We start from the raw sequence: 576,716 nt of genomic DNA, 5'->3' as shown, positions 1-576,716 counted from the left end.
ACATGTTTTTCTCTTCTGAACACTGTGGAAGCTGTACATGATTTCACTTGCCACCTCCCCCCGACCCCACTGAGCCCCAGGTCTATGGCATTTACTGACGATATCCCTGGTTGAATCTTCACCTACTCATTTTTTCTTTTCCAACTTTTTTTCATTTTCTTGCATGGAAATTTATAAGTTGCCTCCAAATTTTAGAGATAAGGTATAAATATATAAAATGAAACTTAGCACTATTTTTTTTTTTTTAGTGTATTGTTTTGGTTTCTTACCAAACAAGAAGGAATATCTTGAGGACAGGAATTTAGATTTAATGATGATAATAAAAATTACTTTTTAAGAATTAAAAAAATTTTTCCTAAAATTTGTCAGCACAGCAACTCAAGTAATCTTATTCATTTCCTGCTTAGGAATTGGGTGGGATACAACTCTTCAGATTTTATCTCTAGCGGGAAGTTGGGTTTATCTTCCTGTCTTGTGGCTTTCCAGAGGCTCAGTCCTGGATGGTTCCTATGAATGTGTTATATACTAGGGGAGATCAAACAACTGATGTGATTTGTTTTGAATGGTAGCGTCAATAAGGTGGACATAGCTACAGGCTTACTATGTTTTAATGATCAAGCAGCCAAAATAAAGGTGTTTTTAAAGGTGTGTAGTACCAGAAGATAAGGTTATGTTTGGGTAACAGCCCCGTTTAGAAAGCTTAAGAGGGCTTCCCTGGTGGTGCAGTGGTTGAGAGTCCGCCTGCCGATGCAGGGGACACGGGTTCGTGCCCCAGTCCGGGAAGATCCCACATGCCGCGGAGCGGCTGGGCCCGTGAGCCATGGCCGCTGAGCCTGCGCGTCTGGAGCCTGTGCTCCGCAACGGGAGAGGCCACAACAGTGAGAGGCCCCCGTACAGCAAAAAAAAAAAAAAAAAAAAAGCTTAAGAAAGGAACTAGCATCATCACCCCTGGGCCCTATCATGCTTTTTCTCCTCTCACATGTTTTCCATTACTTCCTAGTGAGGAAGCATGGAGGGTTCCTGTTTAAGGCCCAATCTTCTATTCGTGCCTTTCCCAAGAACCTAGTGCTGTGGTACTCTCTCATCTATTAGTGCATCATCCATATTGCCCTCTCTCCCAGATCATTCCTTTATTATCTCCCATCTCAAAGCCCTCTCTTGATCTCATGTCCCTCTCCTGCTTGCTACTCCATTTTTCTCCCCCCCACCCCAGCCTGTCTCCACAAAACCTCAAATTCACTGCAACTGCTTCCTTACCTCTTGTATTTTTCTTTTACTCTAATCAGCTTTTCTTCTCCATCATTCCACTGAAGTGGCTCTTATTGAAGTCACAGTCGCCTATTCTTCCTCATCTTACTAGGCCTTTCAGCAGCCAGCGCTGACACTGAGCGCTGTCTCGTTGACCCTTTTGTCCTAAGGTTCCCACAAGCTCACACTTACCTGGGGAGGGCCCCAGGGTGCAGTCATTAATCAGCCTCTCTGTCTCCAGTCTCTCCCTAAGTGCTTTCATCCATCTTTATGGCCTCGGCCATCATCTCTTTTAATTATTTAATGTTTTATGTAGATAATACATTCACTTATTTCATGTGATATATGAAGTTATAGTGACGTTTTATTTCCACCTGCCCCATCCCAACTCGTAACCACATATTAGTTACTTGTATATCCTTACAGAGTGTCCATATACAAAAGTAGCAATGTATGAATATACTTTCTCCTCAGTTTACATGAAAGAACACTATAAACATTGTTCCATACCTTTTTCCTACTATACAATATATACTGGAGATTTTTACATATCAGTACACAGAAAGAGTCCATTCTTCTTTACATTTGTATAATCAGAATATTCTATTGCGTGGCTATACCATAATTATCCAACTATCCTCCTATTGATGACCACATAGGTAGTTTTCCATCATTTGCTATTACCAGTGATTAACTTTGTACACGTAAGTATGTCTATGGAAATTTGGGTACATGTGAACAAGTTGTTCCCCACAGGAGTTGAATCAATTTGCACTTCCACCAGCAATGCATCAGAGAGCTTCTTTTCCCATAGCTTTGTCTGTGAACACAGTGACAAACTTGTATTTTGGCCAGTGTGACCGATTCTATTTTTTACCTGTATGGTTTTAATGAATAGTTCTCTTCTGAGTGACCTTAAACACCTTCCCGTATGTTTAAGGGCTATTTGCATTTCTTCTTCTGTGAATTATCTACAAATATCTCTTGCTTATTTTTCTTTTGTGTTAGTGGTCTATTTCTTATGGATTTGTAGAAGCTCTCTATATTAGGAAGATTAGTTCTTTGTTATAAGAGTAGCCAATTTTTTTTTAAACACTTTGTCATTTGTATTTTCACTTTCACTTTCACATCATGGTTTTGTTTCTCAGCTATGCAGAGAGCTTTTTTTTCCTGTTTAGTTTTTTTTTTTTTTTTTAATTTGCGGTACGTGGGCCTCTCACTGCTGTGGCCTCTCCCGTTGCGGAGCGCAGGCTCTGGACGCGCAGGCTCAGCAGCCATGGCTCACGGGCCCAGCCGCTCCACGGCATGTGGGATCTTCCCGGACCAGGGCACGAACCCGCGTCCCCTACATCGGCAGGCGGACTCTCAACCACTGCGCCGCCAGGGAAGCCCTTCTGTGTAGTTTATTTCATCAATCTCATGGCGGAGGGATGGCTGAGAGGCCCTCCATCTTGACCTTGCATCATTAGCCAATGAATTGAGTACCTGGAAAAGGAGGCTCTGTCCCCCTTTCCACACAGCCAGGCAGGGAGTCAGAGTGGTGGGTTGGGAGGCACTGTTTAGTTATTTTTAAACTTTGGTCATTTTCCAGAGCCATCTCCCAACCATCAACATTCTGGACGATGCCCTGGAGTCTGAGGGTTGTCAGTGCCAGGTGTGGGGGTGCTAGTGCCAGGCTAGAAACTGCCCCCCAGGGACGCAGTGGCCCTCAACCCGTCAAACTGGGTGGGCAGGGTGCCTGGTGAGGAACAAGGCAGCTCCAATCCACTGATGCTGCAAAGGAGCGAGGTCTGGAACGTGACTCCAGCTGAAGCTTCTGGAAGGTCAGTGTGGGTGCATTCAGAGTTCAAATTCTCAACGTCCCCCAATCCTGGCCTGGGGCTGGATGAGATTGGAGGGCTGACCTTAAGCAGGCTAGAGCGAGTAGAAGGTACCTCACGAGCTCTCCCGTGGATGTCTCCCTTCAGTTCAAAGCCTTATCTCAAACAGCCTCTATCCCTAGGACATGGCCCTGGGGACATAGCCCGAGCACCTGCGTGGCCTCTGTTCCTCAGGGGTGACCTTGCTCGCTCTTCCTCAGAGCTCTGGGAATTTTCTCAGCCTACTCAGGAGAAGCTGTCTTGACTCTTCCAGTCATGAACAGAGTTCCCCCACCCCCTCCTGGGACTGGAACTCTGTTTTCCAAAAGCTAGAAGATTGCCGAGTAGGCAGGGGGCAAAGGGCTCAGCTGCTTTTCCCTCAGGGCAGAGTCCCCTTTAGCTCCACTCTCACTGGCTTCTGCGAGAGACGTTCCGATGGGCTTATTTATTTATGACTGAGATCCAGATGATGAGGCGACATGAGAAACATACAAAGGCTCCATAAAATTTAGCAAAGACTTGGGCAGCAGCCCATGTGGAATCCATTTGTTTTTCTATTTAAAAAGGGGTGGGGGAAAGCCTTCATTCCATAGCCGCAAAGGAACTTACACCATCTGCTCATCTCCCAGCCAAGGAATACAATTCCAGGAAGCAGGAGAAGGGAGGCTGATCAGTGATGGCTGTCAGCTGTGAACAGCTGTTTATTCTCAATGACTATTTCCACGTAGACCCATTGCAGGGATCTGCTGTCCTTTACACGGCAGAGACGAAACAAAACCCACCCCTTCCTCCGCCCTTTGACACGCGGTGACCCTCGCTCAGTCCTGCCTGGGACTCGATGACAAGCCCAGGGGCAAAGAAAAGCTGGGTCTCAACGGACTCTGACCTACCTCACAGGGAGTCTGTCCCCGCAAGGCAAGAAAACAGCCTTCAGTTGTTCCAGGGACTAAGGTTTCACTCTTCCTGTTGCCAGGAACTGAGCTTCTGAGTAGCAACTGTCCACGTCCCACACAAATAGCTTCGTCTGGATTTGCAGCAAGATCTGGGCTGGGGGGCTTTGCTATGAATTCTAACCCTGTGATTTCAGCACATGTCCTCTCGATGTTGTAAAAGCGTGTGTGTGTGTGTGTGTGTGTGTGTGTGTGTGTGTGACTAGAATCACTTCTGGACAGGAAGTTATACAGGCAAAAAAACAAGCAAAACAAAACAACCCCAAAACAAACAAAAAAGATGACGCTTTGCTGTGAGTACAAAGGAGCCACAGCTCAGTCTGACGGGTCCTTCCAGAGAGATAAGGAACTGGACAGCAAAAGTCACACGCAGCCCAAGCCTCAGAGAGGTCGAGGTGAAATGGAAACTTCCTGTTTATTTTAGTCCTTTAAAGCCCCGGGGGCGGGGATTTAAACCATGGCTGTGGCACTGGGAAGGAATCAGAACAGCTAGATCAGTCCAGAAAATTGTGGCGTTGCCTGGCTCATCGACCACGCCCTCGCGTTCCCACCTGAGGACAAAACGGAGATAATAGCATAATCACGCAAAGGAGTGACCCAGAACTTGCACCATATGCTTTCTTTTTTCATTTTTTTAAAAAAATTTATATATTTTAAAAATTCTTGGCTGCGTTGGGTCTTCGTTGCTGCGCGCGGGCTTTCTCTAGCTGCGGCGAGCGGGGGCTACTCTTCGTTGCGGTGCGCGGGCTTCTTATTGCTGTGGCTTCCCTTGTTGCGGAGCACGGGCTCTAGGCGCGCATGGGCTTCAGTAGTTGTGGCTCGTGGGCTCTGGAGCACAGACTCAGTAGCTGTGGCACACGGGCTTAGTTGCTCCGTGGCATGTGGGATCTTCCCGGACCAGGGCTCGAACCCGTGTCCTCTAGTATTGGCAGGTGGATTCTTAACCACTGGGCCACCAGGGAAGTCCCCCGTATGCTTTCGATTAACCTAATTTAACCTTACAGCGTCCTTCTTGGGGTGGGGGTGGGGATGGGGAGCAGATACCATCCTCATTTTTTTTTTTTTTACATAATAGAGGCGTCCCAGGAGGCTAAGTGACCCAATCACACACAAACAGCAACTCAAAGGCTGAGTCGGGAACTGGCTTGGTCTCAGGCCCTCCCCCTAGCCCAGCTACTTCCTCCTAAATATCTCTAAGCACTCAGTTTCTTGGGCCTTTAGTTTTAGCACCTGGGCTGCAATGCTCACGCTCATAGTCTCGCCATTTCCATCATCCGCACTTGGAAGTGAAACCGCACACCCCAGATTGGGATTCGAACCCACAGTCTCTGGCTTAGTGGGGGACTCGAACCCACAGTCTCCCAGCTGAAACCGCACACCTCATCTCAGGACTTAATGAAGTTCAGATTCTTTAGGTCTCCGCACAGGAGGAATTCAGCGAGAGGCAAAGTGATAGGTAAGTAGATTTATTGAGAGAGATACGTACTCACTCCATAGACAGCGTGTGGGCCATCTTGGAAAGGGAGAGGCCTGGGGGTTGTGGAGGTGGTTAGTTTTTGTTTGTTTGTTTGTTTTTGCGGTACGCGGGCCTCTCACTGTTGTGGCCTCTCCCGTTGCGGAGCACAGGCTCCGGACGCACAGGCTCAGCGGCCATGGCTCACGGGCCCAGCCGCTCTGCGGCATGTGGGATCCTCCCAGACCGGGGCACGAACCTGTGTCCCCTGCATCGGCAGGCGGACTCTCAACCACTGCGCCACCGGGGAAGCTCGAGGTGGTTAGTTTTTATGGGCTGTGTAATTTCATAGGCTAATGAGTGGATTATTCCAACTATTTGGGGGAAGTGGTGGGGATTTCCAGGATTTGGCCACCACCCACTTTTTGGCCTTTTATGATCAGCCTCGGAACTGTCACGGCGCCTGTGGGTGTGTCATTCAGCATATGCTAATGTATTACAATGAGGGTTTAATGGGGCTCAAAGTCCACTGGAAGTTGAATCTTCCACCATTTTGGACCTAGCCGGTTCTAACCAGTTTATGTCGTATCCTAAACGGTTATGTCATTCTCTTAAAGGTTGTGTCCTGCCCTATTCCCCCCTGTCTCAGAAGGTCATCCAACCCAGGGTCACCCAACACTTCAGAGTAGTCCCAGCTAATTCTCAGGACGTACACAAGCAAGGGCTTCCAGAATTTAGCACAGGGATGCTCAAACTGTGTCATACCTGTGGAGCATGTTAAAAATACATACGGCAAGGATGTGGAGAAACTGGAACCCTCATTCATTGCTGGTGGGATTGTTCTATGGTGCAGTTGCTGGGGAAAACACTTTGGTGGTTCCTCCAAAGGTTAAACAGAGAGTTATCCCACGACCCAGCAATTCTACTACTAGGTATCTACCCACAAGAAGTGAAAACTTATGTACACACAAAAATTTGTACACGAATGTTCACTGCAGCATTATTCATAATACTGTAGTCAAAAAGTGGAAACAGGGCTTCCCTGGGAAGATCCCACATGCCGCGGAGTGGCTGGGCCCGTGAGCCATGGCCGCTGAGCCTGCGCGTCCGGAGCCTGTGCTCTGCAATGGGAGAGGCCACAACAGTGAGAGGCCCGCGTACCGCAAAAAAAAAAAAAAAAAAAGAAAGTGGAAACAGCCGAAATATCCAGCAAAAGACAAATGGAAACAAAACGTGGTCTATCCCTACAGTGGACTATCATCCAGCAATTTAAAGGCATGAAGTACTAACACCTGCTACAACATAGATGCGCCTTAAAAACATTATGCTGAGTGCAGAAGCCAGTCACAGAGGACCACATATCATATGATTTTATTTAAAGGAAATTTCCAGATTAAGCAAATCCATAGAGACAGAAAGTGGCTTAGTGGTTGCCAGGGGCTGGAGGAAGGTGGAGGATGGCAGTGACTACTAATGGGTATGGAATTTCCTTTGTGGGTGATGAAAATGTTCTAAAATTAGCTAGTGGTGATACTTGCAAAACTGTGAATATACTGAAAACCACTGACTTTAAAAGGGTGAATTTTCTCATCACAAGGAAAAAAATTTTTTCTTTTTCTTTGTATCTTTATGAGATGATGGATGTTCACTAAATTTATTGTTCACTTTAAGTTCACTTAAACTTATTCACTAAACTTATGTAAGCCATAAACTTATGCTATAGACCTTAAACTTATACAGTGCTGTATGTCAACCGTATCTCACTAAAGCTGGAAGAGAAAAAAGGGTGAATTTTATGGTATGTAAACTAGATCCCAGTTAAGCTATTACCAAAAAAATACATACACCTGGGCCTACCTTCAGAGATTCTGCTTTAGCAAGTCTGAGGTGGGAGCTGGCCAGCTGCCTTTTTAGTAAAGTACCCTAAACGTTGGGGAGAGAGTGGTTTACGAGGAAATGTATGACACTGAAACCGCACAATTCAGACTGGGACTTGAACCCAGCCAAAACCCAGATTGGGACTTGAACCCACTGCCTTTTTTTGGCCATGCTGCACGGCTTGTGGGCTCTTAGTTCCCTGACCAGGGATTGAACCCAGGCCCTTGGCAGTGACAGCAAGGTGTCCTAACCACTGGACCACCAGGGAATTCCCCCCACTATCTTTTTTTTTTTTTGGCTGCGTTGGGTCTTCGTTGCTGCACGCGGGCTTTCTCTAGTTGCGGCGAGTGGGGGCTACTCTTCGTTGTGGTGCAAGGGCTTCTCACTGCGGCGGCTTCTCTTGTTGCGGAGCATGGGCTCTAGGTGCGCGGGGCTTCAGTAGTTGTGGCTCGTGGGCTCTAGAGTGCTGCCTCAGTAGTTGTGGCACACGGGCTTAGTTGCTCCGCGGCATGTGGGATCTTCCTGGACCAGGGCTTGAACCCGTGTCCCCTGCATTGGCAGGCAGATTGTTAACCACTGCTCCACCAGGGAAGTTCCCCCTCACTCCCTGCTATCTTTTAATTGAGATCACACACCTGGTCTCAGGACTTAATGAAACTCAGGTTCTTGATGTCTCGTTACAGAAAGAATTCAGTGAGAGACAAAGTGATAGGTAAGAAGTGGATTTATTTAGAGATATACACATTCCATAGACAGAATGCAGTCCCTCTCAAAAGGCAAGAACGGCCTTGGGATAAACACACCCCACACACCGAGTGTGGGCCGTCTCAGAAGGCGAGAGGCCCTGAAATATGGGGTGGTTAGTTTTTATGGGCTGGGTAATTTCACAGGCTAATGAGTGGGGGGATTATTCCAACTATTTGGAGGAAGGGGCGGGGATTTCCAGGAATTGGGCTACTGCCCAGTTTTTGGCCTTTTATGGTCGGCCTCAGAACTGTCATGGCGCCTGTGTGTCATTTAGCATATGCTAATGCATTACAATGAGCGTATAATGAGGCTCAAGGTCCGCTGGAAGTTGAATCTTCTGCCATCTTGGTTCTAGTTGGTTCTAATCAGTTTTTGTCATGTCCTATGGCTATGTCATTGTTTTAAAGGTTATGCCCTGCCCCCTTCCCTCCTGTTTCAACATCACTCACATCCCTGAGGAGCTCACAGTCACACTGGGGAAACATAGGGGTCTCTTAGGGGACAATTCAGGGTCAAACTGTGTGGTCTTAGAGAAGAGTACAGTTGTGGAGAGAGAGGACCGTTGTGGGTCAGGGTGGCCTGGGAGGGGTGGGAGAACTGAGCAGAGCCTTAGAGGAGAGACAGGATTATGCAGACAGAAGGATGCATTCTAGGTGGGAGACTGGGCCTGGGAATGTGCATGGCATGTGCTGGGAGTGATTGGGGGTCTGCGCAGACTGACCGGATGGTCAAATTGGGGAAGTTGGGGAAGGCAGTTTTGCAGGAGTGGGCTGAGGTCCTCCCTGAATGCCAGGATGCATTGTAGCTGAAGATGTGGACCCAGAGATGATTATAATGATGTGAAGAAAGCAGGGTTTTAGGAGGAATAGCCTGGCTTTTGTGTAAAAATGTACTGTAAGCAAGGAGTGGCAGTAAAAGGCCAACTGAGAAGCTGGGGCAGGAATCAAGAAATGAAATGGTGGGGTTCTAGGCCTGGGGCTTGATGGGGGACTGCAGAGGAAAGAGCAAAGTCAGAGTTTAAAGGGGAAATTAGAATGAGGTTGGCTAATGGAGAATGAAGAAAAAGAATCAGAGGGAACGCTATACAATCATGGACCCACAGCTGTTTCCCGAGTGAGACCAGGACCTGGTTTAAATCTCAGCTCTGCCACTATTGGCTGTGTGACTTGGGCAACTCACATGACCTCTCTGTGCTTTAATATTTCCAACAGTAAAATTCAAATAATAGTAACTGCCACATAGGTTGTCATGAGGTGTAACTGGGAAAATCCACTTGAAACAGGGAACACTGGGGAATTCGAAATGGGCTTTTCTGTCTTGCATTTCTACAGGCCACCTTCTCCCTGGGCAGCCTGAGGAGCCATTTGCTTGGGAGTGAGGAACGTTTTCCTAAGTTTCTTGCGAGAATCGGAGAGAATTTCTTGGAGAACTTAGATCACAGTATTTCTTCCGGGATGGACAGACAGTACCCCTTCTACCATCGATGGGGCCACGGGACTTGTCTTTGAGGAGGAGGATATGATTTAGAGGAAGTGAAAACCCAGCCTTTGTCCCTTCTGGTCACCAGGAATTGTGGGAAGAAACATAGAGGCAGGGCCAGGAGAGGTGTGGCAGTGGGTCCCGAGGTCACTTTTCTGGGCTTCTGGCCAGGAAAGGGTGGGAAGTTGGAGAAATTGAAAGGGAAGCCAGAAGCAGGAGGCCTTTGACCAGATTCACCTTTGGTACCTTAAGAGGAGACTGGAGGTCACATGGGGAAGTCTTGGAGGTGCAGCATGGTGAGATAGAAGGGCAGGGCCGTAGCCATCCAGGAGTGTCCCATGGTGCTGCATGGCCTGGACAGAAATTTCTGTTCTGGCTGGATTCAGGCTAAGAAGAGGGAGTCAGGCTATAGGTAGAAATTTAGGAGTCCACATCCATTGAGCCCCTAGAAAGTTCTGCCCTGGGAAATAGTGGTGCAAAGGTCAATTACAGTTTGAGCTCTCAGAAAGTGATCCTTGCAAACAAGCTTGGTGAGCTCACTGACGAACAGGGTGGGGAGACGCATAAATTAGGGAAGATGAAGACAGAAGGCTGGAAGCACCCCCAGCTAAGGGGAGGACGAAAGACAGTCACCGAAAAGGCCAGCAGTGTAGCAGGAAAGCTGGAAAAGTACTGTGTCAAAGAGGCCAGAGACGGCCAGGGCTTCAGTTCCATGAGTGCTCAGGGCCCCCCCACTGCACTGGGCGACCAAGTGAGGCTAATCTCTGTGGAAAGAGTTGCATTCCCTGCATCCTTCTCATAGTCATGCTTGCCTTACATTTTAGTGTGGGCGGGCTGAATTGTCCAGGCCTTGAGTGTACTTTTCTGGGGGAACCAGAGCGCTCTTGTTGGATCCCAGGCTGACAGGAAAGCATCCTGGAGGCCACCCAGGCCCCTACTGGTAGAGGCCCTGCTGAGGCCACACCTACTGGAGCCAGGACAGATGAGTCAGGGCCTTTGACAGCCCAGGGGAGTACTCCCTGTCAGCGGGGAGCCTGGGTCCTGGCTCCAGGCCAGAGGTCATGGGATCAACTCAGTCCCCGTCTACTTCCATGGCAACCTGGGCAGGATGGCCCCATCCCAGTGCCAGCATGGCAGAGGCTGTGGGAGTGCCCAAGGGCAGGTGGGTAGGTCACTTCTGTGGCCAGGCCTGCCTGGTCCAGATCCCCGAACTGGGCCAGGAGGGTGTGTTGGGCAACTCTCTGAGGACGGCAGTGGCTGTACACACAACCCCCGATTTCCACATGACTTGCCCCTTCTTGTTCTTCCTGCCCGGGGTCATTTTAGCTGTGCCGTGGTTACTTTCCATAGCACTTGAACTGGAAAAGGAAACTAAAAAGAAAGAGAGCCTCTATTTGGACTCAGAGGGAAGTTTGGGGATGGCTTTTCAAAGCCCTGGTTGAGAAGGGAAGAGTGGGGATTCATTTTCTGAGGCTCTCGGATGCTTTGAGAAATTATAGAAATGACAACCGTTTATGCGATAATTCATCCTCATGGCACAACATGGATACAGCATAGCCCTGTTTGCCAAGTGGTTTTGAGATTTTTATGATTTGAAACTCCTGTGTTTTCTGCCAACTTTTATATGTGAAAGCTGTTCTCTCGAATTATTAAAGTAGACAATTCATTCTGGCATTCACCACTGTAGTTTGATCCTGGAACCTCAAAAATCAGTCTTCTCAGACTTCCCTCGTGGTCCAGTGGGTAAGAATCCATGCTCTCAATGCAGGGGGCTCGGGTTCGATCCTTTGTCTGGGAGCTAGATCCCGCATGCATGCCGCAACTAAGAAGCCCGCAGGCCACAACTAAACATGCCTCAACTAAACATGCCGCAGCGAAGATCCCGCATGCTGCAACTAAGACCTGGCGCAGCCTAAATAAATAAACTAGTTAAAAAATATTTTTAAAAATCAATCTTCTCACTCAGTAGTCAGTAACATAAACTCCAAGCTTGTTCATTCATTCATTCAGTAAATAGTTTTTGAGCACAAAATGTGTGCCAATATACTGCTTGAAGCTGAGGATGCAGAGATGAAACATATAGTCTATGGGAGCAGGGAGGGAGCAAATAAAAACAAATGTATCCTGGGCTTCCCTGGTGGTCCAGTGGTTAAGATTCTGCGCTTCCACTGCAGGGGGCACAGGTCCGATCCCTGGTCGGGGAATTAAGATCCCACATGCTGTGGGGCAACTAAGCCTGCGCGCTCTAGAGTCCGCGCACCACAACTAGAGAGCCCTCGGCATGGCAACTACTGAGCCCATGCACTCTAGAGCCCATGTGCCGCAACGAAAGAGCCTGCATGCCACAACTAAGAGCCGATGCAGCCAAATAAATAAATATTAAACAACAACAACAACAAATGTACCCTTCCATTCCATGTGAAAGTGTTATGCTAGGTGGTACAGATGCTGTCTCCTGGGGGCCTCCTGAGCTCACCGGCAGCTGTGCTAGGCAGGTAACTGCTTTCTACCTCAGGGCCTGCCTCTCTCAGCTTCTCAGTTTGAGAACCTGGAGGGGCAACTGGGAATTGTAGGGAGAGAGTGTTTACCAAAGGGGAATGGGAGTTGGTGAAGAAATGCCCCAGCCTTATCCTCCACTGGGACAGATTTGAGGCATGTTTCCCGCCCCCTCCCCCAAATCAGACGATCCCCAGCGGAATTCAGCCTGGTTGCTCTCAGTGATAATCAACTCATAAACTTATCCTTTGTTGGCTTCCCTCTGTCTCACTTTCCCCACTCTTTCACTGGTGATTCCTGGGGTCACCTCTCAAATAACAACCTGCACCCAAAATCCTTGTCTCAATGTCTCTTGGCTTGCTTTGGGGGGAGCACAAACTAAGACAGGGATGTGAACAGTGTCGGGGGGTTATGGGAACACAGAGGAGGGGCCCCTAATCCAGATGGGGTGGGTCATGACAGTTTCATCAAACAGAAAGCCTTGAACCAAGTCTGGTGAGAAGCCTGAGTTGGTCAGGCAAAGAAGGAGAAAGGGTTGTTTTCCAGGCAGAGGGGCCAACAAGTGGAAAGGGATAGGTGTGTAGGAAATCGTGGAGAACTGGAAATAGTTCAGAAGGACCAGGATGCAGGGTACGCACATGTGAGAGCTGTCCAGTGATCGTCCTTGCAGCCAGGGCTGGGGTGGGCTCTGAGTCTGCGGGGTCCCTCTCTGCCCTATTCCATTTGCCATCAAGTCCTTTCTCAATTTCAAAATTGGGTCACCATAAGCAAGCCCCCCAACCCAGTCTTCTCCTCCCAACTGGCGCCCGCTGGCAAAAAGAGACAACAGCTCATATTGAAATGCCAACTTTTTAGCAAAAGTTTAGAAATCTTTCACAAACGTAAGAACAAAAGCATATTTCCACCCTACTGTTTCGAGGGAAAGAATGTGGATAAAGCAGCCATTAGTCAATCGCTTCGTCCTGCAGGAAATATTTATGGCGCAGCTACTGGGAGCCAGGAGGGTGCACAGCCAGCACAAAGAAATGGCAGGCGCTGTTCTCACAGGGGACGTCTCTGTGCCCAATTGCAAGTGGACCTGTACCTGAAGATGAACCATAACGCTCATACCAAGTAAAAGTAGCCAGTTGAACAGAGGGGAAGTTTCTCCTTCCGTTTCTCCTGCTACTTTTCCTTTCCTCACTTCCTCCCTCCCCCTGTCTCCTGCCCTTCTTTCCTTCTTCCTCCCTTTGAAGGAGGAAGGAGAAACAAATGAAATATAGTTTCCTTCTCTTCAAGTACCCACAAGGGCAGAGCTAACCTTGTTCTTTTGTTTGTACTTATTTTTCTGAACAGGTAATACACACAAGAGAACAGAGGTAACCTGGGAACGATCTTCCTCCTCTGTCCTCTTGTCACTTGGTCCACTCCCCAAAGTGTTCTTGGGACAGGTTTCTTGTGTATCTTCCATAAATATCCTGTGCATTTACCAACATATCTGATTGTATCTATTTTGGGGGCCCCATATATACAGTAGGATTCTATACACCACCTAAACCTTACATTTTTACCTAACAATAATTCCTGGAGATGTTTCTACATCAGTGTATCTGGAGTGGTCTCATTTTGGAGGCCATACCATCATGTATTTGGCTAGCCTGCCATCGATTAGATATTTAGGCGGCAGATGGTCTTTTGCTGTTACAAACAACACTGCAGTGTATGTTGTTGTTTGATGTTGTTGTTTGTCGATCATCTTGTACACGTGTGGATATACCCGTAGGATGAGTCTTTAAAGGTGGAGTTACTGGGTCAAACGGATGAGCAACTTTAACTTTTTTTTTGCGGTACGCGGGTCTCTCCCTGTTGTGGCCTCTCCCATTGCGGAGCACAGGCTCCGGACGCGCAGGCTCAGCGGCCATGGCTCACGGGCCCAGCCGCTCCACGGCATGTGGGATCTTCCCGGACTGGGGCACGAACCCGTGTCCCCTGCATCGGCAGGCGGACTGTCAACCACTGCGCCACCAGGGAAGCCCCGAGCAACTTTAATTTTCATAGATATTGTCAACTTGCCCTGCATAGAGGTTATGCTTATTTACATGCTGGCCAGCAATAAATGAATAAGCCAGTTTCTCCACGCCCTTTTAAACACAGCATATTAGTTTTCTATGGCTGTGTAATAAATTACCACAAACTCAGTGGCTTAAAACCCCACCCATTTATTAGCTCACAGTTCTGTAGTTCAGAAGTCTGGCATGGCATGGCTGGGTTCTCTGCTCAGGGTCTCACAAGGTTAAAAATAAGGTGTTAGCAGGGCTGAGTTCTTGTCCGGAGGCTCTGGTGAAATATCTGCTTCCAAGCTTGTTTTTGTTGTTGGCGGAATTCAGTTCCTTATGGTTGTAGGACTGAGGTCTGCCTCTGCTGGCTGTCAGCTGGGGGCCACTCTCAGCTCCTAAAGACTGCCCACAGTCCTTGCCACATGGCCCCCTCCATCTTCAAGTGAACAACAGCTAATCAAATCCTTCTTGTGCTTTGGATCTCTGCCTTCCCTGTCTCTGACCTCTATACCTAGATTTAAAGGACTCATGTGATTAAATCATGCCACCCAGATTATCCTAAAGTCACCTGATTTGGGAACATTATCACATCTGCAAAATTCCTTCACAGCAACACCTAGATTAGTACATGAGTGAAGAACTGGGAGAAGGTGATGGTATACCATGGGGTGGGGATTTGGGTGACCACCTTAGAATTCTGCCTGCCACACACTGAATTATCAAACTTCTTCATCTTTGTAAAATGTGAGAGATGAAAATGGAATTTATTGGATTTTTCTCTTTCTATGTCTGGAAATCTTTTCACATATTTAAGATCCATTTACATTTCTTTGTTTTTTTTGGTGAATGATATCTGCTTATATCCTGTGCCCCTTTTACTCCTGGGTTTCTGGTCTTTTTCTTTTCCTTAAATTAGAAGAGCTCTTTATACGTTAAGGATCTTTGCTACCTTAATGACTTTGTTTGTCTTATCTATTTTACCTGGAACCCCACCCTCCTCCTTGCTGCCTCCAGAAGCACCATTCATTCTTTACAGCCCAGGTCAAACCCACATTGCCCAGAGGGCCATGCCTGACCATACCAATGCTCATTTATCAACTCCTCTTGACTCTTTTCTTATGCTGTTCTATGTTGGTTACTCTTGGCTCCCCAGCTGTGATGTTGAGTGTTTTCATTGCAGGGATTCAAAGAGATTCAAATATAAGACTGAGCATGTGATATGCATAAAACTAGTATCTGTAAACCGATAAATTGATGCCTTGAACTGGAAGTCAAAAGTGTAGGCTTTGTCTTCACATTTCCTATGTTCATTACAAGTACGCATCACCATACATCCCTAACAGCCTTGTCTTTGTGACTTCCATCCATTTTTGTAATTATTAAATGATACTACATGAGTAACCTCTCATGTAGTCACTCATTTTGTTAGTTTATTTCTCTTTGGCATGGTTTAAGTAGTAAAATTTGTCTCCAAATCTAACATTTTTGGATATTATTTGATTTGAAATTAAGATTTTATCAGAGAATATGTGTTCATTTCTTAAAGAGTCAAGTAGAACTGAAAGGCTCATAATAAATCAGGGCAATCACCCTGCCCCAGCCTTCCCTACTTCCTTCACTTTTCTTCCAAAGCAGATATTTTCAGCCCTTTTCTCTCTTCCTCGTGATATATCTCTCCATATTACTAGTTAATACACTTAAACCACTATGTTTTATTTTCTAAGTTTAGACATTATCTGTGGACTTCCCATCATGGTGATGAAAACTGGACCTTTTCAGATACCCTGATCCCATTTTCCCCCTCCCTCTGCTCCCCCCAACAGGGCTATATTACATTTTTTGGTTAAAACAAGTCAGCATTTCTGTTATTATGGCCAGGCAAACATTCACTGCTGAGCTAGATTGAGCTCCACAGCCACACTTTCTTTCTGACTCAACAGCTCTATAAATGTGGCTATATCAGTAAGGATGCTCTAAGCTGCAAGTAACAGAAAACCCATCTCACCAACAGTGGCTAGAGACTTCCCTGGTGGTCCAGTGGTTAAGACTCCACGCTTCCACTGTAGGGGACATGGGTTCCATCGCTGGCCGGGGAACTAAGATCCCACAAGCCACGCCACACGGCCAAAAAAACCCAACCAAACAAACAAACAAACAAAACAAAACAGTGGTTTAAACCATAAGTCTCTTTCTTACTTTCTTAATGTGTGTAAAGCAGGAAGGCCAAAGGTTGGTTCAGAGGCTTGGCAGTGTCATCAGAACCCAGTCCCTTCCCTCTTTCCATTCTGCAATCCTGTGTCCTGGTTTTCATATTCAGTTTTGCTCATAATAGCCACAAGGTGGTTGACACAGCTCTAACTGCGTCATTCAGGAAGAGAAAGAAAATTCCCCTCCCATGCCTCTGTCTTTTATTTTGTTTGGAGGGGAGGTAATTCCTTTCCCAGAACTCCAAGTGGACTTCCCTTTATATCTCATGGGTCAAAACGAGGTCGCATGAGCTCCCAGCTGCAAGGGAAGCTGGGAAAGCATTTTCACTTTCTATAATGAAAAAGGAGATGAGGAATGAGTAGCCAACCAATAGCATAAGCCTGTTGGGCTGTTTTTTTCCACAAGTGGCAGAAGACTCAACTTAACGTGGCTTAAACAATAGTGAGGTTTGTCATCTTGTAAAAGAAGTCCAGAGCTAGGGAATTCCAGGGTTGCCTAATTTAGCCACTGACTCAACAGTGGCAGCAAAGTTCCAAGCCTTTTCCATCTTTCTGCTAATTGTTGGCTTTGGTCCTCTGGCTGGTCTCGTCATGGTCACAGGGGGGCTGCAGCAGCTGCAAGGATCACAGAGCGTCAATTGGATTGAAGAGAGGATGTCCTGTCTCCTTGTCTTTTTCTTAAGTGTGAGAACTTTCTTGGAAACTTCACAGCAGACTTCTTCTTGGGTCTCATTGACCAGTGTTGTGTCACGTGTTTATTTGTAAACCAGTCACCATCAAAGGGGATAAATGACCATGATTGGCCTTGACTAATCAGTATTCTCCTTCTGGGGGACAGGAGGAGTCCCAACACTCCTGAAGTAGATGAAACTGACCTATACTTAAACGAAGTCAGAGTTCTATTAACAAAGAAGGAGGGATGGCTACTGCGGATAATTTCTGCCACACCATTTTTTCCTGGAGTTTATAATTGCCTTGATTTTTTATTCACCTATTTTTTAAAATTCCATGAATATTTATTGAGGCTCTACTAAGTTCTAAGCACTCTTCTAGGTATTGGGTATTCCTCTTAAACAAGAAAAACTTAGTACTTGGTTCTATGGACTTTACAACAGGATCATACAGGTTAGGAACATTGATTAGTGGGTAGTTGTCTAAGCTGTTATTAATAATTATCTCCCGCAATTTTCATGTCTGCATGTACTTGTTTGAGGAACTCAGTCTGCTCAACCATTATTTATTCTTCTTTAAACTTTCAAACATTTCTTGACCTGACTCTGAATAATTAATTTGAATTCTTAGGAGAGGTTTTACAGTTTCAATGGTCAATTACTTTTCAGATCCCTCAAAATGGATAATCAACAAAACAATCTCACTTCCCTAGAAGTGAAAGGACCAATATTTGTGTTTTCTTGTGATGAATACTTTTAGGACCATCCAACCATTCCTGATAATGTTTAACTACTGTTCTCATTGAGAAATAAAGAAAGATGAGACACACTATGATATAGAAGGAAGAGGGATTTTTAAAAGACTTCATGCTTTTTTCAGATAATCCTATTCAGGGCGCTTTCCCCCCTATTGAATTAGAATAAACAATAGATGGTCTCAAGATTTGCCTCTACTGTCCTTAGCAATTGTCTCCTGAAATTTCATTTCTAGGAACTACAAAATTTCAGAAGTTTTTCTTTCTTCTAAACCCTACTGTAACTTTGTTAAGTTTTGCTTCTCCAAAGTCAGTATTTATACTTTGAGCAGATGTGCCAGCAATCTCAGTAGCATGTTCTTTATGGCTCATAACAATGACAGTATTTATGTAATCACTCAGTTAACTACCACAGTAGAATGTAAAGTTCAGGGGCTTTCACATTAACTATAGTGTTTTCATAAAAAATTTTAGTAATGATAGGAACAACTTTTTGTTTGAATTTAGAGAAATCTTTCTAAGAGATAACGTTTCACTCAATACCACTGGCTAATTCTTTTCTTTTTTCCCTAATTAATTATTTATTTTTTGGCTGCATCGGGTTTTAGTTGCAGCACATGGGATCTTTCATTGCAGCGCGTGGGCTTCTCTCTAGTTGTGGCGCGCAGGCTTAGTTGCCCTGCGGCATGTGGGATCCTAGTTCCCCAACCAGGGACCAAACCTGCATCCGCTGCATTGCAAGGCGGATTCTTAACCGCTGGACCACCAGGGAAGTCTCCCACTGGCTAATTCTTAAGAGTCTTTGGGGGACTTCACTGGTGGTCCAGTGGTTAAGATTCCCCGCTTCCACTGCAGGGGGCGTGGGTTCAACCCCAGGGAAGTTCTGCATACCTCGAGGTGTGGCCAAAAAAAGAAGAAAAAAAAAATTGAGGCTTTGGAAGAAAACTCTTCTACAATTGTTCCACTTTTTGTTAGTGCTGATAAAATATTGGTTTTAAATATGTGAAAATTGATGTTTAGTACAATCTGAAATCATGGCTCTGTTAGGTAATGGGGTGCTCCACTTAAATGACAACTGTTTATTTGACTATAAAAATACTCTTCCATTTTAATAGAATAATTTCATGAAAATTTTCTTCACAGACATAATAGAAGCTGCAGAACGGGTAGGGAACTGATGGTTCTTTGGCTGTGTTTGTGAAGTCAGATTTCCCACTGTAAAAAACATTCATGCCACTTTTCCACTGAGTATAGATGGTACAAGGTCAACATTTTTAAAACTACGTCTTCTTCTCATGTCTTTTGCACTCATTTTGACACTGAAACAAAAAACTGCATTTAAATATTTCCTTGAAGGTTTCCCCAGACTCTTCAAACAGCCTGGAACGGTTGACAAAGTTAGGCCAACTGATTCAGGCACAGCCCGCCACGGACAGCCATGGAGCATTCCCCTGGGGGCCCAGGCCTTCAGCTGGTGAGGAGTTGCCCAGTGCTTCCCAGCCTCCCACTGGACTTTGCCCCTTGGCACTCCAGCTCCTGGTGCTGCATTTTCCCTCTCAGGTCCAGTCCTCCTCTTACCCTTTGGTCTCCTTGAATGATCTCAGCTACCTCAGGCCTGGCGCTCACCGGGCTCACCGAACTTGGCCTTGCCACCAGCTCTTTCTGTTCTAGCTGCATCCTGCAGGGGTCCTGCTCTGGCCTGGCCCCAGGATGGACCCCTGGACTTCCTGGCCACTCCTCACCACGGTAGAGTCATGCCCCATGTTACAGGGGTAGGGATGAGGTGACTGTCAGGTCCCGAGGCCTGCTTTTCAGGGTGTGTCATGTTACCCCCCAACCCCCCACCATGCATGCGTCCCTGCCGAGGACAGGCTTTGACATCCACTTCCTGATTACCGAGCATCCTGTTGGACTTCCTGATGGTTGTGCCCCATCCATCCATGTTACGGCGTGATCTGATACACCTCACTACCTGCAGTCAACAGACCTCCCTTTGCCCTGTTTACCAAAGGGCCTTTCCACCTCCACAGGCCACCCTCTCCCTGATTTCCAATTGAGGCTACAGTGTTACATAATTATAAACTTCCTTGAGTGCTTTCTGTGTGCTGACACTGCACTATTTCCCATGGATTAGCTCCTTAAGCCTAGTTACAGCCCTGTGAGGTAGATAGTATGTTCAGCCCATTTCACAGCTGAGGGAACTGAAGCTTCCAGAGTTCCTGTCACTGGGCAAGAGTCACCGCAGCTTTCCGATTCATTCCTGGCAGCCGAACTGAATGACTCATGTGGCCCTATGCTAACTCATCATCCAGCTAACAGGTAACCTGTCAATTCACCTCCCTCTATCCAGAACATTCCATTCCTTGATCACTAGAGCTTTCATCCCTACTGCCTCTGAAACTAACTCATAATGCCAGCTGCCCGTTAATATCTAGCAAGGCTTCTCCTTGCCCTGGTAGGACACAGTGCCTGTCAGCTTTAAGGGAGGCCAAAGGGATACCCTACAATGAGGGCAAAAGGGAAATATGGCATGGGCCAACAGACATTGGGCTCCATGTGGACAATCAGAGAAAACAACCCAAGACTCTCCTCCCTCCCACTGCTTCAGCTGTCCCTGTTGAAAAGCTAAAGCCCACTTTCTCCACCCATGCAGGCTCACAGGTTTCCTCAGCCCCGTGGAATTCCACTGTCGGTGGCCCCTCTCTAGGCACCCCACAGCATCTTCTACCACTCCCTGCCTCAGCTGGCTCATCGAGAGCCTGCCCCGTTTCCTCCCCCTATGAGTTTCCTATCGCTGCTGTAACAAATGACCGCAAACTTAGTGACTTAAAACAATACCCATTTATCATCTTAAAGTTTGGAAGGTTAGAAGTCCAGACATCAAGGTGTTGGCTGCGTTCCTTCAGGAGCCTCTAGGGGAGAATACATTTCCTTGCCTTTTCCAGCTACAGGCTGCCTGCATTCTTTAGCTCACGGCCCCTCCCTCCATCTTCAAAGCGTTCAACGTAGCATCTTCCAATCTTTCTCTCAATGTCTCTCTCTCTCTTTCTCACTTCTGCTTCCATCATCACATCACCTTCTCTAGCTCTGACCCTCTTGCCTCCCTCTTAGAAGGACCCTTGTGATCACACTGGGTCCAGCTGGATAATCCTGACTGATTTCCCCATCGCGAGATCCTGAACTTGGTCACATGTGTAAAGTCCTTTTTGCCACATAAGGTGACATAGTCACAGGTTCTGGGGATTACCATACCTCCCACCACAACAGCCTGCCCACTAGAGATGGGAAGCAGGAGGACACGGGGGAGGAAGTACTGGGTTGTGGCAGAGACCTTGGCTAGCTCTAGTTGATATGTACTGTGGGAAGAGGAGGTGGATCAGAAGCACCAGAGGAAACCTGATTTTCTTCTCAGGAAAAGGCAAAGATCTTTCCTTAGACAAATTTGGAGAAGCTCAATTCTTCCTTGCCCTACCCAGCTGCCTAGTGGGGAGATGGCAGAGGGATGGGGCCGCCCATAAACCAGGTCATCTTAGCACACCCCATAAGATGGATGGCCAGAAAGGAAAGCCACCACTTCCACACACATATCTACTTTTGCCCTGTCCATGTCCTGCCCCCTGGCCTTGCCCCTGTTCTATCTCTGCTTCTAACCTAGAGACTTGCCTGCTCACCTTACTTTCCCATCCTTGGCCCCAATGGTTGTTGAACCAGGCCCACCCTCTGGCTCTTCCTACTTCAGAAGAAATGTGTCTACCATCCTTGGTCCCCTGAATGCCAATCACTGTACCTCAAGGAGGAGGACATTGCTCAGGGAACTGTTCCCCTCGCCCACAGGCATTCTGACCAGAATGTGCTGCACACACAATCTTCCCTCAACAGAACATGGGTCACTGTGAGCTCAACTTTGTAAATAATTGTGAGGTGGCGTTTTTTTTTTTTTTCTTTTTTTCAGCCCCACGATCTCAAACAATGCTTAATGATTCGGTTCATGTAGCTATAATTCATCAAGATCTTGGAATTTAGGGGGAAATGATGATTTGCAGTGACATGCAGATAGACTATTTAAAATCACGGTTGTCCCAGAATAGCCAGGACATATGCTCAACATCTGGAAAACAACCGTATGAATGGTGTGACCGCAACAGATACCAGAGAATTGGGAATTTTAAGAACTATACTGAGGGTTTCTGGGTCCTAAGAACAGCAAAATGAAGTCCTTGTAGATTATATAGCAAACTGTTTTTATTTTTCAAACCCTCTTTATTATAAAATAAAACACAGACACAAGCAAAGCAAATGTATGACAATGAATTATTTTAAGCCGAGCATCCTTTTAACTACCACCTAGGTCAAGAAATAGAGCTTTGCCAGGTACCCTAGAAACCACTTCATGTTTCCCATCCCAATCATAGCCCCCTCCCTTGCCCAGAAGTAACCATGATCCTGACTTTTATGTTAGTCACAAAAAAACAAGTGTTTTATCAACCAATTTTGCATCCCTACAGTAAGTTTAGCTTGTCTTTTAAAAAACATTTTTTATTGGAGTATAGTTGATTTACAATCTTGTGTTAGTTTCAGGTGTACCGCAAAGTGATTCAGTTATACACATAATCATTCTTTTTCAGATTCTTTACATATATAGGTTATTACAGAATAGTGAGTAGAGTTCTCTGTGCCATACAGTAGGTCCTTGTTGGTTATCTATCTTATATATAGGAGTGTATATATGTTAATCTCAAGTTCCTAATTTATCCCTCCCCCCATGTTTCCCCTTTGGTAACCATAAGTTTGCTTTCAAAGTCTGTGAGTCTGTTTCTGTTTTGTAAATAAGTTCATGTGGCATTTTTTAGATTCCACATATAAGTGATATCACATGATATTTGTCTTTCTCTGACTTACTTCACTTAGTATGATAATCTCTAGGTCCATCCACGTTGCTGCAAATGGCATTATTTCATTCTTTTTAATGGCTGAGTAATATTCCATTGTATATATGTACCACATCTTCTTTATCCATTCATTTGTTGATGGATGTTTAGGTTGCTTCCATGTCTTGGCTATTGTAAATAGTGCTGCAATGAACATTGGGGTGCATACAGCTTTTTGAATTATGGTTTGCTCCAGATATATGCCCAGGAGTGGGATTGCTGTGTCATATGGTAGTTCTATTTTTAGTTTTTTAAGGAACTTCCATGCTGTTCTCCATAGTGGTTGTACCAGTTTACATTCCCACAAAAATATGGAATGCTTCATGAATTTGTGCATCATCCTTGTGTAGGGGCCATGCTAATCTTCTCGGTATCGTTCCAATTTTATTTTATTTATGTTTTTTTATTTCTTATTTTTTTATTTATGTTTTAATAAATTTACTTATTTGTTTATTTATTTAGGCTGTGTTGAGTCTTCGTTGCTGCGTGCTGGTTTTCTCTAGTTGCAGCGAGAGGGGGCTACTCTTCGTTGTGGTGCGCGGGCTTCTCATTGCGGTGGCTTCTCTTGTTGCAGACAACGGGCTCTAGGTGCACGGGCTTCAGTAGCCGTGGTTCGCGGGCTCTAGAGCTCAGGCTCAGTAGTTGTGGCACACGGGCTTAGTTGCTCCGCGTCATGTGGGATCTACCCGGACCAGGGCTCGAACCCGGGTCCCCTGCATTGGCAGGCGGATTCTTAACCACTGCGCCACCAGGGAAGCCCACGTTCCAATTTTAGTGTATGTGTTGCCGAAGTGAGCACTAGCTTGCCTTTTAAAAACTTTTATTTAAATGTCTTCTAAGTCACTTTTAACTTATTTCCCCCCTTCCATCCCTTTCTTTTCTTTTTTTAAATAACTTGTTTGTTTGTTTTAATTTATTTATTTTTGGCTGTGTTGGGTCTTCGTTGCTGCACGCGGGCTTTCTCTAGTTGCGGTGAGCAGCGGCTACTCTTCATTGCAGTGCACGGGCTTCTCAATGTGGTGGCTTCTCTTGTTGTGGAGCACAGGCTCTAGGTGCACGGGCTTCAGTAGTTGCGGCACGCGGGCTCAGTAGTTATGGCTCGTGGGCTTAGTTGCTCCGCGGCATGTGGGATCTTCCCGGACCAGGGCTGGAACCTGGGTCCCCTGCATTGGCAGGTGGATTCTTAACCACTGCGCCACCAGGGAAGTCCCCCATCCCTTTCTTTTCTTTACAGTTTATCTGTTGAAGGGCCTGAACCATTTTGTCCTGTAGGGTTTCCATTTTTCTGGAAGTTGCCCATTCATATTCATGGCCCATTCCTCTGCCCTCTATCAGAGGAGACTTGGTCTGTGAAAAGGAGAAATGGCAAACATGACCACCTTACCGGATCATCCATGGTCTTTTCCCAGAGATCTTGTGAGGGGGACTGGTGCATACTTAGCTCTCCGTGGCTGTGGTGACTCCTATTTCCTCAGCCTGGTCTACTGGGCTCTGAGCAAGCCCAGCTGTCCTCATGAAACTCCCTCCTGGTGCCCCCCACCCCATCCCAGGGCCAGGGGACCTCGCACACAGCCACAGTGCCTGGGCTTCATTCCCAGCTCTGGCTGGCTCCAGTGAGGTTGTGCAGGAAGCACCCAGCCCTCTCCACAAAAGCTGCTGTAGAGCCTGCCTGGGACGGGGCTTGTCTTCCCATAAAACGGCCTTGCAGTGGGTCAGGCAATCTCTGCCCGTGGTAATGCATCTGGCAAGTGGCTTCAAAAGGGAGCCTGTGGGGGGGACAGGGGGCAAGATAGGGGTAGGAGATTAAGAGATGCAAACTACTATGTATAAAATAAATAAGCAATGAGGATATATAGTACAGCACAGGGAAATTTGACCATTATTTTGTAATAACTTTAAATGGAGTATAATCTATAAAAATATTGAATCAACACAAAAAATGAAAGTGTATCCTGTGAAGCACAGGTGAGCCTGGAAGTGTTTTTTTGTCACAGTCTTTTACTGTTCTGTCCTGTGTAGGCCTACAACATGGGCTGGGCTGCCCCAGGAGGCAATGGGAGGTCCTAATCCAATATTGCCCTGCAACCTGGGTGAGAGGGCCCGGCCCTGGGCTCCATTCTTTGGAGGGTGCCACATACCACAAGAACATACAGAATACATACGGTAGAGAGTGCGTGGGCATCTCCGCCTTGGAATCCAGTGGTCAGTGCTGGCAGAGCCCTGAGCCCGGAGCTGGTGTGACTCACAACTGTTCGGGCCCCAGGGAAATACTTCTGCGCAGCGGCTTACACTGTGTTTTCAAAATAAAAGGCGACTATTTCTGGATGCTGTGAAGGTCTGTGGGCTGTGCCTCCCCTGATCTTGGAGAGGCCACTGCTTCAGAGGGCTGGGAGAATTTGAGCTGCAGAAAGTTGAGGTGAAAGAAAAGACAAATTGATTTGTCAAACCCTTCCTTCCGGAGAGCATGAATGCAGGAGATTCACACATAATCAAGTATAATTTCCCATTGACGCTGCACGTCCGCATTCTTGTTTGCCTTTGTGGTTCCAGAGGTACCACATGGTGGCTAGGAGCACCATGAGACATTAAAAAATTCGTATTACTCTTTTTTGTTAAGAAATAAATTTATTTATTTATTTTTGGCTGCATTGGGTCTTCGTTGCTGCGTGTGGGCTTTCTCTAGTTGTGGCGAGCAGGGGCTACTCTTCGTTGCGGTGCGTGGGCTTCTCATTGCAGTAGCTTCCCTCTGTTGCAGAGCATAGGCTCTAGGCTTCAGTAGTTGTGGCTCGCGGGCTCAGTAGTGGCTCGCAGGCTCTAGAGCGCAGGCTCAGTAGTTGTGCACGGGCTTAGTTGCTCCGCGGCATGTGGGATCTTCCCGGACCAGGGCTCGAACCCGTGTCCCCTGCATTGGCAAGCGGATTCGTAACCACTGCACCACCAGGGAAGCCCCGTATTACTCTTAAATCTATAATATGCATGGTACCTACACACACACACTTGTAATGTGCAGGAAACCTGATGTCAGCTCTCTACTATGGAGCCCAAAATGGGCATTGAACACTAATAATGCAAAAAGCTATGTATTTATAAAAACAGTTACCAAGATTTAATTAAACTTTCAAATTAATAAAATTTCAGTATGATTTAAATAATTTTGACTTTAAATTCTGATGTATACATTTTAAATAGACATGTGCTATGGGGGCCTGTGGCTGTCTTCTTTTTTTTTTTAAATACTTATTTATTTTTTTGGCTGCGCCGGGTCTTAGTTGTGATTGAACCTGGGCCCGCTGCATTGGGAGCACAGAGTCTTACCCACTGGACCACCAGGGAAGTCCCAACTATCTTCTTACCTCAGGGCCAGACCTTGTCCTGGCCCCAGGCTCCCAGGCAGCTCAGAGTAATGTCCCAGAAGCACTGCTAACTGCAAACTGCTTTCTTTAAAGCTCAAGACCTGAGCCATTCTCCTTTTTTGAAAAAAAAAAAAAAGAAAATTTATTTATTTATTTATTTTAAATTTATTTGGCTGTGTTGGGTCTTAGTTGCGGCACGCGAGATCTTCTCTAGTTGTGGCATGCGGGCTTAGTTGTCCCATGGCATGTGGGATCTTAGTTCCCCGACCAGGGATTGAACCCACGTACCCTGCATTGGAAGGTGGATTCTTAACCACTGGACCACCAGGGATTCTTAACCACTGGACCACCCACGTACCGTGCATTGGAAGGTGCATTCTTTTTTTTTTTTTTTTTTGCGGTACGCGGGCCTCTCACTGTTGTGGCCTCTCCCGCTGCGGAGCACAGGCTCCGGACGCGCAGGCTCAGCGGCCATGGCTCACGGGCCCAGCCGCTCCGCGGCATGTGGGATCTTCCCGGACCGGGGCACGAACCCGCGTCCCCTGCATCGGCAGGCGGACTCTCAACCACTGCGCCACCAGGGAAGCCCTGGAAGGTGCATTCTTAACCACTGGACCACCATGTACCCTGCATTGGAAGGTGCATTCTTAACCACTGGACCACCCATTCTCCTCTGAGGATGCTACAGTTTCCTCCCTTTCCCCTTTTTGCCTCTATCTCTAACATTTCAATTATGACCACAGATTAGTTGATTAATTATAATCCTAAAACCCTTCAACTGTTTTGTGGTAGCCCAGAGTAGTAAGATGTCAGGATTTCTTCTCTTCAAAACTTTTCTGCTGCTTCCAAATTCTCCACTTTTCTAAATTTTCAAGTTTTCCAAATGACGTTTGTCATCTGAAAAAAAATTATAAAGAAAAGAAAAAAGACACACTTCCGTTGTTGAGAAGGATGTAACTCTTTTTGATCAGGAATCTGATTCCAATAGACTTTCAGAGGATTGATTCAGTCATTCAGTGACTATTGGCTGAGTGTCTACTATGTGCCAGGCACCATTCTGGAAGCTGGGGAGAGAAGAGCAAAGCTTTATTCTTTGGGGAAAAAAAACAAAACAAAACCACAGGATGAAGCCAAATGGATGATGGTTGAGAATGAGGAAAGTCAGGAACAGGTGACAACTCTGAATTGTTTTGGGATTAGTTTATTTTGTCCTCCAACTAAGTCTTCCGACCTATGAAATGATTTCAATATTCTGTACACAAGTTATGCAACAAACCCTATTTTATTGTATTGTATTTTATTTTCTTCTAGTTTTATTGAGATATGTTGACATACAGCACTGGATAAGTTTAAGGTGTACAACATGATGATTTGACTTATATACTTCATGAAATGATTACCACGATAAGTTTAGTGAACATCTATCATCTCATATAGATACAAATTAAAAGAAAAAGAAAAAAATATTTTTTCCTTGTGATGAGAACTCTTCGGATTTCCTCTTAATAACTTTCATATATAACATATATTATATATGATACATAATATATAACATATATATAACACATTATATATAATATAATGTTAATTATATTAATCATGTTGTACATTACATCCCTAGTACTTACTTATAACTGGAAGTGTGCACCTTTTGACCACCATCATCCAGTTCTCCCTCCCCCCAACTCCACCTCTGGTAACCAGAAATCTGATCATTTTTTCTATGAGTTTGTTTGGTTTTGAAATGTAATTGACCTACAACACTATGTTAGTTCCTGGTACACAACACAGTGATTCGATATTTCTACGCATTACAGAATGATCTTCATGATAAGTCTACTTTTACCATCTGTCACTATGCAAAGATATTACATAGCTGTTGACTACATTCCCCATGCTGTACATTTCATACCTGTGACTCATCTATTAATAAACGCTTTTAAAATGGATAATTAGGGCTTCCCTGGTGGCGCAGTGGTTGAGAGTCCGCCTGCAAATGCAGGGGACGCGGGTTCGTGCCCCGGTCCGGGAAGATCCCACATGCCGCGGAGCGGCTGGGCCCGTGAGCCATGGCCGCTGAGCCTGCGCGTCCGGAGCCTGTGCTCCGCAACGGGAGAGGCCACAACAGTGCGAGGCCCGCGTACCGAAAAAAAAAAAAAAAAAGGATAATTAGTTATTATTCCAATGAAATGGAATAAATTTTATAGGTTAAATATATTCATTTACACGTTTCTTAATTCTCTAGGGTAGAGCAGTTGCCCACTCACTCCTTTGAAAGATAAGACAAAGACGTAGACAGCCACCCAGGGGATTCACAGGAAAGCTGGGACCAGAATTTGGGGAGACAGAATTGAATCACTGATTAACTAAGGTGCTCTGCTGAGTGACCTGGGACAATTCCTCTAACCTTTTGAGGAGATTCTGCTAAGTTGTCTTTAGTGTTCCGCCTTATCTTAAGCCCCTCACTTCCCTGGGGTTAAACCTGCAGTCTGCAAACCTGAGGTCTGATTCTGCCACAAAGCTCTATTTTCGGCTCCCTCAGCTAACTACTCTTCTCAGCAACTCTGCTTTTCTCCTTGTGACATCACATAAGTCCTAGGAGTTGTCCTTCCCAGTCACTGAAGGGCTGTGCTATCTGTGGGAATATAAAGGTATGAGTATGCTTCGGCCCCAAATTTTATCTGACCGGTAGACATGAATGATAGATGTATTTGTATCCCAGACTTCTCCTTGGAGTTTCAGCTTAAATCTCCAATCGCCCATTAGCCATTTCACTGACTTCCAAGGGCTGTGCCGCCTCACATGTCTCAAACTGGCCTCATCACTTTCCCATCTACGTTATGTTTTTCCTCCTGTGTTCTCTTAACTGATGGCAACTCCATCTAACTAACCTAGCGAGCTCTAAAATGGAATCATTTTTGAGATTTTTTTTGTGACGTACGAATGCTTATGTTTAAAAATTCATGGAAAAAAGCCTTAGTGAGAATGCATAATAATGAAAATCAACCTCTTTCATGGAGTCATCGGGTAGAAGACCAGTAGCCGCCTCCCCAGGTGAGAAGTCTACTGCAGATTTTGCATTGGTCGAAGATCTCAGCTTCTTGCTCAAAGAAGTAGCAGGGACAGTTCTTTTTTGTGTGTTTGTTTTTATTTTTATTGAAGTATAGTTGATTTAGAATGTTGTGTTAATTTCTGCTGTACAGCAAAGTGATTCTGTTATACATATATATATTCTTTTTCATATTTCTTTCCATTATGGCTTATCACAGGACATTGAATATAGTCTTTTTTTTAAATTGAAGTATAGTTGATTTACAATGTTGTGTTAGTTTCTAGTGTACAGCAAAGTGATTCAGATATATATATATATTCTTTTTTCAGATTCTTTTCCATTATGGTTTATTACAAGATATTGAATGTAGTTCCCTGTGCTATACTATACTTATACTTTATTTTCTATCTATTTTATATAGAGTCGTGTGTATACGCTAATCCCAGGCTCTTAATTTATCCCTCCCCTCCCCTTTCCCCTTTGGTAACCATAAGTTTTGTTTCTACGTCTGTGAGTCTATTTCTGTTTTGTAAATAAGTTCATTTGTAGCATTTTTTAGATTCCACATGTAAGTAATATCATATGATATTTGTCTTTGTCTGACTTGCTTCACTTAGGATGATAACTTCTAGGTCCATTCACGTTGCTGCAAATGGCATTATTTCATTCTTTTTTATGGCTGAGTAGTATTCCATCGTATATATGTACCACATCTTCTTTATTTGTTCATCTGTTGATGGACATTTAGGTTGCTTCCATGTCTTGGCTATTGTAAATAGTGCTGCTATGGACATTGGGGTGAATGTATCTTTTTGCATTAGAGCTTTCTCTGGATATATGCCCAGGAGTGGAATTGCTGGTTTTTAGTTTTTAAGGAACCACCAGACTGTTTTCTATAATGGCTGCACCAATTTACATTCCCACCAAGCGTAGGGAACTTCCCTTTTCTCCACACTGGAATAGCAGGGAGGGTTCTATAATGCCCCCAGCATGGGGGCGGGGGCCCTGGGGTGATGGGGCACACCATGATGACGCCGGGAACTTGACAACTGCTGAAAAAGGCAGGCAGAGTGGAAGGGCAGTCCGCTGGAAGGGCAAAGTTCAGTTCTGGCCTCATGCCTCTTCCTGGCCAGCTGCCAAGCCTCTAGCCTCAGCATTTGAAACTTGAATATTTTGTAAACTGACCCCAAATTGAAGAGAGAAGTTTACTTCCATTGGAGGGGGGGGAAATGGCATCCCTGGTGTTAGGGACTGTAGAAGGAGCAGCTTCTCCTCTGTCACTACCTGGTGGAGGGAAGGAAACAGGGAAGGCCTCAGTGAGGGGCTTTCTTATTACCTAGCTTCAGGCTAGCTGTTGCCTGGTTGACATTTCACTTAGCTGTGATGGAACTTCCTACAAAAGCATGGTTGTTTCCTTATGTTAGTAGAACTGGAGGAAAGCCTGTCAAACTTACTCTTGCCAAGGGTCTGGATGATTACTTCCTTCTTGAATTCATTTTGATCTGATCAGGTTCCCAGAGCCAGTACCATGCTTAGATCTGGGCTAGAGGGACCCCTGCCTCTGAAATGTGCTCCACATTTCAGAGAGCCATACAGGTCATAAAAACACACTTATTAACAAGCACATGGGCACCTCTTAGCTTAGGATCAGCTAGTCGGCATTGGCACAGTCTGGCCTGTGACCTTGAACATCCACTCCCATTACTGACTGGTGTTCAGGCATCTTGTGTCCTTCAAACCAAAGGTGACCAAAGCCACATGCTGTGGAGACTTGTGGGTTGGGCTGCTGAGGACGCCAGAGGTGGAGAGCATTTCAGAGTGGCTAGAGGGACTGAAGTGCTTGGTAAGAGAAAAGACATCATCACTGAATATCACACAAATATAAGCGATTGCCCCAGTGGTTCCAAGTGTCCATTTTCTTGCTTCTCTTAGAATCCCAATTCATGGTTCTGGAGGTACTCACAGAATTAAGGTGATTTTCACAACATCGCAACTCAGGAACATTGGCCAAATATTGAACAATATTTTAAAACATATAAATAATATAAACAATATTTTAAAACATAATATAAAAAATTTATATTACTCTTAATTTGGTATATATGTAGGTCTCAACCTAATGTGTGAAATGTGATACCAGATTTTTTATATTGTTTTACTGTTATAAAATATTTAATAAGAATTAAATTTTCAAAAACTTAAAATGTCATCTTTATTTAAATAATTCAGATAAAAATTTGATGTCTGTTGATTATATTTCCCATTTAATTAAAAATGTTTTTATTATGGTAAAATGCACATAACATAAAATTTACCACCTTAACTATTTTTAAGTGTACAGTTGAGCAGTATTAAATATATTTATATTGTTTTGCAATCATCATCGCTATCCCTCTCCAGAATTCCTTTCATCTTGCAAAATTGAAACTCTGTACCCATTAAACACTAACTCCCCATCCCCCGACCCCCCAGCCCTTGGCAACCACTGCCTTTTAACTTTTTTTTTTTTTTCCATTTTATTTATTTTTGGCTGCGTTAGGTCTTCGTTGCTGCGCGTGGGCCTTCTCTAGTTGCAGCGAGCGGGGGCTACTCTTCGTTGCGGTTCACGGGCTTCTCATTGCGGTGGCTTCTCTTGTTGTGGAGCAAGGGCTCTAGGTGCGTGGGCTTCAGTAGTTGTGGCACGTGGGCTCAGTAGTTGTGGCTCGCGGGCTTAGCTGCTCCGTGGCATGTGGGATCTTCCTGGACCAGGGCTCGAACCCGTGTCCCCTGCATTGGCAGGCGGATTCTTAACCACTGCACCACCAGGGAAGTCCTGCCATTTAACTTTAATACACAATTTTTAATATTTTATAAGAAAAATGTTTTTGAAACATATGAAAATGTTTTAATATTTTGATTTTTGCTATCTACCTTAATTTTAAAATTTGATGTAAATATATTAAAAATGTATACAATTTTAATGCAGTTACATCTTGTGAGATAATAGAAAACATATATTGGTCTCTGTCCCTGGTTTCTGGCACAAGCTCCCCAAACCCTTGCAATTTCCTAACTGATAAGAGCACTAGGAGCATCTTTTGTTCTAATATTTGATCTTTGGCCCCAGTTCCTGACACAGAGCTCTTAAGTCCCTTAGAATTTCCTGGGTGACAGCAGTGTCTTTTGAGGTGGCTCTTGGTGGGGTCCTGAATGGGGGCTGGATCACCAGTAAGACCAAGCCATGATTAGAAGCTTGGAATTTTCAGTCTCATCCCCCATTCTCCAAAGAGGGGAGAGGGGTTGGAAATGGAGTTAATGATCAACCATGCCTATGTGAGGAAACCTCCATAAAAGTACCGCAAGTACCAGGTTTGGAGAGCTTCCGGGTTGGTGAACATGTGGAGATTTGGGGAGAGTGACTCACCCAGGGAGGGCTGGAAGCTCCAACCCTCTTCCCACATACTTTGCTCTACACATCTCTTCCATCTGCCAGTTCATCTGTATCTTTTATCATATCCTTTTATAATAAATTGGTAAACAGTATGTAAACTGTTTCTCTGAGTTCTGTGAGTCACCCTAGCAAGTTAATCAAACGCGAGGAGGGGGTCACGGGAACTTCCGATTTACAGCTGGATGGTCAGAAGTACAGGTAATAGTCTGGGCTTGCAATTGGCGTCTGAAGTGAGGGTGGGGCAGTCTTGTGGGACTGAGTCTTTAACTTGTGGAATCTAATTCTGTCTCCAGGTAGATAGTGTCAGAATTGAGTTGAATTGTAGGACACCCAGCTGGTGTTGCAGAGAATTGCTTTGTGGGGAAACCCACACATATCTGGTGTCAGAAGTGTTGTGAGTGTGGTCATAGTGTGGGTGTCAGAGATACATAGGAGGGAGACTGAATTTCTTCGAACACACATCTTCTGTTTAAAATTCTTTAGATAATTACTATCAACAGAACACAAGTTACGAGAAATTTTTAATTATAGTAGCATAATTTGTGACTTTGTAAACTCAGGCAATAAAATAAAATTTAAGCAATATATATATGCTAATGTATGAATTATGTATGTCTTTATTTTATTAATCCTCCAAACTCACAAAATACAGACACACACAAACATAACTGACTTCAGTAGTCTTTGATGTTTTACTGAATTTCAGTCATACAAAAAATATCATAGGCGCGCGGGTGGGCGGGCGCGCGGGCGGGCGGCGGCGGCGGCGGCCGCCCAATATGGCGGAGCTGTAACTGGACCCGGCGATGGCGGGGCTGGGAGGGGGTGGCGGGAGTGGGCTGGGCGACGGGGGCGGCCCAGGTCGCGAGCCCCCCAGCCCTCGCCCCGCTGGCCCGACGCCCCGCGGGCACGGCCGCCAGCCCACCGCCGCCGCGCAGTCGCTGGAGCCGGGTCCCGGACCGCCCGCGCGGGCAGGGGCCGGTGGAGCCGCCCGCTGGGTCCGGCTGAACGTGGGCGGCACCTACTTCGTGACCACCAGGCCGACCCTAGGCCGGGAGCCCAAGTCTTTTCTCTGCCGCCTCTGCTGCCAGGAGGACCCGGAGCTGGACTCAGACAAGGACGAGACAGGGGCCTATCTGATTGACAGGGACACTACCTACTTTGGTCCTACCCTGAACTACCTTCGCCCTGGGAAGCTCATCATTACGAAGGAGTTGGAAGAAGAAGGTGTGGCTGGAGGAAGCGGAGTTTTACAACGTTGCGTCTCTCGTGCGACTTGTTAAGGAAAGGATACGGGACAACGAGAACAGAACTTCACAGGGCCCCGTGAAGCACGTGTACAGAGTCCTGCAGTGCCAAGACGAGGAGCTCACGCAGATGGTGTCCACTATGTCTGACGGTTGGAAATTCGAACAGCTAATCAGCATCGGATCTTCCTATAACTATGGAAATGAGGATCAGGCAGAATTCCTCTGTGTTGTCTCCAGAGAATTAAATAATTCTACCAATGGCATTGTCATTGAGCCGAGCGAGAAGGCAAAGATTCTTCAGGAGAGAGGATATCGGATGTAAAGTCCGGAGTCCTAACCGACGAGAGAGCAACCCAGCAGATCACCTCTGTGAAGTTAAATCTTGCTCCTGTACAGTAACCGAACTACTGCAAAGCAAAGCTGAGCCTGGCCCCCCCCGGTGGAGAAGTGTTCTGGTCAAAACCAAAGGAACCCCAGCCCCCCCCACAGGAACCGGAAGACAGAGGTCGCTTCCGGCTGCAGAATACCTTTTCAGAACCTGCTTCTGTTTTCTTAGCCAGTGTTATAACAAATCTTTACAAGAGCAGCTGGGCCGGGTTCCCAGCTGGAGCTGATCTAGGGCTAGGGGGAGGGGAAGAGGAAGGCCTAGGTCTTTGCACATACGCTGTGCTTCAAGGAAGCTGGAGCAAACGAAGAGGTTTTTCCTTGCGCTGTGCCATGTTTCCACCTGAGTGGGCCATGTCGGACGTTGGCAGCCGCTTTGTAACACCATCTTTTTTTTTTTTTTTTTTTTTTTGTGGTACGCGGGCCTCTCACTGTTGTGGCCTCTCCCGTTGCGGAGCACAGGCTCCAGACGCACAGGCTCAGCGGCCATGGCTCACGGGCCCAGCCGCTCCGCGGCACGTGGGATCTTCCCGGACCGGGGCACGAACCCGTGTCCCCTGCATCGGCAGGCAGACTCTCAACCACTGCGCCACCAGGGAAGCCCTGTAACACCATCTTTCCCAGCCCATGCACCCCAAAATAATGCAGCAGATGCAGAGGGTTCTAGCTTCAGGTTGTTGAACTGAGGTTTGGATAGAGTTGCCAGAGTACCTCACATTCCTATGAACAAAGCCTCTTGGAGGAGGGGGAGGATAGGGTGTCCTTGGTTGTGGTTGGAGACTGGGGATCGCAGCTCTGGATTCGGGGCACCCAGCTGCTACCATGTTCAGCTTTGCGTCGTTTGTCTCCAGCAGCCTGGACCCCCCAGATAGCTTGCTTTCTCCCCAAGAAGAGGTTTGAGGCAGGCGGCATCCTGCGCTGAATGAGACAGACAGACTATTAGGCGCTTTAGGTAGTTGATTAACTGCTTCTGCAGCCTTTTCTTGCCCTGCATTGGCCCATCTTCCTTCCCTGACTTTTTAAAATGGGGCTGAGGGTAAAGGGACTTTAGACCCTCGATGGCTTGGGGTGGGGACGGCTCTTTTCTTTGAAAGTTGCCAAATGTGTTATGTTGTAGTATCCAAAAGTGGTATCATTTTTGTGATCGTCTCTTGGAAATGCCTTGACCGAAAGTGCGATATTTGTGTCTCTTCTTGGTTTCCGACCTGGGCGGTGTCAGTGAGCCCCGCACCATCCCCCATAGTGTGTGTGGGTTTGCTGGGCAGTCTGAGGACTCCCCCATCTCTGACCTAGCCCTCACCACCACTTCTTTCTGAGGAGTGCCAAGACGTCGAGGATCCAACGCTGTTGGACCCAGAGGAGGAAAGCCCTCCTTTGGGCTGTGCCCTCGGAGCTCGTAACTGGACTCTCTAAGCTTTTTAGTCTCCATGAGCAGTCATGGAACGCAAAGGGGCCAGAGAGTCCTGACTTTGCCCCGGGTGACTTTCTTAGGGTGGCAGATGGTCTGGAGGAGGGGGAGGTGCCCGTGGGGAATGCTCCATCCATAAAAGCCCCCTCAAGCCCATGGCTCCTGGGCGCCTTCAAAGCTGAGGTTCTCTCCGCTCCACAGCTCAGCTGCTTACTGCGTGGGTCTGGGGTCATGGTGTTTTGGAAATGACTATCGACTAAGCCAGATGTCGTCTGAGCCTGTGACCTGCCCCTGCCCAGGTGGCCTAACCCTTCTCCAGGATTCGCACGTTGCCCTCATGTGTCTGTGTAGAGTAGGGTAGAAGTGTGTATCCAGGGCGTCTGCTGACACGCCATGTCTGCGCACAAACGTGAACGTGCACGTCAGCACCTCGGAAGTCTGGCCCGAGCCCAGGATTTTTACAGTTGTAAAATGTTAGAGGAACTTCTACCTACAATAAAAACAGTCACGCCTTCAGAAAGGTGACAGATGTCCATCCTGTCATCTTTCAGGGAAAAAAAAAAAAGATTTTGAGTGAGTCAAGGAAAAGCTGCCCTAAGTAGGACAGAACTGTGGGCGAGGTGCTCTTTGGCCGATCTGAATAAGAACCGTCGGACTGAAAGGAGGGAAAGCAGCTGCATGTGGGGCCTCGTGCCCAATCAGATTTGCTCTCTGGGGCTCACCTGGTGGTCAGCCTCTGGTCCCAAGCCAGCAAGAAGGAGGTGTGGGCCAGCTCCTCGGGATGCATTGTTTCTTTCATCATGCTTCTCAGAGGTCCACGGTGGAGCCTGCGAAAAGACTGCTGAGCCCCTTGCTAAGTGATCTGAGGAACTAGAGGGCTGCCTTTCACCAAGTTTCCCTCCTCCCAGCAACCCCATGACAATTTCAGTTGTTCCAATGCTCCAGGAATCTGAGAGTGATTCATTTCTTAAGGTTTCTGGAAAAGTATTTTGAACCTAGTTGGTGTTTTTTTCTTGAAAGCCTTCTCCCTCCGGGGGAGTAACTTCAGGCAGAGGTCTGGCCATGGGCTGGGGGGTATCACATGACCAGTGACCCACGCTCTCCAGCTGCCCAGGGCTGCCACGTGGGGAGTGTCTCCCTGCTTCCTTCCCTGCCCAGGTCCGAGGCCGTGGGTGATGCAGGCCAGACCCAGGGAGCAGCCTGGCGTCTCCTGAGCGACGACCCCGAAGCCCGCTTCCATCTTCTCCTCAGAACCTGCGCTTTCTTGGCAGTGAGGCAGGGCCCAACCTCCTCTAGAGTAACTTAGTTTCTGCACAATTTTAACTGATCTCAGGGGTGTCCGTGAGGTGCAGAGGAGGAAGGGACAGAGATGCTGAGGGAGTAGGGCTGAGAAGTCATCCACACCTCCAGCATGGCCTTTGAGCCAGGCCTTAGGGACCATGCCTGTCACTTGTGGGTGCCCTTTGTTACCATTTGTGTGTTTGAATAAAGTCTGAAATGCTGTGACCCTTTTTTTTCCCTCTCTGGTCAATAAAGACATGAAACAGAAAAGAAAATATCATAGCTTTACATATATATATTTATCAACTTTGTCATTGTGAGGGTGTATTTGTCAAGATAGGAGAATAGAACATGTTTTTTTTTTTTTTTTTTGCGGTACGCGGGCCTCTCACTGTTGTGGCCTCTCCCGTTGCGGAGCACAGGCTCCGGACGCGCAGGCTCAGCGGCCACGGCTTGGACCGGGGCACAAACCTGCGTCCCCTGCATCGGCAGGCGGACTCTCAACCACCGCACCACCAGGGAAGCCCTAGAACATGTTTTATTGAACAGTTTGCTAGTTGGGTGTATAACTTAGTCTTCAGGCATATGTTGTAGGGGCCTCCTTTTGTACTATTGTCCTGGACAGTATACTGTGGCCAGATTTAGCAAATAAAAATACAAAAGCCGGGCTAGGGTTTTAAAAAAAACTTTAATAAACTTTTTTCACGTTGAAGTAAAAAAACAGAGAAGTGCCTAAAACCTACACGTGCAATTTAACAAATGTTTCTAAAGGGAACACACGTCAAAAACACCCAGATCAAGGAATAGGACATCACCCCCATCTTCGAAATCCCCAGGTATCCCTCCCTCCTCATCATTGTCTTCTGTCCTCAAGAAATAATCCCTCTCCTGATTTTTTAGTAATCACTTCCATGCTTTTTCTTATATTTTGACCTCTCATGTATGCATTTTAAAACAATGTGGTTTAGCTTTGCCTGTGCTTGAATTTAGAGAAATCAGTTATACTGTATATATTTTGTGAGGGCTCCAAACACTCTCTTGTGGCATGTGGCTCTATTTGTTCACTCCCACTGCTGTATAGTATTCCATGGTATGAATATTACACAACTTACATATTATTTCTGCTGTTGGTGGACACTTGGGGTGTTTCCAGTTTGGAGCACTTATAAACAATGCTACCAAGACTATTTTTACTCACATATCCTCGTGCATGTATACAAGGATTTTCCTAGGAATACTCTAGGTTTTAGATTCCCAAAATATGGAGATGAAATGAACATCCAGATAGGATTCATTGTATGTATTGGAAGTCTGTGCTTAAGAGACAAATGAATGAAAACAGAAATGAAGAATCTTACCTAATTCAATGAGCAAACTGTTGTTCAGGTTTAAGCCAGAAAGCTATGTCGTTTTTATGTACATATGAGAATATACAGTTCCACTCACTCTTGCTTCTTTTACTTTAAATGTAGGTATCATAGGTGTTTAGTTTGTGGATTTCTGAAGTTCTCAATCCTAGGAAAAAGGGAATGCAAAGTAGCCACTCAATTTTTTTGATCTTCCTTTTATCTTGCCAGTTTTGTGGTGGTTCCATCAGCTCAACTCAGTCCTATAATTATGGTATCTGTGTGCAGGAAACAAGATTTGGAAAGGAGGCAGAAACAGCTCCTCCTGACCCAGATCGATTTCTTCTGAGTGAATATCTGTAATTAGGCCAGTAATGATATTTTCCTGGAGAAAGAATTGAGTGAATTTAGGAAAAGGGTTTCAGAGCCCAACATGCATGTGTGTGTGTGTGTGTGGGGGGGAGGGCAGGGGCAGTTGAAGTGCAAAATAAGAGTTCAGTTCAATATTTATCCACCCACTTTCTGCAAGAAACAGATTTTTAGTAACACGAATCCTGTCCTTTGAAGAGAGGAAGATCCTCTAAGAGTGAAGGAATATAAAAGTTTTAGAAAGAAACATGGGTGATTTAAAAAAATATTTTCATTGGGAAAAGCCATTTAAAACAAGTTCCTAAACCCAGAATTCACAAAACAAAAAAACTGGTAGTTTTAAAAAAAATTTATTTATTTATTTATTTGTTTTTGGCTACGTTGGTTCTCCGTTGCTGCACGTGGGCTTTCTCTAGTTGCGGCGAGCAGGGGCTATTCTTCATTGCGGTGCGTGGGCTTCTCATTGCGGTGGCTTCTCTTGTTGTAGAGCGCGGGCTCTAGGCGCACAGGCTCAGTAGTTGTGGCTCGCGGGCTCTAGAGTGCAGGCTCAATAGTTGTGGCGCACGGGCTTAGTTGCTCCGTGGCATGTGGGATCTTCTCGGACCAGGGCTCGAACCCGTGTCCCCTACACTGGCAGGTGGATTCTTAACCACTGTGCCACCAGGGAAGTCCCAAAACTGGTAGTTTTGATCAATATGAAATTTTAAATGTCTGTGTAAACAAAAATACCATAATGACAAAAGATAAATACATACCAAAAAAAAAAAAAACTTTGAAATACACGTGGCAGACTATAGGCTAATTTCCTGAATATACAAAGAGCTCTTACTAATCAATGAGAACAAAGACTAGTAACCCAACAGAAAATGGGCAAAGGTCAGGAATGGGTAATTTACAGAAAGAGAAATATAAGTGACTAATAGACATATGATAAGATGCTCAATGTAATTCCTAATTAAATAAACACAAATTAAAATGACAATATTAGCCTATCTAATGGTCAACGATTTAAAAGTTAGATAGAACCAGGACTTGGTGGAAACAGAAATTCTCATTCTCTCTTGGTCTGAGTGCAAATTGGCAATTCCTTCAGGAGATAATTTAGCAAGACCTAGCAATTTGGCAATATTTAGTACAGTTTAAAAATGCACAGGGCTTCCCTGGTGGCACAGTGGTTGAGGATCTGCCTGCTAGTGCAGGGTCCACGGGTTAAGCCCTGGTCTGGGAGGATCCCAACATGCCGTGGAGCAACTAGGCCTATGAGCCACAACTACTGAGCTTGCGCGTCTGGAGCCTGTGCTCTGCAACAAGAGAGGCCGCGATAGTGGGAGGCCCGCGCACCGTGATGAAGAGTGGCCCCCGCTTGCCACAACTAGAGAAAGCCCTCGCACAGAAAAGAAGACCCAACACAGCAAAGATAAAATAAAAATGCACAAACTCTTTGAGCCAGCAATTCTACTTCAAGGAATTTATCCTACAGATATACTGAAACAAGTGAGTAAAGATAAATGTGAGAGAACATTGTTACATGGCTTGTATTGTCCGAGGAGTGGCGTTGGTTAAGTCATTTGCAGTACATCTTTACTGTGGTTGAACGAGGTAGATCTGTGGGTCCTGATGTGGAAAGATCTCCATGGTAGTCACTAAAGATGTCCCCAAATGTTCTGCCTCTGTTCTCTCTCCCCACACAGGGTAGGATTGCATTTTCCCACCCTCTTTGAAGATAGGTGTGGCCAATGATAACCAAGCAAAAATGACATATGTCCCTTCTGGGCCAACACCTCGAGTGTTGGTGTGTGATATCCCCTTCTCCCTGCCCCAATGACTGGACACACATGTTGGGATGGGACCTGGGTCTCTGAGCGACTATGATGAACATGAATATCTTATCTACCCAGCTTAGACAGGTAGTAGGAAGGGGAAATAAACATTTCAACCACTGAGACAGTGAATACTTTTCATTACTTCAGCATATTCCAGCCCATCATGACTAATACAATCTCCATGATAATTAAGTGAAAAAAAACCCAAGTGCCAAAAGAGTGATCTCATTCATTTATATTCGTGAGTGTTTAGATGCTTAAGAAATTTCTGAAAGGAGAAATTTAATAGGGCTTACAAAAAAGAGGCAGAAATGAGAAAGGCAATTTCTGCTTTTCACATTATAACCTGTACTGTTGTGTTTAAAAAAATAAAAACATGGTAAGTTTAAATTTAAAACTAGCTAATGTTTCCACAAAAAGATTCCTACAAGAATGTTCATGGCTGCCTTATTCATAGTAGCCCCAAACTTGAAATGGCCCAGATGTCCACGGAGGATGGATAAACAATTGCAGTATAGTCATGCAATGGAATACTTACTATCCTGTAGTGGAAATGAATGAACTACACTTAAGGTCATAAGACAGATACTCATACAGATAAGACCTTGAGCAAAAGAAGCTACACACAGAAGAACAGGTACAGTTGATTCCATTTATGTATAGAAACTGGCAAAACGAATTTATGGTGGTGGAAGTTAGGAGAGTGGCTATCCAGCAAGGTGCTTGAGTTTTGTCTGGGGATGGGCTGGGGGAGGGGCGGGCTTCTGGGGTAAGGGCTGCACGGCTGTGCTGTTTGTGGAAATTCATGAAACTCTATCTTATCATAGGCGCACTTTTCCATATCCAGGCTGTACTTCAATTAAAAAGTGCAAAATCACATCTACTTGATATAAAGAATAAACAAACAGAAAGAAGGCAGCGCTGGGCCAGGACGGTGCTGGCCAGCGGTGCCCTGTTGGCAGCCGTTCCAGGTGGTGTGCAAGGCCGGGCACGTTCATGCACTGCAGCCCTGAGAGGCTAGGTCCCTGGTGTGAGCCCCCGAATAAATCCCGAGCAGGCTGCACCTCCCCTCTCATGCGTGACCTCGGTACCAGCCGCTTAGCACGGCATTAAAAAACCCTCTATGGACATCTGCTGGAGCCTCCGTGGTGAGCAGGGCTTTCCAGCGGGGACAGTGCGTCCTTGGCAACCCGGGCAGGAGCCTCATTCTGTTGCAGGAAAGATGCAGAAACACAGGCTCAGACAGGAGCTGCTGGCCTCTTGGCAGCGATGCTTAATTAGCTTCCTGCAGGAGACTTTGTTTTTAGCATCAAAAAAATTATCTAGTTGAAGCAATTTTACTGAACAAGGAATCAAATGAAAAACAATCTTATTGTTTAATCCATTCCTATACAGTGTAGTACAGGGGTCCTGCCTATTTAAAACTACTTTCATAATAATACTAAGGCAGTGTTTGCATTTGTCACTGTCATTCTCTCCCTAATGTACTGTAGTGTTTTATGTTTGCTAACACAAAAGATTGAGGGGAGAAGCACTTGGAGAATCCAGCTGTCTTCTTTAAGCATAAAAGCTGAGAGATTTGCAAACATGTAAAACAATGCCACTCTTCTGGCTAATTTTTTTTTGTTTTGGCAAATATAGTTATTTTTCATAAAAGAATATGATTTATGTTCATATGTAATGGGTTTCTTATTCTTATTTTAAATTAATTAATGAATACATATTTTTAAATTTTCTGTTTTAATTCCTAATACAGTAAATATTGATAGATGTAACCCACACAAACAACAACTCTTTGAGGTCTTCAGTAAATTTTAAGAGTGTAGAGGGGTCCTGAGACCAAAACATTTGTGAACTGCTGCTAGCTCTATAGCTTTTTCAAAAACTACTTTTTCCTTTTTTTTTTTAACATCTTTATTGGACTATAATTGCTTTACAAGGGTGTGTTAGTTTCTGCTTTATAACAAAGTGAATCAGCTATACATACACATATATCCCCATATTTCTTCCCTTTTGCGTCTCCCTCCCTTCCACCCTCCCTATCCCACCCCTCTAGGTGGTCACAAAGCACCGAGCTGATCTCCCTGTGCTTCTTTTGAAATAACTTTAGATTTACAGAAAAGTTGTAAAGCTGGTACCGAGTTCCTATGCACCCCTCACCAAGCTTGCCCTAACGTTAGCATCTTACATAATGTACATGGTACGTTAGCCAGAATGAAGGAACCAACACTGGTACATTACTATTAACTAAACTACAGACTTTGCTTGGATCTCCCCAGTTTTTCCACTAATGTTATTTTGTTGTTCCAGGATCCAATCTGAGATAGTACATTTAGTGCATGTAGTTTTTCCTAATTTTTAAAATTTCAGTAATGGTCTTTTTATACTTTTAAAATGTATGCATTATGGTGAATGCATAATATACACCCGGCTCTGTACTTACAATAGGTTATGAAAAGCTCATAAATCATAAGTGCAGAGCTGGATGAATATTCACAAACAGCATCCAGAACGAGAAACAGAATGTGACCATAGCTTCAGAACCCCCTTTCATGCCCTATTTCAGACACTACCTCCCCAAAGATAACCACCATCCTGATTGCTAACAGTGTAGAAGAGTTTTGCCTGGTTTTGTACTTTATGTAAATGGAATCATACAACGTGTGCTCTTTGGGTCTGGTGTTGTTTTTGCTCAACAGTCTGTTTGTGAGATTCATTCATTTGTCACGTGTACTGGCGGTTCATTCCTGTTGCTATAGAGCCAACTTTTTCTGTGCTGGACCAGAGAGTAAAGATTTTAAGTTTGTGAGCCATATAGTTTCTGTTGCAACTACTATAGTTTCTGATGCTGGTGAAAAGAGCCTTAGACAGAATATAAACAAATGAGCGCGACTGTGTCCCGGTAAAACTTTCAAAAACAGGCAGCAAGCTGGATTTGGCCTGCAGGTTATAGGTTGCAGGCCACTATATATAGTATCCCATTGTGTGAATATCCACAATTTACGGATCCGTTCTATTGCTGAGGTGTGTTCTAGTAGTTTTTCGTTTGGGGCTATTAGGAATGGTGCTGCTCTGAACATTCTAGTACATGAATTTCTCTTGGGTATACACCCAGGAGCGGAATAGATACCGCCTAATGGTTTTCCAATTTGATGGTACCAATTTACACTCCCAGCAACAGTGTATGAGAGTTCACTTATTCTGTATCCTTACCAACACTTGGTATTGTCTTTTGAGCCATTCTGGTAGATGTGAAGTGGTATCACATTATGGTTTTCATTTGTAATTTCCTGGTAATTAATGAAGTTGAGCAACTTTACATGGGCTTTTGGGAAGTGTGTGTTCAAGTCTTTCATTCCTTTACACTTACCATCAATGCATGCTTGCTATTTTAATTGCTTTTTCCACTTCAGATTATTTTATATGAACATTTTCATGTTTTTACATGGTCCACATATGTCATTAAAATTTTGCATAGTTGTCACCCATACTGCTGTATATCGTGTTGTTTTCGTAATTCACTATTATCAATAGCCTGAATGCTTTTTGTTCAATATAGGTTTTGTGCGTGTGTGTGTGGCAGAGGGTTCTTTGGATTATACTTCCCAGAATAAGATTACTGTGTCAAGAGTTTGAATAATTTTATAGTTCTTGTTATATGTAATAATTGTATATTTTGTATTATGTTTTCATTGCTTAAAAATATTCTCTTACAGAGTTGCATTAATCGACTCTTAATTAAAAGGTACAGAAATTGAACTAGAAACAGTTTAAGCCTCATAGGGAATTTCTTGGGAGGAGGGGGAAAGGGGAGTTGTTATTTAATGGGTACAGAATTTCAGCTTGGGATGATGGAAAAGTTCTGGAGAAGGATAGTGCTGTTGGTTGCACAACAATGTGAGTATACTTAACGCCACTCCTCTTAAAAAGGTTTAAAATGTTAAATTTTATGTTCTATATATTTTACCACAATTTTTTTTAAAAAGAGGGGGAGCAACTGGACGTGCTTCTGGCACGGCTGGATCCAGGGATCAAAGTAATATCATTAGGATTCTGGCCCTCTCACTCCCATATCTTCATTCTTTTCTTTGTGTAGGTTTCAGTCTCAGGTAGACTCTCTCCACAAGGCAACTGAGATGGTCACGAGCGTCACAAGGTTTATGTTCTCCTTAACCCTCAGAATCTTGGAGAATTTACCATGACTCTCTCTCCCCCAATGTTCATATCAGACTTTGAAAAGGGCTCTTGATTCACCCGTGTGGATCACATGCCCATTAGGACAATCACTATCTTCAGAAGAATGAGTTACTCTGGCCACTTGGGTCACCTCCTCATCACAGAATCAGGGGTTGACAGTTCCACCAAAGTCATGCAGAGTTGGGGAGGGGAAGCTCCCCAGAGAAAGAGACGACCTCTGTTAGCAGAAGGGAGAATTGGGGCAGGACAAAAACAACAGATGTCCCCTACATATGTTCTGGATTTCCTGTGTAACTCAAGCACTTCCAAAGAGAGCATTTAAATGTGTCACATAGCATTCCTATGTGATCGGCATTTTGTTTTTGTTATTTTTAAAAATTTTAATGCCTTGTGGTTTGACTATTTGGTGGACCGTATTTCTGCCTTTCTGCAAATACCAAACCTAGTAAGTTGAATAAACTCGTTAATGTGTGCTAAATCAATGAAAGAATGAGTCTTTGTGGTCCAATATAGAATCATAGTTTTTCGTATGTTTGTTTGCGAATGGTATGATTTAAGTACATTTGAGAAAAGACCATATGAACCTGTCCCATCTTTAGTTTCCCCACATGTCTGTTAAACTCATATTGTTTATGGAATTGTCTTCTAGCATGGATTACAGAGGCCCTGGAACGTAGTGAACACCCCACCGAGATTTTTACTGAATGAATTATTCAATCATATAGTATTTTCCAATATATTCTTTGTCTATTACTTCCTGAAATGGAATGTTGAGGGTTCCAATTAAAATAATATTTGTTTTTTATTTCTTCTTGCCTTTTTGTCCTTTTTTGTCCATTTTCTTTCCCTGACTTTGTTGCAATGGTTTCTGTAACACATACCTTCGGTATTTTTCAATTTTCATAATTTAATGTACATTTGGCCATTATGTAATGACCTTACTTATTGTACTGCCTTTTGCTATTACATCTGCTTTATCTGCTACCAAAACAGTAATCCCAGCTTTTCTTCTGTTCACATAAGAATATCCTCTTACACCGGGGCTCTGTTGATTTTTTTTGGTTTGTGTGTCTCCTGTAAGCAACAAATTGTTAGATTTTGCTCTTTTAACAGTCAATGAACTGCCTTTTTTTTTTTAACTGCCTTTTTTTTTTTTTTTTTCTTTCTTAGTGGTACGCGGGCCTCTCACTGTTGTGGCCTCTCCCGTTGCAGAGCACAGGCTCCGGACGCGCAGGCTCAGCGGCCATGGCTCACGGGCCCAGCCGCTCTGCGGCATGTGGGATCTTCCCGGACCGGGGCACGAACCCGTGTCCCCTGCATCGGCAGGCAGACTCTCAACCACTGCGCCACCAGGGAAGCCCTAACTGCCTTTTTTAAGAGCAGAGTTCAGCCTCTTTACATTTAATGCTTTCATTGGTGAAATTTTACCATATCCCATTTCCTTTTAAATTTATTTAAATTTTCATTCGTTCTCTCCCTTTCGATTTATGGATTTTATGTGAGGTTCTTTCAACTTTTTGTTTCCTTTTGAATTCTATTAGAAGGTAACCTTAACTAATCTGTTTTTCTAAAGTTTTTGATTTATCAGGCTTTTACACAACTGTTTACTTCCAGTATTTACTTCTATTATTAACCTGGGATGCTTTGAATTCTCATGTAGGAATGTTAAAAGTCTAGTCTTAAAAACTTTATTCTCAGGCTTCCCTGTTGGCTCAGTGGTTAAGAATGTGCCTGCTAATGCAGGGAGCACGGGGTTCGAGCCCTGATCTGGGAAGATCCCACATGCCACGGAGCAACTAGGCCTGTGCGCCACAACTACTGAGCCTGCGCTCTAGAGCCTGTGCTCTGCAACAAGAGAAGCCACCGCAATGAGAAGCCCGCGCACCGCAATGAAGAGTAGCCCCCGCTCGCCCGCAACTAGAGAAAGCGTGCGTGCAGCAACGAAGACCTAAAGCAGCAAAAAAATAAATATAAATAAATAAATTTTAAAAACCTTTATTCTCTGCCCTCCTACCCTCAACCATCTATGGTTGTGAGATATTCTTATTAAAATTCAGGGAATTCCTTGGCGGTCCAGTGGTGAGGACTCTGTGCTTTCACTGCCGAGGACTCGGGTTCAATACCTGGTTGGGGAACTAAGATCCCGCAAGCCGAGTGTCGTGGCAAAAAAGAAAAGAAAAGAAAAGAAATCACTCTGTACCAATTATTTCCCAAAATGTTTACAGATTTGGGACTTCCCTGGTGGTCCAGTGGTTAAGAGTCTGCACTTCCACTTGCAGAGGGCACGGGTTTGATCCCTGGTCAGGGAACTAAGATCCCGTATGCACAGTGTGGCAAAAAAAGAGAAAAAAAAGAAAAAAATGTAAGATTTATTTTACTTTTTCTCGTCCAACTTGTCCTTTGGTGATATTAGAATGTACTAATTTATATATATATATATATATACACACACACACACATATATATGTATATACATATATAACTGAATCACTGTACACCTCTCTCTCTCTCTATATATATATGTGTGTGTGTGTGTATGTGTACTTTGCTGTACACCTGAAACTAACACAACATTGTAAATCAACTATACTTCAATTAAAAAATAATTTGTAGCAGTTAAAGAAAATGTACTAATCTCTCATTTGCTTCTTGCTGATTGCAGACCTCCATCATCTCTAAATTTTATTTTTGTGTTAAACCAGATCCTCAAAGAGCTATGTACCTGTGCCCCATCTTGTAGGCATTTGTAGCATGATGTTTATGGAAATGTGCTTTGACATATGTTGAAGACTGTAATGAGAAGTAGCCCTATTTAACTATTTATTGTGGAGATGGTTTTGAAAGCTTGTTTTGTTTGTTTGTTTGTTTAGATATCTCAATGCCTATATGTGTGTGTGTACCTATGTATATATGTGAGCCTGAGGAGAATATTTTCCTTAGTAACAGTGGCATTGTGTAAATTCATCGTATTCTATCTGTGATGGGGCTGTTGGCAGTTGTGTTAAATTTGAAAGTCAGCTCTAAAAACAGTATGTAACCTTATATCATGAATTTTAGGCATTAACCTTAGCTTCATCTTATTTTTTCCTTCCTGTCCAATTTCTTCACTTTGGTTAGAAAAAATTGGGGGAGAAAAATTCTTATTATAGAGACAATTTATTTTATTTTATATTTTGTGTTGTATGCTACTAGAATCCCTTTTGGAATGAGATAAGTTTCAAAGAAAAACAAATAATAATATTCTTATTTGTATGTTCCAAGTCTGCTCAATGGATATTTCCCAAAAGATTGGCTGAGCACCTCCAAATTTGTGGCTCATCAACTGTGGACACACACCCATTAGAATTATGTGAGGCCGTAGCTTTGCTTGATAATCCACTTAAGTGAAGAATACTCTTCAATCTTTATGATAATCTTTAGCGTGGAGTTCTGTTGTCTCCACAAAGATCTTACATCCAAGGAAACCACAAGAGATCTCATTTCTGATATGATATTCACAAAATGACCTTAGAGATGGCCTTGGGGATTTATATGATGAAGGATTTTCATGTCCAATTTGACATTCAACTTAATGTTTGAAAAATAACAATGCCTTTCTGCACTTTCACCCACTTTGGTGGCTCAAGTTAACTAGAGATTCCCATGAGACCATCTTTACTAGAAATCCAATCCTTGTAGTTGAGTCTCTGCCAATAGTATTGGGTCAATTACGCATTTTGCTTCCTTGTTATGGATAAAGATGTAGTAGGAGAAATATTTATTAGTTTAAGAGTGGGGGGTAGCACTGTTTGTTGCTTATCATGTAGCCAATCCACCATCTACATTGCTAACAGAAGCCTGATTTTGTTTGGGCAACCATGTGCTTAGCTTCAGGGGACAAGGAGTCTTGAGTTTAGCTTATCATAGCCCTCTTGTTCCCCATCTCAAGAGACTTCCTTTCCTGTCTTCCTCTGCAGTTAAGAGTAGCCATGTGACCCATCAAGACCAATAAGGTTGGAGGAGAAGTCTGCTGGGGGCTTTCTGGAAAAAACTTACTCTTGATTAGAAACAGAGAGATGGGGAGAAGGTGGTGGTTTCCCTAGGTACACCTCCCTGCTTGCTTCCTTTGAATGTGCGTGAAGTTAATGTCTGGAGCTGTGGCTGCCATCTTGCAACAAGCCTGAAGGTGAGAAGCCAACATGCAATGGTGGGGGGAATGGAAGGTAGGAAAGCACCAGGTCTTCGGTGGTGTTACCTGCCGAACCAACCCTGAGCCCACCTACCTCAGATCTCTAATTAAGTAAACAATAAATGTCTTTAGGTTTTAAGATGGTGGTTCTCAAAGTGTATTCTGGGGATCCCTGAGACCCTTTAAGAGGTCCCACGAGAACAAAATTTATAATAGTGTAACTGAGCAGGACCCTATAAGGCCTTCCTGGGACAGGACCACCCCTCCCCCATGTCCTCCACCTGTCTCTTGTTTGTAGAAAACCTTTAGCCTCCTAGGCCTTCCCTGAGTTCCAAAGAATATATTTAATATATTTAATCAGAGAAGTGAGAAAATGCAGAAACAAACGAAAACAGTCAAACAAGACAAAATAGTAGTTTGGCCATTAAACAAAGTCAGGACCTTCAGTTCCTCCTCAAGGGCTATAGATAATCTTCGGAGCCAAATCCTTTGAGCTGTTTTGCAGACACTGAAGCCCCCACCAGGTGGAAGAAGTTAACTGTCTGCTGCCCACAGGCACGCAGCCCCCAGACCAGCTGGAACCAGAAGGTTGATGTTGACTCCTGATGACCTCACCCCCAACCAATCAGAAGAATGTCCACCAGCTGATCACATACCCAGCAACCCTCTCTCTCACCCTGTCTTTAAAAACCTTCCCCTGAAAGCCATCAGGAGTTCGGGCCTTTTGAGCATTAGGTGCCTGGACTCCTTGCTTGGGGCCCTGCAGTACACGCTGCACTTCCCTTCACCACGACTCAGTGTGAGTAGATTGGCTTTACTGCGCCGGTGAGGCGAGCCGGACCCAAGTTTGGTTCAGTAACAACAGTATTAAGATGTTATTAGCCCTTTTCACCCTCATTCTCTCATGAGCATACAGTGGGGTTTTCCAGAGGCTCCATGTTGTTTAATATCACAACAGATTGAAGGCAGAAGCTGCTAGAAAATCCAGCTGTCTTCTATTAAGTCAGACATGAAAGATTTGCAAAAATGTAACACAGTGTCATTCTCACTCATTTTTTTGTTTTGTTTTGGAGAATAGTTATTTTTCATAAAAATGTATTATTTATGTTGACATGCAATGGGCTTATTACTGTTATTTTTAAATGAATACAACTTTATTTTTTTTGGCCACACCATGTGGGATCTTAGTTCCCTGACCAGGGCTGTCCCCTGCATTGGGAGCGTGGGAGTCTTAACCACTGGACCGCCAGGGAAGTCCAAATGAATACAAATTTTAAAAGTTTCTCGGTTAACTGGGAAATACAGTATTAACTTCTAATACAGTAAATATTGATAGATATAACTCATATAAACAAAGGCTTTTGGAGAGCCTCAATAATTTTGAATGAAGAGTGGAAAGGAGTCCTGAAAGCCAAAAAAGTTTGAGAGCTTCTGACCAAAGGCGTTATTAGGTGGATTTTTCTGTTAACTGCTGCAGAAATTGTACATTTCTGAAAAGCATTCCTGAATGACTTGGAACAGAATTCTTCTTGGGTGAGGACTGTCTTTGTTTAGAAAAGCAAACTAATGGGCCATTGTGGTTTTAGAAAGATAGCAGGGCTGGGGCCACCTGGGAATGAGACAGAGAGGAAGCCAGACTGCTCAGCATAAGAAAAGAATGAGAATCTGGGGTGAGTTTGCTCCGGAGAGGAACAAAGGAGAGGGAAAGTGTCCTCGGTGGGGAAAGGGAGGTGGAGCGAGGGGTAGATGAATGGCTGAGGCTACCTACATTATGTCTTAAACTCTCCAAGTCCTCTGTCTGCTACACATTCACGACAGCCTTGGTGAGTGGCGTTTGGGGGAGATCAAGGACAAGGGGCTTTATTACATGTTAGGGTTGACAGGGAGTGGAGAGAAAACGAGGTGAAGTGTGGGTGATAGAATTCTGAGCAAACCCCGGAAATCAGAACCGGAAGTCACTAGGTAAAATGTACCCTTCACCACCCCACTATCCCATGATTCCCTGTAGATATTGGAAAAGGACACAGGGTTTCCCATCACAGGGGAATTTGAGAACAGTATATTAGAATTTCAAAGAGCTGCATCACTGTAGCTGGTGTCTGCATTAGCGAAGCGCTTGTCAGCTGTTTCCCAGAGGGTTTGGCATTTAACAGCTGAAAAGCTGCCCTCATCCCTTTCTAGGTGCCGGGAGACAGGACTCTTGTAACTCCTCCCCTCCTGGTGAAGACTTAAAAAGCAGGTACAGGTCTCTGGAGATCTTTTTGGATGTAGTCAAGTTGATTTTTCCAAACATGCAATCTCAGCATTTGATTTTATTACTGCTGCCCTCTGGGTTTTGGCAGGCTTACCTAAAAGTTGGCTACTTTTAAATGTTCATTTACTCTGTTTACAAAGAAAAAGGTTTCTCTTGCCAGCATGCTTTCGCTCAGATTTGGGGACTCTGTACTTATTTAATATGTTTTAAAAGTCTAATGAGGAGTTAGTGAGCATTTGGAAACTTTGCAGCTTTCAGGATGAAAGCAGCCATCTGTGGTTATGACATCATCTGTTAATTACCCCTTTGCAAAAATCTGCCTGAATGGAGAGGAGGTGGGTGTGTCTATGTGGGTATTTAACGTGATGATTAAAATATATTAATGATAGTTTTCACTTCTCAAGCACCCTACATCTTAGGATATTCTTTAAAAGTGCTTCCACAGGCTTTAATTAGCCCTTATAACTCTACTAGGAAGAAGTAAAACAGCTCCATTTTACAAAAGAGGAAAGTGAAACACAAAGAAGGGTCCTGTTTGGAGGTAGAATAAAGCTGCCTCCTCACAGCTCGGCACTGAGCTCAATCTTTCTCCTCTGCTTGACCAAGAACTGACATCACAAGCTTTAAATGAGAAGCACAAATTGGTTCCCATCTTGACACGCTAGACACCTGAGCCAAAACAGAACATTTTAGGGTTCATGAGAGATCGTTACTTATTATAAGCCACTTCCTAAAGTTATCTAAACAAACAAAAAACAAGAAAACCAAAACAAATCAAAGGGACTATACAGCTGAGAAGTTCTGATTCTCAGTTTCCTCTGTAGTTTAACCATTTTGAGTTCTGGGTTATGTATGAAAATGTTCTAGATCAGAAAAGGAAAGCACGATTGCCAATTATTCCACTTTTTATAGGTTGTTTTCATTTTCAATGAAGGAAATATAGGAAAGTTGATAGGAATGCATGGAAGGAAATGCAGAGAAAAACATAAAATTTTCTTCCCACCAAATATATTTAGCTATGTATCTGAAAGGGGCCAAATGAGGAGCATACTTTTAAAAAGCTATTATGAAAAACTTTCAAACACACACAAAAGTAGAGGCACCCCCATGTATTCATCACCCAGTTTCCACATTTATCAACTTTCTGCTATTTTTGTTTCAATTCTCCCTGCCCCTTGTTTTGTGGGAGTATTTCAAAGCAAATCCCAGATACCATATTTCACCATAATTACTTCTGTATTTTTCCTAATGCATAGAATTTAAAAAATAGAACCATAATACCATTATCACACCCAACAGAAAACCAATTCTTTAATATTATCTAATAATCAATCTGTATTTAGTTTCTACTGATGGTTTCAAAATTGTCTGAAAATTGCATTGAATACTATCTCTTTTTTTTTTTTGGCCGTGCCACGTGGCTTAGCAGGATCTCAGTTCCCCCACCAGGGATTGAACCCAGGCCAAGGCAGTGAAAGACCGAATCCTAACCATTAAGCCACCAGGGAACTCCCAGTGACTCCCTCTTTAGTCTCTTTTACTTAACAGGTCTTCCTTCTTCCCCTTCGTCCCCCATTCCATTCATTTGTTGGGAAAACTGGATCATTTGCCCTGTAGAACTTTCCACAGTGTGTATTTAGCTTATTGTATCTTTGGAGTCTTTTAACATATTTCTCCATCCTTCACATTTCTTTAAATGGTAGCTAGATCTGGAGGCTTGATTAGCTTCAGGTTCTTTTTTTTTTTTCCCTGCCCCAAACACTTCAATGGTAGTGCTCTGTGCTTTCTATTATTGTCAGATCAAGAGGTACCTAATGTCTGGTTGTGCCACCTGGGGGGTATGTTTAAGAACGATCCGTAGGATGCATGATTTCATTGCAATACAGTGATTTCCTCATTCTATCACTTCTGCATTTATTATGTGTGATTCTTTTATAAAGAAAAACTTTCCCTTATCAACTAGTGTATTTGGTTACCCTGAAATACAACCCATAAAGGAAAGGCAAGATAAATGCTTGATTCTTTCCCTTTAGTTATCACCTTTCAGAATAACACCCTAGTAACCTCAAAAGTCTACTGAGGAGTTTTTCAAATATCATTATAAACTCATGGATTTAACAAATATATTTATTTCATTTTACAGTCAATATTCTTATTGGTCCATCTTTGGCCAGTGGAACCACTCAACGTTCCTTCTACTCAAATATCTTTGATGGCTTATCTTCTGAAATAATAAGACGTTCCAGGATCACGTTGTACTTTGCCTGCCCCAGACCTGGAAACAGACTTTTTTTCAAGGAGCTCTGGTTCCTTTTACTTGGAAATGAAGACACCTACTTTTGACGCAATGTAAAGAGCGATGATTTCAAAAGAGACTCCAAGGAGGTGTACCTTTGGGCAATGGGCAGCGTTTGTTGAGTGGTACGCCAGGAAGGGACCCTGAGCCAGCTCTTCATTTACAGATGAGCAAACAGAGTTATCAGCCACAATCGGAGCTACGTGGCCGGGTCAGGAGGGCAAGGCTCTGGGACACCTTCCCCAGGGTGTGACCTTTGACAAGTCAGGCCCTCGCCCTGGCATCCCTTCCAGCCGGATATTCTGCGGCTCCAGGTACGTGACTAAAGTTTCAGGCACAGATGCACCCTGGGACTTTCCCGGGCCTCCGTCCCGCCCCGCCGAGCTGGTGAGAGTGGCCCGCGAAGGAGGGGGCGGGCGGGGGTTGAGGGCTGGGAGCCGCCCTGGCCCGGCTCCGGAGCCTCAGCGCCCTCTGGCGGCCGCGCCTGGTGGGGTGGGGCTTGGCGGGGGTGGGGCTTAGCGCCCAGCGGCTCCGCCTCTTCGCCCCCGGAGGGGTTGGGGCTGGGCCGGCGGATGCGGGCAGGAGCTGTAGAGGCTTCACAAGGACGTGACCTCAAGGGGAAAGAAACCACTGTGTCACGAGTAGTTGCTAACCGGGGTTAGCGAGCTGAACTAGTTCTCCGAAGCCCGGGGAGGGAGGGATGGAAGGAGGGGCTGGGCCGAAATGTCCAGACCGCTGACTCGCTGCCTACTCGCCCCTCCATTAGCGCTGTGGTGCGTCCTGCGCCCCGGGGAGGATGCAAGGGGGTGCGAGCCCGCACCCCGACTGTGTCTGGGCCTGCAGTTGGGGCGACGTCACTTCACGGGGAGTCCGCGGAATGAAGGCACAGTTTTCTCTGCCCCTCCCTTCCCCTCCCCCCAATTCCAGAAATGAGGCCCCTGAGCAGATCTAACTAGACCGTCGGAGCTGGTTTTCTATTGGAAGGTTGGACGTGAAAGGAAGTAGGATGGTTTGCTCATAGAGAACAAAGGAGTTAGATGCTGTAGCCACAGAATGGGTTCAGCCAAGGTAGTTTAGGGGTGCCTGGCAAGAAGGGGAGTGACTCCCCTCCCCTTCCCCCTTTCCCCTTCTCCTACTGCCGGCAGCGGGAGTGGCCACGGGGATGCGGAGAGATTGTGTCCCTGTCTTACTAGGGTCTCGGAATAACCCAGGGACTGGGAGACAGGAGGACTGGGTCCTAGCTTCACTTCCACTCAACTGTCAGCCTGGGGAGCTGGTCACTTAACCTTTGTGGGCCTCAGTTTCCCGACTTGAAGAATGATGGTCTGGACTAGATTATGGAATAGTTTCAAGTACTGTGAGGCATGGGAAGTGAGGGTATCTGTCCTGAGCCCACCGAGTAAGTCAGAGAAGAAGGTGGCGCTGGGGGCCAAGGCTGTCATGTGCCCCAGTCCTCCTTCCATAGCCCCCCCCCAACCTCTGCCCACCAATTCTCACGTGGGCTTCGTTAGCCCACGTGGGCACCATGCCTCCTTGGTAATCAGCATTTCCTTACCAATTCCAAGTTGGGGAAGCTTAGCTACTCCCCCAGCCGCCCTGATTTGCTGTAAGAGATGAGCCTGGAAAGAAGTTTTCTTTAGGAATTGGTGCGTCGGCCTCATTTTGCCTGCCAGCCAGAGGCTGCTGGAGAAGGAACGACCCCTCATCTCCTCTAGAGCAGCCTCTACCAAGGGCGGGAGTTGGTGGATAAGTGCCCCAGCTCCCTGCCCTGCAGGAGAGAGAATTCTGAGACGTGTGCTCTGTCTCGAAGAGCTTGCCAAGGGATTAGGCTCCGCTTGGTCACAGCACCAACTTGTTTGATAACACCATTGATTTCTACCTTCCTCGCTCTCCTGCTGGTGCTTCCGCAATTGCTTCACAAATCAAGTACTTCCATTCGTATCATTGTCCCAGGACCTGCCTCTGGGGGAATCTGAACTAAGCATAAGTACATTTCATGTTGCAGTTGGGCCGGGGCTTCGTCACCAGTAAATAAAAGAGTGGAATGACGCGATCGCTGACTTCCTTCCCAGGCTCTGCTGGAGTTTACCTCATCCTCCTGCCTCGTATCAAATGGAAACAGGGCACTTTGCTTTGTTTAACTCGGTGCCAGGCTGAACATGCCCTCGAGCGCAGGCCCTGCGGAATGGTCATGTTTCCCTGTGGTGTGTGTGTACATGTGTGCCAGCAGGAGTCGGGAGCAGAGGAATGCAAAGAATCTGGTTTAGTATCCAAATCCTTCCTGAGGGTGCCCATCGGAGGCCGCCGAAGTCTGAACCCCTGAACCCGAGAAGGAATTTTGTCTTTTCCTATCATTAGAGGCCCCGTGCTGAGTCCCTGCTTGCTGCCTCCAAACCAGTGCAGCAGGAATTACAAAGAAACACTAGGGGTCCCTCCCTCCCCGCCCCCCACACTGCTGATGGAAGCTTTTCTAGATGGCCACCTGCAAAGGCAAAGCCTGGCGTCCTGGGCTGCCTCTATATCACGGGCTCACTTAGCTTACCCCTCCTCCCTTTTCCTGCCCGTCTAATCAGCCACCAGCTACATGGAGACAGAGAGCCAGCACTGGTGCTAACTGCCCCGGCAGCCCCCGAGTGGCTGGGGGCCTGCTGTCTTGCTCTCTGGATAACAGGGTCCAGTCTGAAGTTTCTCCTTGGGGGCATGACAGTCAATTGCACTTCCTGTGACAACCCCTCCCTCCTTGCTTTTTTTCCCCTTGGGAACTAGGTTTTGATGACGAGGCTGCTTGTTCCCCAGTTGCTGTCAGTGTGACTAGCTGGCCCAGTGAATGGGCCCTTCGTCTCTCCCCCGACAGGCTTCTCATTGCTCCTTACTTCCCACTCGGGAGAAATGTCTGATTTCACAGGCAGAGGCGGTCTTCCTGAGGGAGAGCCTTGGTTTAGAGCCCCAGGCCCACTAGCCTGCAGAAGACTGAAGGCAAGGTGGACCCAGTAAGCACAGCCCAGGGTTGTAGGTGCCGACAGGCTGCTCTCACAGCCACGTTTCAGTCTGTGGCCTGCTGCAGAGGCTTCAAGGGGCCAAGGTTTGGAATGAAGGCTGCAAGGCTGCCCCCAACATGAGCGGTCACAAGGGGAGAGCTGCCTACCGCTCTCACCTGGGCAGGGCGAGCCCACCCCTGGGGACAGGGACTTCATTTGGGGGGCTCCCTTCGCCCACATCCGTACCCCATCCCCAGTACGGCTTCCTTCCCAGCAGAGGTTATGACAAGTTCAGCCGTATTTTGGCTTTCAAGACCCAAATGGAAGAAAACAAAAATTCCCCAGGGCACAGCAGCCTCAGATGCTTAGCTTCACACCCCGAGACCTCTTTGTGGGATGGGACTCCTGGCCCATCAGCACCGGCACACCGAGGCCGTGACAGCCAGGATGTAGCTGGTTGCCATGGATACCTGGGAGCTTGCTCAAGCAGAGCTGAGGGCCAGACCCTACAGCCAGGCCCGGTGGATCTGCTGGGCCCAGAAGAATGTGAGGGCAGCCGAACTGCTGCCACCACCTTGAGCAGACCCCCTTCATCACTCCCCTAAACCAGGGCTTTCCGCTTTAGGGAGCATAGGAGTCTTGTTAAAATGCAGACGCTGATTCCAGGGGTCTCGGGTTGGGGTAGATGTGCTGAGACATCCCCATTCCTAACCAGCTCCCAGATGCTGCTGCTGGTCTGAGGCCACACTCTGAGTCCTGATGCGTTTGAGAAATCTCAGCCAGCTTCTGAAAATGGCCCACGGACCTGCTGCCTTACGGGGTGGCAAGCATGGCCTTGACCCCAAAGCCGGGACTCTGAGCTTCGCGATAGTGAAAAGCCATCTCCAGTCTGTTTTTGGATCATCCGCCTTCAACCACTCCACAGAGAAAGGAAAGCAGCAGCCTGCATTTCGGGAAAACATCATCATTTTAAGCTGTTCTGTCCCTTCCCCACCTCTCCGAGTGATATGACATGTCCTTGTTGAAAATGCAGATAATGCTATTTGGCAGGAAGCCAATTTCTGGCTGCAAATTGCTTGGGGCTGGGGTCAGGGCAGGAGGCGGGGTCTGCGGAAGGTTTAAGGAGAGAAAGGGGCCAGGCAGATGGAGAAGCTGAGGCCTGGGGATAAAGCTGATTGGTGTGTTAGCAAAATCTGTCACTGGCTTTGGTGATTCGAAAGGCAGACACGTTCTCTCATCTCTGTTAATCCTCATCTGATACAGGATTTTCCTGCCATTAAATCTGGAGAAAGAAAAATAGGCACACTCAAACCTGCATAAGCAACTATTTCTCCTCTGCCCCGGCTCACCATCCTCCCTGCCCCCACTTTCCTTCTCTGTCGAATCATTTTTAGCATCTGTGGCTGCTTGACTTGGGAGATGGATGGGCTGGGGGAGCCGAAGGGCACCTTGGAGGAGGAGCGCTATCAGGCAGAGCCCCAGGATGGTAAGCAACATTTGGGGACTATTCACTAATGCTTCTCTGCAGAGGTTTCCTCTCTGTCCATTTCCTTGCTGGGTTGTCAGTGAGTCCGTGTGAGTTGCTGCTGACGAAGGGTTTCCAAACACATCCAAGCTGTCAGTTTGGGGGGAGCATCTGATTGGCTGTTGTCACTGGTTTTTCTTAACCCAGCACCAAGGTGATGGGGAGAAATGCGTGCAGAGAAGAAGGGGGAAAGGCAGGGCATTCAGGAGGAAGTGGAGGTATAGAGAGGGGCCTGAGTGACCTGGTTGTCAAGGGACCCCTCCTGGGCACCCGGTGACCTGTGCTCTCTCCCCTCAGGTAGGGATTCCACAGCTGGGTGGTTTTAAGCCACCAGGTGCGTGAAAAGCTGCGGGATGCTGTTCCTGCTGCTGCATGGTGAGTTCCAAGGCCCCCTCCTTCCGTCCCCTAGCAGACACCTGCCAGTGGGTGTGGGGGTTGGGAAGTCAGTAGAAGATGCTAGAACATGCGTGGAAACCACAGGGCTTCTACCCAAGAAGTGTGGGCTTCAGGTGGCTTCCATGAAAGCTGTACCTGGACACCAATACTTCTGATTAGGTTTCACTGAATGTGCGATCATGAGGGAGGGTACAGAGAGTTAAAGAAAACAGCAGGTCGGGGCGGCGGGGTGGTGTTTTTGTTTGTTTTAAAAACAAAACTCCCGAGCCAAATATATGAAATAAACTCTTGGTGGTTTTCTTATTCTAATTTCAGATATGAATTCATTGATGTAATTACCAAAAACTATAGTGGTTTTCTAATCACATTATTTTAAGCTCAAGAGATACGGGAACATATGTATATGTATAACTGATTCACTTTGTTATAAAGCAGAAACTAACACACCATTGTAAAGCAATTATACTCCAATAAAGATGTAAAAAAAAAATCCCTTAAAGAAATCATCTTCCTAAAGGAGGAAGACGACATGAAAAATATCATGTTGGAATTATGTAACTATGGACGTTTAGGAATTTTTTCCAAGTTTTTTGGTCCTATTGTTATATGGGTTTTCATATAACAAGAAGACTCATCCCCAATTTTTTTCCACACCTCTACAGCTCCAGGTGTTCCAACCCAACAGAGATAGCCCAAGGAAAAATCCCTTGTTAAGTTCTGCAGTAAGCAATTTACACAGACTCTGTTCTTCTGACCCTCAGGTGAATGTATAATTATTTGAGGTTATAACGACCCACATAATAGACCTCTCTATGCCATGCTGGCAGAGAAAATGTTACCAGATAAGTCTAAGAACGGTAGTAATAGAATTTTCTTATTCTTTAATTCCACCTTTTCAAAAAGTAGAACTTGCTGTATTCAAGGAATCAACAGGTACACACTGTACCTTCAGTACACTCTAGGGATATCATGAGAGAGATAATTGCATATCCTTTGTCCTTGAGAAACTTACATTCTTTAATGGCCGACTCAATAAGTAAATGAGAAAAAAAAAATTGGAACAAGGCTCAGGGAACAGTATGGATAAATAGGACATGACTTCCTAGCTGCAGGAGTCTCCAAAGGATAGAGGTTGACATTTATATAATTACAAACAGTCAGCTCCTTGCCATTTCTCCTACCTAGAAAGGATATGAAGTTTGATTGACTCATTGGGACAGAATGTTTGCTTCGAAGAGCCAACATTATTTTAATTCTGTACCCAAAGCTCTCCCGTTCCTCACAGAAAGCAGACAGTATTCATAGCCTGCATGCTGCCAAACAGGAACTGTCCCTGCTGCAGAGACCCGAAATACAGACAGGCTTCTTGTGACAAATTGGAGAGCTGAGCGGTGACATCATTTGCTAACAATAGATGCACTTAAAATTAATGACCATCTCCACATCCCCTGGCGCTTTCATTTAAAATGCACTCAGCAGCACAGACAATATTACTCTGACTACAAGTCACAAGGACTGCAGACAACGTGTTCCCGAGAAGCAGGCAGGGATAGGACTCTACCACCCCAGCTAGAGAAAAATGACTGAATCAGCCTGACAAAACAAGATCATGGTGGAATCAGAGGTGGCTCGTAGCAGGGTAAATCTAGGGCAAAACTGAAACAGAAATTCTCCACAGGAGAGTCTCCTGGAAATGCCTCTCCTCTCCCCCCTCCCCCATGGCAACCCCTTCAGGGTCTTCCTGCTGTCCACAATATCCCACTTCCTTGTCTTGCTTTACAGGGGTCTTCACCCTCGGCTTGCTCTAAACCATGAGTCTTTAATGAGGGCCAGGGTTTGGGGCTTATTTGCCTCCTGTCTCTAGAGTCTTACTGTAAGTTCTTTTTTTTTTTTACTGTCAGTTCTTAATAAGGGTTTGCTTGTTGAATGGGTGAAGCTGTCCAGATTAGAACCCTGACAATACCTGATAAAGGTCTTGCATTAAAAAATATATATATATATATATAAAACTCTTCAAATCCAATCATAAGACAACCCAATTTTTAAAAATTGGCAAACATTTTTGAATAGCTGTTTCATCAAGGAAGATATGCAAAATGCTAATAAGCATATGAAAAGATGCTCCACATCAGTAGTCATTGGAGGAATGCAAATCCAAATCCAAAGCACAATGAGATGCCACCTCACACCCACTAGGATGGCTAGTCAAAAAGACCATAGCAGTTGTTGGTGAGGATGTGAAGCGACTGGGACTCCCCAGCTGGTGGGAATGCAAAACGGCACGGCCCCCGTGGAGAACTGTTTAGCAGTTTCTTGGGTCGTTCAACATATATTTACCATATGAGCCAGCAGTCCCACTCCTAGATAAATGGGAAATGAAAACACATGTCCACAAAAAGACTTGCACCCAAGTCCTTAGTCACTATAGGTGACTTTAGTCACTTTAGTCAGCTTTAGTCACAATAGGTGAAAACTGGAAGCAATCCAAATGTCCATCAGCAGGTGACTGAATACGCAAATGGCGTACAGCCATACGACGGAACACTGCTCAGCAGTAATAAGGAATCAGCTGATCTTCGGAGCAACACTGATGAATCTCACAAACACAATGTTGACTGAAAAAACCATTTTATTTCATTTACATGAAGTTCTAGAACAGGCAAGACTATACTTCGGAAACTGTATCCTGGAGCAGAGGATGGGGAGGGGACTGCTGTCAAAGGGGCCTGAGAGGGCCTCCCTGGTGGCGCAGTGGTTGAGAGTCCGCCTGCCGATGCAGGGGACGCGGGTTCGTGCCCCGGTCCGGGAAGATCCCACATGCCGCGGAGCGGCTGGGCCCGTGAGCCATGGCCGCTGAGCCTGCGCGTCCGGAGCCTGTGCTGCGCAACGGGAGAGGCCACAACAGTGAGAGGCCCACGTACCGCAAAAAAAAAAAAAAAGGTGCCTGAGGAAACTTTCTGGGTAGTAGGAATATTCTAAATTGTGATTGGGGTGGGGGTTATGTGGGTGTATATGTTTGTTATACTTTCTGAACTACGTACACTTAAAATGGATATGTTTTATCGTAAGTAAATTATACCTGAATCAACTTGACTTTAAAGAAAAAAAGGAAGGTTGTAGGGAGAGAGCAGCTGCACCCCAAAGAGAACAAATCCCTCGTTATTGAGAGCCAGGCACTGTGGAGAGCTGGGCAGTATGTGGGTGAGTTTCATCAACGTCATTACATAGATAAGTCGCTCCTTCCTTTTGATTGCCAAGTAGTTTTCCCTTGCCTGGGTGTACTGGTTTGTTTATCCATGACTCTATCGTTGAGCACTTAAGTTGTTTCCAGTTTGGAGCAGTTGTATTTAGACCTGGAGGACTTTCTGGGGCCTAGTGTTCTCCTCCTCAGATGGGACAGCCCTCCACCTCGAGATCCACAGGGCCTGCGAGGCCGTCAGCAGACCACCCCTCTGAAGACCAACTGATTTCTCCACCCCCGCCACCATGATTCACATTGGCCAGCAACGCTGCGGTGTGAGTCCATGAGCCTTTCTTTTCTGTCACAGAAGATACCCGCATGATGCGAGAAGCAAGTTCTGGGATCACTGTGAGATGAGAGGCCATGGAATGGTCTCCCTCACTGCATTTCTGCTTCCCTTAGCCCATTTGGTTCTGAAAATCCAGCACTGGGGCTTGGTCTGAGGAGTAATTGGGATAGCATTTACCGAGGGTGGGAGGGGAATGACTTGTAGAGCCAAAGTGGCTGAAGAGATTTTGCTGAAATCAGAAAATGGACCACATTTTCCCTTGCTCTTTTGGCTTCGTGAGGCACAAGTTCTTTGAAAACAATGAGGATGAAGAAACACTTCAAACTCAGCCTGTGGTTGGAAACTCCATGAGTAACTCTTTTCCTAGCAAACCTCAAGGGGCAAAAGCATATACTGGAAACGCTGTGGACCTACGGAGAAATCCCTCAGCTGGTCTGCATTAAGACATCATTCCAAAAAATATATAATTAAAAAAAAGACATCATTGTGCGGGCATCCGAGCCCGGCCATCGCCGCCTGCCTCCCTGCAGCTCGGGGGCTGGCCAGTATACTGGACCAGAATACAAAGGCAGGGACCCATTTCTGGTATTTGCCCCAATTCAGGGACACCTTGTACCTTTTTTGTTGTTGTTTGAAGTAAAATTCACATAACAAAAGATTAACCATTAACCAGTTTAAAGCGTACAATTCGGTGGCATTTAGTATATTCACAATGTTGTGCATAGATCCCCTCTATCTCGTTCCAAGACATTTTCACATCCCAAAAGGAAACCCGGTACCTATTAAGCAGTCACTACTCTATTCTTTCCGTCAGCCCCAGGCAACCACTAATCCACTTTCTTTCTCCATGATTTGCCTATTCTGGATACATCATATAAGTGGAATCATATGTGGCCTTGTGTGTCTGGCTGCTTTCCCCTAGCATAATGTTTTTGAGGTTCAGCCACGTTGTAGCATGTGTCAGTACTTCATTCCTTTTTACGGCAGATTAATATTCCACCATGTAGCTAGACCATGTTTTGTTTATCCATTTACCTGTTGTTGAACATCTGTTGCTTCCATCTTTGGGCTATTGTGAATAGTGCCTTATGGACGCTTGCGTACAAGTATTTGTTAGAACACCCACTTTCACCTAGAAGTGGAATTGCTGGGGCATGCAATAACTACGTTACACCCTGTAGTGTTTGATACCACACAGACGAATCCCATCTTTGTAAAGTTGGTCCACCTAGACCCCTGTTTTTTCTGGGGGGATTGGATTTTCTTTTTTTATTTCTTTTATTTTTGGCTGTGTTGGGTCTTCATTGCTGCGCACAGGCTTTCTCTAGTTGCGGTGAGCGGGGGCTACTCTTTGTTTTGGGGCACAGGCTTCTCATTGCAGTGGCTTCTCTTGTTGTGGAGCACGGGCTCTAGGCACGCGGGCCTCAGTAGTTGTGGCACAGGGGCTCAGTAGCTGTGGCTCATGGGCTTTAGAGTTCAGGCTCAGTAGTTGTGGCTCATGGGCTTAGTTGCTCTGAATCATGTGGGATCTTCCGGGAGCAGGGCTTGAACCTGTGTCCCCTGCGTTGGCAGGCGGATTCTTAACCACTGCACCACCAGGGAAGCCCGACCCTTGGTTTCTGACTTGGGCTATATATTGGAATTCCCTGTGGAACTTTTTAGAGTACCGATGCCTGCTTCCACACCTGAAGATTCTGATGTAATCTGTCTGGTGAGTTGTGAGTTGGTTAAAAGCTCCTTAGGTGATTCTAATGTGCAGCCCAGGTAGAGAACCATTCTAGATTCTTCCTTTGTAGTTTACTTGTAGTAATAACTTCAGTATTCTGACACTTGGTATTTTGCTTTCCACTCTGGGGCAGATATTCACATGGTCCTTGAAGTACTGGTCCCTTGGTGAGATTTAATCTTGTGACAACAGTGGCTCATGGAATCTGCTGTTAGCTTGGCCCAATGCTTTCACAGCTGTTTCAAGTATTACAAGTCATTTGTTCCTCATAATTGTCCACCTATTACAGATGAGGAAACTGAGAAACAAAAGAAAAAAAAAACAAAAAAAAAAGCAGTATGAGAGAGCAGGGGGGAAAAGGCAGTGTCATCAGAGTTTACGAGAGATATGTGAGAGGCCGCACCCTCAGGAGGAGTGTTTCCAGACCAAATGCTCTGGAATGCCCCACATGTGAATCCTGGAGCTATGACAGAGGCAGGCTGAGCTGAGGCCCATCCTGCTGAATTTCTCATCTTCCCCTCCCTACCTCAGGCTGGGAATAAAAGCACTGAAGCCTTTTCAGATTTCCACATGGAGCCTTCCCAAAAATTCTGATGGGAGAAAATAAATTGCTAAGGAACTGCCAATGAGTTTGACTTCCTCTTCTCACAACCTGGGATCTTTATTTTAATTGGTAAATGTTTTTTTGGCCAAGGGATTCCCACGGAACTCAGCTCTGGACAGCCAAGGAGATTTGTCTTTGGAATGATCCCTTCTGATTCCAGGAGAGGCCGCTTTTCATTTGAATTTGGAAAAATTGGGGATGGCCTAAACAATTTTTGATTCCATTTTCTATATTTCCTGCCAATGAATGGCAAAGAGCTTCCTTTTGGTTGAGGGGGTGCTGCCTGGTCTCGAATTTGAGTCGTTTTCTCTTTCAAGGTGAGGAGTTCATGAGGTTCTCAGGGAAAGGGGGAGGGGCCAGAAGGAGGAGATGGTACCCAAGGGATTACGGGAACCTGTCTTACTTAGGACGTTGCTCAGGAATCTCACTGCAAAGCCATAGAACCCGCTCCAGGTCACTGAAGACGAGAAAGGGTTTATTCAGGGGTGCTAGGTGTTCCCAGGCTTCCTGGTTGGAGGTCCACTGCCTGGAGCAATGCCTAAATCAGGTAGTGGGGCAGTTCCAGCAAAGACCCCATGGCCACCACCACTGGCGGACACACCTGACCGTTCACAGGCATCCTGCTGGGTGCTGGGTGCCTGAAATTCCACCATGGGAGCCTGGAAGCCAGATGCCCTCTGCCACCATCCTGGCCAGAAAATGGTTTCTGCCTGACGCCTACTTCTGACAGGCAAAGCTAGGTCACATGCCTGGGCCCTAACTGCAAGGGAAGTTGAGAAAAGAGAGTTTCTGGCTTCTGTGTTGAGGAGGCAGGACTTACAATGTAGGAAATTCCCTAAATGTATGAACACTACTTAAAAGGAGCTGGGTAGCCGGAAAAGGCATCAAATGTCCACTACAAGCAGAGGTGGTTTGGTTGCAAGGAACAGAAATCCACTGGTCTGCCCAGATGTTTTGAGTGGGTTTCTGAAATGGAAGCAGGGAAATGTCACAGAAATAGCTATAGCAGGGCCTTATGGGAACTAAAGAGAGCTTTCCACTGTCCCTTATCTCCTTTTCTGTGATTCTCATGGCCAATCTACTCCTCTCTCTGCACACCAGTTTCCTTACCTTGCCTTTGGCTCCCACTCCCTGATGACTTTGACCTGTACATGGCTTTGGTACAAACCCCAGCCCCAATGCTATATAGCAGTTGGTGCTCACATGATCTCGCTGCCTGTTCCATGTTCACAGGGAAGGAATGAATCTGATTGGCTCTGCTTAGGTCAAAGGTTCACCTGGGCTTCTCTGGTGGCGCAGTGGTTGAGAGTCTGCCTGCCGATGCAGGGGACACGGGTTCGTGCCCCGGTCCGGGAAGATCCCACATGCCGCGGAGCGGCTGGGCCCGTGAGCTATGGCCGCTGGGCCTGCGCGTCCGGAGCCTGCGCTCCGCAACGGGAGAGGCCACAACAGTGAGAGGCCCGCGTACCGCAAAAAAACCCCAAAAATGTTCACCTGCAGTCCAAACAGCTGTGGCTTGGAGGAGGCTGCAGAGAAATATGGGGTTTTGAGTGGGGTATTTTTTCTTAGACGTGGTGCTTGGCAACAGCTGCTGTCCAACTGTGGAAAATGAGAGCCAGAAGGGCCCTCCAAGGTCAGGAAGTGCAGGCTCTTCAGTTCACAGTTAAAGAAACAGAAGCTCAGAAAGGCTAGGGTTGGGGGGTGGGGGATAGTACAGTACAGTGGAAAGACAGAAATCAAAGGTTGATGGTGTTTAACCACCCTGAACCTGAGTTTCCTCTTTTTGTGAGTAGAAGAGAAGAATACTTACATTGCAGGGTTGTCATTAAACGGAATAATATATAGAGCAAGCTTTGGCCCGAGCAAATACTTATTAAAAGTTGGTTGTTATAAGAGCAAAAGAAACCCATAAACTGTGGTTAATTTGAATAGCATTAGACATGCTTATATCACCTGGACAACATATGGTACCATACTTCCCAAACTCTGCCCTGTGTATATTTGCTGTCTTTGGGGGTGGAATACGTCTGCAGGCCATGTTCTGTTGAGCTCCCAGAGCCACTTCCAGCAGCTCTGTTCTGGGACTGCATGTACATGTAATCGTATAGTATGTACTCATGTGTCAGCTCTCTTTTGCTCACTGTAATGTTTCTGTTGTGTCAATAGTTTGTTCCTTTTTATTGCTGAGTGGTATTCTACTGTATGGCTATATTGTAATTTATTTCTCTGCTGTTGAGTAATTTCCTGTTTTGGTCTATTCTGAATAAGCCACAGTGAACTTTCTTGTACAGTCTTCATGTGGACATTTTTTTTTCATTTCTCTTGGGTAAATACCTAGGAATGGAATTGCTGAATCATAGTCATATGTTTAGCTTTAATAGATACTGTCAAAGTTTCCCAAAGTTACTGAACTATTTTCCACTCACATCAACAATGTAAGAGAATCCCGTTGTTCTATATCCTCACCAGTATGTAGGGTTGTCAGCCATTCTAGTGAGTGTGTAGGGAAATCTCACTGTAGTTTTAATTTGCACTTCCCAAATGGCTAATTATGTAAAGCACCTTCTCTTGTGCTTAATGGCTACTTAATATATTCTTTTGTAAAGTGTTCAGGTCTTCTACTCATTTTTATTTAGTTTGTCTTTTCATTATTCTTCATTTGTAGGAGTAGTTTTTATATTCTGTATACAAGTCATACACACATACAGGCACACACACAAATGGTATCTTTTTTAAAAAATAGCTTTATTGAGATATAATTGGCATATAACAAATTAAACATATTTAAAGTGTTCCCTCATGAAACCATCAGGACAATTGAGGTAATGAACATATCCCACATCCATCACCCCCAAAGTTCATGCCCCTTTATAATCCTTCCCTTCTGCCCCTCCCTGCCCCCCCCCATCCATCCCCAGGCAACCACTGATCTTTCTGTTACTATAGACTAATTTGCAGTTTCTAGAATTTTTTGTAAATGGAATCATACAGTATGTGCTCTTTTTTGTCTGGCTTCTTTCACTCAGCAGAATTATCTTGAGAGTCATCCATGTTATAAGTATCAATAATCCATTCCTTTTTATCACTGAGTAGTATTCCATTGTATGCATATATCATAATTTGTTTACCCATTCAACTTTTTTTAAAAAAATATATCTTAGAAGTCTTTCCATGTTATACAAATAGATCCATCTCCTTTTTATTTATTTATTTATACATTTATTTATTTATTTATTTTTGGCTGCGTTGGGTCTTCGTTGGTGTGCGCGGGCTTTCTCTAGTTGCAGCGAGCGGGGGCTACTCTTCGTTGCGGTGCGCGGGCTTCTCATTGCGGTGGCTTCTCTTGTTGTGGAGCACGGGCTCTAGGCGTTCGGGTTTCAGTAGTTGTGGCTCACGGGCTCTAGAGTGCAGGCTCAGTAGTTGTGGCTCACGGGCTTAGTTGCTCCACGGCATGTGGGATCTTCCCGGACCACGGATCGAACCTGTGTCTCCTGCATTGGCAGGCAGATTGTTAACCACTGTGCCACCAGGGAAGTCCCCCCATTGAACTCTTGATGGGTGTCGGTGTTATTTCCAGTTTTGGGTTATTATGAATAAAGCTGCTGTGAACATTCATGCCCAAGCCTTTTGTATGGACGTGTGCTTTTATTTCCCTACAAGTAGAATGGGTCAATCATAAGGCAGGTGTATGATTAACTTTTAAAGAAACTGCCACATTGTTTCCAACATGGTTGCACCATTTGACATTCCTACCAGCAGTGTAAGAGAGTTTCAGTTATTCTATATGCTCTCCAACACTTGGTGTGGTCAGTCTTTCTAATTTTAGTCATTCTAATAGGTGACTATTTTAATTTGCATTTCCCTAACAACTAATAATGTTGACCATCTTTTCATGTGTTTATTTGTCTCCTGTATATCTTTTTTGGTAAAGTGTTTCTTCTAATATTTTGCCCATTTATTAATTGGGTGATTTATTTATTTATAGTTTATTATTTAATAATATTATCAAATAAGTTTATTTATAAAATTATATTTATTTGAATATTATTATTTAATAAATTATTTATAATTTGTTGCCTGTTTTCTTATTATTGAGTTTTGAGAGTTCTTTATACATTTTGAATACAAGTCATTTATGAGATATATACAGAGAAAATATACAGATATTTTCTCACAGTCTGTGGCTTGTTTTTTCATTCTCTCAAGTGTCTTTCAAAGATGAGAACTTTTAAATTTTGATGAATCTAATTTATTACTTTTTTCCTTTATGGTAATGCTTTTTTTTTTCCCTAAGAAATCTTTGCCTACTGCTAGGTCACAAAGATATTCTCCTGTGTTATCTTCAAGAAGCTTTATAGTTTTAGCTTTTACATTTAGGTCTTTGGTCCATCTAAAATGAGTTTTTGTGTATGCTGTGAGGTAGGGGTTGAGATTCTTTTTTATTTTCTAGGGATTGCAATATGCATCTTTAATTTATCATGGTCTACTTTTTTTCCCCCATGGAAAAACCCTCTTGTGTATTTGATTAAACAAAAATAAAATAAGCTACATAGGAACAATTTTAAAGTCCAAAGAGACACCAACTTTGTTTGAAGGCTGCAGTAGCTGATGCAGCATCTCCTTGCTACCTTTCCCAGCCTTCTCTGTGGACTACAGCCATACATTCAGAAGCTTGTTAGCTAACACAGGAGTTTTTGAACACTTTCCCATTGGTTCTTCACCTGCTCATTGTCTGTCATGCCTGAGGCCTGCAGTATATCATTTAAGATTTAAAAGTAAAAATCCGGGGTGGGGGGAACCCACCCCAAACAAAAACCCACCTTAAAGGTTTGGGGAAAAGCCTTTGCTTCCCCATTCTCCACTTAATTGACAAGATCCACACCACCGCTGCAATGCCCATTCTTAAAAGCATCAAGAGGCAGTCAGCACCCAGATGGGCTTGCGGCATGGTTTCTGTGGCCCACGCAGTTATGCTGGTGGTGCATATCCCTTACATCAAGTCTGTATCGTGGTCTACTTTGCATTAGTCTTATACAGTTTCATGTGTAACACGAGATCCTTATGAGTACAATTTAGTTTACCCTTCTTCTCATTCTTTATGCTATTGTCATATTTTTCATTTACATATGTTATAAATTCCACAACACATTGTTATTTTTGCTTTCAACAGTCACTTGTCTGTTAAGTAATTAAGGTCTTTTATATTTAGTGGCATATTTGCCATTTCCATTGCTCTTCATTCCTTCCTGTAGATCTGACTTTCATCTAGTGTCATTCTCCTTCAAGCTAAACAATGTCTTCATCTTTTGTTGTGCAGAAGATCTGATGGAGATGCATTTTCTCAGATTTTGTTAACCTGAAAGCATCTCTATTGTACTTCATTTCTGAAGATATTTCCATTGGATATAGAATTCTGGGTTGCCAGATTTTGCTTTTGTTTCAGCAGCTTATAAGACAATTCTATTGTCTTATGCCCTCCACTGTTTCTGATACGCAATCAGTCATCACTTTTTTTTTTTTTTTTTTGCGGTACGCGGGCCTCTCACTGTTGTGGCCTCTCCCGTTGCGGAGCACAGGCTCCGGACGCGCTGGCTCAGCGGCCATGGCTCGCGGGCCCAGCCGCTCCGCGGCATGTGGGATCTTCCCGGACCGGGGCACGAACCCGTGTCCCCTGCATCGGCAGGCGGACTCTCAACCACTGCGCCACCAGGGAAGCCCCAGTCATCACTTTTTAATTGACGTTTACTCTATGTAATGTGTCTTTTTTCTTTGGATGCCTTAAAGAATTTTCTTTCTACTTTAGTTTTCAGCAGTTTGACTGTGATGTGCCTAGATAATACGTGTGTGCGCGCGCATGTGTGATATTAGTTGGGGTTTGCTGAGCTTTGTGTTTTTAATCAAATTTTGGAAATTGTCTTCAATTATTTTTTTGCCATATTCTCTTTTCTCCTCTGGGGCTCCAAATACATGCATGTTAGTCTAATTGGTTGATATTGTCCCATAGGTTATTGAAGCTCTGATCATATTTTTTCCAATCTTTTTTCTCCCTGAGCTTCATTTTGGGTAATTTCTATTGACTTCTTTCAAATTCGTGAATATTTATTCCGTTGTGTCTAGTCTGCTGTTTTTCTTATTCAATGATTTTTAAAAAAAATTTCAGATATGGTATTATTTCAGTACTAAGATTTCTACTTGGTTCATATTCACAGTTTCCATACCTTCTTTTTTAATTGACCCATACTTCTAAAATTCACATTCCCCATGTCCTCATGCATTATATCCATCTTTTCCTATAAATTCCTAAACATAATTATAATAAATCCTTGTTTTGTAATTCTAACATCTGGGCTGTCACTGTGTCTACTCCTGTTAACTATTTGTTTTCCTCTTGAGCAATGTCGTGTTTTGCTTCTTCTTCACATATCTACTATTATTTGATTGTATAGCAGATATTGTGGCTATAGAAACTCTAGATCCTCTCATCTTCCTTTGAAGAGTGTTGAATTTCCTTCTGGCCTTCAGCTAAACTACTGGCAGATCCCCTTGATACAGGGGAAGCTTGGTTTCAGTCTTTGTTAGGGAAGGCCTAGTTCCGTTTTACCCTTTGCCCTGGGAAATGGTCTTTATTCCTGAGGTGTGGCCCTCTGGGGTTTCAGTGGAAAGGTCAAGGTATTTTATAAGAGCTTCTAACTAGGTGGACTTCGAACTCTTAATCTGCTTTCCATTACTGGGAAATTGCTGAAATCTCTGTTTAGTTCTTTTGGAGTTCTGTTCTTGGCTTCTTGGACTCACTCCATATACATGCACTTTAGGACTCAAACAAGGATCTAAGCAGAGCTTGTGTGCAAATTTTGTGGCTCCCTCTTTCCTATGGTTTCCCTCCTCAATTTCCAGCCACTGTTGCTGCTATACACTCTGACCTCTAATTTCTCAGCCCAGTAAGACTCTTGCTTTCTGCTTGAGCTCTACTGCCCATGTGCAGTGTGGACTTGAAAATGCCCTGAGAGGAAAAGCCAGTTAAATGTGCCTCTCACTTAGTTTGCTTCTTTTCATTTAAGGGTCGTATCTACTCTGGTGGCCTGTTTAGGTTTCTCTCCAGTGCCTTCAAGTGATTTTTTTTTAAAATTTAAGTACAGTTGATTTACAGTGTTGTGTTCAAATGATTTTTTAAAAATATCTTTCCAGAGTTGACACTAGCAATCAGCAGAAATGTTAGTCTGATCAAGCTACTCTGCCATTATTGCAAGCAGAACTCACCCAAATATGTTATTATTCTTTAATTTAATTAATTAATTAATTGGCGGCGCCTCATAGCATGGGGGATCTTAGTTCACCGACCAGGGATTGAACTCGCGCCCCATGCAGTGGAAGTACAGAGTCTTAATCACTGGACCGTCAGGGAAGTCCCTATGTTATTATTTTTTAAAATTTTGTTTTGGGGACTTTCCTGGTGGCGCAGTGGTTAAGAATCCGCCTGCCAATGCAGGGGTCACGGGTTCGAGCCCAGGTCCGGGAAGATCCCACGTGCTGCGGAGCAACTAAGCCGGTGTGCCATAACTACTGAGCCTCTGCTCTAGAGCCTGCGTGCCACAACTACTGAAGCCCGCGCGCCTAGAGCCCGTGCTCCGCAACGAGAAGCCACCGCAATGAGAAGCCCGTGCACAGCAACAAAGACCCAACACAGGCATAAATAAATAAATAAAAATTTTGCTTTGGTGCCCTGTTTTTCTGGCTCACTAGGCATATACTTAGTCTTCATATTGGGTAAACCAATACTGGAGTTTGGTTGTCTGTTCTGAGAATTTACTTGATTTAATTTAAATTTCACTGAATAGTCCAGTAAATTAGTTATTGTTCCTAATGGCTCTCAAAGTTTCAGAGGCTGAAAATAGGTCTCTAATAGTGACATCTTGAGTGTTTAAAGTTAAAAAAAAAACCCACTTTAATCTATTTTGTGAAATAGGCAATACATTCACATGGCTCAAAATGTACAAGGTAAAAAGATATACAATAAAAAGCTTCACCCCCACCCCTCTTGCATGTATTAAAAAAAAAAAAAAACTGGCAGCCGAAGAGCCCAAACTTTGATCTCTTGCGTTATGCAAGCAAATTGGTTGTATGCTGTCTGTCATAATCCCACGAATTCCTTAACAAAATTTTAAAAATAAATGACATCCCCCAGCAGGGATTGTTACAGAGGAAGGCGTCAATTCTATTTAATTCTGCAAATACTTACTGAGCCATACAGTGTGCCTGGAACAATATTAGCTATTGTGGAGCAGAAACATGAGTCATATGGTTGAGAGTGCACTTCCCTTAATTAGAAAGGAGAAGAGAGTAGAATGAAGGACTATTTGTAAGGAAATCTGATGCCTCTGCTTGACCCAGTTGGAAGAGTTAATAGAATAAGGTTCTGCCTCTGTCCAGCTGATGCCTGGAGTTAAGGTTACATTCTTGGCCCTGTCGCTCTAACAGGGTGTCTGTCTGTCCCGCCCAGCAGCTGCCCCGTTTACAGCCACGCCCAGCACAGGGTCCAAGAACCTTGCTGGAAGCTTGGTATCTAGTTCACAGTTCTTAGGGAGAGGGAAAAGCTAAGTCTCTGGAATATCAGAATTTTGAACTAGCTACAGTTTACAACTGAAGGGTTCCTCAAAGGGCTGAGTGTTCTCCAGCCAAGTCTGAAAGGGCTGAATCCCCTTCCTAGAAACTGAGAAAAACATGAGTGTCCATAACAGATGTACTGAAAAGACATTGGAAGCTGAGCAAACCTACAGAGGCAGCAGCGAGCACGTCTATTGATACACACTCCTTGTGTGGCCACACCTTCAGGTTCCCACCAGGGCTTGGATAGGCAAGGCAGCATAACGTGTACACAGTGGGAGGGACTGCACGGTAGCCAGGGTGTTTGCCGGAATTTGGGAGTACTGTCGAGGACAGGTAGAAATTATAAATAGCAGTGGTCAGGTTTTACATCTGGGTACCTTTGCTCCTCTGCAGGAATTTCAGATGGAGCACATTCCACCTGCCAGCTGCTCCTGGCCAGAAAATAAAACTTGTACCTCTTCCATCCTGCCTTTTCCAATGGAACTGAAGATGGGGCTTGGGACTTCTGGCTACCATACAGAAGCAGGCCATGCCATTCTGCTTTCCTGCAGGTGGCAAGCCACCTGGAGGGCTTTGGAAGGCTTTATCTGATCCTCCATTCAAATGCTGAGAACAAAATTAATTTATAAGCACCAGTCCTTCCCCTGAGGATGGAAAAAAGGCTCTAGAGAGTGAAGACTGGTGAATGGAATTAACCACACAGTGTCCACAAGTAATTTCTGAGATGTGTAAGAAGGTCATCGATAGTTTATTTAGTATGCTGTCCTTATGGCTTAATTATAGTGACTGTTAAAGAAAAAAAAAGATTGATAGGCTTTACTTTCATTCCCAACCTGTTTCCTAATTCTCCCTTCTTAATGAGGCTTAATTTGCTCAGTGGGGGTTTTCAAAAATTGAATTATTATTTTTTTAAAAAATTTATTTAATTAATTTATTTTTGGCTGTGCTGGGCCTTCGTTGCTGCGCGCGGGCTTTCTCTAGTTGTGATGAGCCGGGGCTACTCTTTGTTGCGATGCGCAGGCTTCTCATTGCGGTGGCTTCTCTTGTTGCAGACCACGGGGTCTAGGGTGCGCAGGCTTCAGCAGTTGTGGCACACAGGCTCAGTAGTTGTGGCGCACAGGCTTAGTTGCTGCACAGCATGTGGGATCTTCCCGGACCAGGGCTCGTACCCGTGTCTCTTGCATTGGCAGGTGGATTCTTAACCACTGCACCACCAGGGAAGCCCTCAAAAATTGAATTCTTACGGTGGGAGGGAATAGAGCAGCACCAATAGAAATATAATGCAAGCCACACATGTTTAAATTCTCTAAGCAGCCCAATAAAAAAGGTGAAAAGAAACTATCGACGTTGATTTTAATATTTTCGCTAACCCAATATATCTAAAATATCGTTTCAACATGTAAGCAATATAAAAATTATTGATGAGATAGTTTACCTTTTTTTGGTACTAAGTCCTTGGGATCTGGTGTGTATTTTACACTGCGAGCACACCTCAGTTCAGGCTACTCACATTTCAAATGCTCAACAGTCCCATGTGCATGGGGGCTAGGTACTAGGCAGCACAAGGCTAGAGCGTAGGCCACAGTGATGCCCTCCAGGTCCCTCTATGCATGCAGACAACAGGCCCTCTAGGTCGCGGTCTAGGAGAGCACAAGCCATGATACAGGTGGTGGGAAGCGGGATTTAGGATTGGGTCAGGTGCCTGGATTCCAGCTGAGTTTTGCTGATGAACAGAACTTGAGAGCAAAGGCGAAGGGCGTGATGGGTGGGGAAACCTGAGTAAGGTCTGGGAGGCGGAACGAGGCCCTTTGGAGGACAGGGCTCTGCGGGACGTTTGAGAACTTGGTGGATGGCCGCATCCTGCCACGCTTACGGGTAGGATTGGACCTGGGGCGATCCTGTGGCTGACAGTTGTTCCTTTTTTGTCTTTTCTCCTCCCTCCCCTCTCCCCCGTCCCCGCCCCCGCCAGCGGTGGTCCTCGGCCTGCCCAGCGCCCGGGCCGCCGAGGACGCCTGCGCGAGCGCCTGCCCGGCCGCCTGCGTCTGCAGCAGCGTGGAGCGCGGCTGCTCGGTGCGCTGCGACCGCGCGGGCCTCTTGCGGGTGCCGGCCGAGTTCCCGTGCGAGGCGGCCTCCATCGACCTGGACCGCAATGGCCTGCGCTTCCTGGGCGAGCGGGCCTTTGGCACGCTGCCGTCGCTGCGCCGCCTGTCGCTGCGCCACAACAACCTGTCCTTCATCACGCCTGGCGCCTTCAAGGGCCTGCCGCGTCTGGCCGAGCTGCGCCTGGCGCACAACGGCGATCTGCGCTACCTGCATGCGCGCACCTTCGCCGCACTCGGCCGCCTGCGGCGCCTTGACCTGGCCGCCTGCCGCCTCTTCAGCGTGCCCGAGCGCCTCCTGGCCGAGCTGCCCGCCCTGCGCGAGCTCGCCGCCTTCGACAACCTGTTCCGCCGCGTGCCCGGCGCTCTGCGCGGCCTAGCCAACTTGACGCATGCGTACCTGGAGCGCAGCCGCATCGAGGCCGTGGCCTCCAGCTCGCTGCTGGGTCTGCGCCGCCTGCGGTCGCTCAGCCTGCAGGCCAACCGCGTCCGCGCCGTGCACGGCGGCGCCTTCCGCGACTGCAGCGCCCTGGAGCATCTGCTGCTCAACGACAACCTGCTGGCCGCGCTGCCGGCCGACGCCTTCCTCGGCCTCCGCCGCCTGCGCACGCTCAACCTGGGCGGCAACGCGCTGGGCCGCGTGGCGCACGCCTGGTTCGCCGAGCTGGCTGAGCTCGAGCTGCTCTACTTGGACCGCAACCGCATCGCCTTCGTGGAAGAGGGCGCCTTCCAGAACCTCTCGGGCCTCCTGGCCCTGCATCTCAACGGCAACCATCTCACCGTGCTCGCCTGGGCAGCCTTCCAGCCCGGCTTCTTCCTGGGCCGCCTCTTCCTCTTCCGCAACCCATGGCGCTGCGACTGTCGCCTGGAGTGGCTGCGGGACTGGATGGAGAGCTTTGGGCGCGCCGCCGACGTGCCGTGCGCCTCCCCGGGCTCCGTGGCCGGCCTGGACCTCCGCCAGGTGGCCTTTGGGCGTTCCGCCGACGGCCTCTGTGTGGACCCTGAGGAGCTGAACTTCACCGCGTCCAGTCCAGGTCCGTCTCCAGAGCCAGCAGCCACCACAGTGAGCAGGTTCAGCAGCCTCCTCTCCAAGCTGCTGGCCCCGAGGGCCCCGATGGCGGAGGCGGCCAATACCACTGAGGGGCCGGTCAACGCCTCGCTGTCTGACAGCCTTCTCTCCCGGGGGGTGGGCAGCTCGGGCCACAAGACACCGTTTCTCCTGGGCTCTGGTCTTCTGCTCAGCATGGCCCAGCACGTGGTGTTTGTCCTCCAGATGGACTGACTGTGCCACCCTGGGGTGGCCCAGATTGCCTTGCCAGGCAAGGGAGTTTAGTTAACTGGGCTTGATGGTGGTTGGTGTGGGGAGAGGGGAACAGGATGGGGGCGGGGGTGAAAATTACAGCGGAGGGTGGAAGGAACAGTTTGCCTCCAGAGATGGCCCTGGGAAGAGGAGGACCCTGGGAAATGCCATGTGTGGGAGGGGGGAGATTATGGATTTCTGCTCCTGTCACATGGGCATAATTGGAAAAGAAGCAAGAAGGAACATGTGCCTTCTGGTGAGAAGACTAGGAATTGGAAGTTTCTAGGGCTACAGGGCTCCACTCCCATCCCTTCCCCCCATCTTCCAGGAAACTGGGCCTGCATGCCTGAATTAGAGTTAATCCATTGGCTAAGTACTAAAAACCGTGCCAATTCTCCTGGTGGGGCAACCATTAAGCCCAATCCCTGGAGCTTCCCTGGTGGTGCAGTGGTTATGAATCTGCCTGCCAATGCAGGGGACATGGGTTCGAGCCCTGGTCCAGGAAGATCCCACATGCTGTGGAGCAACTAAGCCTGTGTGCCACAACTACTGAGCCTGTGCTCTAGAGCCCGTGAGCCACAACTGCTGAGCCCGCGTGCCACAACTACTGAAGCCCGTGTGCCTAGAGCCCGTGCTCGGCAACCAGAGAAGCCACCCACCGCAATGAGAAGCCCACGCACCGCAACTAAGAGTAGCCCCCGCTCGCTGCAACTAGAGAAAGCCCGCATGCTGCAACAAAGACCCAATGCAGGCAAAAATAAATTAAAAAAAAGTCCAATCCCTTTGTTTTCTACTACAACCCTCCTCCCCCTCCCCCAGGAGCCTGGGGACACTAGGGTCCAGGAAGATGGGTAGGACAGGAGAGAAGGGTGATGGGAAAGGGACTTAGACCTAAGGTGGTGGCAGTGATTCGTGCGGTCTGAGATGTGTTAGGGGGTGTTTAAAACAAAGAATCATTTACTCCACAGTTGTTCCCAGGGGTGGCCTTAGCCGCAAAGGAACTTTAGGGCAGGGTAGGGAAAAAAAGAGGAGGGGGCATTGTCTGTGGATAAATACATTTCTAAAAATACTACGGTTAAAAACAAAAAAAGATTAAAAAGGTTTCTCTTCTGCAGGACTTTTCAAGAGTCTTTCATATGCAGACATGCATTGTGACTCTCCCGAGGAGGCCACAAAATCCTCTTTCCTGTTTTGTGGGAAGAGTGTCCAAAAGACACAGAGATGCTGTTAGTGGGGCGGGGAGTCTCCAGCTTGGATGATCCCATTAGGTGTGGGAATTATTATGGGCCACACACTTTGGGGCTGACTAACGGGCCAAGAGGAAAGGAGGCAGCCAGTAGCTGGGAAGGGGGGCTGAGCGATTTCTCAGGATGGGAGGTGGCCAACTGTAAGCCCCCAAGCCTGAATGCCAGAGTAGAGGCTGTGTGTCTGCTACATAACATGCTCAAGCCGACCTCCACACACATGTAACAATGACTGCCTTTGTCAACATCCTGGCAATTCCTAATCTTAATGTCCTCTCTCTGTATTTGAAGGGGTGTGTTTTCAAAGACCACATGGATTCAGGGTGTGCTGAGCTGTCAGTTCTTCAAGGCCATAGTGCTTCTTCTGTGTCTCTAGGTAATACAAACTATTAGAAATGTTGCAGAAAGCACCACTGAGTGCAGGAGTGTTCAAATGGATTGTGACCATTAGTGGTCATCAACTCAATTTAATGGGTCACAACCAGCATTTTAAAAAACAGGATAGACTCTGATGCCCAGATCCAAGAGGTAGATTGCTGTGTATAGAAGGAAGTTAATCTCCTGTCTTCTGCAGCACACAAGCTGCTATTTTTATCTTCAACATAACACACTCTGGTATCAGTATTGGGAAAATATTTGGCTGATGTAGATATGATCTGAGTGGTAATATCCTTTATTTGGTGTTGCCCAGAGCAGAGCATATCACAATAATAAGTAAGGTGGGGACTTCCCTGGTGGCGCAGTGGTTAAGAATCTGCCTGCCAATGCAGGGGACACGGGTTCAATCCCTGGTCCAGGAAGATCCCACATGCCGTGGAGCAACTAAGCCCGTGAGCCACAACTACTGAAGCCCGCGCGCCTGGAGCCTGTGCTCTGCAACAAGAGAAGCCACCGCGATGAGAAGCCCACGCTCCGCAATGAAGAGTAGCCCCTGCTCACCGCAACTAGAGGAAGCCTGTGCGCAGCAATGAAGACCCAACGCAGCCAAAAAAAATCAAGTAAGTAATGTGCATGTTACCACATTTTGTTCAAATTTCACAACTGTGTATAGCAAGCCTGCAGCAAACAAACTTCTCAAATATTAGCAACAGTTTAGAGAAGGATTAAGGAAGAACAGGAGTCTCTGAGCAGAAGGAAAGGAACAGAAAGAGCAGAGAAGAAATGTTTGGCATCAGCCAATATCTTCTAAACCGGTAATTAGTTGTCTGAGATTGGGAGGTGGGGCGGGAGCTCAGGCAGGGGATGGGAAATATATCAAGAAGCACTTTAGCCGTAAAAAAAATCTTAACTCCTGAGTCATGGAAATATTAAAGGAATTTACCAATCAAAAAAAAAAAAACAGGATAGAAAAGTCACAGAGCATCACATGTAATATTGTACGTATTGTTTTGTGGAACTTTTAATCTGTATGCGTTTGTTCAGATTATATGTGTGTGTGTGTGTGTCTGGATTGCTGCATATTTATACTTTATTGTGGCTTATCGTTAAAAAAGTTTGAAAGTCACTAATCTGGAACATGCATGGTTCTTTTTTTTTTTTTGCGGTACGCGGGCCTCTTACTGCTGTGGCCTCTCCCTCTGCGGAGCACAGGCTCCGGACGCGCAGGCTCAGCGGCCATGGCTCACGGGCCCAGCCGCTCCGTGGCATGTGGGATCTTCCCGGACCGGGGCACGAACCCACGTCCCCTGCATCGGCAGGCGGACTCTCAACCACTGCGCCACCAGGGAAGCCCCTGAGCACCTTTTCATATGTACTATATTTGCTTTCTCTCTCTCTCCATATTGTTATCATTTCTCACGAACAGTTTGAGTTAGTTGTAAACATCATGACCCTTTACCCCTACATACCTAAGTGTGTATTTCCTAAGAGCAAGGACTTTCTCTTATCCATGATGCCATTATTACAATCAGGATCTTTATCATCAGTAGAATACTATTATTTAAAATATACTCTATACTGAAATTTCAACAGTTGTCAAAATGATTTTTTAGGCAGTCCTTGTTTTTCCTATGGGTGGAAAATGAGGTTCCTAGTTCGTGGCTTGTACTCATTTGATCGCAGTAATCAAAATTCTTAATTCGTTGGTTGATTTTAATGTTTCAAAATGAATTCGTTCTCTGAATGTCTTACTTTTCAAATGTGAGAACAAGATGAGGTCAGAAATGTTGTTTGCTCAAACTGTACGTTGTGGCCATGGTAACTGAGTGAGGCTCGTGAGAACCCTGGAGGCGAGATCTCTGCATTGGGTAACCATGAGAGTCCACAGCAGACCTGCAGCCTGTGTTACTGAGGAACAAGGTGCCACCTTGGGAGGAATGTCCTTCCTTTCATTTGGAGTGGGTTCCTGAGAGTCAGCTGCAAAATGCTGCTCCAGGTCTGCCTGGGTAGTTAGATGGTGAGCTTTTTACCGAACATTTGTTTGGCTTAAAGTTTCTGAACAAGTATCAACGCTGAAGTAGCCTCCGGGGAGACAGATTTTTATAGAGCTACCCAGCCCAGTAGAATTCTGGGAACGTGAGAGTTACTTTCCAAACAGATCCGGAGTTGCCTGGAATGAGTTCCCAGTCAATTGTGGCCATTATGAGCTCTCATGAGAGAAAGGGGAGTGGAGAGTTCCCAGTTTTGAGTTCACTAAGTTTCTCACCCCATCATTGGCTGTTTAGTACCTTGGGAAATGTTAAGGTACTATGAATTCTGCTAAGCAAATCTTTGTACCCGTCAGGATGGACCACATTATGCTGTGGTAACAAACAACCGCCGAACTTCAGTGGCTGACGGAGGGTTATTTCTTGCTCAGGCTACATGTCCAACATGGACTTATTAGGGGGGCCCTGTGCATTGTAGCCACTCAGGGACCAAGGCTGAAGAAGGATCTGCCATCTGAGGACATTGTTATCCAAACATGGGCTCTAGGGTTTGCTGCAACAGAGAAAGAAAGCTTGGGAGAATCATCACTCTTAAATGCTTCCACCCAGATGTGACCCATGTTGCTTCTCATGTTTTACTGGCCAAAAATGTCACACAGGGACTCCCCTGGTGGTCCAGTGGCTAGGACTCCATGTTCCCAATACAGGGGGCCCAGGTTCAATCCCTGGTCAGGGAACTAGATCCCACATGCTGCGACTAAGAGTTCGCATGCCGCAACTAAAGGTCCCGCATGCAACGAAGATCCTGCACACCTCAACTAAGACCCGGTGCAGCCAAATATATAAGTAAATATTTAAAAAAATGTCACATGGCCACACTTCACCAAGGCAGGGAAGTATGGTCTCCCCATGTGCCCAGGAGGAGGGGGAGAACTGGGAATATTGGGGAACACTGGCAATGTTCCAAAGCACTAGAGGCTCCAGGCGGGTCACCGGATAGAACAAAGCCTGGACTGCTCAGAACTGTAAGAAGACATAGAGGCTTGCGGGGGCAATCTGGTGAGCGAGCCACTAGCCCCAGCCTTTCTCTCCTCCCAGCACCCCAACTAGGCTTTGAAGACAGTATTTGCTTTAGCCAATAGGAATGCTGTGGCCTCACTGTATTGGTTCTTTCAGGAAAGGGGAGAGAAAATGTAGAGACAAAAGGTTCATATTTTCCCCTTTGTTTTCCATGCAAAGACTCAACTTGCAGTATTAAAATCCCCGGAAGCTTGATCTTTGGAAAATTCCCTCTCAGAAAGCTCCCTGGCTGTTTTGAAGAGGTCTCCCTGTGGTGGTTTCACAAGGATGGTCAACAGCCCTCCGGTCCACCCACCTTTGTCAGGCCACCACAGTGTTACATTCTGGAGGACACCGTCTGCTGGGCCCAGCTGTCCCGGGCTGTTGCTTCACTCTGCCATCTTTACCTCAATCTCAAGGGAGGGGACCCTACTCTCTTCTCTGATCCTCTGGCCCTAGGACAGCTTATGCCCTCCCGCTAAGTCCCTCACAGCACAGAAGATCGCAGCAGCTGAGAAGTGAAGGATACCTGATGTGACTGTGCCCTCAAGGGCCCCTGCGTCTTAACTCCCTCCCCGACCCGCACGCTGGAAATGCCCAGGCCTCCCTGTTTCTGAGACCAAACTCCCGGGGAGCTTTTTTCTTGTCTCCCAGGGTGGGGTCCATCAGAACTGAAGGGGCCAGTCAAGTCCGATCCTCAGCCTGTGTGCCTGCTTGCTGGCCGGTCCCTTCCTCCCCCCAGCTCCATGGGGTCAGAAAACTGCTGCTCAGAGCTCCGAATGAACAAATAGTTCTGGACACACCAGTTAGCCTCAAGTTGCACAAAGTAAAGTAACATTTCTCTCCAAAGAGCACCAGCATCTGGGAGACTGGGAGACACAGCTCAGAAAAAAATACAGCAATCTCCCTCCTTTTAAAGTGTTACATGTATGGGGACTTCCCTGGTGGTCCAGTGGGAAAGAATCCGCCTTCCAATGCAGGGGACGTGGGTTCAATCCCTGGTCGGGGAACTAAGATCCCACGTGCTGTGGGGCAACTAAGCCCGCGCATCACCAGTACTGAGCTCACGCGCCTCAACTAGGGAGAGAAAAACCCGCACTCCACAACTAGAGAGAAGACCGCACGCCGCAACGAAAGATCCCACGTGCCTCAATGAAGATCCCGCGTGCTGCAACTAAGACCCGACACAGCCAAATAAATATTTTTTTAAAAAAAGTGTTACATGTATGACCAAAGTTTCTTTAATCTTGTAAGATACTCCCTTTTTCTGTTATCAAACAGGACTCTTCACTTCCCCCTCTGAGACTGTGTTCAGGTTTCCCCCAAGAACGAGGAGTAGGTCCTGCCTTTCTGTTTGCACTGGGCCCCATGTCTTCACAGAGTAGAGGACTCTTTCCTAGAGGCCCACCCAAGTCTCCACCCCAGGGAGCAGAAACTGCTTGTGACAGTAAGTAAGTGTTCTGGGTTCCAGAGGTCTGAGAGTCTCATCTCCATCCTGTTCATTGTGTTGGCTGGGATGTGTCTCTGCACCTACTGGTTCTCCTGGGTGATGTATGTGGGGCTTTTGCGGCCAGTGTGGTCAAGAAAGGCCAAAGGGGACAGGAGTCAGGCCAGGGGAGGTGGTATTTTCATGTTTTAAACATCAGGAACAACTAGATCTCCGCTCCCTGCCCTCTACACACACATGCACTCACAGGGGCTGAGCTCATTGGAGGAGTCATGAGCAACCCCTCGTCTTAGAGCTCTTTGGCATCTGTCTATCTGTGGCCTGGGGTGCAAAGCTGGAGTGAAACATGGCCCCTGCATGGTGAGCCTGGCCAACTTCAGTTGCTGAATCAATGTTGCTTATATTCCTTCTATTTGTGTTCCAGGCACAGAAAATTCAGAAGCACTTAGACAGACATTTGCACATTTTAAGGGAGTTCCCTTGAAATGTGGCTGACTTTTGCTACTGTGCTCCTGAGAGGAGAAAGAGTTTTTGTTCACAGCCAGACTGAGTGAAACGCCAGCTTACAGGGAGGCCCGTGGAGGGCACACTGCTGTGGTTCCCAGTGGCCTAGCAGGAGTTCTGTCTGCCCTACCTGACCCATGGCTGAGGCCCACTTGTGGCTCACTCATGACCCATTAGTGGGTCATGGCATTGGTAGTGGCAACCAGCATTAAAAAATAATAGTGATAAAGTAGATGGGGAAACTTCAGCATGCATCACAGATAGTAAGAAAAGTATTATTTCATTAAACTTTGCTTCAGTTATATGTGTGTATGTGTATACTGGAACCCAGTATAAAAATGTATCTCTCATTGGGGGTCACAGTCGTAAATATTTGAAAGCCAGTATCATAGATCACTTTGATTCCTTAGTTGTTTTCAAAGAGCATGGGGTTGAAAGTAAAGTGCAGGACTCTGTTTTGTTGATTAATTTTCTCCCAGCCAATTTATTTTCTTGCATCACCACTAAAAAGTGGACTAGCCTTATTTATTCCCTGTTTAAAGACCTCGTTAGATCAAAAGAAGCAAGACTGAGCATTTGGAAGAGCACCTGGGCAATTAGGAGTTAGAATCGAGGTGCTCTTTGATGGACCTGAAGAGTCAGGGTGAAGTGGTACGTGCAAACCAGGTGGCTAATGGGTGTGGGGCTCCTGCAGTGAGGTTCTGTAGAGGCCTGCAGAGCACTAATGGCTGTTCATTTAATAAATTAATAACTAGTAATGAGAATGTCTTTGAAGGACCCTCTTGGTGTCTCGCAGTGGTATCTATTATTAAAGCATCTAGTAAGATGAAAAAAAAAATCCTCCAGGGTAAATGATTGAGATTGTGAACATTTAGGAAAATCCTGCTATGTCACCTCAATGCCCTGTTCCTAATATTCTATATAACTGCGTTTATAAGATGTTTCTAATTCTACTCCAAAATGCTTGTTGCTGTGGAATTCAAATGGGTACCATTATTGAATATTACGTGTCAGAGTCAGTACCTAATCGTCTAATTCTCCCATTCAGGCATTGTTATCTCCATTTTACAGATGTAGAAACTGAGGTTTGGATAATTAAGTGACTTGCCAAAGTTCCAGAGCTAGTAAATGGCAAAACTGGGATTTGAGTCCAGATCGCTAAGCTCCAGACCCAGAGTAAACTTCCCTGCCTCTAGATCGTGATGTGACATTTTTCACCTCTGGAAACTTTTCTCTTCTGGAGATAATAGTTGAAGTTCAGAGGAAATGACTTGAAAAAAAGATACCAAGAGAATTGTACACCATGACCAAGTGGGACCCAGAAATATACCCACACAATTAGGCTCAGCTCATTTTTGACAAAAGTGCAAAAGCATTTCAATGGAGGAAGGATAGCCTTAACAGGTATGTAAGGCTGGTTGAACATTTGAAAATCAGTGTAATCTAACATATCAACGAACTAAAGAAAAAAAAATCATATAATCATGCTAGTTGGTACAGAAAAAGCATTTGGCAAAATCTAATGCCCATTCATGATCAAAACACTCAGCACGTTAGAAACAGAGGGGAATGATCCGAACTTGATAAAGAAGCGTTTAAAAGAAATCTACAGCTAATATCATGCTTACTGGTGAAGGACAGTGCTTTCCCATAAAAGCAGCAATAAGGTGAGGATATCCACTCTCACCACTTCTATTCAACGTAGTACTGGAAATTCTAGCTAGAACAATAAGTTAAGAAAAAGAAATAAAAGACATACATATTTGAGAGGAAGAAATAAAATTGCCCTTATTTGCAAATGACATGATTTTCTACATAGGAAATTCCAAATAATATACCCCAAATTCCTAGAACTAATAAGCATATTCAGCAAGATCACAGGAAACAAGATCAATACACAAAAATCAATCATATTACTTTTTTTTTTTTTTTTTTTTGGCTGCGTCGCACGACTTGTGGGTTCTTAGTTCCCCAACCAGGGATTGAACCTGTGCCCGCTGCACTGGAAGCACGGACCGCCAGGGAAGTCCCCATATTTCTATATATTAACAATGAACACGTGGAAATAGAAATTTAAAAAACAATGCCATTTACAATCACTCCAAAGAAAAATGCTTACGTATACATTTAACAAAACATGTACAGCATCTGTGTGAAATGCTGATGAAAGAAACCAAAGACCTAAACAAGACTCACTGTGTTCATGGATTGGAAGACAACATTTAAAGATGTCAGTTCTTCCCAAATTGATCTACGGGAGTTGCTGGGGAGGAAAAGTTTCCCTCTACCCTACAAGGTTCTTCTGGCTGGTCTAAGAATTAAATTGACATGAGACAGATTGATAGGAGAAAATCAAACAAACGTTTGACAAACATGTACACGTGGGAGAGACCCAGGAGAACTGAATAACTCACCAAAATGGCCAAAGCCCTCACCTTAAATACCATCTTCAGCTAAAGACAAAAGAGGATGTTGAGGCTGAGGTGGGGGGTATCAGGTATGGGAGGAAAGCAGGAAAAGCAGAGTAAACAAAGGTAATGTTGTTATGCCGATTAAAGTCCTTACCTTCTCCACTGATAAGAGTTTCTAGAGGTAAGGTCATCCCCCTCTTCCTGATACTGTGTGGAGACACCCTTATAAAAGAGATTTCCCTTATACATGTAAATGTCTCTTACAGAAAGGTAACTTCGACTTGGATTTCAGGGTGCCTCCCATGTCTGCTGTTTCTTAAAAAATAACCAATCTAAAATAATCTTTATGTCAAAGAGACACATTTTGGGGCGGCACATTTTGCCCTCCTACAGAGTAATGTGATCTCTATCACAGGCTCAGCAAAGTCCTTTGTAGACATAAGACAAGCATCTTTAAAATTTATACAGAAAGGGGGCTTCCCTGGTGGCACAGTGGTTGGGAGTCCGCCTGCCGATGCAGGGGACACGGGTTCGTGCCCCGGTCCGGGAGAATCCCCCATGCCGCGGAGCGGCTGGGCCCGTGAACCATGGCCGCTGAGCCTGCGCGTCCGAAGCCTGTGCTCCGCAGAGGGAGAGGCCACAGCAGTGAGAGGCCCTAGTACCGCAAAAAAAAAAAAAAAAAAAAAAAAAAAAAAATTTATACAGAAAGGCAGAGGCCATAGAATAGTTAAGCCAATCTTGACAAAGAAGGGTAAAGTGGGAGGAATCACTCGATGTGAAGACTTAAGTCTTACTCTGTAGCTACAGTAATCAAGAGAGTGTGGTATTGTCAGAGACAAGAGCATAGAAACATAGATCAATGAACAGGACAGAGAACCCAGAAATATACCCACACAATTAGGCTCAGCTCATTTTTGACAAAAATGCAAAAGCATTTCAATGGAGGAAGGATAGCCTTAACAAATGGTGCTGGAGCAATTGAACACCCACACGCAAAAAAATGAACCTAGACTTAAAGCCCACACCTTATATAAAAATTAACTCAAAATGAATCTTGGAATGAAATGTAAAATATAAAATTATAAAACTTTTAGGAAAAAAGTCCTTGGGATTTACGACTAGGTTAAGTTCTTAGACTTGACATTGTCAGGGAGGAAGAAAGTCAAAAGAGGATATTGGGGATAGTGGTTTGGGACTTCAAGGGCAGTGGAGGGGGGCAGGCAATTCACAGGAGATGGAAAAGCACTGTTTGGTAAATAAATGTTTGCTGGGCTATGCAGACTGTGGGACACAGGAATTTTAACAGACTTTGCTAGATTCCCCCTGTCTTCTCACCTAGTTCATACTGTAGTTATCTATGGTGATAGCTCCCTTCCTGGAACAGGTCCTCTATCTAAATCTTTTTAGGCAGTTAGGGGGATGGTCAAAGTTTCTTCCTGAGTCTTTGGGGGCCTTAAATAATCAGCCTACATCAATCCTCATGCCAAAGAGACACAATTCAGGGTGCTGTATTTTTTTTTAACATCTTTATTGGAGTATAATTGCTTTACAATGGTGTGTTAGTTTCTGCTGTATAACAAAGTGAATCAGCTATAGATATACATATATCCCCATATCTCCTCCCTCTTGCGCCTCCCTCCCACCCTCCCTATCCCACCCCTCTAGGTGGTCACAAAGCACCGAGCTGATCTCCCTGTGCTATGCAGCTGCTTCCCACTAGCTATCTTTTTTTTTTCATTCTAAATTATTTTATTCCAGATGATCAATCAATCTTCCATTTACTCATTTTTAGGGAAATAAATATGAGCCTTGATTTTTTTCGTTTGTTTGCATTTTGTTCTTTGGAAATATTTTACCTTGCTTAATTTTCAAGTCAATTAAGAGAATATTAATGAGTCATAATGGTCCAAATTGTAATATTATAGAATAGTTCTGCAAATGATGCTTTTTTCATAATGGGTTTTGTTCTATCAGGACTTGTAGAAAGGGAAATAACAATAACAACAACAGAAAGAGTGTCAAGGTTGAGTTCCTTTGTTTTCCTAGAAATGCCTGAATTCTATAATTGAAATTGTTACTGGTATTGATTTCATTGTATATATAATTACATGTTATATACATATTATATAGTATAATGTTATATATGTTATAGTGTATATAATGAATATATGTTATATTATTTTGCTGTAATTAATGATAATATTCAACAAGTGTTTAAAATTTGAATTTCCAACAAATATTTACAGGATAGCCATAAGCTAACTTTTGTTAAAAATCTCCTTCCAAGTCTGTAGGGCTGTCTTTTCTTCTGCCCTCTTAAATACTACAGGTAATGACTGGTTGAGAACAGCATAAATTTATATTATTTCTTTTAAGGAATAGTAAATTATCCAAAAATGGGAATGAAATAATGCTTACAAATTATTTGTATCCCATATATAAAGATAGAACACAACATAGAACACAAAATCAAAATTTATATCATGCCAAACATAAAGATTCTAAAAGAATTTTGTTGAAGTACAGAAGTAATTCATTTGTTAACAGAAGTCATATTTTTTTAATTCAAACAGAAAGTCACAAAAATTATAATCATCCTCATCAGTTCACTCAGTCCCATTAACTATTTTTATCTTGATCTTTTTTTAGCACTTTTATGAATTCATCAGTTTTCCATTAGAGTTCTGAAAATGCTTATTCATTCAGTCCAGCAGTATAGTCAGTTATCAGAAACCTGTGCTTGTCAGAGTTTTTTCCATGAATTCCTTGAAGATGAAACCCTTTTACAGGAACATTTTTGCAAAACCAACAGAGTACACCCAGAACTGTCTGTAAATAACAAAAGACTTAAAAATGACCACGTTTAAAGATTTCAAAGTTCATAATAATGCAATTGACAAGGAACTTTAGTTATTTCTGAGATATACATTTTAAAATAATAACTAGAATTATGACTTATAACATTATACCAGAACATATAAGATTTTTAGGAATTTCATGTAATGTCTGAAACATTTATATTAACATATTTCCATACAAATAACCCAAAGAAAGTTTAGTATTAGTTTTATTTTTGTTTTTTTAAATTTTTAAATTTAATTTTATTTATTTTTTTATACAGCAGGTTCTTATTAGTCATCAATTTTATACACATCAGTGTATACGTGTCAATCCCAATAGCCCAATTCATCACACCACCACCACCACCCCGCCACGGCTTTCCCTCCTTGGTGCCCATACGTTTGTTCTCTACATCTATGTCTCAGATTCTGCCCTGCAAACTGGTTCATCTGTACCATTTTTCTAGGTTCCATATACATGCGTTAATATACGATATTTGTTTTTCTCTTTCTGACTTCACTCTGTATGACAGTCTCTAGATCCATCCACGTCTCAACAAATGACCCAATTTCATTCCTTTTTATGGCTGAGTAATATTCCATTGTATATATGGACCACAACTTCTTTATCCATTCATCTGTCGATAGGTATTTAGATTGCTTCCATGACCTGGCTATTGTAAATAGTGCTGCAATGAACATTGGAGTGCAAGCGTCTTTTTGATTTATGGTTTTCTCTGGGTATATGCCCAGTAGTGGGATTGCTGGATCATATGGTAATTTTATTTTTAGTTTTTTAAGGAACCTCCATACTGTTCTCCATAGTGGCTGTATCCATTTACATTCCCACCAACAGTGCAAGAGGGTTGCCTTATCTCCACACCCTCTCCAGCATTTGTTGTTTGTAGATTTTCTGATGATGCCCATTCTAACTGGTGTGAGGTGATACCTCATGGTAGTTTTGATTTGCATTTCTCTAATAATTAGTGATGTTGAGCAGCTTTTCATGTGCTTCTTGGCCATCTGTATGTCTTTGGAGAAATGTCTATTTAGGTCTTCTGCCCATTTTTGGATTGGGTTGTTTGTTTCTTTAATATTGAGCTGCATGAGCTATTTATATATTTTGGAGATTAATCCTTTGTCCGTTGATTTGTTTGCAAATATTTTCTCCCATTCTGAGGGTTGTCTTTTGGTCTTGTTTATGGTTTCCTTTGCTGTGCAAAAGCTTTGAAGTTTCATTAGGTCCCATTTGTTTATTTTTGTTTTTATTTCCATTACTCTAGGAGGTGGATCAAAAAAGATCTTGCTGTGATTTATGTCAAAGAGTGTTCTTCCTATGTTTTCCTCTAAGAGTTTGATAGTGTCCAGTCTTACATTTAGGTCTCGAATCCATTTTGAGTTTAGCTTTGTGTATGGTGTTAGGGAGTGTTCTAATTTCATTCTTTTACATGTAGCTGTCCAGTTTTCCCAGCACCACTTATTGAAGAGACTGTCTTTTCTCCATTGTATATCCTTGCCTCCTTTGTCATAGATTAGTTGACCATAGGTGCGTGGGTTTATCTCTTGGCTTTCTATCTTGTTCCATTGATCCATGTTTCTGTTTTTGTGCCAGTACCATATTGTCTTGATTACTGTAGCTTTGTAGTATAGTCTGAAGTCAGGGAGTCTGATTCCTCCCGCTCTTGTTTTTTTCCCTCAAGACTGCTTTGGCTATTTGGGGTCTTTTGTGTCTCCATACATATTTTAAGATTTTTTGTTCTAGTTCCATAAAAAATGCCATTGGTAATTTGATAGGGATTGCATTGAATCTGTAGAAGAATCTGCATTGCTTTGGGTAGTATAGTCATTTTCACAATATTGATTCTTCCAATCCAAGAACATGGTATATCTCTCCATCTGTTGGTATCATCTTTAATTTCTTTCATCAGTGTCTTATAGTTTTCTGCATAAAGGTCTTTTGTCTCCCTAGGTAGGTTTATTCCTAGGTGTTTTATTCTTTTTGTTGCAATGGTAAATGGGAGTGTTTCCATAATTTCCTTTCAGATTTTTCATCATTAGTATATAGGAATGCCAGAGATTTCTGTGCATTAATTTTGTATCCTGCAACTTTACCAAATTCATTGATTAGCTCTAGTAGTTTTCTGGTGGCATTTTCAGGATTCTCTGTGCATAGTATCATGTCATCTGCAAACAGTGACAGTTTTACTTCTTCTTTTCTAATTTGTATTCCTTTTATTTCTTTTTCTTCTCTGATTGCCGTGGCTAGGACTTCCAAAACCATGTTAAATAATAGTGGTGCGAGTGGACATCCTTGTCTTGTTTCTGATCTTAGAAGAAATGCTTTCAGTTTTTCACCATTGAGAATGATGTTTGCTGTGGGTTTGTCATATATGGCCTTTATTATGTTGAGGTAGTTTCCCTCTATGACCACTTTCTGGAGAGTTTTTATCATAAATGGGTGTTGAATTTTGTCAAAAGCTTTTTCTGCATCTATTGAGATCATCATATGGTTTTTCTTCTTCAATTTGTTAATATGGTGTATCACATTAATTGATTTGCATATATTGAGGAATCCTTGCATCCCTGGGATAAATCCCACTTGATCATGGTGTATGATCCTTTTAATGTGTTGTTGGATTCTGTTTGGTAGTATTTTGTTGAGGATTTTTGCATCTATATTCATCAGTGATATTGGTCTGTAATTTTCTTTTTTTGTAGTATGGTTTTGTAGTCTGGTTTTGGTATTAGGGTGATTGTGGCCTCATAGAATGAGTTCGGGAGTGTTCCTTCCTCTGCAATTTTTTGGAAGAGTTGGAGAAGGATGGGTGTTAGCTCTTCTCTAAATGTTTGCTAGAATTCACCTGTGAAGCCATCTGGTCCTGGACTTTTGTTTGTTGGAAGATTTTTAATCACAGTTTCAATTTCATTACTTGTGATTGGTCGTTCATATTTTCTGTTTCTTCCTGCTTCAGTCTTGGAAGGTTATACCTTTCTAAGAATTTGTCCATTTCTTCTACGTTGTCCATTTTATTGGCATAGAGTTGCTTGTAGTAGTCTCTTAGGATGCTTTGTATTTCTGCGGTGTCTGTTGTAACTTCTCCTTTTTCATTTCTAATTTTATTGATTTGAGTCCTCTCCCTGTTTTTCTTTTTTTTTTTTTTTTTTGCTGTACGCGGGCCTCTCACTGTTGTGGCCTCTCCTGCCACGGAGCACAGGCTCCGGACGTGCAGGCTCAGCTGCCATGGCTCACGGGCCCAGCTGCTCCGCGGCATGTGGGATCTTCCCGGACTGGGGCACGAACCCACGTCCCCTGCATCGGCAGGCGGACTCTCAACCACTGCGCCACCAGGGAAGCCCCTCCCTGTTTTTCTTGATGAGTCTGGCTAATGGTTTATCCATTTTGTTTCTCTTCTCAAATAACCAGCTTTTAGTTTTATTGATCTTTGCTATTGATTTCTTTGTTTCTATTTCATTTATTTCTGCTCTGATCTTTATGATTTCTTTCCTTCTTCTAACTTTGGGTTTTGTTTTTCTTCTTTCTCTAGTTCCTTTAGGTGTAAGGTTAGATTGTTTACTTGAGATTTTTCTTGTTTCTTGAGGTAGGCTTCTATAGCTATAAACTTCCCTCTTAGAACTGCTTTTGCTGCATCCCATAGGTTTTGGATCATCGTGTTTTCATTGTCATTTGTCTCTAGGTATTTTTTTTATTTCCTCTTTGATTTCTTCAGTGATCTCTTGGTTATTTAGTAACGTATTGTTTAGCCTCCATGTGTTTGTGTTTTTTACATTTTTTTCCCTGTAATTCATTTCTAATCTCATAGCGTTGTGGTCAGAAAAGACGCTTGATATGATTTCACTTTTCTTAAATTTACTGAGGCTTGATTTGTGACCCAAGATGTGATCTATCCTGGAGAACGTTCCGTGCGCACTTGAGAAGAAAGTGTAATCTGCTGCTTTTGGATGGAATGTCCTATAAATATCAATTAAATCTATCTGGTCTATTGTGTCATTTAAAGCTTCTGTTTCCTTACTTATTTTCATTTTGGATGATCTGTCCGTTGGTGTAAGTGAGGTGTTAAAGTCCCCCACTACTATTGTGTTACTGTTGATTTCCTCTTTTATAGCTGTTAGCAGTTGCCTTATGTATTGAGGTGCTCCTATGTTGGGTACATATATATTTATAATTATATCTTCTTCTTAGATTGATCCCTTGATCATTATGTAGTGTCCTTTGTCTCTTATAACATTCTTTATTTTAAAGTCTATTTTATCTGATATGAGTATTGCTACTCCAGCTTTCTTTTGATTTCCATTTGCATGGAATATCTTTTTCCATCCCCTCACTTTCAGTCTGTATGTGTCCGTAGATCTGAAGTGGGTCTCTTGTAGACAGCATATATATGGGTCTTGTTTTTATATCCATTCAGCCAGCCTTTGTCTTTTGGTTGGACCATTTAATCCATTCACGTCTAAGGTAATTATCCATATGTACGTTCCTATGACCGTTTTCTTAATTGTTTTGGGTTTGTTTTTGTAGGTTCTTTTCTTCTCTTGTGTTTCCCACTTAGAGAAGTTCCTTTAGCATTTGTTGTAGAGCTGGTTTGGTGGTGCTGAATTCTGTTAGCTTTTGCTTGTCTGCAAAGCTTTTGATTTCTCCATCGAATCTGAATGAGATCCTTGCTGGGTAGAGTGATCTTGGTTGTACGTTCTTCCTTTTCATCACTGTAAATATATCATGCCACTCCCTTCTGGCTTGTAGAGTTTCTGCTGAGAAATCAGCTGTTAACCTTATGGGAGTTCCCTTGTATGTTATTTCTCATTTTTCCCTTGCTGCTTTCAATAATTTTTCTTTGTCTTCAATTTTTGTCAATTTGATTACTATGTGTCTCGGCGTGTTTCTCCTTGGGTTTATCCTGTATGGGACTCTCTGTGCTTCCTGGACTTGGGTGGCTATTTCCTTTCCCATGTTAGGGAAGTTTTTGACTCTAATCTCTTCAAATATTTTCTCAGGTCCTTTCTCTCTCTCTTCTCCTTCTGGGACCCGTATAATGTGAACGTTGTTGCATTTAATGTTTTCCCAGATGCCTCTTAGGCTGTCCTCATTTCTTTTCATTCTTTTTTCTTTATTCTGTTCCTCAGCAGTGAATTCCACCATTCTGTCTTCCAGGTCACTTATCCGTTCTTCTGCCTCAGTTATTCTGCTATTGATTCCTTCTAGTGTAGTTTTCATTTCAGTTATTGTATTGTTCATCTCTGTTCGTTTGTTCATTAATTCTTCTAGGTCTTTGTTAAACATTTCTTGCATCTTCTCCATCTTTGCCTCCATTCTTTTTCCGAGGTCCTGGATCATCTTCACTATCATTATTCTGAATTCTTTTTCTGGAAGGTTGCCTGTCTCCACTTCTTTTAGTTGTTTTTCTGGGATTTTATCTTGTTCCTTCATCTGGTACATAGCCCTCTGCCTTTTCATCTTGTCTATCTTGCTGTGAATGTGGTTTTTGTTCACAGGCTGCAGGATTGTAGTTCTTCTTGCTTCTGCTGTCTGCCCTCTGGTGGGTGAGGCTATCTAAGAGGCTTGTGTAAATTTCCTGATGGGAGGGACTGGTGGTAGGTAGAGCTGACTGTTGCTGTGGTGGGCAGAGCTCAGTAAAACTTCAATCCGCTTGACTGCTGATGGGTGGGGCTGGGTTCCTTGTTTGGCCTGAGGCAAACCCAATACTGGAGCCTACCTGGGCTCTTCGGTGGGGTTAATGACAGACTCTGGGAGGGCTCACGCCAAGGATTACTCTCCAGAACTTCTGCTTCCAGTGTCCTCTTCCCCACGGTGAGCCACAGCCACCCCCCGCCTCTGCAGGAGACCCTCCAACACTAGCAGGTAGGTCTGGTTCAGTCTCCCCTGGGGTCATTGCTCCTTCCCTGGGTCCCAATGCGCACATTTTGTGTCTGCCCTCCAAGAGTGGTGTCTGTGTTTCCCACAGTCCTGTTGAAGTCCTGCAATCAAATCCCACTAGCTTTCAAAGTCTGATTCTCTAGGAATTCCTCCTCCTGTTGCCAGACCCCCAGGTTGGGAAGCCTGGGGTGGGGCTGAGAACCTTCACTCCAGTGGGTGGGCTTCTGTGGTATAAGTGTTCTCCAGTCTGTGAGTCACCCACCCAGCAGTTATGGGATTTGATTTTACTGAGATTGCACCCCTCCTACCTTCTCACTGTGGCTTCTCCTTTGTCTTTGGACATGTGGTATCTTTTTTGGTGAGTTCCAGTGTCTTCCTGTCAATGATTGTCCAGCAGCTAGTTGTGATTTTGGTGTTCTCACAGGAGGGAGTGTAAGCATGTCCTTCTACTCTGCCATCTTGGTTCCTCCTATCTGTCTGTTTTACATTTGGTAGTGTATATATGTCCCTGCCACTCTCTCACTTCATCCCAGCTTACCCTTCCCCCTCCTTGTGTCCTCAAGTCCATTCTCTACATCTGTGTCTTTATTCCTGTCCTGCCTAGGTTCTTCAGAACCTTTTTTTTTTTTTAGATTCCATATGTATGTGTTAGCATATGTTATTTATTTTTCTCTTTCTGACTTACTTCACTCGGTATGACAGACTCTAGGTCCATCCACCTCACTACAAATAACTCAATTTCATTTCTTTTTATGGCTGAGTAAGATTCCATTGTGTATATGTGCCACATCATCTTTATCCATTCATCTGTCGATGGACACTTAGGTTGCTTCCATGTCCTGGCTATTGTAAGTAGAGCTGCAGTGAACATTGTGGTACATGACTTTTTTAATTATGGTTTTCTCAGGGTATATGCCCAGTAGTGAGATTGCTGGGTTGTATGTTAGTTCTATTTTTAGTTTTTTAAGGAACCTCCATACTGTTCTTCATAGTGGCTGTATCAATTTACATTCCTACCAACTGTGCAAGAGGGTTCCCTTTTCTCCACACCCTCTACAGCATTTATTATTTGTAGAGTTTTTGAGGATGCCCATTCTGACTGGTGTGAGGTGTTAGAGTGATGTATTTGGTCTGCCACAACATGGTTGCATTTTTTGGCCTGCCTTGGCTCCCACTAGTAATTTTCTTTGCTGACTTTTGTTGCTTTCTCTAGTTTAAAATACGTTCATCAGCAAAACAGAACACTGTCCACTATGCAGAACATCATCAAAAACTCCCCCCCACCGGGGCTTTGAAATGTCTCTCTGTGAAGCTGAGAAGTGACATTGCGTGTTTCCCTGGCACGAGTTTTGGTCTTGTAAACTACTAGCATCCTCTGGTCCAGAGCTGGTTTCCAGATGGATGAACCCACCACAGACCTTCACTAATTTCAGGTTAGGGCCGACCAAGAACGACTTGTGCTTTCTGGTTTCCCTGGTACATGGCTGACATCACAGGGCTGACTCATTGTGATTAATACAGTGACTGCAGGCACAGTCTCCTGGAAAGACAAAGCCAGCATCACTTGTCTCACTTCACCACCAAGTGCCTAAGTTTCCATTTCCTCATTAGGAAAAGGCTTTTTACCTCAAAGAGCTATTGTGAGGATTGGAGAGTAGAAATAGCTGTGAAGCATTTGTGCCAGCCAAGGAAATGTGAGTCACCATTTGAGTCTCAAATAGGATTGGGTTCAGCTGTGAGTAACAGAAACCTCCAAATACCCGTGGCTTAAACAAGGTAGAAATTTATTCCTCTCTCATGATCAAGTCTCAGAGAAGTTGTGGGGGAGGAAAAATAATTTTTTCCTTGTACCCTTCTGAGTTCTTAGCAGAGACCACTGTAATAAAAGATTAACAGAGAAAAGGGACTTCCCTGGTTGTCCAGTGGTTAAGACTCTGTGCTTCCACTGCAGGGGGCGTGGGTTTGATCCCGGGTCAGGGAAGTTCCACATGCCAGTAAGGTGCAGTCAAACAAACAAAGAAACACACACACACAACAAAAAACACAGAGGAAAAAAAAAACTAGAAGTTTATTAACATATGTATCTCCTGTATACCTGGGAGAGACCCAGGGAAACTTAGTAACTCCCTGAGGTGGCCTAACAAGTTTCAATACCATCTTCAGCTAAAGACAAAAGAAAGAAGGGTGTGTGTGTTGGGGGGTGACCAGGAAAAGCATGGTAAACAAGGGTAAGGTTGTTACATTTAAGTTGGCACCTTCTTCACTGATAAGAGTTTCTTGTGATTTAGTCCTTCTTCTCTTCCTGGTATAGAGAGGAACCCACACAAATGGAGATTTTCCTTGTAAATGTAAATGTCTCTTACAAAAGAGTAGCTTCTGTTTTCAGAGCTTCTTTTATGTCTCACTTCTCAAAATAATCAGCTCAAAATAATCCTTTTGTTTGTTAAAAAAAAGACAATGGGCCCAAAATGGAGTCACTTGTGCTAAACCCACGTCACCAAACCGAGACTGAATACCTAATTTAAATACAGTTTCTAAATCGCAGCAAGATATTTTTTGACCTGCCTCATAGAGTAATGAGAATAAAAACAAAAAAACTGGGACCTAATTAAATTTAAAAGCTTTTGCACAGCAAAGGAAACCATAAACAAGACGAAAAGACAACCCTCAGAGTGGGAGAAAATATTTGCGAATGAAGCAACTGACAAAGGATTAATCTCCAAAATATACAAACAGCTCATGCAGTTCAATATCAAAAAAACAAGCCAATCAAAAAATGGGCAGAAGAACTTAATAGACATTTCTCCAAAGAAGATATACAGATGGCCAACAAACACATGAAAGAATGCTCAGCATCACTAATCATTAGAGAAAGGCTAATCAGAACCACAATGAGGTATCACCTCACACTGGTCAGAATGGCCATCATCACAAAATCTACAAACAATAAATGCTGGAGAGGGTGTGGAGAAAAGGGAACCCTCTTGCACTGTTGGTGGGAATGTAAATTGATTCAGCCACTATGGAGAACAGTATGCAGATTGCTTAAAAAACTAAAAATAGAACTACCATGTGACCCAGCAATCCCACTACTGGCATATACCCAGAGAAAACCATAATTCAAAAAGACACATGCACCCCAATATTCATTGCAGCTGTATTTACAATAGCCAGGACATGGAAACAACCTAAATGTCCATCCACAGAGGAATGGATAAAGAAGATGTGGTACATATATACAATGGAATATTACTCTCCATAAAAAGAAAAGGAATTGGGTCATTTGTAGAGAAGTGGATGGACATAGAGACTGTCATACAGAGTGAAGTAAGTCAAAAAGAGAAAAAACAAATATCGTATATTAACACATATGTGGAATCTGAAAAGATTGGTCTAGATGATGTTATTTACAAAGCAGAACTAGAGACACAGACGTAGAGAACAAATGTATGGATACCAAGGGGGAAAGGGGGGAGTGGGATGAATTGGGAGATTGGGATTGACATATATACACTATTGATACAATGTATAAAGTAGATAATAAATGAGAACCTACTGTAAGGCACAGGGAGCTCTACTCAGTGCTCTGTGGTGACCTAAATGGGAAGGAAATCCAAAAAAGAGGGGATATATGTATATGTATAGCTGATTCACTTTGCTGTACAGTAGAAACTGACACAACATTGCAAAGCAACTATACTCCAATAAAAATTAAATGAGCAAAAAAAAAAAATACAGTTTCAACCTCTCCCAGGAGTAGACTCTTAAACCAATCAGTTTGGAAGGTCAGCAGTAGTGAGGTAATCTGTCATCGCGCAAAGGAATGTGACCTTGTCACAAACAATCCACTCTTTGCCAGTAACTTCCTTGTCCTACCCTCTTCTGCCTATAAAACTCTTTCATTTTGTACAGCTCCTCAGAGCTCCTTTTTATGTGCTAGATGGGATATTACCCAATTCATGAATCATTGAATAAAGCCAATAAGATCTCTACAATTGGGAATTCCCTGGTGGTCTAGTGGTTAGGACTCTGCACTTCCACTGCTGGGGACCCAGGTTTGATCCCTGGTTGGGGAACTAAGATCCTGCAAGCTGTGCAGCACGGCCAAAAAAAAACCCCAAACAACAAAAAAAAGATCTTTACAATTCACTTAGTTGAATTTTGTTTTTTTAACATGGCAAAGAGGCGTATTTTGGGGTGGCATATTCTGCTACCCTCCAAAGTCTGGAGCATGTGTGGCAGCTCTGCTCCACAGAGCTCTTAAGGACCCAGATTCTGCCTATGTTATTGGTCCTCTGGGTGTGGTTTCTCTTCTCACAGTCATCTCTTGATCTAAGAGGGCTGCCGGAGCACCATCCAACTCTGAGGGGAAATACACTCCTTTGTGCATCTCCTCTACTTAATACTTCACTCCTGGCACTTCTGGTTACCAAATGAGTGGTGATGTTTCCCACACCAAACAATCCCGTGACACCAGCTGGGTGTCCTACAATTTAACTCAATTCTGACACTATCTACCTGGAGATAGAATCCCACAAGTTAAGGGCTCAGTCCCACGAGACTGCCCTTCCTCCTGCCCCCACTTCAGATGCCATTCACAAACCCAGGCTGTCACCTGTGCTTCTGACTGACAGGCTATAGATTGGAGGTTCCAATGACCCTCTCCTTGGGTTTGATTAATTTGCTAGAGTGGCTCACAGAACTCAGGAAAACAGTTTACTTATTATAGATCACCGGTGTACTAGAAAGGATATTAAAGAATACAGATGAACAGATACATAGGGTGAGGTCCGGAAGGGTCCTGAGCACAGAAGTTTCTGTCCACATGTAGTTTGGAGTGTGGATGTGGATACATTTTTGTTCACCAACCAGGAAGCTCTGCAAACACTGTCCTTTTGGGTTTTTGTGGAGTCATGATTGATTAAATCCTTGACAACTGGTGATTAATTCAATTTCCAGCTGCTCCCAGGAGGTTGGGGGGTGGCGTGGGGCTGAAATGTCTAACCCTCGGCTCAGAAGGTTGGTTCCCCTGGCAACCAGTCCCCATCCCAAGGCTAATCCAGGACCTTGCCCCAAACACCTAATTAACATACCCACGGGTGCTTGAAAGGGGCTTGTTAAGAATGGATATAGTAAATAAATCTGTTTGTGCTATACCAGTTTTGCATGTTTTTTTAAGCTCTATAGGAATTTAGTGATGAGTTTTAACATTTATGAATGGAATAAATTCTGGGGTAGCCTTGAGGTTACCATATTGAGATTATATTTTAGTAATTTATATGTAGAGCTACTTCTGTGGCAAATAAACTACCAATCATTAATCTTGCCCTATGCTATTTGAACTTTGTATCAACTCAAGAATCTTAAATTTGTGGCAGAGACTGTTCTTATTGAAAAATAGCTACATAAGTAAACTTTATAATTTAAATATTAGTATAAAGGTTAAATCACCATCACTGACTAATAATCATACTTTTAATAGTGTGCTTATAACTATTACTCAGGAATTCTGAGCCAGAAATTCATTTAATAAACTTTCTGAGGACCTACCACATGCCAGGCAGTTTTCCAGAGGTTGAGGTATATCTGAACACAAGGACAAATCATTGCACTCACTGTGACAAGAAACACTCAGCTTTGAAAGCACACAGTGTGCTCATTAACAAAAGCCATAAAAGTAATTGAGTTCTGAATGAAATACTTGTGTATATATGTAAAGAATAACTAGAATTCTAGTGATGCCTGTCCTATTTCTCAAGCCAAATAACAAATATCTGCAATTCACATTTGGAGAAATTCCTATAGGCACTGGGCTAAAACTATGTACATGATCCTCAGAGCAATACTTAGGGGAGCTAGTAACATTGTCTCTGTGCTGCAAATAAGAAAATAGGTTTTTGACTACCTAACTTGTTCAAGAAAATAGGAAGCAGGAGAGTTGGAGTGGGAACCTACAACTCGTGGAGTCCACTCATGACTGGTCAAAAATTCTACAGCACTGCCTCTTCTGAGTGGTATAAAGATCCTGAGTTTAAAGTCTCTAAATGTAATAACTGAGACTTTTCTGAAACTACTCTCTATGCACTGAAATATTAGCTGGCAAGAATCTTTAATTACTGAAAGCTAGCAGTCAATGAAGGAGTTGGACTCACTGATACCCTAGCTCAACATAATAAAGGCCATATATGACAAACCCACAGCCAATATTGTCCTCAATGGTGAAAAACTGAAAGCATTTCCACTAAGATCAGGAGGAAGACAAGGTTGCCAACTCTCACCACTCTTATTCAACATAGTTTTGGAAGTTTTAGCCACAGCAATCAGAGAAGAAAAGGAAATAAAAGGAATCCAAATCAGAAAAGAAGAAGGAAAGCTGTCACTGTTTGCAGATGACATGATACTATACATAGAGAGTCCTAAAGATGCTACCAGAAAACTACTAGAGCTAATCAATGAATTTGGTAAAGTAGCAGGATACAAAATTAATGCACAGAAATCTCTGGCATTCCTATACACTAATGCTGAAAAATCTGAAAGTGAAATCAAGAAAACACTCCCATTTACCATTGCAACAAAAAGAATAAAATATCTAGGAATAAACCTACCTAAGAAGACAAAAGACCTGTATGCAGAAAATTATAAGACACTGATGAAAGAAATTAAAGATGATACAAATAGATGAGGAGATATACCATGTTCTTGGATTGGAAGAATCAACATTGTGAAAATGACTCTACTACCCAAAGCATGAAAATGACTCTACTACCCAAAGCAATCTACAGATTCAATGCAATCCCTATCAAACTACCACTTTTCACAGAACTAGAATAAAAAAATTCACAATTTCTATGGAAACACAAAAGACCCCGAATAGCCAAAGCAATCTTGAGAACGAAAAACGGAGCTGGAGGAATCAGGCTCCCTGACTTCAGACTATACTACAAAGCTACAGTAATCAAGACAGTAAGGTACTGGCACAAAAACAGAAAGATAGATCAATGGAACAGGATAGAAAGCCCAGAGATAAACCCATGCACATATGGTCACCTTATCTTTGATAAAGGAGGCAGGAATGTACAGTGGAGAAGGGGCAACCTCTTCAATAAGTGGTGCTGGGAAAACTGGACAGGTACATGTAAAAGTATGACATTAGAACACTCCCTAACACCATACACAAAAATAAGCTCAAAATGGATTAAAGACCTAAATGTAAGGCCAGAAACTATCAAACTCTTAGAGGAAAACATAGGCAGAACACTCTATGACATAAATCAGAGCAAGATCCTTTTTGACCCACTTCCTAGAGAAATGGAAATAAAAACAAAAATAAACAAATGGGACCTAATGAAACTTCAAAGTTTTTGCACAGCAAAGGAAACCATAAACAAGACCAAAAGACAACCCTCAGAATGGGAGAAAATATTTGCAAATGAAGCAACTGACAAAGGATTAATCTCCAAAATTTACAGGCAGCTCATGCAGCTCAATAACAAAAAAACAAACAACCCAATCCAAAAATGGGCAGAAGACCTAAATAGACATTTCTCCAAAGAAGATACACAGATTGCCAACAAACACATGAAAGAATGCTCAACATCATTAATCATCAGAGAAATGCACATCAAAAGTACAATGAGATATCATCTCACACCAGTCAGAATGGCCATCATCAAAAAATCTAGAAACAATAAACACTGGGGAGGGTGTGGAGAAAAGGGAACACTCTTGCACTGCTGGTGGGAATGTGAATTGGTACAGCCACTATGGAGAACAGTATGGAGGTTCCTTAAAAAGCTACAAATAGAACTACCATATGACCCAGCAATCCCACTACTGGGCATATACCCTGAGAAAACCATAATTCAAAAAGAGTCATGTACCAAAATGTTCATTGCAGCTCTATTTACAATAGCCATGAGATGGAAACAACCTAAGTGTCCATCATTGGATGAATGGATAAAGAAGATGTGGCACATATATACAATGGAATATTACTCAGCCATAAAAAGAAATGAAATTGAGTTATTTGTAGTGAGGTGGATGGACCTAGAGTCTGTCATACAGAGTGAGGTCAGAAACAGAAAAACAAATACCGTATGCTTACACATATATATGGAATCTAAGAAAAAAAATGGTCATGAAGAACCTAGGGGTGAGACAGGAATAAAGACACAGACCTACTACAGAATGGACTTGAGTATATGGGGAGGGGGAATGGTAAGCTGTGACAAAGTGAGAGAGAGGCATGGACATATATACGTTACCAAACGTAAAATAGATAGCTAGTGGGAAGCAGCCACATGGCACAGGGAGATCAGCTCGGTGTGTTGTGACCACCTAGAGGGGTGGGATAGGGAGGGTGGGAGGGAGGGAGATGCAAGAAGGAAGAGATATGGGAACATATGTATATGTATAACTGATTCACTTTGTTATAAAGCAGAAACTAACACACCATTGTAAAGCAATTATACTCCAATAAAGATGTAAAAAAAAAAAGAATGGATAAAGAAGATGTGGCACATATATACAATGGAATATTACTCAGCCATAAAAAGAAATGAAATTGAGTTATTTGTAGTGAGGTAGATGGACCTAGAGTCTGTCATACAGAGTGAAGTAAGTCAGAAAGAGAAAAAGAAATACCGTATGCTAACACATATATATGGAATCTAAAAAAAAAAAATGGTCATGAAGAACCTAGGGGCAAGACGGGAATAAAGACACAGACCTACTAGAGAATGGACTTCAGGACACACGGAGGGGGAAGGGTAAGCTGTGACAAAGTGAGAGAGTGGCATGGACATATATACACTACCAAACGTAAAATAGATAGCTAGTGGGAAGCTGCCGCATAGCACAGGGAGATTAGCTTGTTTAGCTGTTTAAAAAAAAAAGAAGGTATGGTACATATATACAGTGGAATATTACTCAGCTATAAAAAGAAACGAAATTGAGTTATTTGTATTGAGGTGGATGGACCTAGAGTCTGTCATACAGAGTGAAGTAAGTCAGAAAGAGAAAGACAAATACCGTATGCTAACACATATATATGGAATCTAAGGAAAAAATAATGACATGAAGAACCTAGGAGTAAGACGGGAATAACGACACAGACCTACTAGAGAATGGACTTGAGGATATGGGGCGGGGGAAGGGTAAGCAGTGACAAAGTGAGAGAGTGGCATGGACATATATACACTACCAAACGTAAAGTAGATAGCTAGTGGGAAGCAGCCGCATGGCACAGGGAGATCAGCTCAGTGCTTTGTGACCACCTAGAGGGGTGGGATAGGGAGGGTGGGAGGGAGACGCAAGAGGGAAGAGATATGGGAACATATGTATATGTATAACTGATTCACTTTGTTATAAAGCAGAAACAAACACACCATTGTAAAGCAATTATACTCCAATAAAGATGTAAAAAAAAAAAAGAGTGACAAAAGTCACTTTCATGGCTTTTATCACTTAGGAAATCCCAAGGCTGTAGGAGCTCCATGCTAGAAACAAGACGAAGACCAAGTACGTTATTATAAATCACAGTATCATGCCAGCAAATCCACATTCTAGCCAGAAGCAGGGAGGGAGGAAGAGGGTGAGGGAAAACACATCTTCTATGAAGAATGTTCTCTGGCGGTTGCACAAACCCCTCTGCTCCCATCCCATTGGCCAAACCTTAGTCCCATGACCAAACCAAAATGTTGGGAAGGAGGCTGGGAAATGTCATTTTTCTCCCACTTGGTTATGTACCCAGCTAAACAATGAGGGTTCTATTACTACAGAAAAAGGGAAATTATATAAAAAGGGAGATTGCCACAACTTGGTTGGCACCCTAGGAAACTAGAGGCCTGTTACGTAACTTTCCCCAGTCACCTGTGGGAAGGATGTCAACAGACTTTTGACCAAGGCAACCAAAATATACACAAGGGTACTTTCACATCCAAACTTCTCCAGGGTCACATCTGGACTGAAAGTCAGAGCCCCCTCCCCCCATCCCCACCCCTGAGAGAACTCACCCGACTTTCCAACTTTGTAAACTATTGTACGATCAGGCCACCCAAGATGGCTGTTGTCTTGCTCTCTGTATATCCCCATGGCAACCAGTGCTTGCTTCACCTACACCTACTCACATGACTGACCTTCCTACATATTGGCCCCAGGCTCCAGCTAGTGGTTTGTTTGTTCTAGCCTTTAGATCAGAACATCTCCACCAGGATAGCTTATCAGAGGGGTGGTGAGGGGCGTGCCCCTCTGCTGGTTTCCGTGGTAACCGATGAGCCCACCTGACATCAATTCCCCCTATATAACTAGCAACCTCCCCCCGCCCCCGGATTGAAGACTGCCGCCATGTTCTGCTGGTGGGAGGTTGCTCCAGGTCCTTGCTTCAGACCTGTAAGATTCCCCATCCGTTAAACTGTTGCCTGAGAGGAAATGTCGTGTCCTGGGACCCCCACAAGTGAGGGTGCTTCGCTCCGCGCAGGAAAGAATTCAAGAGCAAGCCGAAGAAAAGAAAATGTGAGTAGTTTATTTAGAGGGATACACACTTCATAGGCAGAATGCAGACCGCCTCAGAAAGTGAGAGCAGCCCTGGGGTATGGGGTCGTTGGTTTTTATGGGCTGAATAATTTCGTATGCTAACGAGCAGGAGGAATATTCTTGCTGTTTCAGGGAAGAGTGGGGACTTCGCAGGAATTGGGCCACTGCCCACTTTTTGGTCTTTTACCGTTGTCTTGGAACTGTTATGGTGTAAGGGGCAGTGATTTTGAGTATTACAATGAAGGCATAATGAGCTAAAAGGTCAATCACCGGACTCTTCTCAAAGTCTCCTTGGTTTCAGCTGGTTCTCGCTGGTCGTTATCGAATCCCAACAGCTGCGCCCCTTCTTCATTTATCTAGCGGTTGTGTCTTGTCCGTTTCCCTCCTATCTCATTCCTCCTCAGATTTTACTCCCACAGTTTTATGGGAAGCAGAAGGGTGATGGTCCTTCTTTTGGAGCTGCTTCAGGGCTGGGTAGGGGCATCAACCCTGACTGTCAGGGAGTAGAAATCTCTGGATGCCTGGTCTAGGGATCTCAGGGGCAGGACAGCTTGTTTTAAGTCGGAAGGCAGTATGGGCCGGAATCCTCGCATAGCCATCATTTTGATGTGGAACTGTTGTAACCTGGAAAACACGAACTCTACCAAGTGGTTTAAGAGGCAGGGTCCAAAGAGGAGGAGAAGTATGGCCATGACTGGGCCCAGGAGGGGCAGGAACCGAGTAAGGCTAGGGAGGGTGCTCTTAATGGAGGACCAGATGGTATTAGGGTCTGACCTCTGGTTGTAGGGTGTAACCATGATGCTAGTTCATAAATCTTTTTTTTTAAAGGGATCAATTATAACAAATGCATCTCAATATTTTAAGTATGTATGTTATTGGTCTAGTATTACCCATAATATGATATGAATCAGGGTTTTATTTTATTTTATTTTTTTTGCGGTATGTGGGCCTCCCACTGTTGCGGCCTCTCCCGCTGCAGAGCACAGGCTCCGGACGCGCAGGCTCCAGACGCGCAGGCCCAGCGGCCACGGCCCACCGGCCCAGCCGCTCCGCGGCACGAACCCGCGCCCCCTGCACCGGCAGGTGAACTCCCAACCACTGCGCCACCAGGGAAGCCCCATAAATCTTTTGATGTCCATCTTGATCTGGCCAGAACTGTTGACATAGGTACAGCAGGTTTTGTTTATGACTGCACAAACACCACCCTGCTCGGGCAGCAGGTAATCCAAGGCCTATCGATTGCCCGTAACCACATTGGCCAGTGAGTCTAAAGAAGTTGAAATTCCATTTAGGACATTTCCAGTGGTCAGGGCTAGGCTCTCTAAACTGTTGGTTAGATTTTCTAGGGTTATCTCATTGTAGGCAAAGCCATGGAGCCGCCAATCCCCCTGCCGGTCCTATTCCTGCCAATATTAATCTAATGGCCCTCCTGGGATGGTTTTGAGTGTTATTATGTATTGTTACTGTGAATGGGACCCAGGGTCCTAATGTACAGGCTCCCTTGTGCCACACTTTATCAACATAAGGATAAGCATTTACATAGGGGCCAAATTTTCCCTGGGGTGCACTTGTCTTTGGGCCCTCATTATGGGGAGTGCTACATATCCAGACATATTCTGAAGGTGCAATAAGAGATCTGGGAACAGAAGAATTTAACAAGGAAGCAGCTATCCGGCTCCATGGAAGGGGCAAGTTATGGACACAATGCGGGGACACGGGCCCGTTAGTATATTCAAAATAGTTAAGTCTGGGAGTATTCCATGCCCTCGGCTTAGATGAGATGGTGAAGTAAGAGGGTTTTACCCACTGCTTCCACAGAGCCCAACAATTTTTAGTCCATTCCATCCCTATCCTGTAGGCACGTGGGCTTCATTATAAGCACACAGAGTGGAGGCGTTCGTGGGAATGCAGTTTGGGTTCGGGTTCCAAAACACTGTGGTGATATTACCATCCGGTGGCCAGGGAGTTTTCCAAAGAGGCTCACCATAGCCAAGAGAACCATTAGAGGTGTAGTGGCATCAGAAGCATGACTGGTTTTCTGGATAACAAAACTAGCCATGATTAACGGAAAAGTGATGTCACCTTTTAAAAAAGAGTTAAACTGAGGCAAAGTATCGAGCCTGAAGCGGGTATTGTCCATTACACTCATATCTTGGGGTGGGCGGTGGGTTTCCATGTGTTTAAATTGATAATACTCTTGTTGTATGTACCTATTTGTACCTGTAACGATTGTTGTAAGCCAGGGTATTTATGGCAGACCCAACATTTAACTAGTTTTTCTCCTCGGGCGACTATTTTTTGTTTTTTTTACATCTTTATTGGGGTAGAATTGCTTTACAATGGTGTGTTAGTTTCTGCTTTATAACAAAGTGAATCAGTTATACATATACATATGTTCCCATTTCTCTTCCCTCTTGCGTCTCCCTCCCTCCCACCCTCCCTATCCCACCCCTCCAGGCGGTCACAAACCACCGAGCTGATATCACTCCCTGTGCTATGCGGCTGCTTCCCACTAGCTAACTACCTTACTACGTTTGTTAGTGTGTATATGTCCATGACTTTCTCTCGCCCTGTCACAGCTCACCCTTCCCCCTCCCCATATCCTCAAGTCCGTTCTCCAGTAGATCTGTGTCTTTATTCCTGTCTTACCCCTAGGTTCTTCATGACATTTTTTTTTCTTCTTAAATTCCATATATATGTGTTAGCATACGGTATTTGTCTTTTTCTTTCTGACTTACTTCACTCTGTATGACAGACTCTAGGTCTATCCACCTCATTACAAATAGCCCAGTTTCGTTTCTTTTTATGGCTGAGTAATATTCCATTGTATATATGTGCCACATCTTCTTTATCCATTCATCCGACGATGGGCACTCAGGTTGTTTCCATCTCCGGGCTATTGTAAATAGAGCTGCAATGAACATTTTGGTACATGACTCTTTTTGAATTATGGTTTTCTCAGGGTATGTGTCGGGCGACTATTTTAGATGTTCACTAAAGCATTATTTTCCCATTCCCCCTGAGCTGTGACCATCGTCAGAAGTCCTACTAGGAGTATCATAGCTTTTGACATCATATTACTATATTTTTATCTGAGACCCAGCAGGGCTAAAGAAGATGTTTACCAGGGGGAGGGGGTTCTGAAAAGTGGCAGAATAAGAGCGTGATAGAAACACAAGGATTACTAGGCCAACCCACCACAGAAACGTGAATACACTGATCTGTTCTCTTGAACAGGTATCTGAGCTCTTCCACTGGCTCTCAGGACTAGGTCCCCTCTGGTTCCGGTTGGGACTTATTCTAGGCAGATGTACCCAACTAGTAGCTTGACAGCAGTTGGGGTACTTAATAACACTTGATATGGTCCCTTCCATTTTGGTTGTAGCTGGTCCTCAGGGGACTCTTCCTTCAAGTTTTTAGTAGGACAAAGTGCCCTGACTTGACTAGACCGCCACCTTTTCTTTTGTGGGGATGAGCATCACTTTGTTTCCGTATTCTTGGAGGGTCCTTTGAATTTGGCTCAAGCTATCAATTGGGGAAACCAATTTGTGGGTTCCCTCATTGATAAGATATCTGAAGTCAAAAAGGGCCTCCCATAGATCATTTCAAATGGGCTAAGTTTTAAAATTCCCTTTAGGATCATCCTGGTCTATAGAAGGGCTACCATCAGGAGGGAAACCCGGGTTTCTGAAGTCTCTTGGCACAGCTTAGCAAGCGTTCTTTTTAGGACACGATTTGCTTTTTCTACCTTGCCTGAGGATTGGGGCCTCCAGGAAGAGTGATAATACCCAGAGCTGGGGAAGCCTGCTGGGTCACCTTGGTGGTGAAGGAAGGTCCATCATCACTCTGTAGGCCTTTTGGCAACCCAAATCTCGGAATTATCTCTTTAAGCAGAAATTTGGTGACACCTTATTGTAGTTTTGATTTGCATTTCTCTAATAACTAGCAATGTTGAGCATCTTTTCATGTGTCTGTCGGCCATCTGTATGTCTTCTTTGGAGAAATGTCCATTTAGATCTTCTGCCCATTTTTGGATTGGATTGTTTGTTTTTTTCATTTTGAGCTGTATGAGCTGTTTGCATATTTTGGAGATTAATCCCTTATTGGTTGCATTGTTTGCAAATATTTTCTCCCATCTGTAGGTTGCCTCTTTGTTTTGTTTACGGTTTCCTTTGCTGTGAAAAAGCTTTTAAGTTTAATTAGGTCCCATTTGTTTATTTTTGTTTTTATTTTCATTACTCTAGGATGTGGGTCAAAAAAGATATTGCTGTGGTTTATGTCAAAGAGTGTTTTTCCTATGTTTTCCTCTAGGAGTTTTATAGTATCTTGTCTTACATTTAGGTCTTTAACCCATTTTTAGTTTATTTTTGTGTGTGGTGTTAGAGAATGTTCTAATTTCATTTTTTTACATGTAGCTTTTACATTGTCTAGTTTTCCCAGCACCACTTATTGAAGAGACTGTCGTTTCTCCATTGTATATTCTTGCCTCTTTTATCATAGATTAATTGACCATAGGTACTTGGATTTATTTTGGGGCTTTCTATCCTATTTCATTGATCTGTATGTCTGTTTTTGTGCCAGTACCATACTCTCTTGATTACTGTGGCTTTGTAATATAGTCTGAAGACCAGGAGCCTGATTCCTCCAGCTCTGTTTTTCTTTCTCAGGATTGCTTTGGCTATTTGAGGTCTTTTGTGTTTCCATACAAATCTAAAAATTTTTTGTTCGAGTTCTGTGAAAAATGCCATTGGTAATTTGATAGGGATTGCATTGAATCTGTAGATTACCTTGGATAATATAGTCATTTTGACAATATTGATTCTTCCAATCCAAGAACACAGTGTAGTGTATCTTTCCATCTGTTTGTGTCATCTTTGATTTCTTTCATCAGTGTCTTATAGTTTTTAAAGTACAGGTTTTTCTCTCCTTAGGTAGGTTTTTTCCTGGGTATTTTATGCTTTTTATGAGATGGTAAATGGGATTGTTTCTTGAATTTCTCTTTCCGATCTTTTGTTGTTAGTGTATAGAAATGCAACAGATTTCTGTGTATTAATTTTGTATCCTGTGACTTTACTGAATTCATTGATGAGCTCTAGTAGTTTTCTGGTAGTGTCTTTAGGATTTTCTATGTATAGTATGTCATCTGCCAACAATGACAGTTTAACTTCTTCTTTTCCAATTTGGATTCCTTTTATTTTATTTCTTTTTCTTCTTTGATTGCCACGGCTAGGACTTCCAAAACTATGTTGAATAAAAGTGGCGAGAGTAGACATCTTTGTCTTGTTCCTGATCTTAGAGGAAATGCTTTCAGCTTTTCACCATTGAGTATGATGTTAGCTGTGTGTTTGTCATAATGGCTTTTATTATGTTGAGGTATGTTCTCTCTATGCCCATTTTCTGGAGTTTTCTTTTTTATCATAAGTGGATGTTGAATTTTATCAAAAACTTTTTCTGCATCTATTGAGATGATCATACGGTTTTTATTCTTCAATTTGTTAATGTGGTGTATCACACTGATTGAGTTGCAGATACTGAAAAATCCTTGCATCCCTGGGATAAATCCCACTTGATCATGGTGTATGATCCTTTTAATGTGTTGTTGGATTCAGTTTGCTAGTACTTTGTTGAGGATTTCTTCATCTATGTTCATCAGTGATATTGGCCTGTAATTTTCTTTTGTTGTGGTATCTTTGTCTGGTTTTGGTATCAGGGTGATGGTGGCCTTGTAGAATGAGTTTGGAAGTGTTCCTTCCTCTGCAATTTTATGGAATAGTTTCAGAATAGGTATTAACTCTTCTCTAAATGTTTGATAGAATTCACCTGTGAAGCCATCTGGTCCTGGACTTTTGTTTGTTGGGAGTTTTTAAATCACAGATTCAAATTTCAGTACTTGTAATTGGTCTGTTCACATTTTCTATTTCTTCCTGGTTCAGTCTTGGGAGATTGTACCTTTCTAAGAATTTGCCCATTTCTTCTAGGTTGTCCATTTTATTGGCATGTAGTTGCTTGTAGTAATCTCTCATGATCCCTTGTATTTCTGTGGTGTTGGTTGTAAATTTTTCATATCTAATTTTATTGATTTGGGCCTTCTCCCCCTTTTTTAAAATAAATTTATTTATTTATTTTTGGCTGCATTGGGTCTTCACTGCTGCACATGGGCTTTCTCTAGTTGTGGTGAGTAGGGGCTACTCTTTGCTGTGATGTACAGGCTTCTCATTGTGGTGGCTTCTCTTGTTGCAGAGCACGGGCTCTAGGCACCTGGGCTTCAGTAGTTGTGGTGCGTGGACTCAGTAGTTGTGGCTCACAGGCTCTAGAGCGCAGGCTCAGTAGTTGTGGAGCACAGGCTTAGTTGTTCTATGGCACGTGGGATCTTCCCAGACCAGGGCTTGAACCCATGTCCCCTGCATTGGCAGGCAGATTAACCACTGTGCCACCAGGGCAGTGCCCCCTCTCCCTTTTTTATGTGATGAGGCTGGCTAAAGGTCTATCAGTTTTGTTTATCTTTTAGAAGAACCAGCTTTTAGTTTCATTGATCTTTTCTATTGTTTTATTAGTCTCTATTTCATTTCCTTCTGCTCTGATCTTTATGATTTCTTTCCTTCTACTAACTTTGGGTTTTGTTTGTTCTTTCTCCAGTTGCTTTAGTTGTAAGGTTAGGTTGTTGTTTGAGATTTTTCTTGTTTCCTGAGGTTAGCTTGTATCACTCTAAACTTCCTTCTTTTTTAAAAAATTATTTATTTGGCTGCACCAGGGTCTTAGTTGCAGTATGCGGGATCTTTTAGTTGCAGGATCTTTTAGTTGCGGCATGCGGACTCTTAGTTGTGGCACGTGGGATCTAGTTCCCTGACCAGGGATCTAACCCGGGCCCCCTGCATTGGGAGCATGGAGTCTTAACCACTGGATCATCAGGGAAGTCCCAAACTTCCCTCTTAGAACTGCTTTTGCTGTGTCCCATAGGTTTTGGATCATTGTGTTTTCATTTGTCTCTAGGTATTTTTTGATTTCTTCAGTGATCCATTGGTTGTTTAGTAGCATATTGTTTAGCCTCCATGTGTTTGTGTTTTTTGCAGTTTTTTCCTTGTAGTTGATTTCTAATCTCATAGCATTGTGGTCAGAAAAGATGCTTTATATGATTTCAGTTTTCTTAAATTTACTGAGGCTTGCTTGATGGCCCAGCATATTATCTGTCCTGGAGAATGTTCCATGTGCACTTGAAAAGAATGTGTATTCTGCTGCTTTTGGATGGAATGCTCTATAGATATCAATTAAGTCGATCTGGTCTAATGTGTCATTTAAGGCCTGTGTTTCCTTATTGATTTTCTGTCTGGATGATCTGTCCATTGATGTAAGTGTGGTGTTAAAATGAGGTATCACCTCACACTGGTCAGAATGGCTATCATCAGAAAGTCTACAAATAATAAATACTGGAGAGGGTGTGGAGAAAAGGGAAGCCTTCTACACTTCTGGTGGTAATGTAAATTGGTACAACCACTATGGAGAACAGTATTGAGCTTCCTTAAACTAAAAATAGAGCTACCATATGATCCTGCAATCACACTCCTGGGCACAAATCTGGAGAAAACCATAATTCGAAAAGATACATGCACCCAAGTGGTCATTGCAGCACTATTTACAATAACCAAGGCATGGAAGCAACCTAAGTAGTCATCAACAGATGAATGGATAAAGAAGGTGTGATATGTTTATACAGTGGAGTATTACTCAGCCATAAAAAATAAACTAATGCCATTTGCAGCAAAATGGATGGACCTAGAGATTATCATACTAAGTAAGCCAGACAGAGAAAGACAAATATCATATGCTGTTTCTTATAAGTAGAATCTAAAAGAAAATGCTACAAATGAACTTATATACAAAACAGAAATAGACCCACAGTCATAGAAAAGAAACTTATGGTTACCAAAGGGGAAGGGGGGGGAGGGATTAATTAGGAGTTTGGGATTAATATATACACACTACTGTATGTAAAACAGGACCTGCTGTATAGCATAAGGAACTATACTCAATATTTTGTAATAATCTCTAAGGGAAAAGAACCTGAAAAAAATAGATACATATGTATGTATAACTGAATCACTTTGCTGTACACCTGAAACTATCATATTGTAAATCAACTATACTTCAATTTAAAGAAAAGAAAAGAAAAAAAAGAATATACTTCAAAAAAAAAGCAGAAATGTGGATACTTCTATTGCCTTTTCAGTCCTAGTAGGGAAAGCTCTTATCCACCCTGTAATGCTGTCTATGAATATCAATAGGTATTTCCATCCCCTATATGGGGTCATATGGGTGAAGTCCATTTGCCAGTCTTCCCCTGGATATGTTCCCTGGTTTTGCATGGGCTGAGTTAAGGGTGGAGGTATGGGGTATCTTCCTGGGTCATTGCAGCCACAAAACTCGCAAGCCTTGGTGACATTTTTTTTAACAGTTTTGGACAGGAACACCTTTACACCTTGCTTTACCCAGGAACACCTGAGTAACCAGTCTGAATAGAGAGTCCCGCACCAAGTGGGAGAATTCGTGGAATTGCTTTATTCTTTTCCATTGCTTGGCCCCAGGAATGAGAAGCTTGTTATCTTCGGTCAGCGACCCTGAGAGGTCTCTTTCCAGTCCCCTATATTTAGCCCACTCTGTTTCTTCAGGTGTATAAGACGGCACCATTGGGAAGGGTGGAGTTTTAGGTATGAGAACTGCAGCTTGTAGGACCGGCTGTCCTTTGGCTGCAGTCTTAGTGACCTTGTCGGTCAGGGCCTTTCCCCTTGTAAGGGAGGTGTTGCCCCTTTGGTGACCCCTGCAATGACAGTAATCTCCTTTGGAAGCTGAACTGCTTCTAGGAGTTCTAGAATTTCTGCCTGGTGTTTCATAGGGGACCCTTTGGCTGTTAGTAGTCCCCTTTCTTTCTACAAGGTGGCATGGGCATGTAGCACTAGGAATCCATACGTGGAAGAAGTATATGTATTGACTCTTAATCTCTTTCCTAGCTGGAGCGCTCTGATTAAGACAGTCGACTCAGCCTTTTGGGCAGAAGTGTGAGAGCGTCGAGTTCTAGACTCAGCAGTTATCTGCAGGCTGACTATGGCATAGCTGGCATTTCTTACCCCTTCATGTGTGAAACTGCTTTCCTCAGTAAGCCATTCCACACCAGGATTGGTCAGGGGCTCATCCCTGAGGTCAGGTCTACTGGAGTAAAGTTGTTCAATAGCCTGCACACAGGAGTGAACGAGGGACCCCTGAGGTGGCAGTCCAGCATCAGAGTAGCTGGGTTCAGGACTTGGCAAACCTTAAGAGTTACATCTGGTGTGTCAAGTAGGAGGGCTTGGTATTTAAGTCATCATCCACCCATCAGACATTTGTGTCCCTTTGCTTCTAGGACTCCTTGTACCTGGTGAGGAGCTAGGGCTTCCAGTGATTGTCCCAGGGTGAACTTCTTGGCCTTTTCTACTAGCAGAGCAGTGGCAGCCACTGCCCTAAGCCATCCTGGCCATCCAGTGGACACCTGATCAAGTTGTTTTGAGAGATAAGCTCTTGGTCCAGGGAGGTCCCCGAGTTTTTGGGTGAGGACACCCAGGGCTACCCCTTGTCTCTCAGCCATATAGAGGGTAAAGGGTTTTTCTAAGTTAGGAAGACCTAATGCAGGGCTGGTCCCTCATTTCTGTTTTAGAGCTAGGAATGCCTGCTGGCAACCTTCATCCCTGTTGAGGGGTTTGTGGTCATCTCCTTTTAGGGCCTCATAGCGAGGCTTTGATGTGAGTCCGAATCCAGGTATCCAGATCCTGCAGAATGCTGCCATCCCCAGAAAGGCCCTCAGTTGCCTCTTAGTCTGGAGGAGTTGAAGGGTTATAATGGCTTCTTTTAGGTTCTGAGCTAGAGTCCTCGTCCCATGGGTGAGTACATATCCCAGATGCTTAACGTGTTGGGTGGAAATCTGGGCCTTGTGAGGAGAGACTTGATATCCTCGTTCCCCTAGGAAGTTGAGGAGCTGAATGGTGTTTTTATCTGTGTCCTCCCTACTGGGACTGGAAATTAGGAGGTTGTTCACATACTGTAAGAGAGACCCATTAACCAACTGTAATTCTCTGAATTCCTTTGCTAATGTGTTCCCGAACAGGTAGGGGCTATCCCTGGATCCTTGGGGCAGCACCGTCCAGGTTAGCTGGGAAGTGTTATGAGTGTCTGGATCTGTCCACTCAAAGGCAAAGAGATATTAAGAGTCTGAGTGCAGGGGAATGCCAAAGAAGGCATCCTTTAGGTCTAGCGCTGTGAACCAGTTCGAATTTTCTGGAACTTGTGTCACTGTGGTGTATGGATTAGGGACTATAGGGTGAACTGGGACCACTGCCTCATTAACTGACCTCAGGTTCTGAACAAACTTGTATTCTTCACTTTGCTTTTTTTTATGGGCAGAATGGGATTATTACATGGAGATTGGCAGGGTCGTAACAGCCCATATTTTAAGAACTTGGTTATTAAAGGCTGGATACCTCGTTGGGCCTTGGACCTCAAGGGATACTGTTTATTCCACAGGTAATCAGCATCGGGTTTTAATGAAATCTGAACTGAGGGCACATTAGTAGCTCTGCCAGGAACCTCAGTGTCCCAGAAAGAGGGGTTTACTTGAGAAACAATATGGGGTGGAAGGGAGATCTCCTCTGATGTGTGACTGAGGCAGGCTCCCATGGCCAAGAGCCGTCGTTTCTCCTGGTGGGTGCCTTCTCTGAGGGGGTCTCTGAATTGAACTAATGTCTGGAATTTAGTGAGCAAATCCCTTCCCAACAAGGGGACTGGGCACTCAGGCATGAGTAGGAACTGGTGTGCAAAGGTAAAACTTCCTAGTAAGCAACCGGGGGTGGTAGTGAATCGTTCGGCTTTGGGCCGTCCATCGATCCCCGTTATTATACAGGATTGGGAGAACAAGGGTCCAGGGAAATCAGTCAGCACAGAGTAGGTGGCCCCCGTATCTAATAAAAAAATAACTTTCCTACCTGCCTCATCAAGGGTTACCTGAGGTTCCTCCAGGGAAATGACCAGGTGTCCTTTGGGAGCCAAGGAGTGTCCTGGGTCCCATCTGTCCTCTTGGCCACCATCGGTCTGGGAGCCCCAAGTCCCCTTCGGGACTGGGGGCAGTCCCTTTTCCACTGGCCCTCTTGTTTGTATATCGGGCAGGGTCCTCATGGACTTTTCCCATACAGCGGGCATTTGTCCTCCTGGCTGCATTCAAAACAGGTCCCTTCTCGGTGGGGCAGATTCTGCCTTCGTTATGGGCTTTCACAAGGGAGGGTAAGCCTGAGGTGGTGCAGGGGCTAGGGCTGCCGTCAATAGTTGTGCCTTTCCTTGTTGTCCCTGAATCCTTTTTCCTTCCTCAACCCTATCTCTATTGTTAAATACTCCAAAGGCCAAGTCCATGAGCTGACTCATGAGGGCTTGGGGTCCCATAGCTGCCTTCTGTAATTTTCTCCTAATGTCTGGGGCAGATTGAGTGATAAAACGGGTATTTACCAGGACTTGCCCTTTGGGGGTGTTGGGATTAATATTGGTATACTTTCTAAAGGCTTGCACCAGGCAGCCCTGGAAGAGGGCCTGATTCTCATCTTTCCCCTGTGTTACTTCTCTGACTTTGTCCTAACTAACAGGATTAACAGCACATGTTTTCATCCCTTCTATGAGGCAAGTTGTCATGTGGTTCTTGTGTTCAAGCCCTCTACCTCCCTGTTGTTAGTCCCAGTGGGGATCCTGGTGGGGGATTGCATCCCCTCCAGTAAGGTAGATTATTTGTCCTTGATTTTGGGCTGCCAGTTCATCAGCATATGCCTGGGCTACGCCAAGATTCAGCTTTTATCTTCAAAGGTGCAGCAGGTAGAAAGGAGGGCTGTAGGTTGCTCCAAGTAAGTTCAGAGCACATTGTCAGCTTGGTGAATTCCTCTATGAACCGACTAGAGTCCTTGGGAAAATGTCCACATTTCTCTTTGAAAGTAGCTAGGTCAGCCATAGGAGAAGGGATGTGGACTCTGATTGTTCCTCTCTCACCAGCCAGCACTTCCCTTAAGAGACAGAGTTTGGTATTGGGAGGTTGGCAGGGAGCCCTGCTTCATGTAGTATTGGCAGGACTTGCCTCTGGTAACAAAGGATACAGGACAGGGCTGGAGGGATAAGGTGGTAGGATTTCCAGCAGCCTAGGTGGGGTGCTAGGGGTAGACAGTCCCTGTCCTCCCTCAGAATTGGGGGAGGGGGTAGGAGTTCCTGGTTGTGGACCTCAAGGAGGTGGACTCATAAGGGGATTATCAAAAACATGAGGCTCCTGTGAGGGAAGAAGGCACTTTGAAGGGGTGTGAGCCAGGCACACGCAGCAGTTTATTTTTATTTATTTATTTGGTTGTGTTGGGTCTTAGTTGTGGCAGGAGGGCTCCTCAGTTGCGGCACATGGGCCTCTTAGTTGTGGCACGTGGGCTCCTTAGTTGTGGCTCGCCGGCTCCTTAGTTGTGGCATGTGAACTCCTAGCTGTGGCATGCATGTGGGATCTAGTTGCCGGACCAGGGATTGAACCCAGGCCCCCTGCTATGGGAGCGTGGGGTCTCAGCCACTGCACTACCAGTGAAGTTCCCAGCAGGAGTTTTTTAGATCTGGATCTTGGAATAGGGTCATGAACATTTGGACATATGGGATTTCCCCCCATTTACCTTCCCTTTTACAAAATAGGTCCAGGTGCAAGACGGTATTGTAATTCAATGACCCATTTTCTGGCCAGATCTGTTGGTCCCCTGGTTTGTATTGGGGTCATGCAGTATTGGAAAAGAAAATTAATTTCTTTTTTCTTAAGCTATACTGTCTAAATTTACCCCAATTCGTTAATATGCATCCTGATGGGGAGTTATTTGGGGGTGTTTGTAGTTGCCCCCATTTTTGGTTAGGATGTCATGACAAGACAGGGATCTGACGAATCCTAGCCAAATGGTAGTTATCTGTCCTGGTGCTTTCCCAGTGTCCCTGATATCCCAAACATGTAAGAAGGAAGTGCACAGCTAAGGACTTCAGTGGATGGACCCTCTCAAGTGGGTGTTGTAGAATCAAGTTCTGATGGCAGATAAAGAGGTAGTATAATTGGCCGGATCCATGATGGCCCCTGACTCCAGGGTAAGGAATTTAGCAGAAATAGTGTTTAAGCAAGGAGAACTGGGTTGGTGGCCATCCAGCCTTAAGAAAGAGTTTGTTTGGCAAAGGCAGTAGTGAGATCCCTGTAAGCACCCAAAGTCTTCCTGTTTGGTGAGCCTGAGGAGGCCCCCCAGGTTAGTTAAGGAGAGGAATAAGAGCCAGCAGGAGGAAAAGCAACCTGAGTGCTAAGGCCTAAACCCTTCAGAGAGGGAGGGAGACCTAGGCCCTGATTCTGTTAAATGAATAATCTTTATCATCCTGTGAAAGAAGCATACTTTTATTTTTAATTTTATTTTAATTTCTTGGCCGCATAGCTTGTGGGATCTTAGTTCCCCAACCAGGGATCAAAACCGGGTCCATGGCAGTGAAAACCCAAGTCTTAACCATTGGGCCACCAGGGAATTCCCTAGAAGAAAAGAAGCAGATAGAGTTGAAGGGTAGGGCTGGCTCACCACAAGGTGATATGATGATAGTAATACAAGGAAGAAGTTCTCTTCAGGATGTGACCCTTATGATGATTAGCATAACAATGTCGGATCAAACATCCAACAGGCGAAAATCAGCTGGGGACTCAGGGTAATAGTAGGTCTTGACCTGAGGGGAGGCTAAAGAGGGATACCTCTGTACTCCCATGGAACAGAGGCAACACCTGAGCTGTCGGCAAAATCATCAAGGGCGCTCAAGGACCAGTAGACAGTCTAAGAAGTTAAGAGGGGTTGAGAGGAGTAGGAGGAGGGGAAAGTCCAGGGTGACAAATTTTTCAAATCCAAACCAGGCTAGGGAATATAAGTCTGCAATTCCCACATGAGAAGTGCCTGCCAGTGACCTCTGCTCAGGGGTGCAATGAGGCCCTGAGCCCCAAGAAGCACTCAGGGAGGGCCAGGCCACAAAGGTAGCAGAGGATTCTTATAGTACTCCTATTTGGGCCCCTGATGTAGTTCCGGGTCCCAGAATTGGACTGAGACTGGGAATGAGTAGGGAGGGGGAATTGGGCTCAAGGAGCCATGGAGGGGGAAACTCACCCAATCAAGTCACCAATTATTTGCTGTGGTCTTAATTTGGAAGTCCGGGTGGTTGCCTTGTGGATCTTCTCAGGTCCAAAGAGATAGAGTGATATAACCAGAAGGTGGGAAAGGAGGAGAGAGAGCTAGGAGAAAAAAGCCTCAAGCTCGGTGGGCTCCTTCACGGCCAGAGAGCTAGTCTCTGCCGGATCCTGTGGGTAGCGTCAGCCACTACCTAAGGAGCTACTTGGTTTGCATGGCTCAGGATGAGCCCCAGCCACCTTCAGTGGAGGAAGGGAGCTGTAGCCTCATAGGCAGATCAAGATTATGCCCAAGTGAGGGTCCTGGGCTTCGTGCAGGAAAGAATTCAAGAGCAAGCCAAAGAAAAAGTGAAAGTGAGTTTATTTAGAGAAATACATACTCCACAGGAAGAATGATGAATGTAGATGCAAAAATTCTCAACAAAATATTAGCAAGCTGAACACAACAACACATAAAAAAGATCATACACCACGATCAAGTTGTATTCACCCCAGGGTCACAAGGATGTTCAACATATGCAAATCAATCAATGTGATATACCATATCAACAAAAGGAAAGACAAAAGCCATGTGATCATTTCAATAGATGCAGAAAAAGCTTTTAATAAAATTAAACATCTATTCATGATAAAAACCCTTACAAAAGTGGGTGCAGAGGGAACATACCTCAACATAATAAAAGCTATTTATGACAAACCTACAGCCAACATAATACTCAGTGGTGAAAAGCTGAGAGCCTTCCCACTAAAATCTGGAGCAAGACAAGGATGCCTACTATCACCAATTCTATTCAACATAGTATTGGAAGTCCTAGACATAGAAATCAGACAAGAAAAAGAAATAAAAGGTATCCAAATTGGGAGGGAAGAGGTAAAATTGTCATTACATGCAGATGACATGATACTATTTATAGAAAACTCTAAAGACTCTACACACAAACTACTAGAACTGATAAATTCAGCTAGGTAGCAGGATATAAGATTAACATACAGAAATTTGTTGCATTTCTATACACTAAAAATGAAATCTCAGGGAAAGTAAAAAAAAAATCATTTAAAAATTGCATCAAAAAATAAAATCTTTAGGAATAAACCTGACCAAGGAAGTGAAAGACTTATACACTGAGAAGTGTAAAACATTGATAAAGGAAACTGAAGATGATTCAAAGAAATGGAAAGGTATCCCCTGCTCTTGGATTGGAAGAATTAATATTGTTAAAATGGCCATACTACCCAAAGCAATCTACAGATTTAATGTGATCTGTATCAAATTACCTGTGACATTTTTCACAGACCTAGAATAAATAATCCTAAAATTTATATGGAACCATAAAAGACCCAGAATTGCCAAAGCAATCTTGAGGAAAAAGGAAAAAGCTGGAGGCATAACCCTCCCAGACTTCAGACAATAGTACAAAGCTACAGTAATCAAAACAGTGTGATATATGGATCAATAGGCAGAATAGAGAGCTCAGAAATAAACCCACACACCTATGGTCAATTAATCTTCGACAAAGGAGGCAAGAATATACAATGGAGAAAAGACAGTCTCTTCAGCAAGTGGTACTGGGAAAGCTGGACAGCTACATGTAACTCAATGAAGTTAGAACACTCCCTCACACCATATACAAAAATAAACTCAAAATGGCTTAAAGACTTAAATATAAGACATGACACCATAAAACTCCTAGAAGAGAACATAGGCAAAACATTCTCTGCCATAAATCATACCAATGTTTTCTTAGGTCAGTCTCCCAAGGCAATAGAAATGAAAGCAAAAATAAACAAACGGGACCTAATCAAACATAAGCTTTTGCATGGCAAAGGAAACCATCAACAAAATGAAAAGACAACCTATGGAATGGGAGAAAATATTTGCAAATGAGGCAACTGACAAGGGCTTAATTTCCAAAATATGCAAACAGCTCATACAACTCAATAATGAAAAAACAACCCAATCAAAAAACGGGCAGAAGACCTAAATAGACATTTCTCCAAAGAAGACATACAGGTGGCCAACAGGCACATGAAAAGATGCTCAACGTTGCTAATTATTAGAGAAATGCAAATCAAAACTACGATGAGGTGTTATCTCACATCAGTCAGAATGGCCATTGTCAAAAAGTCTACAAATAATAAACACTGGAGAGGATGTGGAGAAAAGGGAACCCTCCTATACTGATAGTGGGAATGTGAATTGGTACAGCTGCTATGGAAAACAATATGGAGGTTCCTTAAAATGCTAAAAATAGAGTTGCCATAGGATTCAGCAATCCCACTCCTGGGTATATATCCAGACAAAACTGTAATTCAAAAAGATGCATGCACCCCAATGTTCATAGCAGCACTATTTACAATAGCCAAGACATGGAAGCAACCTAAATGTCCACTGACAGATGAATGGATAAAGAAGATGTGGAATATATAATATATACAAAGGAATATTACTCAGCCATAAAAAAGAATGGAATAATGCCATTGACAGAAACCTAGAGATTATCATACTAAGTGAAGTAAGTCAAAGAGAAAGACAAATATATGATATCACTTATATGTGGAACCTAAAATATGACACAAATGAACTTATTTATAAAACAGAAGCAGTCATAGAAAACAAACTTATGGTGACCAAAGGGGAAAGGGTGGGAAGGGATAAATTAGGAGTTTGGGATTAGCAGATGCAAACTAGATAAACAACGAAGTCCCACTGTATAACACAGAGAACTATATTCAGTGTCCTATAATAAACCATAATGGAAAAGAATATGAAAAAGAATATATAAATATATATATATATGTATAACTAATCACTTTGCTGTACACCTGAGACTAACACAACATTGTATACCAACTGTACTTCAATAATAAAAATAAAAAAATAAGAAAGAGTGGCCCCAGGGCATGGGGCTGTTGGTTTTTATGGGCTGAGTGATTTCACCTGTTAACAAGTGGGAAGAATATTCTTGCTATTTCGAGGAAGAGTGGGGACTTCCCAGGAATTGGGCCACTGCCCACTTTTTGGCCTTGTATGGCCCACCTTGGAACTGTCATGATGTGAGGGGAGTGATTTTGAGTATTACAATGAAGGCATAATGAGCTAGAGGTCAATGACCGGACTCTTCTCAAAGCCACCCTGGTTTCAGCTGGTTCCAGCAGGTCATTATCGCATCCCAACAGCTGCACCCCTTCTTCATTTATCTAGTGGTTGTGTCCTGCCCCTTTCCCTCCTATCTCAAAACCATTGATGTCTCTGTTGCTGACTTCGGGCTCTTGCTTCGGTCTCAAGGATGGGCAAGTACAGGGATTGTAGACCTGTGGGGTGCAGCCCAACAACTATTGAGGAAGAATTTTAGTGAAAGAACCTTAGCAAACTCTGGCTGGGTTTTGGGCTATGCTGACTCCATCCAGCCAGGTCCCAGGCCCTAAGGGGCTTGCCTGGGCTGGACAAGAGTGGGGCCACCCCTCAGTCTCTCTGCCCCCTGCAGGGAAGGACTGCTCTCTTGGCCACAACTTCTCCCATTCCTCCTGCCCCCTCCAGTCCCATCTAGAGGCCACCAAGCAGTTTCTGCAAGCACACAGGGGATGGGAGTTGGCCTTTCTTCTCTCTAGAACTCGGTGGCTCGACATCTGGGTGAAGGATCCACATATGAGAAATCAAGTGACCTTGAAAGAAACGACTTAATCTCTTCAGGCCTCAGTTTCTGCATCTATAAGGTGGGCATAATGATACCTACCTCCAGGGTGGTTTTGTGGACTACACGCCAAAAGCAGGCCTGGCACACATTAGGTGCTGCACGACAAATGTGGCTTTCCCTCCTGCCTGCTCCTGTCGCCACCCACATGTGGCACAAAAGCTGGGCAAGTTTTCTTAAGGCCGACCTGGCAAATTTCTATAATGACAGGAGGGCTCTTCAGTGGGGTCGCAGGTCATAGCTGATTCTCCCTTTGCCCAAGGGAACGTGCAAAAAAGACCTAATAAGACTGATCCTTATACAGTATCAGTGAAAGGGTGAGGGGCTGTTCCAGATTAAAGGAGTCTGAGGAATGTCTGATACTGGATTGGCAGGAGCCTTGCTATATGAGACAGTACTGAGGCAGGTGGTGAAATTTGAAAATGGACTATGGATAAGAGGGTCATGTTAAGTTAAATTTTCTGAATTTGATCATCGCATGGAGGTTATGTGAGAGAATGTCCTTGTTCTTAGGACACATATGCAGAGGTGTTTAGGAATGAAATATCGGGATGTGGGTAGTTTATTACCAACTGGTTCAGCAAAAACAAATCACACTGAGAATAATAGTGCATATGTTTTATATATCTCTGTCTATCTATCTATGTGTGTGTGTACATAGAGAAAATATGGCAAAATGTTACAGTAAGTGAATCTAGGAGAAGGGTTTATATAAGACTCATTGTAGTATTCTCATAATTTTCTCGTGGGTTTGAAATTTTTTCAAAATAAACTTAATTTAAAAAAAGAAAGAAACTAAACAACAACATTTTTAAAGGCTTGACGTTCCCTGGGGTAGTTCACACCTGTGTGAACACATTCCAGTAGGTGGTTTGCAATGTTTCAGCATTTCAGGCCAGTCCCAAACATCCATTTATATCCAGGCAACTGTTACCTTGGACATCTAGAGGGTGCCTAGCCTGGGCTGAGGTGTTGAGGGGCAGCAGGGGCACGTGGCAGCAGTAGGCAAGGGGCTGGGGAGGGGAGGGCAAACCTAGCCCAGGGTCCCCCCAAAGGAGGGCAGGAGAGCCTGCAGCTGGGGCCAGAAGTGAAGGTCAGAGAGGTCTGGGGGAGCAGGAGGCCTGGGGGTGTTGCCTCAGGGCCTTGGGATGGCCCTGTCCTCAACCTCTTTGAAACATTTCCAAATTCCAGTTCAGAAATTAGCTGCCCACTGTACAGTGCTTTTCAAAGGAAAGGTCAAGCTCAAAGCCATGGCCAAATCCAGGGCCGTGGAGGGAAGGAAATGGCTCCTGTCAATGTCAGATACCTTCGTTCACTCTTTAACCAGTTCCCATTTACGAAGTGCTTATTCTGTGCTGAGCACTGAGCTAGGTTGCTGCTGAGGGTGAAAAGTAAGGCGCAGTGGCCTAGTATAGGAGGTGGATGTGTACACCAAGCGTGGCAGTTCAGGGAGACTGACTTCATGAATTCAACACAGGGCAGATGTTGGAGAAGGCTGTACAGAGGAAATGGTTCTTGAGCTAGGTTCTGAAGTGAGCAGGGCTCCCCAGCTGGAGAAGGGGAAGGGTGTTCCCAGCTGAGGGCACAGCACCAGCAAAGCCACAGAAACTTGGAAGAACATGGCCCAGTGCAGGTAATGGCAAAATGGCTGGGGCTACTGTTGTGTGGTGGGGGAATGTTGGGAAATAAGGCTGGGGAGGAGGCAAAAGAAGATTGGAAACATTTAGCAAGCACCTACTATGCCCGTGGTACTGTGCTAAGTACTTTATGGACATTGGTTGAATTTTTGCAACCATGTTGTGAGGTAGGTGTAGATATTATATTATCTCCATTTTACAGATGAGTAAACTGAGACTTAGAGAGTTTAGGCCTATTGACAAAGACTACACAAGGACTCAGTAGGGCTGAGATTTGAATTAAATCTGTTTGATCCCAGGGCCTATTCTCTCAAACAATAAGACTTTTTCTGGCAGTGTTAGAGGATGCCCCAGCAGCTTGCTCTTATCTATCTATCTATCTATCTATGGCTTCAATGAGATATAATTCATATGACATACAATTCTTCCATTTAACCATTCAGTGGTTTTTTAGTATATTCACAGGGTTGTATAACCATCACCATGATCAATTTAGAACATTTTTATCACCTCCAAAAGAAACCCTATATCCATTAGCAGTCACTCCCCATTTCCCCCTGGCCCTTGGAAACCACTAATGTATTTTTCTGTCTCTATAGATTTGCCTGTTCTGGATGTGGCCTTTTCTGTCTGGCTTCTTTCACTTAGCATAATGCTTTCAAGGTCCATCCATGTTGTAGCAGGTGTCAGAACTTTGTTCCTTTTTATGGTTGAATCATATGCCATTGTATGGATCAACCCTATTTTCTTTTTTTTTTTTTTTTTTGCGGTACGCGGGCCTCTCACTGTTGTGGCCTCTCCCATTGCGGAGCACAGGCTCCGGACATGCAGGCTCAGCAGCCATGGCTCACGGGCCCAGCCGCTCCGCGGCATGTGGGATCTTCCTGGACTGGGGCACGAACCCACATCCCCTGCGTCGGCAGGCGGACTCTCAACCACTGCGCCACCAGGGAAGCCCCCAACCCTATTTTCTTTATCAATTCATCAGTTGATGGCACTTACAGGCTTTTAATCCAAAGAGAAGCAGGGAGTGTTGTGATTTAGAAACATTATTTTGATGAGTCAGGAAGTGAGATGAGGTGAGGCTAGAGGCAGGGAAACAGGGTGCCATTTCTTTTCTTTTCTTTTTTTTTTTAAGATTTATTATTTAATTTATTTTTGGCTGCGTTGGGTCTTAGTTGTGGCATGTGGGAGCTTTGTTGAGGCATGTGGGATCTTTCGTTGTGGTGCACGGGCTTCTCTCTAGTTGTGGTGTGTGGGTTTTCTCTTCTCTAGTTGTGGCATGCAGGCTCTGTAGTTGTGCACAGGTTCTAGAGTATGTGGGCTCTGTAGTTTGTGGCACTGTGGGCTCTGTAGTTTGCGGCACGTGGACTCTGTAGTTTGCGGCATGTGGGCTCTAGTTGAGGCGCGCAAGCTCAGTAGTTGTGGCGCGCAAGCTCAGTAGTTGTGGTGCGCGGGCTTACTTGCCCCGCGGCATGTGGGATCTTAGTTCCCTGACCAGGGATCGAACCCACATCCCCTGCATTGTAAGGCGGATTCTTTACCACTGGACCACCAGGGAAGTCCCCAGGGTGCCATTTCAGTGGGCTCTGTAAGAAAGGATGAAGGCATCCCAAGTGAGAATCAGGGTTTGGCTTCTCTCCCATCTTGGAATGCCCCCACATAGGAAGGGGAGTGAGAAAATACTAAATGACCACTGTAGTGCAGTTAAGAAATACATTGTCCTCCATTCAAAAGAATCCCCTGGTAAGACAGGAATAAAGACACAGACCTACTAGAGAACGAACTTGAGGATATGGGGAGGGGGAAGGGTGAGCTGTGACAAAGCGAGAGAGAGGCATGGACATATATACACTACCAAACGTAAGGTAGATAGCTAGTGGGAAGCAGCCGCATAGCACAGGGAGATCAGCTCGGTGCTTTGTGACCACCTGGAGGGGTGGGATAGGGAGGGTGGGAGGGAGGGAGACGCAAGAGGGAAGAGATATGGGAACATATGTATATGTATAACTGATTCACTTTGTTATAAAGTAGAAACTAACACGCCATTGTAAAGCAATTATACCCCGATAAAGATGTTAAAAAAAAAAAAAAAAGAATCCCCTGAAGATCAGAGGACCAAAGACTGGCAGTGGAGATGAGGAGGCACATTGGACAGAGGCTTAGAAGGTGAAAATATGATAAACTTCTACTGAAGGAAACTAGAAGCTTCATACAGGATTTCTACTAGACACCCACAGCAAATGTCATGCTAATAGTGAAACATTAAGAATATTTGTCATTAGGACTTCCTTGGTGGCACAGTGGTTAAGAATTCGCCTGTCAATGCAGGGGACACGGGTTCAATCCCTGGTCCAGGAAGATCTCACGTGCTGAGGAGCAGCTAAGCTTGTGCACCACGGCTACTGAGCCTGTGCTCTAGAGCCCACGAGCCACAACTACTGAGCCTGCGTGCCAAAACTACTGAAGCCCGCGTGCCCTAGAGTCCACGCGCTGCAATTACTGAGCCCACACGCCACAACTACTGAAGCCCACATGCTCTAGGGCCCACATGCTGCAACTACTGAAGCCCGTGTGACTAGAGCCCGTGCTCTGCAACAAGAGAAGCCACTGCAATGAGAAGCCTGTGCACCACAACAAAGAGTAGTCCCTGCTTGCCATAACTAGGGAAAGCCCGCATGCACCAACAAAGACCCAATGCAGCCAAAAATAAATAAATATTTTTTTTAAAAAAGAGAGACTTCCCTGGTAGTCCAGTGGTTAAGACTTTTCCTTCCAATACAGGGGGTGTGGATGTGATCCCTGGTTGGGGAGCTAAGATCCCACATGCCTTGCAGCCAAAATACCAAAACATAAAACAGAAACAATATCGTAATAAATTCAATAAAGACTTTAAAAAATGGACCACATCAAAAAGAATCTTTAAAAAAAGTATTTCTCATTAAAGTCAGGAAAAGGTAAGAGTGACTACTATCATTGGTGATACATATTAGGCTGGTGGTCCTTTGCCAATACAACAAGACAAGAAAAATAAATGAGACATATTAAATCCTGGAAAGGATGAGGCAAATTTGTTATTATTTGAAGACAATACAGAAAAATTTGAGCAAATAAGCTGATAAATTACTGAAAGTAATAAAGTTCAGCAAGGTGGGCAGATAAAATAATCAGCTTATAGAAATCAGTAGCATTCTTTTTTTTTAAATTATTCATTTTATTTATTGATTTTTGCCTGTTGGGTCTTCGTTGCTGTGCGCAGGCTTTCTCTAGTTGCGGGCGAGCGGGGGCTACTCTTCGTTGCGGTGCTTGGGCTTCTCATGGTGGTGGCTTCTCTTGTTGCAGAGCACGGGCTCTAGACGTGTGGGCTTCAGTAGTTGTGGCACGCAGGCTCAGTAGTTGTGGCTCAGGGGCTCTAGAGCACAGGCTCAGTAGTTGTGGCACACGGGCTTAGTTGCGCCATGGCATGTGGGATCTTCTCGGACCAGGGATTGAACCCATGTCTCCTGCATTGGCGGGAGGATTCTCAACCACTGCACCACCAGGGAAGCCCTGAAATCAGTAACATTCTTATTCATCATCTGTTTTCATTATCTGTTGCTTCATGATAAACCATTCCAAAAGTCACTGGCTTAAACAACCATCATCTTATTACCACTCATGTTTCTGTAAATTGACTGGACTCATATTGAGAGTTGTGTTCCATGTGATGTTAGCTTTGCACTGATTCTGAGGTTTAAATTTTTTTCATTTTTTTAGTTGAAGTATAGTTGATATACCATATGATGCCAGTTGATGGTGTACAGCATAGTTATTCACAATTTTTAAAGGTTATATTCCATTTATAGTTACTACAAAATACTGGCTATATTCCCTGTTTTGTACAATACATCCTTGTAGCTTTTTTTGTACATAGTAGTTTGTACCTCTTAGTTCCCTACCCCTATCTTGTCCCTTCACCCTTCCCTCTCCCAACTGGTAACCACTAGTTTGTTCTCTGTATCTGTGAGTCTGTTTCTTTTTCTGTTATATTCAGTAGTTTGTTGTATTTTTTAGATTCCACATATAACTGATATCATAGAGTATTTGTCTTTCTCTGTCTGTCTTATTTCACTCAGCATAATGCCCTCCAAGTCCATCCATGTTGTTGCAAATGGCAAAAATTCATTCTTTGTTATGGCTGAGTAGTATTCCATTCCCACCCGCCCCCACCTCGTTCTCTCCTTATCTTTATCCATTCTTCTGTTGATGGACACTTAGTTTGCTTCCATATCTTGGCAATTGTAAATAATGCTGCTATGAACATTGATGTGCATGTGTCTTTTTGAATTAGTGGGGGCTTTTGTTGTTGGTTTTTTTTTTTTTTTGGACATATACCCAGGAGTGGAGTTGCTGGGTCATACAGTAGCTCTATTTTTAGTTTTTTAAGGAACCTCCATACTGTTTTCCTCAGTGGCTGCACCAATTTACATTCCCACAAACAGTGTAGGAGGGCGCCCTTTTTTCCACATCCTTGCCACCATTTGTTATTTGTGGTCTTTTTGATGATATCCATTCTGACAGGTGTGAGGTGATATCTCATTGTGGTTTTAATTTGCATTTCTCTGATGATTAACAATGTTGAGCACCTTTTTTTTTGGTTCCTTTATTTATTTAAGCACCTTTTCATGTCTCTCTTGGCCATCTGAATGTCCTCTTTGGAAAAATGTCTCTTCAGGTCTTCTGCCCATTTTTTAATCAGGTTGTTTATTTTTTGATGTTGAGTTGTATGAGATGATTTATTTATTTATTTATTTATTTATTTATTTGGCTGTGCTGGGTCTTAGTTGCTGCACGTGGGATCTTTGTTTCCACGTGCAAGATTTTTGTTGCAGCATGCAGAATCTTTAGTCATGGCATGTGGGCTCTTAGTTGTGGCATGCAGGATCTAGTTCCCTGACCAGGGATTGAACCCAGGCCCCCTGCATTGGGAGCATGGAGTCTTAACCACTGGACCACCAGGGAAGTCCCGGATTATATATTTTGAATATAAAGCCCTTATCAGTCATGTCATTTGCAAATATTTTCTCCCATTCAGTAGGCTGTCTTTTCGTTTTGTTGATGGTTTCCTTTGCTGTGCAAAATCTTTAAAATTTTCTGTAAGTTAAAGTATGACAGGGACTTCCTTGGTGGTGCAGTGGTTAAGAATCCGCCTGCCAATGCAGGGGACATGGTCCCTGGTCTGGGAAGATCCCACATGCCACGGAGCAACTAAACCTGTGCGCCACAACTACTGAGCCAGCACTCTAGAGCCCATGAGCCACAACTACTGAGCCCACATGCCATAACTGCTGAAGCCTGCGTGCCTAGAGCCTGTGCTCCACAACAAGAGAAGCCACTGCAATGAGAAGCCCGCGCACTGCAGTGAAGAGTAGCCCCTGGTTGCCGCAACTAGAGAAAGCCCGCGCGCAGCAATGAAAACCCAAAGCAGCCAAGAATAAATAAATAAATTTATTAAAAAGAAAAGTGTGACACACATTCAAAAGAGGGCACAAATCCTAAGTGTACAGCTCACTGAAATTTTACAAAGTGAACCTATCTGTGTATTTTGTATCCAGATCAAGAAACAATACGGGGGACTTCCCTGGTGGTCCAGTGGTTAAGACTCTACTTCCATTGCAGGGGGCATGGGTTTGATGCCTGGTTGGGGAACTAAGATCCCACATGCTGCACAGTGTGGCAAAAAAAAAAAGAATGGGACCAGCACTCCTCACAGTCCTCCTTCAGGCTACTACTCCCCATAAGGATAGCTATTGTTTTGAATTCTAACACTATAGATTAGTTTCCCTTGTTCTGTGCATTAAGTAAATTGAGTCATACCATACGTTTTCAATTTTTTCTCCTACGTTTAATTCCCTGGAGTTATCCTTAACTTGTTAAGTATTTGGAGTAATAGTGGCACAACTCTGTGCTGGCGTTCCGGACAGAAACCGGTGCTTGGCCCTTTTTTTCCAACCTGACTTAACTACTGAGGCCACAAGCAAAATACTTTTGCAAACTCACTGAGGCTAAGAGTGGGTAAGTGACTTATTGAAGTATAGCTCATTTACAATGTTTCGGGTATACAGCAAAGTGATTCAGTTACACACATGCACACACATATATATTCTTTTTCAGATTCTTTTCCATTATAGTTTATTACAGGATATTGAATATAGTTCCCTGTGCTATACAGTAGGACCTTGTTGTTTATCTATTTTATATATAGTAGTGTGTGTCTGCTAATCCCAAACTCCTAATTTATCCACCCCGCCACCCTGGCCTTCCCATTTGGTATCCATAAGTTTGTTTTCCATGTCTGTGAGTCTGTTTCTTTTTAACTTTTTATTTTATATTGGAGTATAGCCGCTTAACAATATTATGATAGTTTCAGGTGCACAGCAAAGCGACTTAGCCATACATATACATGTATCCATTCTCCCCCAAACTCCCTTCCCATCCAGCCTGCCACATAACATTGAGCAGAGTTCCCTGTGTTATACAGCAGATCCTTGTTGGTTATCCATTTTAAATATAGCAGTGTGTACATGTTGATCCCAAACTCCCTAACTATCCCTTCCCCCCAGCCTTCCCTCGAGTAACCATAAGTTCGTTCTCTAAGTCTGTGAGTCTGTTTCTGTTTTGTAAGTAAGTTCATTTGTATCGTTTCTTTTTAGATTCCATATATAAGGGATGTCACATGATATTTCTCTTTCTCTGTCTGACTTACTTCACTCAGTATGACAATCTCTAGGTCCATCCATGTTGCTGCAAATGGCATTATTTCATTCTTTTTAATGCCTGAGTAATATTCCTTTGTTTATATGTACCACATCTTCATTATCCATTCATCTGTCTGTGGACATTTAGGTTGCTTCCATGTCTTGGCTATTGTAAACAGTGCTGCAATGAACATTATGGCGCATGTATCCTTTCGGACCATGTTTTTTTCTGGATATATGCCCAGGAGTGGGATTGCAGGGTCATATGGTAGCTCTATTTTTAGTTTTTTAAGGAACCTCCATACTGATCTCCATAGTGGCTATACCAATTTACATTTCTAACAGTGTAGGAGGGTTCCCTTCTCTCCACACCCTATCCAGCATTTATTGTTTGTGGATTTTTTGGTGATAGCCATTTTGACTGGTGTGAGGTGATATCTCCTTGTAGTTTTGATTTTCATTTCTCTAATAATTAGCGATGTTAAACATCTTTTCATGTGCCTCTTGGCCATCTGTATATCTTCTTTGGAGAAATGTCTATTTAGGTCTTCTGCCCATTTTTTGATTAGGTTGTTTCTTTTGATGATATTAAGCCTCATGAACTGTTTGTAAATTTTGGAGACTAATCCTTTGTTGGTCACATCATTTGCAAATATTTTCTCCCAATCTGTAGGTTGTCTTTTCGTTTTGTTTATGGTTTCCTTCTTTTTTTTAACTTGGAATCTTTATTCTTGATTTTGTAATAGGCTTATCCTTAGTTTGATTAAGAAAACTCTCATTTGGCTATGAGAACTCATTCAAATTTGCTAAAGGAACTATGATGATAAAATTATATAGCAAGTTGGGAAAAATACCCATGAAATAACACAACTTTTTAATAAAGTTGTCAGGTTTCAATTCCAGTAACCCATAAGACAGGGCCTAAAGCCTATTCATAATCACATCATTCCAGAATGAGGAGCTATTGCCAGAATCTTTTTATGGGGTGGGAAAAGGAATAAAAGATGGTCAGTGCTGATAAATACAGGTTTAATGATACAGTGCTCTTCACAGACGGCTGGCTACAGAGACCGTAAGCTATTATCCAGAAACATATAAACATACAACACAGACCACTTAGCCAGATCTAAAATAAACTGGCTTCTTGTAGCTACCCTGTAAACACTACAGCCCTTCTTCCATCCAAAAATGACCCTAATCTCACATGAAAACAGTTATTGTAGGGGAATCAGAAACCCAGCTTTGTGGCCAAAAGTAAAAACCAAAGGAAAAGTAGCAATTCAGTGGTTAGCTGGTGAAAGCGGGAAATCTGGTACCCTTCACTGCGCTGCTTTGCTCTTCTTACTCTTGCTCTTTTTGTCCCTCTTCTTCAGCCCATCCATGTTAGCTCTCAGTAGGTTTGAATAAGCCATCTGAAACTTACTTCTTTGGAGCTCACCACAGTGCTGATCTTCTTTTCCCCATCAGTAGCTCTTAACAGACACTTGTTATCTGAGGGCTCAAAACCCTCCACAGAACCCTTCCTTGGAATGGGTTTAGTTCGACCATCATACTTCTTCAGGGTGATGAACATGCTGCCTGACAACCAGCACTTCTGGAGGAACCTGGTCAGCTCCTTCAGGAACTGCTCACTCTCCAGCAGCACCATGCTGGCACTGCTGGCTCTGCTCCGTCAGCATAAGCCCTTATGGTTTCCTTTGCTGTGCAAAAACTTTTGAGTTTAATTAGGTCCCATTTGTTTATTTTTGTTTTCATTTCCATTATTCTGGGAGGTGGATTGAAAAAGATATTGCTGCGGTTTATGTCAGAGAGTGTTCTGCCTATGTTTTCCTCTAGGAGTTTTATAGTGTCCAGTCTCACATTTAGGTCTTTAATCCCTTTTGAGCTTATTTTTATATATGGTGTTAAAGAATGATCTAATTTCATTTTTTTACATGTAGCTGTCCAGTTTTCCCAGCACCATTTGTTGAAGAGACTCTTTCCTCCATTGTGTAGTCTTGCCTCCTTTGTCATAGATTAATTGACCATAGGTGCATGGGTTTATTTCTGGGCTTTCTATCCTATTCCATTGATCTATATTTCTATTTTTGTGCCAGTACCATACTGTTTTGATGACTATAGCTTTGTAGTATAGTCTGAAGTCAGGGACCCTGATTCCTCCAGCTCCTTTTTTCTTTCTCAAGATTGCTTTGGTTATTCAGGGTCTTTTGTGCCTCCATACAAATTTTAAGACTTTTTGTACCAGTTCTGTGAAAAATGCCATTGGTAGTTTGATAGGGATTGCATTGAATCTGTAGATTGCCTTGGGTAGTAGAGTCATTTTGACAATATTGATTCTTCCAATCCACGAACATGGTATATCTTTCCATTTGTTTGTGTCTTCTTTGATTTCTTTCATCAGCATCTTATAGTTTTTTAAAGTACAGGTTTTGTCTCCTTAGATAGGTTTATTCTTAGGCATTTTATTCTTTTTGTTGCAATGGTAAATGGGATTGTTTCCTTAATTTCTCCTTCTGATCTTTCATTGTTAGTGTATAGAAATGCAACAGATTTCTTTGTATTAATTTTGTAACCTGCAACTTTACCAAATTCATTGATGAGCTCTAGTAGTTTTCTGGTAGCGTCTGTAGGATTTTCTATGTATAGTATCATGTCATCTGCAAACAGTGACAGTTTAACGTCTTCTTTTCCAATTGGGATTCCTTTTATTTCTTTTTCTTCTCTGATTGCTGTAGCTAGGACTTCAGAACTATGTTGAAAGTGGCGAGAGTGGGTGAACATCTTGTCTTGTTCCTGATCTTAGAGGAAACGTTTTCAGTTTTCACCATTGAGTATGCTGTTAGCTGTAGGTTTGTTGTATATAGCCTTTATTATGTTGAGGTATGTTTCCTCTATGCCCACTTTCTGGAGAGTTTTTATCATAAATGGGTGCGGACGAGCTTTTTCTGCATCTATTGAGATGATCATATGGTTTTTATTCTTCAGTTTGTTGATGTGGTGTATCACACTGATTGACTTGCTGATACTGAAAAATCATTGCATCCCTGGGATAAATTCCACTTGATCATGGTGTATGATCCTTTTAATGTATTGTTGGGTTTGGATTGCTAGTATTTTGTTGAGAATTTTTGCATCTAAGTTCATCAGTGATATTGGCCTGTAGTTTTCGTTTGTTTGTGGTGTTTTTGTCTGGGTTTGGTATCAGGGTTATGGTGGCCTCATAGAATGGGTTTGGGAGTTTTCCTTCCTCTGCAATTTTTTGGAACAGTTTCAGAAGGATAGGTGTTAGCTCTTCTCTAAATGTTTGATAGAATTTGCCTATGAAACCATCAGGTCCTGGGCTTTTGTTTGTTGGAAGATTTTTAATCACAGTTTCAATTTCAGTGCTTGTGATTGGTCTGTTCATATATTCTATTTTGTCCTGGTTCAGTCTTTGGAGACTGTACCTTTCTAAGAATTTGTCCATTTCTTCCAAGTTGTCCATTTTATTGGCATATAGTTGCTTGTAGTAGTCTCTTATGATCTTTTGTATTTCTGCAGTGTCAGTTGTAACTTCTCCTTTTTCATTTCTAATTTTATTAATTTGAGTCCTTTCCCTTTCTTGATGAGTCTGGATAAAGGTTTTCTTTTGGCTGAATTGGTTCCTCATTGCTGTGTGCGGGCTTTCTCTAGTTGTGGTGAGTGGGGGCTACTCTTCGTTGCAGTGCATGGGCTTCTCGTTGCAGTGGCTTCTCGTATTGCGGAGCACAGGCTCTAGGCGCACAGGGCTTCAGTAGTTGTGGCTTGTGGGCTCTAGAGCTCTAGCTCAGTAGTTGTGGTGCATGGGCTTAGATGCTCCATGGCATGTGGGATCTTCCCAGACCAGGGCTCGAACCTGTGTCCCCTGCATTAGCAGGCGGATTCTTTTTTTTTTTTTTTTGTGATATGCGGGCCTCTCCCGTTGCAGAGCACAGGCTCTGGACGCACAGGCTCAGTGGCCATGGCTCACGGGCCTAGCTGCTCTGCGGCATGTGGGATCTTCCCAGACCAGGGCACGAACCCATGTCCCCTGCATCAGCAGGCAGACTCTCAACCACTGCACCACCAGGGAAGCCCGGCAGGCAGATTCTTAATCACTGTGCCACCAGGGAAGTCCATGGCTTAAGGTTTATCAGTTTTGTTTATCTTTTCAAAGAACCAGCTTCTAGTTTCATTGATCTTTGTTATTGTTTTCTTTGTCTCTATTTATTTCTGCTCTGATCTTTATGATTTCTTTCCTTCTACTAACTTTGAGTTTTGTTTGTTCTTCTTTCTCTAGTGGCTTTAGGTGTAAGGTTAGGTTGTTTATTTGAGACTTTTCTTGTTTCCTGAGGTAAGATTTTATTGCTAAAAAAAAAAAAAAAAAAAAGATTTTATTGCTATAAACTTGCCTCTTAGAACTGCTTTTGCTGCATCCCATAGGTTTTGGATCATTGTGCTTTCATTTTCATTTGTCTCTAGGTGTTTTTCTGATTTCCTCTTTGATTTCTTCAGTGATCCATTGGTTGTTTAATAGCATATTGTTTATCCTTCACGTATTCATTTTTTTATAGTTTTTTCTTGTAGTTTATTTCTTTTTTTAAAAAAATTATTATTTATTTATTTTTAGCTGCATTGGGTCTTCGTTGCTGCGTGCAGACTTTCTCTAGTTGTGGCAAGTGGGGACTGCTCTTCATTGTGGTGTGCGGTCTTCTCATTGTGGTGGCTTCTCTTGTTGCAGAGCCTGGGCTCTTGGCACATGGGCTTTAGTAGTTGTGGCTCGTAGGCTCAGTAGTTGTGGCTCATGGGCTCTAGAGCGCAGGCTCAGTAGTTGTGGCACAAGGGCTTAGTTGCTCCATGTTATGTGAGATCTTCCTGGACCAGGGGTTGAACCCATGTCCCCTGCATTGGCAGGCAGATTCTTAACCAGTGCACCACCAGGGAAGTCCCTTGTGTAGTTTATTTCTAATCTCATAGTGTTGTGATCAGAAAAGATGCTTGATATGATTTCAATTTTCTTACATTTACCAAGGCTCGCCTTGTGGCCCAGGATGTGGTCAGTTCTGGAGAATGTGCCCTGTGCACTTGAGAAGAATGTGTATTCTGCTACTTTTGGATGGAATGCTTTATAAATGTCAGTTAAGTTCATCTGGTCTAATGTGTCATTTAAGACGTGTTACCTTATTGATTTTCTGTCTGGATGATCTGTCCATTGATGAAAGTGGGGTTTTAAAGTCCCCCACTATTATTATGTTACTGTCTATTTTTCCCTTTATGGCTGTTAGTATTTGCCTTATACATTGAGGTGCTCCTATGTTGGGTGCACCCATATATCTTCTTCTTGGATCGATCCCTTGATCATTATGTAGTGTCTTTCATTGTCTCTTATAACAGTCTTTATTTTAAGGTCTATTTTGTCTGATGTGAGTATTGCTACTGCAGCTTTCTTTTGATTTCCATTTGTGTGGAATAGCTTCTTCCAGCCCATCACTTTCAGTCTGTATGTGTCCCTAGGTCTCAGGTGGGTCTCTTGTAGACAGCATATATACAGTCTTGTTTTCGTATCTACTCAGCCAGTCTGTGTCTTTTGGTTGGCACATTTAATCTGTTTACATTTAAGGTGATTATCAATATTCCTATTGCCATTTTCTTAATTGTTTTGGGTTTGTTCTTGTAGGTCTTTTTTCTTCCCTTTCTCTTTTATTCTCTTGTGGTTTTTTTTTTCTTTTCTGTACGCAGGCCTCTCACTATTGTGGCCTCTCCCGTTGCGGAGCACAGCCTCTGGACGCCGAGGCTCAGCGGCCATGGCCCACGGGCCCAGCTGCTCCGCGGCATGTGGGATCCTCCCAGACCGGGGCACGAACCCGTGTCCTCTGCATCGGCAAGTGGACTCCCAACCACTGCACCACCAGGGAAGCCCCCCATTTTTTTTTTAAGTTGCTAGTCTCTTTCCCGCCTAGAGGAGTTCCTTTAGCATTGGTTGCAAAGCTGTTCTGGTGGTGCTGAATTCTCTTAGCTTTTGCTTTTCTGTAAAGCTTTTGATTTCTCCCTCAAATCTGAATGAGGGCCTTGCTGGGTAGAGTATTTTTGGTTGTAGGTTCTTCCCTTTCATCACTTTAAATATATCATGCCACTTCCTTTTGACTTGCAGAGTTTCTGCTAAGAAATCAGCTGATAACCTTATGGGAATTCCCTTGTATGTTATTTGTCATTTTTCCCTTGTTGTTTTTCATATATTTTTTTTGTCTTTAATTTTTGTCAGTCTGATTACTGTGTGTCTCGGCATGTTCCTCCTTTCGTTTATCCTGCCTGGGACTCTCTGCGCTTCCTGGACGTGGTTGAGTGTTTCCTTTCCCATGTTAGAGAAGTTTTCAGCTATTACGTCTTCAAATATTTTCTCAGGTCCTTTCTCTCTCTCTTCTCCTTTTGGGACCCCTATAATGTGAATGTTGGTGTGTTTCATGTTGTCCCAGAAGTCTCTTAGACTGTCTTCATTTCTTTTCATTCTTTTTTCTTCTGTTCTGCGGCAGTGATTTCCACCATTCTGTCTTCCAGGTCACTTATCCGTTCTTCTGCCTCAGTTATTCTACTATTGATTTCTTCTAGTGTATTTTTCATTTTAGTTATTGTATTGTTCATCTCTGTTTGTTTGTTCTTTAGTTCTTCTAGGTCTTTGTTAAACATTTCTTACATCTTCTCAATCTTTGCCTCCATTCTTTTCCTGAGATCCTGGATCATCTTCACTATCAGTATTCTGAATTCTTTTTCTGGAAGGTTACCTATCTCTACTTCATTTGGTTGTTTTTCTGGGGTTTTATCTTGTTCCTTCATCTGGGACATAATCCTTTGCCTTTTCATTTTGTCCAAGTTTCTGTGATTGTGGTTTTCGTTCTGCAGGCTGCAGGATTTTAGTTTTTCTTGCTTCTGCCATCTGGTAGATGAGGCTATCTAAGAGGCTTGTGCAAGCTTCCTGATGGGAGGGACTGGTGGTGGGTAGAGCTTAGTCTTGCTCTGGTGGGCAGGGTCAGTGCTCAGTAAACTTTAATCTGCTTGTCTGCTGATGGGTGGGGCTGTGTTCCCTCCCTGTTAGTTTTTTGGCCTGAGGCGACCCAGCACTGGCGCCTACAGGCTGTATGGTGGGGCTACTGGTGGCCTCCCAGAGGGCTCATGCTGAAGAGTACTTCCCAGAACTGCTGCTGCCAGTGTCCTTGTCCCCGTGGTGGGCCACAGCCACCCCCTACCCCACCTCTGCAGGAGACCCTTCAACCCTAGGAGTTAGATTTGGTTCAGTCTCCTATGGGGTCACTGCTCCTTTCCCCTGGGTCCTGGTGCACACAAGTCTTTGTGTGTGCCCTCCACGAATGGAGCCTCTGTTTCCCCCAGTCCTGTGGAAGTCCTGCAATCAGATCCCTCTGGCGTTCAAAGTCAGATGCTCTGGGGATTCCTACCTCCGTTGCTGGACCACAGGCTGGGAAGCCTGATGTGGGGCTCAGTACCTTTACTCCAATGGGAGAACTTCTGTGGTATAATTGTTTTCCAGTTTGTGGGTCGCCCACTGGGCAGTTATGGGATTTGATTTTATCATGATTTCACCCTTCCTACCATCTCATTGTGACTTCCCCTTTGTCTTTGGATCTGGGGTATCTTTTTTGGTGGGTTCCAGTGTCTTCTTGTCGATGGTTGTTCAACAATTAGTTGTGATTTCGGTGCTCTTGCAAGAAGAGGTGAGTGCACGTCCTTCTACTCCATCATCTTGAACCAGTCTGTTTCTGTTTCGTAAATAAGTTCACATGTATCATTTGTTTTTAGATTCCACATATAAGTGATATCATATGACATTTGTCTTTCACTGTCTGACTTCACTTAGTGTTATAATCTGTAGGTCCATCCATGTTGCTGCAAACGGCATTATTTCATTCATTTTTATGGGTGACTAATATTCCATTGTATATATGTGCCACATCTTCTTTATCCATTCATCTGTTGATAGACATTTAGGTTGCTTCCATGTCTTGGCTATTGTAAATAGTGCTCCTTTGAATGTTGGGGTGGATGTATCTTTTTTTTTTTTTTTTTTTTGCGGTACGCGGGCCTCTCACTGTTGTGGCCTCTCCCGTTGCGGAGCACAGGCTCCAGACATGCAGGCTCAGCGGCCATGGCTCATGGGCCCAGCCGCTCCGCGGCATGTGGGATCTTCCTGGACTGGGGCACGAACTCATGTCCCCTGCATCGGCAGGTGGACTCTCAACCACTGCGCCACCAGGGAAGCCCTGGATGTATCTTTTTGAATTAGAGTTTTCTCTGGATATATGCCCGTGAGTGGGATTATTGGAGCATATGGTAACTCTATTTTTACGTTTTAAGGAACCTCCCTACTGTTCTCCATAGTGGCTGTACCAATTTACCTTCCCACCAACAGTGTAGGAGGGTTCACATTTCTCCACATCCTCTCTAGCATTTATTATTTGTGGAAATTTTGATGGAGGCCATTCTGACTGGTGTGATGTTATACCTCATTGTAGTTTTGATTGGCATTCCTCTAATATTTAGTGATGTTGAGCATCTTTTCATGTGCTTATTGGCCATCTGATGTCTTCTTTGGATTAACATCTGTTTAGGTCTTCTGCCCATTTTTTGATTCGGTTTGTTTTTTTCATATTGAGCTGTATGAATGGTTTGTATATTTGGAAATTAATCCCTTATTGGCCACAGCATTTGCTGGGAGAAAAATATTTTCTCCCATTGTGTAGGTTGTCTTTTCATTTTGCTTATGGTTGGGCCTTGGTGAGTTTAAGATGCCTATTCGACATCCAAGTGGAGGGATGAAGTAGGCAGGTGGATGGATTAACCGATGTAAGTGAGGGAGCTGGTGCACGTCCCCTGCATTGGCAGGCGGACTCTCAACCACTGCACCACCAGGGAAGCCCCAAATTAGAGTTTTTGTCTTTTCTGGATATAAGCCCAGGAGTGGGATTGCTGGGTCATATGGTAATTCTTTTTTGTTTTTTTAAGGAAACACCATACTGTTCTCCATAGTGGCTGTACCAATTTACATTCCCACCAACAGTGTAGGAGGGTTCCCTTTTCTCCACACCCTCTCCAGCATTTATTATTTGTAGATTTTTTGATGATGGCCATTTTGACTGGTATGAGGTGATATCTCACTGTAGTTTTGATTTGCATTTCTCTAATAATTAGCGATGTTGAGCATCTTTTCATGTGCCTGTTGGCCATCTGTATAGCAAGTATCTTTGAACACTACAGTTTTGCTTGTTTTCAATGTTTAGGTAAATGGAATCATACTCTACGTATTCCTTTGTGTGTAGCTTCTTTTTATTTGACATTATATTTGTGAGTTTTATCCATGTTGTTTTGTGTGGCTATTGTTTGCCCATCTTCCTTGCTATGTAGTATCTCATTGCATGAATATACTACAATTTATATACTTATTTATTCTACTGCTGCTAGATATCTGGATTATTTCCACTTTGGGGGTCTTAAGAATAATGCTACAATTAATATTCTTGTACATATTAATATTCTATACAAGTATGTGCATTTCCATTGTATATATACCAAGGATTGGAATAACTGGGTCATGGGTTATTCATATCTTCAACTTTAGTTGATAACACCAAACTGTTTGCTGGTTTACATTCCCTTCCATAGTGTATGAAGTCCCCATTCCTCCACATCATTACCAGTACTTGCTACTATTTGACACCACCAGTGTGTTGAGTGTATAGTGATACCTTGATGTGTTGAGTGTATAGTGATGAGTGGAGTGTATAGTGATGTTTTACTGTACACTCCCCTGATTTCTACTGATGTTGAGAATATATTTATTGGTTAGTTGGATATCCACTCTTGTGAGGTATGTGTTGAAGTCTCATACATTTTTGTTTGGTTGTTTGGTTGTCTGTCTTATTGATTTGTAGGAAATCACCCGTTGCCATATATATTTTGTAATATTTTTCTCCCATTCTATGGCTTGCCTTTTCAACTTCTTAATCCTGTCTTTTGATAGTCTTAGTTCATTCTTAAGATCCTAAATTTAATAGTCTAATTAACCAGTCTCTTTCTTTATGGTTTATGCTTTTTGTGTCTTGTTTAAATCATCTTTTCCTATCCTACATTATAAGGATATTCTAGAATACTACTTTGTAGAAGCTTTATTGTTTTGCCTTTCACATTTAGATCTGTATTCTGTCCAGAGTTGATTTGTGTGTCTGATGTAAAGTAGGGATCAAGAATTATTTTTTTTCACATGTTTATCCAATCGTCCTCACATTATTTATTGAAAAGACTGTCCTTCTCCCACTGCTCACCACTCTGCCAATGTCCAGATATGCTGGGACTCTTTCTGAGCTATTCAATTCCATTGGTTTATACATCTGTCCTTGTGCTAATATCACACTTGTTTACTTACTATAGCTTTATGGTAAATCTTAAAAGTCTTCAGAGTCACAGACATAGAAAACAAACTTATGGTTACCAAAGGGAAGAGAGAGGCAGGGAGGGACAAATTATGAGTATGGGATTAACAGATACAAATTACTACACATAAAATAAAGAAGCAACAAGTGTTTACTGTATAGCATAGGGAATTATACCCAATATCTTGTAATAACCTATAATGGAACATAATTTGCCAAAAAAACCCTGAATCACTATACTGTACACCTGAAACTAACTCAATATTATAAATCAACTATATTTCAATGAAAAAAAAGTCTTTAGAGGAAGTTCTCATACCTTGTTCTTCTCCTTCAATATTGCTTTTACTATTCTAGATCCTTGGAATTTTCATTCAAATTTTATGATCAGTTTGTCAAGTTCCACAAATAAAAAACCAAAAAACAAAACAAAACACCACAGCCCTCGAAATTTTAAATTTGATTGCATTGAATCTGTAGACCATTTTGAGGAAAATTAACATCTTTATGATGTTGCATATTCCCAGCCATGACTATTGTGTATTTCTCCCTTTATTTAGGTCCTCTTTCAAGTTTTCCAATAACGTTTTATAAACTATAACCTACATAGGAGTCTTGCACGTCTTTTGTTAGACTTATTCCTAGGTGTTTGATGTTGTTCAAATCTTTTTTTTGGCCGCGCCATGCAGCATGTGGGATCATAGTTCCCTGACCAAGGATTGAACCCATGCCCCCTGCAATGGAAGCACGGAGTCTTAACCACTGGACTGCCAGGGAAGTCCCTGTAGTTCAAATCTTCTATATTCCTACTAATTTTTTGTCTGCTTGCATATCATTACCGAGAGAGGTATGTTAAAATAGCCCACTATTACAGTGATTTGTCTATTACTCCTTGAAGTTCTGTCATTTTTTCCCTTTACTTTGAGGCTGGGTTATTAGGTAATTACCAGTATAGAACTGTTATTTTTCCTAGTGGATTGAACTTTTTTATCATGATGAAATGATCTCTGGTAATGCTTTTTGCCTTAAAAGTCTATTTTCTTTAAAATTAATATAGCTTACTGGCTTCTTTTGGCTAGTGTTTTAACAATATATCTTTTCTGTCCTTTTTATTGTAAACCTTTACCTAATGCTTAAGATGTGTCTCGTAAGTCTAGAGACTAAAATTTTTAAAAGTACAGTCTGACCATCTTTTTCTTTCAATTGGAGCATTTAGTGTATTTTCATTTAATGAAGAATTTAAAATATATTCGGGTTTACATTTACTTTCTTACTAAGAGCCTTCAATTTGTCCCTTCTATACTATTATTATTGTTTCTCTTCTTTCTTGCCTTCTTTTGGATTGATCATTTTATTAGCTTGGAAGTTACACACTCATTCATTCATTCATTCATTTATGGCTGCTTCGGGTCTTAGTTGCAGCATGCAGGATCTTCATTGAGGCATGTGGGATCTTCTGTTGTGGCGCACGGTCTTCTCTAGTTGTGGTGCATGGGCTTCTCTCTAGTTGTGGCGTGTGGGTTTTCTCTTCTCTAATTGTGGTGAAGAGGCTCTAGGGCACATGGGCTCTTTAGTTGTGGCGTGCAGGCTCTAGAGTGCGTGGGCTCTGTAGTTTGCGGCACACGTGCTCTCTCATTGAGGCATGCGGGCTCAGTAGTTGTGGCGTGCAGGCTTAGTTACCCCACGGCATGTGGGATCTTAGTTGTCCAACCAGGGTTCAAACCTTCATCCACTGCATTGGAAGGCAGATTCTTTACCACTGGACCACCAGGGAGGTCCCTCTTTTATTTTTCTTTTAGTGGTCACTGTAAACTTGCATCCTTGACTCACAAAAATTTAACAATTAATGCTCATACCCTCTCCCTTGACAATGTAAAGCCCTTAAGACATATTGATTTCTTTTCTTCCTTCCCAACTTATATGTCAGAATTAGCATGTATTTTAATTCTGTGTATATTTAAAATCCAACCAAACATTAGTGTTATTTATTTATACAGATGTATCCATCTGTTTGCCTATTTTCTCCTCATGTTGTTCGTCAGACATTGTATTTGCTAAATATTTGTGGAAAATAATTGAGGGCTAGGATGATGATCTCTTCCTCCAGAGAGGAATGACATTTTCTTCTGCGAGGCACCTGGCACAAGCAATCTGGGATTACTTCCACTGAATGTCAGGGCTTGAGAAGGTTTGAAGCTGAGCATCACTGAGAGGGTCTGTCTACTGATGGGTCACCATTACTCCTAGGAGGCAGACTTTCAGGGTCCCCACTGAAAGTGAGGGAAGTTCACTAGTCCCTCCTCAAACACCCCCCGCAATATGCCCTGGCTTTCATCCCTTCCCCCCACCCCTGGGAAGCTGTCCCAGGTGCTACTGGGTCTCTTGGCCGCCTCCTGTGGAGTGGGCAAATATCCCCAGAGGAAAGTGGCCCTAAATGCTCCCTCCCTTGGGCATCAGTTTCCTCCCAATCCTGGCCCTGTAATTCTTCACTATCTTGTTAGTTTACTAACATCTCTAAACAGATGTTTTAAATATTTCAGTCAACTCTTTCAGTTGTCTTAAGTATGAGGGTTGGTCCAAATCACATAGTCTGCTGTTAGTGGAATGTGAAATCCATTATTAAGACTTTAATTTCTAATTTTCCTGATTATTTGTGAGTTTCAAGAAAGGCCATTTAAATTTTATCTTCTGCGAGTTGCCTGTTTATATATTTGCTCATTTTTTTCTCTTTAAAAAAATTTATTTTATTTTATTTTTGGCTGTGTTGGGTCTTCGCTGCTGCATGCAGGCTTTCTCTAGTTGCGGTGAGCGGGGCTATTCTTTGTTGCAGTGTGCAGGCTTCTCATTGCAGTGGCTTCTCTTGTTGTGGAGCACGGGCTCTAGGCGCATGGGCTTCAGTAGTTGCAGCATGTGGTCTCAGTAGTTGTGGCACGCAGGCTCTAGAGCGCAGGTTCAGTAGATGTGGTGCACGGGCTTACTTGCTCCGCGGCATGTGGCATCTTCCCGGACTAGGGCTCGAACCCTAAGCAGATTCTTAACCACTGCACCACCAGGGAAGTCCATATTTTTCTCTTTTTAAAGTGATTTTTTTGGGCTTCCCTCGTGGCACAGTGCTTAACAATCCGCCTGCCAATGCAGGGGACACAGGTTCAATCCCTGGTCTGGGAAGATCCCACATGCCATGGAGCAACTAAGCCTGTGTGCCACAACTACTGAGCCTGCGTTCTAGAGCCCCTGAGCCACAACTACTGAGCCTACGTGCCACAACTACTGAGCCTGTGCTCTAGAGCCCACGACCCACAACTGCTGAGCCTGTGTGCTACAACTACTGAAGCCCGTGTGCCTAGAGCCCGTGCTCCACAAGAGAAGCCACCACAATGAGAAGCCCACGCACCACAGTGAAGAGTAGCCCCTGCTCGCCGCAACAAGAGAAAGCCAACACGCAGCAACAAAGACCCAATGCAGTCAAAAATAAAATAAATAAATTTTTTTTAAAAAAGTGATTTCTTGAAGTTCTTTACAAATTACTGATGATAATTCTTTGTCATTTAGGTGTGCCACTAGCATCATCTCCAGGTTCGTGGCTTATCTTTTTGGTATGTTTATGGTGTCTTCTGTAAACAGAACTTTTTAGTTTTTAATTTAATTCAACTTTATCAGTCCTTTCCTTTCATGGTTTATACACAGGTCGACACGTCTGTTCTCTACATCTGCCTTTCTATTCCTGCCCTGCAAATAGGTTCATCTGTACCATTTTTCTAGATTCCACATATATGCGTTAATAAACGGAATTTGTCTTTCTCCTTCTGAATTACTTCACTCTGTATGACAGACTCTGGGTCCATCCACCTCACTACAAATAACTCAATTTCGTTTCCTTTTATGGCTGAGTAATAGTCTATTGTATATATGGGCCATATCTTCTTTATCCATTCATCCGATGATGGACACTTAGGTTGCTTCCATGTCCGGGCTATTGTAAGTAGAGCTGCAATGAATATTTTGGTTCATGACTCTTTTTCAATTATGGTTTTCTCAGGGTATATGCTCACTAGTGGGATTGCTGGGTCATATGGTAGTTCTATTTGCAGTTTTTTAAGGGACCTCCATACTGTTCTCCATAGTGGCTGTACCAATTCACATTCCCAGCAGCAGTGCAAGAGTGTGCCCTTTTGTCCACACCCTCTCCTGCATTTATTTTTTCTAGATTTTTTGATGATGGGCATTCTGACTGGTGTGAGATGATATCTCATTGTAGTTTTGATTTGCATTCCTCTAATGATTAATGATGTTGAGCATTCTTTCATGTGTTTGTTGGCAGTCTGTATATGTTCTTTGGAGAAATGTCTGTTTAGGTCTTCTGCCCATTTTTGGATTGGGTTGTTTGTTTTTTTGTTATTTTTTTTTAACATCTTTATTGGGGTAAAATTGCTTTACAGTGATGTGTTAGTTTCTGCTTTATAACAAAGTGAATCAGTTATACATATGTTCCCATATGTCTTCCCTCTTGCGTCTCCCTCCCTCCCACCCTCCCTATCCCACCCCTCCAGGCTGTCACAAAGTACCGAGCTGATCTCCCTGTGCCATGCGGCTGCTTCCCACTAGATAACTACCTTACGTTTGTTAGTGTGTATATGTCCATGACTCTCTCTCGCCCTGTCACAGCTCACCCTTCCCCCTCCCCATAACCTCAAGTCCGTTCTCTAGGAGGTCTGCGTCTTTATTCCTGCCTTACCCCTAGGTTCTTCATGACATTTTTTTTTCTTAAATTCCATATATATGTGTTAGCATACGGTATTTGTCTTTTTCTTTCTGACTTACTTCACTCTGTATGACAGACTCTAGGTCTATCCACCTCATTACAAATAGCTCAATTTCGTTTCTTTTTATGGTGAGTAATATTCCATTGTATATATGTGCCACATCTTCTGTATCCATTCATCCGATGATGGGCACTTAGGTTGTTTCCGTCTCCGGGCTATTGTAAATAGAGCTGCAATGAACATTTTGGTACATGACTCTTTTTGAATTTTGGTTTTCTCAGGGTATATGCCCAGTAGTGGGATTGCTGGGTCATATGGTAGTTCTATTTGTAGTTTTTTAAGGAACCTCCATACTGTTCTCCATAGTGGCTGAACCAATTCACATTCCCACCAGCAGTGCAAGAGTGTTCCCTTTTCTCCACACCCTCTCCAGCATTTATTGTTTCTAGATTTTTTGATGATGGCCATTCTGACTGGTGTGAGATGATATCTCATTGTAGTTTTGATTTGCATTTCTCTAATGATTAATGATGTTGAGCATTCTTTCATGTATTTGTTGGCAGTCTGTATATCTTCTTTGGAGAAATGTCTATTTAGGTCTTCTGCCCATTTTTGGATTGGGTTGTTTGTTTTTTTGTTATTGAGCTGCATGAGCTGCTTGTAAATTTTGGAGATTAATCCTTTGTCAGTAGCTTCATTTGCAAATATTTTCTCCCATTCTGAGGGTTGTCTTTTGGTCTTGTTTATGGTTTCCTTTGCTGTGCAAAAGCTTTGAAGTTTCATTAGGTCCCATTTGTTTATTTATGTTTTTATTTCTATTACTCTAGGAGATGGGTCAGAAAGGATCTTGCTCTGATTTATGTCATAGAGTGTTCTGCCTATGTTTTCCTCTAAGAGTTTGACAGTTTCTGGCCTTACATTTAGGTCTTTAATCCATTTTGAGCTTATTTTTGTGTACGGTGTTAGGGAGTGTTCTAATCTCATACTTTTACATGTACCTGTCCAGTTTTCCCAGCACCATTTATTGAAGAGGCTGTCCTTTCTCCACTGTACATTCCTGCCTACTTTATCAAAGATAAGGTGACCATATTTGTGTGGGTTTATCTTTGGGCTTTCTATCCTGTTCCATTGATCTATCTTTCTGTTTTTGTTCCAGTACCTTATTGTCTTGATTACTGTAGCTTTGTAGTATAGTCTGAAGTCAGGGAGCCTGATTCCTCCAGCTCCGTTTTTCGTTCTCAAGATTGCTTTGGCTATTCGGGGTGTTTTGTGTTTCCATAGAAATTGTGAAATTTTTTGTTCTAGTTCTGTGAAAAATGCCAGTGGTAGTTTGATAGGGATTGCATTGAATCTGTAGATTGCTTTGGGTAGTAGAGTCATTTTCACAATGTTGATTCTTCCAATCCAAGAACATGGTATATCTCTCCATCTATTTGTATCATACTTAATTTCTTTCATCAGTGTCTTATAATTTTCTGCATACAGGTCTTTTGTCTCCCTAGGTAGGTTTATTCCTAGATATTTTATTCTTTTTGTTGCAATGGTAAATGGGAGTGTTTTCTTGATTTCACTTTCAGATTTTTCATCATTAGTGTATAGGAATGCCAGAGATTTCTGTGCATTAATTTTGTATCCTGCTACTTTACCAAATTCATTGATTAGCTGTAATAGTTTTCTGGTAGCATCTTTAGGATTCTCTATGTATAGTATCATGTCATCTGCAAACAGTGACAGCTTTCCTTCTTCTTTTCCGATTTGGATTCCTTTTATTTCCTTTTCTTCTCTGATTGCTGTGCCTAAAACTTCCAAAACTATTTTGAATAAGAGTGGTGAGAGTGGGCAGCCTTGTGTTGCTCCTGATCTTAGTGGAAATGGTTTCAGTTTTTCACCATTGAGGATGATGTTGGCTGTGGGTTTGTCATATATGGCCTTTAATATGTTGAGGAAAGTTCCTTCTGTGCCTACTTTCTGCAGGGTTTTTATCATAAATGGGTGTTGAATTTTGTCAAAAGCTCTCTCTGCATCTATTGAGATGATCATATGGTTTTTCTCCTTCAATTTGTTAATATGGTGTATCACGTTGATTGATTTGCGTATATTGAAGAATCCTTGCATTCCTGGAATAAACCCCACTTGATCTTGGTGTATGATCCTTTTAATGTGCTGTTGGATTCTGTTTGCTAGGATTTTGTTGAGGATTTTTACATCTATGTTCATTATTGATATTGGCCTGTAGTTTTCTTTCCTTGTGACATTGTTGTCTGGTTTGGGTATCAAGGTGATGGTGGCCTCGTAGAATGATTTTGGGAGTGTTCCTCCCTCTCCTATACTTTGGAAGAGTTTGAGAAGGATAGGTGTTAATTCTGATAGAATTCGCCTGTGAAGCCGTCTGGTCCTGGGCTTTTGTGTGTTGGAAGATTTTTAATCACAGTTTCAATTTCAGTGCTTGTGATTGGTCTGTTCATATTTTCTATTTCTTCCTGATTGAGTCTTGACAGGTTGTCCATTTCTAATAATTTGTCCATTTCTTCCAGGTTGTCCGTTTTAGTGGCCTAGAGTTGCTTGTAGTAATCTCTCATGATCTTTAGTATTTCTGCAGTGTCAGTTGTTACTTCTCCTTTTTCATTTCTAATTCTATTGATTTGAGTCTTCTCCCTTTTTTTCTTGATGAGTCTGGCTAATGGTTTATCAATTTTGTTTATCTTCTCAAAGAACTAGCTTTTAGTTTTATTGATCTTTGCTATTGTTTCCTTCATTTCTTTTTCATTTATTTCTGATCTGATCTTTATGATTTCTTTCCTTCTGCTAACTTTTGGGTTTTTTTCTTCTTCTTTCTGTAATTGGTTTAGGTGCAAGGTTAAGTTGTTTATTCGAGATGTTTCCTGTTTCTTAAGGTGGGCTTGTATTGCTATAAACTTCCCTCTTAGAACTGCTTTTGCTGCATCCCATAGGTTTTGGGTCGTCGTGTCTCCATTGTCATTTGTTTCTAGGTATTTTTTGATTTCCTCTTTGATTTCGTCAGTGATCACTTCGTTATTAAGGAGTGTATTGTTTAGCCTCCATGTGTTTGTACTGTTTACAGATCTTTTCCTGTAATTGATATCTAGTCTCCTAGCGTTGTGGTCCGAAAAGATACTTGATAGAATTTCAATTTTCTTAAATTTACCAAGGCTTGATTTGTGATCCAAAATATGATCTATCCTGGAGAATGTTCCATGAGCACTTGAGAAAAATGTGTATTCTGTTGTTTTTGGATGGAATGTCCTGTAAACATCAATTAAGTCCATCTTGTTTAATGTATCGTTTAAAGCTTGAGTTTCCTTATGTATTTTTATTTTGGATGATCTGTCCATTGGTGAACGTGGGGTGTTAAAGTCCCCTACTGTGAATGTGTTACTGTCAATTTCCCCTTTTATGGCTGTTAGTATTGGCCTTATGTATTGAGGTACTCCTATGTTGGGTGCATAAATATTTACAATTGTTATACGTTCTTCTTGGATTGCTCCCTTGAACATTATGTAGTGTCCTTTTGTGTCTCTTGCAATAGTCTTTATTTAAAGTCTATTTTTTCTGATATGAGAATTGCTACTCCAGCTTTCTTTTGATTTCCATTTGCATGGAATATCTTTTTCCATCCCCTTACTTTTAGTCTGTATGTGTCCCTAGGTCTGAAGTGAGTCTCTTGTAGACAGCATATATATAAGGGTCTTGTTTTTGTAACCATTCGGCCAGTCTGTGTCTTTTGTTGGGAGCATTTAATCCATTTACATTTAAGGTAATTATCGATATGTACGTTCGTATTCCCATTTTCTTAATTGTTTTGGGTTTGTTATTGTAGGTCTTTTCCTTCTCTTGTGTTTCTTGCCTAGAGAAGTTCCTTTAGCATTTGTTGTAAAGCTGGTTTGGTATTGCTGAACTCTCTCTGCTTTTGCTTGTCTGTAAATGTTTTAATTTCTCCATCAAATCTGAATGAGATCCTTGCTGGGTAGAGTAATCTTGGTTGTAGTTTTTTCTCCTTCATCACTTTAAATATGTCCTGCCAGTCCCTTGTGCCTTGCAGAGTTTCTGCTGAAAGATCAGCTGTTAACCTTATGGGGACTCCCTTGTGTGTTATTTGTTGTTTTTCCCTTGCTGCTTTTAATATGTTTTCTTTGTATTTAATTTTTTTTTACATCTTTATTGGAGTATAATTGCTTTACAGTGGTGTGTTAGTTTCTGCTTTATAGCAAAGTGAATCATTTATACATATACATATGTTCCCATATCTCTTCCCTCTTGCGTCTCCCTCCCTCCCTATCCCACCCCTCCAGGCGGTCACAAAGCACTGAGCTGATCTCCCTGTGCTATGCGGCTGCTTCCCACTAGCTATCTACCTTACGTTTGGTAGTGTGTATAAGTCCATGCCTCTCTCTCACTTTGTCACAGCTTACCCTTCCCCCTCCCTATATCCTCAAGTCCATTCTCTAGTAGGTCTGTGTCTTTATTCCTGTCTTACCCCTAGGTTTTTCATGACATATTTTTCCTTAAATTCCGTATATATGTGTTAGCATACAGTATTTGTCTTTCTCTTTCTGACTTACTTCACTCTGCATGACTAACTCTAGGTCTATCCACCTCATTACAAATAGCTCAATTTCATTTCTTTTTATGGCTGAGTAATAGTCCATTGTATATATGTGCCACATCTTCTTTATCCATTCATCTGATGATGGACACTTAGGTTGTTTCTGTCTCTGGGCTATTGTAAATAGAGCTGCAATGAATATTTTGGTACATGACTCTTTTTGAATTATGGTTTTCTCAGGGTATATGCCCAGTAGTTGGATTGCTGGGTTATATGGTAGTTCTATTTGTATTTTTTTAAGGAACTTCCATACTGTTCTCCATAATGGCTGTACCAATTCACATTCCCACCAGCAGTGCAAGAGTGTTCCCGTTTTTCCACACCCTCTCCTGTATTTATTGTTTCTAGATTTTTTGATGATGGCCATTCTGACTGGTGTGAGATGATATCTCATTGTAGTTTTGATTTGCATTTCTCTAATGATTAATGATGTTGAGCATTCTTTCATGTGTTTGTTGGCAGTCTGTATATGTTCTTTGGAGAAATGTCTGTTTAGGTCTTCTGCCCATTTTTGGACTGGGTTGTTTGTTTTTTTGTTATTGAGCTGCATGAGCTGCTTGTAAGTTTTGGAAATTAATCCTTTGTCAGTTGCTTCATTTGCAAATATTTTCTCCCATTCTGAAGGTTGTCTTTTGGTCTTGTTTATGGTTTCCTTTGCTGTGCAAAAGCTTTGAAGTTTCATTAGGTCCCATTTGTTTATTTTTATTTCCATTTCTCTAGGAAGTGGGTCAAAAAGGACCTTGCTGTGATTTATGTCATAGAGTGTTCTGCCTATGTTTTCCTCTAAGAGTTTGATAGTTTCTGGCCTTACATTTAGGTCTTTAATCCATTTAGAGCTTAGTTTTGTGTATGGTGTTAGGGAGTGTTCTAATCTCATACTTTTACATGTACCTGTCCAGTTTTCCCAGCACCACTTATTGAAGAGGCTGTCCTTTCTCCACTGTACATTCCTGCCTACTTTATCAAAGATAAGGTGACCATATGTGCGTGGGTTTATCTCTGGGCTTTCTATCCTGTTCCATTGATCTATCTTTCTGTTTTTGTGCCAGTACCTTACTGTCTTGATTACTGTAGCTTTGTAGTATAGTCTGAAGTCAGGGAGCCTGATTCCTCCAGCTCCGTTTTTCGTTCTCAAGATTGCTTTGGCTATTCGGGGTGTTTTGTGTTTCCATAGAAATTGTGAAATTTTTTGTTCTAGTTCTGTGAAAAATGCCAGTGGTAGTTTGATAGGGATTGCATTGAATCTGTAGATTGCTTTGGGTAGTAGAGTCATTTTCACAATGTTGATTCTTCCAATCCAAGAACATGGTATATCTCTCCATCTATTTGTATCATACTTAATTTCTTTCATCAGAGTCTTATAATTTTCTGCATACAGGTCTTTTGTCTCCCTAGGTAGGTTTATTCCTAGATACTTTATTCTTTCTGTTGCAATGGTAAATGGGAGTGTTTTCTTGATTTCACTGTCATATTTTTCATCATTAATGTATAGGAATGCCAGAGAGTTCTGTGCATTAATTTTGTATCCTGCTACTTTACCAAATTCATTGATTAGCTGTAATAGTTTTCTGGTAGCATCTTTAGGATTCTCTATGTATAGTATCATGTCATCTGCAAACAGTGACAGCTTTCCTTCTTCTTTTCCGATTTGGATTCCTTTTATTTCCTTTTCTTCTCTGATTGCTGTGCCTAAAACTTCCAAAACTATTTTGAATAAGAGTGGTGAGAGTGGGCAGCCTTGTGTTGCTCCTGATCTTAGTGGAAATGGTTTCAGTTTTTCACCATTGAGGATGATGTTCGCTGTGGGTTTGTTATCTATGTTCTTTATTATGTTGAGTAAATTTCCTTCTGTGCCTACTTTCTGCAGGGTTTTTATCATAAATGGGTGTTGAATTTTGTCGAAAGCCTTCTCTGCATCTATTGAGATGATCATATGGTTTTTCTCCTTCAATTTGTTATTATGGTGTGTCACGTTGATTGATTTGCGTATATTGAAAAATCCTTGCATTCCTGAAATAAACCCCACTTGATCTTGGTGTATGATCCTTTTAATGTGCTGTTGGATTCTGTTTGCTAGGATTTTGTTGAGGATTTTAGCATCTATGTTCATCAGTGATATTGGCCTGTAGTTTTCTTTCCTTGTGACATCTTTGTCTAGTTTTGGTGTCAGGGTGATGGTGGCCTCGTAGAATGATTTTGGGAGTGTTCCTCCCTCTGCTATATTTTGGAAGAGTTTGAGAAGGATAGGTGTTAGCTCTTCTCTAAATGTTTGATAGAATTCGCCTGTGAAGCCATCTGGTCCTGTGGTTTTGTTTGTTGGAAGTTTTTTTTTTTTTTTTTTTGTGGTACGCATGCCTCTCACTGTTGCGGCCTCTCCCGTTGCGGAACCCATGCTCCGGATGCGCAGGTTCAGCCGTCATGGCTCACGGGCCCAGCCGCTCTGTGGTATGAGGGATCTTCCTGGACCGGGGCACGAACCTGTGTACCCTACATCAGCACGCGTACTCTCAACCACTGTGCCACCAGGGAAGCCCTGTTGGAAGGTTTTTAATCACAGTTTCTATTTCAGTGCTTGTGATTGGTCTGTTCATATTTTCTGTTTCTTCCTGATTGAGTCTTGACAGGTTGTCCATTTCTAATAATTTGTCCGTTTCTTCCAGGTTGTCCATTTGTTTGGCGTATAGTTGCTTGTAGACGTCTCTCATGATCTTTTGTATTTCTGCAGTGTCAGTTGTTACTTCTCCTTTTTCATTTCTAATTCTATTGATTTGAGTCTTCTCCCTTTTTTTCTTGATGAGTCTGGGTAATGGTTTATCAATTTTGTTTATCTTCTCTAAGAACTAGCTTTTAGTTTTATTGATCTTTGCTATCATTTTCTTCATTTCTTTTTCATTTATTTCTGATCTGATCTTTATGATTTCTTTCCTTCTGCTAACTTTTGTGGTTTTTTGTTCTTCTTTCTCCAATTGCTTTAGGTGCAAGGTTAGGTTGTTTATTCAAGATGTTTCCTGGTTCTTAAGGTGGGCTTGTATTGCTATAAACTTCCCCTTAGAACTGCTTTTGCTGCATCCCATAGGTTTTGGGTCATCGTGTCTCCATTGTCATTTGTTTCTAGGTATTTTTTGTAATTAATTTTTGATAGTTTGATTAATATGTGTCTTGGTGTGTTTCCCCTTGGATTTATCCTGTAAGGTACTCTCTGTGCTTCCTGGACCTGACTATTTCCTTTCCCATATTAGGGAAGTTTTCAACTATAACCTCTTCAAATATTTTTTCAGTCCCTTTCTTTTTCTCTTCTTCTTCCGGAACCCCTATAATTCGATTGTTGGTGCGTTTAATGTTGTCCCAGAGGTCTCTGAGACTGTCCTGAGTTCTTTTCATTCTTTTTTCTTTATTCTGCTCTGCAGTAGTTATTTTCTCTCTTTTATCATCCAGGTCACTTATCCGTTCTTCTGCCTCAGTTATTCTGCCATTGATCCCTTCTTGAGTATTTTTAATTTCAATTATTGTGTTGGTTATTGTTGCTTGTTTCCTCTTTAGTTCTTCTAGGTACTTGTTAAATGTTTCTTGCATTTTGTCTATTCTATTTCCACGATTTTGCATCATCTTTACTATCATTAGTTTGAATTCTTTTTCAGGCAGACTGCCTATTTCCTCTTCATTTGTTAGGTCTGGTGGGTTTTTATCTTGCTCCTTCATCTGCTATGTGTTTTTCTGTCTTCTCATTTTGCTTATCTTACTGTGTTTGGGGTCTCCTTTTTGCAGGCTGCAGGTTCGTAGTTCCCGTTGTTTTTGGTGTCTGTCCCTGGTGGTATGGTTGGTTCAGTGGGTTGTGTAGGCTTCCTGGTGGAAGGGACTAGTTCCTGTGTTCTGTTGGATGAGGCTGGATCTTGTCTTTCTGGTGGGCAGTTCCACGTCTGGTGGTGTGTTTTGGGGTGTCTGCAGCCTTATTATGATTTTAGGCAGTCTCTCTGCTAATGGGTGGGGTTATGTTCCTGTCTTGCTAGTTGTTTGGCATAGGATGTCCAGCAGTGTAGCTTGCTGGTCATTGAGTGAAGCTGGGTGTTGGTTTTGAGATGGAGATCTCTGAGAGATTTTCGCCATTTGATATTACGTGGATCTGGGAGTTCTCTTGTGGACCAGTGTCCTGAAGTTGGCTCTCCCACCTCAGAGGCACAGCACTGACTCCGGGCTGCAGCACCAAGAGCCTGTAATCCACTCGGCTCAGAGTAAGAGGGAGAAAAAGTAGAAAGAAAGAAAGAGGACAAAATAAAATAAAATGAATTAAGATAAAATAAAATAAGGTTATTAAAATAAAAAATAATTATTAAGAAAAAAAATTTTTTTAAAAAACAAACAAAAAAACCCAGACGGACAGAATCCTAGGACAAATGGTGAAAGCAAAGCTATACAGACAAAGTCTCACACAGAAGCATACACATACACACTCACAAAAAGCGCAAAAGGGGAAAAAATAATAAATCTTGCTCTCAAAGTCCACCTCCTCAGTTTGAGATGATTCGTTGTCTATTCCGGTATTCCACAGATGCAGGGTACATCAAGTTGATTGTGGAGCTTTAATCCGCTGCTTCTGAGGCTGCTGGGAGAGATTTTCCTTTCTCTTGTTTGTTCACACAGCTCCCGGAGTTCAGCTTTGGATTTGGCCCCGCCTCTGCATGTAGGTCACCAGAGGGTGTGTGTTGTTTGCTCAGACAGGACGGGGTTAAAGGAGCCGCTGATCTGGGGGCTCTGGCTCACTCAGGCCCAAGGGAGGGAGGGGCACGCAGTGCGGGGTGAGCCTGCGGCGGCAGAGGCCGGCGTGACGTTGCACCAGCGTGAGGCACGCTGTGCGTTCTCCCGGGAAAGTTGTCCCTGGATCCTGGGACCCTGGCAGTGGCGCGTTGCACAGGCTCCCGGGAGGGGCGGTGTGGATAGTGACCTGTGCTCACACACAGGCTGCTTCTTGGTGGCAGCAGCAGCCTTAGCGTCTCATGCCCATCTCTGGGGTCCGTGCTGATAGCCACGGCTCGCGCCTGTCTCTGGAGCTTCTTTAAGCAGCGCTCTTAATCCCCTCTCCTCGCGCACCAGGAAACAAAGAGGGAAGAAAAAGTCTCTTGCCTCTTCGGCAGGTCCAAACTTTTCACCAGACTCCCTCCCGGCTAGCCGTGGCACACTAACCCCTTCAGACTTTTTTTTTTTTTTTTTTTTTTTTTTTGCGGTATCCCTTCAGACTTTGTTCACGCCACCAGTCCTCTCCCTGGGATCTCACCTCCGAAGCCGGAGCCTCAGCTCCCAGCCACACCTGCCCCGGCGGGTGAGCAGACGACGTTCTTGGGCTGGTGAGTGCTGGTTGGCACCGATCCTCTGTGCGGGAATCTCTCCGCTTTGCCCTCTGCACCCCTGTGGCTGCGCTCTCCTCCGCGGCTCCGAAGCTTCCCCCCTCCGCCACCCCCAGTCTCCGCCCGCGAAGGGGCTTCCTAGTGTGTGGAAACCTTTCCTCCTTCACGGCTCCCTCCCACTGGTGCAGGTCCCGTCCCTATCCTTTTGTCTCTGTTTATTCTTTTTTCTTTTGCCCTACCCAGGTACGTGGGGACTTTCTTGCCTTTTGGGAGGTCTGAGGTCTTCTGCCAGCATTCAGTAGGTGTTCTGTAGGAGTTGTTCCACGTGTAGATGTATTTCTGATGTATCTGTGGGGAGGAAGGTGATCTCCGTGTCTTACTCTTCCTCCATCTTCCAAAAGTTTATGTTTTTAAGGGATCAAATCTTTCAGTTGCTTTGTGACTTCTTCTGTATAAACTTAAAAAGTTACTGTCTTCCAGAGTTTTACTGACTAGTTAATTCTGTATTCTTTTCATTTTCTATCATTTCATCAAAGAGTTCTTTGTCTAAAACTCGTTTTGGTGTATGGTGTCTTAATTGTCTTAGCTTTGGAACAGATTAAAATCTGGAAGAGCTACTCATCCCTCCTTGACTCTTTTCCCTAGTATTTCCTTTAATTAAAATTAAAATTAGGAAAAAGAACCCCCACTGTTTATTCTTCTAGATGAATAGTCATTTTGTAAAGGTCCAACATTTTTGTTTGGATTTTGATTTGGTGCTGTATTAAATTTCCACCTTAATTTGGAAAAAAATGATGCCATTAAAATACTTAGTTTTTCCACCCAGAAACATTTCTCTGTTTATCCAAGTCTTTTACATTCTCAGTGCATCTTTGAGGTCTTTTCATGTAAATCCCATGGATTTTGTTGGTTTTTAAAAACTTTTTGCAATGGAGAATGGCATCTACTTTTACCATTAAATTTTTCTAACTTTATTGCTAATATATAAGAATAGCATTGAGTGATTTTGTACCTGCTTCTTATTAACTTGAATGGATCGCCAGTTGTTCTCTTTGGTACTTCAAGATATATGACGATATGATTAGCAAATATGCAGTTTTGTCTCATCTTTTCCAACGCTGATACTTCTTTGCTCTGTTTCTGGGTGGTGCTTTAAAGACAATATTAAATAATCATGGCAGGAGGAGAATATTTTAGTATGTGTGTTTAGTATGTGTTTCGTATACGCCCCCTCACTGCATTAAAAATACAGATATATAGAGGTATATTTCCCTGGAAAAATACTAGCCTGGCAGAGATACACAGAAGTGTTTATAGCAGTTGTCTCCAAGTGGCAGAATCTGCTTGAATGTCTCCTTTTTGTTTTATCCATATTTTCTAATCATTCTACGAAGATCATGTGTTATTTAGATAATTTAAAAGATAATGGCAATTGTAATACCTTTGTTGTGTCACCTTTGGGTGGATTATGTTGGCTGTGGGTTGAAATTGCTGCTTATCTGCTGAGGATATTTTCTATCTTATTTGTAAGAGTTTGTTTTTAAACTAGAAGTGGGGGCTGAATTTTGTGAAATGTTTTTTTGGCAGCTGTGAAGGCGATCGTATGATTTTTCTCTTTTCTTTTTTGAAACTGAGGTATATTTTACATACAGTAGAATGCACAGATCCTAGGTTTGATGTGTCTGGCACATACCCATGTAACCACCACCCCAAGTAAGAAATAGAACATTTCCACCACCCTAGAAAGTTCTAGGGGAATTCCTGTGGTAAGCTGTTGATTTGTGTGGGACCAGCCTGTGAGTGGGCTCTATTTCCCCATCTCCAGCCTCAGTTTAACATCTCGAGGGCCTGGAGCTTTGTCTCCTCCTCTCCTGAGACGTGAAGAGGGAACAGCAGACGCTTGAAGCGTTTAATGATCTAGCCTAAGAATGAGTCTCTGGCCAGACCGTTTCTGGGCACCACGCACTGAAATGTGAGGACAGGGGAGGAGCATAGAGAGCAGGCCAGCGGGTGCAGGATGCTCGGCACCGCCTTGACCATGGGGTTTCACAGCAGGCCCTGTGGCCTGTGTGTTCATTCCTGGAGAAAGTCAGACGCTACCTTGGGTTACTAGCTGCACTACTGCAGTGTCCTTTAAGGGGGCTTGGTACTCTCAGGGTACTCAAGGTCACTACTCTCGGTGACCTTGAACTCATGGTCACTGTCTACTACCCTGTACCAATATCACTGCGTTCTTGTCGCAGATTCCCAGGCTCTGCTGCAGCAGGTCACGGAATGATACCAAGTGTTATTTATTCAGCTTATAATATTACTGTAAAGTGTGAAAAATATAGAAATACATGTTTCTAGTCATTTCCAATGACATGTTGGATGTGTCTTCAATGCCCTGAAGTGCAGAAAATAAGCTTAATGGTAGCATTATGCTTTCGGTTGTCTGTACATCTAGGGTAAGAAGCCTGCAGAAAGATGCCTTGGGATTCCCTGAATCAGAAGGCCAGAGGCTCAATTTCTTGTGTCTGAATGTGACCCAAACTTTTCTGTATATTTTTGATAGGGTGAGGTTTACTTGACTAAAGTAAATAATCGCTCCTGTTTATGTTTCCTTAATATGCGTCTTCTTAAAGTGAGCAGTTAGAGGAAAAAAAAATGGGGTGAGCTGTGCGAGCACATTCAGGCTGGGGTATTTCTGGGTGTGTCGGCACTGGACACATGCAACTGTGGGTTTCTGAAGCCACCATGGTTCTGTATTTGAGCAGAGCCTGGGCCCAGGGCCGGGAAGGAAGTGTGGAAACCAGGTCACTGAGGCACGCGAGGGGCGACATCTCAGACCACAGACCAGAGGCCAAAGCCAATCACCCAACACTAAGGGCGGCAGCCTTCCTCCTGAGGCTTTCTATGCAAATGTCAAGCAAGGGACAGCCTTTCCATGCTGGGTGCCTACACCACTCAAATCAATTTGGATGTCTGTTCCCAGGAGCTGTCAAACTTGGATTTTTTTTTTTTTAAAAACTGAAGCTATTTAAAATCTGCATCCAAATGCAAGTAGTTGAGCTTGAACTGCTTTCAGAATGCAATCTGGACAGCCAGGCTGACGACCCGGGCTGCCAGGGTGGACACTGGAGCCGGGAAGCGATCCTCCGGTGGTTTGTCCCCAAGCTGTTTGGCCTGCAATCTGAGGAGACAACTACCTTTTCGTGTTTTATACATTTTATTCATACATTTCTCCAACTTTGAAATGACAAAAGCCCAATTCTATGGTTTCCCATTACACAGCATCCTACAGGTATGTATATTCTACAAAGAATACTATGGAGTTTCTCTTCCTCCCCTGGCACACGAGAGATAACTGATTAGGGTTCTGTCGACTTGTCCTGTACCGGCAGTGCACCAGCGTTCTGGTTGATCTGGCGACAGGGCAAAGGGATCAGGGTGGGAGGGCGTGTGCTAAGGCATGTAAATAGATACACACAGAGAGAAAGAAAAGCGGGGCATTTACAAAGAATCCGAAACTTTCCGATCCCCTCACCTCCTGGGTGTCAGAGGACACCTCCTGCACAAGCGCTCTTGCACGCTAAGGCTTCGCTGTACCCTTCAAATACTTACAATTGGATACGGTGAAATATACAACAACCGTTAACATTGCTCTCTTTTTATCACTGAGACAATACTTCAAAACCTTTTATAAAAAGGCAATTATACATACAGAAAAAAACAAACAAAAACACATTGGCAAAACTTTATGCAAAACAACCCCAGAACTGAGCTTGAACGGCGACGCATCTGCCTGGCAATTAAACATGATGCTGTGGCCTCCACACGTGAGGATCGTGTGGCCTTCGCATCAGCCCCGGGGCCTGCTGCCCCCATAAGCCTCCCACCGCCTGCACGGGCGCCATCCAGGGACACAGCAGAGACCGAAAATCGATTTCTCCAATTCTTGGTCTCTTGAAAATGAAAATAACAGCTGGGGCCACGCACTGTGGAGGAACACCTGTTTCTACCCCCAAGCAGAACTCCTTTGAAGAGACTGCATGGCCTCTGGGTCCCAAGATGGTCACCCCCAGGGCTCTGTTGGCGAGACCACTGGCACGTTCCTTTGGTCACGTGCGGGAGAGAAGGGAAGGAACACAGAAATGGCAGCGAAGCTCCAAGTTTCTGCGCATACATAGATAGCGAATTGTGCTTGGGGCCAGAAACGAGGTCTCCTGTGCCAAACACCTCTTCCCAATTTCTTTTGCTCGGTCCATTTGCACAGGGTCAAGAGAGCTGATGGTTAGTGAGGGGTGGTGGGAGCTCTGGATTTTCTGTCCTCCCCCATGAAGAGATAAGACTTGGCAATGCCTGGCCTAGAGATGGTGCGGCCTTCCTCCTTCTATGGGCCAGGTCTGCCTACCTTCTGCAGCCCAAGAGTAGAAGAGAAAAGACCAGATAAAGGGATGTGGACTGGTGAACGTACTCTTTTTCTCCCTTTCTCCCACTTCCTGGACGCATGTCACACCTAAACTTCACTCACTAAGCTGAAGACCTGAGACTCCCAATAGCTCCAAGTTTAAGGCAAACTGATAACTGGGTGTGGGCAAAGCCAACCAAGCCTTGAGCCTTACAGGCAATGTCCTGTAACTGAAGACACCAAATGTAGAGGAAGACCTTACTTCTAAAGGGGGAAAAAGTGGGAAATTTCTACCAAATGAAACGATTCATGAGTCAAGCTTGTAGTCCCTCTGCAAGCTGCAGTGAGAAGCAAAAGAGCTTTCTAAGAGGAGAATTAATCAGAGGCACAGAACAAGAGAAAGAATGCTCGGGGACCTTGGTATCATAACCCCTTGTAAAGAGGATGGAATTAGGAGGCTGTGTCCAGTTCTGGAAAAACAAGCCCCTCCCCCCCAACACACACACACGCGCACGCACGCACACACACCAGTTTGATGATAGGAAATAAGCAGGAGGGGTGAGGATGAGAAGGGGCTTGTTTGGAATGCTGATTGCAAGTTGCCTTCTCCTCTTTCCAAGGAGACAGCGTGGGAGATGTTAAAATTAAGAATTTATTAATCAAGAAATGTTCTTGCTAGCTTTAGTGGCATGTTCTCTTTGCCCCAAGAGATTGACCTGAAATGAAGAAAAGGATATCAGTGGGAGACAAGAGCGTTTGTTTTGGGCTGCCTGTCCTTAAGGGGCAGTGTCCACGCTGGGCATCTCCACCTCTGTTTCCCCAAGGGTGGCTCAACTGACTACACTTTTTCAAGGAATGAACTCAAAGCCTTAACGAACAGATTAACTACAAGTGATTTAAAAACAAACCAAAAAACCTCACCTGCAATAATGAGATCAAAGGCTTTAAAAAAATAACTGTAGCATGGAGTCCAGGCCTGGCGGGCTGGCCCCAGCGGTGGGAGATGGAATGGGCCCCGGGGAAGGGAGCATGTGCTGACCCTTTGTGCGGTGAGGGCTTTGCAGCATCTTCTGACATCCCACCACCAATGGGACGGGCTCAGAAGATGCCTTCTGAATGCAAATTGCAAGAAGTAGGTCACCCATTTCTTTTCCTCTCTGAGCAAATATTTTAAACCATCTCACTTGACAGGAGTTACACTTAATTGCATTTAAAAAAGCTACCATATTATCTTGACACTGGGAAGCTTCCTGAATTAAATTGACATTTTCCTTTTTAGTGTTAGAATGGAACATGCTGCGTGTGCAAAGTAATTAACCGTTTTATGATTAGAAAATCAGGACATTCTTTTTAACAGATAATTTGACATATGAAAAACACCCCATTTCTTGCTGCGGGCAATGGGGTTGGAAAGAGAGCCCTTAGAACATGGCTCAGTTGATCAGTGCTAAGATTTAATAATCTAATCATTCGCTCTGTTCTTTTAAAGGAAAAAAAATGATTTTGTTGATGGAATGGAAACAGTAAAGCAGCTTTTTAGCAATTTTCTGATTGCTTAGTGGACAACTGTAATGGAGGTGCAGCAGCAATGTACCGAAATTACTCTGGATTCAGAAATTTAAGTATTTTCTGCTAGGTCAAAAAGACACTGCTTGAGAGAAGACGTGTATTAGTGGAAGGGAACAGACGACCTCTGAGAAGTTAGACAGAATGAGTTCTGGGTGCAGGAATTTTGCCACCCGCACAATGGTGAGAATGCCGCCTGTCTGTGTGCTTCTCTGAGGACGCATAAAGTGTTGGAGGAGAGAGGATGAGCGCTACAGTGCTTCTCAATCCTGGGGCCAGACATTTACACTGGCATTGCTTTTCTCTTCCTCTGCATGACCCACCTTCATCAGCATGGTGGGTGGCTTAAGACAGGCATCGTCGAGCATCTCTGGAGATTTGGTCTCAGAGGACAAGTGGGGTTTCTACCAGAGGGAGGGAGCTTCTGTTCTCAGGTGTTAGTTGTATTCTTCTTTGTGCTTCACTGGAAAAGAGGTAGAGCGGGCAGTTTCACACTGAGAAGAGCCCGGATTGTGACCAGTACCATCACGGGAATGACTGCCTGGCCTTGGCATCAGGTAGATTTAAATCAGTCCTAACACAGCCCTAATCAGCTCTTGGGGTTTCTCCCTCCATCCACGGTGTCTCTGGTTTGGTGGTGTGGTCACCCTGCTGTGGGTCCCAACAGAAGCAGTTTACTCAGCACTTTGTAAGTTGTATACTCATCTGGTTACCCACAAAGGACAACATCAGAGGAAAAATCAGCATTGTTTAATAAGAGTAGGTGGGAGGGGAGGGGGACACCCTAAAAAGAGTATACAAATGCCTTCTCGGTGTGGTCCTTCATAGAGGAGCTGTTCCGCTCAGAACACATCCTGCACATCCTGCCAGGGCACAAAGCAATGAGGCCATCTAACCGACAAGAAGCAAACTTGATGGTATTTTTTTCAAGGATCTCAGGTTAATAGAACCACTTCACACCCTGACAGACACTCTCATGAAAAACCTTCCAGTGACCTCTGGCAAAGAGTCAGAAGACCCACCCCCGCAGCCTGAATCTCCTGTATTGGAAGAATGTGACCTCACGGAAGGGTGATGAGATGGTTAATGTCTCTAAAGCAACAAGGACATGATTCTCCTGTGCCAAGGGATATAGCAAGAGGAAGGAGAAAGCACAGGTGCACATTAGTGGCCCTTGGGTGCGGAGTATTTTGTTGTCCTGCTAACTGATAGTCATTCCTGGGCCTTTGATGTTTCAGTGAGCATCTAATGGATTATAAAATCTAAAAGATCATCACCTTGTAAACCTGAACAAATCTATAATGAAATGAAGGACCCAAAGGCATTTAATTATTGAACACATAAAAGGAAGTATATTTTAAAAAAAATTGGTCAAACTGTCCTGTTAGTTATCATTTTAAAGGAATTTACAGGGCTGTTATAGATTATTCTTTTGGAATAATTCAGTTTATAGCAAATGCCTAAACTGGTTTCTTCATTGCACAGTATATTCTCTTAAAATGGGTGCTTTAAAACAATTACATACATATTAAAAATCCTCATTTCTTTGCTTAATTAAAACGTTAATACTCTCAGACAACACAGATCTGAAATGGTGAAACCAGCAATTCCCCCTCCCACCTTACAACAAATTAAATTGAGACAAAATTACAAACACATTTCACTACATGATTGATTATTATTAATAAAAATCAGTTTCTTTTTGTTTGTTTTTTATAAAGTTGCCCGAAATGCAAGGGATGTGCATAGGTTTACAACTTAGTCATAATAGCATTTTATTCTTATTCCCCTGGGTGTGCCCCGTGAACGGAATGTACTTTGCTGTAGATTACAGATTGTTTTGTCCAACACAGACACACCGACAGCATAAACGCTCGCGACTGTCCACATGCATTAAGAGTCAAGACCCAACTTCAAATCTCTAAAAGGTTTACAGGGTGCTTCAAAGAGACAGTATCACATTATCTGGATGTTACATAAAGGACTTAAAAAAAATACTGTTCTAAAAAAAAAAAAGGAAAAAAAAGGCCTTTAAAAATTTATGAGTTTTGTAATCACTAGACTGATTATTTCAAATAAATAAAGGAAAGAAAGATATTCCAATCCATAAAATCAGACTCTAAAAAGAATGTAGTGTTCCAACCCCAGTCAAGGTAACAGAATCATTGTTTTTTATTATTAAAATAGATTATAGAAAGCAGCATCTATTTTGTGCAGTTTTTAGGGGCCTTGGAAATAAAAAGCTATGATTTCCAAAAATATAACATTCCAAAGGATTGAATAATACATACATTTAAAGATACATTTTATTAAAGTTTAGGAGAACTGATTAAAAAAGATACTGTCTCTTTAAATTAGTGTGTAATTGTTTTTCTCCTCCTATCTATTCGGACATGACAATAATTATAAATGTAGGTCACACTACAACTAGGTAGTCTCTAGGGACCACGACCTGCTGACACAAGGCCGATAACAGAGGCTTTTCCATGTATGAGGTGGCTCCCAGTTATGCGGCAGATATCTGGGGAGAGGCCTAATAGACCCAGGAGACCGGGACCCACTGCGGGGCTGTGCACACGAGCTCCACGGCTTCCTCCAGATGTCTGATTGTCTCATCGATTTCATTGTTGATAATTGTGAGATCGAAGTAGTGTGCATATGTTCTCTGTAAGATGTCAGACTCCTTCTGCAGACGCTGAAGAGATTCATCCTAAATGGTGATGGGATGGAGGTAGGGATGGGTGTGGGAGGAGGGAAAAGCAAAGAGAAAAGTCAGCCGGATTTTTTTCTCATGTCACATTTCTGTCCGTCCCAATGTCAGAAACAGTCAAGGCCAGACCTTTATGTGCCACATCTGGGCGTGAGGCCAAGCCCGCTTCGTGACAGAGGAGATGACGGTCCCCGGGATGGCAGGGTCACAGAACTACGGCTTGCAACCACGACTGCTCACCATGCAACAGGGGACTCCACGCCAAACCGGACGGACCAGAGGAAACAGACACTCTTCAGCAAACACATCACCCCAGCCCGGCCAAGCAGTGTCTGCCCCGGGGTCAGTGGAGACAGACTATCAGAGTCGAGCCGCTCTGTCCTCATTCCTCTGACCCAGGCCCGCCTCACCTCAAGCCACTCTCCTGTTTGGTGGGGGGTGGGGGGGGGCTTCAGAGGACGGACGAGGTCAGAGCCCTGCATCCCCTTCCCTTGGTCCTCTGCACTTGCTTGCGCCAGGCCCCAGAGCCCAGCTGTGTTTGCGCCAAGAAGCCCCTGCCTCCGGACAACAAATTAAGTTGTATTTTTCTCTAGTCTACTTAGAGGTTCAATATGTTCCAGGAATTCAGTTACATATAATGGCCCTCACTCAACAGCAGTGGATGCCAGAGGCAAAGCTTTTTGGATGTTACAAATAATGGATGAAATAAGGCCATTTCCCAGATACAACAGCAGCTGGCATCTGATGAATCCCCTCACATTGGTCTGCACTGGAAATGGCCAAATATCACTGTTCGTAAGTACTTACATCTCTCATGGAAACAACTCTGAAGGAAAAGCAGCTACTGAACTCTTCGCGGCAGTAAAGGCTTTCCCTCAACTCCTGCAGCGCACTACAAAGAGCCTCAGGATGGCAGTTCTTTCAAGATGGGGATCTCTTAAGGGCCACCAGAAAGTCTGCCTCTGCATCTTCACGGGTCAGATCTTGTTATGCTGAACTTTTAATGGGCAAGTTCAAATTAAGTCAAAGTAACCGACTAGATAGCTGAGCTGTTGGGTGGAGTCTGAAATATATATATATATATATATATATATATACACACACATATATATACACACATACAATTAAATACCTGTTTATTTGATTAGTATCTCTCTCCCCAACTAGAGCTCAAACTTGCCTTGCTGTGCCCAGCACTTGGCATTGTGGCTTATACATAGTAAGTGCTTAATAAATGTTACCGAAAGAACAAGCACTTGGCTAATACTGGCCATTATACGATTTGATGAGTGTTAAATCTATAGTCAAGAGACAGAGAAAGTCTACTAGGAAATGGGGGCCCATGATGACAGAGACAGATCTCCAGAGAAACTAAAAGGTGCGGTGCCTTCAGGGACTTGGGAGCTGTTGGCACCCACTGCTGGCTTAGGAGCCCTCCTCTTCTCGGAGGCCCATCTGTTCGTAAGAGACTCTTCCTGATGAACCTCGGCCTGTGGGTGCAGCCCTCTGGCAAGGGGATTCGAGGTGAAATAATAACACTCGATTCCATCACAGCACCACAGTGGGGATGACAGACACCAGAAAAGTTGGGGACTCAATCTTTTCTATCAGGACACTCTGAAATGAGAGTGTCCTAACCTGCTTTGTCATCTACCGGAATTTCAAAGCAGGACGTGGCATGCTTTGAATGTTAGGTGTTAACTACTTCAGTGTAGATAAGACCTCAGTTAATCATCACCTTCTAAGGTCATATCAACACACTTTCTGCTTGCACTTAAAAAGCATAGTATTTTCACTGTGGCTTTACAATAAACACAAAGCAAAAGCCCCATTTTAGGAAACATGCATTCACCCAAAGACAGGAGTGCTTCCTACCAGTATGAGAAGGAGCAATTCCTACCACGTCACTCTCCGGGCTAGGGGATTCTATTGGAATATACAGTCCTGGGTGGGCTTCAAGAACCACTAGCAGAGCTTATAATTTGCTCAGAAAGCTGGGCTGATGAAAACATTCAAGAAAATTTATGGCTGAGAGCATCAAATTTTTAATGCAGTTCTCGTCACACACACAAAAATAAAGCTCCCTCTTAAGGATCTTATAAGATGAAGCCATGTTTGTCAGTTTCTTCCTCTACAACAGCTTGTCTGCAGGCTTGACTTACACGTGAGCAGGGTTTAACTCAGTGAAAACAAAATGCCTTTATTCTAACAGCAAAAGCAAGGATTTGTGGGAACAAAATGTCTACATTCTAAATCTATGAAAGGAGACGAGGCTGTGTTTCATCACCTCCTAGCTGGTACTTACAGGCAATTTTCTGCACCATTTTGGCAGCTATGGAAAATTAGTAAAAGGGCAGGAAAATAGGCAAAAACAAAAACAAAGATGATAATTCAAGAAAAATACATGGTAACCAAAGGATAAGAGCTAACCACAATGTGGCGTTTCAAACATGTTTGTGTATTAAATAAGACGGAGAAGTAGAATTTACCAAGGAATACATCTTTTGCAAATGAAATGACAAAAAAATGACTGAAAAATATGAGTGACATAGAAATCTAGTTCTTTAATCTTCCTTAAATCTAGATATTTAATTTTCCTTAAAGTGAAAATTAATCACTTTAAATCTAGATATTTCTGTCTAGAAATATCTTCCTTAAATCTAGATATTTAATTTTCTTAAATCTAGATATTTAATCCCTTAAATCTAGATATTTTAAATATCTTCCTTAAATCTAGATATTTAATTTTCCTTAAAGTGAAAATCTCCAAGCCTTGATTTCACTGTCATAAGCTGGGGTGAGTCTAGGCCACGTTAACTGAACAGTGCCAAGAGCGTCCTGGTGATTTCTAGACCCTGCAGAAGTGATGGCCTTCAGGAAAACTTTGTGTAGAGTTTCCTCTTAAGAATGACCCTACAGCAGATAAGCAGCAATATACTCACCAGACACTCCATAACTACCTTCTTATCTGCCCAGCAATAGAAGGCTGTGTAAGCCAGCCTGGTTCTAGATGGTGCTGCCGACCCTCGCGGGCACCATCTCCGTGGCGGCTGCTGACTTGAGTAGGCCTGAGAGGGGACAGAGCTCATTTCCAGGTTTGGTAGTCTCCAGGGGCCTGGGTAGAGATTCTGCACGGGTTCCACTCCGGAGGCTGCCTAGGGGAGTCTGGGCAGCCCAGCCAAGGAGGTGGATGCCTTATAGTTCTCCCCAGGCAAGGCAATTCTTGGCCCAGAGCTCTCAGCACAGTCGCTATCAGGAGAGGAGGGGCTGGCAGCCCCGCAGGGCAGGAGCAGACCCATGGACAAGGCCATGGATAAGGCCCCCGGGGCGGGGACTGCACTGGAGACTAAAGCTTACATTTGCCTAATGATTCTGATCTCAGAAGAATCACACCTCGCTGTGGTGTGTAATTCCTACTCCTGAAAGAGGACCTCAAGCTCTGGAAATCTTACTGGCCAGCATGGAAAACAAAGCAGAGCTTCATTTAGTTGTCTTAATGAGATGGGGCTCTGCTCTGGAATGCACAACACAAATGCATCCTTACTCGGGGGGAATGCTGATTAGAGGAAAAACTGATTAATTCTTACCTCATTCAAACCTGGAGTGATAGTTGGTGCGGCAATAAAAACAACAAAAGGAGCGAACTCCGCAGTTCTCAGGACCTTCAGTGCCTGTGTAAAAAAAAAAAAAAAAAGAAAACTGAGACTTAAAAGGAGAAATAACTAATGCAACATTCAAATGAGTTCATAGAAAATTATACAACTGGAAAAGCCCTTGATTCAAATTTTTGGCAAGATATTATTAAATTTACCAACTTTGTAAATAACTTATATTACTTCTGTTCATCCAAAGGATGGAAAATAGCCACTGGCAAATAAAAGCTGACAAACTGGACGTTTTTCTTATGAATCTCATGAATCAATCCGACTTATTTTTCTTCAGAAAAGTGAACACTGATTATGTTGGTTAATGTTCATTTAAACCTGGTTATTAGTTGTAGCCTGAATTTTAATTCCTAGGAAATGCATTTTGGGGTAGACTCGGACCAGCAGGGTGGCTTCAGCGCTTATCCAGAGTGCACTACACCACATTTCAAATTGCAGTTTGCTCATGAGGAGAGCAAATCATGGCCACTGTGACCGCGAGGGCTGTGTTCGCACTGACATAGGCCTTCTGAGTTGTCCTGAGGAAAGCCCTCTCCTCTGTGGGACTCATAGGGATGGCAACACTCTGTCCAGGGATGGAGCCTGGAGCCACTATAGAAGCCGTATGGCTGTGGGCAATTTGTAGGCCCATGAGAAGATGCCGCATTCAAGGGACAGGGACCTCTGAGGCCCCTTTCAGTTCCATTTCAAGGTATCAGAAACCTCTAACTGCAAGCTACTAGTTTGCACAGACATACTGCAAAGCCAGCATCTGATGCTGTGGGAGTTGATTCTGATAAGGGGTTGCTGCTTCTGCTGCTCCCCTAGGACAGGACACCCCCAAGCCCGCAACAAAACCCAACATAGGCACACAGTTCACAAATGACTGACATGTAATTAATTCGTATGCGTCAGGGGTAAATATCTTGCGGCCCTTTATATAAGAATTTAACATGTCTATTCTGTTAGCCACATAGTTTGCTTTGTAAACAGCCTTTCAATTGTTTGCTTTGCCCTATTCCTCCCTCTTGTGTCTGGTTTGCTGTAGTAGCAATTTGGGTGCCCTGCCTCCAGTTTTGCTGCTTTCCAATCCTACTAAACCCTGCCACTAGAACAGTCTTTTGGAAATGCAAATCCCATTCCATCACTCCTCCACTCCAAGCCCTTCAGGAGCTCCTTCTTGGCCTTGGGATAAAATGTACGCTCCTGAGCATAAATGTCAGATCCCTGCCTCATGAGCTGGCCCACGCTTACCTTTCTGTCTCTTCCCTTCCATGGACTGGCCCCGCCGAAGTACTTTCAGTTCCAGAAAGGGCCAGCCTTTGTCTTCCTACTCCCTCCGCCTGGACGTTCCATCCCCTCGTCCCCCTCCCCACTTGCCCTATTGCTTGGCTGAGTGTTCTTTCTTCTGGAAGGTCCTTTATGAGCTCCGAGCCGAGTCAGGCGCCCTGCCGCTATGCTCCTGACACACCCACACTTAGGCACCTGTAGTGCCCGCCACCCTGGAAATGCAAGTGCCTGAATGCTGGCGGCTAAGCTTCCTGAGGGCAGGGGCTGCGTCTTGTTCAGTTGTCCTCCTCATGCCCCAGATGGCACCTGGCAGAAATAGTCTTTTGACCAAACAAAAATGTAAAAGCAGTACATATAATTCACACAAAGTCTATTTTGCCTTTCGAGGCAGGTTTGACTAGAGGGCACTGTGCCTTCATGGCTGAAGAGAATCTCTTGGCCTCTATGAATATAAACGCATGTAAGAGGCAAATTGGTTGGTAAAGGTTTTGACTTTCCTGTTTAGTGCAAGATTCACTTTTCCTAGGATTATGTTTCTGAATTTTATTTTTTTACTTATTTATTTTTATTGGACTACACTTGCTTTACAATGTTGTCAGTTTCTGCCACACAGTGAAGTGAATCAGCTACATGTATACACACATCGCCTCCCCTCTCCCACATCCCACCCAACTAGGCCATCACAGAGCACCGAGCTGAGCCGCAGGTTCCCACTAGCTATCTGTTTTACACATGGTAGTGTATTCATGTCAAACCTAATCGCCCAGTTCATCCCACCCTCCCCCGCCACCATGTCCACACATCTGTTCTCTATGTCTGCCTTTCTATTCCTGCCCTGCAAATAGGTTCATCTGTAACATTTTTCTAGATTCCACATATATGCATTAATATACGATATTTGTTTTTCTCTTTCTGACTTACTTCACTCTGTATGACAGACTCTAGGTCCCTCCACATCTCTACGAATGACCCAATTTCGTTTCTTTTTATGGCTGAGTAATATTCCATTGTATATATGTGCCACATCTTTATCCATTCATCTGTTGATGGGCACTTAGGTTGCTTCCATGTCCTGGCTATTGTAAATAGAGCTGCAACGAACATTGTGGTACATGACTCTTTTTGAATTATGGTTTTCTCAGGGTATATGACCAGTAGGGGGATTGCTGGGTCGTATGGTAGTTCTATTTTTAGCTTTTTAAGGAACCTCCATGCTGTTCTCCATAGTGGCTGTATCCATTTACATTCCCACCAACAGTGCAAGAGGGTTCCCTTTTCTCCATACCCTCTCCAGCATTTGTTTGTAGACCTTTTGATGATGGCCATTCTGACTGGTGTGAGGTGATACCTCATTGTAGTTTTGATTTGCATTTCTCTAATGATTAGTGATGTTGAGCATCCTTTCATGTGTTTGTTGGCAATCTGTATGTCTTCTTTGGAGAAATGTCTATTTAGGTCTTCTGCCCATTTTTGGATTGGGTTGTTTGATTTTTTTGATATTGAGCTGCATGAGCTGCTTGTAAATTCTGGAGATTAATCCTTTGTCCGTTGCTTCGTTTGCAAATATTTTCTCCCATTCTGAGGGTTGTCTTTTCCTCTTGTTTAGTTACAGTTTCTCCTTGTGGGGTAAGGGAGCCTGGCACATTGTTTTACCTGCCCTCAAACTGCTTTAATTGTGAAAGTCACAGGCTCAGATTCCCCATGGGAGAGCTCTTCAAGCTTCTATATGTTCATTTTTGAAAGAGGCAATTGGCATTTCCTTGCAAATCCTTTTGTGACTGAAGATTTTAGCAAGGAACAACCATCATGAAAAACTCTGTATATAGCTCAGTCAAGCTTAACAGTGATCTTCACTTAGAACTGTCCTTTTTGTGAATATTATTTTGGGCCTTTTTCTATCCTTCCTGTGCTCATAATTCAGGTGACTCCAGGGTCAGTTGACACATAAGGTTTCCTCATCATCCCACATCCACCCAGAGCCACCTTCTGGGCAACTTAGATGGGGAAAAAAAAATCCTAAGGCACAGTCCCTACCCTTGCTTCCATCGCTGAAGCTACTCTGAGTGCCAGATGGAAGTCCACACAGCCACAACCCACGGATGAAGTCGAGAATGCCACCCCAGTCGTGAAATGGTCTTTTCTCCACTCAATGACTGCAGCCTGATAGCCACCCAATTCTCTGAGTATTTTCAGTTCTAGCCTGCTATTCTATTCTACACCAGAAAACACACGACTCGGCAACCGTTAGCTCCCTGCGGATTACCCTTCTCTGCACGGCATTCACACCCTTAGTTTTTATCCACGAAAACACGAAGGTCATTCTGCACCTACTGCATGAGACTGTCCAGGAAGACTGTACTCACCACACCACCAAATGCCTCTTATGTCTAAGAATCAGGTTATATTCCTTTAGTAATTAACTCCAAGGAAAGAACTGACTGACTTCTATTAGATGAGAATTATGTGATCCGTGACATTCTCCTCTTTGTCCTGGTTGCCAGGAAGTTCAGAGCCAAATTTCATGTCTATCACAGTAACTAACTACAGTAGTCTCTGTGGTTAGTACTGAATATATTTGCTTCCTCCTCCTTTTCATGGCTTTGAGTTTCTCTCCTATATTATTGTACTTTCAAAGATTATACGATGCCTAGAATCCTGACTGAGATGTTCTTGTCTAGTCTCCCTCTTATCTTCAGCAGAGTCACCACACATGTCCTCATTTTTTTCTCGAAGGCCTCTGTCCCCATACTCTGCTCTACTTATGGGTCTCAAGTGGGGGCCAGTTTTTTTTGTGTGTGTGTGTGTGCGTGCGTGCCTGTGCAGACTCAGCTTGCCTGAAGTTTAGGAACAGGAAATGGAATTGCTTCACAAGGATTCCCCTCCCTCAGGCCACTAATAGGTGGCTTTAAGATGATCTCTAAAACCACTTTCTTTTTGACTTTTAAGATGAGACACAAATTTGTTAATATTTACAGGCAAATATCTCTTTCTGAATCCCAGAGAGGGGAGAGAGAGTCTAGAAAGATCACTGAAAATACACTGGGTTCAAACAGCCAAAGAAGCATTAATTTAACATTTAAAGTTCTCTTTTGGAGATAAATGGATTTAATGGCTCATCTATGGCCAATAATTGTCAGGTTACTACCCTCAAGGAATAAAAACTCATTTGACCAAGTATCTAAGAAGCAGACATCTTTAAGACTTATCTGTTTTTTTGCAAAATTAAAAAGGGCAAGCATCTGAGTCATTTTGCACCAAGGTCTAAGGGCTTAAGGAAGAACACAGTGACCCCAGAAACAATCTTAAGAGAGCCAACTGACTTCACAAAACAGCCTCTAGTTTAAAACATGGCTGTTGTTTCCAAGCACAGATTCCTAACAAGACTGTACCTACCCCTTGATGACAACCTTTCCCTCTGGGGGCAGAAGCAAAGCCACAAATATTCTGCTACTGTCAACTCTTTAATGCTGCAAATGGACAAATCAGAATAAAATTAAAATCTAAAATTGTTTTGATTACACACTGGAGCTATTATAGTTCCAGCTTTAGGGACATAGATTATTTTCTGAGCCATGGCTTTATGAGAAGTCAGCTCTATAGCTTTCCTCAGGTTTGACCGCCTTACAGATTTTTCTAAATGTTAAAATAAAGATTTAAATTGTACTACTACATACATACAAGGCACACCAGCTTAAGGATTAAACAGGGTTAACTCTTCTAGGATGGTACAGTGAAAGGAGTCTAAGATTTACTGTAAAAACAAAACAAAACAAAAACCCCCAAATCCAAACCAAGACTGTTCAAGTGAAAATTACGTTAAGCCTTGGTTTCTTCATCCTCAAAAGTAGATACTGATGTCTCTAGCTCGGTGTTACAAGGATTAGGTAAGGAGTACTAATGCTTGGCAAAATATAGAGGAACACAATCTATTCTCATTATTTTAAAAGAAGCCAGGTTACTCATTTTCTTCTGGTTTAAAGTCTTTAGGATAGTCCCTTAGGTTTAAAGTTGAACCACAACATCTTATACAGTATAATTAGACATGTGTTTGGTTTGGACTCAACTATCTAAAATTAATTAAGATGGCACAAACTAAATGAGCTGGCCCTGCCCGGCGCCACCCGCCCCGCGCCTATCCCCAGCCTGAGGCTCGGCCCCCTTCGCCCGTGTCCATCACTCTGTGCGGAAATGCCGCCAGCACGTCAGACAAGCTGCCTTACAAAGTCGCTGACATCAGCCTGGCCGCCTGGGGATGCAAGGCCCTGGACCTTGCAGAGAATGAGATGCCGGGCCTGACGTGCATGTGGGAGATGTACTCGGCCTCCAAACCACTGAAGGGCGCCCTCACTGCCGGCTGCCTGCACATGACCGTGGAGACAGCTGTCCTCATTGGGACCCTCGTTGCCCTGGGTGCTGAGGTGTGGTGGTCCAGCTGCAATATCTTCTCCACCCAGGACCATGCAGCAGCTGCCATTGTCAAGGCTGGCATTCCAGTGTACGCCTGGAAGGGTGAAACGGACGAGGAGTATCTGTGGTGCACTGAGCAGATACTGTACTTCAAGGATGGGCCCCTCAACATGATTCTGGACGATGGTGGTGACCTCACCAACCTCATCCACACCAAGTACCCACAGCTCCTTGTCAGGCATCTGAGGCATCTCCGGAGAGACCACAACGGGGGTCTACAACCTGTATAAGATGGGCCCGCGTCATCATCACAGAGATTGACCCCATCAACGCGCTTTAGGCTGCCATGGAGGGCTATGACGTTACCATCATGGATGAGGCCTGGCAGGAGGGCAACATCTTTGTCACCACCACGGGCTGTATCGACATCATCCTCGGCCGGCACTTTGAACAGATGAAAGATGACGCCATTGTGTGGAACATCGGACACTTTAACGTGGAGACTGATGTCAAGTGGCTGAATGAGAACGCTGTGGAGAAGGTGAACATCAAGCCCCAGGTGGACCGCTACTTGTTGAAGAACAGGCACTGCATCATCCTGCTGGCCGAGGGCCGGCTGGTCAACCTGGGCTGCGCCATGGGCCACCCCAGCTTCGTGATGAGCAACTCCTTCACCAACCAGGTGCTGGCGCAGATTGAGCTCTAACAGACAAGTACCCTGTCGGGGTCCACTTTCTGCCCAAGAAGTTGGATGAAGCAGTGGCTGAAGCCCACCTGGGCAAGCTGAATGTGAAGCTGACTGAGAAGCAGGCCCAGTACCTGGGCATGTCCCGTGATGGCCCCTTCAAACCTGATCACTACCGCTATTGAGAACCAGGCCCGCCCTTTGCCTTCCAGCTGCTGTCCTTGCCTGGGTCCCACCTCTCCTCCCCAAGAGCAAATGGCACCACCTTTGAGATTGGTTTGATAATGTTCCCCGTCAACTCCCTGGGGCTAGTCAGTCTTTGGCCTCTGCTGCATCCCTCATACTGTTCCAAGTGTGGCAGGAGGAATTGAGAAGTCCCTCCTCAAGCCCTGGTCATGATAGAGATACATGGGAGTTACCCACAGGGAACCATGAGCTCAGGGGTTTTGGAACCGCTCACTCAGTCCTTCCTTAGGCTGGAAGTTGGCAGTGGTGTTCACGAAGCCCACGCACTTTACCATCCAGGCCCTCACTTGGCCTATGGACTTTATACCCATGTTCTTGGTTTACAGGCTCGTCGGTTCCTCAGCCCATGACAGATGAGAAGGAGCTATGTCAAAGGGTGTGGAGGAACTGCTGGCGATTGAATGCTCCTGAGAGCCCGGCTTAGTGCTTGGCATTCTCTTAAACCTCAGAACCATGAGGTTGGTACTTTTAGTCCCTATTTCACAGGGGTTGGAATATATTGTTAAGGGATAGCCAAGAAAGCACGAGAGAAGTGATAGCCAGAGGTTGAGAGGGGCCAAAGAAACGCAAAAGCACATTGTAACTTGATGGTTCCCGTCACAACTCTGGGTCAAAAAGAGATTAATTTGGTTTATAATGTCAAAAGAGAGCAAGAAGGTGGGTTAATAAAAATTTTGGTGCCTAAAAAAAAAAAAATGAGCTGAACCCCAGTGTTAGGTGGGGCTTTCTATGGTCCACACAGAGTGGGAGTGGTGTCAGCAATGAGAGGGTTTTTAAAAATGCCACATGGGGGGCTCCCCCGCTGGCACAGTGGTTGAGAATCCGCCTGCCAATGCAGGGGACATGGGTTCAAGCCCTGGCCTGGGAAGATCCCACATGCCACGGAGCAACTGGGCCCGTGAGCCACAACTACTGAGCCTGTGCGTCTGGAGCCTGTGCCCCGCAACAAGAGAGGCCGCGACAGTGAGAGGCCTGCGCACCGCGATGAAGAGTGGCCCCCGCTCGCCACAGCTAGAGAAAGCCCTCGCACAGAAACGAAGACCCAACACAGCCAAAAACAAACAAACAAAAAAGCCACATGGCACTTCTGTCATAGAGTTTTTGATGAACACTGAGGAAGGAATTTCACCCTTACCAGCTTGCCTTATTTGTATTCTTAGCTCATGCCACAATGCTTAGAATATATCAAGTACTTAATACACGCTGATTGAGGCAAACTGTCTGAGGTACAGTACAGCAGGTAATCAAATGGGCCGGGGTGGGAAAAGGTCCTAAGGAGGAGAGCCTCCCTGGAGCAACGAGGACCTGCCTGACAGCAAGTTGGTCATGGCCACGGGCATCCTGAAGGCAGGGTGCGGGCCTTGTCCAGCCTGGGGAGAGAGTGGGCCGAAGGCAGAGAAGCCCAAGAGGTGCAGAGCCTGTGGGCACCTGTAGCTGGACCGCTGGATGCAGTGGCCGGTGTGAGAGCAGGACTAGGCCTGGGAGCACTGGGCAGGAGAGCCTGGGACCAGAGTGGTCAAGCAGACCAACTAGAGGAGCAGGATCCGGGTGATACCTGACCCCAGGGCCACGGGCCCTAAGAGGCTCAGGCAGAGAACAGGATCCCTATCTCTCCCGAGAGATCACGGTTCTGAGGAGGGGACAGAGGAAGCAGGAGAGAAGAATGCAGTGAGCCCTCCAGCAGACAGGGAGCAGGGAAAATGCCCAGGCCGGGCCGAGGGGTGTTCTGGTGCCCAGTGCCACACGTGAAAGTGACTGCTGTGGGCAGCCTGATAAGGCCGAGAGAAGTATCTCCCGCTCAGCAGTGCAGAGCAGTGCATGGCTGGGCTGGGCTGGGCATGGGGAGGGCTGGACGCCAGGAGTGGGGCAGCAGCAGCAATAGCGGCGGTGGTGGCGGCAGCAGGTGAGGCAGAAAGCCCTGGAAAGTGGACTGAGGTAATGCAGAGGGGGTCTGAGGAGCCCCGCAGCCAGCATACTGCTAGAGACATTGCTACCAGCAGAAAACGACGTTCAGGTGAAGACCAGTGTGGAACCCAAGGAGAGGATGTCGAAGACCAGGACCAGGGTTGAGACTTTTCCTCTAGCCACCCCTGGCCAGAAGATTTTTCCAATCCCTAGTAAGGAGGGATTAGTAGTTAAACAAAAATCAATCTGCATTACACATCATATATTTAGTTCTATAAAGATCCAAGTTCATTGTTAAGTAAACTGTATAGTGTTCACCCTAATGTTGCTTTCCTCCCCAGCCCCTTAATCAGATTCCAAGTTCAAGAACCCCATCAGGTGCTGTGACATGGAAATGGGTGAAGCCACTGGCCCTGATGTTAGGATCTTGGAGCCAAGTAACTGAGCCATCAGGCCCCAAGTCACACAGACCCTGGCTAAGCCGGTTCCGTCCTCCCTTCGGGGATGGCTAGGAGACCAAGTTTCATACAGTGGCCCTTGAACAGGGATCTTCCCTGCCTGGGGTAGCCAGGTAGGCCCTCTGATGAAATGGAGCCTGCTTGAGGGGAGCTGGTCTACCATTTCAGCAGGTGGTATACTGATTCTATTTGTAAGTGATAAGGGATTTTTGGTACAGGTTGGTCTTAGAAATGGGAGGCCTGGGAGTCACACGGGCATCCACAAGCCTCTCTGGTAACCTGCCCTGATGTCTACAACTCCCAAATCCTTCCTACTGGGCTTTGAGTCCCACTTCTTCTTAGGTTGTCCTCAGAGATGAAAAATAGCTTGTTAGCATTTTTGATGTAAGGCCTTTGGCTTTCTCCTTTTCAAGTTTAACAATTTCTATTGCTTCTAGTGTAGGACGTATCTGCAGATCATCTAATCGTCTCTGCGTCTAGCTCTGAGTCCTCTCCAAGTTCTCCATATGCCTCCTAGTTTTAGCTCAGGGTCAGGCATTGTCCCTCAGTAAAGAGATGGCAGAGGCTAAGAACCACCACGGGTCTCTATCCCTGCTCTGCCTGGCATCCCCTGGGGCTCGCTCATGCTTGCATTCATAAAGCTGGTGCTGTATTTCGGACCCAGGCCCCAGGATCAAAATTTCTTGCTGGCGATTAACGTAAGATGCTGGCAAAGACTCTGATGGTCTAGTGTGAGCTGTACCAAGAGAGGAAAGGTGGCTGCTGTGTTAAAGCGCCAGAGTCTCATCCTGAGTCAGACTCCTGTAGGATTTCTGGCAGGCACAGACCCGACTGGGCACTTTATTGAGCTTCTGAGTATACCGAATCTCATAAGAGAACAGTCTCTACTTCTTAAATACACTGTGTGTGCCCTGAGTGCAACGATTAGTCAGCTTGCATTCTAGACGTAGTTAGCTCATGGTGCCTTCATTGCCGATACTTTCCTGTAGCTTACTATTCAATTATTATGTGACCTGTGATGTTCTGATGCCATTTTTCATTTCAGAACCTGAGCTTAGCATGCAGGCAGGACGACAGGGCGCCAGGGTTGGCTAGGCATTACCTGAGGCTCCACGTCCAGTATTGCGATCAGCCCTTGCTCATGGATCTTCCGGATGGTCTCCAGTTTTGTCCCGTACATTGCATCCTCGTGGCTGCCATACTCCAGGTACTCGTTATTAGAGATGTCTTGCATCATTTGGTCATGAGATACAAAGTAATAGTTCTTTCCATTTTCTTCATCTTTCTTTGGAGGTCTGGTGGTGTCTGCAAAGTTACATGTCAAGAGAGGTTTAAAAGGCTGAGCTTATGAGCTGATGCTCCCAATGGACCTACCCAGACTCAATCTCCTCTTAAAAGCTATGGATTCTGTAGTATGTCTCATGCCCTGTTCCCACCCCCAGTAGCTTTGTAGAACTAAATTCTAGAAGTCATATTTGTTTATGTGACATCGGACCACAGTAGTTGGTTAGTTGTTTGGTTTGGTGAATCTTTCTGTGTTTAGGTGAGATCTATTTCATCCCTTCATGGGTCACCACAGGGGAAAGACACTAAATGACCCAGGGTTAACATAACTCACTCTATGCCTTAATGCAGTTAGGTCTTAAGAGAAGGAAACAAGAAGAATTTAAAAAAATGGAAAACCACATATGGTTATTTAAATTTAAGTAAATTAAAATTAAATAAAATTAAAAATTCAGTTCATCAGTCTCACTAGCCACATTTCAGGGGTTCAATACCCACATGTAGCCACAATGGCTACTGTACTGGACAGTGCAGATGTCTAATGCTGTCATTATGAGAGAACGTTCTATTGAACAGTGCTGGTATACAGCATCATGCAAAAGGAGAATGTCAGGATACAGCAAAAGGGATACCATATTGAAAATATAATGACCATAGCCAGATATGGCCATAATAGTTAGGAAAGACCTAAAGCAGGAATTGGCAAACTAGGGCCTGTAGGCCAAATACGGCCCACTGTCTGTTCTTGTAAATAAAGTTTTATTGGAAAAGAGCCATGCTCATTTGTTTACATATTGTCTGTGGCTGCTTTCACAATGGCAGAGTTGAGCAGTTGTGTCAGAGACCATATGGCCTTCAAATCCTCAAATATTTGCTGTTTAGTCCTTTACAGAAAAGGTTTGCTGACCCCTGACCTAAGCGAGTGTATACTAAAATATCTGCCAATAAGTCCTAGTTCTGTGGGATACTAATAGGACCAGGATTCTGCAAAACACACTTTAGGAAATGTTTTTCTAGACAAGCCAGGAACAGCAGTTTTAGTTTTCTTTCTCCCTTTGCTTCTTTCCTTTTTTGAGCAAGAACAAATTCATGCTATTCTTTGTTGTACATGAGTCCAAACCCAGGGGGAGTTTCCCCTCTCCTGCCCCAACTAGACTGTAGAACTGCCAAGTGCTCATGGACATCAAAATGTGGATGTTTTAAAGAAGAACCCTTTCTCCAGGCACATGAAAAGCTGAAGAAACAGCATACTATGTTGATGCTGTCCTATCTTCGGTCATTTCGGTAGGTAAACATACGCTATGTATACACCCAGGGTCAAATATTACAGCAAGTAGACATGATTGGGGTCAGCAGTAACACACTTTAAAACGAAGCTAGTTAATTGGCCATTTAATAGCATGGAAGTTCAATTGCTTATGTGATCAAGAAGAAACTAAATGTTAGTGAAGCTTGCTGTATTCATGATCTAGACATAAAGAGAATTAAAAGAACATTTTAAAGCGTTTTACTAGAAAACTCCAGTGGTACCAACTGAAAGAATATTTGATGAATTTCTTTTTTGAGTAAATCAGACAGGGTTCTGGGATGAGAGTGGTCTTATGAAGCCTCACAGCTCTCTGGGATGTAGAGAAAACAGTAAATGGTGCTGACGTGGCATTGGAGGGCCCTACAGGATGGAGCCAATCTTCCCATTTTTTCCTATTGCTCTTTTTCCCGACCAGTGATTAAACCCGGGCCCTCGGCAGTTGAAAGCGCAGAGTCCTAACCACTGGACCGCCAGGGAATTCACTCTCCTGTTGCTCTTAAAAATCATTCTCCTTTAGCTCTTCCCACCCCGAACAAAGCTCTAACTGCTAAAAAGCTTTTGGGATTCAAATTTTAAACTTTGGAATAATAATAATAATAAAAAATAAAATAAAATGATGGTAGCAAGATGGCTATTATCTATCCAGTATCTGCTAAGTGTTCATATGATCTCAAATCCTCTTTATTTTCCTGGAATTACTTCATTTTGTAGTTGAGGAAACAAAGAAGACGAGGTTAAGGATAAGATATAGAAAATAAGGGGAATAAAAATATTACAGAGTTAAAATTCTTTACAATAAACAATGGATAGCACATTGGGTTTTAAAAGTGATAAAAGTCAAGAATTTAGGTACAGATTAAGGAAAATATTGTTATATCAAAGAAAATTATACTATCATTAAAACCTATTTTTCTGAAGAATAATTCATCTGGGTAACATTTATGGCATATTGTTGGAAAAATTAGATTACAAATAGACTGAACGAGCTCAGTCTTGTTAAACGACAACAATGATAACAACACACACACACACACACACACACACACACACACACACACACACACACACACACACACACACACACACACACACACACACACACACACACACACACACACACACACACACACACACACGACGTGTTTGCACCAAGAGAAGCCTGGAAGGGTATACAATAAAATATTGAGAGTGAGGTTGGGATTAACTGTTAACTCATTTTCTTCTTTGTTCTTTTCTGGACTTTCCAAATTTCCTATAATGAACAGTTATTACTTATGTAATCAGAAAAAATATGTAAATTACAAGATTAGAAAAGTACTAGGAAAAATATACTTAAAGGAGAGTGAAACATTGCTTACGTGGAATAGGGTACGCAAACCGGTCTGGGTGCTTTGTGATGAGGGTGTTTTTTATGTGTCTTCTCCCAACACCATGCGCACCTATGTCATTTTTTAAAAAGGAAGTTAAAAATTGATAATTGTTAATAATATTCATAAACTGTTTTGAAGATGAAAATAAGAAAGCCACTTATGCAGTTAAACTTACCTAACAAGACTAGTGTTTTCCTTTTGAATGCTGTCAGTTTTACTACTTCTTCATATGTAACAAGATCTAATTGATCAAACACTAAAATGCAAAGATTTAGAAAGAATATAAATTTACAGAAGGAATATTTCATGTATGTAAATTATAATTTTACTGGCAACACCAAAATTACAGTAAAGCCATGTCTTAAAAAATATGGATCCAACTTACAATATATAGCTTACATGTAATTTAAGTCATATAACCTTTTGGGAGAAAATTTCATTTTTAAGCCCATGAAAATGCACTTTAGAACCAGGGTCATCCAAAGATATGTTGAGCACATGCATAAAAGTCCAGTTGTAAAAGATACTGCATATCTTTTCATGCAGTATCCAACAAATCATATGAATTCATTCAAAACAACATGCTGTTCATATTTTTGCAATTCTAAGAAATCAGCAATGCTAAAAAGAAAAAGTCTGCAGACAGTGACCAACATGAATGCAACTAAAGTTAACCAAGAAAGAGGCCAGCTAGATTATTTCTAGGGATGGATGAGAGATGCATGGACAGCTGGTCTTTAACTTGATGGTTCTTTCTTTCAACAGAGTTGCTGAAGGTAGCATGCTAGATTTCCTTCAAAGTCAAGTTTTGCAACTATGATTCCACACGCTTTGGAAATGAGCATCTCACAAGTTTTATTGCAACCCAGCTATCCATTCAATGGAAAGTCTTGGGTATGTAAGTAGGGGAACATGCTTCCCTGGGCCCCAAACTTTGTCAGCTTGTGTGTGGTAATAAGTAAGTTAGGATGGACAGAATGGGAAGAAGCATGAAGCAGAGTCTGAGCTTGGAAACTTTTGCAAAAGGGGAGTTCTCTAATCATTACAGACTGAGAAGAAACGCTTTAAAAAATGTTTTTTGGAAACCTGCCTCTTCACAAAACTATTACAAAAACTTTCCCAAGAGGATGACCGTTCCTGTCGAAGTTTAAGGTAGTCCAATTCTCACAACACATTTGAAAATTCTCACAAGAAGGCTAAAATCACGTGTCTATGTTTCCCAGAATATTTTCTGTGTGGTACTACCCATATGTTGTCAGGCACACACTGAAATTTCTTTTTTAAAAGAATATTGAATAAGCTCTGGATTTTAGAGGGGTTGAAATAAATTCCATGAAATTGATTCCATGGTGTAATAGAGGAATCTGAGATGCTTCAGTCAATCATTAAGAGAAGCTTCTACTCCCTGAAACAATATGGCCAAATGCTTTGAATATCAGCTCAGTCCTTAACATTTGTGTTCTTCCCAGTAGCAAAGAACCTTAAAATGCAAAATAGGATACTCTGGAATGCAACAGATCAGAAACAAACGAACAAAAGTATCATTCCCAAAATACTAAAAAAAAAAGAAATACAATATGTTAAAATAAGGGTTAGTGCATGTTAATGGGTATTTGTGCATTTTTTTGATAACTTGATTGCATAAACGTTGACTAAAAGACTTAAAAGCATATTCTCTAGCAACAGCTAAAAACCACAAAATGCTTTAATGGCAGATTCAGAAAATCAAAATGAACATGAGGCTGTCTGCGTGGCGGAGCTAGCTAGTCATGCTGCAGTGGTAATGGAGCGACGAAGAGTTGCAAAAATAAAAGCAGGAGAGCTTACGGCATTGCTTTTTATACCTATTGCCCTCTGAGTGATATTTTCGTCAAGAAAAGTATGCTTATGAAAGAGGTCCATCAACAAGCTGATATATTTTATTATATAGAAATAATCAAGCATCTCACAAAAGAGCAAGATGATGACACAAGTTTTCTGAATGGTATACACATCTCTTTCCCTCTACAGAGCCCTGACTCCAATCCTACTGAATTAAGTCATTTTTTTCAAACACATAAGAATGAGTTAGATATCAACAATCAACATGACAAATGAACAGATATGTTACACATCAGTATCTTAACCATATATGAGTAGCATGAAGAGGGTACTCCGGTCTAAATGAAATCATCACGTAGTCATAGGGTGGAGAAACAATAAAAAAGGATATTTTAAAATATGACATACAAAGAATATAAGGAGAACACTTAGAGACTGAACTTTTAAAGGTTTTAAGTTGTTTGCTGATTTAAAAAAAGGGACTTAATGAAAGGAAACCGTCAAAAACAAAGAGGCACAGTCACTCAACAGGTTACTTACATGCACAGAGGCCATTGGGAGTAAGACAGCATGAAAAATGTACAGGGGTCATTGAAATATGGCTTTTAATATATTAGTAAAATAAAAGTATAATATGCACAAAAGAAACTTTACCATGCAATATTCTAAACATGAGGCAAATAAATCACATTAAGAAACAAACTCATTTTAATAAAAATTCAACAATATCCTTATATAAAAGCCAGTGGGTTTTATATACTAGCATATGCATACAAATTTTGTCTGGGAATCGTTACAAGAAACCTTCAGGGAGTGTAGGTGTGGAAGCCTTTTGCTTTTCATTCTGTATCTTTTCTAATCACATGTGCCTATTACTTTTACTATTAAAAAAATGTCAACAGGGCAGTGAGATTATGGGCCACTTTTTGTCGTCTTTAGAGTTCTCTGTATTAAAGAAAACAAAAATAATAGCTTTTTAAAGTCAACAGTACTAATTTGTGGTATTAAACATAATTTAAACACACCTATGAATGGTATTGTAGAAATCCTCTATGTTTGTATGTGTGTATGTAAATGGAGTTTCTCAGGATATTTAAATACCACTGCTCAGGGCTCGAACATTAAAAGAAAATGAATCAATGAAGAGTTTTAAAAAAGGTTTACATTAATAACTTGATCTTAAATTGATTTTGGAAGTCCTAGGGCTGAGGAATCTCAGTGCCTCAAAGAGTATAGTTCTTCTAGAAGCATGACAATACTTTTTGCATCAAATTTATGTGGCTAAAAGTCTTCCATGCGTTGCAGAAAATGCATTTGCTGTAAACGCTACACACACCATAATCAAATCTATTCCCAAGGCTTCAGAAATACTGTCTGGCATATTGTCCTGACTTCCTGGTAAGCTACTCAATGTTCATGACACTTTTGAGTATTTAGATACCTGTTCTCCAGTAGAATCTTTTCCATAAATAAGCCTTTAACATTGATTCCATATCTCAGTTGGAAAAGCTATCTTCAAAGTAGCTTTGAAGTATACTAGTATCTTCAAATACTGTACAAACCTCCACTTAGATAAGCCATTGTACACGGTAACACTGGGCCGAGTAAAGTGGGCCTAATGTTACCACATCCTCTGTTCTTTCAAGGAAAGGCAGAAACCCAGATTTTATGTTAAGTATTTGATTTTCAAATGTGATAACTAATTAAGATTATTTTAAACACCGTGTGTATATGGGAAAAATAAAATTTATTTATGGGTCACATTCAGCTAATAGACTGCCACTATATAATGTGAGAGGTAGGCAACAATTTGAACAGAATTCTGCTTTAACTAGACATGTAGAATTTCCTGGTGACATAAATGGAAATAATTAATTCTAGTATTTTATCATTTCCATCAGTTCTAGATATTGATAAAGTTCTCATCCTTTATTTTTACTACAAATGTAAACAACTTCAGAATTTAATGATAAGGTTTGGATCTTGTCAACAATAGCTGCTGAATTCTCAAAGATTTGAAGCAGGAAACAAAACATATGCCCTTATTTTATTTTTTAAAAATTACTTATTTTTTCAATGTATAAAAATCAGTTGCATTTTTAAAAAACTGAAGTACAGTTGATTTACAATGTTGTGTTAGTTTCAGGTAGGTGTACAGCAAAGTGATTCAGATTCTTTTTCAGATTCTTTTCCCTTATAGGTTATTACAAAATATTGAGTGTAGTTCCCTGTGCTCCACAGTAGGTCCTTGTTGGTTATCTATTTTATATATAGTAGTGTGTATATGTTAATCCCAATGGCCCTTATTTTAATTTACTGAGGACTACGGGATGATTCCCCCACTGTATTTTACAATCGACTTTTGAATAAGTCAGAAGACACCTTTCAGAAACATAGTTGGATTTGTGGCCTATGAACCCATTTGGCTAGTTCTTGGTATTAAAGAATATGGTATTTCAAAGTTCTCAAAGCATTTGCCTTCCCAATGGAGGTCAACAGTATGTGTTTCTTTCTTTTAGAGCAATTCTTTATGTAGGCAATGCCACATATTAGGATAAACTTTCATCATAGCTAAAAGCAGAACAGCTGATAAAATACTTGACTTTCCTTCCTGACAATTTCATCTCTCCTAAAGGCAAGGTAATCAGTAAGTAAATGGTTCTTCTGGTCTTTATAATTAACAATATGTAAGAGTTGGCTGGTGATGGGGAAGAATGCTGAAGAGATGGTGGCAGAAAGGACATGCCAGGCAGCATATTCTAGAAAGTCCAGGGAAAAAGCCAGCCATCTTCTCCAGACCAGAAAAACTAGTAGGAGAGCTCATGAGTGATGATTTTGTGCGGGTGGGAATCCTAACAATGACATTCTGACTAGACAGTCACAAATGAGCCTAAACACAAGTTCTGTACAGAAACTTGAGTGGTCCTGCAAGGACCTTATAAAAAGCTCAGATTTTCTATCAAAGGAGGCTCTCAGGCAGTGACAAATACTGACATGTAGAAGGAACTGTGAGCATGAGGAAGGCTCTGAGGCCCGGAAGACCACTGCTTAGGAAGATGTTGTGGATAACAAAGAAGTGGTGGGTCTCCTCTTAGTTTTAAGTTTACAAGAACTTAGATAGATCCATGGTTTTGGATAGGAGGTGTTGTGTTTAAAGACGACAGAGAAAAAGCAATTCTATTCCATTTCTATGAGGTTCCTGCCTTCTCTAGCAAGGGTGATATAGCCTTCAAACATAATGGGCAATGTTTACCAGAGCTAAAGCTTAAGATAAGGGACAGCAAATGAGTACTTGGCTTCATTAAATGATATCCATTTATCAGGCCCAGTGATGAAATAACCTGAGATCCACTGAACTTTAGAATTAGAAAAGATATCCTTTATTGACTAACCCAGTTCCCTCGTTTTGAGGCCCACAGGAGCCAAGTGATTTGCCAAAGGTGCATGGATACACAGGTGTGCTAGCTTCTGGTCCTAGCTTGGGCTGGCTGTTAAGCTTACAGGTGCGTTTGCAGGACTACCAAGCACCACTTGTGATGAATCAGAGAGAACAGGAACAATGGAAGATCAGTGGTGCTCCAGTGGTCAAAGAATGGAAAAAGTTAACTCTGGAAAACACTGGCCACCAGATAGGATGCTGATTCTCTGGCAAAATTCTCAAGTGAATGATTCAACAGACTCTTTGTCAGAATTTAGAGAGTCTAGTTTTTCAATTAACTGGCTTCTTATTTTTCCTCAGAGCTAAATTAAAGAGTGTTGGCAAATTGAATACTCATGTCTACATGCCTTCCATCAGTAGAATATAAAAAGCTAAGGATGAATTGACAGCCTTATCGGCCATTTCTTTGCTTTTCTACGTTTAAATTAATTTTAATGCCATCTATATATCATTTAAAATCACTGTAAAAATTACAAGGTTATACATATATATGTAATGTCAACAGACCTTCTGAGCCTGTTAGAAGCTGATGGAAATAAAGGTGATTATGGAGACCTGGCAATAACCACTGACATTTTATGTTAAACAACATTCTGCTGCTACTACAGTGAATTTCTTCAAATAGTACTACTGGAGCATTTACAATTAGTTTTAACTAATTATATTTAACTAATCTACTTTGAATATTTCTTCTCTTTATAAAACAAAAATAGCCATTATCAGACTAGTGCTCTATAGTGGTATATAACCAGAAATGATACCTTTTATTGGAAATAAAAATGTGGCACACTGTAGCTATCATGATGGGAAAGATTTCCGCATTTAACTGAACCATTTAAAATTAAGCCATGTGGTCACTCACATTCATTCCACATTATACAATACTTCAAAATGTTTACTTTTACTCTCTGATCAAGAAATGAATCATTCAGAGTTTCAAAATAATTTTTCCTAGTGAATACTAATAAAATATAACGTTCTACAGAGGGAAATGCATTTCATATCTGTCAGAAATATTATACTGTCAAACTGGGTGTGCATGATTGCATTCACTTGATTTTCTTTGCCATATGTTTGAAGTTTGGAGTTATTTCTGAAACCTTGGGAACTAATCTAATGCCAATGTTGGGGCTTGCACTTCCTCAGAAAAGTTCCTTATAAAAGGAGTCATATTAAGAAGTTATTGAAAATAAGTAAATCCCACCCTACATCATCATGCCTTTTCGTTAAGTTACATCCTGTGAGTCTTCTGGGAATTCTACTGCAATGACAGAGCATGCTTTTTTTGGTATTCATTTCAGTTCTTAGCAAATGAGTGAATATTTTGACTTAAGTTGAATGCAAGCTTCCATATAGACAAACATACCATGAAAGGTAGGCCAAGATAATGTTCTTGGTCTTTTAGGGGCTAAGAAATACCATGAAGGAAGAAGACTAGTGACAGGAACTGACCAAATTAAGTTAGTATCTATCTAATGTCATTTGCACTCTTTCAGATCAGTCACTGAACCATTTGCAGCACAGCTCTCTGTTAAGAGCGCACCTTTGCCCTTAGAAATGTGGCACAGGGCCATGTCCAAGGGCCAGAGAGGAGCCAGGAGTGAGGGTATTTGCTCAAGGCCAATCTCAGCAAGGAGGCAAGAATCCTGGCAATTCAGCAAACTCTCAGTCTCTCATTTCTCAGGGGAGGACTTAATGTACTGGGTTCTTTGAGTTCCAGAGAGTACTGTTTCCAAATAGCATTTTCTTCCTATAAAGTATAGCTCTGTAAAATATTTGGCAAATAACCAACATAATAATTGAAGGCAAGGGATTCTTAAAGTTTTTGCAAGCTGATGATCTCATATGGTGAAATTTTTTTTGATAGAGAACTCTGAAGACGGAATTGAGATGTTACATCTACTTCAGTCTTTGAGATGTTTAACCGGTCTCAGTAAGTCGTACTTTTCCCTACCTGCATTGTGCTTTGCCAAATATTTATCTTTGTACTGCTTCTTTTTCTTGCCAAACCAAGTACAGCTGGCTTGCTGCTCCTGTTTGGTCTTCTCCATGGCAATGCAAGCGACTCGCCTAGCACACAAAGAAAAGAAAAAAACTAATGTATAGTTTTATGCTGATAAAAGAGGAAAACCAGTCATTTGAAGAGTTTACATGAACCTGCGTGAACAAACTCCTCACAAACTTTTCAAATCATTCAGATAAAGGCTGCTCCTTGACAATTTCCTAGAAAGGTTTTAAAAATGCAGGCTTATATGAAAATAACATTGTATCACTTGAATATATACTAACTGATAACACAGATGAAAAGTCTAAACATATAGTCATGAAATACAGTGGAATGAGTGTGGGATTTTGAGTTGAGACAGGTCTGATTTGAATCCTGGCTCTATCACTTACTAGCTTTTATCAATTTAGTGTTAGGTGCTTTTCTAGGAAGTTTACATATATTAACTCATTTAATCTTTCTAACAACACGTGAAATCATGTCACCGTTTTACAGATGAGGGGATCAAAGGACTGAGAGGTTAATTAATTTGTCCCAATCACACAGCTAATAAAGTGGGAGGGTGAGGACAGTCTGGCACCAGAGCCCATGCTCTTAGGCGGTGCATTCTATTGGCAAGTTCCTTAATCTCTTGGAGCCTCTTGGATGGCTGTTGTAAAGAATTATAACAAAAAATGTAAATAATGTCCCTAGCACAGTGGCAGGCACAGTAGATGCCTAATAAATGGTACTACTACTACTTGAAGATTCTAGGTAGGAAAAAAAAGCTATGATTAAATCCAAAGTTAGAATTACATTCAGAAAAATCATAATTTTGTTCTACATAATTACAGTATTCAGCATTAGTAACATATACATAAATGTTGTTAAAAAGTTGCTCTCTTAGGACTTCCCTGGTGGCACAGTGGTTAAGAATCTGCCTGCCAATGCAGGGGACATGGGTTCGAGCCCTGGTCCAGTAAGATCCCACATGCTGCAGAGCAACTAAGCCCCTGTGCCACAACTACTGAGCCTGCATTCTAGAGCCCGTGAGCCACAACTACTGAGCCCATGTGCCACAACTACTGAAGCCCACACGCCTAGAACCCACTGCAATGAGAAGCCCGCGCACCACAACGAAGGGTAGCCCCCACTCGCCACAACTAGAGAAAGCCCGTGCGCAGCAACAAAGACCCAACGCAGCCAAAAATTTAAAATAATAATAATAAAAAAAGTTGCTCTCTTAGGTTTAGGCTAAGCAAGTACTTGCCTTTCAAGATACTACCACAGAAGGTTTTGCTTACTTAATGACTTTGCTTGTGGGCCAATGTGGGGTGCCCGAGTGAGCCACATATAAGGAGAATCCAAAATGACTATCAGAATGCCATACAATGCTATTGAAAATGACGAGTTGTTTTACAATGAGATTGTACTGATTTGCATTCCCACCAGCAGTATAGAGTTCTTGTTGTTCCACTTCCATGTGAACACTTGTTATTATCAGTCTATAATTTTAGCCATCATGGTGGACGAGTAATGAAATAACACTGTGTTTTGAGTTTGCATTTCACTGATTATTAATGAGATTGAGCACCTTTTATATGCTATTGGCTATTGGATTTCCTCTTTTGTAAAGTGCCTGTTCAAATCTTTTGACCACTTTCCTATCCAGTTGTCTTCTTCTCATTGATTTGTAGGAATTCTTTATATGGTGTGAATATTACACTTTTGTTAGTTATATGTGTTGGAGGTATCTTCTTCCACTCTGTGGCTTGCCTTTTTAATCTTTTCATGGTATTTGATGAATGTAACTTATTAGTTTTAATTTAGTCAAATCTAGCAATGTTTTCTTTTATGGGAAATATTTTTGATATCTTTTTTAGGAAATCCTTCCTTGTCCCTAAAGATATTCTCCAATATTATCTTCTCAAGGGTTTATAGTTTTGTCTTTCATGTTTTGGTTTTTAATACACTGGAACTGATTTTTGTATGTGGTGTGAAGTCAGGGGTCCAATTTCTCTCATTTTTTCCCTAATAGATAACCAATTGCCCCAGCACAACTTATGGAAAAGTCTATTCATTCCTCACTAGTGACTATTTATGTATGAGAGTGTTCAGGGGTTCTCTTCAATTGGTCTATTTGAGCATCTCTAAGCCCATACCTTATTGTCTTAATTCCTACAGCTTTATAATAAATCTTGGCATCAGTGGGGCAAGGCCTCCCTCCTTATGCTTCTAGAAGAGCATCTTGACTATTCCTGATTCTGTGCATTTCCTTGAAAACTTTAAAATTAGCTTGTCAATTTCAAAACGGTTGGGATTGAATTGAATCTATGAATCAATCTGGGAGGAATAGACATCTTTACAATATTTACAATATTGAGTCTTCTAGTCCCTGAATACAGTATGTCTTTCCATTTATTTAGGTCTTCTTTAATGTCTCAGTAAGTTTTATAATTTATCCTCTAAATGTCTTGAACAACTTTATTAGGTTTGTTCCTAGGTTGTTGATTAAAAAACTTATAAATGGTATTTAAAAAATTTGTAATACTGAAAAATTCAAACATATACAAGAGTAGAGAATAGTGTAATGAACCCCAAATATCTACAACCCAGCTTCAACATTTATTAACTCATGGCTTATTTTGTTTTATTTACAACCTACCCACCCTAAGATTACTTTGAAAAAAATCCAAGTTTGTATCATTTCTTCCTTAAATATTCTTAAATTCCCTTTAAACCTATAGGTTCCCCCTCCTTCCCTCTCTCCCTTTTCTTCTTGCAAATTATTTGTTGCAGAAACTGGTTGTTTGTCCTATAGTTTCTGATCTCACCCCTGTGGTGTCTTCAGTAAGTCTCTTTGTCTTTTGCATTTCCTGCAAATAGCTAATTAGATCTAGAGGCCTAATCAAACTTAAGTTCTATTTTTTTTGCAAGAGTACTTTATAGTATTATGGTGTTGCAGGTGGTGTTATGTAGGGTATTTAAAAATTATTTTCCGTTTTTTACTGTAAATAGAAATATTGATTTTTGTACACTGATTTTACATCAGCCATCTTGCTAAACTCTCATTAATTCTAATTGTTTATCTATAGATTCCTTTGAATTTCTACACAGAATCATATCACCTGTTATATTTTTTTTCCCTTCCAATAATGTTTGCTGTAGGTTTATTGTAGATACTCTCAATCAGGTTTAAGGAAGTTCCCTTCAATTCACAGTTTGTGAGAGTTTTAATCATGAATGGATGTTGAATTTTAAAATCCGCACCTATGGCTATGACCATGTGGATTTCTCTTCTTTAGTCTGTTAATATGGTGAATCAGGTTGATTGGTTTTCCAATGTTGAACCAGCTGTTCATTCCCAGTACAAACTCCACTGGGTCAAGATGTATATCCTTTTTATATATTGTTAGATTCAATTTGCTAATATTTTGCTGAGGATTTTTACATCTGTGCTCATGAGGGATATGGGTCTGTAGTTTTCTTTTGCCTTTATGGACCTTTGGTATTAGGGTAATGCTGGCATCATGAAATGAGTTGGGACGTGTTCTCTTCTACTTTCTTAAAGAGTCTTTCCTCCATGTCTCTTTCTCTCTCTTGATCTTTGAGGGCTTTATTTATATTTATTTCTTTATTTTTGGTTAGGAGAAAGACATTTATTGGGAAATACTGTGAACTCTCAGTAACAGCAACAAAGTCAATCTCCATATATTACCTAAGTGGCATAGAGAGGAGGCTGATGAAACCTTTGCTTTGGGAATTCTTCCAGTTCAAGCCAATATGTGCTGTCAGTCATAAATACAGCTTCTGTGAGGCACAGGATCTTTGGAAACATAAACAGAACTGAGGAATTTTTGACAGGTTAAAAGAGATGAAATCCTGACCTCATGAAGCTTACGTTATAGTGTACAGAGTATCTTATAATAAATGTTTTTCAGCTTAAAAACTTTAAGAAAAAGAAGTTCCCAGTAAAAATTTGTGGTGTGGCCACATGTGGTGTAATGACAGAGGAATGATACTGATTTTTACTAGGCACTCAGGAAATGAATGTTATTTCTTTTAGCTCAGTATGTGCAAGGAAACTGTGTTAGAATTTAGGTCAACCTGGAAGGAAATTTCAAACACATGTTTAACATTTTATTGCTGACTTGGATGAGGATCTAGTAGGCAAGGGAAGGGATGACAGATTCAGGGACTTAAATCGTATCAGAGGATTAGACTGATGGGCCTTGTCAAGCAAGATGAGATTTAGCAAGGATAAATAAGGTAAGGTATTTGGGTCCAAAAAAATTGATTTCTCATCTACAGGATGTGAAAAATATGACTTGGTAGCAACACATCTGAACAAAGCTTCTGGGTCTGGCTGATAGTATTGTTTCAAATCTTTCTCATTAGTGTTACACGTCCATCGACATTCTAGAGACCAATTCACTTTTCCAACAAGGGACTCTGCTTTTCCCCCTCAGTTGGGAATGCCTTCCTATACCTCCAGAGTCCTACTGTGGTCTCAAGGAACATACTGCCCAGTGGGCCTCTTCCTCTTCATCCTAGTTAGAATCCCTGTCTCCCTCTACAGTCACTGCAACTTTATTGAGTTCAGTTTTTCTGCAATAAACTGAACATAACATAAAGTGTAACATTTCATCAGTTTTGAAACATTAATACATCCCATGAAACCATCACTACAATCAAGATAACAAACATTTTCATCACCCCAGGAATTTTCTTATGCCCCTCTGTAATCCCCCCCTCCCTCCTCCAGATCCCCAGGAAACCACTGTCACTGTAGATTAGTTTTGCATTTTCTGGAATTTTATATAATGGAATTATACAGTATGTATGTTCTCTTTTTTGCCTGGAAACCCAGCCTAATGATTTTGAGTTTCACCCATATTGTTGTGTGTTATCAATAGTTCATTTCTTTTTATTGCTTAAGAGCATCCTATTGTATGCATATGCCATCATTTGTTTATCCATTTACCTGCTGATGAAAACTTTTAAAAATTTTAGCCATTCTAATAGGCATGTGGCCACTGAGTTTTTGTTAGTGCATTTTTTGTCCTTGGAAATTCATTTTGGTTCTTTTTCAAATCTGCTATGCCATTAAATTTTTTCCCCCTCTTCTCTGAAGATTTTTTTTTAAGCTTTTACTGATTTTTAAAAGCTTGCTAATAAGCACAGTTGTTTAAAAACCTTTGTCTCCTAATTCCAATATATGAAGTAGGTTTGAGTTTGTTCCTGGCGTCTTTCATTTCTGTCAGGTCTCACTGGTTTCCATGTGCGCCTGCTTATTCTGACTTGCTGGTAACTGCCCTCAAGAAAGTTTACGTGGGGGGTCAGGAGGAGCTCTAGGATGAGGCCTAGGATAAAAGTGTTCTCCTTCAGAGAGTTTCATTTGTTTATAACTAACAGATATTTGGAACTGTTAGTAAAGGGGAAACCTCACATCAAGCACATAGCTGGAGTTTCCCTGGCTGTCCCGGGCTATGTGTACCTGGGTGCAAATCCATTCAAGGTGGACCAGTGGCCACAATTTTTTCAGGGGAACTTTGCTTTCCTTTTGCTCTGCTCACCGACAAGGCAGCCTTCTCTACAGTCCCCTGGTGTGGAAGGGCAGTGAGGGGATGCTTATCTGTTTGCTCTTAACCTGGGGGTATAGCCTTTTGCAGATCCTGACAATGCGGGATGAGTCTCCTAAAAGATTCTCCTACTTGTACAGGCCTTATTAGGTCTTAACCTTGGTCCTCTGGCAGAGAAGTTTTTAGTAATAGAAATGCCCTCTTGGCAAAATGGACCAATTTGGTACTCTAATTTTTACTGCTCTGATTAATGGCTTTCATATAAAAATTGCTCACTGAGTTCCCCAATACCTTTTCAGCTACTCAGTACTTTTAAGGTCATTTTCAAAAACATATTTTCTGTAGCACTTTTCATTTTTCTTTTCCAGTGGGAGGATTGATCCAAATAACCTAGTCTACCATTACAGGAAACAGGAAGCAAATCTGCTTTTCCCCCTGCCATTTCTCAGGCTTCCTCCAGAGGACTCAGAGTTCTAGGTACTGGTGAGACATGATTTATACAAATGAGCTGACTAGGGAGAAGAGGTCTGGATTCTACATAATTACTTTCAACAAATGCTCATTAATATATGGCAACATTCAAGAACACATTTTGTAAAACATAAATATCAGTGATAACATAGTAACATCACCATCAAAATGACTTAGAAATCACTTTCCTCTCACTAATGCTTAAACTGTTTTCTGAAGATGAGACTTGAAAGACAGCATCAGATGGAAGGCTGCTACTTCCTCTAACTAGGCCTATGTTTCCTTGTGTAAAATGATGGCATCTGAAGTTCTTACCAGCTCTGACATTCTAAATTTAAGAGTATAGCTGAAAGAACTGATCAAGCAAAAGAGATTAGCCGAGAAATCCCTTTAATTAGTGAAAAAAAAAGGATGAAAAGTTGTATGTGTCTATGAACTCTATGCCTTTGGTCTCTTTCAGCTAGGTTCTTTCAGCTAGGTTCAAGTATTTTGGAAGTATTTTGGACATGAAGTTATCTTTTTCGCACTAGGTTTCTGATATATATTGCCAAAGTACTGACAAAGGTAAAACTACTGACATTTTTCAAAAAACAGCAAATTGTAACATTAGTAACAGAAATAGATTTTACCAAAATACACAGTAATCCGTGACTCCTCTCAGTTAAAAACATGTCTAAAAACTGTTTGACTTTAACCTGCGTTCAAAGCCTAAACTGTCTAACAGACACACATTTTTAAAGACCTGGCAAGGGGGACTTCCCCGGTGGTGCAGTGGTTATGAATCCGCCTGCCAATGCAGGGGACATGGGTTCGAACCCTGGTCCGGGAAGATCCCACATGACTCGGAGCAGCTGGGCCCGTGCGCCACAACTACTGAGCCTGTGCTCTAGAGCCCGCGAGCCACTACTACTGAGCCCATGCTCTAGAGCCCGCGAGCCACTACTACTGAGCCCATGCTCTAGAGCCCGCGAGCCACTACTACTGAGCCCATGTGCCACAACTACTGAAGCCCGCACACCTAGAGCCCGTGCTCTGCAACAAGAGAAGCCACAGCAATGAGAAGCCCGCGCACTGCAACGAAGAGCTGCCCCCGCTCGCTGCCAACTAGAGAAAGCCTGCACGCAGCAACGAAGACCCAACGCAGCCAAAAATAAATAAATGGATAAATTTATTTTAAAAAAAAGACCTGGAAAGGTAAAGAATGAAGCTTCTGACTGTCTTACCCTTCTAATAGTGAAACATCTTCTTTAAATACCTGGAATGACCGTGAATCCTGGCATTTGAGTTTTTCGCTGGTGGTGGAGTGGAATGGGGGTGGTGAGAGCATGTGGAGGGGCAAGGAGTGGGTACATTTAAAAAAATGCAATTCTAAAAGGATGGAAACAGCATATAGGAATAGAGGGCTCTGCTAAGAGACCACGATGTGACCATGATCTGAGGCTAGTCGCTCAGCCTCTCTACAGACCTTCCTCTCCTCATGTGTGAAACAAAGACCTGACTCTCTAAGCAGGAGCTTACTTGGTGCTGACAATTTAGAATTCTTGGATGACTAATTTGAACTGTGTTTGGCTAACAGAGCAAGGAATATATTAAACAGGTTTTACCCTATAAAAGAATAAAATATAAAGTTGAAAAATGGATGGCCAGGCTTCATTTTTATTGGAAACTAAAAGAAAACAACAAAAACGTACCATTCCTGAAGTTCTGGAGAAGGAATGAGACCCGCAGTTCCATTTTTGGAGTTTTCCAGTTTACCCTGCCACCAGTTGTGATCATCCTTACTGATAATCTGGATAATGTCACCAACTCTGAATCGAATGCCAGCTTCTTTGCAGGGGATGAGGTCATCCTTGGCTGGATCATATTCAAATTGTGCTCTTACATAGATCTATAAAACAGGAGTTTGTAAGAAAAAATGCCATGGTGATGTGAAAGAAAACAGTCAGCTCTAACTTAATAACCACATACCAACACTTACTACAATACAAACAGGACATTAGATGGTGAAAGCAAATATGATGCATGGAAATACAACACAAAAAACAGCTACCACTAGAAACAATGTACTACTTTTGGTGTGTACAGGTTCAAGTCTTTGCTCTTTTTATTTGGAGGGAACACTTAAGATACTTCCTTAGTAAAAACAGACTTAATTTCTGCTTTTACTATAATAGGATAGGCTTAAAATTATAGAGAAGTATGCTTACCATTTTAAAATCTGAATATATTTAGTTGCTATTATGCATAAGTTGTCATGATCACATGGCAGCCTTTAAACCATGACCACAAGCATTCAGGACAGGTTTTAACCCTAAAGCAGTACATGATACAAAACTAGCAAGAACTCCGTGTTGGTATCTTGCTGTAAAATGCTTACATGACAACTGGCAGTGTGTCTACACACTGCTGATAAGCTTAAATGTAATTCAAACAATTTTTTAAAGCATTTAAAAACAGTTTTATTTTTTAAACAGGATTTAGACTTTGTATTTTACTCTTTTTAGAGAAGAAAAATGAGTTTGAATCCTGGCTTTGCCAGTGTAACACTTGAAATCTGCACAGAGCTTCAAGATATGCATGGTTTAAGGCTCTGAGTTTTATGATATGTGAATATAACTGGTAAATATTATAAAAGGAAACAGATTAGCATACAAGGGGTTATATGGTACCATTTTATGAATCACTGGATTTCTAAATGATTTAAAATAAGGTGCTAGATATTGAATGTTGCATCACTTATGGGTGAGTTCTATTAGGTGCTAGTTTATGCAAACCTTAACTCACAATTTGATATTTTTTAATAGCACATTTCACAAAAAGTACCATAAAAATTCTATCTCTTGAAATTAAATTTGAATATTAATGTTTAAGTCACTGTAAAACCAACCTGAAGGCTTTGGAACTATTGTGTGATTATTCTGTTTAAGTTTCTTTTCAGAAATCCAGCCTATAAAATTAACAAGTCTCTGCATTTGCACCTAAAATTCATACTCAAAGTGCCAGCAAATTGAAAGTTACTTGCTTGTGTTAGGCAGCACTTAACTTTTCATGTTTGATTAGGCTGTAAAGCCAGGAATTTTCTGTTCTTTTTTTTTTCATTGTATATGGCTTTTAGAAATACACATGCAGATACAAATTATGAAAAAGCCTTCAAACTTCAGATAATTATTGCTTAAAAATGTTCACTGGCATGTACGTTGTAGTTATTCTTAGAATTCTAAGAATTTTGTAACCTTTAAAAATTTTTTTCCACCCCAGAGGCAGGCCCATAAGATCCCCAAAGGCTGAATTCTCAACCATCAACACAAAATGATCAGGTTGAAATTACAATAACCATCACAGCTACAAAGATGTTAGGAAAAAAATCTTTATAGAGAATTAGTCATGTGTAATGTGTTAAAATGAAATGGTACAAGCTCTCAATGCTCAAATGTTATGGTCCAAAATGCAGACATTATGGGATGAAAAGGGTTAATAAAGGATTGGCTATTAGCAGCTCAGTTTAGAGAAGTTTCTATAGAGGGTATCTATTCACCTGTCGTCCTTTTGGTTGGGTAGTTGATGGCAAGTCCTGTAGAATAAAGCCAACCCAGGAGAAAAATTTTCATTTACTTTTCAAAGAGTACAAGGTAATTTGTGTGTTCTGTTACAATATGGTTAAAAAATGAGCTAGATTTAAGTTGTAAAGAGATAATATACATTATTCCATTTCTCAGAAATGTTGAGTTATCAAAAAAAAAAAAAAAAATCAAACCCAGGCCATTTAGCAGCAAGCTGAAGAAAGCAGGTAAGTTTAAGCAGAGAGAAAATGTGTTCTTAAGAAACAACTCAGCATCTTCAACACAAAAGCCACTGCAAGTGAAATAGCCTATTTAAAAAACCCCCCAAAACTCAAAAGAGCTGTTGCCCTTTTCAACTTAGTCACTGCAACCATTTAGATTTCGAAAACTTCAATGGTTGTACGGATTTTCACCATCTTAAAGTTATTAAATGTTATAAATGAATTCCTTTGGTAGCCTGTTTTGAAGCTGCAAATAAAAGTCTTAGGAAATTTTCTTCCATAATTTCTCTTATATCATTCCATTTGAGGTGATCTCTAAATTATTTAAAAATTTATCTGATAAAAATGTTGGTATATTTTTAAAGGGCAAGTTAATAGGAAAAAAGTGATACTGCTGTATTATTAGAACTCTCAATATTTTTAACAGCAATATCAGCAACTTAGAGATTTTGTTACCCCAAATATTGCACACCTGCACGTATTAAGTGCTCCCATTTGTTTAAATTAAAAACAATTCTTTTTACTTTCCAAAATGGATAGTTCTGAAAAAAAAAAAGTAAAATTCCAAGTTCAAGTCAAAATATAAAGTACTTTGTGTTAAAGATGTGATAATAGCGTGGCTTAAGTGCAGTTTGAAGCCAGTTCCTTTTGCTGTTTATATCCAGGCAAGGCTTATAGTTCACAAAAGTATGTGCACGTACCACAATAACAGAGGGCACACCAATTCGTAAACTTAGATAGCGGAAACTAAAACATGTTGCTGATATCACTCAGAATAGACAACTACAAAGCCCGAGAATACCCAAATGCCTACTCTGCAAAATCCTTACATTTCTTTATCTTTCTCAAATTAAAAAAAAATGTTGAGAAATTTCAAGAAACTTCCATTTACATCCTTTGCATAACTTTGAGCAAAGTCATAAATAGTAGGTGGGTGACAGAGAAATATTTTGAGAATGACCAAAGCAGTCTTGAAGTACATTTCTTCAAATTTAACTAATGAAAGGCATTTTTAATGAGAAGAAAATGTTGAAAAAGATTTTCCAGGAGTAAACTGCATTGTAGCTGTAGTAGCCTTGTATATCGGCAGAAGACAATATTTCCACTGAACACATGTAACTAGAACACTCATGGCAGGTGGCACCAACAAAATTGTCACACTTTGCTGTGTGGAGCTAGAGTTCTTACCGAAACAGAATTGTTAGTGCTGCTATGACCATTAGCTGGGGACTGTCTGGAAGTGGAGGGGGAATCTCTCTGAAATAAGACACAAGGTTCATTAACACAGAACACCAGCACAGAAACAGAGATATTCACATCAACAGTTACAACCACAGTCTGACAACCATTTCCTTTGAGGTTTTAGCTATAAAGGTGCCATACTGACTTACTTGCATGATTTCACAGAAGTATGGAAAAAAATTTTACAGTTTGAAGATTCACATATTGTAAGTGATGACCATGTCATTCATTAACCATTTCTTTCCTGTCTCTAACATTCTATAACCTTTGCTTTCTTTAAATAAGACCCTGAAGGGTGACTTGATATTAAAATCCTATCAAGTACTGTAAAATGACAAATATTACTATAAAATTATTGTGCTGAAGATCCCAACTGCCTAATTTTTATTGAAAATTAGGTTTGAAAAGTATTTAGTAATCCTTAGGTACCTTGGTATCAAAAATTACTGAATGATGCAATTTGAAGTGAAGTGAATCTCAAAGACTTCTCATGTTGTAATCACCTTAGAATCTTTCTAGGATAGATATTACTAATAAGGGTAAAAGATATACACCAGAGAAGAAACCTTTATTCTTTTAGATTATTTTAGCGGATTAATTAAAACAATAATCTTGAGCCTCTAACGATTCTGGCAAAGATCCCAGCAGCCACAACCACTATACTATGTGACATGCTCAAAATCCTTACCAGGCTCCACTCCCTTATTGTCCAAATAAACTTTAATGTTAGAAAAAGGAGGGGATGAAAATAAGTATTTAAAAATTTTTGGTTTAGTAGAGTTCTTTGAAACCTTTGAAATGTGCATGTCTGCTCAAAAGACATTTGCTTTTTCTAGAAGACTTAAAGAAAACCCCCGGAACCTGTTAGCCTTTAAATAATGGGATCCCTTAGATGAGTATTGTCAGATGTTAGTGAGCAGAATGATGTCTAGGCGCCACCCCCAGAGACTCATGTCAGTAGGGCCAGGGTGTGGGGCAGGGGTCCCCTCTTTTACCAACGGCCAGGGGGATGCTGATGAAGGTGGCCAGAGAGCTTTTCTTTGGGAAGTACTGCTGTAACTGGGAAGAGTCCAACCACAGGCTTGAATTCTGCCAGAGCACAGGAGAGTCAGACAGATTGGGGGTAGGGCTAGGAGGGGAGTACATTTTTTCCTATTCTTCAGAGGTAAAGAAGGTAAGAGAGGGCTCTTCTTACTCGAGAGCATAGCATTTATATGTGTAATTCTGGTCCCACCCCAAAACTACTTCAACCACTCAAAAACACAAGAGAAAATTTTTAATAACTAACACTATTTTCTGGTTAGTGAGCCAAAAAGACAAAAATCAATCGTATTTACTAAATTTCTTCCAAGATGAGAAATGGTATGAGGACCACCTGTGATTTTTAGACTATCAAAATGCTTTACATAAAAATGCATGTGGGGCTTCCCTGGTGGCGCAGTGGTTGGGAGTCCGCCTGCCGATGCAGGGGACACGGGTTCGTGCCCCGAGCCGGGAGGATCCCACATGCCGCCGAGCGGCTGGGCCCGTGAGCCATGGCCACTGAGCCTGCGCATCTGGAGCCTGTGCTCCGCAACGGGAGAGGCCACAACAGTGAGAGGCCCGCGTACCGCAAAAAAAAAAATTAAAAAATGCATGTGACAGTCTCTCTTTTCCAGTAAGGTTTGTGTACTAGGTAACAAATTTCAAAACTATAAATCCTGGAGCAGAAGTACTTCTATATTTTGTCTTGAAATATAGTACTAATTGAAGTTCCATAAAAAGCCACCGAGAGGAGCTCAAGACCTGATATAACAGAAACCCCAATTGTCATGGCTCACTAAAAATATACTTGACAGAACTACAAATTGTTATACATATCTTCAATAGGTTTACAAAAAAAATGAAGCCTCTGATTTTTCTTGTGAAATGTACATCACTACTAGAGACTGGAAGAAACATTATAATTTCTCCATCTATTTCTCCTAAGTACAAATTCAATCTTCTAGATGAAATAAGTTGTCTGCCAGTCTTAAATATTAACTGGAGGAAATGTGTACTTCATATTGATGTACACATACTTGGAAGATGCACAAGAAAGAACAAGCTTCAGAAAAAAATATTCAAACTGAATGCGCAATGACCAAAGGATGACACCATTTAGGCCGGCTCATATTTCCAAAGATAAAAAGAATAGGTTTTTGAATCTCATTTACTAACCAATAGCAAACTGAATAATATAGGTTGGGAAAGCTACAATTTCTAAAGGATAAGCCTATTGTAAGAAAGGAACTTTGGGTTTGTATTACTCTAGAAAACTTGTTTACGAATCAGATAACATTCCAATTTAAACAATTTCACAGAAGGTTGCAAAAGCCTATATTCCTCTAATAACATCAGTTATCAATTTCTCATAGACTTAACATCCATCTAGAGACCTGTCACCATTATCTGAACTACTCTATCTTAACAGAAATAGACCACTTCTCAGATCCTTGGAAAGAAGAAGTATCTATGTGATTTCTTAACAAGGGAAGTGAATGTACTTCCTGGAAATATTATTGCAGTTATGATCTTTTTTTTCCCCAGAGACTCTATTTGTTCTTTATTAAGTCTTTGTCATTATTTGGAGCTTCTCTATATGTATTTTGTTTTGATTCCAGCCTGCAGAAAGTTAAAGTGCTGAGGACATCTCCATGGAAGCAGGGCTGAGTAGGTGGATGGGACCTACTCTGTTCCGTTATCTTTGTTGTAAAATTGGTGTGCAGTGATCAACAGCACAGGCAGAAACAATTTCCCAGAAAGCCAAAACATTCAGCCATCAGCAGACAGTTAGTTAAGAACCCAGAGGAGACGGGGTGTTTCGTTAGAGCTATTACCTCACAGGACGACGACTGAGTGCGGTAACTTGGCACGATCTTGAAGGTGATACTCCCCCGCATTTCCCGCTGGAGGAAAAAAAAAGGAGAGCTCTTTTAACAAACAAATGTTGCACACAAAAACGCGCAAGAAACCACTGAAAATGTGGGGGCGTATTTAATGCAAGTCAGCTGAGAGTGCATGGGCCTACAATGAAACCTAGTTATAAAAGCAGGAACTGCTCACACTAACAGTGGAGGTTATTCCTGGGAAAAGCCCTGCAAAGTCAAGGCTGACTGTCCTGGTCTTACAGCAAAGGTATAACAAACCTCTGATGGTTACCTTTTCATAGACACGAATACAACTCTAAGTGACATGCCTTTCAAGAGTGAATGTAAGTTGAACTGTACAATAGAACAAGTAATTACATAAGAATTATATTTGGTAGGCTACATTATGATGGTGTACTCCATAAAAATCTGCTCTTTAGGGCTTCCCTGGTGGCGCAGTGGTTGAGAGTCCGCCTGCTGATGCAGGGGACACGGGTTCGTGCCCCGGTCCGGGGGGATCCCACATGCTGCGGAGCAGCTGGGCCCGTGAGCCATGGCAGCTGGGCCTGCGTGTCTGGAGCCTGTGCTCCTCAACGGGAGAGGCCACAACAGTGAGAGGCCCACGTACAGCAAAAAAAAAAAAAAAAAAAAAAAAATCTGCTCTTTATTTCATAATTTTGGCATTAGTTTTGACTGTAGTGAGTCTGTGGTGCTTATTTCACCTTCAATAGATATAAGTAACATGGCAGGCTGCTACATTGTGGTGGGAAGAAGGTCCAGGACAAGAGGTCCGAAACATCTCCCTCTGCTCGCCAGGGCCTGTCACTCTGCACTCCCTACCCCGCCCCAATCCAAAGCCTAATTTGAACACAGATTTTGAATATGCATGGTAAAAAATGGCCTGGTCTACTATGACTTTCCTTTCCCCTGTGCTGCAGAGAAATCCAATACAGCTGGCTATGACTCAGCTACACAGGAAAGAGGCTTCTGACACTGCTGATGTCAGCAGAGTTGAGGTCAGTGAGAAACTAGTTCACAAGCATGCACAACTGCAAAGGTTTTCTTTAAACATCTGTTCAATAAGAAATAGGAGACAAAGGATTGAAAGGAGAATGTTCAAGCCCACACTGCTAAAGATGGGCAAAATGTTTCTAAGCTCTGCTGCATGTGAACATTTTCCTAGCTCTCAGTTTTTATGAATGTTGTATAAGTTCAAGTCCACACAAATGATGGTACCAGAGATACTCTGATTATAAAAGAATATCCTTTATTTGTGCATTAATAAATAAGTTAATGAACTGAAAGTCAATCTTAGAAAAAGAGACTTTCATTTACTCACAAGCATTTTTTGCAGCTGTTCCACTGTTTGGTTAGCCACACTGATGCCATTGATCTCTCGAATTTCATCTCCGACATGAAGTGTACCTAAGAAATTACACAAAATTATAAACATGAAATGATATATACTTTTATAATAATAAAATCCAAAGGCAGCAACGTAAGTAATTTAAAAAAATTAAGCTAAATACTGAAGGCCAATATTTCAGAACCAGGTACAAGTTAGGCTCACATGGTAAACTCACCAAAACAGATACACATAACTTATGGAAGACACAGTTTTGAAAGATGGCTGTAGAAATCTGCTTATTTTTCTGAGAGAGGCAGTGTGTATATAGTGGTTTAAAACTACAACTTCTAGATGCAGCCTGTCTGGGTTCATACCTCTGCTTCATCACTTATACTAGCTTTAAGATCTTGGGTAACTTACTGAAACTTTCCATGTCTTGGTTTTCACATTTGTAAAATGGAGATGAAAACTATCTATCTCATAGGATTGTTATGAGGATTAGAAGAGTTTAATACGTGTAGAGGGCTTAGAACTGTTCTTGGCACATAGTCAGTACCATTTAAGTATTTGCTGTTATTGTCATTATTATCTACCAAATATGATACAAAGGCTGTTGATTTTCAAAGAATTGTGATATAATATCTGTGTAACAACAAGTTTATATTAGACATACTGCAAACTTTTAATAATAACGTGGTAGGCATTTCAGGGTCCTGTAATACTTCAACTAGAAAAAGTGACCGAGAACCAATGCTTAAATAGTGTTATGAAAAATTTTGCTTTCTTATTTATGAATTGTGCACGTTTACTTATTGACCTGACTCCATCATGAAAAGCTCATTGTATCTTTAAGAGGTACGCACTAAAATGCATATAAAGAAAATAAGGCACCTGGTATTTGCTTCAAAGTAATCCAGGGGGGTGGGCAGTAGGGCAAATACAGATGAAACCAGTGTGGCCATGAATTAACAATAATTCTACCTGGCTTATGGGTATGTGGGCGATCACTTCACTATTCTTTCCACTTTTCTCTACTTCAACTGACTGCACTGTTTTCTCTACTCATGTTTGAAAGTTAACATAATAAAACATAAAAATTTGGGGACTTTTGTTTCAAATATGGTTGATTAGGCACTCACAGACTTTCTTACAACTACATATCCCGTCTAGGGCACACCTCTTGAAGTGTTACTGGTCTCACAAAAGGAATGCAAATTCCCAAGAACACTTCCCACTTCCATCCACACTCTCCCCTCCACACAAAAGGACCCTGTGAGCTGCATCCAGAGTGGTGGCAAAGTAAGGACGGAATGAAATAGTGGGAGGGGTAAATGCCATTGCTGTAATGCCTGACGGCCGGATTCTGAGCCTTGGGCCAATAGCAAGTTACAGAAGCTGAGCCTAGGATTCTGTAGGGAGCCAAGACCCAGATCAGTGGTACTCCATGGCAGCTGGTAGAACAAGGAACAAACCCTTCCTGGAGGAAAGCGTTTCCAGTTTAGGCCCCCAAGACTTCCATTGACTTGAACAAGCAATAGGCTTACAATCAAAGATCACCAAACATACATACAATAAGGCAAACTACTATGCGAGTCATCAGAAAGAGAAAAAACAGATTTAGATCCTCAAGGAGGATAGATATTGGAATGGTCAGATATAGAATACAAGAATACCTTGTTTTCTTGTGCCTTGCTTTACTGTGCCTCAAAGATTCTGCATTTTTTATAAATTGAAGGTTTGTGGCAACCCTGTGTTGAGCACGTCTATCTGCGCCATTTTTCCAACAGCGTTTGCTCACTTCATGTCTCTGCATCATGTTTTGGTAATTCTCGCAATACTTCAAACTTTTCCATCATTATTATATTTGTTATGGTGATCTGTGATGAGTGATCTTTGCTGTTACTATTGTAATTGTTTTGGGGGTGTCATGAACTGTGCTCATATAAGATGGCAAACTTACCTGATTGTTGAAATGACAACAAAGGATTTAGAATATTACATAAACTTTGTTGATAAAGCAGTGGCAGGGTTTGAGAGAACTGACTACAATTTTGAAACAACTTTTACCATGGGTAAAATGCTATCAAACAGCACTGCATGCTACAGAGAAATCATTTGTGAAAGGAAGAGTCAATCAATGAGGCAAACTTCATTGTTGTCTTCTTTTAAGAAATTGCCAGAGCCACCTCAAGCTTCAGCAACCACCACCCTGATCGGTCAGCAGCCATCAACATCTAGACAGTACCCTCCACCAGGAGCAAAGATTACGATTTGCTGAAGGCTTAGATGATGGTTAGCACTTTTTAGCAATAAAGTAATTTTTAATTAAAGTATGTATATTTTTTAGACATAATGCTATTGCACGCTTAACAGATGAAAGCATAGTGCAAACATAACTTTTATATGCACTGGGAAACAAAAAAATTCAGGTGACTCACTTTATTGTGGTGGTCTGAAACCAAACCTGTAATATCTCCAAGGTATGCCTGTGTAAAATAGCTATATGTTAAATATTAGGGGAAAGAAAGGGACCTATTTACAAGGATGAACATGCAACAAGAGATTATCAGGTGTGAACAGACAGATCTGAAAATAAAAAGAAGAACAAGTAACTAGTACCTCTAGAAAGGAAAAATATAATTGGTAGCATAAACCAATGAACGGATGAGCTGAACAGGAGTTCAGATATGGCTTAAGAGAGTTTCAGTGAACTGGAAGACATAACCAAATAAATTGTCTAGAATGCAGTTCAGAGAAGTAAGGAGATAAGGAAAATAGGAAACAAGAAATAAAGAAAATATGAAAAAGATATTAAGAGATATGGAGGGAATGTCTAACATACATCTACCTAGAGTTCAGAAGGAGAGAATAGAGAGAATGGAGAAGAGGCAATATTTGAAGAAACATGGTTGCAAATTTTCTTGAACTGATGAAAACATGATTACACAGCTCCAGAAAGAATAATGTATCCCAAGTAGGATAAATAAAAAGAAATCCATGCTGGGAGGTAGTAAAACTACAGAACATCAAAGACAAAGACCTTAAAAAGTCCAGGGAGAAAGCAGAGATCACCTACAAAGCAAGGACAATTATAGTGACACCAGACTTCTCAATATCAAACAACAGATGCCAAAAGAAAAGAGAATGGTAACCATTAATTTAAAACTGTGCTCTCAGCAAAAGTAATCAAGATTGAAGCTGACATAAAAGGGGAAATTGACAGTAACACAATAATAGTAGGGGACTTTAACACGCCACTTTCACCAGTGGACAGATCATCCAAAATGAAAATAAATAAGGAAACACAAGCTTTAAATGCAACATTGAACAAGATGGGCTTAATTGATATTTATAGGACATTCCATCCAAAAACAAAAGAATACACTTTCTTCTCAAGTGCTCATGGAACATTCTCCAGGATAGATCATATCTTGGGTCACAAATCAAGCCTTGGTAAATTTAAGAAAACTGAAATGGTATCAAGTATCTTTTCCGACCACAACGCTATGAGACTAGATATCAATTACAGGAAAAAAACTGTAAAAAATACAAACACATGGAGGCTAAACAATACGCTACTAAATAACCAAGAGATCACTGAAGAAATCAAAGAGGAAGTCAAAAAATACCTAGAAACAAATGACAATGAAAACATGACGACCCAAAACCTACGGGATGCAGCAAAAGCAGTTCTAAGAGGGAAGTTTATAGAAATACAATCCTACCTCAAGAAACAAGAAACATCTGAAATAAACAACCTAACTTTACACCTAAAGCAATTAGAAAAAGAAGAACCAAAAACTCCCCAAAGATAGAAGAAGGAAAGAAATCATAAAGATCAGATCAGAAACAAATGAAAAAGAAATGAAGGAAACAACAGCAAAGATCAATAAAACTAAAAGCTGGTTCTTTGAGAAGATAAACAAGAGTGATAAACCAGTTGACAGACTCATCAAGAAAAAAAGGGAGAAGACTCAAATCAACAGTATTAGGAATTAAAAAAGGAGAAGTAACAACTGACACTCCAAAAATACAAAGAATCATGAGGGATTACTACAAGGAACTTATGCCAATAAAACGGACAACCTGGAAGAAATGGACAAATTCTTAGAAAAGCACAACTTTCCGAGACTGAACCAGGAAGAAATAGAAAATATAAAAAGACGAATCACAAGCAGTGAAATGGAGACTGTGATTAAAAATCTTCCAACAAACAAAAGCCCAGGACCAGATGGCTTCACGGGTGAATTCTATCAAACATTTGGAGAAGAGCTAACATCTATCCTTCTCAAACTCTTCCAAAATACAGCGGAGGGAGGAACACTCCCAAACTCATTCTACGAGGCCACCATCACCCTGATATCAAAACCAGACAAAGATGTCACAAAAAAAGAAAACTACAGACCAATATCACTGATGAACAGAGATGCAAAAATCCTCAACAAAATACTAGCAAACAGATTCCAACAACACATTAAAAGGATCATACACCATGATCAAGTGGGGTTTATCCCAGGAATGCAGGGATCCTTCAATATATGCAAATCAATCAATGTGATACACCATATTAACAAATTGAAGGAGAAAAACCATATGATAAGCTCAATAGATTCAGAAAAAGCTTCTGACAAAATTCAACACCCATTTATGATAAAAACTCTCCAAAAAGTAGGCATAGAGGGAACTTACTTCAACATAATAAAGGTCATATATGACAAACCCACAGTCAACATCATCCTCAATGGTGAAAAACTGAAACCATTTCCTCTAAAATTAGGAACAAGATAAGGATGCCCACTCTCTCCACTCTTATTCAACATAGTTTCGGAAGTTTTAGCCACAGCAATCAGAGAAGAAAAAGAAATAAAAGGAATCCAAATAGGAAAAGAAGTAAAGCTGTCACTGTTTGCAGATGACGTGATACTATACATAGAGAATCCTAAAGATGCTACCAGAAAACTACTAGAGCTAATCAATGAATTTGGTAAAGTTGCAGGATACAAAATTGATGCACAGAAATCTCTTGCATTCCTATACACTAATGATGAAAAATCTGAAAGAGAAATTAAGGAAACACTCCCATTAACCACGGCAACAAAAAGAATAAAATATACCTAGGAATAAACGTACCTAGGGAGACAAAAGACCTGTATGCAGAAAACTATAATACACTGATGAAAGAAATTAAAGATGATACAAACAGATGGAGAGATATACCATGTTCCTGGATTGGAAGAATCAACATTGTGAAGATGACTATACTACCGAAAGCAATCTACAGATTCAATGCATCCCTATCAAACTACCAATGGCATTTTTCACAGAACTAGAACAAAAAATTTCACAATTTGTATGGAAACACAAAAGACCCAAAGCAATCTTGATAAAGAAAAATGGAGCTGGAGGAATCAGGCTCCCTGACTTCAGACTATACTACAAAGCTACAGTAATCAAGACAGTATGGTACTGGCATTAAAACAGAAATACAGATCAATGGAACAGGATAGAAAGCCCAGAGATAAACCCACACACATATGGTCACCTTATCTTTGATAAAGGAGGCAAGAATATACAATGGAGAAAAGACAGCCTCTTCAATAAGTGATGCTGGGAAAACTGGACAGCTACATGAAAAAGAATGAAATTAGACCACTTCCTAACACCATACACAAAAATAAACTCAAAATGGATTAAAGACCTAAATGTAAAGCCAGAGACTATAAAACTCTTAAAGGAAAACATAGGAAGAACACTCTATGACGTAAATCACAGCAATATCCTTTTTGACCCATATCATAGAGAAATGGAAATAAAAACAAAAATAAACAAATGGGACCTAATGAAACTTCAAAGCTTTTGCACAGCAAAGGAAACCATAAACAAGACCAAAAGACAACCCTCAGAATGGGAGAAAATATTTGCAAATGAAGCAACTGACAAAGGATTAATCTCCAAAATTTACAGGCAGCACATGCAGCTCAGTATCAAAAAAACAAACAACCCAATCCCAAAATGGGCAGAAGACCTAAACAGACATTTCTCCAAAGAAGATATACAGATTGCCAACAAACACATGAAAGGTTGCTCAACATCACTAATCATGAGAGAAATGCAAATCAAAACTACAATGAGATATCATCTCACACCAGTCAGAATGGCCATCATCAAAATATCTACAAACAATAAATGCTGGAGAGGGTGTGGTGAAAAGGGAACCCTGTTGCACTGTTGGTGGGAATATAAATTGATACAGCCACTATGGAGAACAGCATGGTGGTTCCTTAGAAAACTAAAAATAGAACTACCATATGACCCAGCAATCTCACTACTGAGCATACACCCCGAGAAAACCATAATTCAAAAAGGGTCATGTACCACAATGCTCATTGCAGCTGTATTTACAATAGCCAGGACATGGAAGCAACCTAAGTGTCCACTGACGGATGAATGGATATAGAAGGTGTGGCACATATATACAATGGAATATTACTCAGCCATAAGAAGAAACGAAATTGAGTTATTTGTAATGAAGTAGGTGGACATAGAGTCTGTCATACCAAGTGAAGTAAGTCAGAAAGAGAAAAACGAATACCGTAGGCTAACACATATATATGGAATCTAAAAAAAAAAAAAAAAAGGTTCTGAAGAACCTAGGGGCAGGACAGGAATAAAGACGCAGACGTAGAGAATGGACTTGAGGACACGGGGAGGAGGAAGGGTAAGCTGGTGTGAAGTGAGAGAGTAGCATTGACATATATACAGTACCAAATGTAAAATAGCTAGTGGGAAGCAGCTGCGTCGCACTGCATGGGGAGATCAGCTTGTTGCTTTGTGACCAACTAGAGGGGTGGGATAGGGAATGTGGAAGGGAGATGCAAGAGGGAGGGGATATTGGGATATATGTATACATATAGCTGATTCACTTTGTTATACAGCACAAACTAACACAACATTGTAAAGCAATTATACTCCTAGAAAGATGTTCAAAAAAAAAAGATTGAGGCTAAAATGAAATATTTACAGACAAACACCACCTGAGGTAGTTTACCAACAAGAGACTATCACTAAAGGAACTTTAAAGGATGTAGTTTAGGAAGAAAGAAAAACGCTCCCCAAAGGATGGTCTGCAATGCAAAAAGGAATGATGAGCAAATAAAATTGTAAACATTTATGTAAATCGAAACAAAAATGGTCATGTATTTTAAGAGTAATTTCAAATTTGTGGATTTAAAACAGGACAGAATGAAAGTGCTGGGCAAGAATAATATGCAAGTCAAGACTGGGATCTAACTTGATGTTCCAATGTCTTTGTATTCTTTGGGAGTGGGATTAACATACTGTTTCACTTTAGTATATGTCGAGTTAAATATGCATGACAAAATTTCAAGGTAACCACCTAAAAATTAGAAATAGAGTGCTGAAATTCTAATTTACTGGGGGGTGGGGGGATGGAACAAAAATGAAGGAAAAATATCAATTAAAATATGGAATAAATATTTAAAAAAGCAAGATGATAGAAATCATCAAAATAAATATTAATGGACTAACCTTGCCCATTAAAAGATAGCAATCATCAGAGTGCATTACAAAATGAAAAACCCAAATTTGGAAATGTTTGTAAGACACACTGTACAGCATACAGGCACAGAATGGTTAGAAATGAGGGAAGAAGACATGCTAGGAAATACTAAAGTTAAGTTGGAATAACTATATTAATATAAAATAGGTTTTAAGTAGAAAGTATATTAAGGATAGACATGGTTACCAGGCACTTCTATGCTCCTAATAAAACAGCTTTGAATATATAAAACCAAAAGTGAGAGACCTATAAGTAGAAATAGAAAAACTCTACCATGATAATTGGAATATTTCGACAATTACTGATAGGTCAAACAGACAAGAAATTAGTCAATATATAGAATATTTGAACAAAAAAATTAACCTCAAGCAATCATATAGAGAATTCTGCATGCAACAATTAAAGAATAAACAGTCTTCTTATGTACACATGGACCATTTACAAAAATGATTAAAGTGCTATGCCATAAAGCAAGTCTCAACAAACCTCAAAGAAATGGTGTCATACAGACCACATTCTCTGACCCCAATGCAATTAAGTTAGAAGTAAAACATAAAAAGATATACAGGAAATCCTCTTAAATGTGGTACATAAAAACATTTCTGAATAACTTGTGGGTCAATGAAAAATATAACACTAGAAATTCAAAAATACTTAGAACTGAATCACAATAAAAATGCTTCATATCATAACTGGTGGGATACTGATAAAACAGTACTTAGAGAGGTAGAGTTTAACCTTAAAAGCATATATTAGAGATGAAGAAATACTGGAATAAATGAACTAAGTGTTGAATTTTAAAAGTTAGATAAAACCAATAGAAAGTAGAAGGAAGGAGAAAATAAAAATTAGGTCATAAAACAATAAAATAGAAAATAAATATACAATGGAGAGAATTAACAGAACCCAAAGTGGGTTTTTGAACAAACCTCTGGTAAGTTGATCAAGAGAAAAAAGACAAGGCACAAATAAATATTAGGAATAAAGGGTACATAATTACAGAGACAGCAGAAAATAAAAAGGTAAGTGGACACTAAGAAGAAGCTTACTAGAATAATTTTAAAAACTTAAGATTTTTTCAGAAAAATGTAATTTACCAGAACTCACTCAAGATATAGAAAGGCTGAATAGCCTTATGAATGTTAAAGAAATTGAAACAAACAGTGGTAAAAAAAAAAAATCTTCCTTGAAAGAAACCAAACACAAAACATCAGCCCCTGATAGTTTTATAGGCAAGTTCTACTAAACTTACAGGCTACAAATCATTCCAGTATTATACAATATTCAGAGAACTCATGAAGAGAGGTTCTCCAAGTCATTTTATGAGGCCAATGTAACTTTGAAACTAACATCAGACAGAGAGACACAGGAAGGAAAATTAACTACAGGCCAGTCTCATTCCTAATTGCAACCACAAAAATCTTAAACAAAATAATAGCACATAGAATCAAGCAGTACATACCAAAAGATAATACACAATGACTAAGTTGGGTTTATCTGAAAAATGCCAGAAGGGGGGTGGTTATCATTAGGATGTCTTTAAAAGTCATTCACCACATTAATAGGTAAAAAGAAAATAAATCATCTCAGCAGATGCAGAAGAAGCATTTGATAAAATTCAAAACCCAATCATGATTAAAATGTCCAGCAACTAAATATAAGAAAACTTCTTCAGCCCTAATAAAAGGTATCTACTAAAAATCTATAGTAAATATTCTTCTTCATGGGGAAACATTGGAAAGCTACCTTTTAAAAACAAGAATAGGACAAGGATGTTCACTATACCACTTCTATTAAAGACAGCAAGTTTTTGCCAGTACGGTAATATAAGAAAAAGAGATTAAAGAAATAATGGTGTTGTGACTTTACTGAATTTATAGCAAGTTATTAAAAATAATAAACAAAAAATTCATACAGGAATTTAAAACCAAACGTTCTCCTGTGTGAGTGCTATCCACTCATGAAACCTACAGATTCCTCTGAAGGCAGCAGTAATGCCAGACAGAGCAGTCATCTCTAAAGAGGACAAGAAGGCACTAAAAGGCTTATGGTGTTACCTCTTGCTCTCCAGGGTTAAGGAAAGAGGTGTTAAGTACAAAAATAACACGATCTCAAAGAAAGGAAGTCTAATTTTTGGACGGGAGAATCATTTTTGGATCAGGCTCTAAATACTAATGCATATAACAGTCCTTTCAAAGAGGAGCCTAAACCTACATGTCTAAATCCCATCCACCTGAGGGTTAACAATAGTTCCACTTTCTCAAAAAAATCATTCTTTGTCTACTTTGGTCCCTTCTCAGAATGACTGCACTTATTGTAGCAGGTATTAAGAAGTTAATCACAGATTTGATATCTCTTATTTTACCATTTAAATTTTATATTGTTATTTATCAAATTCTAATTTCCTAATTTATAAATAGTATATCTCATTCCTGAATGAATGAGAGAGCAATTCTTCAACTGTCATTTAACTTTGCAAATATCTATCTATCTATCTTGTATCCCAGTACAGATGTCTTCCACATATCCTGAGGCCTGATATGATAATACTTTATCTCCAATGGCCTCTAATAAGTCAGGATCTAAAGAGTGACTCAGAGATGCTCCTGCAACAAAACTATAATATACCCTCCCTTGAGTATCTACAGATTGGAGCATGTGGAGATGAATAAAAGTGAATGGAGGCCAACAGTGATTAAAACCAAAGACAGATAACTTAAATAAATCATTTATATAAAACATAAATGAAACTGATCATTTATATGGATCATAAAACACTAGGCTACAGGAAAAAAATTAAGGAAGGAAAGAAAGAATTATATATGGAACTTACCTTGCCTATGAATCATGCCCCCATGCATGATTCTTGCAACAATACAGTGATTTAGCTCATTCATTTTTAAAGTGATTCCCTGTAAAAAGTTAAGGAAAAACAGAATTACTATAAGAGGGCACTTTTTATATTTGTGATTTTGCTGTAGATAACCTTAATCACAAAAGTTAGGAAAACATTAAAGAAAATACGGAAAATGAAGGAGAAAACTCTATTATGCCACGACAGAAATATTAATTTTGATATTTTGATTAGTGTAATAATAGTACACATACATTTTGTATAATGCTTTTTAATCCTATAATTATTTTCCATGTTGCTAATAATTTAAAACTTTTTTATCGATGTATAATTGACATATGCTTATGTAAAGTGTACAATTTGACAAGTTTGATATATGTATACATGTGTGAAACCATCACCACAATCAGGATAATGAATATATCCATCACTCCCAAAAGTTTTCTCATGCCCACTGGTAATCTACTTACACCCCTCCATGCCCTGCTCCCCCACCTCAACATCCCTAAGCAACCATTGATATGTTTTCACTGGCTGTAGATTAGTTTTCACTTTCTATAAATGAACTCATACAGTATGAACTCTTTTATGTTGCTTTTTTTACACTCACAACGTGAAATTCAACCACATCATTGCATGTATCAATAGTTCATTCTTTGTTCTTGCTGAATATTCCACTGTATGGATATACCATTTTGTTTATCCATTCATCCACTGAATTGCTTCTAGCTTTTGTCTCTTATAAATAAAGCTGTATTAATGGATTAGTCTCCACTTGGCCATGATGTATTTTTCCTTTTCTAAGATATGCATTTGTTTAGAATTTTTGCATCTATACTCACAAGGGTTACTGGTCTGCAGTTTTCTTTTCTTGCAAAATATCTGTTTTGGGTATCAGGGTAATGCTAGCTGCCTCTTCCTCCTTCTCCTTCTCATCAAAAATAGTAAGTTGGGAAGAATTCCTTCCTTTTCAATGTTTTGGGAAGAGTTTGTATACAAATTAGTACTGTTTATTACATGTTTGGTAGAATTTACCACTAAAGCCATCTTGGCCTGGAGTTTTCTTTGAGGGATTTTTTTTTAACCTAAATTCAATTTTTAAATAGTATAGGGCAATTCAGTTTATTCCTTTTTAAGTGAGCTTCGGTAGTTTCTGTCTCCCAGTGAATTTGTCTATTTCATTTAGGTTGTTGAATTTATTGACATAAAGTTGTTTACCATATTTCCTTATTATTCTTTTTGTATCTGTAGAATCTGTAGTAATGTCACTTCTCTTATGAATGATACAGGTAATTAGTGTCTTATTTTTCCTTGACTGATCTGATCTTGTCAAAGGAAAAGTTTTATTGATTTTTCTATTGTTTTTATTTTCTATTTCATTGATTTCCTCTTTGATCTTTATTATTTCTTTCCTTTTACCCACTTTGGGTTTAATTTGCTCTTTTTGTTCTACTTTCTTAAGGTAGAAGCTGAGGTCATTGTTTTATTTCTTCTTTTTAACATTGGTGTTTAGTGCTACACATTTCTCCCTAAGTACTGCTTTAGCAGTATCCCACAAGTTCTGGTATGTTGTGGTTTCATTTTCATTCACTTCAAAATACTTAAAAATTTCCCTTTTGATTTCTTCTTTCATCCATGGGTTATTTAGAATTGGATAATTTAGTTTTCAAGTGCTTGGGGATTTTCCCAGACATCTTTCTGTTATTCATTTCTAATTTAATTCCATTGTGGTCTGAGAATATACTTTGATATTAATAGAGTCACTCCAGCTTCCTTTTGATTAATGTCATCATCATAGTATACCTTTTTCCATCCTTTTCCTTTGAGAAGATTTGTCTTCATGTATAAAGCATTTCTTGCAGGCAGTATATAATTCAGTTTTGCTTCCTCCCCACACACCAACCTGACAACCTCTGCTTTTTAATTTGGGGAATTTAGACTATTTACATTTAATGTGATTACTGATACAGTCAGGTATAAATATATCTTCTTGCTATTTGATTTCTACTTGTCCCATCTGTCCTATGTTCCCCTTTTCCTGCCTTCTTTTGGATTTATTTTCATACTATTTTTCTCTCCTGTTTTCTTATTAGCTGTAATTGTTTTGTTGTTTTAGTGGTTGCTTTAGGGTTTATAGCATACATCTTTAACTTATCAGTCTACCTTCAAGTGATATTATACCATGTCATGTACAGTATAAGAACCTTATAACATTATACTTCCACTTCCTTCCTCCTGACCTTTGTGCTGTCATACATTTTACTTTTACATGTTAAAAAACCCCAAACAGGGCTTCCCTGGTGGCACAGTGGTTGAGAGTCCGCCTGCCGATGCAGGGGCCACGGGTTCGTGCCCCGGTCCAGGAAGATGCCACGGAGCGGCTGGACCCATGAGCCATGGACGCTGAGCCTGCGTATCCGGAGCCTGTGCTCTGCAGCGGGAGAGGCCACAACAGTGAGAGGCCCGTGTACCACAAAACAAACAAACAAACAAAAAACCCAAACACATTGCTATTATTTTTGTTTAGACTTCCATTTATCTTTGAGAGAGATTTAAATGATAAGGATGTCCTTTAACATTTCATATACTGTAAGTCTACTGAATTATTTCAGTTTTGATATGTCTGAAAATGTTTTTATTTTACCTTTATTTTTTGATAGATACCTTTGCTGGGTTTAGAATTCTAACCTGAGAGGTTTTTTTTTTCCCTTTCAGTACTTTAAGTCATTGTTCTTCTTCTTCTTCTTTTTTTTTTTTTTTTTTTGCGGTATGTGGGCCTCTTACTGTTATGGCCTCTCCCGTTGCGGAGCACAGGCTCCAGATGCGCAGGCTCAGTGGCCATGGCTCATGGGCCCAGCCGCTCCGTGGCATGTGGGATCTTCCCGGACTGGGGCACAAATCCATGTCCCCTGCATCAGCAGGCGGACTCTCAACCACTGCGCCACCAGGGAAGCCCCCATTGTTCTTCTTAATTGTACTGTTTCTCATAAGAAATCTGATATCATTCTTATCTTTGTTCCCCTGTATGCAACATTTCTTTTTTATCTCTGTTTTTAAGACCTATTTATCATAGGTTCTAAGCAGTTTGATTATGAGGTACCTTGGTATTGTTTTCCTCATGTTTCTTGTGCTTGGGGTTCATTGTGATTCTTGCATCTGTGGATTTATAGTTTTCATCAAGTTTGGAATGTTTTCAGTCATTATTTCTTCAAATATATTTCCTGTTTCTTCTTCACTGTCTTCTCCTTCATAGACTCCAAGTAACCAAATATTAGGCTGCTTGAAGTTGTCCCATAGCTCAGTAATATTCTTTTCATTTCTTAAAATTCTTTTTCTTTCTGTGTTTTGTTTTGGATAGTTTCTATTGCTATGCCCTTTGAGTTCACTAATCTATTCTTCTGAAATGTTTAATCTGCCATTTATCCCATAGTGCAATTTTTCTGCTAATTCTAATATCTTTGTCAGTTGCATGTCCGTTTTGATTGATTATTCTCCACATTATAGGTCACATTTTCCTGCCTCTTTACATGCTTAGCAATGTTTGATTAGATTGCAGACATTGTGAATTTTATCTTATTGCATGCTAGATTTTTTTTTTTTTTTTTTTTTTTTTTTTGCAGTACGTGGGCCTCTCACTGCTGTGGCCTCTCCTGTTGCAGAGCACAGGCTCTGGACATGCAGGCTCAGTGGCCATGGCTCACGGGTCCAGCTGCTCCATGGCATGTGGGATCTTCCTGGACCGGGGCACAAACCCGTGGCCCCTGCATCGGCAGGCGGACTCTCAACCACTGTGCCACCGGCGAATCCCTAGATTTTTTTCTTGTAAATATTCTTAAGCTTTGTCCTGGGATGTAGTTCAGTTACTTGGAAATAGTTTGATCCTTTGGGTCTTGCTTTCATGATTTGTTAAGGCAGGTCTGGGGCAATTCTCTATCTAGGGCTACTTATTCCTCATTACTGAGGCAAGACCTTCCTAAGCACTCTACTCAATGCCCCTTGAATTGGTTTTTCTAGTCTGGGTGGTGGGAACAGGCAGTGAGTGTTGGGCACTGTTCCCTCTCATCCTTTTGGATGGTCTTTCCTTGGCTCCGGGTAGGTTCCTTTCATAAATGTGCTGATCATTATTCAGATGAATACCTGAGGGGGACCCTCTATAGATCTCTAGGGTTCTCTCTTTGTGCAGCTCTCTCCTCTTCAGTACTCTGTCCTATGAACTTTAGTTCTTTGGTCTTCCCAGGCCCTCAGCTCTGTCTCTTCAGGGAGTCTGCCTGCTCTGCCTCAGTTCCCCCTCACTGTGTTGTGACTTGGAAACTCTCGCATGTCAGTAAGGTGGGGCAATCACAGTGCTCACCTTATTTGCTTACTGTTTCTTAGGAATCACTGTCCTTTGCTGCCTGATGTCCAATGTCTTGAAAACTGTTACTTCATTTTGTGTGTTTAAAATTTGTTTTGGTTGTTTCAGGTGAGAGGGTAAATCTGTTCCTGTTACTCCACCTTGGTTGGAAGTGGAAGCTCTATATACTTAATGCCAGAATACTATTCTATGGAATAGATTACTTTTACTTTCCAATTATTCACCATTATATGAGAAGCTTTCATAAACATATTTTTGTACTAGACTTGGTTGATTCTAAGAGTCACATGGGGACCTTTTAAATAATATTAACTTTATTTATTTTATATTTTATTTATTTATTTTTGGCTACATTGGATCTTTGTTGCTGCACGTGGGCTTTCTCTAGTTGCTGCAAGCGGGGGCTACTCTTCGTTGTGGTGCACGTGCTTCTCATTGAGGTGGCTTCTCTTGTTGTGGAGCATGGGCTCTAGGAGCATGGGCTCTAGGCACACGGGCTTCAGCAGTTGTGGCATGCGGGCTCAGTGGTTGTGGCTCGCAGGCTCTAGAGCACAGGCTCAGTAGTTGCGGCACATGGGCTTAGTTGCTCCGTGGCATGTGGGCTCTTCCCAGACCAGGGCTTGAACCCATGTCCCCTGCAGTGGCAGGCAGATTCTTCCCACTGTGCCACAAGGGAAGTCCAATATTGAGTTTTAAACTCACTCTTTGGATTTAGATTCAGGAAGTGTGGAATAGAGCCCAGATCTGTATTTTTAACAAGCTCCCTTGCTGAAAAATGGTCTTAAATTTGAGATGATTAGGAGTAGGGGGACTCTGTCTTATCTTCTTCATTGGGAAATAACATTCTGTTAGAAAGTTCCATGAAAATATTTGAGACGTTATAATCTAGACCCTATCTGAATTTGTACAGTTCTATAAAATATAACTTTGCATGGTTCCTATTTTGTGGTTCTTAGATGTGGTAGGCAAGCAATTTAAAAAACTGGTTTATCAAATGTTTCTAGTCCCACATTCAACTGTATTGTTCAAGTATCATTTCCAACTTGTACATTCAATCAGCATCTATGGTTACCAAGAGAAGGTGTTCCTGGAAAAATGTTGTAAATTAATGTGTAAGTCAAATCTAATTTCAGAAGGGAAATGATTAGTATGATGGGGGTTCCATCCTTGAAATTAATAAATTAATGTATTCATTCAACCAATATTACTGTGAACCTGTTATATGGCAGACACTCTGCTAGACACAGTAGTGAATGAGATAGACAGGGTCTCTCATGGCTAGGGAAAGTTCACCTCAAACCAACTGGAGTTAATATTTATTATTTTGTCTACTTCAAACATTTCTCTGCAGAGAGGAATTGATTCATGTTTTCTCTGTTCATAAGTTCCCAAATTCCAGGGAAAGGATTTGGCCCAGTTACTGCTGAACCTACCCCAGCTTGGGGTAAACTCCTGGCTTTCCTTGTTTACATAAGCCTCTCCCCTGTTGTCTAAGCTATTTTAAGTTTGGTCTTTAACACCTGCAACTATGGGAGTACCAATCAAGAGAAATAATTGTAAGTGAGATGTTAAAAATGGGAAAACAAGGGTGTAATGGGAGTATAACACCCTTGGGAGATGGACCCAGCATACATAGTTGGATACATTGTAGAAGGTCCAAAAAGCAAAAGAGATCATACAGGTATATCCTGCACGGTAATATAATGTTTTTAACAGGACAAATAAGCAAGCAAATGAAGCTGTATTAAATGTAATAGAAAACTATATTATTGAAAATATATTTCACATAAAAATAATTTCTGTTTTTATGGCAACCAATTAAAAGAAGAAATACACACCTTCACTAGGATCACAGAAGATGGAGGACAGGAGGGCTTCTTTAAGGAGACTTTTAGGGAAGAGTCAAGGCCATTTTGTGCTTTCTGAAAAATGTAACTCAGGGGTGCAGTTTTACGCTTTTACTCAGTCTATGTTTCTATGTAGTTAACCATACAGAAGATCAAGCAACTGTCATTGGATTGCTTTAGAATATGACTATCACAAGACATTCCTGGGCCTCCTTCTTGTGGTCACTTCCACTTTCCTGTCTGCTCTGATTGGCTGAACATCACCCCTCCTCCTGCTTCTCTGATGCAGCCTTCTCTCCGCTATAGCTCTGTCATAACTGCACCCATTAAACAAACTGTGCTAAAGTGCATATTTACTTGTTTAATGTAGGTATTCCCTGGTGGTCCAATGGTTAAGACTCCACACCTCCAGTGCAGGGGGCACACGTTCGATCGCTGGTCGGGGAACTAAGATCCCGCATGCCCCACAGCGTGGCCCCCACTCCAAAAAAAAAAAAAAGTAGGTAGCCTTGTGGAAACTGAGTTCCAGGAAGGGGCCATGTCTTATCTGCCACTACATCATTGGCGTACAGTGATCTGCACATAGTATAGGCACTTAAAAAAATTTGCTAAATGAGTGAATGAATATATAAAATGGGGCTTCCCTGGTGGCGCAGTGGTTGGGAGTCCGCCTGCCGATGCAGGGCACACGGGTTCGTGCCCCGGTCCAGGAGGATCCCACATGCCGCGGAGCGGCTGGTCTCGTGGGCCATGGCCGCTGAGCCTGTGCGTCCGGAGTCTGTGCTCCGCAACGGGAGGGGCCACGGCAGTGAGGGGCCCGCGTAACGCCAAAAATATATATATATAAAATGAATGAGGGGAATATTAGACTTTCAGAGCTGGGTGGGATTTTGGAGATCGTGTAGTCAAGCACACTTTTGGTAATACTTGCTAAGCAAAGTATGATCAAAACGAGGCCCACTGACATGAAGTGATTTGCCCGAGGTACCCAAAAGTTGCTACTGCCCGCACTCCTTTAAGTCAAAGAGTTGCTTGGAGAGCACCAGATTGGTGAGGTGATTTGCATGTCCCCTGTCTGCTGTAAGTCCTGAGATAATATAGTATAACTGGCAAAGAACAGTAAATGAGAATTACAACCCGAATGTCTAGAGTTGAGGGCTTTCTGGAAATTGCAATCATAGGATCACTGCTCTGTAACTCTTCCTATAACTTGGAAAGCAACTGGGCAACTTCCTTAAGTAATTTGTTTTCCTATATCCCAATATCCCTTTTCTATGCTCTGAGGAAAACATATGAATGCATACGTTTGAATGTTTTCCTTTTCCCTAAAGAAATGATTTCTCCTAAAACTTGGGACTTTCCCAATATCCCCTGTCTCAGTAGGCAGCATCATTGTCCATCTGGCTGTGAAAAGCCTAAAGCTTAGGGTCATCCTCAATACTTGCTTCTCCCTCAGTCCCCAATGTCAATCCATTATCAAGGTCTTTTGTTAAATCTATTCACTTCTTTCCATTTGACATCCATCCCTCTAGTTGAGTTCCATCATCTCTCCCCGTATTACTGTAATAACAGTCTCTTAACTGGTCTCCCTATATCCACTCTTGTCCCCCCCTCTAATCCATTCTCCAGAGTAATTATTTCTAAAATGAAAATCTGATCTTATCTCCCTGCTTGAAACTCTTCAATAGCCTCCCACTGTTTTTAAGACAAAAAACAGAATCAGCACTTGTGAGGTCCTGTTCCTGCCGTACACCTTGTTTTCTACAGTCCAGCTGTGGTGCCTTCCTTCCATTTTAAAAACTATGCTAAGAGCCTTTTCACTAGCAGGTTTCTGCATATGCTACTTGGTTTGCCTGGATGGTCTCTACTCTCCCTGCCCCCTCTGTTCAGTTAACATCAAGGAGCCTCTCCTTGATCTTCCCAACCTATGAAGATTCTATGAGAATGAGGCAGGGTTCAGCATCATTCTATTCCAATGCTACACCTAAGTACTGAGAAAACAAATTCACATCAAATAGGTAGACATGAATGGAAGGAATTTTATTTTAGCAATGGCACTCAATTCTTTGAATGTCTTCCGAATTAGTCTTCCTCTAATTTTGTTGAAGGCAAAAGATCTGGAAACCACTAGACTTGTAAAAGGAATTTTAGACGTTCACTTTTTCAACACCAATTCCAATATTTCAAACTGTACCTTTCTTTGCTGCCCCAGAGGTTTTTACACTCTAGACTAATATATCAGGTCTGTCCTTTTTTGTTGTTGTTGAAGAGCAACTGTGAAAGGAGAGGTGGGAAGGAAAGCCAACATACCTTAGGCATGGTGTCAGGCAGAATAATTTTAGGTGGGGGTGGAGGGGTATGGTGGTGGCTTATTTAGGATCTGGAAACTGGTTTCTTTAAAACTATCCATGCCCTCCTTTCCTCCCCACCTCCTAGTAGTATAGGTGGAAGGTAGCTGCTATAACTCATGCTGGGATTTTATGAGAACACAGAAAACTTTCTTTTCCTACTTACCATTGGTTCATCTGTGTTCTTTTGGAACTGGACCAGGCGAACTCTGGTCACGTTCTCCATATCCATGTCTCCATTTGCGCTTTCTGGAGAATCACCATTTAAATAGGGAGAAGTGGGAGGAGGTGTAACCCTCAATGCTTCATCACTGTAAACTTCATGTGCCACTACATCGTGAGTCTGAAGTAAGGCCTGATATTTTACAAAGGAAATAAAATATTAATAATAGAACTATTCCAGCAGAAGTCTATTATATAAACATATATAAAATTAGTCTTTGCCTCTCAAAGGTATCTCTCATCTAAAGAGAACTCAAAGCACATTACACCTAGATATAGCCATGCCATAATTTCTTTGTGATAAATAATCATGATAGATGGATTTTTAAAAATGAAGGAACAAATGAAAGAATGAGTGAGCTAATCAATGAATGGATGTGTTTGTTGACTATCTGGGTAAGAGGTGTTTGATGCTATGAAAAAGTGCCCAACTAGCTTGTTCAATTAAAGTCTGACATAATGCAATTTCAAATAATTTAGCAGAAAGAATCATTTGTACATAGAGCTGGCAAATTTGTGCTGGGGCTTAAAATGGAAACAAATTTAAAAAGAAACAGTGCAATAATTGGTGCACTGAGCAAACAAACGTCTTTCATCAATGGTATTAACAATAACTCTGCTATATAACGCAAAGGGTAATTTATAACATACATCTCAGTAAAAGAAATAAAAACACACACAAATGTACCTGAAGAAATGTAATTTCCCAAAATATCACATGATATGGAGCTTAAAATCTAAACCTATTTAATGTTTTTGTTCATTTCTACTTTTTGGAGCACTTGAATAAATAAAAAGTAAGTTGACAGTTATTATTATGACTTCTTTTTGCAAAGCCCATTAACAAAGAAAAAGTGATTTCTTTGTATTGAGATCTCCATATGTCATCTTGGTGAAACTGGGTAATAAATATCCCTTGTTTCCCTAAAAGAGGCTATTCTTCCATTTACTGTATATTTTCTGCCATCATAAGAAAGTTTTTAATAAGCATGAATATTTGAACATTTCTACTTCAAAGAGAATTTTACAGCTAAGTATCAGTATGTTTGGTGCTTTATGCATTATATTTTCTTATATTTTCTTATAGTTACAGTACTAACTATAAATTCAGTTTTATTTTAATCTGTGATCTGTCTGGTAATGAAATATCTAGAGATAATGAAACATAATTAAAATCACCTTAAAAGTATAGCTTGTAGCATCTCAAATTAAGTTATTTAATTAAAAGATTTACCAAAGTCATGACTTAGCTATTTTAGGTACTTTAAAGGTACGCATACGACGCAAAAATAAGGTAACAATGTGGTAAAATCATAAAGAAGTGATGTTGATCAGACATCAATAGAGCATATGCTTGGAGTAATATACCCATTTTTTTAAAAGCATCTTTATTGGAGTATAGCTGCTTTACAATGTTTTGAATTTGTAATGGAAATGCCGGATGTTTCCAAGATCTCAGAGGGCTGGTCTAAACTGGGGTCTAGCACTGAAGGGCACTAAGCAGCACAGCTTGAAAGCAGGGCTCCACAATGGTCCTGGGGACCTTGGCTTCCTGACCAGTGCCCTGACTACACCCTGCACTAGTACCCCAGGCCAAAGTGGTGGTGGTTATGGTATGTGGGGAAATCCCTCTTTTTCCTGTTTAACTGTAGCCACTTAAGAGACTAAGATTTAGGGCAGAAAGTAAAAATCAATAATAGACAAACTGAAAAACTTCATCTGTTAAAATTAGGTTCATTGTATTAATTATAGATGTGTCTTCTATAAACAGTGAATTTTAAAACAATTTTAAAAAAAACATGCTTTGTATGACTGGAGGATATATACCCAGGTAAACAGAGAACCAAGCTTCATTAGGATAATGCCAGTTACATGGGTTGGAGAAAGTGTTTGTACTGCTTTTTGCAAATGATTTCTATCCATCCTTTTAAATTATATAAGCAAACACTTGTATTTAATGTATTATTTATAAGGAAGGATAAGCCCACAATCACAAAAATAATACCAAAATTGAACTTTAAGAGAAAAATCCTTAAATTTTATCACCAAATGAGGTCATACTTGATATTAACCGCTATTTGCCACTGGAAAAGACTGCTACCACAAAATGAAACTTAATCCAATGCATATGCAAACAGAAAAAAAGGGGTCACTTACAGATTGTTAAAAAAAAGGCCATTAAAAGAGTATGCCAAATAAAAAATAAGGAAATCAGAGTTTGAATATTTTTCTTCAAGTATGTCATGAGGTATGATTCAGCAATTGTTACTAAGCTGAAACAGCTATTATTTTTAATTATATAAGAAGAATCATTACATATTACATATGGAAGTAATAGGAAATACTTCCATATGTATGTAAAAAGGACGTGGACAAGACAACTAAGAACTTCAGACCAAAGTGGGAAAAATTCATTTAAAATTTATAGGAAAGGGACTTCCCTGGTGGTGTAGTGGTTGAGAATCCGCCTGCCAAGGTCGGGGACAAGGGTTCGATTCCTGGTCCGGGAGGATCCCACATGCCACGGAGCAACTAAGCCCGTGCGCCACAACTACTGAGCCTGAGCTCTAGAGCCTGCACCCCACAACTACTGAGCCTGCGTGCTACAGCTACTGAAGCCCATGTGCCTAGAGCCCGTGCTTTGCAACAAGAGAAGCCACTGCAGTGAGAAGCCCTTGCACCGCAACGAGGAGTAGCCCCCGCTTGCCGCAACTAGAGAAAGCCCGTGCGCAGCAACGAAGACACAATGCAGCCAAAAAAACAAAAACCAAAAAATAAAATTTATAGGAAAAAATACGAATTTTAGGTTTGAAAGTGGTTCCTCTGGCTTCTGAATTACAATTACAAGTCATAAAATTAATCACTTAATAATGAAGCTTTCATATCAACCTAAGGCGATTTTTAACCATCTTGTTATTTGGGAAAGTAGGATACAAATTTGCTTTTAAAAATAGGATCTAGAACAGAAAATTTTAAAGGAAAAAGTTAAAGCACTGACATTCTATTCTGTTTATATTGTCTTTACCCTTAATGTTTTATATTTTACAACTGCAATAAGCAAAGGATCTGTTCTTTTTTTAAAAATAAGTCTTTCAAATGGAGTAACTGAAGGATAGTGTAATAATATTTTTTATCATGACCTCTAGAGTACACATTAAAAAAATTAAATCTACACTGTTTTACTCTTAATTACTGTAAATATTTATAAGTATCTGTATTTTTAAGTATAAGGTAATCCAATATTAAATCCTCATTTTAATGATCAGAAAGCAAAGAAAAAGATAATTGAAGAAATAAGTATAAAATTATAAATATGCTAAGAATAACTCCCAAACCTTGGTATAATAAAAATTATAAGCATTAAAATATTTTCCTTTAGCTATTAATATTTCTTTAAAAATACCAGATTTTGAAACCATGATCTTTCTTTAAAAAATTTTTTTTTTTTTTTTACTGGAGTATAATTGCTTTCCAATGTTGTATTAGTTTCTGCTGTACAGTGAAGTGAATCAGCTATATGTATACATATATCCCCTCCCTCTTGGACCTCCCTCCCCACCAATCCCACCCATCTAGGTCGTCACAGAGCATGGAGCTGAACTTCCTGGGCTTTATAGCATGTTCCCACTAGCTATCTATTTTACGCATGGTAGTGTATATATGTCAATCCTAATCTCCCAATTCATCTCACCCTCTCCTTCCCCCACTGTGTCCACATGATCTTAAAATGCTTATAAGATAGAAACCTCCAGCATTTAAAAGTTTAACACAGTATATATAGCTTGGAATTATATTTGCCACATGGGACATTATCCAAACATATGCTTATTTGGGAATGACCAATGAGTTCAAATTAAGTTTGTAGGAAAATCGATACTCATTACAAGTCAACCCACATTTAAGAGCACAGGCTTTGGAGCCAGTAAGATCTGGGTTTTGAACCTCAATGAGGCCACTTACTAGGTGGGTGACCTAAAGCAAGCCTCTTTGCCTTTCTAAGGTGTGGTTTCCTCTCTGAACTGTAAAATGGAGTTAATCACATCACTTCACATCCCAGCCATCAGCAAGTCCTGTCATGTCTAACCATCTCTAAAGTAGAATCCCAATTTGCTCATTTTCCACCAGCCCCGTCCTTCTTCAAGCCTCTACCACCTCACAACAGCCTCCTAATTGGTCTCCCTTTTTAAACTCTTAACCCCACTATAGTCCATTCTCTACACAACAACCCCAGCAATCTCTAAAGCACAGTTCTAACAATATTTTCCTGCTTGCAATCACTCAGTGTCATCCTACTGCAATCAGGAGAAAATCCAGACTCCTTACCATGGTCTGGAAGGCCCTATGTGGTCTGGCCTCTGCCACCCTCTCCAGCTCTTCTTGTACCACCCTCTCCCTTGTTTACTGTATCCCAGCCACAATGGCCTTACTTCTGTACTTTGACCCTACAAAACTCTTTCCTGCCTCTGGGCCTTTGCATTTGCTCTTCCCCATGCTTGGACATTCAGAAAGTTTGTTCTTTCATATAACAAGTCTCAGCCCACATGTTGGCTCCTCAGAGGGGCTTTCCCCTGACTATCTGAAGTAGCTTCCACTTTACTATCATCTCTGCCCCATTATCCTTTTGTTTTTCATAGTTATTATCACTATATGAAGTTATACTGTTTGTTTTACTTGCTCACTGTCTGTCTCTAGCTCACCTATCCACGTCCCACCTAGAATGGAAGTTCGTTTGTCCTATTCACCACTATCCTTAGTGCCCAGCACAGTGCCTGGCATATAGTAGGCATTTACATATTTGATGAGTAAATGAAAATGTCTTTTAAGTACCTAGCTGGGTGTTCAGAAATTACAAGAACTATTTATTATTTCTGAAAATGTTTACTAATAGCAGTGCACATATTAATTTCTCTCTGATGTCAGAAAAGCAAAATAAACCAAGGCTTTGAAGGTAGGTAAGTTGTGAGAGATGGGGCTGTCTGAGCTTTAATGGTTTTGAAAAAAACCTTAACCTTAAAAAAAGGATTTTATTTGGGTGTATATTAATTTATTTAGCTTACTTCAAATCTGAAAGATCTATTGGTATCAAATGGTCCTACATCATTCTCAGAATTGAGCTGAGGTTACTTATCAGTTTATAGACAGACATGTCTGTCCAAAACATACAGGCTTCTATCTATGGAAAACACACTGCACAGAACAGTCAGTTGAGGTGGGGCTAACCTACCTGCAAACGGGCAAGTTCCTAATCTACTCAGTGTTTTACTGAGAACTTACTATGTGCCCTACACATGACAGATACTATGGAGTAACTAATAATATTCATTAGCTAACATTTATTAGGCATCAAGCATATATCAGGCACTGTGCTAAGCACAGCAGATGTATCATCTACTTAATTCTTTTTTTTTTTAACATCTTTATTGGGGTATAATTGCTTTACAATGGTGTGTTAGTTTCTGCTTTATAACAAAGTGAATCAGTTATACATATACATATGTTCCCATATGTCTTCCCTCTTGCGTCTCCCTCCCTTCCACCCTCCCTATCATCTACTTAATTCTTATTCCAACTCCATGAGGCTGGCAAACAGCATCTTTACAACTATGACACAAAGTAAACAACAACAAAAAGTTTTAGTGCATCTGGTATTATCTGGCATTGTAATCTTAACCATCTGATATTATACGGCTAAAAGCACATTTGATGAAGATAGCTGTATTTCATAAGGATTAGTAAAAACTTCTTTTGAAAGTGAGGTTTTATTTCTATGGAAGTTTAATTGTTACTTACCATGAAATGAGGTTGTGTTAAAATACGCTTTAGTTCCTTTGCATCGTTATTCTCAGGGTAACATGAAATTTCTTCCAATACCTAAAAAATAAGCAAGATATTCAATAGTATAATGAGGATGCTAGATTTAGAAAATATAGAATTCTTTTAAATTAAAAATTATGAATGGATTTGTATGGCAGGCAAAATAATTATTTTGGGAAAAAATTCATCATTTTATTCAAAGGTTATTAATATATAAAACAGCTACATTTGTGGTAATAAAAAATAAAACAAATTGCTGTAATAGTCTCTGCCTTCATTACCCAACTATAACTCAAAAGATTATTGAAAAATACAAAACAAAATGACAAGTCTGTAGTACATATTTATTACAGGTATAAGTAACTTAATTAAACTTAATGGGAAAATAATCTCTGCAAATCTTTTTCCAAACTCACCATCAAGATGAATCTGTAATAAAAGTTGGTAACAGCTTTCTTTCATATTAACAAGACTGTCAATTCCTTTCAGAAAGATTAAAATGACAAAGGCTCAAATAAAAACAATTTAAAGAAGAGAAAACACTTGAGTACTTTTCCTTGTAGCCTGAGAGAATCAATGTGATTCTCCACACTCATCTCCTCACATTCACCACATCTCGGCAATGGTTCCTAGAATTAATTGCCAGGGAACCCAAGAGAATAATTTAAAAATAAGACACACAATCAAAAACTTTTCTCTTTTCACTCACATTTTCTTCACGAATTAGTTGTTAACATTTTCTCTATATAGGTTTAAACGGTTGTTTTCAAATGAAATTGTTCTTCAAAAGTTATCCCTTACCACTAGGATGGAGTTTACCCATTTAAAATTTGATTATGTGACATGAGCCCAGGGGAAGGCTTCTGTTCCTTTTCAGAGTAAACATACTACTACAGTTCCAAGTGTACATAGTTGGACTCAGAGTGGTTATACACACTGCTCTCAATCCTAAAAATTGAGCCAATCGAGGATTGCTTCAGCAGGATTGGATGTCAGGGGTACGCAAGTCATGTACCGAGTAGGAATCTCTTGACTTGCCTTTGAGAATCTTAATTCTGGCCAGGAAGGAATGTTTTGAGGTCACTTAGCCTAAGGCTTAGATCTCAGCCAGTGCTACTCAACCACCTCCTCAGAGAAGAACAAACAAACAAACAAAAACTATAAGGTTTCCTTCTTATCTAAATGTACTCCTGTAAAACAACTATACCCCAATTAGAAAAATGTACTCTTAACAAGTGCTGGTTATGCTGTTAATTCATATTGTTTAATGATGATAAGCCAATTCTCCTTTGGTGTATTTTCTGCTTTGAGTTTCTAAACCAGTGAAACAAAAGATGAAACAATATACTCTCTCTGGTCCCCTGCTACTCTCACAGCCTATGATTTTAAACACTGAGGTGTGGTCTCTAATGCAGACAGAACCTCTCCTGACTGCTGCCCTGACCAGGTGGGCAGGCCTAGCGGCTTCCACAACCTTGGACTTGGTTCTCAGTGAATATATATTTTCCAGTACAGGTCTTGTGTTTAAAATCTGATAGGGAAGGAATTATGTCTTTCATATTCTTTCACTTAGTAATTTTACTTTATAAAATATTTTTCTGGGCTTCGCTGGTGGCTCAGTGGTTAAGAATCCATCTGCCAATGCAGGGAACACAGGTTCGAGCCCTGGGCCAGGAAGACACCACATGCCGTGAAGCAACTAAGCTCGTGCGCTACAACTACTGAGCCTGCACTCTAGAGCCTGCGAGCCACAACTACTGAAGCCTGCGAGCCACAACTACTGAAGCCCACAAGCCACAACTACTGAAGCTCATCTGCCTACAGCCCATGCTCCGCAACAAGAGAAGCCACTGCAATGAGAAGCCCGCGCACTGCAACGAAGAGTAGCCCCCGCTCACCGCAACTAGAGAAAGCCCGCACAGCAACGAAGACCCAACACAGCCAAAAATAAATAAATGAATAAATAAATAAATAAATAAAAATAAAATATCTTTTCAAAGGAAAATATTTATTTGTATAAAGACTTTTATGATATCAAAAAGTGATTAAAAAAACCCACTAGGTATCTAACAGTGGAGGCATTTATAATTCATTATAATTTAGTAACAGCAGAGAAAAATTATGCCATCATGAGAACTTATTTACGAAGACCTAGCAGAAACATGGAAAAATGCTTATTATATTAGGTTAGGTTAAAAGAAAGATATATTTTGATTGTAACACATAAAAATTTATATGTAAATGGATAGTGATTAGAAAAGGATATGCAAAAATGAAAATTACTGTGTTAGGGTGATGGGATTATAGATGACTTTTTACTTTCCAAACTTTCTGCAGTGTGATGTTTCTATAATAAAAAAGTTAAAATTTTGTGAAAGATGTACACTAACCAGTAATTTATAAAAATGACTTCTCTCTGAACTTAGTTGTTATAAACATTCAATTAACTTTCAAAAATTACCACCTTAAAAAAGCAACTCAAACTTTCATAGCATGTCGATTTCCACCAAGAGTGGTAAAATAACTTTTTCTTTTTTTTAAAAAAGAGAAGTAAAATTGTTCAAGTTTACATACCAGAACTAGAAATCTAGGCAATGTTGCTGCCGAGATTTTTTTTTCTTTTCTGTATGTAAATGCTCAGTGATAAACTTAGAAATACTAAATCTGAGTATAATGGTCTAACTGTGACTTCAGGGAAGCTGCCTCTTACTGTGCAGCAGAAACGTTTTCATACCAAATATGACACCCAAATACATTGACAAAATATATATCGCTTACCTCTTTGGCTCTCTGTACTGCATCACTCGGAGGATTCCTGATTTGCGGTGAAGATTTTGTGTTAATTTTGTCATATAGCTAAAAGCAAAGGAGAAAATCCAATCAACATTCATAATTCTTTGATAAATTCAGAGCTTCATATTTATTATTTCACTAAACAATATTTTCCCCTTAAAGAGGCAGGCTGATGATTTTAGTGGGATCTTCTTGTTAATGTCTTATTCATTCAAATGAAACTTGTTGGGATGAGTGCTATGCGTATCTTTTTAAAAATCATCAATATTTCAGTAATCACAGAATTTTTTCCCTCTGATAGAAGCAACATTTAATAAGATGAATACAGAGTAAAATGAAAGAATGCTTTCTGGCCAAGACACATCTGAAGGAATTATCACAGCAATCTAAATCTTGGGAGAGGGTAAACCCAATTCCTTCTAGGAAGGAATGCTCTCACGAAAGGTTTATACTTGTTTTACTAGGGCTGTTCATTAATAGTATCAGTGCTGGCATCCTTCAGCAAGAAATCAAGGACATAAACCTTTTTCCTTTTTAATTTGTAAATTCACAGAGTATGAGAAGCTGAAAAGAGTCTATACTTTAAAAACTCCGCAAATCTAAATGATCCAAAATTTAACTTTCTGAAGAAAATTCTTTAGAGAAAAATCTCTGTAGTGTAGAAGTGCAATTAAAGTATTAATTTCTACTTCAGACAAAACATTCTCATTCAGCAGTCTGCTTTGAAAAGTGAAAAGTTTAAAATGGTCTTGGCTAGCCAGCCACTTCTATTTCCTAACTTCTCTAAAATAGGTGGGGGGTTTTGGGGGTTGGTTTTGGTTCTGTTCTTTTTTCCTTCCCTACTATGCACAGCAGTGCTAGTGGAGAGGTCACATACCATAATATCCTTCAGATTACAGTTACACTTGTTTATACTGATGCAGAATAAAGCTTTACGACTTGTAAATGTTTGGGCCACACCATACATAAAAATTCCTAGTGATTAATAGGCAGACAAATAAATAAATAAAGCCTAATGATAGCAATGTGAAGATAGAGCAGTGACCATTTTAAAATGGCGGCATTAAGAAAGTACTACTAAATTAGAGGTTAAATAAATAGTATAAGTAGGCTAGTAAAATTCGCTCTATTTAAAATATTATATTAACACTTAGGGAACTAGTGATATGTGGCTTGTTTATAAAAGTTTGCTCGAATCCCTGTAGAATACACATGGGCAGTCTCCATCCTCTGAATGACTTCCATCTCTAAAGATTGTAAATTTTGACATTTGGAACCACCGAATATATTTTTCCATAGAAATAATGGTATATGCAGTGTAGGTTCCCAGACTAGTCTATAGAGATAAATGAAATACTGTACACATGCAATAAAAAGTAGGAGGGGGAAAAACCCAACCCCCCAAAAGTAAGGAATCATAAGTTAAAAAAACACAATTAAAATACCTAACACTTAAAAAATAGATATAGCCATCACCTGACATGTCATAATATTAATAATCAAACAAAATAAAAAACCTACATGGATAATTAAAAAGATTTTTAAAACTCTGAAATGCTGTTTGGGAAAAAGAAAGCAAATTTAATTTGAGGCTTTACAAGTTGACGGCACTATCATTTATAATGTCTTTATAATGCCTAATTTCACCACAAAAAGTTTTGCCTTTTTCTTGAACAAGGACTATTACTAATGCTACTTTCAAAATTTTCAACCATGATTAGCATTAGCTTCTATTTAAACATTTAATAAATGCACATTAGTTTTAACTCACAAAGCAACAAAAATTCCAAGCTCCCAGAATTGCTCTCACTCTATTACTAGAGACCTTTTATTTTTGGCTTGGTCTTATGATGCCAAGTACGGTTCCCTAGGTCTTATATCAGTGTGGTTTCTTGAGGACTTGTAGCAGAATCAGCTGGAGTAGTTACTTAAATGTACAGATTTCTGGGCCCCACTGCAGATCTACTGAATCAGAATTTGAAATGGGGATCCAGAAATCTGTGCTTTAATAAACTCCTTAGATATTTGTAAATCTTATGCCCAGTACCAACTTTTGAGAATAGTTGTAGTAGTACAAATACTAACAACAATGATAATTGTTACTTTTATTGAGCACTTAGTGGATGCTAGTTACTAGTCAGAGTTCTTAATATATATTCCCTCATTTAACCTCAGACAACCTTGTAATGTTGATATCCCTACTACTCCCACTTTACAGATGAGGAAACTAAGGCAGGGAGTAGCAAAGTGAGAACTAACGTTCTAGCTTTACAACAACTTCACAGGTGGCATGCAGATAAGGCCCTGATCCAAGGAAAGTGCTCAGACCAAATTTCCCTCTGCTCCTTTGGTTTTGCCCGATCCAACTAATCACACATTCACCCAAAGTTCAGTGGAACTAGTGGTGGGATGAGGGGGAGGTGAGATGCTTAATATGAAAGGCAGATACAGTAGGAAGGAATTAAATGAAGGGACCTTCTACTTGAGGTGGGGACACTGGGCTCTGCCCCTCCAACTCCTAGGAAAGTGCAGGACTGGAGCGGTCAAGGCAGGCATTGGATGGAGTGGATGGTGTCCATGTGGTTAAGAATAGATGGTGAATTTCAACTGCCTGCTCATTAACCAAAAGAGTAATTAAGAACTGAGGCAGGAAGGGACAGGGAAGGGGCTTACTTTCACCATCAGTGGGAAGAAGTGACCCCTTGTTGACCCATATATCCATCTAATATTTACTGAGGTCCTACCATGTACTAGGCAGTGGGTTCTATTCACTGGGGTTATGGAGAGGAAAAAGATGATAGTTGCTATGCTCAAAGAAGTCACAAATTCCAAAGACATGTATAACCAAAGGCCCAGGAACATATGCCAGCTTGATCCCCCTGAGGACCTGAGAGTACTTTGGTCCCCAGCAATATCAACTAGGAAATATCTCAGTGAGCAGTCCCAAGTTGGGGACTATCTGGATGTGTATGCATGACATGCCAACCTTCATTCCCCTGCCCCCTATTTCTGTGACTCTATCTTTGCCTTAGGGATTCAAAATATTTTAGGGATACCCATAACAAATACAAACTGTTTGAGAGATATGGCAAAGTATGTAAATAAAAAGTCATCAACAGAGGAAATTTTGAATGCAATGTAACGTTTAATTGTTTTAAAACAGTCGTCAGGAGTATGCAGCTTTTCAACTTCTCATTCTTATGGGTCATCTTCATATTCTATGCTGCCTAGGAGATGCTATTCAGGACTCAAAGTTCAAATTCAGGTGGAGTTTTCCCAAGGTCTGGAGGCAAGTGAGAGGTGGTTGAGTTTTGAGAACAAAGGAAGGCTGCAGTTTCTCCTCCTTTACCACCGCTTATTGCCCGTCCCCCTTCTATCATATACAAAGAATTATTAGAATGATGTGACTTTGGGACTTGGCCTGCTGTCTTGGACTTTCAGCTAAAGCCCAGAGCTAAGGCCAATAGGAAGTAAGTGGTCTGCTAGGAAGCTGCCAGACCATCCTTCCAGGGCTTGCTGAAAGGTAGCTAAAATGGTCCTTCCATGCTCACCCTAGCACCCCATTCTGCCTATAGTGACAGATGCTTGGAATCTGTAGAAGCTAAAGGACTGAGGCAAGGAAGCATTTGATTTTCCCCTCTCCTTCCTGTTGGGGAGGAAAGGAAAGGGAGTTGCTTCTTCCCTCATGCAAAGTGAAGGATGGTAGATGCTCCAAAAGACCCATGTACACAAAGCAGAGGTGCCAGCAAGGAGAGCTCACTGTCTCATGCTCTGCAGGGATGCTTGCTGAGTTGCAGCAATTTACAAGGTCCATCTTGGTGCACCCAGAAGAGCGCTGTGTGAGAGTCTTCGGAGTGGCTTGACATGTGGCATTTGGGGTCTCAAGTGAAAAGAGCCTCTTTCCTGGTTGATGGCAGGGTGGGAGGCCAACAGCAGGGCAGCCCACACTTGGAGTGTATTTTATGGCAAGACTGTGTGTTTCCCATGAGTCAAGGAGCTGCCTCAGAATGTAACCTGGCTGGAGCCATCTTGGCGGAACCCTGACCAAGAGGGTTGTCTGCACAGAGCAAGGGGACCCAGGAGTGGCCGTGGGGTCACAGCTGAAGGCAGGAGCTGAGAGTGCTGCTGAGGCCAGCTGCAGAGTACATGATGATGCAGCAGCAACCCAGGACAGAGACAACATCTGGATACCTGCCACACCCCGGGCATTAACAGCACTGGGCACTGGCTGCCTGAGGGACACGAGTACAGAACATGCTGTTTAAGTGGTTCTTTCTCTTTTCCATGATCAGACTCTTGAGTCCTTTGACATTCAGTAACGGCACGTAGCATGAGGCTGAGTACATAGTAGATGTTTAATAAATGTTTCTTAAAAAAAAATGAGTATTTAAATGGTGCACAGGAACTGTAAATAGATATATTTTTTAAAAATCAGAGTAATATAAAAATAAACAGAGTAGGAATACTTATTTTACCTTGTTTCTTTAGGAACCAGGTTTCACAGTATCTTCTGTCCTGCTTGCACAGTTAAAAACTTTCCCTCAAAATTAATAAATACAGTTTGACCACATTTAATTCTTTTTTCCCCTATGTTTCAAGTCTGACTTCAAAAAATTTTCAAGGTAAAAGAGATCTTAGATATCAACATGATTCAATTCCTCCACTGTAAGAAGGAGAGAGCTGATGACCAGTGACATGAAGGGATGCACTCGGGGTCCTGCAGCCAGAGTAGGAGGGACTAGACTGGCTTCCTGATACGTGCTGTCCTTTCTCTCATACCAGAGTACCTTGGCTTGTATTAGAATTCAGTAACATGGTCTCATGCCAGGGATACACCTTCAGCAAATATTCGGGAAAAGAACTGTAGAAAATGCCATTTATAGGCTGTAGGGAAAAAAACTAACTAAATGTGATTTAAAAAAAAATAAATGAATTTATTTATTTTTGGCTGCGTTGGGCCTCCATTGCTATGCATGGGCTTTTCTCTAGTTGTGGCGAGCAGGGGCTACTCCGTTGCGGTGTGCGGGCTTCTCACTGCAGTGGCTTCTCTGGTTGCGGAGCATGGGCTCTAGGCACGCGGGCTGCAGTAGCTGTGGCTCGTGGGCTCAGTGATTGTGGCTCGTGGGCTCTAGAGTGCAGGCTCAGTAGTTGTGGCACGTGGGCTTAGTTGCTCCGTGGCATGTGGGATCTTCCCGGACCAGGGCTCGAACCCGTGTCCCCTGCATTGGCAGGCAGATTCTAAACCACTGTGCCACCAGGGAAGTCCTTAAATGTGATTTGAAAGACATTAGGCAATCAACTACAAGCCTTGCCCTATTAAAGAATGTTAGAATCCTAATCCTTGCCTGGCTAGATGATAAACATTTCAGGCTTTGTGGGCCATATGGACTCTGTCACAGCCACTCAACCTTGCTATGTATGTGAAGGCAGCCATTAATAGTCCATAAATGAATGGGCATGGCTGGGTTCCAATAAAACTTTATTTACAAAAGCAAGTAGCTGGCTGGATTTGACCTGACAGCTGTAGTTGCCAACACTTGCTCTAGAAGCTCAAATTCAAGGCGAACTGAAATGACAAAATATATTTCCGCTTGTTGTTTGCTTTCCTGCCATCTGAAGATTTCAAGTGTATTTGTAAAGCTGAGGTGTAGAGGGTGAGGTAGAGGGAGGGAAGACTGTTAATAAATCATTCCTGGAGAGAAAACAAGAATGACTGTATTACTGTTTGTTTTCTCTTTCTAATGAAATTATAGTTACCCAAGTTCAGCACTTTTTATTAAAACACACACACACACACACACACACACACACACACACAGAGCCCAAGGCAAAACGAGGAAATGTGAACAGCTGCAAGGGGAACAGACTCTTTCACGCTGTCTCACTCACAGACAGGCCTGCTCACTGCCAGTCTCTGGCGCTGGGTCAGATATGACTCCACACGGCTACATGGACATGCTTAATCTTTCTGTCTTAAGGAGTAGAAAAGCACAGTTCTGTTAAAAGGCCACATTCTATATTTGGGATGGGTTGTTTTAAATAAAGCAGAATAAAGTTGGTGGTAATATTAAACTGAACTCTCCTGAGATTGTACTTTTAAACATAAGTTAACAAGTTAATGTCATTTTTTATTTACATTCAAAACACTAAATCAAGTTTCTTTTTTTTTTTTTTACCATACTCCATCGTACCTCACTTTCTTCTGATTTTTATCCTCAAATAGAAATCTTTGTTTTGCTCATAGTTTATATGCAGCACTTAGCAATATCAACATTTAAAACGGAGTAGTTGGTGGAGAACCTATAAAATTACTATCACTGGGTTATGTGTCCCACTAACTTCCTAGCACAGAGAAAACCAAATCTAAGGACCAGAATGTACTTAGTTGAGAAAGATTATAACTTTTGCAACTAGGCTACAGACATGAGCCAAATAATGAATGGGTTTGTACAGTTGCTGGGAACACAGAAGTATATTAACAACCATCATCTTACCACCTAAATCAAAGATACCAAAGAAGCTCCCTGCTGGAAAAGAATTAAAGTTTTCAAGAGTCAAATATTTAGCTGCGGGCTTCCATTGGTGGCGCAGAGTCTGCCTGCCGATGCAGGGGACGCGGGTTCGTGCCCCGGTCCAGGAAGATCCCACGTGCCGCGGGGCGGCGGGGCCCGTGAGCCATGGCCGCTGGGCCTGCGCGTCCGGAGCCTGTGCTCCGCAATGGGAGAGACCACAACGGTGAGAGGCCCGCGTACCGCAAAAAAAAATATATATATATATATATATTTACTGCTAGAGAGACTGTTTAAACTCTATCTAAAATAAGTTGATGGATTCTGGGAGTTTTGTGACATTTGTAATGTTAGGTGCTCATTACATAAAAATTTAGCTGCAAAGTATGTAATGAAATGTGTCTGTGATCCTAGTAAAAGATAATAACAGTGTTCACAAGTTTATATTGCACAACAATAATGGGAATTGAAATGACTTGCTCTGGAAACATAGACTATCGTATTAAGAATTTCCTTACAGTTGCTGTGAAGAAGCTGGGTGATTAGGAACAAAGTTCCAGTATCACATCTTTTCAGTGAACCCAGCAGATCAGCTATTGATGTCCAACAGTATTTTAAAAAATACATTTGAAATCTGGAAAAATGTTAGGGAAAGGTGATTTAATACTAAAATATAAGGAACTGATATTCAACTACTGCACTGGAGCCAGTTTTCTGAAGCCACAGATCAGAGAAAATCTTTTGAGATCTAAAAATCTATCTTTCCTGCTCAAGCTTATATATAAACTTACTGTCTTTAGGGTAAAAATATAGAAATGCCCTTTCAACAATCTTTAGTGTCATTAAACATGACATAGTCACAAAATGAAAAGACAACCTACTGAATGGGATAAAATATTTGCAAATGATATGACTGATAAGGGGCTAATATCCAACATTTATAAATAGCTCACACAATTCAACAGCAAAAGCAAGCAAACAAACAAACAAAAACACAACTCAATTAAAAAATGGGCAGAAGAACTGAATAGACATTTCATTTTTCCAAAGAGGGAATGCAGACGACCAACGGCACACGAAAAGATACTCAGAATCACTAATCATCAGGGAAATGCAAATAAGAACCACAATGAGGTATCACCTCACACCTGTCAGAATGGCTGTCATCAAAAAGATAAGAAATAACAAGTGTTGGCGAGGATGTGGAGAAAAGGGAACCCTCATATACCGTTGGTGGGGATGTAAATTGGTGCAGCCACTGTGGAAAACAGTATGGAGGTTTCTCAAAAGACTAAAAATAACAACTACCATATGACATGACCCAACAATTCCATTCCTGGGTATATATCTAAAAGAAACAAAAACACTCATTGGAAAAGCTACATGCACCCCAATATTCATAGCAGCAACATGGATGGAAATGGAGGGCATTATGCTAAGTGAAATAAGTCAGAGAAAGACAAATACTGTATGATATCACTTATAGGTGGAATCTAAAAAATAAAACAGGGGCTTCCCAGGTGGCGCAGTGGTTATGAATCCACCTGCAAATGCAGGGGACACGGGTTCAAGCCCTGGTCTGGGAAGATCCCACATGATGCGGAGCAACTAAGCCCGTGTGCCACAACTACTGAGCCTGCGCTCTAGAGCCCGTGCTCCGCAACGAGAGAAGCCACAGCAGTGAGAAGTCCACGCACCGCAATGAAAAGTAGACCCCACTCGCCGCAACTAGAGAAAGCCCGCAGGCAGCAACAAAGACCCGACGCAGCCAAACATAAATAAATAAATAAATAAATAAATAAAAATAAAATAAAAAGTAAAACAAACTAGTGAATATAACAAAAAAGAAATAGACACACAGAGATAGAGGAGAAACTGGTGATTACCAGTGGGGAGAGGGAAGGGGGAGAGGGGCAATATAGGGGAAGATGATTAAGAGGTACAAATAAGCTATAAGGACATATTGTACAACACAGGGAATATAGGCAGTACTTTATAATAACTATGGAGTATAACCTTTAAGAATTGTGAATCACTAATTGTATACCTATAACATATAATATTATATGGCAACTATACTTCAATTAAAAAAAATGACATACTCCAAACTTGGAAAAGAGCAGTATATTTAACAGTGGTTTAAAGACTGTGTGATGGGAAACATTAAGTGTGAAAAAAACACACTACAAAATTTAAAATGGCATTTTTAAATATTTAAGGAACTATAATTAAACTTTGAGAAGAACTTATATAACCTGTCCAATCTTACAAATCTAAGAACTATTATGCACCACTGGGATATTATGATTTAGAAAAAGAAATTAAATCACCTAGGGCATCATTCTCTTACAGGATAAAAAATGCCTATTCTATCAGCGCTAAAAATTGTTTTGCCTAAAAATTTATATTCTGTAAAATTTCTAAAAATCAATTCAATTAAAATAATTGAAGAAAGCACTCAAACATTAGTCACGCAGATGACTCTCCATCTGAATGGAGATAATGTACTCCATTCATTTGAAGAGTGTACTTTCATTATTTGTACATTATCCTTTACAATTTGTACTATGTGCTAACTTTCCCTCTAAAAGTTCAGAAAACATGGAAATAGCTAAATTTTATAAATCTTAAACTAAATTTGTTTCTCACCTAAAAAAGAAGTATATCAAATTCACAAATCTAGTGATGATAATAAAGTAGCAGGAGTCTCAACTTGGAATTTAGATTTTTCCTGGAGAAAGGTTCAGGGCTGCTACCAATACTATGGCCCAGTTCATACTGGGTAACGCGAGTTAGAAATGGATATCCGATGGACTGTATACTGTAATTAGTGGCCAATAAGAATGTTTCTGGAAGCCGTTCGGTTAGACGTCCCAGGAAAGCGTTAACCTAAGAGTATAGCAGTGAAATGCTAGCTTAGATCAAGTTTTAGAAAATCATGATGGGGTATATATCCTTTCAAGTCTTAAGAAGGGGCTCAGCTGGCCTAGTAATATACTACTCTACCTAAATCCATTACGAAAGTTTTCTTCTGACGGCAAATAGGAAATTAAAAATCAGTATATCTGGGCCATTTTAAGATTTCCTGAAAGGGTTGCAAAATATGTTGGATCTTGACAGCAAAAGTAACCCTAAGGAGGCCCTTGTTTGGTTTAGGTTTTACTTCTCTGTGTACAGAGCTGCTTTTGTTTCAATCCCATTAGAACATAGCTCTTACAGGGATTTATTTTTGAATCCAAGAAATTAAGACCTGCTTGACCTCCCAGTTCAATCTAAGAAGACTGTCGGTGGCCTAACAACATAGGCCACTGTGCTGGATTTCTGGTCAGTTGGCAGCTCTTTCTGAGAAACTTAAACACTGGCCTCAGATGACCTGGCTTGACTGTTCTCTAGGCCTTTTTCAGTTGGCAAATAACTCTAAAATGAAGCCTTGTAAGAAACAAATCATAATGCCTATTCTTGAGCAAGCAAAAGAAAGCATGAGGAAAAACAACCAGTTAGATGATACAGGCAGGCTTTATTTTGCTTTAAATTAAATCTTATGAAATAGGGCACATTTGAATACTAGATCTAAGAGTTTTCCCAAGTGTGAGAAATTTCATTGTGATATAAATTTCTTTTCCATTTAAAAAAAACCACTAAAAATTTTAAAAAGTGTTAAAACCTCATTTCCTAAGGTGATCTTCTGAAGCATCTACATTAATAGTTAAATAATATTTACAGTAAATGAATATCCTATTATTAATTTGCCACTTTAAAAGAAAACATTTACATTAGGTGTGTCATATGATATGCAGTTACTGAGGCAATTCAATAAGTTTTGACTTAGGGTATGAATTATTTTGTATAAACAAACAGCAAGCATTTGTACAAGTAGCTGTAGCAACTACAAGCATCTGTACAAGTAGCAAAAATGAATTTCTGTTGTGGAAAGTTAAAAGAGAACAAAAGACAGTTTGGCAGAAGTGGTTTTATGAAATAATGTTTGAAGGACCACAAAGAGAAGAAAGCAACTATGTTCTTGGATGTGAATGCTGCAAGCCAACCCCATCGAACATTCTTCAACTGAGCATATCACATTCCTTTCTGGGGGGAACCCCCCCTTTCCTTGAGAATAGCATGAAGAAGAATCAGAGCTTGCTGCACTTGGAAGGCTTTTCGAACATTCCTCTGCCTTCCGGTAAAGTTGACTATGGTGCTATAAAAAGAGAAGGGCACTCAGTGGGAAACACTGGTACTGGGAACAAGCTGATTCTTGGTATTTTAGAGGAAACTCCAATCACTGTTTTAAGAAGTAATTCACCTGAACAAATAAGGGAATGAGAGGGACTGCTGTAGTTAATAATAGTTTCAGTGAAAATCACCCATTCCTTTCACAAAGATGTATATCATAGGAGACCAGATAGAGCAACTGCCTGGGGATGAAACTAAGGCTGAATTCCCTACTACTGGATAGTTTTATTTGGAGAATTTGGCTTTTCCTAGTATATAACTGTCTACCATAAAACACTGATATTGGATGAATGGATAAACAAAATGTGGTACATAAATAAGATGGATTATTTTTCAGTCTTTAAAAGGAAGGAAATCCTGATACATACTACAACATGGATGAACCTCTGAGGACATTATGTTAGGTGAAATAAGCTAGTCACAAAAGAACAAATAAGGTATGATCCCACTTATACGAGGAACCTACAGTTGTCAAATTCCTTGAGACAGAAAGTAGAATGGTGGCTGCCAGGGGCTAAGGAGAGGAGGAAATGGTGAGTTGCTGTTTAGTGGGTGCAGTTTCAGTTGGGGAAGCTGAAAAAAGTTCTGGAGATGGATAGTGGTGATGGTAGCACAACAACGTGAATGTACTTAATTCCACCAAATGGTACACTTAAAAATGCTTAAAGTGGTATATTTTATGTTATGTATATTTTACCACAGTAAAGAGACCAAAAAAGTGGAAATTATGTCACATAAAATCTGCCACGAAGGTGTGAATTTGGGGAAGTGACTATGCATTTGAATATAGAAGAAATGAACTAAAAGAATAAACTAAAACATGTTGCTTTGCGAAGATGCCCCCTCCCTTACTGAAAAATACGTACAATTATGTAATTCATAACGTTTTTTTTAAAAAAAAAGACAATTTGGACTTCTTTCACAAGTCACAACCACACATTGGTTAATAAAACAGTTCTTGGGAGAGAAAAACAAATTTAGCATTTTAAAGTCAATGAACTTTAAAATGCTATATTTTAAAGGTAAATTCTTAGCAATAAAGCTAAATGTTGAGATGGGGAAATCAGTGTAATGATGCTGTGAAATCTACTGGGATGATCCCTTCAGTGGGCTTTGGGCACTGCAGAGAGTAGGCAGCTTGGCTTTGCCAGATTGGTGTTAGGACACGGGGACAATGCCAGGAGACACTGGAAACTGCTGTCATAGTGTCATACAAATGATATTTTGGGATGATCCACAGTATACTATAACCCATAGCACATGGAAGGAACTTCCAACAGTGCTTTACCTTAAAATAATGCAAAAAGGGTAAAATAAATTTTTTAAAATAAAAATACATTACTTCTCATTTTTTAACTTTTTTTTTTTTTTTTCCCGATACGCGGGCCTCTCACTGTTGTGGCCTCTCCCATTGCGGAGCACAGGCTCCGGACGCGCAGGCTCAGCGGCCATGGCTCATGGGCCTAGCTGCTCCGCGGCATGTGGGATCTTCCCGGACCGGGGCACGAACCCATGTCCCCTGCATCGGCAGGCAGACTCTCAACCACTGTGCCACCAGGGAAGCCCTCATTTTTTAACTTTTAAAAGCTTTACTGAGTATCATTTATAAACTGTACAGTCTGCACATTGTAAGTGTACAATTTGATGACTTTCAGTAAATTCATAACAGCTGTACAACCATCTCCTCAATCCAGTTTTAGAATATTTTCTTCATCCTCAAGCGTTCTCTTGTGTTGTATCTTAGAACGCTTTGCTTAACCCAAGGTAATGAAGATTTACTCCTTATATTTTCTTCTAGAAATTTTATAGTTTTAAGCTTACAATTTCCATCTTGTGGAAATCTTTGTGTAATGGTGTGAAGTAAGGGTCTAAGTTTATTTCTTTGCATATGGATAACCAATTGTTCCTGCACCACGTTTAAAAAAAGCACTATCCCCTCCCCATTGAATTGCCCTGGCACCTTTGTTGAAAATCAGCTGGCCATGAATGAGGGTTTATTTCTGAATGCTATGATCCTTATGTCTATCCTTACACCAATACCATACTATTTTCATTAATGTAGCTTTATAACAAGCTTTGAAGTCAGTTCTCTAGTTTTGTTCTTTTTACAAAATTGTTTATGGCATTTCCATATAAATTGTAGGATCAGACTGTCAACTTCTACTAAAAAAATTCTGCTGGGATGCTGATAAGGACTGCATTGAATCTATAGCTCAATATGAAGAAAACTTCCATCTTAACAATATTGAATCCTCCAATCCAACATTTTATCTCTCTCCATTTATTTAGATCTTCCTTACTTTCTTTCAGCAACAGTTGTAGTTTTCAATGTATGAGTCCTATACTTCTTTTGTTTAATTAACTAAGTATTTTATCCTGTTTCAATGGTATTGTGAATATTTTAAAAATTTTATTTTCACATTATTCATTGCTTATATATAAAAGTACAGTTAATTTCTGTATGTTGATCTGGTATCCTGCAATCTTGCTAAACTTGCCTATTAGTTCTAGTAGATTTTTTTGTAGTGTCCTTAGGATTTTTTACATGCAAGACTATATCTCCGTGAGAATATGGTTTTACTTCTTCTTTTCCAATCTGCATGCCTTGAATTTCTTTTTCTTGCTTTACTGCACTGGCCAGAACCTCCATAACAATGTTGAATAGAAGTGGTAATAGTGGACAATCCTTGCTTTGTTTCTAGTTATATTACTTTTCTATTGCTGTGTAACAAATGACCATATTCTTAGTAGCTTATTTTTTTCCTTTAAGTTTATTGATAATTACATTAAGAATGAAGAAAAACTACTTTGAAGATATTTAGGACATATAATATTTCTAGCTCTCTTTATTTCAGGAATTTTGTTTCATGTGATACTTTCCTATTGACACTAATATTTCGATACTCTGATGGAAACAGACATGGGAATTTTTGCCCATCCAGTTAGAAACAGTGGAATGAGAGACCCCCATATCCACAGCAAGCTTCAGGGTACTTCAATCTCCAGCCCCAGGAGGCAGGTAGCACAAGGGCCACCACCACTGCCCTACTACCCAGATGGTTTCATATTTGCTGAAGTTCACTCTTTAAGACTACATGGTCAATAGATGCAGAGAAAGCTTACGACAAAATTCAACACCCATTTATGATAAAAACCCTCCAGAAAGTAGGCATAGAGGGAACTTTCCTCAATATAATAAAGGCCATATATGACAAACCCACAGCCAACATCATCCTCAATGGTGAAAAACTGAAACCATTTCCACTAAGATCAGGAACAAGACAAGGTTGCCCACTCTCACCACTCTTATTCAACATAGTTGTGGAAGTTTTAGCCACAGCAATCAGAGAAGAAAAAGAAATAAAAGGAATCCAAACCGGAAAAGAAGTAAAGCTGTCACTGTTTGCAGATGACATGATCCTATACATAGAGAATCCTAAAGATGCTACCAGAAAACTACTAGAGCTAATCAATGAATTCGGTAAAGTAGCAGGATACAAAATTAATGTACGGAAATCTCTTGCATTCCTATACACTAATGATGAAACATCTGAAAGTGAAATTAAGAAAACACTCTCATTTACCATTGCAACAAAAAGAATAAAATATCTAGGAATAAACCTATCTAAGGAGACAAAAGACCTGTATGGAGAAAATTATAAGACACTGATGAAAGAAATTAAAGATGATAAAAATAGATGGAAAGGGCTTCCCTGGTGGCGCAGTGGTTGAGAGTCCGCCTGCCGATGCAGGGGACACGGGTTCGTGCCCCGGTCCGGGAAGATCCCACATGCTGCAGAGCGGCTGGGCCCATGAGCCATGGCCGCTGAACCTGCACGTTCGGAGCCTGTGCTCTGCAATGGGAGAGGCCACAACAGTGAGAGGCTCGCGTACCGCAAAAAAAAAAAAAAAAAAAATAGATGGAGAGATATGCCATGTTCTTGGATTGGAAGAATCAACATTGTGAAAATGACTCTACTACCCAAAGCAATCTACAGATTCAATACAATCCCTATCAAACTACCACTGGCATTTTTCACAGAACTAGAACAAAAAATTTCACAATTTCTATGGAAACACAAAACACCCCGAATAGCCAAAACAATCTTGAGAATGAAAAATGGAGCTGGAGGAACCAGGCTCCCTGACTTCAGACTATACTACAAGGCTACAGTAATCAAGACAGTATGGTACTGGCACAAAAATAGAAATATAGGTCAATGGAACAGGATAGAAAGCCCAGAGATAAACCCACGCACCTATGGTCACCTTATCTTTGATAAAGGAGGCAAGAATATACAGTGGAGAAAAGACAGCCTCTTCAATAAGTGGTGCTGGGAAAACTGGACATCTACATGTAAAAGAATGAAATTAGAACACTCCCTAACACCATACACAAAAATAAGCTCAAAATGGATTAAAGACCTAAACGTAAGGCCAAACACTATCAAACTCTTAGAGGAAAACACAGGCAGAACACTCTATGACATAAATCACAGCAAGATCCTTTTTGACCCACCTCCTAGAGAAATGGAAATAAAAACAAAAATAAACAAATGGGACCTAATGAAACTTCAAAGCTTTTGCACAGCAAAGGAAACAAGACCAAAAGACAACCCTCAGAATGGGAGAAAATATTTGCAAATGAAGCAACTGACAAAGGATTAATCTCCAAAATTTACAGGCAGCTCATGCAGCTCAACATCAAAAAAACAAACAACCCAATCCCAAAATGGGCAGAAGACCTAAATAGACATCTCACCAAAGAAGACATACAGATGGCCAAGAGGCACATGAAAGGAGGCTCAACATTAATCATTAGAGAAATGCAAATCAAAACTACAATGAGATATCATCTCACACAGGTCAGAATGGCCATGATAAAAAAATCTACAAACAATAAATGCTGGAGAGAGTGTGGAGAAAAGGGAACCCGCTTGCACTGTTGGTGGTAATGTAAATTGATACAGCCACTATGGAGAACAGTATGGAGGTTCCTTAAAAAACTAAAAATAGAGCTACCATACGACCCAGAAATCCCACTACTGGGCATATACCCTGAGAAAACCATAATTCAATAAGAGTCATTTAGCAAAATGTTCATTGCAGCTCTATTTACAATAGCCAGGACATGGAAGCAACCTAGGTGTCCATCGACAGATGAATGGATAAAGAAGATGTGGCACATATATACAATGGAATATTACTCAGCCATAAAAAGAAACAAAATTGAGTTATTTGTAGTGAGGTGGATGGACCTAGAGTCTGTCATACAGAGTGAAGTAAGTCAGAAAAAGAAAAACAAATACCATATGCTAACACATATATATGGAATCTAAGGGGTAAAAATGGTCATGAAGAACCTAGGGGCAAGATGGGAATAAAGACACAGACCTACTAGAGAATGGACTTGAGGATATGGGGAGGGGGTAGGGTAAGCTGTGACAAAGTGAGAGAGTGGCATGGACATATACACACTATCAAACGTAAAACAGATAGCTAGTGGGAAGCAGCCGCATAGCACAGGGAGATCAGCTCGGTGCTTTGTGACCACCTAGAGGGGTGGGATAGGGAGGGTGGGAGGGAGCGAGATGCAAGAGGGAAGAGATATGGGAACATATGTATATGTATAACTGATTCACTTTGTTATAAAGCAGAAACTAACACACCATTGTAAAGCAATTATACTCCAATAAAGATGTCAAAATAAAAAGTAACTGAGTTGAAGATACGACTTAATTTTCTTTCTCAAATCCTCAGATCTAAAATTTCTCTTCTGATGAAGTACCAACGGATATGTTAGAATTTTTCTTCAGACTTGTTTGTGGGGGAGTTGTTCTTAGAATTTAATTTTATATTCACAGATCAAGTACCTACCCACTCCTAGCTAAGCAAAGAAACACATATATTACAAAGTTTCATTCTGCACATCTCTGAGAATGGCAGCATATTCCATAAGGAGGTGAGGGGTGGGTCCCAGATGGAAGATAATGCCATGGATGGAACACATGACACTTCATAAGCAAAACTGGTAGGAGTCAGCATATGATGTGAGGTTAGCCTTTTGAATGAACTTATTTTAAAAGTGCAACTGAGGACTTCCCTGGTGGCCCAGTGGTTAAGAATCCGCCTGCCAATGCAGGGGACACGGGTTCAAGCCCTGGTCTGAGAAGATTCCACATGTCGTGGAGCAACTAAGCCTGCACTCCACAACTACTGAGCCTGCGTGCCTAGAGCCTTTGCTCCACGGCAAGAGAAGCCACCGCAGTGAGAATCCCGCACACTGCAAGAAAGAGTAGCCCCTGCTCACCGTAACTAGAGGAAGCCTGCACACAGCAATGAAGACCCAATGCAGCCATAAACAAATAAATAAATATTGTTTTAAAAAGTGCAACTGAAAGAAGCAGCACAAGGGAACTGTGGAAAGAGGGTGTTTGTGATAGATGTGTTTTGTATCTTGATTGGGGTAACAGTAACATGACTCTTATGCATTTGTAAACACTCATAGAACTCTACACCAGAGAGTGAACTGTACTGTATATAAATTTAAAAATGTAATCAGCACCATCCCCCATAAAAGTAATATATGCTCATTGTCAAATATTTGGAAAACATAAATACAATGTTATACACCATTCAAGATACTGGATGTTAATGTACCAGAGTACAAAAGGCTTATTGATATGGTTTCAGAATCCACATTGGAAATAACCTTTAAGAAACTACCATGCTACAAGGTTTGGTGTAGTGACAAAAAAGAATACCCACTATTAATGGAAAAGGCTATTAAAATACTCCTATCTTTTCCAGCTTCACAAAAAAAAAGACTACATGGGACCCTGAGAAGGTACGAGTAGCTCAGCCTCTGAAGGTCCTCAAATAGGCCTTATTATTCCAGACATATAAGTGCAAATCGACCAGACTACAAATTCATGGATAACTTAGCTTTGGCATTTCCTGACTGGTAACCTATTTAAACATCCAAACTTAACACTGTATCAGCTTACTTCTCAGACCCCAAATTGCTCAAAAACATCAAATTATTGCAGAAGTTTCATTTTTTTCCCTTTTAGGAAGCTTCTGAGTTCTAAAAATAAGCTATTCCCAAATATGACTACTAATTTAATATCATCTTAAAAAAAGCAAAATAGTAAATCAAGAGTTGTAGTTTTCCAGTGTTAACTCCAGGTCAGATAGAAAAACTCTCTAATTCACCCTAAAAAGCAGAAAAGTCATAATAAAGATGTCAATAATATAAAATATTGAGGATTAAGGACATCAATTATTTCTAATGGAATATTTTAAAATATTCTATTATAAAATTGCTTATAAATTAATATAAAACTGCTAAATTAAGTTGCTACTGCAGTTAGTTTTTGCTTTATTAATCTAATCACCGATTATTTTTTAGGACTTCTCAGAAAAATGATCTTAATTAAGTGGGGCATCACATCTACCATGGAAACAGCAGTCTGTAACAAATGCTAACAGCTGCTCAGAGGTATGACAGATGGTGGGTGAATGTTTAAAACTTAGCTGTCAAAGTTTGGCAGAGAGAAAACACGTGTAATTTAACAATGTTTTGTAACATTGTTGACTTACAAAATAAACATTAATTCTGTAATAGGAAAATTTCTACAAAAACTTAATAAGACTGAGAATCACCACCAAATAACATTTGCAAAATACTTTTTATCTGGAAAAAAACTCTTGATTTTTCAGCCCATCAAAAACACCTCTATCATCTCACCATCCAACGTTATCACACGGAAGTTCCAAAACTAATTCAAAATATTAGTAAAAAACATAATTACACTTTAACACCAATTCCCAAGAAAGCCTAATTAATGAACGACAGAGTAACATTTCATTATTTTAGATTTGATTTTTGTAATCTGCACTAATACTTGAAAAATCAATTCTGGGCAAAATTAGTTTTCCATGCTGTACTGGGCTGAATATTGTCCCCTCAAAATTCATGTTGATCCGGAATCTCAGAATGTGACCTTATTTGGAAATCAGGTCTTTGCAGATGTAATTAATTAAGATGAGGTCATACTGGATTAGAGCGGGTCCTAAATCCAATGACTAATGTCCTTATAAGAAGGCCATGTGAAGACATACTGAATAGAATCACACACATACAGAGGAGAATGCCATGTGAAGATGGAGTCAGAAACTGGAGTAATGAAGCCAAAGAACACCAAGGACTGCAGGCAACTACCAGAGCTGGAAGAGGCAAGGAAGGATTCTTCCCTGGAGACTTGGAGGGAGCATGGCTCTGCTGACACCTGATTTAAGACTTCTAGCCTCCAGAACTGTAAGAGAATAATTTCTTATCTTAAGCCAACCCGTTTGTGGCAGCTTCAGTAAACACACTCCAAATTGTATTTTATTAAAATTGATCTATATATTTCAGACACAGACCATCACCGTACCACTGCTTTTAATTTTTGAAAGTAGACATATTGGAACAAGCTGGACCAAGCACACTTCTTCCTCAAGCCTCTTTAATTTCTCCCCACAAAATGAGAAGCAGCATATGTGTGCCAGGTAGAACTGGTTGAATAGCAAATATTTAGACGTTCTAGAACTATTTCTAACTACAGATTATACTAGATGCGTTTTACTAGAATTCAAATCAGAAAGCATTTCCTCCCTCAGTGGAACCACAGTATTTCTTTTGTTTTAATGTAAATTCTTTAAATATGACAGATGTTTTGTTTCCTCCAAACCAATTCTAATAACGTTTCTTTGAATTTTGAGCTTCTTACTATTTTAAAGGCATGACTAGAAAAAATAAAGTACTACATAATCTTTTTTTTTTTTTTTTTTTTTTGCGGTACGCAGGCCCCTCACTGCCGTGGCCTCTCCCGCTGCAGAGCACAGGCTCCGGACGCGCAGGCTCAGTGGCCATGGCTCACGGGCCCAGCTGCTCCGCGGCATGTGGGATCCTCCCAGACCGGGGCACGAACCCGTGCCCCCCGCACCGGCAGGCAGACCCTCAACCACTGCGCCACCAGGGAAGCCCACTACATAATCTTTTATCTTCCTCAGGAACTTAATCTTGTTTCTTTTTGTCAGCTGAAAAATGACGGCTGCAAACTTAACGATTTTTAGTGTTATTGAATTAATAGGAATTATTTAAATATAATAAAGATATTTCATGAAATGGCTCAGTGGGATTAAGTAACAGTCAAGCCATGGTCCACAAAACTAGGCCACTAGGTGTCACTACTTGGAATTCTTGAAAAGGATAACAATGATTCTGCAAAACAATACAATCCAAATCCAAGCATGGGATGTGGGACACTAGAAGAAAGAAGAATGAATGGCCAAAGTTTGAAAAGTTTCTCCTCAAGTGTTGGTCATACCATGATCCTTTTTTTTATGCATACCATAAGTACTGAAGTATTGAAACATTTTTTAATAGTTAGATTTCTCTACATGGCAGCCATTTGAACACTTCACTGATCACATTATTGAAATGTAGCCTGTTAACTCTGAAACAAGAGCTTAATGAGACATATTTAAGGGCTGTAGATCATGAGGGCATTATTTCATTCATGACAATTAAGCTTTCATTGAAGGATGGCTCAGTTTGGATCTTCAGAACCAAATGCATCCCAACACTGCCCAGGGTCGGCCTCATAGTCAGTCATTTCAGGAGAGTTCTGGGCTTCACATGTAGTGCTTGTCTGCAAAATTCTGTAGACACGGTGTCTTTTTATTGGGCACAACTCATTTTCAGCCCACCAACTCCTTTTCAAATCGAGATGCATTGACAGGGCACATACTGATACTACAGACACTTCTTTAAGTGTAATTAATAAAAATTACAAAGGAATATAAATATAATTAATAAAAATCCAAAGGAACTTTAAACATGTTTTTCCTCACTAAAATCTATGAATCTCTTCTGAAGTTGTAACAATGTCTACCCAAGAATGCAGCAGTTATTCAAAATAATTATTTTCAGTGAGGTCTGGCAGCCTGGCTCAGTTCCAAAGTCCAGTCTGTGTCTGAATATCTGCCCCTCCCTGTAGAAACTAGCAATGTTCTTGCATTTCCCCTGTAGTCTCAAGCTTGGTATGCTCAGATACCTTGTTACATTAAGTAAGAAAAACCCAACTTTGAAAACTAATTTGGGCTACTCTTAGCCTTTAAATGACAAAAAGTCCTTGATCTAAAGGCCAGTAAATCTTAGCAGTGACAACCACTGACTGCACTGAAATAAACCAAATCTCCATGCTCTGCTGCAGCTTCTTTCAAATATCCCACTTACTAGTTCTAGTAAAGGCTGTGACTTCTGCAGAAAATTCACAATTGTCAAAACTTTCTGCATCTGGGACTTCCCTGGTAGTCCAGTGGTTAAGACGCCGCACTTCCACTGCAGAGGGCGCGGGTTCGAACCCTGGTTGGGGAACTCCCGCATGCCGTGTTGTGGCACGGCCAAAAAACCAAACAAAAACAAAAAAAACCTTTCTGCATCATATGAAACAATGATAAAGAAGAATAGATATTTAAATAGCCAATGAAAAGAGGTCAAACTCTAATTCAAATAGCACATTAACAATAACAATGATGACAACGAAGGAGGAGAAAATGGAATGTTAGGAGCTATCCACAAACCAGAACGAATTTCAAGGGCTTTTTCGTGTCCAAGGAAAGTAACAAGTTACTTGAAATAAACTTAATCTGAAATGTCCTCAAATTACTTAGGATAAATTACACTAAAGAGAAAACCCATTTCCTTATCTTCCTGAGCACATTTTTTATCTTTACTGAAGTATAATTGACAAGTACAATTGTAATATATTTAAAGTGTACAACATGATGATTTGATAAATGTATACATTGTGAAAGGATTCTCACAATCAAGTTAATTAACACATCCATCACTTCACGTATTTATCTTTTTTTTGATGAGAATACTTAAGTTCTATTCTCTTAGCAAATTTCAATTATAAAATGCAGTGTTAACTATAGTCACCACGCTATACATTAGATCCTCTGACCTTATTTATCTTATAAATAAGATAAATACCAACTTCTCCCCATTTCCCCCACCTCCCAGCCTGGGCAACCATCATTCCACTTTGTTTCTATGAGTTTGACTTTTTTTTAAGATTACACACATAATTGATACCATGCAGTATTTGTCTTTCTCTATCTGGCTTATTTCATTTAGTACATTTAAAAACTATTTCCCAGTTCTCTTGCATCTAGGTAAGCATGTAACTAGTACTTGTCAATGGAATATGGACAACTGTGATACAGGCCACTTCCAACCTTGACCCTGCAAAATTCTCCATTTTCTCTCATCTGCTGGCTGGATGCAAAGGATGCAGTGGAAGATTCCAAAACCTTGAGAGATGGCAGAATCACAAAGTGGAAGAAGCCTGGATCCCTGAATGCCTCTGTGGAAGAGACTCTTCCTGCTCCTCCCCTCCTCATCTACCTGCATTGGACTGTGATGTGAGCAAGAAATAAACTTCTATTCCGGTAAGCCACTCAAATTTTAGGATTGCATGCTGTAGCAGTTAGTCCTGAATTAATACATATACTATTTAAAAAGCCTAACTAATCAAAAAATAATAATTAATTTGATTTGACCAAATCTACGGATAGAAGCAACTGTGAGATACCTATGACTGCACTTAGTGTGAAGTTGAAACATACTATGACACTCTTAGCTTAGCTTTTCCCAAACTGGTCCTTACCAATTCGACAGGATTGTGAATAAAAGTTCTCTGCCCAAATTAGTTTGAGAAATGCTATTAGAGTTAATAAGGTTTCTTTGCTATAGGACATCTTAGAGCTGCTATATACTAACACCCATTGTGAATCCGTATAAAGGGAATAAAGAATGCAGCATTTTCCAAACTTATATAGTCAATAAATAATTTAACCAATAAATTTAAGATCTACTCCCCCCTCTCGAATGGCAAGACCCACCACTATCTCCCAGAGCAATGCTCTGTAGAACACATTCTGGGAAATTTTGCTTTAGTTTAATCCATGTCACAGGGTTGATTAATCAGAGTGAGCACCAAAAAGTTCTAGACATCCCAAAGCAAAATAATTCTCTTATTAAGGGAAGATTTTTCTTGTAAAAAGACTTATATGTACTAGTAGACTAATATGTACACTAAGAAAGTTTTCACTGCTGAAGTTAACCAAGTTCTATAAGAAAGGTATTTTACTTAAAATGTGACTGAAATGAAGGCAGATGTGAACTGTCAGCTTCTGACTTTTCCTTTTACCTGTCAGTGGAGCCTGTCATATTTAATGATGGAATATATTCTTACGTTTTAAGGAGAAGACACTGAGTTTATGAAAACCAGCAACGTTAAGTATGAAATGTGTATGTGAATACAGTCCATTGCACAATATCTTACTTTTCTCTCTCCTATATTCATGTTTGAGGTGCAATGTTTGAAAACAATGTTTAAAAGCAATAAAAGGTAATCACAGCTAAGATCAATGGATTCTTCTAATAGAAACACATATATAAAATATATAACTTTTTCCACTGTGACTTGTTAGGCTATACTGCATTTGTACCATATATAAGATACTATATTTCAGTTATGAATCTATGATGGATGACTTCCCACATTTCTCACAGACTGAAGGCAACTGAAAAAGGACTGTTATGATGGACATTTGGATATTCATGTAAAGTAAAACGGTATGGTAAATGTTCAATTTACCCAAAAAAATTAATAAAAAGAAAAACTTACATCTAGTAGTGTGTGAAGATGCTGATCCTGGAAAACACTGTGTAGGAAATCTAAGTCCTTTTCACTGCAGTCTGTAAGTGCATGAATTTCTTCCAGGCTGTCCAGCACCTGTGAGACTGCTCCTAAGGGAAACAAACAGAAACAGCCAGTAGAGAAAGTCAATGTCAAACTAACCTTCATAAGCTAAATGTCACACCTCAGAACTGCGGGCTAACAGACAGAACTTCAAAGGTTCAGGTCTTTACTGAAAAACAGACTTAAATGCATTTCATATCACTTAAGGATAGAATATTTGCAGTGAGTTTATGTTCTTAACGACGTGTTTGTGTGTTCCTCATTTTTCAAAGTAAATTGAATCTTGTCTTACTTGAATTAAGGAAATTCATCAACTATAACTGAGCTACTAGAAGATCTGGGTGCAGAACGTTATATCAATACATCAGAAACAGAGTGTGGGTTCCAATGACCCCATGATGTTTTGAAATATTACAGAAGTAACATAGGTGGCCATTTCACACAGGTGCATTCCAGCAAGAATGGAAGGTAAGGTCGGCTGTAGATCTGAGGGACAAACCTTCAACTAGGAGCTCCTGCTGTGTAAAATAGGCTTCTTATGATTTTTAAGGCTCAAACTTAAGTTAGCAAAAATCCCACTCCACTCTTTCTCCTTCCTTTACATACAAAGTCAAGGGAACCAAGTTGTTCTTAGTCTATTGGGGCCCTTTTTATTCAAAGGACAAAGACAAAGGGTAGGTATACTGACTGACACTTTCAAATACCATATTAGGTACTAGGGGAAATCATTTTTGCAGGGCAGTGTGGTCACTTTCTTTAAATTTCCTCTAATAACCAGGAATCCAGAGAGGTAGCAGCAGGGAGAAATACACACCGAGCAGTAACAAAGTCACTTAGCCTTAAAGAAGTGATGAGCCAATTTTACTTTGCAGACAACATGCACATACACACTTCAGAGAAAGAAAAGCACCCTGAGAGGCTACGCTTCAGAACGTTAGTGTACACAGTGTCAGAGACATTCTAACGATAAGTGCCTCACTGCACATGTAACTCTTAGATTCATAGTTTTCAACCAGAAGCAATATTGCCCCTCAGGGGGACATTTGGCAATGTCTGGAGACACTTTTGGTTGTCACAACTGTGGTGGTGGTTGGAGTGAGGAGATAGGTTGTGCTACTGTCATCTAGTGGGTAGAGGCCTGGGATGCTATTAAACATCTTCCAATGCCCAAGATGGCTCCCCAACAAGAATGAATTATGTAGCCCAAAATGTCAGTGGTGCTGAAGTAGAGAAACTTTGCTTTACATAAAGATAAAAATCTTGAATCTTTCTGTTCTGGAACTCTATGCTGTTTCTAGCTACTTTTGGTCTTGGACCTCATCCATTCACATGCACTTACTGGTGACCATGTAAATTAGTACCACTTTTCCAGAAAGCAATCTGGTAATTTAAATCAAAGAGCCTTAAAAATGCTCATGCACTTTGATTCAGTAATTCCATTTACAAAAACCTACATTAAGGAAAAAATAGGAAATGTAGAAAAAGCTTTATGTGTAAGGATATCGATCATATAAAATGGACAAATATCTAATAATTAGGGAATGATTACATAAATTATAGAACATCCATATAAGGGAATATATAGCCACATGAAAATTGTTTTTGAAGAATTTTAAAGACAGAGAAATCTGCATGATGGAAAATTCAAGAAAGCAGACTGCAAAACCTCATAAACTATATATCCCCAATTATAAGTGAAAAAATATATTTACAAATTCAGAAAAAAACCCCAACAGAATGAAAAATACCAAAAAGGTAATAGTAGTTATGTTTATTTTCCTATTTATACTTCATTCTGTTTTTGTCCATATGTTCCAAGGTTTCTACAATGGAAAAAAAAAGCTGCTATATAAGCAACTGCTTTTTGCAGTATTTAATTATGTTAAAAATCTGGGGCTTAACCACATTAAGTGGTTAAGTGGTTAACCACATCAAGTGGTTATCCACATGGAAATTACTGTAGCTAATTTTTTAAAAATTTGACTTTTATTTTGAGATAATTGTAGATTAACATGCAGTTGTAAGAAATAGTACAGAAAGAGCTCATGTACCCCTCACCCACTTCCCCCCAATGGTAACATCTTGTAAAACTGTCATATATCATAACCAGGATATTGACATTGATATAGTCAAGCTACAGAGTATTTCCATCACCACAAGGATCCTTCATGTTGCCCTTTTATAACTGCAGTAATTTCCCCCCTGCCCTTCCCCCTCCTAACCCCTGGCAACTACTAACCTGTTCTCCATTTCTATAAATTTGTCATTTCAAGGATGCTATATAAATGAAACGATACAGTATGTAACCTTTGGGGACTGGCTTTTTTGACTCAGCATTAATTCTCTGGAGATTCATCCAGGTTGTTGCATGTATCAATAGTTTAATCCTTTGTATTCTTGGGTAGTATTCCATGGCAGGGAGGTACCACAACTTTCCCCCCCCATAGTCACCCACCCTTTGGAAAAGGGTATTTTATTTTATTTATTTTTTTAAGATCGTTATTGGAGTATAATTGCTTTACAATGGTGTGTTAGTTTCTGCTGTATAACAAAGTGAATCAGCTATACGTATACATATATCCCCATATCCCCTCCCTCTTGCGTCTCCCTCCCACCCTCCCCAACCCACCCCTCTAGGTGGTCACAAAGCACTGAGCTGATCTCCCTGCGCTATGTGGCTGCTTCCCACTAGCTATCTATTTTACATTCGATAGTGTATATATGTCCATGCCACTCTCTCACTTCATCCCAGCTTACCCTTCCCCCTCCCGGTGTCCTCAAGTCCATTCTCTACGTTTGCGTCTTTATTTCTGTCCTGCCCCTAGGTTCTTCAGAACCTTTTTTTTTTTTCTGATTCCATATATATGTGTTAGCATACAGTATTTGTTTTTCTCTGACTTACTTCACTCTGTATGACAGTCTCTAGGTCCATCCACCTCACTACAAGTAACTCAATTTCATTTCTTTTTATGGCTGAGTAATATTCCATTGTATATATGTGCCACATCTTCTTTATCCATTCATCTGTTGATGGACACTTAGGTTGCTTCCATGTCCTGGCTATTGTAAATAGAGCTGCAATGAACACTGTGGGGATGTACCACAATTTGATCATTCATCTGTTGATGGGACTGTGGATACTTTTAAATTTTGAATAATTACACATACCAGGCTATTGGTATTCTTTCATTGAAAATATTAAGTGGATACTAAGCAGAATAAAAAAGGTACAAGGCAGAAACCAGTCCTCATCTCCCCTGCTATTCCTGAAAATGTATTAACCTAATCCACTTCCTTCTACCTGCTCTTCTCAGGACTTTTACTTTGTTCTGAATAGGAAAAAAAAAATCTGGAAATTAGTTAAAAGTCAGCTCTCTCGTCCCTTATTGAAAGCCTTGGAAAGCAAGAGATGATGTAAAGATATTAGTCCCAAATATCCCACTGAGCCCCTGACCCCAGTACATTATCAACAGGAGAATTAAATGATGCCAGGTTTATAAAGTTAGTAAAGCTAGTTCTAAGTTTCTGGATTAACTGCAACAACAAAAATACTAATGAAATATGGTGGTTTTTTGTATATTAAAAAAATTCAACAGATAGCACAGAAAGCTAATGATCATTTTCACTCAGTAATCTTATCTAGTTTTTATTGTCTCTATCCAGCACTGCTTATGCTGATATATAATCTAGGTAGTAGTTTATTAATACTATAAGATTAAAATAAAACAACCTTGTATCTAGCGAATACTAAGATGGAAAGTCTAACCACTGGAAGGAATTTTGGCTGTACCCGATCAGGGACGTATCATTTGTTGGTCTGTGAACTCCCAAAGCTCTGTGCAATTCCTGTCCTACCAGCACTACCCTACATTTGCGTTTGCTCACTCTTTGTTTCTGTGCTGTGAGGTCCTTAAGGCAGGTGTATATTTGATCCATTTTATTACATCCACAAACTATGCCTTGAATTAATTAAGTACCAAAGAAACAATAATAGCAGCTCCCAATTAGTAAGTGTTTGTTATGTGTCAGGCACATCCCCAGGACAACACAGTAAGGTAAATATAGTACCTGACCTTTCCAGATGGGGAACTGAGGTTCAGAGAGGTCAAGGAAGGTCACAGCTAGAAGTGGTACAGCCAGGACTCAACCCCAGTGTGTCTGGATCCAAAGTGTATGCTCTTCTTGACTTAACTACAGTAACTGGCCGTACTAGGAAACATAGGGGGAGCCTTCAACAAGAAGTGACGTGTGGTTTATGCATGGATATGGAGGTTAGAAAAGAACCTGAACCCTACTGGGTCAGACAATATCCAAAAAACCTTTACCAAATGTTCCTGCTTTTTGCCAGGTGTGAGGCAGGGGGTTCAGGGAAAACAGGTATGATCCCTGGTCTCAAGGAAGGGGCTCTCAGGCTGGTGTGGGAAGTAGGCATACTATACCCTGAAGCAAACCATAGAGAAGAGATAAAAAATAAAGTGGTACAGAAATAGGGCTGCCCAGGGAGGAGCTGGGACAGTCTCAGAGAAGAGGTGGATGAGCAGGAACTCAACACCTCCACCTAGGTTTCCAATGTGCTCTGGCAGACCCAGTGGATGCTTTGCTGGAAAGCACGAAGGCATCTATTGCCTGTGTCTCTAGTAGGCAAGACCCACCAGGTCAACAGGTCTATTTAATTTCCTTGGATCTGTCACCTTTTTTGAACTGATTTATAGTCTTACCTTGTACCCAAATGTGATTAACTTTGTAGGTTTTCAATCGTGAAAGGAAGCATTTGCACAGGCGTACTCAAGTTGCCTATTTCAGGCTCTGAAAAGTGCCCCTAATTTAAAGTTTCTGGAATTAGCTAGGAAAATTATAGTTTTTATTCAATTTCTCCTTTGTCTTTTCATATTGAATAAACATATATATTTGGTCTAACCTCAAAATCTTTCTTTACCCTTGATCATTTTAACACTTCCTACTGACACCTCTTCTAAGTTTCGTTATTTCTTTGAGTATGACCAGCAGAACCATATATCTCACAGATGCGTACGATTGCTATCCGCAGTTCAACACCCAGCCCATGTAAAAATCTCATAATTTTGCAGTTCATTATAAAATATAAATGTACACAAAGACATTTCTGGGGCTTTTCCATTGCTATTGTTTTAAACACAGAGGCAGTAGTAATAATTAATACAACACAACACAACAACACAACACACACAAGCTCTTAAGCTGTTACTAGTATTTATTTTGCTGATCAATACTGTCATATCTGAAAGAGCTATTGACTTTCCTCAAAAACTGAAAAGGATGTTTTTCTCTATAAAACCGCTGAATAAACTTGTAACTATCTTAAGAAACAAACAATAGTACATAAGTTCACCTCAGAGGGCAATTTATCTAATGGCAGGACTGTAGGTATTCTATTCACTTTTGTATTCCAGGCTGCATTTTGCAGTGTGCTTTGTACAAAGAGACACAATAAAATAGGTTCGATTAAAATGATTGTTTTCTGAGCAAATTCTAAAGAATTGCAAATAAAATATTATAATGAGAAATATGTAACCACTGAAAACAGTTTATTTTATAGCAGTTTCCTCAAAGTCACAATGAAAATTATTTTAATACTTCTATTTGTGTAACAGTTTATAATTTCCAAAGTGCTTTTCACACTTATTATCTTATGTGATTCCATAATAACCCTGTCCTGTAGACAAGTGTATTTATATTTGAAAAACCGGACGCTCATTGGGGTTAAATGACTGTGGAGCCACATCAGTGAGTACGAGAGGGAGTCTTAGAACCCAGGTCTCTAACACCTAGTCCTTCCACTACAGACTGGTCCCTCCTGAAACCATGTTTTACCCTCAGCAACACACCTGAATAATCTGCATTTGGTAATGAGATGATATCCAATTTCTATTTTCTTTTTGACCTGAATTTTGTTTACCATATAAGGTTTATTTTCTTACGCTTTGGTCCAAACTTTCACAATGATAAATTTATTAGAAAGTAATCAAGCCCTGTCTTCAGAATAGTATTTTGCTTTAACTTTTGCATAATTCATTTGGTAATCAAGTTTGTATCTAAAAATTAGGTTGATAATTATACATTTTAACTTTGAACATTTCTACTTTTTCCAAGAATCTCACTGATACTTTCTAAAAAGTTTTCTACTACTGTTATGAAGTAATAATCAAAAGAAGCATAAATACATCACCTGTTTTAAAAATGTTTTCTGAGTCTATTTCTTTAGAGAAATATGCTTTAAAGGTCAATAAAACTTTGAGTCTAGAACAGTTTCATTACAAGAGTGGAAAAGTCTCATAAAAAAGTTGACTGAGTAAAAATAACCTGAAAGGAGGACAGAAAAATAAATAGTTGAATGTTAAAAACGTTCTCAGTGTCAAAGTAGGTTGAGTCTGTCTTAAAACTATTTCCCCCTAGCTTTACTATAAAAAGTTTCAAACGTATGGAAAGTTGAAAGAACTGTACTCACCACCTAGATTCTACAATTTAATTTTTGCGATATTTGCTTTATCACATATCTATCCACACATCAATTCATCTTATTTTTCATTCATCTCAAAATAAGTGGCAGATGGTCAACATCAGTACACTTCACCTCTAAGTACATCAGTATAGATTTTAATACTTCTCTCTCTCAGGTAAAATTTACATAGAGTGAAATACACAAATCTTAAGTGTACCATTCAATGAGTTTTGATAAATGTATACACTGCATACATCTGATAAACCGCATATATACCCATGTATGCAGTTATTTCAGCAACAAAGATTTGTATGTGTATATTTTAAAAATTATATGTATAGCTATAAAACTTAATATCACTGAGCAAATTCAGCATCTCAATCTAGTCTAGTTTCTCCTGAAGAGTTATCAATAACCTCTATTTCCTATTACATTAGCAGTCCTATTTATATAACACTGAATCAGTACACATACATTCATATCACTCACTCAATTAAAGCCCTTCCTTGCAAGCACAGTAGCATTAAAAAAAATCTGCTTACTAAGGTAGAATTAAGTTAAAATTCATCAATTTAGGTGTACATTTTCATCACTCCACAAAAGTTCCTTTTTGTCCCTTTGCAGTCAATCTCTCCCCCCACCCCTACCCCTGGACAACAGGTTTTATTCCCACTGTACAAAGCAAATCCTGGTTATCAGTCAAGTTATAAGTAATAGTGAATCCTGTAATGAAAATTGTATTTTGGACTTAAGCATCTGTGCTATATCCAATTCAAGTTATGAAAACTTACACATGGTGATAAATGCTTTAGATTCTTTATGTATAGATTCTAGTGCAGATGCCTTAAAATTTATTAGTTAAAAGAAGTAAAAACTCTGCAAATGTATTCTGTCAGAGTACAGATACCATAATTCTAATGCCATTTTACTTGTTAAAACAATCTGTATTTCCAAATAGCAACATCACTGGGCACAAATTTGTCAAAGTACTTTAAATAACATTCTGCTGGTTGTTAAGTGCCCATTCATAATAAGGCCTTACAACTAAGGAAAAGCACTACTTGATACCTCCAAGATGTTTTCATTCCCAAATGACACAATAGGTCTGCTGATTGAAAAAAAAAAAAAAAAAAAAAAAGGAGAGGGGTACTAAATCTGGAGAAACAAAAACAGTTACAAATGGGAAGTGTCTTACATTCCAATGGTTATTAACTTGTACATAGTGGGCAGCCTCTGAGATGGCCCCCAAGATCCCTGACTCCTGGTATTCACACCCTTATATAATCAATTCTTTCCCTGGAGTGTAGGCTGGACTTATTAACTCACTTGTAACAAGCACAAGAGGGCAGAAGTGATAGGATGTCACTTCTGAGATCAGGTTGTAAGGACTGTGGCTTCTGTCTTGGGTGCTCTCTCTTACTTTTGCCCTCTCTCTTTGATCATCTGTGCCAGGGTAAGCAAGCTTCTAGGCTGTGAGCAGCCCTATGGAGAGGCCCAACAGTCCGTGAGGAACTGAAGCCTGTCAACCCCCATGTGAGTGAGCATGGAAGAGGATTCCCCCTACAGTTGGGCCTTCAAATGAGATCACAGCTCTGGATGACATCTTGACTGCAATGTCATGAGAGATCTTGAGCCAGAGGTACTCAGCTAAGCCATGCTCAGATTCCTGACCAATAGAAACTGCTAGATGATAAATGCTGTTTTGAGCTTACTCATTAGAGAGCAACAGATAAGTAACATACTGTGAGATTTTTATATTAAATTGGCTGCAATTTGAGCTACAAGTAATTAATGCAAGAAAGTGTGGCAATGAATTTAATTAGTAGCACCCAGATTTTCTATTTATCTTTGTCTCTTATATACTTTCCCCCCAGTAAGCACAATGTTGAGGTAAAGATTTATTCTATTATTTTAACTGAAATTATTATTGAGATAATTGGAGATTTATATGCAGTTGTAAGAAATAATACAGAGATCCCTGTATTATTTTCCTCACTGGTAACTTTTTACAAAACATAGTGTAATATCACAACCAGAATACTGACATTGATACAATCCACCCATCTCATTTAGATTGCCTTAGTTTTACTAATACTCATTTGTGTGTATGTAATTTCTTACATACTTTTTACTTTACTATTCTCACATACTCAAATTATATCCCTTTGTAATGAAAATCTAGCTATTACATTATTCTTTATAAATGTTCTTTCTGATGGTAGAAGTTAAGAGACATGAATCCAGGAGTTTATTTCACAGCTCCATGTCAATAAGCTAAAAATAGAGTCAGTAACAGATTAAAAAAAAAACTGCTTATAGATTAAAGGAACGTTCACTTACCCTGAAAGTTTTCTTGAAAGCAAACTATAAAATAAATTGTTAGCCTTTCCCTGGAATTAATGTATTTGTGCTTGAAATTCAGATGTGAAATAATATTAAGTGCACTTAAAATTTTAACACTGCCTCTTTTTCCTCTTATGAAAGAAGTAAGAAGTTAGTATTATTTGTATAACAATGCTTCAGGAAATCAATATATCCAAGTTTTCATTGTATGGTCAAGCAGTGTTAAAATTCATAAATAAACATCTAAGCAGAAACAGCCAAGGAAAAAGTCAAGCTGATTATGAACCATGCAAAGCCAAACACTTTTGCATAAAAGATAAACCTTAGAGGAAAGCAAAGGGATACCTACTTTCTGCTGCTAGAAGTCCTAGGAGGAAGGCAGCATATGGACAAACAACAAACAGTATGATTTTAGAGCAAGCGGGTTATCAAGCCACAGTTGGGCCCAGTAGATGAGCCACAAGAAGCATGGTCTCTTAGCTGAGCCCAAAGTGAGCCCTTGTGTTCCATGAGAACATCCCCTGGGTTCTGATTCTGACTTCTTTGGTTTGAAAGACAAGAACAGAATATTTCCACTTTGTTAAGTAACAAAGCAACAATACACTGTTTATCTTAAGATTAAACCTAACAAATTCTAGAGAATGTATAATGGACTAATTTCAATAATCAAAATAGGAAAAAATATATTACATAAACATTATTTTACAATGTAAACAGCATACCTAAACATGTTAAACTCTTCTTTAGATGGCAAACTGATTCATTTTAAATTATTTTTTCCACTGTTAATGAAAGGCTCTGTTAAATTATTTTTTAAAAATTAAAATTATGATTTTGAATAGAATTTGCGGGGAGGAAAATAGGATTGCCAGCTTTTAATTTTGTCAAGCAAGGTCATTAAGAAAAAAAATTTAACAAACTACCATTTACTATCATTTCACAGAAAGAATAGAAAAGGCATTATCTAAAGATGAAAAACAGTCCATCTCAAGAAAGGACAGTTGGCGACCTTATACTGTTCTCTCTCTAACTCCTCCTTCCCCACCCCCTCACCCCTGCCCTACAAGCACATGCTTTATGATCACTTTTTTCTTTTTGACATGGGCTTTCTGGAAGAACATTCAGCTAAAGATGAAAAGTGCTTTATGTTTTGTACTGTAAAACAAACCCATGCAAATTTGAACAGAAAGGCAGTGGAAAGGATAACATTGGGAACTTAAAATAAATGATGGAGAATTAAAGGGCTAGGATTAAACAGAGAAGAATTTAGGCTTAAAATTAATGAAAATATTAAAAATAAAAATGCATTGAAAAATGAAAATACTGATGTGTTAACTTATGTAAGTATAAAGCCTTTATATGAGTCTAGATAAAACATCATAGGCTTTCTGCAACTAACCATACAACCATTGCTGTTAGTTGCAGTAAAGGAAATTTGCAAAGACAGATATTTGATAAATAATGCTGACAATAATAGATAATGCCTTCCTTTAAATGGCCTAGTATTAAAAGTTAATTTTAGGAACATATGATAATTCCTGATAGCCATGTGAAATTTAGGAAAACATTAAAATTTTCTTCAAAAATTTCCTTTGTCTTTGACATCTGACTATATAAAAATTTCCTCTTCATTTAGGGTAGGTAATCAGACACTTACACTGCATAACAATTTTATCTTTTATTGATAGCAGCTGGACAGTGCCCTCAAAAATATTTTAGAGACATTTAGCACATCGAATGAAGATACAGACTGCTTGCAAGATCGTTAAGCTCCAGAAACTTAAAAAAAAAAAAAGGCATAGGGTGAGACTACAGGAAAGGGAAGCAATATATGCAAAATTGTGAACAACTAATTTGAGGGCTTGCAGGCTACCCACAAGACAGTGTGAGAAATTTCCTTTTTTAAAAAGTAAATACTGTAAAAAAAAAATTAAATACTGTAATCAGAAACTATTTCAACCATATCGTTTAGAGATTGTACTAAAAAAAAACAGAAAAAAATTGGGCAATAAAAATGTATTTAATAGAAAATAAGCATAACTATAGACAATTCCTTTTCCTAAAAGAAAAATCCAGCTCTTCACAGAAAGGAATACTTAAGAGCTCATTAAAGTCTTGCTAAGCAGAGGTAAATATTAAGGGGCAACATTAAAGATTAGGTCTTTGAAGCTGTTGCAAGGCCCATCCTGCTCTCTTCCCATTTCTAAAGATGAAAATGGTATTAGAGATCTTGACCCAAAATCTCTAAATATATTCCAAGTATGTGACTATATCATGTAGCCACAGTACAACATAAAACTGTTACTAGATTCACTCCCCCTAGAAAGGGTTAACTGTAATCTGAGTTTGAGGAAGGAAGAAAGAGGTCTGAGCTAACAACAACAGAAAGCTACAAAATGGACTGGAAGAAAAAAAGACAGATGTGAAACAATAGGGAGTGGTGGGGAATATACCTATAACACAACTATGCCTTGCCTTTCCTGTGGGAAGGACTCTGGATAATTACCAAGTCAGCACAAGAGGAAAAGAGCAAGTCCTCCTCAGAGTCTCTTCTCGAAGATTCCCATTTATGAATGCTTTTGGAAATCACCTTCACTCAAAAGAGGAAGATTCACATCCCAACTGGTAAAGGTCAAAATAAGGAACTATATAGCTGCTGGAATGGGAAATTTGATCCTGTTATTTTGCACAAGGTATAAGCACATACCAATTGGTAAGAAACTCTCTGTGTGTATATGCGTATGTGAGCAGGTATGTGCACATACGTGTATAACAGAGGAAGGAAGAAGCATAAATACTGACAAATTGCTCATGGTTCCAACAAGTAAGAAGCTTAGCAGATCCATTCTTCCTATATGGCTACCAGTGAAGGACAAACAACTCATGCTTTAGGAAGGGCCCTGGGCCTTGATTCCAATGCTGATGCACGAATATTGAATGAGCCAGTCCGAGAGTACAAAAATCAAATCACTAGCGCAAAGTCAACCACATGACAAATACCGAGTAATTCTAATGAAAGAAAGAAAAGTTGAGGCCAGAGGACATATGATATAGGAGTTAAGTAAATAAATACACAAATAAAAATTAAAAACTGTAACACATATACATGCATTTACATATACATATAAATGAGTCCTATGTATTTTTAGTAAATAATCCTTGAGAATACCTCACTGGTAAGATGGAAATCTAAGCATTTTATAAAATAATTTTGTGAACATTAGTGGGTTTTTTCAGGAGTATCTATATACATTTCATCAAAAGAGGCAATTCTTCTTCTATGCTCCTCTCCCTTGAATGCTTGTGTAGACTTGCTATAGACTTTATAAAAAGAGATGAACCTGTAAATTGTTTCTAGAGATAATTCACAAGACAGCTTTACATTGAAAGATTCAATTAAAAGCAGTGCTGTTCCAAAGTCTGATCTGCTACAGTTGACATGGGGAAATCTTACATCGGAAATTTTTGTTGAGGTAGAAGGTAATCACAAAGATTCAAAAAGACTGACTACAAATGTTGGATTGGATGAAGTACAGTGTTGGGTCTGGAGGGGAGAAAGGGGAAGAAGTATTTCCGAGATTAAAAAAAGTGAAATGTCAGTTTGGAGCAGTAGGGGAAAGCAATTTCGGTATTAAAATGAAAAGGAATCAGACACATGTGGATGGAATTTGGCTGCTGACAAACTTCCTTAGAATCCCATGGAGGATCTGACTAGATTCACAGAAAAAGTTTATTCCTAATGGAAGAGAAAGTATGTAGACACTAAATGATTCACGCTGGTGAATGAATGAATGATTCAATTACCTGAGGAGGTAGGGTCTTCGGAGAAGTCTGGCAACTCTTCAGGGGGATCCCCATAGAATGAGTTGAATTTGTGACTTGAAACAGCTGCTAGTACTGCACCCTAAAGCAAAGAGATGAAAAAATATATATATATATTTTAAAATTTTGTTTTTGTTTTTGGCCATGCTGCGTGGCTTGTGGGATCTTAGTTCCCTGACCAGGTATTGAACCCAGGCCCTTGGCAGTGAAAAGTGTGGAGTCCTAACCAATGGACCGCCAGGGAAGTCCTGAAAAATATATATTGATATTATTAAAAGAAATACAATAAACAACAAGGTCCTACTGTATAGCACAGGGAACTATATTCAATATCCTAAGATAAACCATAATGGAAAAGAATATAAAAAAAGAGAATGTATATATGTATAACTGAATCACTTTGCTGTACAGTAGAAATTAACACATTGTAAATCACCTATACTTCAATAAAAAATATTGATAAAAAGAAATACATATATACAAAAAAGTTAATTACCAAATATTTATTTAAGAATTATTCAGAAGGTCAAATATATAGGAGATGATAGCTAGAAAAGAGGTGGTTTTAAATAATTTTGGATTCCTTTAGATAAATCACACACGCACATACCAGACTAACACTGTTGAGGATTGTAAAAGTATATGAAACCATTTACATCTTGAACTTAAACATATACTAGACAATGAAATATTCTGCAGTCACTATAAAATGATGCTGCAGAAGAGTGTTTACTGAAATGATAAGGTGTTTGTGATGAATTACACAAAAAAAGGTTTTAAAAAATCTGTAGTAGTGTGATCTTATTTTTGAAAAAAAAGTTAATAAAGATATAAAAGACCGAATATATACCAAAATGTTAATAGTATTAATTATCCCTGGGTAGTAGGAATGTGAGTCATTTTTCTTTTTTTAAATCTTTTTTTCCTTTCTTTTTGATATTAATAATGACTATGTGTTACTCTTGTACAGTATTCTCACTCAGGCCACCCAGCAGAATCAACTACATGTTGACTCTTCTAAACTTCATGCATAGCCTCCCTTGATTCCTAGTTGAGAACCACTGTCATATTGAGTCCATGATATCCCTTAAGACTATTGGGTAGAAAAATGTTGGGAATTATTGTTTCAGTAACAATAAGAACAATAAAAGTTATTTTGTATGTGTTGAATCACGTGAGTGTTAGGTGTAGGTCAGAATATCCAGGTGTGTTCCTGGGCTCTGCCACTTTCCATCTGCATGACCTTACTTGATTTAATCATTTAACCTCTTGAGGTTTTCTCATTTGTAAACTGAGGATATTAAAACTGACATAGCTTACCTTACGTGATTGTCAAAAGTCGTAATGTTTATGAAAGTGCTTTGCAAATCATAAAGCATTTTGTAAGTGCAAATTATTCCTAACCCTACTAATATGTAGCTAGAACCTGAGTAGAGCCTTTGCTGCTTTAGGGAGAATTGCTCACTTAGGTAGTCTAAGTATCATATCACCCTAGTAGTCTAAGTGTAAAGCAGCTTAAGTCTAAATTTTAAATATTGAACTCTTGGATTTTTCTGAAAAGAAAGATCAAACTTTTGTGTATATAGGTATTTATTAAATATCATTAATAATCACAATAATAATAAAGTTAATAATTACTAATAATTCTAATAACATTATTAATGGAAACACATTTCTACAAGGTTCATTTTTTGGGGGGGTGGTTATGTTAGGGTTTCTTTCTACAAATATAAACTGAAAAAGAGCAAATATAAACAGAAAGGGAAGAGCAAAAAGTAGAGAAGTGATCTTGATGATACCATTCCAGGCAACTTTTTTAGATTTCCAATAGTCCAGGGTTAATGCATGAGAGGTTCTTACGCAGAATTTTATGGTCAGCTACCATGATGAAAAAAATAGTACTGAATGTTGAGTTCTTCTTTCTGTAGTAGAAGCTTATTTCACTTTACATATTACACATGTTCCCTAAAAGCTGGGTGAAAATGGAATTTTTATAGATCAAAGTACATGTTTCCCATACACTGAAACTAAAATTTTAGAGATGCTTTATTTTTATTTCCAAATGAAGTTCAGCTGAGTTTCTTAATATGTTAGTTTTATGTTTCAAGGCCTGTTCTAGTTACCACTATAGTCAAAGATCTAGAAATACTTATACTGGGAAAGCACTATTTAAAAGAGCCCTGAGAGGTAAATTCTTTTGAAACAATAGTAGCAAGTTCCTAATTTATCTGTCTTATGGTTAGCAGTTTTGTTTATTTAGCTCTCTAAACTCAGTGACTGCATGTGGTTCAAAAATTCAATGCAAAGCTATTATGTAAAACAGCAAAATGGTTCCAGAACAGTTTATGGATTTATAGAATTTTATTGGAGTTGGAGAGTCAACCTTCAAGATGATTCATTCTAGGAGACTCATTTTGCAGATGAAGAAACTGAGGTCTAGAGAGGCTTAGTAACCTATTAAGGTTGCTGCCAACTTAGAGACAGAATCGAGAGTAGACAGAATGGAGGTCTTCTGACTACTCTCCCCAGTTCAAGGGTTTTTACTATACTAGGGGTCAAAAATATTTTCCTGTAAAAGGCCAGACAGTGAATATTTTAGGCTTGCAGGGCATATAGTCTCTGTTGTAACTATTCAACTCCGCCATTTAGCATGAAAGCAGCTATAGACTATATGTACATGAATTTCCATCACTGTATTCCAATAAAACTTTATATATATAAATAGAAATATAGATGTATTAATTTGTGAAATCGTAAAGCTCTTATGTGAGTGCTTGGTCCCCAGATTGTAGTTTGCCAACCCCTCTACTACACTGTTGCTATTGAAGAGCCTGTGGATATAACAACATAAAACCAGATCTTATACAAGTAGTTCTTCAAACTTTCCAGTTTATTAAATCCTTCGTAAAGAAGTTTTCTATCTACTTTAGTTTAGAAGATATACTTCAGTATATCTTACTTATACTTCAGTAAGTTTTGAGAGTAAAACATAACAATTTTGAGTTAAGAAGACCATTCACGGGCTTCCCTGGTGGCACAGTGGTTAAGAATCCGCCTGCCAATGGAGGGGACACAGGTTTGGTCCCCTGGCCTGGAAAGATCCCACTTGCCACGGGGCAGCTAAGCCCGTGCGCCACAACTACTGAGCCTGCACTCTAGAGCCCGTGCTCTGCAACAAGAGAAGCCATGACAATGAGAAGCCTGCGCATCGCAACGAAGAGTAGCCCCTGCTTGCCTCAACTAGAGAAAGCCCATGTGCAGCACCGAAGAACCAACACAGCCAAAGATAAAAACAAACAAATAAATAAATATATTAAAAAAAAAGACAGTAATTCACAATCTGATTACTAATATTAATGATGCAATTTTTTTTTTTTTTTTTTTGCGGTACGTGGGCCTCTCACTGTTGTGGCCTCTCCCGTTGCAGAGCACAGGCTCTGGACGCGCAGGCTCACTGGCCATGGCTCACGGGCCCAGCCGCTCCGTGGCATGTGGGATCTTCCCGGACTGGGGCACGAACCCGTGTCCCCTGCATCGGCAGGTGGACTCTCAACCACTGCGCCACCAGGGAAGCCCAATGATACAATTTTCTACTAAGCAAATTAACCTAGAAAGGAGAAGGCAGATTTTAAATTCAAAGAAAAAGCGAACTACAAGTAATTAAGCTCAATCATAATTGTAGCTAATACGTCAAACATCAAAATGGAACACTCCCCACTAGATGATTCTGTGTCTCATTTAAGGAAGTGGAAAACAAACAAAGAAAATGGTCAGCTCAGACTTCTGCTAAGTTAAGCTACTGTTCATGCACTTAGGGAAGCAACAAAGTTATTAAGTAAGGAACAGGAGAGTTGAACACAGATGAATTACTGACTTGAAGACAGAGTCAAAAGCCAATACCCCCTTTCTGGTGCCCCCTAACTGAGCTCAGAAACAAGTACCATGAAATCTGATAGGCCCAAGGGCAGGGAGGTATATTTTTAAAAGTCTAAATACAAAACACACAAGTATGAGATATAGAAAACTGGCTTTGCACCCAAGTGGCAAGGTCACACAATCATTTTGTGATATACTGAGGGGGCAAAACGCATCACAGGGACATACAAATTCAAGTGTGACTTAAGAATTTGAGAGAGGATCATCTTACTAAGATTCAGAACACAACTCAAAACCGTAAAAAGGGTGGAGAATTTGGAGTGGTTGAGGCTGACCAAAAGGCTAGAAAATCATTTCGAGGCAGAAATGTTAAAGGATTTAGGTTGACTACATGTAAGAATTAGGTCCTAGATGATAATGAGGTAAGATCATTAATTAAATCAGAACTTCCCATCTCTCTCCATATAGTCACAACCAAAGTTATCATTCAGTTTAGTCAGCATAGCCTATGTGTATTTGATACTTAAGCATAATCTAAACAAAAGTCGAAAAGCTAGAGTTTCAAAATTAAGTCAGGGCATATGATTAAAGGAGGCTGTGCTATCTTCTCTGAAGAAGATTAAAAATGAGACTTGTTAGTGTAGTAGATATGGCTATATTTCAGAGCAATTGCATGGAACAGATATCTTAGGAATCCTTTTCGGTCTGTATAAAAGTATTTCATAAAGATGGTCTTTTAATGTATATAATAACTTTCAAAAGCTACACTGTCTAACTTTGGGAGTAATAAACTCTATATTTCAGAATCAGCAACTAATAGAATTGCTTTATAAAATATAAGGTCAAACTCACGTCAATTATTATTTATGTAACTGTTCATACCAGAATAACCGTTTTCAGGTTTAGAATCAAAGGTGCCTTTTGGATACCAGATTTACTGCTCTGAGGAGCTGGAGCCTGCAACCTCTCTGCTAATTTACTGTTCTCTCCTGTAATTAGAGGACTCTGCGTAAGTGCTGGTTTTCATTAGGGCACAAAGGTCCTCGATAAATCTTTAAGGTAGCTCTTGATGAATTGATAGAAGGGGGAAGACTGACAAAAGGCAGCTAATTAAAGCTTCCTGGTTGACCTCTCAAAAGGTGCTGCTTAGGTGTAGCCTCACTCTTGCAGATAGCAGTGCCGTACAACAGAACTTTCCGTGATGACAGCAATGTTCTATACCTGTACTGCCCAATACTGTAGCCACCGGCCACATGTGGTACTGAGCACTTGAAATGTGGCTAGTGCAACCGAGAAATCAAATTTAAAATTTTATTTAATATTAATTAAAATTAAAAATTAAGTAGCCACATATGCCTACTGGCTATTGTATTGGATAGAGTACTGGAAAATGGAATTCCTAAACAAATTTTTTCTAGTTCTACAAACTGTAGGAACCCAAGAGACCGACTGGTAAGTCAGAGAAGTAATGCAGGCTATATTTTTGCAATTTGCAAAATCAATAAAGGAAAATTATAGAAGTTATCAGAAATCTTCCTCACTTTCTGTATATACAAGGAATAAATAGTTTTATCCTCTAAATCGAATTACACAGATTCAACTCACCCTTTCCTGAAGTGATTGCAATAAACTTACCCAAATACAGAATATTGCTTCTATTTGTACAGAATATCTTTGACATACTTCACTATAGGGAAATTTGCTTTCTAATTCATGAAGCAAAGGGAATGATTTCTAGAACAGATTTCCTGCTGAGCCTCTTCCCTAGATAGACAAGCTCAGACACCCACAGCCCCTTTCCACACCTCGCCCCCTTGCACAGTAACTCCTTCATATAAATGGCACCCAGAGTTAGAGTACAGGTATGCCTCCTTAAGAGACACATACCCACAGAGCACAGATTTTCCAGACAGTCTGGATCACACAGTCTGTCCCATGCATCCTAATATTCAGTCTGAGAAAATACAATCCTCATATCTAGTCCTGTACTCAGGACTATGTAGTTTATATAAGAAGTATTATTTCTAGAGGATGTAAACAAACTGAAGTATTAAAATTCTAGAGCTCGGTATGAAATAAAAGGAGGGGAAAAATTCAACATATGAAATATCTGATAACCAAAATGGTGAAAAGAAATTTTCCATCATCATTCACACGTGTAAAATAAAATAATGAAAGAAAGAAAGGAAAATAAAAAGAAATGTGTGATAATTCAAATCACATGTAGGGTTCTATAAACTTTTAAAACCTACAGTTCGAAAGATAGTCTGAAAAATGATGTCAATGCTTTATACTTGTCCAAATAATTTTCTCATTAGGGATTTGTTGTGTCCTGTAGCTTGCTGAATAGGTTAAATGCCAAAATGAATGCATGAATATGGAAAGGAACAATTTCTGATTGCTGAGTACTGACAGTATTATAACCAATAATGAGTAACAGTCTTGAAATTTCAGTAGAGTAAAATGAATAATGTTTTATGTTCTGGCATAAAATAGTTTCACAAAACTTTCAGAATGAGAAAAAGGTTCAACTGCAAAAATAATAAGCTCACTACCAAAAATACATTAAAATTTATAAACAGGTATAAGCCTTTTGGAAGGTAAGTTACTCATAGAGATCAAAAATCTTAAATACATGTATACACTCTGATGCCAACAATTCCAGTAGCAAAGAACTTACCCTAAGGATACAATCAGAGGTGTACAAAGATTAGTGAAAATAGAGTCAATGCAATAGTATTTATGGTTGTGGAAAACTGGAAGCAATGTCCAAGTCCAACAGCTGGTTAATTAAATTATGATATGTACATTATGATGGAATTTTGTAGACCAATTACAAGTTTGTCCTTTAGAGTAATGACTCTCAATAAGGTAAACTTATCAGAATCACCCATGGGGCTTTTTCAATAAACGCATGCCCCTCCAACCTCCTGCATGCCTGGGGCTGAGGCGGGGAGGGATGGGTAGTGTCCTGGCTGAGCTGACTGGTGTGGTGAGCTACTGTTACTATGGGAATGTGTTATGCCCTTCAAGTGTGCCAAAGTGAAAGCCAGTATTTAAGAAGACTCTTTTGTCATATGGTATATTAAAAAAGTAGGTTATGTGGAATTCACATAACATAAAACTAACCTTTTTTTTTGTTTTTTTTTTGTTTTGCGGTACGCGGGCCTCTCACTGCTGCGGCCTCTCCCGTTGTGGAGTACAGGCTCCGGACGCGCAGGCCCAGCGGCCATGGCTCATGGGCCCAGCCGCTGCGCGGCACGTGGGATCTTCCCGGACCGGGGCACGAACCCGCGTCCCCTGCATCGGCAGGAGGACTCTCAACCACTGCACCACCAGGGAAGCCCAAAACTAACCATTTTAAAGTGTACAATTCAGTGCTAATTAGTACATTCACAATGTTATGCGGCCACCACTTCTGTCTAGATCCAAAACATCCTCATCACAACCCAAAAAGTCCCTATACCCATTAAGCAGTCACTACCCAGTGCCTGGCAATCACCAGTTTGCTTTATGTCTCTATGGACTTACACACATAAATACCTATTCGAGATATCGCAAATAAATGGAACCATCCAATATGTGGCCGTTTATGTCTTTTACTGCATGTCAATATCCAATTGTCCCAGCACCATTTGTTGAAAACACTATTCCTTCCCCATAGAATTGCTTTGGCGTTTTGGTTGAAAATCAACTGACCATAAATATAAGAGTTTATTCCTGAACTCTTGATTCTCTTCACCAATCTACACGTCTAATCCTATACCATACCAGTACCACAGATACTATAGCTTTATAGTAAGTGTTGGAAAATATAAGTCCTCCAACCTTGTTCTTTTTCAACAGATTGTTTTGACTATTCTTGGTTCTCTGCATTTCCATGTAAATTTAGGATCAGTTTGTCAATTTCTGCTAAAACTTTGATAGGGATTGTGTTCAACCTACAGACCAATTTGGGAAGAATTGCCATCTTAACAATATTGAGTCTTCCAATCCACGAATATTAAATCTCTCTCCATTTATTTAGATCTTCTTTAATTTCTCTCAGCAATATTAGTTTACAAGTCTTAAAATTCTTTTGTTAAATTTATTCTTAAGTGTTTCATTCTTTTTGATGCTATTGTGAATGGAACTGTTTAATTTCATTTTAAGATTGTTCATTGCTCATATATAGAAATACAACTCAATTTTATATACTGATCTTGTATCTTGCAACCTTGCTGAACTTATTATTTCTAATAGATATCTGCAGATTCCTAAGGATTTTCTATATACAAGATCATGTCATCTGTAAACAAAGACAACTTTACTTTCTTTCCAATCTGGATGCCTTTTTAAAATTTTTTTTGGCCTGACTACTAGAGCCTCAGAATCTGTATTTTTAATAAGTTCCCAGGTGATGCTGATGGTCTGGGGATCACACTTGAGAGCCACTGCTCTAAAGAATGTATATCACAGGATGGATATGACACTAGAGGAAAGATACTAGAGTCACTAGAAGGGGAGTGACTATTACAATATATCACAGGTATAAGATCCTTTCTTTCTCGATACTGTGAAGGAAAATGATGATCAAAATGGTCAGAAAAGTCTAAGCATCATTACTTTGGAAGAAACACATAAATAGAGATTATTCAGTGACATTTTTGGTGTTCTGTAATTTTTTGAAAGTCTTTAAAAATCTCAAAAATGTAAATGATGTTACTGGGGAAAAGCTAAAATGGTATGGAGCGTACATTTAGGAATTACAGTTGTTAATAAATAGAGACCAAATTAAAGGTATTAAATATTAAAATAACAATAAAACAATAACAATAAAATGTTAATAGAAAATAATATCTATGGAGCACGTATGACTGCTAGGTACTATTCTAACTGCTATATTAATTCATTAAATCCTTACAACCCTATGACTTAGCTATTATTATTATCCCCATTTTATAGACAAGGAAATTGAGGCACACAAAATTTAAATAACTCATTCAAGGTTACACAGCCAGAGTCAGAATTCATCTAAGGCGATGTAGCTCTAGAGGTCATTCTTTCCCATAACACTATACTCATTCACTTTCTTCTTGCCACTGACAATAAAAATTTCCTACCTCTGACTTAGTAATAAAATCAATTTTCTACTGCTCTGTGTGAACTTCAAAGGGAATCATAATAATTAGGGTGTTTCCCACCATTTGATGGAATTAAAAACAGTGTCTAGGTAAAAGGATGGGTACCTAGCTGTTCATCTGTGAAAATAAATTGTGTGGTGGGCTCTGAAAGTCAGGGAAGTTGCAATCTCTGTTCTAGAAGCTCACAGAAATGGCAGAATGAGAATTAGTTTCTTGAGGAGAGTAGGTATAACAAGCTTTAACCAGGGTGGCTGAATACACAAAGGAATACAGCCTTACCAGAAGCTGAAAAAAAACAATGATGACCCTGCTGATGCTCCTAATTCTAGGTTGTTTGGCGGGTCTTAAATTTTAAAGAGGCTTGCAAAGGGATGTGGTAAATTCACATGACCCCTCTCTGCTGTGACAGCTTGCTCCTGTCCGAATGAATCTTAGTCACCACTTTGGCTATTTTAGGCCCAAGTCTGATTCAGTGGCTCTGGGAGAAATACAGCATGTGTTTCTTGTGAGGGGGCAAGCCTGAGCCCTAGAGTAAATGGCTTTTATTTGGGCAATGAAGGGTTCAATCCCAGAGAGGGTCATGTCACACTGGCCAAAGCAACAATAGAGTTAAAAAGACTTTAGGGAAGAATTGAGAAAGAAGTATAATTAATAGCTTCTTTGGGAAAGAAATTAACTTCAAAACGGCTAACCATTCACTTTGGATAAGATTTTTTTTTCTTTTGTAGGCCATACTGGTTCAGGTGTATAGCAAAGCAAAAAACCAAAAGTCTTGGGAAACTTCTTTGGGCACCTTCTCAATAATGGCATGTCATTAATAATTATTGTTTTGCCGAGGATTTTTAAATAGAGAAGAGCCAGTTTGTACCCCTGACTGCAAAAACAACTAGGAAAAAGGCTTAACTGGGAATAATCATCACCAACAGTGACATGTTAGAATTTCCCTTACTCTACAGTTGCACTCTCCAATAGAACTTTTTGCAATGATGGAAATGTCCTATATCTGCTCTGTCCAATATGGCAGCCACTAGCCACATATGGTTGCTGAACACTTGGAATGTGCTAATGTGACTGAGGAACTGACCTTTTTAAAAATAATTAATTAATTAATTAATTAATTAATTAATTTTGGCTATGTTGGGTCTTTGTTGCTGTGTGGGGGCTTTCTCCAGTTGCGGTGAGCAGGGGCTACTCTTCGTTGCGGTGCACAGGCTTCTGCTTGCGGTGGCTTCTCGTTGTGGAGCATGGGCTCTAGGCACGTGGGCTTCAGTAGTTGTGGCATGCAGGCTAAGCAGTTGTGGCTTGCAGGCTAAGCAGTTGTGGCTTGCAGGCTCAGAAGCTGTGGCTCGTGGGCTCAGCAGTTGTGGCTCGTGGGCCCTAGAGCGCAGGTTCAGTAGTTGTGGTGACACAGGCTTAGCTGCTCTGTAGCATGTGGGATCTTCCCGGACCAGGGCTCAAACCCGTGTCCCCTGTGTTGGCAGGCAGATTCTCAACCACTGCACCACCAGGGAAGTCCCGGAACTGACCTTTTAATTTTAGTTAATTTAGATTTAAAACGCTGCATGTGGCTAGTGGCTAATATGTTGGCCAGTTCAGCTCCATATGATAATACTGTAGCCTACATAGTTTCCTGAAAATTCATATAAATGTTCTTATAAATCTAGAGTTGAATACAATCATTCACATATTTCAGAAGTCAAATAACAATGAATTAATAATATTATTGCAACTTATGACATATCTGAAAATACTTATGAAGAGAAGTTTTATAGTTGGCAGGAGTCACATGGCTAAGGAGGATTCATCTAATCAACCACTTAGAGGACAGAGCTAAGTTTTTTAATAGTAATTAAAGTAAGTCAAATATAAGTTAATTTTAAGACCATAATATAATAGTTTCCTCTGTTGGGGGGAGGAGGGAAATGCTGTCCCATAAGATTTTTGCCAGTGCTGAAAGATTCCATTATTTTATTCTGGGTCTTTTTCAAAAACCTCAAAAACCTTTTAAAGTCAAATGGGCCCTCCATATGAAGTAAATACTGTGTTTTGTTTGTTTGCTTGTTTGTTTTTGGTGGGGTGGAGGATAGGGAGCATGGTAAATGGGAGAAAGGTACTCTAGGAAGAATAAAGAAAAAGTGAGAAAAGTGATTTGAAAATATTTTCTGGTAGACCACGGTAGTGGGGATTTTGACTGCTTTGTGATGGCTGTTCAACCCTAGTTCCAATTCTAATTTGGTATTATTCCCATTGAACTAAACTCACATTTTCTGACAAAATATTTAAGTTTGAGAAAGCATGGCCTAGATTAAAATTCAACAATAATGGATAATAATAGCAAATTACTATTTTTAAAGTAATTATATCTCTGCTATGAATTTTAGAGATAACATAAATCTAAAATGTGATTAATCTTCCATTTATTATAACTTATTGTTTGGATTTGTACTTAGATATTACCTTAAATGACTTAAAAAACCAAAATCTTATTGAAATAATGGTAACTTTTGGAAGTAAGAATTTAGCTGTAAGAAAGCAACAGCCAATACCAGGATAATATTTATGGGCACTGAAACAGAATAAAAACATTATCATCAACTGCCTCTATCTGGCTTTTTGATGATTTCTTTAATTTACCTTTAGTTTCCTCCTTGCATTAAATTTCCTCAGTTGTTCTACTGTTTCTGGAAGATGAATCTTGTAGGCATAACGATCCCGCTCCTATAAAAGATGAAAGATAATGAACACACATAACTGTTTAAAAGAGTGAAGGAGCTTAATCTAAATAAACAGTAAGCCCAAACTGGATATGAAGGTCAAAACTGATAGTAAAATATTATTTCATTTTCAGCAATAACAAAGGGCTAAAATAATGGTCCATGTAATTTTCAGATATATGGCTATGTGGCTAAAACAATCATAATTACTAGGAAGGTATGAAATTACCTTTGATACAATCTTGTCAGGTAAAATGAGCCTTTAAAAAATTAACTCCACAACTAACTCAGCATTCTGAGTTGTCAGGAATAACTGGATTTAAAAAAAAGTCACAGTGGGCTTCCCTGGTGGTGCAGTGGTTGAGAGTCCGCCTGCCGATGTAGGGGACACGGGTTCGTGCCCCGGGTCCGGGAAGATCCCACATGCCGCAAAGTCACAGTATCTTCAAACTAGGACAAACTTTTCAAGGCCATCTAATTCAACCGCTTCCCAATGTGGGATCCCCTGCAATCCCTGATGGATGATCATTCTGTTTGACCTCATACAACAGATTACTTTATGGCAGCCCACTACAATTTTAAGAAAGTGAAAAAATTCTTACTCAGCCTAGTCCCACATCTGGCTTGTATGGACTAGCTCTTCTTCTTGGGGATCATAGAGCAAACATACTACCTCTTCCATATAACACCCCTTTAGTAGTTAAGAGGGGGATCATGCTTCCACTAAATCTATTCCTCTCTGTGATAACATCTCCAGTTGCCCCAACTTCTCGTGTATATTTCAATCTGCATTTCATTCTCCTTGTCTCCCTCTTTGATTCTAGTCTAATTTGTCAGTGTATCTGGAAGATTTTATGCTACAAGTATTTATTTTGGAAATATTTCTTGAGTGCCTACTATATGCCAGGCATTGTTCTATAATCTTGGGATTAACAAGTAAACAAACCCAGCAAAGATTCTGGCCCTCATGTAGCTCATATTTCAGTGGGAGAAGATAAGAAAATACAAAAAAAAGGTAAATTATAGAGTATGTTAAGAGTGCTATGGAATAAAGCAAAAAGTAAGGCAGGATAAAGGTACATTGCAATTTAAAATAGGATGGTCAAAGTAGGCTCAACTGAGAAAGTGATATCCAAAAGAGGTGAGAGAGTGGGTCTAGGCAGATAGAACAACTAATGCAAAGGCCTTTCAAAGGAGAGAGGTATCCGAAATTTTCAATAAATAGCAAGGAGACCCGTGTGTGGAGTAAATAGTAGGTCAGATTAGAGAAGTGGCAAGGCTGGTGGAGGGCATAAAGGGCCTTTGGCTTTTATTCTGAGTGGGAGATGGAGCAACTGGGGGGTTTTTGAGCTGGAGTGACGTGATCTGACAAGTTTAGAGGAACACTCTGGTTGTTGTGTTGAGAATAGATTGGAAGGGGGCGAGGGTTTAAAAAAAAAGGCAGGGAGACCAGTTAGGAGGTTATTGTAGTAATCCAGGGGAGAGATGATGGTAGATGAAACCAGATGGAAACAATAAAAAGGGTGAAAGGGAGATAGACTCTGAATGTAATTTGTTTTGTTTTCCCGAAAAAGTTTTACTGAGGTATAATTAGCATACAATTAACTGCACATGTACGATGGGATAAGTTTTGACATATGTATATAAACATAAAACCATCACCACAATCATAATGAACATATCCATCACTCTCAAAAGCTTCCTTGTGTCTCTGTCATCCCCTTCCCCATCCCCAGGCAATCACTGATCTACTCTCCCGTTACCTGAGATTAGTTTGCGTTTTCTATAATTTTATATAGATGGAATAATACAGTACATGTTAATTATTGTCCAACTTCATTCACTCAGCCTAAATATTTTAACTTCACCCATGTTGTTGCATGTACCAATAGTTCATTCCTTTTTATTGCTGAGGGGTATTCCATTGTATAGATGTACCATAAACTTGTTTATTCAGTCACCTGTTGATGGACCCTGGGTTGTTTCCAATTTTTGCCTATTATGTATAAGGATGCTGTGGACATTAATGTACAAGTCTCTGTATGGATATATGTTTCATTTCTCTTAGGTAAATACTTAGGAGTAGAATGGCTGGGTCATTTTATAAGAGTATGTTTAACTTTTTAAGAAACTGCCAATAGTTTCCCAAAGTGGTTGTACCATTTTACATTCCCATAGGATTGTATAAGTTCCAGTTGTTCAACATCTGCACCTACACTTGGTGTGTTTAGTCTTTTTGATTTTAGCCATTCTGATATATGTGTGTATAGGTATTTCGTTGTGGTGTTAATTTGTATTTCTCTAATGACTAATGATGTTGACCATCTTTGCATGTGTTTATTTGCCACCTGGATACCATATAATATTTTCAAATTAAGTCCAAGATCACATTATTATTATTTTGTAACTAAAAGTTCTCTTTGTATGTGAACTACTTCTAAAATCAAATGTTTTGGTATCATGTACTTACAAATTTACTTTTGAATTTAAGTAGGATTTTACAGTCAGTCCTGTCAACGCTTCACCTTATTACCAGTGAAAATTCCTAAGGAATGAATACAAACACTTGAAAATTTATTTTCTGTATTAATGACTAAGAGTAACAAGAGTTCCCTGGAGAGCAAAATGATAATCTTGAGTACACATACAACACTCAAATGTCAAAATGACTCCAAGTTTTATTTCTGCTAGTTTCCATGTGCTAAACATCTTAGAAATAATTTCATTATCTTTAGGGGCTTAACATCCTTTTCCTGCACTGAGCCAAAATAGGTTCACCAATACAGAAGACATAAGAATTTATCAAATAATTAACTAGCAGAGAGAAGGATAAAATTACTATTTTAGAACAAGCAATGGAATCTTTTCATGGATTTGTTATTGCTTGTAGATTACAAATTTTAATTGTGTTAGGTCTGGTGATATTTAATTAACGTACACTGAAGAACAAACATCAAAATGGGTTTTACATTATTTTTTGAATAAAAATTATTTTGTATTGTGATAGAATACAGGGGAAAAAAAACCCCAGGGAAGGTTTTATAAACAACAAGAAGAAAACAAACAAACAAAAAGGTACCGCATGGTATAGTAGGAAGACAACGGTCCTGGAGTTGAAAGACTTTTGTTCAAATTCTGGGTCATTTAGGTCTAGCTGTATGACCTTACATTCTCTCAGTATCAGTTGTGCCTTTTTGCAAACTAATCTTATAGGATTGTTATGAAGATTAAATGAGATGCTGTATAGGTACATGTTTGGTTTCCCTGAGTTTTAATAATCACTTTTATTAGTCAAGACATGGAAATCTCCGACATAAAAAAGTTTAGGAGCTTTTAAAAGTGTGTGTGTGAGAACAAATAGTTTACTAAATAATCTTGGCTATTTTCTAACTGAAAACATGTTCCTATTACATAAGAAAAAAGGTAAAAATAGAACAGTGAGAATTACAGAGGAACAAATCTGTAACACATTTTTAATTTTTAAAACTTACTCACTTTATTCATTTCCAAAAAAGGTGAACCTAGTTACAGTATGTTTTTGAATAGAGTCTAAGGCTGCTATGTCCAGTATAGTAGCCACTAGGTAAGATATATTTACATATTTTAGATATAATAATATGATAAATATTTAAATATAATTAAATATTCAGTTGTACTAGCCACATTTCAAGCACTAAACAGCCAACATGTGGCTAGTGTCTATCACATTGGACAGTGCAGATATAAACACTGCCCTCACGGCAGAAAATTCTTATTGGACAGAGCTAGTAGGGGGTCTTTCCTTATTACTACTACTGAACTGAGGCTAAAATCTAACTAAATTTCACTTAAAATGAAATTGTTCAACATTTTAGGCATATGTAACAGAAAAAATTTCCACTGCTTTTTAAGAAAAAGGGGGGTTTCATTCCCTTTCTCAAGCCCTTTGTAGTCTTTGCAGATAGTACAACTGTGATCAAGTCTCTGGCTGACGCCTAGTGTGTGTGTGTGAGTGAGAGAGAGAGAGAGAGAGAGAGAGAGAGAGAGAGAGAGAAAGAGAAGAGAGAGACAGAGAGAGAGAGACAGAGAGAGAGAGAGAGGGCCTGGGGAAAGCGGCTTGAAAGATACATGTCATGTCTGGATTCTAGAGCCAGAAACAGGCATTGGAGCTGATTTTTAAAGCACTCCCCAATCCACAGAATAAACTCTTCTTTTTCCAAAGTCTACTTTTTTTAGTTAAGAGTTCTTGATAACAAGGAAATTAATGACTCAAAAGTGAAAGCAGCTAACAGAAGATTGAAAGCTAGAGAAAAGAAGTCCGACAGCAGAGGGACCCTAGGACTCAGAGGTGTGATCCTGTGGTGATATATCTGGGTGTTTTTTTGGCCTCCTAACATATCCTCACCTGGGTGTGAGAGCAGCCCACAACCTGGAAACTCCCAGGGGAGCGCAGACAAAATGACCCCCAAGAAAAGCCTCCTCTCTTTAGCCAAAGGACTGAGAAGAGGTTGGCTCTGCAGGACAGAAGCCTTTTGACTTCACCCACTCCATTCCAGGGGATCACCATGAAAGAAGCCAAGTTCCTCCCCCTCAGAACACTTTCTACCAAACCAGCCCTGCCTGAAGCAAAGAAGAGCAAAGAGGTGGCACCCCACCCCTAGAGAACAGGGGCAGGATTACAAAGAAGAGGCAGCTGGGGAAGGAGGGGCTTTGGCACATCCCTAGTATACCCATGTGTAAAACCAATGACAACCAACAGAGCAAGAACTTTGAGACTAAACTATGGTTTATGAAGTACCTCCCAGGTTCCAAATGAGCCTCTGGGTAGCATACAAGTGGGACAGACTAGATGAGTATTGCAAAGGCATTGAAAATGAAATTGGCATTTGAATCACAGCCCATAGAAGTGGACTAGGACATGTGTTCTGAACCTAATTGGGTTAACTGCCTACCAAAATAGAAGATTTAAATAAGAATCATAGTCTCATAACATAATAATACTAAAAATGTGCAGCAGAGTATCCAGAAGTACTCTTCATACTAAGAACCAAGAAAATCTCAACTAAATTAAATTTAAATTTTGAAAGTTTAAAATACATCACTTCCACTCTACATGTTTAACCCTTCTACAGGCTTCCTAATTCTGAATATCTTGAATCACTCAACTGAGCTTCATCAATTTTCCTTCCTTAATCGCTCTTGGTCTGGGTATTTCTTTCCCACTCCCACTTTTACTCCCTGCTCCAGGCCCCTGTCGCTTCGTAACTGGACAGCCCAGCTTCTATAGGATCTCTTTGCTTCTACTGCTTGCATCCCGACAGGCAACCCACCTGTGCACAGTGTCCACAGGAATTATATGAGCATACTGCTTGCCCTGTATCATTGCTCAAAAGCTTGCAGTAGCTTTTAACTCTCTATACCCTAATATCTAAAGTACCTAGTTTGGCATTCTAGATATATTCTTCCCTCAAACCAAATTTTCAGGCTACTACTACTGCAACCCTTCAAATAGCTGACTTTTGTATTATGCCAGTGTACCCTGACCCCATCCCTGAATGCCCTGAACACTTATAATGTTTTGCCTGTGCTCCTCTGTACCTCCCACATGGGCCCCCTTCAGTCCTACTAACATGTTACGTGCAGCCCTCTCTGGAGCGCTGGCCTACAGTGACCTCTCATGCCCCGCATTAGTCTTCCTGGGCTCATACTTCTGTATTCTTGTGAGGTGCTTCTCACGTGTGACTTCTTTGAAGTTATCCTTCTGTTTCTTTATGTTATATTAACAGCATTTGAAAATTCATTTCACGGGCTGACTATGCCTTTCTCTCTAATAGGTTGGGAAGTTTAATGCATAGCAGACTGTGAACTCTATTTCTAGTGAACACCTCTTCTGCTCACCATTCACTAAGGTGAAGTGGAGAGAGAGATACGGACATAGCCAAAAAAATTTTTTTAATAAAATTCTGCTTAAATTATGATTCCTGATATTTTCTAAGCATAAGCAGATGAAATCACAAGATTGAAAAAAAGTCTGTTAAGGTACCTCATACCAGAAAACAAGTAAATAATAACAACCTCAAAGCATTATAAAAATGAGACAAAAGAAAAAAAATAATATTTTTCTGTATTAAACAGTCCTACCTGAAACTAAAAGTAATGTAATATGAATTCAGAAAAATGTCTATAGCAACGTGTCTTACACTTTAATGAAGTACTTGATTCACCGTCCCTTGTGCACACTAGATGCTGAATATACATTTAATTGGTGTGTTGATTGATTTTTCCAAAATTCAAATTGATTAGCCTAATATAAATACCCTTTTTGTCTTTATTATAGTCAATATACTTGGAGTCTATATATATTAAGGCTACAAAGGGTGTGAAAAGAGCTCAGTCGTTTATAAGAAAATTACAATCTTATTTGGCCTTACTTTTGTTGGAATGAATATTTACAGCAAACAGCACTAATTTAGATAAAAGTGTTAAATACATATAATTTAACAACCACAAGACACTCACATATTAATTGGTCTATTTACTCAAATTCCCTTTTGAGATGGTATGATTGAACAGGACTTTTTTTTGTGGTTTGCCAAAGAAATAATAATTGTTTTGGACATAAAACAACGGTATCATGACTTTGGGTACTCTTCATTACAAGGATTTTCATCATTTTATTTCTCTACATTGCAATTATTCAGGAGTTTTTCATATTTAAACCATAGCTTAATTTTTTTTTTTTTTTTTTGCGCTACGCGGGCCTCTCACTGTTGTGGCCTCTCCTGTTGCGGAGCACAGGCTCCGGACGCGCAGGCTCAGCGGCCATGGCTCACGGGTCCAGCCGCTCCGCGGCATGTGGGATCCTCCCAGACCGGGGCACGAACCCGTGTCCCCTGCATCGGCAGGTGGACTCTCAACCACTGCGCCACCACGGAAGCCCCATAGCTTAAATTTTAGCCATTGCAAAATTACCACCACTTATATGCACAGAAATGATTTAGAAGTATACATGGAAAAGTACTGAAATATAAGCCTGTTCTCATCAGCTAGATAATATTCTCATTGAATTCTTCCATCTTCAGATTACACACTGCAGCGAAGGTAAACTGTAGTTCAGACATGGCACGTGACACTAAGCTCAAACAGCCTCCTGGAATTTTTTCATTTAAGTTACGGACACTTTTTGTCTTTTGTCTTTCTGGTGCCAGAAATCTATTGTGTATTAAGCTCAGATTATTTGGAAAAAGAACTATAATCATTGCAGGGATAAGGGTTTCCAAAAATAAATGTTATTAGTCAAGATATGCAAGATAATGAAAGCCAAATTTTCCAAAGGATCTTAAAAATGACTAATATGGCTGCCATTTTCACTGTTATTTGGCATTTAAACTAGCTTCAAACAAACAAAAGATCCCCATTATGAGAAACTGAGGCAAAGGAAAAATAGGAGTCCCCCCAAATGGTTTATTTCTGGGAGAAAATAAGTACAAGAAAGTATCTCAGAACTGTTTACTCTTTTCAGGAATAGCTACAACTGGGGAAATTCAAGTCAAGAATAACTAGAACCAAGTATCAGAGGGTTGAATGCAGATGTGAGAAGTAATATTCTTAAGGAGAATCAAGATCCACTGGAATCTCAACATTGTTTGATAATATTATTATTATTCCTTGTCATCACTGTTAAGATACATTATTAATCTATGTTTAAATATACATTATTATTTTGCATAATTTCTGGGGAGGTAGCATGGTATAGTAGTATGAACATTTATTCATTCACTCATTAAATCATTAACTAATATTTATGAGCACCTACTACATGTCAGACACTTTCAAAGGTTCTATACAGAAGTGAACCAACTGCGAAAAATTCCCACTCTTATGCAGCTTATATTTTATGGGAGTAGACAGATAAACAAATAAGTAAAATATAAGTATGTCTCATGGTGACCAACACTATGGAAAAAACTAAGGCAGGGAAGGGGGATAGGGAATACTGGTGGCAGGGAACATTCCTTCTCTCAAATTTTAAATTGGCTGGTCAGGGAAGATCTTACTAAGAAGCTGATGTATAAGCAAAGACCTGAAGATGGTGAGGGAATAAGTCATGAGGATACCTTGGGGAAGAGTATTCTAGGGAAAGGGCACGACTAACACAGAGGCAATGAGGCAAGTATGGGCCTGCTGAGGAACAGCAAGGAGGCCAACGTGAGGGAACAAAGTGAGAAGAGGAGAGTAGTAAGGGGTGAAATGAGACAGGTATTGGGGAGCAAAACTGTAAACTAAATTAAGAATACCTCAGGGGACAGGGCCTAGCCTAAAGGTATAAATTCAGGGTGTACAGATAGCATTTAAAGCCATTAAAACTAGATGAGGTTTCCAAGGGTCTGAGTGTAGACAGAAGGAGGAGGGGCTGTGGCACCCCACTGTGAAGACCTGGCTGGGGGAGATGAGAAAGAATCAGCACCATCTGAAAAGGAGCAGCCAGAGAGGTAGAAGGGAAACCAGGAGAGCAAGGTGTCCTGAAGCCAAGGGAGGACAGTGTTTTGGAAGGATGGATGTCAAATGTTGCTGATATGCCAAGAGGGAGAAACCTGATATTTCGCCACTAGACTCAGCAATGTGAAGGTCAGCAGTGACTTGACAAGAGCTATTTTAGTGGAGTTGGTAGGATTGCAAACCTGGCTAGGGTGGGTTCAAGACAAAGAGATGGGAGAAACTGGAGAAAGTGAGTAGAGATAAATCTTTCTAGGAGTTTTGCTGTCAAGGAGAGCAGAGAATAGGGGTAGAAGCTGGAGGGAGTGGTAAGGTCAGGAGAAGATGTGTGTGTGTGTAATAAAAATAAACTGTAGCTTGTTAGATCCAACAGAGGTAGGAAGTTGATGATGCCAGTAAGCGGACACATGTGAGAGCAGTGACCTTGAGTAAGTGAACTGGATAGGATCTTGAGTACAAAGGAAGGGGGTGTGGCAGGCTGAATTAAAATCCTGGCTCCACCACTGACAACTTCTGTGACTTGGGGCAAGATTCTTAACCTCTCTGAGGCTTAGTTTTCTCACATGTAAAGTGAGAATTTCCTGGAACTGTTGAGCAGTGTAATGTCTTCATCAAATAGTACTGTCTCATTGAAGTCCCAAGTTATACCTTTAATACTTCATCAGCAGGATGGGATATAAAAAGAACTTTTAAAATCTGCCTTTTTCCTAAGATGATAAACCCATATCTAGTATCTACTGAAATAAAAATAATGCTATGAAGTACACATTCACACCCAAAATAATGATAATCACTTTTTAATTATCACACAGTTGAGTGCTATTTCCGTTGTTCATGTTGCACATCTTTGGAACATGTGTTGGTAGAGAACAAATAGGCCTTCCTCCCTGATGGATTCTGCCTTAATCCGCTTTTGTACCCTCTTGTGATGAGAGCTGAATGTCACTCGAATGGTACATCTTCTTAGATGTTTACAGAGGATGTACAGAAACAGCAAATAAGACGAACAAAACTGTAACGAAAAAATGCTCAGGAAAAAAAAAAGGGTGGAAAGGGGCACCTTACAGAGCAATGCATTCCTGTCACTGGAACTGTTTAAACAAAGTGTAGATGGCCACCTATGAGCTCATGTACCTTAAGCCATGGGTGATTCAGCGCTTCATAAACAGTGATCCTTTCAGCAGGATCCAGCATCAGCATGCGGCGTACTAGGTCTTTGGCACTTTCAGAGATATGGCTCCACTGCCTTGGATTCATCTGAAGAGGAGGAAAAAGGAAAATTACAGTTATGTCCAGTGAGAAGTTAACATTCTCTGTTATTTAATATTCCTATGCTGTTTCAACATGAATAAAATTCTTGGAGCAGGGTGGAGAAATCTGATTCTAAAGGCTTGCTTTCTAAGGAAGAAGAGGACAGATGCAATTCTTTTTCTGTTGTTGTCCAATACATGAGAATTTGCAGGAGTAACTATTTGTTATACATGTTCTTCTTGCTATATATGTAATAATATTTTTAATAATTGAAGAATAGAACATTCATGATTCCAGGTTCTACCTCAGCTAAAATAAAGAGTCTAGAATGTAGACTCTAAAAAGGTTAGAATACTTTGATCCAGAAAGGACTAAAATAAAATTTAAAAATTTGAAGAAATATTTTAAATATTTTGCTTTTAAAACTTGGAATTGGCAGTAATTGTGAAGCTATGCAAAGTAGCTTTTATTAATAGGAGACTTTGGTCACTGTATGTCATTTTCAGTATTTAGGAAAAAATATACCATTACTAAAGGCCTTACAAAAAACCCAATTCACTTGTATACTGTTCTTAAAGAAGTTACTTTTCTTTCTCTTTTAGAGATGAGACAACTAAGCCACAAGGTAAATTAACTAAAGTCAAACAAAAAAATTATGAGTTGTTCCTAAGACACACAGCTTGTGAGGAAGGCTGTGGATCTATGAGGAAAAGAGTTGGAAGGCTCCTGGGAAAAGAGGTATGTCTGAGACCAGGAACCAGGAAAAAGATGGAAAGCAATGCTTAGGGCTTGGAGTTGGGAAGGTAAGTGGGGACAGGAGGGTAGAGATGGAGTAGGGTCTCACTCCCTATTTAATATGAGGAAACTGACTGATTGGGTGAGCTCATGGGAGCTGCCTGGTGCCAGGAGCTTTACGCAATGCCATGGCTTTAAGTGGCAGAGACCTTTGTCACCTCCTAAGGGAGAAAGATGCAGAATAAAGTCCACAACAGGTTAAAGGCAAATGAAATCACAACTTGCATCACAGTACACATGAATCATTATGATCTCGCCAAGGGTTAGTATTAGACATTTCGCTCTGGCTAACGTAAGGCTTTGTTCTAGTAGACGTGGAGTGGAAAATGTTCCATTTTCTTTTTCTAACAGGCAGAATTCCAAACGATAGTCACTTCTCTTGTCAGATTCCTTAATTAAATGAATACCATGAGACTGTTGAAATATTGTCATCCTACTGAAATTGTGATCAGTTGACGAGTTTGAAATAAGGAAGTATGTGATTAGATGGGGCTTAGATAGCCTTGTTTCCTCTTCCCCATCTTGGAGCTGATGTAGTCTTTAAAGTCTGAATGATCTGTCCTCAGGAAAGGGGTTGAGAAATCATCTGAAAGTGGTGGTAAGACTTCTGAAGTGAATAGAGGTTGAGAAGTATACTCCGCAGTCCTTTTTATGAGGAAGCCCAATCCAGGGTTTTCTCTTCCTTTGGCAGAGAAGACTAGTTGAAATTAATTTGGGAGGTTGAGTACATAAGGGGGAACAAAACAGGGCTATAAAACAGTCTCACTTATTTGAATACTAAAGCCAGGCAGCTAAGGACTCCTGCTGTGTAGATACCAACTGGCTATCCAGAAATAAGTGATATAAGATGACACTGTATCTTTTAGAGACTTTGTGAAATATATTTCTGTCCTTTATAAAAAAATTAATTGAAATTAAATGTTAGCATATATTTTAGCTAAATAGTATTCTCCCATATTGACCTTAAAAGATCAAGTAAGCTAGTAAACAAGAATAAAAAGTTAAATTAAAATCATTTAAGACCAGTAGTAGTTTATAAACTATGACAATTTAAATGTACTACATTTAAAATATGTCATCAAAATTTTCTTGAAAATACTCATAGAGATCAAGGATTTTAATATTTATTTTGTTAAGGGCGACCAGGGTGATAAAATGATATTTTTGAGATCTGCTTCAAAATAATCTAGTAGCATGTGGAATATAGATAAAACAAGGCTGGCTGTACGTTGATAAGTGTTAAAGCTGGGGGTTCATTATACTATTATCTCTACTATTTTGTTTGTTAGAAATTTTCAGTAATAAAAAATGTAAAAATAAATGCAGACACAATCACAGCACAGTATTTTTTTTAAAGGCCCAATAGGTTCATCACTGATGGTAGAGATGGATCTATACTTCAAACTAAGATGCTGAAAACCTGAGGCTTTTGTAAGGAAAGCCATGAATATAAGTGAGAGGTGAGGTTAGCCAAGTAATAGTAAATACGAATTAACCTCAAAGCTTCAAACCCCCAGGTACAGAAATTATGGTATAGCTGCCACCATCCATCTGACTATATTATACTATAATGCTAAGAATAGGAAATTTTCAAACAAATTTTTGGACATATGTGAACAGTCCAAGTTTTTTTTTTTAAACAAAGAAACAAAGATAACTATTCAATGCTTTAAAAATAGACAAAATCAAATACCAGAAGCTGTTGGAATGAAGCACATTGCCTTGGAAACCAGGAAGTTAGCAACAGAACAAACACAAAAGAAGAATTCTATTATTAGCGAATGCTTATAACTCAAAAAGGCAGGTGGGAGATTTTAATATATGGTACCTACGTCATAAGCCGCTGTGAGGATGAAAAGAGTTAATATAAGTAAAGTGCTTAGAATAGTTCCTGGAACATAGTAAGTGCTATGTATGAGTTAGCTATCATTATTGCTAGTATTATTATTATGCTGATGCATTATTGTGTTTATTTTCATATGCTAGTATCTGTGATTTCACTTGGCAAACTTCAACCAGAAAGCCATAACCGTGCATTCCTGATAGCCACTTACAATTTCAAGGGATTGGAGGGGGATGATTACTTACAAGCAGTTTCCTGAGACTTTTAGTTACCTTGAAAGGATTGATTTTATTCCCCAGTGGTCAACTGACTCTAAGAGAAGCAGAAAAACCTATACTTAAAACATCTTTCTCTGTTAACAGAGTTTTGGCATATATCATAATCCAAATAAAATAAAAGACAAACCTGTATGCCTTTATAAGCTGATGGTACATAAAGCCCAAGGGAAAAAAAGTACAGACCATTCTCACCTTCTCACTTCCACAAGCTTCAGTTATGGCTTAAAGGATAAGGCTACAACTCTGAAACTACTTTACCTTTCATTTCTTTTTTTTTCTTTTTCTTTATTTGTTTCAAGTCCCATGTAAAATTCTAACATAACTGAGGAATTGGAAAAAAAAAAAACTTTAGGGGCCTCACAGTTTTGGAGTGTAGTGTTATATAAACCTGTGTGTATCGTTTTATGTTGCCAGGCATGGCTGAAAATGAAACAGTGATTCTGTTGAACAGAAAGTACATGTGTTAATAATAACGGGAGGAAAAAGAACTTCCTCAAAATAAGCTGCCCTGATTTGATATCCAGACACATACTCCTCTGTGCTTCCCATACAGAGCATCCTATTCTGTCAGCCATACAAGGTAGTACAGGGCAGTAAAGTATAAGAGCTCGGGTAGTGAAACCAACCTTAAGCGTATTTCTAAGAACCCCCTAGGTCTTTTTGGTATAGCCACTCATAATGTCAGTAATGACGTCTTAAATTACTTGGTAATGAAAGTAATAATGTACTAATCAGGAGTCTGTGAATAGTACATGCAGTTTCCAATTCACAGTAGCCAAAGATGAATATAAATATTTAAATCACACCAAAATGGCTCTAAATTATATTATGAAATGCCATTGTGATATTGGCATTTCAGTTTATCCTGGAAGGTAAATGGCAAATTTTTCAGCTGTGCTGGCTGACTACATAAAATGCAATAAAATAACATGTATGATAAAGCAAAATCAAATAAAGGCTAATAGACACTAAATCTAAAATTAAGAGTGACTAATTACCTGGATGAAATTTCCATTTTAACTTTACAAATCAAGCAAAAAGTAATAAAAATAAAGCCCTTTTCTCAAATTACACAAAGAAGGGCCAAAGAAGTTTATTTTCCAGCTTAGCCTGAATAAGTGGGTTCGGTCACCAGACAGCTAATGGAAACTATAAAATCTGGGCACAGGTTTGTCACAAACACCTTACCCAGGGTAAAATAAAAGGTCAAATTTGCTCACAATAAATTCCAAGGAGCAGTCCAAATTCTTTCCCTGAGCTAGAATTTTATTTGAAATAAGTAGGGCACTAACCAATTTCTTTGACTTAGCTAAAGAGGCAGTTTTGCTAGAATGTACTTGTGGTAAAAAAATTTGATTTTAGTGTGGCTTTATGACTCTGAGAGCCCAGGACTCTTACACTGTTGATTTAGCACATGGAGGAAAAGGGGAACATCCATCTGATCTCTGGTTTTTACACTGTATCAAAGACGAGTGGGGACCCTGTTTTCTGGACTGAACACAGAGTTGGAATCCAAATACATGGGATAGACTTTAGAGGCAGCACAGAGGGAATGAGAAGGGAGGGGTGAGGCAATAGTTGTTTTAAAGCCAGTCACCTGGATGACAGTTCGGCCGATAGGGTCAAATTTATTTGAGGCCTTTGTTGCCTAACAAGGCTGGTGGATCAATGATGCAAGCATCTCTGACTGGGTGACTATGTGACAACCAGAAAGTAATCCAAAGACAGACAGCAACTTCAAAACACATTTTTCAGAATAATTTAATCTCAATGGAAAAATAAAACGTTCACAATATGTTACCTTATATTTTCCTTTAATAATGCCTTCAAACAATCTTTCCTTGGTTCCATAAAAAGGCAAACAACCGCTTAGCAGGATAAAAAGGATCACGCCACAACCCCAGACATCTACAGGTTTTCCGTAAGGCTCTCTTTTGACAACTTCTGGGGCCATAAAATGAGGTGTTCCAACTCGTCCTACATTTAAAATGACAACATCAAGGAAAAATGTTTACATAAAATGGGCTTTTTGTTTCCCATTTGAAAACTGAAAATACGAGAACAATAACAGTGTGAATGACAAGGTTAACAATGCAAATATTCTCTTACCACCTCTCCCCTCCTCTATAAAATCAAGGAAAAAAGGCAGAAAGAAAAAAATTTTTATCTAATCACGTCTTGAAAGTATTGAGCCCAGGAGAGGTACTTTGTCTTCTAACACTGTTACTTCCTACTGAATTCCATAGGATGCATGGTAAGTATTTACCTATTTGTTGCTTCATGAAGAAGTTGTTTAAATTTTCTAATTTTCACAAGTTTGAAAATTACTAAAAATACAGAGCAGAGGCAGGGGCGGGGGGGGGCAAGTGAGAAAATATCTGTAGAGGAAAAGATTACTTTTGACTGTCAAATAGAAATTCTCAAATTAAACCTAATGCTTAGAACTTTTATTTGGAATATGAATCTGAAATCCTGTTCGGTTGATTTTAGGAATTAATTGCAGCAATTACCAATGGTTAGTAAGATTTTGTTATAATAAGATTTTTTAGCTTCCTCCAAATGTTAACATTGGAACAGAATGAGAGCAAATATATGACATAAACCAAAGTAAAATCATGAAGCTCCTCCCATTCAATCTTCTTTGACTTCTATCTTCTTTGAAATGCTTTTTTCTTTTTTTCCTATCAAAGTTAGGTTTCAGGAAGGAATCTGAAAGCAGTTGTTTCTACACTAGTAACCATCTTTAACTCACCATCCCAAAAGAAGTCTTTTCTTCTACTGGAGAACGAAAGGCTTGTACCCTGTAGGGAAATTACTGTGGGAGGGGAACTGCCCACCAGACTTGGCAGCTCTTCTAGCTCTATGCAGGCTCCTCCTCTCCTCCCTTTCCCTCTACAGCCCCACCCTCATCATCACGAGTCCAAGATAATTTTTATTTTGAAGCTTGCACAAAACTTTATGTAGAGCTCAGAACTGTGATCAGAGTTTAAACACAGACCTCAGAGATCTTCTAATCCAGCTAGAGAGAATATATCATAAAAGTCTTGTTGGTGATTGTCAAACCTGGTTGGGATGAGAAGGATAAAGCAGCTCTTAGCTTGTGTCCTGGGAATATTCCTTTGCTGCAGATCATAATGGTTCCTCTCCTTCCCCCATAATAGAAGAGATTAAGTTCAGGGTTCAGGGAGTGAAAATATTTTTATTTAAAATGTATAGTAGATCAGTGAAAACTCTACTGGTTAGAAGGAAAGATTTTTATTTCCATATTGCCCCATTTGGTTTCCTCAAGTAACAAAAAGAAGTTCAAATGATGAGAACTAAGCCTTCTACTTCATTAATAGCCTGGATAGGGCAGTGCCCTTGGAGAATTTGCCTTGGTCTGATGGACAGGAGCTGGTAAGAGTAGGGAAAAGCAGGGTAAGAGATCAGAGTACTGGTACCAGGGCACCAGCCAGGTACCTGCTGACAGTTGGGATACTGCTTTGAAACTCAACTTGACTCCTACTATTTCCCTTACAAGGCAGGACCAAGCATCTCAAAATGTAGGCCTCAATCTGGGACTAGTCAGAGCCACCACAGCCAGCCCCAGACATCCAGGGGAGGTTCTTTCCATTTATCCATATTGAAGACTACCCTGGTTCTGGAGAATTAGGGTTCATCCTTGAGGAATATACATGTCTTTTGGTTCAAGAATCTGCTCATAGATGAAAGGGGAAAAGACCATGGTAGAAAGAATACACAGGAATGATTTTTTTTATTGCATGAAGATCGGGAGGTGTGAAAGGACTGGAGTCAACCTTTAACATACACCAACCTCCTCAATTTCCTGGTCTGTGATCACTTGACTTTTCCTTCTTTGTGGTCACTTGATTTTTATGACTTTGACCACAGAATTCTAAGAATGGGAGGCCAATTACCAAGCCAAATTAAATGTCACTGTATATGAGACACTTCCGATGTACATTTAAATGTTACCTTTTTTGATAATATAATAAAAGCTTATTACCTAGAACCTCAGGGTGGGGAGAGCTGTTCTGAATAGGTACGCATTCAATACTTTAGGACCTGGATCTTTACGCACCGAAACCTTTTTACTTTAATAATTTGGGATGGCTCTCTTTGTACAATTTCCTGACTTCTCTTACACAAGATGCTGTACATAATTTAACCTCTTCCTGATGACTCAGAATTATCATTGTGGATACCAATGAAAGAACTCTGGTATGGAACCAAAATTGCCCTTGGGAACTTCAGAGGTATGCAAGGGTTCATTTCTTCAGTACCAAAAGGCTGCTGTGCTTTCCAACTTTTGGTGTCTGCTCAATGTATTTCTTTCTGTCAGGCTTTCATTTCTTTTCTTTCACTATGCTTACTCTAGCCTTGTCTTCTCCTAATTTTTGCATAAAATCTGCTATAAACTGTAATCTCATTAGAAACCAGATTCTTTCATTTAGTAAAAATTTCCTAAGTGCCTGCTAGGTCCCAGACACAATCTAGGACCACTGTGGGCATACAAGAGATAAGCCATGGTCCCCCCACTTGCCCTCACAAACCTCAGTCTTTGATATAATTACAAATCCCTGCATCAAATGCTACATGGAGGTATGTAGCCCAGATAGCTATGGTAATATGGGAGAGAAGGAATAGGGTTACCTCACTTGGGATGGTGAAGATCAGCCTGCTTTTAAGAGATGATTGTTAGCTCAGCCTTCAAGAATACTTAGTTAACTAGATACATAAAATGACAAAAGGCGTTCTAACCAGAGGGAAGAGCAGGTGCAAGGTATGAAGGAACACGAATCCACAAAAGTTTCTGAAAAATGGAAGCACGTCAGCCTCAGAGTGTGTCTTTAGATGCTCACTTGAGAGAACCATGAACAGGTATTAAGGGCAGGAAATGCCTTGCTGCTATTATAATTATTTCCTAGGTTCCTAGATATATTCTGGATAAGTGAGTTTTCCAAACAGCTGAGTTTCAGATAGGGGAAGTGTAAATATACGTAAATGGTTTTTACTATATGGAACATATAAAGGAGAGAATTCTTTTCTATTTGGAGAACTGAGTGATCAAAGATTCTAATCTGACAGGAAAATAGCTTTCTGTTAAATATTAGCAAATGAGCTGATAAATAGTAAAATTTTTTAAAGTATTGATACCTTAAACAACATGAAAGCTTTTTATAAGAGAAATCATTTATCCCTTATCTACATCTGTAGACTGTATTTTAAAAGACATTGCAATGCTTGAAGTAGTTATTTCAAGACTGCAAGGAAAGGTATGTTTAAGAAACGACAATATTTTGACCATCACAAAGCATTTTAATTCTAGAAGAATTGAGAAAAATAAATTTTGCATAACTGACACACTGTGGGTTAAAAATCAGCTTTAAAAATATACAATTTAGGGGAAAGATTCATGGACTTTAGGAAAATAGATTAACATGTAAAAAATGTCTGGGTAAATCAAATGAATCCGTTTTTCCCCTTCAGTTGAGATGCACAGTAAAATATGAAGCTCATACCATTTTAAATACTAACAGGATGAAGATCCAGACCAAGAGAAACAAAGACACTATAATATATATAGCATATAAAAGGAATATAGCATATATTATATAGCATATATAGCATATAGTATATAGCATATAAAAGGAATTCGTTTTATTTCATATCATCCCATCAACCGTGAGGATGTAATCGTCAGAAATCATGTGTTATTTAATTGTGTAGTCTTAACATGGGGGTGAGTTGTACAAATACCGGATTTGAGAGAGTTAGTTCAACAGCAACGTTTGTTTAAAAACAACAATTTAAGATTTGTAGTTGATTGCACGATTAATATGAGCCAGCAGTGTTACAGCGTTGTCCAAAAAGCTCATGCAATTTGGGCAGCCTGACAGAAATGTAGATCCACGGCAAAAGAAGTGATAACCTCAAGCTTCTGTGCGCTTGGAAGTACCTGTATTTGTGCTCAGTTTTGGCTCTGTACTTGGTGCACAGTCAGGAGACTCTTAACCACTTTATGTGAGGAATGGCTAAATTAACCTAGGCAAATTAACTTGGATAGGACTTAGGGGAACATTATAGCTGTTTTCAAGCATCTGAATGACTATCATATGGAAGAATTAAAATTGTTTACTGTGGCTCCAAAAGTCAGAATTAGGACCACTGGGTGGAAGTTACAGGACGACAGACTTCCATTCAACGCAAGGATGAACGTTTCAATACTTAGGAGCTTTCCAAAAATGGAATGAACTGTCCTGGGACACAGTGAATTCTTTGCCACGTGAGGAATTAAACTAGAGCTCAGCCCTTTGCTGGGAATTTTATGAGAGAATTCAATCATTAGTTACAAGACTGGAGAAGTTAAGGCCCCTTCGAATTCTGAGATTCAATGATTCTGTGATTAAACTGTTCTTTGTTACCTGACCTTATGGTCAGTCCTCTAATCACAGATGAAAAATTTCAAAACTTTTCATTAGTTTTGAATTTACTAGTTCATTAGAATTAGAAGGAAAAAAATCAGTTTTCAAAACTATACTCAACTTGCAGTTTCTCAGATTCTTGGAAATGATTAGAAGAAAATGCAAAACTAGAGGGCTTCCCTGGTGGTGGAGTGGTTGAGAGTCCACCTGCCGATGCAGGGGACACGGGTTCGTGCCCCGGTCCGGGAGGATCCCACATGCCGCGGAGCGGCTGGGCCCGTGAGCCATGGTCGCTGAGCCTGCGCGTCCGGAGCCTGTGCTCTGCAACAGGAGGGGCCACAACAGTGAGAGGCCCGCGTACCACAAAAAAAAAAAAAAAAAAAAAAAAAAAGAAGAAAATCTGAACACAATTTAATTTTAGAGGGCAATGTGGTAAAATAATGATTTAAAGAATACAACTATGACTCATGGCTCATTTTTCAGAAAATGGTCTATGTTAATACTGCTTCAATGTTTTAGTAACAGTGAATTAAATGAAATATCCTGTGTAAAAGATTATTATTTTGATATTTATCATTTGTTAGGTATTTGAATTTAATACTGTTGATATTGTTCCTCTTTGTGAAGGCTGGCAGTACTTCGAGATGGAAAATATAAAGCAATGACTAGAAGATTGGTAGTCTGCAGAAGGGAGAATTAAGTAATTTGCAAAACTAAAGAACAAAACTAAAAACAGGGCAGCATTCTGAGCTGGAATCTACTGCAAGGAATAAATAAAACCAAATACTTGAATCTGTAATTAGCATCCACCTCTGTACACTGGTGAAGAAAGTTTCCATTTGAACTTTTCTTCTTTTGTTTCTGGCATGGGAATTTTCTAATTATGTTTGTTTTGGCTAATAATAAAATCAGTCTGTACTCACATCTGCTTGCTCTTCCCAAATACACAGATTGATGGCTTGAGTGGGACTCTTTCACAAGTGGAAAGAGGAAAACAGTGTGAAATTAAAAATTAGCCATAGATGTAACCTGAAAGTAGTTAATCCACACATTTTAGATTTGACTTCGTTTGGCCAGTTCAACTTTAAAAGTCACTTTGCCTCAAATATCATCTTCTTCCAATACTGTTTTAATCTTTGTATGTTGGGTCTCTTCCCTGTTAAGTGTTAGGGATACAAAGAGTAAAAAGACAGAGTCTATTATCTTAAGGGACTAAAATTCTAATTATGACTACAGAATTATTAAATTCAGAACTACATTATGGCACTTTTGTGGGTGGGTTAGGGTGAGGTAAAATGCGGTATGAAACACTGAGGATGGACTAATATTTAGTCTGAAAGTTTTACACCAGCCTGAAAGTGACGAGGTTTTGAAGGAAATTTTAAAAATAGTGTTCTTACCTCCAGCTACAAGTCCAGACTCCCCTAATTGAATAGCTACCCCAAAGCCCCCAAGTTTAACAGGTGCCGAGTTTTCCTTTGAGGCAAGGAGAACACAGTGGGGCTGAAAAGAAAAAACAAACAAACAAACCAAAGTTAAGGATTAACTGAAGACGAACAATTCAATTTACACAAAACCGAATAACATGACCATATTGTAATACTTTAAAAACTGGAATTACTTTGGATGCTTGAATTATTTCTCTATTCTCACTTCTGGCTGATTTCTCCAAAGACTTACCTGTTTTATCCAATATTTTTCAGGAATTATTTGTTTCCAAGACTAGGGTGTGGTGCTAGGAATTACTTAGGAAGCATGGATGTTCAAGACAGACATGTTTTCTGCCTTTTCATGCAATATTTTCTTCCTTTGAGTGACACTCTACATTTAAAGAAAAATATATTTTATACCTGTGTTTCTTGTAACCTCTGACTTGACCTACAGAGCCACTGTATCTTGGCCCTTAGGGGATGTTGACGGCCCTTTCTTTGTCCACTCTCCCACCATCCTATTTCTTTTCTTTATTCATTCCACCCCCAAGTAAGAAGAGTCAGATTTAATGACTTTAACTGAGACTGGCTCCTGGGGAATTCAATGCTCTTCCTGGGGTCTTTTCTCTGGACCTGCCCTTCCTCTCTGTGGGAATGGGAGGTGAGAAAGGAGAAGGGGGAAAGGAGACTACTTGGCTGGCCTCTAGTCCAGGGTAAAGACAAACTCCCTGAGGAGTAGCTGCTTGACCAGGGCTAAGAATCATATGCTTTGTGGTCACAATGAGAGTTTCTTTGGAGGAGCTTGTCCTCTGCATCTGCCTCTTTCTGGGACCTTGTTGGGGCTGGTGTCAGGAAAGCATTTAATTGTAGGGAACTTTGGTCTCTGCTCAAATACTATGCTCCCCAACATGACTAACATTACATATGCTATGACCTGTTCTTAAAATACCAGTTAGTGAAAAAGGTAAGCCTCTTCAGGCTTGGAAGATAAAAGTATTTTTTATTCTGTCCTATACTTGCTCATACATAAAATGACACAGTTTTAGTTCAGGTTTAGCCTACATGAGAATGGGCATGAAGAGACCTGTGCAATAAAACTCTGAGCTGGTACACCCGGAGAGATGTTTGATGATGGATACGCAAAAGTGGGAGGGATCCTTACTCTGCCCAATGAAAGCATCAGGGTTCCACTTTGGAAGTTACTTTTTGTCCAAGGCTGTTTAAAGACCTTTACTATAGAGTCTAGCACAAAGAAAGATGAGCCCTTGAACATAAATGTATGTATGACTGTGTATGAGTTAGAGAAAGAGAGGAGAGAAAAAGCAAGTGTACTGGAATGGTGAGCAAACTGCAGGAAGACACAAAGTAGCCAGAAGGGTCTATGGAAGAACAAGCAAACCTCTATAGAAACCAATTGATAAAGAGTGCTCTCCCTCAATGAGAACTTTCAGCTGGTTCAAATAGAGATCAATGACAACAGACCTGAAGAAAAAAGCAATAGCCCTGGCATGATTGTAGTGTGGGGCACAGCAAATGAACCAGCCTAGAAAAGGGTGGCCATGATGCAGAAGAAGAAAATACAAACTAGACCCAGACAGGGTTTCCTGGCCAGTGTCTTCAACACCTTCTTAGGAAGGAGTAGTAGAAGCTTAAATCAGAATCCCAGAGTATATACTTTATATAGTTTGTTGACTATATTTATGCTTAAGTTAATGTTACACTGAGATCTATGTATCCAGCAGCGCATGGATTCAGTCACTCTCAACAAACGCTTAAGTGAGATAAGTCATAAAATTGGAATTTAAGATAGAGAATAAACAAAGAAACCAACATACGTAAATGAATACAAGACTAGGTAGTGTTAAGTGCTATGAAGTAAAATTAGGCTGGTAGGGAAGTAGGTGTGACAGGTTTGAAGACTAGGGAGCTGCTATTTAATAAGAGAAGGGGTGTCAGAGAAGGCCTCTCTAATAGGGTAATATGTGAACACAGACCAGAATGAAGTCGCAGAGCAAACCACATGGAAGCAAGATCTTGGTGTGGAGGATAATAAGTACAAAGGCCCAGAGGCACGAAGGGGGTTGGTAAGTTTGGAGAAGAGTAAAGAAGCCAGTGTGTTGGGAAAGGAATGAACAAAGGGAAGAGTGGTGGAAAATGCGATTCAGATGATCAAAGACCCTGTGGTCTAGGGTTTTGAAGTCAAGGCCAGAACTCTGGGTTTTAGGCTGAGCAAGATAGAAAACCACTGGAAAGTTTTGAGCAGGAGAGCATTAAGATGAGTTTTAGGTTTTGAAAGGATCACTTGAGCTGCTGCGTGGAGAAGAGATTGCAAGGGCACAAGTGTGGAAGAAAGGAGACCAGGTAGGAGGCTTCTGCGGTTGTCTATAATGATTTATAGATTTTTAATATTTTTGATGTGTTTTAATCAGTTGCAGTCATTATTCATTTTCATGCTCGAATTGTCCTGTTTTTGGCCAGTGAGAGCCCCTACTTAAGTCAGCTTTTATGTCCTTTTGTAAGACTCTAGGAGTCTGATAACTTCCTTGCTTTCAGGCACAAGGTGTTCAAGGCTTGTCTTGTTCATTTCTTGCCCCAGAATTGGAGCTGGCCATTTCTCCAAACAGTCCCATTTCTGTTTAGTGGGTAAAGGTACTTAAATCCACAATATGGATATTAGGTATAGTACTGCTATTAGGTTATCGCCGCTTCGACTCTTCAAGCGGACATAGCTAAAAATTACTTATTTTTTAGAAGGAAAACCATAAATCACCAATTCATACTGATGCTTCTTCCTACTCAATTATAGTTTTTAATTTTACTTCTTCGATTTTGTCAGACAATGTTGGTACCTAATGACATTAACATAATCATTCATTTGCTTTTTCCTTTAATGTGTGTGTATAAAAGTTTCAAAATAACATTTCCATTACCAGTAACAACAAAACCACTGTATGCTGTTTAGGATTTCTTCGTGATTCTTTTTGTCAGATGTATCAAAATACTGTTTTACTATTCAACAAAGTAAGAATTCATGAGTCTATGCTGATGTAAATAAGTAAATAAATGGGGAGAAGGAAAAGCTTTCCTTTAAGTAGAAAATCAATTCATAAATGTAGAATAAATTCTGGCATTAGAAAATCACCATTGGGCAGTTATCATTGTAATAACTGAGTCAGATAAGAACCAGCAAAGGGTTCTAACTAGTGGGTGAAAGCTTGAAGAGTGGCAGGATGTTTGTATAATCTCAGAGTAGCTCCCCACAGGATACTTACTAACTACAAAAGGTAAAATGTTAACATATGGGGAATCTGAGCGAAAGGTGTCTGAAATTCCTTGTACTTTTCTTGTACAATAACTTTTCTGTAAATCTAAAATTATGTAAAATGAAAACAAAACAAAACAACCCACCCTATTTTAAAGTCACTTAAAAGAATTCTCCTTGTGGTTATACTTTCAATTTGTTACATAGTGAGGCCAATTTGTTTTAATTAGATTTTGACTTAATTTGGTGTTTTAATTATACAAAACATGTACACAAAGTTCCAAAGGCAAAACCATAAACAAATACCTTTCAGAGAGGCCTAGCTTTTGTCCCCTCTCCTCATTTCTCTCACCTCATTGGCATTAGTTTTTGGTTTATCCTTCCATTGTTTGGTTTTGTTTTGAAAATGAGACAATACATACAAATACTCAAAATTTTCACATAACAACACGTGCATTAGATGACTCCATAGCATTACCTAGACATCTTCAGGGAGGTTTGTTTTTTTGTTTTGTTTTTTTAAAGAGAAACATTTGCGCGCTGATGGGAAAGATCCTGTAGAAAGGAAAAAACAACCCCAGAAGAGAAAAGGGATGGGATATAATATGCAAGTGGGAAGGGGGTTGGCCCTAGTGACAGCGAAGAAGGCAGGATACAGGGGCACCTGTAGATGCAGGCAGATGTGGATGTAAGAAGATGAGGAAGTTCTCTTCTGAGCACTTCTATTTTCCATTTACTTGAAATAAAAAGTGATCAGCAGGTGGAAGTGAGGAAGGAGAGGGGGTTGTTGGCAGAAGAGTGAAGGTGTGAAAAGGGTTTTCAAAGAACATGAAAATGAACTAAGACAGTGGTTGGTAAACTTTAGTATCATCATCACACAGATCTGCTGGCCTACGTCCCCAGAGTCTCTGACTCATAAGGTCTGGGATGAGCTTAAGGATGTGCATCTCTAATAAGGTCCTGAGTGATGGTTTTTTTGTTTGTTTGTCTTGTCCTGAGTGATGTTGATGCTACTGGTCTAGGAGCCATACTTTTTGAGAACCACCAGACTAAGGAAATATAGCAGGACTGTTGGCAGCATAGGGGCCCACTCGAGGTTTGTGGTCATGAGTTTGAAACAAGACCAATCAGCACTCTTCTGTGTTTGTACCCAGCAGTCCTCATGTTAGCTGGTGAGGTTCAGGCCTGGAGTGGGTGGTGAGCTGAATTTAACAAGGGTTGGGATCTAGATAAGAAAGGCCGGTAATATCATAAATGGATGGCACCAAACAAGCATATCCATTTATTTCTTCTTCTCTACTTCTATCTTTTGTATAAATAAAAAGCTAAGATATCAACAGAGTTCAAGGAAGAGGAAGGGTGAGCAGAAGAGCATGTATGGGAATAAGCTGAGAACACCAAAACAAAAAGCAGAAAGTTCAGAATGAACAGGAAAAAGCTCATATAAAGGAAGAACTAAGAAAAGCTTACATTCAAACCTGGTCACAGTAGGGTCATCAGGGAACTGAAGATTAAAACAGAATTAGTGTTTTGAAAAAGGATGGCTTAGGTGTGGAAAAATAGCTAGCATGATAAAAATTTTATATTAGATTTTATGAAATAGAACATATAATAGATAAACACTATTTAGTCATTTAAATAAATCCTGCCAGGATCCCGAAAAGATATTTGTACACCTATGTTTATTGCAGCATTATTCACAATAGTCAAGAGGTGGAAGCAACCCAAATGTCCACTGACAGATGAATGGATAAAGAAAATATGGTATGTACATACAATGGAATATTACGTAGCTTGAAAAAGCAGGAAATCCTGTCACATGGTACAACATGGGTGAACCTCAAGGATATTATGCTAAACGAAATAAGCCCGTCATAAAAGGACAAATACTGTACGATCTGACTCAAATGAATTACCTAGAGTAGTCAAAAATCATAGAAAGTAGAAAGGTAGTTGCCAAGGGTAGGGGAAGAGGGAGAGGGGGCTAATGTTTAGTGGACACAGACTTTCAGTTTGGCAAGATGAAAAATTTCTATATATAAACACAACAATAAGTATATTTAACACTACTGAACAATATAAATATACCTTATAAAGTGTAACAATATAAGTATACTTTTGCACAGTATAAATATACTTAACACTACTGAACTGTACTTTTTAAAATAGTTAAGATAGTTAATTTAATGTTATATTTTTTTTAACAACACACACACACACACACACACACACACACACACACACACACACACACACAAATTCCTCCTAGACCAATACAGTAATCATCTTCCTTCTCAGAAGTTCTAGAGTGAAGTAAGAGCTACAAAATATTTTTATTCTGGCAATTTAAAAATATTCTGTCCCATGTGTCATATTTATAACAAACTAAAAGCTCTGGAGAATATGATGTTTAGAAGAGTGTATGTACCCAGAAATAATTAGAATGTTAGATAAAGCCCAATGAGTTAAATATTTAGTGTAAAGTAAACAAAGCTACAGGGTAACAATTATGAGGAGGATATTAACTAACTTCTTCATTTCAGATGACAACAAAAAAGAAGAAATGACGTTAAACTGCAGGGCCAACAGTTACATAGAGGGACAGATAGTGGTTAAATATTGGACTAGGACCACAAAAAACCCCTGCAGAATTACTTCATTATTTTCTTTAAAATATAGGAGATATTTTAATTTACTTGGGAGAGTTCATCATGGTGCTAAAAAGGAGAGAATACTATCACAAATTTCATCTAACCCTAAAATTATAAGATTGTTTTAGAAAATAAATCCAAGGCCTTAAGGGAATACATGAAAATATACTAAAATAACACACAGATCAAATAAACCTTTTAAAAAATAATAAAATAATTCATTACTCATGTTACTATAATGCAATACAGGTGTCGACTTAAAAAAAATGCACGGGCTTCCCTGGTGGCGCAGTGGTTGAGAGTCCGCCTGCCGATGCAGGGGACACGGGTTCGTGCCCCGGTCCGGGAAGATCCCACATGCTGCGGAGCGGCTGGGCCCATGAGCCATGGCCGCTGAGCCTGCGCGTCCGGAGCCTGTGCTCTGCAACAGGAGAGGCCACAGCAGTGAGAGGCCCGCGTACCGGGGAAAAAAAAAAAAAAAAAGCACAACGTGAGAGTTGCGAGTTACGTTTTATTGGGGGCAAAATGAGGACTGCAGCCTGGGAGACAGCATCCCAGATAGCTCTGAGAAACTGCTCCAAAGAGACAGGGGGGAAGGTCAGTGATTTTGGTGAAGGGGGAATACATACAATCAAGCACATATTTTTTACAAAAGGTTTCTGCTAGTCTCGTGCAGGTTACTGCTAGTCACGAGGAGCAGACGTCACCATGAAGGATTTTAGTGTTTCTCTAGATATGAGATACAAGAATTGGGCTCATACAATTGTCTCCTGAAAATATCTAACTATCTGAAGCCCTGTTCTGCCAGTTTTTCCCAGAGCACAGAGTGCCTCATTTCAGCTCTCCACCCTGAACTCCTTTCAGGGCGTGTTGAAAGTCAGCAGCTGCAGCAGCACATGATTTAATCCTTGTAGAGGTAGATGGCAAGTGCCAATGGAAAATGCCAATTTTTTGTTGACACAGGAATGCCACTTTATGTGATTGTTAGTTTCTAAAATGAATCCAGAAAGAAAGAGAAATTAAATGCTTGTGCTTTAAAAGTACATGTAGCATATTATGTATCATTAGTTAGGAGAAACAGAAAAATGCATATTTCTGCTTAGAATTTATAACCTTTATGCGGGGGGAAGGAGGGAAAACTTTTCACAATTGTCCAAGTGGAAGGTATTCATAGAAAAGATATAAATAATTTCTCAAAGTTAAGTGTCGATTAAGCTTAAAGATAAAGTTGTTGCATAGTGGTAGGGTTTTTTTTTTAATATTTTCACAAGGAGTCTAAGGGTTGTCATATTGAAAAAAGAAAGAAAAGAGAAAAAACACACCTACCACCACATGCAAATATAAAAAATAAAAAGACAACCCCAACCAATTGCACCACAACCGGATGGAGGAACCCAGCTGACACACCAAGACGAGTCTCTGTGTCTAGGGAATCTTGGGGTTCAGCTCCTTTTACTGCAAGAGAGCCTGAACTGTGAGTATGCCTTGATTTCAACTGCATAATGATCCATTTTTTTTAAGTTACATTCTGATTATCTGAGTAATATAAATGAAACCTGCTTCATGGTGACTAGCAACACTTTGTTTCTAGAAACCTGAGTAAACTGAATGATACCTCTGCCGTGACTTGACTTAAAATGAGGCTGTCTTCTTAGTTACTTGAAGTACTTTAGGACATGAGATATTTACGCTCATACTATCAATACTGTCACATTGTTTATACTGTATTTTGTGTACTGCCACAAAGACTTGCAGATCTACTTGAATCAATTAAAAGTTATTTTCATATGCAACAAATTTTATTTCCAGTGTATTATAAGTGATCTGTAACTTATTAACTTTATTAAGTTATGCTGACTCCCTATTTTCAATAATAGTATTTTCTTTATTATATGATTTCTATTTTATGGTAATTTACCAGACCAATTAAATTTTAAGTTTCGTGTTTCAGAAGTTAATATAGTGAATATTAGAGAAAAGAAAAAGCAAAATACCCTTTAGTGAATTCACCTAAAATTAAAAAATGTTTTAGCTACAGTTAAATTGATAACAAAAGCTAATGTACTACTAATATTCTTTCTAAAGTAACATGCTTTCAATTTTCACTTTGTATGCAGAAATTAGTGCAATTTTTAAAGCATGGCCTGAATGATTCAGTGATTATCAAGTCAAACTACAAACGTAAACGGCTGCTACCACTGCCAACTAGGTATGTATTTTAACATAGCAATGTGATGTTTTCACAAACATACCCAAACTGCATTTAAAAAGCTTTTGCTCATTGGAGGCCACAGTGGAATCTGTCGGGTCCTGCCCTCTAATACAGAAGCTCCTGTAGGAGCCAGCTGAAAAATTACAGGCAAGGGGAGGGTGGTGCTGGTGGGTACAATGCAGCACTAATACAGGGTTGCGAACTTCAGGATTTGTCAAGTCACAACATTAAAAACCATTAACCATCTACTATCAGAAAACCACTGTGACCACTTCACACCAGTCACAACTAATGTCCACTAGGAAACTGGTTTCCTATGTGAATGCAGTGGTTTGTTTCCTATCTTCACTGGCCATTCTTAACAAATCAAGTAAGTAGTTTTTAAAACATCAGTAAATGGCCTTAGGAACAGCGAGTGATTGACACATTGTAAAGGAGGCAGAAATCAGCCATTAAGTTCCAAACAGAATCTAATCTGTTAATTTGTTAATAAATGACTGAACACTAGCCATTCAATACAGGGTTCTAAATGACAGCTACTACTACTATTTAAACAAATACATTCTTCTCTTTAAGCTTGAAAATAAAGCAAAACCAGAAAGGTTTACTGGTGATCTTGTACAACTATTATTTATTTATTTCATTTGCAGATTAGAGCTGAGGCAAATGGTTTCAGGCTACGTGCTTTGCGCTAATGGCTTTCTAGAAACATCTTGATAATGACAATCAGGCCTAGAAATAAGTTTGAAAAGATATGCTCTGGGGAATATGCTGAACATTCTGATGAATGATTTGTGATTCTGTAAACTCTGGACTTACTTACTTACTATAATGGACATAGCAAATAAAAAGGTTAGTACCTTTTCCAAAGAGGTAAAAGCTAGATGACAATCTTTTCTTAAAATCGCTAATGTGGATAATGCTAAAGGAATCATGTCAAAATGCCGCTGACAGAACTCATCATTAATAAAGAAAAGGCTGATCATATGTGATTAGGAGGAGTGAGGTTTGGTGAAAAGGATCATGGGCTCTAAAAGCTAGACGGATCTGAGTCTCAACTTGGGTACAGACATTTAAGAGCTCTGTGGTCATGGGTAACGATCAAAACATCTTTATCTTTCATTAATACCTACCTCACAAAGTTATTATAAGGATTATGTAAATGAAATAATATAAATGTGCTTAACACACTGTCTGGTACACAGCATATGCTAAATAAATATTAGTTACTGGTTTAGTCATCTAGCTCAAGGGTTCAATTCTGACTTCACATTAGAATCCCCTGAGGAGCTTTTAAAGGAAACCATTGCCTGGAGCCCATTCCAGACCAATTAAATCAGAAGATCTGGGGATGGAGCCAGGCATTGGTATCTTTAAAAAGCCCTCAAGAGGATTCTAATATGCAGCCGGGATTGAGAGCCACTGAGAGTCTCTTCTACAAAGTATCCAACTGTGGCAGTCTCAAAAAATCTTCCGTGGTAAAACCTTATTGCCTCCCCAAATAGATTGTTTCATTCTAAAAAAGCATTTCCTTAAAAGCAGGCAACATCTGTCTCTGCATTTTTACTCACTGGTCCTTCTTCTGCTTTCTGAAGACATACATTAGGAGGTGAAATGCTTTTCTCCATGGCCTTGAAAGTGTTCACATCTCCAGGTGCCTGTTTCCTTCCACTTGCTCCTCTGACATGATTTGGGCTCTTCCCCCCGCATTGGCTCTGTGGCCTTTTTTAAGTGTGCTGCTGAGGATGAAACACTGTATTCCAGGTGGAACCCTACCAGCTTAGGACAGTACCGATTAGTAGTGACAATCTTCCTTTAAGACACTCCATAGGTATGAAGTCAACCAAAGACAGGTTAGTTTTTGCTGCAGCCACGTCACACTGCGGACACAGCAACTGCAGTCAATTGCAATTGTGTTTTTGTTCATGTAGCTAAAGGCCTTCCTGTACTTGAATAGTTTATTTTAATATCCACATGTAGGACTTTACATACTTTTCTACTAAATTCCCTTTTTCATTCAACAGCATTTATTGTGCTAAACACTTGGTACACAGAGGCAAACAAAACAGACTTGTTTCCTAACCCTAATGGAGTTTTAAAATATAGCAATGGAGAAGAAAAAAAAACAAAACAAAAACTCTATAACCTTTAAAGTCATTTCAGCTGTCTGAGCTCTCAAAATCGTGTCACCTGTCATGCCTCAGCTCACTTTCATCAGTGGCTATGAGATGTTTCTACCTGAGCCTCAGCCAATTCCCTATGTGACCACACAACACAGATCCCCTACAGGGGCCCTTCTCCTCTTCCTGGTAATCTACATTGCATTATCAGCTCCATTTGTGGCAGCCTGCCATTCTTCCCGGATTGCCCTTTCCTGTTTAGAATTTCAGATCACCAGAAACACGCGTGTAAGTTTCTATAAGCTTTGTGAAATCTGTCTCCGTGCAGTTGAGACACACGACAGACCAGGCTCAGTCCTCTTGCCTCCCTCCCTCCGTTGTCCTCGGCTCTGGCGACAGGCTCTTACCAGGGATTACATAACTTCCTCTTCACCAGTCAGTTCCTCTACCAAGGATTCGATTTCCCCCCTTGACAAAATTTTAAACAGGAATTTCACACTCTAATAAAATGGTTTCTTCTTGATCAAATTATAGGTAGTTTTAAGAAAGGCTAACTTCTTCCAAATGCTTTTCTCTGTGTATAAGGTCAAATCAGGAAATTAATTATGGTAATTCAAATCCACTGTACAGCATTCAAAGTTTAAATGCACACTCCTGAAAAAATATTTACCGAGAGCAGGGTCTCTGTCATTTTCACCTTCGTTTTCCAAGCAGTACTTAGCCAAGTGTGAGATATTCACTAAAACAAAATTAATCAAAAGGTGTTTTTTTTTTAAAGCTAACTGTCATTGAACACTTATTATGTTCCAGGGTAAACATAACACTTGTTATGTTCCAGTTTTGTTGTTTGTAGAATGCATTTTTCCATTTCTACAAACAAAAAAACTAAGGCTTAGAAAAGATTAAGTTGTTGGCTGAAGGTCACAGAGTTAGTTAGGTCTGATTTTGATAACCTTGCCCTGAATGTCTTTATGACACCTCCTAAGAAGCTTCTGTAAAGAATTTGGGAAGTCACTCTAAGAAAGGAATGTGACAAGACCCTCTGGAATCCTCTCCTCACATCTCCTCTTTATGATGGCCTCTCAGACTGAACTCTTCACAGCAGCCAATGCCCAGCAAAGAGCCAGTAACAAATAGCACTGCTAACATTCTCTGCTGCCACACACAAGTGTAATTCACACACTATTTTACAAACAGTCTCACATGACCTAGCCCACGGAATATTTCAGCTGCAGTTACTTCCTTCCAAAATCTTGGTTTACACATCCTCTTTCCCATCTACGTTATCACTCTATGTTCTATGCTTCTAGGTCAAGGAGACTCTCCAAGGTGCCTAACTGGCGGCTGTCACCACCTGACTTGGTTTTGTTTGGCTACTTTGCTCTCCTGTGCAGTGTTACGAGCCTGCCTAATGAGGCAAGTGCTGTGCTCTATTGGTCTGTTACGGTAATTGCATGCCCCCGTAGGCAAGTGATTTTAATACCCTCAACTTGGTGTTAGGTTGAAAAGGAAGAAATTTAGGACTATTTCCCCTATTCCCACCATGGAATGAGAGACTGCCACAGTTTATCTGTCACATACCATGTGGCAACACGTGTCAAAATGAATGAATGCCACCTATGAGGGAAAGAGTCAAGGCAGGAAGCTGGACAGGGGCCAGCAGTGGGCCCAGCTCACTCATGTCTGTAACTACCTTTAGGGAAACTGACACTCATCTTCGAAAAATATGAGCTGTCATTCCACCTCCATCTCTATTCCCATAAAAACTTCCCTAAAAGATGATTCCATAGTTCATATATTTATTTTAATATAATAAATGAAACAGACCTTGAACATTTATCATAGCATAGAAGAGGTCAGAGCAGGACATTCCACAAGATTCTACTATATGTGCTGCTTGTTTTGTGATACCATAATGCTGCTACATATATTGTGTAGATATCCAAATGGTCCAAAGTAGGATAAAAGGAAAGCTTCTCACAATGTCTGAAAATAAATCATTTACTATTTGTGCTTTGAGCTGAAGTAATTGTTATTAAAATAACAAGTGACTCAATGTTTGGCATTCTGTTGTAGAAGAAATCTGAAGACATAAAAGCTACAGTCAAGGAACATGTCATTTAGCACCTTCACTTTTTGATCCCTACAGAAGACAATGAGAAGTCAGATGGTAACAATGACGACAACTTCAGTCAGCAGCTGGCCTTGCTCCTCCCAGGGAGTGCACTTTGTAACTAATCACAGCGTCCAATGGCCACACAACTTCTCAGGAGCCTCAAATTTTACTGCCTGTTCCATGGATGAAAAATTACTCTCTAATGTGTTAACAACATTCTACTCTGTTATTTTCATCGTGGGCCTCATTGGAAACATAATTGCCCTCTATGTATTTCTGGGTATCCACCGCAAAAGGAATTCCATTCAGATTTACCTACTCAATGTAGCCATTGCAGACCTCTTACTTATCTTCTGCCTCCCTTTCCGAATAATGTATCACATTAACCAAAACAAGTGGACACTAGGTGTGATTCTTTGCAAGGTTGTGGGAACACTATTTTATATGAACATGTACATTAGCATTATTTTGCTTGGATTCATCAGTTTGGATCGCTACATAAAAATTAATCGGTCTATACAACAACGGAAGGCGATAACAACCAAACAGAGTATTTATGTTTGCTGTATAGTATGGATAATTGCCCTTGCTGGATTTTTAACTATGATTATTTTAACCCTTAAGAAAGGAGGTCATAATTCCACAATGTGTTTCCATTATAGAGATAAGCATAATGCAAAAGGAGAAGCAATTTTTAACTACATTCTTGTGGTAATGTTCTGGCTAATTTTCCTACTAATAATCCTTTCCTATATTAAGATTGGCAAGAATTTATTGAGGATTTCTAAAAGGAGATCAAAATTTCCTAATTCTGGTAAATATGCCACTACAGCCCGGAATTCCTTTATTGTGCTTATCATTTTTACTGTATGTTTTGTTCCCTATCATGGCTTCCGATTTGTCTATATTTCTTCACAGCTAAATATGTCGTCTTGCTATTGGAAGGAAATCGTTCACAAAACCAATGAGATCATGCTGGTTTTCTCATCTTTTAATAGCTGTTTAGATCCAGTCATGTATTTCCTGATGTCCAGTAACATTCGCAAAATAATGTGCCAACTTCTTTCTAGACGGTTTCAAGGGGAAGCAAGCAGGAGTGAAAGCACTTCAGAATTTAAACCAGGATACTCCCTGCATGATACATTCGCTACAGCTAAAATTCAGTCTACTTCTTAAAGCACTTACGGTAAACATATTAAAAAGAATGATAAAATACAGCCTAATTCCTTGAAGAACAAAAAATTATGAAACAAAGCTCTAGCATTTACAAAGCTTAGATCCTCCCAAAGTTCTTTGCTTATTTGTGATATTTCATTTGCTTAATTACAAAATATTTTAAGTGCAAGCTTACACTCGCCACTAGATTTTAAATCTGTATATAAAATCTTTTAGGCTAACACTGTTAACATAGATTATAAAATTAAATGAAATTTATGGTTTTAACCACAGAATAATTAAAGAAAATGTTATAGTTTCTCAAGTCACTAAAGTAGCTATTCAAAATTAAGTACCTAATACTAATTTAAAGTGTGCTTAAAAGTTAACCGATTTGAGGACCGACTTAAAATGTCAGAAAATATGTTCATTGTCATTTAAAAAGCTTGTATAATTTGCCACTGTATTCATTTATGTCTAAACCTCTATTAACAGATGAAATAATAAAATTCTAATAAAAAATGAAATCACCCACTATCTATCACTGCTTAGTACAATAGGTGAGCTAAAATTCAATAGCCTAGCGACAGTACTTAAGACTGCACCTTACTTAAAACAGATTTATAAACAATTCGGCCATCTTGGACCATACACTTTGATAAAGCGAAATTGAAGATGTGTACACCCTGTGATCCAGCAAGTCCACTACGAGGTATACATCTTACAGAACCACTCAAACATGTATACAAGAAAACGTGTAAAGATGCTCAGTGACCTACTGCTCACAATACTAAACAAATGTAAACACCCTGAGTATGCATCAGCAAAGGAATGGAGAAAAAAACTTCATCTGCATGCATCAACGTGGAGAATTGGCAAAAATAATGTTGAATAAAACCCAAAAACTGCAAAGGGGTATGTACCCTATGAAATCACTTATGTAAAATACAAAACCACATAAAACAATACCGTATTCTTTACAGATCTATACATATGCAATAAAAATATAAAACATACGTCATAATATACACAAGCATATATACCAACTTAAGGTTAATGGTTACATCTGGAGAGATTTGAAGCAAACATGGCAAAATATTAATAATGTCTGTTAAACCTGTGTGGTAATACATGGGTATTTGTTATGTAATTTTTGGTATATATCTGAGTGTTTGAAATATTTCATAACAATAAAGAAAACCTGTAGGTTAGAATTAAAAGGAGCAAATTCTGAAATTTTCATGTATGTTCAAAAATAACTAGAGAGTAAGCTCTAAGAGAAAGGGCCCTTTGTATTTTTTAAAAAAATTTATCTTATTGAAGTATAGTTGATTTACAATGTTGTGTTAATTTCTGCTGTACAGCAAAGTGATTCAGTTATACACATATATATATATACATTCTTTTTCATATTCTTTTCCATTATGATCTATCACAGGATATTGAATGTAGTTCCCTGTGCTATACAGTAGGACCTTGTTGTTTATCTATTCTATATATACTACTTTGTATCTGCTAATCCCAAACCCCCAATCCAGCCCTCTCTCATCCCAAGGGCAATCCCCTTGGCAACCACAAGTCTGTTCTCTATATCTGTCAGTCTGTTTCTGTATCGTAGGTAAATTCATTTGTGTCATATTTTAGATTCCACATGCAAGTGATATTATATGGCATCTGTCTTTCCGTTTCTGACTTACTTCCTTTAGTATGATAATCTCTAGGTCCATCCATGTTGCTGCAAATGGCATTATTTTATTCTTTTTTTATGGCTGAGTAGTATTCCATTGTGTGTGTGTGTGTGTGTGTGTGTGTGTGTGTGTGTGTGTGTGTGTATACCACATCTTCTTTATCCATTCATCTGTCGATGGACATTTAGGTTGTTTCCATGTCTTGGCTACTGTGCTGCTATGAACATAGGGGTGCATGTATCTTTTTGAATTATAGTTTTCTCTGGATATATGCCCAGGAGTGGCATTGCTGGATCATATGGCAACTCTATTTTTAGTTTTTTGAGGAATCTCCATACTGTTTTCCATAGTGGCTGCCCCAATTTACATTCCCACCAACAGTGTAAGAGGGTTTCAAAAGGGCCCTCATTCATCACTGACTACCAGAGCATAGTTGCATTGCCTAGCACAAAGAAGATCAATACATATTTGTTGAATAACTGAATGAACAAGTGAGTGAATGGATGGATGAACAAGAAGGGAAGGAGGGAGGGAAGGGGTGCTTAACAGAGCTGAAAAAGTAGGTTATTTTCCTAGTCAACGTATCTAGATATAGCTGCAGAAAACGTCATACAATTGTAATCAGGAGATGTCATTAAGGCAACCATTCTCAAGTTTGGCCAGCATTGTTCTTTTTTTTTTAACATCTTTATTGGAGTATTATTGCTTTACAATGGTGTGTTAGTTTTTGCTTTATAACAGTTTTTTGATTACACACAGAATCAGAATGCTGTTGACTTAATATGTAAAAGCCTGTTATGACAAACTGCAAGGATCCATTCATAAGTTTCTGTCACAGAGTATGAGAATTTTTTTTTTTATACTCAGAATACTTCTTCAAACTTCAGGTAGGCCACTGACTGGGAAATCAGTATTAAAGAGTATGAAGAATTTCGTTAGGGCTGAATTTATTTTAATGAGATTTGGATTGTATACAGTTAGTGTTCAGTTAGTTGTATTTCAGTAAGTGTACACAAATGGTTGAACAAACAATAGGTCAAAGCAGAATTATATTTAAAAAACAAGAAACATTTGAGAATAAAAATAGAAATTTGGGGCTTCACTGGTGGCGCAGTGGTTGAGAGTCTGCCTGCTGATGCAGGGGACACGGGTTCGTGCCCCGGTCCGGGAAGATCCCACATGCCGCGGAGCGGCTGGGCCCGTGAGCCATGGCTGCCGAGCCTGTGCGTCCGGAGCCTGTGCTCCGCAATGGGAGAGGCCACAACAGTGAGAAGCCCACATACCGCAAAAAAAAAAAAAAAAAAAAAAAATTTGCAGAAAAATCAGAGGCTCAGAAAAAAGTAATAAATTTTATATTAATTACTGTGCTCTGACAATCGTTAACAAATGCCAAACTGAAATTCAGTATTTCTGTTTGTATAATTTAAAAATATGACAATACTGATTTTCTCTCATGTTTTCAAAATTAAAATCTTTTTTACATTATTGGTAAACATTTTATATCCCTACATGTGTCTATTGTAAACATACAGTTTGAATGGTTAAATTACATTATCTATTATTATTACTAGTAGTAGTTTTATGGAACATTAAAAGAAACACATATACACTCATAATTCTAGAAGCTTTCTCATTATTTATATTAAATGAGATGATCCCTATAAAGCCCTGCACAATGGCATTCTTAAAAAAGTACACTGAGTCAATTCTTGCTATAATATTTGTGATAAAATAAATTTTATTGAAAGTCAACCTATCTATAAGCTCCTAACAGATTTTCTTTACCGACAGAAGTTTCACTAATAACATACCTTAGAGTAACCTGACTCCTGAGAATGTTACTAAATTTTTAGAAAAATTTGCTAAACTAAACAAATTTAAGGCTATTTATTACATATAATCTTTTATTTCTTATTAAGCATTGGTGTACACAAGTAGGAAACACTGTCCCTACCTCCCCCAAGCCAAGATTTAGTTCTAGAAGCATACAGAAAAGGGAAATTCAGAAGTATATACATATTCTCACCTTGCAAAAGATCTTGAGAACAAGTTTCTAAATAACATCTCACATATGCAAAACCAAACAAGGGCATAATTAACTGCCTGGTTGCGAGAGTAAGACCTAAATGCTGAGTTTTGCTGTTAGTTTTGGAAAAGTATTCTGTGCAGAGCTGGGTTTGATAGCAGTTGAATTTCTAAGATCAGGTCAATAGAAAAAGAAAATTCTGTTCTAGTACAGAAGGTTTTGTTTTCAACTTCTTTTTAAAATGGATTCTTCAGTCCTGCTGATATGAAAGTAGAACTAATATAATTACAGCTCTGTGAAGCAAAGCCTTACTGAAAAGTTATCCATAAGAGAAAAACAGCATGAAATAGAGTTCTCTCAACAGGCAGCCTGGATTGTGCAGAAACATGTTAACAGGCTAATTATTTTTTAGCCTTTTGAAGTATGAATGGAAACTTATTTTTACCAGATATTAAAATATATTCTTATCCTTCATTAAGGATAACACCGTGGAGCACATGCAAGGATAAACTTATCAATGGAACAGAATGCACAGCTCTACGCAGACCCTCAGTGATACATGAGAAAATTATATGACAAATTAATCACTCTCAACAGGGTAGGAGCAGGAACAAATCAGAGGGCAACCTAGGAATCTGTTAGTCAAGATGTGCTAGAAGCTTGCAAAGTGGGGTTCAGTGAATTTTTTTTAACATCTTTATTGGAGTATAATTGCTTTACAATGGTGTGTTAGTTTCTGCTGTTAAATGAATTTTTAAAAAGTTTGAGTGACTCTGATACACTTTCCTCCTTCAAAGAGAATTACTGCAAATAAAGGAGACATCACAAAGAGCATAGGGGAAGAAAGAAATGAATTAATAAATAGTGCTGTGCTTATTTAAAATAAAAGCCAATTTATAGCCTTGCCTCATATCACACCAAAAAAATTATAACTGGATCAAAGAGTTAAATGTAAATAATGAATGCATTAAAAGACTTAAAAATATGTGACTAACTCATCTGTGGAAGGGAAAAGACTTCCTATTAATAAAATAGAAATAACCACAGGAAAAGATGCATAGATTTGACTTTTAAAAGTAGACTATTTTTTTGTCAAAAACCATAAACAAAAATAAAAGCAAAAGCATAAAGTGAGAAAAATATTCACAACAGATATGACATTTACTGGAGAGTTTTTAATGTCAGGCACCAACGGACACCATAAACTTCCAAAGAAACTTGTATTTTTGATCAGAAGAAAGCATTTGAATCTCAGAATATAATCTGAACTATGACAACTCGAATGAGATAGAAACTCTCAAAATGGACGATGCAGTGTCCTTTTTCGTAGCTACATGGCCCAGTTGAGAACACATTCCTATAAGTGGCTGCTATAGTGCCTCAGTTCAGTCTGGTTTTCAAATTAAGGCGTGGAGGACTGCTTGCGTGGTGGTAACAATAGACTCAGAGCTAAAATGGAAGTGCTAGGTTTGTCGTAAACTTCTATTTTGCCTCTTATTTCCCCCCTTCAAGTTTACATGCAACGGAACGGGAAGCAAAGTAAATATATATTTATGTACCTTTTACTGTGCTGGGTGCTCGCAATGCATTATTATCATTTACTCCTCATTGCATCGTGATTGAAGTATTTTCTGTATTTTACATATGAGGGGATGCAAGTTGGTAGACTTTTATTCCACAGGCATTGTCTCTGCTAAGACACTGCTTTTCGTTTTCATTTCATTCTGCCCAAGCACAATGGTAATTACTGAGATGTCTTTTGTTTTTTTAAAAAAACATAAATGGGTATTAATATGTATTTAGGGCAAAAAATTCTGCTTATTACTCATCAAAACTGTGTGATGTCAAAAGACCAAAATCTTAAAGAACTAGTTTTCTAGCTATCACACATTTGTACACTCTGTGAAAGCTCTGCCTGAAACATGGACAATAAAGCAGTACAAAAGCATACAGGTTGAATAGACAGAGAAAAAAAAGAAATCAAATTAGAGCATCTCACCCTTATTAATTTTGCTTCTAGCCCAGGAAATGCATAAAGAACCATCATAAGATGAGCTTTGGAAACGGTTTCTAATTGTGGTTTGGATACAGGTATTGATGATGCATAGAATCTCTTTTTGTGTTAGTAAGCCATGCAAGTTATTCCAGGAGCAACAGTTAACTGTTACAGTTATACTCTGGTTTGGTAATTCCACATATAATAATTTTTTAGGTATAAAATATTTCAAACATACAAAAAAGTAAAAATACAACATAACAGGTAGCTAAGCACCCATCACCCAAATTGTGCAGATGTTAATGTTTTGGCCCTATTTGCTTAACTGTTCTCTTGTACCTATACATAATCCAAGAAGATATACTAAAGCTCATCCGGAGGTAGCCTCTTGCCTAAAGTTAGTGTATATCATTTTGATGTACATGTTTATACTATTATAACATTCGTAAGTGGCATGAATAACAATGTGCATTAGTTTTTGTTTTTAAAATTTAACAAATAGTATCTCACCAATACATCCTTTTGTAACTTTTTTCACTCAAATTATGTTTGTGTTGATAGATTCATTCGTTTTAACAGATGCATAGTGTTTTACTGTGAGAATAAACAACAGTTCAATTCTCCATTTCTCCTAACAATGGGCCTTTAGGTGGTTTCCACTTTTTCACTATTAGAAACCACGCTCAAGCGAAGTCTTCTGTGTGCATGTGTGGAATTTTTCTATGGCTGACACCTAGAAGTAGAAATGCTTGGTTGTAAAGGGTATAAACATCTTCAGTTTATTTCAGTTGTGACCAATTGCTCTCCAAAGTGATTTTACCAATTTATACACCTATCCCACCACTAGTAAGATAAGAGTTTCTCTACCCACATCCTCACCAATACTTGGTTTTATCAGATTTACTAACTTTTGCCAATCTGGGAGGTGTGAAATGGCATCTCCCTGTGGTTTTAATTTGTGCCTCCCTGACTGCCGGTGAAGTGGAGCAGCATCACCTCATGTTTCTTTTTTGCCCATTCATGTTTCTTCTTGGGTGAATCATCTATTCATATCTACACCATTTCCCCTTTTCCCTTTAATGAGTTGCTTTTATTCCTTTTTTTCTTTCAAATTGTTGAAATAATTCTTTATATATTATGTATACTAATCTTTTGTTCTTTATATGGGTTGCAAATAACTTCTACCAGTGTGGACTTGTCTTTTACTTTGCTTATGGTTTCTTTTGCCAGACACCATAAGGAAAGGAAGACGTTTTCTAATCAATGAATCTAGATGAACCCTGGCCTTCTGAAATATATACACCCCTCAAGGACCAAGCTAAAGAATTTGCAGATGAAATTATCTTACAATTAGACAGCTTGGCATTTCAGTCAGAAATAGTATAGTACATAGGAGTGCAAACGAGGTGCCCCCTGAAAACAAAAATGTTTTGAGACTTAATCTACAAAATTCAAACATCTCAGTATTACAGATATGCAAATGATTTTAAAGGGATAGAAAGTCTCCTAGACCAGGAGCTGGCCTGTTAAGTGTATCAATATATTTAAAGAAAGAATTGGCCATTCACCAGCAGGTAAGTGAGGGAAACTTGGAAGAAAAAGGGGGGTGGAGACTAGGAAGATGTTGGTATTGCCCACCCAGACAGAGTCCAGGGGAATAGTCTTAACCAGTGGACCAAGAGTATTACCATCCCACTGGTAAAGCCATGGGGAGGATTATGGTGGCGCTGCATCCAATAGGTCTTCTTAGCCTACTGACATTAAACATTAAATAATGAACTGAGAGGCAGCATAATGGACAGGTTAATAGGGCAGCTGCTGCAACGACTGCCTGAGTTCAATTTCTGGCTCCACCACTTACTGTGTAACCTTGTACAAGCTCTCTTTCCTCTACTGAGAAAACAAAAATAACAGGAACACCTAACTTCTAGTGTTATGGAGACTAAACGAGTGAATAAATGTTCTTGGCCATTAGGAAATATTCAATATATGTTACTTACTGAAATACTCAAATGCCAAAGGAAAGACAGGGGAAATATATAAAATGGAATGGTCAGAAGCTGAAGATACACATCAGAACTAGGAAGATACACAGGGGAAGCTGACCTGGACCAAATGAGGTGGGGAAAGCACTCATAAAGGGTAATTTAACTTTAGCTTTCACTAATAACAGCAACGTCCAGGACAGGAGCTGCAGCAGACCCATGCTGTCAGAACCACACTCTGAAACTCGAGCAAGTAGAAGAGGAGAGGATGCCAGGAGAGGGACAGTTTCAAAGAATGGGATTACTTAGCCTTAAAGCAGAAGACTAAAAGAAAGGCATTAGAGCAAAAATATGCGTGTGTGTGTGTGTGTGTGTGTGTGTGTGTAGCCTCAGAGAGCAAGCAGAAAGAAGACCAGTGAAGGATGGGAGTTGCAAGCAGCATGTTTCACCAGACTGTAGAAGAGGCTTTTCTAACAATTGTAGATCTCAAATGCAATAGAAAGCCAGTGAGTTATTTGCTAGTAGAACTATTTCAATATAGTATGGATCCTCAGCAAGCTGGGAAGGCAGCAAAGCATTTCAAGCATTTAATAAAGTTTGGATTAGATGTTCCTTAGATCCCTTTAACAGAAGTTTTGGGTTTTACAGAACATTCAATACCTTAATAATGAGTGGCAACCAGGGGCCACCTGTGATCTTGTTGCTCCATCATGTTGTGCCCATACAGTCATGCCCTCAGGGCTATTCAGATGTGTGTGGCTGGGGGGCAGAGGAAGGAGGCTGCTTGCTGTATGGTCAATGGTCCCCAAGCAGTTCCCCAGAATCTTCTTTTGTAGCAGATTTGTCCCATGTCCCTTGCTCAGCACATCACAGGCGTTCATTAATATTTACTGCTAGAGGGCTTCCCTGGTGGCGCAGTGGTTAAGAGTCTGCCTGCCGATGAAGGGGACGTGGGTTTGTGGCCCGGTCCAGGAAGATCCCACGTGCCGCGGGGCGGCTGGGCCCGTAAGCCATGGCCGCTGAGCCTGCACGTCCGGAGCCTATGCTCCGCAACGGGAGAGGCCACAACGGTGAGAGGCCCGCGTACCGCAAAAAAAAAAAAAAAAAAATATATATATATATATATATATTTACTGCTAGAGAGACTGTTTAAACTCTATCTAAAATAAGTTGATGGATTCTGGGAGTTTTGTGACATTTGTTATGTTAGGTGCTCATTTCTTTGCTTTCTTACTGATACTTCGCTTTGTTATGCATAATCAGAGTGGTCAAACAGGTTATTGCACTGCATCCTGAAGCGGGGTCAAGGTACCTTCACTGTAAAACTGGCTCAATAGTATAAACTCAGGTGGGAATGGTAATCCCTCTGATGTGTGATATTTTTAAATTTTATCCAATGGCAAACCTCTAGACTAAAAAATATTAATGCCTTCCTTTAACACTGCTGGCAATACTGTTACAGGCCCTTTCCTGTTATACACATTTCCTTTCTATGTTTCCTGCCTCTTCTCATGTTCTATCACCTACCAAGATCTTCTAGTACCCCCAATACTTCCCCCTCTATTTTTTTTCCTTTCCTGTACTCAGCAGCACCTCTATCTCTTCCCCAGTTCAGTTTTATTTTCTGACTTTCTCTTTTAATTGCCTTTCTCGCAATTTAGTGTCCTCTTATGTGTTCCCTGATTTGTCAGAAGCAGAAATGCTTCATTATTTGGGTGGAAATTTCGTTTGTACTCAAAAGAAAAAGAGTTTCCGCTATATTAAAAACAACTTTCAGCTGGTTGCAAAGGGAACTGATGAGGTTTGCATGCATGTTCATATTCAGTTCCCCTTTGTGGCCAGTGAGACTTGAAAAACACTGGAACACACAGGGTCAGCTCTTGTGCGGACTGATTATAGAGTTCCAAATATATGTGGCAAGTAGTGAGAGGTGTCAGCTAAATAAGTAACTGAGGGTCTCATGCTCTGATAGCTGGCATTTGTGATCCTGCAAATAACTAAACCTCCAGTAATAAGTACAACCTAGCATGGTGGGAGAAAAAACTACTAAAGGGGCAAGCTAGACTAAGCATCCCTCTGTATCCTTTTAGGCTCTAGTATTGGAGATCTCAATTAATTATCCCGTTCTTAGGATCAGATAAGCAGAAACAGACTTTTCTTCTAGTTTTACTGAAAAGCTAGATTAGTTCTGAAAATAGAAAAGGGCTATTAACAGAGGATAGAAAGTACAAAGGAAACAGCATGGATTCCTGATACTTTCAGTACATCTTTTAATACAAGAAATAATCAAAAGAAAATACAGCTCCAAGACTGAACTGAGGCACAGTGGGTATCCCTTTGCAAAGTTAACTTTTCTTTTTGGATGTTGTCCAAGAAGCAATGGACTCTGAGGTACACATACTATATTAATCCCAAAGGAAGAGCCAATGTACTGTACTTTGAGGAAAAAAATATAAAAATCTAGTTAGAACACTGCTATTGCAAGCACAGTAAAGAAAATGTGGTAGATTAAAATTCTCTGCAGCGGGACTTCCCTGATGGTGCAGTGGTTAAGAATCCGCCTGCCAATGCAGGGGACACGGGTTCGAGCCCTGATCCAGGAAGATACCACATGCTGCAGAGCAACTAAGCCCCTGCGCCACAACTACTGAGCCTGCGCTCTAGAGCCCGTGCACCTAAAGACCGTGCTCCGCAACAAGAGAGCAATGAGACGCCACCGCGACGGGAAGCCTGCGCACCACAACGAAGAGTAGCCCCCGCTCGCTGCAACTAGAGAAAGCCCATGCACAGCAAAGAAGACCCAACTCAGCCAAAAATAAATAAATAAAATAAATAAATTAATTAAAAAAAAAAATTCTCTGCAGCTCTTCCCATCCAGAAGTGGAGTCTTTGCCCACCTCTTGAATCTGAGTAGGTATTGTGACTTGCTTTGACCAATAAATCGTGGTGAACACTATATGGCATCTAAGCAAGGCCTTAAGAGGCCTTGCAGCTTCCAGTTTTGTGCTCCTGGCACCCCAAGACCATCACGGTGTAAATAAACCCAGGATGAAAAATCACATGGAGATAGTCAGCCCGCACAACCATCTCAGCTGAGGCTCCAGACATGAGAGAGACCATCATGGACCATCCAGCCTCAGCTGAGCTGCCAGATAACTAAGAAGCTGCATGAATGAATGACCCCAGGAGAGACTGACAGTAGAACTGCCTGGCTGAGCCCAGAACAAACTGCAGGATTGAGAACGAACAAACAGTTGTCATAAGCCACCAAGTCTGGCGGTGGTTTGGCATACAGCAATAGATAAATGATGCATATAAGATTGAATTAAAAATATGCATACCATTCATTTCTAAAAAGGTGACAACAAATATAGTAAGTAATTTCATTAACAAAAAAGACAATGCCTATGTTTTGCTTAAAGCTCTGTGTGTGTGTGTGTGTGTGTGTGTGTGTGTATGTGTGTATCTGGGTGTGAAAGAGAGAGGGAGAGAGATTTATTTTCCAAACCACTGCAGAGTGGAGAGTGGCAGGGTTATTGAAGATTTAGTAACGAACCATGAGTTGTCAGAGATAACAAGCATATGCTGCATGATGAGGCAACTGGTTAGGTGGTATCTTAACAGGAGGGGATCTGTGTAGTTTAAGTTGACAGAAAGAAGTTACTACAGTGGAGGATAAAGGTGACTTCTCCTATGCTTTCTTCATTAGGTAAAATACACTTTAAATTACACTTGTTGATAGACATGACATGTCGTTTTCATTACAAGCCTTTTAGTATTATTTGACTATTAAAAACTACGTCCATGAATTGCTATGATTAAAAAAAAAGTTAAGAAAAACTAAAGATATGAGAAAAACTTTCGCATACTAAAATGTCAGACTTTCTTTTTACCACTAGGATAATTGTAATTGTGAATGATTTTACAAAGGTGACTCTTGTGATAATCACTAGTACAAAACAAAACGAAATCTCCAAAGGACATAGCCTATTAAAGGCAGATGAGTGTCAATGGGTTTTCAGCTTAAGGACAGAAATCCATTGTCCATACAATTATTTTTATTCTATCAAGTTTAAAGTTTTTTTCAGCTACTAAGACAAAGAATCACTTTGTTAGAGCTTAAAAAAACTAAACTTTTAAATTGTTCTAAGTTTCTAGCTGGAAAATAGTGCAAGGCGGGCAGCTTATGCTTCAGCCTTTAACAGCAAAAGAGGTTTAACTAGGGCTGGTAATAGATTGCCCTCTGCTGGTCAAAGCGTCGCCAAAGAAATGATTCTCTACAGACATTTTCTGTGTTAAAATGTACTGTGGTTTCTTCTTTCCAATTTTCTCTACCAGATACTTCTGGCGATATGGAACTCCAGAGAACTTATATTTCCTGGCTTCAATATTTTATTTGTAAGTTTATTAAAACAATACACTTTAGGCTGGCTTTTTGATGGAGGAGGAAGAAGAGAGCACATGGTAATATTAGAAACTATACCATATATACAATTTGAGAACTATCTAATAAGACACCAACACTTGTTTAGAGTGATACCTTAAAATGACTACTTCAAGTCTAATATATCTCTGTCAAAACATTATAAAGACGCAACCACCAATATAAGCAATGATTCAGGCAAGGACCATCAATGAATGCTAAAATCCACTGGGTTGAAAGGGGAAAAAATATATTCAGAGAGTCTCAAAATATGACCATCAGATTACTTACCAATTACAGAGGGGAAGAGTACTAGTACAATGGAGAGTTGGCAGCAATTAATAAATTTCCAGATTGAAAAGTGATACATTTTTGGTCACCAGGGACACTGGTCACCTTTATCTAAAACAATAATCCAGATTCTGGTAGTAGCTAAGAATATGGGATCTGAAGTCACACTACCTGGGTTCAAATATAGGCCCTACAATACACCAGTTACATTACCATCAACAAGTCATTTATCCTCTATGGACCTAAACCTTCTCATCTAGAAAATGATAGTAATAATGGTATCCATCTGAGAGATATCTTAACTAAATATCTTAACAATTAAGTGAATATATATAAAAGCACTTCAGTGGTTGTCATTTATTATTATTATAAATTTTCTAAAAGTGGTTCTCAGGAAAGCTTGTTACTTCAATACTTGGGGTTCTTAATAAAAGAAAGTAAATATAGACACTAATAGGTACAGGATGTAAGACCTCAGATACCCAACTCTTCCTCATCTTCCTTTGACATCTCTTTTTTTCCCCTTGAATAAAGATAGTGACATGGAGCAGGAGATTTAACCTCAAGACAATTTTATCTAGAAATCCCAAAGAAGTGATTGGTAATAAAATGTCCAGGAAATGGTCTTGAGAAGAAAGGGGCAGTGGTGAGGTTTCTGGGCACTGATATATGTCGTCTTTTTAACTCCTTAAATCTCATTGCAAGTCATAATCCAAGGTGCATGTATGTGTTTTGTACCTGTGGCAATACAATGGCCTAAATTATTTTTAGAATTCTATAATCAAATGCTTCATTTTCAGAAATTTTAATCTACTTTTGGCTTTTCAAAGAACCTGAAAAAAAAAAAAGGTAGGTTCTGAAGCATGATATGAACCAAACTTGACTGACTCAAAGATGCTGAAATTCAAAATCTGACTGTCCTCAAAAATATCTTTGCCTCATCTAATCCAATGCTAAAGTTTCCCTTTCCCTAAACCTACTAATTTCCCATCTGTTTTCCAATTGCCACTTCTGAGGTCATTCCAGTTCTAATGACTGTCACCATGTTTCTATGGTGTGCATTTCTAGAAGAAAATGTCTATCCAGTGCATTCAAGCCGATAGGGAAAGACAAAAGCCAAAGGTGAAGTATAGTGAAACTCTGATTGGCAGGTCCATTTAGTCATTAGAGCTTTCTTACAAAGCTAATCACTTTTCTGTGCTATTATAAATTTACAAACTTTGGACTTTAATTTCTGCTGTTTTTTAATAGTTCTTGAGGAAAATACTCCCATGGTTTGCTGAGAAACCAGCTCGTAGCAGCAAGTAGAGGATCTTCACACCCTGATTAAGGGTGGGACAGCCATGATTATAGCTGCTCGTGGTAGACTGCGAGGGCCTGAGCACAGTGCAACTGGAGACAGAGACAGGGCTGTGGCCAGACACCACATCCTGAAGAGAGCGGGGGTGCTCAGAGAACCTTGAACAAACCACAGCTTTGAGTAACAGGTCTCTGCTTCACTCCTCCTAAAGGTAACTACTGGCTCGGGTGGGTAATGAACTGGATAAAGGCTTCCACTGCACCCCAACCCCAACTCCCCCTTGAAGAAATAATTATCTTTTGAATGTGAAGTTCTAATGTGAACTACATAAGGCACGTCTTCTCTTCCTGCACACCAGCCTCCCAACGCTCTGAACTTCTGATGGGTCAGATAGAGTGCTTAAAAGGCCAACTGTCTCCATTTTAGAAGACACTAGCTTGGGTAGCCCCAAATAACTGTCTAGTTGAAGCACAATGATTCAGGTATGACTGAGCTGTCCTGTGTCTTCTGGGTTCTGGCTCTGAGGCAAGTTGAAAAGGGACCCTATCCTAACCCCAGTAATCCGTCAGGAAAGCTCTCATGCACCCCTGCTGAATACAGCTCACCATGGATTGTCAAAGTAAATTATAGCATGCCCACCCTTTGAACCTCAAACATCTCAAAAGCAGGAAACTTCGTACAAGGCAGGACTTACACTCTGGGGAACTACTCTAACACCTCAAGGAGTAAATCATAAGGGTCTGAGCAGAACACTTAGGAAGCCAGTATTTGGCAATGATATAGGAAGTAATTAGAATGGTTAGGCAAGAGCATTTAGACCCGGAAACAGAAACAGAACTTTGAAGAGGAGAAGCATGGGAAAGATGAATGAGAACCAAAGAAAACTGTAGGTGACCTAAATGAGAAATGTCCAAGGGGCCACTTTTACACAGAACTTGCAATTCTTGAAATTTCTGCCTGACAAGTTGTATTTCTGTTAATTTTGTATTCTCTGACATTTACACCTTTTACCAATTGCAATAATACTTCCCAGTATGTTAGGAAAATATAAATAAAAATTTCCTTATATTTCAATTAGGGAACTCAAAATCACTTAAATCATAAAGAATTTATACTGATATTGATGGGATAAAAATTAGCTTACTGAAATCCAAAGTTTTCAAAGAAAGAAAAAAATTGGGCTTGATTTCTTCCAGTCAATTCTGCTACTTAGAGTCTAGAAACCCTGTCTGAAATTAAAAGTATTCAAAACTTGATTCCAGTTTACTTACCATAAGGTACCCTTATCGACTCTAGAGAAAAACCAGTAATTTCTGCTAAGGTAGAGGGTGAGGTTGAAAAAAAACCAAACATGTGCCTTGAAGTTAATTTACTAGTTGTGTCACCTTGGGCATGCTATTTAACATCTTTGAGACTCAATTTCCTCATGTGTAAAACGGGGCTACCACCACCCATCGCTAGGGCTCTTATTATATGTAAAATGTTCTGCCTGGTACTGGCACAGGATTGTTGCTCACCATGCATTCTCTTCTCTTTCCTTTCGGTTCCTTTGGACTCTAAGATCCACTCTGATTTAGTTTTCTAACTCATAGAGCACTTAAAGTCTGTACCACACATCACATATTAATCTGAATCTTGGCTTGCTTCTGGAACCACTCTTGAATTTCCAGAGACCCTAAATTAGCTTGTGGTTGATATACTTCTGTGACTTCCACATGCCACTAGAAACACAGTAGGAACTCCAATAAATATTTGTGAATTGCACTGTTTAAGAAAAATACAGGGCTTCCCTGGTGGCGCAGTGGTTGAGAGTCCGCCTGCCGATGCAGGGGACACGGGTTTGTGCCCCGGTCTGGGAAGATCCCACATGCTGCACAGCAGCTGGGCCCGTGAGCCATGGCCACCAAGCCTGCGCGTCCGGAGCCTGTGCTCCGCAACGGGAGAGGCCACAATAGTGAGAGGCCCGTGTACCACAAAAAAAAAAAAAAAAAGAAAAGAAAACTACAGAGCACTAAAAACAAATCAAAATAGAGGAAGAAATGGCGAACATTACACCTATCCAGGCATTCTTGCCCGATAAATTATCAGTCATCTGACCATCGTTTTAAGCAGTACTTCTGACTCTTCTTTGGTTCAATGGTTGAGTGACATCTGTGGTAGCCAGCTTCCAAGATGGCTCCCAAAGACCATCACCTCCTGATATTTATCCCTCCCACACTGAATCACTGATGGCTTTGGGCGACCAACAGAATACTGCAGAAGTGACAGTGTTGACTTTAGAGGCTAGATCAAAAACAGGCATTGCAACTATGGCCTTGTTCTCTTTAATTACTTGCTCTGTGAGGACAGATGGCTGCATGACCTTGGGCAACTTATGCAACTTTTCTGAGGTTCACTTTTCCTCACCTTTAAAATGAAGATATTTATTTCATAGTATTTAACAGGGTATTGTGAAGACTGAATAAGACATGCATATAAAGCACGTAACAGGATGCCTGGCACATAATAGGCTTTCATTAAATGTGGCTAATACTGGTGTGGTGGTGGAGTGGTGGTGGTAGAAGCTGCAGTAGCAGCGACTGATTGGCTGTGAGATGTGAAGGAAAGAGAGGAATCAAGGATGATTCCTAGGTTTTTGGCTTGAATAACTGAAGAAGTGATGGTGTCATCTACTGACTTCGGGGACAATAGAAGATAAGTTGTGGAGAGTAAGGACATTCTTTTTTCTTGGACCCAAGGTACTTATTAAGCCTCAAACAGGTAATACTAAAATTATCTTTCAATCACTTATAAACAGGATTCCTTTTCCATTCTTCCTTCTCTAAATTATTTTGAAGTGTTTTTTTGTTCTAAATAATTCCTTCCTGGAACATGAAAAATTGTTGAAGTAAAAATGATAGGAATTCCAGAGGTCAAATTACTCTGCAGTCAATGGCCATGTACCCCTGGATGAACCACTGTTCTTAATTAAATGATGGCAAGCACTGCAAATGCAAAGATGAATAACAGCAGCACAAAATCCAGACACTCAGGTAGTCCTCACTTTTGTTTTACAGAGAAGTATTAGCAAACATTAGGAAGGATATATGCAATCAACAAGAAATAAGATAAGCATCAGGGGTTATGAGAATTGGCAAGGTACGTTTCTTAATTTTAAATGAAGATGTACTGATAACTAAAGTGCTTGAGCTTGATGAAATTAGATTTCTGTTCCCACTCTCAGACTCCCACTGGTTTAACTACCCAAGGAAGGGTAATGTGTGATGCAGGTCTGGCTCCTCAGCTGTACACACTTAGCTTTCATTTAGTTAATAGTTCATAGACTGATTAAACAATACTATACATAAAATTGGTTTCACAATTCTTTATATTGTAATGTAACTATTGATTTTATTTGAGGCATATTTGGTCTTCGGATTCTGGCGCTTTCCAGGATTCCCCAAATTCATTATGAAATACTCCAAACAATGTACTACTTTGAATCTGAATCGAGGCAGCACAGGACAATTTGAAGTAGAATAAGTTAGTTCATTAGTTAACCAAGATGAGACCCAAACCCCTGAATGCACTGCTCTGGGCCTCACTTCTTTATCCCCCAGCTCTATGATATTTGATTCCAGTAACCTGCTAAAGTAAGAAAACTTTGCATTTAGTTTCTCTTTATTTGTGATAAAGTTGAATTGCAAATAAGCCATCCACAACGATTTTACAGACAGGTTTGTACCAATATTTTACTGGGTTACTATGGAGTGGTTCCCTCTACCACTGTATTGTACAAAACTAACTAGTCGTGGGGATTAAACCTTTGAACTTAACTTCTGCCAAGCATGCTAATGAAGTTAAATGAGGTGTACCGGTTCATGAAATAATCAAAAGGAAGCACAGTATATATACTGTCCACTAATTTCCTCCCACTATAGAAATAGAGAAATGAGTTTGGTTTTTTTTTTGAGAAGGTAGTTGCTACATTTACCGTTAACTACTGAATTTCTTCAATACTGTTTAATTTCCTTTTCTTCCCACTGCAGTTCGTGTCATGCAAGAATCTATTCACGCTGACTAAAACTGAAAGATAATGGAAGAGTGATGATCAGAGAATTTAAAATCTGAAATTTAGCATCACCACCCTGAACAACAGAGCCTTGGTTGGCATAAACTACTCATACAGGTAAGACTGATCACTTTTAATTTAAAAGTTAACTCTATAAAAACTCTAACAGGACTAAACTTTAAGTTTTGAAAGCTGATCATTAAGAAAGGTCAGCATATTAATTATGTAGATAATCGTTAGTAATTGAAGTTAGAATTGTAGACTTCTTTCATTTGTCAAATTAGCAGAGGCACAATGTGTTACAGGAGTGATTCAAGACAAGACAATCTGCTGAGAGGAATGCAGTCTTGTACACATTTTCTAGAGAGCAATCCTGTATATATAATGTGATTGTTATTTGAGCTTTTAAGCTTTAGAGTATTTTCTAAATTTTAGAAAATAATTATCTAGCAGTTTTATAATCAAACTTTACTTTTAAAGGAGAGGTACACAGTAGATACAAATTTGATGTTTGGGAAGCTAAAGATGGTCAACTAGTTGTCATTTGTTATAGTGAAGGTTCCTATAGAGTTTCGATGTCATCTGTCTGATAAAGCTAGCCTCTGTGAAAGTCTTTTTACCCCTCTTCTGTTCTGAAGCATTTGCTAGTAGAAAAGCAAGGCAATGGTAATGAATAATATGAGATAACAGATGCTCTATGTGGTGGTCTAGTTTTAAAAAAAAAAAAGGAATACTATCCATTAATACAGAAGCACCACCTTTATAGATTTTAGTACATAATGCATTATCTACACAAGGCAGCGGCTAGTGTTTTTAACATCATCATAAAAGGAAGCTCCATTCCTTATGTAATATAAAAATTTACTTTGATCATATAATTTTTTCTTAAGAAATAAACTGGCTAATTTCACTCTCTGACTGATTTTTTTTAAACATCTTTATTGGAGTATAATTGCTTTACATTGCTGTGTTAGTTTCTGCTGTATAACAAAGTGAATCAGCTATATGTACACATATATCCCCATACCTCCTCCCTCTTGCATCTCCCTCCCATCCTCCCTATCCCCCCCACTAGGTGGACACAAAGCACTGAGCTGATCTCCCTGTGCTATTCGGCTGCTTCCCACTAGCTATCTATTTTACATTTGGTAGTGTATATATGTCCATGCCACTCTGTCACTGCATCCCTGATTGCTCTTTTCATGGGCAAGGTTAGTCCATTAATATTTATTTTGATGATTTCTATAATCTTGCTTTTTAAAAATATTTATTCCATATTTTAATTGATTTTTTCTTCATTTTTGTTCCATCCCCCCACCCCCCAGTAAATTAGAATTTCAGCACTCTATTTCTAATTTTTAGGTGGTTACCTTGAAATTTTGTCATGCATGTTTAACTCGACATATACTAAAGTGAAACAGTATGTTAATCCCACTCCCAAAGAATACAAAGGCACTGGAACATCAAGTTAGATCCCACTCTTGACTTGCGTATTATTCTTGTCCAGCACTTTCGTTCTGTCCTGTTTTAAATCCACAAATTTGAAATTACTCTTAAAATACATGACTATTTTGGTTTGGATTTACATAAATGTTTACGATTTTATTTGCTCATCATTCCTTTTTGCATTGCAGACCATCCTTTGGGGAGCATTTTTCTTTCTTCCTAAACTACATCCTTTAAAGTTCCCTTAGTGATAGTCTCTTGTTGATAAGTTCCCTCAGGTGGTGTTTATCTGTAAATATTTCATTTCAGCCTCAATCTTTTTTTTTTAACATCTTTATTGGAGTATAATTGCTTTATAATGTTGTGTTAGTTTCTTCTGTATAACAAAATGAATCAGCTATATGTATACATATATCCCCATATCCCCTCCCTCTTGCGTCTCCCTCCCACCCTCCCTATCCCACCCCTCTAGGTGGTCACAAAGCACGGAGCTGATCTCCCCATGCGATGCAGCTACTTCCCACTAGCTATCTATTTTTACATTTGGTAGTATATATATGTCAATGCTACTCCCTCACTTCGTCCCAGCTTAACCCTCCCCCTCCCCGTGTCCTCAAGTCCATTCTCTACCTCTGCGTCTTTATTCCTGTCCTGCCCCTAGGTTCTTCAGAACCATTTTTTTTAATCTGACTGATTTTTAAATCAATTCCAATTTGCCAGGTTGTACTGGATTCAGATACAAACTCACTCTGAAGCATATGGACCGTTTTCTAAATAAAAATTGCAAAGCAACAAAATAAAATGATAAAGACACTGGTAGACATTAAGGGTCTTAGTACTTGAACCTAGGGATACTCAAGCTTTCAAGCCTTTGGGTGAAGATTGGTTTAAAAAGTTATTTCAAAATTATAATGGTATATTTTGGGGAAAATCCCTATTTCTATAATCTAAGATGCAGAAAATATAATCATGATTCTGAAGAGGGGTAGAGAGTAAAATATTCCTGAGGGGCTGGGGGCATATAAGAATCTCAGAAGGCGGTGGGTAGTAAAAAGTTTTGTGTTTATCAAAAGAGAATGAGAAGAAAAAGATTGAGAATCCCTATTCTAGATTATAAAAGAGTGGAGAATGTGGTACTTAGAAAGGTATGGTGAAAAATACAGAGAAATGAAGCACATTCTGAATAGAGCTCATGATTTTTATTTGACCAGAATCAAAAAAGTTTTCTTACTTCCACCTGAAAGAAGTAAAGGCATGAGAAAAATAAGAATGAAAAGGAGTTTGTATTTGTACCTTTTGAAGCAAGAAATATTTAAAAATAAGACATTAAAAAAGCAAAATCACACCTGCATTTATACTGTGATTAAAATATCTTCTAAAAAAAAACTTCTCTGAAAAACCAAGATACTAAATTACACACAAAGACACATGAGGGTGCTCTAACCAACAAGCAGTAGCAACTACAGTTCTGACACAGAATCTTAAACTAGATTTTTATTGAAGTATGATAGATTATCATTAAATATTTGAAACAAGAAATTACTGATGCCATTTGGTAAAGACCCTGGGATTCTGGTGTCCATCCTTGGTCACTACACTTTCCTTCTGTTCAATTCAGGATCTTGCCTGAGTGTTTATGTAGAATTAAGTTTACTTCTGAAATATGAAAAGTGACTTTTCTAATAGTATTAGATTATAGAGAAGTTCTTTAGCCGTGAAAAGACACCATTTTGAAAAGTATTTATGTACAATTAACGTGGTAATTAAAAATCGGTCTTCTACTCTTAGAGAACGGACTTGAGGTTATGGGGAGGGGGAAGGGTGAGCTGTGACAGGGCGAGAGAGAGTCATGGGCATATACACACTAACAAACGCAGTAAGGTAGATAGCTAGTGGGAAGCAGCCGCATGGCACAGGGATATTGGCTCGGTGCTTTGTGACAGCCTGGAGGGGTGGGATGGGGAGGGTGGGAGGGAGGGAGACGCAACAGGGAAGACATATGGGAACATAGGTTTATGTATGACTGATTCACTTTGTTATAAAGCAGAAACTAACACACCATTGTAAAGCAATTATACCCCAATAAAGATGTTAAAAAAAAAAAAAAAAAAAAAAAAAAAAAAAAAAAATCGGTCTTCTATTAACATGGCCACAAAATACTTTTGCAACACTTTCCTTTGGCTAGTATGTGCCTTAAAATTGTTTAAATTACCTTTCTAGGCTAAAAATAAGTTGTCATTTACAAATTGCCTTAAAATCTAATATAAGAATTATAAATTTCTCTAGTATAAAATAATAAATCTCAGGCACTTAACTATTTCTATCAAATTTTGTTTTTTAGACAAAGGCACCATCCACAATAATCAACTTTCTTTTATTTCAATTGGACAATCGTGATTAGAAAAGGTGAGACGGCATCTATACTTTCCCTTTTCATCCAATATATTTATGTTACTATTTTATTTATCCAATGCTTTATAAAAAAAACTATTTAGCTGAAATACCATCTATAATTTTAATACTAAATATTTGCAATTCTGTTCTAGTTCCTGTGGCAAAATTCAAGGAAATCTGATATAAATGAGTAACAACTCAACATGTATTCAACCATCCATGATCTCTTCCATGGCTTTACCGATCATTTATACCTTCCTTTGTATCATTGGTCTCTTTGGAAATTCTCTCTCTCAGTGGGTATTTTTAACAAAAATAGCTAAGAAAACACCAACGCACATCTACCTAGCACATCTTGTGACTGCAAACTTGCTTGTGTGCAGTGCCATGCCTTTCATGGGTGTCTATTTCCTGAAAGGTTTTCAATGGGAATATCAATCTGCGAAATGCAGGGTGGTCAATTTTTTGGGAACTCTATCCATGCATGTAAGTATGTTTGTCAGCCTCTTAATTTTAAGTTGGATTGCCATAAGCCGCTATGCTACCTTAATGAAAAAGGATTCCACACAAGAGACCACTTCGTGGTACGAGAAAATATTTTATGGCCAGTTACTGAAAAAATTTCGCCAGCCCAACTTTGCTAGAAAACTATGTGTTTACATATGGGTAGTTGCTCTAGGCATAATTATTCCAATTATCATATACTACTCAGTTGTGGAGGCCACAGAAGGAGAAGAGACGCTGTGCTACAATCCGCAGATGGAACTAGGAGCCATGATCTCTCAGACTGCAGGCCTCATTGGAACCACATTTATTGGATTTTCATTTTTAGTCGTACTAACATCATATTACTCTTTTGTCAATCATCTGAGAAAAATAAGGACCTGTACATCCATTACAGAGAAAGATTTGACTTATAGCTCTGTGAAAAGGCACCTTTTGGTCATCCAGATTCTACTAATAGTTTGCTTCCTTCCATATAGCATTTTTAAACCCATTTTTTTTGTTCTACACCAAGGAGCGGACTGTCAGCAATTGAATTATTTAATTGAGATAAAAAACATCCTCACCTGTCTTGCATCAGCCAGAAGTAGCACAGACCCCATTATATTTCTTTTTTTAGATAAAACATTCAAGAAGACACTATATGATCTCTTTACAAAATCTGAGTCACCACATATACAATCCTCTGGTTGATTTCTGAATGGAAAACACCACCAAACAGAAAAGTGTTCATATGAGTCTATTAGGGACCCTAAATTACATGATTAACAGGTCATAGCTTGGTTGATAATAGGCACCAAGAAAATCTCTTTGGTTTTTAAAAATAAACAAACAAGCAAATATAAAACTCACTTTACGGTTCTACTTATAGTGAAAGTTGAGATGGCAGAGAGTTAAGAGGCAAAAGTCAAACATATTGAAAGGATCCCACTGCATATAAAACCAACAGACCATTTTCTGTTTAAACTCAACCATGGATGCTTCTATTCAAAACACAATACGTCACAACTATAGGATAAAGAAGCAAATGGTTTATGACTTTTCTACTTTTTGGGAGTTAGAATACAAGGGTCCATCTATGGGTAATGTCTTGTTGGTAGCTTTAAAAATGAGTAAAAGAAAAAAGTGAATAAGGAATTTCCTCATTTAAGTCCTATCTGAATGTATGAATAATGTACTACAAAAATCCAAGGTTTTATTTCATGAACACATTATTTATTTGGTGTTATCTGGTTCATGATCCTGGGAGAAGCAACATTCATTGATTCCAGTATTTATTAAGTAGATGTTATTTATAAATATGCTTAAATATTTGGATTAGGCTTTGTCAAAATAAAAATGAATATAATGTCATTACATGCTGATCTTCATCACGTTTTGTATATTTTCCTCTGTTTTCAATATAAATAATGTTATTAATGACAAACAGTACCTAGCATGTAAATGTTTAATTAATTTCTGTGAAATAAATGAATGAATGATAGGCAGTATAATAGTATCGTCGCTGCAAGACTGGTCTCTGGAGTTAGAGTCCCTAGATTCAATACTAGTTCCACCTCTTATTTAGCTGGACAATCTTAGGCAAATCACCCACTTTAAGTGTTAAGTTCTTCATTTGTAGAATGAAAAAATACTATGTAATTCATAAGTACTATGATTAAACCAGATGATTTTACTATTATGAGTAGCTATCCTTTACTAAGTACTTGCTATTGTGCCAGGCACTCTGCTTACATGTATTATTTGAATCATCACAACCCTAATGTATGCCAATTTACTGATGAAAAAACTGAAGTGCATAGTTAAATAAGTCACCCAAATTTTCTCCAATATCTAAGTAAATATTTAAAGGGTAAGCCTTTCTGAATGGTCATTTCTTTCTTCCATGCAATCTTGTCACAGTAAGACAAATGATGATGGGTATATTCTGTATTATATATATTATAATTTAAAATAAAAAAGAATGTGTGCTTTATCTTCCTAAAGAGATCATAAGCACCTTTGGAGCTTTAGTCTCTTTTCTATTTCTACTCCTATGGTACTTGCATTCTCTCTGCTCAGATAAGAACCAAACATAAACAGCTGAATAAAACTGAAGTTGAATAAACCTTAACTGTAACCTGCTACTTCGTTAGAGACTGCTTAAAGACTCATTTATTCTCTACATGGTAATTTCTTCAGTGCTCAAAAAGTTTCAAGTTCACATGGCACTTCTAAGCCTTTAACCTCATAGCATGTTTCGTTCTAGAATTTAAAATATAGAAACAATTCACTATACAGATTCCCCAAGAGCCATGTGCTCAAAATCACTAGAGGTTTTCCCAACAAATCTGTGCAATTTTCATTAAAAAAGAATAGAAAACAGTAAATATTTTTTCTCCTTTTTTACTTCAATGTTTAACTGAGAGAAGAAAATGTTCAGAGAAACATCAGAAAAAACACATGCTGGCTTCAAATATTTACAGTATACAACTATTCTTTTATAGTAGCAATCTTATTTCTGTCCTATTATTTTTAATTTGCAGAGATGAACGAAGACCTGGGAACTCCAGGTGACTCCCTAAGTGCTGGCTGTAAACAGGGGTGTCCAATCTAGTAATTTCATAGACATGAGAATCACATAATAACTCAACGTCGACCAGGAGACTTCCCAAGACATCCAGCTTTCTCCACAGTTAGAGCAATACTTTTATTCTTACATAAATTTTAAAACCAGAACTCATTAGACTAAGAGGAATTGAGAAGATGATCAATAGTTTTCATTTAACATAAGCAGTACTGTATTAAATCTCACTGTACTTAGGAGTTCTAAAGATATATGTAACTTGTAAAAAGCATTACTAAAAAAACCACTTTATATCACCACTATTTAAATAAAAGATAAAAGATATTACACCAAAGTAGAGCTTCCTACATTTAAAAAAGGCAGGAAAAAAGATATGCAATTTCTCAAGTTACTCATTCTGATAGACAACTTCTGTTTTAATTCTCTGTACTGAGCGTATTAATCACCACGTTTATCTTTATACCATAGATGCTTTCGTGAATAGGTGATTGTAAATTATGTTGAATTTTTTTGTGTAATTGAAGTACTGCCTATTTAATGTCATGGCAAATACTTTACATAAGGTATCCCTTTCTAAATTTACCCTAACTTTAAAGTGTGAGTTTCAGAAAAACAATGTTTTTAATGTGTCCGTGAGTTATAGTCAAACACAATTTCAGAAACCTCAAATTTTGACTTAAAGATCAACAAGATTATATCTTAACAGGCATGATAAATGTTTCTTTCCCCCTTTATCCTTTCATATATACACTCCCATCAAGGCAACTTGCAAACTATTAATCAGGAATATGTACCATTAAGACTAGACCAGCAAAATTAAGGATGTACTACTCAACCTGAAAGTGAGTTTCTATTCTGTGAGTAGAAGAGGAAGATGTTGAAGAAGGAAAAAATTTTCCTCTACCCCTGTAGGTTCTCCTGGCTGGTCTAAGAGTTAAATTGACATGAGACAGATTAACAGGAGAAAAAACAAATTAAATTATGTACCTATGGGGGTTCCATAGGAATATGAGGCCCAAGGACAATCTGGGCAATTGGAACTTATATGCCATCTGAGAGAGGAGAAGGAGGTAGGGGTTTGGGACTTCAAAGGGGAGGAAGGCAACTCACATGGAGATAGAAAAACAAATGTTTGGTAAACAAGTGCTTGCTACTCCATGCAAAGACAATGGAACACAGAGAGGACTTTGGTGTCCCCAGCCTGCTCAGCTCCCCCACCATACCAGCTCACATTCTTTGCAGACATCTCTGGTGATAGTACTCTTCCTAGACCAGGCCCTTTAAATTCCTTCAGGCGCTTAAGGAGGAGGTAAAAAGAAAAATTTCCTGAATCTTTCGTTTCTTACAAACAACCAGCGCCAAATAGTCTTCAAGCCAAAGAGATACATTTTGGGGGTGGCAAGTTTTGTTCCCCTACAATGTCAACCCTGTTCTGATTTGGTAAGGATGACTGCAGCCCACCCCTGGCTTTGCAGTCTGCAGGGTGGAAAGTTGTTATGAACAAATGTGTGAAGACAGGTTGAAAGGAAATCTTGCTTGGCAAACCACAAAGGGAGCACAGAGGGACACTGGTAATTTGCTAAGCATTTCAATCCTGCAGCCCAATGCCATGAACCTTCTCTGACTGCCCCCAAATTCAAAGTGAGTTGATATCAGTGTCAAGAGTTACTACAGCTAGAAAGGTTTTATACCTGACAGCACAAATGCTCTGGCTGTATCATACATGCTTGCTACCGTTGGCTAAAAAGGAAAGGAGCAGTGAAAGGATTCACATCTGTTAAGCAAAAGAAACAGTCATTCTTTTCTTTTCAAATCAAGGAGTTGATTTTTTTTGAACGGGGGTGGGTGGAAAAAGAGAAGCAAAATCATCTTAAATTTATCTTGTATTTCTAAGCATTAAAACCCCACTTTCAAGCTGAACATGTACATTATGCTCACAACAACCTTACGAAAGTAACGCAGAAGGTAAGCCTGTGTGCTTATTATAATAAAGAACAGAATAAGTAAGTTTTCATTTTAAGGAGAATTTCAATATTTTATATAAACATGAGGGACTCTTGGGAGTTGTGGTAAGAGATGTAAAAGAAATGTCAAGAGCAATAGAGGAAGAAATACCGTAAGAAATCCACAATGCTATGGCAGCTAGCGTGATCTGATGAACACCCATTTATAATGAAGTCTGGCCCTAAGCTGGTGAAAGGAGAACTGATACCATAAGGGGACCAGAGAGCAGCCAGGCGTGTTCACGGGTTAGCAAGGAAAACCATTTAAAGGAAGCACACACAGAAATGCTTGGGCGGAGGCTCCTGGCTGAGCGGCTGTGAGACTGGGGTTTTGCAGTTCTGAGAACTAAAAACGGAGCCCCCAAACCTCCTGGGCACAGGTCCTATTCAGAATAGAAAGTGACTGTGTGTACAGCAGTTTGCTCTCAAAGAAGCTGCTTAACTTCAACTTCGTTTATTAAAACAGTACATCAGTAGGTCAGAGCCACAGAAAGGTCTACGGCTTGCTTGTCTCTCCACGCCCAGGTGATGCTTTGTGAGGCTGTCTCTGGGAGTCAGGAGACACAAGAAAATTTCAACTTTCACTGTTTAACAGAGCAAGTGAAGGCAGGCAAGGAGCCAGGAGTTGCATTTACCTTGAAAACTGTTCTATTTCTTTCTAAAGTACTTCTAATTTAGGGATGAGAGGAAGAAAACACTGAAACATAATGAAAGTTACCACATCCTTTCATAAGAAAAAAAGGAATAAAATACATGCCTTAATTAATGCCTGTAGGGAGTCAAAACATGAGAAATATGCCATTATGACAGTGGGTCTCAACTGGGGGTGATTTTTGTGCCCCAGGGGACATTTGACAATGTCTGGAGACATTTTTGAGTGTCACAATTGGGGGGAAATGCTACTGGCATGTAGTGGGTAGAGGCTGGGTAGAGGCAACAACAACACAGGACAGCCTCCCACAACAAAGTGCCTGGCCCCAAATGTGCATGGTTGTTGGGAGATGCTGTACTATGATGACACACCTTCTCAAATGTCAAAGGATTATATAGTTATTTTTTACACAATTTCATGTGAAACTGCTTCTCGAAAGCGAGCAGTTTCCACTACAGGTCACATGGCACCATATACTCAAATCTAACCTGATATAACCAAACATTTTTAGACTCAGGTATTATGATTTCAAAAAGAAATGCATACCAAGTAAAGAAAAAAGTATTATTAATATAATGTTAGGACCTTTGGGAAACCCAATGCTTTTGGATCAATATCAAGAACTTGGGGTGGGGGGGAGGTGAAGGAGGGAGGGAAGGAGAGAGAGAGAGAACCAGAACCAGGGAGAAAATGAGAATATTCTTGGCTAGCTGAAACAGATGATTAAATCATCTAAATATTTCTCAAAGGAATGGAACGCTCCAATGGTCTTCTATTTTCTTTACTAAGTATAAGGGAAGAAAATTTTGACAAAAACTACAGAAACCAAAATCTACATACAGAAGAAATCTATTCAGACAAGTCACTGAATATACAATATCTGAATGTGAAGAAAAGCTACTAGGCTGCAAAATTAGTTGTTTTAGCAAAAACAGTAACAACACATCAAGTGAAATTTTAAATTATTAGCCATGTGAAATGTATTGTTATTAAAGATCACTACATTGGAAAACCCCTATAATAAGGCCCTGAATGAAACTACTTTGGGTTACCTAAATTACTGAAATTATATTAGTAAATCCTGTTGACACAACCTTCAAATATATCTGGAAATCTACTTTTTTTACCACCTCCTTGCTACCACTCTGGTCCTGCCAGGCAGGAGCATCTCCTGTTTCCCAAGTTCCACCCTTGAGCCCCTATTCAATGTATTACCAATAAAGCAACGTAGTCCTGTTACCGTGGAAAGTCAGATCATAGTCCATCTTTGTTCAGAACTCTCTGGTGAATCCTCATTTCTGTCAGAGTATAAGTCAAAGTCCCTCCTCTCCTTTCCTCTCTAACCTCATCTACTATCCACTCTCCCCTTTGCTCACTGCACCTCAGCCATACTGGCCTCCTTGCTCTTGCTCAAAAGGGCACTTATGCTCCTGCCTTAGTGCCTTTACACTGGCTGTTCTTTTACCCAGAACCCTCCTCCTTCGATGTCAGTTAGTGCACTCTCTCTCTCTCCTTCGAGTCCTTGCCAGAGGTCAGGTTCTCAATGTGGTCTGCTTGATCACCCTATTTAGAATTGCAACCCCTTCTCCAGCAGTCCCTACCTACCCCTTTGGCTGCTCTCTTTTTTTCTGTAGTTCTTTTCACCTTCTAACCTACTACACAGTTGACTTCCTTATGCTCAGTGATCAGTGTCTGTCTTCCTGAACTAGAAAGTCAGCTCCACTGGGGCAGTGATTTTGTCTGTTTTGTTCATTGATGTAGCTCCGGTTCCTAGAATAGTGCCTGACACATAGTAGGCACTCGATACAAATTTTTGGATGCACGTCTTAAGAAAAATACACCCGAGTTCAAATTTACCAATTAGCTAAATGTGAGTATTACATTTACCCATGCGAAATGTATAGATTTCAGGTACTGAAATATAAAGAATATCAACAATAATGTGTGCTCTGTGTTGAAAGTCTGCTTCCCAACTCAACAATGGTGCCTTTTCTGGTGGTTTCTTCTTATTAACTTGCAGTTTCAGAATCACTTCTCTCTTCCCTTCCTTAGAATGTTTCTGGATGCTTCCTCAAAATTATCTGGCATGTGCTTTAGACACAATAAACAAATTTATTAAAATCCAATACAAAACTAACTTTGAGCCTTTGCACACACTATCCTGTTGCTTGAAACATCCTCTCATCCCAGTGTAACTCCGCCATGACTCAAGACGAGGCTCAAATGTAACTTCCTCCATGACGTTTCTCTGACTCTGTCTTTTAATTATATTTACCATCCCGTACCTTGGACGATAATTATTTGTTTTGTCTATCTGTGAAGATGGCCACAAACAAGTTCTCCTATTCTTGTGCACATAGGTTGCTCCTCCAACTAAAAGGTGCAACTTATTTTTCCTCCTCTTGAATCCAGGCTACTCTTGTGACATTTTGACTAACAGAATGCAGAGGACAGGACACAGTGCCAATTCCAGGTCGAGGCTTCAAGAGACCTGGTAACTTCCATTTTTGCTCCTTTGGTGCCATGAGACACTGTCCTGCTAGAAAAATGGGCCATGAAGGGGGGAGAAAGACAAAGAGAGAAATGTTCTGAATGAGAGACTATGAAGAGGGCCTAGCCAGCTTCCAGCTGTTCTATTCACTTCTGCTGAGATGCCAGAAAAGTGAGTGAAGCCTTTGTGGATACTAACCATGCCGCCTTAGCCAACAGCCTGTGAAACAGAATCAGGCAGTCCCCATCAAGCTCTGCTCAACTGCAGAACTGAGAGCAAATAAATGGCGCTTGTTGTTGCAAGTCACTGTGTGTTATTCCGTAGTTGCTGGTAACAGATACACTATCTCATCTCTCTACTGAGACCATAATAATGCCTTTAGGGCTCTAAGCACAGTATACTGCATGAAGTAGGCACTTGGATATTTGTTGAATAAATCAATCGAAGGTAAGTTAGAAGGTGAAGCACAGCATTCAAACATAACTACTTTGGGATTTTATTTGGTTTTGGATTGTCATTATATCAAATACCATGGCTAATCAAAAAGCTGACTATATTATTGAAAGTATTACAGTAGAGTACGCTGTCAATCATTTATCATATGATATTGATATAATTACCTTTCAAGAACAGAATTCAAAATAAAATTGCTTCTTACAACTTAATAACAAAAACCCAATCTGATTAAAAAATGGGCAGAGGATCTGAATAGACATTTTTCCAAAGACAGACAGATAGTACATGTACATGAAAAGATGTTCAACATTACTAATCATCAGGGAAATTCAAATCAAAACCACAATGAGATGTCACCTCACACCTGTTAGAATGGCTATCATCAAAAAGATAAGAAATAATAAGTGTTGGTGAGGATGTAGGAAAAAAGGGAACCCTCATATACCATTGGTGGAAATGTAAATTGGTGTGGCCACTCTGGAAAACAGTATGGAGTTTCCTCAAAAAAACTAAAAGCAGAACTACCATATGATCGAGCAGTTCTACTTCTGAGTATTTATCTGAAGAAAACAAAAACACTAATTTGAAAACGCTAAAAGAAAAAACACTATGTGTACCTCCCACATCACTGCAGCATTATTTACAATAGCCAAGATATGGAAACAACCTAAGTGTCCATTGATGGATGAATGAACAAAGAAGATGTAGTGTGTACACACACACACACACACACACACACACACACACACACACATACACATACATACACAGTGGAATACTACTCAGTCATAAAAAAGAACAAACTCTTGCCCTTATGACAATGTGGATGGACCTTGAGGGTATTATGTTAAGTGAATTAGTCAGATACAGACAAATACCCTATGATTTCACTTACACGCCGAATCTAAAAATCAGAACAAATGAACAAACAAAACAAAACTCAGAGACAGAGAAACCAGAATGGTGGCTGCCAGAGGTGAAGGGGGTTGGGTGGACAAAATGGGTGAAGCAGGTAAGAGGTACAAACTTCCAGCCATAAAATAAACAAGTCAGGGGGATGTAATGTACAGCCTGGTGACTAGTCAATAATATTATATTGCACATTTTGTAACTTTGTATGGTGACAGAGAGTAACTAGACTTACTGTGGTGATCATTTCACAGTGTACACATATATCAAGTCATTATGCTGTATACCTGAAACTAATATAATGTTAAACGTTAATTATATCTCAATTTTAAAAATTTGCCTCTTGAGCGGAAGTGTTTTTAACACAATGCTACTCTATGAACTAAGAATCTGTTTTACACATTTTAAGTTTTCAAATTGTCTTTTTTTTTTTTGGCCATGCCGGATGACATGTGGGATCCCAGTTTCCCAACCAGGGATCAAACCCGCGCCCTCTGCAGTGGAAGCACGGAGTCTCAAACACTGGACCACGAGGGAAGTCCCTCAAATTGTCATTTTTGTCATTATATATAAGGAGATATACTTCACTCTGTATACATGCATTTTCTTACATTAATTAAGTGCAAAAGAATGACACAGCACGTTGCTATCATTGACCATTCCCTCCCCCCTTTATCTTTCTACACTTCTTATTCTCTTTGTTTGCATAACTGAAGAATATTTCCTTATAAAAGTGCTATGTATCCATTGGGCTGTTAATGTTGAGTGGCAATAATAATATCATTTTCCTATCACCACATTTGAAAAGAATAAGACATTTTACAACTAATTTACACTAATGTGTATTCTGTGCATTTCTCCAATTATTTTTCATTGCTATTATAACATTCTACCAGATTGATCTGGAATTGCTCATGCTTTCCCTCAGCTTTTAACCACAAGAATTTCAGTTAAAATTTCCCAAACGTTATAGAAAATTTAACTAAATTCTACTTAATTTTCTTAACCATTAAAATACATTAAAGGAGCCAGGCCTTTGATAATACATCTTGAGGGAAGGAGAGCGCCATATCTGTGGATGTTGCGGGTTAGAGAGAGGCCAGTGACAAAACAGGAGCACGTGAAAGTAGACAACAGGGCCAGAGAGACCACAGGGGCTCTTAGTGACTCGAGGCCTTGAAAGGGGGTAGGCATCAGGAGGAAGGCCCATGGCTTCCTTTCTTGCATGCCTCCATGTCCTACCTGACACCTTATAAGCCAGGGACTGACAGTTCTCATAAACTTGATACTGGGATTAAACAGGCATAAAGATTGAATAATGGTAATATTCATATTCCTAAGGGTACAAACTATATTGCATTTATAATTACTATTTCAGACTATTTTTAAAAACTCTGCAAAGAAAATAAAATGCTGACTATTCTACATTGCAACATTAAGAAAATATAAGTGTGTGATGAACTTTTACTATATAAACCAAATTCTAATTTCCCCCCAATTAACTTAGTATAGGATATTGTTTGGTTCTTCCTATTTGTTGGATTTTCACACTTCTCTCTTACACACATAATGGCGAAGGAGGAATAACAGAATTTTAGAATGTGTGTACATTTTAATAAAAATAAGGAAATTGAAATGATAAAAAAGTGTTCCTATTAAGAACTAGTACAACTCTCCACATATAAACCAGTTAAACAAATTTTTATTTGTAAGTAAAATTAACTTTAAGATACTCTTTATAAGAACACTAAAGAAAAATTTCTAATTCTTATCATTGCTATAAGTTAGTTTCTATTCACAAATATTAAAGTTAGTGATAAAAATGACTTACCTTCACATCCCTGTGAATTATGTTGTTATCATGACAATAGCGTAGAGCTTCCAGTATCTGTCTCATGTAATGACTGTAGAAAAACAAAAGAAATCTAAAACTGTAAAAAAAAAAAACCCTTATATTTTTAAAACTTAATGTACAGTGTCCCTAGTTTATAACTCCCACCTTCATACTCACTGCCCACAGACACTTTTCATTTGAGTAGACAAGATTGGTGGAATGTGCACCTTAGTAATGAAAAAGTTGGCAGATGCATAAGTTTATGAGCTTTATAAAGAATTAATGCGTTCTGTATTTTCTGAGATATCTAAGTCAAAGGAATTTCACACAGTTCATAACTAAAATAGCTCTGCAAACTAAAAATTCAAGCTTAAAACATGAAAAAGTTTTCTGACACTCAGTTAATTCTACTTAGTTACACTGGATTGCTATTAAGTGACCAGTGCTCAGAGGTACACCAAGGATTCTGACTAAAGGGGTGGGAACCTTTTATCTGCCAGCAGAGGCTGGCTCTCTGTCTTATTTCCATTTAGCTTTAAGGACAAACAAGAAAGAAGAACCCTCTTATGCCTCTACAATTTCTTTTTGCAACATAATCAAGTTTTAGTTGGGGCATCCTTGAACAAAGCAGAGTTCCTTCTGGGCCTAAGTCCTAGGAAGTCAAACTCCTCACAAGGTCAGCAGGGTCCACAGAGGCTCCGCACTGGGTCCAGGTGAAGAACAGAGGAGGAGCGAGCATTTTAAAGAACAGTCCTTAAAAATGGGCTTCCCTGGTGGCGCAGTGGCTGAGAGTTCGCCTGCCGATGCAGGGGACACGGGTTCGTGCCCCGGTCCGGGAGAAGAACAGAGGAGGAGCGAGCATTTTAAAGAACAGTCCTTAAAAATGGGCTTCCCTGGTGGCGCAGTGGCTGAGAGTTCGCCTGCCGATGCAGGGGACGCGGGTTCGTGCCCCGGTCCGGCAGAATCCCCCATGCCGTGGAGCGGCTGGGCCTGTGAGCCATGGCCGCTGAGCCTGCGCGTCCAGAGCCTGTGCTCCGCAACGGGAGAGGCCACAACAGTGAGAGGCCCGCGTACCGCCAAAAAAAAAAAAAAAAAAAAAAAAAAAAAAAGGTAACAGAGTCAACTAGCCACAGGGTGTGACAAGAGCAGTTCATTCAGCATTACTTCAGAACTTACTTCGATTTCCTTCCCTCCATTCTGAAATTCTTCTGTAATCCCACTGTTTCTTCTTTGAGGGTCTTTTTCATCTTCTCTTCCTCTGAATTTTATTCCCTTCATATCTGTCATTTTCTCCCTACTATCCCTCTTCCTTTCTCACTTTCCCCTTTTCCTTCCCAACTAGCCATGACACAGAAATGCAATATACTTAACATTAATTATTGCTTAGTATTTATTGCATTTTGTTTTTTTCTATCCAGATCTTTTATTCCCCACACTTTAAAATAAAAACTAAATAATTTAATGGTACTTACAAATGACCTTGTGTGTGTGCTTGTGACTCAAGACCAAAAAAAATTTTCTCCACTCCTGCTTTAAAATTAAGACATTTCCATTGAGTTCCCTCTTTGGTATACTACTATCTAGCCAAACTCACATCAATGTCCCTCTAATTAGCATATGCATTATTTCATGTATTAGAATTGATCAGAAGGTTCTAGTTTAAAAATGAAAGGCAGGGGAAAAAAACCCCCAGGCTTTGTTCCTGTACTTATCATTGTCTCCTCACAACTGGGCTCTAAGCAGAAGGAGCCAGGCTCCTGCAGTTGTGATGTCCAATTTTTCTTACTTTGCAAATGTACACATGGCGGGTCACGGTCACATACTCTTTGCCTGGGCCAGTGCAGTTGAAATTAACTTTCTGTTTAAGTTAGGGGTTCTTAACTTGGTGTTGTGGCCCTTTCCTGGTTCAAATCATGCTTTGGAGGATCTGTGACCCCCCGAAATGGCAGAGATAACAAGTGTGAAAAACTCTAGTTTCTAAAAACTCTAAAGCATGCTACAAAGGTTAAGTCTATTATTATCAAATTTAGTCAAGATTTAGGAACAGCCTATTTGTGCATCTAGGTGTGAACACTGGAATAGTAGGTAAGTTTAAGTTAGGTAATATGGACCTAGCTTATACCTAACAGCACGACTACTCTGGATACTTAGCACTAGGACAGCCACTTCTATCCTTAGCCTGAAGAAAATTCTAAAAAAAAAATTCTTATCTCAAAAAGAAAAAACCTCAATGAATGAGCATTTTTAAATCCGAATACTCAATTATTTAACCCAAATATACATACATATTAGAATTTCTGTGGGGGCAGGGTAGAATTTTTTTCCCCCAAATATAACATATTTAAACTGATCTTTCTCCACCCTCCCAGTCATGACCCTTGGGAGGCTGTGCATATGAATAGTGTGCAAGCAGACTACAGAACCAAAATCCACCCATATACATTCTAGAGAGTTGCTGACTAAACTTTAATCAAAAAGCTTCATTTCATGAAGCATCATGGTGGCCTATACTTTCAGAGAAACTCATCAATATCTATGTTTGTCTCCATCCCTAAGGATCAGGAATGATGATAACTCTGTGGAAAGAAAAGAGCTGGCCAGCAATCCTCACTTCCTTTGGAAGGAGGTATTTTGGAGGTGGAAGAAAAGAAGGGAGGTGACTCAGCCTACTCTCTTTGGCAACTCTGGGCAAAAAAAGACTACACTTAAAAAAGCTCTTTGCTAAGCTGAAGAAAGCTTATCTCTGGAATTCCCTTTACAGAATGTTCCTGGCTAAGGACTACCTATGATAAACAGAACCCAGGATCTCTGAGGCATGAATGGCTTCCTGGAAGATGTCATGTAAGCTATACAACTCTCCAGGATACACAATGGAGATGTTTCATAATTTAAATGCTCCCCTCTGTGTGTGGAATCTCACAAACCTCACGTAGAGACCTCATCTATTCTGGGCCAGAGGTGCATTTCTGATGCAGGAAGGAATGAAGTGAGGAGCTGCCCTTAAAAGGCCCAGAGCTCTGTTTGCTTCAGCTGAGCCTTTTGATTGCTCGTATCCTTATAACTGTTTAGTAAAGCCTGGTGCTAGGGAAGAATATCTCTCTGATTTGTGAGAGTTTGATTTGATAATCTGATCCTATGTTAGCCTGCTCCACAACTCACCACCTCTGAAAGAACAGAGGTAATCACTAATTGGGTTGTAAGGACTGAACGCAGTTTTCTTTCATGTCATGCTTTGCTGCTCCTCTTGACGCTCAGCCAGTTGGAGAAAAACAACATTATCAATATGATTACTTGGTGTCTCAGAGTCTTCTTGCAATTGGTCTCACTAGAATAACTAATGCAAGCTGAATTTTCCAACAAAAAATCACAGAATCAGAGAGAAGGAAGGTAGAAGTCACCTGGTTGAACGCTCTAAACCAAAGGAAGGATTTACGTGCCCTTGTTACATGGTCATTGGTACTCTGCAGTAGGGGACATACATAATCATACTTTTTGAGGCCACTCCCTTTTGTCATTTTTAGGAAGGGTTTTTAATCAATTGTGCCAAACCACTCTCTATGCAGTGTCACTTACTGATCCCAATACTACTCTTTTCTGGTCCATTCTGGAAAGTTCCTTTCATAAAATCACCATTTTAACAGCAATATAGGTAGATCTTAAAATCAACAGGCTTGATTGATATACAATCATCTTGATATATATAAACATCTAACTTTTCTATAAATCTCAAGATTGGGAGAGAACTCAAGTCATTTCACTGTATGACATCACCTCTACAACACTACTATTCCCCCTATCCTGACATCTAGTCCAGTGGCAGAGACAGGCTCAAAGTTAAGGAAAAGTGATAGGGATGAGTAGGGAACAGAGTAAAAGTGTTACTGGTTTAACATCAACTCTGACAGCCTATATGCCAGGTACCCCAGTGTTTTTGTGGTTCCAAAAGGAAAACGTCATCTTCCTCCATCAAGCTTCACTATTTTATAAAATCAACATCTAGCATTTTTAGTTTTTCCTATTTGATGCTGCTGTTGAAAGATATCAATATGGGAAAATACAAAACTCAAATTCTTTTTTTTTTTTTTTTTTTGCGGTACGCGGGCCTCTCACTGCCGTGGCCTCTCCTGAAGGGGAGCACAGGCTCCAGACGCGCAGGCCCAGCGGCCACGGCTCACAGGCCCAGCTGCTCCGCGGCACGCGGGATCCTCCCGGACCGGGGCATGAACCCACGACCCCCGCATCGGCAGGCGGACTCCCAACCACTGCACCACCAGGGAAGCCCCAAACTCAAATTCTTAAAGAAATAAATATGAACAATGATATGCAAAAGTCTGAGAGTTTCATTTAGTAGAAGAAAGTGGTTTACCACTGTGTCATAAGAAAAATCAAGACAGCATTGACTACTTTTGGTATTAAAGAACGCTTTTTAATTCTGAAACACAATACAAAATAAAAATTTTAAACTGTGATAAGAATTCAAAACAAGAGTAAAATGGGATTAAAAAAAAAAGAAAACCCTAGAATATGCTTCAGTGAACATGGCACAAAAGAAAAAGGATATTTAGCCTCAGTTCTACCATGAATACATCAGGAGTTAAAAGAAGGAATTAAAGTTAGTATATATAAACTTTCATTTGCTTGTTCTCCCTAGCTCCAGGAGTACAAAACAGCAGCTACCTACAATTGAGTATATTCTTTATCTTGTGTTATAGCTATGGCTGCTCCATCTCCTGAGACTGGAGACCTTGCTTCTCAGTGAGGAGAAGGCAGGGCAAAGAATTTGAAGAAAGTCAAGCCATTCTAAGCTTAAAGTCGCATGAAGTAGTCTCTAAGCTATTTTCAGTCATATCTGTCCATTGTGCCATAATTATAAAAAGAATGATAGGAGGGAGAAAGTTATAATCATTTAATGGTAACTATTTCTCAAATGGTAGAAAGTTTTAATAAATCCTAATGGGTTTGTGGGTTTGAACCCTTCAACATACTATGGTTAGTGACTGAGGAGGGATGCTGTACCCCAGGTATTAAAAAGGCAATTTATTGGAGTGGGTATTTATGATATGGTTGTCACCAAAACAGAAAGTTGTACTGCTTCAAATCTACAAGCAAGTGGCCCAGTGCATGGCTCTTGTGATTTTTCATATTAAATCCTTATTTTGATTCATTAGTTCTTTACAAGAACTCCTACACTTGGAACAATGGTGGCTACTTGATTGGGAGATCAAACACTGGCCTGAAGCAAATATATTCAGCAGAAAAACTGTGCTTTTATTTCTGTTCCTTCTACTGTTCTATGCTTTTTCTCAGATTAACTGGTCACCTAACAATTTGCTATCACTAAAAGGCAAACTGAAGAACTAATGAGACACATCTGCTAAAAAGCAAAAATCAAACACACAAAAAGACCCAAGTTTAGTTCTACACGGTTCCTGAGCTATCAAATTCCTCCTTGTATAAAAGTCATCAGAAATGGAAAAGATAGCAGTAGTGAAGTTAAACTGTAAATCCATATAAATAGATCAATTCATTGTTCAATATTTTGCATTTCCAGTCACTGTTTGGTTCCACTAATGCACATTAAAAGAGAGATGCTCCTTGTAAGAAAGAGTGGCAGTATGCTCGTCATCAGTTCAAAGAGCAGGCCACTTCATGTGATTTCCTTGTCATTTCTTTCTTTTACTTCTACCTTTACTTCTGGGGAGTTCATACAAATTACGTACCTGGCCACAGCTTCACTGTATACAAAACCAGCATCAGCTCGTTTTACGATTTCAAAACACAGATCCGCTCCATCCATACTGTAGAGAAATGTGAAAAAGAATATAAGGAAAGAGAAAATTTCAGGAAGTAAACATTGAAAGTGAATACATTGTAACTAAGTTTTTAGTTGACTTACAGCTAAAGATTATAATAAATTATTTAAATCTCCTTTTGATGAAAAATAGACAAATTATAAAGGACATTATAACCATCTTAACACTGAAAATCTACAGGGGGAAAAAACAGGAAGAACAAGCAAATGGTAGCATCAAATAACATAAAGTGTGGGAAACTGCCTATAAATTTTCTTTAGGTTATCACAACAAAAAGTCTCAGAAAAGGGCAATGTTGGGGGTTGTGGCATATTTTTGAATCAAATTCCAAAATTGTATCTAGTCACATCATGTAATATTTTAAGAATACAACAACGATTCTAAAACATTTAGCTATAGTTATCGCCACTAAAAGGGAATTCAAGCTATATACTGTGAAAGGAAAAAAATAATTAGCTAATCCATAATTAATTTTTGTTTATACTTCCATTACCAAAGTTAACTGCTACAAACATACTCTAACACACTGATGTGCTGGTGACGCAGGGCTACTATCTTGCCTCCAAACTTAAAATGGTTCTCTATTTCTCACCAGATCAGTAAGGTTTCTTGTTGTCTCAGCCATACCTTGCTTCTTCTACCTACCCTGTCTAATGACTTTTCAAGAATAACTCACTCTCTACGCAGATTAGTCTTACACTACTCCCTGAATATACCATTTTGTTTCTTTTTCTGCCACATTTCTGTATATATTGTTTCTCACACTCAAAACCTACCTTAATTCAAGGTTCCATTCCAATCTCACCTTCTCCAGGAAGGCCGCTCAACGATTACCAGTCACATTAAGGCCTTCTTTTGCTTAAATTCTATAACAACTCTATATAGCCCATATTATAACATTTAGCACTTACACAGAAACATATTTATGTGTATACATGAAACTTTTGCCAGATTATTACATATATCAATGAATAGTTAGCTAACATTTTCATAATGCTTTAAGTCTTATAAAGTGTTTTCAAATCCAGTATCTCATTCATTCGTTTATTTAGTAGCTCAGGAACCAAAATACCTGTTGCAGGTTTTATACTGAGGAAATAGACTTCCAGAAGGGAAAGCAAAGGAACTAACTATTCATTACTATTACCTATAATTAATAACTAATCCATTAATAATAATTAATAAACATTACTAACTAATATTACTATTCATCAAGTATCATGGAAAGCATTCCTTGTTATATCTCCCTTCCTTCTTACCATCATCCCATGAGGTCAGCATCCTTCTCGTTCTCAAACAAGTTGTCTAAGTGAGTAGACAAGTATGTTACAGGGACAGAATTCAAATCCCTATCTATATTTAATGTTCTTTCCATTATCTACAGCTACACCTACTAGGTGTGCAAGGAACAAATGTACACATTCAAGCTCAACAGTTCAAAAATAGGGTGAAGTCCTAAAGAACAAGTATATTTTATATTTTCAACATACTCCCACCCAAAACCTGGCAGAATACTATGCACACAGTAAATATTTAATGAATAGTTTATTTAAATCTTGGTGTGGTTTTACGTAAATGAAAATACTTTCACATTTTTACAAGGCTTTACAAATTTTACCTAGTTTTCATTTCACAGCCAACAAACTTTTTCCAACGTCAAATAGGATTTTTCTCCAAAATAATTTTTATGATGGCTCAGTCTACTCTGAAGTATGGCAGTGCCCATTTTGCACAATCAGAAATAAAGCCCGGATGAACACGATCATGTATCTTTGTGAACAACCCTGATCATTTGCTGCAGTATAAGTCCTACCAGCAGAGTTGCTAGGTCAAGGGGCACAGACAATAATACTTTTGATACATACACTACTGGAAATATTTTAACAATTTATACTGCCACTACTGGGTGTGAAAGTGTTCTTTCCTCTACCTTGCCTCTATTAGGATGACTATTCTTTTTAATCTTTGCCAGTCAGATAGGAGGGAAAAAAGTCACTCATGATTGCTTTCATTTACATTTCCTTGCCTACTAAAGAGGCTGAATATTTCTCATTTCTTTGTGTTGTGGGGAGAAAAAAAGCACTATTTTTAAAGCTGGCTGCAGTTTAAGCTGGTTGGTTGATCTGTGAAGACTAAAAACACACAGTGAGGGAATTACAGTTTTGTTTAGGCATTTTCCTTTTTAATTGCGAAATGTGAGGATAAGCACTATTCAACTTAGAAGAGAGAAGAGTTAGGCAAAGGAGAGAGCTAAATTGATTGCATCATAAAGCAATAAGAATCCTTAGAGCTAGAGGGAAGGCTTTTTTGGAGGGATCTGGAAGGGGGAAAAAAATCTTAAGGGTAGGAGAAAGTACTAAGGTGGTGAGAGGACAACACTTAAGGAGGGAACCAGTCAGTGGGAAATAACTGGAAATTGCTTACTGCCCTGTTCTACAATCACCAGCATGAATCGACTCATTTTTCATGGACATATCTGAAACACTAGTACTTGAAGTGACAATTTCTACATTTACATATACACACACCAAGGTATTTTTAGGTTTCTACTCTTTTCCACTATTTTTGTATCTAGTCCCATACCATTTTTAATTCTGCAACAGTATATTTTAATATTTGGCAAAATAAGTCTCATTTCATTATTATTCTTTGTAAACATTTTCTTATGAGTTTTTTCTCCCAGCTGAACTTTAAAATCAGTTTCTCAAACGCTAAACATTTTTTATATTTTGGCTGAAATAATATTATATTTATAGATTAACCAGCAGAAATTAACATTTTCTTAATATTCTCATCCTTGAACATGATACGCCTCGCCATTTCCTTTCATGTCTCTAAGTTATAGTTTTAAGGTTTTCTTCACATTAGTTCCAAATATTGATTATTGGGTTCCCCCCCAAGGCATTTTATATTTTTAGTTGCTATTATAAATGGGATCTTTTGGCTATTATACACTTTTTTAATACAATGGTTCATAACCAGGGGTACCAAAAAAAAAAAAAAACCTATGGAACTTCTGAAACGTGCCGGCATGCTCTATGAGGGTTTAGTCTGAAAGTAAGTCATTACTGTGAAAGTAATTTTCTATTATTAAAGCTAGTTGATTAGCTAATTGCAACACTAATTGATATTAAAGTAAAAACGGCAATCCATTAATTTTAAATTTTATGAGATACAGAAATAACTAAAAATACTGCTATTCATGCAAATTTTATTCATCACAGAAACTTAAAATATACATATTCATAATGCATACAATCCTAATATAATAACCTTGAACAAAAAGTTCAATGTCTTAATTCTTTGATAAACTTTATCTGATAATATGATTTTAAAAACAATTATGGGACTTCCCTGGTGGCACAGTGGTTAAGAATCCGTCTGCCAATGCAGGGGACAGGGGTTCAAGCCCTGGTCCGGGAAGATCCCACATGCCATGGAGCAACTAAGCCTGTGCGCCACAGCTACTGAGCCCGCGTGCCACAACTACTGAAGCCTGCATGCCTAGAGCCCGTGCTCCACAGCAAGAGAAGCCACCACAATGAGAAGACTGCGCACCACAACGAAGAGCAGCCCTCACTCGCTGCAACTAGAGAAAGCCCGCACACAGCAATGAAGACTCAACACAGCCAAAATAAATAATGAATAAATAAACAAACTTTAAAAAACCAATTATAAGGCTTCTTCTATTGTTTTTCGCTTTGGCTTCCCATCTTAGTGTGTTTCTGGATCTGCCAAGAAGCTTCAAGAAGCATGTTCTGAATTTCCCCAGTTGGTTCCATTCTGAGGGAGTAAATGAGACAGAGAAGAAACCCTGCTAAGGAAGAGTATGGGGAATGCTTCTATACTATACACAGAGAAAAACTATGGGAGGTTTACTCTGAATTGTGAAAAGTGATGGGATTATGAATGATCTTACCTCCCCCACTTCATCTATCTGAATTTTAAAAATTTTGTAATAAACATGCATTACTTATAAAATTTTTAAAAACTTTTCATAAACAAATGCTCCAAACAAACAAAACAGATCACAGGTCTAGAGGCACAAGGTATGGCTGGCTGTATGTTGAAGGGAATCAGAATATGCCACCCAAAATATGCCACTTTAGTACAGGATTATTTTGAACTGAAGGCAATCGAAAATCAGCAGATACAGGAAGAACGCTGTACTCTCCTCCATTCTGCCTAAAAACAGGACATAAATTTCCCTTTGTAAAGGTGACAGAAATTTCCTTTTGTAAAGGTGTTCCCCTCTCATGTACCAGGAAGAAGAAAACTACTCTTACCTGTGTAATAAACCTTACTAAATAACTCTTATTTACCATATATTTTCCGATCACCTTCCCACAATTTACCCCCAACCCCAGATGCCCAAACTCCCCCCTTCCCTTGTCTAGTCTCTTTACTTTCACTGTTAAAATGGTATATAAGCCTCTGGGTCTCTGTGGCTTTCACTTTTTTCTGTGAGCATGTCCCCCACCCCCCATGTGCGAATGAAAATCTTTTCTCCTGCTTATCTGTCATTTGCCAGTTTAATTTGCAGGCCTCAGTCATATAACCAAAAAGTATAGAGGAAAGGTTTTTTTCCCTCCTCTACAATGTATTCTGCAAAAGCAGAGAAAGAGGAGGTTTGTAGGAGACTTGTACCTGATTGTACGAAGAAGTGTTTCTCAAATTAACTGTGGTGAAGGACTAGCTTTTTCCCCCCTCAGGTATTTTAACAACTAATACTTTTTACAACATACAAAATCATGTGCTACGATTTCACAGCAATGTCAAATTACTCTAACAGTTTCTAGACGTTTAGTCTCAATTTCTGTTCTTATCTCATTATAGAGGGGTAAATGGCTGGTAGATTGGAATGTGTCTGCAAACTATTCTTTGAGAAACACTGTAAAGGACAGATCAAATCTGGATTTCTCTGACCAGCATTTCCCCTGAAGGTGACAGAAACAACTACAAAGACTGCATGAAATAAAAAAAAAAATTTTAAGCATTAAAGAATCACCAGCATAAAGAGTGAAAAACTACCTAGTGAGAACAGAGAAAGGATTAGAGCTCAAAGAAGTGAGCAAGAGCTGCTTCTGCCCTGGGGATAGGGAGGGGCTCTGGAAAGAAGGCAGCTGTGGAGGCAGGAGGCTTCACTTTTGGGGAGCTCGAGAGAAGTGGAAGGGGGCAGTCAGATGGAGATTTACAGGGTCCAACTTCTTTTGCAGCAGAGTGATCCAAGAGAAGAGACAGAGCTATTCCTTTGGCACACCTCAGAAGAGCCCATCAAAGGCTAAGGCTCTGATAAAATACCTTATACCCCAGGCTGGAATCATAAAGAGCTGTGTTTTGAAAAGTGGGGTATAGAATATATTCTGGTATGTCTTACTGGTATCATAGGAAAACCCCAATGCTTACCATGGAGATAAAAGCTGAATTTAAAAACTTCAGTAAGAAACAAGAAATCATCAAAAGTGACACTACAGATTTGAAAAAGTAGCAAGAAGAAATTTCAGAATGGAAAAACATAAAATCAAAATTAAGAATTTGAGCAGATTAGATAGTCAAAGAGAAAATTAGTGAACCAGAAGATAATCAGATTGAAGCAAGGAGAGATAAAACATGGAAAATATAAAAGTGAGGATAAGAAGCATAAAAGATTACAGTGAGAAAGTCACCATGTATTTTATTGACGTTTAATTTAAAAAGTGAAAAGAAAATGAAGCAGAAGCAATACTGAAAATACAACGGCTGATAATTACCCAGAAATGATTAAAAATACCAATCCACTGATTTGAAAAGCCCACTAAACATCAAGCAAGATATCTATAGTTAGATACATATCAATGAAAACTGCAGGAAACCAAAGGAAAATAGAAAATCTCACAAACAGTGAAAACAGTGGACTCTTAGACTGATAGCCAATTTTTAGTAGCAACACTGGAAGCCAGAATACAGTGGAAAGGTATCTTAAATCGAAATAACTGCCAATCTAAACTTCTCTTCTGCTGGAAGAATCAAGATGGCAGAGTAGAAGGATGTGCTCTCACTCCCTCTTGTGAGAACACAAGAATCACAACTAGCTGCTGGACAATCATTGACAGGAAGACACTGGAACTCACCAAAAAAGATACCCCACATCCAAAGACAAAGGAGAAGCCACAATGAGACGGTAGGAGGGGCGCAATCACAATAAACTCAAATCCCATAACTGCTGGGTGGGTGACTCACAGACTGGAGAACACTTATACCACAGAAGTCCACCCACTGGAGTGAAGGTTCTCAGCCCCATGTCAGGCTTCCCAACCTGGGGGTCCAGCAAAGGGAGGAAGAATTCCTAGAGAATCAGACTTTGAAGCCTAGTGGGATTTGATTGCAGGATTTCGACAGGACTCAGGGAAACAGAGACTCTACTCTTGGAGGGTACATACAAAGTAGTGTGCACATCGGGACCCAGGGGAAGGAGCACTGACCCCAGGGGAGACTGAACCAGACCTACCTGCTAGTGTTGGAGGGTCTCCTGCAGAGGTGAGGGGTGGCTGTGGCTCACCTTGGGGACAAGGACACTGGAAGCAGAAGTTCTGGGAAGTACTCCTTGGCGTGAGCCCTCCCAGAGTCTGTCATTAGCCCCACCAAAGAGCCCAGGTAGGCTCCACTGTTGGGTTGCCTCAGGCCAAACAATCAATAGGGAGGGAACCTAGCCCCACCCATCAGCAGTCAAGCGGACTGAAGTTTTACTGAGCTCTGCCCACGAGAGCAACAGTCAGCTCTACCCACCACGAGTCCCTCCCATCAGGAAACTTGCACAAGACTCTTAGATAGCCTCATCCACCAGAGAAAAGACAGCAGAAGCAAGAATAACTACAATCCTGCAGCCTGTGGAACGAAAACCAAATTCACAGAAAGACAGACAAGATGAAAAGGCAGAGGACTATGTACCAGATGAAGGAACAAGATAAAACCCCAGAAAAGCAACTAAATGAAGTGGAGAGAGGCAACCTTCCAGAAAAAGAATTCAGAATAATGATAGTGAAGAAAAACAATGGAGGCAAAGATCAAGAAGATGCAAGAAATGTTTAACAAAGACCTAGAAGAATTAAAGAACAAACAAACAGAGATGAACAATACAATAACTGAAATGAAAACTACAGTAGAAAGAATCAATAGCAGAATAACTGAGGCATAAGAACGGATAAGTGACCTGGAAGACAGAATGGTGGAATTCACTGCTGCAGAACAGAATAAAGAAGAAAGAATGAAAAGAAATGAAGACAGCCTAAGAAACCTCTGGGACAACATTAAACACAACAACGTTCGCATTATAGGGGTCCCAGAAGGAGACGAGAGAGAAAAAGGACCAGAGAAAATATCTGAAGAGATTATAGTCAAAAACTTCCCTAACATGGGAAAGGAACTAGTCACCCAAGTCCAGGAAGCACAGCAAGTCCCATACAGGAAAAAGCTAAGGAGAAACATGCCAAGACACCTAGTAATCAAATTGGCAAAAATTAAAGATAAAGAAAAATTACTGAAAGCAGCAAGGGAAAAATGACAAATAACATACAAGGGAACTCCCATAAGGTTAACAGCTGATTTCGCAGGAAAAACTCTACAAGCCAGAAGGGAGTGGCATGATAAAGTGACGAAAGGGAAGAACCTACAACCAAGATTACTCTCCCCAGCAAGGATCTCATTCAGATTCGATGGAGAAATCAAAAGCTTTACAGACAAGCAAAAGCTAACAGAATTCAGCACCACCAAACCAGCTCTACAACAAATGCTAAAGGAACTTCTCTAAGTGGGAAACACAAGAGAAGTAAAGGACCTACAAAAACAAACCCAAAACAATTAAGAAAATGGTCACAGGAACGTACATATCGATAATTACCTTAAACATGAATGGATTAAATGCTCCAACCAAAAGACACAGGCTTGCTGAATGGATACAAAAACAAGACCCAACTATATGCCGTCTACAAGAGACCCACTTCAGACCTAGGGACACATACAGACTGAAAGTGAGGGGATGGAAAAAGATATTCCATGCAATGAATATCTTTTTCCAACACTTTCAGTCTGTATGTGCAAATGAAAATCAAAAGAAAGCTGGAGTAGCAATACTCATATCTGATAAAATAGACTTTAAAATAAAGAATGTTACAAGAGACAAGGAAGGACACTACATAATGATCAAGGGATCAATCCAAGAAGAAGATATAACAATTAAAAATATATATGCACCCAACATAGGAGCACCTCAATATATAAGGCAACTGCTAACAGCTATAAAAGAGGAAATAGACAGTAACACAATAACAGTGGGAGACTTTAACACCTCACGTACACCAATGGACAGATCATCCAAACAGAAAATTAATCAGGAAACACAAGCTTTAAATGACACAATAGACCAGACAGATTTAATTGATATTTATAGGACATTCCATCCAAAACAGCAGAATACAATTTCTTCCCAAGTGCGCATGGAACATTCTCCAGGATAGACCACATCTTGGGTCACAAATCAAGCCTCAGTAAATTTAGGAAAAGTGACATCATATCAAACATCTTTTCTGACCACAACGCTATGAGAATAGAAATGAATTACAGGGGAAAAAAACGTAAAAAACACAAACACATGGAGGCTAAACAATACGTTACTAAATAACCATGAGATCACTGAAGAAATCAAAGAGGAAATCAAAAAATACCTAGAGACAAATGACAATGAAAACACGATGATCCAAAACCTATGGGATGCAGCAAAAGCAGTTCTAAGAGGGAAGTTTATAGCTATACAAGCCTATCTCAAGAAACAAGAAAAATCTCAAATAAACAATCTAACCTTACACCTAAAGGAACTAGAGAAAGAAGAACAAACAAAATGCAATGTGAGCAAAAGGAAAGAAATCATAAAGATCAGAGCAGAAATAAATGAAATAGAAACAAAGAAAACAAGAGCAAAGATCAATAAAACTAAAAGGTGGTTCTTTGAGAAGATAAACAAAATAGATAAACCATTAGCCAGACACATCATGAAAAAGAGTGAGAGGACTCAAATCAAAAAAATTAGAAATGAAAAAGGAGAAGTTACAACAGACACTGCAGAAATACGAAGCATCTTAAGAGACTACTACAAGCAACTCTATGCCAATAAAATGGACAACCTGGAAGAAATGGACAAAGTCTTAGAAAGGTATAGCCTTACAAACTGAACGAGGAAGAGACAGAAAACATGAACAGGCCAATCACAAGCAATGAAATTGAAACTGTGATTTAAAATCTTGCAACAAACAAAAGCCCAGGACCAGATGGCTTCACAGGGGAATTCTGTCAATCATTTAGAGAAGAGCTAACACCCATCCTTCTCAAACTCTTCCAAAAAACTGCAGAGGAAGGAACACTCCCAAACTCATTCTATGAGTCCACCATCAACCTCACACCCAAACCAGACAAAGATACTACAAAAAAAGAAAATTACAGACCAATATCACTGATGAATATAGATGCAAAAATCCTCAACAAAATACTAGCAAACAGAATCCAACAACACATGAAAAGGATCATACACCATGATCAAGTGGGATTTATCCCAGGGATGCAAGGATTCTTCAATATATGCAAATCAATCAATGTGATACACCATGTTAACAAACTGAAGAATAAAAACCAAATGATCATCTCAATAGATGCAGAAAAAGCTTTTGACAAAATTCAACACCCTTTTATGATAAAAACTCTCCGGAAAGTGGGCAAAGAGGGAACCTACTTGAACATAATAAAGGCCATATATAACAAACCCACAGCAAACATCATTCTCAATGGTGAAAAACTGAAAGCATTTCCTCTAAGATAAGGAACAAGAAAAGGATCACCACTACTATTCAACATGGTTTTGGAAGTCCTAGCCATGGAAATCAGAGAAGAAAAAGGAACAGAAATTGGAAAAGAAGAAGAAAAACTGTCACTGTTTGCAAATGATATGATACTACACATAGAGAATCCTAAAAATGCCACCAGAAAACTACTAGAGCTAATCAATGAATTTGGTAAAGTTGCAGGATACAAAATTAATGCACAGAAATCTCTTGCATTCCTATACACTAATGATGAAAAATCTGAAAGAGAAATTAAGGAAACACTCCCATTTACCACTGCAACAAAAAGAATAAAATACCTAGGAATAAACCTACCTACGGAGACAAAAGACCTGTATGCAGAAAACTATAAGACATGGATGAAAGAAATTAAAGATGATACCAACAGAGGGAGAGATATACCATGTTCTTGGATTTGAAGAATTGATATTGTGAAAATAACTATACCAGCCAAAGAAATTATAGATTCAATGCAATCCCTATCAAATTACCAATGGCATTTTTTATGGAACTAGAACAAAAAATCTTAAAATTTGTATGGAGACACAAAAGACCGCAAATAGCCAAAGCAGTCTTGAGGCAAAAAAACGGCGCGGGAGGATCAGACTCCCTGACTTCAGACTATATTACAAAGCTACAGTAATCAAGACAATATGGTACTGGCACAAAAAACAGAAACATAGATCAATGGAAAAAGATAGAAAGCCCAGAGATAAACCCACACACCTATGGTCAACTAATCTATGACAAAGGAGGCAAGGATATACAATGGAGAAAAGACATTCTCTTCAATAAGTGGTGCTGGGAAAACTGGACAGCTACATGTAAAAGAATGAAATTAGAACACTCCCTAACACCATACACAAAAATAAACTCAAAATGGATTAGAGACCTAAATGTAAGACCGGACACTATAAAACTCTTAGAGGAAAACATAGGAATAACACTCTTTGACATAAATCACAGCAAGATCTTTTTTGATCCACCTCCTAGAGTAATGGAAATAAAAACAAAAAGAAACAAATGGGACCTAATGAAACTTAAAAGCTTTTGCACAGCAAAGGAAACCATAAACAAGACGAAAAGACAACCCTCAGAATGGGAGAAAATATTTGCAAACGAATCAAAGGACAAAGGTTTAACCTTCAAAATATATAAACAGCTCATGCAGCTCAGTATTATAGAAACAAACAACCCAATCAAAAAATAGGCAGGGGCTTTCCTGGTGGCGCAGTGGTTGAGAGTCTGCCTGCCGATGCAGGGGACATGGGTTCGTGCCCCAGTCCGGGAAGATCCCACATGCCGCGGAGCGGCTGCGCCCGTGAGCCATGGCCGCTGAGCCTGCGCGTCCGGAGCCTGCTGCTCCGCAACAGGAGAGGCCACAACAGTGAGAGGCCCATGTACCACAAAAAAAAAAAAAAAAAAAAAAGGGCAGAAGACCTAAATAGACATTTCTCCAAAGAAGACATACAGATGGCCAAGAAGCACATGAAAAGCTGCTCAACGTCACTAATTATTAGAGAAATGCAAATCAAAACTACAATGAGGTATCACCTCACACCATTTAGAATGGGCATCTTCAGAAAATCTACATACAACAAATGCTGGAGAGCATGTAGAGAAAAGGCAACCCTCTTGCACTGTCGGTGGGAATGTAAATGGATACAGCCACTATGGAGAACAGTATGGAGGTTCCTTAAAAAACTAAAAGTAGAATTACCATATGATCCAGCAATCCCACTACTGGGCATATACCCAGAGAAAACCATAATTCAAAAAGACACATGCACCCCAATGTTCACTGCAGCACTATTTACAATAGCCAGGTCATGGAAACAACCTAAATGCCCATCGACAGACGAATGCATCAAGAAGATATGGTACCTATATAAAATGGAATATTACTCAGCCATAAAAAGGAACAAAATTGGGTCATTTGTTGAGACGTGGATGGATCTAGAGACTGTCATACAGAGTGAAGTAAGTCAGAAAGAGAAAAACAAATATTGTATATTAATGCACGTATGTGGAACCTAGAAAAATGGTACAGACGAACCAGTTTGCAGGGCAGAAGTTGAGACACAGATGTAGAGAACAAACGTATGGACACCAAGAGGGGAAAGCCACTGGGGATTGGGGATGGTGGTGTGATGAATTGGGCGATTGGGATTGACATGTATACACTGATGTGTATAAAATTGATGACTAATAAGTACCTGCTGTATAAAAACCAAATAAAATAAACTTCTCTTGTCACTAAATAAATGTAGAGAATGAAGGTGAAAAAAAAATTCTTTCAGATAAGCAAAACACCAGCTACCAGCATACCTATCCCTGAAGGAAATACAAAAGAATATTCTTCAGGTAGAAGAAAAATGAAGCCAAATGAAAATTCAGAGATTCAGCAACGCTTGTTTCCATAAAATGTAGTAAATATGTAGGTGAATCTAAATGAACAATCATTATATAAAACAACTATTTTCTCAGTCTCACTCTGGAGAAAGAGACCATATAAAACAGTTACTATTCAGAGACAGAGAGAGAGGTAGGTATGGGATGGGAGGGGAAGGGGTTTGTGGGGGGAACAGGAGGGGATTGATTGATTTTAAATACAAATACTTGACAACAATAACTTCTAAGTTGGGAGGCATACTGTAATTTATAGGGCAACCACTAAGTTATCTAACTTTTTGATGTCAGGGCCATTTTCTACTCCTAAGGATTATTGAGAACCCCAAAGGGATTGTATTTCTTGGGATTTTATCTATCAGTATTTGCTATATTAAAAATTAAAATTCAGAAATGTGGGCTTCCCTGGTGGCACAGTGGTTAAGAATCCACCTGCCAATGCAGGGGACATGGGTTCAAGCCCTAGTTCGGGAATATCCCACATGCTGTGGAGCAACTAAGCCTGTTCACCACAACTCCTGAGCCTGCACTCTAGAGTCCGCAAGCCACAACTACTCAGCCCGTGTGCCACAACTACTGAGCCTGCACTCTAGAGCCTGCGAGCCACAACTTCTGAAGCCCGTGCACCTAGAGCCTGTGCTCCACAACAAGAGGAGCCACCACAATGAGAAGCCCTCGCACTGCAACAAAGAGTAACCCCCGCTTGCCACAACTAGAGAAAGCCCGTGTGCAGCAATGAAGACCCAATGCAGCCAAAAATAAATTAATTAATTAAAAAAATAAAATCCAGTAATGTAAAAAAACATTTATTTTAAAATAATAATAATTAACCCGTTACATGTTAACCAAAATAATATTTTTCATGAAAAATAACTATGTATTCTAAAACAAAATAAATTTAGTGAGAAGAGTGGTATTGTTTTACATTTTGCAAATCTCTTTCATTTCTGGTTTAATAGAAGACAGCTAGATTCTCACATCTGCTTCTATACATTCAATCTGTTACAGTGTTATTTGGTTGAAGTAAATGAAGAAGATAGGGCCTTACACAGATACATAATTGGAAGAAAAAGGTATGCTTTATTAGCCCTTGTAGATACTTTTGAATACTCTTCTTTGATACTACACCAAGACTCAAGAATGGGTAGTTTCTTAAAGGCAAATTGCAATGTAGAATCTGAAACCGTATCAATGAACTATTTGTACTCTATTATAATATAATCCATTGTTCTCTCTTGTTCTTTGAATAGACCTTTTACCTGTGCATGACTTTGTAACGTTCCACATTAGTCATTTGAAAAACACTGGTCCACTGAGTTACGCAGTTTCGAAATACTGACACATTTTGATTACATGATATCAAAAATCACATTTATTAATATCACTGCTGATTACATTAGAAACATTCTTTAAATCCTGGGAAGCTGTTAAGCTCATGGTGGCAGATACAAGTTCTCCAAAATTCTAAGTTTCACTTGAAAATTTGAATTTCATTCACTGGTGACAACTACTGTGAGTTATTTCCCTGGAAGCAGCAGGCTCACTTCATTCATTTTTTATTGAACATCTGCTGCAAAATCAAGTTTGAGTAACTGTGGTTTAGTCTGTTAGTCTGTTTAGTCCGTCTATTAGTCATTCTTTCAAGTAAAAATGATGTTACACACACACTCATGCAAAATACTATTTCAGCTTAAACTCAAGATATTGCACAAGTGGATTTCTGAGACCCAACAAAATTTAAAGAACTGTAAGCACTCAGAGTATCTTTCTTAATCACAGTAAAGTTAGAAATAAACAAAATAACTAGAAAATCCCCAAATACCTGGAGATTGAGAAATACATGCTAAATAACCTATGAATCAGAGGAGAAATCGCATTGAAAATTAGAAAGTATTTCTAACAATGATAATAAAAACAGTACATATCAAAAGTTGTGCAGGACTGAGGCATTACATTTCAAGATTTGGGTGTTGCCATTATTAGACCCAGAAATACAGAAATGGCTGAAAGAAGCAGTTGGGGCATAGGTCCAACCTTTCAGTAGGAGAAGCTAGCTAGCTCCCGCCCCCAACACACACTCCTCAGTGTTGGAGAAATTTTCTTGCATCAGGTAATCCACTGTTGATGAAAAGAATACATCAATACAACCTTTCCAATGGACAATTTTATAATGCTTGACAAAGGTCTTAAAAATGTGCATGTCCTTTGACCCAATAATTTCATTCTAAGGGAAATAATCAGAGATATTTGCCAAGTTTTAATGGCAAGGGTTTATCATGGCTATTTATAATAGGGAAAAGTTGGAAACAACCTAAATGCCCAACAATAGAAGAATGGTCAAATAAATTGTAGTAAATCCACAGAGTAGAATATTATGCTGCCATTAAAATGATGCTATAGAAGTATATTTATTGATATAGAAAGATGTTCACAGTATATTAAAATATATAAACATATATATGCATATCTATGCACTGAGAAATTTTTGGATATTACAACAGGGTGTTAAAGAGTAAGTGGGTAGGACTGTGTTTAGATTTTTTGTTTTCTTTTTACTTTTAAAAAACGAACAGGTACTGCCATTTCTGTCATACGAAAAACAGTTCTAAATGTTAAAAAAATAAAATGCAAAAATACTCCTTCAGAATGCAGCTAAAATAGTATCTATAAGGCAGTTTTAATACTTTAAAAATTATTTAAATTTAACATAAATATTACAAATACTGATGTAAAATATTAGAAAATAAGAAAAGATGAAGTCAGTGACGTTCCATCAGGAGAAGTTTTTTAAGGAACAGCAAATTAAACCCAATGAAGGTAGAAGGAAATGATAATGAGCAGAAATTAATGAAGAAAAAACAAATAAACAAATAGAGCAAAAAGCAAAGCAAAAAAATAGGTTCTTCAAAAAGATTAATAAAACTGAACTAGAAAATTCCCAACATTTGAGAATTGAACAATATAGTTTTATTACACAGATCTCATTAGAAAATAAGGAAATATTTAAAACTGAATAATAACAAAAATAAACACATCAAAACTTGTAAAATGTAGGTAAAGTAGTACTTAGAGGGAAATTTACTGCTGTAAATGCATATATTAGAAAAGAAGGCTCAAAATTTATGATAAGCAATCATCTCCATAAGTTATATAAAATCATCAAATTAAACTCAAACAAATTAGAAGTAAATAAGGACAGAAATTAATGAAATGGAAAACAAAAAGATATTGGAGGGATTAACAAAGCTAAAAGTTGTTCCCTGCGAAATGATAAATTTTTGGCAAGGTTGATTTAAAGAAAAAGAGAAAACATATACAGCAGCCAATATTAAGAATGAAAAAGATATCATTTCATATCCTGCAGATATTAAAAAGATGATATCAAAACTTTATGCCACAAATTTGAAAATTTATAAAAATGGATAAATTCCCAGAAAAATAAAACTCATCAAAACACAAAAAGAATTAGAAAACCTGAATAATTCTTTACTGATTAAAGGAATTGAATCAGTAATTTAAAACCTTCTGGCATAGAAAACTCTAGGCCTAGATGGCATTTCTGACAAGTTCTACTGAAGAGAAGTTCTACTGAGGAGAAATAAAATGAATAAAAAGCAGGAAGAGTTTCCAATTCATTTTATGAAGCTAGCTTAACTTAGATACTAAAACCTGTTAAGGACAGCATGAGAAAATTAAAGGGCAATCTCACTAATGAACATAGATGTAAATAAGCCAAATAAAACCATACCGAGCAATATTTAAGAATTACATCAGGGGCTTCCCTGGTGGCGCAGTGGTTAAGAATCCACCTGCCAAGGCAGGGGACACAGGTTCGAGCCCTGGTCTGGGAAGATCCCACATGCTGCAGAGCAACCAAGCCCATGTGCCACAACTACTGAGCCTGCGCTCTAGAGCCCACGAGCCACAGCTACTGAGCCTGCATGCCACAACTACTGAAGCCTGCTCACCTAGAGCCCGTGCTCCGCAACAAGAGAAGCCACCACAATGAGAAGCCCACGTGCCGCAACATAGACCCCGCTTGCCCCAACTAAAGAAAGCCCACGTGCAGCAACAAAGACCCAACACAGCCAAAAATTAAATAAATAAATATTTTTTAAGAAATAATAAAAAAAATAAAAATTACATCAGGACCAAGCTGGGTTTACCAAAGGGATGCAAAACTGTTTTAACATTTGGAATTCAATTAATAGGATTCTGAACATTGAGACAGATTAAAGAAGAAAAAATTATGATCATCTCAAGAATGCCAAAAACATTTAATAAAACTGTATTTAAAGCTTAAGAAATTCTTAAAGAAGAAGACAAAATGTCCACTCCAACAATTTATATTCAACAATATTGTGGAGGCTCTAGGCAGTGCAGTAAGGGCAACATAAAGAAATGAAATGTATAAGAATTGAAAAGGAAGAAACAAACTGTCATTATTTACATATGGTATAACTATATACAGAACATTCAAAATAATCTAAGGTAAAATTAAAATTAATCAGAATTTAGCAAAATCATTATCATAAACCAAATGAAAATTTTAAAGAATTTTTTTTTAAAGAGCGTAGAAACAAATCTAATAAAAAGATGTACAGGACCTCTAGAGAGGAAAGTATGATATTTTTTAGGAGAAATTAAACATAAAATAAATGGAGAGAAAATTATCCTGTTCACAGACTGGAAGACTCAGTATTGTAAATGGCCCATCTTTCCCAAATTAAAGCATAAATTCAATGGAATTCCAATCAAAATCCCAACAGATACTATAGAAACTGCTGAGCAGAATCTAAATTGTATATGGAATTGCAAAAGGAAAAGAAGATCTAAGATATTTTGGGAGAATAATAAGGTGGGAAGATTTGCTCTACTTGTCTTCAAAATTTTGTAATATAAAGCTTAGTAATTAAAGCTGTATGCTATTGACACTAGGACAGACAAACAGGACAGTAGAACATAACAGCAAGCCTAGAAACAGATCCATATATAAATATGGATGCTTGACTTATGACAAAAAGGTAACTGCAGAGTACTGGGCAAAGACAGTCTCTTCAAATAAATGTGTGCTTATGTGGACCAGGAGATGTGTACCTCAATGTTCACAGCAGCATTGTTCACAATAATCACTAGGTGTCAACAACCCAAATGTCCATTGGTAGTAGAATAGATAAAATACTGGTACATTCACAAAATAGACTACTAAACAGCAATGAAAAGAAATTAACTATGCGTACACAAAGGAATTTGGCTAAATCCTAAAGATAAAATACTGAGTAAAAGAAGCAGACACAGCACAACATACTATGATTTATATATAGTTCAAAAACAGAAATAATCTTACTTTGCAATAAATAAAGCTAGCATTTATTGAGTGCTTACTATGTGAGAGGTATTTTCTAAGTGCTTTACATGCTTTAATTCATTTAATAGTTATAAGAAGTCTATGAGGTAGTTATTGTTACCACCCCTATTTTACTTATGAGAAAACTGAGAAACAGCAAACGTTAAGTAACTTGCTCAAGACATCACATAGCTAGTAAATGGCAAAGCCAGGATTCAAACTCAGGCAGTCTGACTTTAGAGTCTATGAATCATTGCCCCCGCCCCCGGCACCAAATGTTCAGTTCACAAAGAGGGAAACTTCTAACTTCTGTTCAAGGCTCTGAGTCACTTAATGCAAGCTAAGAGATTACAGCTAAAAAGGTAAAATCATAGTATAAGGGAGGGCTCTGTATAACAAATGCATTTTCATGGTGTTATGGGGGCCCCATGCTCCATAACCACCTAGGGGGAATCTTCGAAATGCAGCACCTCCATCCCCATCTTCCCAGATGATACACGTAAATACTGTACTGTTGATATGGTTTAAATGAATTCTCTATACTTAATAAGTTTGCTGATAAATACTTTAATCCTTGCATATACAAATCAATCTCTATTGATTAGAAAAAAACACAACTTTAATTCTGCTTTATTTTCTTCTAATTCAGGGCTTTGCTTGTGGTACTGTCTTCATGCTTCACAAATGTCCCATCATCTTTTGCCAATACTTTTACTCTCTTTATGGCCCTGCTAGGAATGTTCTCTCTCCACTTTTTCACCTCTCTCCTACACTTACTTTAATGCTCTTCATCAACTTTATACAAGCCAGCCTGCCTGTTCCAGCTCCCAAATGTTTCCTCCACTGATCTCTTAGGGCCCTAAGAATCTGTGCCTCTCTATGGTCATTTAAACCTATACTACCAGTTATTATTATTTATTTCATGGATACAGACCTGTATCACGGATACAGTCAGGTACAGACCTGACTGGTCTGTACAATTTGACTATAAATAACGTGAGGGCATAAACAGGCCTTTTATCTCAGCATAATATCCCACATATTGATGAATATTTAAATATACTTGGTGGTGAATTCATTTCTGAAAGAGAGAGAGAGAAGTCATGGACACACGACTTTTTTTTTTTTTTAACCCTTCCCCCATCTAAACTATGCCATTTTGCGGAGGAGTTAGAACAGTGCATATTAAAGAGTTCCGATGGAAGGAAAGGGCATATCTTGGAGGGATTCAGACAGTCTTCATGGAGTAAGCAGCCTCTGAGATGGGTCCTGAAGAAAAGTAGAGGGGAAAGGGAGAAGAGGAGCCATGAGAATAAGAGAAAGCGAGAGAACAGGGGCGTGATGGAGACTACAAGGTAGTTTAGAGGAGAGCAGCATCTCAAGGCGTTTCTTCTGACAAGCAAACAATAAGGCCTGGAGCACTAGGAAATGAGTCAACATGTTAGGTGGGTTTGGGGTAAACTGTGGAAATATTCAAGGGGTCATAATTTCAGCTAAGCTCTCCTCTCCCACCTATTTTGAAAATGAGGTACAGTCATATTCTTTCAGTATGAACAGAAAGGGACCAGAGAAGGTATTTACACAGCCTTGTTAACTGTAATATGGAAGTAGACAGAAACCGTCACCTTTTCAATGGAGAAGGGGGATGTGCACTGCAACGGGAATTGCTTAATAAAGCAATTTTGATTTATTGTCAAAGACATTAAAATGACTGAGAATATCCCCGTATGCCTATGTACCAGTTGTATTTCTTTTGGTGGGAACTGTATATTCTTGTCCTTGCCCATTTGTATATGAAGCTTAATACCTTCCCTTCCATTGGTGTGAACTCTCTTTATCAGTGTTCAGTAACCCATATAAAATGTAACCCTTTTATATGTCAATATTGAAGCAAATTAATTTTCTAGTTTTTTCAATTTTAGTTAAATCTATTGATGTCTTCCTTTGTGAATCTCAGTCCTTTGAAGTTATAAAAGCTCTCCAAAGATCTGTTAAATAATTTTATTTTTTTGCTAGCTTTCCTATGATTTGACTTGCTTACATAAATTCTATTCTGTCTGTGGTTTTCTGTTTTGGGGGGACTGGTTAGATCTAAATTGACTTCTGAATTGCTAATTAGTTTTCTCAACACTACTTAAAAATCCTTCTTTTCCCTATTAAATATACTGTACTTGATCGTATGCCCTGCTGAAAGGACTCCTTTGAAGAGGAATGCCTGGCACTGCCTGGCTGGCAAGCAGTATTTCTTGTCCTGTATCCTTCTAAGTGGATCGGATGCCAAGGGTGTCCTGTGGTATTTTGTGGGTCTGAATGTTTAGTAGTGTCTAAAAAGAAGACTACCACTGGTGGGTGCTGCAGATTAGGTAACATCTGAAGGGAATTTCTCACAGATGCTTGAAGGAATGAATGCACCAAGAAGGTCTTCAACTGAGGATGAGAAGACACAAGGAGACAGAGCACCAAAGGAAGGGAAAGGTCATGGTCATCAAGAGGGAAGACAGAGCACATCACACAAATTGTTCTACCTCACAACTCTGCCTGGGACCAGCAGGGTACAGATTCAAAGTTGTTTTGGCTCACATGCTACCAGTGACCTCCCTTAGTTTAGGTCCACCTGGAGCATTTGTAGGGCCTGAGATAAGTGTACCAATGGAAGCCCATGGTACCATATGTCTAAATATTTAAAAGTTATATATCAAAATTACAAATTGCTAAATATGTTCTAATCTTTGATTCATAAGGACCTAGAAGGTTAGGTTCTATTAAGAATTCTTGGGTTCCTCAGATTTCCTTATCAGAACATGGCATCTTGGGATATCTGGCCCTTGGCCCGCCCCCCCCCCCCAGCTCCATGCCTAATCTTACAGCCTTCCTATGCCATGACTGATATCCCAAGGTACAAGAGGTGCCGGTCCAACCACAGATTTTACAACTATGTAACAAGACCACTGACTTCCCTTCTTAGAATGGTGTCTTCTGCCACCCCCTCCTCTACTCATTTTTATTCTTTAATGCCGGGTCAATTAAGGCTCTTAGTTACAAGAAACAGAAATCAACTCTGGCTGATTTAAGCAGACAAGGAGTTTATTAATAGGACACTGGATTGCTCACAGAGTGGTAGGGAGGCCTATAATACCAAGACTGGTGCTATGCAGTCAGAAATAAAACCATGAACTGATCTGACAAGGGTACCACTGCAGCTGTTCTACAACAGCTGCAGAAGCTTCCACCACTGTCTCTGTTAATGTTAGACGTTGGAAACCTCCAGAGTGCTACTACAACTATCCCAGTAATTGTACCTGCTATCACCTGAGAGTTCCACATGGTCTTTGTTTTTTGTCACTAGCTATTACATCATGAGTGGATGTGTCTGACTCATGAAACCCATGTCATATTCCCATATCCTAACTGCCAAGGAGAGCAAATACCTGGCATTTTTAGCTTCTGTAGTAGAAGGTGGGCTTTGTCCTCCCTCAAGACTCTTAAGATGGGAGATTCTTCAAATACCAGAAGAGGTTTCAGACATTGGACAGCCAAAACCAATGAGAAATGACCCCTACATATGGGTTATGTTCTCAAGTCCACCTTTAACTGCCTGTGGGACCTAGCTCATGCAACTTAACCGTTCTGGGTTGACAATGAGTCCTCAGTAAAATGATGGGATTTAATTTAGTAATTTCTGAAGTCTCTTAATACCCCCACGGAATTCTGATTCTTTGAAAAAGGACTGGCTTGAAAAAATTTGCCACTTCTAAAACTGAAATGTAGTATAAGATATTGTTGATCAAGTTTTAAAAACTGAGTATTGTTCTAATGCCTTGTCTAGCTATCAAAGGTTGATTTGTCACCATTTTCTTGACCCCCTTATCAATGCTGTTTGACAATGGTGCCTCCTAGTGGATGAGGAAACTCCAGCTACAAGTGATAGCAAATGATCCTAAGACAGGAGCAGCATGCCCCTCTGTGTGGTTTTCTGAAATTCCCAGAAAAGAAAGGAAGGCAGTTGTGAGCAACAAACTCTGTTCTGTTTACTAGGTAAGAACTTTACTGTTAGCCCTCAGTGTTTTCACTAATCCTCACTACTAAATACCTACCTCCCCAACCTCCAACATTCACATACACACACACTCTCTTCCTCTTTCAGTTAAAGCTCTGAAGGAAAAACCAAAAGAAGGGGAGGGCCTCCAGCCAGAAATCATGATGAGTCATATCACAGAATTTTACAGCTGGAAGTTTAATTGAAAGACTTGCCTTAGGTCAGTAGCTAATTCATGGCAATTGGGACTAGAACCTCAGCTTCTTGACTCTCAGCCCCCTGTATAGCCCCATTCTTCCTGCTCACCTTTTTGAAGGAGGAGGTTATACTTTTCCCTTGCTCTAAACATAGACTTTTGTGGTTTGTTGAAAGGATTGTGATATTCTACTTCTTTAAGAGGCTTTTAAAAAATTACTGCAAATCCTCACAAGTGAAGAGAATCTCATCTGTGCTTTCTTTCCCGTATGACCAGGAGACAGACAGGGTTTCATGGTGCTAGGGAGGAACTAAGTTTCCAAAGTACCCTTGTTTCTGCTCCCAGCATGAGGTCTACAGAGTTCATCTAAGACACTGGTTACTATATGGCCCCCGTTATGTCTGCACAGGGCAAAGTATCCAAAGACCCAGGTACTCGAACTTCTCTCTTTTCTATCCTGCCTACTCTCCCCAGATCTTTTTAAAAATTTATTTATTTTTGGCTGCATTGGGTCTTCGTTGTTGCGTGCGGGCTTTCTTTAGTTACAGCGAGCAGGGGCCACTCTTCATTGTGGTGTGCAGGCTCTAGAACAGAGGCTCAGTAGCTGTGGCGCAGAGGCTCAGTTGCTCCACGGCATGTGGGATCTTCCCAGACCAGGGCTCGAACCTGCGTCCCCTGCCTTGGCAGGCGGATTCCCAACCACTGCGCCACCAGGGAAGCCCTCCCCAGATCTTTTAACTTCATTAATTCTAAAAAAAAAAAATTAGACCTCTGATCTAGTCCTACTTACTTTCACAGGTGAGAGTCAAGATAGAACCTCTGCCACTCAAAACCAAATCAATCATAATCATTGCATCAGTTGACTTTCTATCCTGCATAAGTTCCTATAACTCTGGTATGGGGGAATATATTTATGATTCTTTGTAAGTCTCTCTAGCTCTTCTTTCCACCTCTTCTCTCTAGAAATACAGTTCTCCCTCTTGCTCCTTAAAGCCTTCTCTTCATTTGGAGGCAGGTTCCTCAATGCAGTCCCTGCAACCAATAGCAGTAAAGCTCCTGGCCTATAGGAGGGAGCACACCTTCAAACGACGTAGATATGAAAACCGCAACATGTTCCTTCTAGCCATTTGTGGAATGCAAGGATTCGGGGTCATTCTTTGACAGTTCTACTTCTGGCATGTCCTCTGTTTACCTGCCTCACAGAACATCTAAAGAACTGTAAATAATCATGCCACACTCTGATGTGGTTTTGCAGATGAGGAAGGTGGGCTAATTTGGAAAACGATCCCATCTTGAGCAAACACATCAGGGATTAAAAAATCACACAGTTAATTATTGATTTTGTTTTCATTTTACCACCATTTGTACTCTGAAATCAAACTGGCTGGTATAATTCTTACTTCTAGGCAAGTTCCTAGCTAACATGAAAATGTTAATGTTGGTACTTATAAAACTAGAGATATAAACAAAAACAGAGGCATAGGTGTCTGCCCAAGATTAAACTGTTCTAATTTAGCAAGAAAAATGGAACAATTACTATGCCCTCACGAGAAGATTCCATATGCCCATGAATTATTTCCAAGTTTCAAACATGACAAAGAAAGAAAATGGAATTTTTGACTGTTCAAATAACATCACGGCCAATTTGCAAACAGCAACAAAACTCTGTATGTAGACAAATAAAAGTCAGCAGTTAACTAGAAAGATCCTTTGAGTATTACAGGAAGACACAGATATCTAAATTTATTATCCTCATAAACTATGATTTTCACATCAGTCACTCCTCTGGAATAAGATACTGAAGGTTCCTGTTAAATGCAGATATGTTAATAGCTAACAACAAAGATTTACTGAGCATTTAACTACACGCCAAGTACCATTTTAAGAGCTTTACATGTAATAACTTACTTAACCCTCATAACAACACAAAGAGACAGGTACAGATGAGGAAACTGAGGCTTAAGACAAATGTTATTATATAGCTTGTCCAAGGTCGCACGGTTAGAAAGTAGCAGAGTCGGGATTTGAACCTAAGCAATCTGGCTCCAGAATCCTGGCTCTTAACCTCTAATCCTGAGGCTCTGTAATAAACAGAATTTATGACAATGACAATGACAATGACAATGAAGGTCATGGTAAGACTATCTAGTGTTTTGATTATCAGAATACTCCCACATTTCATTTCATTCTCACAAGTTGGTAGGGTAGAAACTGAGGTGCCAAGAGGTGAAATGGGCCCCGTTCTAATGGTTATGACTCCTCAACTTCACCTCAAGCCCAGATTCTTCTCCTGGGGGCCAGATTCATATGGGCAGCTGTGTACCATACATCACCAGGTAGGTGTCCCACAGTCACCACAGACTCGGATGATCCAAAAGTAAATTAGTAATTTTCTTCCCCAAACCTTATTTCTCTCTAAAGGGGATAGTCTTTCTTCAATTTGGGAAAGTTTTGGACTATTATCTTTTTGAGTAAGGTCTCCCCTCTTCCATCATTCCCTCTACATTCTACTTCTGGAATTCTGTATGAATTTGTATATGTTGGATCTTCTCAATGTGGCTTCCATGACTCTTAGCTTCTCTTTCATACTTACTGTCTCTGTTTAACTGTGATTTGTTCTATGTTGGTTCTTCAATACCGTCTTTTGACTTGGCCGTATTGATTCCAAACACAGACATACAGTGCACACACACACATACACACGCTCTCTGAAGGATTTTTCAACATTTACCAAATAGAACAGCCTCTTGTTCTATGAATGCTACCTGTTCTCTTTATCTTTTTGAGGACTTTGAAGTCCCTTTCAGATTTTCCTATTATTTCCATTTCCTTTAGACCAAATTTCCTATGTTGAGTTTGTTTCAGGATGTTATTTTTTCCTTGTGTGCTTTGAAAATTTCATTTGAACACTAATCTTAAGTGGGGATTTCTTGTTTTTGTTTTTCTTTTTCGGTCCCCCTGAGCTATCTCTTTATATATGATGGCTAGAGCTTTTCTTAGCCACTGTTTAAGGTTGAGCGTCTCTGTCTCATCCCTGAATTTCATGTGGTGAGCTAGACTCCAGTTCCCTTCCCTTTAGGGGCTCTCAGTCTCTGTTACAATGAAGAAGTTGAACTCCAAAATCCCATCTTGACTGGAATTCTTTACTGACTTTAATTTCGACCCTCTACTACATTTTTCATATGGAGTCTAGGGGTCTCTCTATAGTGTACAAATCCGATTATATTATTACTTTGGTAAAATTATTTCTATGTGCTCTACCACCTACAGAATAAACTTTAAAGTCTGATCAAATGTCACCTCCTCAGAAAGGGCTTCTGTGAACACCCTATCTGAAGTAGCATCCTCATCACTCTCTATCTCTTACGTGGCCCCTGTTCTTCATAGCACTTATCATTACTGGCTATTAATACCACACATTTACTGTTAGTTTGTCTCTTCCACTAGAATATAAGTTTCATGTCGGCATAGACTTTGAATTACTCACTGTTAAATCCTCAGCACCTAGAACAGTGCCTGGAACATTGTAGGCATTCAATAAACACTTGTGAATGGATGTATTAAATCCTTAACATGGCAGCAAAAGCCCTAGACATATCAGAGCAATTAAGAGTGAGGGCTCTAGAGTCAAACTGCCTAGGTTGGAATCCTGGCTGCAGCACACCAACTTTGTGACCTTGAGCAAGCCACAACCTCCTAAGCTGCAGTTTTCTCATCTGTAAAATGGGTTTAGTAATTAACCTTAGTGGGTTGTTGAGAGGAATTAACAGACAATAAACAAGTATAAAGTGTAGCAGTGCAGTTACACACATCACCAGAGGTTTTTATTATTACATGTCCAAGCTCATCTCCAGTCATTCTCTCGTCTTGTACCTTGTTCCAAAGTAACAGCCCACTATTATTAATAGTTCCCCAACCATATAAGCTGAGTCAGATTTCTGGCCATTCCACATGCTCTTTGCCTTGCCTATAATGCTTACCTCCTTTCCCACTCATACAGTCAATTTGCCTCCCATACACTATTAAACTCTTCCACTGAGAACCCTAGCCCAAGCATGGAAACAGAAGTGGGCTTTTATTTGCCCTGGCTGGACATGGAACAGATCCCAGATTCAAAAGGAGGTTATCCATAGGGGGTCAGGTCAATACCTTAGGATACTCAGGGTTTTAGAAGAGAAGGAGGAAGCTGAGATAATCAGATAAATTCATTCACTCATTCATTCATATGCTCTTATTCTGTCTGGAATGTCAAGTAAGAGAAGCAGAAGGAAATACTTGGCCTTTCAGGTCATGCAGACTTGGGGACTGGGGCGCCTGTTTGGGGCTATGTGCAAGTCCTTCAGTAAACAGGGCAAGCTGGTCTTTCCAGAGCAAAGTAGATGCAAAACCCCAAGGGATGAAGGGAGTAGTGACCCGTTTCCTGAGGTTTTTCTTTCTCATTCTTATGAGGCCTGACTTCATTCTGTTTCCTTTCTTTACACTTCATGAGATTCCTGTATCTTTACAACTTTTCTCTAGTTCTGTCCCTGCCATTACCACTTGGCAAACTCCTGGTCATCCTTCAAACCTCAGTATTGTCTCCTCTATAAGGGGTCTTTCTCTTCTTTCCTCTCTTCGTCCTTCTCATTATAATTGTTTCCATGTCCATCCATCTCTGTCCTGAGCTTCTAGCTATATCTCTTAGAAGGCATTAAGAAACAAAAATTACTAAATGGATAAAGTTGGTGACAGAGTTAGGACAATAGTACAGGCCTCTCCATTTGTCCTCTAATATTTCACTCTCTCTCTCTCTCTCACTAAGGAAATGAGCTACCAGATAGGGATACCAAATGGGAGCAAAGAGATACCAAGAGAGCATATAGGGAGCATATCTCAGAACTGAGCTCATGCATCACATGGATATTGGTTGAGGATTAAGGGAGTTTAGTGAAGGATGGAACCAAGAAGTGCCGAAAAGCTTCATTTCCCCACAATACTGTTCTCGATATACTCTCTTTACCTGGCTTCTGTGACATCCTGTTGTCATGATTTTCTTTCCAGCTCTTGAGCTATTCCTTTGCTATCTCATTTGCTAGCTATTCCTCCTGTTCTACACCCAACCCTTTCAAATTTGGAAGACCCTCAGTCCTCAAGCCTTCTCCTCTCCCTCTATACGCGCTTCTAAACCATCTAAATAGCAACCATCCCAAAATCTCTGTATCTATCAAAGGTCTCTCTCTGTGCTCCTAATCTACATATTCAGCTTCATCTTTAGCAACTTCACTCAGATGTCTCACAGAAACTTCAAACTCAACATGTCCAAAACATATTTCACCATCTATTTCCAGGTACCATCATCTTATTAGGTGCTCGAGCCACAGACCAGAGAGTCAACTTTTGACTCCTGCTTCCTTACTTCCTTCATCCAATCATCAAATCCTGTCCATTCTAATTCCTAAATATCTTCAGGTTCTACTCACTTCCTTTCATCTCACTGACACTGATCTATCCTAGCTGTCAACATGCATACTAAATCACTGTAATGGCCTCCTAATTCTCCCCACATCCAAATCCAACCCTATAGCAATACTGTAGCCAAAGAATGCTTTAAAAATGGAAGTCTGATCATATAATTTTTGCTTATGATGGCATCCGCATCTTTAAGATAAAATCCAAAATCCTTGCCATGTCTTAAAAAGCTCATCAAGATTTTGCCCCTATTCCTTGTGAACCTCTTGAGCCCTCTATGGTGTGCATGAGAATTATGAAGAGTATCTTTAAGACAAACAATACTTTCTAGAGTCTGGCAAAAAGACAGAATATATTTTTCATACCCCCATACTAATATTCAAAGACACTGCTATTGACTCAAGACAACAACCAGTAAAGGGACAAATGACCTTATCTCTACTTTGAGTCCTCTAATATTTCACTCTCTCTCTCTCTCACTAAGGAAATGAGCTACCAGACAGGGATACCAAATGGGAGCAAAGAGATACCAAGAGAGCATATAGGGAGCATATCTCAGAACTGAGCTCACGCATAGCATGAGCACTGGATATTGATTGAGGAATAAGGGAGTTTAGTGAAGGATGGAACCAAGAAGTGCCAAAAAATTCTCTTGGGGCCAGTAACCTCACAATGATATGAAATCCACTCTACTTAACAGCATTCTGGTCAAGTCCACAGATATGGACTAAGGCCATAAAAATAAAACAGAATTTATCTACAACTCTGTCTAGATTTATACATGTAAGGTCAGTTTTAGAATGAAATGAGATATTTACTAATTAATATGACTGAGAGATTAGTTCAGTTCTTTAGATTACAATTTAAAGTCTACAATTCTCATACAATGCTGGTAGGAATGCAAAGTGGTACAACATTTATGGAAGGAATCTGGCATTAACAACAGTATGAAATGATGTATGCATAAGGTTATTAATGTAAAAGAAGACAACTGGAAATGATCCAAATGTCCATCAATAGGGAACTGGCTTAATAAACAATTCTATATCCATAATGGAGTACTAAGCAGATATAAATAGCAATGAAGGAGATGTCTACACATTGCTATGGAGAGATAGCTGGTATTTTCATATTGTTAAATTAAATATTATCAAAGTTTAGAAGAGAGTATATAAGACTGTGTAAGAAGGAGGTGGTATAAAAACATAAATATATACATATTTTCTTATATTTTCAAACAGAAATAGTGAAAAATAAAATTAAAATTAATTTTACAAAATAATTTCCTCTAAGGTGGGAAGTGAATGGGGACAGGGATGCAAGCCAGATCTTTCTGAATGAACCCTATTCATAAGTTTGACTTTCCAATCAGGTATATGTTTTTCATAATCTAAAAACAAAATTAAGTCAAGAAGAAATAAGAGGCAATCCCTAAAATTAAATTGATGCAGATATCTGAGTAAGATCAGGAGAGTATATCAGTGCAATACCCTGGTTGTGATATCATACTAGTTTTGCAAAATGTTAATGCTGGGAGAAACTGGGCAACATCTATTCAATACAAGGATCTCTAAACCTAACTCTATGTCAAGCTTGTGGCATAACCACAAAGAGAACAGTTATTTAAGTGACTTTAAAATCCAGTGTTTTGATTGTGCATCCCTACTGGGATACACTCAAGGATGAAAAGAAGGGCTAAGAAATCCTAATCTGTATTCAGTAGTCTTACTTTTATTATATATTTAAACTAGTAGGAGGAAACAAGTATGTTAATGTGGCAAGAAACCCCGATTTTCAGTGAAAAGATGTACAAATATAAAATTTTAAAAATTAAGTAAAATTTTACTAAATTATGCTAAATATTATGGTATTATGTTAAGTGAAATAAGTCAGAGAAAGACATGATGTGACTTATATGTGGAATCTAAAAAATAAAGCAAAGGAGTGAATATAACAAAAAAGAAACAGACTCACAGATATAAATAGAGAAACAAACTTGTGGTTACCAGTGGGGAGGGGTGGGGGCAAGGGGTAGGGGATTAAGAGGTACAAACTATTATGTTATAAAATAAATAAGCTACAAGGATATATCATACAACACAGGGAATACAGGCAATGTTTTATAATAATTAGAAATGGAGTACAACCTTTAAAAGTTCTGAATCGCTATACTGTATACCTGTAACATACATATTATTTTATATCAACTATACCTCAATTTAAAAAATAATTTAAAAATTAAAAAAACTAAGTAAAAACTGTATAATTTCTTTCTTGCTTTTGAAAAACTTTATATTATGGAAAATTTCAAAAGTAGAAAGTGTAGAGTAATGAAGGCTCATATATCTATTACCCTGCTCCAACAATTAACAACTCATGGGCTAATCCTATTTTACCTACACTTCAACCCAGTACCCACTGCTCACCCCTCACCTGATTCTGAAGCAAATCCCAGGCTTTATGCATAAATATTTCAGTACTTACCTCCAAAATGTAGAAACTTTTTGTAAAATAACTAAAATTATAAAGTCATACACTAAAGACTTTAACAATTCCTTATTATCTAATAAATGTTTCACTAAATAAAAATCCGTAATTGTTACTTTAAACTGGAAATAATGGTGTAAACTCATAGTTTCATGTTTGTTTGCTTGTTTAATTATGATCGAAGAAAGCTTTTTAGTTTCTAATAACTTTAGATTTACATAAAAATTGCAAAGATGGTACAGAGAGTTCCTGTATACCCCTCACTCAACTTCCCCTAATGTTAACATCTTAGGCAACTACAGTAAACACGTCAAAACTAAGAGAGTAATACTGGTACATTACTATTAACTCAACTCCAGATTGTATTTGGACTTCACGGTTTGTTGACTAATGTACTTTCTTTGTTCTGAAGTTTTTTTCATTTTTAGATGACGGTTGTGGGTTTTGGGGGAAGGCTACCACAGAGGTGAAGTGCCCTTCTCAGAACACCACCTCAGGGGGCACGTGATATCCACATGACTTATCATCAGTGATGTTAACTTGATTCTTTGGTTAAGAGGGGTTAGCCAGGTTTCTGCACTGTAAACTTACTATGTTCCCCTTTCTACGCTCTGTTCTTCAAAAGCGGGGTCACTAAGTCCAGTCTACCCTTAAGGTGGGAGGGGATTATCTACATACATTATTTGGAATTCTTCTGTAAGGAAGGTTTGTCTCTTCTTTCCCATTTATTTATTTGTTCAATAATTTCTTTATATTGGTATGGGCTCATATATACTTAATTTATACCTTGGGTTATAGTCTAGTACTATGCTATTTATTTTGTTGCCCAAATTGTTCCAGTTTTGGTCACTGGGAGCTCTTTCAGGTTGGTTCCTGTGACCTTTTCAAATGTCCCCATCTTTTTGTTTTTTGACCACTTCCTAACTTCCAGGCACTGTAAAATGCTCCAGGCTTACTTGTATTTTCTCTGCCCCAGTCCTAGAATAATAATTTCTCTAAAGAGCCTCAGTTCCTTCTATTAGAGAATGTATTTATAAATGAATATGTGGGTGTGGGCTTGCTCATTACTACTGCAGTGTAGTTGCTTCTAAGGCCCTCTCAGTGGCAGAAATGTATGTATGTGTACTAACCCATTCACATGTATCTATATTTATTTCTGTATCTATCTACCTGTATGTACATATGTATATATAAGTACATATGTATATATACATGCAAACACATATCGATACATATGTGTGCGTGTACACATATTAAACTAAGTATGTTGTCATTCCACCACCTCCAACTCTAATCCAGCACCACAGGGTTCATTCTAGCCTTCATTCTTGCTTAGTTGTAACTTCTTTCTCTGACAGAATTTTAAACTTCTGCATATTTAAAAAAGTCAATATACAAAAAAGTCCAATAATGTAAACAAAATTAAAAAGGCAAATTTCAGCAAAATATTTGCAAATACATGAAAAAGGTAAATATCCTTAGTAAATAAAGAATTCTTACAAAATGACAAAAAACTGAAGAAAGTGAACAGATGAAAAAGAAATGGGTAAACATACATTTAAAATATTTGACCACACTAGCAACAAAATAAATGCAAATTAAACCAAAATGTCATTCTGACCTATCAAAACGTAAACATGAATGCTCTCATCTACCACTGGTTTGAATATAAATTGGTACAATCTTTATGAAGAATAACATGACACTATGTAAAAGGAGTTTTAACTCTATTGGCTAGACTTCTGATAGGTGATGTGTCTCAGTGAAGACAACAGAAAGGTTGGATAAAAAAACTTCCTTAAAGCATCAACGTACTAACCAAATTGTCAGGAATATTGGCTAAAGAATGGGAACTCAGAGAGGTAAAGCCAAGGATCAGAGTCCTTCTTGTCCTGGGGACATTTGCTTATACAGCAGATCTCTAAGGGGAAAAAAGTCAGAATTCAGGGTAATATCATAAACTACTCTCCAATGTTGACCTAGGACCCTAAAGGGCTAGCGGTGAACCGGAAGTGATCAGCCCCTTCACATACTTGCAATCTGGCTTTCTCTCTGAATGGCCCTGAAAATCTAAGCCTTGAACTTTGATTAAGATAGTCCCAGACTGCTACTGCTTAAAGGTGCCTAGTAAAAGCAAATTAGAGTTCTCTCTAGAGGAAGAAAGCATCGTTCAACGCCAATAATTGTCAAAATAATTTCTAGCACACGGTCAAAATGAATCAGTACATAAAAGGGTAAGATATTTTGACCAAGAACCAGCAAAAATGACAGACAATAAAGACAAACAGGGATTTCATATACTGAGATTATCCAACATAGATTATTAAATAATGAAGTTTACTGTGTCCCAGAACATAAAAGCTGAACTTGAATTTTTTTTGCAAAAAAAGAGAAAAAATATAGATTTTAAAAAGGAAAAACACAAAATTCAGAAAAGAAGGTAGAAAATATAGAGAATACCATAAGGTATGCCTATATCTATACTTAATTGGGTCACAAAGGTGATGAGAGAAAGAAAAAGGCAGCGGCAATATCTGAAGAGATAATGGCTGAGAATATTCCCTAACCAAAAATAATATCAATACACTGATTCAAGAGACCTAAAAACCTAAGGCAGGATTAAAACACACACACACATACACACCCCACATCACAGAGAAAACTACAGAAAACAAAAGATGAATAAAACATTTTTTCAATAACCTGAAAAATAAAGATAGACTACCCTCAGAGAAAAGTGACAGACTGCTAGCTGAATTGTTAATATCAATGGAAGCCAGAAGACAGTAGAATGATATCTAATGTAAAGAAAATGCCAGCCTAGAATTCTCTACTCAGTGAATATCCCTCAACACTAAAGGGAATCTAAGGAAATTCTGAAACAAATGGAGTTCACACCCAGCAGACTGACACAAGGAAAATGAATCCAGATAAAACCTTAGAGATGCTGAAAGAATAAATAACAGAGAAAGGATGTGTGTAGGTAAATCTAAATGAATAAAAATAATAACTTGGAGTGATGTAAATACATGTAACATGCATTTATACACACAAATATAATTTAAATACATGAAAACAACAGCCTATAAGTCAAGGTTGCATTATATGGAATTAATGTGTTCTACAGTGCTTGTACTGTTCAGGAAGACAGTAATGGTATCAATATTAGGATTTGATGAATTAGGGAGGCATACTGTAATTTCTGGGGTACACACTCAGCAAAGGGTGCTAAAACTTCCAAATTAATAGAACAAAAATGAAATGATTAAAAAATATTCAACTGATCCAAATAAATCAGGGAAGGTGAAGAAACATGTAATAGGTGGTATAAACAGAAAGCACATAAGACCACAATGTCAATCAAAATATACTAAAATTAAATGTAAATGGAATAAATGCTTCAATTAAAAGACAAAGATTGAGAGTCTAGAATAAAAAAACAACTGTATGCCTTTAACAAGAGACGCATCTAAAACCCAAGGATACAAGACAATTGAAATTTAAAAAGGAAATAAATCCTAGAAAATTAAACCCAAAGTAGAAGGATGGAAATAACAACAAACAGAAATTACTGAAATAGAAAATAAACACACAATAAAAAGGATTTACAAAGCTAAAAGTCACTGTTTAAAAGACTGATAAAACTGGTAAATATCTGGCAAGGCTGAGACAGAAAAAAAAAGGCATAAATTGCTAGTATCAAGAATGAAGAAGATCCTGTAGAGATAGTATGAACCCCTTTATGACAAAATTGTTTAAAGTTTAGATAAAATGCACTCATTCCTAGAAAAATACAATTCACCAAAAGTGACAGAGTAATAACTGGAAAACCTGAATATTCCTATAAATATTTAAGAAACTGAATCGGAAATGAAAACCCTTCTTATAAGGAAGTCTGGCCTGGATGGGTTTATAAGTGAGTTCTACCAATCACATAAGAAAAACAACAAACAGAGAATACTCCTCAATTCATTTTATGAGTCTAGCATAATCTAGACATAAAAACGTGATATAGATAGTACAAGAAAATTATAGTGTAATCTTCCCACAAATATGGATGTAAAAAGTCTAAACAAAATATAAGCAAACCAAATCTAGCAATATATAAAAAGGATTATAAGGATTATACGTCATGACCAAGTGTGGTTAACCAAAGAATCAATGAAATTCATTGCATTAACAGAGTAAAGAAGAAAATCATATGATCATTTCAATATACACAGAAAAAAAGCATTTGATAAAATTCACCATCCATTTATGCTTAGCAAACTCTAAGATCAGAAATAAACAAAGATTTGCTATCACCATTACTCTGGATATTTTATCCACTGCAGTAAAGTCTAGAGAAAGAAATAAAATGTAAAAGAATTAGAAAGGAATAAACAAAATCCTCTTCATACACAGATGATATGATCAGGTATGCAGAAAATCCAAACAGTTCTACAGAAAAATTATTGGAATTGATGAAGCTTGATGAATAGGAGTATATGTCAATACAAGGAAGGAGGGAAAGAGAGAAAGAGAGAGACTGATCTACCTTTTTTTTTTGGCTGTGCCATGCAGCATATGGGATCTTAAGTTTCCCGACCAGGGATCAAACCCGTGCCCCCTGCATTGGAAGCGTGGAGTCTTAATCACTGGACGGGGAAGCCCCAGACTGATCTACTTTTAAAAGCAAATACCTAAGAATCTAACAAAAAATGTACACAACTTCTATGGAGAAAAGTATAAAACTTTATTGAAAGACATCAAAGACCTAAATAAATGGGAAGACAGACACCATGTTCCTAAAGTGGAAGACTCAATAATAAGTCTGTCAATTATTCTCAAGTTGCTTATAAAGATTTAATAATTCAAGGCAAAATCCCAACAGTTTTTTAAGTGTATGTGTGTGTGTGTGTGTATAAATTGACAACTTGATTCTAAAATGTATATGGAAAATGCAAAGACAAGTACAGCTCTCAAGACATGTCTGAAGAAGAACAAAGTGGAAGGCCCTGCTCTATCAGTTACCAGGACTTACTGTAAAGCCATAGTAAATAAGACAACAGCACAATGCCGGGCAAATAGGCCAAGGGACCAGAATAGAGCCCAGAACAATCACACCTATACAGATGCCTGATTTACGGCAAAAGCGGTACTGCAGAGCAGTGTTTTCAGTAATTGTGCTGAGACTATCGAATATCCATATGGGAAGAAATGAAACTAGACTGCTACCTCACAGTATACCCCAAATCAATTCCAGATGGATAATAAAACATAGGAGAATATCTTCATAATCTCAGGGGAGTAAGTATTTCTTAAACAAGATACAAAAACACTGGCCATAAAATTAAAAAATGATAAATTAGACTATATTAAAATCACAAACTTCTGTTAATCAAAATATACCATTACAAGAATGAAGAGATAGGTCACTAAATGGCAATTAGGGAAGAATAATCGGGAAAAACTACAAGGAGATTCTACTACACACCAACTGGCAAAAATTCCAACAATGCCAAGTGTTAGCAAGGGTGTGTAGCATAGGTAGTAATTAATCATGAGAATTAAAGGAAGGCACTGTGAATAAGGACAAACAACAATATTTTAAACAGGGGCAGTGACAGGAAAACTAGGACTTGGATCACCTTAGAGAGGCATATACCGTTGGTAAAGGGTCAGTTTATACATCTACTTTAGAAAATAGCTTGGTATTATCTAGGAAAACTGAAGCTGTACATACTCTGAAACCTATTAATTCCACTCCTAGGTCTACACCCTATATGAACGTTTACTTAGGTGCACCAGGATACAGGTACAAGACTGTTTACAACAGTAATGTTCAAATGGCCAAATCTGGAAACAACCCAAATACATATTAACATTTACATGAATAAATAACTTGTGAATGTTTGTTCACTAACACTATATAGCAACAAAGTGAAGGAGATCAAACTAACCTGGATATTCTCACAGACCAAAAAACGTGTATACTCTATGACTGCATGTAAGTAAAGATTAAAAAGATAGAAAACACTGAATTACACTATTCAGGGATACCTATTTAGATGGTATAGATATAAAAACATGGAAGTGAAGTCTAGAGTAAAGTTAATTCTGAGAGAGGCAGGGGGTTATGATCAGAAAGGGGAATTCGAGGGCTGTTGAGGTGCTGGCAGTTTTAAAATTTCTTGACTTGGGTTGTACGTGGCTGTTTACAATAATTCTTTATGTTTGTATAGTTCTGTGTATGCATTTTTCTAAATGTAATACATTCTATTAAAAAAGGTTAAATCTATGTGTGATGTAGATGTTTGTATGCATTCATACACTAATTCTAATATCCAGTAATTCTACTCCTAAAAACTTATCTTGAGAAAATAGGCAATCAGGGGGTGAGCACAAGTAACTATGTACAAGAATATTATTAATCATAACATTATTTCTAAAACAGAAAACAGTGTAAATGTCCAACTTTAGGGAAAATATTAAATATGGCACATGCATATAGTTCAGACATCTTAATGCAGCCATTAAAATGTTGTATCTAAAAAGTATTTAATGGTATAATAAAATGCTTAAAATTATTAAGCTAAACGAATCAGGATACAAAATTGCATATATAAAATGATCTCTATTTAGTGCAACTGTGATCATGACTATACATAGAAGGAAATGTTCTGAAATGCTCGCTGTGATTACCTTTTGCAAATGGTATTATTTTTGTCATTATAATTTTCCATAATTTCTAAATTTGTACAAAGAATGTATATTACTCTAAAAATAACTTATAATTTTCATTTTAAATGAACTACTTCTTTTAAATAACAGAAAGTTAACTGACTTTTCTTCCTATTTTATATGTACATAAGTTTATTCAAAATTATTTTAGTGGTTGAAGATGAGCTTTCATATATAAAAAAATTACGAGACTGACAACTTCAAATACATTTCTAAGATAGTAGGAGTCAGGATGCAGTTTGCTTCCTAAAGTATTCAAAGCTTAATATCTATTCTACACTGTAACATCTCAATCTAGGATTTGTTTTATACAAAAATTGGGACACCTACATTTTTTTCCCAATAGATATCAAAATGATACAGTAATTACAGTTAAAAGTTTTTTTAAAACCCCAAACTCTGCAATTATCTTTATAGGTAAGTATATTTTGTTTGCAGATCCAGGAGTTTATTAACTCAAACCCTTCTCCTGCTGAGCTCTACTTTAGTTTGTGCAGAAAAGAGTTAACTATTTAAGTATTTAACCAGGCCTAACTATTATCTCTCAAAAGGCTTGCAAGGCCTGCCTACAAGGTTGGCTCTTGATTGGCATCTGGGAACTTGGAGGGGTTCCTCCCCTCCTAACTGAAAAGAGTGGCTCACTGTGTCTAAACTGCTTGTGCAAACAATATGATTTATCCTGAACACCCGCTTTCTTTCTGGGAGTCTGGAATTTGGTATGCACCAGGCAGAGGGTGCTTACATGACAAGCCCCCGACAAAAACCCTGCACTCTGAGTCTCTAATGAGCTTCCCTGATAGACAACATCTCACATGTGTAGTCACAAATGTTTGCTGGCAGAAGACCCTTGGAAGCTTGTGCCTTGTTACCCCTGGACTTCAATTCATGCACTTTCTCCTTTTGCTGATTTTGCTTTATACCCTTTAGCTATTAATAAATCATAGCTGTGAATATGCCTATATGCTGAGTCCTGTGAGTCCTCGTAACGAATCATCAGACCTGGGAATGGTCTTGGGTATCCCTGACACATAGTTCTTAAAACTAAAATGCAACTAAACATTTAGTATAGTGGTAAACCTAAGTCAAAAGAAATGTTTAATTTTAAAAAGTTAATGACACAGAAGTTGTTTTCTTTCAACTAGCATTTATCAAAGGCCTACACAGTCACTCAGCTAGGTCCTTTCTTGTATCTTAGCTTACTGAATTACCATATCAAGTTTCTAATGTTACTAGGACCAAGCAGTATTTCCCAACCATTTCCTATTACCCAGCACTTAAGTAGGCATTCAATAAATATGTGCTGAATGAATGAATAGCAATTTCTATCATTACCCATAAAAACAAAAAATCAAAATAGATAAAATTAGCTATAAAAATATGTACAAATGTTCATATAAATTAAAATGCTATAGTCCAGATTTTTCTTGCTTGATATGAAACAAATATATTTTCTCTTAAGTGGCAAATTTGCTGGTAAGTAGTAATCAGTTCTACTCTATCAGTATAAATGAATTCCACAAACATTCCCTTCCCTGAGCATAAACACCAGACTAAAAATAAAATTTTAAAAATAAAATTTAAATAAATAAAGAGCTTTCAGTCTATCTCCTTTGTGAGCTTCAAAAATACAAACTGTTAATATTATTTTAAAAGATACAAACTATTGTTTTCATGTCAGAAATGTTTTAAGACCATATTTAATTACTGTACGGTCTCCCTGTGGTATATGTAATCATTCTATAATAAGGTAATTAAAATTTCTTGGCCAGCCAATTTAGGATTTGCAGCTTAACTTCAAGTATCAGACATTACTAAACATAAGCTTTGATGTGTGACTTAGAAATAAACATTTAATTTTTGGTGGGGTGCAGGGTGTGTGTGTGTGTGTGTGTGTGTGTGTGTGTGACATGACACAGCCCTGTCTTTAAAATTGAACCTACGTTTTAAATGTTTATTTTTAAAAATAACAGCAAACCGCTACAGACAAGTCCTAATTTAAGTATAATCCCAAAGCGATAGATATAGTATAAACACATGCAGATTCGTAACAAACTACTGAGTGTGTTGGGAAAAATGACAACATAGTCTCGAAATAGTATTACCCCTACTTTAAAGGTCAATCATCTCTTGACCTCTCACTTCTGGACCCACATTTGTTGAAACTGAATCTCTAGGGGTTGGGGCCTGGGTACATGCTGGTTTAACGAGCTCTACTCAGGATTTTCCAATGCTAACTTTTGAAATCTACTGCTCTAATCTCATCCAGTGCTAAAATTTTGGTTCTGTCTCTGTATTTCAGTATGCTTTAAACTTATAAATCATTTATATCAACTAGTTCTAAGGATTTGCTAACATGATACGCAACAACATTGAGCCATATAATTTCATGACTTCAGTTTAGGGAAGAAAAGGGAGAGTTGGTTATAGATAGTCTGTGGCAAAGAAAGATATGGATACCATAATAAGAAACTCACTGATAACCCAAATATATTGTTTGGTCTAGCCTTTTCTCCATCAAAATTATCAGAGCTATTTCCAAGCAGCCAACAAACAGCAAAGTCAACTGACCTTATCTCATTTGCTTTCCATTTCCTGTCTACTCTGTATTGGTGTCATGTCAGAAAACTGTGGAAAGGATCCAGATAACCCATAACCTGAGCAATGAGACCCTGAATACCAGGGGTCATTAGATCTATTGCCAGAAAAATTCTGGTGTAGCCTTGTCTACATTGCAGCTATGTAAGCAATCTCTTACCTAGCCAGTAGGTGGAGACATGCACAAACTTACTGCTTTGCTCTTTGATCTACAGGACTTTAAATCTTACAGTAATGTATGGTTTGGGTTTGTTCATTTGTTTTAAACTGAGGAAATCAAAGGGAATGCAAAAAACAGGGCAAGGACAACTGTCAAGGTAAATTTACAAAAAAGGATAATACAAAAGAACAATTTTATATTTCTATATTGTTTCTAGCCCTTTTGAGAAATAGCGATTTTAACTGTGAATTTATAATCTACTTCCAGATTCCTAGAGCTAATATAACAATTCTAAATTGAGAAATGGGTCCTTTAAAAATTCATGTTCAATCAGGGAAAGCAACATTAACTGACTATGACATGATACTAAGGAGTTATTGTTGATTTTGCTAGATACGACAACAGTATTTTATACACACATACACACACACACACACACACACACACACAAGTCCTTATAAATACAAACTGGAGTATTTATAGGTGAAATGATATTGCTTTAGAAATTGCCAAGAAAAAAAGACAACAGTAAAGGATAGATAGAACAAGAATGGCAAAGTATTGATAACTACTGAAGCTCAGTGATAGGTACACTGAAGTTCATTATACTATTTTCTTTTATTTGAAAATTTCCAAAATAAAAGGTTAAAAACTAGGAAGCCATGTTCTACTGATTTGGGTTAACAGTGAGATTAGGGGGCCGGTAAATATGCAACTTTAATGAGGTCTTATTCTCAATATATAGCCATCAATGAATTATTCCAAACACAACTGAATCATACAAAATTAGCTATATAAAAAAATCCCATATAATTCAACATTAAGAAACTAAAACTAAGCTGTTAAATCCACTGGAAACAATACCTTATCACTGTAGAACAAGTCACCACTTTATAAGGTGAATTCACACAGTTATCTCATCTAGTTTTCATCTTATGAAGATTTTAAAGTTAAGAGATTATGGCCAAAGTCACATAATTAGTAAAAGTGACAGAGGTGGGACACTAATCCAAGTTTTATGACACCAAGGATCATCTTCTCTCTACTATACTGTCACTTAGACCCCTTTGAAACAGACAGCAAATGTGAAATTTAGGTAAATTTTAAAATTTGGCTTTCTGTGCTCATTACTTCATAGTATATGGCAAAATCTGGTTTTTAGTTTTCTCAGTGAATAAAAATATGGACAGGGCTTCCCTGGTGGTGCAGTGGTTGAGAGTCTGCCTGCCGATGCAGGGGACACGGGTTCGTGCCCCGGTACGGGAAGATCCCACATGCCACGGAGCGGCTGGGCCCATGAGCCATGGCCGCTGAGCCTGCGCGTCCGGAGCCTGTGCTCCGCAACAGGAGAGGCCACAACAGTGAGAGGCCCGTGTACCGCAAAAAAAAAAAAAAAGGACAGAAACAGATTTCTTGAATAAAGAATAAAATGAAAATAATTATACTATCTTAAAATTGGAAGGGACGTTAGAGGCTCTCTCTAGTCCAAAATTAAAACCTTTTCTTTAGGACCTTTGGATGGATCCAGCTTTAGCTTGAGCATTTCTAGTGAGGAACGGCAGACTCTGTAAGTCAGCCGCTACATTCGTGGACAGCCACTTCATTCATACCTGCCACCTGTTGATTATAGTTACAGCTCCTCACCCTACACTGAATAAATACATAATCCTCTTACATTTGACGATATTTCAAAGAACTAAAGACATCCATCATGACCTGCCATGGGCTTCTCATCTGGGGACTCTTATAGAGGTAAAAGAAAATCAATAGATTCTTGGGTAACTAAAGTCTCCCCATCTTTTCAACAGCTCTTCCATGACAAGTGGTCTTCAAAGTGGGACTTGGGTATCTCTGGGAGTACTCAAAGCCCTTCCAGGGGATACATGTATTAGGATATTTTTAAGGCATTTAAGCCATATCTATATTTGCCATAATTTGGTCTGTCTGAAAACAAGTCTGTGGTCTGCTGAGTTCTCTTCTGTATCTCCACTCAAAGGAACCCATCTCAAAAGACAAACCGCTCACCCATCCTGAAAAGCCTGCCTAATTTCAAAAAGACAATGGGGGAGAGGGAGGGAGCCATCTGTGAGAGCAAAACAGCTTTGGAAAGGAAGGGAAGAGCCACCTTACTTCATGCAGACAATATATTCACGGCAAAACCTTATCTAGTTTAGAATTATAAATCAATAGTAAGATGACTGTCACAGTGATGTCTATTAACGCTTTAATTTTATTTGAAAAATGAAGTCAGATTTTTTTCTGACAGAAAGCAAGTCTGATTTGGCTGACTAGTTTGACAATGATGACTAGCTTTGCAATTTAGGTCACATAGCAGACATTTTCCATAAATTGAATGAGATAAAGGTACAGCTCGAGATTTTTGAAGAAAAAATATTTTAAAAAATATACAAAACACTAAAACTTACATCCTTATAATAAAAGTTTGTATATATCAACTGAAAGATATGTGTGGAGGTACACAGTTTTCAAACATCTTTTAGCAGGATTGCTGACAAAGATTTTGAAGGCTGTGACTCTATGACAGAATTTCTAGGCTCTTTCCCACTCTGGCTATCCCCTTCTGGAAGCATGCCAGTGTCCTGCTTACCAGGAACACTCCAGGGAGAATGAGCAATACACAGCACACTGGGCCTATGGCTTGGTTCTGAATACTATACACTTCTAATTAAGGTATCTGCAGGTTCCATTCAAGGCTTTTAAAGCTGTTGCAACAACTAACTAAATTGCTTACATCTTTTTCATATAAGCAGTTACAATTAAGTTCATAGTGATCTTGCACTTATATATGTGAATGAATGAGTTTACATTAACTGGTCTTAAATTTCACCTTGTTTTAGCTCCTTTGCTACAAACTTGTAAAATATTTTAAAATTTGGTCAGATATTCAATGTATTAAGCTAGCCCTCTGTAGGGGGCAGCTTCTAACAAGGCTCCCAGTAATCACCACCTCCAGGTCTTCACATCCTTGTGTAATCCCTTCCCCTTGTGTGTGGACTGGATCTAGTGACTTATTTCTAACTAATAGAATATGGCAGAAGTGATGGTGTGTGATTTCAGAGATTAGGTTACAAGACTGCCGTCTGTCTTGTTCCTACTCTTGTGCTCTTGCTTGCTGGCCCTGATGAAGCCAGCTGCCATGGAACTGCTCTACAGAGAAGCCCAGTGACAAGGAACCTAGGGAGGTCTTGGGCCAACAGCACATGAGGAACTAAGGCCCTCAGTCTGAGAGTGTGCTTCCAACAACCATGTGAGTGAGCTTGGAAGCAGATCCATCCCCAGCAGAGCCTTAAAATGACTTCAGCCCTGGCCAACGCCTTGATTACCACCTTGTGAGAGACCCTAATCAAAGTCACCGATTACAATTTTGAACAGAATAGTATGCCATCCCATAAGGCTTTATACAATCTCTTTGGACACAATCATCCAACCAGCTATGAAACTACCCAATTATACTATCCTTAGCTCACATTCCTCCATCTTATTGACAAAAATTTTGTGAGAAACATGTCGAGTGGCTTACTAAAATCAAGATATATGGTTGTCTACAGAATTTCCTTCATATGCCAATATGGTGATTATATCAAGAGGAAGTTATGTCTGTTATTACTTGCTTTTAGTTGCTAGAGAGGCTGGCTACATGGAGGCCTCTACTTCCATACCGATCCTTTTCACTAAGACTCTTGTACTCAGAACTTTATATTTTGGGACCTCCTATTCCTCTGAACTCTATTTCTTCTTCTCTGAAGTAGGCTAAAACTGTGAGGGTAACTGAATATGCCCAACTTTTGCTTCCTTAGCCATTGTGAACCTTACGATGAGATATTCCTTTTATTCTTATTACTTTAGGTCTTTCTAAACAGATGAGTTCACAAGTATTTTTAAATTTTAAGAGAAAAGCGTCAGCATTATCTAAGATCAACATTGCTTAAAACTTTAACCCTAAAACAAAAAAAAAAAAACCACTTCAGCCCCTTCGGAAAAGAGAATGTACACTCACAATTCAAAAACCATGTAAAGCATTCCATCTGAGCTATATGTCTCCAATAACTCTACAATGTGGGGATGTTTCAGCATATGACAGATACTGGCTTCCCGCTTTAGATCTGCAAAACAAACACATAACATTTTGTTAGGCAGGATCAAAAGACAATCAGAGTGAATGATGAATGAATGGATGTGATCTATGGTAACATGAAGACTCCTCTAACTATAGAGATGAAATCCCCCATTCAAACTAAGCTTAACTTTTTGCCCTTTAAAATCTTTGACAATATAACTTGCTCATATTTCTTGCCAGCTTAAATCTATATACATTAGAGTCAGCTCTTATTAATAAGAAATCTAAATAGCACAAATACTTTCCTCAAACTCTTGTAAACAGGTTTCAAAATTTATAACTCTTTCTTTTTTTTTTCTTTTTTTTTCTTTCTTTTTTTTTTTTTTTTGCTGTACGCGGCCCTCTCACTGTTGTGGCCTCTCCCGTTGCGGAGCACAGGCTCCGGACGCGCAGGCTCAGCGGCCATGGCTCACGGGCCCAGCGGCTCCGCGGCATGTGGGATCCTCCCGGACCGCGGCACAAACCCACGTCCCCTGCATCGGCAGGCAGACTCTCAACCACTGTGCCACCAGGGAAGCCCTATAACTCTTTCTTGATCAGCTAATAAGTAACTCAATTTGCTGTCTTGAATTTTACTTCTTTTTCTTAGTTTTCCCTAAATTGTCTAAGAATATGATGTTTATTCTTTAGCCTAAAATCTAGCATTTATAGACACACATCAGGGAAGTTACATGGAATAGGGGGCAAAAAAATAGTATGGTTAAACAGAAAAGGCACTACTCCCAACGTCAAAGTCAGAATTTTTTTTACATCATCTATAAAATGTGTTGGATAATTCAGGACACTACCCACAGTGTTATTTTCAAGAACAAATTCAGATAATGTAGGTAAGACTACTGTGTAAGTTACACAATACTATTTGGAAAATAAAAGTGTTAATATTCTCATTGTCATGCTCATCATCATTATCATCATCATCATCACCATCACACAAAAACAGTTTAGGCATAAGTATCACTTGCCATGTCTACATGGAACGAGATAATTAAAGCCTTCCTGTGTTAACAGTGCTGGAGTTTTACCTGCTTGCCAATGAATAAAATCCAATGTGACATTTTTTATATTTGGAAATAGAAGGGAGACAGGTAAAGAACGAAGGTTAAGGATATACTGCACAAAGCAGAAGAGATAACATTATCTCCTCTCTGATTTGCTAATTCAAGTTAGTCTTGTCAACAAGAGCAATGGCTGCAGAAGGAACCTTAGAAAATTTACACAAGGTATAGGTGAGGAAAAGAAGTCAGTAAATATGACAAAAGAGAAGCCACCAGAAAAGGAAGAATCAATAATACAATATTAAGAAAGTCAAGGAAATAAGGGGAATTAAGGCATAGGTAGTTGGAGAAGGCTGAGAAAAGGCTGTAAGATTCAACCAGAAAAGACCATAAATGTTCTAAGATCAAATTCTGTGGAGAGGTCAGGTTCAAAGTCAGGATGCAGACAATTATATAATAAATTTAGATTTATCCTATCTCTCACTGGTCTAAGTACTTAATATGGTCATTGTCTTTTTTTTTTTTTTTTTTTTTTTTTTTTTGCAGTATGCGGGCCTCTCACTGCTGTGGCCTCTCCCGTTGCGGAGCACAGGCTCCGGATGCGCAGGCTCAGCGGCCATGGCTCACGGGTCCAGCCACTCCGCGGCATGTGGGATCTTTCCAGACCGGGGCACGAACCCGTGTCCCCTGCATCGGCAGCCGGACTCTCAACCACTGCGCCACCAGGGAATCCCTGGTCATTGTCTTTTAATGTCCCAACAAGCCTGTGAGGTAGGTATTTTACAGATGAGGAAACTGAGACTTTGAAACTTGTTCAAGATCACATAGCTATTACAAGGGGTAGGTTTTGAGCCTTGGCCTGTCTAACTCCAAAGTCAGTCCTTCCACAATGCCATGGTGTGTTTAGACATGATCCCGGTAATAAGAAAGGAATAGCAGGGTCAAAGAAGGTTTGATTTGTTTGTTTTTGCAGTTGTTTTAAAGAGAACACTGTGTGTTTGTAAATGGCAGTGATGAAAATCCCATAGGATCTGGAGTCGGAAAACTTGGTGCCAGTCCAGCCCCTGTCACTACTACTTGCCGGCTGACTGCTAACCTCTACAAAATGCCTTCCTTATGGCAAATGAAATGGGGGACGTGATAGGTCATGCACGACCTACACAGTCTACAACTTCAGAGGGCAGCAGCAAGATTCAAATGAGAGAATGGATGTGAAAGGACTGTGTGGAGTGCAGCACTGTGGGGCTGAGGGGGTTAAGGTGCTTCAGTGTTCATTGTGAAGGAAGAAATGAGAGACACATGAAACATGGTCTCCACCTCCAGGGGACGAGAGGTGTGAATAGGTGTGGCTTTTGCACTGGGAAGTCATAACTATGGGGAAGGCTTTTGACAAGTGCGCTGGAGGACCAGGCTGAAAAGCCAGACGACATAAATCAGATGCCTGCAGTTTTTTCTCTCCCTTTAAGATTGTTCTGCCTTCTGATTCTATCAAAAGCTTAGGAGTTTTAGTACTCATTTTAATGTTTATCTCCAGCTTCTCGTTTTACTGGAAGTCACCCTTTTCATATCTTCTGTTTTCACCTTAGTTTCTCTCTTTCCATTTCTTCCTATTCTGCTAAATGTCTGATTTTAATTCAGTGCTCTGACACTGGAGTCAAGAAGTAAAGAGAGATTTAGTGTTTGCCACAACGAACACTGGTCTTTTCTCCTGTTTTCAGTTTATTTTAAATTTTGCCCCTTTCATGTAACTACAGTGTTTCAATCCCCATATTCACCATTTGTCATGTGCCACATTTGTTATACTGAAAAATCATAAGTAGAAACGGACGCTCTAAAGACCCTTCTCTTTGACACGCACATGTCTGCTTGGTATATAACTGAACATGCTCCTGGTCTAGTCTCTTATCACTTTACCCATCCTCAAAATGAAGGAAGGATTGCTGGGGATCCTGCGTCCAAAGATTAAAACAATTTAAATATCACCAGATCTGACATTTCAGGGACTAAAATCCGAACACTGACTGAATAGCACAAAACTAACAACATAAAAATGTATTTGAATTTATAAGGGCAATGATGCAAAAGATGGCCTACATCTAGGATAGCTGCGGCACCATTTTCCATAATTCAAGTATCAATTATATGGGTGTATTAAACAGCCCAAATAGAAAATCACAGTTTACAAAACATGAATGCACCATATATGCATTCAAACTATAGATTCCAAGAATGTTAAGCTCAAAATGTTTGTTTTAGGTGTGAATGTGAATTAAAGATGTATGTATTAACTGCTATTAACTCCTTGCTGATATAGCAAACTAAAAATAGTATTTTCCTACAAATCAGCTCATGAAGCAGACCAGGAAGGAATTCGAAAGTAGGTGATAATATAATAATATGATTTGAAATTGTGATTATCTGGCTGCTTATAGATACTAGCTCAGAACATTCCTTTGAGTCACCTGACCCACAGTTACCATGGCTGTTTTGAAGTTCTACTTTATCTATAGTGACAAGGAAGAGTGGTAACTCCTCCACTCTTCCTTGTACTTTTTCATTTTGTAATTTTGCAGGGAAGTTTTTAAAGATTTAAAAAATAATCTACTTCTATGTTTAGTGCCCCTATATTTAACTATGTGCCTATATTTCATCAATTTATTTTCTTTTAAAAGGGGCACTAGTAATATGGAAAGTAATATTAGATCTTCTGATCAAAATTTGAGAAACACACTTCAATTGAATCAGCCCACTATATGGCATGAGAACTACTACTCCTACCAGTTTCCTAAGAAGTTCGAGCTGTCCAACAACAGTAGAACAACTATGTCCTCCAGGGTCTACCTTTCCAGTCTGCCCCTCAAATGAGGGAGAGTTAGGAAAGCCGTTTCAGACGGTCTGTTTTAAAAAGAATTTTCCTGAAAAGTATTTATTATTCATTTTACTATTAGTTGTTCTTGGAATAGGAGAATTTTTCATGCTACCTTTTAAAAGTCAGATGCCACTTTCAGAGTGCCACGACTCTGTAGCAAGCTAATTTGACCATGGGGTCAAAAATAAGTTGGGTATTTACAAATGTGACTAAGGAAAGGAATGCTTTCTGACATTCTTAGCATTGGAGCAACAATCTCATCCTTAATATCTGAGATTTAAAGGTTAAATTTAAGAGTCAGCTTTCACAGAATCATTCAATAAGGATTTAGTTCAGCATCATCCAACAGAAATATAATGCAAACCACATATACAATTAAAATGTTTTCAGCAGCCACATTAAAAAGTAAAAAGAAACAGGTGAAATTTATTTTAACATATTTTATGCAATCCAATATATCCAAAGTATTATTATTTCAACATATAGTCACATTAAAAAGTATTAATGAAATATGTTACATTCTCTTTTTGTACTAAGTCTTTGAGATCCAGTGTGTTTTATACTTATAGCACATCTCAGTTGGGAGCAGCTGTATTTCAAGTGCTCAATAGCCACATGTAGCTACTGGCTACCAAATTAGAATGGTGCAGCTCTGGATAAATTGACTTGCTTTAATTATTATCCTCTTAATTGTGAGTTCTTCTGCGTTTCTTACACAACTATCTGTAAAGTCATTCAGTCATTCCAAAAAGAATCTAAACAGATTTTTTTAACCATTTTTTTAAAAAGTGAAGTATAGTTAATTTACAGTGTTGTGTTAGTCTCAAGTGTACAGCAAAGTGATTCAGTTATAAATATATACATATATATACTCTCTTTCAGATTCTTTTCCATTATAGGTTATTAGAAGATACTGAATATAGTTCCCTGTGCTAAACAGTAGGTCCTTGTTATTTATCTATTTTATATATAGTAGTGTGTACATGTTAATCCCAAACTCCTAATTTATCTCTTCCCCCCATACCCCCTGTTACCCCCTCTGGTAACCATAAGTTTGTTTTCTATGTCTGTAAGTCTATGTCCAAACAGATGTGTTATTAAAAAGCACTTCCACAGAAGTAAACTCTACAGCTTTTAACAACCCAAATCCATCACTTAATAACTAAATCTGGAATTTCTTCACTATTGTTAATCTAAATCCTTTACTTGTTTGGTAGTTTTTAATCGTTTTATCTTGCTTAATCTACCAAACACAAAAAGGGTAGTCAACATCCACTGTATAGCAGCCCTTTGGACCCTTCAAAATTTATTGAATGACCTTAGACTATGCAGCATAATATCTGGGATTTTAAGTGTCCCTCTGTAAGTCCTCATTTAATAATTATAATAACCCTGTAGGTACATCTAGTTTCACTTTACAAAGGAGGAAACTGAGGCCCCAGGTTTAGTGAGATACATAAGCGGTTGAGATCACACAAGTAGTAAGTAGAGGAAGCACAGCTAATAACTGAGGTCCAGTGCTCTCTACATGATACCATAATGGCTCCTGGGGCTATGTAGTTTTTATATGTGCCCTTAAGATCCAATCATGTAACAGTGTTAATGTGGTAACACTGACTTGGGTGAGAAGCTACCAAGACTGCTACAGAACCAGCATATTTCAGCTGCACTGTCACCAGTGATAATCAGAAATTAGACACTGATATTTTTACTAATAAATATATAAGTATTCTAATTTGTTTCCAAAGAATTTCCAGTTTCTGTTAGAAACTCAATAGTTAAAATGCACTAAGAGCTGGCCCAGGCTCCAAATGCACATAAAGAATGTTCCAACCTAGTCATAAAATAATTAGGACAAGTATTAATGTGTTCATCTGAATCAACATTAATAACAAAACAGCTAAATGAAAGTCATTATTGATTCAACATTTTTTCCTTGGTGTGCTGAAATTAATAACCATGGGATATTTTAAGAAAGGGATCTAAGCAGAACCTTGGAAGGATTATAGCAGCCAAGTCAAATTCTGCTGCTGGGCTCAACCTTTAACTAATAACCAATTTGAAGACTAAAGATACCAGCTGCCTTTGGCAATAATACAGGTCAGGTTGGCTTTAATGAGGCCATCTTCCTATAAATCAAGAAAGTTGACCTTCTCAACTAGTGGATGACCAGAGGCCCAGACAGGGCACCACACCAACCTGGGTTAATGGGAAAGTCATTATTTCCTTGATCTTTTACACATTTTACTAGCACATTTTTATTATCTTTTTTTCACATACAAACAGAAATCCAAGCAGCTTCTAATTTCTTTGAATTCTTGCCAATTTAATACAATCTTATGGCCTAAAATCTCATCTGTCAGGTAGATAAAGAAAATAAGGAGCATACCATTAACTGAGGATGTTTGACTGATGTAAATTGTTCTTAAATAGCCAAATATATTAGTTAAAAATCAATCTTGACTACATTAAGCATTTACAAATTAATGGGGTTTTGGTAATATATTTCCCAAAGAATTTACAGTTCTCATAAGTGTAATAAATTTATTAAGGCAGCCTGCCCAGTTGAATACCAAATTTAAACTAAATTCAACACTATATTTGATGTATTGTCAACAACTATCAGCAGGAAATTATAATAAAGCCAACTGCTGTAAGAACTACTTGTCTTCCTTCTCACTCTTCATTAGGATGAGTTTGGTAAATAATTAAAGTGTCATTAATTTCCTAGGGACTTACATTTAAAACAACTCCAGGTCATTCTTAATCAATATTGAAGTACTATAATTCATTTAGCTTATTAATTAGATATTAATAAAGATTACAGGTGACCAATTCAATGATCTTTATAATATTTATCTTCTGAGGTGTTAAAATGTCCTAAAAGAAGAACATGTGCTTCAAAACTATCTTACATAAGAGCCAACAATAGGTTAAAATGAAACCAAATTATCTGTCTCTTACAAGATATAACTCTGAGTCATCAATTCAAGGAGTTACTCAACCATGAATTTGGTGAGAATCTGTTCTGAACTCAACTAATAAAAATAGAAAGATGTTAATTACGTGGATAAAGGAAAAAGGCAGAAATGACTGAAATCCAAACCACATAAAGTTCCAGCATTAGAGTTTTTCTCAAATATATGACGGACCATTATTAAGATCATATTCTGCACATGATAAAAGTAGAAATACAATGTTCTAAACACCTCTAGAATGTACAATTCCTGGGTTGCTGTTCATTTTGAGAAATGTAAAACAAAACAGTTTTACAAAAAGGGAGAAAGATGGGGGCATTTTACTCTTATGAAACCCAGACACCTATTTCAAAATGGTACTCCTAACTTTACAAAAGAAAATTGGAGATATATCAGTTTATACCTCAATTACTTTTCAATATTAAAAGTCATAAAAAAAAAGTATATGTTAGGAGCTGAAGGAACTCTGTGGGATGATAGAGTGTATATATTTAAACTCATTGTGACACATTCACAGAAAGAAAGACAAGATGAAAAGGTAGAGGGCTATGTATCAGATGAAGGAACAAGATAAACCCCCCCAAAAAACAACTAAATGAAGTGGAGATAGGCAACCTTCCAGAAAAAGAATTCAGAATAATGATAGTGAAGATGATCCAGGACCTCGGAAAAAGAATGGAGGCAAAGATAGAGAAGATGCAAGAAATGTTTAACAAAGACCTAGAAGAATTAAAGAACAAACAAACAGAGATGAACAATACAATAACTGAAATGAAAACGACACTAGAAGGAATCAGTAGCAGAATAACTGAGTCAGAAGAACGGATAAGTGACCTGGAAGACAGAATGGTGGAATTCACTGCTGAGGAACAGAATAAAGAAAAAAGAGTGAAAAGAAATGAAGACAGCCTAAGAGGCATCTGGGACAACATTAAACACTACAACATTCACATTATAGGGGTCCCAGAAGGAGAAGAGAGAGAGAAAGGACCTGAGAAAATACTTCAAGAGATTATAGTGAAAAACTTCCCTAACATGGGAAAGGAAACAGCCACCCAAGTCCAGGAAGCGCAGAGAATCCCAGGCAGGGTAAACCCAAGGAAAAACATGCCGAGACACATAGTAATCAAATGGACAAAAATTAAAGACAAAGAAAAACTATTAAAAGCAGCAAGGGAAAAATGACAAGTAACATACAAGGGAACTCCCATAAGGTTAACAGCTGATTTCTCAGCAGAAACTCTACAAGCCAGAAGGGAGTGGCATGACATATTTAAAGTGATAAAAGGGAAGAACCTACAACCAAGATTACTCTACCCGGCAAGGATCTCATTCAGATTCAATGGAGAAATCAAAAGCTTTACAGACAAGCAAAAGCTAAGAGAATTCAGCACCACCAAGCCAGCTCTACAACAAATGCTAAAGGAACTCTCTAAGTGGGAAACACAAGAGAAGAGAAGGACCTATAAAAACAAACCCATTACAATAAAGAAAATGGTCACAGGAACATACATATCGATAATTACCTTAAACATGAATGGATTAAATGCTCCAACCAAAAGAAACAGGCTCACTGAATGGATACAAAAACAAGACCCATATATATGCTGTCTACAGGAGACCCACTTCAGACCCAGGGACACATACAGACTGAAAGTGAGGGGATGGAAAAAGATATTCCATGCAAATGGAAATCAAAAGAAAGCTGGAGTAGCAACACTCATATCAGATAAAATAGACTTAAAAATAAACAATGTTACAAGAGACAAGGAAGGACACTACGTAATAAGCAAGGGATCAATCCAAGAAGAAGATATAACAATTATAAATATATATGCACCCAACATAGGAGCACCACAATACATAAGGCAACTGCTACCAGCTATAAAAGATGAAAACGACAGTAACACAATAATAGTGGGGGACTTTAACACCTCACGTACACCAATGGACAGATCATCCAAACAGAAAATTTAAAAGGAAACACAAGCTTTAAATGACACAGTAGACCAGAGAGATTTAATTGATACTTATAGGACATTCCATCCAAAAACAGCAGATTACACTTTCTTCTCAGGTGCACAGGGAATATTCTCCAGGATAGGTCACATCTTGGGTCACAAATCAAGCCTCAGTAAATTTAAGAAAACTGAAATCATATCAAGCATCTTTTCTGACCACAATAGTATGAGATTAGAAATGAATTACAGGGAAAAAACCAAAAAAAAGAGAAACACATGGAGGCTACACAATACATTACGAAATAACCAAGAGATCACTGAAGAAGTCAAAGGGGATATCAAAAAATACCTAGAGACAAATGACAATGAAAACATGACAATCCTAAACATATGGGATACAGCAAAAGCAGTTCTAAGAGGGAAGTTTATAGCCATACAGGCCTAACTCAGGAAACAAGAACAATCTCAAACAATCTAACCTTACACCTAAAGGAACTAGAGAAAGAAGAACAAACAAAACCCAATGTGAGGAGAAGGAGAGAAATCATAAAGATCAGAACAGAAATAAATGAAATAGAAACAAAGAAAACAAGAGCAAAGATTAATAAAACTAAAAGCTGGTTCTTTGAGAAGATAAACAAAATTGATAAACCTTTAGCCAGACTCATCTAGAAAATGAGTGAGAGGACTCAAATCAGTAAAATTGAAATGAAAAAGGAGAAGTTACAACACACAACACAGAAATACAAAGCATCCTAGGAGACTACTACAAGCAACTCTATGCCAATAAAATGGACAAACTGGAAGAAATGGACAAAGTCTTAGAAAGGTATAACCTTCCAAGACTGAACCAGGAAGAAATAGAAAATATGAACAGACCAATCACAAGTAATGAAATTGAAACTGTGATTTGAAATCTTCCAACAAACAAAAGACCAGGACCAGATGGCTTCACAGGTGAATTCTACCAAACATTTAGAGAAGAGCTAACACCCATCATTCTCAAACTCTTCCAAAAAATGGCAGAGGAAGGAATACTCCCAAACTCATTCTATGAGGCCACCATCACCCTGATACCCAAACCAGACAAAAATACTACAAAAAGAGAAAATTACAGACCAATATCACTGATGAATATAGATGCAAAAATCCTCAACAAAATACTAGCAAACAGAATCCAACAACACATTAAAAGGATCATAAACCATGATCAAGTGGGATTTATCCCAGGGATGCAAGGATTCTTCACTATACGCAAATCAATGAATGTGATACACCATATTAACAAATTGAAGAATAAAAACCAAATGATCATCTCAATAGATGCAGAAAAAGCTTTTGACAAAATTCAACACCCAGTTATGATAGAAACATTCCAGAAAGTGGGCATAGAGGGAACCTACTTCAACATAATAAAGACCATATACGGCAAACCCACAGCAAACATCATTCTCAATGGTGAAAAACTGAAAGCATTTCCCCTAAGATCAGGAACAAGACAAGGATGTCCACTCTCACCACTATTATTCAACATAGTTTTGGAAGTCCTAGCCACGGCAATCAGAGAAGAAAAAGAAATAAAAGGAATACAAATTGGAAAAGAAGAAGTAAAACTGTCACTGTTTGCAGATGACATGATACTATATATAGAGAATCCTAAAGATGCCACCAGAAAACTACTAAAGCTAATCAATGAATTTGGTAAAGTTGCAGGATACAAAATTAATGCACAGAAATCTCTTGCATTCCTATACACTAAGGATGAAAAATCTGAAAGAGAGGTTAAGGAAACACTGCCATCTACCATTGCAACAAATAGAATAAAATACCTAGGAATAAACCTACCTAGGGAGACAAAAGACCTGTATGCAGAAAACTATAAGACACGGATGAAAGAAATCAAAGATGACACAAACAGATGAAGAGATATACCGTGTTCTTGGATTGGAAGAATCAACATCGTGAAAATGACTATACTACCCAAAGCAATCTACAGATTCAATGCAATCCCTATCAAATTATCAATGGCATTTTTTACGGAACTAGAACAAAAAATCTTAAAATTTGTATGGAAACACAAAAGACCCCGAATAGCCAAAGCATTCTTGAGGGAAAAAAACGGAGCTGGAGGAATCAGTCTTCCTGACTTCAGACTATACTACAAAGCTACAGTAATCAAGACAGTATGGTACTGGCACAAAAACAGAAATATAGATCAATGGAACCGGATAGAAAGCCCAGAGATAAACCCACGCACCTATGGTCAACTAATCTATGACAAAGGAGGCAAGGATATACAATGGAGAAAAGACAGTCTCTTCCGTAAGTGGTGCTGGGAAAACTGGACAGCTACATGTAAAAGAATGAAATTAGAACACTCTCTAACACCATACACAAAAACAAACTCAAAATGGATTAGAGACCTAAATGTAAGACTGGACACTATCAAACTCTTAGAGGAAAACATAGGAAGAACACTCTTTGACATAAACCACAGCAAGATCTTTTTTGATCCACCTCCTAGAGTAATGGAAATAAAAACAAAAATAAACAAATGGGACCTAATGAAACTTAAAAGCTTTTGCAAAGCAAAGGAAACTACAAACAAGACGAAAAGAAAACCCTCAGAATGGGACAGAATATTTGCAAACGAATCAACGGACAAAGGATTAATCTTCAAAATATATAAACAGCTCATGCAGCTCAATATTGAAAAAACAAACAACACAATCAAAAAATGGGCAGATGACCTAAACAGACATTTCTCCAAAGAAGACATACAGGTGGCCATGAAGCACATGAAAAGCTGCTCAACGTCACTAATTATTAGAGAAATGCACATCAAAACTACAATGAGATATCACCTCACACCAGTTAGAATGGGCATCATCAGAAAATCTACAAACAACAAGTGTGGAGAAAAGGGAACCCTCTTGCACTGTTGGTGGGAATGTAAATGGATACAGCCACTATGGAGAACAGTATGGAGGTTCCTTAAAAAACTAAAAATAGAATTACCATATGACCCAGCAATCCCACTACTGGGCATTTACCCAGAGAAAACCATAATTCAAAAGACACATGCACCCCAATGTTCAGTGCAGCACTCTTTACAACAGCCAGGTCATGGAAGCAACCTAAATGCCCATCGACAGACGAATGGATAAAGAAGATGTGGTATATATACAATGGAATATTACTCAGCCATAAAAAGGAACTAAATTGGGTCATTTGTTGAGACATGGATGGATCTAGAGACTGCCAAGTAAGTCAGAAAAGCAAATATTGCATATTAATGCATATATGTAGCACCTAGAAAAATGGTACAGATGAACCGGTTTGCAGGGCAGAAACTGAGACACAGATGTAGAGAACAAACGTATGGACACCAAGGGGGGTAAGTGGCGGGGTAGTGGGGGTGGTGGTGGGATGAATTGGGAGATTGGGATTGACATATATACACTAATATGTATAAAATGTATAACTAATAAGAACCTGCTGTATAAAAAAAATTTTTTTAATTAAAAAACCTCATTGTATATATATTAAAAGTCTTTGGACTGTACACTTAAATAAATTTTTATTCAATAAAGTTTAAAAAAGAAAAAAGTTATTGCAGTAAGATAGGAATTCAACTAATATGTCTAACTAAAACAATGTTATTCACATATCTTGTATTTTACACTTTCCCAAATATGTTATTTACACAGGTTTCCCCCACTATCCGAAAGTAGAAAGCTTCTATGAACCCTTCTATATGCCAAAATGACATGAAGTGAAGAAGTAATTACCTTTTTTCATAAAAGCAAAAATTCTCTTCAGATTTTTTTTCAGTTAGTGAGAACAGGTACTAATGTAGGTCTTTTGTAAAAGTAAAGTGGTGTGATGTGAACTTTCAACAAAGCAGGGGATACCTTTATTTACCTTCTATTTTTATTTAGTTCCAGCTGAGGAGTTCAACAAGGATATGTGGTAGGACAGGCTTCCTTACTACCCACTTCCTCCCACACTTCCTTCCTGCAGAATGGGGCCTGCCGAGGAAATATTGCCAGCAGGACCAAAATTCTCTCCAGAAAGCAATTTATAGTGTTTAATATATAAATAAAAGAACGACTGAGGGGCTTCCCTGGTGGCGCAGTGGTTGAGCATCCGCCTGCCGATGCAAGGGACACGGGTTCGTGCCCCAGTCCGGGAGGATCCCACGTGCCGCGGAGCGGTTGGGGCCGTAAGCCATGGCCGCTGAGCCTGCGCGTCTGGAGCCTGTGCTCCGCAACGGGAGAGGCCACAACAGTCAGAGGCCCGCGTACCGCAAAAAAAAAAAAGAAGAAGAAGAAGAAGAAGAATGTACATTTACAATCAATCTACCTTTTTCTTGACGTTTTTCGCAAAAGCTCTTTTGCCATTTCATCAGACTTGGAATGGGTAAAACATACGTTTCCTTAAAAAATGAGATAGAAACAGAGGCCTCTAGCATCTGATCCACATACAGTTTAGTGCAATCCCAGCAAGGCAGAGCCGGTGAAAACAAGAGAAGGAAGTCAGGTAGGGCCTTAATCCCTCGTCACTTAATCATTTGTCACTTAGTAACAAAAGGCCTAATTCATGTCTCAATATTTTGGGAAACAAATACAAACAATTCCTTATTCAGGTCATTCTAGATAATGGTTTATTTCATGTAAGTGACTTTTCCAGAAAGAGTACCAACACATCCTAGTTTGTCCAGGACTTTCCAGTTGTAGCACTGAAAGTTCTGTGTCCCAAGAACCTGCCCTCAGTCCCAGGCAAACCGGGATGGTTGGTCACCTATTTCCACAGATCTAGCACTTATCCTTTCAAATGCTAACACTCTTCTGTCCAGAGGCAGTTCTGATGTAATAGAGCAACAGATCTGTAGTCAAAAGGCCTGTCTTTAAATCTTATCTCCATCACTTAGTAGCTGTTATAACTCTACATCAGTTTCCTGATCTATAAAATGGAAAAAGTAAGAGAATAGCTACCATACTGGTTGTAGTTAGCCCTGGATGATTAATAAAGTATGTGAAAGTGCTTGCCATGGTGCATGACACAGAGCATGTGCACAGTAAGTTTTGTTTCCTTTCCCTTTGACCATTTTTGGTGGAAATAATTCTTTCCTACCTTTACCAAATGCCAATCAAACCAAGTTTGGTGGCAAGAAGTTGGCAACGTGAACATTCAATTACTAAACCACACTACTGCACAGTTCTAAACCTACTTTTACTTTGAAATTTTTCATCTACAATTTTTTTGGAAACCATGTAATATAGCTCATAAGGAACTGAATCTGAAGTTGACCAAAGAATTATTTGGGGGGAAAAAGGTAAAAAGCAGGTATAGTTGAAGTGTCTAATAATGACACTGGTTAAAATAAAAAGTAAAACAGAATCCACATAGCTGCATGAGTGTGACCTACTGACTACCAGCATCATCATTCTTCTGGACAACTCCTGGAGTCATCCTCACACCAGCTACTACTTCTCCCCCACTTCCCATATGCAGCTGCCCAAACCTGCCCGTTCTATTTCTGCAACACCTGTCAAAACAATTTGCCCCTTCCTGCACTTAGCCTAGCTTCAGCCCTCATGGATTCTTGTCTGGATCACAGCAAAGATCTTCTAATGGGTTTCTTTACCTCCAGTTCTTTCTTTTCATTCTACTCACTACTGTCATCATAGTTTTATTCTAAAACAGTCATTATCAGACTTCCTAGTGGCACAGTGGTTAAGAATCTGCCTGCCAATGCAGGGGACACGGGTTCGAGCCCTGGTCCGGGAAGATCCCACATGCTGTGGAGCAACTAAGCCCATGTGCCACAACTACTGAGCCTGAGCTCTAGAGCCCGTGAGCCACAACTACTGAGCCTGCGTGCCATAACTACTGAAGCCCGTGTGCCTAGAGTCCCTGCTCAGCAACAAGAGAAGCCACTGCAATGAGAAGCCTGCTCATCACAACGAAGAGTAGTTAGTCCCCGCTCACCACAACTAGAGAAAGCCTGCACGCAGCAACAAAGACCCAACACAGCCAAAAATAATAAATAAATTTTAAAAATAAATTTATTAAAAAATAAAATAAAACAGGTATTACCATATTACTCCAAAAACTTCATTGCTCTCCATTCTATATACCAAGACGTTATAATCCCTCAGCTCCGCTTGGAAAGCTTTCTAAAAATGATTTTAAGTCAAACAACCTAACTGGGGTCCACAGAGCTATTTAGCAACATAATTGAGAAAGGAACCTAGTTCTCCTGCTTCTTAGTCAAGTAATTTAGGTTTTCTTTTTTCTTTTTTGGGGGGAGGCTGTCACACATATTACATTCCTTTCTAACTTCTCCCATAATCCTCCCTGACCCCCATCCTGAACTACCTGCAGCTACCACAACACCCACTCCACCCTCCCCCTCCCCCATGCTCTCTGTGCTCTTGAAAATGCTGCTCCCAATGTTTGATACTCTGTATGCTTCCTTCTCTGCTGAAAAACACCAACTCATTCATCAAAATTCTACTCACACTTTGCCTCAAAGTCCTCCTCAACAGTCTCCCCAGCTGAGGTAGGCATATCCTGCTGTGATCTTACAACAGTCCCTATACATAACTCAGTATTTCAGCATTTCCCAAACTGTACTACTGCCAGTGATTTATATTCTTGCCAACCCTGATGGAAGGTAGCACCAAACACACAGAACTCACTCAGCCAACGTCTATTACATCTTCTGTCTCATATATATATATATATATACACACACACACACACACGCACACGCACACACACACATATACATCACTGAATCAGAGAGTGTTAAGAAATGGGACAGTAAAGGAGCCGTCCCATGCTCCTCTACAAAATTTGAGACACTCTACTCCAGGTAGCATATACACACTGACTAAAGCATTTTCAGAGGATGACCAAAAAATGTCATCTATGTGCAGATAACTGGGTGCTAATGTTATTCTGTGTATTGTATTACCACAACTTAAAATGAAAAACTTCAAGGTACTCCCACTACTGAGTACACTGCCCGGAGATGGAAACAACCTAAGTGCCCATCATCGGATGAATGGATAAAGAAGATGTGGCACATATATACAATGGAATATTACTCAGCCATAAAAAGAAACGAAACTGGGCTATTTGTAATGAGGTGGATAGACCTAGAGTCTGTCATACAGAGTGAAGTAAGTCAGAAAGAAAAAGACAAATACCGCATGCTAACACATATATATGGAATTTAAGGAAAAAAATGTAATGAAGAACTTAGGGGTAAGACAGGAATAAAGACACAGACCTACTGGAGAACGAACTTGAGGATACGGGCAGGGGGAAGGGTGAGCTGTGACAGGGCGAGAGAGAGTCATGGACACATACACACTAACAAACGTAAGGTAGATGGCTAGTGGGAAGCAGCCGCATGGCACAGGGATATCAGCTCGGTGCTTTGTGACCGCATGGAGGGGTGGGATAGGGAGGGTGGGAGGGAGGGAGACGCAAGAGGGAAGAGATATGGGGATATATGTATATGTATAGCTGATTCACTTTGTTATAAAGCAGAAACTAACACACCATTGTAAAGCAATTATACCCCAATAAAGATGTTTAAAAAAAACAAAACAAAAGTAATGTATGTCTAACATTTCTATGTCACTGTAGAGTATATGTACTATATTATTTAATATTATAAATTACATGGCCAAAAAAGTCTTCTCTTGAAAGAATACTTAAGATTTAAAGTTCCATGTAAATTTTAACAATTTCTTAAGGCCATTTATATACATGGATCTTGCCTTTGGTTATTTATTTAGGAGTAATTTTACTAGGTTAAATGATCACATAATTCCAAAAGAAGTAGGTTTATGAAAAGAGCACATCTGATTTTCTTCCACTAGAGGACACTAAAGATCATATTATAGCTAGTTAGACAAATAATATCATCAAGATCTCTGGCTATAGAAAATAATATCATTAGTCTCCATAATATAATACACAGATGAGAAGATTATTTGCCTTTGACATGTCTAACAACAGCAATAACCATCACCTAACATTTTCTGAGTCAGACTCTATGTATTTTAGATGTGTGGACTCATTTAACCCTAAAACAACCCTAAGAGGTAGATGATACTCATTTTACACATGTGGGAATCTGAGGCAGAGAGCAGTTAAGTAACTCATTCACAGAACTAATGAACTGCAAAGCAAGGATTTGAACCCAGGCAGTCTGGTCCCAGTACCTATGCTCTAAACACTCTGCTGTACTGCTTCTTAGGTCTACAAGTACTCAATTCCGAAGATGAAATTTATAGATAAGCTATTTGTATTATTTCTAAAAGCTGAAATTTAAAGTTCAATCAGAGCAAATTTCAGTAATAAAATCCTAATACCTTTCAAAAAATTCTCAGTTTAGTCCTTTCAATTCAAGTCACCTGATTACATCTTTGAAAAACTAGTTTGCTGTAAGGTGCAGAATCATTAAAAATACAATGACTGGGCAGGGCTTCCAGAACAGCTGTGTGAGCGCAGGGAAACCTCCCCCGTGGAGAGACATATATTAAGCTGGTCAAAACTAACAATCATTTAAAGTCTCTGGAGATTGATCAAAAGGCTTACAACAAATTGAGAAGCACTTATTCAATAAAATCTACAGAAACTCCATAAGAACAATGGGAGGCTGTGGCATTCAGGATAGGGACTGCACCTGTGGCCCCATAGCTCTGCCTGAGGAGGAACTGTTCCAAGCGGCTCAGCAGCTATGTATAGATCAGCTCCTTGAGATAGAAGAGCTATTTGGGGTGGATTTCACAACTGGTAAACATTGGCAAATCCCATTTTCCATAGTTCCATGCTGTGTAAGGCCTATATTGAGTGGGTGGTAGAAGCTGGATGGCAGCACCTATTTCCCACTCCCAACTCCAGCTAAATACAGATTATCCAGGTGGGGCAGCTGGTAAAGAGTATAGTCAGTCCCCCTTTCCTGCACTGCTCTGTGAGGCAGGAGAGCCATAGAGGTGGACTCGGTAGCCCAGTGGTAGCTCCCATCTCCTTCAACTTCCTAGGCTGAAGAACTAGTCCAAGTACACTTAGCATCTGGTGAACAATGGCTTTGATGTGGAAGATCCATACTGAGTGGTAGTAGCAGCCAGGAGGGAGCACCAGTTCACCCCCCCTCCTCCAAAAGAAAAAAAAAATCCTGTACAGCCTTGCTCCATAGGGAGGATCTGGGTAGAGCAGACAGTGAGGAGGAGTTCCCCTTTCCACCCAGCTCTTGCTCCATAGCAGAGATTCTGCTCAGGGGAGTGTATGGCAAGCCTCACAGACTAGTAAACCCTTCCCCTGACAAGGGGCTCAACTTTAACGGATCGGATCGGAATATGGAGCAAGTTATACCACAAGGCATTGTCAAAAACAATAGAGCAATCACTAGCGATTAGTACAGTGTGATACCAATAGAGGTAGACCATCTTAATGGGAGATTAGAGGAAGAGAGTGTCAAAGAGAGCCCAATTAAAGCCATAGTCATTCCTAATGGTCAGGAAGGTTGTGCACATTCTCAAGGCTGCTCCCTCTGAAGAGAGACATCAGAGGTTGCACTGAACTGGCAAGTCACTAAACAAATAAACAACCAAACAAGAACAACAAGCCCTGGAGTGTGGGAGGGGTGTTAGTATCCAGAGCTGCTGTAACAAAAAGTTGAGATGTACAAAAGACAGGAAAGTGTGACCCTTGTACATGTTTAAAAAAAAAAAAAACAGCAGAAAACAGAAACTGCCTTTGAGGGGGCCCAGATGTTAGACTTATCAAAAAAGTTCAAAGGAGCTATTATAAATATATTCATAGAAGTAAATGATAAAGAATTAAAGAAAGATGGTATGACAATGTCTTATTAAATAGAGAATATCAATAAAGAGAAATTATAAAAAAGGACAAAATTTATATTCTACAGTTAAAAGTACAATAACCAAAATGAAATATTTACTAGAGGCACTCAAAAGTAGATTTTGAGCTGGAAGAAGAATCAGCAAATTTGAAGATAGATTGATAGAGATTATACAATCTGAAGAATACAGAATAAAAAAGAATGAAGAAAAAATGAACAGAGCCTCAGAGAAAATATGAGACACCATTAACACACTAACATATGTATAATGGGAATACCATAAGGAGAGGAGAGAGAAAAAAAAGCTGAAAAAATATAACGATAAAAAGATTGAATAAATAAGTAAATTAATTGGGGAAAACAGACAAACCTCCCATGTAGAAGATATTCAAATATTAACCAGGTTATCTGATTCTATTATTTAAGACTTCATGAATATGTTTCTCTATGTTCATCCCAATTGCCACTTGGAAGTCAACTGAGGCCATCATTTATCTTGTCCAGGTTATTGCAAAAGCCCTCAAATCTCATCCTTATATTATGGTCAAAGTTTCTTCTAAAACTAAAATTCAGTCATATCTGACTATAGGTCTCCTACCCTACACTCAAACTCTATTCCCCTTAGATGTGGCTTATTGGTCCATTTGGAGCTTTTCAAAATCACTACAGTACTTATTTTTAAGAAGAGATCCCTGGCCCATACCCCATACCTACTAGATTGGACCCACTGAGGAAAGAGGCCAAAGACCAAGTAGTGCTTTTAACAAGCACCACCCTCACTCTCCTCCCCCACAATTCTTCTGTACAATAAAGAATGAGAACCACAATGAACAGGCCCCTGCTTATGTCTTTATCCTTAGCTCTTGTTGCTCCCATAAAGTTTCAAATGGTGATCATGATGTGACCACAGTGGGCTATATTGTAGGAGAGGATAACCAGAGATTCATACACTATAATAAATAAATGCTTATAATGATTTAGGGAATCATAATTCAACTGTGTGAATAAATAAACCATTAATTCCATTTAAACACGGTGGTCTAAGTGCATGCATTTCTCTTCTACCTCTTGAAGCCAAACTAATATTTCAATAAATGTATTAAAAAGACATGGACACACAAAGATAAAAAGAATGAGAGGACTTCCCTGGTGGCACAGTGGTTAAGAATCCACCTGCCAATGCAGGGGACACGGGTTCAAACCCTGGTCCGTGAAGATCCCACATGCCGCGGAGCAACTAAGCCTGTGTGCCACAACTACTGAACCTGTGCTCTAAAGGCGGCATGCCTAGAGCCCATGCTCCACAACAAGAGAAGCCACCACAATGAGAAGCCCGTGCACTGCAACGAAGAGTAGCCCCCCCTCGCCGCAACTGACTTCCAAGTGGCAATTGGGATGAACACAGAAAAACATATTCATAAAGTCTTAAAGAGAAAGCTGGCGCACAGCAACGAACACTCAATGCAGCCAAAAATAAATAAATGAATAAATTTTAAAAAAAGAATGAGAGAGGAGGCAACAGCACACTAGGTAAGTAAACAAAATCTCAGATGGTAGAAAGTAAATGGACAAAGTTAGCAGATCAGAGAAAGCTGAAATCCAAATGTGACAGCTATTAAGATGTGACCCTCAATCTCTTATTCCAGGGATTGCGACTGACTGACAATCCCAGACTATGAATCCATCACTGTGTTTCCATCAATACCATGCTTCCCACAGGCTACCCTCAGCCATGACTAAAAGCAGCAGGACTACTAAGGCAATCTCATTTTTATGAGATATGGGACTCTGAAGGCCCATATTGGCTCAAGGACTCCCAATAGGCCTCACCAAATCTTTCTTGGAAGAGCACCTTAATCTAAGATTTTTCCTACCCTTTCTCCTCCAAAGGAGTTAGACCTGCATAACCTGTGATGGCTCTCCCAGCCTCCTTTGGCTCCCTCTCCTTTCATTTTTGCTTACAGGTAGTTTCCCAGTAAATTTCTTGCATATCCAATCCTTTCCTGGCATATAATTTTTGTAGAACCTGAACTAACACACCAAGCTTGCACAAGGCAAGGCAGTAAGAAGCAAGCTGATAAGTCTACCAAAATGCTCCCAAAAAGGTTCAGGAAATGAAAGCAACATGTATCTTCGAAACCAGGGGTATACAGTGGAGCAGACAACAGGAGGATTGGCTGAACCTTTACAGGAGCAGTTTGACCCTGGATATCCTTGACCAAGCAAATTATCCCTCTCTTACTCTTTGGAGACTTTAGACACCAGACTCATAGCTCACATCAAAATGAAGTGCTGTACTTAAACAGGAGGATTAACTGTAAAGTTCATGTGTTAAATAAGTAAGCATGTTAAAATAAAGACCCTTACCGACTTGGCTCCTGGAGCTATTGCAATCAGGCTTAGACATGAATACCCGCCCCCCTCCCCCCCATACACACACCCCTAGCCCAAGGTATAAGATTGAAAGATTGTTCTCTGTCAAACTGATCTGCTTAAGAACAAAACACCTACAGATACTGACATCCATGGGGCTCTTGAAAACTGGTCCAGTCCTTGTTAGATCACCTGTAATTAAATTACTCATGTACAGAGTTTCCAGGCAACTGTTTAAGACTTCCTTCTTAAATATAAAAGAACAGCCAAGGATCATCAGACATTTGAGGAAAGCCTCTAAAAGGAAAGAGACTAAAACAAACAAATAGGAAAAAAACATTTCCGAGGAAACCATTTCCAGTATAAGCAAAGCAAATAAAATTTCAAAAACTATACTATTTTGAGATAGGTAAGAATGATATGAAACCTATGAAACAAGAATAGGAAACTATATAATACTAATAATTTAAAAGAGAAACATTCAGGGGTACAAAATAAGCCCTTAAATATAGAAAATGAGAAACAAAACAGGAGACTCAAATAGAAGGGTTAGAAGATCAGGTTGCATAAATATCTCAAAGTAGAACAAAAACACAAAGAGATGGAAATAGAGAAGAAAAAGTTAGAGATAAAGATCAATCCTGTGAGTCCTGACCCTGATATTAATTTGAATAACAGTAACTCCAGAAAGGAAGAACAGAGAAACTGGAGAGAAGGAACTTGTCTAAGAAATAATACAAAAAAATTTCTCCGAAGAACAACCTTCCAGATTCAAAAAGATTTCCGAGAACCTAGCACGACTTTTAAAAAGGCCCACACTAAAGCACAGCATTGTGAAATTTTGGTATACTAGAGTAAACAGAATATCAGTAAAGGTTTCAGAGAAAGAGAAAAAGGGCCAGGCACTGTTCTAAGTGCTTTATTTTTGTTAATTATTCTTCTCAATAACTCTAGAGGTAGGTAAAATTATTATGCCCATTTTTAGATGAGGAAACAGGCACAGAGAGGTTATGTGACATTCCCAAGCCACACAGCTGGTAAGTAAGACATGAACCCAAGCTATCTGATTGTATAGTATAAGCTTTTATCCATATGATATACTTCCTCAAAATTCTAAGAGCAAGCTACTTCCAATCTAGAATTCTACACCCAGCCAAACTATCAGACTGTTGAGTAGCATAAAGACATTTTCAGATATCTCAAAAAATATACCTTTCCTCCAGAAATTATTGAAGGACATACTCTACCAAAATGAAGATGAAAGCTGAAAAAGAATATAGGAAACAAGGAATCCAGAACAGATAAAGGGCAAAGATAACTGCCATGATGATAGTCCAAAAGGCCAAGACTGCAACCAATTTAGAATGAAACAGATGAAGGGCTCAGGGAGGGAGCTCTTTGTTGCCAAGAAAAAAAATGTGATAAATTATCTGATGGGGTTAAATGTACTGAGAGAAGTTATATATAGTTCAGTGGGGTACTCTGGGGATGAATTAGCTATAATACATAGTAATGAAGCAATGAAAGAAATAAGTTAACTGTTTACCTCAGGTATAACAAATTGTACAAGAAATATAATCACATCACATTAATGCCTCAAATATGAATAATGTTTTAAAAATGGGGAAAGGCAAGTGAGGAGGGACAGAAGGTAACAGCATAAGAGAGCTACATCTTTCATAACAGTAAGTCAATACTGATAATACCAAAAACTATAAAATCAAGAAAAAGAAATATAAGCATATAGTGTTACTAAAGAAATAGCAAAAATTGCTTACAGTGGTTGCCTTAGATAATACACTGGTGGTGTTGGAATGAATTAAGACAGAAACTGCCTTTTGCTGTTATTAAAAGTAGTATGATTTAACTTCTAAAACCTATATGCTTATATTACTTAGATAAAAGTAAAACTCAAATATATAAAGAACCAGAATAGACCTTTATATTTAATCCATCAAAACTCATACGTTTATGATTATTGAAGAAAGAGGAGACATTAAGTAGAGATAAGATCAGTGAGATTTTGAATATTTACAAATTAAAAAACTAAACAAAACAAAAACTAGTACAAGGAAAAAGTAAGTGCTGTTTGCTATAACAGTCACTAGGAAAAAATATACAAATCTGTTAAAGATGGGGAATAAATATATAGTTATCCATTTTTAGAATTTTCATTTATAAAGTATATACCAACAAGGACCTACTGTATAGTACAGGGAACTTGCTCAATGTTATGTGGCAGACTGGATGGGAGGGGAGTTTTGGGGGAGAATGGATACATGTATATGTACGGCTGAGTCCCTTTGCTGTACACCTGAAACTATCACAACATTGTTAATCGGCTATACTCCAATATAACATAAGAAGTTAAAAATAAATAATATAGTGTACTTTTTTCATTGTTGCCTAACCCACTTCTTGGTCTTCAAGGTGCATTTCAATTTATAGGGCATATATTATCCATATCTCAAGAAAAAAGTGTAACAATGAGTTTCAAGTGATTTGGGAAAAAAATATTCAATTGGTTGCATTCTCCCACCAATTCCCTATGACATACTGAACTTTAGAACTGTTGGGGCTGGGTGCAAACATTTTCTTACACAGTTGTCAATCCACCATTCACTGAATATTTATCTATATATACACACACAGATATCCACACATTTAAAATACAACACAACAGGGACTTCCTTGGTGGCACAGTGGTTAAGAATCTGCCTGCCAATGCAAGGGACACGGGTTCGAGCCCTGGTCCAGGAAGATCCCACATGCCGCAGAGCAACTAAGCCTGTGAGCCATAGCTACTGAGCTTGCATGCCACAACTACTGAAGTTCGTGCGCCTAGAGCCCATGCTCCACAACAAGAGAAGCCACTGCAATGAGAAGCCCGTGCACCGCAATGAAGAGCAGCCCCCGCTCACCGCAACTAGAGAAAGCCCCCATGCAGCAACGAAGACCCAACACGGCCAAAAATAAATAAAAATAAATTTTTAAAATTAAAATAAAATAAAGTACAACAGAACAAAATACTTAAGACATACAAGACAGAAAAGAGAGAGAGTACAACTGTGAACTAGGGTCCTTAGAAAGTCCATTTTTCTAAATGAAACTACTAAGGTGATACCAGGGATCTCTAATAAGCTTGCTTTGTAAGAAGCTGAACACCAGTCAAGGCTCTCCTCTTTTTCAGGGAATTGTTATTTTATATTTACAACTTATAAAGTTCCTTGTACAGGATAACAAAGCTGATGTGATATGCTGAAGCTGCAAAAGCATACCACCACCAACAAAAGGAAACAATTTCAAGCTGTTTTGTCTTTTGTTTAAACTTCATTTATTAGGCAATTTAGTGTTTGTTCTCCACTATAATATTAAAAGAAAAAAATCTTTTGGTAAAACAATAGAAATTTTAAAGAGCATTACCTAAACCGTGGTAAGACTCATTCAGGTCTTGGATACTGTGAACTAAATATAAGGCTTTTTTTGTCTGTAGACTGATGGCTCTCTCACTTTAACATAAGCATTCATTTTATACTCTCCCAACTTATATGTCATTCGATCCACTGGTAATGGAGTACTAAAAACCACAGTTAAAATTGTTTTTTTTCCCTGTTTTATTTCTTGGTTAATTACAAGGTTCTAACAGACCACTAGAAATAACTTCCTTTTAAAATTCTCTGTTTTGTCCATTTTTATTCTCTCTTTTAAAAAAAATATGGCATGGGTCTTACTAATGTCATTAGTTGTGATGCCTTCTGAGAGAAAATGCTGATTTTGTGAGCATGGAACCAACTTTCTGAATTAAAAAGGTTTTTGTGAGGGTACTTCTTGCATAGTATTTATTTTCTCAGAAGCTTTCACTGTAGGAAATGCTTTAATTAATGTGATAGGTGCCAGATTACCAAATCCACATTTATGTAATGAAATCATATGAAATTTCTTGGAACACGTCCCTTCACTGTTCTCAGCTATTTAACCTTGCTGCAATCTCAAACTCACTAGGAAGCATAAAAGGACTTTAAGAAGCTTCTTTCCCCAGGAACACTACACAGACATTTCCTAGCTTCATATTTGTGGATTTCGGGACAAAGGTTACTCTTGAGTGAAGCAATATCTAGTGAGTGAAAAGAGATTAGGAAACAGAGAGGGCAGGTGAGGAAAGGGGAGGGAGAAGGGGGAAAGAGCATCATATGCTGAGTTTAGGAGCCACTAGGTCAAGGACAGAAGGTGCCAAACAATACTATGATACCATGGGGCCACTACTGGAGAATAGGCAAAAAAGAAAAAAGAAAAAAAAAGTATGGGTGGGGCAAGGAGGGGAAACCCAAGGTGTAACCAAGATTACTCTGAGGAAAGACACCAGATTCAAAGACACAAAGTCCAACTAAGGATCCTGAGATAAAGTCAGTTTCCCTAAGAGCCAACACAGAGGTAAAAATGGTACAGCCTAACACAGATACGGCCACCGCTGTGACAAACTACCACAGGTGAGTACCCACACGGCACTGCGTAAGTCTTCAAAAGAAATCATTACGACATGGGGCTATTAAAGGAATATTGGAGAAGAGTGCAGAGAAGTGAGGTGTAGAATAGGAACCTGGTATTTAAAAAATGGTTAGAGCTTCCCTGGTGGTGCAGTGGTTGAGAGTCCGCCTGCCGATGCAGGGGACGATGCAGGGGACGCGGGTTCCTGCCCCGGTCCGGGAAGATCCCACGTGCCGCGGAGTGGCTGGGCCCGTGAGCCATGGCTGCTGAGCCTGCGCGTCTGGAGCCTGTGCTCCGCAATGGGAGAGGCCACAACAGTGAGAGGCCCACGTACCGCAAAAAAAAAAAAAAAAAAAACAACAACGGTTAGAGTACTATAGAATAAAAGGGGGATGTTGGGCTTTTAAAAGGACAGTATAGTTACAGTAATCCAGACTATATGGTACATTGTGACTTTACAGGCACTGAAATTAATGGGGAATATTTAGAAATAGCATGCATTCAGAGATGCATACTCCTCTGCCACACACCTTATGATCAGATATCTAAGTATTTTAAATGTTGGGATGCATTCACTAGGATGCTAACAAACACTACTGAAATAACATTAAATGAAGAAACAGCAGATGCCAAAAAACTTTCTACTCAGTGTTTTCTAAAAAGTAGATAGGTAAAAATTAAAAGTATTACTGGATCAGCTACTGTATATCAGGGTGAGGTATATATATTTTTAAAGTATTTTAAAATTCGATGTTTCTTGAGAGTGAAGACTATATATTGCATACTTCTGTTTATTGCAAAATGTCATGCACTACCCTTGGTAGATGATATATATAGCAGACAATAAATGTTTACAAAATAAGATTTTGAAAGAATGTGAACCCAATGGAATATATATATTAAAAAATGGGGCTTCCCTGGTGGCGCAGTGGTTGAGAGTCCACCTGCCAATGCAGAGGACACGGGTTCGTGCCCCGGTCCGGGAAGATCCCACATGCCGCAAAGCGGCTGGGCCCGTGAGCCATGGCCGCTGAGCCTGCGCATCCGGAGCCTGTGCTCTGCAACGGGAGAGGCCACAACGGTGAGAGGCCCGCGTACCACACACACAAAAAAAAAAACCAAAAAAACCACAAGGACAATCTGTATATCGTTATGGAGTGAACTCCAGAATATACTTTAGTAAAAAAAAAAAAAAGATGCAGAATAGGGTGTAGAATATGCCACCTTGTATGTAAGAAAGAGGGAAGTATACAAACATGCACATGTGTATGTGTTTACAAACACATATTTATAATTTTTAAGAAAAGACAATCAAAAATAAACCAAAGCAAATGAAAATGATTACTTATAGAGGAGGGAGGTAACAGGGATTGAAAATACACTTCTTTTTTTTATTATAGTTTGTCTTTGGAACCATGTAGATTGTTTTGCATAATTATAAAACAAAATGAAATTTTTAAAAGTACCTAGAAATAAAACTCAAAATGATACAAATAACCCATTAATATAGCAAGTTGGTAAGCTAAACCACAAAGAAGATTTTAAGTAATTTGAAAATTTTTAAATCATTTCATTTTGAAATAATTTCAGATAGAAAATTACTGAATGTTTTGCTTCTATAAACCTAGCCACCATTTTTCCAGTCATCTCTGCTCTCATGGTGCTTTATCATTCTTAAAAAATGGTTTTAATGCAATTACAATAAAAATGATGGCCAATGATGAGGTTTCCAACCACCCAGCCTCTCCTTAGATTTCCAGTCATGTTCAGACAAAAGGAAGATGCCATCAGACCTGTCCAGAAGTGTTGCTTCAAAGATGCCTGACTTGACCTTTTGAAACAAAAAGCAGTGAAAGTGTGACCCAAGAAAGACTGTTATACAAAACCTGGAAATGGGCCCCAAAAGTATTGCATCCCAGACTCCCAGTTCTGAAGCTGACCCCATAAGAGTCACAGCTGCCATCCACTTGTTTTGAAGGCAACATGGAATGGTGATGATGAACAACAGAGCCTTGGGAGTTTGACAGAACTGAGTTTGAATGTGAGCTCCGCCATTTACTTGATTGATATGTGAATTTAAACAAGTCACTTAACCTCATTTAAGCTTCAATTCCTTCATCTGTAAAATGGGCATAATACAGTACCTGTATCACATTGTAATGAGGAACTATTGAGACATTTCTTCACAAGGCACCTTGCACTACTAAAATGCTACATAAATGTTAGCCACTGTTGGCGTATTATTGTGTAATTAATTTTTGTCATTGTACAACTCTATTCTATTTCAAACTCACAAACTTCTATTTTTAACCATATTGGAAATACAGCAATAGTCTTCCAACTAGAGCATCAGTGGAAACAAGCTAAGTTCTACCCATTATATTTGACAAAATTCTATAATATTGTCTCTTTCTGAAAGCAAACTCATTAGAACTAAGATTCTTTACAGTTATGTTAAAAACCATGATAATGACTTCTGCTTCTAACCATGAAAATTTAATTGGAACAGAACTCTTTTCCCACTCAATTAGAAAACTGAACAAAGATTTTCAGTCATTGGGACAACAGACAGTAAAGGACTATGATTCCTATGAAAAGGGAAATGAAGGGAGTGCATGCCTAATGACAGGCCTGGCTATCATTTTCTACTTCTCAGAACAAGGAGGAAAACAAAGTTGAGCGTGGCAGTGTCACTGAGTTGAGGACACAGAGAACACAGTTCAGGGAGGATGAGGGAGACAGAATGTTCAGGGCAGAGTATCAGAGAGAAGGGAGCTAAGGTATAGAAAGAGCTCCAAAAATCTGTACAAAGAACTCCATAGGTCTTTATCTTAATAATAATTTGTGCATGTATAGGTTGAAACTCCATAAGGCTAGGCAAAGAGATCAGGGAGACATTGGAGTTCTAACCAGTCACTGCAGAGAGACCTTGCTGAACACTAAAGACAATCAGTAGAGACCTCAGAAAGGTTACATCTAAGTAATGGAGCTAAATTAAGCCCTAGAATAAAGGCTACTTTAGGTCTGGACTAATAAAGGAAGAGGCAAATTGTAAAAATGAAAAGGAAAGCTAATCAATACAAACAGACCTATAAATGACAGCTATGAAGGCATTGCAAGGCAGGAAATCCAAAAATTTTTAGGAATTTAAAGGATTCAAGGATTTAAAAGAAAGATTGAACATATGAGGTAAGAAAGAGAAGAAATAAGAACAAAAAGGAGCTTCTAGAGTTGAAAAAATACATTATCTTAAATGAGAAGCTCACTGGATGAACTAAACAGAAGATGAGACAATGTATGTAAAAAAATCAATGAACTTGAAGACACAGAAACAGGAATTTCCCAAATGTAAAGCACATTTCTCAAGAGATAAAAAAGACTTAAATTAAAATATTGAAGCTCAGTGACATGCAGGGCAATATTAAGGGGTCTAACGTGCATGTAATTGGAGCCCCCAAAGGAGAGATGGGAGAGGTGGAGACAGAAAAGAATCCTGAAGAAATAATGTCCAAAATTTCCCCCAATGTTATATAAACTATAAACCCACAGATAAAGGAAGCTCAAAGAGTCTCAAGGAGATTAAAATGCAAAAAAAGAAAGTCACCAAAGCACACTATAAACAAACTGTGTAAAATCAGTGATAAAAACAAAATTTTAAAAGCAGTCAGAGGAAAAACACTGCATAAAGGAAAAACAAAGATAAAACATCAGTTCATAATAATAATATGGTCAATTCATCAAGAAGGCATAACAATCCTAAATGTATATGACCTAATAACAGAACTTCAAAATACATGAAAGAGGGGGAGGGGCAAGATAGGGATAGGGGATTAAGAGGCACAACCTACTATCTATAAAATAAATAAGCTACAAGGATATATTATACAGCACAGGGAATATAACCAATATTTTATTTAAAAAATATGTGAATGACGAAAATGATAGAAATGCATGAAGTAATAGACAAATCCACAATTATAATTGATAAGAAAGCAGAAAATCAATGAAAATACAGAAGAGTTGAGCAATACTATTAGCTAGCTTGAAATAATTAATATTCATAGAACACTACACACAAGGGCAGATTATGCTTTCTACTTAACTGTACATGGAACATTTGCCAAAATAGGCCATATTCTGGGCCATTAAAAGAAAAGTCTCAAATTTAAAAGGATTCATGGCATACAAAGTATGTTCTCTGATCATAATTAATTTAGAACTCAATATTTGAGTTTAAATATTAGGAAATTAAATAAAACACTTCTAAATAACCCATGGGCAACCAAAAAGGGAAAAGAGAAAATTTTCTGAACTAATAAAAACATGGAATGTCACTACAGCAGCACTAAGGGGGACATTTATAGCAATAAACACATACATTAGAAGAAAAGAAAGGTCTCCATTCAATGATGTTAGCTTCCAACTTCAGAAACTAGAAAAAAGATGAGCAAATTAAACCAAAAGAAGACCATGAAAGGAAAAAATAGAGCCCAAAGGGAAAATAAATGAAATGGAAAAAACACAAGAAAAACAACAGGAAGAAAATAAACATTGGTTCTTGAAATAGGTCAATGAAAGTGATAAACCTCTGGTCAGACTGATCAAGATAAAAGAGAGAGAGAGAAAAGAGATGAGTTAATACTAAGTACAAAGAGAGATGATATCACTGAAGATTTTAGATACAACAAGGATAATAAATGTTATAAACAACTTCATCAATAAATTTCACTAAATTAGATTAAATGGACAATTTCTAGGAAAGATATAAACTATCAAACTTGCTTTAAAAAAATCTGGCTTAAGAAGACATAAAAGGAATAGTCCTATATTAAAAATAGAATTTTTAGTTAAAAACCATCCCTCAAAGAAAACTTCGATCCAAATGGCTTCACTGATGAATTCTACCAAACAAATAATCAAGAAATAGTATCAATTCTACACAAACCACTCTCAAAAACTGAAAAGGAAAGCACACTTCCCAACTCATTCCACTACGAGAAAAGAAAACTATAGATAAACATCCAATTTCCAGGAATAAAGGTTGGAGTAGCACTATAAAATCAATCTGTAAATATAATTCACCATGTTAATAAACTGAAAATAAAAAATACATGATCATCTCAATAAATGCACCAAAAGAATTTGACAAAACCCAACATCCATTCTTGACAAAAACTCTTGGCAAACTCAGAATAGAGGCGAACTTCTTCAACCTGAAAAAGGTCATCCACAAAAACGTTATCTCTGACATCACACTTAACAGTAAAAGATCAAATGTTTTCCAAGATCAGGAATAAGACAGTATCTGCTCTTACAATCTGTATTCAACATTATACTGGAGGGTCTAGCCAGTGCAAAAAGGCAAGAAAACCAAACAAGAGGAATCTAGATTGGAAAGGAAGAAAAAATGCTGATTGTATTAAAGATGACATAATTGACATAACAGTTCATATAGAAAAAGATGGAACTACAAAAAACCCTAGAACTACAGAGTTCAGCAAGATTGTAGAATACAAGACTGATATATAAAAATCAATTGTATATATACATCCTAAGAGAGAAAAAAAGAAATTAAAACTAAAAATATACCATTTATAATAACATCATATGTACGAAATACATAGAGATAAATCTCACAAAATACGTGGAAAACATTTACATTAAAAACCACAAAATGTGGGAATTCCCTGGCAGTCCAGTGGTTAGGACTCAGTGCTTTCACTGTGGAGGGCCTGGGTTCAATACCTGGTAGAGGAACTAAGATCCCCCAAGCCACGAGGCAGCCAAAAACAAACAAAAACAAAACAAACAAACAAAAAAGCCTACATAATGCTGCTGAGAGATATTTTTTAAAACGCAAATAAAATAGAGATATTAGGTTATGGGTTGGAAGACTCAATATTGTTAATATGTCAGTGTCTTAGTCTGTTCAGGCTGCTGTAACAAAATACCACATACTGGGTAGTTTATAAACAACAGAAATTTATTTCTCACAGTTTTGGAGGCTAAGACATTCAGTATCATGGAAACAGCATAGTCACACTCTGGTGAGAGTCCGTTACCTTGTTCACAGCCAGTGCCTTCTAGCTGTGTCCTCACATGGTGGAAGGAGGCTAGGAAGCAATATGTTGTCTCTTTTATAAGAACATTGATCCCATTCATGAGGGCTCCAACCTCATGACCTAATCACCTCCCAAAGGTCTCACCTCCTAATACCATCACATGGGGCATTAGGATTTTAACATATGAATTTGGAGGGGGAAACATAAACATTTGGACCATAGCAGTCAGTTCTCCCCAAATTATTCTATACGCAGCCTGTACTTACTTTGCACAGTACTGTGTTAACTGAAAAATGTGCATATTAGAACCAAGCAAGGTGAGGCCTTGGTTCCAATATGCACATGTTTCAGTTAACACTGTACCATGCAAAGGTAAGGACCACCTATATTCAACATAATCCCAATCAAAACCCAAGGAGACTTTTTTTGGTAGAAATTAACAAACTAATTTTAAAATTCATATGGAAATACAAAGAACCTAGAAAAGCATAAACAGTTTTGATAAAGTAGAACAAAGTTGGAGTACTGATACTGATCTCAAAACTTATAAAACTACAGTATTCAAGACGGTGTGGTATTGCCCTAAAGACAGACCAACAGGTCCATGGAACAGAATAAAGAGTTTTGAAATAGACCCTCACTTACATGTACAACCAACTTTTAACAAAGTTACAAGGGGAATTCAATGGAGAAAGGACAGTCTTTCCAATAAATAGTGCTGCAACAATTGTATATCAGTATGCAAAAAGAAAAAGAACTTGTATCTATACTTGGTATCAGATACAAGTATTTACTCAAAATGGATCACAGACCTAAATGTAAAACCCAAAATTATTAACTTCTACAAAAAAAAAGAAAAAACAAAAACAGGGGAAAACCTTTCTGGACTGACGTTGGTTTAGGCAAAGATTTCTTAGAAACAGCACCAAAAGTATGCTCCGTTAAAGAATAAATTGACAAACTGGACTTCATCATAATTAATGACTTTTCATCCTCAAAAGATACTGTTAAGAAAAAGAAAAGTTGCTGCCTGGCTAAAAATATTTGCAAATCATAAATCTTATAAAGGACTTACATCCAGAATATGTAAAGAATTCTCACAACTCAACAACAGGAAAACTACTCAACATAAAAAGGGCAATATGTTTGAACAGACAACTCAACAAAGAAGATATATGGATGTCAAATTGGCCCATGAAACAATGTTCAACATTATTAGTCATCAGGGAAATACGAATTAGTAACAAAGGGGATACCAGTACATACTTAGTAGATTGGCTAAAATTAAAAAGACTGATCATACCAAGTGTCAAGGATGTAGAGGAACTAGAACTCTCATACAGTGCTGGTGGAAATATAAAATGATACAGTCACTTTGGAAAACAGTTAAGACAGTTTCTTAAAAAGTTAGACATACATCTATCATATGATTCAGCCATTACATTCTTAGTTATTTACCCAAGGGAAATAAAAGGATATACAAATAATTGAATTTCAGAGCAAGTTTAGTTGCAGTAGCCCCAAATTAAAAACAACCCATATGTCTACCAAGAGCTCAATGAATAAACAAACTGGTATATTCATACAATGAAATATTACTCAGCAATAAACAAGAACTATTGATACACACTACAGCAGCCTAACCAAAGTGTACGATTCTATTTATATAAAACTCTACAGGAAATGTAAACTAATTTACAGTGACAGAAAGCAAATCAGTGGTTGCCTGGAAAATGGTTGGGGTTGGAGGGGATGCAGGGAAAGGCAGGAAGATGGGATTACAAATGGCCATGATGAAACTTTTGGTCCTAACAAATATTTTCATTATCTTAATTGCAGTGATGGTTTAACAGGTTTATACATATGTTAAAGCTTATCAAATTGTACACTTCAAATGTGTGCAGATTTTTGGATATCAATAATATTGAAATAAAACTGTCAAAGAAAGACAACTGACTCTTTAAGGTAAAAATAATAACAATATACCTAGGGCTGATAACATATGAAGAAGCAAAAGATACAAAAAGAATAGTGTAAAGGATGGGGGGAGGCCATATGGAGACAGAGTGTTGTAAGGAGCTTATATTGTATGTGCAGTGGTAAAATGTTATTTGAATGCAAACCACAATAAATTAAACATGTACATTTTCAACCCTAGAGAAACCACATTAAAAAAAAAAGGGGTACAGCTAAGAAGCAAAGAGTGAAAATAAACTCACACATTAAAAAATACTCAACAAATTTAAAGGTGGCAGGAAACAAGAGGAAAAAGAAGAAAAAACAGATGGGAGGAATAGAAAATAAATAAAATCATGACACAATCAAACCCAGACACACCAATGACTACATTATATTGGTTTGGCCAAAAAGTTCGTTTGGGTTTGTCCGTAACATCTTATGCTATGGAAAATATGTTAAGTGGTCTAAATACTTCAATTAAAAGATAATTTCTTTCTCAATAAATTTAGAAAGACTGAAATTATACACAGTACAATTTCTGACCACAGTGGAACTGAAATAGACAGTAATAATAAAAAGATATCTAGAAGAGCAACAATTATTTGGAAATTCAAAAACACTGTAAAATAACCCACAGGACAAAGAAGGTATTACAAGGGAAATTAGAAGGTATTTTGATCTTAATATAAAAAAAAGTTGTGAGATGCAATTAAAACAATTTTTAAAACAGAAGCTTATACCTTTAAATGTTTACATGACAATAGATTTAAAAGCCTGAAATCAATTTTCATTCTAAGAAGACAGAAAAACAGCAAATTAAATACAAAGTAAATAGGGGGGAAAAAGCAGTTAGTGACCTGGAAAATGAACAAAAAATAAAGTCAACAATATAAAATCTTGTTCTTTGTAAAGATCAATAAAAATAATAAGCCCCTAGCTATACTGACCAAGGAAAAAGAGAGAAAACACAAATTATCAACACTGAGAAGGAAAGAGGAGCCATCACTACAGAGATGTAAGACAGAAAATTATAAGAAATGATATAATCAAGATATATCAATAAATCCAATAAAATGAAATTGACAAATTCCTGAAAATACTCAAATTACCAAAATTGACACAAGAAATAGAAAAATCTGAATAGCGTTGTCTCTATTACAGAAATTGAATATATAAGTTAAAATCTCCCCATAAAAGAAAATCCCAGGCTCAGATGGCTTCACTGGTAAATTCCACCATACATTAAGAAAAAGTAAAACCAATTCAACACAAACTGTTCAAGAAAACAGAGAAAGGAGCTCATTATATGAGACCAGTATAACTTGATTCTACTGATAACAAAGCCAGTAAAAACTTTAAAGAGAAAACTGGAAAGCAACATCCTTCATAAGCATTGATACAAAAATCCTTTAAAAATATAAGTATATTGACTCTATCTATATATAAAAAGTCTAATACACCATGACCAAATGGGGTTTATCCTAGGGATAAAAGATTGTTTTAATATTCAAAAATCAATGTAACTAACAGAATAAAGAAGGACAATATAAAAACCTCAATATACAAATAAAGCATTTTAAGAAATTCAATGCTTGTCCATGATAAAAATTTCTACAAATTATGAAGAGAAAAATTCCTGAACCTAATAAAGGGCATTTATGAAAATCCTACAGCTAATATCATACTTAATGATGAAAGACTGAATGCTTTCCTCCCAAGATCATATAACTGGATGTTCTAGCCAGGGCATTAAGCTAAGAAAAAGAAACAAAAGGCATACAGAATGGAAAGGAATAAAAAGTGTCTTTATTTGCAGATGACACACTATGCAAATAGAAAATCCTAAGGAATCTTTAAAAAGCTACTAGAGGGTTTCCCTGGTGGCCCAGTGGTTGAGAGTCTGCCTGCCGATGCAGGGGACACGGGTTCGTGCCCCAGTCTGGGAAGATCCCACATGCCGCGGAGCGGCTGGGCCCGTGAGCCATGGCCACTGAGCCTGCGCGTCCAGAGCCTGTGCTCCACAACGGCAGAGACCACAACAGCGAGAGGCCCGCATACCACCAAAAAAAAAAAAAAAAAGCTACTAGAACTAATAAGTAAATTTAGCAAGACACTGAATATCAGGTCAATGTACAAGAATCAATTGTATTTCTATACGCTATCAACAATTCTAACTAAAAAATTTTTAAATAATACCATTTACTATAGCATCAAATACATGAGGTCTTAAAAATAAATGTAATGAAATATACATAAGATCTCCATTCTTAAAACTACAAAAATATTGCTGAAAGTAAATAAGACCTATATAAATGGTAAAACATACTATGTTCATGGATTAGGAGACTTAATACTGTTAAGATTTCCATTCTCCCCAAATTAATATATAGATTCAAAGTAATGCCAATCCAAATTCCATGCTTTTTTTCCTGCAAAAATTGACATATTCATTTTTTATGGAAATGTAAAAGACCTAGAATAGCCTCAACACTTTTGAAAATAATTGTGGGATTTAGGCCACTGGATTTTAAGACTTAATGAAGACTAATCTAGACAGTGTGGGTCTGATATAAAGATAAACATATAGATTAGAATAGAAAGTACAGAGATAACCAACACATTATTTTTGATAAAGGTGCCAATAGGGAAGGGAAAGGGTAGTTTTTTCAACAAGTGGTGCTGGCATAACTGGCTATCCATGAATCTCAGCCCTTACCTCACATGATATGTAACTCTTATGTCAAAATGGATCATAAGTCTAGAGTAATAGCTAAAACTAGAAGAATATACAGAGGAAAATCTTCACAAATTTGATGTAGGTGAAATTTCAAGACATAAAAACTATGAACTATTAAAGAAAAAAAACGGTAAATTGGATGTCATCAAAATTAAAACCTTCTGCTCTTTAAAAGATTCCAGTTAAGTATATAAAATGGAAAGTCACAAATTGGGAGAAAATATTTGCAGTACATATATTTGATGAAGAAAGTCTATCCAGAATATATAAAGAACTCCTACAGCCAATAAAAAGAAGATACACTCTTCAATAAACAAACAAACACACACAAACAAAGATTTGAAAAGATATTTCAACAAAGAAGATATATGATGGCCAATAAGTACATCTTTAGTGATCAGATATATGATGGCCAATAAGTACATCTTTAGTTATCAGATAAATGCAAATTAAAGCCATAAGAAATACCATGACATACTTACTGGAATGGCTCAAATTTAAAAAGATGACAATACCAAATATTGGTGAGGATGCAGATCAACTAGAATTCTCATACATTATTGGTATTAATGTAAAATAGAAAATCACTGTGAAAAATAGCTTGGCAGTTCTAAATAACCCAGCAACTGCACTCCTAGGCATTTATGCAAGAAAAATGAAAATATATGTCCACTCAAAGATTTGTACACAACCATTCAAAGCCCCAAACTGGAAATAATCTGTATTTCTATCAACAGGAAAATGGATTTTTAAAACTGTGGTATATTCATGCAATGGAGGGGAATTCCCTGGCAGTCCAATGGTTAAGACTCCGCACTTTCACTGCTGAGGGCCTGGGTTCAATCCCTGGTTGGGGAACTAAGATCCAACAAGCCATGCGGTGTGGCCAAAACAACAAAACAAAACATATTCCTCGATAATCCATGTAATGGAATATTACTCAGCAATGAAAAAAGAACTACTGGTGTAACAGACATGGGGATGAATCTCAAAACCATTATGCTAAACAAAAGAAGTCATACAAAACATATAATTTCATTTATGTGAACTTCCAGAACACAAAACTAATTGAGTATAACAGAAAGTATCAATAGATCAGTTTGGGGCAGGGATAGGGTAGAATGACCACCAAGGAGCACAATGGAACTTTTTGGGATAATCAAAATGTTCTTTAATTATAGTGCTGTTACACAGAACTATATACTGGATAAAACTCATTAAACTGTAAACTTAAAATAGGTGCATTATATTGTATGTTGAATTACACCTCAGTGAAATTAATTTTAAAATGTACATATCTAATTTTGAAATAATGTTTGACAGATTGTATTTTCTAAAAATAGCCAACAGCAATATTTCTGATAGCACATGCTCTTCTAGAACCATGCCATTCCCCATCAAGACACGGTGTATTTCCCGTTCTCCCGAGTCTAGGTCCTTAAAGACGAAAGGACTTCAACTTAGTTCTCTGTATGTCTGTTGCTTTCAACATTTACCCTTGGAACTCAGCTGCCATGCTGTGAGAAAGCCTCTCAACATGGAGAGGCCATGTGAAGTGTGGCCAAGAGTCCCAACTAAGGTCTCTAAGTCAACAGCCAGCATCAATGGCTAGACATACGAGTGAGTGAGCCTGCAGATGACTCCAGTCCCTAGTCCTTGAATCTTCCAAGATCATGCCCCAGACACCGTGGAACATAAAAACTCTATTCCTGCTGTGCCCTGTCCAAATTGATGACCCTCAGAATCTGTGAGCATAGTAAATGGTGTTTTATCCCACTAGATTTTGGGATAATTTGTTATGCAGCCATAGTACCTAGAACACCACTGAGGTCAAGCAAAATGTTCTGATCAGAACTATTAGTTCTAAATGAAAATGCATTCTTGATTTTGTTTCTTTGTGCTCGAATGGCATCACTAATGATGTGTCATACTGTACATTCCATTTCTTGACGTATCACTTTATTTGTAAACATTTGTTGAGCATTTACTATGTATAAAAATTCAAGCTTGCTTAAAAGTCAAGTAACTTTCATAAGGTCAAATTTGAACCTAAGTCTTCCTTGTTCTTCTTCATGGCACTATAGTTCCTGTTACAGCAGTCACCACAGCTATTGTGACTGGTAACCAGACTGACCCACTAGAATATTTCTGTTATACCTCTAAAATCTTTCTTCCTCATCCAGCTCTATGGTCTTTTTTCTTGCCATTACTTTCAGCTCTCTTGGTTCCTTCATCCATCATGTTTGTTGTGTGTAATACCTCCCACTCTGGTGCAATCCACCCACACAGTTCTCATCTCCTAAACTGCAGGCTAATTAGTGCTGCTGAGGGACTACCAGTATGTTGATAAGTGCTGCTACAAACTCCTTGCATCCAGCCCCAGCTGTGCCCCTGAGGCAGCCTAGCAATTTCTCCTCATATCTCCTTTCCATTCCTCTGAAGTGCAGTTACAAACTCTCTTATCTCTCTACTCTCTACTACCACTGCTACTCTCAGCGGGTGGCTCTGCTTCCTATTTCACCAAAAAAAAACAGGTTATCAGCTGAGTGACTTAACGTCCTCTCCTTTTTCCTCCTGCCTAAAGACCCAGCTCTGTCTGTGCCTAGTCTTCTTTCTGTCTCAGTGGAAGAGGTGCCCAACTCCCATCTATGCTTTAGACCCATTGTCTACCTGCTGCCTATCAAAGACCTCACTCCATCAGTATATTCTTTTCCTTTCTATTAGCTCATTCCCCCAGCATAAAAAGATGCTGAAATCCCTTCTTAAACTCTACTCCTATTCCACATGGCCCTCCACCTACCATTATCTCTCTTCTTCCCAGTCTAGTCTCTTGAAAATTATTCTATATTTACTTTCCCCACATCCTCACTACCCATTCCTTCCTCAGCCTACTACAATCTGGCTTCTATCCCCACCACAACACTGAAACTGCTTTGGTCAAGGTTCCCACTGATTTCCGTGTTGCCAAATTCCATGGACATTGCAGCAATTCTCTCATTTAGTCTCTTTACAGCATTTGAAACCACAGAAAATCTCTCTCAGCTTCTGTGACCTCATTTTCTGTGACAGATGATAATTTTCCTACTTCTCTATCCCCTTCCTGGTTCCCCTTTCTTCTTTTTTTTTTTTTTTTGCTGTACACGGGCCTCTCACTGTTGTGGCCTCTCCCGTTATGGAGCACAGGCTCCGGACGCGCAGGCTCAGCGGCCATGGCTCACGGGCCCAGCCGCTCCGTGGCATGTGGGATCCTCCCAGACCGGGGCACGAACCCATGTCCCCTGCATCGGGAGGCGGACTCTCAACCACTGCGCCACCAGGGAAGCCCCTGGTTCCCCTTTCTTGAGCTATCCTTTCTTTAAAGGTAAGTGTTCTTCAGGATCCTGACCTTGACTGTGTTTTATTTTCACTGTGGTCCTTCAATATCTTGTCTTTAAGCAATCATATGTATTTCCAGGATTTCATCTGCTACCTACATGATGATGCTCAAATTTTTTCTCTTTTGCTATGACATTGGTCCTAAGTTTTAGAGTAAAATATCTAACTGCCTACTGATCATCAACATTTATATTTCAAAAGTTCCTCAGACTCAACATATTCAAAACTCATTCATTCTCCCTGACCCACCTGCCACTTGATAGTGTCTCTGTTTTTATAAAATAAATAGCACTGCTATCCAACTGGTCACATGAACCAAAAATGTGGGTATTTCCTAGAATTTTCTTTGAACTTAAACCCAATACCAAGTTCTATTGATTGAATCTCCTTAATATTCTTTTATTTTGCCCCTCTTCTCCAGCCAGGACTACTGCCAAACTTAATTCAGGCACCTATCTTTTGTGTGGACCACTGCAACTTCCTAGCAGGTTCTTCCTACTTATCCAGCCTCCTCCACTATGCTACTTTACTGGTCTTCCTAAAATACAAAGCTGACTGTGTGACTCTCCTACTTAAAACCTACCAGTGGCACCCCACTGTCTAGAGAACACAGTTCAAACTTCTCAGCACTGATCACAAGGGATTCATAACCTAAGTGGTGTATCTCTCACCCTCTCCTCCCCTTCAATTCCAACAAAACCAAACTACTTGTACCTTCCTAAACATGCCTTGCTAATAATTCACTGCTCCACATCTTTGCACATACTTTTCCTTTACTTTCAGTGGCCTACTCCCACCAAGTCCGTTTGTGAATTCCTCATCTTATCACAACAGAATGTCAGTTCCCCTCTGTACGACAACAGGGAATGCTTATATTTTAATATTTATTCCACTGTTATTAGTTTCCTATTGTGGGTGTTAAGAAATTACTTTGAACCTTGTTGCTTAAAACAACACAGAGTTGTTCTCTCACAGTTTTGGATGTCAGAAGTCTGCAAAGAGTCTTACAGGGCCAATGTCAAGGTGTTAGCAGGGCTGGTTCCTTCTGGAGGCTTAAGGGGAAAATCAGGTCCTTGCCTCTGACAGCTTCTAGAGGCTGCTGACATTTCTTGGCTTGTGGCCACATCACCCTATTCTCTTGGTTCTTTTGTCACACTGCCTTTTCCTATAGCCAAATTTCCGTCTTCCTCCCTCTTATAAACACCCTTGGGATTACATTGAGCCCACCTGTATAATCCAGGATAATCTCCTCATCCTAAAATCCTTAATTTAATCACATCCACAAGATCCCTTTCTGAATGTAAGGTAACATATTCACAAGTTCTAGATTAAGATATGGACATCTTTTGGCCATGGGGGAGCATTAGTCTGCCTTCCACACACCATAACGATAATCATTTTTATATGCATGCCTCCCTGCCTGCACTGTGACTTCCTTTAGGGTAGGTTTGTTATTGTCTTCTCAGTATCTGATATATAGTAAGAAATTAATAAAGGTCTGTTAAATAAATCTATCAAAGGATTCATGTTGGGAAGTACGGGTTGAAATAAGACTGGCCTGGTAATGTGGGTCTAGATACCAAACATCAGAATTTTAATGCAGTCCTAAAACAATAGAACAACAGGGAGAACCATTAATAATTATATGTTCTCAAGATTTGGAAAAATGATGAAAGTAGTAATTAAGGAAGATAAAAATGGCAGTAGTTAGCAGAATAAATTAGATGGGGTTGGACTGGAGACTACCCAATAAGAAGATTCTTGCAGTAGTTGGGCAATGAGAAGATTAGGGCCTGACTGAAGCACTGGTAAGTAGGAATGGAAAAGAGAGAGAAAGGTATAAGATTTATGTTATTAAAAATGATAAGATAAATTAGCCTTAATAATGAGACAATCGGTGTCACTACTCCACAATATACCTGTTTGCATTTATATAATGCCCAGTACTGAAGAGATTCATCTGATCACACCTCCTTCCTCACACTGTACTTTAAACTTTATTTTTAGAGAAACATTCTGGCTTTTACTTTAACATACAGAGAAATAACGCTTTCATCAAAACCCACTTGGGCATCCAATATTATTCTACAGAATCTATTTAGGTAACATGTGTGAAACCCTAATATGACAGGAACAAATACTCAACATGGACTAATGCAGTACTCTAAGTCAAGCCATGGGTCTATTATATTTAAATGGAAGATTTTTCAGGTACAATTCGATTTTTTTTTACATCTTTATTGGAGTATAATTGCCTTACAATGGTGTGTTAGTTTCTGCTTTATAACAAAGTGAATCAGTTATACATATACATATGTTCCCATATCTCTTCCCTCTTGCGTCTCCCTCCCTCCCACCCTCCCTATCCCACCCCCCTAGGTGGTCACAAAGCACCGAGCTGATCTCCCTGTGCTATGCAGCTGCTTCCCACTAGCTATCTATTTTACGTTTGGTAGTGTATATATGTCCATGCCACTCTCTCGCTTTGTCACAGCTTACCCTTCCCCCTCCCCATATACTCAGGTCCATTCTCTAGTAGGTCTGTGACTTTATTCCTGTCTTACCCCTAGGTTCTTCATGACATTTTTTTTTCTTAAATTCCATATATATGTGTTAGCATACGGTATTTGTCTTTCTCTTTCTGACTTACTTCACTCTGTATGACAGACTCTAGGTCCATCCACCTCATTACAAATAGCTCGATTTCGTTTCTTTTTATGGCTGAGTAATATTCCATTGTATATATGTGCCACATCTTCTTTATCCATTCATCCGATGATGGACATTTAGGTTGTTTCCATCTCTGGGCTATTGTAAATAGAGCTGCAGTGAACATTGTGGTACATGACTCGTTTTGAATTATGGTTTTCTCAGGGTATATGCCCAGTAGTGGGATTGCTGGGTCATATGGTAGTTCTATTTGTAGTTTTTTAAGGAACCTCCATACTGTTCTACACAGTGGCTGTACCAATTCACATTCCCACCAGCAGTGCAAGAGTGTTCCCTTTTCTCCACACCCTCTCCAGCATTTATTGTTTCTAGATTTTTTGATGATGGCCATTCTGACTGGTGTGAGATGATATCTCATTGTAGGTTTGATTTGCATTTCTCTCATGATTAATGATGTTGAGCATTCTTTCATGTGTTTGTTGGCAGTCTGTATATCTTCTCTGGAGAAATGTCAATTTAGGTCTTCTGCCCATTTTTGGATTGGGTTGTTTGTTTTTTTGTTATTCAGCTGCAAGAGCTGCTTGTAAATTCTGGAGATTAATCCTTTGTCAGTTGCTTCATTTGCAAATATTTTCTCCCATTCTGAGGGTTGTCTTTTGGTCTTGTTTATGGTTACCTTTGCTGTGCAAAAGCTTTGAAGTTTCATTACGTCCCATTTGTTTATTTTTATTTCCATTTCTCTAGGAGGTGGGTCAAAAAGGATCTTGCTGTGGTTTATGTCATAGAGTGTTCTGCCTATGTTTTTCTCTAAGAGTTTGACAGTGTCTGGCCTTACATTTAGGTCTTTAATTGATTTTGAGCTTATTTTTGTGTATGGTGTTAGGGAGTGTTCTAATTTCATTCTTTTACATGTACCTGTCCAGTTTTCCCAGCACCACTTATTGAAGAGGCTGTCCTTTCTCCACTGTACATTCCTGCCTCCTTTATCAAAGATAAGGTGACCATATGTGTGTGGGTTTATTTCTGGGCTTTCTATCCTGTTCCATTGACCTATATTTCTGTTTTTGTGCCAGTACCATACTGTCTTGATTACTGTAGTTTTGTAGTATAGTCTGAAGTCAGGGAGCCTGTTCCCTCCAGCTCCGTTTTTCGTTCTCAAGACTGCTTTGGCTATTCGGGGTCTTTTATGTGTCCATACAAATTGTGAAAATTTTTTGTTCTAGTTCTGTGAAAAATGCCAGTGGTAGTTTGATAGGGATTGCATTGAATCTGTAGATTGCTTTGGGTAGTAGAGTCATTTTCACAATGTTGATTCTTCCAATCCAAGAACATGGTATATCTCTCCATCTATTTGTATCATATTTAATTTTTTTCATCAGTGTCTTATAATTTTCTGCATACAGGTCTTTTAAAATTTAATTTTGTTGAAGTGATGAAAATCAATACTAAAAATTCTACTTTGAAATAACTCATAATTTTTAGTTACTAATCATTTCAGGGGAATAAGGAATAGGAGAAAAAGAAAAGCAAAATAAAGCACTGCCAAGTATTACAGATAGGGTTGCTTGATATGAGAGCACATCACTGTCATACACACCATCCCCATGCCAGTTATCAATCTACTGTCTCTCAGCTCCAAATCCACCCTTCATTGCCTGCCCTGCACTACTGGAGCTGGACTCTAAATATCTTTCAAGCCGGCACAAAATTAAATTTTGTCAGTAAGGGGCACTGGAGGGACACTGGAGGAGAAAGAGGTTTGCCCTCCTGGTTCCAGTGTGTTATTCTGGTCAGGCTCATGCAGTGTGTAGTTTATCTGCAGTGCCCAGTGGCCAGAAGCATGCAGCACCTTTCTATGAGCAGGTAGTTTTGCAGCAGAGCTTCCTCCAGCACACCCTCTGTCAGCTTGCTGCAAGTTCAAAGATGAGGCATATCCTCAACTAAGGATGGCTTCCCCTGGACTTTGGAGAGCAGATTTCGAAGTCCCACTACCATGGTGTCTCAGTGAACTTCTTTGTATCAGTTGAGCCATGCCCACGCCCTCTCCTACAAGGTTTGGATCTCAGCCATTCCAGGAGGGAGGCCAGCCATCTTGGAGTGTTCTATTTCAGCTCTTGGGTTTGTGGCTGTTCCCTGTCTGCTATTCCTGTATTTTTCAGAGTTCTCTAATTCTGACTAGCCAATTTCCCACTATTCCAGTTTAATTTTTTCAAATTAAACTTTGCCTGTTCAAATTACTGTTTTGTTTCTGTCTCCTGAATGGACCTTGACCAATACACCACCTCCACCCAGGAAGGAAAAAAAAACCCAACATTCTCACTGGGCTCTAAGAGGCCTTTGATATGACCAGATTATCTAAAGTGATAAAATATTCCCTGTAGATACCCAAAAAATTCATTGTCTGGAACAAATGATTGTCTGGAATCACAGAAATTAAACTGGTCACATACAGAATCAAAGGAAAGAGAGACATTAGTTTTAGAACATGGTTTATGTTCTTTGTTTTAGAATCGAACATTTATAAAAATGTATTATAAAACCAACAACAGAAAGTATGCTTCATTTCATGATTTTTTTTTTACTTAATCTATACCTGCCTATTCTGATGAAATCAAACTAGCTCTGCACTCACCTCTAAGGATGTCCCTACGTGAGAATTTTATGACATGTTCAGGACTCTTGAGCCTTCTGGTGGGGACTCCACCACTGGTTGACAGATGATCTGTTCCTCCAAATTATTTTACAGACCTAAAACTCCTACTAAAATTTACAGTTTAAAAGGTAATCACTACCTATTTCCTTATATTTTTCTGAGAAGACTGCCAAAATCATATTATAAGAAACAGCCTGCCTAAACTAATTTCCCTATGTTTTGATTACCAAAAATATTAAAATTCAATTTTAATAAACAGTGTCAGACTAGATTTTTAAATAGTCTCTTTCTAATTGTATAACACAATATGTCCTTATTTTGGTCTCCTATTCACAGTGACAAATTACTCACTGTTGTCATATGTATCCTGAATTGGTACTTGATGAGGACATTTGATCCTATGGTAGAATTTTAGTACTGCTTTAGAATGGAGCAGCACCAGCTACTACAACCTCACTCAAACATTAACTAAGTTTAAAAATTACTTGGTGTGGGGCTTCCCTGGTGGCGCAGTGGTTGGGAGTCTGCCAGCCGATGCAGGAGACATGGGTTCGTGCCCCAGTCCGGGAAGATCCCACATGCCGCAGAGCGGCTGGGCCCGTGAGCCATGGCCACTGAGCCTGTGCGTCCAGAGCCTGTGCTCCGCCAACGGGAGAGGCCGCAACAGTGAGAGGCCCGCATACCGCAAAAAAAAAAAAAAAAAAAAAAATTACTCGGTGTGGCAGATTAAATATGGCCAGAAATTTTTCGTCATCTCCCCGATTCAGAGGTGGGATGTACGTCCCCTCCCTTTTAGTCTCTAGGTGGGCTCCATAACTTCTCTGACCAGTAAAATACAGCGGAAATGAAACTGTGCCAGTTTCCCTGTGAGCCTGATGGAGCATTTTCCTTAATGTATTACCCAGGTCCATGTCACCACACGACTTTGGCCTTTGGTTGATATTAGTTTTAAAATATCAGATTTTGTGCATGGCTAGCCTAATAGTTGTCAAATTCTATTTAAAAGAGACATAAATATCACTTTACTGTAATTTTATCCTTTTAATTATTCTTGGCTTAATTGAATAATTATTAATTACTTAATAGGATCTCCTGATAAATTTCCAATTTTTTCATGTACATTCGAAAAACTGTTATTAATTCCTCTTTGCTGAAGCATTAACAGTATATTAAGGCAAAGAAAAGTTTTAAAAGATACTAGTAATGCATTTGCTTTGATTACCTTAAGAGAAAACTCCAACAGAAAGTAGCCACCATGTAAAATCTAAATGGGAAAGGGAAACTCACTTTTTTTATTTTAAAAAATTTGGGGGAATGTTTTTGTCTAACAGTATTAAAAGAAAAAAAATTTCATGTCTTGTCAGAGCCTAGAAAAACTAACTTTACTATAGCTTTATTTTTTAAAAACAGACAAAGATGAAATAATTAAAATAAACAAATGGAAATGGTAGAGATAAGTAAGACTGAGGTGGGCAAGATGAAGATAACTCCAGAATGAATCTAGGGTGAATTGCAGTGGAAGATAGAGAAATTATGGCCCACCTACTATGTGCTAAGCAAGAGATGAGGTGCTTCACAGTTTTCACCATCCTTACTCTTTGAACCAGCTCTCTGAGGACAGTATTACTACCCTCACTTGACACCTAAGAAAGCTGAGGTTTATGGAACTTAAGGTCACATCACACAGGACAGATTTGGAATGTCTGACTCCAACTCTTCCCATGCTTTTCCTAAAATGGATCTGTAAGAAAAACTTTAAAACCTTTAGCTATAACCCACTTAGTATTTAACAACCTCAAACTTTCCTTGGATCTAATAAGAACTCAGCAGGGTAGTATTGTTCTTAGTCTTGTGCAAGACACTGATGTTTTCTTTTTTTAAAAATATTTATTATTTAGCTTTGGCTGCGTTGCAGTCTTAGTTGCAGCATGCGGGCTCTTCGTTACGGCACACGGGCTTCTCTCTAGTTGTGGCGCGTGGGCTCCAGAGCACGCGGGCTCAGTAGTTGTGGCACAGGGGCTCTCTAGTTGTGGTGTGTGGCCTAAGTAGTTGTGGTGCACAGGGTTAGTTGCCCTGCAGCATGTGGGATCCTAGTTCCCTGACCAAGGATTGAACCCGCGTCCCCTGCACAGGAAGGCAGATTCTTAGCCACTGGATCACCAGGGAAGTCCCCAACAAAGACATTTTCAAATAACATGAGGGCAGGTGATAAAATTAAAAAGGTAAAGGTTAGTTTCCAAAGGTCAGTAAAAAAAAAAAAATAATAAACACTGGATAAACAAATAATTAAGGTCAGGATGCAAGAAAAACTTGGTAACATTTTCATTCATATATTAGAAGTGCTAAAAAAAAGTACACATTATAGAGACAAATTGGCACAGCTTTTCAGAAAACCTGTATTGCTTATTGACCTTGCACTAAAAAATGAGTAATTTGGAAATCATTCCCAAACAGTAGTCTGAAAATTCTCTGGCAGAGCATAGCACAGGGAGATCAGCTCGGTGCTTTGTGACCACCTAGAGGGGTGGGATAGGGAGTGTGGGAGGGAGGGAGATGCAAGAGGGAAGAGATATGGGGACATATGTATATGTATAACTGATTCAGTTTGGTATAAAGCAGAAACTAACACACCATTGTAAAGCAATTATACTGCAATAAAGATGTTAAAAACAAAATTCCCTGGCAGATATTTCTGAAGAGTAAACAAAATAGATAAGCTCTACCCTGTTAATGGGGAGGAAATACAAGGAAGCCAAAATAAAGGTAAATACCATAGACAATACAAGGCCAATTCAAACAGACTAGTGGAATTCTTTCCAAAGCATTTCAGAAATGGCACTTCTTATGTTGAAACTTTAGGTTCATTTTGAACGAAATGCCTTTTGGCATTACTTCCTAAGCATCCAGTAAAGAAAAAAAAACAAGATTCATCTGTGTCCTGAGCTGCTCTCCCTCCTTATTTACTATCAAGGATGAGGATCTTCTGTCTGGATTACTAGATTTAAAGGTGTCCATGTTTTATTCCTATCTATACCTACCCTGGGACTTAGCATTCTGCATAGAATAGGTATCTAAAGAGCCTTTCCCCCACTAAGACTGATGAATGCTTCTGTGAACTAACAAACAAGACTCCCACAAAGCAAAATGCAAATATCTAAACAGTGTAGACAGATCTTTATCTCTGACCTCATAAGCTGACAAAATAAAATGGCTCTACTCTCTTTCCCTTAGGACAATGTATACCTATTCCCTGTACATAAGTCCACTTTAAGTGTACAGCTTGATGAATTTTCAGTGAACTCACCCAAATCAAGAAACAGAACATGACCAGCAAGCATGTCAGAAGGCACTATTATGCTGCCTCCCAGTCACTACCACCCCCAAGAATTACCTACTATTTTGATTTCAAATGTCATAGATTAGTTATGCTGTTTTTGTACTTTAAATAAATGGAATCACAGGGTAGGTAGTCTTTCATACCTGGCCTCCTTCACTCATCATTTTGCTTATGAGATTCATCTATGTTTTATGTGTAACAAAGGTACATCCATCCTCTTTACTTTGTAGTACTCCACTGTATGAATACACTACAATTTATTTATGACATTCTACTGCTGTTGGACATTTGAGTTGTTTCTAATTTAGGGCTACTATAATTCTGCTAAAAACATTCTTGTACCTGTTTTTTGGTGGACATATGTTAAGGAATTTCCGATGGGTATATACCTAGGAGTGGAAATGCTAGGTTATAAGGTATCATGTCACCTTTGGTATATATCCCTAAACAGTTTACCGGAGTGGTTGAACTAATTTACACTCCTATTAGCAGAAAGAGTTTTGGTGGTTTTATGTCTTCATCAACATTTAGAATTGTCTGTCATTTTCATTTTTTAGTCATGTTGTTGGGAATACAGTGGTACCAGCCTGTAGTTTTAATTTGCATGTCTCTGATGACTAATGAAGTTGTGTATCATTTACTGATCATTTGGATAAATTTTCTTCTCTGAAATATCTTCCAAGTCTTTTGTCCATTCCTGAGACTTCCTGATCTGTCTCTGGGCTCTCTACAGAATTTAGTTTGAGGATACCTAGACTTGAATTTCTCATAGGAGATGGGCACCACCTACTACCATAACTAATTATATGACCTCATTATAGCAAGCTGCCAAGCAAGCTTACACAGCAAAGTAGTCTGGATATGCTAGAGTGCTAAGTCAGGTAAGAAGGGATAGATAAACACAGCATTAGAATCATGTGATAATCACAGCATTAGAATTAGGACTCCAACTTTGGAGTTCTAACCACCAAAGTGTAACACAGCCTATTTACCTTTTACAGGTGTAATCTTGGCAAAAAGGCAGAAACTTTCTTTTGTTCATCAACTATCACACTGTTCCTTTATGGTATCATACCTAGAATCCCCAATAAATAGACAAAACTTATGTAACATTCCTTCATTCACTCAATATTTATTGAATACCTACTTTGTGTCAGACACAGTTCTAGATGCTCAGCGTAAAGCTGTGAAGAAAACAAAAAAATAATCTCTGCCTCCAATTTACACACACACACACCCCATTTTGCTTGCGGCAGAGGGGCATACGAAGCCAAGGGTAGTTGGGCTCTAGGATATAAAGCCTGAGGACTAACAGTCCGACATGTGTGGAAAATATGGGCTTTAGAGTCCAAAAGACAGATCAACGTGGGTTCAACTGGCTCTATCATTTCTGTTTATCAATCGAAAAGTTCTTTAACTTCTCTAATCCTCAATATTCTCAAACACAAGATGTAGGTAACATATATTCTGCAGGATTTCTTGGAAGAGTAAATGAGATGACATATATAAACAACACCTAAAAACAGGCCTGGCATTTTAAATAGTGAATGATGGGCAAATGGCAGCAATGAAAAAGGGGAATATGCCTATTCATTTGGTTACAGATGAAATCTTCACCTCAAACAGAAACAAAACAAAAAAAACAAAAAACTGCTTCTGTTTATAAATACTGCTCTTTTTGATGTACTATTACTAAAATCATTTAATTATATAGTCAATTATTCATGCTACTGGAGAGGTGAACAGTTAAGATATTGCGAAGCAACAGTTCATACAACAAATAAAAACCTTTTTTTTTACCACTCGGCAAGAACCTAGGGGCACACAATGAGTAGCAAGTGGCTAAATTTACTAACAAACTAAGTAAATCTCCGATCCTAGCCATTCATCTTCTGCAAATCAAATTTAGGCTTTAGTCAAATAACAAATTATTTCTTATCAAGATCTTTCAAGACTCAGAAGTTGATATCACGCTTGTCAACGAAAGGTTCCACTGTAAAAAAATTTTTGTGCTTATATAGTCCTTGGGTATATCCTCTTTCTAACTCCAAGTGCCTATCATTCTGTACATGAGAGCAAAAATAAATGTGGTCTCAAATTGAGTGTACAGTATGATCCAAAAACTGTCCTAAGAAATAATTTCTACCGGGTTGTTTTGTAAGTGATGGAACTGGTTTCTAAAAAGAGGATAACCTGGGGCTTCCCTAGTGGCGCAGTGGTTGAGAGTCCGCTTGCCGATGCAGGGGACACAGGTTCATGCCCCGGTCCGGGAAGATCCCACATGCCGTGGAGCGGCTGGGCCCGTGAGCCATGGCCGCTGAGCCTGCACGTCCAGAGCCTGTGCTCCGCAACGGGAGAGGCTACAACAGTGAGAGGCCTGCGTACCGGAAAAATAAATAAATAAATAAAGTAAATAAAAATAAATAAAAAGAGGATAACCTAATAATAGGAACCAGCAATTCCAGAGTCTCCACTGATGAGGACTGACCTAGATTTGAAGGCCCTGATCACATATCACCATAACAAATATAATAATGAAAAAGTTTGAAATATTGGGAGAATTACCAAAATGTGACACAGACACATGAAGTGGGCAAATGCTGTTGGAAAAATGGTGCTGATAGACTTGCTCAATGCAGGGTTGGCACAAATCTTCAATTTGTAAAATATGCAATATCTGCGAAGCTCACAGCGAAGGGCAAATAAAACAAGATATGTCTCTATATATTGTTGATTCGTTAATATTGAACTCAGGGCCGAGCGTCCTGTAACTCAGCGGTCCCCAACCTTTTTGGCACCAGGGACCGGTTTCGTGGAAGACAATTTTTCCATGGACAGGGAATGGTGGGGGTGGGGGTGGGGGGTGGAGGGGGATGGTTCAGACAGTAATGCAAGCGATGAGGGGGATGGTTCAGGAGGTAATGGGAGCGATGGGGAGTGATGGGGAATGGCAGATGAAGCTTCCCTCACTTGCCTGCTGCTTACCTCCTGCTGTGTGGCCCGGTTCCCAACAGGCCGCGGACTGGTACAGGTCCGCAGCCCCCGGGGGGTTGCGGACCCCTGCTATAACTCATGCCTGGATAAGCTTATCTAACACATGTATTTTCTCTGTAGGGCACAATGCAAACTTCTTGTGCTTAGGAACACTAGACAATACTTCAGCACTATTCTTGGGGACGACTTGAAGCAGCAAATTCACAAGCAAAAAGCACAGAAATATAAAAAAACGTAACACTAAACAGATCGCAAAAAGAGCCCTTGTTTATATCATGAGAACCAGAACAAGAAGGCAGAGTGTGGCTTGTTTGACCTCAGCTGGGAATGTGTGCACTGAGTGATTCAAATTTTTTGCTGCTCTGCACATGTCTGTGAATGACTATGAAAGTGCCACACATATTCGTTTTGAGGTTCCAAATAAATTTTAGAAAGTAGGCAAGTTTGCAAATACAGAATCTGTGAATGGAGATAGACTATGCATGAATGTTCATAGCAGCATTATACATAATGACTAAAAAGTTGATACAACCCAAATGTCATCAACTAATAAATAAATATATAAAATGTGGTATATCCACACAAGGGAATGTTATTCAGCCATAAAAAGGAACGAAGCACTGATATATGCTGCAACATGGATGAACCTTGAAGACATGTTAAGTGAAAGAAGCCAGACACAAAGGTCACATATTGTACGATTCCATTTTAATTAAATGTCCAGAACAGGCAAATCCATAGAGACAGAAAGTAGATAAGTGGTTTCCAAAGGTTAGCGAGGGGTTAGATAGTGCACACCTACTAATGGATATGGGGTTTCTTTCGGGGGTGATGAAACTGGTCTGGAAATAGACAGTGGTGATGATTACACAACTCTGTGAATATACTAAAAGCAACTGAATTGTACAATTTAAAGGGGTGAATTTTATGGGGTGTGAATTATATATCCATAAAGTTATTATTAAAATAGGCCCCTTCCTTATATGCTCAAATTTTTGTGGGCTAATTATCCATTTTGTGGGTGAGCATATAGATTATGAGAAAAGTTTAAAAAATATTTATTTTAAAATAATTGTACTTAACAGAAAGTACAAAGATAGTACAGAAAGATTCTGTGTATGCTTAACTAAGTCTCTCCTTATGTAACTAACTGTAGTACAATATCAAAACCAGAAAATTGACATTGGTACAAACAACAGACCTTATTCAGATTTCACCAGTTTTATATGCACTGGTGTGTATGGGTAGAGCTAGTCAATTTTATCACCATGTGTAAATTCACACAGCCACCACAACAGAAATATGGAATTATTCCACAAAGATCCCCCACAATGATCCTAACATACTATCCCTTCCTTTATATTCACACCTAACCCCCATTTCATGCTGTTCACACAAGCTTTGTGGTCCCCAGCACCCGTCAATCACTAATCTGTTTTCCAGTTCTATAATTTTATCACTTTGAAACTTATATAAAGAAAATAATACAGTATATGAACTTTAGAAATATTTTTTTAAAGTACAGAATAATTCCCAAGTACTGGTATGCATCAATAGGTTTTTCATCTTTTTTTTTTCTGCTGAGTAGTATTCCATGGTATGGATGTACCACAATTTGTTTAATCATTAACCCACTGTTGGACATTTCAGTTCTTTCTAAATTTTACCTGCTTCAGATAGAACTGCTATGAAAACCTGATTACAGGTGTTAGTGTGAAAATAGGTTTTTCTTTCTCTAGGATGTACATTTCCATGGAGTACAATTGCTAGATGTACGGCAAACTATTTTTCCATAGTGACTATACCATTTAAAATTACCAATAGCAACATATGAAAGATCCAGTTTCCCAATACCCTTGCCAGATATGGTACTATCATTTTTTTTTTAATGGTACCTGTTCTAATAGTTGTGTAGTGATATCTCACTGTGGTTTAAATTTGTATTTCTCTAATAGATAATGATGTTGAACATATTTTCATGTGCTTGGGAGGAACCTGTACAATCCTTTTTGGGAAAATGTTTCTTTTACCCATCACCTAATTGGATGATTTCTCTCCCTCTCTCCCTCGGCCCCCACTCCCTCCTGGGCACACACACCTAGGCAGGCTCTTTATCTCTCTCCCTTTATTACTGTTGAGATTTTTTTTTTCCATTTATAGACTGTGCATCTGGTATCATGTCTAAAACTTCCGTCTCCTAGGTCCCAGTGATTTTCTGGTATGTGTTCTTTTAAAAGTTCTGTAGTTTTATGTTTTACATGTAAATCTATAATTGTTTGAATTAATTTTTATATAAGATGTGAGGTTTAGGTTGAGCTTCAATTTTTGGCCTATGGATATCTAATTGCTCTACCACCATTTGTTAAAAAAACACTATCCTTTCTTCATTGAGTTGGGTTTGAACCTTTGTCAAAAATCAGTTGGCTGGGGTGGGAGGGAGACACAAGAGGGAGGAGATATGGGGGTATATGTATATGTATAGCTGATTCACTTCGTTATAAAGCAGAAGCTAACACACCATTGTAAAGCAATTATACTCCAATAAAGATGTTAAAAAAATAAAAGTTAAAGGGATGTGAGAGTAGAAAAAAACAGGCATGACGCAAATGTATGTCAATATAGTTTAAGTAAAATATATTTTAAAATATAAAAAAAATCAGTTGGCTGTACTTGTGTGAGGACTTCCGGACAATCTAATCTGTTGCACTGAACTCTGTGGCTATCCCTCTGCCAGTACCACACTGTACTAATTCCTATAGCTATATAAGTCTTAAAATGGGGTGAATGATTCTTCCCACTTTATAATCATTTTTCAAAATTTCTTATTCTTTTGCCTTTCCATATATATTTTAGGATAAGCTTTCTACATCCACAACAAATCTTCCTGGGGAATTAACTGGAACTGGAGCAAATCTATAGAGTAATTTGGGGAGAAATGACATCTTTACTATATTGAGTCTTCCAATCCATGAACAGAGTACATTTCTCCATTTATTTAGATCTTTGATTTCTTTCATCAGAGTTCTGTAGTTTTTAATATACAAGGCTTCTACATGTTTAGCGGGATTTATACCTAAGAATTTCATTTTGCTTTGGGCAACTGCAAATAGTATTTTGTTTTAAACTGTGGTTTCCAGGTGTTCTTTGCTAGTATATAGAATACAGAAATATAATTTTGCTATGTTCATCTCATATTGTTGAACTCACTTATTAGTTATGGGAGGTTTGTTTGTTTGTTTGTTGGTGGATCTTTGGGATTTTGTACATAGACTTTCACGTCACCTGCAAATACGAGCAGTTTCATTTCTTCCTTTCCAGTCTATATGCTTATATTTCCTTTGCCTGTCTAATTGAGATGGCTTCCAGCACTAGGGTGAACAAGAATGGTCAGAGTAGACATCATTGCTTTGTTCCCATTCTGAGGGGAAAAACATTTTGAGTAAATTTTTCTGAAAGATGTAGGGTCTATGTCTAGATTCTTTTTCTTGGCATGTGAATGTCTAGCTGTTCCAGCTCCATTTGTTGAAAAGACTATCCTTTCTCCATTGGATTGCCTTAGCTACTTTGTTAAAGATCAGCTGACTCTATGGATCTATTTCTGGGCTCTATTTTCTTTTCTATTGATCTATTTGCTGATTCTTTCACAAATACCACACTGTCTTGATTATTGTAGCTTTAAAGTAAGCACTGAATTGAGTAGTGTCAGTCCACCAACTTTGTTCTTGGTTATTCTGGGTCTTTTGCCTTTCCATATGAACTTTAGAATCAGTATGTCAATATCCATTAAGCAACTTGTTTTGATTGGGATTGTGTTGACTCTGTAGGTGAAGTTGGGAAGAACGGACTCTTAAAAAATTTGAGACTTCCTATCCATGGAAATGAATATCTTTCATTTATTTTTCATCTTCTCTGATTTGTTTCATGAGTTTTATTGTATGTTTTATTAAATTTATACATAACTATTTCAATATTTTAAGTGTTAATATAATGGTATTGTATTTTAAATTTCAAATTCCAATTGCACATTGCTGGTATATAGGAAAACAATTGACTTTTGTATATCAACCTTGGGACCTGAAACCTTGCTATAATCACTTATTAGTTCAGGAGTTTCTTCTTGTTGATTCCTTGAGATTTTCTACATGGACAGAGAATCATATCTGACAACAAAGTTTTATTTCTTCTTTCCCAATCTATACAGATCTAATTTCCTTATCCTATCTTATTGCATTAGCTAGAACTTCCACATAGGAAGTTGAATAGGAGTGGAAAGCAGAGACATCCTTGCTTTGTTCCCAATTTTAGAGGGAAAGCATGTAGTTTCTTACCAATAAGTATGATGTTAGCTACGGGAGTTTTTTGGTAGATTTTCTTTATTAAGTTGCAGAAGTTCCCCTCTATTCCTAGGCTGCCAAAAGTTTTTATTCATCAATAGGTGTTGGATTTTGTCAAATACTTTTTCTGCATCTATTTTCTTCTTCAGCCTGTTGACATGATGGCTTACAGTAATTGATTTTTGGATGATGAACCAGCCTAGTGTACCATTCATTTCTTTTTATACTGTAATACTATTCCATTGTAAGTAATGTTCCATTTTGTTTACCCACTCATCAGTTGATGATCTGGTTTATTTCCACATTTAGGCTACAGTGAATGAAAACTGCTGCTATAAACATTTGTGTTCCAGTTTTTGCATGAACATATTATTTTCAATACTCGGGTACATACCTTGGAGTGGAATTCCTAGGTCATAGGATAACTCTATGTTTAACTTTTGAGGAACTGCCAAAATGTTTTCCACAGTAGCTGCACCATTTTATATATCTGTCAGTAATGTATGAGGGTCCCAATTTTTCCACATCCTTGCCAACATAGGTTACAGTGTTTTTCAGTATAGCCATACTAGTAGGTGTAAAGCAGAATCTCATTATGGTTTGGAATTCCATTTCCCTAATGACCAATGATGCTGAGCATGTTTTGACATGTTTATTGACAATCTGTACATCTTCTATGAAGAAATGTCTGTTCAAAACCATTATTAATTTTAATTGAGTTGTCTCTTTCCTGTTGACTTTTCAGAATTCTTTTTATATTTGGGATATTATATCCTTATTAGATATATGATTTGCAAATATTTTCTCCCATTGTGTGTCTCATCTTCTGACTTTAATAGTGTCCTCTGAAGCACAAGTTTTTCATCTTACTGAAGTCCAAGTTATCTATTTTTTTTCATTGCTTGTGCTGCAGGTTTCATATCTATAAAACCATTACTTAATTCAAGGTTATAATTTATGCCCATGTTTTCTCCTAAATGTTTTATAATTCTAACTCTTACATTTAGGTCTCTTATCTATTTTGAGTTAACTTTTGTATATAGTATGTCGTAGGGGTCCAGCTTCATGCTTTTGTCCACCTGCCCTAGTACCACTGTTTTGGAGAGATTATTTTCTCCATTGAATCATATTGGCACTATTGTTGAAAATCATTTAACTGTAAATGTATGGTTTATTATTAGGTTCCCAATTCACTTCCATTAATCTATATGTCAATCCTTATGGCAGTACCACACTATGTGTATTAAAGAAGCCTTGCAGAAAATTTTAAAGTAGGGAAATGTGAGTCCTCCAATGTCATCCTTTTCCCCCAAGATTATTATGGCTACTTGGGGGGTCCCTTGGTTTTCTGTGTGAATTTTATAATCAGCTTTGTAATTTCTACAAAAAGCATGGCCCATATTTTGATAGGGACTGCATCAAATCTGTAGATCAATTTAGGAGTACTTTCATCTAATAACATTAAGTCTTTTGAATGATGAACATGGGATGTCTTTCCACTTACTTAGAATGCCCTTAATTTTTTTCAGTAATATTTTATACTTTTCAGTTTACAAGTATTATACTTCCTTGGTTAAATATGCTCCTAAGACTTGAGGACATGGGGAAGGGGAAGGGTAAACTCGGGCGAAGTGAGAGAATGGCATTGACATATATACACTACCAAATGTAAAATAGCTAGCTAGTGGGAAGCAGTCACATAGCACAGGGAGACCCGCTCTGTGCTTTGTGACCACCTAGAGGGGTGGGATAGGGAGGGTGGGAGGGAGATGAAAGAGGGAGGGGATACGGGGATATATTTGTACATATAGCTCATTCACTTTGTTATACAGCAGAAACTAACACAACATTATAAAGCAACTATACTCCAATAAAGATGTTAAAACACAAATATGCTATTTTATTCTCTTCAGTGCTATATTAAATAGATTTCTTTTCTTAAATTCATTTTCATATTCTTCACTGCTAGTATATAGAAATACAACAGACTTCTGTATATAGATCCTGTATCCTTCAACTTTCCTAAACACATTTATTATATCAAATATACATTTTTTTGGTGGATTCCTTAAAGTGAGCTACATACATGATCAAGTCCTCTGGAAACAGAGGAAGTTTTATTTCTTCCTTTCCAACCTGGATGCCTTTTATTTCTTTATCCTGCATAATTTTTCTGACTAAAATTTCCAGTACAATGTTGAATTAACAGTAACCAGCACTGACATTCTTGATTTATTCGTAATCTTGCGGGAAAGCATTCAGTCATACATTATCAAATATGAAGTTAACCATTATTTTTCTTGGAAGCTTTTCATCACGTTGAAAAAGTTCCTTTCTACTCCTACTTTGTTGAGTGTTTTTATCATGAAAGGGTGTTGGATTTTGTTAAGCGCTTTTCTATATCTATTGAGATGATCATGTGGATTTTGTCCATTATATTAATAAGGTATATTGCACACTGATTATTTAAAATGCTCAACCAAGCTTGCATTTCTAGGATAAATCCCACTTATTCATGGTATACAATGCTTTAAAATATAGCTTTACTGAGATGTAATTGACATATTTTACCAAAAAAATGTATAATTTAATAAATTTTAGCATATTCACAGTCATGTAATCACCACATTCAATTTTTAATTATTTAATTACCTCAGAAACAAATCCCATACCTATTAAGATACTCTCTATTCCCACCATTCTCCAGATCTGACAGCCAGTAATCTACTTTCTTCTGTCACTATATGTTTGCCTTTTCTACACATTTTATATCAAGAGAATATATAACATGTCATCTCTTGTGATTAACTTCTTTCACATAGCATGATGTATTCAAGGTTCATCCACACTGTAGCTTATATCAGTACGTCTCTCCTTTTAATGGCTGAATAATATTCCACTGGATGTATATACAACATTTTGTCTAAGCATTCATCAGTTGACAGACATTTAGGTTCCACCTTTTTGCTATAATGAATAAGGCTGCTTTAATATTCTCATACAAGGTTTTATGTGGAAATGTGTTTTCTTTTGGGTATATGCCTAAGACTGAAATTGCTGGGGTGTATGATACCTCTGTTTTTGCCTTTTTGAAGAACTATAAAACAATTTATGTGCGGCTGGATCTTATCTGCTAGTATTTTTTAGAGGATAGCTGTGCATATATATTCTTACGTGATAACTGTTTTGCAGTTTTCTTTTCTTGTGGTGTCTTTGTATAGTTTTATTACAGGGGTAATGCAGGCCTCACAGAATAAGTTGAGAAGTGTTCTTTCCTCTAACTTTTTAGAAGAGTCTGTGAAGGAATGGTATTAATTCTTTTAGTGTGTAGTAAAGTTCACCAGTAAAGTCACCTAGGTCTAACTTTATATGGGAAATATTCTATTACATTTTCAACCTCTTTTCTTGTTAAAGGGCCATTCAGATACTCTATTTCCTCTTGAGTCAGTTTTGGTAGCTTGCCTCTTTCTAGGAATTAGTCCATTTCATCCAGGTTATCTAATTTGTTGGCATATACTTGTTCATAGCAGTCTCTTATAACGCTTCTTACTTTTGTAATGTCATTACTGATTTTATTAGTTTGAATCATCTCTCCTTTTTTATTGGCCAGTCTAGATAAAGGCTACTCAATTTGGGGAAAACATTTTGAAGAACTTTTAGTTGCATTGATTTTTCTCTATTATTTTTCTGTTCTCTTTTATTTATTTCTCCGCAAATCTTTATTATTTCTTTCTTTTTGCTGCTTTGGGTTTAGATTTCTCTTCTACTTTCTTGAAGCGGAAGGTTAGGTTATTGATCTTTTCAACACAGGCATTCACAATAAAAATTCCCCACAAATTTTGGTATGTTGTGTTTCTGTTTTCATTCACCTCAAAGTATTTTCTAATTTCCCTTAAAATTTCTTCTTTGACTCATTGGCTATTTGGCAGTGTGTGGTTTAATTTCCACATATTTTTGATTTCCCCAAATTTCTTTCTGTTACTGATTTCTAGTTTCATTCCTTTGTGGTCAGGGAATATACCTTGCATGATTTCAATCCTATAAAATTTACTGAAATGTATTTGATGTATTAACATACAGCCTATGCTATATAATTTTCTATGTGTACTTTAAGATGAATGTATATTCTCCTGTAGTTGGATAGAGTATTCTATAGGTGTCTATTAGCTCTAGTTGATTTATACTGTTGTTCAAGTATTCTCTTTCTCGATCCTCTGCCTAGTTGTTGTATCCATAATTGAAAGTGAGTCACTGAAGTCTACAAATATTATTTTTGAATTGTCTATTTCTCCCTTCAATTATGCCTCATTTTGTTCCACGTATCTCTGTTGTTAGGCATATATGTGTTTATAATTATTGTATCTTCTAGCTGAATGAATCATTTTATCATTATAAAATGTCCTTTATCTCTAGTAACAATTTCTGATTTAAAGTCTATTTTATTTGATTATTACTAAAGCCACAACAGCTCTCTTTTGGTTACTACTTGCATGATATATCTTTTTCTATCCATTTACTCTCAACCTACTTGTGTCTTCGTATGTAAAGTGTGTCTCTTTTTGCACAGCAAAGAAAACCATAAACAAAATGAAAAGACAGCCTACAGACTAGGAGAAAATATCTGCAAACACTGCGACAGACAAGGGCTTAATTTCCAAAATATAAAAACAGCTCATACAATTCAATAACAAAAAAATAAACAACCAAATCAAAAAATGGGCAGAAGACCTAAATAGACATTTCTCCAAAGAAGACAAACAGATGGCCAATAGACACATGAAAAGATGCAAATCGTTGCTGATTATTAGAGAAAAGCAAATCAAAACTACAATGAGGTACCACCTCACACCAGCCACAATGGCCATTATTGAAAATTCTACAAATAATAAATTCTGGAGAGGGTGTGAAGAAAAGGGAACACTCTCACACTGTTGGTGAGAATGTAAAGGGGTGTAGCCACTATGGAAAACAACATGGAGGTTCCTCAAGAAAGAGTCACCGTATGATCCAGCAATCCCACTCCTGGACATATATACAGACAAAACTATAATTCAAAAATACACATGCACCCTTATGTTCATAGCAGCACTATCTACAATAGCCAAAACATGGAAGACACTTAAATGTCCATCGACAAATGAATGGATAAAGAAGCTATAGTAAATATATACAATGGAATATTACTCAGCCATAAAAAGAATGAAATAATGCCATTTGCAGCAACATGAATGGACCGAGAGATTATCATACTAAGTGAAGTAAGTCAGAAAGAGAAAGAAAAATACCATATGATATCACTTAGATGTGGAATCTAAACTATGACACAAATGAACAAATCTACAAAACAGAAACAGCCTCACAGACATACAGAACAGACTTGTCATTGCCAAGGGGGGAGGGGGTGTGGAGGAGGGAAGGATTGGGAGTTTGGGATTAGCAGGCACAAACTATTATATATAGGATGGATAAACAACAAGGTCCTACTGTATAACACGGAATAATATTCACAATACTGTGATAAACCATAATGGAAAAGAATATGAAAAGCAATATATACATGTATAACTGAATCACTTTCCTGTACAGCAGAAATTAACACAACATTGTAAATCAACTATACTTCAATAAAATTTAAAAAAATAAACTGTCTCTTATAGACCACATATAGTTGGGTCATGTTTTTCACCAATTATGCTAATCTCTGCCTTCTGAGTGTCTAATTCATTTACATTTAATGTAATTACTAATTACTAATGAGGTACACATAAATCCACTACAAGTAAGTCCACTACATACGAACCTTCAAGCTGCAAACTTACAGACTAGTTCAAGATGGCAGAGTAGAAGGACGTGCACTTACCTCCTCTTGAGAGAGCACTGAAATCACAACTAACTGCTGAACAACCATCAACAGGAAGATGCTGGAATGCACCAGAAGACACCCCACATCCAAAGACAAAGGGCAAGTTGCAATGAGACAGTCGGAGGGGGGCAATCACAATAAAATCAAATCCCATGACTCCAGGATGGGTGACCCACAAACTGGAGAACAATTATACCACAGAAGTTCTCCCACTGGAGTGAAAGTTCTGAGTTTCACGACAGACTTCCCAGCCTGGAGGTCTGGCAACAGGAGTAGGAATCCCCAGAGAATCTGACTTTGAAGACCAAAGGGATTTGATTGCAGGACTTCCACAAGAATGGGGGAAAGAGAGACTCCACTCGTGGAGGGCACACACAAAGTCTTGTTTGCACCAGTACCCAGGGGAAAGGGTCAGTGACCCCAGAGGAGACTGAACCAAACCTACCTCCTAGTGTTGGAGGGACTCCTGCAGAGGCAGGGGGTGGCTGTGGATCACCACAGGGACAAGGGCACTGACAGCAGCAGTTCTGGGAAGTAATCACTAGTCAAAGCCCTCCCATACGCTGCCATTACCCCTACCGTACAGCCTGTAGGCTCCAGTGCTGGGTCGCATCAGGCCAAACAACTAACAGGAAGAGAACACAGACCCACCCATCAGCAGACAAGCAGACAGAAGTCTTACTGAGCCCTGCCAACCAGAGCAACACCCAGTTTTACCCACTACCAGTCCCTCCCATCAGGAAGCTTCTACCAAGCCTCTTAGATAGCCTCATCTACCAGAAAGCAGACAGCAGAAGCAAGAAATACAATGCTACAGCCTACAGAACAAAAACCACAACCACAGAAAGTTAGAAAAAATGAAAGGGCAAAGGATTATGTCCCAGATGAAGGAACAAAATAAAACCCCAGAAAAACAACTAAATGAAGTGGAGACAGACAACCTTCCGAAAAAGAATTCAGAATAATGATAGTGAAGATGATACAGGATCTTGGAAAAAGAAGGGAGGCAAAGATTGAGAAGATGCAAGAAATGTTTAACAAACTCCTAGAAGAACTAAAGAACAGAGATGAACAATATAATAACTGAAATGAAAAATACACTAGAAGGAATCAATATCAGGATAACTGAGGCAGAAGAACGGATAAGTGACCTGCAAGACAAAATGATGGAAATCACTGCCATAGAACAGAATAAAGAAAAAAGAATGAAAAGAAATGAGGACAGCCTAAGAGAACTCTGGGACAACATGAAACACAGCAACATTAGCATTATAGGGGTCCCAAAAGGAGAAAAGAGAGAAAAAGGACCCAAGAAAATATTTGAAGAGATAAGAGTTGAAACTTCCCTAACATGGGAAAGGAAACAGTCAACCAAGTCCAGGAAGTGTGGAGAGTCCCAAGTAGGAGGCTGAGACACATAGTAATCAAATTGAAAAAAATAAAGAAAAAGAGAAAATATTAAAAGAAACAAGGGGAAAATGACAAATTAAAATACAAGGGAACTCCCATTAGGTTATCAACTGATATCTGAGCAGAAACTCTGCAAGTCAGAAGGGAGTGGCAGGATTTATTTCAAGTGATGAAAGGGAGGAAACTATAACCAAGAACACCCAGCAAGGCTCTCATTCAGATTTAATGGAGAAATCAAAAGCTTTACAGACAAACAAAAGCAAAGAGAATTCAGTACCACCAGACCAGCTTTGCAAAAAATGCTAAAGGAACTCCTCTAGGAAGGAAAGAGACTAGCAGCTTAAAAAAAAAAAAAAACTTTGTACATATACAGACTGCCATATCAAAACCTCATGGGAAAAGCAAACCCAAAAGCTACAATATACACACAAAAGATAAAACAACCCAAACACAACACTAAAATGGTTATCAAACCACAAGAGAACAAAAGAAGAAAAAGGACCTACAAAAACAAACCCAAAACAATTAAGAAAACAGCAATAGGAATACACATATCAAAAATTACCTTAACGGCAAATGGTTTAAATGCGCCAACCAAAAGACATAAACTGGCTAAGTGGACACAAAAAACAAGACCCATATATATGCTGTCTACAAGAGATCCACCTCAGCCTAGGGACACACACAAACCGAAAGTGAGGGGATGGAAGAACATATTCCATGCAAATGGAAATCGAAAGAAAGGTGGAGTAGCAATACTAACATCACACAAAATAGACTTTAAAATAAAGACTGTTGAGACTTCCTGGCTGTACAGTGGTTAAGACTCGGTGCTTCCAGTGCAGGGGGTGTGAATTCGGGGAATTAAGGTCCCAAATGCCGCGAGGTGTGGCCAAAAGTAAATGAATAAATAAATAAAATAAAATAAAGACTGTTATAAGTGACAAAGAAGAACACTACATAATGATCAAGGGATCAAGCCAAGAAGAAAATATAACACTTGTAAATATATATGCACCCAACATAGGAGCACCCCAATATACAAGGCAAATACTAACAGCCATAAAGGGAGAAATTGACAGTAACACAATAATGGTGGGGGACTTTAACTCCCCACTTTCATCAATGGACAGATCATCCAGACAGAAGATCAATAAGGAAACACAGATCTTAAATGAAACAGTACAGGTGGACTTAATTGATATTTAGAGAGCATTAAATTAAAAGCAGCAGAATACACATTCTTCTCAAGTGCACACGGAACATTCCCCAGGACTGACCACATGCTGGGCCACAAGGTGAGCACCAGAGATGGATGTGAAATGCTAAGTCTGCTGCTGCAGCCACCAAGAAGCCTGTGTGCAAGCACAGGTCACTAACAACACCTCCCCTCCCAGGAGCCTGTGAAGCCTGCCACTGCCAGGGTCCCGTGATCCAGGGACAACTTCCCCGGGAGAACATACAGCGCTACTGAGGCTGGTGCAACGTCACACCGGCCTCTGCCGCAGCAGGCTCGCCCTGCATTCCGTCCCCTCCCCACCCCCCCACCCCCCAGCCTGAGTGAGCCAGAGCCCCCTAATCAGCGGCTCCTTTACCCTGACCTGTCCTACCGAAGAACAGACGTCCTCAGGCAACCTACATGCAGAGGTGGGGCCAAATCTAAAGGTGAATCCAAGAAGCTGTGCAAACAAAGAAGAGAAAGGGAAATCTCTCCGAGAAGCCGCAGGAGCACCGGATTAAATCTCCACAGTCAACTTGATGTACCCTGCATCTGTGGAATACCTGAATAGACAACGAATCATCCCAAATTGAGGATGTGGACTTTGGGAGCAAGGATATATTTTTTTTTTCCTTTTTCTCTTTTTGTGAGTGTATATGCATATGCTTCTGTGTGTGGTTTTGTCTGTATAGCTTTGCTTTCACCATATGTCCTAGAGTTCTGTCTGTCCATTTTTTTGTTTGTTTATGTGTTTTTTTAGTATAGTTTTCAGCACTTGTTATCACTGGTGGATTTTTGTTTTGGTTTGGCTGTTTTCTTTCTTTTTAATTACTTAAAAAATTTTAATTATTTTTTTTATTTTAATAACTTTTTAATTTAATTTAACTTTATTTTATTTTCCCTTTTTCTTTTTTCCTTTTCTCTTTTTTCCCCCTTTTATTCTGAGCCGTGTGGATGACAGGCTATTGGTGCTGCAGCCAGGTGTCAGGGCTGTGCCTCTGAGGTGGGAGAGCCAAGTTCAGGACACTGGTCCACAAGAAACCTCCCAGCTCCACGTAATATCAAACGGCAAAAATCTCCCAGAGATCTCCATCTCAACGCCAAGACCCAGCTCCACTCAACGACCAGCAAGCTACAGTGCTGGACACCCTATGCCAAACAACGAGCAAGACAGGAACACAACCCCACCCATTAGCAGACAGACTGCATAAAATCATAATAAGGTCACAGACACCCCAAAACACACCACCAGACGTGGACCTGCCCACCAGAAAGACAAGATCCAGCCTCATCCACCAGAACACAGGCACTAGTCCCCTCCACCAGGAAGCCTACACAACCCACTGAACCAACCTTAGCCACTGGGGACACACACCAAAAACAACAGGAGCTACAAACCTGCAGCCTGTGAAAAGGAGACCCCAAACACAGTAAGTTAAGCAAAATGAGAAGACAGAGAAACACACAGGAGATGAAGGAGCAAGGTAAAAACCCACCAGACCTAACAAATGAAGAGGAAATAGGCAGTTTACCTGAAAAAGAATTCAGAATAATGATAGTAAAGATGATCCAAAATCTTGGAAATAGAATGGAGAAAATACAAGGAACGTTTAACAAGGACCTAGAACTAAAGAAAGAAGAAAAAATCATGAACAACACAATAAATGAAATTAAAAATTCTCTAGAAGAGATCAATAGCAGAATAACTGATGCAGGAGAACAGATAAGCGACCTGGAAGATAAAAGAGTGGAAATAACTATGGCAGAGCAGAATAAAGAAAAAAGAATGAAAAGAATTGAGGACAGTCTCAGAGACCTCTGGGACAATATTAAACGTGCCAGCATTCGAATTATAGGGGTCCGAGAAGAAGAAGAGAAAAACAAAGGGACTGAGAAAATATTTGAAGAGATTATAGTTGAAAACTTCCCTAGTATGGGAAAGGAAATAGTTAATCAACTCCAGGAAGCAAAGAAAGTCCCATACAGGATAAATCCAAGGAGAAACATGCCGAGACACATATTAATGAAACTATCAAAAATTAAATACAAAGAAAAAATATTAAAAGCAGCAAGAGAAAAACAACAAATAAAATACAAGGGAATCCCCATAAGGTTAGCAGCTGATCTTTCAGCAGAAATACGGCAAGCCAGAACGGAGTGGTAGGACATATTTAAAGTGATGAAAGGGAAAAACCCACAACCAAGATTACTCTACCCAGCAAGGATCTCATTCAGATTTCACAGAGAAAGTAACAACTTTACAGACAAGCAAAAGCTAAGAGAATTCAGCACAGCCAAACCAGCTTTACAACAAATGCTAAAGGAACTTCTCTAGACAGGAAACACAAGAGAAGGAAAAGATCTAGAATAACAAACACAAAACAATTAAGAAAATGGTAATAGGAACATACATATTGATAATTACCTTAAAAGTAAAAGGACTAAATGCTACAACCAAAAGACACAGGCTTGCTGAATGGATACAAAAACAAGACCCATATACATGGTGTCTACAACAGACACACTTCAGACATGGGACACATACAGACTGAAACTGAGGGGATGGAAAAAGATATTCCATGCAAATGGAAATCAAAAGAAAGCTGGAGTAGTAATTCTCATATCAGACAAAACAGACTTTAAAACAAAGACTATTACAAGAGACAAAGAAAGACACTACATAATGATCAACAGATCAATCCAGGAAGAAGATATAGCAATTGTAAATATTTCTGCACCCAACATAGGAGCACCTCAATACATAAGGCAGATACTAACAGCCATAAAAGGGGAAACCGACAGTAACACGATCATAGTAGGGGACTTTTAACACCTCACTTTCACCAATGGACAGATCATCCAAAATGAAAATAAATATGGAAAGACAAGGTTTAAATGATAAACAAGATGGACTTAATTGATATTTATAGGACATTCCATCCAAAAACAACAGAATATGCTTTCTTCTCAAGTGCTCATGGAACATTCTCCAGGATAGCTCATATCTTGGGTCACAAATAAAGCCTTGGTAAATTTAAGAAAATTGAAATCGTATCAAGTATCCTTTCTGACCATAATGCTATGAGACTAGATATCAATTGCAGGAAAAAATCTGTAAAAAATACAATATGGAGGCTAAACAATGGAGGCTAAACAATACACTACTTAATAACAAAGAGATCATTGAAAAAATCAAAGAGAAAATCAAAAAATACCTAGAAACAAATGACAATGGAGACATGACGACCCAAAACCTATGGGATGCAGCAAAAGCAGTTCTAAGAGGGAAATTTATAGCAATAAAATCCTACCTTAAGAAACAAGAAACATCTCAAATAAATAACCCAACCATACACCTAAAGCAATTAGAGAAAGAACAAAAAAACCCAAAATTAGCAGAAGTAAAGAAATCATAAAGATCAGATGAGAAATAAAAGAAAAAGAAATGAAGGAAACGAGAGCAAAGATCAAAAAAAACTAAAAGCTGTTTTCTTTGAGAAGATAAAATTGATAAACCATTAGCCAGACGCATCAAGAAAAAAAGGGAGAAGATGCAAATGAATAGAATTAGAAATGAAAAAGGAGAAGTAACAACTGACACTGCTGAAATACAAAGGATCTTGAGAGACTACTACAAGCAACTCTAGGCCACTAAAACGGACAACCTGGAAGAAATGGACAAATTCTTAGAAATGCACAACCTTCCGAGACTGAACCAGGAAGAAATCAAAAATATGAACAGACCAATCACAAGCACTGAAACTGAAACTGTGATTAAAAACCTTCCAACAAACAAAAGCCCAGGACCAGATGATTTCACAGGCGCATTCTATCAAACATTTAGAGAAGAGCTAACACCTATCCTTCTCAAACTCTTCCAAAATATAGCAGAGGGAGGAACACTCCCAAAATCATTCTACCAGGCCACTATCACCCTGATACCAAAACCAGACAAGGATGTCACAAAGAAAGAAAATTACAGGTCAATATCACTGATGAATGTAGATGCAAAAATCCTCAACAAAATACTCTGAAACAGAATCCAACAGCACATTAAAAGGATCATACACCATGATCAAGTGGGGTTTACTCCAGGAATGCAAGGATTCTTCAATATATGCAAATCAAACAATGTGATACACCATATTAACAAACTGAAGTAGAAAAACCATATGATCATCTCAGTAGATGCAGAGAAAGCTTTTGACATAATTCAACACCAATTTATGACAAAAAACCCTCCAGAGTGTAGGCATAAAGGGAACTTACCACAACACAATAAAGGCCATATATGACAAACCGACAGCCAACATCATCCTCAATGGTGAAAAACTGAAACCATTTCCACTAAGATCAGTAACAAGACAACACTACCCACTCTCACCACTATTATTCAACATAGTTTTGGAAGTTTTAGCCACAGCAATCAGAGAAGAAAAAGAAATAAAAGGAATCCAAATCGGAAAAGAAGAAGTAAAGCTGTCACTGTTTGCAGACAACATGATACTATACATAGGGAATCCTAAAGATGCTACCAGAGAACTACTAGAGATACTCAATCAACATGGTAAAGTAGCAGGATACAAAATTAATGTACAGAAATCTCTGGCATTCCTATACACTAATGATGAAAAATCTGGAAGTGAAATTAAGAAAACACTCCCATTTACCATTGCAACAAAAAGAATAAAATATCTAGGAATAAACCTACCTAAGGAGACAAAAGACCCGTAAGCAGAAAATTATAAGACACTGATGAAAGAAATTAAAGATGATACAAATAATAGATGGAGAGATATACCATGTTCTTGGACTGGAAGAATCAACACTGTGACAATGACTATACTACCGAAAGCAAACAACAGATTCAATGCAATCGCTATCAAACTACCACTGGCATTTTTCACAGAACTAGAACAAAAAATTTCACAATTTGTATGGAAACGCAAAACACCCCGAATAGCCAAAGCAATCTTAGGAAAGAACAACGGAGCTGGAGGTATCGGTCTCCCTGACTTCAGTCTATACTACAAAGCTACAGTAATCAAGACAGTATGGTACTGGCACAAAAACAGAAATATACATCAATGGAACAGGATAGAAAGCCCAGAAATAAACCCACGCACATATGGTCACCTTATCTTTGATAAAGGAGGCAAGAATATACAGTGTAGAAAACACAGCCTCTTCAATAAGTGGTGCTGGGAAAAGTGGACATCTACATGTAAAAGAATGAAATTAGAACACTCCCTAACACCGTACACAAAAATAAACTCAAAATGGATTAGAGACCTAAATGTAAGACTGGACACTATCAAACTCTTACAGGAAACCATAGGCAGAACACTCTTTGACATAAATCACAGCAAGATCTTTTTGATCCACATCCTAATGTAATGGAAATAAAAACAAAAATAAACAAATGGGACTTAATGAAACTTCAAAGCTTTTGCAAAGCAAAGGAAACTACAAACAAGAAGAAAAGACAACCCTCAGAATGGGAGAGAATATTTGCAAACGAATCAACAGACAAAGGATTAATCTTCAAAATATATAAACAGCTCATGCAGCTCAATATTAAAAAAACAAACAACATAATCAAAAAATGGGCAGAAGACCTAAACAGACATTTCTCCAAAGAAGACACACAGATGGCCAAGAAGCACATGAAAAGCTGCTCAATATCACTAATTATTAGAGAAATACAAATCAAAACTACAATGAGATATCACCTCACACCAGTTAGAATGGGCATCATCAGAAAATCTACAAACAACAAATGCTGGAGAGGGTGTGGAGAAAAGGCAGCCCTCTTGCACTGTTGGTGGGAATGTAAATTGATACAGCCAGTATGGAGAACAGTATGGAGGTTCCTTAAAAAACTAAAAATAGAATTACCATATGATCCAGCAATCCCACTACTGGGCATATACCCAGAGAAAACCATAATTCAAAACGAGTCATGTACCACAATGTTCAGTGCAGCTCTATCTACAATAGCCAGGACATGGAAGCAACCTAAGTGTCCATCGACAGATGAATGGATAAGAAGATGTGGCACATATATACAATGAAATATTACTCAGCCATAAAAAGAAACGAAATTGAGTTATTTGTAGTGAGGTGGATGGATGTAGAGTCTGTCATACAGAGTGAAGTAAGCCAGAAAGAGAAAAACAAATATCGTATGCTAACACATATATATGGAATCTAAAAGGAAAAAACATGTCATGAAGATCCTAGGGGCAAGACAAGAATAAAGACACAGACCTACTAGATCATAGACTTGAGGACAAGGGGAAGGGTAAGGGTAAGCTGGGACAATGTGTGAGAGTGGTAGTGTATATATGGACATATATACACTACCAAATGTAAAATAGATAGCTAGTGGGAAGCAGTTGCACAGCACAGGGAGATCAGCTTGGTGCTTTGTGACCAGCTAGACGGGTGGGATAGAGAGGGTGGGAGGGAGGGAGATGCAAGAGGGAAGAGATATGGGGACATATGTATATGCATAACTGATTCACTTTGTTATAAAGCAGAAACCAACACACAATTGTAAAGCAATTATTTTCCAATAAAAATGTTAAAAAAATAAACAAAAGAAAACCCCATATAATCATCTCAATAAATGTAACAAAAGCTTTTGACAAAATTCAGCACCCATTTACAATAAAAACTCTCCAGAAAGTAGGCAAAGAAGGAACATACCTCAACATAATAAAGACCATATATGACAAATCTACCACTAACATCATACTCAATGGTGAAAAGCTGAAGGCATTTCCTCTAAGACCAGGAAGAAGACAAGGTTGTCCACTCTTGCCACTTGTATGCAACATAGTTTTGGAAGTCCTGGCTATGGCAATCAGAGTAGAAAAAGAAATAAAAAGGAATCCAAATTGGGAAAGAAGTAAAACTGTCACTGTTTAAAGATGACATGATACTATACATAGAAAATCCTAAAGATGCTACCAAAAAACGACTAGAATTCATCAATGAATTTAGTAAACTTGCAGGTTACAAAATTAATACACAGAAATCTGTTGCATTCTTATACACTAGCAACGGAAGATCAGAAAGAGAAATTCAAGAAACATCCCATTTACTATTGCATCAAAAAGAATAAAATACCTAGGATTAAACCTACCTAAGGAGACAAAAGACTTGTACTCCAAAAACTATAAGATGCTGATGAAATTGCAGAAGACCCAAACAGATGGAAAGATATATCATGTTCGTGGATTGAAATAATCAATATTGTCAGAATGACTATACTGTCCAAGGCAATCTACAGATTCACTGCAATTTCTATCAAATTACCAATGGCATTTTTCTCAGAACTAAAACAAAAAAATCTCAAAATTTGTATGGTGATACAAAAGACCCCGAACTGCCAAAGTAATCTTGAGAAAGAAAAACGGAGCTGGAAGAATCAGGCTGCCTGACTTCAGACTATACTACAAAGCTATAGTCATCAAAACAGTGTGGTACTGGCACAGAAATATACATACAGATCAATGGAGCAGGATAGAAAGCACAGAAATAAATCCACACACCTATGGTCAAATAACCTAAGACAAAGGAGACAAAACGATACAGTGGTGGAAAGACAGTCTCTTCAACAAATGGTGCTGGGAAAACTGGACAGCTACATGTAAAAAAAAATGAAATTAGATCATTCTTTAACACCATACACAAAAATAAGCTCAAAATGGATTAAAGACCTAATGTGAGACTGGGCCTTATAAAACTTCTAGAGGAAAACATAGGCAGAACACTTTCTGACATAAATTGCAGCAGTATCTTTTTTGATCCGTCTCCCAGAATAACGGAAGTAGAAACAAAAATAAACAAATGGGACCTAATTAAACTCAAAAGCTTTTGCACAGCAAAAGAAACCATAAACAAAAAGAAAAGACAACCCACAGACTAGGAGAAAATATTTGCAAGTGATGTGACTGACAAGGGATTAGTCTCCAAAATTTACAAACAGCTCATGAGGCTTAATATCATCAAAACAAACAACCCAATCAAAGAATGGGCAGAAGACCTAAATAGACATTTCTCCAAAGAACACATACTGATGACCAACAAATACATGAAAAGATGTTCAACATCGCTAATCATTAGAGAAATGCCAATCAAAACTATAATGAGATATCACCTCACACCAGTCAAAATTGTTACCATTAAAAAATCCATAAACAATAAATGCTGGAGAGAGTGTGGAGAAAAGGGAACCCTCCTACACTGTTGGTAGGAATGTAAGGTGGTATACCCATTATGGAGAACAGTATGGAGGTGACTTAAAAAACTAAAAACAGAGCTACTATATGACACTGCAATCCCACTCTTGAGCATATATCCAGAAAAAAAACATGGTTCGAAAAGATACATGCACCCCAATGTTCACTGCAGCACTGTTTACAATAGCCAAGACATGGAAGCAACTTAAATGTCCATCAACAGAGGAATGGATAAAGAAGATGTACATATATACAATGTAATAATCCTCAGCCATTAAAAAGAATGAAATAATGCCATTTGCAGCAACATGGCTGGACCTAGAGATTGTCATACTGAGTGAAGTAAGTCAGACAAAGATAAATATCATATGATAACCCTTTTATGCGGAATCTAAAAAGAAATGATACAAATGAACTTATTTACAAAACAGAAACAGGGGCTTCCCTGGTGGCGCAGTGATTGAGAGTCCACCTGCCGATGCAGGGGACACGGGTTCGTGCCCCGGTCTGGGAGGATCCCACATGCCACGGAGGGCCTGGGCCCGTGAGCCATGGCCGCTGGGCCTGCGCGTCCAGAGCCTGTGCTCCGCGATGGGAGAGGCCACAACAGTTAGAGGCCCGCGTACCGCAAAAAAAAAAAAAAAAAAAAACAAAAAACAAACCAGAAACAGACTCACAGACTTACAAAACGAACTTATGGGTACCACAGGGGACGATGGGGGGAAGGGATAGTTAGGGAGCTTGCGATCAACATGTACACACTGCTATATTTAAAATGGATAACCAAGAACCTACTGTATAGCACAGGAAACTCTGCTTAATGTTATGTGGCAGCGTGGATGGGAGGGGAGTTTGGGGGAGAATGGATACATGTATATTTATGGCTGAGTCACTTTGCTGTGCACCTGAAACTGTGACAACATTTTTAATTGGCTATACTCCAATATAAAATAAAAAGCTTAAAAAATGAAAAAAAGAACTCAGATTTTACATTAAGTAATCGATTTATTTGACAAATAAACAAAATAACTAACAAGGTAGGCATTCACAAAAAATATTCATCTTATTTTCACCAAATTTAAAGTGTGAAAAGCTAATACTGTACCATGTACACATTCTCTATATTTAAACTCATTATTTAAAATTTAAACCTTGAAAAATAATTTTTTTCTATTTCTGTAATTTTGTATCTATATTAGATGATGGATGTTCACTAAACTTACTGTGATAACCATTTCATGATGTATGTAAATCAAATCATGCTATGCACCTTAAATGTGTACAGTGCTGTACATTAATTTTATCTCAATAAATTTGTAAGAAAGATAAATAAAATGAAATTTAAATCCTAAGGAAAAAAAAAGAAAAAGTTGTGAGCTTTCAAAGATGCAAACATACGTTCGCATGCCCAATCACATAACTTAGTACACTACTATATAGTCTACTGTGTTAGTTGGGTACCTAGGCTAACTTTGTTGGACTTACGAACAAATTGGACTTAAGAACATGCTCTCGGAATGGAACTCGTTCATATGTATGGGACTTACTGTAAAATTTATGTTTATAATTTTGCTATTTGTTTTCTATATGTCTTTTTTGTTTTTGTGTTTCTCCATTATTGACTTTTTTGCATTAAATAGATATTTTCTAGTGTACCCCTTTAATCCCTTTGTAACTTTTAAATTGTATTTTGGGGGTTATTTTCTTATTTCCTCACTTGAGTATAAAAATTAAGATCTTAACTTGTAACAATATGGCTCAGATTAATATAAACTTACTTTCAATAGTATACAGACACTTTCATCCTATACAGTTCCATTCCCTCCTTTGTGCTCTTATTTTCATTCCAATTACACCTTTATTCATTTATGTCCATCAACATAGATTTATAATTATTACTTCATGCAGTTCTCGATTAAATCAGGAGGGAAAAAGTTATAATCAAAAAATATTTAGGGCTTCCCTGGTGGCGCAGTGGTTGAGAGTCCACCTGCCAATGCAGGGGACACGGGTTCGTGCCCGGGTCCAGGAAGATCCCACATGCCGCGGAGCAGCTGGGCCCGTGCGTCCAGAGCCTGTGCTCCGCAACGGGAGAGGCCACAACAGTGAGAGGCCCACGTACCGAAAAAAAAAAAAATTACACTGCCTTTTATATTTACATATGTAGTTACCTTTACTGTGCTCTTTTACTTCTCACGGTTTTAGTTACTATCTAGTGTTTTCTTTTTAGCCTTAAGAACTACATTTACTATTTCTTGTAGGGCAGGTTTGCTAGTGATGAATTTTCTCAGTTTTGTTTATCTGGAAATGTCTTAATGTATCCTTCATTTTTGAGGTATGGTTTTGCCAGATATAGAATTCTTGGTAGACAATCTTTTTCTTTCATCATTTTGAATATGGTATTTCATGTTTCCTGGACATGATGGTTTCTGATGAGAAATCACTGTTAATCTTATTGAGGATACCTTGTACATGATGAATTGCTTCTCTCTTGCTCTTTTCAAGATACTCTCACTGTTGCTTTTGACAGTTAGATTATGATGTATCTTTGAGTTTATCGTACTTAGAATTTGTTGAGCGTCTTGGATGTGTTGGTTTATGTTTTTCATAAGATTCGGGAAATGTGGGGCCATTATTTCTTCAGATATTCCTTCTTTCCCTTTCTCTTCTCTCTTTCTGAGACTTCAGTTATGTATATCTTGATATGCTTGCTTTTTCACCTGTTAATGAGCCATACTTCGTTTCTTTGCATTACTCATAATTTTTTGTTGAAAACTAGATGTTTTAAGTAATGTGCCAACTCTGTAAATAAGAATCTCCCCTCCTCCAGGGTTTGTTGTTACCGTTGCTGGGTTTTTGTTGTTGTTCTTGTTCTTGTTCTTATTCTTGTTATCATTGTTCCCCGTTCATTTGTTTACTGACTTTTCGGAACTAATTCTGGAAAGTCTGTATCCTTTGTTGTATGTGGCCACTATCTCTGCTTGGTTAGCTTAGTCCTTGCTCAGAAGCTCTGTGTATGTGTTGTTCCAGGGTTTTGAAAAAGCTGATTTTGACAACGTTTGCCAGTTTCCCCTTTGTTTTTATAGAGATGAGCATTATCAAAGGCCCTTACTCCTCCAATTTTGCTAACATCTGCTATCTGGGATTTTTTGAATGAGATATTCTTGGAGACTATGCAAACTGGAACCCAATCTATATTCTTTCTAGAAGACAACTTAATATGCTAAAATAAAAACCACCATTTTTGAACTTTTTAAATTAAGCCATAAAGAATTGAGTCCTTTCAAGATATCAGAACTCCTGTCAATTCAGTTTCCAATTCTGTACGTCTTACATTCCTTAAATTTCCCTATTAACAATTTGCTTGAATTAATTTTGATACTTATTTTTAAAACGAAAAAGTCAACTTTAAATTAGTGGCTCAGCAGAGTAAGAGATAAAATGTCCATTAATTAAAGGTTTTAAGATAATAATCAAGGAATTTCATTAATGGAGGCTGTGTATTTAAGGATGAAAATATCCTCCAATCCTAACAGAAATTCACCTAGCTTTCATTTAATAGAAACTTCTTATTCACGTCACATTCATAAGAGTCAACTTCACTGTTTCATATATGTGAAAGGATAAATTCTTAACCATTTAGGAATAATATGCCTTTTTAGGAATCTAATAAAAACTGTAGACTCTTTTTCTGGAAAATGAACATATATACATAATTCTGCTTACAATTTAAGGGTTTCTTGGATACTCTGTAGCCTATAAGAACCGCTATTGAACAAAAAAATATGATTTTGATGAGAAAACAGAGAACAGATATTCAAATAATTACAACGTCTGACCTTCAATAGAGCAATCAATGACAATGTAAAATATTAAAACATATATAAGTGGTCTTTACTATACATTTTTCATTTCAAAAGCTAATTTTTAAATTATATATTTAGAATTTATTACATATTTTTTCTTATAAAAATAATATTAGAAACAATGGTTGGGACTATTAAACTGCAAGTTTCTTAAGAATAGGTGCTCTTGGGCTTCCCTGGTGGCGCAGTGGTTGAGAGTCCGCCTGCCGATGCAGGGGACGTGGGTTCGCGCCCCGGTCTGGGAGGATCCCACATGCCGCGGAGCGGCTGGGCCCGTGAGCCACGGCCACTGGGCCTGCGCATCCGGAGCCTGTGCTCCGCGACGGGAGAGGCCACAGCAGTGAGAGGCTCGCGTACCGAAAAAAAAAAAAAAAAAAAAAAAAAGAATAGGTGCTCTTAAAATAGATAACTAATAAGGACCTACTGTATAGCACAGGGAACTCTTCTCAATACTCTGTAATGACCTATATGGGAAAAGAATCTAAACTATGTATAGGTATAACTGATACACTTTGCTTTTTGCAGAAACTAATGCAGCAGTGTAAATCACCTATACTCTAATAAAAATTTTTTAAAAATAGGTGCTCTTTTTACTTGTCTTTGTATCATAATGACCTATCCAAATAAATAGCATACTTTAGTTTCCCAGATGACACTCCACGAAACCTATTTTATTCAATAATGTATTTGAATACAAATGTACTAACAAGAAAAAATACTGACGCAATGACAAACATTAAATAAATCAAAATGACAAAAATAAAATAAAAAAGAAAACATAAAGAATAAAATAGATTTTAAATTATCTGTTGCTTGAGAGACAGGCTTAATTAGAAGAGAATATAGGGAATTCCCTGGTGGTACAGTGATTAAAACTCTGTGCTCCCAATGCAGGGGGCCCAGGTTCGACTGCTGGTCAGGGAACTAGATCCCACATGCATGCTGCAACTAAGAGTTCACATGCCACAACAAAGGAGCCCCCATGCTGCAACTAAGGAGCCGGCAAGCCACAACTAAGGAGCCCGTGTGCCGCAACTAAGGAGCCCATGTGCTGCAACCAAGAAGACAGTGAGCTGCAACTAAGGAGCCCTCAAGCCACAACTAAGGAGCCCACCTGCCGCAACTAAGACCCAGCGCAACCAAATAAATTAATTTTAAAAAAAGAAGAGAATATAATGGTAAATATAGATATTTCTAGGTACTTCTGTTTAAACTTATAGATTCCTTTTTATTGTACTTCAAATTTCACTTCAAAATATGTTTCTTCTTAATACGACATCTCCTACCCTTAGCCATGAATAAGGTCATTTTTGGACACTAACCATTTGTACATGCACTGGAAGGGCAAATGTTTTGGAAAAATGTTGAAAGAAGTTGGGGATGGAGGATACTGTTCAAAGAGGTTTTATAATATAAAATAACATTATTTATTATATATCTTATAATAAAATGTGTGCAAGTTAAAGTAAGCTAGTGTGAAAATAAGCAATAGTGTGTATAGGAACTCCACTGCAAGTTTTTCTTCAAAAGGAAAAATAGTTGTGGTAGGGTGGAGATGAAATTTTTATTCTGTTTCTTAACCACTGCGAGTATCATTGTGCTAAAGAAGATGGGAAAACTACATTTTGGTGCCATAAATATAAAGGAACAATTGCACATTTTCATTTGAATAACATCAAACCCTTATCAAAACCAGATAAAGTCATGAGTAATATGCAGAATTCAACTGGATATCATTTAATATCTATAGGTTGTGACCCTACCATATAAGATTAATGAAATGCCCTAGCCTTGTCTTCAGAATAGGACTTGAAGACATTTACATACTCAAAGCAATGCCAAAGCGACAAATGAGTGAACTTCAGAAGACTTAACCTCAGAGACATGGATGGTATGCCAACCCCATCTTTTTAAGTTTGGTGTTTGACTCCCTGGCTACGTGACAATAAATGAGATCCAGCCTGGCAGTCTGGGTCTATAGCTACAGAGATTCCTTGCTGAAGAAATCTGTCAATAAAGAACCTCAGCCAAGGGCTTCTCTGATGGTGCAATGGTTAAGAATCCTCCTGCCAATGCAGGGGACACGGGCTCGAGCCCTGGTCCGGCAAGATCCCACATGCCGCAGAGCAACTATGCCTGTGCGCCACAACTACTGAAGCCCGCATGCCTAGAACCCATGCTCCACAACAAGAGAAGCCAACACAATGAGAAGTCCACGCACCGCAACGAAGAGTAGCCCCCACTCTAGTAGCCACAACTAGAGAAAGTCCACGCGCAGCAACAAAGACCCAACTCAGCCATAAATAAATAAATTTCTTTTTTTTAAAAAAAAGAAAGAACCTCAGATAACTGAGAAAGTAATTAACTGTCTCCATAAAAAATGTCTTTAGTCTGTAGATTCAGAATTAGGTATACTGATAAACAAAATCAACATAATATAGGTATACTGAGTAATTGATTTAGACTTGTGATTTTAAACTGAAATCTTACTAAATTCATCAACAGTATCAAAACATTTAAGAGAAATAAAGATTCAACACATCTATATGTTTAATGAACTAGGTTTATACAAAATTACCTAAGTACTCAGAAAGCTTTTTGTTAAAATTAGTTGACAACTGAGGTACAGAAAATCAAATACAGTATATTAAACTTAAATGCAGTTAAAAAGTTTTAGCAAACATAATATAGTGGTGAAACCTGATTAGAAGTGAATTTTAAATTCTGCTAAATTTATAAAATAATTTGTATTCAAAAGTAATAATAGCCAATTCCAAAATATGAAACCGTAAGATATAAAATCCCTAAATCTTACCTTAAGAATTGAAAGATTAAAGCACTAAAAAAAAATCAGTTATTGATTCTTTGTAACAACTTCTATGAATCTTCTACATTCAGTATATGGATAATAATAATTTAGAAGGTTTCAAAAAAGTATTTAAAAGTAATGATCCTGAAAAAGGATCTGCAGGAATAGATTAACTTGGAACTCACAGTATCTGGGCTTCTACTTCTTAAAGTAAGATAACTGGATAAAATATAAATAGGCTACTCTGCCTTAGCTTTTCCAATTTAAACTATTAACTGCATTGCTCTTGGGATTAAGAAGGAAAGGACTTAAGAAGGATATGTCTTTTACTGGACTGTGAAAAAGTCTGAAGACAGAAGACAGGCTAATTAGAAACGTTAAAATAATAATTGTGCCATCTGAAGTGCGACCATATGTGAATCATGGCTACATGGAACTATGGCTTAAAACAGCAAAAAACAAACAAAAAAACTTTTAAAATGCTTCTGTACTGTTTATAAATATTTATACATAAATATGATTAGCCATATCAATGTCTTGGAACAAAATTTTGAGTCCTGCAAGTCCTAGCAGTACTGATCTTTCATTTACACATATACACCATAAGTGACTTAAGCAATATGTGATATATTAGTCTTTTAGTTCTATTAGATCACAATCCTAAGGGTAGTAAGTTATGGACTTGAAGGGAACTCATCTTAGTTTCTTTTGAATCTGCAATGATTATATTTGTGCCATTATTTCCCTTCTCACCCTTCCCATCCCATGTTCTATACTATAGGACTACAAGTTAGATCCTAAAAAATATATTTTCAGATTTTACTTCCTTTCTATTCAAAAAACATAGGCCAACAGCAATCCTAGATGACTTCATAACACTGTTAAATCAAATCTAGCTATCTTTCAAATACTATGTTCTAGAAATCTGACAAACTAGAATGGAATTTAAACTGTCTCCACCCACTTCCCACTGCATTACACCCTCTGCTTCCCCACCCCCAGATGAAGGTTAAGTTGATAGATGGATTGGAAATGAAATAAAGCCAGACATCAAATAACTTACTTGAAATCCATCTCTTACCTTCTGTACTTAACCCTGGACTTGATGTGAACTTGGCTACATCAACAATTTTTACAGCAAATTGTTGCCCAGTTTCTCTGTTGATGCATCGTCGTACAACACTGAAGGGACCCCTAAAAAAAAAAAATCCAAGTTTAATTTGTTGATTTTAAGTTTCTATTTCTCTTCAACAGTTTATTCATATTTCATTGTCTACTATAGCCATAGCTTTCAAAATAGAATTTAATATAGTTTTGAACACATTTTTCTATAATTCATGAGGTAATTATTTATTTGAAGTTGATAACCCAGAAAAATAAGAAACAAATTTACTTTCAAAATCACTTTTAAAAATCTGAGATAGTGTTCTTATATTCAAGGCAAATAATCTCTGTAATTTTCTCTACATAGTATCAGCATCTTAAACAAAATAATAGTTCACAGTGGTAGTGTATACAACTTTTACCTTTTGAACCAGAAACTTAAATCATTCTCTCATCTTAGCCATCACTTATCTAATCTTCACTAACAAGTCCTACTGAGTTTATTTCAAATATCTCTTAATCCTGTCCACTTCTCTGCATGACTCATTCCGTAGTCTAAACCACTACCAGTTTCTACTAGGACCACTGAAAACTTGTTTCTCCCATTCATTCTTGAAGTGATGTTTTAAAGATGAAAATCTGATATTATGTTTCTGCTTAAAATCCCAGAGAGAAGGTATTTGCAACACGTATTTAGTCAAGAACCAAAATACATAACTAATTCTTAAATAAGAAAATATACTACAAGGAAATCTGCGCAGAAGACTTAAATAGACACTTCACAAAGAGAAAGCCCTACATGATTTAGTTTCCAACAACCTCTACAGTCTCACGTGAAGTCACAGGGAAATCCTTCATCCTCCCCAAACTTCAAATTAGCATTACTCTCAACTGCCATAGGAAAGGAAGTAATTTCTACTAGCAAAACCAGTGGTCCAGTCACTTTCTTACCCAGTCCTCTCCTCAATTGAAATTGGTGGCTCTCAATATTGACCATACAGTTGAATCAACTGTAATGACTGATAAAATAACAATGCCTGGTCCCAGGCATTAAAAACACACACACTCTGTTCCTTGTGATTAATAGTTATCAAATAAGTATCTGAACTAAAGATAATCCAACATGCTTGAATCAACTATTGATTAATGTAGAATGCAATCGCAATACACTGTAGTATTTTATTTGAAGGCTAGTATGGTTTAAGTTATTAAATACACTCACATGTACGTGTATACACGTATGGATTTCCCCCCTCCTCAGGAAACAAAACACTCTCATTGGTTTTTACAGGTAGAAACAGTACACCTGGATGCATGTGATCAATCAGAAGACAGAGAAAAGTTCTTCATTTACAGTAGGACACTTATGATACTTTTGCCTTAAAGTGTAAGTTTGTCTTTATTCTTTCAGAGGACAGGCAAACGAATATAATCTAACCTAGACTTAAACATTTCTCTGAGATCATATGAATCAGTTGATTTCATCCCACTATCAATCATCAGGACATCAGTTACACTACAGTTTCAAGTCCCTCTCTTCAAGCAACCTAACAAAGCTAAACTGGAAGGAAAAGAAATGGTAATAGTGTACCTTTCAGAACTCTATAGGAAAAGGACCTTTTTGATAATCACTCAAAACTGTTCAAAGACTTTTCTCTGTGAGAAGACATATAACAATGTGAGTCAGGACTCCCACAAATGTTTTCATTCTCAATCTGGATGTCTTACTTGTGATTACTTATCCTGACAATAGCAAGTAATTTCAGGAAATGTTTAGCGTAATTGGTTTTTGTACACACATTAAACCCTTGGGACTCTATTTATATATACATTTGTGTAGTATGCTTCAATTCACTACACCTTTTGGATACTTTCCAAGATCTGTATGTGGGATCATTTTTGGTCAAGAGTCAATTCTTTAGTTCTTCCTGTTTGAACAAAGGTGAGGAAGAAAACATAGCTTCTCCCCCAACCCTTTTAGTAATAGTAGAATGAAGAAAGCTAGGAAGAATCAAGAAAAAAGGGAATACTGATACAAAAAAAACACACCAAAAACGTGTTTAAGTCTGTGAATGAAAAAAAGGAACCAAATCCTTGGTTCTTTAGGCTACTTTTATAATGTGAGGCAAAGAAAATGAGTTTATCTCTGAACTGTTGATGACATGAAGATAGGTCACGAGTAAAGAGTTTCAAAGATCTGTCTCTCAGTGACATCCAGGGGGTTAGAAAAGGTGAACCATTTAGTACACTAAAAAGACACTGAAAAATCTTTTAACTTTTTTTGGGATTTAATCCATCAACTGGAAACTCAGTGGAAACTGAAAAAAATTTGAATGAGTATATAGTGTCTATAATTTTAGCAGGACTTGATTATATTTATTTCATCAAAACGCTAAAAAGACACAGGATATAAGAAAATCTGGCTTGTTTTCCCATCTTAAAATGGGGAGGAGAGTGTAATAAAATGTATGTTAAAACTTCTGTATTACACTTATTAGTTATACTTGAATGACAGTTTAAGGAACAGCAAAAATTCAGGAGGCCTAGGTTTCAGTCTGGCCTAAACTCTTTTTGAATCTTAAAATTTCATCCTTAAATTTTTAGTCTATAGTACAGTCGATTCTTGAATAATTATGGGGGGTGGGGGGAATACTGACAGAGGTAGTTGTAAGCCATCATTATAAACTACTATCTTTCTCATATTTCCACTAATTCTGGCCAGGGTATTAATCAAACTGGAATGATAAGATAATTGATGGCATTTCAGATTTGATAAAATCTATATTCTTTATCCAATTCTTTAAGAATACTGAATATTGATTGGGATTGTGGCACAAGGTTCTACTCAAGGCAGCTGGCTGCTTTCAGAATACTAAGTTTTAAAGTAAAAGGTCAATTAAACTAGAATATGTTACAATTGAATATTTGCTATTACTTCCCTAAGGTTTTGAAAAGAATGTAGCTGTGTCTCTATGCAGACACACGATAATCTCCTCTAGCTTTCATTACTGTGAAGAAAGGTCATGTCTAGGAATTGAACCATTATGATACCAAAAGTAAATACAGTTGGCCCTCTGTATCTGCAGGTTCCACATCTGTTGATTCAGCCAACCATGGATTGAAAATATATGAAAAAAAATTCTAGAAAGTTCCAAAAAGCAAAACTTGAATTTGCACTGGTAACTATTTGCAAAGCATTTACAATGTATTAGGTATTGTAAGTAATCTAGAGATGATTTGAAGTATATGGGGCATATGTGTGGGTTATATGCAAATAATATGCTATTTTATATAAGGAACTTGAGCATCCATGGATTTTGGTATTGGCGGGGATCCTATAACCAATCCCCTGCAAATACCAAGGGACAACTGCATGTCAAAAGTGACTAGAATTGAACAAAATTATGCTAGAATACAGTATAATATGTTGGTCTCCAGGATAATAGGATAGATTTAGCAAATGCATCTAAATTAACTTTTCTCCCTGAACCCATTAAAATGAGAGAAAAGGGGCTAAAGAAAATGTCTTAAAGGACTGGGAGAATGAGAGAATACAATAGTAATTAATAATCAAATTTTGAAAGCAAGAAAGCAGATGGAGTAATGGTAACTGGCTTAGCATTCATAGAAACGCCAAATTGCAAGGAGAAAATAAGAAAAGTTCAGAACCAAACTCATTTACACTACAAAATTCTCAGGAAGCAACTGAACTGGCAGCACCAGATAACTGAGAAAGAGAGGGTGGGGCTAAACTAACAAGGTTTGAGTGAAATCTATTAGAGAAGCAGTTAAGAGTCTTAGATCCTCCTCCTCTACTCCATGCCACCAGGTAACTACTCTGCCTCATCCTCACAGAGGTCCATTATCTGGAGAGGGTAAAACACAGGGTCTTAGAACTGGGGACAGAAGGCAGTTGAAGAAGTGGATACTACATGAAAAGCAAGGGGTTTATGTGATCACACACAAACTGAATGTAGACAGCCCATCCCCATTTCCCATTAACAGAGGGGAATGTTAGAAGCTAGATCTTTACCCTTCAGGCAGGAAAGGTAAGATTTTCTATTGAATATGTGACCAGCCCAGAAGGAAAGACTAAAAATAATGACGTTTTATTGTTCAAACCACTCAACCAGATCACCTTCCTTGAAATTCAAAGTCAACAAGTTCTTCCACAAGTTCAGAGTTTTCAATCAGCTTTCCAAGCTCGGCATTGTTGGCATTTTGGGCTGAATAGTTCTTTGTTGTGCAAGGAAGTCCTGTGCATTGTAGGGCGCCTAACAGCGTCTCCAGCCTCTACCTGGAGATGACAGTAGCACCCCCTCAGCCAGTTTTGCCAAGCAAAAATGTCTCTAAACGTTGTCAAATGTCCCTCAAGAACCACTGCTCTATTCCTAATCATAAGTAGATAACCAACCTCCCAAAACATCTGGAGAAGAGTCTAATTTGGAAGACAGAGATCGAAACAGAAAGAGCAACTTAGAGGAAACATACTAAACAAGAAAAAAACTTCCAACTACCATTAATGTCCTTGGAAAGATACTATAACTATGAAACAAAACCAGAACTTTCAGAAGACAAAATGAGGGCTCTTGAAAACTAAATATATGAAGAAATTTAAAACTCAATAGAAGGCCTGGCAGATAAAGTTGAGGAAATTTCCCAGAAAGTAGAACCAAAAGAACAAAGAAAATGGAGGGGAGGAACTCAATCCAAGAACATTTCCCAGACCTTAAATCCTAAATTGTCCAAATTAAAAGGAGCCACCAAGGGGAAAAGCAAAAAATAACATACAAGAGAACTCCCGTAAGGTCATCACCTGATTTCTCAGCATAAACTCTGCAAGCCAGAAGGGAGCAACACCATATATTTAAAATGATAAAAGGGAAGAACTTACAACCAAGAATACTTCACCCAGCAAATCTCTCAGATTTTTTTTTCACATCTTTATTGGAGTATAATTGCTTTACAATGTTGTATTAGTTTCTGCTGTATAACAACGTGAATCAGCTATATGTATACATCAAAAACTTTAGAGAATTCAGCACCACCAAACCAGCTTTGGAAAAATTGCTAAAGGAACTTCTCCAAGCAGAAAAGAAAAGGCCACTACTAGAAACAAGAAAATTACAAATGGAAAAGTTCCCCAGTAAAGGCAAACATAAAGTAAAGGTAGGAAATCATCTACATACAAATATGATATAAAACCCAGCAACTGTAAGAAGAGGAGAACACAAATGCAGGATATTGGAAATGCATTTGAAATTAAAAGACTAGCAACTTAAAACAATCTTGTGTATATACAGACTGCTATATCAAAACTCATGGTAACTGCAAACCAAAAATCTACAATAGACACACAGAAAAAAGAAAAACGAATCCAAACACAAAACTAATGTTAGTCATCAAATCACAAGACAAGAGAACAAATGAGGAAGGGAAGAAAAAAGACCTACAAAAACAAATCCAAAACAATTAAGAAAATGGCAATAGGAACATACATATCAATAAATACCTTAAAGGTAAATGGATTAAATGCTCCAACCAAACGACACAGACTGGCTGAATGGATACAAAAACAAAACCCATATATATGCTGTCTACAAGAGACCTACTTCAGATCTAGGGACACATACAGACTGAAAGTAAGGGGATGGAAAAAGGTATTCCATACAAATAGAAATCACAAGAAACCTGGAATAACACTACTCATATCAGACAAAATCGACTTTAAAATAAAGACTATTACAAGAGACAAACAAGGACACTACATAATGATCAAGGAATCAATCCAAGAAGAAGATATAAAAATTGTAAATATATATGCAGCCAACAGAGGAGCACCCCAATATACAAAGCAAATACTAACAGCCATAAAGGGAGAAATTGACAGTAACACAATAATAGTGGGGGACTTTAACACCCCACTTTCATCAATGGACAGATCATCCAGACAGAAGATCAACAAGGAAACACAGACCTTAAATGAAACAGTAGACCAGATGAACTTAATTGATATTTATAGAGCATTCCATCCAAAAGCAGCAGAATACACATTCTTCTCAAGTGCACAGGGAACACTCCCCAGGACTGACCACATGCTGGGCCACAAGGCGAGCCCCAGTAAATTTAAGAAAACTGAAACCATATGAAGCATCCTTTCCAATCACAACACTATGAGATTAGAAATAAACTATAAGAACAAAACTATAAAAAACACAAACAAGTGGAGGCTAAACAATATGCTACTAAACAACCATGGATCACTGAACAAATCAAAGAGGAAATCAAAAAATACCTAGAGACAAATGAAAATGAAAGCACAACGATCCAAAACCTATGGGATGCAGCAAAAGCAGTCCTAAGAGGGAACTTTATAGCAATACAATCTTACCTCAGGAAACAAGAAAAATCTCAAATAAACAACCTAACCTTACACCTAAAGCAACTAGAGAAAGAAGAACAAGTAAAACCTAAAGTTAGTAGAAGGAAAGAAATCATAAAGATCAGAGCAGAAATAAATGAAATAGAGACAAAGAAAACAACAGCAAAGGTCAATGAAACTAAAAGTTGGTTCTTTGAAAAGATAAACAAAATTGATAAACCTTTAGCCAGACTCATCAAAAAAAAAAAAAGGAGAGGACTCAAATCAATAAGATTAGAAATGAAAAAGGAGAAGTTACAACTGACACCACAGAAATACAAAAGATCATGAGACTACTACAAGCAACTGTATGCCAATAAAATGGACAACCTGTAAGAAATGGACAAATTCTTAGAAAGGTACAGTCTCACAAGACTGAACCAGGAAGAAACAGAAAATATGAACAGACCAATCACCAGTAATGAAGTTGAAACCATGATTTAAAAACTCCTAACAAACAAAAGTCCGGGACCAGATGAATTCACAGGTGAATTCTATCAAACATTTGATAGAGGGATAGAGTTAACACCTATCCCTCTGAAACTATTCCAAAAAATTGAAAAAGGAAGGAATACTCCCAAACTCATTCTATGAGGTCACCATCACCCTGATACCAAAACCAGACAAAAATAACACACAAAAAGAAAATTACAGGCCAATATCACTGATGAACATAGATGCAAAAATCCTCAACAAAATATTAGCAGTCCAAATCCAACAATACGTTAAAAGGATCATACACCATGATAAAGTGGGATTTATCCGAGGGATACAAGAATTTTTCAATATCCACAAATCAAACAGTGGGATACACCACATCAACAAATTGAAGAATAAAAACCACATTATCATCTCAACAGATGCAGAAAAAGCATTTGACAAAATTCAGCACCCATTTACAATAAAAACTCTCCAGAAAGTGGGCATAGAGGGAACATACCTCAACATAATAAAGACTGTGTATGACTAACCTACAGCTAACATCATACTCAACGATAAAAAGCTGAAAGCATTTCCTCTAAGACCAGGAACAAGACAAGGATGTCCACTCTTGCCACTTCTATTCAACACAGTTTTGGAAGTCCTAGCTACGGAAATCTAGAGAAGACAATGAAATAAAAGGAATCCAAATTGGAAAAGAAGAAGTAAAATTGTCACTGTTTGCAGATGACATGACACTATACATAGAAAATCCTAAAGACGCTACCAGGAAACTACTACAGCGTATCGGCGAATCTGGTAAACTTGCAGGATACAAAATTAATACACAGAAATCCCTTGCATTCCTATACACTAACAATGAAAGATCAGAAAGAGAAATTAAGAAAACAATCCCATTTACCATCACATCAAAAAGAATAAAATACTTAGGAATAAACCTACCTAAGGAGACAAAAGAACTGTACTCTGAGAACTATAAGACAGTGATGAAAGAAATCAAAGACGACACAAACAGATGGAGAGATATACCACATTCGTGGATTGGAAGAATCAATATTGTCAAAATGACTATACTATCCAAGGCAATGTACAGATTCAATGTAATTCCTATCAATGCATTGATAAGAAAACCAGACAAAAAGCAGAGCTGGAGGAATCAGGCTCCCTGACTTCAGACTATACTACAAAGCTACAGTCATCAAAACAGTATGGCACTGGCACAAAAACAGAAATATAGATTAATGGAACAGGATAGAAAGCCCAGAAATAAATCCACGTACATATGGTCAATTAATCTACAACAAAGGAAGCAAGACTATACAATGGAGGAAAGACTGTTTCTTCAATAAATGATGCTGGGAAAACTGGACAGCCACATGTGAAAAAATGAAATTAGATCATTCTTTAACACCATACACAAAAGTAAACTCAAAATGGATTAAAGGCCTAAATGTAAGACCAGATGCTATAAAACTCTTCGAGGAAAACAGAGGCAGAACACTCTGGCATAAATCACAGCAACATCTTTTCTGAAGTGTCCTAGAGTAATGGAAATAAAAACAAAAATAAACAAATGGGACCTAATTAAACTCAAAAGCTTTTGCACAGAAAAGGAAACCATAAACAAAACGAAAAGACAGCCCACAGAATGGGAGAAAATATTTGCAAACAATGCAACCAACAAAGGATTAGTCTCCAAAATTTACGAACCGCTATTGCGGCTCAATATTAAAAAAACAAACAACCCAATCAAAACATGGGCAAAAGACCTAAATAGGCATTTCTCCAAAGAAGACATACAGATGGCCAAGAGGCACATGAAAAGATGCTGAACATTGCTAATTATTAGAGAAATGCAAATCAAAACTACAATGAGGTATCACCTCACACCAGGCCGAATGGCCATCATTAAAAAATCTACAAACAATAAATTCTGGAGAGGGTGTGGAGAAAAGGGAACCCTCTTGCACTGTTGGTGGGAATCTAAACTGGTACAGCCACTATGGAGAACAGTATGGAGGTTCCTTAAGAAACTAAAATTAGAGCTACCATATGATCCAGCAATCCCACTCCCAGGCATATACTCAGAGAAAACCATGGTTCGAAAGGATACATGCACCCCAGTGTTCACTGCAGCACTGTTTACAATAGCCAAGACATGGAAGCAACCTAAATATCCATCAACAGATGAATGGATAAAGAAGATGTGGTATATTTATATGATGGAATACTACTCAGCCATAAAAAAGAATGAAATAATGCCATTTGCAGCAACATGGATGGACCTGGAGATTATCATACTAAGTGAAGTAAGTCAGACAAAGACAAATATCATATGATATTGCTTATATGCGGAATCTAAAAATATATATACAAATGAACTTATTTATAAAACAGAAATGGACTCACAGACATAGAGAACGAACTTATGGTTACCGGGGGGAAGTGGGGGTAGGGATAGACTGGGAGTTTGGGATTTACATGTAAACAGTGCTGTGTTTATAATAGGTAACCAACAAGGACCTACTCTATGGCATAGGGAACTCTGCTCAATATTCTGTAACAACCTACATGGGAAAAGAATTTGAAAAAGAATAGATACATGTATATTTATAACTGAATCACTTTGCTGTACACCTGAAACTAACACAACATTGTTAATCAACTATACCCCAATATAAAATAAAAATTTTAAAGAAAAGCACCCATGAAGTACTCAGCAAAATAGATAAGACACATGTCCACACATGCCACTGTGAAATTTAAGAACCCTATGGGCTACAAAACGTTCAGATTTCCAGCAGTAGGGGTAAGGGTGCTCAAGGAGGGGAGGATGATATAGTTCACACACAATGGATCAGGCACTGCAATGGCTTCTGATCTCTCAATGGCAACACTAGAAGCAATGAGACATTAGAGCGACACCTTCAGAATCATGAAGGAAAAATATTTCTAACCTTTAAAGTCTACATTGAGTCAGAAAAATCAATAATAAAAAAACATTTTCAGACATGAAAAAGCTCAATACATTACTTGCAATGCATACTTCCTGAAGAAATTATTGTAGGATGTGTTTGCTAGAACAAGAGAGTATACTAGTAAAAAAGGACGCCAAGGGACAGCAAACAGGAGATTCAACGCAAGAATACAAGAGAGTGAGATCTCAGGCTGCCAGCTAAACATTGAGCAGAGGTTAACTAGAGAGCCATCAAAGATTCCCAATGCCACTGATCAGCTCTTTAACTTGAAAACAGAAGAACCACGTAATCTGGGGCCAGGTTCCTCTGTTTTGCTTTTTCTGACCAGGGGCTGATGAGATTCCTGCTCCTCTCTGCTGCCTCGATCAGCAGAGGACTCTCATTTCAGTCCACAGCAGTGTTCTCAGGAATAACTGAGCGGGAGTCAGCCTCGGCGAGCTGAAAAGCAGGAAATGCAGAGCAGTGCATGCCCCGTGACCGCACTCCTGCTGGATGTTCAGTACCCAGCGCTGCACTATAGCACGGATGTCCTGCCTGTGAAGAGCTCCATGTTCTGGGATTTACTTGGGATTTTGCCAACGGACTTGCCAGCAAGGGCTCCTATATGCTCTCAGGTATCTGAAGCCAGACTGTGAACAAAAGGTTCTGTTCAGCTTCTCTTCATCTGAGTCTTCACACAATAGTGGTATTATTGCCCTTTCCTTACACAGCTAAGTTTGTGCTTGCTACTCAGTTTTTAATGAATAAACAATATACTGTTTAGGGATATATACATAGATGGTAAAGCTATAAAGAAAACCAAAAGGAATCATTAGTATAAAAGCCAGGATAGTGGTTATGGGGAGAAGGAGATTGTGACTGGGAAGGAGCACACAGTGGCTTTTAAAAGTACTAGTAATATTCTATTCTTAACTTGGATGATGGATTCACTTCATTAGTATTCTTTAAAATACACACACTCGCGTGCACACACATAAACTTTATGCACTCCTCCACAAATATATTTCCCAGGTAAAAATAACATTTTTAACAGCTGAGGGTACATCCCTAAGATCTTGCTAATCAAAAGAGGTCCTGGGCTTCCCTGGTGGTGCAGTGGTTGAGAATCCGCCTGCTGATGCAGGGGACACAGGTTCGTGCCCCGGTCCTGGAAGATCCCACATGCCGCGGAGCGGCTAGGCCCGTGAGCCATGGCTGCTGAGCCTGTGCGTCCGGAGCCTGTGCTCCGCAACGGGAGAGGCCACAACAGTGAGAGGCCCGCGTACCGCCAAAAAAAAAAGAAGAGAGAGGTCTTAATTTTTAAAATATCTGTACAATACAAATTATTTTAAGTGACTTGATATATATAAATGAAGAAAAACTATGTTTACATTCTCAAACATAAAGTCAGTATCGATTATGTTCATTGTAATTCTACATCTAATTGAACTAAATTTAATATACATTAAGTTGTTACATGTAAATTTTGGAGTGACATCTATAATGTAAAGTTCTCACCCTGTGAGAGGTTTACAGAAAAAAACTTACATCGTATATGAGGAAACCTTCAATAAATGAGGTGAACTTCCTGTCCATATCACAGGCCTAGAAGCTTCATCACATTTATAATGAATTGCACAATGTACTACAATAGATGTAGGACACCGTGAAGAACAACAACCAATTAACCAAAGGGAAGATAAGGGTGGGGGAAATGAAGACCAAAAACAAATTCATACACACACACACACACACACACACACACACACAAACATACATACATACAACATAGTTGACATACAGTAAATACTCATTATTTGCAGATTAAGTATTTGTTAAGTCACTTACTAAAATTTATTTGTAACCCAAAGTCAATATTCACAGCCCTTTCACAGTCATTCACGGACACATGCATAGCAGTGAAACTTTCGAGTCACCTGACACGTTACCAGCTGAGGTTGAACAAGGTGATGCTCTGCCTTCTTGTTTCAGCTCTCACTGTAAGCAAGTGTCCTTTTTGCCATTTAATTAGTGCATTTTGTGTTTTTTGTTGGTGATTTCACTGTTTATAATGGCCCCGAAGTGTACTGCCGAAGTACTCTCTTGTGTTTCTAAGTTCAAGAAGGCTGTGGCATGTCTTATGGAGAAAATACACTTTGGGTAAGCTTCATTCAGGCATAAATTATAGGGCTATTGGTCATGAGTTCAATGTTAATGAATCAAGTATACATATGAAATAAGGTGTCTTTAAACAGGTTATGTATTGATTAGTTGAAGAAAACATGACCAGAGGCTCACAGGAACCTAACCCCGCATCTCACCTAGGAGAAATGATTCAGTATTTACTCATTCAGTGTTCATGGCAACTTTTTAGAACATAACTACCACAAATAATGAGCATCGACTGTGTGTGTGCATAATACACACATATGTATGTGCATTTATGTAATATATATGCAATATTATGTTACATGCATTGGCTGGCCAAAAAGTTCATTCAGGTTTTTCCGTAACCCAAACAAACTTTTTGGCCAACCCAATATTTATATTAGAAGATAAACTCAATGAGTGTCCGGTATATATTAGGCCCTCATGAAATATTTGGTGAATGATATATCAAAAACAAACTAGGAATGAACAAACCACTGAAAAACTTATATCACAGAATTTTACATAAACATATACAATTTTGAGAAATCATGGTACTTCTAGGTATTTTTCCACTCATTTACTAAATCTGCATCTTGCTACTACTGTCTGTACAGTCTGATGTTAAAAACTGAGGAAAGTAGATGGTGGGTAGGCAAAAAGAAAACAAAGCAAAAATATAATAGTAATGATGACAATATTAGCAGTAAGAACATAATACTGAAAATGACACTCTATAGACACATAAATGTATATAAGAATGACACCTAATAGAGATAACTATGGTCCTTTTCCTCTTATTTCAACACTGTTGGTTTAGTCATTACCACTAAAGAAGAGCTTATCATTCCATCTATAAATCCTTTCCTTGTCTTCCTGTTTCTTTGTGGTAGTGAAAGGGGAACAGAAATGTTGTTCTGAAACTTTTTTTCTCTTTAATACTTCTGGTACCCACTCTCACCACCAACATATACACTTTCATAAACACACCAAATTGAGTTACTTTAGGTATAGTGACTAAACCAAAGGAAAAAGTCTGCCTAATCATAGCTACTGCTAAAGAAACACACATAGAGTGGGAAATTATTAAAATCAAAGTCTCAGGAACTGTTGCCTAAATGTTAACAATTAAAGACCTGACAAAGGAATTAAGCTCAGTACAGTTCAGATCATTCCTTGAAAATAGAAAGGGCAGGCTTATTTGAAAAAGTTGGCAATGGATCTCCAAAATGCTAACAGAACAAATTTGGCTCAACTGTCAAAGATGAGTAATTCATAGTGTTAAGACTAGCATTTACTAAGTTGGAACCTATATTGGCATAATTAGTACTTCTGTCAAACCTTGACAGTTCAGTGACAAATTTAGTAGGCCTTGCTTTAGATTTTATATAGCACATCATCCTCTGGTCTGAGTCTACGTATGCTACATTCACCGTTTACTACTTTTATGCAAGGACTTCAGGGCATACATAGCAGTCTCTGCGGATCTAGAAGTTCTGGGAAATCTGATTGGTATATGTGCGTGTGTAGGTGTGTTTGAAGGGCTGGGGTTAGTTAGAGCCAAGGTAGAGGGATATGGACTCTAGGTCTTTGTTAGTTCGTATATGATGGAGCATGTATCAAGGAGAGTTGCTGAGAGAGGAGAAAAAAATATTTTTGTAACAGATAAGAAACAGGGGAAAAGGGACATAGACATAAGAAGAAGGAAATGAAAAAGAAAACACATAAAGGACTGTAAGATAAACATATCCCAAAGTAAGAACTCTGACTTGGTTGTACATGTTTCGGCCTTTTTAGCTCAATATGTAAAGAACTTTCACAAATAGATACTGAAGCAGTAACATTAAAAAACTTCTATTGATACTTGCACATTTTATCTCATTAATTTACCTCATTTTCCCTAATGGAAATAAGACCCAAAAAATACAAAGAACAAACAAAAAAAGATTAATAAAGCAATTCTTACCCTCAAGACACTCCCAATCTAATAGATTGCTATGGGTATATGTGCATAATTTCAGTATGTTACAGAACAAAGTATTGAAACAGTATAATACAAAGATTTATTATCTGTGGATAGGAAGGTGGTCAGAGAAGGCCTCTGAGACAGGGACACTTAGGAGGGCTTAGAAAGGTGAAAAAGAGCTTTTTTTCAGGCCAACAAGGATAAAGGGAAAATTCTAGAAATAAGTAGTAGCATGTGCAACAGCCTGGAGCCAAGTCAAAGCATGGCGTGCGATGGATACTAAAAGCTGTTTGGTATTGCTGGCATGAAAAACTGGAGGGTGAGAAGTGGCTGGAAAAGGAGAAGGGCATCAGAGATCACTGTGACAGAAGAATGGAAGATAGGTTGAGGAGTGAGTGTGGGCCAGTCAGAAAGTTATTACATTAGCCTAAGCATAACAAGATAAAGACCTAAACCAATGCCTCAGTAGAGGCAACTGAGAGAGACTTAAAATAAATTGACCAGACAACGTAGTGAAGGATTAGCTAGGGGATGGTTGGGGGTTGGTTGAAAGAATGACGTACAGATTTCTGGCAAAAGTTACAGGGTAAATAATGATACCACCAAATGAAAGTGACTACTATAAGAGAAAGAACTGGTAGAAGAAGAAAGAAGCTGAGAAAGAAAGGAGACACATGACTGTGTTTTGAAAATACCAATTTCAGAAATAGTGATTTCCATGGACCAAGGCAAAGATATAGAGAGCACAATTAGATAGGAGTATAAAGTTCAAGGAAGGGGTCAACATGTAGATGATGAAGGTAACATCAACTACCATTTGCAACATACCATGTGCCAAGCATGCTGCTGAGAACTTTATATAGATTCTCTCACTTATTATAATTTATTTATCATTATTTATCATAATAGCGAATATACTGTTAGCCCCCATTTTATAGATTAGGAAACTGAGGCTAAGCCAGGTTGTCTATGCCAAACAGTTAGTGAATGGTAAAGTCAGGACTGAAGCCTAGACATACCAAACTCTAAAATCTAAGTTCTCATCTCTATACTCCCTAGGAAGCATGAGCGAACAGGAGCCATTGATGTAAATGAGAATACAGACCAAAAAGGACAGAAGACCGAACCCCAGAAAACATGGACATATCCCCCAATTCCTCCCCAAGGAATTACTGGAAACACCCCCACAGAAAGACTACAAGAAGCCCAGAAAGAAAAAAGAAGTGCAAGTTCTTAGAACATATTATCTTGCAGAAGTACAGCCATGAAGACCAAATGCTTAGAAGGGTCTGCCCCAGACATGAACACAGTTCTCCCATTCTTCTCAAGGCTGGTACAAGAAAAGTGTAATTTTCACTTTTAAATTAAGAGCTATACATTCACATTTTGCTATTTTCTAAATGTGGGACTATATATCAAAAAATGGCCCAATGAAAATATTTAATAGAGAAACAACTTTTTGGAAACATGCGCCTGACCTTTTCTCCTAGCGTTCATGAACTTAATTACTTATAATTCGTACAGGTGGTCATTTTTATCCACAGGTTCTGCATCTGTAGATCCAAACAACTGCAGATCGAAAATATTTGGTGGAAAAAAAAAAACCTCCAGCAAGTTCCAAAAAGCAAAACTTAAATCTGCTGCACACCAGCAACTATTTACATAGCATTTACATTGTATTAGGTATTTTAAGTAAACTAGAGATGATTTAAAGTATATGAGAGGGGGCTTCCCTGGTGGCGCAGTGGTTGAGAGTCCGCCTGCCGATGCAGGGGACACGGGTTCGTGCCCCGGTCCGGGAGGATCCCACATGCCGCGGAGCGGCTGGGCCCGTGAGCCATGGCCGCTGAGCCTGCACGTCTGGAGCCTGTGCTCCGCAACGGGAGAGGCCACAACAGTGAGAGGCCCGCGTACCACAAAAAAAAAAAAAAAAAAAGTTAGTAAAAGAAATTGCAAAGCCGGCAATACTCCTTTCTCTATTATTCATTTTAGTTGCATCAGGATTATGCAAAATTTATATAGTAGCATAGAAACAAAAATGTAACTAACACTCTAAATTGGGGTTTCCCAAATTGAAGTCTTGTGAAATCCTTAAAGAATATAAGTTTCTCTGTCAAGTAAGTTTGGTAAACACCATATACAATACCTACCCTCCACCCCCACCCCATATTCACATTACATATTAGCAGCCAAGTCTTGCAGTTAGGAAACAAGCATCTCTCTCCTCTACCATACTCTAACCACATCATCCATGTAGCACCTATTAATCATTAGTGTTCCCTGAACAACACTTTAGATATGACGATCTAAATTTTAATATTTATAATAACAAACAATACAAATTATGATGTAAATATGAATCACTCAGATTTTAAACAACTTTTTTTCGGAAATAAATATTCTTTTCCTCAAACATGGCATATAAGTGGTTTAAATTCTTACAAAGAGGAGGGTAATTCAACTGTTTGCTTAGTAAAGGATGGAAAACATTTAACTATGCAATTTAAATGTCTATTCATTAATACCCCCAAAAGTAATTTACTTTTTACAAATGTTAATATAAGCATATTCAGCAGGCAATAATGCAACCTCTGGTCTTTTAACCAAAAAACAAGTTAACAAAAAGGCAAAGCATACAAAGGGAATAAGCATTTACACCCAATTACTCAGCTCAGTGCAGGGCAGCAGAAAATAGGTTTTGAATTATAACTGTAGTAATCAGTTTCTAGGTCTAAAGAAGTAAAGTAGATGACCTGGAAATCAACTGCTTTGGGGGAAAGAAATAAGAGTATAAAATAAGTGGATATAACTGTTTGTGTAAGACAGTAAAATTAAATATCCAAAGAGTTAAGGAATTTTTCAAGTTAGGTAAGGAACCGAAGTCCCTGCATGTTACAAAGAGTACGCAAGTTAGTAATGCTCAATGTTAATCAGTTTCCCAAGGATGGATCAACCTTTCAGAGCTCATAAAAGGACTTCCTTTTCACCAATAAGGCACACAATATACTGGGCATGGGGGATAAAAAGAGAAAGGGCCATCGTATCCTGAAACATGTTTGAAACTAAACTCCTGATCTCCCCTCTTGCTATCACATTTGAAGGCCAGCTCCATATTTCCTTCCAGTTGCTTAGCCAAAAATTATGGTGCCAATCTTGATCCCTTTATTTCTTTCACATTCCAAATCCAATTCATTAGGAAATGCTCCTGGTTCTACTTTGCTGAGATCTTCTATCTTTCCATTTGTTTCAAGAAAATGTGTAACCAATTCCTAGAGCAATTTTATGATAGCTGAATTAAAACCATCATGAGATAATTCCAATATCTGATTCAACTCACTATTGGCCTCAGTTGAATGTCTTCTCTCATTCAAATTGTGTTTTTTCTGGTACTTAGGTATGACGAGTGGTTTTCAACTGTATCCTGGATATTCTGGTCATTGTTGTTAGGAGATGCTTGATCACAGATCTATTTTTACAGGCAGTTGCCCTGTTTAGGTTTAGTGTATACGTCCTAGACTAATTTTGTGGGCTTTAGTTCCAATGACAGTTTAGTTTTCTGAGCCCTTACAATGCTACTTTGATCTGCTTCATTCTTCTGGTGCTGTTGGGGGCTCCCAGTCAATCCCTGCTGATGCCATCTGCAGGAAAAAAAAGGCGCTTTCCAGGGCCAGTTGCTACCCCACGGCAACCTTGAGGGAGAGGGGTTCTGAAGCAACCGGGCCTGGGCAGACTGCCCACTAGTGCCAGTTGGGGAGAAGAGGCTGGTATAGCCTGGCCTTTGCTCTTGCTGCTGTTGTCAGCAGGCCAGATGACAGGACTGGATCGTGGCATGGGGGCTGAAATGGCCATGTCTGCTGCTGCTGGCAGATCAGACTATCTGCCAAGGCCCTGTCTATGGAGCAAGGGCTGGGATCGCTAGGGCCTTTGCTGCTCCTGCTGGGGCTATGGGCAGATCAGATTGCCCACCAGGCCCCAGATGTGGACCCAACTAGGTCTCTGTTGGGCTTCCCCTTTCCAAGTCCTTTGGTCAGTGAAAGCAGGCTTTTGTTTTTGTTTTTTATGCCCTTTGGTGGTTCTGGGTAGTAGGTCTCTCTAACAGCCAGCCCAGGGGTAAATGGAAGGTAAAAAGAAAACCTCGTGAACTCTCCATATTGTCATTTCTCAAGTGCTGAGGTTCCTAGCTAGTCTGCCTTCTTCTTTCCAAGTTTCAGAGTTCTTTTACTGCTGTCAGTTGAATAACTGCTAGGGCATTTCATTGTACTTAATGGGGGAAGGGATAGTTAAAAGTGAGTCTTAAGAAAAAATAAGTGAGTCTTATACCACCCTGTCCTAGAAATGGAAGTCTGTGCATTTTCAACCTTTTTCATTGGCTAGCATTAAGAATCCGTTCCATTCAAAACTATGAGAGAAGTGACAGTTCTTTTATGTCCAATGTATCCAGTTAAAAATAGTAGCCATTAAACTCATCTGGTCCATAATATAGTTTTCCATGACACCCGGCTCAGAATTTTAGGGTCTCAAATAAGTAACTGTAACTTAGCAGGAACCTATGGGGCATTCCCGGGTCATGCTCTTCCCCCATATCCTCTGCTTTAGCTCCTCTCTGAAGTACTCAGAAAATAGTATCTCATGCATATTTCCTGAGTTTTTTCAGATGCTAAAAACCTCCACCAAATGGAAGAAATTAACTACTTGATGATCAAGAGCACATAGCCCCAGACCTACTGGCGCCTAGGGGTTGATTAAAGTTAACCGCCCTTTTACCTCAATATCAACCAATGAGCTGATCACATACACTACGGCCCCCCTCCCTCACCTGGCCTTTAAAACTGCTTTGCTGAGGGCTTCCCTGGTGACACAGCGATTAAGAGTCCGCCTGCCGACTCAGGGGGCACGGGTTCATGCCCCAGTCCGGGAAGATCCCACATGCCGCGGAGCGGCTGGGCCCGTGAGCAGTGGCCGCTGAGCCTGTGCAACCAGAGCCTGTGCTCCGCAACGGGAGAGCCACAACAGTGAGAGGCCCGCGTACCGCAAAAAAAAAAAAACGCTTTGCTGAAACCATTCGGGGAGTTCAGGGTTTGGGGGGCAGGAGGCACCCGTCTCCTTGATTGGTCCTACAATAAACCTTTCTCTGCTCCAAACTCCTATGTTTCGGTATTGTCTCACCTCACCATGCATTTGGGCACACAAACTTGCATTTGGTAACATAGTTGGTATTCTTCAAATCCCAAAAGGTTGAGAAACATCAAACCAGCCAAAGTATACAAGAATAGGGGTGCCTTTCTGTTGTCTCCGCACATCACGTATGCACACATGCACATGTATGCACACACTCACTCACTCCGCCTCACAGCCTTCCTGAGTCTAAAAGGAGAGCTAAGACACCGAAGTCTATTTAGCATATTTCAGTCATGGCACATTGGCTGGGAAATAGTGTTTTTAATAACAATCTCATTATTTGGTCTTACACATTATAGAAAGTGAGGAAAGTTAGGGGTTATAATAATCTACATAAATAATGTTATACATAACTGAAGGTAAGCTTTTAAAAAAAGACCTACTGGTTGACTATGCTAGTTCTTTGAGGGCAAGGATTTTCTCTTATCTGACACTGTATCTCTAGCATGTAGAATAGTGAAGACTCAGTAAGTGCTTTCTGGATAGACAGACAGACAGATAAAGCCATTTTAGAATGCATAAACATAGGTGTCATCTTTAAGACACTTGCATTATATTTCAGTTAACCTCAACTTACAGCTTTTTTTTTTTTTTTGCGGTACGCGGGCCTCTCACCGCTGTGGCCTCTCCCGTTGCGGAGTACAGCTCCGGACGTGCAGCCTTAGCGGCCATAGCTCACGGGCCTAGCCGCTCCGCGGCATGTGGGATCTTCCCGGACCGGGGCACGAACCCATGTCCCCTGCATCGGCAGGCGGACTCTCAACCACTGTGCCACCAGGGAAGCCCTCAACTTACAGCTCTTTAATAGCTTTTATACCTCTTTCATCTCTTGGGAGAGATTTTCACTTATCTAGTAGAAATAAAAATTTTTATTTGTCAATGTCAATTACTAAAAGGTAGGTAAAAGCTGTAAAATCATATAACATGTTAATTTTTAAATACTTCTTCAAAAATGATTTTTTTACTAGAGATGTTGATTGCCAATTCAAAATCCTTCTAATATTATCATAGTTAAAACTCAAAAAAGCAGCCTTTTTTACTTTTAACATGTACTAACATCTGTTCTTAAATACTTTGTTTTAATGCTTTAAAACAGGCCTTGTAAACTTGAGGCATTTTACAAAAATAGTATTCTGTAATGGCAGAGAACCAAACATAGCTCCTAAAATTCAGAAAGCTTTTCAATCTAAAAGTTTACAAAATTAGCTGTGACAATGATTAGCTCAAAATTAATTCAATCTTTTGTTTCTTTAAACAGTTTACTTAAAAGAAATTTCAGTTTGTATAATCTGACAAGATTAAATATAAGCCTCAATCACTATAATAGTTTACCACTAAAAGATATAACTAAATGGAAATAAATTACTTATTTTAGCCACATGATTACCTTTTTTGGTGAAATTACAAGCAAATAAACTCAATTAAGACTTAGAAGACAAAGAAACTTCACGGTTCTTAATTAATGGTGAATTGAAGACTGACAATTTTAAGCACAAGCTTAAATCAGTAAATAGACATGAGATCATAAAATCAGAAACATTTTAACCAATGACTATTAATTCATTAAAAATCAATACATATGCAATTACTATTTCCTGTACTTTAATCAAATCCTTTATCTTATAGCAACCAATATGAAAAAATAAGAAATAAAGCATGAAGAATATCTAGCATAGATACAAAACAGATGGGTTGAGATCATATAAAAGAACAAGATGTTTTTAACCATGAATTTTTTAGGCAGCTCCACTGAGTGACCATTGAAATGTTTAAAGGAAAAAACGTTTATTCTACCATACAAGAATCCTTGCACAGTAATATTTCATAATGGGGACTTCCTTGGTGGCACAATGGTTAAGAATCCGCTTGCCAATGCAGGGGACACGGGTTCAAGCCCTGGTCCGCGAAGATCCCACATGCTGCGGAGCAACTAAGCCCGTGTGCCACAACTACTGAGCCTGTGCTCTAGAGCCCGTGAACCACAACTACTGAGCCCGAGTGCCACAACTACTGAAGCCCGTGTGCCTAGAGCCCGTGCTCCACAACAAGAGAAGCCACTGCAATGAGAAGTCCGCACACTGCAGCAAAGAGTAGCCCCCACTTGCCGCAACTAGAGAAAAGCCCACACGCAGCAACGAAGACACAACACAGCCATAAATAAATAAGTAAATGAATTTTTTTTTAAATTTCATAATGAACTTACAACTTCTTTTGGTGTGCCCAAGCAACATGGAAGTACAAACACTCCAGCTGCTAACATTGCTTAGTATGAAAAAGTCCCTTTAAGATAAGGCACTTTAACCCTTGATAGACTAACTTTTTCCTCTTTGAATCAAAGCCAAAACAGCATAAACAGAGCATGGGCTTGAGCGTTCAAAAGACTTGGGGCTGAATCCTGGATCTGCCCATTACCCACTCTGATGACATTTGGGCAGTTATTCAGTCTCTCTGGGCCCACTTTATTTAAACTGTGAAATGGAGATAACAGCTACTTCAAAGGGTTCTGAAGAGACAACAGAAGGTATAAAGGGCTGTGCCTAGCACATATGCACAGAGGGGACTTCTTCAGGGTTGATCTGTTATTAGACAAGTACCTCCTTCACTACTTCTCCCCTAAAAAATATAAAATGTCTCCCATACTACAAGGGTACAATTTCACTATCAAAACCAAGAATCAGCAAAGAACCAGAGAATTCTGTTTTCAGTAACAGTGAAATAAGTAACCTGGACTAACCTTCCTACAGAGAAACAAAATAAAACCTGGACACACACACACACACACACACAATCTTCTTGAAAGTATAAATATCTTATAAGGTACTTCAATTTTGCCAGTTAAAGATCTAGGAGAACAAGGGAAACCACAGCAGTAAGCTCAGCCATATACAACTACTTTTGCCTGTAGGGCAATTCTCCACCCTTAGGAAGCAGCTGCCTCCCAGGACTCAAAGGGCCTCATAGGAATGGATGAGTGAAGAGAAGACTTGCCATCTACCTGATAGACCAATCCCCACTTTGTTCTGGTTTCTTCTGAAAAGAAACCTAGGATGGAGGTGAACCAAAAACAAACCTAGCCTTGCAAGGACTTGAAGCCTGGCTCCCTCTCATCTGGTAGTCTCAAATCTTAAAGCTGGACTAAGGCAGTCCTGGTCATAAGCTCTCCCCTAAAAACCTGGCACAGAGGCAAACCCTCTCTTGAGAAAGACACTGTCATCTTAGTGTGAACAAGAATCAGAATAAGAGACAAAAGAAAAATACCAAGGCATGAGATATCGAAAACAGAAAGATATAACAGCCCAAATTTTAAACTCAATGGATAGATTTCAGAGCAGCTGAGAGCTGAAGAAAGAATTAGCTAAAAGGAATATAGGTCAGAAGAAATTATCCAGAATACATCAAAGAGAAAAAGAAAACATAGAAGATACGATAAGAGACTTGGATGAAATGATGAGATTTAATGTACGTTAATTGGGGCCCCAGCAGAAGAGAAGAGAGAAAGAGGTAGAGGCAATATTTGAGGGAATGGCTGAGAATTTTTCATAGAATGATTTCACAGAATTTTCATCAGACTTGTCTATCCACAAATTCAAGATTCCCAGTGAATCACAAGATAAAAATAAATCTATATACCAAGACGAATCACAGAAAACAAAGAGAAAAATCTTAAAATAACTAGAAGTTTTTAAAAAGATTATCTTCAAAGAAGTAACAGTTTGACAGCTGACAACAGAAACCAGAAGACAATGAAATGATGTATTCAATGATATGAAATGAAGTGCCATCCAAACAGCTCTATACCCAGGGATTTCAATAATGAAAGCAAACTAAAGACAAACACAAACTGAAAGAGTATGTCATAGCAGACCCACACTAAGAGTTTCTATAGGGTACTTTCAGGCAGGAGGAAAATTACCCCAGATACAAAGTCAGAGATGCAGCAAAGAATGAAGAACAAAATAAGACATAAATATGTGGGTAAATATAAATAAATACTGACTGTATAAAACAACAACAAATAATATCTTCTGGGTTTACAGAGAATTAAAATATTTGACAAATATTAACATATAAATCAAGAAGGGGTAAAGTAAAAATGTCCTAAGATCCTTGCATGGCTGAGATAAGGGTAATAAGACTTATCAATATTACATCTTGTAAGTGCATAATACATGTTGTTATTTTAAGGATAACTCCTAAAATAACTGAAGCACATTGCCTAAGTTCCAAACTAAATAGGGATAGGGAATGGAGTGATAAAAAAACAATCACGTAAGAGAGAAAATAAAAATGAAACAGAACAGACAGGACAGGCAAAGTACAAAACAAAAAATTTACACTCATATTACTAGTGTGTTCTGGGAGTATGGAAAAATATACAAACAATAAACATAATAAATTATAAAGTATATTAAAAGGGGATAAGTCTATAGGAAAAAAATAATGTTGAGAAACTGGATATATAAACTAAAGTAGGTGTAGGACAGGTTTCAGTATTAAATACAGTAGTCAAGGTAGGCCTCGTTAAGAAGGTAGCCTCTGAGCAAAGACTCCTTCCCTCTCCATAGCTAACCTAAAGGCACATACCTCCACTCCAGCCACAGCGCTGGGGCTACCACTAAGGGGACCATTATTTTCAATGTATTGTATTCCTCCCACATTTGTCATCCCTCTGTTTCCCTAAGGGCTTCTGAAAGAGTTCTTTCTTCCTGGACTTGCCCTGATGATGACAATAACAGCAGTGCTACTATTTATTGAATACCTATTGGTTGTCAAGCATTCTACTAGGTGCTTTGCAAAAGGTCTCATGCAATTTTCTCAATAGCTCTAGAAGAAACACACTACTATTCCCATTTTACAGACAAGAACATTAATTTAATTTAATTTATCTATTGGCTGCGTTGGGTCTTCGTTGCTACGCGCGGGCTTTCTCTAGTTGTGGCGAGCGGGAGCTACTCTTCATTGTGGTGTGTGGGCTTCTCATTGCAGTGGCTTCTCTTGTTGCGGAGCACGGGCTCTAGGCACGCAGGCTCAGTAGTTGTGGCTCACGGGCAGTAGAGCGCAGGCTCGGTAGTTGTGGCGCATGGGCTTAGTTGCTCCGCAGCATGTGGGATCTTCCTGGACCAGGGCTCGAACCCGTGTCCCCTGCAATGGCAGCCGGATTCTCAACCACTGCGCCACCAGGGAAGCCCAAGAACATTAATTTTAAAATCTTACCCAGGGTCCCACAGTTAATACAATGCAGAGCTAGGATTTTAATGTAAATTCTGCCTGGCTATAAGGTCTGAGGGCTTTCCGCTATCCATGCTGTATCTTGTCCCATTATTGCCAGGAACAACGAAAAGTGCATTTAGAAGGATAAAGCCTCAACAAATGGTCAGTAGGTGCCATTAGACACATTGAAGACACTCAACAAGTACTCGACTGAGGATTCACAGAGGAGGTTTTATGGTCAAGGATCAGCTACAGAAAAATGCTCCGAGAACTGGGTTTACAGGCCAGAATGGGAAGCCAGTTTAAATCATTTTCAACAGCTATTCCTCCTGTCACCTATCTGGTCTTCCTCTTGCCTTGGTTTGTTATCGTTCTTTTCTTCTTATCAGCCTGAGCATGTCCAAGAAATCTTAGTTTTTCTTAATCTGTAGGCAATATTCTGTGTTTTCGAAACTCATTTCCTTTCTCTAAGCTGTAATGTCTTGATTTTGCTTCTTGTATTTTATGCTGGGTGATTTTCCCCAAACAACAAAAATTTAAAGTCTAAGAAACAGGAAAGTTGAACTTCTTCAGGCATAGTGTTTTTGAGAAATTTTTTTTAAATTGAAGTATAGTTGATTTACAATGTTGTGTTAGTTTCATTGTGTTACCATGTTGTGTTAGTTAGTGTACAGCATTCAGTTATAAGAATTATATACACATTCTTTTTCATATCCTTTTCCATTATGGTTTATTACAGGATATTGAATATAGTTCCCTGTGCTGTACAGTAAACCTTGTTGTTTATCTACTTTATGTATAGTAGCTTTTATCTGCTAATCCCGAGCTCTTAATTTATCCTCCCCCACACCCCTTCTCCTTTGGTAACCATAAGTTTGTTTTCTATGTCTGTGAGTCTGTTTCTGTTTTGTAAATAAGTTCATTTGTGTCATATTTTAAATTGCACATATAACTGATACCATATATTTGTGTTTCTCTGACTCACTTCAGTTAGTATGATAATCTTTAGGTCCATCCATGTTGCTGAAAATGGCATTATTTCATTCTTTTTTATGGCTGAGTATTATTCCATCATGAGCGCGTGTGTGAGTGCGTGCGTGCGCATGTGTGTGTGCGTGCGCGTGTGCGCGCGTGCGCATGTGTACACATACCGCATTTTCTTTATCCATTCATCTGTCAATGGGCATTTAGGCTGCTTCCATGTCTTTGTTATTGTAATAGTGCTGCTATGAATTTAGGGGTGCATGTATCTTTTAGAATTATAGTTTTGTCCAGATATATGCCCAGGAGTGGGATTGCAGGATCATATGGCAACTCTATTTTTAGTTTTATAAGGAACCTCCAAACTGTTTTCCATAGTTGCTGAACCAATTTACATTCCCACCAACAATGTAGGAGGGCTCCCTTTTCTGAGAAATTCTTATGCAATGCCTCATTCTGTCAAGCCAGCCATGCTAAACTCAGAGAAAAGAGATCTCCCAGTCACCAGGAGTACCCTGAAAACCTACAGTCAGACTACTAATGAAATGAGTCTTTTTGTTTTAGGTAGAGAAGTGGTGTTGGGGAAGGGGGACATTCTCTCTAATAGTGTGAAGAGAAGTAAGAATGAAGCCTATAGGCTGTATTGGGTTTTTTATTGTTGCATAACAAGTTAGCAGACATTTAACAGCTTAAAACAGCCCCCTTCATGATCTCAGTTTTTGTAGGTCAGGGGTCCAGCCGGCTCAGCTAGGTTCTCTGCTTAGGGTCTCACAGGCTCAAATCCAGGTGTCAGCCAGGCTGTGCTCTTATCTAGAGGCTCTGGAGAAGAATCCACTTCCAAGCTCACTCAGGGTGTTGGCAGACTTCAGTTCTTTGCAGCTGTAACTGACTAAGGAGAGGTCCATTTCCTTGCTGGCTGTTAGCCAGCCTCAGAGCTCCTAGAGCCCACCTGTATTCCTTGCCAGTCCCTTCCATCTTCAAGCCAGCAATGGAGACTGTCTCTCCCATCAAAGCCCTTTCACATGTCTTTCTCTAGGAAAACTCCTTTAAATCGATCCTCTTTACTCAAATTTATTTTTTAGAAACCATACCACTTCCACTAACAGAAAAAAAAAATTATCACTTGCCATAAATAGAAGGTGACCTTAAAAATAAATAGAACAGGGCTTCCCTGGTGGCGCAGTGGTTGAGAGTCCAACTGCCGATGCAGGGGACATGGGTTCATGCCCCGGTCCGGGAAGATCCCACAGGCCGCGGAGCGGCTGGGCCCGTGAGCCATGGCCGCTGAGCCTGCGCGTCCGGAGCCTGTGCTCCGCATGGGAGAGGCCACAACAGTGAGAGGCCCGCGTACTGCAAAATAAATAAATAAATAAATAGAACTAAAACAACAGCACTAAAAATTCTAGGTAGGTACTGTTGCCTTTCTTCCAAATGCTGTAAGCTTAAGGACTACTATCACTTGGGGGAAAAAAAAGGCTATGTTGGTTGTTAATGTTATATTAACACTGGACTTTCTCAAAGGTATTAGAGTAATCAGAAAGACTGAAAGAGGACTATAGAGAATTCCTTCTGTTTATTACTGTTTACTTAACGATTTATTGGGGAAGCATTTGAAATCATACAGACTACCACAGTACCTGTCACACACTTTAGGAAATATTATTTTAAGCCCTGGTTAGAAATTTGGACTGAAAGAAAAGTGGTATAGGGTTTCCCTAAAGGATTTTGAATTCTGTATCATAATAAAATAAGTTTAAAAACAAATAAAAAGACCATAATCAGACTAAACCTAAAAAGAGCATGGTTAATGAAATGCCCTGAATTCCTATATATATATACATACCTTGGAGCTTCCAAAGGCACAATGACCCATGGACATCTATACCTACATTGCTGCCATTTCTACTCTCCTTGAAAATAGATGTAAAGCAAGATTATTCTACCTTGCTCAGACTGTATTGCTTTATGAATCTTAAAGGAGAAATTATGGTGCACCTAACAGAGATGGGCAACAAGATCACTTAGATTACAGGTCAGCAAACTACAGGCCATGGGCCAAATCCAGACTGCCACCTATCTCAGTAAGTACAGTCTTACTGGAATATAGCCATGTGCACTTCTTTACTTACTGTCTATGACTGCTTTTTTGCTACAACAGCAAAGTTGAGTGGTTGTGAGAGAAACTGTCTGGCCTGCAAAAACTAAAATATTTACTTGCTGGCACTTTACAGAAATAGGTTGCCCAACCCTCACATAGATGTCCCCCAAAAGTGTTGATCTCAATCCCATGACATGTTCAGTGTGGAGGTTTCAGTTTATGCTAAATGACTGTGTTTCTTACCCCTTCAATTCTTTTATGGGTAAATCGGTGTGTCAGTTCTACTTAGAATAAGTAATTGTACTTGTCAAAGAAATGATACTACATAACCAGTGTTATACTACAGTGTTTATGATACTACATAATCAGTGTCTAGATCTCAAGGAACATCTCAACCCATGCTTCCCTAGCCTTCCTTAAATATTTTATTCATCTCATCAACAAGAGATCATCTAAATAGAGTCAGATCACACCTTATGATACCGTTCTTTTTTTTAAAATAAACTTTAATTTTTAGAATAGTTTTGGACTTTCAGAAAAATTACAAAGATAATATATAGACTTCCCATATACCCTGTACCAAGTTCCCCATTTTTAACATTTTTCATTAGAATGGTACATTTGTTACAATTAATGAACCAATACTGATACATCGGCATTAACAAAAGTCTATTCTTTATTCAGGTTTCCTCAGTCTTTAGCCTAAATGTTCTCTGGAAACCAACTGGAAACCTTTGTATCTTTCTTTCTTCCTTCTCTCCCACTTTCCCTCTCTTTCTCATTTTTTTCTTTCTATTTTTAGTTACCTAACTAACACAAGAGTCCGTTTCCATTGTAAATTATTCAAGCTGTATGGATAGAGCCAGAGTCCCCTTTGTTATTCTTGGTGGCCTCCAATCCAAGGCCCTTTCCCAGAGATCACCACTGTTATCTTGGATGCTTTTTCTCTAAGATTTAAATAAAATGCATTTCCATACACATACATGTACATAGCAACCTAGGATTTTTTGAACTTTTTTTGTTTTGTTTTGTTTTGTTTTGTTTTGCGGTACATGGGCCTCTCACTGTTGTGGCCTCTCCCGTTGCGGAGCACAGGCTCCGGATGCGCAGGCCCAGCGGCCATGGCCCACGGGCCCAGCTGCTCCGTGGCATGTGGGATCTTCCCGGACCAGGGCACGAACCCATGTCCCCTGCATTGGCGGGCGGACTCTCAACCACTGTGCCACCAAGGAAGCCCTAAATGTCCTTTTTCTGTTCCAGGATCCATCCAGGATACTGCATGACATTCAGTCATATCTCCTTAGGCTCCTCTTGGCTGTGTCAATTTCTCAGACTTACCTTGTTTTTGATGACCTTGACAGTTTTAAGAGTACTATTCCGGTAATTTGTAGAATTTCCCTCGACTGGGATTTTTCTGATATTTTCCTCATGATTAGACTGGAGTTATGTTTTGGGAAGGAAGACCACAGAGGTAATGTGCCATTCTTATCATATCGTATCAAAGGTACATACTGTCAAGATGACTTATCAGTGTTGATGTTGACCTTGATCACCTGGTTGAGGTAGTGTTTGTCAGGTTTCTCCACTGTAAAATTATTCTTTTCTTTTCCCTTTCCATACTGTAGTCTTTGGAAGCAAGTCACTACATTCATGCATATATAGTGTTTATTTCTTAGTTATTAAAGTCACTTCAATCCCTATTCATGTAAAAGTAAAAATAAGTATTTAATAGCTAAAATTTTCTACCTGCCACACAAACTGCCTTTACATGTTTGGACTAAATTAACACTATGAAGAGTCTCTCTCTCTCTCTCTCTTTTTTTTCATTCACAGTACTCTGGCAATCCTTACAAAGATTCATTGTTTCTGAAGGCGTGTCATAGTGTGGAAAAAACTTATAATTTCCAAATTAAATAAGTCCAAATGTCCACAAGTAAGTATTCCTTAAGCGAAAAGTCTAACAAAATGTGACTGATTCTGGACTACTTTTCCTGCCTACCACTTTTATCCCATTTTGTACAAGTAGATGAGCCATCAACCATCTCATAACCTAATAGAGCCTTCCCTCTCCCTGAAATGCATAATGAATTCAGATAAGATTCTGTGAAGAAAACAACTAAGATTTCTTGGTTGAGTTATGTTGGACTTGGTTGGCACCCTTCCTCAGGGTGATGATAATCAGGCCAGAACACAATGACATCAAGGTCACTGATGGGCCTGGCTGCTAAAGCACAATCATTACCAAAGTGAACTTAGTAAGTGGAAGAGCCTTTTGCTAATCCTTTTCAAGCCAGAGCCTGAGCTGGTCCTAGGCTGAAATGAGGCACTGGAGAAAGGTGGCATTTGGCACTGACTCTCTTCCCATTCCAGATCCCCTCTCTTCACTTAGTGCTGGCCAATGACTTATGCTGGCTGCCAGTTATCACTGACAACACAAGCAGCCTTCAAGGGTGGCTGTCCCTTAAAGAGAGACTTCAGAAGGAAAGCTGTTAGTGGCAGCTGCTCTAGGAGAAGCGCATAGAGGGCTCTGCTGGACAGTTACCTCCCCACTGCCAAGAGAAGACAGGTACTCACGGGCCCAATCAGACTGGAGATCAGAATTCATAGGACTCAGGGTGAGGGCAGATATGCTGATGATGACAAATGTTACCCAAGAGCTGAGAAAGTTCAAATCCACTTCATGGAACTCATCTAGAACTAATCCTGTATAAGACATCTAACACATTTGCTGAGGTCATGGGCTCACTCTTTTATTTCTTCCTGTATCCTCATACGATCAAATACTTTGTGGTTGAAGAATAAAATAAGTGAAAAGCTTACAGAAAAGTGCTTCTGTCAGAAGTAATGACAAACAAAAAGACTGCAATGATGCCATTTGAATATTATCTAAAATATAAACTTTCATAAAAGCTTTTTACCCCAAATATTTAGTCATTCTACAAATTTTAGCAAAAGGAAGAAAGAAATCAATATTTCTGACCTTGACCCAACTCTGACCCACTTAAGAGACAGTCTAAGAAGAAAATGCAAAGTTGATGCTGACCTTGCTTTCTTGGTTGGGAAAAAATGAGAACCCAATTATGTTGCCTAGAAAGTCACATTTATTCCACTTAACATCGAGTGGTTCAAACAAAAGGCTAAAAACTGAAGTAAAAGGTGAAAAATGCATACCAAACCAAGACTTTAAAACAGTTCACCTGGTGTGCAATTCACCGTAGGGCTGTAGGCAATTAGGGTTTCCTCAAACATCTTTCACAGATCCAGCTTATTATAACAGAGGAGAAGAAATTAGTTCCACTGCACAGTACTATTTTATTTTGGCTGTAACACTATTAGTAAATAATACTGAAAGTACTGAATAACAAAGAATTTATTATCAGTTGAAAAAATGATGAGCCAAAATTCTTTCCAGGGAGCACACCAAAAAAGCCATTACCATACCATTTGTGGAAAAATTCTGGTACTTCCATAGTACACAAATGCAGAGTTACTGTCCTTTAATGAGACTGCAGTCTGTTACTTCCATATAACAGACTGGATTTTTGAGCTTTTTTATGCCTCTGATTTACCACAAACACTTAGCTGATCCATAACACAAACAATCCAAAGTATTACATATCTGTTGCTTTTGTTTCTTGGATAAAATGGATCTCAATACCAGCTAAGGAAACCATATTAGGCTGAAAATCTCATCTACTGGTAATACACTATTGATCAAGGCTAATAATTCTTTTTGAAAAAGATCACTCATCTTAAACCTTAACTCTAGTAGGTAAAATACATCATAGTGATCAGAAAATAAACATGGTTGTGGTTCAGTGGAATTATCAAAGGCTACTATTTCAATCACTGCTCAGGACACTCTCAGCTTTGCCATAATGCTGCTTTTCACAGAACAGAGACAAGCATGAATAGTAACAGATGCCTACTGGTTTGGATTAGTACTTGTTCAAACATACCATGCTTAATGCCTTTCAATCTTAATAAAACATTAAATAAATTAAACTATCAACCACAGTACATAATGCTAAAGCCATTAGAGCAAATCTGTTTTTAGTGCTTTATCTGAAATCTTGGAGAGATTCCTACTCTAAAACCAGGAAGTCACTGCTAAGCAAGAGAACAGTTTCAATAATATGTTCTTTAAAAAGTAAAATTCTCGGCTTACACATTTGCCTAGGGTAGAACTGATCAGAAACAATATTTGAAAACCATCATAATAATCCTTTTTGGTTCTTCCTTGATTCCAATGAGTCTTCTTTATGGCCTGACTAAACATTATGGCCTTCTTGTCCTGTTGAAATTCCCTCTCTTCAGGAACTCAGATTCTTTACAGCATTTGCAAAACTATTTTAGAGGCTTCTTCCTTTCCCCACCTTTAACTCCTCATACACAACATCTTGGTTTTCTCCAAGCCACAGCCATCAGAAACATCACTATGGGGACACCTTCACTCCTAGTCACTTAATGAGCCACAATAACCTCTGCTTATGCCCTCTGACTCTAGCGTTATAGAGATATTTTGAAGAAAGTAGTATTACCAACAATATCAAGGTGAGGGGAACTTGGTGGGAGGACTGCCAAGGAAACAAGAATGCACGTTAAATGAAGCATAATAATCAAGAAGGCATAATAATGCTTCCTTAAAAAAAACCTATATCGGGCTTCCCTGGTGGCGCAGTGGTTGGGAGTCCGCCTACCAATGCAGGGGACACGGGTTCGTGCCCCACTCCGGGAAGATCCCACATGCCGCGGAGTGGCTGGGCCCGTGAGCAGTGGCCGCTGAGCCTGTGCGTCCGGAGCCTGTGCTCCACAACGGGAGAGGCCACAACAGTGAGAGGCCCGCGTACCGCAAAAAAAAAAAAAAAAAAAAAACTATATCGGTTAGTATATTAGTGTATAATGATTAAAAAATTAATGTAGTATGATTCCAGTACAAAAGAAAACTTACAATAGTGGAAGCTATAATAGATAACATTTGATACTTTAAAAAGCCTGATTTTAGGATTTATACAGAAAGAAATTAATCCCAATGAAAATACAATACTTTCAGGAAAATAAATATGAAAATAGAAAAAATTATAAATGGTTTAAGTGTATTATGATACAGAAAACTGATCAAGGAATTAAGTTGGCTTAGTGGGACCATCTGGGCTGAGAAATACTTTCTCAACAAAAAATTCATTAATATTGGTTTAATTCTGATTAAAATATTTATATTTACATCCAACTAGTCAAAAGCTTCCACAGGTCAAAAGTTTTGCACTTATCAAAGACACATAAAAGGATTACCCACTCACATGTCACATTTACCATAGTTTTCCAAAGAGAGCAACAATAAGAATGACAAAATTATTAGTAACAGGTATTGTATTAGTATTATTAGTATATATTAGAAATAGTATTAGTATTGATATATTATTAGTATCATGGGTATTTAGTATTCACTACATGCCAGTCACTTTTCTAAGACGTGCTGGTATTATTAACTCATTTAATCCTCGTAACTACTCTATAAAACAGAGTGTCTTTATCCCTATTTTAGAGAAGAGGAAACTGAGGTACAGAGAAGTTAAATAACTTGGCCATAGTCCCAGTGCTAGTACTAACTGGTTCAATCAGAATTTATATCTGAAGATTCCAGATCCAGAGCCCATGACTTTAACCACTATGTTATCCCTTCCTCACACCTGTATCAGAATTATGCCCAAGGTCCCCTGCTGAAGTTATTCAATCTTTACCCCCTTTACAGAAGCAAAAACCCATCTGTTGTTTTTGTTTTTGTTTGTTTTGCTGTACGCGGGCCTCTCACCGCTGCGGCCTCTCCGGCCGCAGAGCACAGGCTCCAGAGGCGCAGGCCCAGTGGCCATGGCCCACGGGCCCAGCCGCCCCCGCGGCACGTGGGATCCTCCCGGACCGGGGCACAAACCCGCGTCCCCTGCATCGGCAGGCGGACTCCCAACCACTGCGCCACCAGGGAAGCCCCCATCTGTTGTATTTATCAGGAAATTTTGCAGACTTCCGTTGCCTTATGTGCTTTATTTATGTTCTATAGTACTTTGGATTTTCTTTTTAACGACTATATAGTAAGTATTCATTTATATGAGAAAAATACTGTATTTTATAGAAAGCATCCCTCCTCATATTCAAAGTTTAGTTTAAAAGCAATTTTCAAACTTACAAAAATGAAGTTAATGCTGTATAATGACTTAAGTTTCCTTTCTGCTGAATGATTACACTGTTAAGTGTCACTAAGAACATCATGTTCTTAGTTGGTTAGAAGGTATTACAGAATTAATATATCAAAAATATTTCTTCTGGGGGCTTCCCTGGTGGCGCAGTGGTTGAGAGTCCGCCTGCCGATGCAGGGGACACGGGTTCGTGCCCCGGTCCGGGAAGATCCCACATGCCGCGGAGCGGCTGGGCCCGTGAGCCATGGCCGCTGGGCCTGCGCGTCCGGAGCCTGTGCTCCGCAACGGGAGAGGCCACAACAGTGAGAGGCCCGTGTACCACAAAAAAAAAAAAAAAAAAAAAAAATTTCTTCTGGAGTAATTCTATAAATACATGACAGAGACAATTCTACCAAGTATTTTGTAGGCAAATAAACTACCAGAGGCAAACATGGAGTCACAGTACCATATATCTGGCACTGGATCAAGAGTCAAGATAATATGGGTATCCAGTTCTGGCTTTGCAAGTGATGGGTTTTTGAGTCACGGTCACTCTGTGACTGCTTCCTCACTTAATAGAGCGTGTTAGAGGCAGATAAATGCTTCCATTCTGCCAAGCTCTAAATTCTGACTTCAGAAAAATACATAAGGCACTGGAGGTTTCCTCAGAGGTTTTTCTATTGACCCCACCCCTCTCTGTTTCATCAACTACCACAGGACAATCTTCTCTGATTGTAGACTGGAACATGTGTGTTCTACTTCGCAATTCATCACTAACTATTAGTTCCAACTCTTTGTAGCTTCCCTCAAATAGGGGAATTAGACTGGTCCCCGATCTCTCTTGGTAGGGACAAGTCACTTTATTTTCCCAAAGACTGAAGATTAACAATCAGGAGTAAGAAGGAGAATACTCATGAGGCACAGCATTTCCAGAGTGGAGGAAAGGTTTGTTCCTCATAAAAGTTACCAGAGTCCAGCCCCACTGCCAAATAGATATTATGTACAAGGGCAAAACCTATAGTAGTAACCTGAGACCACCACAAAGACCAAAGCCCAGAGGAAGAGGGTATGCCAATAAACATTAGACATATCTCCACACTTCTTTTGCTTGATATACTCATTATCTTAGAAAGATGCTGTGGCAGTGGAATACCTTTGCCTAACAAAAGCAGCTATTCAGTAAGGTACTTGCCAGTTTCAATTCTCACCAATCAGATCAAACTACAGCATCTAACAAAGGATTTAGTCAATCCAGATCTAGAACACCAGGGTCTTAAGAAATCATTTACCATTCTATACCACGAGTTTCTCTCCCTTCCCACAATAGGAAGGGTAATGACATTTTTGTAATTTAGCAGAAAGGTATCCTGGTTTAAAGTGCTGTAAAATACAGCTGACCCTTGAACAACATGGGGGCTGGGGGTGCTGACCCTCTGTGCAGTGGACCCAAGCTGTTCAAAAGTCAACTGTACCACCAACTTAAGTCACAACAAAGCCTCACTTACCAAAAAGGTTATAATACATCTTAGACATGGTTGCACAACATTGTGAAGGCAATTAAAGCCACTAAAGTGTACACTTAAAAAGCGTGAAAGTGGCAAATTCCATGTATATACATTTTACAATTTTTTTTTAAATTTTTAAATGGGAAGGAACAAAAAATACATCCTAGAATACATTTTATTTTCATGAGGCGTGAGTATATGTTTTAAAAAATTAACTAGTACGTATTTTAAGTGAAATAAGTATGTTATAATGCTTGAGTTTTAAAGGACCAACTTTTTCACTACTAGCACTAATCAACATCAATCACATAATGCCAAAAAAAACACCTAAGAATCAAAAAATAAATTCCTACAGATACAGGTGGATTTAACTTTACACATGTTATACTTCTGAAAACTTAGTTACATGTGAGCTACACACAAATGAGTTTGAGGGGAAAACTGATAACACTCAGCTTAAAAAGGTGATTTCTCTACAGTGAAGGACATTTTTTTTGCAAAGAAAGCAAGTGCCCAATAAATCACCTAAAATTCTGGTTTCTATACATTGTTTTGGTAGTAAGCCTCGTCTAGAATTAAAAATGTCAAATGTAGAGATGACTCCAGGTGTCACTTGATCTAGTCCCTCATTTTATAGATGAAGACTCTAGGTCTGCAAAAGGCAAGAGACAAGCACCATTTCCAACACATCTCAAAACACATGGATGCAAGAGGTGCTGGTGACAGAGCTAGGACCTGAATTTTGGAACTTAAAAGTACAAGTCTTCATTCACTTCATATTGTTCTCTATTTCTTTTCCTTCCAAACAATCATAATGGCTGGAGAATGCCAAATACATTTTAAAATTCATATGAAACCTTGGTTACTCGTGTTTTTAATCATCTTTATATCCCTTATCACATTTCCCAAGGTCTGTTCTGAGGCTCACTATTCCTACAAAATGCTCTACTACTCAAAAGTTCCATAAGAGTAAAGTAAATTTAGGAAACATTCTATAATAGCTGTATCCTAAAAAAATATCAACAAATATAAGCAAACTTAAGGCCCTGAAAGGTCTAATGGAAAATTGTTAAATCTCGTTAAAACTAGCTTTTCCTAAACTTCTGAGCACACAATCTTAAAAAATAAAAATAAAAAAGAACCAATATTCTTTGAAGCATATTTTGGGAGATGCTATCTGATAGCCTCATTCAAGACCTGGAGTATTCATGTATTTGTGGAATTGACTTCAACTCAGAACACATCAAGTGGGACTTCCCTGGTGGTCCAGTGGTAAAGAATCTGCCTTACAATGCAGGGGACGCGGGTTCAATCCCTGGTCAGGGAACTAAGATCCCACATGCCGCGGGGCAACTAAGCCCACGTGCCACAGCTACTGAGCTCGTGCGCCTCAACTAGAAAGCCTGTGTGCTGCAAATTACTGAGCCCAAACGCCCTGGAGCCCACACACCACAACTAGAGAAGAGAAAACCTGCACGCCACAACTAGAAGGAAGCCCATGCACCACAAGAAGATCCCATATGCCGCAAGTAAGACCCGATACAGCCAAAAATAAATAATAAAATAAATAAATAAAATAACATCAGCTTCATTTAAAAAAAAAAGAACACATCAAGTAAAATGTTGACAAAAAACACAGCTACATTCAATTCCCGGGGGTCGGGGGTGGGGGGTGAACTGCATTATAACATATAAAGATAACACACCCTTCATAGTAAAAGAGTAAATTGCAGAAAATTTTTTTTTGAATTTCTGAATTTTGTTTTATTTTTTATACAGCAGGTTCTTTTTAGTTATCTATTTTATACATTAGTGTGTATATGTCAATCCCAATCCATCCCACCACCACCACCCGCCCCCGCCACTTTCCCCACTTGGTGTCCATACGTTGAAAATTATTTTTATTCAAAATTTGACACAGTTTAAGGTCATTTAAATATAAAAGGCAAAACACAGGCTCTGATATGGAACATGTTCATTACCTGGACTCAAAGAAGTTTCAAATAAGATTGTGTCATACTATAGGTAGACTAGACACATGCTACTCCTACTCCAAAGAACAAATACTCTTTAGGTTGACATTCTCCCTACAGTTTTGGGGAAGTCTTTCTGTTGAAGTGATTATATAAATTTGGTGGCAACCTGAAATGATTATATAGGTTTTCTGCTAAACTGAAGGTTGCAGGGTTTGGTGAGCCTACAGTAAAAGATCAGGAGAGCATTTTGTTAACTCTTCTACCAAGCATGGAATTTTGGGAATGATATAAAATGTAATTACATACACATTATGTAATTTGAAATGTTCTATCTACTGGTACTAACTACAGTGGCAAACTACGGGATGTCAGTTACAAATGTTTTCAAACTTCTGTCAGTTGTTCATTAGATGGCAGAAACAATTAAAATTTTAAAACCCTACATATCCTACTGAGTAGATTTATCTTAATAATATGCCTCTGTTGCCTGAGAAAGACATGCTCTAATGCTATATGGGAAAGTCCTTGTTCCAATGAGGAGGTGTTTACCTTTACTCAAGGGGCCATGTGATTGCTGGTAGCCTTTTAATTCTGCCTAAACACGTACAAGAAATTTAAGTAGTTGAGAAGGATTACGATAGTTTCTTTTCCTGGATGTGGTTTAATTTAAATCACCTTATGCTATATTCACATTTAAGATACCCAATGTAATCACAAACCTAGATTCTACCTTCTTACTTTCTCCATGGTATGAAAAAAAACCCCCACAACACTCTCACTCTTAAACACACCTACCTACATACCTCTTCCAGAGCATCTATCGATGCTAATTAAACTTTGCCCAAAGATATAGAAGCAGCAGGCTTTCTGAAGGAACTGAGAGTCACATGACAAATGAAGGAAACCAGTATCCTGAAGTATGCACTGCAGGCAGCATTATCACAGGTGCTTGTCCAATTCGGCCTTCCTCCACTCTGTCTCAGACTGAACCTGAGACCCAGAGCTGGCCATCCCAGATGGAACAGACTGAAATCGCTGACTACAAGGGGCCAAATGGGAAGAATTCAAGTTTCAAATAATATTTGGGTCTAATTTTTCTACCAATTTCAGGTTTTTTTTCAAATTCTATTATAAAATCTGGAAATCCTAGGCAACACTCAAATGTTTATTATAAATATAGCTGCTCTATTTGTTTATTCTTTAGAACTATACTGCCCATGTTAAGGACTTCCCAAGTAAATCACCAAATAACTCAAAGATTACTAAACTTCTGAGCTCAGCAAAGATATTTAAATATCAGAAAGAAAAATATGCAAATAAAATGCCCTGACCTTACAGAAATTAAAAATCACAGTTCACTGTCTTTCATTTATAGGTAAATTTCAGAACAGACCTTAAGGAGATCCCATAAGATGCTGTACAGGGAGATGATGGAGAATTTGGAAGCAATAGAAAAATGCATGAATTACTGTGACTAGGGCTAGTGTCATTTGTTAGAAATGGTAAGCACCAGTCTGTTATCATACTAAATAAATTTGAAATTTTTTTCCAGACAGTGCTACAAGAGTATGTGATTTCATTTATGATTACTCAGCAAGAAATCAATTACTCAGTTAAGAATGTTGAGAACACGAAGGAGGATTTTCTGTCCTAAAAGCATTCATTAACACTCAGATTAATATAAAGAAATTCAACATCAGACCTTTGGAAACCTAAACAGAAATATTTGGTGAATTCAAGACTTGTAGGTATTTTCAACATGCGACTTGCTTTTATTGCAGGGAAATAAATGTTTATTTACCACTCCTTGAACATTGTCAAATAGTGAGAGTAGTTTCACATCTGTTGAACACGTAAAAATATGCAAGTTGCTTTACTGAATCCCAAGAATGACACCTTGTAGGAACTAACACTGTAAGGCATCACGTAGAAGTACACATCTTTACAATTAAGACAACTGCTTTGTCCTTTGCTTTGTGGTTTTCAGACTTATTTCTTTATTCACCCCCAATTTAATAGCTTTATTAATAATACTATAAGTAAGCTCTATGAACTATACAACTTTGGAAACCTGTCCTACTTCCTTGGGTCTAACTCATAATGCAAGAGCCAACTCATTTCACTTGCACAACACTATCTGAGAGAGATCAAGGCACTTTTTAAATTTGTCATTTCCCAACACCCCTGAAAAATGAAGAAAACAGTATTACCCCCATTTTAAAGATAAAAATGGAAGTGCAGGAAGCACAAAGAGGGCTTCCAGAAATGTCCTAGTTTCTTGACTTGGGTGCTGGTGTGTTCAGTTTGCAACAGCTCATCAAGCTACATACACTTATGATTTATATATTCCTACGTATGTTACGGTATACTTCAGTAAAAAGCTCAAAAAAGTAAAAAACTGGAGATTGAGATTCCAAAACATCCAGTGACTCACCTAACGTCAGTCAGTGGTAGAGGCTGGCTCACACGCAAGCCATGTGACTCCTAGGCAGTCCTCAGTGCTCTACATCAAACTGCCCATGTTAATCATTTCCTTCCACTCAATCTCTTATTTTTCCTTTGAACATTAACAAATAAAGTATTCTGCCTCATCATTGGAATATGCCTGGAACACCACGCTTAAAAAGAACTTTCTCTTTATGTCAACTTAATCTTACACACATGCAGTAATATATATATTCCTACAACACCCAAGCCTCATCCTGGCCAGGAGATCCAAATCCACTTGATTAATCAACAACCATGCTTTGGTAGTCTGACTGCAACCCTTATAAATAATTACTGCATTGTGTGCAATTATGTTTTTAACTATAATATATCTCATTATCTGAACTGTTTAAGTCAATCTTTATACTTTCCTTAAAACTGCTAACAACTAAAATGTGGGGGAGAAAAGAAAATCCTACTCTATTCCCCACATCTCTTAGATTCTCTAGAATGATAGGGAAAGGTCAGTAGAACAACTCTACAGAAACCAGATTTGGTTACGTAAATATTTCACATCTATTTATCTTTCCCATCTCATCTCCTAACACCATCTAGACACACACTACCATCCACCTATACAAACCACAATTATCTTTAAAAGATTAGGTTCTCATCTGCCCCCAATGTCTTTGTACAACCTGTTTCCTCTGCTTAGAATACCCTTCCCCTTGTCTAACCCCGCTCTACCAATCCTTCAAGACTTACCTCGAGTATCTAAGAATTGTTTTTAACTCCCCTCAGATCAAGTTAAGCTCTCTCCCTCCCCTTACATCACAAGACTGTTGCATACTAGTAGAAAGAAGAATGACTAGAAAGTCACAAGACTTACTGACTTACCAAGTTAATTAACACTTCCATCAACTCACAGTTACCATTTTCTTTATATGGTGAGAGTATTTATGATCTACTCTCTTACCAAATTTCAAGTACACAATACAGTGTTATTAACTATAGTCACCATGATGTACATTAGATCTCCAGAACTTACTCATTCTGCACAACTGAAACTTTGTACCCTTTGAGCAACATCACTCCATTTCCCCCACCCTCCATCCCCTGACAACTACCATTATACTCTCTGCTTCTATGGGTTTGACTATTTTAGATTCCACATTTAAGTGAGATCATTCAGTATCTGTCCTTTTGTGTCTGGCTTACTTCACATAGCATAATGTCCTCCAGGTTCATCTATATTGTCACAAGTGGCAGAATGTCCTTTTTTCTTTAAAGGCTGAACAATATTACACTGTGTGTATGTATATGTGTGTACACACACACACCACATTTTCTTTATCCACTCATCCACTTAGATTGTTTCCATATCTTGACTATAGTGAATATTGTTGCAATGAACATGGGAGTACAGATATCTCTTCAAAATATTGATTTCATTTCCTTTGGATATATACCCAGAAGTGGAATTGCTGGATTATATGGGAGCTCCAGTTTTAATTTTTTGAGGAACCTGTATACTGTTTTCCAAAATGGCTGTACCAATTTACATTCCCCCGAAAAATATACCAGGATTCCCTTTTCTCCACATCCTTGCCAACACTTGGGGTATTCTTGATAAGAGCCATATTAACAGGTGTTAGGTGGTATCTCATTGTGGGTTTGATTTGCATTTCCCTGATGATTAGTTATGCTGAGTGATGCTATGAACTTCCCTCTTAGAGCCACTTTTGCTGCATCCCATAAGTTTTAGTATGCTGTGTTTCCATTTTCATTTGTCTCAAGATTTTTTTTTTTTTTTTTTTTGTGGTACGCGGGCCTCTCACCGCTGTGGCCTCTCCCGTTGCGAAGCACAGGCTCCGGACGCGCAGGCTCAGCAGCCATGGCTCACGGGCCTAGCCGCTCCGCGGCATGTGGGATCTTCCCGGACCGGGGCACGAACCCGTGTCCCCTGCATCGGCAGGCGGACTCTCAACCACTGCGCCACCAGGGAAGCCCCTCAAGACATTTTTTGATTTCCCTTTTGATTCCTTCTTTGACCCACTGATTGTTTAGGAGTGTGTAAACGTCCACATTTGGGAATTTTCCAAATTTCCTCGTTACTGATTTCTAGTTTTATACCATTGTGGTTGGAAAAGATAATGATTTCAAACTTCTTAAATTTGCTAAGACTTGTTTTGCAGCCTAGCATAAAATCTACCCTGGAGAATGTCCCATGTGTACTTGAGAAGAACATGTATTTTACTGCTGTTGGATGGAATGTTCTGTATGTGTCTGTTAGGTCCATTTGGTCTACAGGGTTATTCAAGTCCTATATTATTGATCTTCTGTCTGAATTTTCTGTTATTGAAAGTGGGGTACTGAAGTATCCTGCCATTATTGTGTTGCTGTTTCTCCCTTCAGTTCTGTAAATGTTCGCTTTATATTTCTTTATACATTTAGGTGCTTTGATGTTGAGTGTATATATATTTATAATTATTATATCTTCCCGGTGGATTAAACCTTCCATCATTATATTGGGTTGGCCAAAAAGTTCATTTGGGTTTTTCCATAAGATGTTATGGAAAAATCCAAACAAACTTTTTGGCCAACCCAATACAATGTCTACCTTTGTCTTTTGTGATAATTTTTGACTTAAAGTCTATTTTGTTTGATACAAGTAGAGCCACCCCTAGCCTCTTTAGTTTATCATTTTGCATGGAATATATCTTCCCATTCCTTCACTTTCACCTTGTGTGTGTCCTTAAATCTAAAGTGAGTTTCTCATAGACAGCATACAGTTGGGGTTTTGCTTTTTAATTCATTACATTTAAATTATTATTGATAGGTAAAGACTTAAAATAGTAAGCCATTTTGTTCATTGTTTTCTGTGTTTGTAGTTTTTTTTCTTTTCTTCCTCTCTTGCTGTCTTCCTTTGTGATTTGATGATTTTTTGTAGTGGTATTCTTTGATGCCTTTCTCTATATCTTCTGTGCACCTATTACAAGTTTGTTCTTTGTGACTACCATGAGGCTTACATAAGACATCTTAGTTATAACAGTCTACTTTAAGTTGATAACTCTGAACACATATAAAAACTCTATACTTTTACTCCCCTCTCACATTTTATGTTACTAGTGTCACAACTTACATCTTTTTATATTGTGTCTCTATTAAATTATTATAGCTAGTTATTTTTAATACTTTTGTCTTTTAACTTTTATATTAGAATTAAAAGTGGTTTGTGCACCACTGTTACAGTATTAGAGTATGAGAGTATATATTTACCTTTACCAGTAAGTTTTATACTTTCATGTTTTCCTGTTTCTAATTAGTATCTTTTCATTTCAACTTGAAAAGTTCCTCTCACATTTCTTGTAAGACAGGTGATGAACTTGCTCAGCTTTTGTTTGTCTGGGAAAGCCTATCCCTCCTTCATTTCTGAAGGACAGCTTTGCTAGATATGGTGTTCTTGGTTGGCAGTTTTCTTCCTTTCAGCACTTGGAATATATCATTCCACTTTCTCCTGGCCTATACAGTTTCTGGTGAGAAAGCTGATAGCCTAAGGGAGTGGGGGGGGCGGGGAGAAATAGTGGTGGAGGAGGGGGAGGTGCCAGTGGCAGCACAAGTGGCTTTTCTCCTGCTGCTTTCAAAATCCTGTCTTTGACTTTTGACAATTTGATTATAACACGCCTTGGTGAAGGCCTCTTGATGTTTGGCCTACTAGAAGTACTTGGAATATTATGGATCATTTCTTTCCTATGATTTGGGAAGTTTTCTATCATTCTTTCTTTAAGTAAGTTTCCCGCCCCTTTCTCATTTTCTGCTCTTTCTGGGACTCCCACCCAAAAGGTTCTAACATTGGAGAACTTATAAACAACTAGTTATATGTTCACTTTCTACTTAACCATGATACACCTCTCTCCCGCTATGAACAGGAACCAAGACCCTAGGTAAATCGCATCATCTGGTGGCTGAAATAAGAAAATGGCTGGCATAACATCTGTTTTGCTTTAATAAGATTAAAGAGAACACACTGACCATTTACCCATCACTGATTAACTCCCTTCTTGGCAATTATGTCCATTTATTTCTTCTCTCATTTTTTCCTTGTCTTTTTCCAAATGTTCCTGTCCTTAGGAAAAAGCACTCCCCAGATCTAATTTCTCCCAATTTGTGTGTCTAAAAAGTGAATGCACCTCAAGCTGCCATCAATGCTTGGAATATACCTATATCAAGGAAAAGGAAAGACTTTACAGAAAATTAGTCATAAGAACTAATGTCATCAGTCTCTAACCAACTCAAAGTTAGTGACTCTTAAAGCTGGTTACTCGTTAGGTGGTGGTGAAATATTTGATAACACCATGTGCCAAATGAGGCTATAGTTCATGGAAATATAGGAAAACTTCAGGATATGGGTGTATGACGGCTTTTTCTTACAGCTTTTGAGCCCAGTCCTACAAGAGACCCAATCAAACTAGAGCTAGCCATTCTCTGCCTGCAGCCTTCAATCTAGATTGACTGAGAGTCACATAATTTGAAGCTCCGCAGGGCTGTAAACATCAACAGCCTCCGCACCTCAAACTGAGGTGACTGGGGGCTTCCCTGGTGGCGAAGTGGGTGGGAATCCGCCTGCCAATGCAAGGGACACGGGTTCAAGCCCTGCTCCGGGAAGATCCCATATGCCATGGAGCAACTAAGCCCGTGCACCACAACTACTAAGCCTGCGCTCTAGAGCCCGTGAGTCACGTCTACTGAGGCTGCAAGCCACATCTACTGAGCCCGCGTGCCACAACTACTGAAGCCCGCACACCTAGAGCCTGTGCTCTGCAACGAGAAGCCACCTCAATGAGAAGCCCACGCACCCCGTAACAAAGAGTAGCCCCTGCTCACCACAACTAGAGAAAGCCTGCATGCAGCAAGGAAGACACAATGCAGCCAAAAATAAATAAGTTTATTTAAAAAAATTGAAGTGATTATAAGCAGTAACTCAGAGAACTAGCTGTCTTAGCAGGAGATAAGACCACAGCCCCAAGCTGTTTTAAGAGTTCTCTTCAGGACAAGGAAGAAAACCAGCCAGGAAAAATCAGATTAAGAATGCTGCCTACCTCAAGGCAGCTGGCTATTAATTTAAAAGCTAAAGGAGGGGCTTCCCTGGTGGCACAGTGGTTGAGAGTCCGCCTGCCGATGCAGGGGACACGGGTTCGTGCCCCGGTCCAGGAAGATCCCACATGCCGTGGAGCGGCTAGGCCCGTGAGCCATGGCCGCTGAGCCTGTGCGTCCAGAGCCTGTGCTCCACAACGGGAGAGGCTACAGCAGTGAGAGGCCCGCGTATCGAAAAAAAAAAAAAAAAAAAAAAGCTAAAGGAAAAGGGCTGAGCACAGAGGCCAGTAAGCAGAAGAATTTTCAAGCTTAGAAACTATGTCTAGTTGTAGCTTCCCCCACCATGAAGCTTACTAAAAGCAAAAATAGCAAAACTCTTTTAAGTTTTCGAGGGAATAATATTATCATAGAAACCCCAAGACTGCTCTGCAGCAGCCAGCAAGTATTAAATCTCTAAAGTAATTTGTGGCCCCCAACCCTCACCCACAGAACATTAGCTGTGAAAGCTGTGCATTCCCCAAGAAAAGTACATTCCCCAGTGGGTACTTCAGATGGGGCCATGAAGAATGCACAATAAAGAATCTCTAGAGATCAGTCAGGGGCCTGTTCTGGGGCAACAGAAATCCCCGTGTATTATTCAGACTATTTCAATTGCTGCTTTGATTCTGCTGTCAATTTAGATAACCACACCTACCTTGCCTTTGGTGACTTGAGTGCCACTTCGCCTCTGCCACCCAAGGATCCTAATTACCTCCACTGTATTTAGGTTTGCTAATTCAGTGGCAGCAGTTCTCACTGCAATTTCTGACCTATAGAGAAGAGCAATCACAGAACTCTTCAAGGATCTTAGGACTCCCCTCACAAATTTATTTCCCAGGCAAAGGAAATCCCCCTAGCAAGCAGAACCAGGGGCTGCCAGATAGGCCATCAAAGGAACTTCACTGCCAGGGCAGGGAGTTTTTGTTCTTCCTTCCCAGTAGTATTTGATCACTGCTATCTTTTCCATTCTTCCTCTTTCTGAGAGAACTTTTACTAGAGTTATCCTATTCTTTTTCTACCTATATAACAATGAAGGAAGGAGGCAGTTTGTGGGACACCAGACCACAGGAAGCCGTACCTAGACCTATTGGGGAGGACTGCACATCACCAAGAAACTGAGGACTTAGAAACTGGATACAATAACTAGATAAGACTTTGGAGGTATTTCCATTGAGGAGGAGCTGAGCATGCTCTTTGTATGGAAAGAAGATTGAATGAGGATTGAATAGCTAAAGGAGTATACTGCAGCAAAGATTGTTCATCATCTATCTAATATCCATTCTCCCTTCTTTCTTGCTATCAGAAGCTCAAAGTTACTGGGCTCCAATGTGCTCAAGTAAAAATACATGTCCCAGCTTTGTGGTGGATGAGGTGGCCATGTAATATAGTTTGGCCAATGATATGAAAGCAGACTTCACTGGATATGGTTTACAAGAAAGTTCTTTAAAGAGGTCTTACCTGGCAGTCACCATTTTATTCCTCCCCATCTTCCACCCTGCCTAGAACACAGATGGGATGACTCAGGAAGCTACCTTGTCACCATAAGCATACAATAAGGGTGCCTGGGAAGAAGGGTAGACGGTGCCTAAGTCCCTAATGGTATCTTGGACACACCCTACCAGCCCTGGAATGCTAAACTTTCACTCATTTAGTGAGTGAAAAATAAACTCAGGTTTGTTTAGGCCACTATTTGGGGGGTTTTCTGTTCTACATAGTGAAATTCAACTCCTTAACGGATACACACAGAATCCTATAAATCACTGAGGAATTAACCAAATTTATTCTAAATTTATGTCAAAACAGAATCTGTAAAAAACTATATCAAGGGCTTCCCTGGCAGCGCAGTGGTTGAGAGTCCACCTGCCGATGCAGGGGACACGGGTTCGTGCCCCGGTCCGGGAAGATACCACATGCCGCAGAGCGGCTGGGCCCGTGAGCCATGGCCGCTGAGCCTGTGCTCCGCAACGGGAGAGGCCACAACAGCGAGAGGCCCGCGTACCGAAAAAAAAAAAAAAAAACTATATCAAGTACCTTAGGTTTACTTAGCCTGACGGCCGCATATTTGCCATCCATAAGTTATTCCCATGTCCATTTCAAGCACAGTTAATCAATCAGGGCCACTTTATCCCAATAAGTTGGAAGTACATCTACAAAACTGTTTCAACTCCAAGTCTCAAGAGCTGCAACTGATCCATCAGCCTGGCACACAATATAGAACCTATTTTCCATTTGTAGCAACTTCAGTTTCTCCCAGTTCTAGAATTCTAAGACAAAATCATAGATGTTACAATGGAGAAAATGTATCAAGATTTATATACCTATCAAGTAACTCAGATCAAATCATATAATCTAATTCTACAACTCTGGACCAGTCACATTTTCTCAAAAAAAAAAAAAACCCCAAAAAAACCTTATTCCTTCACTTGTGAGATGGAAGAAATAGGAAAACCTACTTAAACCTCATAGGGTTGATATGAAAATCATATACAAAATGAGTACGAAAAAATTTTGAACTTTAAATTACTATAAACATATAAATTAGTAATAAATCTATAGTACGCAATTTATTCTTAACTAGCATAATTTGCTACCTATTAAAAATACTCAACATCTAAAATTAAATTCACTTCAAGAACATGGTTATATTGTCTCGTGTAGCAGTACAGAGAACTCAACTAAGAGTTCATTCTTCTGATTTTACACCAAAGAAATAATGGACTAGGGTGGGGGAAGCACATACGATTGAGAGTACATTCCAATCGTTTTCACAGCTTTAATTCCACCAGGCAGAAATAACACTAGCATCCACAGAAGAATTCAGTTTTACCCTACTGGATAACCTTCTTAGAAGAAAAAAGAAAAACTAGTTTCATTATGGGAGAGGGGAAGTTTATCACACATATATGTATTGTTTTTTTAACTCAAAGGAGAGAAATGTCTTCAGCTCTATAGACTAAAATTTATAATAAGGTAAAAATAACTAGGCAAGTTTAATTAAATCAGCAAATATTTGATTGCCTACCAAATAAAATGACTTGTCGCTATTACCACAGTGAATAACCTACGACCCCAACCTCAATAAGAGCAGTGAAGTATCCCCTGAGATCCAAGTCTTAGTACCCAGGATAAATGTAATTGAAGTTTCAATGTTTAGAGAAGCTTTACTAATATAAAAAATGTACTCATTAACATCCCACTATCAGTGATCTTTAAAACAGGTGCTACATATTCCCAGGTGAAATTCATTACAGTTTTCCAAAATCTATTTCCTTTGAAGTTTTGAAACCACTTAAAACCACATGGAAAGTCTAGAAATGTAACTTATAGAAGCTTGGAAACTGAGCAGACTTTATAAAGGAAACAGTAACAATGTGGAACAAGTTACAAAGACATCTTTAAGGTCAAGTTTATTCAGGTCACCTTTGGAATACCTTACACACTGAATGTATAAATATAACACAGATCTTAACTACAGAAAATAAAGGGTATATATGTGGATAGCACAAGTGATTGTTCCACAAGTGCTATAAATTAATGTGTCTGAATGCTAAAGGACCTTAGTTTTAAAATGAACAAAAAAAATATATGCAAGCAGAGTTAGAAAATTTCAAGTTATAAATCAAAACCTTCTGGCTAGATGAGAAGATAAAAGCTTCTTTCAAAAACACAGCTACCTGCCAAAGATAAAAGCACTAGATATATCCTGTTGTCTAATCCATCCTCCTACTTGGCTAATGTGGATAGAAAAGCATCAGTAACTTTCTAAAAGCCACTCTACACAAGGGGTAAGCCATAGCATACCTTTGACACTGGGCATATACACCCTCAACCAGGAGACGTATGCTAGAAGCTGTGATATTAACAGCTTTCTCCCTTGCTATTACTGTACACAATGGGCACCATCTGAGATGATTTAGAGAATCATACAAGCAAAAACAGAATATGTAAAATACACTGAATATTCTGTTGTACAAAGTTATCTGTGTACCGCTACCTAATACACTCTACTAGATTATTCCAAAGTGGAAGTATAATTTTCTGAGGAAAATGTTGAAGAAATAATAGTTGTAGCACAACATAAAAATGAAATTTTGCATGATCTTCAAGATCAGCTACATGGAAATCAGAATGCTATAGACTGAATGTTTGCATTCCCCTAAAATTCATATGTTGAAACCTAATCCCCTATGTGATGATACTTGGAGGTGGAGCTTTTGGGAGATGATTAGGTCATGAGGGTAGAACCCTCATGAATGGAATTAGTGCCCTTATAAAGGAAACCCCAGAGAGCTCTCTCTCCCCTTCTGTCTTGTGAGTACATAGCGAGAAGATGGCCACAGGAAGCAGGCCCTCGCCAGACACGGAATCTGCCAGCACCTTGATCTTGGATTTCCCAGCCTCCAGAACTATGAGAAATAAATGTTTGTTGCTTAAACCACCTAGTTTATGGTATTTTTGTTATAGCAGCCTGAACGGACTATGGCAGAGGGCAAATTTTTCATCATAAGTATATACCAATAAATACCATAAATCCCACCCTCAACCCGGCCCCAACTTCTGCCCAGGAGGCCTTCATCTTCTTCTGGGCTAGCTGAGTCCATGTTTTGTGTGTGTGTGTGTGTGTGTGTGTGTGTGTGTGTGTGTGTGTGTTTGTGTAAATATCAAATTCCTAACCAAATACTCAAATATTTAATATTTCTGAAGTCTTAGTGCTACCTAAGCAAACAAAACTGGGTATGATACATCTGTACATTTCCAAGATAAATGCATTTAAATAGTCTACACATGTCCTAAACAGACATAGAGCGAAATATCAAAACAATGTACCAAGTTGAGGAATCACCTTGGATTCAAAAGGGGCAGTAGGGGGCTTCCCTGGTGGCGCAGTGGTTGAGAATCTGCCTGCCAATGCACGGGACACGAGTTCAAGCCCTGGTCTGGGAAGATCCCACATGCCACGGAGCAACTGGGCCCGTGAGCCACAATTACTGAGCCTGCGCGTCTGGAGCCTGTGCTCCGCAACAAGAGAGGCCACGATAGTGAGAGGCCCGCGCGCACCGCGATGAAGAGTGGCCCCCGCTTGCCACAACTAGAGAAAGCCCTCGCACAGAAACGAAGACCCAACACAGCCATAAATAAATAAAGCAAACTGTCAACAAGTAAAAATAAATAAACACTATAAAAAAAGGGGGCAGTAAGCAACACAGGGTGTGTGGATACAAGGGAGTTGTTGAGATCAGGGTCATTTTACCCTTTTCAGTAAATCATAAGATATTTATTTTCATGCATCAGGCACAGCAGGCTCAGCAAATACTGAATTAAAAGCTTAACAAGTCTTTTTGAGACTTTCACAAAGCAGTGATATCTTTCTAATTAGTTTAAGCCATGTCTCTGAAGGCATCAAAAACAAAATCATATCTACTGAAATCATCAATCCATTACAAATACCACTTTTCCTCAGCTAATTCTAGGTGAAGAAATGTAACTCAAAAGATAGAAACCCAAAGCAGTAACAACATCAATCTCTAGTAATATTCTTCTATCTGAGAAATGTCAATACTTCTCAAATTCACATAAAACATCACAACCTTCAATGTCTTATTTCCCATTTCACTTTTCTCTTCTACCCTGGAACGAAAAGTATGATAAAACTCGGACACAAGGATTCCAATTTAGCCATCTGCCAATAGATCACAAAGCCATCTGAAGTTTTAGACTACACAGCAGCCACAGGTAACTCCAGATGGTCTGAAAAACTTGGGGACACTTGCTGCATGTGCTCTGCTATGCTTTCTAGTGAAAACTCCCAATAAGCTAAAACTGGGAGAGGGGAAAAGAGCCTGCAGTTGGTACTTCCCAGGGCAAGGGAAGAAAACACCTTTAAGAGAGTAAGGCTCCAGCTGAAACAAATCTCCCCTGTTGGGTGGTTGTTGGGTGGTTGTTTGCTTTAATACAATGCTGATGAGTCACTTTGAAGTGACCTATAATACAAATAAATGTTGGGAAGATTAAACAGAGCCTATTAAACCAAACAATAATATTTTGAAAGTAAAATTCATATAGTGGTCCTTTAAAGAGAAAACATTTTAAAATGTAAAACCAGCATAAATACCACTGTATAATAAAACTTACCATTAGTAACATTTGCTACATAGCAGTTTAATATTAATCCCATATTTTCCATATAATACTTGGAAGCTTAGTGCTTCCACAGCCTCAAACAGTATTAGGCTCAGTATTTCACTAACTGACCTAATGCTATGGCCCAGGAAAAAACAATAATTGCACTAAGAGAGGTCAACTTATTCCAGAGAAAGGCTTACACGAAACAACCATAATTCAAAGGACTGAGGAATTATCAGAAAGAATTTCCCAGCAGAAACTGGTAAAATAGATGTGGGCAAATCACACTTTCAAGTTTGACAGTACCTGTAGAACTTTGCTTAATTCCTTTCTTGTTGGTATACCTTTTATTAATAAACTAGTTATTAACTGTTTATGTTTATAAGCTGCTTAATAAACTACTTTACGGCTTCCCTGGTGGTGCAGTGGTTGAGAGTCTGCCTGCCGATGCAGGGGACACGGGTTCGTGCCCTGGTCTGGGAAGATCCCACGTGCCGCGGAGCGGCTGGGCCCGTGAGCCATGGCCGCTGAGCCTGCGCGTCCGGAGCCTGTGCTCCGCAACAGGAGAGGCCACAACAGTGAGAGGCCTGCGTACCGCAAAAATTAAATAAATAAATAAATAAATAAACTACTTTAACCCACTATTATCCAAATACAGAGACCAGCTGCCCCTTCAAATCACCATTTGGGGCAGGGCCAGGGTTCTAAAAGGGGTTTCTTGACAAATACCCACTTCTTGCTAACTCTGTTCTTAACCAATTTCCCAGTTCTCTTTTTCTCTTTCTCTCTCTCTCTCTGTGTGTGTGTGTGTGTGTGTGTGTGTGTATGTGTGTGTGTGTGTGTATGTGTATGTAACATCCCACTCTATTCACTACCTGCCCTGCCCCAACCCAAGAATGATACTGACCTTCCACTCCCAAGATTAGACTAACTGTTGAGAACTAGAAATGGCACTTCTGATCAGTCACTTTTAAGAAAACACTTGTTATACTAGAAAAACTGGCACATTATTTGAGGATTAAAAAAAATCTATTTAGATCTTAACTTCATACTAAAAACCAAAATAAATTTCAGATAAATCAAAGAGTTAAATATAAGGAATCAAAACAAAGAGACAGATGCAGGTGAATTTCCACATGACTCCCAGGAACAGAAGGACTTTCTAAGCATCAAAACAATTACAGAAATAACAAAGGAAAGTACTGACACAGTTTGACTATGGCAGAAGCTCTCCTAATCAACCTCTACTTAACCAATTTCGCAGACTGACCCATTCCCCAGCCGCTGTGTAGAAACCTAATGAATGCCCACAGCACGGTGATTGCTCAAGGCTAACAGGCTACTGTGTGGCACACCTGCCTATGAGTTCTACAAATTAAGTTGCCTACTTACCAAGAGTTATTTATGTGTTCCTCTTTATGCTAGTTGTGTACATGTTACTATAATTCTTAATTATATGTCACATCCATTGGAGGTGAGTGCAAAAAGAGAGGAACCGGCTATAAAGACCAGATAAAGGTGATGCTGAATTAAATGTGGGTGACAAACCTGCAAAAGACTGTGGGGGGGATCTGTAAAATACCTGAAAGGATTCTGCATCGATTACAGCTCATTAAGGCATCACTCCACTTTAAAGAATCTAAAACTAGAAATCACTGATGATGAATTTTGGATGAGATGTAAAAAAGAAATATATAGATTTTTAATCAGACTCATATCCAAAGAAAAGCAGCCCAAGATAAAAGAATTAGCTACTTAATGTATATTCTGAAGCTTTAATGTTGAAGACACATAAACTTTTTTAGGATACCCCTTCCTATTAAGCAGACCAGCTATGAGATCTAATCACACCAAATAAAGAGGCTTCTTGTGTATGACCGTCAGTTTCCACACATCCAAACTCATCAGAAGCAGAATGAAAAACTAAACTTGAAAAATATTTGAAAGACAATGGACATATATACACTATCAAATGTAAAACAGATAGCTAGTGGGAAGCAGCCACGTAGCACAGGGAGATCAGCTCGGTGCTTTGTGACCACCTAGAGGGGTGGGATAGGGAGGGTGGAAGGGAGATGCAAGAGGGAGGAGATATGGGGATATATGTATATGTATAGCTGATTCACTTTGTTACAAAGCAGAAACTAACACACCATTGTAAAGCAATTATACTCCAATAAAGATGTTAAAAAAAGGAAAGAAAATGATATAGGTTAATATGTTTGATATATAAAGTTTAGATAAATTAGCAAGAAGAACACTGGGCAACTAATAGGAAAATGGGGGAAAAACCCAAATGGCCAATTTATAGAAGGAATACAAAAAATTAAACATGAGGAAAATGAATGCTTTCATTGGTTATCAAAAAGACAAAATAGTTCAATGAGCTAACATTTTTGCCCATCAGGTCAATAAAACTTAAGCAATTAGCATGTTCAATGTTGCCAAATGCACAATGCAACAGTTAGGGATACCATTTGCTGCTAAAAGAAGACATTCTGGTAGAACCCTTCCAGAAATCAATCAGGCAACCTATGTCAAGAGGCTTAAAAAATGTCTCTATCCTTTGACCAGGCAATTATATTTCTACATGCCATTCTTAGAAAATAATCTGAAATCTGAATAAAGCTTTGGCAATAAGATACTCTTCAAAGTGTTATTTATTATAATATTTTAAAATTTGAGAAAAAAACCTTTCAACAAAAATTACTGTGTCAGGCACTAAAGATGAACTGGAAAAAAAAAAAAAACAGTCCCAGCCCTCTTTGAGTTTACAGCCTTTTGGCAAAGGGAAACAAATTAAACAAGTAATTATCTCAAGTCCAACAACGGGAATTATCAAGTAAATTACGAGACATCCAAATGATGAGATGATACACAGCCATCAGAAATTATTTATAATGAATTATCAAGGACATGAAGAAGTACTTATACTAAAGGAAAAGCTATCAAATTATAAATGGGTATAAAAATATATTGAAAATCTAAGAAGGGGAGCAGGACTTCTGATGGCAGGTACTAGCAATCCTAGGTACAAGCGGGGTCTGTGGCATTTTAACTTGGGGCTGCTTCCATTACCCCCACTACAACCTGTGGCATTGTAGCTCTGGGGACACTGACACTGCCATTAAAGGGAGCTGACCTGATTTGGAGCTCCAACGGAAAGCCCCAAGCCTGCAGCATTGTCGAAAACAATAGGGATCATTAGCAAACAAACATCACAGCTGCCTAAGCCTAGAATACTGGTTGGGGCAAATGAGACCTCAACCAAATACGTAAAACGGAGCTCTGGAGAATGAGACAACCATATGGGGCTTAAAGCTCTGACATATTCTTGGGGTTCTGGAAGGTTGGATGCATGTGAGGCCTTGCATTAGATGCACTGTGGACAAGGAATGAGCAAGGATCAAGGAAAGAGGAGAGCTTCCCAGCTTATCTACCAGAAGGATTTCACTGTTTAAGTTTGAATTTCTGTACAAGAAGAAAGTAAAAGCCAAGGCAAACTGGTACACTGCCTGAACTGTGAAGGCGTGGACTGGGGCACACATTCAAAGTCCATGCATCTAATAACCCTACTATACTTCAGACATTATATAAGTGCTAGAGATATAAAGTCTCTGGTTCCTGCCTTTGAGAAGCTCATATTCTAATCATGGAACCAGGTGTCCAAGAAGTAATTAGAAATCTAAGAAAAAGAGGGTTTCAAGGGACGGAGGGGCTTTTGATTAAACATGGCTAACTGAATATAAGCATCTGTCTACCTCCCTTCAGAAGCCATGATAGTGAAGAATTAGGAAAGATATAAACCAACAAGATCGAGAAATTGGGAGAGAATCTGACAGTAAAAGAGAGAGGTCCACAAAATTTAAGATGAAAAGCCTTTGAAAAAGAGGTAACTGACTTGGTTGTATCTTTCTTCTTTCTACCAAGTACCTCCAGTGGGGCCATCTAAACTGAAGCAAGTAATACGCTAGTCCATTCCTGAGGGCCTTAGAAAAGCAGAAGGTAAAAGTTCAAGAATTGACGCTTCCATGGACATCTGAAGGAAAGAGGAATTTAATTTTTTAAAAAAAGGGAGGGGGGGAATCCTTTAAAAGAGCAGTAAGATTCTCAGATTCTTTCACCTCAACCAGAGCATCAGGCAACTGCCTTTTCTCCACACAACAGAAGATTTTCTGGAGAGGATGAACCAGAGGCCCCAAACTCAGGAACACTGGCCATAACTGAGAACAGAAATGGGATGCTTTACTGAAAACAAGAAGTAAAAATCTGCAAGCCAATGGTGAAATATCCAGCCCTTTCCAGACTGGGCTTCTGAATACTAAATTCGAGCTTATTACACCCAAATCCCCTCCCACAAGAGATTCAAGGAGTCCTAAGTAGAAAAACTGACTGGCTTAAGGAAAAAAAAAACTTCACAGTTAGTTCCTCATAAATACCCAGGTTTCCCCCAGTCATACCACAGGGAAGGCCATCAGTCAACAAGCCCCACTCATGTACACTGAGTTTCCAGTCAACTATTCCATAGCAGAAACAACCTCCTCTACTAGCTTGAGGGATACCTCTAACATGAAAGATACCAAGACTAAGAAATGGGAAAAGAAACTCAGTAAAAAACAGACAAGATGAGGAAGATATAATTCACATATCATAAAGTTCACCCTTTTAAAGCATACAATTCAGTTTTTAGTATATTCACAAAGATGTGTCTCGATCAGTAAGCACTATCTAATTACAGAACATTTTAATAATCTCAGAAAGAAACTCCACACCCATTAGCAGTCACTCCCCATCCTCTCCCTCCCCCTCAGCCCCTGGCAACCACTAATCCAGTTTCTGTCTCCACAGATTTGCCCATTCTGGACATTTCATATAAATGAAATCATACAATATGTGGTCTTTTCCGTCTGGCTTCTTCCACTTAGCATAACGTTTTCAAGGTTCAGCCTTATGGTAGCACATATCAGCACTTCATTTCTTATTTCTTTTATGGCTGAATAATATTCCACTGTGTACAACTACCACATTTATCCATTCATCAGTCAATGAACATCTGGGTTGTTTCCACCTTTTGGCTATTATGAATAATGCTGCTATGGACATTGATGTACAAGTTTTTGTGTGAATATATGTTTTCAATTTTCCTTGGTATATATCTAAGAGTGGAATTCTGAGTTGTAGAACCTATATTTAACTTTCTGAGGAACTGCAAGAGTGTTTTCCACAGTGGCTGCACCATTTTACATTTCCATCAGCAATGTATGAGAGATCCAATTTCTCCACATCCTCACCAACATTTGTTATTGTCTGTTTTTCTGATTCTAGCCATCCTAGTGCATGTTTAGTCTCACTGTGGTTTAAGTTAAGTCTCATTAAGTCGTCTTACTGTATTAAGTCTCACTGTGGTTTTGATTTGCACTTCCCTAATGACTAACGATGTTGAGCACCTTTTCATGTTTATGGGCCATTTGTAAATCTTCTTTGGAGAAATGTCTAATCAATGAATTTTAAATTTTATTTAACTTTAAATAGCCACATCTGGCCAGTGGCTAGAGTATTAGGCAGATGGCAGAATTTAGCATCTGGTCCCTTACCTTTGCTCAAGGTCAGGTGGGACTGCCTAGGTGACTGAAGGTCAATCCCAGCTTCATACCTCAATCTGGATGCCCCAGATGGAACTAGGAGTGAGGCAGCAAGGAGGGAGGAAAGGGAAATTGGTGCAATACCTGGAAGGAGGACGTACTTGGCACAGAGCCTGGCTCTCAAAACTTACTGTTGATGATGAAAGCAACTCATATTTATTGAGCACTTGCAAGGTGCCAGGAACTGTGCTTTATACCCCCTGTCTCATTTAGTCGTTAAAACAATCCTATCAGGTAGATTCTACTGTATCCATTTTACAAATGAGGAAGCAGTTTTAGACAGATCAGGTAAGCAAGCATTAGTAATTTTACTCACCATAAAATTCTCCATTCCATTTCAACCTTAGAAATGTCTTTTCTTCATCTAGTTTAATTATAACAACGATCTGACAGCTCTCAATAGGGAAGCTAAGTGTTATTCAGGATTCCATCATTATGTTCAGCATATACTGTACAATTCTATATCTGCTAACCTATCCCAAAGGGACATTATGAGAATTAGATGGTTTTTGAAGCAGCAAAATATTAGCACTAAATGAAAATCTGAACTCCTGATTTCGTGCATTAATGGGTCAGATTTTATCTTTTCTAATGTGTTCGGCTACGTCCTCCCCTTCTTTGAATTGGTTCAACAACTATATAATGAACATTGACTATGTGCCAGACGCTGTCCTAGGTGTAGAGATACAGCACTGGCTATGACAGCCATGAATCCTGACCTAATGAAGCTTAAAAGATATATTAAAGAAATATATATTAAAGAAATATATGGTTTTAAAAGCTTCAATAAGTTTATGTCACATGGAGGCCTTGTTGCAGTGTCTATTTCATAATGAACCTTACCCCTGCAGCATAAGTACCCTTAAATGACACTCTCTGCCTACTAAGAAATTCTGAGTCTGAACATTATAGCCTTTAAAATGCCTTAAAATCCACACATTTGGCAGAACTACGGCAGTTGCTTCTAGGGAAGTAGCACCCAGCTCCCAAGCACGGCCAGCTGCCAAGGAACAAAAGGAATTATTAAAGCTTACCTTCAGCTCCGCAGGGCTGTCCGAGACTCTTATGCACACCAAGGGAGAACAACACAGCCAGAGTCACCAGAGCACTTCTCTTGCCTAAAGTGTGGTGTGATTTCCCAAGCTTTCATCACCACCCACCCCGACCCCTATTTCAGGTAGATAAAACAGAAATGATGAGGTTGTTCAGATGATTCGTGTGGGTGGCTATTGTGCTGACTGGGACAATAAGGCTGCAGAACACTGCTCCCGTTTAAAGAGTTCACATTTTATTCATCACTATAAATAACAATTTAGGTTTTAAAACACTGCATTTCCACACTACATTGTACAAAACAGTAAAGCTCAAGTTCTCCTGTACATGGGTTGCTTTTGACAATAGACCTAAGTAGCCACACTCTGAGGGCTGGCCGTTGCCTGACCCTCCCTCCTTGTACCTTGCCTCTGCGATGAGTAAGCAGGGCAAAAGGTATGAATTAACTTGAATGGGAAAGCCTAAATGAAAGGTCTAACTCAATCATTTCCAGTCTCAAGCTCACTATTTCCTATGTCTTACCCAGCATCCCCTACCAAAGTAGTCAACCCAAGTTGACTGAAAGAAATCACGGACCCAAGAAACTCACCAATAATATAGCTCAGAATCATTCAGCCAACTCATGTTTCCTGACTTAAAACATCAGTCACGTACAACCAGGGAGTCACAGCTGCAAAAACAACACTTTCGCCTGCTCTTACTAAAAGAACTAATGGAGACTGGGAGAAAGCCCCTCCCCCTTTTTTTCACTTCCTTCAGTGGTGTGGGTAGCGAGAAAGATTCCAAGTGCATCAATAAGAACAACACTGAAATTCAGTTCTTGTATTTTATATGACACTGACCACCAATTACCTTAAAGCCTGAGAGTAAGTACAAAAGAATACTGAGGGTGCATTATGATAGTCCAACTAAGGATAGAAATAGCCATCATTGGTTATGGGAAGACTAATGAAAACTCACCCAGTAAACATCCTAAGATTACCCACAATATTCATTATCTATGTGCTCATAAACATCCTTGTGAGTTACAAGTGACTAAAGCACTCCAGGCCAAGGATAAAAATTTTCCGGATGGGATGGTGCTATTTCAGTGGCTTAGAGTACACCAAACAGCTCCCATGAATACCTAAACTTAGCATTCACAAAGTGGGTTTTCTCTTGGGGAAGTAAAAAGGCAGCAAGAATTGGGAGAAATGAAGACTATAGTAGATAATTAAGTTAGGTTACACTAGAGTACAGCAAAACCAAGGACATACCAGTGCAAAATCAGTGAGGAAATGTCACAGAATTGTTAAACAGGCTACCACTAATACCAAACATAGAAGGAAAGGGCACAGTAGTATATTATTTTCATTCACAAGTCTCTAGTCACTGAGTAATAATTTGATATCAGAGAGCAATGGGTTTATAGAAATAATAGGGTCAGGTGTAAAGGCAAAAAAAATAGCTGTTTGCCTATTGATTTCAGATATTTGTAGTTCAGTGTTATGGGCAAGAAAACAGTACGACTAAGGCTTCAACTTGGGCAGGGATCAGCAAACTTTTTGTGTTAAAGGCCAGAAAGTAAATATTTTAGGCTTTGCAGACCATATAGTCTCTGCTACAACTACTCAACTCTGCCCTTGTAGTGTGAAAGCAGCCACAGACATTATTTAAATGAATGAGTGTGACTGTATTCCAGAAAAACTTTATTTACAAAAGCAGACAGTGGGCCGATTTGGCCCACGGGCCATAGTTTATTGAGCTCTGATCTAGAGTTCTAAATCAATGGTTCTCTAACTTTAATGGGCCTCAGAATCCCTTGGAGAACTGTTAAAATGGAGATTGCTGGGCCCCACCCCCAGAGCTTCTGATCTATATGGCTGGGGCCCGAGAATCTGCACTTCTAACAAATTCCCACGTGATACTGCTTTTGCTGGTCAGGGTGAGGACCACACTTTGAGAACCACTGCTGTAGACCTCACTACTAAACAGGGAGTTCAACATTTTAAGTAGCTGCTGAAGTTCACACCAGATTGGCCACAAAAATTTGTCACTTGTAGTAAGTTCCAAACTTCAAAGCTCAAATAAAATTAAGTAATTTAAAGAAAAGCAAGGGGAAACACACTAGTCAGGATTTTTTCTTCACTTTGACTTCAGTGTAAACATTACCCCATCGGTAAAATACACACAATTCTTCCTCAAATCTCTTTATTCAACATTTTTCACCCAACACGTTCTAAGTCCTATAAAGATTTGAGAAGTATTAAGCTCTAGAAATCAAACAAGAAAATAAAATCAGTTTTAAAGACAACGGTAAATGACTCTTGCAAAATCAAAAAATATTTGACAAAGCCCATTTCTAATTAGAAGTGCCTCATTTCAAAATAATACATGTAAGGTAGTTTAAGATTTTTGAAGAACTGTGTCATTTTATGTTCATAAGGATCAAATGAGGTAGATAATATAGCCTTTACTAACCTTCTTTTACAAGATGAAGAAACTGAGGAAAACAAACCAAATGCTGATTTGTCACAATTAAAATTTTTTCCTTAAAATACTATTTTTCCTAGTAAGTTTTAAACTGCACTAAACAAATCCAACTTGTACATGTCTTTCCAGGACTATGTCTATGAATGTGTCTTCATGGGGAAAAATATCATTCTAATAAGATCTTCAAGTCCATATTCACATTCATGGGGCTAATGCTGAAGCCATCCAGGCAAGTCTAACCAAGAAGCCTGAACTTTAATCAGATGGCAATTTAAAGCACGCTCTACCTTTAGTGCAAGTGGGTCACAGATTATGGAAGTGTAGTGATCCCTTCCCAGCAGTACAATAGAAACACTCAGCAATGGGAGAAATACTATTAATGGAGATAATCCAAAAAGTAGAGCAGCAAGCCTAGAATCTCCCTCTCCAGATTCCCAAGCTCTTTCTGCAACAGTGATAATGTATTCATTTGAATAGATATTTACACAAATCATGTTACATACATTTTAAGAGGGAAATGTTTTTAAAAAAGAAAAAAAAGGAAATAAATATAATCTACAATACGTATGGTCAGTAGACGTTTTTTCCATTCTTATTAGCATGCTTTTAAAAGTATTACATATGTTGATTATAATGTGAGATAATTACATTCTCACTTTAACCTGTGATCTGAATACTCCCGTAACAATTTTTTTAAATTTACATGAAATATAATTAAAGAAAGTCCTTAGTGAAAACGCCTTCTTATTTGTTTTACAAGTATCTATTTTACAAGTGACTAAAGAAAAAATTATTAAAGATAATCTCAAATTCAATGCCAGATATTACTGCTGGGACAAAAATCCAGTTAAGACAATATTAAACCTAAGAAGACCAGTAAAGATTCTACATAAATAAAAACTCACCATTCTGCTTCTGAACTAATGGCTCAGATGGAATTCAGCAAAAACTTCTAACCTAAATAACGTAATATAAGTAATACTGTCCACAGATTATCATAGGAAGAGATGCCTTTTACTGTCCTCTGAAGCCAACCTAAGAAGGATTTTCATCAAAGTAAGCGGTCTAAATAGATTCCAACATGATCATTCTTCCACTTGACAATGTAACATGATCTAGTAGATGAAATGCTGTTCTGTAAATGTAGGTAATTTAGATTCAGTGCCCAATCGTATCGGAGACGACAACTTTAGAATCTTTCCACCTCATTTTGCTTGTGTTTAAGAGGTGGACACTGCTGCCTTAATAAAATTTTGAGAAGTTACATAAAAGAACACTATAATATCCATAAATCCTATATATGGCTGTTTCCTAAATATATATTCTGGGATTCTCCTTGTCTCAGTTTTGAAATTTCACATTATGAACAGTTAATTCACCTTTCATATATCCAAATGCAAAGACAAAAGCAGATACAAAATTCCCTCTTTTAACATAATCTTTGGAGCTTTTCTTAACACTGCAAAATTAGAACAGTCTTGCAAACAAATTATGTAAATCTATAAGCTCAAAGAATGCTATCTTTCCTATGTACATAAGAGGCAATGACAGTTTTTTTAAGCCACAAAGCACTCTAAATAGTGTATGTTTACTACCACAAAATGTATCGAGTGAAATGAATTTCAGATACAAAATAGAATTTGAAGTTTTATTTACACTACACACCCTAATCCCAAATAATGACTCTAGCAAGGGCTCTTGGTGAAGTCATAAAATATACATAGATGGCACATCACAACTTTCCAATTAGGGATGGAGATTTAGCTAATGTTTCCCCTAACTTTATTAAAGCTAATATTTAAAAAAATCTTCCATTTCTGACAATTTCTAGTATGTTCTCAACTCTGCTTTCATCCATTCTACAGGCAATAAGCAAGAATGAAGGAAACAGTTATTTTCAGGCACTCCACATTTATACTGCCTCCAGTCAGACAATCTTAGAAGAATTTTAATGGGTTTCTTCCCCTTTAACCAAGGATCAAAAAGAGAATCCAAAAGCAGTAAAAACAAACAAAACAAGCAAAAAACCCTAAATGTACAGTACTTCCCCATTTAACAGTGAAAACAGTTCGGTGGACCAGTCTTAATATCTTTATATTTTGGTAGAAACAATCTACCTACTATGGGGCTACTGAGACCACTGAAAGAACAACCCAACCTTGAGGGTAAACAAGAATGGGAACTGGGGCTTCCCTGGTGGCGCAGTGGTTGAGAGTCCGCCTGCCGATGCAGGGGACACGGGTTCGTGCCCCGGTCCAGGAAGATCCCACATGCTGCGGAGCGGCTGGTCCCGTGAACCATGGCCGCTGAGCCTGCGCGTCCGGAGCCTGTGCTCCGCAACCGGAGAGGCCACAACAGTGAGAGGCCCGCATACCACAAAAAAAAAAAAAAAAAAAAAAGAATGGGAACGGGACAGTCAGCTCCAGTTTCATTTTTAATCTACAACAGGATCAGCAAACTACAGGCCAAGGGCCAAATCTAGCCCACCACTTATTTTTGTAAATAAAGTTTTATTGGAACACAGCCACACATTTGTTTTCACATGGTTGTCTTCATACTACAACGGCAGAGTTGAGTAGCTGTGACAGACTTGTGGCTCGTCAAGCCTAAAATATTTACTATCTGGTAGTTTACAGATAGTTTGCCAACCCTTGTTCTACAACATCTAAAACTGTTGAAAATCAGTATAAATATGTCCGTGAGATAAAAGGTTGACCAACAACCCATAAAATTTGCTTTATGTCACAGTGTGTAGAACAGACTCTGTAGGCAAGCTGTGACAGTACTCCCCTGATTAAAAAGCATCTAACTGGGCTTCCCTGGTGGTGCAGTGGTTAAGAATCCACCTGTCAATGTAGGGGACACGGGTTCGAGCCCTGGTCCGGGAGGATCCCATGTGCTGCAGAGCAGCTAGCCCGTGCACCACAACTGCTGAGCCTGCGCTCTAGGGCCCGCGAGCCACAACTACTGAAGCCCTCGCACCTAGAGCCCATGCTCCGCAACAAGAGAAGCCAGCGCAATGGGAAGCCTGCGCACCACAACAAAGAGTAGCTCCCACTTGCCACAACTGGAGAAAGCCCGCGTGCAGCAACGAAGACCCAATACAGCCAAAAATAAAAACAAATAAATAAATTAATTTTTTTTAAAAAGCATTCTAACCCTCACAGACTGCTGGTGGGAATGTAAAATGGTACAGACACTTTGGAAAACAGTTTGGCATTCCTCAAAAAGTCAAAGAGAGTTACCATTTGACCCAGCAGTTCCACTCCTAAGTATAAACCCAAGAGAAATAAAAACAAAACTTGTACGTGAATGCCCATAGCAGGATTAATTATAATAGCCAAAAGATGTAAACCACCCAAATGGCCCATCAATTGACAAATGGATCAACAAATGTGGTCTAGCCACACAACAGGATATTATTGGGCCTTAAAAAAGGAATGAAGTGCTGATACATCTACAACCTGGATGAACCTTGAAAATATTATGCTTAGAAAAAGAAGCCAGTCACAAAAGACATGTTGTATGATTCCATTTGCATGAAATGTCCAGAATAGGTACATCTGCGGAGACAGAAAGTAGATTAGTCATTACCTGGGGTAGGGAAGGATGGGGAGTAAGAGTTAAAATATACAGGGTTTCTTTTGGGGGGTGATGAGAATGTTCAAAAATTTACTATGGTCACCATGCACAACCCTGTGACTATACTAAAAACCACTGAATTGTACACTTTAAACGGGTGAACTGTATGGTATGTGAATTATATCTCAAAAAGGTGTTACCCAAAACAAGGTGTTCTATTAATCTGCTAAAACATCTAAAATCAGAATATTAGAGTGTTATATGTAGGAATACCTCTTAAAAGACAACCAGTCTCTGCTTATACTAAATGACAAGCAGTGTAACAGTACTGAAGAGCAGGCACTTAGACCACGTATACTCAGGTGCAAATCCCCACATTGCCCCTATTATTGCCACTTTGCCCAGGGCAAGTTACTAATCTCTTTATTCCTCAGTTTTCTCATCTGTAAAATGGGGAGGGGGGCGACTGCCTCAAAAGGAAGGTCTGTGGCCAAAGTTAAATTAGAAAAATATAAAGAATTTAACACCATGTCCAGCACATAATGAGCACTCAAACCACAGGATCTGAGAACAACAACAAATTCCTAAAGTTGTCCCTGAAAACTTTAGCTTTATACTTATTGTTTGAATTTTTTATATGTTACCTGTGTCACCAAAACTAAAATAGGAGCTGTGAACCTAAAACTGCTCTAAAGAATAAGGATTATTAATTTAAAAAATAAAATAGGGTGAACATTTTCAAAAACTTTAAGATTTCTTTTATTTTCCCTACCTGTATTCCTCTACTCCCTTTTCTAAATGAGACAGGCCTAAAAAGATTAAATAAGTTACCTAAGAAACTTGAGATCATTCAAGCCCCACCTCCTTTGTAAAGATTTCCCCAATTTCCTTCTCCTACTAGGTGGTCACAGTCTCTGGATTGCTCACTTAACACACTCTCCTTCAACTCCTGACTGAGTACTTACTATGTGTCAGTTGCCAAGTTATGCTGAGGATACTAGATGAACAAGTCAGATGCGACCCTGACCTTAACAGGACTTAAGTCTAGTTAGATTAGGTTTTAACTGTTTGTCAAATTCTCTCATGGACCGAGAGGTCCTTGAAGCCAGAGAACTAGGGTATTTGGTGAATAATAATGATAATGGCAATTTAAATAACAACCTTTAGACATTTTACATATACCATGTTATTCAATCCGCACAACACCCCTGCAAGGTATATGCTATCACAACCATTTTACATATAAAGAAACTGAGGCTCAGAGAGGTTAACTAACTTGCCCAGGCCCACACAGCTAGAAATGAATGCATAAATGAAAAAAATGAATGAATGTTAATTAGCACCACTAACAGTTTTACACACATGGTAGAAAAGAATGTTCATTTCACCATATTATTTATGTAATAGAGCCTGTGTTTAGCACTGAGAAAGTGCACATTTGGAAATTGTTGAAACTTATCTACATAGCTGCCAAAAGTAATTTGAGTATCTCAGAGACATTCTAGAAATAAAAAATACTTATGCTGCACTTCACAATCACTAATCCATGCAAATGGCTCATGAAGCAGCCATCTTCATTCCTTCTATAAATAAGGAGAAAATGGTGACAATGTACCCAAAGGTTACCAGATCAGATCTTAGGGGGCTGCCTTACAAGCTACAAAGCACTGTGGATCCATATGTTTGGGGGAAAGTAGGTACCAAGCTGAATACAGATTCAACATAGTATATTTTGGATATTATTAAACTACAGAGAGAGAGAGAGAGAACACAATCATCATTCTTAACTGTAAATGATTCAAATATTCAAAACAAAGATAACAAAGTTAAACAACCTATATCAAAAGAAATAAAAAAGAGAATGTGTAACAGAATACAAGAAGTTGAAATGAAATACTATGCACTTAGATACAAAGAAACTGGCTTAAGTGCAACAAAATAATTGTTTCTTATTGTGAGTGGATGTGGATGTGGACAACTAAAAAAAGCCAATGAACAAATTTAGCTGTGGGGGGCGGTGATGGAGGGAAGAGGGATGTGAAAGGGCAGGAGAGTTCTACAATTTCTGGTCCCAACTGGGACCAGAAACCTTGAGGCAAGGAAGAATTCAGTTCCCTATAGGTGAGGTATTTAATAAAAGAACAATGGTTTGACAAATATCAAGAACTTAAAAGTATCTAAAATTTACTGTCATTTCATTAAAGGTATCCATTTAATTGAAAGTTATGCACCAAGCTTGGGAATCAAAAAGACCTAATTTTAGGAAAGCCAAATGGTTTTCCCTAAAAGCCAGCCATCAGAATCTGCAAAACACAATTCTAGTGAAAAAAAATGTACTCCTTTTTTTTTAACCCTAAATATGTTGGTGTTGAGATAGAATCACGGAGAGACAGTATAATATTACCAACATCCACAGAAATGAAGCGAGAATCTCACTTTTTAGTCACACCATGATGGAATATTAAACATTATATTCATTTTGATAGATGTTTTAAATTGCCTCTGTTATAGATAAGCCTTTTCTTGGTCCTCAATCAGTGTGCTGGCATTTTACATTATTGATCTGCCCAACCTCGAGACTTCTGTGATGTCCAGCTATCCCGATTCTTCTAACTCTGTGAGTTATACTCCAAACCACAACACCTCCCCCCCACCGAGCTCCATCACCCCCAAGAACTCATTCATTCATAGTTTAACTTCCACACAGTTGATTCCCAAATATTCACTATCATTCCAGACCTCTCCCCCAAACTCCACCCGTATATTTCCAGCAATGATCACTTAGAAATGGTCTGCACTCAATTCAAAGACAAAGTACCAATCCATATCATGGAATACTGAGCAGCAGGCTAAGGGGAGACAGAGTTAGACAGATATATAGATGGATATGGAAAGGCCATCAGATACACTATTTTCAATGTAAAATGAATATTTCAGTTTTTTTTAACAAAAAACTCCCAGAAAGGTTGTACAAAAACTGGACAATGGTTACCTCTGGAGAACAGAGCTATGGATGGTGGGAGAAAGGAGAGAGATTCACTATTTACCTTTGCATCATCTATATTTTAAAATTCATTTTATAATTTTATAAAAACTAGTTAATTAATTTTAAAAAGTAATGGGGGCTTCCCTGGTGGCGCAGTGGTTGAGAGTCCGCCTGCCGATGCAGGGGACACGGGTTCGTGCCCCGGTCTGGGAAGATCCCACATGCCGCGGAGCAGCTAGGCCCGTGAGCCATGGCCGCTGAGCCTGCGCGTCCGGAGCCTGTGCTCCACAACGGGAAAGGCCACAACAGTGAGAGGCCCGCGTACCGCAAAAAAAAGTAATGAAATATTATTAAATCTCAAAATTGGAAACACATATGAACTTTAAGTCAAAACTATCTTCACAAGCGAAATCTCCCCAGTATAGAAAGTCAAAGAGAGACTCTCCTATGCTGACTTGGGCTCTATAACCAATCATAGCGTAACACAGTCAGCCCTCCACCGGGTTCTGTATTCGCATATTCAACCAACTGTGGATTGAAAATATTCGAAAAAAATTCCAGAAAGTTCCAAAAAGCAAAACTTGAATTTGCCTCTCGGCATCTACTTACATAGAATTTACATTGTATTAGGTATTATAAGTAATCCAGAGATGACTTAAAGTATAAGAGAGGATGTGCATTAGTTACATGCAAATACTATGCCATTATATATAAGGGACTTGAGCATCCACGAATTTTGGTATTAGTGTGTGTGTGGGAGAGGGATCCTAAAACCAATCCCCTCACAGATACCAAGGGACTGGCCATCAGGGTAATTACATTTTACTCAGTTGAAAGATGGGATACCAAGATAAATGGGTGACTCTGAGAGAGAAAGGAGAGCAGGTCCTTTAGCACCTTGAACCCTGCAGTATAAATCCAATGCCATATATGATGGTTTAGAATCTGCATTCTCAGATGCAACTAAAAAATAAAACCAAAAATGTGAGAGCTGTACACCCCATCAGCTTGTGGCTGCAGTTAGGTACCTGCTCTGCAGCAGTAACTCAGTCACTTGATTACTTAGGTGTGCAGTGTTGGCAGGCAGCTGAGATGCTCACCACTCAGCAGCTGTGGTTCAGGACACAGTTTTCAGAGTCAGAGAAAACAATTTCACTATTTTTATCACAGGATATAGGAATAACTACCCTGTGGAAACAACTCCACCCCACTCCCAACAAACACCTATCTCTGAAACCTCATTACTTCTGGTTTGGCAAGTTAGGAGTAATCAATCAACTATTCTGTCTGTTGGGGCAGGGAGATTGGAAGGAAAAAGCTGGAGAGTAAAAGGGGTGGAGAAAGTTCCAAAACAAATTATATTTTGGATGGATGGTCAAGATTCTACGTTTCCATGCATAAACTTATAAGTTTGGTGGCAAACACTGGTATTTCATTAGAGAGAAAGACAAAAAGAACACAATAGATGAGACAATGAACCGTAGTATGGAACCTCTACTGAAGAGGTAAGAAATTTAACCAGAAAGTTGAACAATTAAAATTTGCAGTAAATAGGGAATTCCCTGGCAGTCCAGTGGTTAGCACTCCACGCTTCCACTGCAGCGTGCCCGAGTTCAATTGCTGGTCAGGGAACTAAGATCCCACAAGCCGTGTGGCACGGCCAAGAAAAAAATTTTTGCAGTAAATAAACTCTGAAAATGAAGACATATGCCTTATTTTAAGGAAACTCACTGCAGCATTTTCACAACTGGAATCAACAGCAGAATGCAGCATGAAATGAACGGACCTTAGAACTGGTAGGATTCCCATGTGATCTTGGGCAAGTTACTCACCCCCCTCTGAATCTCAGTGTTTTTTGTAAAATGGGAACAATGAAAGGAGATAACATATGTAAAATGCCGCATATTAGAAGGCATAAATGGCAACTCCCCTTACGAAGTAGGCATGTTAAGTTATAAAAGATTTTTTTTTTTACTTGTGGACAATCTATGTCAAAGTTCCTTTAAACTGCTTCTGCCACATTTAAAATGTGAAAACATTTACAAAAATGCAATAATTCAACGACAATCTCAAAAAGTTAGGTACACTTGCTTCTTTAATTTATTGAGTAGAGCTGTAACTGGAGATGGCTGAAAGAATTTTCAATTTAAAGGAAATATCCAGAAACACAAGGGACATTAGAGAGATGTAGTATGGCAGGTGAAACTGTTGCAGATACAAGGGGAAAATGGAAAGGGGTGAACTGCATGTGTCAAGGCCATAGAACACGTCAGTCATGGAAGGTAAGGGAATCACAGGAAGCATTTATGAAGACAATGTGCAAACCACACTTCAGGAACTCCAAGTCCTAACGCAGTCTGTAAAAAGCGTACGTGAAGATACGCTGAGAAGGTTGTGCACGGGCAGAAAAGCAACTGAGTGGCTCAGTTCCCTCCAAAGTGGTGCCGGAATCAAACTCCATCATCAGGAATCAACACTGCTTACCTCCTTCCAGTAAGGCCTGCCCCACAGCTTGGATCATCCTGGGGCACCAGCACTTTAGCTGGTGACTGTGTTTCTTTTCCCTTGTTACATGACTGTCACTCTGATCAAGCACTTCTTTCGTGGAACATATACTCATTTCTGGAAAAATCTTGGTTCCTTCAGGCTCACACTTGACCTTTTCCTAACATTAAAAACTCGTTTACCTGGGGCTTTCCCTGGTGGCGCAGTGCTTGAGAGTCCGCCTGCCGATGCAGGGGACACGGGTTCGTGCCCCAGTCCAGGAAGATCCCACGTGCCGCGGAGCGGCTGGGCCCATGAGCCATGGCCGCTGGGCCTGCGCATCCGGAGCCTGTGCTCCGCAACGGGAGCGGCCACAGCAGTGAGAGGCCCGCGTACCGCAAAAAAAAAAAAAACTCGTTTACCTACCATGTCTAGCTAAAATTCCCAGGGAAGGTGTTCCAACATGACGTAACACTCCCCACTGTGGTACTAGAAACCCAAATCACTGGGCAAATCAATATATGTGAAAGCCATAGTAATTGGGACAAATTAGCAAAGCTGAATTTTTCTCTATGCTAAATTATATATTTTACATATTATTAATCTGGTATTTACATAAAGGCTGCATTTAACTCAATTCTCTGGCAAACAGCATTACTGGAATTGCAAGTATGAGATTTAAAGTATATAAGCAACTTAACTATACCCTTTTAATAGAGTGTATGTCCAAACACAATCCATACTAAACTGATAGATTTCTTAATATTAAATTAAGTCATTATAGTAGACAGCCATCATCAACTGTTATTGAAGCAATCCTTGTTCTGATTGTCATCAGACAATCACCATATTAGCATTAGATGAGTGTCATAAATCAATGTGAATCTTAAAAGACCCAAAAAAATCAAAGCCAAACATAGGCTGAAACAAAATTCTTATACAATAAGACTCAGGAACACAATGTAGAGAAAAAAAAAAAATCCACGTCTTGGTCTTTTGGCTTCAATACTTCCCCCAAAACATTTATTCTAGTTTTTAAAAACCGTAAGCCTCTGAAAAGCCAGTCCCAAAATATTACATACATAACCTAAGTTTTAAACCAATGACTCTCAATCATAGCTGCACATGAGAATCACTTCGAGAGCGTTAAAAAAAAAAATACCAATGACCAGGACCCACTTCCAGAGATTCTGATTTCATTGCTCTGACACAAGGCCCTTGAATTGATCTTTTTAAAAGCTCCCCTGGTGATTCTAATACGCAGCCAGGTGGAGAACCACTACTTTAATACAGCCTTTTGGGACAATAATTGCTCTGAGGTTGATAAACATGCTTTTTGCCTTTTAATGAGATTTTATTAAAACTACTCAATTCATTCCATAGCTAATGAGCAACTGTTACATTGCAGGCACTGTGTTAAGAGAAAGATGTGTAAGATATATTCCCTGCCCTCAAGAAGCTCCCTGTTAGCTAGGTAGAGAGACCCATAAATAAGTAACTGTAATTAAATATGATAAGTGCTCTTGAGGTGTAAGCAAATACAGCATGCCTCACAAACTTGCATGTCATCCTTGAGCAGGGGTCATGCTGCATCATTCCAATTTTAGTTTATGTCCTACCAAAGCAGGAAAGTCAGAAGTTACAGGTTACTAAATACTGAGGCAAATATTCAGCCTACACAAGGCGAAAAGTGTGCATTTTGCTACTCTCTCTCACAGAAACTGCTGTACCATGAAGGTAGGCATTTCTGTGGTTTAATTTGGATGAATCATTCTAAAATTTCCTTCGTGTAATATTACTGATTATGCACTTGCCTATAAAACCATCAATTTGCAAAAGATACAGTAAATGCTTAGGACCATAAAAATTAGCTGATTACCTCTATTTGCATAATACCTTTCCTTTCCAGTAATTGCTACATTTGCTAAGACAAGAAGTTTTAGGACAATGACAGCATTGGAGATTTGTCTCAGTCTCTTGAAAGATGTTACATGGGAAAATGTCATGGAAACAATAGGCATTCAAGGACCATTTGTAAGACTTTCAAAAATAAAAAGCACAGGGGAAAAGAGTTTAAATTTTTTTTAAAAAGATATGGCATCCTCCCAATATTCATAATGGATCAGGCACCCGATTCCCTGTAAGTTAATGGATGAGTGAGTGAGTAGATAAGTAGTGAGGCAGGTGAGTGTGTGGTCAACTGATGGTAAAAAGGTGAAATCCATTTTAAAGCACTTCAGTGAAAATTTAAACCTGTTAAGCCCTAGGGGTCAAAAACAACTTGTGATGCTAATTTGTTATAAAAGAAAAATCACAATTCCAGAGAACCTGGATAGAAATCAACCAGGTTTTCAGTACAAGTGAGGGCTTTCTGTTTAAATCCAGAGTTGAACAAATTCTGAGTTAAAATGCATGCTGTCAGAGACGCTGTAAGAAAATCTCAAGTGAATTTCAATTTCCAGATCAATATATGCTGAGACAATTTACCGGAGAAAACCTTCAACCTTTACACAGGGTGAGGAACACTATCATTACATTCTCTGCCACAAAGGCTACCTTGAATTCATTATTTCACGGAATGACATATTATAAGCGGCACTGGCCAAGTCAGATTTTGTAGGATACGAATGAGAGTTCACGTTCGCAGTAGTTAAGATAGCCATAGAGGAACTATCACCCCAAAATTAGCTTGCTCCCCATCCTTATGCAGCTCTGAAGCAACAGAGGAGATGAATCTAGTCCTACCAGAGGCGTTTCCTGAAAATATTCTATCAATTATAAGTCAGCAGAATACTGACTGAGCTAATGTGACGCTGACCACTTCTTTTCGATATCCAAAGAGTCACATCATCACTCTTTCAGACCTCAAGGAATCAGAACTAGTTACTAACATTGATTCAATGATGCCTATCTTCCGTTATCACAACAGAATTAACATTTTAATCTCACATTTTCCGATTATGACTCTGCTGGCTCATTTAAATCAAATATAACTAAGACACAACAAACATCATTCCCCCCATGCACACACACACACACATAATTATTTGGGGGCTTTGGGGAAACATCTAATTTACCTTCACTGGGTGCCAAGAATGAAGAAACCAAGGAGATTTTTTTTGACATATTTGTCTCTCTAGAACTGTGCTATTCACATATGGCTATTGAGCACTTGAAATGTGGCTAATCCAAATGAGGAACTGAATTTTTCATTTTATTTAATTTTAATTTAGAAAGATACTTGATTCAGTTACTAGAAAACTTTTAGGTATGTTTAGAACAACTTGGGTATGTGAATCTACTTTTGCAAATGCAAATTTTATGAAACTTAAATACAGAACAAGTATTTACGATGACAATTTAGCTTAGTGTCAGAATTGAGATGTGTGGTTAGTGTAAAATACACATTGGATTTTGAAGAGTAAGTATGAAAGAAAGGATGTAAAATAGCTCACTAATGATTTCTATACTGACTACATGTTGAAGTGATAATAGTCTGGATCTATTGGGTAAAAGAAAATATTTTATTAAAATTAATTGCACCCACTTGCTTTTAATCTTTTTAATGTGGCTATTAGAAATTTTACATATATAAAATTACATATGGGGCTCACATTATATATTTTTTGGACCACTCTGCTTTAGAGCACTTCCACAACCACTTTACCAGGGCGCATTTGGATATCCTTCTTCCAGTAGACAGGCTGGTCATGTAACAATAGGGGCAAGGAGTAACACCTCCTTGTATCAACTGGGTCTGAGGAAAGTGTGTAGCAAGCTCTACCCACAATTTCACCATGTGAGGAGACACTGTAATACCCCAGCATGAAAGGAAAATAATAAGTTATCAGCACTTAAACAAATTGAAATCCAGTACTGCAGACAACTTAAAAGAGATAGAGCCAACTGCTCTAAGGTCTTGCTATCATTTCCCAACTGCGGACCTTAAAATAGACGATAAAGCACCGCTTCCAAAAAGAGGCAAAATATTTCAACGGTAGCTATCTAGTAATCCTTAATAACTAAGCAAAAATTTCTCTTAAATCTTATCTCCTCAACTTCTAAAGCCACAGAATACACGCTGAACTAGGAAATCAACTTCAGATCGCCAGCATTTCCCTCACAAGCAAATTAGCAGGATTGTGCACTTGGAATACTGTTTGACAAGAATGAAAAGGAAACTATTCAAAACAGATTTAAGGAATGGACAATTAGATGAGGAACTGCAGATTTAATTCTCAATCAGCACTGTGATTAATCTGATTCCCTGCTTTTCCCTAGTGTAATTATACAACACAGATGAAAGGATGAGCATTTGGACTGTCAGTTCTATATTCTGGACCAGCCCGGTGACTCAAAGCAGACGGCGCTACCACGCTAAGCACCATCCCAACAACAGTCGAGGGAAGCCTCGAACACTGATTTAACAGTCATTGCATAACGAGGCATTAAAAATTCGGAAACCCCCAACTCTTTCCACGTTGGTCTACACCAGGTGAAAAATTTGCTGAAACTGAACGCACCCCGTCTTAAATGGCCCCCTCCAATCCGGGCATGGGGTGAACACAAAGGCATCTATCTAATACCCTGCACAATAGACACACACCCCACAATTTAAAACCCTGGACGTTCTTTATCTCTCCACGGAAGCAAAGGAAATGCAAGCTGCTCTTTTCGTTAATGGTCTGTGGTACACGCAAGGTAACAATGAGCCCAACTGTTCCCAGGAAGCAACTATAAAATTGGCTCTGCCACGTCCCTGTGCAACCGTCAGATAAAATGCCGACAGGAGATTTCAGCCAGCCCCACGCCTCATGGGGTGGCCAACCTCGGCTCGTCGGCCTCCACGGATCGCCGAGAAGCCCCCAGACAACCACCCCGCGGGGGGTCCAGGTACACGTCTATAAATACTCCCGGGTGAGGAGGACGCGGGAGGAGGGGGGCAGGGCAGGGGGCAGGCCCCGGGCGGGTGCGTGCGGGTGCGGGAGGACCCAGGCATCACTGAAATGCATTTTCCCACACTCCCGCTCCCTCGCGTGGAGACTTACTTGCCGATCACCTCGCACAGCTCGTACACATCCTCGAACAGCACGTCGTCGTCGGCCATGGTCCGGAGGGGACAGTGGCCGCAGCGTGGAGGGCTCCGAAAACGGGGGTGGGGGCGCCAAAGAGCTCAGTGCCCGGCCCCTGGCTCGCCTCCTCCCCTCAGGACCCGCGAGCCCTCGGTGCCGAGGACACTCGAGCGGGGCGGCGAGGCCCGGAGACTGCGGCGCCTTCCTCTGCGGGCGACCGCCCCGGCGCGGGCGGCAGGGCCGGGGCGCTGGAGCGAGGGCGGCCCGGGCCCGGCGCCGCCCGCCCGCCCGCTGCTCCTCGCGCTGCTCGGGCCGCGCTGCCCGGCGTGCGGATCCTCGGGGACCGCGCGGCGCCTCGCTCTCCTCTCGTCAGCCCGCGCGGGCCGCGAGGCCGCGACCGCTCCCTCGGTCGAGGCAGGCTCCGGCGCGGCGCGGGGCAGCTCGGGCTACAGGGGGGGCCGCGGCAGGACCATGGAGGGAAGATCGCCGCGGAGGGAGGTGGCGGCGGCAGATCGGCGCTGGGGACCAGGAGGCGGCGGCAGAGACGCTCCCTCCTCCTTCTCCTCCTTCTGCCGCCGCCGCCCGCCCGCCTGGGAGTGGGAGGGGGCTTCGCGGGACTGGCTCTCCGTGCGGGCGGGAGCCGCGGCCGCCGCCTTCAGCTCCTCCTCCGCCGCCTCAGCCGCCGACCAGCTCGCGAGCCCTGAGCACCCTCCTCGCGCACACGAGCCCTCCTCCCACTCCGGCCGCACGGCTTCCAGAACCACAGGCCCCGCCCACTCCAGCCCGTCGGGAGGCGGTGGCCCAGGGAAAGAGCCCGGGCAGAGCGGCGCATGCGCCCGCCGCGGGCCACGTCACGGCAAACCGGCGGGCGCCGGGAATCTAGAAGGGGCGGGGGGCTGAGGCACGCGGGCGGCATCTGCTTAGGCGGGGGCGGGGCGGGGTCGTCACCCCCGCGACCAAGCAGCGGAAGGGGTCGGGGACAAAAGGCTTGCGACCGAACGCACTTCCTTGGCTCTCTGAGGCGAGAGGCTCGGAAGCCCGGCCGCTCCCTCCTTTTGTAACCAAGAGAAGCCTTTCCCAGTTTCTGCTTGGGGAGGAGGCTGGGAAAGGGTCCTAATGAATGGGAAAGCAAGAACAGAGGCGGCGAGGTTGTCACTCCAGATCTCGCTAGGCGGCTGATGCTTTTAGTGCCACTGTCACTCTTTAATGAAAACGAGGGCTGTGGATGAAGTGTTGTCCACCTACAAGAAAAGGACCAAACAAAAACTGTCCAGGAAGATGTGCAACAACAAATGGCAATTTACAGAGACAGCTTCTCCCGCATTCTGCCCCAAACTCAAATATCTATCCAGCGCCTACACCCACTAGAGACAGCCTAGAGAGAGGTCAGGAAAGCAGGGTCATACAGAGACTTTAAACCCCTTTGTATATTGCCCCCTCCCAAATTCCCACTACCTACTCTGCTCCTTTTACTCCCTACGAATGTTAGGCATGTCAGGATAAAAATGCAACTAGAGGGAGTGTATGGTACAGGGTCAGCCAGGGAGTGAGGTTATGGGTGTTGCCGCTGTGTTAGGTTGTATTCAATATGAAGATTTCTGTTAAACTGAGCATGTGCGGAATGAGCCAACGCCATCAGACAGGTATATGCCTCAGTTGAGGACCAATAAAAAGAAAAAGAAAGTCTTTGTTCCTCTGCACAGCAGAAGTGCCCGATTAGTTCATAAATCAGCTTCTAGAAATCATCTGGTAAAATTCTCAGTACGGTAATTAAAACAAAAAGAAGAAGAGAAAGAAAGAAAGAAAAAAGATAGTATTTACCAAAGAGTGTGAGGGGGTGGAGACAGCCTATTTTCTCTTCAGAAACGTTTTCTGCAAACCCTTGACCACTCCGTTAAGAGGCTGAGAGATTTGCCAGTGTTAAAGATTTGAGTACTAGACCTTTTTTAAACAATGCAAATCAGAGGGAAAATGTAATTGTATGCGAAGGTTTTCCTCCTTTTCCAAAGAGGTTGTGCATTCTCTAGAGAAGGGAGCTTTAGAGCCCGGGAAACATTGCCTCCATTGAGGGGTCCCACAGCTCCAAGTCACTCACTCCAAATTGGCATGTCCACCTGGTACCTAGTGAATAAGGTGTTACTCCATTCTGCCTTGAAGTGTACAGCGACCCTCACCTTGTCAGCTTCATTTCCTTTCCCCAGTCTAAGTCAGAGCTATGCCAAGTCTTGTCGACTTCATTTTGGGGTTTGTTATCTTCCACAGGAACTTATGCTCAGAGGTTGAAAAGGACAATGACAAAATAAAACAAAAGAAGTGAAGTTGAATAAAAAAGACGACTACAGAGATAGGTTTGCATTCTGCTCATGGAATCACAGCAGGTTTCGATTTGGAAAGAGCCTTAGAGGTCGGCCAGTCCCACTCTGTCATTTACAGATGTGGGGTATGCCACCATGATTGGCCTAATTTGGCATTCCCTGGTCTCTGGCCTTGAATGGTGCAAGGTCTTCCAGTCAGCTCAAAGCTCAGGACTTTCCCCTCACTATGGATGTGAAACACTCTGTTTCTCTCCACCCCATCCCCCAACCATCACGCTGGCCTTGAATAAAGAGTATGCACCCTCATTCGCTGCCAGCAGACATCTTGTGCCCATGAGGGTAGTCAGACCTAAGATGAAGGTGGAACTGAGGGGCAGCAGGGTGGAGATGTCCTCAATGACGTTATCAATCTCTTGTTTAGCCAACTCTCTACACTTTCCCATCTTATAAGGCAATGAATTTCCTTACTGTTAAAGCCATTTTGAGTTGGGTTTTCTGTTACTTTCAAAGGAAGCATCTGACTAATGGTACAACAGATGAAAAAAAAAGTTCAGAGACAAATATATGTCCATGGTCACGTACTTAGCTCAGCATCTAATCTGAACCTAGATCTCCCAGCTTCCAGTGTGGTATTTAGTGATAGTGAAGTCCTCTGTAATAGAAATCCCTCAGAACTTGTACCATGCTTTGTGGCTAGATGTAGCCCCTCTGTTTTCTACAATTAAAATGACCAAGGCTTTTAAATGAAGTTAATTCTTCTCTGGGTTTCTTCCAAAAACCCAATACTCTTCAAATAGCACACGTATAAATGATCAGGTGTCTATAATTTAGTTCCATTTTAGTTTCCATGAAGAAAGTGTTAACTAGGCGCATCAGTTAGATTGTGTTCAGATGTTAATAATTGAATACTCAATAACAGTGGTATAAACAAATGGGAGGACTTACCTTTCTCCTATAGCAAGGAGTCTGGAGGTGGGTGGTTACTAACATTGTTACTCTACGGTGTCATCAGTGACCTAGGTTCTTTCTTTCCACTCTGCCATCCTTGACATGTTAGCTTCTCATTCTCAGGCATGTTGCTTCATCATTACAAGATGACTGCCACAATTTCCAACATCAAAGTGCGTTCAAAGGCAGGAATCAGGAAGGCGGCAAGGGTAGGCAAGGCCGTTTTGCTCCCTCTCCCATCTCTTGTTAGGGAAAGAAAATATCCTTTCCCCATCTCACTGGCCAGAACAGTCACATGGCAACTTTCACCTGCAAGAGAAGCTGGGGATGCGGAGATCTGACTTTTCCTGCCTATTCTTTGAAGGTGGGCAAGGGAGAAGTAGGTGGGGAATTGGCTCTGGCAGCCTATCAGCAGTATTTCCCATACTATGAAAATCATCAATGAATTAATTCTCTATCGTCATTATGATGTAGATATACGCTGAGTATATAACTGGTAAGTCTTTTTAAAAATTCAGAAACATTAAAAGACCCACAAGGATGGGGTTGCTGTTAAACCAATTTGATTCTCAGATGTCAGTGAAAATCTTCAGTGACCTTGAGGTATTGGACTTCACAGTTGCATTAGACATTCTCAGGTTGTTAGGCTCCCACATAATTTCAACATGACACCGATAGACAAGGGGAAAACACGCTCTACAGAAATATTAGCATGAGTACAACACAGAGGTTGGCGTGGCACGGGGTTAATTTACACAATTCAGGGTGCAGTCTCATTCTGTAGCTATGATTGTTTAAGCATATAAATTATTACTGAATTAATGAATAAAATTAAGAATGGCATGATCTTAAACCGGAATAAAGTTATTTCCTGGTGGTGTAAGCATGATGCTCTAAGCTCAAATGAAAGCCACCATCAGTCTCTCCAGAAAAAGCTGCATACACTAAACTTATACTCCGATTCATGTGGCAAATCATTTATTTTATATTCATTCAATGAATGTCTGTGGTAACCACTGAGGCTAGAGCTACAAATGAGGCAGACATGGTCTCTGCCCACTCCAAGTTTTGTTCTAGAAGAAAACAAGTAACAGACAGGTAATTACAATTAAGAGTGATGGTCGTTAGGGTGTGGGAAGTACGGGGAGTAACTAGCCAAGGGACCTATGGGTCACTGAAGGCCCAACTGAAGAAATGTTTAAATGAAGACTGAAGAAAGAATAGAAGTTCACCAGATGAAAGGAGTGGGGGCCAGTTGATTCTAGGTAGAGAGGACAGCATTTATGAAGTCCTGGAAATGAGCAAGAATATGCTATTTTGGAAGAAGAACATGATCTTTTGGAGAAGTAGGTCGTGGCTGGATCACAGAGTGTAGAAAGAAAGCGGTCGGGGTGGGGGTGGGGGGTTCGAGAAATAAGCAGCGACCAGAGAGCAGAATGCATCGAATGCCATTTTTAAGAGTTGACCCATTAAAAGACTGCATATTTCAGTGGCACTAGAGTCTTATGTGTAAACTAAGACCCTCAAAGCCTTATGCACGAACAGAAAACTGTAGCACTTTTAGGTAACTCTTCCTTTCCCACTTGCTGCACCCTGTCCTCTTGCTTAGTTACTTTTAAAATGGAGATGCTCCCCGTATAAATATAAAATTCCTTAAATTGTCGGAGCCGACACTGTAGGCGCACCACTCAAATCCTCACTGATGGCTTTAACCATTCCTGGGTGCCCCTCCCCCAGCATCAGCATGTTTTTGCTTCCAAAGCCCACACCTGTGGCTTCAGAGGACTTCCCCCATGGAAGTGCCTGGGAGTTTAGGTCTCCCCCATCTGGCTGTTAGTTCAGGAATGTAAAGTCCAGCTACCTTCACAGGGGTCGGGGGTGGGGGGACAACTCTGAGGGGTTACTTATAGCCTGAGCTCCCCTGTGGGGTTAAGCTGCAGCTACTGTCCACAGGACTTTGTCTGCTTCCCACCCCTTCCCTTTCCTACTCCTCTCATTCCCTAACAGGTTTCTCCTGGGAGTACTTTCTTAATAAATCATTTGCTCATAAATGCCCTTATCAGGATCTGCTTTGAGGAAAACCCAACCTAAAGCAACAGTGTTTTTCCTAGTGACAACTGCATCTGAATCATCTGGGAGCTTATGAAAAATGTTAAAAATCTTGATTCCTGGGCCCTACCCAAGGCCTCCTGAATCTCAGTCTCCTGGAGCATGTCACAGGGATCGGTATTTTTATAAATTCCCCAAGTGAGTCTTGAATATCTAAAAATTAAGAACCATTGCCCTAATGCTGGCCGCTGAATATGCTCTCTGAAAAAAACAAAAACGGAAACAAAAAAGGACCTAGGGCTGACTTCTTCACTAGGGTGGAGAAACCATAGGAAATGCAAAACACTTCAGGGAGTAGAAGAGGATCTGAATACAAATGTGTTTCCTTCTGTAAACCACTGTCTAAAGATTCATTTTACCCTTCTTTAATATCAATGAACGAGAAACTGGAACCTTTTGTTTTTCAGTGGAAACAAGATTGCCTTTGGGTACAGCATAGTGTTGGTATACACTGAACATGTTGTAACTCAAAAGTTAACCAAAAGATATCCCTCCATTGAGCCACTTAAGATCACAAGTACTCGCTGGCCTCCTGGGGACACAACACTGTGCTACGTGCTAATGGGGATCGCAATAGTCAGGATTCTTTTGGTTGCAAGTGACAGAACACTCAAACCAGCTTAAACAATACAGAGAATCTATTGGTTCACATAACTGAGAAGTCAAGATGTATGTAGCTTCACGTGAGGTATGATCCAGGACTCAAATGTTGTCACTGAAGATCCACTTTCTCCCAGTCATATCATTTTTGCATTCTGTGGTACTGGCTTCATCCTTAGGGTCCACAAGGTGGCCCCCAGAGCTCCAGGCTCTCCCCTTGAAGAGGCAAGACAGCTGCCACTGTTTCACACTTTACATCCGTATATATCAGCATCCAGGACAAGAGAGGAGGAATCTTATCCAGTAGGTCCTGCCCCGTTCTAGGATTCACTCCCTCATTGGCCTGGTATAAGGCACATGACTATCCCTGAACCAGTCACTGTAGCCAGGGAATGAGAGTCACTGAATAATTTAACCAACCAGGGCTCACCCTTGAGCTGAGTGTGGAATCAATTTCCTGGCCGAGAGTGGAAGGACAAGAAAGGGCCCCAAAGGAGCATCAGGACACTGTTTGTAGGAGAAGGGCAGAACGAATGGCGGGAGGCTCCCTGTTCTAGTCACCCAAACACTGGCAACTGGCTTTGTCTTAACACTCTACTTCTTTCTCCATGTTCAGCAAGTCACCGGACCCTGTCAATTTTTCTTTCAAAATTCCTTTTAGCTTCTCCCTTTCTCTTCCATTTCTTCAGTCTTCACCACAATGCATTCCCCCATCAACCCATACTTAATGTTGCTTCACTTTACTCACTGGGCTCCTGATTCCAACTGCTTGTCCCATCCTGCTCACCACAGGGAGGCCCAATTCAGGTCCATGAAAGAGAATTCTCAGCATCTATAACAGTGCCTGGTGTGCAGGAGGCATTCAAAAGGTATTTGTTGAATGATGAATGAATGAATGAATAGCCTCATAGCCCTTATCACTTCCTGGAATTCTCTTTTATTTGTTTTGTTTATAGCCTTTCTCCTTCAACCCTTGAACCTAGAAAGTGTCTGGAACATAGTAAATACTCCATATATGTTTATTAAATAAATGGCTATTTGTTTCTTGAATTGGGTTAGAGAATCACTCATAATTAGGAAGAGATTGAGGAGCCAACAGAAACAAAGTGGTTGGATTCTTGGGAAGAAAATGTATAACAGAAGATTTTCATAGAGGAGGGGACAGTCAACAGTATCAAAGCTGAAGAAGTATCAAAGAGAGCAGGGACAGAGAAAATGTCATTGGATTTACTTCCACTAAGTCTAGCAGCTATCTTTTGTGTAGGAAAACAAATGAAAACTTCACACAGCATTTGGATTTTTCCTTCTCTCTTAGCTATGAGAGATTTCAATGGTAAAGTGGGAAATTAAGCTGGTATCTCCTCCTTAATTTCCTTTTCTGTACTTCCTGGTACTGTCTTTCCGGCTGCCACTAAACTGCCACTGTACAAGGTAAAAGTACACAATCAGCTGCAATGTGTCTAATGGGTGACTTATATTGAGTCTAGCCCTGGTTAACTTGCAAAGAATCAAGTAAGTCACCCTCAACAGAAAGGAGTATGATTTACTATGTTAAGTGCACTGTGGAAAAGGTCAAGTGATTAATAGGTCACCAATATGAAATACAAGCCTATAAACACTGGTAGGTTTAATCATTTACCCTCCCTGGGCACGGATGGAACAGATCCCCTCTGGGGGTCTTTTCTGGCAGTATGAGTCTGCAAAGTTCTAAAGGAGATACTTCCTTCTCCCCATACCTTCTCATAAGTGATACTTTTTTAAAAAATGGAGACCCTTTTCCTGAAAAATCTTTATTCTCACAGAGATAAACTATAATGTCAGAATCTGTACTAATAAGATGTTTTCCATTTTGGCCAAGAGAAAAAAATAACTATTGGGTTTTCCACAGGCTGTTTGTGGTAATTCCCAGATCTGATAGGAACTCTTCAATGACATTTTGCCTTAAGTATTCTAATCAAATATTTCCCATTCAAGCTTATTTACCTTTGTTATCTATTTTAAATTGTCTTGTAAATGGAGACAATAGCAAGATCAAACTAAAGGGAAAAGATAGAGATTCTAATGGTCTGTAAAGAAATAATGGAAGGACCATTCATTGAGGGCTTATTATAAATGCCAGATACTATGCAAAGACGTTACACATATTTCATTTAATACACATGAGGTAGATATTTTTGCCCTCATTTTACAGATGAGGAAACTGAGACTTGGAGAGACTTGGAGAGAGGTTGAGTAATGTGCCAAGGATTACACAGCTAGAAGCAAAAGGACCAATGTTTGAACCAAGTCTGCCAGATCCCCAAACCTGAATCATTGTGCACCTGACATTGGCTTTCTTGTGTTTCTCTGAAGCAGTAAGTTTTATTTTCTTTTTTTTTCAGATTAAGCAAAGTATGCCTCAGGCAAAGGGAACAATGGGTTGAATAAAAAACAACAATAGTAATAATAATTCCTGCTTACTGAAATTTTATTTAGTGCCGGGCAATGTGCTAAATGTTTTTTAAGCATTTATTTCCTTATTCGATAAAACTTTACTGACCCTTTATTACATAGTAGGCACTGAGTGTATAATAGTGAGCAAAATCAACATGATTCTTGTTCTCTTGGAGCTTATAAGTTAGTGAGAGAGATAGGTATAAATCAAATAACCACAAAGACAAATGTATAATTATTTCCACAAGGGTGCCAAGACTATTCACTGGGGAAAGGACAGTCTTTTCAACATGTGGTGCTGAGAAAACTGGATATCTACATGCAAAAGAATGAAGCTGGAACCTTACCACATACCATGTAAAAAATTAACTCAAAATGGATCAAAGACCTAAGAGTAAGACCTAAAACTATAAAACTCTTAAAAGAAAACATAGAGGAAAAGCTACATGACATTGGATTTGGCAATACTTTTTTTGGGTATGACACCAAAAGCAGAGGCAATAAAAGTAAAAATAGATGAATTGAATAATATCAAAATTTAAAAATTTTGTGCATCAAAGGACACAATCAAAAGCACCCTATGGAATGGGAGAAAATATTTGCAAATCGTATATCTGGTAAGGGGTTAATATCCAGAATATATGAAGAACTCCTACAACTCAACAATAAAAAAACCAAATAACCCAATTTAAAAATGGGCAAAGGACTTGAATGGACTTATCTCCAGAGAAGATACACAAATGACCAACAAGGATATGAAAAGGTGCACAATCTCATTAATCACTAGGGAAACACAAATCAAAACCACAATGAGATGCATCTCACACTCACTGGGATAGCTGCTACAGTATAGGAAAAAAAAACGACACAGAAAATAATCAGTGTTACTGAGGAAGTAGAGAAATTAGAACCCTTGTGCACTGTTCGTGCAAATTTAAAATTATGTAGCTGCTGTGGAAAACAGTATGGCAATTCCTCAAAATATTAAAAATATCAATAGAACTACCATATGATTCAGCAATTCCACTTCTGGGTATACATCTAAAAAAATTGAAACCAGGGTCTCGGAGAGATTTATACACCCATGATTGTAGCAGCAATATTCACAATAGCCTAAAGGTGGAAACAACCCAAATGTCCATCCATGAATGAACAGATACACAAAATGTGGTCTATCCATTCAATGAAATGTTATTCAGCTTTAAAAAGGAAGGAGATTGTGCTACATGCTATACCATGGGTGAACCCTGAGAACGTCATACTAAGTGAAATAAGCTAGTCAAAAAAGACAAATAGGGACTTCCCTGGCAGTCCAGTGGTTGGGACTCTGAGCTTCCACTGCAGGGGGCACGGGTTCGATCCCTGGTCGGGGAACTAGGATCCTGCATGCCTCACAGTGCGGCCAAAAAAAAGACAAATACTGTATGATTTCACAAATATGAGTTATAAAGTGTAGTTAAACTCATAGAAACAGAAAGTAAAATGGTGGTTGCCAGGGGCTGGTAGGGAAGAGGGAATGGGAAGCTATTGTTTAATGGGTATAAAGTTCCAGTTTTGCAAGATGAAAAAGTTCTGGAGGTGGATTGCACAACAATGTGAATATGCTTAACATTGTACACTTAAAAATGATTAAGATGATAAATTTCGTGTTGTATGTATTTTATCACAATTACAAATTTAAAAATCATTCAAGTGTATAATTAAAATATTTATCTCAAATCTTTTTAACAACTCTATGAGAGAGCTTTCTGTGGTACTCATTTTATAGAACAAACCCAGTTTTAAGAGACACCAAGTCACTTGCCCAAGGAGACACAATTAGTCATAGGTAGAGATGGAATTTGAACCCATTTCCTGAGCCTAAAGTTCATGCTCTAAACTGTCACCCGACTAAGCTAGCCAGGTCTTCAAATGAATCAACCAAATACCTCTCGCTGGGTTTGGTCACTGAGGTTGGAGAAATCCCAGAGCACCCAACAGAGAGTGGAGTGTGGGTAGCAGTTGGTATCAAGGGTGCTGATGAAAGAAGGCTAGTCTCTCATAATTATGCCAGTCCCTCTCCCCTCGCAGCCAATGAGAACTGCATCTAGTGTGGAATCTTGATAGCAGTCTGGTTTCCTATATTTCTATTCCATAAACTTTCTACGTGTTGCCTTCTACACCAAAGATAATACCTACAACCCAAGTGGAGATAGAGGCTAGAAATTTTTACTGGAGTAGCTGCCTTCAAAGCCTGTTGGCAGGGCAGAATGGCGAATGGGGCCTGGGTGTCTAAGATAAAGCCCTTGGTTACATCCCCGAGTACCAGTTAAATCACAGACTGCTTTAGCCTAAAGAAGGTAACTGGTGGATGTGAGCCAGAGAGTACTTTTTGAAGGGAAAGGAAAAAAAAGGGTGACAGATGCCCTGGCCGGATGATCCTGGGGGCCGAGGCTCGGGGTGATTACGGCCTATTGGTGCTACTGTAACATGAAAGAAAATGCTCCAGCTGATATCTTAAGCAGACCAACACTGATAGCGTTGTGAAGACTGTGGTCTAGGCCAAGGGAGAAATACAGTCAGCAGGTAGCAAGAATGGACTTGGGGGTAGGCCGAGTGCTACCTGCTTAAGTGGGAACAAACTGGGACAGAACTTTGGTCAAGTGAAGGAATGTAGCCCTGTCATAAGTTCAAAATTTCCCAAATAACGTGGAGGGGGTGGACATAGTTCACAGTTGCACAAACAAATAATAGCTTCATTCCCAAAAGGTTTAAAAGTCTCTAGAAATTCTTTTGGACCATGAACTTTAGAATATAAAAGTGGCTGGAAAAGGACTCTGGGCATTTTGATAATGCAGCTTTTCTACCCAACGTGATGATTTTCAATAAGAAGAAAAACCTGGGCAAACTGTCTCTCCCCTTAGCCTGTGAGCTACTTTCCTTACAATTACTTTCTCTGAGAGCAATATAACAAATGTTAAAAAGAACACTAGAGTCCAGGATGGTCTGGAATGAATGTTTTATGGAGACAAGGAATATCATTTGAGTGAATTTATGCCATAAAAGACCACATAGGCCACTTAGAATAGTAAGTTGAGGCTCTCAGGCTGCACTGAGAGATTCCCATTCCCTTACGAATAGTTCAATTAAGGCAACTAAATTATCAGTGGGATTGTGGGAAAACCCACTAAACTTGTACACTTAGAATTCAGAGAATTCTAGGACATAGGGGGTCATTTTTTTAACCTGGGGTTGTTTGAAGCCATGAAACCCACCATTAAAAGTCATTACAGGCTTCCCTGGTTAAGAATCCGCCTGCCAATGCAGGAGACATGGGTCTGAGCCCTGGTCCGGGAAGATCCCACATGCTGCGGAGCAAATAAGCCCGGGTGCCACAACTACTGAGCAGCTACTCTAGAGCCTTCGAGCCACAGCTACTGAAGCCCATGCACCTAGAGCCTGTGCTCCGCAACAAGAGAAGCCACCACAATAAGAAGCCCGGGCACAGCAATGAAGACCCAATGCAGCCATAAATAAATAAATAAATAAATAAATAAATTTATTTTAAAAAAAAGTCATTACGTCCCTGGGGTAAATCCCAGTTGATCGTGGTGTATGATCCTTTTAAGGTGCTGTTGGATTCTGTTTGCTAGTATTTTCTTGAGGATTTCTGCATCTATATTCATCAGTGATATTGGTCTATAATTTTCTTTTTTTGTAGTATCTTTGCCTGGTTTTGGTATCAGGGTGATGGTGGCCTCATAGAATGAGGTTGGGAGTGTTCATTCCTCTGCAAGTTTTTGGAAGAGTTTGAGAAGGATGGTGTTAGCTCGTCTCTAAATGTTTGATAGAATTCACCTGTGAAGTCATCTGGTCCTGGCCTTTTGTTTGCTGGAAGATTTTTAATCACAGTTTCAATTTCATTACTTCTGATTGGTGTGTTCATATTTTCTATTTCTTCCTCATTCAGTCTTGGAAGGTTATACCTTTCTAAGAATTTGTCCATTTCTTCCAGGTTGTCCATTTTATTGGCATAGAGTTGCTTGTACTAGTCTCTTAGGATGCTCTGTATTTCTGTGGTGTCTGTTGTCACTTCTCCTTTTTCATCTCTAATTTTATTGATTTGAGTCCTCTCCCTGTTTTTCTTGATGAGTCTGGCTAAAGGCTGATCAGTTTTGCTTATCTTCTCAAAGAACCAGCTTTTAGTTTTATTGATCTTTGCTATTGTTTTCTTTGTTTCTATCTCATTTATTTCTGCTCTGATGTTTATGATTTCTTTCCTTCTACTAACTTTGGGTTTTGTTTGTTCTTCTTTCTCTAGTTCCTTTAGGTGTAAGGTTAGAGTGTTTATTTGAGATTTTTCTTGTTTCTTGTGGTAGGATTGTACGCTACAAACTTCCCTCTTAGAACTGCTTTTGCTGCATCCCATACATTTCGGATCATCGTGTTTTTGTTGTCATTTGACTCTAGGTATTTTTTTCTCTCCTCTTTGATTTCTTCAGTCATCTCTTGGTTATTTAGTAACGTATTGTTTAGCCTCCATGTGTTTGTGTTTCTTACCTTTTTTTCCCTGTAACTGATTTCTAATCTCATAGCACTGTGGTCAGAAAAGATGCTTGATATGATTTCAATTTTCTTAAATTTACCGAGGCTTGATTTGTGAGCCAAGATGTGATCTATCCTGGAGAATGTTCCATGTGCACTTGAGAAGAAAGTGTAAATCAAGAGATATACACAAATCAATCAATGTGATACAACATATTAACAGATGGAAGAATAAAAACCATATGATGATCTCAATATATGCAGAAAAAGCTTCTGACAAAATTCAACACCCATTTATGATAAAAACTCTCCAGAAAGTGGGCATAGGGGGAAACTACCTCAACATAATAAAGGCCATATATGACAAACCCACAGAAAACATCATTGCCAATGGTGAAAAACTGAAAGCATTTCCTCTAAGATCAGGAACAAGACAAGGATGTCTACTCTCGCCACTCTTATTCAACACGGTTCTGGAAGTCCTAGCCAAGGAAATCAGAGAAGTAAAAGAAATAAAAGGAATACAAATTGGAAAAGAAGTAAAACTGTCACTGTTTGCAGATGACATGATACTATACATAGAGAATCCTAAAGAGGTTACCAGAAAACTACTAGAGCTAATCAATGAATTTGGTAAAGTTGTAGGATACAAAATTAATGCACAGAAATCTCTTGCATTCCTATACACTAATGATGAAAAATCTGAAAGAGAAATTAAGGAAACAGTCTCATTCACCATTACAACAAAAAGAATAAAATACCTAGGAATAAACCTACCTAAGGAGGAAAAGTCCTGTACTCAGAAAACTATAAGACACTGATGAAAGAAATCAAAGATGACACAAACAGATGGAGAGATATACCATGCTCTTGGATTGGAAGAATCAACATTGTGAGAATGACTATACTACCCAAAGCAGTCTACAGATTCAATGCAATCCCTATCAAATTGCCAATGGCATTTTTTACAGGACTAGAACAAAAGATCTTAAAATTTGTATGGAGACACAAAAGACCCCGAATAGCCATCTTGAAAAGCAATCCTGAGGGGAAAAAACAGAGCTGGAGGAATCAGACTCCCTGACTTCAGACCATACTACAAAGATACAGTCATCAAGACAATATGGTACTGGCACAGAAACAGAAATATAGATCAATGGAACAGGATGGAAAGCCCAGAGATAAACCCATGCACCTATGGTCAACTAATCTATGCCAAAGGAGGCAACGATATACAATGGAGAAAAGACAATTCTCTTCAATAAGTGGTGCTGGGAAAACTGGACAGCTACATGTAAAAGAATGAAATTAGAACACTCCCTAACACCATACACAAAAATAAACTCAAAATGGATTAGAGACCTAAATGTAAGACCGGACACTATAAAACTCTTAGAGGAAAACATAGGAAGAGCACTCTTTGACATAAATCACTGCAAGATCTTTTTTGACCCACCTCCTAGAGTAATGGAAATAAAAACAAAAAGAAACAAATGGGACCTAATGAAACTTAAAAGCTTTTGCACAGCAAAGGAAGCTATAAACAAGACGAAAAGACAACCCTCAGAATGGGACAGAATATTTGCAAACGAATCAACGGACAAAGGATTAATCTTCAAAATATATAAACAGCTCATGCAGCTCAATATTAAAAAAACAAATAACCCAATCAAAAAATGGGCAGAAGACCTGGATAGACATCTCTCCAAAGAAGACATACAGATGGCCAAGAGGCACATGAAAAGCTGCTCAACATCACTAATTATCAGAGAAATGCAAACCAAAACTACAGTGAGGTATGACCTCACACCGGTTAGAATAGGCATCATCAGAAAATCTACAAAACAACAAATGCTGGAGAGGGTATGGAGAAAAGGGAACCCTCTTGCACTGTTGGTGGGAATGTAAAAGGATACAGCCACTATGGAGAACAGTATGGAGGTTCCTTAAAAAACTAAAAATAGAGTCACCATAAGACCCAGCAATCCCACTACTGGGCATATACCCAAGAAAACCATAATTCAAAAAGACACATGCACCCCAATGTTCATTGCAGCACTATTTACAATAGCCAGGTCATGGAAGCAACCTAAATGCCCATCGACAGATGAATAGATAAAGAAGATGTGGCACATATGTACAATGGAATATTGCTCAGCCATAAAAAAGAACGACACTGGGTCATTTGTATAGATGTGGAAGGACCTAGAGACTGTCATACAGAGTAAGTCAGAAAGAGAAAAACAAACATCGTATGTTAACACATATACGTGGAATCTAGAAAAATGGTACAGATGAACTGGTTTGCAAGGTAGAAATAGAGACACAGATGTAGAGAACAAACGTATGGACACCAATTGGGGAAAGCGGGGATGAGGGTGGAGGTGGTGGGATGAATTGGGAGATTGGGATTGACATATATATACTAATATGTATAAAATAGATAACTAATAAGAATCTGCTGTATAAAAATAAATAAATTAAATTAAAAAATAAAATTACTAAGGATTCCAAGACAGTGACAAGAGCAGAGCATTAAATGAAGTGTTGGGACCGTTCTAATCACAGCCCTGCTTCTCCTTATTGTCACACATAGATACAATGGTCTTTTCGTCACATTAGACAAAGTCTGAGAACTGGAACTAGCTTCTACAAATTTCGGTGATGAGAAATAGGCTTTATGGGTGGTAATAACCACCTTTGCCACTTTTTGGTGTTTTCTTCTTTGTACCGTTTTGATAGTAATTATTAATTTGTGTCTGATACCAAAATTCATTTTAAAAAAGTAAAAAGTTGAGTGAGTTACCTAGATGTTTCCTCAAGTCTACACATCACACATTACACAACAAACATATTGAAGCATAACCTCTGACGACTAGACTCAACCTCAGCATGAGGCCTCCAGAATCCTTCATCCTATGAAGCCTGTCCTCAGCAGACTGGAATATTTTACTCAACTGACAAACCATTTGAGTCTGGCTTTTGAGTTAGTGGTTAAAATACAGGCCTCCCAAACTACTGAAGTTTCTTCCTGGCTTTGTGTTTAAATTACCTTGAATAGCTTATTTCATCCTGCTGTGAAAGGGAAATAATTAAATTCTTCCAAGTCCCAATCTAGAGAGGTACCAAATGAAGTCAGCACTTGGAGAGCCTCACATAAAATATGCTCTGAAAATGCAAATCTTCCCCCCCTTCTTCAGCCCCTAGCTCCCATTTAGCTGAGTTAACCTCTTTCTAGAGGCCTTTTTTGACACCCTCCCTGGCCCAGTCCCTGCTCTGTGCTTCCATAGCAACCTGGACACACATCTATCATAGCTTTTCCCACATTGTGATAAATTATATTTGGGTATGTTCTTCCCACCACACCATATCCCCCTTCAAGGAGGGGACTTGCTTCCAGGCTTCAGGAAGTGTGGTCAGCCCCTTCAGGGTCTGCTTCCACCACAGACAGCCTCCTGGCCGGCCCACGATCAATGACTGCTCAAGCTGGGGATTTCAAGTCCCAGCCAGTTCAGCCAGATTCAGGACAACTCTGATGGACAAGTTTTGCTCCAGAGCTCCCTGCCGGGTTCAGGGAGACTCTGTGGGACTTGCACTGCAGTTCAGTTTCTCTCTCTGCCCAGTCCTGCTCCCTGGACATTCCCTCCACAGGTGCTGATCCCTCTCACTGTTTGCTTTTGGAGAATCCAACCTACAACAGAGACTATGCCTTAGTATTTGCGAATCTTAGCATGTTGTCACAATATATACCCAGTTTGTGTTGGCTGACCCGAACAATTTACTATGGACTTAAAAATACAGTCTTATTCTTAATTTTCTCTCTCCCTTTCACAGAGAACCATATGATAAAAATCATTGCGAAGCTTTTTAACGTTGTTAAACATATCACTATTAAAGAAAAATGTAATAAAGTGGTGCTAAAATATCTTTAAACAAATTATTCAGCCAATATAATCTTTATGTGTTATCTGTATAATTTTTTAACATAGTAACATCAGCGTTTTAATATAGTATCAGACTTTGCCAGTCTCTTTATAGAGTGTTAAAGTGATGCCTTTGTTTAAGCCTTGGGAAAATGTTTATTTGCTGGTAGAAACGAAGATGATCCCCAAAGTGCTTTTTAATATGAAAAATGCAGTGTGGATTCTTAGTTATGGGTTTTCCTTATAAAACATTTTTGTTTGTTTTTGAACAAGGTGCTTTAGATGAGAAATCAGGTTGGGGGAACTGAAGGAAGCAATGAAGAGAATAAACAAGTTGCTAGCAATGTCAAGAGGCTGTGAGTGACGTTACAGCTGCTAAATCAGTTCCCACTGCAATTAGGATAGGGAATAAAATTGGAAGAAAAATCTAAAGAAGAAAAAAGTGCCAAACAACATCCCCTCTCCCCAGTACCACCCTCCTGAAGAAGCCCCCCCAAGCCACAAAAAATTACCTGTCCAATAATCTAACATCATGCCAAGTATAGCAGGTTTGATTTCCAATTAACAGGCACTAAATTAACCTAAATGCAATGGATTTTGCAGCTCAAAAGATGCCCGAACTCAAGAGAGAGGGGCATTCAAGTGCAGAAGGATGAGAGTAGGCAAATTGGGGTAAGACAATTTGTGAGACCACAAGAGGACTTGATATAAAAGTTGTCTGGGGCTTCCCTGGTGGCGCAGTGGTTGGGAGTCTGCCTGCCGATGCGGGGGGGCGCGGGTTCGTGACCCGGTCTGGGAGGAGCCCGCGTGCCGCGGAGCAGCTGGGCCCGTGAGCCGTGGCCGCTGAGCCTGCGTGTACAGAACCTCTGCTCCGCGGCGGGGGAGGCCACGGCAATGGGAGACCCGCGTACCGAAAAAAAAAAAAAAAAGTTGTCTGTTCAAGGGCTTCCCTGGTGGCACGGTGGTTAAGAATCTGCCTGCCAACGCAGGGTACACGGGTTCAAGCCCTGGTCTGGGAAGATCCCACATGCCGCGGAGCAACTAAGCCCGTGCGCCACAACTACTGAGCCTGTACTCTGGAGCCTGCGAACCACAACTACTGAAGCCCGTGCGCCTAGAGCCCATGCTCCGCAACAAGAGAAGCCACTGCGATGAGAAGCCCACGCACCGCAACAAATAGTAGCCCCCGCTCGCCACAACTAGAGAAAGCCTGCGCACAGCAACAGAAGACCCAACACAGCCAAAAATAAATTAATTAAAATAAATAAATTTTTAAAAGTTGTCTCTTCAAAAAAGCAAGTTGATCAGTTTGTAAACTGTCCCCTGAAAATGATGGAAATTTTAAACTAAATATTATAATTTTCAAATCCTTTGCAACTGTTTATTCAAAAGACTGTTGCAGTCAAAACCATAGAGGCAGTCAAAAGATCGGTGGTTGCGGGGAGGATGGAAGGAAAGAATGAATAGATGGAGCACAGGGGATGTTTAGGTCAGTGAAATCATTCCCTATGATACTGTAATGGTGGATACATGACATTATGCGTTTGGCAAAACCCATAGAACTGTACAACACAAGGACTGAACCCTAATGTAAACCATGGACATTAGTAAATAATAAAGTACTAGCATTGGTATGTCAATTGTAACAAATGTACCACACTAATGCCAGATGTTAACTGGGGAAACTGGGGGTGGGAGGGTGGGGAAGTATATAGAAACTCTCTGTACTTTCTGCTCAACTTTCCTTAAATCCAAAACTGCCCTGAAAACGAAAATCTATTAAGAACCCCCCATTTCTATTTAATGGATAGAATAAATCATTCGTTGATTCATTCAACCAATGTTTTAGGAGCTACCATATGATAGCATTCCAAGGGCTGAAGGTTAGAGATCAGCAATGACATGGATAAGGATTTATAAGACAGTTCTAGTCACTGCTTCAGCGGAAACCAGCATATAATGAGAGAGGGTAGCAGTTGCTAATGGAGCCCCGCCCAAATTCCCTCACTATTGCCACTTCTGAGCACGCGGGCCTGAAGGTTTTCTCTGGCCACCAGAGCCCGCTTTGCCATCCATGAAGCAGGCCAGAAGGGCCAAGAAATTAATGCTCCCTTGAGAGTATCGCTCAGCCAACAAATGACAGGAGTTGGTGTACAAATACTCCAGCACCCTGGCCCCTTGTGTTCTCCACTGGCTCCCAGAGTTCTTCAGTGGACCTGGGTTCAAGTCATCGAAACAACTTGATTTTATCCCAATTTTATATATGTTTCAGATTAAGTTCAGGGACATGCCCAAGTGATACTTAATCCTAACCTTTATCTTCAGACTCCAATCCATGCTCTTCCAGAGATGAGAGGATCTCCAATTTCCCCTGTAATTTTAACAGTCTAAAATTCTTACATCCAGGCATGTTGAATTCTGATTAATCAAGGTTCTACTTACTTCGGCTCTATTTTATCATCTTTCTGAATATGTGCTAATATGTCCATCAGTATGAGTGATATAATTATGTTAAAATTTGTTGTAATTTAGGTTCCTAGAAATCAAGAACTTTCTACTTTACTTGCTTAGAAAATAGCTTAAGTATGAATAATTGATATTTTTTGAGTACTTACTATGAGCCAGGCACTGTTGCAACTGCTTTATACATATTAACTCATTTAAGTCTCCAAACAACTCTATGAAGTAGATAACATGACGATGCCCATCTTTCAGATGATGAAAATGGAGGCACAAAGAGGTTTCACATCTTAACCAAGGTCCCAGGGTGTGTTAGATTACATTATTTGCTTACAATTTTTCCTTCTTGTCTTTTCCCCTCCCCATGGAAGAAGTATACTTCCCTGTTCCAATGACATAGGCTTTGGTCAATCAAATGTTAGTCTGCATGACACAAGTAGAGGTTTTAGATGTGCCTGCGTGGTTTGACTTTCTTTCTTGTACTTCCACCATGAGGGAACATACCCTGAGGATCTTCTCCAGATTGAAGAGGGATGTGAAACAGACCAGAACCCAACCTACAGCCTGGAACCAAGCCAAGCTGACCTCAGCTGAACCCAACAGAGCCATAGTCAATCCACTGGCTTGCAAGTGAGAAAAATAAGGGAGATTTGATAGTTATTTATTACACAGCTTTATGTCAGCAAAATCATGACTAATACACACAGCTAAAAGGAGGAACAACCAGAATTCAAACTGCATAACCTACATTTGATTTGGACTGCTTCAAATCAATTTGAACCATTGCTCTAAAAGCACTCAGTTCACAGGTATTTGACCTGGAGTGCAGGCTACCTGTGCTTCAAGTATTGAATCTTGAAAGCATGTCTAAGATATAAAGAGGATGATACTGCTACTATAAAGAACAACTCAAGGCAGACAGCCTTACACTTATTTAGACTTGCTCTAACTCCACTAAAAATAACTCATGGATTTTGCTCTTGGGGGCCACAGAGCCCAATTCAATATATTCTGTAAACTGACTCAGACAAAGAGATGTGTAGTCAATATCTTCCCTTAGATTTACTAATAGCTTTATTTTTCTTTTGTAATGGAATCATAAACCTGGGCAAGATATCCTGTTTTTATGATGCTGCACAAAGGACATATGAAGTCTCGTAATGGTTCTTCCAAGCTATTTCTTCCTCCACTAGCACCTGAAACAATGTGATGAATTGTGTTTGATTCCACGTGGCAACCATAAAGGTCAGCACTTCTCTCGGCCTGTTAGTCTGACATGGCTCACCTGTGTAGGGCCAAGTCGGATGGTGCCTTTACTCCTAGATGGTGTCCCTGCCATGCTTACACGCCTGGCTCAACATTCCATAAGTCTTAGGTAATCAGGAGTGTAAATCTATTCATTCACTCAGTAAATATTTATTGAGCATTTGCAGGATGAGGCACCGTGCTACGCAGGCACTGAAATGCAATTTGCTGTTTCTTCTACACCATAAAAAGGGGACAAAAGAGAATGCAAAATTGAGATGTGGGCAGAGTGAGCCTGTAAAGTTTTCCTGTCTCTTTCTTTCCCTCTAATGAGTCTTGGTATTGTTTCCCCTAACCCCCTTTCCCAGCCCTGTCCGACCTCTGGCTGCCCCATTTCACTTCCACTCTACACACTTATGCCCTTTCTACAGGCAGGGGGTCTTTTACATACCCCCTTGAGTAATATCATTTCCCCCTTTATGTGTGAATTAAACTGCCTTGACTCCATTTCAGAAATCTGACATTTAGGGACAGCTGATATTTCTGGCATATGTAGATAGGGCATTGCCATTGGTGGGAACGAAGCTACTGTTGACAATGTTCCAGGGTATAGAGGTGTAGAGCACGGTGTGGCTTTGGTATGCCCCGGCTGCCTTAACCTCTATGAGCCTCAGTCCCCTCACTTGTAAAATGAACACACACACACGCACACACACACACACACACATACAACCACCTGAATGTTCCCCAACAAAAGACAAGTTAAAGAAAAATATGGAATATACGTACTCTGGGGTTCTATGTAGCCATTTTTTAAATGAGGTAGATTTATATGAAGTCACATGGAGAGAGAACTGTAAGTTATTATTAAGAATGAAAAGCAAGTCGACATATGCACAATCCCATTTATAACACAAAACATATACATTATTAGGGCTTACTACAGTCAAGACCAGTGCTGAGCACTCCTCATGTGTGGTCATAATTAATTTTCATAATAATTCTGCATGTTAGATAATATTATTTTACCCCCACGCCCACCCCACCCCCCCACACAAATATTTCAGGTGATGAAATAAGAGTCTTATCTATTTACTAGATAAGACTAGTAAATGTTGGGAAAAGGATTTGAACTCCAGACCCTCTATGTCCCTTGAGGTAGAATTCTCCTGCAGAGAAAATGGAGGAAAAAAGAGTGAAGCACCATTCCTAGTCTTCTTCCTACTTATAGACTTTTAGTCCCTCCAGAACAGTGTTTTCTTATTGTGTAGAACTTTTACTACTGGAAGTAGGAGACAGAATTTCAGGGATGACTTTGGCCAGCCTCACGCCCACTATCTGATAACATTAAGCTACGCAGTGAGAACATTATTCCCTGTTGAATTTTTTTAATCCTCTGATTACATCACTACCAAATTTTCAACACAGGGCTGTCTTTAACACCCTCTAACACTTAGTTTTGTTTTTTTTTTTTTTTACAGAAAGCTAACCTCAAGCTCTGAGCAGGCAAGTGTTATCTAGTTAGACTTCAGTAAAATTGTGCTGTTTTCATTGTATTTATATCTATGGTTATCTTCTATTTAAGGCAAGTGATACAGAGTACTTATTGTAATCATAAAGTGTTTTCTCTTTTAGGGAAATGTACTTAAGACTTTTCTTCATTTAAGTGTGTTAATTTAAAGAAAAATATTAACTAGTAGGATAAGTGGTATACAAATATAACAAAAGTCAGTACTTATGTAACTAAAATATTAAATACTTCACTGTGCTAAATAATAAAGCAAATTGCCCAAATAACCATGAAACTGACCTTACCTGTCTACACACACCAACCATTTATCAACCAATTGATGCCAATAAGATAACACAAATAATATTTATTTTTGTAGAAATAGAAATTGAACAATAAAATGTAACTTTAGTTTATACTGCTACTCCGTAAGGAACTTTAAGAAAAATGTAGTTAAGAACATAATAACTCATGCTTATTTATCACCTAATACAAGCCAGGCACTATTCTAAGTATTTTACATATATTAAGTATCAACAACACTGGGTACCATTATCTCCATTCCACCAACGAGGAAACTGAGATACATAGAAGTTCAATAACATGTCCAAGGTCACATAGATTATAAGTCTTACTCCAAAGTCTATGCTCCTAATCATTATTCTATACTACTTCTTTTTTTTAATTTATTTATTTATTTATTTTTGGCTGTATTGAGTTTTCTCTGCTGTGCGCAGGTTTTCTCTAGTTGTGGCAAGCCAGGGCTACCCTTCATTGCGGTGCCCGGGCTTCTCATTGCGGTGGCTTCTCTTGTTGCGGAGCATGGGCTCTAGGCATGTGGGCTTCAGTAGTTGTGGCATTCAGGCTCAGTAGTTGTGGCTCACGGGCTCTAGAGCGCAGGCTCAGTAGCTGTGGCTCACAGGCTTAGTTGCTCCGCAGCATGTGGGATCTTCCTGGCCCAGGGCTTGAACCCATGTCCCCTGCATTGGCAGGCAGATTCTTAACCACTGCGCCACCAGGGAAGTCCTATACTACTTCTTGATAATAAAATTATTCTAAGTATTCATGCAAATTCTTATACGTCTTTCTAAATGCTCACTGGGACTCCAGAAACTGAATCCCAACTTTCAGCTGACATTCTTGCCACCCATATTTTCTTCTTAGAAAACCTGCTTCATCTTCCACCATAGAAGTGTCATGGCAACCTCGTCTTAGTCACAGGTTTTTGGACCAGGGGTTTGCACCTGACTTTCTCCTCGGAATTCAGAATTGGAACACTACGAAACTTAATTCAGAAATTGGGACACTGAGAGCCTGAATCTTAGAAATAAAATCGAATAGAGACAGGGCAGGAGTCAGTGCCATGACAAGCCAACACCACACGTGAACTGAAGTTCTGGAGGTGTGAAAAAGCCACAAAAGATAGGATCAAGCAACCCCATCAAGAGAAGAAATTCTGCTGTGGCTCCACAAGGGTGGGCAAGCCCTCTACGGTGCATGACGTCCCAGTTCCCATTCCTGTGGGGCCTGGCTATAATCCAGTTCTTATCCTCCAGTGCCCATGAGATTGTAGCATTTAATGTTACAATAAATCCTGCTTCACTTCAAGCTAGTGTGATTAGATTTCTATCTCTTGCTATCAAACATGCCTAAACAGGAATAAAGTTGCATGCAATTGATCTTGAGAGAAAATGTGAAGGGATGGTAGGATCAATCCACAGTGATAATAAGGTGCCCCCAGTCCCAAGATGGGAAAATGGTAGTCCACACAGTGGTGGCAAAGCAACCCCTTAAGTTATAGGCAGCTGGGTACTTCCCTGGAAGTCCAGTGGTTGGGACTCCGAGCTCCCAATAGGGGGACACGGGTTTGATCGCTGGTCGGGGAATTAAGATCCCATGTGCCACATGGTGCAGCCAAAAAAAAAAAAGTTATAGACAGCTGTCTCAAGGGTCTCTGAGTGGGTGGCCATCAAGCAGGAGGATTTGCAGGATTTGGTAGCCAAATATAAGGATGTCTGAGTGAGTTGGTTATTACATCTGGTGGCTTAAGTAAAGAATATCAGGAAAGAGACAAATTCTTTCCAGGATGCCTAGCTGAAGGAAGATAAGGTAAAGCAAGGCCCTTAAGTAATTTTCATGGGCTGCTCTACCTGTCTGTAATAGTTTGTCCCAGAGTAGTACTGGAAACTCCCTAAGTTTAAAATGGTTTCAGTAGGAAACTATATCAGAGAGTGATGCTCTGGAAAATTGTTAGTAGGTCTGACAATCATAAATAAATCATCTTGCAGAGATTATTTAAATTATACATCATTGCTAATGATTATTCAGGTGTAATGAGTTTAATTGATTACAAGAGTGTTTTTTTTAAGATGATGTAATAACTGTCAGTGTTAGTTTGTTGTTTGAAGTGTTCACTAGTGGGGATGATTTAAAATTTTAAAGCACCTGATTTGCATAAGTTGTGAGAGATATTTTAAAATATGTAAACAGGATTGGTGCTCTCCCGTAACCCTGAATCACCCTGTCACTATAAGATAAGGCTTTGGTTAATGCTCAAAAGCTCCTATTTTGAGGCAGTTACCTCAGGCAAATTCATAAAGGTCAGTTAGTTATTGGTTCTTTTCTCCCCCCAACCAAAGGGGAAATAAAAGAAGAAAGAAAAGAAAAGAAATCTTGCCACCAAGCAGTCCTCAGCCAATTGAGGTCAAGCTGACATCCCCCAGATGCAGTGAACCATTACATAAGTCTGGCTTCCATGTTTTTACCTCCCCAATCCACTATGGACCAACTTGGAGAGCCAGGGGTAGTCAAAACAACATTTATGTGTGGTAGTCAGGGAGGTGTGCTGCTCAGAGCTCCCTTCAAGAAAGAACTTGCCATTCAGTGCCAAGGAGCTCAATCAGCTGACAGCCTTCAGCTATAATGTCTTCAGGATCCACCTCAGCTTTGGAGCTGAGGGCAAGCTCTTCTCAGGCAGCCCCAGCCAGTGACTCAGCACAGCAGAGGTCCAGGGACTGGCCATTTCTGCCCAATGCGGGACCCTTCTAATGGTAGTCTTTGCTCCAGAGCAAAGACTCCGCATTTCAATCTGCAAAGTGTCCCTGCCCAATCCTGTTTAGCCCCCTTTTTATCCTTCATAAGCCTTACTCCCAATAAACCTATTACACTCCTAATTCCATTTCCATGTTGACTTCGAAGAGGACCTTTGATGATTTCACTTTTGGCTGCTGCCACCCCTGAACTAAGACCAACACAATTTTCATGAGGAGTTGTTAGACTGAAAAGGAACTTGGCTAAAAAAAGTTCATAAAGACTTCCACTACTGATTTCAAGCCATAACTGATGCAACATGCTGGCCATCTGAGTCTACCTGGGACCCAAATGAGGAGACAGTTGTGAGCCTAGCTGGATGCAGTTGTGAGACAAGCAGAACAACACTATCTGGCTTCTACGCCATGCTGGGTTCCTTGGGTTAAAATTAATGCCCTAATTGGAAAAGACTCAAATCTTGGTCATAGGAATGGGAATGTTATGGAGGAGCCAAAGGAATTGAAGAAGTCTGAACCTGGGACTCCTCTAAAAGCCGGAGTCCTCCAAGCTAGACAAATGTGATGACCCCTCCGAACATAAGGCCAAACCTGAGATGCAGCTGGGCTGGTTACAAGCAAAGACCAATGAAGCCCCACCCATATGGCAAGTCCCAAGCCAGGCAGAGAAAACATAACAAGGAAGAAAAAAACCCCTGCCCTCATGGAGCGTGCATTCTGGTGAAGGTGGGGAGAGACAGATAATAAAAAGTAAAGTATATGTTAAATGGTTATAAATGCTTGGAAAAAAATTAAGCAGAAAAGGGGGATAGACTGTAGGAACAGGACTGCAACTTAAAATAGAGTGTCAGGGAGATAGCTTCAAGATGGCAGAGGAGTTAAGACATGGAGATCACCTTCCTCCCCACAAATACATCAGAAATACATCTACATGTGGAACAGCTCCTACAGAACACCTACTGAACGCTGGCAGAAGACCTCAGACTTCCCCAAAGGCAAGAAACTTCCCAAAAACCTGGGTAGGGCAAAAGAAAAAAATAAACAGAGACAAAAGAATAGGGATGGGACCTGCACCTCTGGGAGGGAGCTGTGAAGGAGGAAAGGTTTCCATACACTACGAAGCACCTTCACTGGCGGAGACTGCGGGTGGCGGAGTGGGGGAAGCTTCGGAGCCACAGAGGAGAGCACAGCAACAGCGGTGCAGAGGGCAAACCGGAGATTCCCGCACAGTGGATCGGTGCTGACCGGCACTCACCAGCCCGAGAGGCTTGTCTGCTCACCCGCCGGGGCGGGCGGGGGCTGGGAGCTGAGGCTCGGGCTTCGGAGGTCTGATCCCAGGGAGAGGACTGGGGTTGGCTATGTGAACACAGCCTGAAGGGGGCTAGTGCGCCACGGCTAGCCGGGAGGGAGTCCAGGAAAAAGTCTGGACGTGCCTAAGAGGAAAGAGACCATTGTTTTGGGGTGCGCGAGGGGATTCAGAGCACCACCTAAACAAGCTCCAGAGACGGGCGCGAGCCGCGGCTATCAGTGCGGACACCAGAGATGGGTGTGAAACGCTAAGGATGCTAATCAGCCACCAAGAAATCTGTGTGCAAGCACAGGTCACTCTCCACACCTCCCCTCCCGGGAGGCTGTGCAGCCCGCCACTGCCAGGGTCCCGGGATCCAGGGGCAACTTCCCCGGGAGAACGCACGGAGCCCCTCAGGCTGATGCAACGTCACGCCGGCCTCTGACGCCACAGGCCCGCCCTGCACTCCGTGCCCCTCCCTACCCCGGTGTGA

At 39.7% G+C, this 576,716-nt stretch overlaps 4 protein-coding genes, 1 non-coding gene and 3 pseudogenes across 19 annotated transcripts; 5 read left to right on the top strand and 3 right to left on the bottom strand.

The window, feature by feature from the left end:
* Positions 1 to 23,012: 23,012 nt before the first annotated feature.
* LOC115841236 (U6 spliceosomal RNA) lies at positions 23,013 to 23,114 on the bottom strand. Its single transcript, XR_004034762.1, has one exon. It is a non-coding gene; the product is annotated as a U6 spliceosomal RNA (small nuclear RNA).
* Positions 23,115 to 33,321: 10,207 nt separating this feature from the next.
* Positions 33,322 to 36,155, top strand: LOC115841189 (BTB/POZ domain-containing protein KCTD2 pseudogene; annotated as a pseudogene).
* Positions 36,156 to 57,715: 21,560 nt separating this feature from the next.
* NYX (nyctalopin) lies at positions 57,716 to 76,062 on the top strand. Its single transcript, XM_060292055.1, has 4 exons — positions 57,716 to 57,782; positions 72,575 to 72,633; positions 73,233 to 73,280; positions 74,650 to 76,062. The coding sequence occupies exons 1-4, from the start codon at positions 57,716 to 57,718 to the stop codon at positions 76,060 to 76,062; spliced, it is 1,587 nt and encodes a 528-aa protein (XP_060148038.1).
* An 82,945-nt stretch (positions 76,063 to 159,007) lies between these two features.
* CASK (calcium/calmodulin dependent serine protein kinase) lies at positions 159,008 to 550,042 on the bottom strand. 13 transcript variants are annotated; one of them, XM_060292132.2, is made up of 27 exons: positions 549,798 to 550,041; positions 475,755 to 475,885; positions 395,485 to 395,590; positions 352,107 to 352,184; positions 346,384 to 346,456; positions 299,826 to 299,928; positions 293,802 to 293,977; positions 288,968 to 289,090; positions 279,279 to 279,362; positions 267,628 to 267,727; positions 264,173 to 264,190; positions 254,928 to 255,049; positions 231,425 to 231,502; positions 228,623 to 228,703; positions 222,777 to 222,965; positions 214,041 to 214,119; positions 203,620 to 203,705; positions 202,251 to 202,319; positions 199,339 to 199,407; positions 197,905 to 197,940; positions 196,061 to 196,257; positions 188,287 to 188,402; positions 181,248 to 181,328; positions 181,061 to 181,141; positions 178,212 to 178,414; positions 168,062 to 168,145; positions 159,008 to 164,474 (listed from the first exon to the last, which is right to left on the bottom strand). In XM_060292132.2, exons 1-27 carry the CDS (start codon positions 549,854 to 549,856, stop codon positions 164,298 to 164,300), a joined length of 2,799 nt encoding a protein of 932 aa, XP_060148115.1. In that variant the 5' UTR covers positions 549,857 to 550,041; the 3' UTR covers positions 159,008 to 164,297. The 13 variants fall into 13 exon arrangements, with proteins under 13 accessions (XP_060148115.1, XP_060148116.1, XP_060148117.1 ...); XM_060292133.1 differs by having other exon boundaries at positions 181,248 to 181,313; XM_060292134.1 differs by having other exon boundaries at positions 475,773 to 475,885.
* Positions 169,826 to 174,812, top strand: LOC115841195 (adenosylhomocysteinase pseudogene; annotated as a pseudogene).
* GPR34 (G protein-coupled receptor 34) lies at positions 307,145 to 314,800 on the top strand. Of its 3 annotated transcripts, XM_030834966.3 has the most exons (4): positions 307,145 to 307,242; positions 307,886 to 307,977; positions 311,411 to 311,516; positions 312,177 to 314,798. In XM_030834966.3, exon 4 carries the CDS (start codon positions 312,256 to 312,258, stop codon positions 313,390 to 313,392), a length of 1,137 nt encoding a protein of 378 aa, XP_030690826.1. In that variant the 5' UTR covers positions 307,145 to 307,242; positions 307,886 to 307,977; positions 311,411 to 311,516; positions 312,177 to 312,255; the 3' UTR covers positions 313,393 to 314,798. The 3 variants fall into 3 exon arrangements, with proteins under 3 accessions (XP_030690826.1, XP_060148919.1, XP_030690827.1); XM_060292936.2 differs by lacking the exon at positions 311,411 to 311,516 and having other exon boundaries at positions 312,250 to 314,800; XM_030834967.3 differs by lacking the exon at positions 311,411 to 311,516.
* On the top strand, positions 327,241 to 336,168 carry GPR82 (G protein-coupled receptor 82). Its single transcript, XM_030834968.2, has 4 exons — positions 327,241 to 327,291; positions 331,109 to 331,248; positions 334,919 to 334,983; positions 335,124 to 336,168. Exon 4 carries the CDS (start codon positions 335,158 to 335,160, stop codon positions 336,166 to 336,168), a length of 1,011 nt encoding a protein of 336 aa, XP_030690828.1. The 5' UTR covers positions 327,241 to 327,291; positions 331,109 to 331,248; positions 334,919 to 334,983; positions 335,124 to 335,157.
* On the bottom strand, positions 546,284 to 546,378 carry LOC115841231 (U6 spliceosomal RNA; annotated as a pseudogene).
* Positions 550,043 to 576,716: the final 26,674 nt, after the last annotated feature.

This window comes from Globicephala melas, chromosome X (assembly GCF_963455315.2).
Source record: "Globicephala melas chromosome X, mGloMel1.2, whole genome shotgun sequence".
Classification (NCBI taxonomy): domain Eukaryota; kingdom Metazoa; phylum Chordata; class Mammalia; order Artiodactyla; family Delphinidae; genus Globicephala; species Globicephala melas.
This window is presented reverse-complemented; position numbering and strand designations above follow the sequence as displayed.

Bases quoted from the DNA above. Each gene is read 5' to 3' on its own strand.
- NYX (XM_060292055.1), top strand. From the start codon at position 57,716: ATGGATGGGCTGGGGGAGCCGAAGGGCACCTTGGAGGAGGAGCGCTAT. The intron at 57,783-72,574 runs GTAAGCAACATT...TGTCCCGCCCAG, and splicing joins TCAGGCAGAGCCCCAGGATG to CAGCTGCCCCGTTTACAGCC. The intron at 73,281-74,649 runs TCAAATGCTGAG...CCGCCCCCGCCA, and splicing joins GGCTTTATCTGATCCTCCAT to GCGGTGGTCCTCGGCCTGCC.
- GPR34 (XM_060292936.2), top strand. From the start codon at position 312,256: ATGAGAAGTCAGATGGTAACAATGACGACAACTTCAGTCAGCAGCTGG.
- GPR82 (XM_030834968.2), top strand. From the start codon at position 335,158: ATGAGTAACAACTCAACATGTATTCAACCATCCATGATCTCTTCCATG.
- CASK (XM_060292132.2), bottom strand. From the start codon at position 549,856: ATGGCCGACGACGACGTGCTGTTCGAGGATGTGTACGAGCTGTGCGAG. The intron at 352,185-395,484 runs GTGAGTGTACAT...ATTTCTCTACAG, and splicing joins CTTTACATGGTTTTTGAATT to TATGGATGGAGCGGATCTGT. The intron at 197,941-199,338 runs GTAAGAACTCTA...TTTATTCTACAG, and splicing joins GCACTAACAATTCTGTTTCG to GACTTGCCATCAACTACCCA.